Source organism: Homo sapiens, chromosome 2, assembly GCF_000001405.40.
Source record: "Homo sapiens chromosome 2, GRCh38.p14 Primary Assembly".
NCBI lineage: Eukaryota > Metazoa > Chordata > Mammalia > Primates > Hominidae > Homo > Homo sapiens.
This window is the reverse complement of record NC_000002.12, coordinates 55,166,521-55,743,236: the sequence shown is the minus strand read 5'-3', so window position 1 is coordinate 55,743,236 and position 576,716 is coordinate 55,166,521. Positions and strand designations below refer to the sequence as shown.

General features: G+C 39.4%; 7 protein-coding genes, 2 long non-coding RNA genes, 1 other non-coding gene and 6 pseudogenes across 80 annotated transcripts, besides 39 other annotated features; 8 read left to right on the top strand and 8 right to left on the bottom strand.

Moving 5' to 3' along the window:
* Positions 19,162–19,663: an enhancer, noted in NCBI's record as "H3K27ac hESC enhancer chr2:55950709-55951210 (GRCh37/hg19 assembly coordinates)". NCBI's record gives its function as "activates a minimal SCP1, AML or CMV promoter by ChIP-STARR-seq in naive H9 embryonic stem cells {active_cell/tissue: H9 hESC(naive)}" and the evidence as "EXISTENCE:reporter gene assay evidence [ECO:0000049][PMID:30033119]".
* Positions 26,004–26,196: a silencer, noted in NCBI's record as "fragment chr2:55944176-55944368 (GRCh37/hg19 assembly coordinates)". NCBI's record gives its function as "represses an EF-1alpha promoter that drives an FKBP-Casp9 reporter gene in an ReSE screen in K562 erythroleukemia cells {active_cell/tissue: K562}" and the evidence as "EXISTENCE:reporter gene assay evidence [ECO:0000049][PMID:32094911]".
* Positions 34,600–34,774: a silencer, noted in NCBI's record as "fragment chr2:55935598-55935772 (GRCh37/hg19 assembly coordinates)". NCBI's record gives its function as "represses an EF-1alpha promoter that drives an FKBP-Casp9 reporter gene in an ReSE screen in phorbol 12-myristate 13-acetate-treated (for megakaryocytic differentiation) K562 erythroleukemia cells {active_cell/tissue: K562(+PMA)}" and the evidence as "EXISTENCE:reporter gene assay evidence [ECO:0000049][PMID:32094911]".
* Positions 49,204–49,353: an enhancer, noted in NCBI's record as "active region_15787". NCBI's record gives its function as "activates an Ori minimal core promoter by ATAC-STARR-seq in GM12878 lymphoblastoid cells {active_cell/tissue: GM12878}" and the evidence as "EXISTENCE:reporter gene assay evidence [ECO:0000049][PMID:35858748]".
* Positions 49,384–49,443: an enhancer, noted in NCBI's record as "active region_15786". NCBI's record gives its function as "activates an Ori minimal core promoter by ATAC-STARR-seq in GM12878 lymphoblastoid cells {active_cell/tissue: GM12878}" and the evidence as "EXISTENCE:reporter gene assay evidence [ECO:0000049][PMID:35858748]".
* On the top strand, positions 49,393–109,176 carry PNPT1 (polyribonucleotide nucleotidyltransferase 1). 4 transcript variants are annotated; one of them, XM_005264629.3, is made up of 28 exons: positions 49,393–49,574; positions 55,532–55,592; positions 56,797–56,867; positions 58,189–58,294; positions 59,403–59,452; positions 62,319–62,382; positions 62,478–62,525; positions 63,442–63,555; positions 70,158–70,344; positions 71,191–71,242; positions 71,861–71,918; positions 75,279–75,375; positions 76,144–76,246; positions 81,211–81,281; positions 83,044–83,080; positions 86,866–86,932; positions 87,017–87,106; positions 88,284–88,337; positions 95,784–95,890; positions 96,751–96,822; positions 96,915–96,978; positions 97,805–97,888; positions 98,517–98,600; positions 99,812–99,918; positions 100,024–100,079; positions 102,532–102,610; positions 105,638–105,685; positions 106,845–109,176. In XM_005264629.3, the coding sequence occupies exons 3-28, from the start codon at positions 56,811–56,813 to the stop codon at positions 106,998–107,000; spliced, it is 2,112 nt and encodes a 703-aa protein (XP_005264686.1). In that variant the 5' UTR covers positions 49,393–49,574; positions 55,532–55,592; positions 56,797–56,810; the 3' UTR covers positions 107,001–109,176. The 4 variants fall into 4 exon arrangements, with proteins under 4 accessions (XP_005264686.1, NP_149100.2, XP_016860661.1 ...); NM_033109.5 differs by having other exon boundaries at positions 56,793–56,867; XM_017005172.2 differs by lacking the exon at positions 55,532–55,592 and having other exon boundaries at positions 56,793–56,867.
* Positions 49,454–49,573: an enhancer, noted in NCBI's record as "active region_15785". NCBI's record gives its function as "activates an Ori minimal core promoter by ATAC-STARR-seq in GM12878 lymphoblastoid cells {active_cell/tissue: GM12878}" and the evidence as "EXISTENCE:reporter gene assay evidence [ECO:0000049][PMID:35858748]".
* Positions 50,144–50,203: a silencer, noted in NCBI's record as "silent region_11501". NCBI's record gives its function as "represses an Ori minimal core promoter by ATAC-STARR-seq in GM12878 lymphoblastoid cells {active_cell/tissue: GM12878}" and the evidence as "EXISTENCE:reporter gene assay evidence [ECO:0000049][PMID:35858748]".
* Positions 92,566–93,178: an enhancer, noted in NCBI's record as "H3K27ac hESC enhancer chr2:55877194-55877806 (GRCh37/hg19 assembly coordinates)". NCBI's record gives its function as "activates a minimal SCP1, AML or CMV promoter by ChIP-STARR-seq in primed H9 embryonic stem cells {active_cell/tissue: H9 hESC(primed)}" and the evidence as "EXISTENCE:reporter gene assay evidence [ECO:0000049][PMID:30033119]".
* PPP4R3B-DT (PPP4R3B divergent transcript) lies at positions 110,336–125,307 on the bottom strand. 4 transcript variants are annotated; one of them, NR_186624.1, is made up of 3 exons: positions 124,855–125,307; positions 112,519–112,595; positions 110,336–111,257 (listed from the first exon to the last, which is right to left on the bottom strand). It is a non-coding gene; the product is annotated as a PPP4R3B divergent transcript (long non-coding RNA). The 4 variants fall into 4 exon arrangements; NR_186623.1 differs by lacking the exon at positions 112,519–112,595; NR_186622.1 differs by lacking the exon at positions 110,336–111,257 and having other exon boundaries at positions 111,797–112,595.
* Positions 122,750–122,799: a silencer, noted in NCBI's record as "silent region_11500". NCBI's record gives its function as "represses an Ori minimal core promoter by ATAC-STARR-seq in GM12878 lymphoblastoid cells {active_cell/tissue: GM12878}" and the evidence as "EXISTENCE:reporter gene assay evidence [ECO:0000049][PMID:35858748]".
* Positions 124,808–125,732: an enhancer, noted in NCBI's record as "NANOG-H3K27ac-H3K4me1 hESC enhancer chr2:55844640-55845564 (GRCh37/hg19 assembly coordinates)". NCBI's record gives its function as "activates a minimal SCP1, AML or CMV promoter by ChIP-STARR-seq in naive H9 embryonic stem cells {active_cell/tissue: H9 hESC(naive)}" and the evidence as "EXISTENCE:reporter gene assay evidence [ECO:0000049][PMID:30033119]".
* Positions 125,245–125,294: an enhancer, noted in NCBI's record as "active region_15784". NCBI's record gives its function as "activates an Ori minimal core promoter by ATAC-STARR-seq in GM12878 lymphoblastoid cells {active_cell/tissue: GM12878}" and the evidence as "EXISTENCE:reporter gene assay evidence [ECO:0000049][PMID:35858748]".
* Positions 125,315–125,714: an enhancer, noted in NCBI's record as "active region_15783". NCBI's record gives its function as "activates an Ori minimal core promoter by ATAC-STARR-seq in GM12878 lymphoblastoid cells {active_cell/tissue: GM12878}" and the evidence as "EXISTENCE:reporter gene assay evidence [ECO:0000049][PMID:35858748]".
* On the top strand, positions 125,615–195,945 carry PPP4R3B (protein phosphatase 4 regulatory subunit 3B). 19 transcript variants are annotated; one of them, XM_005264442.4, is made up of 17 exons: positions 125,615–126,093; positions 127,731–127,786; positions 139,161–139,259; positions 144,198–144,821; positions 154,281–154,358; positions 156,503–156,619; positions 158,070–158,186; positions 161,539–161,670; positions 163,456–163,558; positions 164,895–164,990; positions 165,881–165,922; positions 169,460–169,618; positions 174,874–175,043; positions 178,196–178,335; positions 178,761–178,924; positions 184,269–184,462; positions 193,231–195,945. In XM_005264442.4, exons 1-17 carry the CDS (start codon positions 125,952–125,954, stop codon positions 193,324–193,326), a joined length of 2,529 nt encoding a protein of 842 aa, XP_005264499.1. In that variant the 5' UTR covers positions 125,615–125,951; the 3' UTR covers positions 193,327–195,945. The 19 variants fall into 19 exon arrangements, with proteins under 19 accessions (XP_005264499.1, NP_001116436.3, XP_016860021.1 ...); NM_001122964.3 differs by having other exon boundaries at positions 178,740–178,924; XM_017004532.3 differs by lacking the exon at positions 144,198–144,821.
* Positions 125,733–126,659: an enhancer, noted in NCBI's record as "NANOG-H3K27ac-H3K4me1 hESC enhancer chr2:55843714-55844639 (GRCh37/hg19 assembly coordinates)". NCBI's record gives its function as "activates a minimal SCP1, AML or CMV promoter by ChIP-STARR-seq in naive H9 embryonic stem cells {active_cell/tissue: H9 hESC(naive)}" and the evidence as "EXISTENCE:reporter gene assay evidence [ECO:0000049][PMID:30033119]".
* Positions 175,713–176,213: an enhancer, noted in NCBI's record as "H3K27ac hESC enhancer chr2:55794160-55794660 (GRCh37/hg19 assembly coordinates)". NCBI's record gives its function as "activates a minimal SCP1, AML or CMV promoter by ChIP-STARR-seq in primed H9 embryonic stem cells {active_cell/tissue: H9 hESC(primed)}" and the evidence as "EXISTENCE:reporter gene assay evidence [ECO:0000049][PMID:30033119]".
* On the bottom strand, positions 177,387–177,534 carry LOC124900537 (small nucleolar RNA SNORA12). Its single transcript, XR_007088728.1, has one exon. It is a non-coding gene; the product is annotated as a small nucleolar RNA SNORA12 (small nucleolar RNA).
* Positions 195,946–198,157: 2,212 nt separating the features above from the next.
* Positions 198,158–223,519, bottom strand: CFAP36 (cilia and flagella associated protein 36). Of its 4 annotated transcripts, NM_001282761.2 has the most exons (11): positions 223,321–223,519; positions 222,758–222,832; positions 221,071–221,135; positions 219,415–219,516; positions 214,245–214,359; positions 209,277–209,364; positions 207,474–207,525; positions 205,652–205,754; positions 199,163–199,299; positions 198,868–199,017; positions 198,158–198,330 (listed from the first exon to the last, which is right to left on the bottom strand). In NM_001282761.2, exons 1-11 carry the CDS (start codon positions 223,433–223,435, stop codon positions 198,229–198,231), a joined length of 1,104 nt encoding a protein of 367 aa, NP_001269690.1. In that variant the 5' UTR covers positions 223,436–223,519; the 3' UTR covers positions 198,158–198,228. The 4 variants fall into 4 exon arrangements, with proteins under 4 accessions (NP_001269690.1, NP_542398.3, XP_047299042.1 ...); NM_080667.7 differs by lacking the exon at positions 222,758–222,832; XM_047443086.1 differs by lacking the exons at positions 214,245–214,359; positions 221,071–221,135; positions 222,758–222,832; positions 223,321–223,519.
* Positions 222,739–222,988: an enhancer, noted in NCBI's record as "active region_15782". NCBI's record gives its function as "activates an Ori minimal core promoter by ATAC-STARR-seq in GM12878 lymphoblastoid cells {active_cell/tissue: GM12878}" and the evidence as "EXISTENCE:reporter gene assay evidence [ECO:0000049][PMID:35858748]".
* Positions 224,169–224,218: an enhancer, noted in NCBI's record as "active region_15781". NCBI's record gives its function as "activates an Ori minimal core promoter by ATAC-STARR-seq in GM12878 lymphoblastoid cells {active_cell/tissue: GM12878}" and the evidence as "EXISTENCE:reporter gene assay evidence [ECO:0000049][PMID:35858748]".
* RNU6-634P (RNA, U6 small nuclear 634, pseudogene) lies at positions 243,182–243,287 on the bottom strand (annotated as a pseudogene).
* On the top strand, positions 287,033–287,131 carry RNU6-221P (RNA, U6 small nuclear 221, pseudogene; annotated as a pseudogene).
* On the top strand, positions 292,138–292,233 carry RNU6-775P (RNA, U6 small nuclear 775, pseudogene; annotated as a pseudogene).
* Positions 300,195–300,694: an enhancer, noted in NCBI's record as "H3K4me1 hESC enhancer chr2:55669679-55670178 (GRCh37/hg19 assembly coordinates)". NCBI's record gives its function as "activates a minimal SCP1, AML or CMV promoter by ChIP-STARR-seq in naive H9 embryonic stem cells {active_cell/tissue: H9 hESC(naive)}" and the evidence as "EXISTENCE:reporter gene assay evidence [ECO:0000049][PMID:30033119]".
* Positions 300,695–301,196: an enhancer, noted in NCBI's record as "H3K4me1 hESC enhancer chr2:55669177-55669678 (GRCh37/hg19 assembly coordinates)". NCBI's record gives its function as "activates a minimal SCP1, AML or CMV promoter by ChIP-STARR-seq in naive H9 embryonic stem cells {active_cell/tissue: H9 hESC(naive)}" and the evidence as "EXISTENCE:reporter gene assay evidence [ECO:0000049][PMID:30033119]".
* On the top strand, positions 307,518–308,341 carry BTF3P5 (basic transcription factor 3 pseudogene 5; annotated as a pseudogene).
* Positions 322,981–323,270: a silencer, noted in NCBI's record as "silent region_11499". NCBI's record gives its function as "represses an Ori minimal core promoter by ATAC-STARR-seq in GM12878 lymphoblastoid cells {active_cell/tissue: GM12878}" and the evidence as "EXISTENCE:reporter gene assay evidence [ECO:0000049][PMID:35858748]".
* Positions 323,331–323,380: a silencer, noted in NCBI's record as "silent region_11498". NCBI's record gives its function as "represses an Ori minimal core promoter by ATAC-STARR-seq in GM12878 lymphoblastoid cells {active_cell/tissue: GM12878}" and the evidence as "EXISTENCE:reporter gene assay evidence [ECO:0000049][PMID:35858748]".
* Positions 323,381–455,395, top strand: CCDC88A (coiled-coil domain containing 88A). Of its 4 annotated transcripts, NM_001254943.2 has the most exons (34): positions 323,381–324,220; positions 324,321–324,421; positions 354,351–354,459; positions 368,354–368,423; positions 370,727–370,785; positions 379,204–379,287; positions 380,789–380,929; positions 387,486–387,658; positions 393,638–393,719; positions 396,904–397,062; positions 398,723–398,869; positions 399,445–399,589; positions 403,589–403,773; positions 406,419–406,556; positions 408,073–409,143; positions 410,544–410,671; positions 414,805–414,943; positions 420,545–420,709; positions 424,233–424,394; positions 425,396–425,673; positions 425,888–426,031; positions 427,123–427,309; positions 430,658–430,803; positions 433,983–434,075; positions 434,214–434,428; positions 440,085–440,168; positions 441,165–441,365; positions 441,960–442,031; positions 443,318–443,398; positions 446,714–446,979; positions 447,181–447,287; positions 447,510–447,640; positions 451,462–451,561; positions 452,073–455,395. In NM_001254943.2, exons 1-33 carry the CDS (start codon positions 324,158–324,160, stop codon positions 451,524–451,526), a joined length of 5,391 nt encoding a protein of 1,796 aa, NP_001241872.1. In that variant the 5' UTR covers positions 323,381–324,157; the 3' UTR covers positions 451,527–451,561; positions 452,073–455,395. The 4 variants fall into 4 exon arrangements, with proteins under 4 accessions (NP_001241872.1, NP_001129069.1, NP_001352409.1 ...); NM_001135597.2 differs by having other exon boundaries at positions 447,181–447,640; NM_001365480.1 differs by having other exon boundaries at positions 414,802–414,943; positions 447,181–447,640.
* Positions 323,411–323,480: a silencer, noted in NCBI's record as "silent region_11497". NCBI's record gives its function as "represses an Ori minimal core promoter by ATAC-STARR-seq in GM12878 lymphoblastoid cells {active_cell/tissue: GM12878}" and the evidence as "EXISTENCE:reporter gene assay evidence [ECO:0000049][PMID:35858748]".
* Positions 333,808–334,388: an enhancer, noted in NCBI's record as "OCT4-NANOG hESC enhancer chr2:55635985-55636565 (GRCh37/hg19 assembly coordinates)". NCBI's record gives its function as "activates a minimal SCP1, AML or CMV promoter by ChIP-STARR-seq in naive H9 embryonic stem cells {active_cell/tissue: H9 hESC(naive)}" and the evidence as "EXISTENCE:reporter gene assay evidence [ECO:0000049][PMID:30033119]".
* Positions 402,928–434,405, bottom strand: LOC124907768 (uncharacterized). Its single transcript, XR_007086323.1, has 3 exons — positions 434,310–434,405; positions 428,986–429,249; positions 402,928–403,734 (listed from the first exon to the last, which is right to left on the bottom strand). It is a non-coding gene; the product is annotated as an uncharacterized LOC124907768 (long non-coding RNA).
* Positions 439,735–440,235: an enhancer, noted in NCBI's record as "H3K4me1 hESC enhancer chr2:55530138-55530638 (GRCh37/hg19 assembly coordinates)". NCBI's record gives its function as "activates a minimal SCP1, AML or CMV promoter by ChIP-STARR-seq in naive H9 embryonic stem cells {active_cell/tissue: H9 hESC(naive)}" and the evidence as "EXISTENCE:reporter gene assay evidence [ECO:0000049][PMID:30033119]".
* Positions 440,629–440,738: an enhancer, noted in NCBI's record as "active region_15780". NCBI's record gives its function as "activates an Ori minimal core promoter by ATAC-STARR-seq in GM12878 lymphoblastoid cells {active_cell/tissue: GM12878}" and the evidence as "EXISTENCE:reporter gene assay evidence [ECO:0000049][PMID:35858748]".
* Positions 448,410–448,704: a silencer, noted in NCBI's record as "tiled region #7699; HepG2 Repressive non-DNase unmatched - State 15:Elon, and K562 Repressive non-DNase unmatched - State 14:Gen5'". NCBI's record gives its function as "represses a minimal TATA promoter and a strong SV40 promoter by Sharpr-MPRA in HepG2 and K562 cells {active_cell/tissue: HepG2 | K562}" and the evidence as "EXISTENCE:reporter gene assay evidence [ECO:0000049][PMID:27701403]".
* Positions 453,000–453,500: an enhancer, noted in NCBI's record as "H3K27ac hESC enhancer chr2:55516873-55517373 (GRCh37/hg19 assembly coordinates)". NCBI's record gives its function as "activates a minimal SCP1, AML or CMV promoter by ChIP-STARR-seq in primed H9 embryonic stem cells {active_cell/tissue: H9 hESC(primed)}" and the evidence as "EXISTENCE:reporter gene assay evidence [ECO:0000049][PMID:30033119]".
* Positions 453,501–454,001: an enhancer, noted in NCBI's record as "H3K27ac hESC enhancer chr2:55516372-55516872 (GRCh37/hg19 assembly coordinates)". NCBI's record gives its function as "activates a minimal SCP1, AML or CMV promoter by ChIP-STARR-seq in primed H9 embryonic stem cells {active_cell/tissue: H9 hESC(primed)}" and the evidence as "EXISTENCE:reporter gene assay evidence [ECO:0000049][PMID:30033119]".
* On the bottom strand, positions 458,765–460,918 carry PRORSD1P (prolyl-tRNA synthetase associated domain containing 1, pseudogene; annotated as a pseudogene). The gene has a single exon (NR_027258.1). The product of NR_027258.1 is annotated as a prolyl-tRNA synthetase associated domain containing 1, pseudogene (transcript).
* Positions 460,101–460,992: an enhancer, noted in NCBI's record as "H3K27ac-H3K4me1 hESC enhancer chr2:55509381-55510272 (GRCh37/hg19 assembly coordinates)". NCBI's record gives its function as "activates a minimal SCP1, AML or CMV promoter by ChIP-STARR-seq in naive H9 embryonic stem cells {active_cell/tissue: H9 hESC(naive)}" and the evidence as "EXISTENCE:reporter gene assay evidence [ECO:0000049][PMID:30033119]".
* Positions 460,993–461,886: an enhancer, noted in NCBI's record as "H3K27ac-H3K4me1 hESC enhancer chr2:55508487-55509380 (GRCh37/hg19 assembly coordinates)". NCBI's record gives its function as "activates a minimal SCP1, AML or CMV promoter by ChIP-STARR-seq in naive H9 embryonic stem cells {active_cell/tissue: H9 hESC(naive)}" and the evidence as "EXISTENCE:reporter gene assay evidence [ECO:0000049][PMID:30033119]".
* Positions 462,915–463,915: an enhancer, noted in NCBI's record as "OCT4-NANOG-H3K27ac hESC enhancer chr2:55506458-55507458 (GRCh37/hg19 assembly coordinates)". NCBI's record gives its function as "activates a minimal SCP1, AML or CMV promoter by ChIP-STARR-seq in naive and primed H9 embryonic stem cells {active_cell/tissue: H9 hESC(naive and primed)}" and the evidence as "EXISTENCE:reporter gene assay evidence [ECO:0000049][PMID:30033119]".
* Positions 462,915–463,924: a biological region, named in NCBI's record as "Sharpr-MPRA regulatory regions 8685 and 822".
* Positions 463,350–463,644: a silencer, noted in NCBI's record as "tiled region #822; K562 Repressive non-DNase unmatched - State 5:Enh". NCBI's record gives its function as "represses a minimal TATA promoter and a strong SV40 promoter by Sharpr-MPRA in K562 cells {active_cell/tissue: K562}" and the evidence as "EXISTENCE:reporter gene assay evidence [ECO:0000049][PMID:27701403]".
* Positions 463,630–463,924: a silencer, noted in NCBI's record as "tiled region #8685; HepG2 Repressive non-DNase unmatched - State 2:TssF". NCBI's record gives its function as "represses a minimal TATA promoter and a strong SV40 promoter by Sharpr-MPRA in HepG2 cells {active_cell/tissue: HepG2}" and the evidence as "EXISTENCE:reporter gene assay evidence [ECO:0000049][PMID:27701403]".
* Positions 473,145–473,968: an enhancer, noted in NCBI's record as "H3K27ac-H3K4me1 hESC enhancer chr2:55496405-55497228 (GRCh37/hg19 assembly coordinates)". NCBI's record gives its function as "activates a minimal SCP1, AML or CMV promoter by ChIP-STARR-seq in primed H9 embryonic stem cells {active_cell/tissue: H9 hESC(primed)}" and the evidence as "EXISTENCE:reporter gene assay evidence [ECO:0000049][PMID:30033119]".
* Positions 473,145–474,063: a biological region, named in NCBI's record as "H3K27ac-H3K4me1 hESC enhancer GRCh37_chr2:55496405-55497228".
* Positions 473,914–474,063: an enhancer, noted in NCBI's record as "active region_15779". NCBI's record gives its function as "activates an Ori minimal core promoter by ATAC-STARR-seq in GM12878 lymphoblastoid cells {active_cell/tissue: GM12878}" and the evidence as "EXISTENCE:reporter gene assay evidence [ECO:0000049][PMID:35858748]".
* MTIF2 (mitochondrial translational initiation factor 2) lies at positions 473,989–506,642 on the top strand. 22 transcript variants are annotated; one of them, XM_047444423.1, is made up of 17 exons: positions 473,989–474,024; positions 474,498–474,659; positions 475,602–475,668; positions 476,719–476,856; positions 479,372–479,597; positions 480,810–480,921; positions 488,412–488,583; positions 489,036–489,196; positions 490,584–490,760; positions 493,703–493,842; positions 496,776–496,900; positions 499,004–499,208; positions 499,569–499,821; positions 500,157–500,297; positions 503,062–503,226; positions 505,809–505,949; positions 506,417–506,642. In XM_047444423.1, exons 5-17 carry the CDS (start codon positions 479,379–479,381, stop codon positions 506,587–506,589), a joined length of 2,184 nt encoding a protein of 727 aa, XP_047300379.1. In that variant the 5' UTR covers positions 473,989–474,024; positions 474,498–474,659; positions 475,602–475,668; positions 476,719–476,856; positions 479,372–479,378; the 3' UTR covers positions 506,590–506,642. The 22 variants fall into 22 exon arrangements, with proteins under 22 accessions (XP_047300379.1, XP_016859651.1, NP_001307932.1 ...); XM_017004162.3 differs by having other exon boundaries at positions 473,989–474,068; positions 474,498–474,587; NM_001321003.1 differs by having other exon boundaries at positions 473,989–474,068; positions 506,417–506,617.
* On the bottom strand, positions 507,384–511,334 carry RPS27A (ribosomal protein S27a). 3 transcript variants are annotated; one of them, NM_001135592.2, is made up of 6 exons: positions 511,129–511,334; positions 510,365–510,429; positions 509,820–509,874; positions 509,033–509,118; positions 508,275–508,406; positions 507,384–507,809 (listed from the first exon to the last, which is right to left on the bottom strand). In NM_001135592.2, the coding sequence occupies exons 2-6, from the start codon at positions 510,410–510,412 to the stop codon at positions 507,660–507,662; spliced, it is 471 nt and encodes a 156-aa protein (NP_001129064.1). In that variant the 5' UTR covers positions 510,413–510,429; positions 511,129–511,334; the 3' UTR covers positions 507,384–507,659. The 3 variants fall into 3 exon arrangements, with proteins under 3 accessions (NP_001129064.1, NP_002945.1, NP_001170884.1); NM_002954.6 differs by lacking the exon at positions 511,129–511,334 and adding an exon at positions 510,529–510,549; NM_001177413.1 differs by lacking the exon at positions 511,129–511,334 and having other exon boundaries at positions 510,365–510,559.
* Positions 510,270–510,449: an enhancer, noted in NCBI's record as "active region_15778". NCBI's record gives its function as "activates an Ori minimal core promoter by ATAC-STARR-seq in GM12878 lymphoblastoid cells {active_cell/tissue: GM12878}" and the evidence as "EXISTENCE:reporter gene assay evidence [ECO:0000049][PMID:35858748]".
* Positions 510,470–510,899: an enhancer, noted in NCBI's record as "active region_15777". NCBI's record gives its function as "activates an Ori minimal core promoter by ATAC-STARR-seq in GM12878 lymphoblastoid cells {active_cell/tissue: GM12878}" and the evidence as "EXISTENCE:reporter gene assay evidence [ECO:0000049][PMID:35858748]".
* CLHC1 (clathrin heavy chain linker domain containing 1) lies at positions 510,674–570,690 on the top strand. Of its 17 annotated transcripts, NM_152385.4 has the most exons (13): positions 510,944–511,014; positions 515,033–515,205; positions 520,744–521,002; positions 525,239–525,426; positions 530,431–530,564; positions 533,406–533,607; positions 533,721–533,833; positions 534,527–534,611; positions 536,861–536,967; positions 561,493–561,667; positions 562,525–562,727; positions 565,456–565,635; positions 567,251–570,690. In NM_152385.4, exons 3-13 carry the CDS (start codon positions 520,826–520,828, stop codon positions 567,445–567,447), a joined length of 1,761 nt encoding a protein of 586 aa, NP_689598.2. In that variant the 5' UTR covers positions 510,944–511,014; positions 515,033–515,205; positions 520,744–520,825; the 3' UTR covers positions 567,448–570,690. The 17 variants fall into 17 exon arrangements, 11 of the variants coding, with proteins under 11 accessions (NP_001129070.1, NP_689598.2, NP_001340710.1 ...); NM_001353781.2 differs by lacking the exons at positions 515,033–515,205; positions 520,744–521,002 and adding an exon at positions 513,765–513,907 and having other exon boundaries at positions 510,944–511,001; positions 524,637–525,426; NM_001135598.2 differs by lacking the exons at positions 510,944–511,014; positions 515,033–515,205; positions 520,744–521,002 and adding an exon at positions 510,674–510,745.
* CDPF1P1 (CDPF1 pseudogene 1) lies at positions 518,396–518,540 on the bottom strand (annotated as a pseudogene).
* Positions 519,459–519,838: a silencer, noted in NCBI's record as "silent region_11496". NCBI's record gives its function as "represses an Ori minimal core promoter by ATAC-STARR-seq in GM12878 lymphoblastoid cells {active_cell/tissue: GM12878}" and the evidence as "EXISTENCE:reporter gene assay evidence [ECO:0000049][PMID:35858748]".

Genomic DNA, 576,716 nt, shown 5'->3' with positions numbered 1-576,716 from the left:
ACAGTATGCCTATTTATGGCAAGAGCGCCATTTTCTCACATGGTTAGCATATCAGCAAGGATTGCCACCTATCTGTAGATGGCAGAAGTCAAGGTAAAATTGCTTCCAAATAGGAACTTTACAGAAAGGACTCAAACAAGTCTTCACTATTTCAGGGCTTATGTTAGACAAAGTGTTCTTGCTTTTTGTTTTGTTTCGGTTTGTCTTTTTTGTGGTTCAAGATGTAGCATTCATGTTGCTCTCACAGTTGAAGTCATCTGCAGTAAGTATCACATTGAAAAAGTGTTGAGGAAAACACAAAACGCTTGAGAAGGCCAGTGTGAGAAATATGAGAGAGAGTAATTATAGATTTCAAAGATTCTAAAATATCAGAGATGGCCTGTAATTCTAGCACTTTGGGAGGCCGAGGCAGGTGGATCACTTGAGTCCAGGAGTTCAACACCAGCCTGGTCGACATGGTGAAACCTCGTCTCTACTAAAAATACAAAAAAATTAGTCAGGGGTGGTGGTGGGTACCTGTAATCCCAGCTACTTGGGAAGCTGAGGCAGGAGAATTGCTTGAACCCAGGAGGCAGAGGTTATAGTGAGCCAAGATCGCACCACTGCACTCCAGCCTGGGCGACAGAGTGAGATTCCATCTCAAAAAAAATAAAACATAAAATAAAATATCACAGATGGTGAAAACAGGGAAGTCATCCAATCCATCCTTATAGATATATGTTTGGGGAAAATGAGGCCTACAGAAATGACTTACCGAAAAGCAAAGTTTGAACTACAGGGCTATCAACACACAGGACAGTGTTCTTTAAGGCTTACCATATTGCCATGTAAAATCAAAGTCCTGAGGGAGGAGCCAAGATGGCCGAATAGGAACAGCTCCGGTCTACAGCTCCCAGCCTGAGCGACGCAGAAGACGGGTGATTTCTGCATTTCCATCTGAGGTACCGGGTTCATCTCACTAGGGAGTGCCAGACAGTGGGCGCAGGTCAGTGGGTGCGCGCACCGTGCGCGAGCCGAAGCAGGGCGAGGCATTGCCTCACTCGGGAAGCGCAAGGGGTCAGGGAGTTCCCTTTCCTAATCAAAGAAAGGGGTGATGGACAGCACCTGGAAAATCAGGAAAATCGGGTCACTCCCACCCGAATACTGTGCTTTTCCGATGGGCTTAAAAAACGGTGCACCATGAGATTATATCCCGCACGTGGCTCGGAGGGTCCTACGCCCACGGAGTCTCGCTGATTGCTAGCACAGCAGTCTGAGATCAAACTGCAAGGCGGCAGCGAGGCTGGGGGAGGGGCGCCCACCATTGCCCAGGCTTGCTTAGGTAAACAAAGCTGCCAGGAAGCTCGAACTGGGTGGAGCCCACCACAGCTCAAGGAGGCCTGCCTGCCTCTGTAGGCTCCACCTCTGGGGGCAGGGCACAGACAAATAAAAAGACAGGAGTAACCTCTGCAGACTTAAATGTCCCTGTCTGACAGCTTTGAAGAGAGCAGTGGTTCTCCCAGCACGCAGCTGGAGATCTGAGAACGGGCAGACTGCCTCCTCAAGTGGGTCCCTGACCCCCGAGCAGCCTAACTGGGAGGCACCCTCCAGCAGGGGCACACTGACACCTCACACTGCAGGGTACTCCAACAGACCTGCAGCTGAGGATCCTGTCTGTTAGAAGGAAAACTAACAAACAGAAAGGACATCTACACCAAAAACCCATCTGTACATCACCATCATCAAAGACCAAAAGTAGATAAAACCACAAAGATGGGGAAAAAACAGAACAGAAAAACTGGAAACTCTAAAAATCAGAGCGCCTCTCCTCCTCCAAAGGAATGCAGCTCCTCACCAGCAACGGAACAAAGCTGGATGGAGAATGACTTTGACGAGCTGAGAGAAGAAGGCTTCAGACAATCAAATTACTCTGAGCTATGGGAGGACATTCAAACCAAAGTCAAAGAAGTTGAAAACTTTGAAAAAAATTTAGAAGAATGTATAACTAGAATAACCAATACAGAGAAGTGCTTAAAGGAGCTCATGGAGCTGAAAACCAAGGCTCGAGAACTACGTGAAGAATGCAGAAGCCTCAGAAGCCAATGTGATCAACTGGAAGAAAGGGTATCAGCGATGGAAGATGAAATGAATGAAATGAAGCAAGAAGGAAGGTTTAGAGAAAAAAGAATAAAAAGAAACGAGCAAAGCCTCCAAGAAATATGGGGCTATGTGAAAAGACCAAATCTACGTCTGATTGGTGTACCTGAAAGTGATGGGGAGAATGGAACCAAGTTGGAAAACACTCTGCAGGATATTATCTAGGAGAAGTTCCCCAATCTAGCAAGGCAGGCCAACGTTCAGATTCAGGAAATACAGAGAACGCCACAAAGATACTCCTCGAGAAGAGCAACTCCAAGACACATAATTGTCAGATTCACCAAAGTTGAAATGAAGGAAAAAATGTTAAGGGCAGTCAGAGAGAAAGGTTGGGTTACCCTCAAAGGGAAGCCCATCAGACTAACAGCGGATCTCTTGGCAGAAATTCTATAGGCCAGAAGAGAGTGGGGGCCAATATTCAACATTCTTAAAGAAAAGAATTTTCAACCCAGAATTTCATATCCAGCCAAACTAAGCTTCATAAGTGAAGGAGAAATAAAATACTTTACAGACAAGCAAATGCTGAGAGATTTTGTCACCACCAGGCCTGCCCAAAAAGAGCTCCTGAAGGAAGCACTAAACATGGAAAGGAACAACCGGTACCAGCCGCTGCAAAATCATGCCAAAATGTAAAGACCATCAAGACTAGGAAGAAACTGCATCAACTAACGAGCAAAATAACCAGCTAACATCATAATGACAGGATCAAATTCACACATAACACTATTAATTTTAAATGTAAATGGACTAAATGCTCCAATTAAAAGACACAGACTGGCAAATTGGATAAAGAGTCAAGACCCATCAGTGTGCTGTATTCAGGAAACCCATCTCACGTGCAGAGACACACATAGGCTCAAAATAAAAGGATGGAGGAAGATCTACCAAGCAAATGAAAAACAAAAAAAGGCAGGGGTTGCAATCCTAGTCTCTGATAAAACAGACTTGAAACCAACAAAGATCAAAAGAGACAAAGAAGGCCATTACATAATGGTAAAGGGATCAATTCAACAAGAAGAGCTAACTATCCTAAATATATATGCACCCAATACAGGAGCACCCAGTTTCATAAAGCAAGTCCTGAGTGACCTAGAAAGAGACTTAGACTCCCACACATTAATAATGGGAGACTTTAACACCCCACTGTCAACATTAGACAGATCAATGAGACAGAAAGTTAACAAGGATACCCAGGAATTGAACTCAGCTCTGCACCAGGCGGACCTAATAGACATCTACAGAACTCTCCACCCCAAATCAACAGAATATACATTTTTTTCAGCACCACACCACACCTATTCCAAAATTGACCACATGGTTGGAAGTAAAGCTCTCCTCAGCAAATGTAAAAGAACAGAAATTATAACAAACTATCTCTCAGACCACAGTGCAATCAAACTAGAACTCAGGATTAAGAATCTCACTCAAAACCGCTCAACTACATGGAAACTGAACAACCTGCTCCTGAATGACTACTGGGTACATAACGAAATGAAGGCAGAAATGAAGATGTTCTTTGAAACCAACGAGAACAAAGACACAACATACCAGAATCTCTGGGACGCATTCAAAGCAGTGTGTAGAGGGAAATTTATAGCACTAAATGCCCACAAGAGAAAGCAGGAAAGATCCAAAATTGACACCCTAACATCACAATTAAAAGAACTAGAAAAGCAAGAGCAAACACATTCAAAAGCTAGCAGAAGGCAAGAAATAACTAAAATCAGAGCAGAACTGAAGGAAATAGAGACACAAAAAACCCTTCAAAAAATTAATGAATCCAGGAGCTGGTTTTTTGGAAGGATCAACAAAATTGATAGACCACAAGCAAGACTAATAAAGAAAAAAAGAGAGAAGAATCAAATAGACGCAATAAAAAATGATAAAGGGGATATCACCACTGATCCCACAGAAATACAAACTACCATCAGAGAATACTACAAACACCTCTACGCAAATAAACTAGAAAATTTAGAAGAAATGGATAAATTCCTTGACACATACACTCTCCCAAGACTAAACCAGGAAGAAGTTGAATCTCTGAATAGACTAATAACAGGGTCTGAAATTGTGGCAATAATCAATAGCTTACCAACCAAAAAGAGTCCAGGACCAGATGGATTCACAGCCAAATTCTACCAGAGGTACAAGGAGGAACTGGTACCATTCCTTCTGAAACTATTCCAATCAATAGAAAAAGAGGGAATCCTCCCTAACTCATTTTATGAGGCCAGCATCCTCCTGATACCAAAGCCGGGCAGAGACACAACCAAAAAAGAGAATTTTAGACCAATATCCTTGATGAACATTGATGCAAAAATCCTCAATAAAATACTGGCAAACCAAATCCAGCAGCACATCAAAAAGCTTATCCACCATGATCAAGTGGGCTTCATCCCTGGGATGCAAGGCTGATGCAATATACGCAAATCAATAAATGTAATCCAGCATATAAACAGAGCCAAAGACAAAAACCACATGATTATCTCAATAGATGCAGAAAAGGCCTTTGACAAAATTCAACAACCTTTCATGCTAAAAACTCTCAATAAATTAGGTATTGATGGGATATATTTCAAAATAATAAGAGCTATCTATGACAAACCCACAGACAATACCATACTGAATGGGCAAAAACTGGAGGCATTCCCTTTGAAAACTGGCACAAGACAGGGATGCCCTCTCTCACCACTCCTATTCAACATAGTGTTGGAAGTTCTGGCCAGGGCAATTAGGCAGGAGAAGGAAATAAAGGGTGTTCAATTAGGAAAAGAGGAAGTCAAATTGTCCCTGTTTGCAGATGACATGATTGTATATCTAGAAAACCCCATTGTCTCAGCCCAAAATCTCCTTAAGCTGATAAGCAACTTCAGCAAAGTCTCAGGATACAAAATCAATGTGCAAAAATCACAAGCATTCCTATACACCAACAACGGAGAAACAGAGAGCCAAATCATGAGTGAACTCCCATTCACAATTGCTTCAAAGAGAATGAAATACCTAGGAATCCAACTTACAAGGGACATGAAGGACCTCTTCAAGGAGAACTACAAACCACTGCTCAAGGAAATAAAAGAGGATACAAACAAATGGAAGAACATTCCATGCTCATGTGTAGGAAGAATCAATTTCGTGAAAATGGCCATACTGCCCAAGGTAATTTACAGATTCAATGCCATCCCCATCAAGCTACCAATGCCTTTATTCACAGAATTGGAAAAAACTACTTTAAAGTTCATATGGAACCAAAAAAGAGCCCACATCACCAAGTCAATCCTAAGCCAAAAGAACAAAGCTGGAGGCATCACACTACCTGACTTCAAACTATACTACAAGGCTACAGTAACCAAAACAGCATGGTACTGGTACCAAAACAGAGATATAGATCAATGGAACAGAACAGAGCCCTCAGAAATAACGCCACATACCTACAACTATCTGATCTTTGACAAACTTGAGAAAAACAAGCAATGGGGAAAGGATTCCCTATTTAATAAATGGTGCTAGGAAAACTGGCTAGCCATATGTAGAAAGCTGAAACTGGATCCCTTCCTTACACCTTATACAAAAATCAATTCAAGATGGATTAAAGACTTAAACGTTAGACCTAAAACCATAAAAACCCTAGAAGAAAACCTAGGCATTACCATTCAGGACATAGGCATGGACAAGGACTTCATGTCTAAAACACCAAAAGCAATGGCAACAAAAGCCAAAATTGACAAATGGGATCTAATTAAACTAAAGAGCTTCTGCACAGCAAAAGAAACTACCATCAGAGTGAACGGGCAACCTACAAAATGGGAGAACATTTTCGCAACCTACTCATCTGACAAAGGGCTAATATCCAGAATCTACAATGAACTCAAACAAATTGACAAGAAAAAAACAAACAACCCCATCAAAGAGTGGGTGAAGGACATGAACAGACACTTCTCAAAAGAAGATATTTATGCAGCCAAAAAACACAGGAAAAAATGCTCACCATCACTGGCCATCAGAGATATGCAAATCAAAACCACTATGAGATACCATCTCACACCAGTTAGAATGGCGATCATTAAAAAGTCAGGAAACAACAGGTGCTGGAGAGGATGTGGAGAAATAGGAACACTTTTACACTGTTGGTGGGACTGTAAACTAGTTCAACCATTGTGGAAGTCAGTGTGGCGATTCCTCAGGGATCTAGAACTAGAAATACCATTTGACCCAGCCATCCCATTACTGGGTATATACCCAAAGGACTATAAATCATGCTGCTATAAAGACACATGCACACGTATGTTTATTGCAGCAGTATTCACAATAGCAAAGACTTGGAACCAGCCCAAATGTCCAACAATGATAGACTGGATTAAGAAAATGTGGCACATATACACCATGGAATACTATGCAGCCATAAAAAATGATGAGTTCATGTCCTTTGTAGAGACATGGATGAAATTGGAAACCATCATTCTCAGTAAACTATCGCAAGAACAAAAAACCAAACACCGCATATTCTCACTCATCGGTGGGAATTCAACAATGAGATCACATGGACACAGGAAGGGGAACATCACACTCTGGGTACTGTTGTGGGGTGGGGGGAGGGGGAGGGATAGCGTTGGGAGATATAGCTAATGCTAGATGACGAGTTAGTGGGTGCAGCACACCAGCATGGCACATGTATACTTATGTAACTAACCTGCACGATGTGCACATGTACCCTAAAACTTAAAGTATAATAAATAAATAAATAAATAAATAAATAAATAAATAAATAAATAAAAAAGAATCAAAGTGAAAAAAAAAAAATCAAAGTCCTTTGGAGCCCAATTCCTTCTTTGTGAGTTATGTAATACATGCGTAGGAATGGAATCCTAGCATGAGCAGTAAAACAAGCATTTCCCATGCTTTCGAATGCAAGTGAGGTACCTTGGATTATATTTCTTTTGGTCTTGGCCAGACTTTCTGGTGTGGGGGGTTGGGGAGAGGAACACAGTATTTCTTTTTAAATTCATTTAAAAAGTTAGAAGTGTTGTAGGGATAAATTTAGAAGAAAAAATTGCCTAATAGTATAGCATTTTATATTAAACTGGTATTTTAAAAAATATTTCTAGCTTCCTAATTTCTAAATTAATCAAGAGCTCACTTTGCATTAGATAAATTAATCCTAAGAACGGCTAAAATAAACGTACTTATTTAATCACAGAAGTTATTAAGATACTATTAAGATATGGAAAAATTTCAAATCTCTTGCTAATATCAAATCACATTATTAAGTTGTTTTGATAATGAAAAGAAGTTTAAGTGCAGCTTGAAGACAAGACTAAAAGGATAAAGAAACACTTCACTAGTCTTCTACCACATTTTAATCATGCCAGAGAATAGTGAAATCTGCTAATATGTGTAAAATAGCCAAATGAGGCTAATCAATTCATAAAAATGAGGAAGCCACAGAAAATATCTGTCTGCTTCTCATTTACAGAAGAGCAATCTGAATGTATATTTTAGGAAAAATTGTAATTAGAAAAGGCCCATTTTCTTAGTTACCCATTTTAGATTCAATTGTGAAGAACTGTCAAAAATAATATGAAGGCAGCTGTTTCCAATTATACTTATTTTGACAACTGAAAATGAGTAAATAAACCAAAAATAGTTTAGTATTTAATCAACGTAGCTTCTTAATACTAAGCAAAATAATTATGCTTTATATTAATGTACAATTAAAGAAACACATGTTAATGTTTAAATAGAAAGGAATTATTTTCCTAAATTCTCAGAAATTCATTTTTATACAAATTGAGGTAAACAAATTTAGGCAGACAAAGTATATCTTCATAAACACAAACATTCCAAAGAAGTCATGCCCAGTCTCTAAGTCAGATATTCAAATTCACTCAACACAAGTTCATAAAAGGTTTCCACAATGTTTGTTATTTGAAAGATAAGTCAAAATAGAATGTCAATACAATAATAGTACAAATGTGACTCAACCCTCCTAAATATTTTCCATTCTGCCAAAGGTAGATTTCTACCCTAATTCTTAAGAAAAACAACAAAAACAAACAACTAACCTGTTTTATAGTAGGAAAACTTCAACTTTCTGACTTTCTATTTGGAAGGAATGCTCTTTCATATATCAAAACAAACATATAAATAATAAGGACAAGGCAAAAAGAAGGGAAACATAAACAAGAGAATTAGCTGTCAATCATATAAAAGAGCTAGCGTAATACTGCAGAAACAATACAGGAATCTGGGTTTTTCTTATCTAGACTGCTATGAAGTATTTGGAACACCATTTAAACATTTTGTATTTTTTGGTTAAAACATCTTTCTAATAAGGACCCACCCTTCTTTCATTAGAAACCTGCATGTTTCTTTGAAGCTTTCATTAAGACCTTTCAATAGAAGGAATAGGGATTTTTCTCAAGAGAAAAGAAGTGAACATTCAAAGGCAGCTCTAACCTTATATATAATATACTATGGGACACTAGAAAACCTGCCTGCTCCCAGACAGGCAGGTTCAATTAGCCTGACATCACCTAAAATTTCCACTAATTTGTTATATTTACAGAATTTCTTTGGGGATCAGAAATTAATTCTAAAAGATTCCTGTTATTAAAGTGCAAAGTGGTATATTCCTGCTATTTATCTTTCCAGCAAGCTAGCTGGCTATGCCTAGCTGGGAGCAGATACATAAGGGAAGGGGACACTCAACTATTTCAGGTCAGTGGCCGGGCACGGTGGCTCACACCTGTAATCCTAGCACTTTGGGAGGCCGAGGTGAGCTGATCCGCTGAGGTCAGGAGTTCAAGACCAGCCTGGCCAACATGGTGAAACCCCATCTCTATTGAAAATACAAAAATTAGCTGGGCGTGGTGGCAGGTGCCTGTAATCCCAGCTACTCAGGAGGCTGAGGCAGCAGACTCGCTCAAACCCAGGAGGCAGAGGTTGCAATGAACAGAGATTGCGCCACTGCACTCCAGCCTGGGTGACAGAGCGATACTCTGCCTCAAAAATAAATAAATAAATAAATAATAAATAGACTGTTTCAGGTCAGTGGCTATCCATCCTTACCAAGGACAGTAGGGTGAGGAAAAGATCCAGAGCAAGGGGTATGGTCTAAAGGCAAATCTGTGGGGGCTTTGAGGGGGGTGTCCTTAAACAAAGCCATGTGGGAATAGTCATGTTATACCAGAAACTTGGGGACAGTAAGAGAACTAAAAAACACCATTTTCCTACTTTACCATTTGATTTCCTAAATACTTTTCATTGCCAGAGGTAGCTTCATTCACAGTACTAGTTGAATGTACCAGAAAAAAGCAACATGTTACCGTACTGTAAGTTTTGTGTTTCTCCATATTTGGAAAAAGGAGCTGTTTCTTCATATAAATCTGTGCCTTGTTTTCTGCCTTTGAGTAATAATTCTGCTTTTCCCTAATTCCTTATCTGACTAGTGCTGCAGCAGGTCAGGCATAAAACAGAGGACCAGTCAGGATCATTCCACCTTAACATTAAACAATCAGGCCAAGGGCAGGATGGAGCCAGGAGTAGCCATCCTTGCATATTTCTAAACGAAAAGCCATGACTTTGCTTATTTAAAGTGTCAAGCCATCTCATGGACTAACATTAGGATCAAAACCAGATGGTTAGCCTGTTTAATGATTACTCTGTTTTTCCTAAGAAAAAATAACCCCAGTTAGCTTAAAAAACTATAATCTAATTTTTATCTTAAAAAAGTAAAAAGCTCTTGAAAGTAAATTATTTCAAACACACAGACCCAAAGACACCATAGTTTACTTGGGTGGAAGGGAGGGGAGGGAAAGAAAAAGAAAAGAGACATAAATTGAGGTTTGTGCGGAGCATAAGTAATTTGAACCCTGGACATGGGCATAGATCTTTACCATTAGTAATTCTTCTGCTATTCCGGGGGAGAGGAGAGATAAAGCTAGGGTTGAAAACAATTCAGGATTGACCAGAGATTAAAGCAGTAATTCCAATGCGGGTGGGGGTTCAGATTCAGAAATACTGGAAAGCTTTGTTTTCCTCACCCTGTGTCTTGGAACCGCCGGATCAGAAGTTGGCAACTCTAGATTAAACATCATAACAGCTGGGATGAGGAAACTCTTCACAGAAGGGCCACCCCAAAAGTCAGGAATGAAAAAATGCTAGAGGAATAAACACAAGGAAATCCCTCAGGAAAACATATCTGGCCACTGGGTGGGTATCAGCTTTGTGTCATATTTGGTATGCACTGGAATTTTTTTTCCTTTAAAATAAAGATTTTTTTCCTTTCAGAAAGTTTTCTCATTTTTAGGTATTCACCCATCTTTCCTAGAAACTTCAGTTCTAAGTATATATTGCTTATAAGGCTTTATTTTGAGGGGACCTCTGAGGCCCTTCAAGTGATGTGAAAACGGAGCACTTAGAAAGTATAGCAAGGTGGGAACCAAACCCATGAACAGGTAGTCAGAGACCCTGGAAAAAAATCCTTGGTCAAACACGGATCAAAATCAAGGGCAGAGAGAGGGTCTAGAAAGATAATAAAAGATCCTTAATTGAGCTTTCTAACCTTGAAGAGAAATCCAGAAAAACCAAGCTTTCTATATAGTATGTGCTTTTCCTGCATTTAACAATGAATTCTCTAGGTAAATGTCAGAGAAACTACCAGAATACCTTCACTTTAGGTTGCCACATAGACAGATACATTTCTTCTGTATACTAAGGAAGAAATAGAGCTCTAGGCCAGGTGTGGTGGCTCACGCCTGTAATCCCAGCACTTTGGGAGGCCGAGGTGGGTGGATCACCTGAGCTTGGGAGTTCGAGACCAGCCTGACCAACATGGGGAAATCCCGTCTCTACTAAAAATACAAAATTAGCCGGGCGTGGTGGTGCATGCCTGTAATCCCAGCTACTTGGGATGCTGAGGCAGGATAATTGCTTGAACCTGGGAGGCGGTGGTTGCGGTGGGCTGAGATCGCACCATTGCACTCCAGCCTGGGCAACAAGAGTGAAACTCCATCTCAAAAAAAAAAAAAAAAAAAAAAAGAAAGAAAAGAAATAGAGTTCTAATACAATAGATGACATTGGTATTAGACTTTTTTTTTTTAACTGACTTTAGGGGAACAAGTCACTGGAATATGGCACCAAAACATCTTCTCTGGAAACTTAAAGAATCTAAACTAATAATTGGACAGGGCTACCTGGAAAATCTAGGTGAGTGCTCCTTTAAGCCAGGGAAAGACTATATGTTTTTTAACACTAGCTTGGCAGTCAAGAATATTCTGGATGTGAGTTATGCTTCTACCAGTAGCCATATCTGTGATCTCAGGTAAGTTGGTTAGCCTCTAGAAGCAAAGGTTTCTCAGCTATGAAAATGGAGCTAATACTAAGCTCCTCAGCAGGGCTGTTATGAGAATTAAATGAAATGATGTATGTAAGTTCTGGTACAAGAAAAACAAATAATAATAAAGCTAAACTGTATCTACTGATAGCTAAGTATCAGGCACTGTTTACCTGTATTCTTAATTTAAACTTCACAGCAATCCTATATTACATGCTATTAGTAGCCACATTTCACAGATGAGGAAACAGGTTTAAGTAATTTGTCTGTGGTCCATCAGTTAGGAAGTAGTAAAGGTAGGACCCAAATCCAACTACTCTTACCCACTATGTAACTACTACCTTTCAATACTCATCAATACCCCCAGTACCAAGCACAAGCCTAGCATATTAGGCATTCAATAAATAATGTCTTGTATTGAATTTAATCTCTCCATATTACTTAGCACTGAGACTGGCAAGCAAGTGAACTGTCCAGGCCAGGAGCAGTGGTTCACACCCATAATCCCAACACTTTGGGAGGCCAAAGCAGGAGGATCGCTTGAGCCCAGGAGTTCAAGACCAGCCTGGGCAACACAGTGAGACCTCGTCTCTACAAAAAATCAAAAAATGAGGCGGGAGGATCACTTGAGCCCAACAGGTGGAGGCTGCAACAAGCCATGATCATGCCACTACACTCCCACCTGGGTGACAGAGCAAGACCGTGTCAGAAAGAAAGAAAGAAGAAAGAGAGAGAGAGAGAGAGAGAGAAAGAAAGAAAGAAAGAAACTGTCCAATCAACCAAATAAATTGTATTCATATTTACAATACCAAAAGGCATGATTGTGATTTTCTTCATTGCTTTTGTTTTTCTTAAGTGAACTGAATGAGAGTTTGGGTAATACAGTACACTCTAATGTTCATGAATGTTACAAGAAAACTATAGACCTGGCAAGGTGCAGTGGCTCACGCCTGTAATCCTAGCACTTTGGGAGACCAAGGCAGTCAGATCATTTGAGGTCAAGAGTTCGAAACCAGCCTGGCCAATGTGGTGAAACCCCATCTCTACTAAAAATACAAAAATTACCTGGGCATGGGGACAAGTGCCTCTAATCCAAGCTACTGAGGAGGCTGAGGCAGGAGAATTGCTTGAACCCAGGATGCAGAGGTTGCAGTGAGCCAAGATCATGCCACTGCACTCCAGCCTGGGGGATAGAGTGACACTTCATCTCAAAAAAAAAAAAAAAAAGGAAAAAGGAAAAGAAAACTACAGACCAATATTGCTTATGGAAATAGAAATAAAAATCATCAACAAAATACTAGCAAACCAAATCCAGCAACATATAGTAAGAATTATATACTATGATCAAGTGAGATTTATCCCAGAAATGCACAGCTGAAAATCGATGTGATAGTCATGAATAGCCTCAAAGATATGACATGCAGCATTTTGTCATTTTACTAAGAAGCAGATTTGAATCACACACAAGACTCATGTGTACAGGCAGGCATAGGAATGTGCTTGGTGTGTGCACTGAGAAAGGGCCCACTTGGAAGGCAGATTTGCCCTTTTCTATAGGTCATTATCTTGGTAATAGTTCCTATGAAGTTGTGGGGTGAGAGGCTTCTTTATGGAAAAGTGGGCCTGAAATGTCAGCCAAAGACAGAGCTATAGCAGTATTCATGAATTTGGAATTCAAAAGAAGATGGGGAAAATCCCTACTAGATATCATATGGAATTTGACAACCATGAAAACTAAAATCAGATCAAGTCAGAGCCACCCAGTTGGAAGACCAAATAAATTACCTAACAATTACCCAAAAATTCTGACGCAAACTTTCAAAATCCAGTTCCTCTTTCTTACAATTTTTCCATAATTGTTATATAAATATGATATATTCATGATTTCCTATTTAATTATCTTCAGAAACTTTTTAAAAAACTGTTACATTTTTGCATTTTGCAAATAGCACAAGGAATCAGATATCAAACCAACCATAATAAAGGATTTAAAATGGACATAAAGAAAATATGAAATTGCTTTGCATTGTAACATGAACTTAACCACATTCCAGAGTAAATATTGTGTTCCCATCCAGAATATCATAAGAGTAAACTAATGGCTCAGAAACAACATGTGTGATCTGACTAAATTAGTGTTACTATGGAAACGTGATATTTTCAATTTCCTGACCCTTACTTAAGGTTAATTTCAACACAGCAATATGCTGTGTTATCCATTTTGCTGCTACAGTTTAGTACAGTAGAAATGCACACTGCAAATCAAAGTTATTAAACACTCTAAACTACAAACAGGAAATAAAAGTAGGAACAACTATATTCTCTTAAAAAGTTCACTCATATGTCATCTATGGTTCATTCCATAACCCAAGTCCTCATCTGGCTTGTCTTTATTTTTCCCAACAGTTTGCTGGCAGATTAACAAACTCAAAATAAATAGAATTTTTCCACTATCTAATTCTGAATTTGGCAGAGGAACTCAATGATGAATCTATTCCTACCTCAAAAAATGTTTTCTTTTATACATTTCACTCACCCATACTCAAGTCTGTAGACTAGAGGAATAACATAACTTTATTATGGGGGTGTTTCTACTGTGTTTTTCAGAAATAAGTCAAATGCAAATTAAATCATAATATCTGAAATTTCAAATAGGAATACTCTGTTTTTCTACCATTTTCTATTTTGGATTTCTTCCAGGCCATCTGAGAAGAAATCTCATAGGCTTTATTCCTCATATCCTAAACTACGAAAAGCCCCTCACAATAGCAGGTAGTGCAATGGCTCACAGCTTTACCTATCCCACAACTCGATCCTGTTTAAAGTACAAATGTTTCGCAGCCCATACAACCTTGTAGCTAGCTAACTTATGCAGGACTTACAATAGTAAAATAATTTAAACAATTTTTTATTATTTCCTTCACTATGCATAAGTAAGTGAAGGATTATAGCTATCCAAAAATGCTTTCTCTAGTAATTTTTTTCTCATTTTTTCTATTTAAACTTAGTCCCAGTCACTCTCCACCTACCAAGTCTACTTCTATTACAAATCTTTTCAAAAGAGGCTTAAAGCTTTTTCATTCTAGTTTGGAATTAATACCAAGGAAGTGACACAATGTGAACCACCCTGCTTGTTCCACGTAGGTTCCTGGAAACAACTTATAATTTCTATTTGGAAAGAGACAAACCTAGATTATACATGGGCTTTTACTGTGGAATCAGTTAACATTTCTGTGTCCCCAGGGCATTATTTCAAGGGGATTTATTAATTTATACTGGATAATGCCTCCAAAATTAAGTTAACCAAAATCACGTCACTACTCTATGCAAAAACCTTGAATGATCTTCTTTCTTCCTCCATTGCCTACAGGCTACCATTCCAAAAGGCCCTCCACAATCTGGCAGCAATTAATGATGGGGACCCTACTTTACTCTTGCTACCCAGACTCTCTCTTACAACCAGGGTAGGGAGAACTTAAAATTCATTTCCAGCAGGATGTAATATGTGCTGTGGACCAGGGAAACTGTGTATTGTCGTCCATCCACTCTTCCTAATGAGTGTTTTATTGAAATTATCCAGTTCTTTATTCACAATTCCATATTAGTTATGTTAGAAGTGGAGGCCGGGCGCAGTGGCTCATGCTTGTAATCCCAGCACTTTGGGAGGCCGAGGTGGGCGAATCACAAGGTCAGGAGTTCGAGACCAGGCTGATCAATTTGGTGAAACCCCATCTCTACTAAAAATACAAAAATTAGCCGAGCATGGTGCTGCGCACCTGTAGTCCCAGCTACTCAGGAGGCTGAGGCAGAAGAATCGCTTGAACCCAGGAGGTGGAGGTTGCAGTGAGCCAAGATAGCACCACTGCACTCCAGCCTGGGTGACAGAGTGAGACTCCATCTCAAAAAAAAAAAAAAAAAGAAAGAAGTGGACTCTTGAAATCATTAGACTGTGAAGAGTTGTATCCAGACCTGATGGAGAAGAAAGAACAACACCCAGAGAGCCTGGACTTGGAACTTGAATTAGACTTTGGATTGCCTCATTAGAGAAGGGTTGTAACACACGTGACCATGTGACAGTCTTTGGGTAAGGAGGAGGATAATATAGATGGATCCTGAGAAGCATGACGATGTTCACATAGATGGATGCTGAGGACTTTGTAGTTGCCTCCCAACATATTATCCACTCCTTTCTACGAATCAACCATGCTGTTTGAACCATGCAACAACCGCAGCTCTAGCTCTAGGTGTATCCTAATTTGTCTAAGCCAGTCATCATCATCCTATTCCCCTTGAAACAGACATTGGCTCAGTAACCTAGACCTAAGCCACATAGTAGCTGTTATTCTCCCAGCCCCTGTGTTTAAAGATGGCACAATCAGAGAAAATCTGAGAACTTTTGTTCAATGGCTAAAAAGAAGCAACTTTATTCTGGATATAAATAAGAAATCCTATAGGACAGATGTAGTAGCCAGCCTCCAAGATGGCCCCAATGATTCCAGCCTCCTGATATTTGCAGCTTTGAATAATCCCGCCTCACAATATATCAGGGTTGGCAAGACTGGTCTGCATAATCAATAGAGTAGGGAAGAAGTGATGGTATATCACTTCTGAGATTGTGTTATAATACACACCCCTCTCCCTCATCATTTGCTCTGAGAGAGGCTAGCTACCATGTCATGAGAGACTGTATAGAGAGGCCCATATAACAAGGAACTGAAGTCTCCATTACAACAGGGTGAGTTAGCCTGGAAGCTGATCCTCCAGCCCCCATAAAGTTTCAGATGGTCAGCCTGATTGATATCTTGATTGCAGCCTCACGAGAAACCCTGAGACAGAGCCACCTACTAAGCTGCACCTAGGTTCCTGACATTTATTCCAGAGAATAAATGTTTTATTTGGTTGTTGTTGTTGTTGTTTTAGACAGGGTCTCACTCTGCCACTCTGTCACCCAGACTGGAGTGCAGTGGCAGAATCTCTGCTCACTGCAACCTCAACCTCCTGGGCTCAGGTGATCCTCCCACCTTTGCCTCCTGAGTAACTGGGACCTCAGGCACGTGGCACCACACCTGGCTAATTTTTGCATTTTTTTGTAGAGATGAGGTTTTGCCGTGTTGCCCAGGCTGGTCTTGAACTCCTGACCTCAAGTGATCCACCCACCTCAGCCTCCCAAAGTGCTGCAATTACAGGTGTGAGCCACCGTGCCAGGCCTGATAATGCTTACTGTGGCCAGGCATGGTGGCTCACACCCTTAATCCCAGCACTTTGGGAGGCCGAGGCAGGATGATCACTTGAGCCCAGGAGTTAGAGGCTGCAGTGAACCTGTTCACACCACTGCACTCCAGCCTGGGTGAGAGAGTGAGACACTGTAACAACAACAAAAAAAGTTTACTGGCCGGGTGCGGTGGCTCATGCCTGTAATCCCAGCACCTTGGGAGGCCAAGGCAGGAGGATCATTTGAGGTCAGGAGTTCGAGACCAGCCTGATCAACATGGTGAAACCCTGTCTGTACTAAAATACAAAAATTAGCTGGGTGTGGTGGTGGGCGCCTGTGATCTTAGCTACTCAGGAGGCTGAAGCAGGAGAATGGCTTGAACCCAGGAGATGGAGGTTGTAGTGAGCCGAGATGGTGCCACTGCACTCCAACCTGGGCGACAGACTGAGACTCTGTCTCAAAAATAAATAAATAAATAAATAAATAAATAAATAAATAAATAAATAAAAGTTTACTGCTTGGCCGGGCACAGTGGCTCACGCCTGTAATCCTAGCACTCTGGGAGCCCGAGGTGGGTGGATTACCTGAGGTCAGGAGTTCAAGACCAGTCTGGCCAACATGGTAAAACCCCATCTCTACTAAAAATACAAAAATTAGCTGGACGTGGTGGTGCGTGCCTGTAATCCCAGCTACTCGAGAGGCTGAGACATGAGAATCACTTGAAACCACAAAGCAGAGGTTGCAGTGAGCTAAGATGTCACCATTGCTCTCCAGCCTGGTTGACAGAGTGAAACTCTGTCTCAAAAAAAAAAAGTTTACTGCTTAATCTGCTAAATTTGAGGGTTTTTTGTTATGCAGCAATAGATAACCAATACACCCAGGGAGCCATCTAACAACCAAGAATAACAGGCTGAAGGTAGAGAGGGCAGTGAGGCTCACATAGAAACAGAGCTACAACCCAAATTAACACACTCCTGCACACTCTACCTCTAGTTCTCTTTAGTTATATGAACTAATAAATGCCCTAATACAAGCCAGTTTTAGTTGGGTTTTCCAGGACTTGCAAAGGATGCTGTTACAGAATTTCTTTGAGGGGGACTCAGTGTCCCCAAATGTGACTTCCCAGCTACGCTGGTCTCTGCTCATTTGCTCATGTAGCAGCCCTTTAGCCTTGCACTCTTATTCTCACCCATCCTTCATGGCACCATTAGAGCCTCACCTTTTCCAGTCAGGCAACCAGTGCAAGAGGGTCTCTAGGTAATCTAAAGCCATACATTACCTTTGCTGTCACTTTGATTCATGTGGCACTTGTCATATGCTGCCCTATCTTTAATGAGTGTACGTTTATCTAGAGTGTCACCACCTTGAAAGCAGGGAACTGTGTGTGTGTGTGTGTGTGTGTGTGTGTGTGTGTGTGTGTGAGAGAGAGAGAGAGAGATAGGATCATACTCCATCATCCAGGCTGGAGTGCAGTGGATGATCATGGCTCACTGCAGCCTCGACCTCTTGGGTTCAAGCAATCCTCCCACCTCAGCCTCCTGAGTAGCCAAGACTACAGGTATATACCACCAAGCCCAGCTAATTTTTTGTATATTTTGTACAGACAGGGTTTTACCCTGTTGTGCAGGCTGGTCTCGAATTCCTAGACTCAAGTGATCCAGCTGCCTCAGCCTCCCTAAGTGTTAGGATTACAGGTGTGCGCCACTGTACCTGGCCAGGACCATTTTTTATATACTCTTTCATTCCTATGGTATTTGCCATGGAAGGTACTAATTGAATACTGACTGTTTGATTGAATCTAATGGTCTATCAGTCAGGATGTCTTAGCATCCCGGCAGGTCAGATGCCAACACATCTGCTGGGGCAAAAGGAAAACTCAGAAGAAAAGAGGAGGTTACCTTTTTTTTTTGGCCCATGTTTCCTTAATTTCATCACTTGGATATGCAATAATTTTTAAAATGCTACTTGGTTCCTGATAATATCATCCCATAAGACTTTCTGCATATTTGAAAAGGATGCAAAGCTATACATAAATATTGGTTATTATATTTATATACAGAGAGAGAGGCATATGTAATGTCTATTCTACACAACCTGAATTCAGTAGAGTGCAAGTATAAAGTATCCTTTTTTCCCCCAATTACTACCTTAACCATGCTCCACTGAACCTCCCTTTCTCACCGCTTAACAACATTCTGCGCAGCTCTCTCACAGCTTTGAAATGAAGAAGTCCAATCCTCCCTTCCTGTAGATAGCTCAGGCATTTGTGGCCAGGACCTGAAATGGAAAAGGAGTACAGTCTCCACCTTCATTCCCTCTTGAGTTGTGGGCTTTGGGGGTGGTGGCTTGTAGTAGATGCAGAGATAGAAAGGAACAGTGTCTCATTCAGTGCTGCAGCTGTGGTCTTCTCTTGGCTGGTGATGTCGATTAGTCTCTGTGTGGTGGGTGTCCCAACACTGGCTCTTCCATGGGCTACATTGGGGACTTGCAGGAGTCTCCCCAGGGCAGAGTTTCCTGCTGTGGGAGCACCCTCCACCCAGCTCCTCTACTACACCCTCAGTTGCTTCCCCTGGCATTCCCCCCAACTCCTTTTGAGTAGAGTACTGGCAGGTCAAATCAAGTCCGGCTACTTCCATGGTGGCTTCTTGACCCCTGGAATACCCATACAGCACTGTCATAGCACCAGATGGGTGCAGCCTGCTCCACTGCCTCACTTCTCTCTGCTTCATTATCTCAATTCTCCATTCCCTTACTCTCACAGGCACTGAGGTCAGATCAGCTGGTGTGAGCTAAGAAATAAGATGTCATTCTTCTCATTTAATCCCACTCTCTGTAGATGGTCCTCAGGGCACCCAGTCTTTGGCTTCAAAGCAGGAGCCACTGTACTTTTCACCAAAGACTTGACACTCTCATCACATGCCTGTCTTCCCTGTCTAGTCAAAAGTGTAGATGGATTGGGCATAAGAAGTGGTTGAGTCTCAGACGATGATTAGGGGAATGCCCAGTCAGTTTGCCTGACTCTTACTAAACCTGGAGGAGGTACTTGGCCTGCAATACTCAGAATGTGAGATTCTTGGTGCCTCTTTGTCCTTAGCTTTGGATCCAAGTCACCAATTGCCCACTCCACATTCTGAGACACATCTCAGAGAAAAGGAAGCTAGTGTGGTGAAAAGAACTGGATTCTTGCCTCTGCTCATCAGTGTCAGCTAGCACAGTACTACTATGGGAGTCTTTAATTCTCCATGTCCATAATATCTCATCTGTAAAATGAGAATACTATAATACTATTTACTTAACCAATCAACATCATACATACACAATGTGATACTATCCTAAATACATAAAATCATATTGATTTTATTTAATATTTAGGTTGTGTCTATAGAAGAGCATCCAGGAAAAAAAGTCAGTTATGCCAGTTTCTTAGCACAGATTTATAATGCTAGCTTGTCACATATTATGTAAGAGGTAATAAGAATATTCTGCGGATTAAATGTGATCATGCATGAGGAAGGCTTGGCATCGAGTAAGTGCTCAATTAATATTATCCATCATTATTATGTTTATCTCTGTGACCTTAGGTAAGTCATTTAAGTCCTCTGAGTCTCCACTTCCTCATTTTAAATTGAGGGTAATAATAGAGTTCTCAGGATTCTATGAAATCATGTTATCTGGAAGCAATTGTAAATTTCTTTGTAAATGTTAGATATTATCTATGAAACAAGGACAATGAACTTTTAAAGTATTTTCCTCTTCTAAAATGCTATGTGTTTACTAATTGGTGTTACAAAGAAAGAAAAGAAAAATGTTTCTTTTTCAGTAGAGTGTGTTGGAGTTATTAAAAGATAAAATCAGCAAACACTGCCTCATTTTATCCATGAACTCACAAATTTTCACAGATAGTAAGAGACTGGTCTTTCTTTCTACCATACTTTCAATTCTTATCTGTTCTCCAAGATGTTTTATGTCCTCAATGTATATACATTTCAAGCACCATCATATAACCTAAAACAGAAAGGAAATTATTTAAGATACAATGGAAAACTACAGAATCAATCAAAAAAACTTAGTTATAGGGGTTACTTATTCTAATTCTTGGCATCCAAGACCTTGGTGGAAAACTTTCTTTCATCCAACCTTTAAATATGAATATTAATCATATCACAAAGATATTAGCTCCATTTTGGAAATTCCAAATTTTACCATATTCCTTTCTTGTTGAATAAGGTATAGAGTATATTCAAAAACTAGGGTTTGGGTGGGTTCAGTGGCCCAGGCTTGTAATCCCAACATTTTGGGAGGCCAAGACTGGAGGATCACTTGATCCCAGGAGTTCAAGACAAGCCTGGGTAACATAGCAAGATCCGGTCTTTATTAATAAATAAATAAATATAAATAAGAAAAATTTTAAAGTTGACCATTTATAATTCTATATATGTAATGTGATACCAAGTGCTATTATGGTCTTTGAATGCATTGTGAAATAATTGAGTCAACCCAGCTAACATATACATCACCCCACATATTTAACATTTCTTGGGGTGAGATCATTTGCAATGTACACTGTTAGCAATTTTGAAATGTACAATGTTCTATTATTAACTATATTCATCATGATGCGCAATAGATCTCAAAAATAAACATATTCCTGCAGTGTAAAAAAGAAGAAAAAAGAATAACACACTACTGTTACAGGCAACAAAATGGATGAATAACTTTGAGTAAAAGAAGCCAAGCATAAACGGTTACAACACAGTGTATGGCTTCATTTGTAAAGGCTTAAAACCAGAAAAACGAGTCTCTGACGACAGAAGTCAGAATAAAGGTTTTCTTCCTGGGGTGATATCTGGAAAGGCATAGGGGGAGGGGCTTCTAAATACTGGGCATGTTCTATTTTTTTATCTTACTGTTGATTACATTAGGCCTATTTCATTTGTGAACATCCCTCAAAATGCTGATGATTTAAGCACTCTTTTGTATGTACACTATACATCAGTAAAAAGCTTACTTTATTAAAAAAAGAAAAAATTTAAAACTAAGGTTTGTTCTTAAAATAATCTATGTAATTTACATTCATTGGCTAGTCTGTCAAAAAATATCTTGACTACCTCAGCACAATGAAATTTGAAAGAAACATAAATCTAAGTTTCTATTGTCACAACATATCATAATTATTTATTGCAATCTTTACAAAATGGAAACAAACTCTACAATGTCTGCCCTTAAGAAATAAAGTAGTAGTTAATGTATTTTGGCTAGTAAAGACATTTAGACTCACAATTATTTCTAATTATTAAGCTTTGAAACGGGAGATTGTCTTGGAAACAATCAATTTTAAGTTTCAAAGTTAGTGCCTCAGTGCAAATTTAATTAGCAAGTGGCTCCATTTATCTATAAAGCAAAATATCTTTTGAACAACCTTCTCTACATATTTTTATGGACCTTTGCAGTTGAGAAGGGCTTTGTCATGCACTTTTTTATTTAATGTGTGAGATTCTTTGGGAGAGAAGCAGAGTAACTAAGGAAAATGACGCTCAGTCACTTGCTCGAGATCAGAGGAACTGGTAAAGCAAAAAGCGGGACGCGGTTTTCTTTAGTTCCAGAACAGGAATCCTTCCGCCATAACAGGCTGCTTCAGACATCCATGGAGTTATCTGAAATCCTGAGAGAACACCTCATCTATCCCCGGACATCCACCAGTTAAAATCACGCCCAAAATAAATAAATAATAAAATAAAATCATGTCCAGTGCGGAAAAAATGCTTACAAAATTCTTCATTTACTTATTCACTCATTCAAAAATGATTTGTTGCGGGCACTCTATGTGTCCAGCATTGTGCTGGCACTTGGCATCCGGTTGTGAGTAAATCAGACACAGCTCCTACTCTCCCAGAGCTTGCAGTTCAGCCACGGACAGAGACAACTCACACCATCACATAGGTAAATGTATAATTACAGACCATGAGGAACGCTGTCCAGAGTGAGCACAGCACGCTTTGAAAGCGTCTAGCAGGGAGACCTCACCTTATCTGAAGCATCCGGGTGGGCTGGGATGGGAGGAAAGGGTAGGGAAAGAAGGAGCAACCAAAGCCAGAGAAAGCCGTGCCCGGCCAAGAGAATCGCATCTAAAGAAGCCCTGAGGCAGCAAGGAAAATTGAACGTGAGTTATGATAGCAATTTTATATAAGCAGAGGGGGGAAAGTCTAGCAGGAAATACTCCAAAACATTAATGATGCTTTCTTCTGGAGAAGGACTGGTGATGTTCATTTCCTTGTTTATGCTTTATTGAATATTGCAGATTTTCTGCAATAAAAGTATAAGCTTTGTGATCTGGAGGGGAAAAGAATAAAAAATCTGGCTCAAAAGACCCCTGTGTGAGAAAAGGAGGGAAAATAGAACCCTCTCCCAACCACTCCAGATATCCAGGAGCTGGAGTGTGAAGCTGGAAGTAAACAGTACAAGAACATAATTCACTGTGATTATTTTTTATTTTTTATTTTTTTATTTTATTTTTATTATTTCATTTTATTTATTTATTTATTTATTTATTTATTTATTGCTTAGGCTGGAGCACAGTGGCAACAATCATAGCTCACTGCAGCCTTGAAAACCGGGGCCCAAGCAATGCTCCCATCTTGACCTCCCAATGTCCTGGGATTACAGGCATAAGCCACCAGTCCCAGCCCACTCTGACAATTTAAAAGGGTCCTGAATACTCAAAAGGTACAAAGCTTTGCAAGAAAGGGAACTAATGTGTATCTAGCCCTATCATGTGGCTAGAACTACCCTATAACTACAGCATTTCCTGGAACAGTAATATACAGATAATGGTGCCTTATTTCCACAATTTACCTTCTGATTGTATTCCTTTCTCTCACACTAACTCTGTTAGATGATTATTATCACCCATATTTTACAAATGAGAAAGAAAGTGAAATTTAAAGAGAGGTTAAGTAACTTGCTCACAGTCAGTCCTATTAGGCGGGAGAGCTGGGATTAAAAGAAAATCCCAGGCTAGGGTGCAATGGCACAATCTCGGCTCACTGCAACCTCCACCCCCTACCCCAATAGGTTCAAGCGATTCTCCTGCCTCAGCCTCCCAAGTAGCTGGGATTACAAGCACTTGCCATCATGCCTGGCTAATCTTTTATATTTTTAGTAGAGATGGGGTTTCACCATGTTGGCAAGGTTGGTCTCAAACTCCAGATCTCAGGTGATCCACCCACCTCGGCCTCCCAAAGTGCAAGGATTACAGGCGTGAACCACTGCACCTGGCCATAAATTCTTAACTGACTCTCATGGTGCCGTCTATATGTGAATGGTCTATGGACTGGTGCCCCTGCTGAGACTGGTGAAAGACAAGTTCTCTTTAGAAACTTGAAGCAGGTAGAAAACCACCTTGACCCTGACTGCCATTTGCCTAAGGGTCTGAGACCTAGCCTGGAGGGAGTCTGTTCCTGATTCTTAGAGAGGGCACCAACCGATAAAACCTGAGCTCTGATTGCCCAAAAGCAGTTTGCCCTGTAAAAACCAAGTATCTAGCTTAGTGGGTCTCAAACGGTAGCATTCATCAGAATCACTCAGAGAAATTGTTCAAATACAGACCAATAGGTCCACCCTCAGAAGTTCTAATTCAATAGGTCTGGGGTGGGGCCCAAGAATTTGCATTCTAACAAGTTCCCAGGTGATGCTGACGTTGCTTGGTGGGGGGGCTGCCACTTTGAGAACCATTCGCATAGTCTAATGTAAGGCAGGACTCACAAGAGTGTCAGCGCCTTGCACCACATTCTGAAACTGAGAGTTTATCTCACCCTGGCCAACCCACCCCACCTCCACCTTCTATAAAGTGGTTCTAGAGTAGGTAAATAATGGAGAAGAAACCGTGCCTCTCAAACCTGCGATGAACCAGGACCAGAAATGTTTGCTGGAAAACAAAAACAATTGATTTGGGGGATGGTGGAAGTTTATTTTTTATTTTTTATTTTTGGAGGGAGTTTTGATTGCTGTCATTTGGGTAATTATTTTTAATATGAACCCCAAAGCTTTAAAATGTTGTTGCTACATTAATCCTAAAATGTTAGTTAAGTTCACCCACAAATATAAAACTTAAAATTCCATTTTACAGTTTGAGTTACAAAGGAGGTCGCAAAAACCTGAAGAGGTGAATTAAGCAACACCTGAGCGCCCTCTAGTGGGAAATGAATTCTCCTAGTGTCCAAAGGCTGCCAGTATGCTGAACAATAAATGAGATTTCCATTATTTTCTTTTAACTCTTTGAAGCTGGCGAATGGTTTGTGCATTAAAAACAAATATGAAGAAAAATGGAAGAAAGCTAAATTTTAGATCGTGTAAATATCTGTTACTCTTCGAATTTTCACCCACTAGTTTAAGCATCCATTGATGATTCTTGCTTGCCTCAATCAATTATTTATGATGGCAGAAAGTATCTTTACTTACATTATAGAATCCAAAGCACTTTAACAATCTATTAATTTATTAATATAGAATTCTAGTGAACTCTTGAGATTACCTCAAGTTGTAAATATTATGCTGGTCTCGTTTGAAAACACATAAGACTTTTGTAGAAATCACTGGTCTTGTGGCTGGGCACGGTGGCTCATGCCTGTAATTCCAGCACTTTGGGAGGCCAAAGAGGGTGGATCACCTGAGGTCAGGAGTTCGAGACCAGCCTGGCCAACATAGCGAAACTCTGTCTCTACTAAAATACAAAAAGGTAGCCAGTGTGGTGGCGGGCACCTGTAATCGCAGCTACTCAGGAGACTGAAGCAGGAGAATCACTTGAACTTGGAAGGCGGAGGGTGCAGTGAACCAAGATCGTGCCATTGCACACCAGCCTGGGCAACAAGAGCAAAACTCCATCTCAAAAAAAAAAAAAAAAGAAAAGAAAAGAAAGAAAGAAAAAGAAAGAACTGGCCTTGTTTCCATTTACTTGACATTTCGTAAAGCTAACTTTTGCACTTTGTAAAGTGTCTTGACCCACTACATGGATCTCTCTGGATTCAAATTAGTACAGCACGTACCTAAATGTTCAGAGCCAGATCTAGGGGTTCAGTATAAACCTGTTTTTCTATTAGACGCCTTTATTTCTATAGAGGCAGTACCATCTTCTCAATCCCTTGTAATCCAACCATCTTTAACCTTTGACCTGAGCCACACTCTCAAAGGCAATAATTTCCCGCTCTTCTTAGTCACTGGTCCCTCCTCTCCATTCCTGTTTCTGGCATCCTGGTGTAGTGTCCTGACTCCTCTCTGCCTTTAATTTTTCTACTTCTAATGTATCTTATATAATACCTGAGATTATTTTTCCTAAAGCATAGTCCCATTCAAAGTATTGCCTAATGCGAAGCCCAATGCGAAGCCCAGTGCTCATTAGAGACACAACCCCAGTGCCTTTCAGGACTTGGCTCCGACTTACCGTGGTAGCCACATCCTCCTCATCTGGCTTTAGCTTACTCTATAGTCACACAAACAGGAAGTCTCAGTTGTTCCCAAACAATATCCTGAGGGTGACTGTGCCTTCACTTGGACAATTCCCTCCCATCATATCCCCATATCCAAATCTTACCAATCCTTCAAGGCCTAGACCAATCCTTCTCTATGATTCTATCTTTCCTAATTCTGCAAACCAGAAATTATTTATCCTCTTCTGAGTCTTTTTTTATTTTATTCCTCTGAGTTCTATTTCTGTTTCCTCTGTGTCATTTATTACTTTCAACCTTGTATTACAGAACAAGGTGGTTAACAAGTACCTCAGACTTGGCATGACCAAAAACTGACATCATGGCCGGGTGCGGTGGCTCACGCCTGTAATCCCAGCACTTTGGGAGGCCAAGGCAGGTGGATCACCTGAGGTCAGAAGTTTGAGACCAGCCTGGCCAACATGATGAAATCCTGTCTCTACTAAAAATACAAAAATTAGCCAGGCGTGGTGGCGGGTGCCTGTAATCCCAGCTACTTGGGAGGCTGAGGCAGGAGAACCGCTTGAACCCGGGAGGCGGAGCTGGCAGTGAGCCGAAATCATGCCACTGCACTCCAGCCTGGGCAACAAGAGCAAAACTGTCTAAAAAAAAAAAAAAATGACATCATCTTCTCTCACACTCTAAATCTCTCAGAAACCTGGGAGTCATCCTGGAGTCCCCCCTTCCCCTCAGCCTTTACTGTAATCATAAACCAAATTCTGGATGCCCTGAACATCTCTAACATTCACACCCATTCTGCCCTCTTGCAATGCCCTAGTTCTTGTCATCCTCATCACTCATGGAACTACAGCAACTAGTCTCTTTCTTGTCTTCTGATCTTACCCCCTCAAGTTCACCCTCCACACTACCACAGGAGACATCTTGGAAATTCAGACCTTTACATCTCTCTCCTACTTAAACCCACCTATAGTTCTCCACTGCCTACAGAGTGCAGTCCCGGATCCACAGCACAGAATCACCCATCCTCTAGTTTTGCATCTTACCACTTTCCATCTACAGTTTACAGTACAGTAAGAGCAAACTGATTCCAGTTCCCTAAACACACTCTGCTGTTTTACAGTTCTCCACCTCTGTTCTGCCTGGGCTGATCTTCCCTTCAAGACCCCTCTTCCAGAACTGCCCCCATTGCATTACCCCAGGAGTGCTAGTCACACAGGATACAATGAGTCGGGCCAGGAGTGGCCTCTGGCATCCTCAGCTCCACTTCTGTACCTGGTGATGTCATTCTGGTTGAGTTCAAAATTCATCTTTCTCAGGAAGCTTTCCTGGAATTCTTCAGCAAGCAGAAGTCTGTGCACAGGGCTTCTATCATAGCACCTTGCCATGTTTGTTTGTTTGTTTGTTTTGAGACAGTCTAGCCCTGTCGCCCAGGCTAGAGTGCAATGGCGTGATCTTGGCTCACTACAACCTCTGCCTCCTGGGCTCAAGCGAGTCTCCTGCCTCAGCCTCCAAGTAGCTGGGATTATAGGCACCCACCCCCACGCCCAGCTAATTTTTGTATTTTTAATAGAGATGGGGTTTCACCATGTTGGCCAGGCTGGTCTCAAACTCCTGACCTCAAGTAATCTGCCCACCTCCGCCTCCCAAAGTGCTGGGATTATAGGCATGAGCCACCATGCCGGACCACCATGGTTTCTTTTGAAGCTACCTGGCTGTGTGTTTGTTTCTTTCATTAACAGAGTTAAGGGCAAAGTCCATGACTTACTAATCTTTATAGCTCCATCTCCTAGCCCAGTGTCTCATACATTCAATAAATGTTGGTTAAACTGAAATGCTGTGTTCATGCCATCTCACTTTCAGGACTGATTTTCTAGAGAGGAATTCTGACTTATAGTACATATCTTTACATCATCTATAGTCATCATACACAAAGCTGGCTAAATATCAGAATCTCCTGAAGAGTTTTTTTGTTTTGTTTTATTTTAAATATAGCTTCCTGGGCCAGGCACGGTGGTTCACACCTGAAATCCCAGCACTGTGGGAGGTCGAGGCAGGCAGATCATTTGAGGCCAGGAGTTCGAGACCAAAGTGACTGACATGGTGAAACCCTGTCTCTACTAAAAATACAAAAAAATTAGCCAGGTGTGGTGGCACACACCTGTAGTCCCAGCTACTCAGGAGGCTGAGGCAGGAGAATCGCTTCAACCTGGGAGGCAGAAGTTGCAGTGAGCTGAGATCATGCCGTTGCACTCCAGCCTGAGTGACAGAACAAGACTGTCAAAAAACAAAACAAAACAAAACAAACAAACAAACAAAATATATATAGGAATTGAGTGTATTACAAAGATGCCATTTCATATCATGGGGGAATGGATAGCAACCATTTCTCCAATAGTGCTAATTTTCATAATTTCCCTAGGCCATAATGTGATCAGTACTTTAATAATTTGATCGTGATACAGAACTGATGCTGACTACATGTATAAAAGCATAGGACACAAAGCCACTTTGCTGGAATGAGTGGCTACTCTAAGGTATTTATTCACCTGGGCAATGCGTTTGCTCTTACGTTTACCTTTGATGTTTACGAGGTATGCTGCAAGTAAAATTGCCAGGTCAAGGCCAAAGATTAAAGAAAAGAATAAGTGGAGGGAGTGGAATGTAATGAAAGTGAAGAAGTTTATTTTGTCAGTTTTAATATAATTTATTATTTTTAGCATCTAATAACTAAAGATATTTATATTCAAAATTCCTTTATTATTGAAATCCCTGCAGCAAAAATAACTTTGATACTGCCCCTCTAAAAATTCTCCAACTCCTAATTTCCTTAATCTCCGGAAACAATGGTTTTGATAATATACTTTTCGTAGTGATAAGCATCTTAGGAATGATACTATTGGCTTACAACAGAATAAGTTATATTTAATAAATAGTATTGCCTGACCTTATGGAACTTACAGATGAAGGGAAGAAGAAACCATTAAACAACATCAACATGACCAAACCTGAACTCACCTTTTTTCTCCCAAATCTAGACTTCTTCACATCCGTTTAAGAGAAGCATACCATGGCTTACTTGACTCTGGCCACTACATATTTCTCCAGCCTCATCTCTTGCCACTTTTTCCCTCAAACATTCCTTTCCAGGCCATGCGCCGTGGCTCATGCCTGTAATCCCAGCACTTTGGGAAGATGAGGCAGGTGGATTACCTGAGGTCAGGAGTTTGAGACCAGCCTGGCCAACATGGTGAAACCCCATCTCTACTAAAAATACAAAAATTAGCCAGGCGTGGTGGCAGGTGCCTGTAATCCCAGCTACTCTGGAGGCTGAGGCACAAGAATCACTCAAACCCAGGAGGCTGAGGTGGCAGTGAGATCGCGCCACTGCACTCCAGCCTGGGTGACAGAGCAAGATTCCGTCTCAAAACAACAACCACAAAAATTCCTTTCCAGATAAAATAAAATCACTTCACTTTTCTCACTTCCTGGTTTTTATATATGTGTTGCCTCTGCTTTAATCACTCTTTTCTACCCCTTTATCACTTGCCTACTTAGCAAGCAGCTCTTCACCTACTCTAGGAAGCTTGACCTGACACCCTCCTCACTAGTTTGTGTTGGCCTCTTATCTCTCTGCTCCCTATGGCACCCTGCACTATGCCCATCATAGCTGCTACTACGCTGAATTGTATTTATCTGTTTACTTCTCTCCTTCACCACCAGACTATAAACTCGCTGATGGTAAGAATTGTGCCTATTATGTTTACTCCTATACCTCTAGGCTTAACACAATCCCTGGGACATGGCAGGCTTCAATAGTTCATTGGTTAAATGGATGGATGGATGAATGAATGAATGAATGAATGAACAGTGTGATAATTGTTACAGAAAAAAATTATCAAAAAGTGTCAAGATCACCTTCAGGTTTGATGATTCACTGAAAGGACTCACAGGATTCAGAAAAGCTATTACACTCACAATTATGGTTTACTACAGCAAAAGAATGCAGACTTAAGTCAGCAAAAAAAAAAAAAAAAAAAAGGTATATAGGGCAGACTCCATGAGAAACCAAGAACAAGCTTCCAGTTGTCATCTCTCAGAGGAATCTCACAGACAGCACTTAATTCCCCCAGTTAAACAATTCGTGATAACAAGCACAAAGTGTTGCCAACCAGGGAACCCCACAAAGCCTTTGTTCAGAGGTTTTTATTGGGGTCAGTCACATAGGTGTGGGATACCTGCATGACCAACTCTACTTACTCTATCTCCAGCCTCCTTCCAGAGGTCAAACTGATACAGTGTGGCCCAGGGCCTCAGTCACACAAAAACAGGCATTTATCATAAATCACATTGTTAGCATAAACTAGCCACGTAAACCAAAGTCTCAGGTACACAAAGACAGTCTTATCAGAAAGGATATTTTAAGGGCTCAGAGGTTACCTCCCAGGAACCATTCAAGGACCCTTCCTGAAGACCTTTGGAATGTGCAGAATTTGAGGAACCCAGGCCTACTGAGTTAACCCTTTACTTATTACAGAAACTCGGTAGACTCGGGTAGGCTAAAGCAGGCCTCCCAACAGAAACATCAGCTGAGCCGCATACAAACGTATAAGCAGCATAAGCAAAATCACTGAGGCACAAGTGAATATGGCTCTTTGGGGGACTGAAAACTCATTCAGCTCAAGTCTCCTCTATTACAGATCCTCAAGTTTTAAGTCCCTATGACCACCCCTCTCCAACCTGCATTTATCTTCTCTCTAGGCTGTCTTTTCAAAATACTGGAAAAATGCTCCTCACATCATTCCATATTCTTCTTAATCTACTTTTTATGGCATGCAGAACTTTATGCCCCTTTTCTCACAAAGCATTTCTTTCAAAATATGGTCTGTATGTATTTTGAAACTCAAAAAGTATTTATTATTTTCTTTCTTCTTTTTAACAATCTCTCCTAGGGGCACTTAAAGTACCCTAGTTACTTCCTAGGTTGGGGACAATGGTAGGATAGCATAAAATATTAGGAGAGAGGAATAAGTTTATATCTCAAAATATAGACTCATTATACTCATATGTCTCCTTGCAAATTTCTCAAGAGAAAACAGAGTCTCGCCAGGCGCGGCGGCTCACACCTATAATCCCAGCACTTCGGAGGCCGAGGCGGGTGGATCACCTGATGTCAGGAGTTTTAGACCAGCCTGATCAACATGGTGAAACCCCTTCTCTACCAAAAATGCAAAAAATTTAGCCAGGTGTGGTGGTGGGCATCTGTAATCCCAGCTACTTGGGAGGCTGAGGCAGGAGAATCGCTTGAACCTGAGAGATAGCGGTTGCAGTGAGCCGAGACCACACCACTGCACTCCAGCCTGGGCAACAGGAACAAAACTCCGCGAAAAAAAAAAAAAAGAAAGAAAGAGAGAAAGAAAGAAAGGAAGAAAGAGAGAGAAAGAAAGAAAACAATGTCTTATATATCACTTGAATTCCCAGTTGCACATTGCTCATGAATTTATATTAGGCCAAGTCTGCATGGCCATGCTCTACAATTAAATAAAATGATAAATGTGAAGAGTGCTGCAATGAACATACATGTGCATGTATCTTTGTAATAGAATGATTTATATTCCTTTGGGTATATACCCAGCAATGGTATTGCTGAGTCAAATGGTATTTCTGGTTCTAGATCTTGAGACACGGAATCAACCCAAATGCCCATCAATAATCGACTAGATAAAGAAAATGTGGTACATATACACCATGGAATACAATGCAGTTACAAAAAGGAACAAGATCATGTCCTTTGCAGGGACATGGATGGAGCTGGAAGCCATTATCTTCAGCAAACTAACCAGGAACAGAAAACCAAACACTGCATGTTCTCACTTATAAGTGAGAGCTGAACAATGAGAACACATGGACAAAGGAGGCAAACAACACACACTGGGGCCTGTCAGGGTGTGGGGTGGGGGAAGGGAGAGCATTAGGAAAAATAGCTAATGCATGCTGGGCTTAATAACTAGGTGATGGATTGATAGGCACAGCAAGCCACCATGGCACACGTTCACCTGTGTAACAAACCTGCACATCCTGCACATGTACCCCAGAACTTAAAATTAAAGTTAAAATTAATTTTTAAATGATAAATGTGAAAACAACATACTGCCTACATTCAACATATTCAATAAATCATTATTGAAACCAAACCCCAAAATTTTAAGCATCATTTCCAAATTTACCTCTTCATCAAAAGGGATAACAATTTCAGTGTGTATAGACCTCAAGTCTTTTTTTTTTTTTTTTTTTGAGACGGAGTCTCGCGCTGTCACCCAGGCTGGAGTGCAGTGGTGTGATCTCGCCTCACGGCAACATCTGCCTCCCGGGTTCAAGCAATTCTCCTGTCTCAGCCTCCCCAGTAGCTGGGATTACAGGCGCCGGCCACCACGCCTGGCTAATTTTTGTATTTTTAGTAGAGACAGGGTTTCACCTTGTTGGTTAGGCTGGTCTAAAACTCCTGACCTCAGGCGATCCACCCTCCTCGGCCTCCCAAAGTGCTGGGATTACAGGCATGAGCCACCACACCCAGCTAGAGCTCAAGTCTTGAGTGAAGTATACTTTCTTAACATTCAGAGTATTTAAAAAATTTAATTAGGAGGTCATTAGGCTGAAACAACTCCGGCACCTTGGGTCCCCTACTAGTAAACCAAAACCTAACTCATTGTCAACAGTAAAATGAAACTTAAGCTTAATCAATCAGAAACCACCAACTAACCTCTAACTAGGAACTTTCCACTTTAACCAATCAAATATTTTCTTTGTCTTTCTTCCACAAACACCTTATAAAAGTTTTCCCATCAAACCTCCTTGATGGAGTCCTGGACTGCTTAAGGTCTGGTGCTGCCCAATTCATGAATCTCTGCCTGCACAAATAAATTCTTCCAAATTTTAATGTGCCTAAGTTTATCTTTCAACAAAAGCAACCAAATTTTACAAAAGTTAAAAACTAAAACTAAAATTTTCCACAAGAAAATATTGGGGCAGGGGAGGTAAATTAAACTGGGCTATGTAGCTAGAGCCAAAACCAAATTAAACAAGGCCTAATGAGAACCAGGCAGAAGCCTAAGAGAAATCTCGTACACCCTTTTCACCCTGGCATTTCTTTGCTTAGAGTCCATCAGAGTCTGTATTGAAAGGGATGAAATGTGAACACATTTACTAAAGAAATTGCTGTGCTTTCTCACGTAATGATATAGGCTCCATGCATGGTTAGTGATATTGAGAATGATGCGTATGAGAACCAGGAAAAAAAGAGATAAGGATTGCTAAAAGAAAGAGAAACTGCAAATGTGAGTGGATTTCTGTGAACTCAATAATTTTTGAAAGCTATATGAGAGACTGAAAAGGACAATAAAATATTAAAGTTGACCAGGCACGGTGGCTCACATCTGTAATCTCAGCACTTTGGGAGGCTGAGGCGTGCAGATCACCTGAGGTCAAGAGTTGGAGACCAGCCTGGCCAACATGGTGAAACTTCATCTCTACTAAAAATACAAAAAAAATTAGCTGGGAGGGTGGCGCGTGCCTGCAGTCCCAGCTACCCGGAGAGGCTGAGGCAGGGGAATTGCTTGAACCCTGGAGGTGGAGGTTGTAGGGAGCGAAGATTGCACCAATGCACTCCAGCCTGAGCAACAGAGGGAGACTCCATCTCAGAAAAAAAAAAAAAAAAAAATTAAAGTTGATACTACTGCTCAACTTCAAATCCATCTCTCTCATAAGATTGATTCACAAGAATAAGCAGAGGCTTTATTTATTTATTTATTTATTTATTGAGATGGAGGCTCACTCTGTCACCCAGCTGGAGTGCATTGGGGTCACTGCAACCTACGCCCCACAGGTTCAAGCGATTCTCCTGCCTCAGCCTCCCAAGTAGCTGGGATTACAGGCACCTGCCACCAGGCCCAGCTAATCTTTGTATTTTTAGTGGAGGCGGGGGTTTCACCATCTTGGCCAGGCTGGTCTTGAACTCCTGACCTCGTGATCCACCCGTCCCAACCTCCCAAAGTGAGGGGATTATAGGCGTGAGCCACCCGGCCCGGCCCTCGAGGTTTTATTTTAAATGTAAACATTTCAAAGACTACAGCATGACCTTGAACATCATCTCTTTAAAAGAAAATAAGCTGTGAGAAGCTAAAAGCTTTTGATTTTAATGAGGGTTAACGATGATAATGTAAAGGTTCTTTGCATATAATAGTCCATTTATTACAACAGCTCATGCTTGTCTGCTGAGCCACCTGTTTCATATCCAAGACACAGTAAGCATATTTCAGTAGAAAGTCTCAAGTTACTCTAAGACATTCTAAATTTGGCTCAATGTTATCATCTTACACAATGAGCCAAAATTCAAATGTATGGATTGCTTCTCTCCCGATCAGACTTATGCCAACTGTCAAAGGAAACCAGAGAAAATTGGGTGAAGAATGGTTTCCACATTATCCCCGAGCTAACATTAAAGATAGCCTATTCCAGCTGGGCGCGGTGGCTCACGCCTGTAATCCCAGCACTTTGGGAGGCCGAGGCGGGCGGATCACGAGGTCAGGAGATTGAGACCATCCTAGCTAACACGGTGAAACCCCGTCTCTACTAAAAATACAAAAAATTAGCCGGGCGAGGTGGCGGGCGCCTGTAGTGCCAGCTACTCGGGAGGCTGAGGCAGGAGAATGGCGTGAACCCAGCGGGGCGGAGCCTGCAGTGAGCCGAGATCGCGCCACTGCACTCCAGCCTGGGCGACAGCGAGACTCCGTCTCAAAAAAAATAAAAAATAAAAAACAAAAGATAGCCTATTCCAAAATCAGGTCAAAGACATAATTATTCTGTTAACAAAACACAGAAACACAGAACAATTTTAAGGAGCAAGAGAACACGTTAATATGTTCTGAAATTCCCACTAGCATAATTGACCAAAACAATTCTAAAATTCCCCAAATTTTAATTCACATTAATTACAAATGACAAACACAATTAATATAAACTGTAATGGTCTAAACTAATTTGACTAAGCATGCAATGCACTGTTGGCAAGGTCAGGCTTTTATGCTCAATTACTGCTCATTCATCCTGATTTTAAAGAAACTGTTTTGTTTTGTGAGAAGGAACAATGACCCCACTATCCTAAGAACAATTAACCAATGTGAAAAGTTAGACAACAATCCAGTGGTATGGGGTGTGGAGGGGGGCACTGCATTTAGTTAAAATCTAAGAACACACAAGTAAACACCAAAGACTACTTGTGAATTGATTCTGTTTATCACAAACCAGTAAAACTTTCTCTGTAGCAGTTTGTGACTGAGTTGCATGTACGAAAGCATCAGGAGTGTGGTCAGCACAAGAAAAATCTATTCCCTAGGAATAATGACAATGATGGGTGGTGGTAGAAGTAGCAAATAACCAAAATGGTCATTGGCGGTAGCATGACACAGAGCAACACTCATGACACTGAGGGTCTAAACATTGAACCTTGCTGTTTTAAGATCTGGAAAAAATTAGGGGTGATCCTTTCTGGAGGCAGACCCTTTCTGATTGTCTTGTGTTGGAATGAAGGAAAAGTTCAGTACACCAAGAGACAAAAACAGGCTGAAAAAGGTTTTTACTATCCCTTATTGTCAATTAAAAACAAAAAGACTGCAGCAGCAAATATCATCCAGGCATATCTAACCTGCTGCTACCTTCTGCCTTAAAGTGGGAGTTTTTAGTTATCCAGTTGGCCCAGAACCCCAGAACTGTGCAGTTTGTTCGTTCTTAGGGAAGATACAGAAGAGATATCTGCTACCTGCACCAGCAGAGCTGGGTGACCATTCCAAAGGAGGGAAATGTTCTAACCTCTGTTACTGCTTTCCTCAGAGCAGAAACTGTGGGCCAGCAGTGCTATCTAGTCACAGCTTTCTTACTGAACCCATGACAATGAGGAATAGGTGTGTTTGTTTCTTAAAAAATATATATTAAAAAGTAAAACACAAAAATTAAGTAAGAAAGCATAATTTTTAGATAAATGCTTACTTTTCACAGACAATGAAAAGAGCAGTAGCAGATACATTTTCTGTATCTTCCCTAGGGACAAACAAACTGAGCAGTTCTGGGGCTCTGGACCAATTGGATAACTAAATGTGTGAATGTACTCTTCCTTGATTTTCCCAAGTACACAGTCTGTATTCTGGATAGTGCAGCAGTGTCCATTACATATATAATCCCTATAAAAACTCTGTGCAATTGACATTGTTATGACATTCACACTCACCAGTATGTGAAACTTTTTTAACTGCAAATGTCAGAAGCCCAGTAAAAATTAACTGGGAAAAAAAAAATCCAATAATTCACATTTCTGCAAACAAACCAAATGTCCATCAACTGATAAGTGGATAAAGAAAACATGGTATATCCATCCAATGAAATATTATTCAGCCACAAAAAGGAAGAATGTAGTGATATATACTATAACACGAATGAACCTTGAAAACAACCACCACCTTTTTATCCTCATTGCTATAATTCAACATTTGATCCATTGGTCCCACCATTTCTCACTATTCATCAACTTTCTCTTGGTTTCATGTCCACAGCGCCTTGTCTAGCCTAGATTTCATGGTCCCCTCCTTATTATTTTTTTTTATTTTTTTTATTTTTTATTTTTATTTTTATTTATTTATTATTATTTTTTTATTTTTTTTTTATTGATCATTCTTGGGTGTTTCTCGCAGAGGGGGATTTGGCAGGGTCATAGGACAATAGTGGAGGGGAAGGTCAGCAGATAAACAAGTGAACAAAGGTCTCTGGTTTTCCTAGGCAGAGGACCCTGTGGCCTTCCGCAGTGTTTGTGTCCCTGGGTACTTGAGATTAGGGAGTGGTGATGACTCTTAAGGAGCCTGCTGCCTTCAAGCATCTGTTTAACAAAGCACATCTCGCACCGCCCTTAATCCATTTAACCCTGAGTGGACACAGCACATGTTTCAGAGAGCACAGGGTTGGGGGTAAGGTCACAGATCAACAGGATCGCAAGGCAGAAGAATTTTTCTTAATACAGAACAAAATGAAAAGTCTCCCATGTCTACCTCTTTCTACACAGACACGGCAACCATCTGATTTCTCAATCTTTTCCCCACTTTTCCCCCTTTTCTATTCCACAAAACCGCCATTGTCTTCATGGCCCGTTCTCAATGAGCTGTTGGGTACACCTCCCAGACGGGGTGCTGGCCGGGCAGAGGGGCCCCTCACTTCCCAGTAGGGGCGGCCGGGCAGAGGCGCCCCTCACCTCCCGGACGGGGCGGCTGGCCGGGCGGGGAGCTGACCCCCCCACCTCCCTCCCGGACGGGGTGGCTGCCGGGCGGAGACGCTCCTCACTTCCCAGACGGGGCGGCTGCCGGGCGGAGGGGCTCCTCACTTCTCAGACGGGGTCCCCTCCTTATAATCACTCTTCTGCAAACATCCATAACTCCTTTGCCCCTCTCTCCCTCAGTCATCCTTGCCTAGTGTAATAGTCAGCTTGGGCTGCCATAACAAAATACCATAAACTGGGTGACTTAAACAACAGAAATGTATTTTCTCACAGTTCTGGAAACTAGCAGTCCCAGATCAAGGTCTGGCAGAGTCTGTCCTTGGAAGAGGCTCTCTTCCTGGCTTGTAGATGGCTGCCTTTTCACAGTCCTCACGTGATGAGGAGAGAGGGAAAGCCCAAAAGCTCTCCGGCGTCTCTTATAAGGAAACTAATCCTATCAGAGCTCCTCCCTCAAGATTTCATTAAACTTAATTACTGCCTTACTTCAAACGCAGCAACATTGGGGGTTAGAGCTTCAACATACAAATTTTTTTTTTTTTTTTTTTTTTAGACAAAGTTTCGCTCTGTCACCCAGGCTGGAGTACAGTCACTCAATCTTGGCTCACTGCAAACTCCACCTCCTGGCCTCAGCCTCCTGAGTAGCTGGGATTACAGGCATACGCCACCTCAGCCAGCTAACTTTTTTGTATTTTTAATAGAGACAGGGTTTCGCCATGTTGGCCAGGCTGGTCTCAAACTCCTGGCCTCAAGTGATCCTCCTGCCTCAGCCTCCCAAAGTGCTGGGATTACAGGCGTGAGCCACCGTGCTGGCTGAGCTTCAGCATATGAATTTGAAGGGTGGAGGGACACAATTAGTTCATAGCACCTAGAAAACCCCAACCCCAGATGAATCCTACCATTTGCTTTTTCCATGCCTGCACCAAACAGGTACAATTTGCTAGAAAAAAAAGTCACCCAACTGAATAGACTGGTTTCTCTTGAAATTCATGATCACAAACTTCAAAGGCCATGTAGCAAGGCACCACTGTCCAGCAATCCAACTGTGTTTCTTGAATAGACTTACTCTTCCATCCCCCAAAATCACTTCCTCCCTTAACTTCACATACCTTCTTTCCCCCCTTACTCTCAGCTGCTCCCCTTGCCTCAAAATTCACTAGAGACTGAAGCCAAATAAATTTTTCCCATCCTCCCTTAAGCAAATCTTCTAATGCACCTGCATCTGGCTGGGCACAGTGGCTCATGCCTGTAATCCCACTACTTTGAGAGGCAGGTGCATCACCTAAGGTCGGGAGTTCGAGAACAGCCTGGCCAACATGGTGAAACCCCATCTTTACTAAAACTACAAAAAAAAAAAATTAGCTGGGTGTGGTGGCACACACCTGTAATCCCAACTACTAGAGAGACTGAGGCAGGAGACTAGCTTGAATCCAGGAGGTGGAGGTTGCAGTGAGCCGAGATCGTGTCACTGCACTCCAGCCTGCGCAACAGAATGACACTCTGTCAAAAAAAAAAGAAAGGAAGGAAGGAAGAAAGAAAGGAAAGAAGGGAGGGAGAGAGGGAAGGAAACTAATTCACCTGCATCCGTTCTCAGCCTTACACTCTCTGCCATCCCAATGAAAGAAATTTTCCTCCTCCTCTGTGTATAACCGGATGTTGAATGAGCGCTTTTCCCATGGTTTCAGAATTTGAGTTAAGGCTCTAAAACTGAAAACAATGAGTAATAATTGCCCCAACACTCTATAAAATCTAAGATAGCAGAACTAGTCCATAATTATTAACTCCTATCACTCATTCCAGCCAAAAAGCAGAATAGTAGAAATTTGGAACACAGATTGATGAGAGGCATTGAGGTAGAGAGTTGCCAGCCTAGTTAGAAATGATGTGACATTTTTCTCCCCTCTCTGTGGAGGAAGTCAGAGTCCCTCTTCCCTATCTTACCCTCCAAACTAAGCAATGGGAGCCCAAGAGAACCACAGTAGAGAATGAGGAAAAGATTGGCATCTCCCTCTCCAACTAGACATTTATTAAGCTGTACAATAGTCCTGTGCTATCATGAGTTAGAAGCCAAGCCCAGGCCCAGGAACAGAGTTATCAGGAAGTCTTGCCATATGTCCCCTAGAGCTAGACTAAGCCTTAATAGAATTTAAATCCATTTTTTGATGTTTGATTCCTGATCATTTTTAACGCTCACCGCTTTCTCTTCCCCTTGTGGCCCACATCTGGGCAAGCTGATAAGAAAGCTCAGGTGCTCCCTCCTTTGGCACTCATGGGAGATTCTAACCACAGAAGCCTCTGCCTACCCATAAGCAGGGACCGTCACCCCACCCCACCCAATTACGAGAAGAAAAACTCCAAGCCAATCTCCTTTTCCTACTCTCTCAAGTCACCTTTAAACCAGCTTGTGAAGCCTGTCCTGCTCTCCCCAAAAAGCCTCATTATGAAAGAAATACACCTGGCCGGGCGCAGTGGCTCACGCCTGTAATCCTAACACTTTGGGAGGCCAAGGCAGGCAGATTGCTTGAGCTCAGGAGTTCAAGACCATCCTGGGCTACATGGTGAAACCCCGTCTCTAATAAAATACAAAGAATTAGCCAGGCGTGGTGGCATGCGCCTGTAGTCCCAGCTACTCGGGAGGCTGAGGCAGAAGAATTGCTTGAACCCAAGAGGCAGAGGTTGCAGTGAGCTGAGATAATGCCACTGGACTCCAGCCTGGGTGACAGAGCCAGACTCCGTCTCAAAAAAAAAAAAAGAATACACCTTTTCACACCCTTTTGATGTGTGTGTATGACATCATCAGTCTTGACATCGAATTAGAATGTTGGGTGAGGGTCTATCCTGCTATTGCAAAGTGGCCATACCAGGAACATTTAAGAATATGGACACTAGTGCCTGCTTCCCACAGAGAATTTGGAAGACAGAGGCTACCTGAAGCCACCAGAAATGGCAGAGCAAGAATAGAGATCAATAGTTCAAACAAGCTATAATTTTACCTATTTGGGGGACAAGGATGTATGAGTTTGTGGTCCAAAAGAACCCAAGAAATCCATTTTGAAGGTACTTCACCTAAGAGAGCTAAGAGCCAAGACAAGAGGATCTCAGCAGTAAGAAGCTGTGCAATAGGGCCGGGCGCAGTGGCTCCTGCCTGTAATCCCAGCACTTTGGGAGGCCAAGGTGGGTGGATCACCTAAGGTCAGGAGTTCCAAGACCAGCCTGACCAACATGGAGAAAACCCATCTCTACTAAAAATACAAAATTAGCCAGGAGTGGTGGCATGCACCTGTAATCCCAGCTACTGGGGAGGCTGAGGCAGGAGAATCGCTTGAACCCAGGAGGCAGAGGTTACTGTGAGCCAAGATCGCATCACTGCGCTCCAGCCTGGGCAACAAGAGCAAAACTCCATCTCAAAAAAAAAAAAAAAAAAAAAAAAAGCTGTACAAGTACAGTAGACTACCAGGAGCAGAGGCTGGGAGAGTCACAAAAGATCACCCAGAGAGTACTCACACTGGGAAACGGCATTAGTTTGGCAGTCCTAGCAGAGGTCACCCATGTAACCCATACCTATAACCCATATCATGGCCAGATTTTAGATGTCTGTAGTAATGGTAGAAATGAAAAACATCCAGTGTTGGTCAAAGAAGAATTCCATCGGCTCCAGAAATTGAATTATTTCATTCCTTCCTCTATTCTATTATCCTATGTCCCAATCCTGGAAGAGGCATAAGAATTATGGAAGCAGGAGGAAGCAAAAAAAAAAAAACTAACTTGGGAATGAACAAATTAGACTCTTTCTTCACCTCCCTGAGTAGTAGAGAGGAGAGAGAGGCCTGTGCTTCTGCTTAAGCTTTGAGAGGCCTGTGGCTTCTGCTTAAGCTGTAGAAATCTGGAAAGAGCACCCCACTCTTAGAGCAACAAAAACAATCACAACAGTAACAACAACAAAGCCAGACCATCGGAAAATTCACAACTCTTCTTGAGCGCATCAGAGAGCTGAAGAGACAGAACAACCTACTAACCGGAAATCTTAGGAAAGACGGGCACCTGCAAAGAGAGCTGGGGCATGAGCTCTTGCCACCTGGAGCAGTCACCACCAAACACTGGCAAGAAGAAGAATTCAACCAAATACTTTAATTGCTAAAACCTGAGTATGGGCTATTACTGTGCACTGAATTGTGTCCCTCCACAATTCATATTTTGAAGCCCTATTCCCCAATATGATAATGTTTGGAGATGGAGCCTTTGGGAGGTAATTAGGTTTAGATGAAGGTGTGAGGGTATCTTCATACAGGGATTAATACCCTTATAAGAAGAGACCGGGGAACTTGCTCAGCTCACGTTTTCTCTCTCTCCCTTCCTTCCCCTTCCTTCCTTCCTCCCTCCTTCCCTCTCTCTCCTTCTTCCCTGCTCTCTCTTTCCCCCTCCCTCTCTGCCTCTCTCTCTCCCCTATAACCCTACTCTCTCTTTCCTTGTAAGGACACAGAGAAAGTGACCAACTACAAGCCAGAAGAGGACCCCTATCAGGAATTGGACTGGCCAGCCCCTTGATCTTAGACTTCCCAGCCTCCAGAAGTATAAGAAATACATTTCTGGGCCAGGCGCGGTGGCTCACGCCTGTAATCCCGGCACTTTGGAAGTCCGAGGCGTGCGGATCACAAGGTCAAGAGTTCAAGACCACCCTGACCAACATGGTAAAACCCCATCTCTACTAAAATACAAAAATTATCCCAGCGTGGTGGCGTGCACCTATAATCCCAGCTTACTCAAGAGGCTGAGGCAGGAGAACCGCTTGAACCCGGGAGGCAGAGGTTGCAGTGAGCCGACATCACTCCACCGCACTCCAGCCTGGGCAACAGAGCAAGACTCTGTCTCAAAAAGAGAAACAAATAAATACATTTCTGTTGTTTAAGCCAAACAGTCTATGGCCTTCTGGCTCAAGCTGACTAAGACAGCTGCCCAGAGAATATAGAACCCCTGGGGACCATAGACACAAGAGGAATTTGCAATCACTCAAAAGCTTGTCTCCATGGACCTCACTGGACCTTACAAAAAAGACTCAGGTAAGAGCAAGAATCCTGAGAGTGTCCCTCATGGTGTAGGCCTGGGGAAGGGGGACACAGTCACTGTGGGAAAGGCAGAACCCTCACTGGATGCTTCTTCCCTGTCTCTCCAAAGGAATAGAAGCCTTAGGTGCTGTGGGAAGGCAACAAACACCATTAGCCTAAGACATTGTGAAAAGCAGCCAGGCACACTGGAGCATGCCTGTAGTACCAGCTACTCCAGAGGCTGAGGTGGGAGCACCCCTTGAGCCCAGGAATTTGAATCCAGCCTGGGCAACATAGTGAGATCCCCCTCCCCCAAAAGAGAGAGAGAAGGAAGGAAGAAAGGGAAGGTGGGAGGGTGGCAGAGAAGAGGGAAAAGAAAGGAGAAAGGTGAGGGCAGGGGAGGGGAGAGAGGGGAGGGGAGGGGGAGGGGATGGGAAGGGGAAGGCTGAGGGGAGGGGGAGGGGAGGGGGAGTGGGGAGGGGAGGGGAGGGGAGGGGAAAAAAAGAAAAAGAAAGAAAAAGCTGTGGAAACTGATTGCAGCTCAGGGAAGAAACAGAACAAGACTCTCTACCCCTGGGGAAGGGACAGAAAGAATGCTGGGCTCAGAATGACATCTGGGATGGGGGTATGAACACAGAGAATGCCACCAGCACCCAAGACCCTGAGACATAGTGCCTGCCTGATACTGAGGGTTAATCAGAACAACAGACAGCACAAGCCCCTGACTTCCCACCTCCAGGCTAACAAGCTGCTAGTGACAACTAACAATGACTTCCTGCTAGGAGAGAGTATGGAGAGGCGTCTCCAAGGTGTCTCTGAGGTGGCAAGGGAAGCAGGAAACAGATTGCATACTCATGTGAATTCTGAACAGAATTTTAGGAAAGTACTAGTTACAGAGTGGCAGGCAGATTCCAGGACTAAGAAGAGTGCTGCAGCACTGAGGCATTAGCACCCATGGGGAAGTGTTAATGCCGGGGCAGCAAGGAGGAGAAGCAGTAGAATTGGAGTGAGAGCTGGAAGCGGGCAAGCAGGGCCTGCCCAGTAGGAGCCACAGTGGCAGAGAAATACAGCCACTGCCTTGCCATAATGAATTATGGCTTCCTAATTTTTAGTGTGTCTCTCCTCTTGTATCTCCTGCTGGTACTTCCCATTGGCTGATCCAACCAATAGCCAGAGGGCCAGGGAGTTGGGGTGTTGCAATCCATAATGATCAGTTCCCTGGGGCACAGAGCAAAGCCAAGGAAGGTAGAGAACGGATGGACGGGAGCAAATGGAAAATACTAGCATAATACATTCTCACGCTCCTCCTGCATCAACACAACACTGGCTCCAACTTCATAGCCATGCAGCCTCTCCCTCCTCAGGGTTCAGACCAGGCCCTCTTCTCTTTTCTCTCTACTCACTCTCTCTCTAATCTCTACTCCCACAGTGATTACTTTTATATTTACATTAGCCTAGTCCTCTCCTCTGTGTCCTGCACTCAGATCCAAATATCTGCTGACAGCTATGCTCTGGTGTCTCAGACATTGCATTTCTGACCCATCTGAGCCTATTAATGGTCTTAGTTCTTCTCTCTCTGTATCCAATTCATCAGCAAGTCTGATCAATTCCACCTCTAAAATATATTACAATCTGCCCATCCTTTCTTCTTGTCACCCCTGCCGCCACATCAGTCCATGCCACCACATTAGTCCAAATCACAACATTTCTCTCTTGTCCTCCTCTGATCCATTCTAGACCTGGCAGCCAGAGGGGACCATCTTAAAATGTACACTAGATCCTGCTACTTCCCTGTTTAAACTTTCCGCTGTTTTCCCAAACCCCGTGCTATGCTCTGCCTTCCTCTTCTACTTCGTACCCACCTGCTTACTACTCTCCTGCTTACTACTGTCTAGTGACACTGGCTTTTCCACATCCTCAGAGAAGCCAAATTCTCTCCTGACTCAGGGCACCCCTCCTGCTACAAGTCACTGCTCCCACCTGGCCCCCATGTTTCAGAAGGTGTCTTCTTCTCGTCCTTGGGATTGGCTAAAATATCTCCTCAGGAATGCATTCCCTGGCCACTGTTTTTGAAGTTTGTTCTCTCTCCATCCCATTATTCTCTTTTTACCTAGTTTATTTCCTTCTTAGTATTAACCACATTACAATTTATCTGTTTATGTTTGATTGTGTTTTTGTCAGTCTCTCGTTAGAATGCAAGCTCCATAAACCACATTCTAATTTATCTGTTTGTATGTTTGATTGGGTTTTTGTCAGTCTCTCGCTAGAATGCAAGCTCCATAAAGCAAGGATTATGCCCTATGGCTCTCTTGACATCTCTATGGTCTCAAGCCTAGCACAGACCCTGGCATAATGTAAGTATTCAATAAATATTAGAGCACCTTATCATGCTTTCCATGTGCCAGGGACTATCCTTAGTTTCATAAAAATAAGACTGCCTTAAGTCTGCATAACAACCCTGGGAGGTAGGTATTTACTATCATTCCCATTTATAAAAGAGGAAACTGAGGCATAGAAAGGGTAAGTATCTTATCAAGAGTCACTTGTTTAGGAGGGGAAAGAGGTAAGATGCAAACCCAGGCAATCTGATGCCAGAGCCAGCACTTTTAACCACTATGCAATACCTATTCCCACATTCACTTGCACAGATGAATTAATAACTACATAAATACATTAATAAAGTGGAAGGACAGACATAGATTGTATCCATAAGTCTGCCTAGGGAAGTAAAGAGGATAGTACTGAAGACTGAGTTTGTTTGATTGATGCATGTGAGGAGTGTGTGCCAAGCACAGAGAATCATACCTGCAAAGCCACAGATGCAGGAGAAGTATTGCAAGGGAACAAGCAGTTCAGTTTACTTGGAGTATAAAGTGAAAAGAGGAAGGGAAGGAAACAGGGTAGTAAGAAAAAGTTGATGAGGCCAATAGGAAAGGAAAAGCTTATAGTCTATACAAAGCAGTTTAAATTTTATCCTTAAAGATTTAGGAAGCCACTGAAAAAATTTAATCAGGATGGAGACACAATTCTATTTGTGATTGAGAAAGAAGATCCTTCTGGTAGCGGTGTAGCACAGACTTTCTTAAAGTTGAGTAGGCTACATTCTTTCAAGAGAAGAATTTTTTCCTGAACACTTCAGGGACTGCTGATACTTTTAATTATAATGTTACTATATAACAAAATATAACTTCCATATTGTTACAGCTTTTAGTCATAAAAGCAATATAAATGTATATCCTGTCTAAACTAAACTACAAACTAAATTAAAATATAGTTAAAGGGCCGGGCTCTGTGGCTCACGCCTGTAATCCCAGCATTTTGTGAGGCCAAGGCAGGCAGATCACCTGAGGGTGGGAGTTGGAGATCAGCCTGGCCAACATGGTGAAACCCTGTCTCTATTAAAAGTACAAAAATTAGCTGGGCGCGGTGGCGCACGTCTGTAGTCCCAGCTACTTGGGAGGCTGAGGTAGGAGAATTGCTTGAACCCAGGAGGTGGAGGTTGCAGTGAGCCAAGATTGTGCCACTGCACTCCAGCTTGGGCAACAGAGCAAGACTCCATCTCAAAAAAAAAAAAAGTAGTTAAGCATAATTTAATGCAATGGTGTTTTACTTAACGTAGTTGCTTATTCAGAACATGCAGTGGTATTAACTGTTTTGATGCAGGTTCATCAGAGTTTGAAGAAAAGGGAAAAGGAGATCTGAGAAGTTGCTGGTGGATTTAAGTTGGATCATTTTTAATGTCCTTCAGCAGTCATAGGTAAATAAATCCCTTTTAAATTATATTTTGGCTGTTGAACTACACTTGACATAACTCTACTTGCAGAATAACATCTCAGACTGAACCTCACGGATTATAGCTTCAGTAGTAACAACTACAAGAATTTAAACTTATTATATTTTTCTTTCTACGCTAATCTAAAAATGCTTAATATAAACATATAAACGCATTCTGTATCATCTATATCTTCATAATAAAGCTCTGCTGCAAGATTTTAGTGCCTACATTTGCTTTTGAGTTTACTATCCAATTACTACTATTTGAATTATATCAGATTTGTGTGAGGAAATGGGGGTGGGGGATTCTTAATAGGTAAATGCTGCTTTCCATCACTTCTGGCTGGATAAAAGCTAACCGATTCAAGGAGTTCAAGGAGTTCTGAAGAAGAGAAAAATGTTCAGAATACCTGGAAACTGGAGGAAGAATTAAGAAAAGTCTGGATAAGCCTGGGCGCGGTGGCTCATGCCTGTAATCCCAGCACTTTGGGAGGCCGTGGCGGGTGGATTGCCTGAGGTCAGGAGTTCAAGACCAACCTGGCCAACATGATGAAACCCCATCTCTACTAAAAATCCAAAAAATTAGCCAGGCATGGTGGCAGGCACCTGTAATCCCAGCTATTTGGGAGGGCTGAGGAAGGGGAATCACTTGAACCCCGGAGGCGGAGGTTGCAGTGAGCTGAGATCACGCCACTGCACTCTAGCCTGGGCAACAAGAGCAAAACTCTGTCTTGAAAAAAACGAAAAGGCTGGATGAAAGCTAAATTTACCATTTATTGAGTGTTGACAATGTGCTAGGTACTATTATATCATCTGACACTTTTTTTTTTTTTTTTTTTTTTGAGACGGAGTCTCGCTCTGTCGCCCAGGCCGGACTGCGGACTGCAGTGGCGCAATCTCGGCTCACTGCAAGCTCCGCTTCCCGGGTTCACGCCATTCTCCTGCCTCAGCCTCCCGAGTAGCTGGGACTACAGGCGCCCGCTACCGCGCCCGGCTAATTTTTTGTATTTTTAGTAGAGACGGGGTTTCACCTTGTTAGCCAGGATGGTCTCAATCTCCTGACCTCATGATCCACCCGCCTCGGCCTCCCAAAGTGCTAGGATTACAGGCGTGAGCCACCGCGCCCGGCCGACACTTTTAATCCTTACAAAAACCCTATTAGATTCATATTACTATCTGTTTTTATGGGGAAACTGAGGCTCAGAGAGCTAGAGTCACACAACTGGTAATTAACAGAGACAAGATTGGAACCAGCTGGGACTAACTCCAAGTCTATGCTCTAAACTATTAGGCAATACTGCCCAAATGAAAATGATTACATAGTAATTAAGTATATTAACAAAAAGATGATTTTGTATTCTTACTCTATAAATCAAAAGTCATGTTCAATTGTGGCAAGTAGGTTTTCTGAGAGATTTATCTTCATGAGAGATTTCAATAGATTGGTCTGGAAAACTCTGTGGCAACTCAAGGTAAAGTAAAAGGGAGGAGACGCAAAAACTGCTTTAACACTAAAAATCTGTAAACAAAGTTAATGGTAATCCCTCTATTGGAATGGAAATCCCAAATCAGTAATAATAGCTCATGAAAGCAAGGTGTCAGAAAACTGCTTTGCCAGCAAATCATTTGTCTGTTTAGAGCTCATCATTCTTTTTTCTTTTTTAAATCATCACGGATCAACATTTTTAATTTTTTTTTTTTTTTTTTTTTTTTTTAGATGGAGTCTCGGTCTGGAGTGCAGTGGCGCGATCTCGGCTCACTGCAACCTCCGCCTCCTGGATTCAAGCGATTCTCATGCCTCAGCCTCTGGAGTAGCTGGGATTACAGGCACGCGCCACCACACCGAGCTAATTTTTGTATTTTTAGTAGAGACGCGGTTTCAGCATGTTGGCCAGGATGCCCTGGGTCTCTTGACCTCGTGATCCACCCGCCTCTGCCTCCCAGCGTGCTGGGATTACAGGCATGAGCCACTGCGCCCGGACTTTTTTTTTTTTTTTTTTTTTTTTTTTTTTTGAGACCGAGTTTCACTCTTGTTGCAATGACGCGATCTCGGCTCACTGCAACCTCCGCCTCCCGGGTTCAAGCGATTCCCCTGCCTCAGCCTCCCGAGTAGCTGGGATTACAGGCATAAGCCACCATGCCCGGCTAGTTTTGTATTTTTAGTAGAGACGGGGTTTCTCTGTGTTGGTCAGGCTGGTCTCGAACTCAGGTGATCCGCCCGCCTCGGCCTCCCAAAGTGCTGGGATTACAGGCGTGAGCCACAGCGTCCAGCCAACGTTTTTAATTCTTAAAACTGTGTTTGAATGAGTGTTGGGTTTTTGTTGTTTGGTTTTCTTTGGGGTAAGGCGGTTATCACCTTACACAAAAAATTTACATCATAATATGAAAATGCCCATTGGTTCATTCAAGGAAAAACATAAAGAATTTCTAACAGAATGGATTAATGGGGTGGAAGAAATTTATCCATTCTCTAAAAATTTTTCAAATCCCAAAAACTTTTTTTTTTCATTTTACAAAATATTTACTTCAAACAGTAGCTGGCATTTTGCATTTAAGAGTTCGACCAAAAGGGACAGAAATATAAATTGCTAATTATTAGCAATGGAAATGAAAATGAATCAGAAGTGACAATAAAGATTTCTAAAATTACAAGTCGATGAAAAATGAATTTACTGTAAATTGGTTAACACAAATCGCTGTAGTAACATATCTGCTATGTGAAATTTTTAAAATAAAAACCAGGGCGGAGAAGGGGAGAAGGAGATCTCTTTCCAAGGCCCACCACCCAAATTCTAATTCTTAGTTCACAGATCCAAATAATAATAATGTGTTGTTCTATGACTTCTAGTATTAAAAGTAAATATAAATTTACTCTGCATATTAAACATTTACATTATTCTAGGACTTCTCCTTTAAATTACGATAGTACACACACAAAAACCTTATTTATCTAATTGCCTTTCGTTGGCACATAAAGACAAAGATCGTTTGCAACATAATCGCGTTCTGATAGGTTTGACCCTCTCTAGTCTTCGTAGAAGGTGGCCAAGGTTTCCGTTACCCCGGCGTCCCTCGGGCACCGCGGAAACGAAACTCCATCAGGCTCCGCCCCACGGTCTGCGGAGTGAGCCAATCAGGGCACAGCCTGCGTTGACCGCGTGCCGGGTGTCATGGCGGCCTGCAGGTACTGCTGCTCGTGCCTCCGGCTCCGGCCCCTGAGCGATGGTCCTTTCCTTCTGCCACGGCGGGATCGGGCACTCACCCAGTTGCAAGTGCGAGCACTATGGAGTAGCGCAGGGTCTCGAGCTGTGGCCGTGGACTTAGGCAACAGGTAAGGAGTGACGTGCGTTCACTGTATTGTCATAAGGTGTCTTGTCCAGCCAGCTTGAGCGTATTCATCTCCCAGGGTAGAAACCCGGTATCCCAGCTCTATTTAATCTCTCCTTACCCTAAACCTAAATTCCAAATTTCCCTTTCCGGGTTTGGAATGTGTCTCCTCGGACCCTCCTTCCCGCGCTATGTCGTTCTCTCTGTTGGTGTGTGCCGGGCTTCTTTGCTCCATCCGACTCTGTCCGTCCACCTGACTTCCGATCTCTTTACTTTCCGGGACCACTGGGCTCTTAAGTGGGAAACATTCCACCTAGGAATAACGAGTTGACGTGGGTGAGACGAGGCCCCCCGGGATGCTGGCCCGGACCCTGGAAGCTGGGGCTCTGATGCCCCTCGAGCTGGGACACAGACCTCAGCAGAGGCTCCGGGTGGCTAGTGCACCACGGGTCCCCCACGTCCCACTCCTCGGGCTCCTTCAGCCTCCTCTTCACCAGGAGCCTACCTTGTAGAAGTTGAACACCAGGTCCAGTTCACAGACATTGTGGAAATATTCGTTTAAGACCTGGGAGAGGAAGGCAGAGATGGTAAGAGATGGACAGGGAGAGAGCCACACACGCACAGAGATGGGAACAAGGTCATCAGAAAGAGACAGCAAAAAAAAGAGACCAAGAGGGAGGCAGGGGAGAGAGAGAGACAGTGACAGGGAGAGAGGCAAGGAGACACACAGAGAGAAACAAAAGCAAAGATCGATGCAAAGAGATGGCAAAAGGTCAGGCGCTCACACCTGTAATCCCAGCACTTTGGGAGGCTAAGACGGAAGGATGACTTGAAGTTAGGAGTACAAGATATCATGTCATCCAATCTAATTGATTGCCTAAAGTGTGACCACTATGACCCTGGGTTAGGAGGAAAAGGAAAAGTCAGTTTTTTGAACGCCAGTTATATGATCCTCGCAATCTTTTTAAACCTGTCGTAAAGGTACTATTACCCTCATTTTATAGTTAAGACTACAGAGGCTCAAAAAAGGTTAGATAACTTTCTAAGAGTCTATAAAAAAGTTAGTATTATGGGACTAGGTGGTTTTTGAATTTCTGTTTTTTGCTTACAAAGCCCATACTTTTTTTTAGGGGACCGCTTTTTAAAAAAAAAGTTTGCTTTAATCGTTCTTAGAATAAATGGAATTGCTAATGCAAACTTCATATATCTAAATTTTTTACGTGTACTTTGAAAAAATTTGGACCCCAGTTCATACAAAAAGCAAAAAAATCATTTTGAATCCAGGTCTCGCACTCTAACTTTGATAAGTAGTTGACATTGAACAGGTTAATTCACCATTTTCTTGTGCAAAGTGTGGAGAGTGGATTCCATCAAGGGTCTGCAAACTTTTCTATAAAGGACCAGATAATATATATATTAGGCTTTTTGGGGTACACACTGTGTGTATGTGTTTACAAACCCTTTAGAAATATTTTAAAAAACGGCCGAGCACAGTGGCTAACACCTGTAATCCGAGCACTTTGGGAGGCTGAGGTGGGTGGATCTCCTGAGGTCAGGAGTTCGAGACCAGCCTGGCTACAATGGTGAAACCCCGTCTTTACTAAAAATACAAAATTAGCTGGGCGTGGTGGCAAGCACCTGTAATTCCATTTACCTGGGAGGCTGAGGCAGGAGAATCGGTTGAACCCAGGAGGCAGAGGTTGCAGTGGCAGAGATCGTGCCATTGCACTCCAGCCTGGGTGATAAGAGTGAAACTTTTGTCTCAAAAAAAAAAAAAAAAAAAAAAAATATATATATATATATATATATATATATATAAACATTTTTAATTGAAGAGTAATATAGAAATAGGCCACAAGCTGTAGTTTGGTCACCCCTAGACTAGGTTATCTCTAAGGCTTATTCCACTCCCAGCATTCATTAATTCTGATTTTTGAGGGAAGTGGACATCTCTTCCATTCTTCAAGGACTACACATGCTTCAAAGAAATGCCCAGAACATTTCATTCAACAGACACATACTGTGAGATAGGCATTAGATACTGAAAACAAGATGCAGCTGCTGCCCTCCATATTTTCCATAAATAATCTACTTTGACTCTTTCATTTATTAATCAACCTGTTCCTCTTTTGTAGGTAGTTCTTTTTAAACTCGTGTCATGTGTTGAAATAACTAGACTAATAAAATATCATACCTGCTGGATAAATTCTTTCATTTTTGTCTTGTTTGCCATTGGCAACATTTATTGAGTGACTACTATGTACCAGGCACATTATATTTGTTATCATATATATTCTTTACTGCATTCTGGAAGATTATATAATTATTGTAGGTGTTTTTCAGATAGTATATTTAATGCTTACAGTAACCTTGGAGGCAGGTGTTTAATTTTCATTTCAGCAAGCTTTTATTGAGCATCTACTATGTATCAAATCACTGAGGATATTCAACAGAATATGCCACAGTGGGCAAAATGCTAAGGCAGTAGCCCCGTTAGTAGAGTAGAACTGTAGCTTTCACAGTTTTTCTTCCCTGTGTTTTGGGCCCACTTCTGTCTAGTTAAAGATCCTCCACTCCCCTTCACAGAGATCACTTAGGTATTCAGAATTTACATTGGTAGACAGAATGCCAGTTCCTGGTAAGTTTTGAGAAGTACTGGTGGCATGTTACTCAGGGTTAAACAAAATTTCAAGATGTCAGATTTACATTTGCCTCATGAAACCATTACTTAATACTGATTTCAGCTATAGGTTGTTGCAGGTCTGTGATACTACACAGTGTGACTGGTTTTGAGTATCTCATTCCTTCCATCTACTCAACATACTAATCCAGCATCAGCCTCTCTGTACCTCATTCCCATTAGTCACAGGAGACCCATTTTATTGTAGGCTTTCATCATTATAACATCTGTGTTGAATAAATAGAAACCCAACTAGAATTTCTCAAATATTCCCTGATTTTAAAAAAAAACTAATATTTCAGAGTCAAGAATTTGATACTACAAAATCATTGTATTTATTAACATATATTAAATGTACATACTTTGTTCTGACTTTCAAACTTAACAAAATGAGTCTAACTGAATAGATAAATATGCTTTTCATTAACTCAGGCTTCTGGCAAAGGTATTTAACAGGTGAAAATATTAAGGGTTGTTCCTTCATCTCCTTGGTATGTGAAAGACAGAATAATCTTACTTGGGGTAGGGCATTGGGCCTGTCTACATGCTTGTGTTTGGTTTGTGCATTTTCAGCACCAGACTATGATAGAATGTTGCCGAAACTGAGTTCATGTGACACAACATCTTTCTCTTTCTCTGTATCTTCAGGGGTCACTGACTTGGTTTCATCTCAAAACACCTTTTGATGAATCTTGAGCTCTTTGACAAGTTTTGCTGGTCTGTTTCAAGACATCAGTAACCTCTTTTTGCATTCTCTGCTGAAACTAGGGAATAAGGCTAATAGTGCTGCCTATTTCATGTATATAAGACACCTTTATTAAGATATAATTCACATACCATACAGTTAATTTAAAGTGTACAACTCGTCTGGGAGCAGTGGCTTATATTTGTAATCCTAGCACTTTGAGAGGCCAAGGCAGGAGGATTGCTTGAGTCCAGGAGTTTGAGACCAGCCTGGGTAACATAGTGAGACCTCATCTCTACAAAAAATTTAAAAATTAGCCCAGCATGGTGGTGCACACCTGTATTTCGAGCTACTCGGGAGGCTGAGATGGGAGGATCACTTGAGCCTGGGAGGTCAAGGCTGAGATGAGCTGAGATGGCACCACGGCACTCCAGCCTGGGCAACAGAGCAAGACCCTATCTCAAAATAAGTAAATACAGATAAATAAAGTGTACAGTTCAATGGATATTAGTATATTCAAAGTTTTGCAGCCATTACCACCATCAATTTTAGAACACTTCTATCACCCTAAAAAGAAATTCATTAGTAGTAGTCACTTAGCGTTTCTCCCCAGCCCCAGGTAACCACTAATCTACTTTCCATCGCTGTGGATTTGCCTATTATGAATATTTCTTACATGGAAACATAGTCTTTGGTGACTGTCTTCTTTCACTTAACATAATGTTGTCAGGGTTTATCCATGTTGTGACATGTATTAGTACTTTGTTCCTTTTTATCGCTGAATAATAATCAGTTGTATGGATTATACCACATTTAGCTTATCCATTCATCAGTTGATGGACATTTGGGTTGTTTCCATTTGGGAACTATTATGAATAATGCTACAAGGAACATTCATAACAGCTGTCAAGTGGTATTCACTGTGATTTGGATTTGTATTTCCCTGATAGTTAATGATATTGAGCATATTTTTATGTACTTACTGGCCATTTGTATGTCTTTTTTGGAGACATGGCTATTCAAATCCTTTGCCAAGTTTTAAAATTCAGTTGTCTTTATTGTTGAATTGTAAGCATTCTTTAAATATTCTAGATATTAACACAAGTCCCTTATCAGATACATGGTTTGCAAATATTTTTCTCTTAATCTATGGTGTTTCTTTTACTTTCTTAATTAAAGTTTTAAATTTTGATGAAATCAGCTTACCTATTTTTTTCTTTTGTCATTTATGCTTTTGATGTCATATTTAAGACTTTGTGTGGCCCAAGTCTCTGAAGATTTACTCCTGTGTTTTGTTTCTAAAACTTTTATTGTTTTAGCTCTTACGTTTGGGTCTAGGATCCATTTTGACTTAATTTATGAAGATTCATTCTTTTTTGCATCCAGTTGTCCACTATTGCCTCAAAAGGCTACTCTTTCCTCATTGAATTGAAAATTGTTCTTTCCCCTTCTGTTGAACATGAAGGTCCTTATAGGCAATATTTAGGAGTTTATATTTTGTCCTAAAAGCATTGGGAGAAATTCTAAAGTTTTTTGTTGTTGTTGTTGTTGTTGTTGTTTTGTTTTGTTTTGTTTTTGTTACAGAGTCTCACTCTGTCACCCAGGCTGGACTGCATTGGCACAATCTCGGCTCACTGTAACCTCCCCCTCCTGGGTTCAAGCAGTTCTCTTGCCTCGGCCTCCTTGGTAGCTGGGATTATAGACACGCAACACCATGCCCAGCTAATTTTGATATTTTTTGTAGAGATGGGATTTCACCATGTTGGCCAGGCTGGTCTTGAACTCCTGACCTCGGGTGATCAGGCCTGCCTCAGCCTTTCAAAGTCCTGGGATTACAGGTGGGAGACACCACGCCTGGCTAAAGGATTTTTAAGTAGGGAAACAATCCTGTTTGTATGTTAAAACATTACTGTAGTCAACAAGGTGAGAGATGATAAGAGACTGTACTAAGATGGTAAATGGAGCCAGGCACAGTGGCTCATACCTGTAATCCCAGCACTTTGGGAGGCCAAGGCAGGAGAATTGCTTGAGGCCAGGAGTTCAAGACCAGCCTAAACAATATAGTAAGAACTCATCCATACAAAAACTAAAATTAGCCAAGTGTAGTGGTGTGCACATGTAGTCCCAACTACTCAGGAAGCTGAGTTGGAGGATCGCTTGAGCCTAGGTGTTCTAGGTTGCAGTGAGCTGTAATTGTGCCACTGCATTCCAGCCTGGGCAACAGAGCAAGACCCTGTCTCAAAAAAAAAAAAAGAAAAGAAAAAGAAGATACAAGGCACAAAGACCACCCCCCACCTCAAAAAAAAAATAGATGGTACATGGGAATTAACATTTAGGGAAGCAGTTAACTTCTGAACCTCCAAAAGACTTTCCTGTTCAGATCAATCCTGTGCCTTGGTTTCCGTATTCTTCTTTAAGCCACTCTTAAATTCCACTTTTACTTTTGATAATGATCATGGATTCTGCCCCTTTTTGTTGGTGGAGTGGGTGGGTTGGGGGTTAGAATCTTCCCTTAGAATCTTTTATTATTTTATACTAAGCAGGAATTGTACAGATGACCTAAGTCTTCTTGTATTGCATTTTTATTTTTAAACAGGAAATTAGAAATATCTTCTGGAAAGCTGGCCAGATTTGCAGATGGCTCTGCTGTAGTACAGGTAAAAAGTCCAGATTTTTAAAATTCATCTTAAAAATGGTTACGGAGACTCATACTAAATGTGTAACTACAACATCGTGTAACTACTTAGAATTTTGGTACTGGAAATTAATTCAGATACTACTAAGATAATTTCTACTGCAAGAATCATTCCAGACAACCAGAGTCCAGAGCACTGCATGTATTAAGTGACCTATTTTTTTTTTTGAGGTGGACTCTTGCTCCATCTCCAGGCCGGAGTGCAGTGGTGCGATTTTGGCACACTGCAACCTCTGCCTCCTGGGTTCAAGCGATTCTTTTGCCTCAGCCTCCCGAGTAGCTGGGACTACAGGCGTGCACCACCACACCCAGCTAATTTTTGTATTTTTAGTAGAGACGGGGTTTCACCATGTTGGCCAGGATGGTCTCGATCTCTTTTTTTTTTTTTTTTTTGAGATGGAGTCTCACTCTGTTGCCCAGGCTGGAGTGCAGCGGCGCGATCTCGGTTCACTGCAACCTCCGCCTCCCAGGTTCACGCCATTCTCCTGCCTCAGCCTCCTTAGTAGCTGGGACCACAGGCACCTGCCACCACGCCCAGCTAATTTTTTGTATTTTTAGTAGAGTCGAGGTTTCACCGTGTTAGCCAGGATGGTGTTGATCTCCTGACCTCGTGATCCGCCTGCCTCAGCCTCCCAAAGTGCTGGGATTACAGACGTGAGCCACCGCGCCTGGCCTGGTCTCAATCTCTTGACCTCGTGATCCACCTGCCTTGCCCCCGCAAAGTGCTGCAATTACAAGTGTGAGCGACCGTGCCCAGCCGTATTAAGTGACGTTTAACATCCTTTCCAAACTTGGGCTTCTGTTTTATGCGTTAATAAATTCTGTTGTGCTTTTCTAGAGAAAGTGATTTTGGTATTTTCTTCTATAGTAATAATTGGGGAATTTTTCCTTATGTATAGCCACATAAGAAGTAGAGAATACTATTCAATTCATTGAATATGACTAAATTACCTGTTAATCTTTCCTTATTTTGATTCCATAGCTTTTGAAAAGCTCAGAGATCAAGATTGGACTACTTGTGAATATTTTTTATTTCATAATCGTGTCGTAGAATTAGATATCTTTTCTTGAGTTTAATTGGAGTAAGGATTTATTCAGTTGCTACTTAGATGCTAATATCTGATTTCAAAGGAACTTACCAGCGTTGTTCTTTATGTTTAAGTCAGGTGACACTGCAGTAATGGTCACAGCGGTCAGTAAAACAAAACCTTCCCCTTCCCAGTTTATGCCTTTGGTGGTAAGTATTTGCTGATTTATCTGAACTGTAATATGGTCTGAGTAAAGTGTAGAATGTATAATATTTTTGTCCAGTGTCTAGTGAGTGGAAAATACAAACTTGCACAACAAAGAATTTTTCCTAGTTTTTTGATACTGATTCATTAAAAGAGTATAAACTGCTTCATAAACAAATACTAGGATTAAGCATACTTTAGAATTTGGAACGTCCAGGTGCGTAAGTTGACAAGAAGATTGGAAGTGCATGAGTACTTTGACATTGAATAAGCAATGAATTCATTGCCCTCATAGTTTCCCTTCAGTATGACTCTGCAAGTACAGTCAGCCCTCCATGTCCTTGGGTTTTGCATCCATGGATTCAACCAACCATGGATCGAAAATATTGGGGGAAAAATTGCATCTGTACTGAATATGTACAGACTTTTTTTCTTGTCATTCCCTACGCAATACGGTATAAAAACTATTTATGTAGAATTTACATTGTATTAAGGATTATATGTAATCTAGAGATGATTTAAAGTATATGAGAGGATATACGTAAGTTATAAACAAATACTATGGTGTTTTACATCAAGGATTTGAGCATCCATGGATTTTGATATCTGCAAGAGGTCCTAGAACCAATCCCCCAGGGATACCAAGAGACAACTGTGTATATTTAGTAATGAGCTCATGAGAATTTTATAGCTCCCTTCTATTATGAAAAGGGGTGTACAATTATATTTAACAGAGTTGATACCAAAAAAAAGCAATGTTTGACTTGATCAGAATGAGCATCTGTGGCAAATAGTGAGTCTTCTTCCACTTTTACTGTTGAGTAGAAGACTTTTTTTTTTTTAAGAGACAGGGTCTTGCTCTGTCACCCAGGCTAGAGTTGTTCAGTGGTGTGATCATAGTTCACTGCAGCCTCAAACTCCTGGGCTTAAGCAATCCTCCCACCTCAGCCTTCTGAGTAGCTAGGACTATGGGCACAGGCCATTGTGCCCAACTAATTTTTTTTTTGTTGGGGGTAGAGACAAGGTCTTTCTGTGTTACCCAGGCAGTTCTAAAACCCTGGCCTCAAGTGGTCCTCCTGCTTTGGCCTCCCAAAGTGCTGGGATTACAGGCGTGAGCCACTGCACCTGAACGTTTTTTAAAATCACTTTGCAGAAACATTTCTATCAACTTTCCTCTCCCCAAAAGATACAAAATGCTAAGTAAATAACATTTTCTACTCTGAGTCTAGACTGTGTTGTTAGCAACCTCAGGAGAATTAGCATTCATACAGTATAGTTTGTTTCTGCAAAAAGAATTATATGAACTTTTTTTTATTGCTGCTTCAGGTTGACTACAGACAAAAAGCTGCTGCAGCAGGTAGAATTCCCACAAACTATCTGAGAAGAGAGATTGGTACTTCTGATAAAGAAATTCTAACAAGTCGAATAATAGGTAAGATATTAACATAGAGGCGTTCATCTTCTCTGGTATGCCTATGTTAGCATCTCTTCTCTTGCATCTGTGTTCTACAATAAGTCTTAAGTTTTCCTTCATAGCATTAACACCACCTAAGATTATTCACTCCTTCTCTTCCCTCACTCAAATGTGGGCACTGTGAAAGAAAAAACTTTTATTTCTTCAGGGTTGAATCCCTAGTACCTGTTATACTGCTTAGCACAGAATAGGCATTCAATAAATATTTGTTGACTAAATGAGTAAATCTCTATTGAGCATATGAATTTTTTGGCCCATGCCTCTACTTTGTTGAATCTATTCCTAGTACATTTTTTCATGTTCAGAATAGTAATTCCTAAACATTATGTTCATCAGCTACTGAAATATGTCCATAATCTTTCAAATCTTTAACATCCCTACATATTGTGGGATCATATGTAATTTATAGCTCTTCTACCCAGAAATTGCTTTTTTTTGAGACAGAGTCTTGCTCTGTCACCCAGGCTGGAGTGCAGTGGCACGATCTCGGCTCACTGCAACCTCTACCTCCCGGGTTCAAGTGATTGGGATTACAGGTGCCCACCACCATGCCTGGCTGATTTTTGTATTTTTAGTCAAGATGGGGTTTCTCCATTTTGGTCAGGCTGGTCTTGAACTCCTGACCTCGTGATCCACCCGCCTCAGCCTCCCAAGTGCTGGGATTGCAGGCGTGAACCACTGTGCTCGGCCAGAAATTGCTATTTTATGTATATTTATATACAGTCTTCAGACACAAAGTAGCAAGGAAGCATTTTCTTTTGGTCTGCTATTGGTCTTAAGTCTCTTTGCTCTGCTTATATATGTAACTGTTGCCTGTGGAACCAGAATGAAAAATTGCTCCCCAATCTTTATTGTTAATGTGCTTCTTCTGTGTTTGTTTTTTGTTGTTAGGGCATGGTATGTAATAATGGAAGCACTGACATTTATCTGTGTCCCTCTTAGTAAATCAGTCCAAGGGGATTTTTCTTGAAAACATATTGAATGGCTATCTATATTAGTTCAAACGTTTTGAACTGTAAAGCAACTCTGTCAGTACGGTTTAATGTGTTTTTTTTTCTTTTGGCAGATCGTTCAATTAGACCGCTCTTTCCAGCTGGCTACTTCTATGATACACAGGTAGATTCTGCTTTAGGTTTTTTAGTTGCCAGATCAATCAAAAATTACTTAATGAATCTCTGTAATATTTCCTAGAGTAAACATTATAAAGAACATAAGAATTTTTTATGATACTGTTATATTTTACATTACGTTTTTGAAAAAAGATAGTACTTTTTTTTTTTTTTTTTTTGAGACAGAGTCTCACTTTGTCGCCCAGGCTGGAGTGCAATGGCACGATCTCAGCTCACTGCAACCTCAATCTCCCAGGTTCAAGTGATTCTCCTGCCTCAGCCTCCTGAGTAGCTGGGATTACAGGCACGCACCACCATGCCCGACTAATTTTTGTATTTTTAATAGAGACCAGTTTTCACCATGTTGGTCAGGCTGGTCTTGAACTCCTGACCTTGTGATCCGCCCCCCTCGGCCTCCCAAAGTGCTAGGATTACAGGCGTGAGCCACTGTGCCTGGCCAAAAGATAGTGCTTTTAAAAAGCTAACATTTATTCAGTGTCTGTTTGAGTTGACACCTGAATTTCAGTAGGAGTTAGCCAACCAAGGTGTGTCAGGGAAGCATTGAAAGCCCAGAGGCAGGAAAGAAATTAATGAGTTTAAAAAGAAGATCAGCGTGACTACAGTGAGTGGAGACCAAATCAGGCTGGGAATAGGACAACTAACGTAACTAATTTTTATTACCTAATTTTATTGCTGGATCCTCTGAACCTCTACTTTATTATATTTTAATACTTCCTGAATAATACTTTCTTTCAGGATAATGACACATATACTTAAGTAACCATTTCATTCATTTGAAATAAATAAATACACCTTGCAAATATGCCTTTGCAAGAATATCACAGCCTTAGCCTCAGGAAGTTTTTTTTGTGTCTTGTTTTGTTTTGAGTCAGGACCTCTGTTGCCCAGGCTGGAGTACAGTTGGCATGATTATGCCTCACTGCAGCCTCAAACTCCTGAGCCCAAGTGATCCTCCCAATTTAGCCTCCTAAGTAGCTGGGACTACAGGCACAAACCACCATACCCAGCTAAGTTTTTTTGTTTTTTGTAGAGAGGGGGTTTCACTATGTAAGCCAGGCTGGTCTTGAACTCCTGCTCTCAAGCGATCCTCCTGCCTCAGCCTCCCAAACTGCTGGTATTACAGACATGAGCCACCACACCCGGTCACTGAAGTTTTTTTCTGAAGTGCATGACATAGGCACATTATTGCAGTATAAAGTTTGTTTAATCTATGCTTATAAAAAGAACTTTTTTAAGTGCATGACATGGGCACGTTATTGCAGTATAAAGTTTGTTTCATCTATGCTTATAAACAGAAATTTTTTTTTTTTGAGACAGAGTCTCCCTCTGTCACCCAGGCTGGAGTGCAATGGCGCAATCTCGGCTCACTGCAATCTCTGCCTCCCAGGTTCAAACCATTCTCCCTGCCTCAGCCTCCTGAGTAGCTGGGATTACAGGTGTCTGCCACCACACCTGGCTAATTTTTTTCTGTTTTTAATAGAGATGGGGTTTTGCCATGTTGGCCAGACTGGTCTTGAACTCGTGACCTCAAGTGATCCGCTGCCTCAGCCTCTCAAAGTGCTGGTATAGGCCTGAGCCACTGCACCTGGCCAACAGAAATTTTTTATTGGTTTGTTTGTTTGTTTTTTGAGATGGAATCTCGCTCTGTCGACCAGGCTGGAGTACAGTGGCGCGATCTCGGCTCACTGCAAGCTCCGCCTCCCAGGTTCACACCATTATCCTGCCTCAGCCACCTGAGTAGCTGGGACTACAGGCACCTGCCAACATGCCTGGCTAATTTTTTGTATTTTTTTAGTAGAGACGGGGTTTCACCGTGTTAGGCAGGATGGTCTTGATCTCCTGACCCCGTGATCTGCCCGCCTCAGCCTCCCAACATGCTGGGATTACAGGCGTGAGCCACCGCGCCCAGCCTTTTTTTTTTTTTTTGAAATGGAGTTTCACTCTTGTTGCCCAGGCTGGAGACCAATGGCGCGATCTCAGCTCACTGAAACCTCTGCCTCCGGGTTCAAGTGATTCTCCTGCCTCAGCCTCCCTAGTAGCTGGGATTATAGGCGTGCACTACCACGCACGGCTAATTTTTGTATTTTTAGTAGAGACAGGGTTTTGCCATGTTGGCCAGGCTGGTCTTGAACTCCCGACCTCAAGTGATCCACCTGCCTCGGCCTCCCAAAATGTTGAGATTACAGGCGTGAGCCACCATGCCTGGCCTAGAAAATATTTTTATATGATAGAAATAGCTAACATTTACTGAATACTTGCAACATGCGAGGACTGTGATAAGTGCTTTACCTACCGTATTTATCTGATTCTCATAGGAACCCTTTGGGAAGAGGCCATTATTTTTCCCGTTTATTTATTTATTTAGAGACAGATTCTCACTCTGGCACCCAGGCTGGAGTGCAATGGCGTGATCTCAGCTCACTGCAACCTCTGCCTCCTGGGTTGAAGAGATTCTTCTGCCTCAGCCTCCTGATTAGTTGGGACTACAGGCACCGGCCACTACACCCGGCTAATTTTTGTCTTTTTAGTAGCGACAGAGTTTCACCATGTTGGTCAGACTAGTCTCAAACTCTTGACCTCAGGTGATCCGCCCTCCTCAGCCTCCCAAAGTGCTGAGATTACAGGCGTGAGCCACCACGCCTGGCCTGTTTTTCCCTTTTAAAGATGAGGAAGCTTTTGAGGTTTAATTTAAGTAATTTATCCAATGTCAAGCATTTCGTTTAATGACAGCCAAAATTAAGAGGTTTGGCTACAAAGCCCCTGCTTTTAGCCATATAGTGCTCTTGTATTTTAGGTCAGGATGTTAACCTAAATGATAACCCTTCCAAATCAAATTTTTTCCCTTTTACCAGGTTCTGTGTAATCTGTTAGCAGTAGATGGTGTAAATGAGCCTGATGTCCTAGCAATTAATGGCGGTAAGTATAAAAGTAGAGATTAAAATTATCAGATTAAAAATTTTTTTAAAGCAATGAAATTTTAATTTCGGCCCTGATTTTTCTCCTTTTTTAAGCTTCCGTAGCCCTCTCATTATCAGATATTCCTTGGAATGGACCTGTTGGTAAGTTAGGATTTAAAAGTAAGAAATCATATGTGTATTTTTTTTTTCAGTAAGTAGTAGTGACCATGTTACAGCAATGGCATATGGCTCTGATTTATTACCTCTTCATGAATTGAACTAGATGACGTTCTAAGTCTCCTTTCAGGTCTTTCAGACATTTTCATCCTTGTCTTGGGTTCTGTTTCTAATAGCATATGTTACGGTATTACAGATTTTATGTCCCTAGATATTTTGACTTCATAATTGTCTCTTTCTGTTAGAGGACTTCTTTTTTTTTTTTTTTTTTAACTGGGAAATTATCAGAGTATATACTCCTTCAGGATGAAATTAATGTAACTTACGGCTGTTATAAGTTCATAATCATGCAATATAAAAATGGCTCAGTGAGTAAATAATTATCAAGTGTCCTAGGCAGAGCAGGCCCTAGCAATACAACAATGAAAGATGCAGTTCTTGATCTCTGCATAAAGGAGACAGATAATTACTTATGATCAGTGTTATTATAAAGACATAGTCAAAGTGCTAAGAATATGATAGAGAAGAGCAGATTTGATTTTGTGTGGTCAGGTTGTCAAGGAGGGCTCCTCAGAGTAGTCATTTGTGTAAGCTGAACCTTAGTAGGATCTAGTGTTAAGCATTTGCGTTAGAGAGAATACTGACTGGCTAGACCAGGGGACAAACATGAGCATAATCCCAGAGGTGTGGAAGAAGTGGTATATTTCAGCAATTCAGAGTGATCCAGTGAGGACAGAAGGTAGGGTGGGGTAGGATGTTCTGTGGGTCTTAAATACCGTGTAGAAACATGGATTTTATTCTGTGGTCACAATCAAAGATGGGGTTGAAGCCATGACTGGAATAATGTCTTGAAAACTGGGTATTTCCATTAAACAGTTGCCAATATTCTAATACATTTTAGGGGCAGTACGAATAGGAATAATTGATGGAGAATATGTTGTTAACCCAACAAGAAAAGAAATGTCTTCTAGTACTTTAAATTTAGTGGTTGCTGGAGCACCTAAAAGTCAGATTGGTAAGTTGTTTTAAATACCACATTTGTTCTGGATTTTACTTACAAGTTCTGGCTTCTTAAACTGAATTTAAACTCTGTGTGTATGTTTTGTCGGTAGCCATAAAAATTTTTGTCATGTTTTATCTCTGTCCTATTTTTGTGCTCTTGCTTCATATCAAATGATTCCTAAAATTACAGGATTTTATTCAATTTTATTTAGAATATACAAAAATATTTACCAAGATCATTTCAGTAATTATTTTTAGACTAAATTTTAATTATTAAAATTATGACTAATTTTTAGTCTAAAAATAATTTCAATAATTATGTTTAGACTAATAAGTTATTAGTCTAAATAACTTATTTTAAAAATAGAAGTTCTAAGTCTGGTAGTAACCATTTTATTAGTTTAAACATTATAATTTAGCTATTTCATTCTAAGTCTGCTTGGTATCCTCTTGAGAAGTGACCCATTTCTACTAGGTGGAAAACTGGTAATAAAATAGAAGAAATGCATTGACCATGGGCCATTTTCACTTACTCCTTGTGACAGAAATGTCATACTTGCATGAACGAAAATCAGGTCCTTGTTCTGTGGAAGGAAAATGGGCTTTAGCAGTCAGAATGACCTGGATTTGAAACCTGTCTCTGCCACTATAATCATGTGATCTTGGACAGATTATTTAAGGGCTTTTATTGTTGGTTTATTCTACTATGTGATGTTTGATGTGTGTGACTTTTTGACATAGGGTCTTCTGATGTGGGAACATTTTGATGAAACAAACTATTCAACTTTTACTGCTTTTTTGTACAAGTAATATGTGAAACATCTCATTTCCAGCTTCTTCTGGTTTGTTAGCCAGTGATGAAGTTAAAATTAGGTTCTATAAGTTAGAAAAATCCCCACATATTAGTTGGGGGTTGTGTTGTCGAACCAAATAAACAAGACTTAAACAAGATGGAAACTTTATTTTTCTCTCAGGTAAAAGAAATTCAGAGGTGGTAAATCTAGGACAGTGATAGTGGTTACATGACATCTTAAGAAATCTAGATTCCTTTTAGCTTTCTCCTCTGCTATCCTCAAGATGTGGCCTCGTCTTCATGCTTATGAACTGGCATGAAGAGCTCTGGCCAACTTATCTGACTTACAGGCAGGAGGAAGAAAAAAGAAGGGAACAGCAAAAAGGTGTGTGGCAGTTGAGTAAGTCAACCTGCGTTTTAAGCACCTTTCCCAGAAATCCCCACACAGTAGTTTCTATTTACACCTCATTGAGCAGAACTGTGGCACATGACTATAGCCTCGACTGCAAGTGAGGCAAGGAAATGATTTTTGTATTCTGCCTGCAGAAGGTGGGATTCGTACTGTGAGTAACTATCAAAATGTAGAGAGGATATTCCAAAGAATGGGGAAGCCATGAATAATAGATGATGTCTACCTCATGTTTGAGCATCTCGGAGCCTTGAGCAAAGTATTGGTTTCCTGTTCATCTGCATTGGAATTTTTGCTGAAAGTTACAGCGTTTGTTTATTCGCTGTTAGTAAACTAGTCTCATTACTTTACAGGGTAGTTATGAAGATAAGAGTCAAGATTTGCAAAGTGCCCAGCATGTTACCTAATAAGCATACAGTTAATACCTGCTATTATCATTAAGACACAGAAATGGCCGGGCATAGTGGCTCACGCCTGTAATCCCAGCACTTTGGGAGGCCGAGGCAGGCAGATCACGAGGTCAGGAGATCGAGACCATCCTGGCTAACACAGTGAAACCCTGTCTCTACTAAAAATACAAAAAAAAATTAGCCGGGCGTGTTGGCGGGCGCCTGTAGTCCCAGCTACTGGGAGGCTGAGGCAGGAGAATGGCGTGAACCCGGGAGGCAGAGCTTGCAGTGAGCCGAGATCACACCACTGCACTCCAGCCTGGGCAACAGAGCGAGACTCTGTCTCAAAAAACAAACAAGCAAACAAACAAAAAAGACACAGAAGTAAACCTGCTGCTAATTGGTCATATAGCCACTATCTACCTTAGAGTTTGAACCCTTCTAATTGTTAAGTAGACATTAGAGGAATGAACTAATAATCTTTTTTTTTTTTTTTTTTTTTTTTTTGAGACATAGTCTCGCTCTGTTGCCCAGGGTGGAGGAGTGCAGCAGTGCGATCTCAGCTCACTGCAACCTCCGCCTCCCAGGTTCAAGTGATTCTCCTGCCTCAGTCTCCCAAGTAGCTGGGATTATAGGCGTGCACCGCCATGCCCAGCTAATTTTTGTATTTTTAGTAGAGATGGGGTTTTGCCATGTTGGCTAGGCTGGTCTCTAATTCCTGGCCTCAAGTGATCTGCCCGCTTCGGCCACCAAAAGTGCTGGGATTATAGGCGTGAGCCACTGCACCCAGCAGAACCAAGGAATCTTTGCTGCACATGTGGCATGCCACAGAAACCCCACAGGCCAACTTCCAGCTGGCTCTTCTCACCTGTTGCTCACAGGAGGGAAGAATGAGACTCTAGAGCGCATAAATTTCAGAGAGTAGTCTTGGGTAGAGGGAGGCTGAGAGTGATTCAGAACCAACCTGTAAGGGGATGGTTTTTAGGAATTACCAGCCTCCATTTTATGACTTTTGCATCACTATTTCCATGCAGCTATTCAGCCAGCTCTCTCTGCTTTCATAAAGATGCATCAAATATGCATTTTAACCCCTTGTTTACCTGTTAAAGTTAACATCGGGTCCAAGTGAAATACCACCATCATGGAACTTCTGTGATACAAAAATACAAAAAAGTAATTGCTACTATTTCATTATTAAAATATTTAGTCATTTAGTCATCCAAATCTTTTTTTTTTTTTTTGGAGACCAGGTCTCTCTCTGTTGCCGAGGCTGGAGTACAGTGGCATGATCTTGGCTCAGTGCAACTTCCGCCTCCCAGGTTCAAGTGATTCTCTTGACTCAGCCTCCTGAGTAGCTGGGATTACAGGCGTGCACCACCACACCTGGCTAATTTTTGTGTTTTTAGTAGAGACAGGGTTTCACCATGTTTGTCAGGCTGGTCTCAAACTCCTGACCTCAGGTGATCCACCTGCCTCAGCCTCCCGAAGTGCCGGGATTGCAGGCATGGGCCACCACTCCCGGGCAGTCATCCAGATCTTTAGAGTATAATCTTACACGGCAAGAATAGTTACTCCATGCTGTCAGCTGCTGGGTTACTTCAACACCAACATTCTGAACCGTACCATTTAGATGTTTGTTTTCAACTGGTATATTTAATATCACTAATATTTCTGTGTGTGAGAAGATATCGGTCAGGAAAAAGTATACCAGTAACATGTTTTTAGAAGATATTTTGGGTCTAGAATTTATAGCTTCAGCTAATCTCAAAACTCCTTCATCTTCAACTGCTAAAATGGTTGACAGTTTATAGCAATCTTCTTTTTTTTTTTTTTTTTTTTTTGGTTGAGATGGAGTCTTACTCTGTCGCCCAGGCTGGAGTGCAGTGGCGCAATCTCGGCTCACTGCAACCTCCATCTCCAGGTTCAAGCGATTCTCTTGACTCGGCCTCCCAAGTAGCTGGGACTACAGGCGTGCACCACCACACCTGGCTAATTTTTTATTTTTAGTAGAGATGGGGTTTCAACATGTTGGCCAGGCTGGTCTCAAACTCCTGAACTCAGGTGATCCACCTGCCTCAGCTTCCCAAAGTGCTGGGATTACAAGCGTGAGCCACCACGCTGGGCCTATAGCAATCATTTTGACAAGCTTTTATGTTTAAATTTTTAGCATCGATAGCAGTGTTGTCCAGTAGAACTCTGCAGTGAAGGGAATGTTTTATATCTGATCATGTGGCTACTTAGCACTTCAGATGTGGCTAGAGTAACTGAGGAACCAAAATTTTAATTTTGTCTAATTTTAAATAATTTAAATGCAAGTAGCCATATGTGGCTAGTAGTTACCATATTGGACAGCACAGCTCTGTAGACTCAACTGTAAGGAGTGTTCTTTCTTTCTTTCTTTCTTTTTTTAAGACAGTCTCACTCTGTTGCCAAGCTGGAATGCAATGGTGTGATTATACATCACTACAGCCTCAAACTGTGGGGTTCAAACGATCCTATGTCCTCAGCCTCCTGAGTAGCTGGGAATCCAGGCACATGTCACCACACCTGGCTAAAGAAATTTTCTTAGAAAGTATTTTTTAAAAGGAATTGCATTAAAGTTTAATGAGTGAAAACAAAGTTTATTTGGGGGGTATCCATTTTTCTTTGTCATATTCTATTTTTTAAATTTTACCATTATTTTTATTAGATATAGCATCTCATTATATTGCCCAGGCTAATCTCCTGGCCTCAAGCAATCCTCCTGTCCTGGCCTCCCATAGCACTGGAATTACAAGCATGAGCCCCATGCCCAGCCATATTTTTTTTTTTTTTGAATCTGGTTCTCAACTCTCCTCAACTCTATTGTCCAGACTAGAGTATGAGTATAGTGGCGTGATCATGGCTCACTGTAGCCTAGCCTGAAACTGCTGGCCTCAAGTGATCATCCTGCCTCAGCCTCTAGAATAGCTAGGATTACAGGCACACCACCGCAGCTGAGTTTTTTATCTTCTAGTTGTTATCTTTTTAGGGACAGGACCTTGCTGTGTTGCTCAGCCTGGTCCCAGACTCCTGGCCTCAAATAATCCTCCCACCTTGGCCTCCCAAAGTACTGGGACAATAGGCATGAGCCATCACACCTGGCCACATATTTTATTTTTAAAAGCAATTTATTGAGATATAATTTATACCCATTAAATGAATTTTTAAAAATCTCCGGATTAATCCTGTCAAAGTGAGAGGATATCTTGGAAATACAGATGAGAAAAAGAATATAGCCATCTCAGTATCATGGTATCAGAAGAAATTTCTTCAGGCCTGGTGCAAAATATGGAAACCTTATTTCCCTTTACCCTCTCCCATTTGGAATGCAATTGTTATCATTTTCTTCTACAGTTAGAACCATATCAGGCAGTGTTACAATTTTTGCTTTTGCTTCAACTGTCAAACATAATTTAGAAAACTCAAGAGGGAAAGAAAAGCTTATTGCTCTGTATTTACTCTTTTTCTCTATTTATTTATTTATTTTTTTGAGATGGAGCCTCATTCTGTCGCCCAGGCTAGAGTGCAGTGGCGTGATCTCAGCTCACTGCAACCTCCACCTCCTGGGTTCAAGTGATTCTCATGCCTCAGCCTCCTGAGTAGCTGGGACTACAGGTGCACGCCACTATGCCTGGCTAATTCTTTCATTTTTTATAGAGACAGGACCTCGCTATGTTGCCCAGGCTGGTCTTGAACTCTGACTTCAGGTGATCTGCCCACTTTAGCCTCCCAAAGTGCTGGGATTACAGGTGTGAGCCACCACGCTCAGCCTCTATATTTATTCTTAGTTTGCATACTGATTTTCTTTCCTTTCTAACAGTCCACGATGTCTTCTCTTATTTTTTCATTTCTGTTTAGAAAACTTCCTTTAGCTATTTCTAATGCAATAGAAAAAATTCTATTATTCAGTCCTTTAGTTGGCTTACTTGAAACAGGATCACTGCAGAGATTTCCCCATCTGTGCAAGAATTAGACAATGTGAGAATTAATTGTTAAACAGGAAATATTTATTAGATTCCTATTGTGTTACATATTTTTACATTTTATTTAAAATATGTATTGCCAGGAGCGGTGGCTCACGCCTGTAATCCCAGCACTTTAGGAGGCTGAGGCGGGTTAATCACCTGAGGTCAGGAGTTCGAGAGCAGCCTGGGCAACATGGCAAAACCCCGTCCCTACTAAAACTACAAAAATTAGCTGGATGTAGTGGCTCACGCCTGTAATCCCCAGCACTTTGGAAGGCCAAGGCAGGCAGATCACCTAAAGTCACTTTGGCAAATAATATAAACAGTTCACAGAAAAGGACATACATATGGCCTTTTAAAAATATAAAAAGATGCCAGGCACAGTGGCTCACGTCTAATCCCAGCACTTTGGGAGGCTGAGGCAGGCAGATCACAAGGTCAGGAGATTGAGACCATCCTGGCTAACACAGTGAAACCCCATGTCTACTAAAAATACAAAAAATTAGCTGGGCATGGTGGCGGGCGCCTGTAGTCCCAGCTACTCGGGAGGCTGAGGCAGGACAATGGTGTGAACCTGGGAGGCAGAGCTGGCAGTGAGCCGAGATTGCGCCACTGCACTCCAGCGTGGTCAACAGAGTGAGACTCTGTCTCAAAAAAAAAAAAAAAGTATTAAAAACAAATGCACTTGTATACTTTAAAAGATTTAATTTTTATTTTATGTGACTTATAGCTCAATAAAACTTATTTTTAAAATATGTGCATGATTTCTTTTTTTTTTCTGTTTCATTTTTTATGGGAAATCCCTCCTTAAACTTAAGGAGAATGTAAACCTAAATACAGATATCAAGGTGTCTTTATTCATTTACCGCTGCTTACATTTTGGAAGTATGTTGATTCTGAGGAAAGAAATCAAGGTGGATCTATCACTAAGAAGTAAAATTGATCCATAATATTTATGTCATGTCATGGTATTTGAAAATGTTATATTACTAAGAGCTTCGATGGCAGTCATTTTTTTTTTCTTTTTCCTTTAAATAGTCATGTTGGAAGCCTCTGCAGAGAACATTTTACAGCAGGACTTTTGCCATGCTATCAAAGTGGGAGTGAAATATACCCAACAAATAATTCAGGGCATTCAGCAGTTGGTAAAAGAAACTGGTGTTACCAAGAGGACACCTCAGAAGTTATTTACCCCTTCGCCAGAGATTGTGAAATATACTCATAAGTAAGAACATCTGTGCAAATGAAAATATGAAATTGTCATCAGATTTAATTTCCTCGTGGGAGAGAAACTTCCCATGGAAGCACTGCCCATGCATTACTTCATAAATAGCACTTTTCTGTTTTAAGAGTCATTCCCATAAATATCTGCTTACTCCCTTAAAAAGGATAAGCCCACATCACTCTTGTAAGACCTAACTTTGAATCTCAAATGAAAGAGTGTGTTTATTGGTCAAGATTCAGGTAAGCACCACATCTCTCCACGTCTAGGAAAAAGAATAAAACGTTAAGATATTTGAATATCTAAGGAAACTGTTGGAATTCTCAAAAAGAAATCAGAGGTAATCACTGTTACATGCCCAGTGCTTAGAACGTTAGGCAGACACTCAGTAAATGTAAATGAATCACTGGAAAATTATTTTATTTGAAAAAATTGAAAAGGTTAATACTTTCCCTTAATGTCAGTTGCACAGCCATGAGTTGGAAATTAAATTAACTCTTTCTAGCAAAAGAGTTTCATGTGATAATGGAGCCAAAATGGGTAGAATGAAGAAAGGAAGAGGTTAAAAAGAATATATGAAAGGTGAAATTAATTGAACAATTAAGAAGAAAAGAACAGGATACTACATGTGGTTTCCCCTGGGAGGGTGGGAGAAAGAAATTTGTGTTCTATACCATAAATAGTAAACAGATTAGCAATGATAAATAGCAATATAAATTTTCAATTCTTTCTGAAGTATTTATTAAAGTTTTAGCTGATTATTATTAAATATTTCAGTTTTGTTTATAATAGAAACTGCCTCTTGTTTCCAGATATTATTATGCTAACATTTATTTTCTGCTTAAATAGACTTGCTATGGAGAGACTCTATGCAGTTTTTACAGATTACGAGCATGACAAAGTAGGTATACCTGAGTTTTGTCTTCCATAATTGCCCTAGGAATACATTTTTGTCATAACTCATGTAATTTTCTTTATGAATGCTAGTCCTATTTTTATTAAAAATCTCTAAATGAAAAACTAACAAAAGCCTAATTGTTTCTCCATTCTTTTGTTTTGTTTTGTTTTTGAGACAGAGTCTCTCTCTGTCGCCCAGGCTGGTGTGCAGTGGCATGATCTCAGCTCACTGCAACTTTCGCCTTCCAGCGATTCTCATGCCTCAGCCTCCCAAGTAGCTGGGATTACAGGTGCACGCCACCACACTCAGCTATCTTTTGTATTTTTAGTAGAGACGGCCATGTTGGCCAGGCTGGTCTCAAACTCCTGGCCTCAAGTGATCTGCCCACCTTGGCCACCCAAAGTTCTTTTCTTTTTAATATAAGTTTTAGGGGAGTGTACAAATGTATTTGAATGAATTAACATGTAGTATTTGTCATAAATCAAGAACCAATTCCAATATTTTAAAGAATATTAAAGAAATCAGAGTAATTCACAATGTGTTCATTGTATAATAATTAGAAAACAGAAATATTAAATGTTGTCATGTATATGTAATAACTGAACCTCAACTTTCTTTTAGGTTTCCAGAGATGAAGCTGTTAACAAAATAAGATTAGATACGGAGGAACAACTAAAAGGTAAATTTTATTTTATTTTATTTTATTTTTTTGCTGAGGGCAGCTTTAATAAGGCATGGCCTGACTCTTGCTTCTTGGGATTAAAGGTCAAAGAGGAAAGGCATCACATCTGTAGGAAAAGAAGAATTCAAAGGACTTTCAACTTTACAGCTGCTGTTCCCTAGACCTAGAATGCTCTCTCATAGCAGGTGGTCTTCTTCTAACCCAAGGTTCAAATGCCACCTCTTCTCCAAAGCTTCCCCGAACTGTTTCGGGGAAAGAGAAAGTCCCCTTTGCACAGAACCGCTATTACTATGTATTTTTTAATTTTAAAAGCATTAAAAGAAATAATAGACTTTTTTTTTTTTTAACTTTAGTTGAAGATCTCAAATAAATGTTACTCTCATTGCTTCTCAGCTTTATTTTCAATAAACTTGTAATAATGATAGCTCACAAGGTTACTGCTAAATTAACTTCTATGAATGTAGCTAGCACTACATTTGATGCAGAGTAGGTACCTAGTAAATGTTGAATGTGAATGTTCCTGATCTTTTCTGAATCAAACTCCTACCATACAAGAAATGTAACCTGGTATCTTATCATTTGAAAACCCAAATATATTCTTTAAAATTCTTGAGTTCTTGATCTGTGAAATTGCAGTGTTAATAATACCTGGTTTATGGGGATTAAATGAGTGAATCATTTACATCTGTGCCTGCCACACCGTAAGTGTTCAATAAATGTTAACTGATGCTATTCTTAATACCTAGTGGAATCATAAGATACAGAACTTAGGTAATTTAGCTCTCCAGAAATTATTAAGCAAAGGATCTTACTGTATAATATCAACCTCTGGCCAGGCGCGGTGGCTCACGCCTGTAATCCCAGCACTTTGGGCGGCCGAGGCAGACAGATCACGAGGTCAAGAGATCGAGACCATCCTGGCTAATACGGTGAAACCCTGTCTCTACTAAAAATACAAAAAGTTAGCCGGGCGTGGTGGCGGGCACCTGTGGTCCCAGCTACCCAGGAGGCTGAGGCAGGAGAATGGCGTGAACCCAGGAGGTGGAGCTTGCAGCGAGTCGAGATCGCGCCACTGCACTCCAGCTTGGGCAACGGAGCGAGACTCTGTCTCAAAAAAATAAATAAATAAATAAAAATAATAGTAATAATACCAACCTCACACAAACTGAATATAAATGAAGTATGACATAGTTTTTGTTAATTTTTCTAATAGACAAATATACTCTCACATGAATATTTATTTTAAGATAAAAAACTGGCCAGGCGTGGTGGCTCATGCCTGTAATCCCAGCACTTTGGGAAGCCAAAGTGGGTGGATCACTTGAGATCAGGAGTTCAAGACCAGCCTGGCCAATATGGTGAAACCCCATCTCTACCAAAAATACAAAAATTAGGCGGGCATGGTGGCAGGCTCCTGTAATCCCAGCTACTTGGGAGGCTGAGGCATGAGAATCACTTGAACCTGTTAGGCAGAGGTTGTAGTGAGCTGAGACCGCCACTGCACTCCAGCCTGGGCAATAGAGCAAGACTCCATCTCAAAAAAAAAAAAAAAAGTGCTGTTAGCATTGATATTAAGGCCATTAATTGTAACTGTCATTGAATATGTTTAGTCCTTTCTCACTACATTTCATCCTATTTGGTAAGAAAGAAATTTTATAGCGAATATTGTCTTATTTTAAAAGAATAGTGACTTTTTGTTTGTATTATACATAGTAGAATATCTTCACGACCCTCTGGGTTGATAGGATATTTTAAACATTTTGGTACTGATTGTTTTCCTTTCCAAGTACAACTCAGTTAAGCAGAAAAGATATTAAAGTCTAATATTAAAAATTATTCTTTTCTGAAGAAGATACAATCTAATATATCTTTCTGTGACCATTTCTTGTGTTTTGGTTACTTTGAAGTTATGTTTAATAAACCATACACATGAGAGAATAGTACTTAAAACTTGGCATAAATTAATTGATAGGGTAGAATAGCTTAACATCTAAACCCTAAGCTAAAAATAAAATAAAATAAAACCATAAGCCTTTGAGGCTGACAGATCTTTATTCAGGTCACAGCTGTATCAGTTACTACCTGTGTGGTCTCAGGCAGTTTACTCCACCTCTTTATTTTTTATTTATGTTTTTTTTTAAACTCAGTGGTTATCTCTTACACAGTACTTCACCCCTTTAAGCCTCAGTTTTTTCTTCTGTAGAATGGGAATCATAAAATTTAGTTCATAAGTTATTATGAAAGTTAAAAGCATTAAAAAACCAATAAAGTGCCTGGCTCATGAAAGCATTTGACAAATATTAGATAGAAAACAGTTTGTAGGGATTTCTAATATATTTTTAAAATTTTTCCCCAATTTGCAGATTTAGATTAAAGGCAAAAGAGTGAGGGTGTCTACTCTTAAAACTGTCAGTTAGGCCGGGCACAGTGGCTCACGCCTGTAATCCCAGCACTTTGGGAGGCCAAGGCAGGCGGATCACCTGAGGTCAGGAGTTCGAGCCCAGCCTGACCAACGTGGAGAAACCCCGTCTCTACTAAAGATACACAAATTAGCCAGGTGTGTTGGCACATGCCTATAATCCCAGCTACTAGGGAGGCTGAGGCAGGAGAATTGCTTGAACCCAGGAGGCGATGGTTGCGGTGAGCTGAGATCATGCCATTGCACTCTAGCCTGGGCAACAAGAGCAAAACTCCGTCTCAAAAAAAAAAGACTGTCAGACCTTTTCCATAAAGGCTGACTGGATTCTTCTGGTAACATAATAGAAAAGGGAACTGATGGGCCGGGCGCATTGGCTCACGCCTGTAATCCTAGCACTTTGCGAGGCCAAGGCAGACAGATTGCCTGACTTCAGGAGTTCAAGAGCAGCCTGGGCCACATGGTAAAACCCCGTCTCCACTAAAATACAAAAAAATTAGCCAGGCATGGTGGTACACGCCTGTAGTCCCAGCTACTCAGAATGCTAAGGCAGGAGAATTGCTTGAACCCAGGAGACAGAGGTTGCAGTGAGCCAAGATTGCGGCGTTGCACTCCAGCCTGGACAACAGAGTGAGACTTTGTCTCCAAAAGAAAAGAAAGAAAGAAAAGGGAACTGATTTCAAAGCACTGTCATTCAGTCATTTAGGTAGAAAACAAACTAAGTTCACAATAACAACACAGTTGTAGTACTTGGTACTTGATGTGTCACATTTGGTTGAGAACATTTAATTTATCTACTTTGTTTGCCTGAGGACTAAACGTTCAGAGTCATCTCCCTTGGTTGATTCCCGTAGTTAGTTGATATTATGCTATGAACTTTAGAGAAATCCTATCTCCTAAAAAAGTAAAAATCTTTGTTTTGGTTTGTCTTTTTTCTATAGAAAAATTTCCAGAAGCCGATCCATATGAAATAATAGAATCCTTCAATGTTGTTGCAAAGGAAGTTTTTAGAAGTATTGTTTTGAATGAATACAAAAGGTAAACATACCCTTTTTTGTTGAAATTGAAGTATGCACTGTCTCTGCAAGTTGCCTTGAAAATGGAAACTTGATCAAAGAAAGTTTGTTTTTTTTCAAGTGAACAGTAAAGAATTATAATATTTGCTATATAAATGGACACCTATTGAAGAAAAAGTACATGATATGTGACCATCTGTCTTGGGCCTGGTGTATAAAGCGGTGCCTGCCAGCCCTGACTGCACTTCAGGATTACCTGTAGAGTTTTTTGTTTGTTTGTTTTTTGTTTTTTTTTTTTGAGACAGAGTCTCGCTCTGTCACCCAGGCTGGAGTGCAATCTCGGCTCACTGCAAGCTCCGCCTTCCGGGTTCACGTCATTCTCCTGCCTCAGCCTCCCGAGTAGCTGGGACTACAGGTGCCCACCACCATGCCCAGCTAATTTTTTGTATTTTTAGTAGAGACGGGGTTTCACCGTGTTAGCCAGGATGGTCTCGATCTCCTGACCTCGTGATCCGCCTGCCTCGGACTCCAAAAGTGCTGGAATTATAGGCATGAGCCACCGCGCCCGGCCTACCTGTAGAGTTTTTTAACAACACAGGAATATAGGTTCAACTTCAGACATTCTGATTCAGTGATATTCAGGATAGTGCTCAAGTATCTATTATTTTTTAAAGTTCCACAGGGGATTATGATACACAACTGAGGTTGAGAACTTCCTGGGAGAGATAAAGACATGTGATTTTTCTGTTTCCAGCGTTACTTAATGTACTTATTTCCTATATCACTATAGGTGCGATGGTCGGGATTTGACTTCACTTAGGAATGTAAGTTGTGAGGTAGATATGTTTAAAACCCTTCATGGATCAGCATTATTTCAAAGAGGACAAACACAGGTAATTTATATAAAAAGCTCTAATTATTTGCTAAATTAAGATTGTTTAATTAGATCTAATAGAAGTACATTAGTAGATGCTGTAGGTTTTGTCATATGGTGTATATTATTTATTTAAATTAATATCTGGCGGTTCTTGTTTGTTTTGTTTGAGACAGGTTCTTGTTTGTCACTCAGGCTCCAGTGCAGTGGCACAATCATAGCTCATTGAAACCTCTAACTCCTGGACTCAGGCGATCCTCCCACCTCGGCTTCCTGAGTAGCTGGGACTACAGGCGTGTGCCACTATGCCTGGTTAATTAAAAACTTTTTTTTGTAGAGACAAGGTCTTACTATGTTGCCCAAGCTGGTCTCAAACTCTTGGCCTCAAGCAATCCTCCTACCACAGCCTCCTGGTGTTCTGGGATACAGGCATGAGCCACCACGCCTGGCCTTTGGTGTGTTTTTTATGTAATTTTAACAGTTTTTTTGAGGTATAATTGCTGTTCAATAAACTATGCTGTTTAAAATGTATGATTTGGTAACTTTTCACAAGTATGCAACTGAGAAACCAGCAAGATAATGAACAGGCCAGGCATGGTAGCTCACTCTTGTAATTCCAGCACTTTGGGAGGCCCAGGAGGGAGGATTGCTTGAGGCCAGGAGTTCGAGGTTGCAATAATCTATGGTCATGCCATTGCACTCCAGCCTGGACTACCAAGCCAGACCCTGTCTCTTAAAAAATTTAAAAATGAAAAAGATAATGAACATATCAGTTACCTCCAAGAGTTTCCTCATGCCTTTTTGTAATGCCTTCTTCCTGCCCCCCACCTCCTCAGGAGACTACTGATCTGCTTTTGTCACTATAAATTAGTTTGCATTTTCTAGAATTATCTGGTATTTCTGTTGTATCTTTCTTTTAATATTGGGTATACAAAATTGAGTAACTCAGACTCTAGTTTATGGCATATTGTGATTGTTGACCTGTTCAAGGCCCTCATTTGTTTTCTCCATTTAGCCTGTACAGTTCTATTCTTTTTCTATTCTTTATTCTTTACATAGGCACCCACTCTTGTATTTAACAGGTAGCCTTCTGGTTCTCCTTCTTTTCGTTTATTAATATTTACCTACATCTGTATTCATTGTTCTGTGTACCATATTATGCTTTATACTCCTTTCCCACATTAATTGTTTCTTTAATTCTATCAATCTGATAGGCACCAAGTAGTAACTTTTTGCTTTAATTTTATTTTCCTGATTACTAGTGAGGCTCAGCATTATTTATATAACAGCCAGTCAACATGGTCACTGCATAAACCATGCCCTGGGGAACTGCACACCTCCAGGGCACTATTTCCACATGAATGTTGTCCCCTAGAGTTGTGCAGTGTGGTGGCCTTGCCTCAGGTTTGCCCTTTTATGAATTTTCTGTCCATATCCTTTGGCCAGTTTTTCTTTTTTTAATATGGTTTACTGTGTTTTACCTGCTATTTTGTAGTAATTTCTGAAGTGTTTTAAATATTAATTCCTTTTGGTAACAAACTTTATATATATATGTCTCCTTCTTTATTTATTGCCTTTTAACTTTGCCTGTGGTAGTCTGCTATGTTTAGAGTAAACCTGAAAACTTAGTTCTGATATAAATTCTTCTGTACCTCAAAGTCACAAAGTTACTCACCTACTTTTTCTATTAGCTTTCTAGTTTTAGCTGTCGAATGTAGACCATTAGTCGATCTTTGAATTTATTCCTACACGTTGTATGAAAGGAAGACCTCCATAGTGAGCCAATTATACATTATTTACTAATACTTTATTTTTCTCAATGACTTGTGATGTCACCATATGATAGTCAAAGTTTATAAATGCATGTTAAACTATATCCTTTTTCATTGTTACGTGAATTTTCTGGGCCACTGTCAAACTATTTTAATTATTATGATTTAGGGGTATATTTTAATATCTGAGAAGCAAGTCATCTTCCCTGTTTGTTCAATCCCCTCAAAATTATCTTAAAATTTAGATACATTTGTTCCTTTATTTGAATTTTAGTATTATATCAAGTTCTCAAAATATCCTTCTAGGATTTATAATTATAATTATACTAAATTTTTATATTAATCTGAGAGAAGAATCATACTTTTACAATTTAAGTTATAGTCTACAATGAATAGAGTCAGTGTCACCTTTGATTCAGGTTTTCTTTTATGCTCTTTAGTCAAGTTTTTAAAATGCCTTTATTAAGATGTTCTGCATACTTTTGTTATCCATTGTGACAATCTCTGGCTTTGTAACTGTAGTACTTAGTCCATTCATGTTAAATTTAATCATTGATGTGATTGAATTTACCGTCATTTTATTATTTGTTTTTCTTTTGCCCTTCTGTTTTTTGTTTCTCTATTTTTTACTTTCAGCCTTCTTTTTGAATGAATTGAATTGTTTTTAGAATTTTAATTTAATTTGCCTATTTATTTTTTAGCTGTACTTCTGAGTTATTTTCCAGTGATTACTATAGAAATAACAGTATACATCCATAACTTCTCACAACTTTTTATTTATATATTGTAAAAAATTTTTGTAGAGTCAGGGTTTCGCCATATTGCCCAGGCTAGTCTTGAATTCCCGGGCTCCCGCAGTCCTCCTACCTTCGCCTCCCAAGGTGCTGGTATTACAGGCATAAGACCCTCACAGTCTTTTTAGAATTAATTTTGTACCACTTAACATAAAATGAAGAAACTTCGCAACCATTTAGGTGCATTTCCTGCCCCTTCTATCCTTTATATTGCAGTTGTCTTATCAGTTACATCTACATGTGTCATAAACCCCCACAAGGTGGTGTTATAACTTTCATACAATCATGTATTTTAAAGAAGTAATAAGAAAAAGATAGGCTTTTATATTGGCCCACATATTTACCATTTCTGGTGCTTTTTATTCCTTTCTGAAGATCCAAGTATGGATCCAGTATCATTTCCCTTCATTCTGACAAGACTTCCTTTAATATCATCCTATGAGTTTTCTTTTTTTGGGATGGAGTCTCCTTCTGTCGCCCAGGCTGGAGTGCAGTGGTGTGATCTCGGCTCACGGCAAGCTCCGCCTCCTGGGTTCATGCCCCTGCCATTCTCCTGCCTCAGCCTCCCAAGTAGCTGGGACTATAGGCGGCTGCCACCACGCCCGGCTAATTTTTTTTTTGTATTTTTTAGTAGAGACGGGGTTTCACCATGTTAGCCAGGATGGTCTCTATCTCCTGACCTCGTGATTCACCTGCCTCAGCCTCCTAAAGTGCTGGGATTACAGGCATGAGCCACCGCACCCAGCCGTTTCAGTGTTTTTTGTTCTCCATGTTTTTCTGATGAAAAGGACCCATTCAAATCATTGTTCCTTATCTATTATTTTTTTCATGTGGGTGCTTTCAAGATTTGCACCTCATCTTTGGTTTTCAGCATTATGATTGAAAGGTGTGGTTTCCTTTGAGTTTATCCTGCTAAAAGTGTCCTGAGCCTAAATCTGTACATTGATGTCTTTCACCAAACTTGAGAATTTTCATCGATTATTTCTTCAAATATTTTTTCATGCCTCATTCTCTCTCTTCTTCTAGAATTGCAACTGCACATATGTTATCCTTTTGATACTGTCCCATAGGTCACTGCAACTATGTTCTCTTTCCTCTCTTCTGCAAATTGGGCAATTTCTGTTCATTCATCTTCATGCTCACTGACTCTTGCCATCTCCCCTCCATTATGAGATATTAAAGTTTTCAATTCTAGAATTTCCACTTATTCTTTTTTATGTCCTTTGAGTATAGTTATAATAGCTGTTAAAAATCTTTTGTCGCCGGGCGTGGTGGCTCACGCCTGTAATCCCAGCACTTTGGGAGGCCAAGGCAGATGGATCACGAGGTCAGGAGATCGAGACCATACTGGCTAACACAGTGAAACCCCATCTCTACTAAAAATACAAAAAATTAGCTGGGCGTGGTGGCACGCACCTGTAGTCCCAGCTACTTACTCAGGAGGCTGAGGTAGGAGAATCGTCTGAACCCAGGAGATGGAGGTTGCAGTGAGCCGAGATCGTGCCACTGTACTCCAGCCTGGGTGACAGAGTGAGATTCCGTCTCCAAAAAAAAAAAAAAAAATCTTTTGTCTGCTAATCCACCATCTTAATCAACTCAGAATCAGCCTCCATTCCTGGTCTTTATTCTTGAGAATGGGCCCTGTTTCCTGTTTCATTGTAGGTTGTTTTCTGGATGTTGTGAATGATACATTGTAGAGTGTCTGGATTATGTTATGTCTCTACAAAGAAGACTGATTTTCTTAATTTATTTTTCTTTTCTTCTTTTTCTGAGACAGAGTCTCGCTCTGTTGCCCAGGCTGGAGTGCAGTGGTGTCATCTTGGCTCACTGCAACCTCGCCTGTTGGATTCGAGCTATTCTTCTGCCTCAGCCTCCCAAGCAGCTGGGACTACAGGCACATGCCACCATGCCCAGCTAATTTTTGTATTTTTAGTAGAGACAGGGTTTCACCGTATCGGCCAGGCTGATCTCGAATTCCTGACCTTGTGATCTGCCCGCCTCAGCCTCCCAAAGTGCTGGGATTACAGGTGTGGGCCACCACGCCTGGCCTGATTTTTTTTTAATTTTAAGCAGGCAGTTGTATTGGCTGAACCTGTATTAAGGCTTCCTCAGCGTACTCTCCTACATAGTTCTTAAAAACATTGCTTTCTCTTCCTGCCTTCCTTCCCCAGCACTCCTAGAGCAGTGCTTTACATATGTAGTCTATGTGATGTTAGAACTTTGGATTATTGAGGTTTACACATAGTATGAATATTTATAGAATAAATAAGTGTTTAATGCAGTTAGTAGCATGGCAAGCTTTGTGTAGGATGTACTTATCTCATTTTTTTAAGAGTTAGTTGGATTCTTCAAGTATTTTTAGTTTTCATCTTTGTGGTTAGTATATTAAAGCCTGAGGAATTCTTTTTCTTTTTTAGGTGCTTTGTACCGTTACATTTGATTCATTAGAATCTGGTATTAAGTCAGATCAAGTTATAACAGCTATAAAGTAAGTTATGTTTTTAAGATGTTTGTTACGTTTTATGATGTTCTATTATATAATTAAAGCTTATGTGGTATATTATTAATTATTGTTACTTTTTTTAACCTGTGTTTTTGTACTTCATTTTTCTGTTTACATCATCATGATTTCAAAGGATTTTGTGTGTGTGCTAGATTGTCTTCTAAATCACTGATTTGGAACAAATATTAGTAAAGCATTTAATTCTTTAATGTGAGTATATTTAGTTTGTTCTCTGTCTCTAGAATGATTTCTTAGGACAGGCTTCCTTGGTAATCTTGAATGGATTGGTTTTTCTATTAGAAACGAGAGCAAATGAATACACGAAAGCTCCCATTGCTGAAAATAATCTGGAGGCTGTTAATGAAAAACCTCGTTAATGAAAAGCCTTGTCGAATCCCAAGCCACGTTGTGATTTTGTGTTCAGAAATACTTGGCTGTCCTCCTCTGCCCCTAAAAAGTCAACAGTAAAATCATGCTAATCAATTCCGATGATAAGAATCTTTATTGCAGGCCAAATCAATTCTGATGATAAGAATCTTTATTGCAGGCCGGGCGTGGTGGCTCACGCCTGGCCTGTAATCCCAGCACTTGGGAGGCCGAGGTGGGTGGATCCTGAAGTCAGGAGACCAAGACTATCCTGGCTAAAACGGTGAAATTCCGTCCCTACTGAAAATGCAAAAATTAGCTGGGCGTGATGGTGGGCACCTGTAGTCCCAGCTACTCGGGAAGCTGAGGCAGGAGAATGGCGTGAACCCAGGAGGTGGAGGTTGCAGTGAGATCACACCACTGCGCTCCAGCCTGGACGACAGAGCGAGACTCTGTCTCAAAAAAAAAAAAAAAAAAAAAAAAGAATCTCTATTGCAGTCCTCACCAGCATTATTGCATAGAGTCTTGACTCTCATAGCCAGTTCTTTATTTTCCTCAGTGCCTAGTAGGGCTACTTCCTGTTCCTGGTTAAGGGTCTCAGAAGACCACAAGGCTCGGCCCTCCTTTTCCTGATGCCCAACTGATGAGGATAATTCCTAGTAGCCACTGTAATTGTTTTCCATGTATCTGATAGAATCGACAGTGCAGCTGTGTGTGTGAAGGTGGAATGCAGAACACTGGGCTTGGTCAGGGTACCTCCATATATTCTAGTCTTAGGTCTATAACCTGTGTAAATAAAGGGGCACACATCATCACTCAGCCACACTGGCCTTTGGTTTCTATTTCTTATCAAATGAACTGGGCCAGTGACCTGCTATAATCCTCTCTGGCTCACCAAATCTGTGATTCCTTTAGTCCTCTGAAGGAGTTTGGTTTTTAGATTTCTTTTTCCAAAGCTACAGTTTATGATCATGCAGATTCTGCCCCATCCCAGGACTTTTTCTTCGTTTCACATATTGACTGGGAGAAGCATTGTAGCTCTGAGATTTAACTAACGTGGGTATAGCATTTAGGATTCTCTCAGTAGTCATTAATGCTTAAAAATACATCTATTGTCTTAGTGTTCAAATCTGGATATTTAAGGACTTATATTTAAAGTAAAATTGGTTTCCTAAATCTGTACAATTCATTCATAAGCCCCAGAAGAAAATATCATCTCACAATCATCCTTCTAATTAATTCTTTGGTTTTCAGTTTCAGTCTGATTTTTCATTAACACCTAGTTCTTTTGTAAAATCCCCTTAAATCTGTTTTAGTTGTGTTTTGAAATAAATATGTTTTTTCCCTATGATGTTTTTAATATTATGCCTTTTATTTTTAGTGGGATAAAAGATAAAAATTTCATGCTGCACTACGAGGTAAGGTGAATTTTTTTCCTCAAAATTTTATTAATAAATTAATAAATTTTTGTGAGACGAGGTCTCACCCTGTTGTCCAGGCTGGAGTGGAGTGGTGCAGTCTCAGCTCACTGCAACCTCTCCCTCCCAGGCTCAAGACATCCTCCCGCCTCAGCCTCCCAAGTAGCTGGGATTACAGGCTTGTGCAACCACAATTGGCTAATTTTTCTATTTTTTTCTAGAGATGGGGTTTTGCCATGTTGCTCAGGCTGGAACATTTTATTTTTAAAAACTTCCAGGATACAGTAAAGTTGAAAGAACTTTACAGTGACTATCCATATATCCACTACCTGGGTTTTACCAATAATATTTTACTTTTCTAGTTTTATCATATATCTATTAAGGTCAATTTGGGGCTACTATTTTATTGCTTACAGAAGGCATGGCAAGCTTTGTGTAGAATGATAAGTAGAGAGAGATGTAAGTAGTATTTTTAGAGAGTATTTAGCACTCTCTAAAGTACTACTTTAGAGAGATAAGAGATAAGTACTTTAGAGAGATAAGTGGTATTTTTCTAATCAACAACTTCCTGTTCTAAGTCATACGTAAAAGTTAAAGTATAGCAGACAATATCGTTTTAGGTTAAAAAAAAAAAAGTCATGCCTGTATACACGTCTGTCAAACAAAAGTAGAGTTTTTTAAATACCTCAACTCCCAAATCACCTTCTGTTTGCTCATTGAAATGTTCATATTTATACTCAGTTGATTAGTAGTAAAAGATGAGACGTTTAGTATTAAGTTACTTTATATGAGATGATTATAGATAATTGAGTTTGTGATTGACTTTATTCACAACAAATCCTAAGGGACCAGACCTAATATAAAGTACTTTTAATTTTATTATTTGAAGAATGTACATGGAGAGCAGGGCATGGTAGCTCATACCTGTAATCCCAGCACTTTGGGAGGCTGAGGAGGGAGGATTGCTGAGCCCAGAAATTCAAGACCAGCTTGGGCAACATAGTGAGATCCTGTCTCTACAAGAAGATCTAAAAATTAGCCAAGCATGGTGGCATGTGCCTATAGTCCCAGCTACTCGGGAGGCTGAGATGGGAGGATTGCTTGAGCCCAGGAGGCTGAGAATGCAGCAAGCCATTATCACTCCGCCGCACTTCAGCCTGGGCAACAGAGTGAGACCCTGTCTCAAAAAATAAAAAGAAAAAGAATACAACATGAGAGACTTATGTAAAGTAGCAAGTCATTTCGTTTTTGTGTAACCCTTGTTGGCTGCCCAGAGTCTCAGCATTTCACTCTTGCTGAATCTGCTGTAATCAATAGAGAACATTTTTTTGTAGAAATTATATGCTACAGAATATCCATAAACATCAAGATTCATACAGGTCTTGAATCCCTTATAAATATCCTGTTCTGGATATAGCCTGGTGCTACAGAAGCCAGAAAGGAATTATAATTGAGTAAAGCAGGTTCTTTGTCATGAGCTGGAGAGCACATGGCAGTCTTAAAAGGGCAGCTGTGCAAAATGGAGGTCTAGCTGATTATTGGGTAAGGGGGTTGGGGAGGGAGCTGGAGAAGGATATGGGCCATTATTGCCATATTTTATTTTTGTGAATCTCTTTATTATAAAATAAAGCATAGGTACTGAAAACTGTATAAAACAAAGGATGGCTTAATACATTTTTATAAGGCAAATATCCTTGTAACCACCACCCAAGTCAGGAAATTTAACATTGCCAGCCACCTCAAAAGCCCCTCCATGTTCTTCATCCCAATCTCAATACCCGTCGTCTCTTAAAAGTAGGTAACTACTCTCCTAAGTTTTACAGTAATCATCTTGGATTTCCTGGCTCCATTTTTAGATACTATAGTTTAGTTTTGTTTTTTTCTTTAAAACATTTGGTATTTCCTTTTTTGTTTTAGTTTATTTGAGACAGAGTCTCACTCTGTCACTCAGGCTGGAGTGCAGTGGCACCATCTTGGCTCACTGCAACCTCCATCTCCCAGGCTTAAGTGATCCTCCTGCCTCAGTCCCCCAAGTAGCTGGGACTACAGGCACCACCACACCCCGCTAATTTTTAGATTTTTTACAAAATGGGGTTTTGCCATGTTGTCCAGGCTGGTCTCAAACTCCTGGGCTCAAGCAGTCTGCCTGCCTCAGCCTCCCAAAGTGCTGGGATTACAGACATAAGCCACTATGCCCGGCCTGATATTTCTTTAAGTCTTTTTAAATCTATACATTTCTCCTCCATTACATTCTTTTTTTTTTTTTTTTTTTTTTTTTTTTTTTTTTTTTTTTTTTTTTTGCAGTCTATCTATTGAAGCCCCATAGCCATTTGACTTATAGTCTCCCACAGTCTGGGTGTTGCTGATTGTACACTCATGGTGCAATTCAACATGTTCCTCCCCCCTCTCTATTTCCTGCAAATTGACCGCTAGATCCAGAGGTTTAATCAGATTCCTGCTCCATCCACTGCATTTAAGAGCGGTGGCTCATGCCTGTAATCCCAGCACTTTGGGAGGCCGAGGCGGGCGGATCACCTGAGGTCAGGAGTTCAAGACCAGCCTGACCAACATGGTGAAACTCTGTCCTACTAAAAGTACAAAATTAGCTGGGCATGGTGGTGCATGCCTGTAATCCCAGCTACTTGGGAGGCTGAGGCAGGAGAATCGCTTGAACCCAGAAGCAGAGGTTGCAGTGAGCCGAGATTGCACCATTGCACGCCAGCCTGGGCAACAAGAGCAGAACTCTGTCTTAAAAAAAAAGAAAAAACAAAAAAAAAATTCTTGTTAATCTGGAATTACAGATATTTGGGGGAATTTTTTTTTTCTGTTTTAAAAAAAGGGTCTCTGTTCCACAGGCTGAAGTGCAGTGGTGCAGTCTCGGCTTACTGCAACCTCCACCTCCTGGGTTCAAGCAATTCTTGTGCCTCAGCCTCATGAGTAGCTGGGATTACAGGCATGCGCCACCACGCCCTGCTGATTTTTCTATTTTTAGTAGATACAGGGTCTCACCATGTTGGCCAGGCTAGTTTCAAACTCCTGAGCTCAAGTGAGCTGCCTGCCTTGGCCTCCCAAAGTGCTGGGATTACAGGCATGAGCCACTGCGCCCGGCCTGAAATTACAGATTTTTATGGGAAGTCTTCCTATTGTCAAATGATCACAACTAATTCATATTCCTTCAAGGTAACATATCCACCAAATAAAACAGTTTGCAACCACTGGCTAAAATAAAACCCTTATGGAAAAGAGCTGTTTCCTCCATACATTTTTGTCATTGTGTTTTGCTTGAGAAATACTTCAAAATATGCAACTTTCCCATTCATGTATTTTGTTTCATATCTGAAAAAGTTAGTGGAGAGAGATAACTCTAAAAAGTATCAGTGTAAATTAAATTTCAATTTAGTGAAATAAATGTGGGCTTTGCTATGGAAAAAAATCTGTGATTCTTCAATGTGTACTTTTTAAATATGTACATATTTTTACTTATTACAAAAATATAACGTTATTGTTAATAATTTAAATGTAATGGAAATTTATGGTGTAAATCCCCATACCCATCCAGTTCCCACATCCTAATCCATGTACACACTTGAAATAGCTACTTTTAACCATTTGGTATGTATGTTAAATTTATATCATACGTTTTCTGTATATTTATGAATGTACTTTTTTAAAAAACAAAAATGAGATTCTACTGTTCTATAAGTTGTTTTATTATTTTGGTAATATAACTTGGACATCTTTCTATGTCAATTGTATATGTGTGTTTGTGTTTTTTTTTTTTTAAGTTTCCTCCTTATGCAACTAATGAAATTGGCAAAGTCACTGGTTTAAATAGAAGAGAACTTGGGCATGGTAAGTACAGGTCTGTAAACTTAATACGGTATTCTTACAGAGACTTAATACATTTTTTACTTATTGTTTTCTATTCTAATTTAGGTGCTCTTGCTGAGAAAGCTTTGTATCCTGTTATTCCCCGAGATTTTCCTTTCACCATAAGAGTTACATCTGAAGTCCTAGAGTCAAATGGTATGGTATTGAAATACTTCTTTCATAGTAGAAAAGACCATATTCCCTATTCTATTATTAAGTTTTCAAATGTAATGTTACATTTTGTTTATTACTACAGAACCCAAGTTTGTTGCAAGAGAAAAATGTATTGAGTTAATCAAATACTTGTCTTAATCTCTGTTCTTAGCTAATGAGTTGTTTTGAAAGCAATATAAAACAAATGTTTTTCTTTATCTGTTATAGTAGATCCAGTTTGGCTTGTTTCTTTATTTTTACAAACAAACCACAGAACAAGGTTAACAGAGAGAGGAAGGGCCAAAATAGAGTGATCATTAGGCAGGAGATACCTGTCACATATCCACATGAATAATAAGTGTACATCACAGAGGGAGTCTAGGCCAAGAGGTCACATTTAAATAAAAAATTTGTCCATGGGTCAAGGTACGGTGCAGTCATTAAAGGCAGAAAGGTCATGGAGTTCTTAAAGGTGTAACAGACGTAAATCAGATAGTCACAGATTTTGAGGAAAAAATACCAAGGTAAACTCAGAATTTTAACTAAAGACTTTGTGGTTCTCTACTGGGTGTGACTAAATTAATGGGCTTATGAGAATGAGAGAGCCAAAGCCCTATATCTTTAACTACTTCTGATAAGCAAGACAAAAGATATGCACTAGGAAGTCTATTAGAATATCTGTAGCAATACTATGCAATAGAACTTTTTGTGATAGGCTGGGCTTGGTGGCTCACACCTGTAATCCCAGCACTTTGGGAGGCCAAGGCGGGTGGATCATAAGGTCCAAAGGGTCTAACTTGGTGAAACTCTGTCTGTACTAAAAATACAAAAAATTAGCTGGGCGTGGTGGCAGGCTGAGACTCCATCTCAAAAAATAATAGTAAAATAAAACTTTTTGTGATGATAGAAATCCTCTTTATCTGTCCTATCTAGTTGAAGAATTAAATTTATTTTAATTGATTTAACTTTAAGTCACCACTTATGGCTAATGTCTACCATATTGGACCTTGCAGCCCCATAGTTTATAGCTTAAAAGACCTTGCCTTAGTTGCTTTTAAAAAGAAGAGACTATTGAATATTTGTATTGTAACTGAATATTTATAAGGAAATAACCAATAGTAACACTTTTCTACATTAAAAAAATCAGTTTAATATAAAGCAGTTATTTTTCTTTCTATAGGGTCATCTTCTATGGCATCTGCATGTGGCGGAAGTTTAGCATTAATGGATTCAGGTAAAAGAATTATGTCTCAAAACTGCTGATATTGCTCATGCCTGTAATCCCAGGCATGAGCCTTGGGAGGCCAAGGCAGGAGGCTCACTTGAGGCTGGGAGTTCAAGACCAGCCTGGGCAACATAGCAAGACCTCATCTCTACAAAAAAGATTAAAAAAAAATGCTAACCTTTTATACACACCTGTTAGTATAAAATATAAGATTTCTTTAAATTTGGGTTTTAGTAAAACTCAAAGTCAGATTACAGATGGCCAAATCAAGCCAGAGGCAAGATGGCTGAAAAGTAGAGCTTCAGATATCCAGATATCTGCTGGAATTCTTATTTTTAGCTAAAAGCAGTACACTGAAAAATTTTTATTTGCATTGGTGACCCAGTAAACTTTATTTCCTTCCAAAAGGTAGAGAGCTCCAGAATTGATTCCAATCACCAAGGAAGTTTTGATTAGTAAGTACTATTAGGAATCATAAGAGAAAGCAACTGTAATCTTTCAGTCGATTTATACAAGCCAAGAGAACAATGCCACTCAGGCGTGTACACACAATTTTAGGAAGGCGGACTACAAATGTTTCATTATAATCCCCAGGTCTGAAACGCCAAAAACGAAAGCATTATGCTAGGAGATTTTTTTTTTTTTTTTTTTTGAGACAGAGTCTCGCTCTGTTGTCCAGGCTGAAGTGCAGTGGTGCAGTCTCGGCTCACTGCAACCTCCGCCTCCCAGGTTCAAGTGATTCTTCTGCCTCAGCCTCCTGAGTAGCTGGAATTACAGGTGCGTGCTACCACGCCTGGCTAATTTTTGTATTTTTAGTCGAGACGGGGTTTCACCATATTGGCCAGGCTGACCTCGAACTCCTGACCTCGTGATCCACCCACCTTGCCCTCCCAAAGTGCTGGGATTACAGGCATGAGCCACCACACCTGGCCGCTAGGAGATTCTTAAAACCAATTCGTGCCAAACTGTCATGAATGCTGCTATTCGAGAAGAAAGAGAGAAGGAACCTAAAGACACTAAAGAGGCCACAAAAGGATTTCTCTGATAACTTAACACATTTACAGTACTGGCATGAAAGATAGAAAAGAGGGCCGTGAATAACAAAGGATTAAATGAAAACATGGTTTGAATATATAATAATATTATCTAGAAAAATTGAAACTAAAAACAGGCCAAAGCAAAAAATGCAAAAGGTACTTTTGTAATTTATTCAATAAAGGAAAACATAATCTGATATTTAAGGTAGCTGGTAAAATACTGCTGCTACTATTTTCATCTTCATTCTTTCACTCTACAAATCTTTACTTTGTGGCACCTATGTGCCAAGCACTGATCTAAGTTGTTAGGACATGGTGATGAACAAAACAGTCTTAGACTTCATGGCACTTGTGTTTCTCAGTCTTCCAAATCTCATACTGGAAAACACTGAACAAATCTTGAAAAAAGTAAACTGAAAAATAAAAGATGACATCATAGGGGAGTCTTTACCTGCCATTTTTAAATGAATTCAGATCTTTTGGTCTAGACAAAAACTCATCCTTGACTATAATGAGAACTTCAGGATTAGATTACTGAAGTATGATGGCAGTCATTGAGAAATCGTGGAGACTAGTATCCCAAGGACAGAAAACGTTCTTATTATTGGAAGAGAAGAAAAGTATTTTCTATAAAGTATAACCCAATGAACTTGATCGTGACCCTCAACAAGACTCTTAAGAACTTAAAAAAAGAATGGTTTATAAGTAGTTTAGAAAGGAAAGGGGCCAGGCACAGTGGCTCATTCCTGTAATTGCAGCACTTTGGGAGCCTGAGGTGGGTGGATCACTTGAGGTCAGGAGTTTGAGGCCTGCCTGGCCAACATAGTGAAACCCCGTCTCTACTAAAAATACAAAAATTAGCCGGGTGTGGTGGCCCACGCCTGTAATCCCAGCTACTTGGGAGGCTGAGTCAAGAGAATCACTTTAACCCAGGAGGCGGAGGCTGCAGTGAGCCAAGATCGTGCCACTGCACTCCAGCCTGGGTAACAGAGTGACTCTGTCTCAAGAAAACAAAAAAGGAAAGGGACTACAGAAAGAAGCCAGAAGGGACTTCTCTAAAATAAGTCATGCCATAGTTAATTCACTTTCTGTTTTGAAGAAATTACTGCATTTGCAGTAGAGGGTATTGCTGTTGGTGTGATATATCTATAATTCAGCTTTACGGTTTATGATATCTTTATGATATCTTGTGTAAATGATGCAGAAATTTAGACTAAATAATAGGTGCACCATTCATACTGGTTAAGGGATGAGCAAAGGGACTGCTTAATCTGATCAACAGGTCAGAGAATGATCTCAAGTTGAAGACGTGAGGATGCTTATTTCAGCCCTGTCTCTTTCAATGTTGACTTGACTGAGAACACTGGCCTGCCAGTAAAAATACTGCCAATAAAAATACTGATTAAAAGGAATGGGTGACTGACAAAATTGAGCAGGATAAAAAAATATGGAGCTTAATAGTTTAAAAATTAAATTTGAAGCGTTAAAGCCAAAAACCTCAAAAAAATTAAATTTGATAAGAATGAATGTCAAGTCCTGTGGGATGGGCCGATACAAGGTATGCAGTTCAATTCAAATATGAATTTGAATTGCTAGAGTAGGGCTTGCCCTGCCCTAAGTCAGGCACTGTCCTATGCCCCAGGGATGCAAATTGTACCCAGTTTTTGAAAAAGCTTAAAGGTTTGAAAACAAAAAGATACTAATAGATTGAAGAGGTAATAATACAAATATGTGTAAGGGTGATTGTTGAACTAGGCTGAGCATAATTGGCTGAGAGAGACTGCTACATTTCATCTGATTTTAAAGGCTGAGTAATTGTTGACTGGGCATATTAGGAGCAGGGCCTGTATTTCACATGAAAGGACCAGCATGTGCAAAGTTAAGAAGTTACAGTGTAGTGTGTTTCAGGAATCTACTCGAAAGAGGTGTTAAGGTAATAAAGTAGAACCATATGTTGAAGGTTATTGTTTTTTTTTTTTTTTTTTTGACTTTCCTTTTTATCTTTGTCTTCTCTTTATTTCCTAGTTGTTTCTAGTCAGAGGAAGGATAGCTTTATACAGAAATAGGATTTTTTTTTTTTAATTTTTTTTTTTTTTTTAAATTGATCATTCTTGGGTGTTTCTCACAGAGGGGGATTTGGCAGGGTCACAGGACAATAGTGGAGGGAAGGTCAGCAGATAAACAAGTGAACAAAGGTCTCTGGTTTTCCTAGGCAGAGGACCCTGCGGCCTTCCGCAGTGTTTGTGTCCCTGGGTACTTGAGATTAGGGAGTGGTGATGACTCTTAAGGAGCATGCTGCCTTCAAGCGTCTGTTTAACAAAGCACATCTTGCACCGCCCTTAATCTATTCAACCCTGAGTGGACACAGCACATGTTTCAGAGAGCACAGGGTTGGGGGTAAGGTCACAGATCAACAGGATCCCAAGGCAGAAGAATTTTTCTTAGTACAGAACAAAATGAAAAGTCTCCCACGTCTACCTCTTTCTACACAGACACGGCAACCATCCGATTTCTCAATCTTTTCCCCACCTTTCCCCCCTTTCTATTCCACAAAACCGCCATTGTCATCATGGCCCGTTCTCAATGAGCTGTTGGGCACACCTCCCAGACGGGGTGGTGGCCGGGCAGAGGGGCTCCTCACTTCCCAGTAGGGGCGGCCGGGCAGAGGCGCCCCTCACCTCCCAGACGGGGCGGCTGGCCGGGCAGAGGGGCTCCTCACTTCCCAGTAGGGGCGGCCGGGCAGAGGCGCCCCTCACCTCCCGGACGGGGCGGCTGGCTGGGCGGGGGGGCTGACCCCCCCACCTCCCTCCTGGACGGGGCGGCCGGCCAGGCAGAGGGGCTCCTCACTTCCCAGTAGGGGCGGCCGGGCAGAGGCGCCCCTCACCTCCCGGACGGGGCGGCTGGCCGGGCGGGGGGCTGATCCCCCCACCTCCCTCCCGGACGGGGCGGCTGGCCGGGCGGGGGGCTGACCCCCCCACCTCCCTGCCGGACGAGGTGGCTGCCGGGCAGAGACGCTCCTCACTTCCCAGACGGGGTGGCTGCTGGGCGGAGGGGCTTCTCACTTCTCAGACGGCGCGGCTGCCGGGCGGAGGGGCTCCTCACTTCTCAGACTGGGCGGTTGCCGGGCGGAGGGTCTCCTCACTTCTCAGACGGGGCGGCCGGGCAGAGACGCTCCTCACATCCCGGACGGGGCGGCAGGGCAGAGGTGCTCCCCACATCTCAGACGATGGGCGGCCGGGCAGAGACGCTCCTCACTTCCCAGATGGGATGGCGGCCGGGAAGAGGCGCTCCTCACTTCCTAGACGGGGTGGCGGCCGGGCAGAGGCTGCAATCTCGGCACTTTGGGAGGCCAAGGCAGGCTGCTGGGAGGTGAAGGTTGTAGCGAGCTGAGATCACGCCACTGCACTCCAGCCTGGGCACCATTGAGCATGGAGTGAACGAGACTCCGTCTGCAATCCCGGCACCTCAGGATGCCGAGGCTAGCGGATCACTCGCAGTTAGGAGCTGGAGACCAGCCCAGCCAACACAGCGAAACCCCGTCTCCACCAAAAAAATACGAAAACCAGTCAGGCGTGGCGGCGCGCGCCTGCAATCGCAGGCAGTCGGCAGGCTGAGGCAGGAGAATCAGGCAGCAGTACCGTCCAGCTTCAGCTCGGCATCAGAGGGAAACCATGGAGAGAGGGAGAGGGAGACCGTGGGTAGAGGTAGAGGTAGAGGTAGAGGTAGAGGTGGAGAGAGGGAGAGAGGGCAGGATTTTTTTTAAGTAAGAATTCTTTACCAATCCTTCTTTCCCCAACATAAAATCTCCTATTTGAAGTGGAGTTTGAGGTAGGGACTCGAGAGGCAGTGCCTCAAGAAAGCCACACATTGTACAATCTGAAGGTTATTGTTACGCTAAGGAGTTTGGACTTAAAGCCAGCATTTTTCCAATTCAGTATTCCATGGAATAGTGTTCCACAGGACATTGATTATTGTATACCATGAAAAAGTTTATTCTGTTCTAAAGTTAAGTTTCAGCAGGGTTAAGCAGGTTTATTTAATATGGATTAAATAGACTTTAATAAGCTAATCCGAATACTGACTCTCTAGGAATAGGACATGTAATATTTTTCCAAATTTATTTGACCACAGAATATGTACAAAAATTTCCTGAAAGTAGGCAATGGGGAACTTGAAGGATTTTATGGAAAACAGTGGCATGATTTGAATCTGCTTTTGTTTTTTCCAAACAGTTTTTCCCAGCTTAAGTGATGAATAGCCCTGCGGAATGAGATGGGAGAGACTAAGAAGCAAAGAGAGAAAGTAAAATCTGGGAAGCCAGACAGGGAGATTGTTGCCAGGGCAAGAAATGATATGGACTCAGACTAAAAAGTTACAATAGGTATTTTAATATTTAGGGTAAAGGACAGCTTTCTAAAAAAATAAACAGATCTTTGTGACTTGATGGGATATAGGAAATGAGGAAAGAAATGTTGATTCTGGCATGAGTGTCTTAGTTGCTTTCAACCAAAGAATGCAGGAGGAAAAGGATTTTTTGACAGTGATTCAATTTTGAACATATATGTATTTCTTTCATCATCATCATTATTATTATTTATAGAGATGAGGTCTCAATATATTGCCCAGGCTGGTCTCAAATTCCTGAGTTCAAGTGATCCTCCCATCTTGGCCTGCCAAAGCGTTGGGATTACAAGCATGAGCCACTGGGCCTGGCTCAATTTTGAATATATATTTAAGGTGCTTTGGGGACATTTAGCTGGAGATGTCTGACAGGGAGTTTACTAATACAGGTCCAGGGTTTGGCACAGATAGCTGGACAGGAGGGATAGATTTTTAAGTCATCAACATTATAGATGGTGGTTAAAATCGTAAGTATAGATGAGGTTGCTTAGAGAAAATGAAATGAGATCCACACTCCTTTATACCAAAGTAAATTCCAAGTGATCAAAACTTAAACATTTTTAAACAAATGAAAGATGGTAGGTTTTATCAAAATCTTGGAGAAGAAAAGCTCTGCTAAGCAAAACCCAGAAACCATGATTACGTAAACTAAAAATCCTACACAGAAAACTAATGACCATAAGCAAAGTCAACGAACTAGGAAATAAAATATTTTATTTATATGTTATTAAACATAATATTTTATCTTTACATTTTAATAAAGCTCTGTCCATATTGAAAGAAAATCAGTAATAAAAAGACTGCCAACCAAGTAGAAAAGTGTTGAAGGCCATGAACAGGGAGTTCTCAAAATAAGACATATAAATAGGTTTATGAACATGAAATAGTTTTCAACCTCAGTCATAAAAAACAAGTCAGATTTAAAATAACCATTTTTTACACTTTAAATTGAGAAAAATCAAAAGATTTGACAAGAATTAATAAGAATATAGAGTAGCATATACCTTCTTACACCACTGGTAAAAGTTTAAAATGCTATGTCTTTAGAAGGCAGTTTGACAGTCTAACAAACGTAAATGCACATACCTTTTGACTCAGCAATCGCACTTCTGTGTGTGACTTGTAAAACATACAGGGAGTACTAAAACTATTCAAAGGAATAAAGTAGAGCTTTGTGTGGTGGTATGTGTCAATATCCAAGACATGTTATTAAGTGAAAAAGGCAAGGTGCAGAACAGTAAATGCATACAGTCTGCCGCCACGAGTAAAGAAAACAAAAGATTATATTTACATTTATACTTGTGCACAGAAATTTTCTAGGAGGATACACTAATGTTAGCTGCCATGGGGAGGTAAACTGAGGAGTTCAGGCTGGAAGAATTTACCAAATAGATGCTTACTTTCCAACAAAAAGAAAATAAGACACCTGAAGCAAAAAAGCAAACCAACGGATAATTTAAAAGTTATAAAGTTTGCTATTGTTAGAGAAGTTTTTGCTGGATATAGTACTTGTTTACATTGTTTTAGGGAACTTTATTATATGTTCAAAAACAAACGAAGTAGTCAGATGACCTCTTAAGACTTCCAACTCAGCTTCGGTGATTGTCAATTTAGGCAACAATATCCACTTACATTAAAAGTAAATGTCTGCTGGGCGCGGTGGCTCACGCTTGTAATCCCAGCGCTTTGGGAGGCTGAGGCTGGCAGATCACCTGAGGTCAGGAGTTCAAGACCAACAGGGCCAACATGGTTGAAACCCCATCTCCACTAAAAATACAAGCAAATTAGCTAGGCGTGTTGGCGGGTGCCTATAATCCCAGCTATAGGGGAGGCTGAGGTGGGAGGATTGCTTGAACCCAGGAAGCAGAGGCTACAGTGAGCCAAGATCATGCCACTGCACTCCAGTCTGGGCAACAGACCGAGACTCCCTCTCAAAAAAAAAAAAAAATTGATAGATAAATATTTGTTTTAGGCTCATGTACACATTACCCACAGTTGTTCTTTTTCCCAATTATAGGGGTTCCAATTTCATCTGCTGTTGCAGGCGTAGCAATAGGATTGGTCACCAAAACCGATCCTGAGAAGGGTGAAATAGAAGATTATCGTTTGCTGACAGATATTTTGGCAAGTATATTCTCGGTTTCAAATATTTAATAATGAAGACTAAAAATAAATAAATAAAAATTAAAAGATAAAAACAAATAATGGTGAAGACTATATGTACTTTGCACCTAGCGTATGCTTAGAAGAATGCTAGTATTTGAAGAACAGGTACTTGTTCTTCCCTTCCTCCTCTGCATGTTCACCTTGTATCTTATAGGATATGAATTTAAAATAGATATTATATTAATAGTAATAGGCCAGGCACAGTGACTCATGCCTGTAATCCCAGCACTTTGGGAAGTCAGGAGTTCCAGACCAGTCTGGCTAATGTGGCAAAACTCCATCTCTACTAAAAATACAAAAATTAGCCTGGGCATGGTGGCACACACCTGTAATCCCATCTACTTGGCAGGCTGAGGCAGAATTGCTTGAACCCGGGAGGCAGAGGTTGCAGTGAGCCAAGATCGTGCCACTGCACTCCATCCTGGGCAACAGAGCAAGACTGTGTCTCAAAATAAGTAAAATAAAATAAAATAAAATGATTACTTTAAAAAAATAGTAATACTTACCCTTAAGTATTGCAGTAATACTTACACAGTGTAAGTATTCATAATGACTCACTTTAGGATGAGCATAAATTCATTCTCAGGCATTTATGAGGGAAAGGAATGATCTAAAAATAAAATGATGTTTCTGGTGAAAATAATTGTAGCTTAAAAAGTCACAAATTGGAAGTGGTAGTTAATGTAGAAAACATTGCTTTGTGTTTGGACTTAGGATATGGTTTACTTCTAAAGCTGTTTTTTGAAATGTTTCTACAGTGAATATGTTGACTTTTGTTTTTGTTTAAAACTATGTCATAACTTTTTAAATTCCTGAAGGGAATTGAAGATTACAATGGTGACATGGACTTCAAAATAGCTGGCACTAATAAAGGAATAACTGCATTACAGGTATTTTTAAAACCCATTTTGTTTCATTTTTGTAACATTTAAATAATGCCATGAGTCAATATTTATATAATTGTTTGACTTTTCCATATTAGGCTGATATTAAATTACCTGGAATACCAATAAAAATTGTGATGGAGGCTATTCAACAAGCTTCAGGTGAGCTAGTGTGCTTGATTCTCCCTTCATTCTTTTCCACTTTGCTAATGGGAACTATAGTTCTCATTAGGCTTATTATAAAATATTGCTTTAAAAAGTGGAATTTCATATAACTTAGATCAAGAAGTACTGGCCAGGTGTGGTGGCTCATGTCTGTAATCCCAGCACTTTGAGAGGCCGAGGCAGGCAGATCACTTCAGGTCAGGAGTTCGAGACCAGCCTGGCCAACATGGTGAAACCCTGTCTCTACTAAAAGTACAAAAATTAGCCGGGCATGGTGGTGCATACCTGTAATCCCAGCTACTCAGGAGGCTGAGACAAGAGAATCGCTTGAGCCCAGGAGGCAGAGGTTACAGTGAGCCGAGATCATGCCATTGCGCGCCAGCCTGGGTGACAGAGGGAAAATGTCTCAAAAAAAAAGAAGTACTAAGTAGCCAGGCATGGCATGGTGGCTCATCCTAGCACTTTGGGAGGCCAAGGCAGGAAGATTGCTTGAGCCCCAGGAGTTCAAGACCAGCCTGGGCAACGTAGTGAGATCCCATATCTATTTTAAAAAAAGAAGAAGCACAACTAAGTTTTTGGGACACATGAATACACGCCAAAGTGGGTTACCAGTGAAATTTCAATTTTTACAAATTAAACAACTCTATTTAAGATGGGATTTTTGGAGAAGAGAATATGAGTGAATTTTCAAGGTAATAGGGATGTGGAAAGCTTCAATTATTAAGCTACAGGGTTTAGATTGTATACCGTGAAAACTAAGAGTACAGTATTTCAGATCATATTTGTTTTATGTAGTTATAATTTTTGTGTTTTTCTCTTCTAGTGGCAAAAAAGGAGATATTACAGATCATGAACAAAACTATTTCAAAACCTCGAGCATCTAGAAAAGAAAATGGACCTGTTGTAGGTAATACATTAAAATTTTAGTGATCGGCTGGGCGCGGTGGCTCACGCCTGTAATCCCAGCACTTTGGGAGGCCGAGGCGAGCGGATCACAAGGTCAGGAGATCGAGACCATCCTGGCTAACACGGTGAAACCCTGTCTCTACTAAAAAATACAAAAAATTAGCCGGGCGTGGTGGCGGGCGCCTGTAGTCCCAGCTACTCGGGAGGCTGAGGCAGGAGAATGGCATGAACCCGGGAGGCGGAGCTTGCAGTGAGCCGAGATCGCGCCACTGCACTCCAGCCTGGGCGACAAAGTGAGACTCCGTCTCAAAAAAAAAAAAAAAAAAATTTTAGTGATCATGGTAAGATAAACATTAATATATGAATGAATATTACTGCTTTTAAATTGTTTTTACCCAGTGCACAAAACGAAAATATTTTAAATACTTTTGTAGTTAAAATGCTTTAAATTTTAGGGAATATTCTTTAACAGTTTTCAGTAATTTTAATCATCTACTTTTCTGTTTTATAGTAAAATATTTTTACATGTGTCTAGGTCAAAAAAAAAAAAAATCTCAAGTGACCATGGCATGTTTTAGGTTCATGTATGTAGTTGAATTGTTTATATATTTGTCTGTATTACGTTCCAGAAACTGTTCAGGTTCCATTATCAAAACGAGCAAAATTTGTTGGACCTGGTGGCTATAACTTAAAAAAACTTCAGGCTGAAACAGGTAAGAGTTGTATGAAGTTTGGGGTTTTTTAATTAAATGCTAGACCATAAAAGTTTGCTATTTCATCTCTAGTATGTTGCTTTAAATATATATTTATTTGAGAAATGAGAGAAAGACCAGGAGAAAAGGATATGACGTGTCTTGACTGTGAGTTTTCTGTGTGCCTATTAATAAATTAGCAAATGGTCATTCTTAACTAAATTCAAGAAGGATTACAAAGAATTCATCAGGACTTTTTTGCAACATTTTATAGTTGAACATCTAGAATAATTTTTAGTTTTTAACTTTAGAGGAATTATTACTTAGTTATTTCTTTTTATTCTGCTACTTTCACTTAGTTTTATTTTAACTCTTTTATTTAAAGAGTATATAAAAAAAAGCTTTAATTTATTTTTCCTGAAGCAATGTTTGAATTACCTCGTACTTCAAGGTTTGAGGTTACTGCAAGAGAGTGAGAAGCACTGTCACCTTAGCCATTTGCTAACACTGAGAAACTGATGTGATTTTGTCCCTTATTCATTTATTCACCCCTCGTAAGAGTAAGCGGGAGAAAGAAAAAAAGTAAGGAAAGGGTTCTATTATAGTTTCTACTCGTAATTAAGAGAGCAGAACCAGACTCTCCAAAATTTGTATAGATATATTTGATTTCACTAGATGGTGAATTTCAAGAAATCAAGCATATTGGCTCACCATTGTATCCCCAGGGCCTACCTAGTATAATGCCAGGTACCTAGCAAGTATGCAGAGTGTATTTGTTGATGAATGAATTCCTTCATTCCTAAAGTAATGATTAAATACAGCATAACTCCACCCAGCTACTAATAGGTCCCTCCTATTCTCACATCTATTTTTAAGACGAGTTTCCACTGGAATGAGCAAGTTAACTTTTTTTTTTTTTGAGATGGGGCCTTGCTCTGTCACCCAGACTGGAGTGCAGTACACAATCACAGCTAACTCCAGCCTTGACCCCTGGGATCAAGTGATCCTCCCGACTGTGAGTCCCAAGTAGGTGGGCACATGCTACCAGGTCCAGCTAATTTTTGAATTTATTTTTTGTAGTAACAGGCTCTCCCTATGTTGCCCAGGCTGGCCTTGAACTCCTGAGCTCAAGTGATCCTCCCACCTCAGCCCCCCAGAGTGCTGGGATTACAGATGTGACCCACTATGCCCAGCCAAGTTAACTTTAATATGTTACATTTTGTTTTTAAAAGGTGTAACTATTAGTCAGGTGGATGAAGAAACGTTTTCTGTATTTGCACCAACACCCAGTGCTATGCATGAGGCAAGAGACTTCATTACTGAAATCTGCAAGGATGATGTAAGTATAGATCATATTAATTACGTATCATATAGCTATATTTGTTTTTTCTACTTTTTGTTGATGTTTTCTTTATGAATCTTATGGCTTATTTTGCACTTACAGCAGGAGCAGCAATTAGAATTTGGAGCAGTATATACCGCCACAATAACTGAAATCAGGTAATATCAAGTAATATACTATGCTGAGCATTTTCCTTTCTTTAGAGACAGGGTCTCACCCTGCCACCCACAGTGGGATACAGTGGTGCCATTGTACCTCACAGCTGCCTTGAACTCCTGGGATCAGGCAGTTCTCCCACCTCAGCCTCCTATTTAGGACTACAAGCACACACCACCACACGTGGCTGATTTTTTAATTTTTTTGTAAAGACATGGTCTCACTATGTTGCCCAGGTTGGTCTTAAACTCCTGGCCTCAAGCCATCCTCCTGCCTCAGCCTCCCAAAGTGCCAGGATTACAGGCATGAGCCACCGTGCCCAGCCCTGTTTTGGTTTTTAACAGATTCCTATTATAATCCCAATTTAATTTTACATTTACTTTGAAATCATAAGGTGTTTAGATTACATGCCAATTGCCATATAATCATTATTTTTTAAGGTATAGTATATTTTGTTTTCTATATCATTTTATAAAATTAAAGTAGCAGTTCTGTGGTTCTAATTATGATAGGTTCTCTTAACTGAATTCTTTTTTTTTTTTTTTTTTTTTTTTGGGACAGAGTCTCGCTCTGTCACCCAGGCTGGAGTGCAGTGGTGCGATCTCAGCTCACTGCAAGCTCTGCCTCCCGGGTTCACGCCATTCTGCCTCATCCTCCCCGGTAGCTGGGACTGCAGGTGCCCGCCACCACGCCTAGCTAATTATTTTTTGTATTTTTAGTAGAGACGGGGTTTTACCTTGTTAGCCAGGATGGTCTCGATCTCCTGACCTTGTGATCCGCCCCCCTCGGCCTCCCAAAGTACTGGGATTACAGGCTTGAGCCACCGCGCCCGGCCAACTGAATTCTTTAACCAAATTTTCTACTAGTAATTGGTGAAACCCCAAATTAATTTTCCCAGTAAATATTAAATAGGCCCAAAATAGACTTAGCAATATTTCTTTATTTCTTTTTTTTTCTTTTGATGGCTTATTTTAAACATATCTGAATGCTTAATTGGCACATATTTTTAAATCCAATTTCGGCTGTGCATGGTGGCTCACGCCTGTAATCCCAGCTCTTTGGGAGGCCAAGGCAGGTGGATCAGGAAGTGGGGGGTTCGAGAGCAGCCTGACCAACATGGTGAAACCCCATGTCTACTAAAAATACAAAAGTTAGCCAGGCATGGTGGTGCATGCCTGTAATCCCAGCTACTCAGGAGGCTGAGGCAGGAGAATCGCTTGAAGCCGGGAGGCAGAGGTTGCAGTGAGATGAGATCGCACCACTGCACTCCAGCCTGGGCGACAGAGCGAGACTCCATCTCAAAAAAAAAAAAAGCCAATTTCAGTCTCAAAGCATTTTTTTTGACCAGCTAGAAGAGCTTGTTTTTTTAGGATAAGAAAATCCCTCTTTTAAGAAAAAGGAAATTATCAAATGTAGCAAAAATGTTCAAAGCTATTTGAAATAAAATAAAAGGCAAGGAGATAATTTGTTTAATATTGCAGGTGAAAAATAAGAAATGGGATGGCTTATTTTCATAGATTAGAGAAAAAAGGGAAGATTAGTTTTTTAATGAAATAAGTATTCCATTTTACCTGACCACCTTCCTTAAATCCTTACCTTACAGGTTAATCATATGAGATTCTATACTATTTTTAAAATATTTAATGTCATTTCGAAAATTTTTGGAAAATCGAGACCAGCCTGGCCAACTTCGTGAAACCCCATCTCTACTAAAAATACAAAAATTAGCTGGTCATGGTGGCACATGCCTGTAATCCCAGCTGCTTGGGAGACTGAGGCATGAGAATGACTTGAACCTGGGAGGCGGAGGTTGCAGTGAGCCCAGATGGCACCACTGCACTCCAGCCTGGGTGGCAAAAAAAAAAAAAAAAAAAAATGTTTTTGGAAATTGTTAAGAGAAATACAGAAGAACATATATTCTAAAAGTTTTTTTTGTTGAGACGGAGTCTCACTCTGTTGCCAGGTTGGAGTGTAGTGGCACGATCTCGGCTCACTGCCACCTCCGCCTTTCGGGTTCAAACAATTCTCCTGCCTCACCCTCCTGAGTAGCTGGGATTACAGGTGCGCGCCACCAGGCCCAGCTAATTTTTATATTTTTAGTAGAGACGGGGTTTCACCATGTTGGCCAGGGTGGAGTTGATCTCTTGACCTCGTGATCTGCTCACCTTGGCCTCCCAAAGTGCTGGGATTACAGGTGTGAGCCACCGCACCTGGCTCTAAAAGCTTTTCTATTGCATGTTTTTTCTTTATCTTTTCTTCATTCTTTGATTCACACATATTTATTTATAGGGTATATTTTCAGTTGAAAAGTATACTTTTTATAGTTCTAAAAACGTGCTAGAATTGTTTCTTTTCGTTTTTTACTTTTTCCTCATATGAAAACAATGTTTTATTTGTCAATGGATATACAGATACTTATTATTTTAACCAGGCTTACTATTTATTTTTTTGTAGAGATACTGGTGTAATGGTAAAATTATATCCAAATATGACTGCGGTACTGCTTCATAACACACAACTTGATCAACGAAAGGTAAAAAGACAGATGTTATTGTTATTATTTTTATAACTGCCTTGAAACACTGTATTGAAATTACCTAGGTTGGTAAGAATTATACACTTTGCCTACTACTAGCCTAAACAGAGAAAACAAGTGGCAGAGATGCTGCTGGCAAAAAGTTTTACATTGTTTAGCATAAAGAAAAATTGGCTGGGCAGGGTGGCTCATGCCTGTAATCCCAGCACTCTGGAAGTCCGAGGCGGGTGAATCACAAGGTCAAGAAATGGAGACCATCCTGACCAACATGGTGAAACCCAGTGTGTACTAAAAATACAAAAATTAGCTGGGCGTGGTGGCGTGCGCATGTAGTCTTAGCTACTCGGGAGGCTGAGGAAGGAGAATCGCTTGAACCCGGGAGGCGGAGGATGCGGTGAGCCAAGATTGTGCCACTGCACTCCAGTCTGGCGACAGAGTGAGACTTTGTCTCAAAAAAAAAAGAGTGTCTGTTTTACCATATATTAAAATATATTATAAAGCCATAGACAATAAAATAGTATATTACCGGCCCAGAAATAGATAATCCATGCAACAAGAAAACAAAAACTAGAAATAATATACATGGGATTATAATATACGCTAGAAGTTGTATTATAGTCAGTGAATAAAGATTATTTAATAAATTATATTGGTACAGCTGGTTATCTTAAAACAGGATCTCTACTCATTTTTATACCTAAATCCTGTCTGGATCAAAGAGCTAAATGTGCTTTTTAAAAAAGGTGGTAGGAAAAGATAATCTTGTTGGGGCAGGAGGGTTTACTAGAAGAAAATTGGATGTTTTAATAAGATTAGTAGTGGAGAACTCCTCAACATGATATCAAAGCCAAAAAAGTAAATAAACTTACAAAATTTGACCCCATAATTTTTTAATTATATGGCAAAAATTTCAATAAGGTTAAGAGATAATCAGCAACCTAAAGTAAAAATGCTTATATGCAGAAGCTTAATTTACAAAGGGCTTTTATAAATCCGTAAGAATGATGAATATCAATAGAAAAATAAGTAAAGAACATGAACAAATTATTTTTATAAAAAGCCAACCAAGATATTTAATATCAACAGCAATTTTTGAAATGCAAATGAAATTAAGATATCAGTTTTAACTTTCAGATAGTTTAAAATTCTCAGTGTGTATAAGAGAAAAGATGGACATTTTCATACACTGTTGATGGGGGTGTGAATTGGGACAAACTTTTTAGAGGGTGTTTGGTAAATGTCTATGGACCTAGACATTGTAGGATTTTATTTGGAGAGGATAATTAGAGTAGATGAATTCATGATTTGTGCTACACTGCAACTTATTTTTTTTCACCTTATTATTTTGAAAAGTTTTTAATGTACAAAGAAGTTGAAAGAATGATACACTAAACCCTCATATATCTTTCTCCTATATTCATCAGTCATTAACATTTGCAACACTGGAATTTAAAGCAATTTATTGTCTTTAGGTGATTGTTTAAATAAACTATATAGTTTGAAACTTAACGGTAATTCTTAATTTATTGATATGAAAAGATGTCCTTGGGCCAGGTGCAGTGGCTCACGCCTGTAAGCCCAGCACTTTGGGAGGCCAAGGTGGACGGATCACTTTAGGTCAGGAGTTTGAGACCAGCATGGCCAACATGGCAAACCCCCGTGTCTACTAAACATAGAAAAAATTAGCTGGGCATGATGGCGTGCACCTGTAATCCCAGCTACTCTGGAGGCTGAGGCAGGAGAATCTCTTGAACCTGGGAGGAAGAGGTTGCAGTGAGCGGATATCATGCTACTGTACTCCAGCCCGGATGACAGAGCGAGACTCCATCTCAAAAAAAAAAAAAGATGTCCTTAAGATATACAGTAAGCACAGAGGGTCCATTTTTATAAATGCCGTACACATACACTAAGTAGACATCTGAAGGGATACTCATTGGAATGTTAGCAGTAGTTATCTACAACTTGAGAGGGTTTTGAGACAGGGTCTTGCTCTGTCACCCAGGCTGGAGTATAGTGGCATGATCACAGCTCACTGCAGCCTCAGCCTCCCAGGCTCAAGTGATTCTCCCACCTTAGCCTCTGGAGAAGCTGGGTCCCCAGGCACAAACCGCTACACCCGGCTAATTTTTTTGGATTTTTTGTAGAGATGGGGTTTCTTCACGTTGCCCAGTCTGGTTTAAGCAGTCCTTCCACCTCGGCCTCCCAAAGTTCTGGGACTACAGGTGTGAGCCACTGTACCCAGCCTGTTTTGGATAATTTTTATGTTCTTAATACATCTGTATTTTAAATCTTTATAATTAACTGATTTTTTTTTTTTTTTCTGAGACAGAGTCTGACTCTGTCGCCCAGGCTGGAATGCAGTGGCATAATCTCAGCTTACTGCAACCTCTGCCTCCCAGATTCAGGCAATTCTCCTGCCTCAGCCTCCCAAGTAGCTGGGACTACAGGCGTGTGCCACGACACCCAGCTAGTTTTTGTATTTTTAGTAGAGATAGGGTTTCACCATGTTGGTCAGACTGGTTTCGAACTCCGGAGCTCAAGTGATCTGCCTGCCCCAGCCTCCCAAAGTTCTGGGATTACAGCCGTGAGCCACCATGCCCAGCTGATTTTTTTTTTTTTTTTTTGAGACGGATTCTCTCTCTGTCACCCAGGCTGGAGTGCAATGGCGTGGTCTCGGCTCACTGCAAGCTCCACCTCCTGGGTTCACGCCATTCTCCTGCCTCAGCCTCCTGAGTAGCTGGGACTACAGGCGCCCGCCACCATGCCCGGCTAATTTTTTGCATTTTTAGCAGAGATGGGGTTTCACTCTCCTGACCTCCAGAGATGGTCTCAATCTCCTGACCTCTTGATCTGCCCGCTTCTGCCTCCCAAAGTGCTGGAATTACAGGCTTGAGCCACTGCGCCCAGCCGCTAACTGATTTTTTTAATCAGAAAAACTAATAAAGCTTGAGGAAAAAATGTGTACTTCCATGGACACTACATAATTATGCACAACAACTAATAGATTAACATTTTTTTTTCCAGATTAAACATCCTACTGCCCTAGGATTAGAAGTTGGCCAAGAAATTCAGGTATTTGTATTCCACCTTTTAGCCTTGAAGTTGTAAATTGTTCTTGAAGCTTCCATTGTTTTTTTCAAAAAGTTGAAAGAAGAGTCACCATCTATGAAGTTTTTTATTTGTATGCAGTACTTCATTTTTAATCTTAGAATTGCTTGAACAGACTCATTAAGGATTTAAGACACAATTCTTTCCCTCAAGGAGCTTGCAGCTTGGCCAAAATGGTAGTCACCCTTAGTTCGTTTAAAAAATACATGAGCATGTTAGTGTTAGCTATGCAGACTCCATGATTTGGGCACTGACGTAAGAACTGTGATAAGGTAACTTGTTAAAGTCTTTGAATGTCATCTTTGAGGAGGTGAGACTTTGTTTCTCCACTACTTAAAGTTTTTGAGCTTGGTAAGAGCCATGTTATTCAGGCCTAGAATTCATATAACAAAATTGGCCCTTTCTTTGTAGTCCTTTATGAGTGGATGAAAGAAGTCATTGCCAGTCTGTTTTTTCGGGCTCCACCACATTGTCTTTCACTTACGCTAATACGCATGACCTGAGTAACTAAGGCTTCTGGTTTATTCCCAATGTGTAGTCTTATTGTCCAAGTAGCCTCCAGGGGAAGATGAGTGCTAAGATATAGTATCTCTGTATAAGGTTGATTTTTTGGTTTATTTGTTGTTGTTGTTGTTGTTGTTGTTTTCACATCAGAAGGAACTTTAAACCTTTGCATTTGCCCCTGACTTTCATTTTCCAAGGTGAAGCCAAATAAACACTAATGTGTTGGTCCTTTGAGCAGTAGTGAAAATCCAAGTGACCTAAGCATAATCCTCTATAGTATATAACACAATTAGGCTCTCAAAGCCCTTGTCTAGGATCATTCACTATGCCTGTGACTGTTCCCCCAGTATAAGGACTTGGCCTGGTGAGAATAAAAAGGCACAGATGAGTTCAGCGGCAGATTATAGTTGAACAACTAACTGCCCCGTCTCTTTTCTCTTTTATAATGACTACTTATATGTGTTAAGTGTATACGTCCACTTAGCACTGAACAATGCTTTCAGTGAACAAGTAAAAACAATCATTGCCTTATTTGGACCATGTAAATTTAAATGTCTATTAGTTTAGATGTCACTCAATGTGCTGTAACTTTAAAGGAAGATCTGTTTCTTTAACACAGGTGAAATACTTTGGACGTGACCCAGCCGATGGAAGAATGAGGCTTTCTCGAAAAGTGCTTCAGTCGCCAGCTACAACCGTGGTCAGAACTTTGAATGACAGAAGTAGTATTGTAATGGGAGAACCTATTTCACAGTCATCATCTAATTCTCAGTGATTTTTTTTTTTAAAGAGAATTCTAGAATTCTATTTTGTCTAGGGTGATGTGCTGTAGAGCAACATTTTAGTAGTATCTTCCATTGTGTAGATTTCTATATAATATAAATACATTTTAATTATTTGTACTAAAATGCTCATTTACATGTGCCATTTTTTTAATTCGAGTAACCCATATTTGTTTAATTGTATTTACATTATAAATCAAGAAATATTTATTATTAAAAGTAAGTCATTTATACATCTTAGAAAAAATTACATAGTTTTGTTTTTACAATTCTGAAATATATGAAAAACTTAGATAGAATATGTCATATGTTATTATAACAGATCTCTTCCTACATCTTATTTTTCTTCTTTGTATACAGTAGTGACAGTTTACCTTCAGTCATCCTACAGGTCACCTCTGTGCCCAACAACTTTACTTGCCTACAACGGTTCACAAACTGGAACAGGCCATATTCAAAGCCAGTGCCTATTTCTTCAGAACTGTTAACAGATATAGTGAGTTGAGGGAGCTAATCTGATACACTTTTGATAATATAATGCCTTTCAAATTAGTTACCAAATCATAAACAGAGTGGAATAAATATAAATGAGATTCTAACTAGGATGAATGTGGTAGTAATGATGTATATTTTTCAAATTTACCTAAACAGAAAGATTATTGGCTAAGGCAGGCGGATCATGAGATCAGGAGATCGAGACCATCCTGGCTAACACGGTGAAACCCCGTCTCTACTAAAAGTGCAAAAATTAGCCGGGCGTGGTGGCGCATGCCTGTAATCCTAGCTACTCAGGAGGCTGAGGCAGAAGAATCACTTCAACCCAGGAGGTGGAGGTTGTAGTGAGCCGAGATTGCGCCATTGCACTCCAGCTCAGGCAACAAGAGCAAAACTCCGTCTCAAAAAAAAAAAAAAAATTGTTTACTTATCAAATTGAACTAGGTCAATTTGAATATGTGTATTGCTCTAATGTATGGAAGTTCTTAGTATAAGAGCTGAAGGATCATGACTTTCGGTTAATAGATGTTTGAAATAGATGTTTAGAGGTTACTGATACACATGTCAAGTTGTTCATTCCCATCATTTAAAATATCACCTTATAATTCCACAGAAAAGTAAATGGTATGTGGACGTCATAATTTAGAATGTGTAATCTTTTTTAAAATCTTATAAAAATACACTGGACTCAGTGGTACGTGCCTGTAGTCCCAGCTACTTGGAAGGCTGAAGTGGGAAGGTCACTAGAGCCCAGAAGTTCGACACTGTAGTGTGCAACAATCATACCTGTGAATAGCTACTGTACTCCAGCCTGGGCAACATAGCAGGACTCTTATCTCTAAAAAAAATTTTAAATCTTATAAAAATGTAGGTATATCTGGCCAGGCATGGTGGCTCACACCTGTAATCCCAACACTTTGGGAGGTCAAGGCGGGTAGATCACCTGAGGTCAGGAGTTCGAGACCAGCCTGGCCAACATGGTGAAACCCCATCTCTACTAAAAATACAAAAATTAGCTGGGTGTGGTGGCGGGCGCCTGTAATCCCAGCTACTCAGGAGGCTGAGGCAGGAGAATCTCTTGAACCTGGGAGGCAGAGGTGGCAGTGAGCTGAGATCGCACCACTGCACTCCAGCCTGGGCAAAAAGAGTAAAACTCCATCTCAAAAAAAAAAATGGTGGGCACAGAAGCTCATGCCTGTAATTCCAGCACTTTGGGAGGCCGAGGCGGGTGGATTACATGAGGTCAGGAATTCAAGACCAGCCTGGCCAACACGGTAAAACCCCATCTCTACTAAAAATACAAAAATTAGCTGGGCATGGTGGCAGGCACCTGTAATCCTAGCTACTCGGGAGGCTGAGGCAGGAGAATCACTTGAGCCTGGGAAATGGAGGTTGCAGTGAGCCGAGATTGCGCCATTGCACTCCAGCCTGGGCGACAGAGCAAGACTCCGTCTCCAGAAAAAAAAAAAAAAAAGGTAAATTCATGACTCAGGGTTAACTAGTTCATAAAATATTACAAATTTATCTGGCTAAACCAAAGATTTTTAAGTCAATAAACATTGATTATATATCTATTGTGTGTAAAATAGCATGTTAGGCAATGTTGATATACTTCTGAAATATTAAAGATTAATTGAAAATGAAAGATTAAATTTATTTGCTTTCTACACTTGATATCGACTATTATTTAATAACAGTAACAAAAGTTTTTATTCTCACTTCTGCTTTCTAAGACATAATTCTTATTTTAAGATATCATCCTTAATGGTAGAATTTCAAAATTGCAATTTGTGTTTTTCTTAAATTTTCTGTTTTCTTTTTCAAAGGAACTCCCAACTCCTAATAATATGGAAAATGAAGCCAGTTCTTAAACAAACTCCAGAAACCTGAACTGACACAAAGTACAAATACAGCTTACTAACTGCAAACCACCAAAAGAACACCATTTCTGCTTAAACCAAGAGCCTACACTTTATGTCTGAACTTTTCTTATTTTTGTCTTCATTTAAATGTTGGTAGTTTTCCCTACTTTCCAATGAAGTTTTTCTTTTTCTTTCTTTCTTTCTTTCTTTTCTTTTTTTTTTTTTTTTTTTTGAGACAGAATCTCACTCTGTTGCCAGGCTGGAGTGCGGCGGCGCAATGTTGGCTCACTGCAACCTCCACTTCCCAGGTTCAAGCAACTCTCCTTCCTCAGCCTCCCTAGTAGCTGGGATTACAGGTGCCCTACACCCGGCTAATTTTTGTATTTTTATTTTATTTTTTCTTATTTTTTTGAGATGGCATCTTGCTCTGTCGCCCAGGCTGGGGTGCAGTGGTGCATTCTCAGCTCACTGCAAGCTCCGCCTCCCGGGTTCACACCATTCTCCTGACTCAGCCTCCCCAGTAGCTGGGACTACAGGCACCTGCCAATATGCCCGGCTAATTTTTTTTTTGTATTTTTTAGTAGAGACGGGGATTCACCATGTTAGCCAGGATGGTCTCATCTCCTGACCTTGTGATCTGCCCACCTCGGCCTCCCAAAGTGCTGGGATTACAAGCATGAGCCGCTGCGCCTGGCCCCAATGAAGTTTTTCTATGACGGCTATATTATATGCTGGAAACACTAATTTATAGTGACTCAGATCAAACTGAATGCCATCTTTGGTGGTTAGCTCAATACAAGTACTTAAAAGTAAGACTTTTTTTCCCATGACTTTTGTTTTGATACAGGAACACACATACTCCATAAGTTACTGTTCTATCACAGTACAGTTTTTATATAATCATTTTTTCTTCTATTACAGAATATCTTACATTCTTGGATCTAAAATGAAAACATGAATATCTTTCTTAGTTCAGTTCAGCCAAGCATAGCATTCTTTTATTCATCATTTAACATGTGCCAGGCATTATAAGGTATGCAGGGGATGTGTCAGTAAATAAAAGACCTAAGTTAGGCCGGGCACGGTGGCTCACACTTGTAATCCCAGCACTTAGGGAGGCTGAGGCGGGTGGATCACCTGAGGCCAGGAGTTTGAGAACAGCCTGGCCAACATGGAGAAACCCCGTCTCTACTAGAAATACAAAAATTAGCCAAGCGTGGTGGCACATGCCTGTAGTTCTAGCTACTCGGGAGGCTGAGGCAGGAGAATCACTTGAACCCGGGAGGCAGAGGTTACAGTGAGCCGAGATCGTGCCACTGTACTCCAGCCTGGGCAACAGAGCAAGACTCCATCTCAAAATAACAAAAACAGACAAAACAGCTAAAGTTCCAATGCTCATATTCTAGAGTTTGGAAATTGATAGCAAATTACGATACAGCAGGTCCTTGAATAACTTTTTTTTCAACATCATTTGCATTAAAATGTTGTTGAGAAGGAAACAAAACATTGATTCCTGGCCAGGCTTACCGTCTGTGTGGAGTCTGCACTTTTTCCCACGTCTGCAGGAGTATATTAGTCCATTCTTGCATTGCTATAAAGAAATACCTGAGGTTGGATGCGGTGGCTCATGCTTGTAATCCCAACACTTTGGGAGGCTGAGGCAGGTGGATCACCTGAGGTCAGGAGTTCGAGACCAGCCTGGCCAACATGGTGAAACCCCGTCTCTACTGAAAAAAAAATACAAACGTTAGCCGGCCATAGTGGTGCACGCCTGTAATCCCAGCTACTCAGGAGGCTGAGGCAGGAGAATCGCTTGAACCTGGGAGGCAGAGGTTGCAGTGAGCCGAGATCATGCCACTGCACTCCAGCCTGGGTGACACAGGGAGACTCCATCTCAAAAAAGAAAGAAGAAATACCTGAGTCTGGATAATTTATTTTATTTTGTTTGTTGTTTGTTTTGAGGCAGAGTTTTGCTCTTGTTGCCCAGTCTGAGTGAGTGTGGATGTGTGTGTGAGTGCACCCTGCAATGTGATGGCTGTCCTGTCTAGTATCACTTCCCACCTGGCACCCTGAACTGCCAGGATGGGCTCCAACCACCCAAAACCCTGAACTGTTGTAATTTGATAAATCATCTTGTTTTATTCATCTTTCTTGAATGTTGTCTAGCTCACATTTACTTCAGTGTTTAACATCAGAAATGTTTTGGTCTTTATTTGCAAGTTTGGTAATTTTTTTTTTTTACCAGAAATGTGCCATAGGATCTTAACTCTTGTTTATATCAATTAGCCTGTGGTAAATTTGGTTTCATTTTATGTAGTTTATCTTAGAGTTACAGTTTGCAAGAACCTATCGAAGACATTAAGTAAGAACTTAACTGTACAACATGTCAGGTAGTGGTAGGTACCTTAAAGAAAAACAACTAGATAAAGAGATAGAGTGATAAAAGTTACTATTTAATATGAAATGATCCAGAATGTCTTCTCTGAGTAGATAACATTTCAGCACAGACTTAAATGAAGCAGAGGAAAAAGATATGCAGCTATTTGGGAAAGAATTCTAGATAGAGGGACTAACAACTTCATTTTCACTTGGCATTGCGTTGAATTGTTTACAAGATACAACAGCCAACAGCCTTTCAATTTATAACCCAGTTTCACATAGTCTTACTCCTTAATCTTGTGCTTGTTCTTCACCGAAATTAGAAAGCAAAGTAGCAAAGTTTATTAACGAATATGAAACAAGGGATGGCCAATACAATATGATATTTTTTTTTTTTTCTTTTTTTGAGACGGAGTCTCACTGTGTCGCCCAGGCTGTAGCACAGTGGCGTGATCTCAGCTCACTGCAACCTCCACCTCCCTGCAACCTCCACCTCCCTGCAACCTCCACCTCCCGGGTCCAAGCTATTCTCCTGCCTCAGCCTCCCGAGTAGCTGGGACTACAGGCGCCCGCCACTACACCCAGCTAAGTTTTGTATTTTTAGTAGAGACGGGGTTACACCATATTGGCCAGGCTGGTCTCGAACTCATGACATCAAGTGATCCGCCCACCTCAGCCTCCCAAAGTGTTGGGCTTACAGGTGTGAGCCACTGCGCCTGGCCTAAGATGATATTTTCAAAGCATTTAATCAGGCAAGAATATCTTGGTTACTTACAAGGAATGGGTAGACACTGGAATCATGTGACAAGTTTATCAGGCTTTTGCAAAATTCCAGACTCATGAGAGTTGAGACTAGAGTGGTAGACAGTGGAAATGAAAAGAGAGTTGTTTTAGTTAAAGATTCTTGCTAAAGCAAAGAGGGAAAATGATCATGGGACCGTGAGTTTATTTTATGGAAGCCAAGTCACACCCTGTGGAAGACTGGAATGAGGACTAACAAGCCATTAAGAACTAGGGCAGTTCATCTCTGCTTAATTATGGAGTCTCATGGCCTCTCTTTTGTGCTTCTTTCCACACAACTGCTTTTTTAAATGTTTATTTATTTGTTCGTTTTTATTCTCTGCAAACCTGTTTTCTCAGCATAGGGCAAAGGATGGCTGTCCCACAGGACGTTACCTGTCCTTTATAGGTTTGTGTTCTTTTGGAGGAAATGACAAGCTCAGCTTGGGAAAGGTGTTAAACCTGACTGAGATTGCCAGATAAAATAATGATGCCAAATTAAATTGGAATTACAGATAAACAGATGTTCAGTGTAGGTCCCATGTAACACTAAAAGATTATTCCTTGTTTATCTGAAGTTCAAATAATTTAACTGAATGTCCTATATTTTTATTTGCTAAGTCTGGTACCCATAAGCCAGATATAAGCAACTGGTCAGACAATTGTCTATATTTTTATTTGCTAAATCTGGTAACCCTAAACCTGGTATAAGCAACTGGTCAGAAAATTACCAAGAGCTCACTTCTGAGAAGAGAGTGTATTCAGAAAAAGTGGGCTGGGCACATACCAAGATGTTGCAGAGCAAATATAAGGGATAATGGATGGACTTAACCCAGATAAAATGGGGAGTGAGTGGCAAGTGGAGGGAAGAGAGCGGCAGTTATGACTAAGGATTTCAGGCTGAGGATTGTGAGGACAATAGGATCTGTTACATAAATAGAAACTAAAAGGGACAAAATAGGGTTGTTTTTGTTTTTGAGATGGAGTCTCGCTCTGTTGCCAGGCTGGAGTGCAGTGGTGTGATCTCGGCTCACTGCAACCTCCGCCTCCCAGGTTCAAGCGATTCTCCTGCCTCAGCCTCCCGAGTAGCTGGGATTACAGCTGCACGCCACCATTCCCAGCTAATTTTTGTATTTTTAGTAGAGACGGGGTTTCACCATGTTGGCCAGGATGGTCTCAATCTGTTGACCTTGTGATCTGCCCGCCTCAGCCTCCAAAGTGCTGGGATTACAGGCGTCAGCCACCATACCTGGCCAATGGACAAAATAGTTTTAAAGAGTTTAAATAGTTTTAAATAGTTTAAAGATGGCCTGGGTGTGGTGGCTTGTAATCCCAGCACTTTGAGAGGCCAAGGTGGGTGGATCACATGAGCCCAGGAGTTCAGTACCAGCTTGGGCCAAATGGTCACACCTTGTTCTACAGAAAATAAAAAAATTAGCCTGGCATGGTGGTGCGCACCTGTAATCTCAGCTACTTGGGAGGCTGAGGGCTCAGGTAGGAGGATCACTTGGGCCCGGTAATTCAAGGCTGCAGTGAGCTATGATTGTCCCACTGTACTCCAGCCTGGGCAACAGAGCCAGACTGTGTCTCAAAAAAGAGAGAGATGTCTGACTCATTAAATATGAGTATGAAGTCATCAACCAACAGACAGGTAAAATGGTCTAAAAGGCAATTTGGTAATAAGTGACTTTTGTAAAGGTAATATTTAAAGCAACCTCAGTTTTGCCATCTAAAGCATATCTCAGATCATTGCAAGAGGCTTCAATATAACAGAAATTTACAAAATTAATTTTAATGTAATAAAAACTTTAAAACTACCTATTAGGAGCACAGTACTCTGCTATGGAATAGTTTGTTTCCTTCAGGGACTTAAATATAGTCTAATACAGAGTTACTAATTAATGAAAGGCAGGTTGGTGAGCACTATAATGAAAGTTTTTAAAAAGTCATGCTATAAAAAGAGAAGAGGTAAACTAGAAGGAAAAATGAAGGTTTCTAAGAAGTGGAATTTGAACTGGATTTCAATATAGAGAGTTAGTATTTGAGCTGGGCTTTAAAGGACGATTATAAAGGGAAAGGCACTTTGTGGAGAAGGAACAGTTTTATTAATGGATGAAGAAGCCAGTAAATAGACGTCAGATTGTGTGGGAGTTTAGAATATGAGATTTAGTACTCTGACTTTATCCTGCATGGGATGGGAAGCATTGAAAAATACCCAGTGTTTCATGAAAACCAAACTTGAGTTGTTGACTATAAATAGTTTTTTTAATACTATGGTTATAAAATTTAATGCAATTGCCTAGGACTCATAACCTAGAAGAGATGATTAAAAAAAAGCAAACATAAAAATTTATAGATCATTATCATTTATGAGAACAGTTATAAATTGTCATAATATTAAGAGAAAACCATATGGTCACCAGATGCAAAAAATGGTCCTGTTTTTCTTTTTTTTTTTTTTTTTTTTTTGGAGACAGGGTCTTGCTCTGTTGCCCAGGCTGGAGTGCAGTGGCAGGATCATAGTTCACTGTAGCCTCAAACTCCTGGGCTGAAGTGATCCTCCTGCCTCAGCCTGCTGAGGTGCTGGGACTGCCAGCATGCACCAGCATGCCAGCAAATTTTTTGCTGTTGTTGTTCTTTTAGAGACTGGGTCTCACTATGTTGCCCAGGCTAAAAAGAGACTTTTTTTTTTAATAATTCAATATCCATTTCCTAGAGAGTTTAGAATATCAGGAAATGTCCTTAACGTCACAAGTGGTATGTATCAAAAATTAGGAACATGTATACAACACTGGAAACATGGCCATTAAAGTCAGGAACAAAACAAGAATCACCAGTGTTCTGGATGTCCTAATCAATGTGATGAGATTAAAAAGGGATACAGGGAAAGAACAAAAATATTTGCAGATGATCATCTAAAAACCACTATTTATTTTTTAGACAGGGTCTTACTGTCACTCAGGCTGGAGTGCAGTGACATAATCATAGCTTACTGCAACCTTGAACTCCTAGGCTCAAGGGATCCTCCTGCCTCAGCCTCCCAAGTAGCTGGTACTACAGGTATGGACTACCATGCCTGGTTAATTTTTTTTTTTTTTTTAATTTTTAGTAGAGGTGAGGTCTCGCTCTGTTGCCCAGGTGCTGATCTCAAACTCCTGGGCTCAAGCGATCCTCCCACCTTGGCCTTCCAGAGTGCTGGGATTACAGGCATGAACCACCATGTGAAGCCTAAAAAAACACTTTAAATTGGTATAAAACAGGCCAGGTGGCCGGGCATGGTGGCTAAAACCTGTAATCCCAGCACTTTGGGTGGCCGAGGTGGGCGGATCACAAAGTCAGGAGTTTGAGACCAGCCTGGCCAACATGGCGAAAACCCGTCTCTGCTAAAAATATAAAAATTAGCCAAGTGTAGTGGCAGGTGCCTGTAATCCCAGCTACTCGGGAGGCTGAGGCAGGAGAATTGCTTGAACCCGGGAGGTGGAGGTTGGAGTAAGCTGAGATGGTGCTATTGTACTCCAGCCTTGGCAACAAGAGCAAGACTCCATCTCAAAAAACAAAAAAAACAGTCCCGATGTGGTGGCTCACGCCTGTAATCCCAGCACTTTGGGAGGCCAAAATGGGCAGATGACTTGAGTCCAGGAGTTCAAGACCAGCCTGGGTGACATGGGGAAACCCCATCTCTGCAAAAAATGCAAAAATTAGGAGGCTGAGGTGGGAGGATGGCTTAAGCCCAAGAGGTAGAGGTTGCAATGAGCCAAGATTGCACCACTGTACTCCAGTCTAGAAAACAGAATGAGACTATCTCAAAAAATAAATAAAAAGTGGTTACAAAACAATTGGGACTAGTAAGTGAGCAGTAACCACATAAATATGCCAAAATAAATAGCTATCTTCTCCTCAAGTTAAAAGCTGCCATGGTGTGAATTCATTTCCACTTTTTCAAAGCCATCACCTTTTCCAGGCTTTGAAAAGCTAACCTCGGGACTACTTGCTGAGGTTAAATCTGTCCCAAAAAAGTACCCCAAGTCCATGAAGTCTTGCTTATGTTGTCTTAAATTCCAGCCCCCTTAATTGAACACCCTTAAAATCCAATCCTAAGTATACTTCTCTGGCTCCTGATAGTCATGGTAACTTATTTCAATTCCTTCGGTGTGTAATCTTTCCTTTCTTATCAGGGCCAGCAGTTCCTAGGCAGATTATGCTGAGATGTTAACTCCAGTTACCATGGCTTGGCAGCCAGGAGAAAAACTGAGAACAATTATGGAAGAGGTCTTTCTGTAATGAGGGAAGTGCTTGCTCTTACTAGGAAGTATGAGCCAGTTCTGTAAGCTCTTGAGTGTCCAGAGGTATCTACAGAGCCAAAATCCTCAGGGGCACCCATTCCATGTTTCAAAGCTTCAGGCTGGTTTCCCCAACCAGCGCCCTGACTACATACTGGATCTCCCTAGGCTGAGCATTCAAATATCTTTAGAGCTCTGTGACCATCCAATCCCATTTCTGCTCTTCCACTGCAGGAAATAAAAGTTTGTTAAGCTCCAGAGAAGCCCCCGGCTCCCACACTTAGCCTTTAACTGTTTAAGTGCTCTCGGTTTCTCATTATCCATCTGCAAGGCATTACTTGTCTTAGTAACAGTTGGCCAGCTCTGCTTTCTTTGTAGGCATCGTATTCCCCATATCTTTTAAATGCCTAAATTGCACGAGCAAGAGGATTTCCCTTCTCTGGGATGTTTTCCTAGGTCACTGCTGGCTAAATCAGGACTCAGATGGCTGCTTTGTGCCAGGGACCAAGTAAGCCATTGCCCAAAACCCATCTTACTATCTGTTTTCTTGCACCACTTGGTAAACCACCTGTCTGTTCTGGTCCTCAGAGAAGCAGATGCCAAGAAGGGATTAGACATGCAAGATATTTATTGGGGGAAATGTTTGTGAAGGATAAAGTGGGAAGGCTCAGGAATTGGCAGAGAGACTTCAGACTGTGGTGCAGGTCTGACTTCTGTAAAAAGAAGAGAAGGAAATATTGGGTAGAAAGAGCCTCGACTACACTGTAGTTCTAAGATAGTCTCATCCAGGCTGATGAGAAGTTCCCCAAGCCAAAGTTGCCCGTTAGAGGAGTTCTGCACTGGGCAAGAAAGAACAAGTTTAGTACTCCTGCTGTGCTCAGCCACTAGCTGGGGGCGACTCCAGAGATATGTGGCATTGACATGAATGCATGGTAGTTCCAAAGGGGTGGCAGCTGGCTGTCAGTCACTTGTAGTCCCCAGAGTAGGTTCTCTTGAAGATCTGAGTGGAAACTTCTATGGCCACAGTCAAAATGCAATCCAGGGCCAGGTGCAGTGGTTCATACCTATAATCCCAACACTTTAAGAGGCTGAGATGGGAGGATTGCTTGAGCCGGTAAGTTTGAGACCAGTCTGGGCAAGATAGCCAGACCCTGTCTCAAAAGTAACCCCATAATCATTCCAAAACTGTAGCAATTAAAACTCTGTCATACTAGAATTGACCAACTACAGCAATTGAAACAGTAGTGAATTCAGACTCAAACTCAGATATATGTTATGTATGTATATGTATATGCATGTAAATTTAGTAAATAATATGATAAGATAGCATTTTCAATTTGTTTTTTCTATACATGATGTTGAGACAACTGGATGGATATCCATTTGGAGGAAAAGTTTTAAATTAGCATCCTACTTCATATATATTTTAAAAATTCCAACTTGATTAAAGAACTAAACATTTAAAAACCATGAAAATATATTAGAACTCCAGAATACATGGAAAATTAACCATACACAGTATGTCATCTCTTTGACAGCTAAATAAATTTTTAAAAAGTGTAGAGCCCAAAAGGCAAACAAAATACAAAAGAAATTTCAACAAATGGTTGTATGACAAGCCGATGGAAGAGTAGTAGTAGACTTGACAGCAAAAGGCACAATCTAAAAGCCTCCACAGGTGATTAAAGAAAAAAAGAAGAGGTAAGGCCAGGTGCAGTGGCTCATGTCTGTAATCCCAGCACTTTGGCAAAGAATATAAACAGTTCACAGGAAAGGACATACATGTGACCTTTTAAAAATATAAAAAGATGCCGGGCGCAGTCGCTCACGTCTGTAATCCCAGCACTTTGGGAGGCTGAGGCAGGCAGATCACGAGGTCAGGAGATGGAGACCATCCTGGCTAACATGGTGAAAGCCCGTCTCTACTAAAAATACAAAAAATTAACCTGGCATGGTGGTACATGCCTGTAGTCCCAGCTAGTCAGTAGGCTGAGACAGGAGAATCGCTTGAACCTGGGAGGCAGAGGTTACAGTGAGCCAAGATCACACCACTGCACTCCAGCCTGGGCAACAGAGCAAGATTCCATCTCAAAAAAATAAAATAAAATGAAATAAAATAAAATAAAATAAATAAATTAAAAGAGCTAATTCTTTCCACAAAAAAATTAGAAAGGATCAGGGCAGAAAATTTTAGGGAAGGGTGAAAGCCTATATAAAGAACACCTACATTCCTGGGTCTATTCCCCAATCCCATATAACCAAAGGACTGCCACCCCACACACATACACACATACACACACACTCATACCCACACATGCCCCTATAACACCATCACCACATCCCAGGAGCCTGATTTATTTTCTAGAATGGGAGAGACTCTTGACTTGAGAATATTAGTCACAGTAGGTAGTAGGGGACTGTGAAGCAGGGCTAAAGTGAGCATTAAGTGAAAGCCTGAATGCCAAACAGTGGGACCTCTAGCCTCCTTCCTCTGCCTCCTTCTAGAATACCTTTACCCAGGAAAGATATGGGGGAATCCCTGAATAAACTATTACTGCCCCCTCTCTACTCCCTGCAAGAGACAAGACTTCTAAAAACTGATATTTGGTGAGTGGTTGGGGAGGGACTATGATTGAAAGAGAAAGATCACCCTGAAGAAGGCCAGAAGTCTATAGTTTTGCTCTTGAGAATAGAAAGCCAGATAGGGGCCAAACCATGAAGAGCTTTGAATGGCATCATAAAGAACTTTATCCTAAAAGAAATCAGGAACTTGAAAGATGTCAAGGGAATATAATATGGTCAGATTTATTCCATGAATCTTACTCAGTGGTGTGTCAAGAACTGACTGCCTGGAGATAGAAATTAGAGATCTCAGTCTGGGACTTTCAAATATGTAATATAAGTCTGATATGGTAGCTATTAAATTGCCTGCTAAAGGGAATGTCAAATTGAGTAGTAAACTTCTAAGGGAAGTTTCATTCTTTCAATAGTTATTGAGAACCTGCTATGTTTGACACCCTGTGCTAGACTAGAGATACAATGGTGAGAAAAAATGCAGTTCCCTGGACTAATAGAGGTTTTTCATCTGGATGAGAAGACAGTTATTAATCAGAAATCATACAAATAAATATAAAGCTACAAGTATGACAGGTGCTACAATGGAGGGGTGCATGGTGCTATAAGCGTGTAATAGGATATAATGGATTCTGATTGTATTCCTAGCATCGATTTTACCGATACCTCATAGAGTAACATTCATGGGATTTAGGTGGGATTAACGTAACTTCCAGTTCCAAGGATAGGCCTTGATTTGCCCTGGCCAATCAGTGCTTGACATTCTCTAGACCACAAAACTCTAGGTTTAGGGGCGGACATGTGACCTAAATTAATTTAATCACATTGAAACTGTGAAATATGTGAAAGAAACTCTCTTTTGATATGGACAAAGAACTACATAACCTTGGGAGATCCTGGCCACCATTTTATGATACAAAAGGAGTAAGCCTTAGGATGAATCTGACATCAGAAAGAAAATTGAGAGGTAGAAGGAAATCAAGTTCCTGCTGATACTGTTAAGTCACTCAAATCAACCTGAGGTTCACCTTATCTTCAGACTTCTCATTTATGTGAGCCAATAAATTCTCTTATCATTTAAACTAGTTTAAATTGGATTTTTTGGTAATTGTAACATTCCAAGGGGGATTTGTTCGAATGTGGCTTTTGTCAAAGAAAAAAAAAAAACCCAGGGGATTTGAAATAGGCAGTCCAAGAAGGCTCCTCCAAGGAAGTGATAATAGTGGCAACATTTAAAAGATAAAATGGGAGTTATTAGGAGATGATTGGTGAGGAAGAAAGCTCCAGACAAAGAGAATACCTGTGCAAAGACAGCAAGCAGGGGCATGAGTATGAAAAAAGAGTGTGCGGGTACTAAGATGCAGCTGGAGAGGTAGGCAGAAGCAGGATGAAAAGGGCTTTTTAAGTCATTGAAAGGATTCTGGCCACTGAAATATTTTTCATAACATATAGGGGTGGATAGGATACATCGTATAACGCACATGACAGCCCCTCACAACAAATTATCCAGCCCCAGATGTCAGTGGTGCTTAGGTTGAAAAACTTTGCTCTAGGAAATTAACCTACAAAGATATTGGCACACATAAAACAACTTTTGCACAATCATATGTTTGAAATTACGAACCATTGGAAATGACACAAATATACAATAAATGAGTTAAATAAATTAGGGTACATTTGTACAGTTGATGCAGGATTTTTCTTGGCCACTTTGACAGCTGGAGACCTCCGGCCAGCAACACCCCAACTACTCGGCCCACCAGGATGTGTCTGGCTTGTGCTCAGGCACGAATCCTGCAGCCACCATGGCCTCAGCCCCTGGCAGGAGGGGGTGTGTGAGTGAACGAGTACAGGGCAGGAGTGGGCTCTGTGCGGGGCTTGTGGCTGGACCAGGTGTGTCACATTGAGGGAAATGTGGTGGCACCCAAACAGGGGTGCTCATGACCCTGAAGCCCCAGAGGTGTTACAGTATGCTAAGCACTCTTTTAGTTCTGCCGTCTGCAGGCCAACGGACAGTGGCATGTTAACAGCTCTATCAGTCCCATTGCCCCACTCAGGCCCGTGGCTTCAGGACTGGCTCTGCCCCACTGCTGCTTCCCATCGCGTTGTGTGGGACGGTTGCCCTCCACCAGCAGAGGGCAAAGGGCCACAGTGTGTACAGCCTTCTTTGTATCTGCGTTTGGTGGGTCCCGAATTTTTCTTCAGCGTCCAAGAATGAGGTTACGCTGACAATCAAAGGGTGAGGAGGGTGGAGAAGAGTTTTATTTGAACTATGAAACAGCTCTCAGGAGAGAGAGGATGCAAGGGTGGTCCCTCACTCAAAGTCAGGTGGTCTCTCTCTCAGTGCGGCTGAGTCCACAGCTTTTATGGGCTCAGAATGAAGGCGTGCATGCTGATTGGTTTGTGAGTATGCAAAAAAGGCTAAAACAACAGCACCACTCAAAGGTAGGTACAACAGTGTAAAAAAACAATTAGGAAAGGATATGTGTAAAATAGGTGAAGGGTGGGGATCAATCAGAAGAAAGCACGCCAAATGGGAAGAGAGGTTCTCAATCTGGTCTGTGGATTTATCCTGGTCTTGTGGCTAGCCTTTAAACTGTCCTCAGCTTGAAGGGTTTCACCAGGGACCTGCCCCTGTCTGCCTAGGATTTGTCTGCCTTTTGCGGCTATCACAGTGGGATACTATGTAGCCATTAAGTAGAATGAGTTAGCTCTATATACACACTGACCCAAAAAAGGCTGTCCTGGGCACGGTGGCTCACCCCTGTAATCCCAGTATTTTGGGAGGCTGAGGCAGGTGGATCACATGAGGTCAAGAGTTTGAGACCAGCCTCACCAACATGGTGAAACCCCATCTCTACTAAAAATACAAAAATTAGCTGGGCGTGGTGGCGGACACCTATAATCCCAGCTACTCAGGAGGATGAGGCAGGAGAATCGTTAGAATCCGGGAGACGGAGGTTGCAGTGAGCCGAGATGACACCTCTGCACTCCAGCCTGGACTGTGTATGGAAAAAAAGAAAGAAAAAAAAAGTGGGGGACAGGGGTTCAGATATGGTGGCTCACACTTGTAATCCCAGCACTTTGGGAGGTCAAAGCAGGCAGATCCCTTAAGCTCAGGAGTGTGAGACCAGCCTGGGCACCAACATGTAGAGACCCTGTCTCCACAAAAAATAAAAAGGAAGGAAAAGAATAGTATTCCATTACAGTCATGTGTCCCTTAACAATGGGGATGCTTTCTGAAAAATGCATCATCAGGTGATTTTTTGTTGTGTGAACATCATAGAGTGTACCTAAACAAACCTAGATGGTAGCCTACTACAGAGGTCCCCAACCTTTTTGACACCAGGGACTGGTTTTGTGGAAGACAATTTTTCCATGGAAAGGGGGAGTTGGATTCTCATAAGGAGTGCACAGGTTAGATCCCTTGCATGTGCAGTTTACAATAGGGTTCTCACTCCTACCAGAATGTAATGCCCCTGCTCATCTGACAGGGGGCAGAGCTCAGGCCGAAATGCTGGCTCCCCTGCCACTCACCTTCTGCTGTGCCGCCCAGTTCCTAACAGGCCCTGGACCACTACTGGACCACTACATACATATCTACATATAATTACCTGTATATGCATAGAATATCTCTGGAATAGGACTAGATACATACTTTGTGGGCCCAGTGCAAAATAAAACCGCAGGGCCCTTGTCCAGAAACTTTCCTGAATTTCAAGTTAGTGACAGCAAAACATTAAACCAAGTGCCTATCTGTACAGGTCACCACCATGAAGCCAGCCCTGCTCTGGCAACATACACAGGAAAATGGAATAGAGGTGATTCCAAGAGGAAAATTCTATGAGTGGCAGGAGACAAAGACTAAAAGAAGACTTAGTTTTCACTATATATCTTTGCCTTTTTTTTTTTTTTTTTTTTTGAGACAGTCTGTCACACTGTCCCCCAGGCTGGAGTGCAGTGGTGCAATCTTGGCTCACTGCAACCTCTGCCTCCCAGGTTGAAGCGATTCTCCTACCTCGGCCTCCCAAGTAGCTGGGATTACAGGCCCCCACCACCACGCCCAGCTGATTTTTGTATTTTTAGCAGAGACAGGGTTTCACCACGTTGGCCTGGCTGGTCTGGATCTCCTGACCTCGGGCAATCTGCCCACCTCGCCCTCCCAAAGTGCTGGGATTACAGGCGTGAGCCACCATGCCCGGCCTCTCTTTTTAATTTCATATGTGTAAAGGCATTACTTATTCAAAACAACAAAAAAGGAAGATTGTGGGCTTATTTGGTTAGCAACTCTTTGAAGTGGAACTTTGATGACTGCCTGAAGCAAAGAACATCTGCTGGGGAAGATGTGGTTATGGGGGGCCCTCAGACTTGGATAAGCACTGAGCCCTGTGCTTTGGAGGGGTCTGAAATCCATGGAATCATGGGACTGTAGCCACCTGCAGCCCACTTTCCCTTTTCCAGACCATGCTGTGGGCACTCTAGTATTCCCTATCCCAAACGCCAAGCCTGACTCCAGGGTCTGCACAATCCTCTTCCCAAGTTCAGTCTTCCTGGGGAGTAACCAAAGGGTGAGGCTTGGACAGAAGGCTGGAGAGTCTAACATCAGGCTCAAAAATTGTGTGAAGCATTCTCTGACTCTTCCAAGACAGAAATGTTATTTTCTCTGAGGTCAAAATACATTTTGTCCACTTTCATCACATCAATTAATTGGCTCTATTGTTATGTATTATATTATGATGATTTTCTTCAAGTACATTTTCTGAGGTCTCTAGATTAAAAAAAAAAACTATGAATCCAGATTTTGAAATTATTTCTATCAGCATGTGTTCTGTACACTGACCCACGTTGTAGTGTACTGCTGAAGGGTGTCCACACTTAAGCGATCTGGTCAAAACATAAGCACGTTTTAACAAGACCATTGATTAGTTATGACTACAACTCCCAAGATGCACTGCAGGGTCAGTGTGCGCGTCTCGCCTAGTTTTCACCGATCAGGCTAATGAGCTGCACAGAAGTGGCAGCTGAACAAGCTGAGAGACTGTATTAAAGAACGAATATAGCGGGGATGGGGAGCAGGCGTCTACGGTCCCAGCTACTCGGGAGGCTGAGGTGAGAGGATCGCTTGAGCCCTCAAGGCGGAGGCTACAGTGAGTCGAGATAGCGCCATTGCACTCTAGCCTGGGAAGCAGAGAGAGACTATCAAAAACAACAAAACGAATAAAGGGATTCTACCAAGAGTGAGCTGGACTGAAATAAACGACACGCTACTACGACCCAGCGCGTGACTATATCCACCGCACAATGTGCGATAATAGCCTCAATGCAGAGAGAATTCCTCCTTTCCTTATTCAGTGCAAGAGAGCCCTATAGAGAACGCAGGAAATGCCCGCGAGAAACTGAGAAGTATCAAAACAATCACAGATATGTTAGGAAAGTAGCTCCCCGCCACTTCCCTAAACTTATCATAGCAGACTTACTTTCCAAGGTTACAAACACAAGAAGAGCACTGTATTTTCATGAAGCGGAAAATGTGCTTTACAATCGCCAGCTACTAAGAGCCTTAACGGTGAAGCGCTCTGCAAGAAACAGGAAATCGTCAACACACTTTCTGCATGAATTGCCTGGAGAGTTGTGTCCATAGACAATTCCTGGTTAGATGCTTAATTGTAGCAGACTCCATAACGGGGTTTAGCGGGTTTCCATTCGGCAGAAAGGGCTCCACGTTCTTTTTCACAGAAAGGTTTAAACTTATTTTTCCTCCTCAGGCGGACGAAGTGAGCGTCGTTCCGTGAAGGTATGAAACCCTTTTCCTTCCTTTCTGTCCCTGGTTACTCCGGTTCAAGGCTACGTACTTCCCCGGTTTGCTTTGTTTTTTCCTCAGAGCTAAGTTCCTAGGAACGTCACATACTGGTGCCATCCAACAACATGACGACGTGCGGAACCGAAGTCCCCTTCCACCTAGCGGCCTCTCGCGGCGCAGGCGTGGACGGGGAGATCGCGAGAACCTCCCGCCCAATTGCGACCCCGCGCCAAGAGGCGGGGCCGAAAGAGGAGGAAGTCGGGCCGAAAGAGGAGGAAGTCTCGCCGAAGTACTCCCGCCCCAGTCGGTACCCCTCCTCGCGAGAGCGCCGAGCATTCCGGCCTGGGAAGCGCGTGCAGAAGCGGAGGTGCTGCTCATGGGACTTGTCGGCCGCCGTAGCCCCTGCTAGGACAGCCCGTGCGAGCCTGCTGGAGGAGGAAGAGAAAGGCAGAGAGAGTCGGGTTACAAGATGGCGGATCTGTAGTAGTTACCGCGGCGGCGGGAGAGCAAGCGAGCCCTGGGGGGCAAAGAGACGGGAGAGTGGGTGTATGCGCGGGTGAAGTGAGAGGTAACGGGGCCTCCGGGCGGAGAGGCCTCAGTGGCTCTTGTCACCCCTTCTCGCGGCTGAACCTTTGGAGCCATGGTGAATTCGGGCCTCTCCGAAGCCGCCGCCGCCGCCACCGCCACTACTGCCTTTACCGTCTCCTAAGAGTGAGGAGCGCGGACGAGGTAAGCGAGGAGGCGGCGGCTAGAGCGGTGGAGACAGCAGCCACCATGTCGGATACGCGGCGGCGAGTGAAGGTCTATACCCTGAACGAAGACCGGCAATGGGACGACCGAGGCACCGGGCACGTCTCCTCCACTTACGTGGAGGAGCTCAAGGGGATGTCGCTGCTGGTTCGGGCAGAGTCCGACGGTAAGGTTATCGGAACTGTAGAATAGGGGATAGTGCCTCTGGTTGGGGCACAGCTTGGGTTTAGGGCCCTGGGCCCGTTACCGTTGCTACTCCTTCGGGACAGCGCGTTGGTTCTGAACTGGCTCTTGTGTACGGCAAAAACAAAGTACTGTACTTTTGACTGGACTTATCCTCGGAGACCGAGACTCTCTGTCCTTCTCCCATCTCTCTTAAGGATTGGACTCCTTCCTTTCCAGTCCCTCCTCTTTTGAAGAGGGGAGAGTGTGAGAGAGAAGGGAGGAAGTAGTGAGAGACTAGGTACTGATGTCGCCCTAGGAGCTGACACCTTCCTCCCCCTTTATTTACTTATCCATTATACGTCTAGTACAAACGGTTTAGGGAAACTTTTCTTTCCGAGTGTTTTTAAAAAAAAAAAATTGTACCAACGGGCCCCAGGTGCCACAGTCGACAGGTGCTGGGGAAAACCGAAAGGCACGTTTTCCTGGCTGTATTGCTGACTGTTGCCACGATACATGGACACACAAGCACATACATCTGTAGTCTGCATTTCTTCGGGCTGCCTTTGTAGAAGGCGCTATGAGAAAGTGAATGCCTTACAATCTAAGCAAGTTGGGACACCAAAGCAGGTTGTAAACTGCTGTGTTCTTTGGTTTATTGTAGTCATGTGAAGTATTTTAAATTACAAAATGTAGAGCCGTAATTAAAATGCCTTTTATAGTATAATCTGGACTTGATTTGAACAACTGATATAGGCAGTTAGAAAAATAATCTTAGGTTTAGTCTTGACATATTTTGTATTCTTGCTTGTTCCCTTTTATTTTAAATAGTCATCACTTCTACAGAAGGTGTTCTTTTGTTCTTAATGAGGAAAGGATAAATGCAGCACTGTAATTTCTATACTAAGTATTTAATCCCTGTCATGATGTTTTTGTTTTGTAATTTGCATTATTTGTTAAACTGGGAATGCAATAAAACAACTTTTGTTAAAACGAATGGCTTGAAGTGGTCATTTAGACCTTAAAATTTTTATTTCAATAAAATTTTAATAGTCATCTAGTCTCCTCATTCCTTGGTTTGATTGTTGGTTTTAGATTAATTTTTCCTTTAAGGGTGTATGGGAATAGGGTGAAATATTTTAGATTAAATGTGAAGCCTAGATTTGGAGAGAAAATGTGAATTCGAATACATTTTATTAAGATGTCCAACTCGGTAAAAAGACTTGAAAAGTTTGCGGGGGCGGGGGGCGGGGTTTAAATGTGTATTTTTTTTTTTTTTTTTTTTTTTTTGGAGACAGAGTCTTGCTCTGTTGCCAGGCTGGAGTTCAATGGCGCGATCTGGGCTACTGCAACCTCTGCCTCCTCTCCCTCTCTCTCAAGCGATTCTCCTGCCCCACCCTCCCGTGTACCTGGGACTACAGGCATGCGCCACCACGCCCAGCTAATTTTTGTATTTTTAGTAGAGACGGTTTCACCATGTTGGCTGGAATGGTCTGGATCTCTTGACCTCGTGATCTGCCCGCCTCCCAAAGTGCTAGGATTACAGACGTGAGCCACTGCGCCCGGCTTTAATGTGTATTCTAATTTTTATTCAGGGTTTTATCATTTGAGACTTATGATGTATTATTTTTTATCTTTCAGGATCACTACTCTTGGAATCAAAGATAAATCCAAATACTGCATATCAGAAACAACAGGCAAGTAGTTGTTTATCTTTAATTTGAAAGACTTCATCTGTGATCAAGGAAGTATTAATCTGACAAAGGTGGGAAAGCTTTCCTGACAAGAAAAAAACATGTTTGGTAAACAAAGATCATGTGTATTTCTCTTGCAGGTTAAAAGTTTCAGACTGAAAAAAAGTTTTTGTACTGGTGATAATTATCATTTTTGGATTGAGCCACTGTCGGTTTATTCTAAGATGTATTTATTAGTATTATTTAACTGTAGTTAGCCAAGTCTCTTCTATACCTTGTACATGAAACCTTTTATTCTGAGTCACGTTTAAAGGAAATGACATAGAACAAAATTCAAAGGGATACTCTTAAAGCAAGGAAAGCCTGTTTGTGGTGTGAAATTAAATCCTTTGACTCAAGTAAAGGTAGAGGTTTTGAAGTAGAAGCATTAAATCCTGCTCTTTAATTGTTGTGTATTTTTAATATAGTAATCAATGGATACTTTATAAAAATGTACATTACCAAGTATGTAACATCTTCTGTTAATATTGTCTTATTTGGGAAAGAAAATGTGTATTGTATTTTAGCACGCCTGATTAATCTGAAAATGGTAGCAGTGATTCAATCTTTTTTATTCTGTGAATGTTTTTGTTTTTATTATGAAATATATTAAAATTGAAAAGTACAGAGAATAATCGGTGTCTACTGTAACACCACCAGATTTAACAATGTTAATGTTACGCCATATTTGTTTCAAATATTTTTGTAATATTGAACATTATGGATAGAGTTAAAGCTTGTTTGTATCCATCCCGTTGTTTACATTCTCCATCCCCTACATAGGTAACCACTATTCTGAAGTTGATGTGTATTCTTTGTGTACATGCTTTTATACCTTTTCTGCATATGTATGTATCCATAAATAATATGTAGTCTGTTGTGTGTTTTTAAACTTTACACAGTGGATGTCATACTCTTACATGTATTCTGCAGCTTGCATTTTTCACACATTCATTTTGAATATTCGTTCATGTTAACAATGTAGATCTAGTTTTCTTTTTAAACTCTGTATAGTATTCTTATGTATGACATACACTTGTTGTTATACATTTGAATTATTTCCAGGTATTCTTTTTTGTGTGTGGTATGTAAAGTCACGATGGCAGAGATTTTTGAAGGAAGATAAATTATTTTAGGATTACATTTACAGCGTCAGTGCCCACTTCAAGGTTTATGAAAATTTGGATGCCCAGAAACAAGTACTTCGTAGTTGGAGGAATAAAATTCTGTCTGTTGTGCAGCTTATTATTACAAAGTCTTACTGTTAGAACAATTATGTATATAACACATTCTTAATCAGTTATTTGAAATACTTTAAAATTTTCAATATTCAATTCATAGCTTTTTTCTCTGTTTAGAAAATATTGTGTGTCTTTTTTGATGGAGAAGCAAATTAAACATTTGTCCTGAATTGAAAACCTGAAGATGTTTCCTATACCTTAGACATTGTAAGGTAGACATTTAAGTAAATTTAATTTCTCAGTCAGCCAGGCAGCTCTTAATCTCTGTCTTTATACCGAGTTTTTACCAGATGATCACTTTTAGTTTGTTTTTGTTTGCTTGCTTCTTTGTGGGGAAAGAAATACTAATTTTTTTTTTTTTTTTACCATATTTCCCTTATCTGCATGAATATAATTATCAGGAACTTTGTTCTTAAATGTAACTAAGTCATAAACAGTTCCCTACAAATTTAGGTTTAATAATGGATTCTTCTCAGATTGTATATAAGATCTTTTAGCTGTTGTTACTTTGGAAACATCACATTATGGAGTAGGTTTGTATTTAAAATAGTCACCCAACATAAGTTAAAAATACATAGTGATTCTGTGAATACTTTAGAATCATTAGGATATGTAGGTAATTTCATGTATAATGTTGCTCTACTAGAAAATTAGTTCTAGATAATTAGCATTTTTGTATACACTTAGTATAAAGTATTGGAAAAAATGCATTATTTAAAAAAATTACACCATTTGGAAATGTTTTCTGTAATCACATTTAAATAATATACTATTTGGGGTTTTGTAATAGTTTATTTTTTCGTTGGGCTTTTTTTTTTTGGCAACATAACATTCAGGTGTATAAGAGAACTCTGGTAATGAGAAGAATATGGAAACACTGAAGAAGAGTGAAAAACTTGTGTGAATGATGTTACCTGTTTATTTTTGTTTAAATTGAGTACACTTTTCTAATTGAAATCATAGGGCCATTTAGGGGTTATGTTAAACTTAGTTTCTTTGTAATAGACATGGTTTTTCATATTTTCACCCAAATCTTCAATTTGCACTTTTGAAAATAATTTTTTTGAGAGGGTCTTCTTCTGTCCCTTAGGCTGGAGTACAGTGGTTTGATCACAGCTCACTGCAGCCTCAACCTCCTGGGCTCAAGCGATCCTCCAATTTCAGCCTTCTGAGTAGATGGGATTATGGATGTGAGCCACCATGCTTGACTAATTTTTTTTTTTTTTTTGAGATGGAGTCTCGCTCTGTCGTCCATGCTGCAGTGTGGTGGTGCGATTTCTGCTCACTGCAAGCTTCGCCTCCCGGGTTCACACCATTCTCCTGCCTCAGCCTCCCAAGTAGTTGGGACTACAGGCGCCCGCCACCACGCCCAGTTAATTTTTTTGTATTTTTTAGTAGAGATGGGGTTTCACCGTGTTAGCCAGAATGGTCTCGATCTCCTGACCTCGTGATCCGCCCGCCTCGGCCCCCCAAAGTGCTGGGATTACAGGTGTGAGCCACCAAGCCCGGCCAACCTTACTAATTTTTTAAAAAATTTGTAAAGATGGGGTCTCGTTATGTTGTCCAGGCTAAATTTGCACCTTTAAAAAATTTATTACAAAACTTTGTTGTTGTTGTGTTTGTAGAGACGGTCTCACTGTGTGGCCCAGGCTGATTTGAATTCCTGGCCTCAAGTGATCCTTTTGCTTCAGCACCTCCATGGTGCTGGGATTACAGGTGTGAGCAGTGGCTGTATTCAGCTTAATTTGTAGTTATTTGAAGTTACACAAATTGAGATTTCCAAATACAGTAACATTTTTCTATGTTTGTTAGAATTATCCTTTGTAAAAGGCATCATTTAGGTTATTCAATAAATTAGTCTAGAAAGTTATTAATTTCCAAATATCACATGAAGTCTGTTGTTCAGTAGTGGAGTTAAAATTTAAAAAATTGTTTTCAGAGATGGGATCTTGCTATGATGCCCAGGCTGAGCTTGAACTCCTAGGCTCAAGTGATCCTCCCATCTCAGCTTCTCCAGTAGCTGGGACTGCAGTAATGGGTTAAATTTTTTGTTTCCATTAGCGGGTTTTTTATTAAAAACTTAATGAGTAAGTGAATGAGATGTTTATAGGCCATTTTGCTGTATTAAAATATGTTGACTATGGCAGGCATGGTGGCTCACACCTGCAATCTCAGCACTTTGGAAGGCCAAGGCAGGAGGATCCCTTGAGCTGAGGATTTCGGGAACAGCCTGCACAACATAGCAAGATCCCTGTCTCTACCAAAAAAAATTCAAAAATTATCCAGGTGTGGTGGTGCGCAGCTATAGTGCCAGCTACTTCTGGAGGTGAGACGGGAGGATCATTTGAGCTTCGGAGGTCGAGACTGTAGTAAGCCATGATTGTACCACTGCACTCCAGGTGGAGAGACAAAGCGATTTTTCTGTCTCAAAAAAAAAAATTGAGTAAATTCAGAGGGGAATGTTTAACATTCTTCTTTTAACATTATAGTTTTAAAATGAGCCAACTACTAAATTGTGTGCTCAAGATACATCTTTTCTTTCATAAATGAAGTACCAAATTGTGAGCCTAAAAGGAGTTAGAATGAGTCAAGCTGAATGTCATATGACTGGATATTGAAAAGTCATTATTGATTCACATCACTTTCTTCCTTACTGTGCATAGTACTGAAGTCGTTAATGGAAGAAGATGTACTTACCCAATAAACTTAAGCATTTAAACATGTTGGAAAGAGAAGAGAATCATTATATGATACAACATGAAATAACATACCTGATAGGTGTGACAGAAATTTTAAGTTACTTCAAATCAGTCCCACTGATACTGACTAAATCAAAAGCAGAGTCAAAGCCAGGTGTGGTGGCGTGTGCTTGTGGTCCCAGCTCCTTGGGAGGCTGAGGCTGGAGGATCACTTAAGGCCAGGAGTTTGAGGCTGTAGGGTGCTATGATTGTGCCTGTGCGTAGCCATTGCACCCCAGCCTGGGCAACATATCTTAATAAAAAACAAGAGTCATACTAGGCACAGTGGCTCACACTTGTAATCTCAACACTTTGGGAGGCTGAGGCAGGAGGATCACTTTAGTCCAGGAGTTCAAGACCAGCCTGGGCAACATACTGAGACTCTCACTGCAAAAAATATAAATTAGCTGGGCATGGTGACACACACCTGTAGTCCCAGCTGCTTGGGAATCTGAGGTGGGAGAATTGCTTGAGCCCAGGAGGTCAGTGCTTCAGTGAGCTGTTACTGTGCTACCGCACTCCAGCCTGGGCGATAGAGGAAGACTCTCTCAAAAAAAAAAAAAAAACCAGAGTCATAAGAATGTGTACCTATTTAACACAATTGTGTGTTAATTGGGTTTAAGAAAATCCTCATTGCAGTTTTATTTGGAGGCAGGATGTAACAGATGAAACAGATAAAGAATGATAATAAGATAGCTTATAACAGTGTTTTACCACAGTCTTCACTGAAAGCCCGTGAAAGCATTTCACACATGAGGCAACAAAGGTACAGAAAGGGTAAGATTCTTGACTGAGATTATACAGCAGGTATGTGCCAACACAAAATATAAAAAGTAAACTTGCATTTTCCACAGACTTAGAGCAGTAGAAAATTAAGGAAGAGGTTAATATAAGCTGGAATCATTAAGAAAAACTTCATTCTTGGTGGTGGTAGTGGAAGGAACTGTGATAGGAAAGGAAATACACTTGCTACAAAAGGTATTAAGCCTATTTGTAGCAGTGGTTTCTCCCCCTCCTACCACCAATCCCAAATATGATAATACACAGGTTCAGAAGGGGACATTACAGGTTCTTGAGTAGGGGCCTAAAGTGATACTGTGTTTAAAGAAATGAGTGTGGCAATGTCATGAATAATAAATTGGGGAGGAGGGATAGGGTGGAGCAGAAGATCTTTGAGTAGCAAGACCTTTTGCAATAATTCAGATACAAAAAATGAAAGTCTATTCCACCACGGTAAATGGACTTGAAGGAACAGAGCTCCAGTATATTTTCCAGAAAGTGCTGGAAAATTTAGTAAATGATTAAATATTAAAGAGAAGGAATCAAAGGTCACTGATAGTGTTTTTGAGTCTGGCCAGGAAGGTGATGGTTCTTTCCAGAAAGTGGGAAGTTAAGCAGGTTTACATTAATCTTTTGGTTTGAGGCTTATTAAAAAAAATTTTTTTTAGTGTGTAATATATTAGCCCAGTTAAAAATTCAAAAGGTATTTATTGAAGTCTCTTTCCCACGCCAGATTCTGTCCGTACAGTTTCCCTTGCTAGAGGCCACTGACATCACCAGTTTCTTATATATCTTGCTGGAGGTATGCATATGTAAGCAAATATGCATACAATTGTATGTATTTTTTCCCTTTTATTGGTATAACTGGTAGCATACTGTATACTGTTTTGTGCTTTGCTTTTTTTTTCTTTTCCATCCGGGCTTTGAAGTTACATACAGTAAAATAAATGGAAAGAGTTTTTTTGTTTTTTTTGTTTTTTTTTTTTTTGAGACACAGTCTTGCTTTGTTGCCGAGGCTGGAGTGCAGTGGCGTGATCATGGCTTACTGCAGCTTTAACTTCCTGCGCTCAGGCTCCCACCTCAGCCTCCTGAGTAGCTGGGACTGTAGGTGTGCACACCATGCCTGGCTAATTTTTTGTAGATATGGGATTATGCCATGTTGCTCAGGCTGGTCTTGAACTCCTGAGCTCAAGCAGCCCACCTATCTTGGCCTTCCAAAGTGCTGGGAATACAGACATGAGTCGTCACACCCAGCCCATGAAAAGGTCTTAAAATGAACATCTGGGAATAGAGATAGGGTGAGACTTTCCGGCAGGAGATTCTAATTTAAGAATCATAAAAGGCCTAGCATGCCAGTAGTAGTCCCAGCTTTTCGGGGCTGAGGCAGGAGGATCACTTGAGACCAGGAGTTTGAGGCTATAGTTCGTGATGATCACACCTGTGAATAGCCAACTGCACTCCAGCCTTTTAAAAAAAAAAATCAGATGAATTATGAATTTTTAGCTACAAGGTAACCTCCTTTGAGGTAATAGCTATAAATTGAGAAAAGAACAGAGCTCAAGACTGAGTCTTGTTGATCTGACCACATATATTCATTCATCCAGAAATACCTCATCGAGTGCTGCTTCTGGCTGGTCACTATCTTTTCGTTTGGAATTTTTTTGGAGGCAGGGCGGTGGTTTTGAGATGAGACTGTCTCCCAGCCAAAAGCACGGTGGCATGATTAAGTCTCACGCAGCCTTGACCTCCTAGGTGCGATCCTCCCACCTCAGCCTTCTGAGTAGCTGGGACTGCAGGCGCATACCACCATACCTGGCTAATTTTTTTAATGTTTAGTAGAGATGAGGTCTCACTATGATGCCCAGGCTGGTTTCAAACTCCTGCGCTTAACAATTCTCCCTCTTTGGGCTCCAAAAGTGCTGGGATTACAGGCATGAGCCTCCATATCCAGCCAAGTTGGGATTTTTAAAGTAAGCTTTTGAAGAGTTTATGCAAAGTGATGACATGATCCAAAATACTTAATAGTATCAATCTGTGGAATTGAAGAGAAGCAATAAGTGGGAAACTCATTGGGAGATTGCTGCATAGTCCAAGCAAAAGATAATGTTGGATTGGATTGAGGTGATAGAGATGGACAGAGATGGATGGATTTTGTGATCTTTATTGAAGGTAGAATTGACAGGGCATGTGATGGATCAGTTATTGGTAATCAGGAAGAAGAAAGATCAGTAACCGTTGACTGTTTCCCAGGGTCAGTCCTCAGCATTGGAAAAGAACTCTAAATATAAACCCCATTTAGTTTCTGGTATTTTGACAAGATCAGAGAAAAGAATTTAAAGTTAAGAATGAGGGGCTGGGTGCAGTGGCTCCCACCTGTAATCCCAGCACTTTGGGAGCCCAAGGCTGGCAGATCACCTGAGGTCGGGGGTTCAAGACCAGCCTGGCCAACATGGTGAAACCCTGTCTCTACTAAAAATACAAAAATTAATCCGGTGTGGTGGCACACGCCTGTAATCCCAGCTACTCAGGAGGCTGAGGCAGGAGAATCACTTGAACCCAGAGGTGGAGGTTGCAGTGAGCCAAGATTGCACCACTGCATTCCAACCTGGGCAACAGAGTGAGACTCTGTATCAAAAAAAAGAAGAGCAAAAGAAAGTGATGATGAAAAGGTGCTCAGTTACCTTAATTCAGATTTCGTTGTTTACCTGGACCTTCTCTTTCAATGTTTACCTGGACCAAACATTGATTGTAGCCAAAATGGAAAAGGCATTGGATGGCTGGATAAAGGGTTTTGGATTTCATTCTGTTAGTAATATCCATTGACCTGACTGTAGATAGTACTATCTATAGATCTAGTCACCAGAAGGACCAAGGCATGGTTAGAAGATTGCGGCTTTGAACCCCATCCGCCATCCTCCAGAAGGGGAGAGGGGCTGAGGGTTTATTAATCACCAGTCGCCAGTGATTTACTTAATTATACCTGTTTAATGAAGCCTCCATAAAAGCCCATTAGGACTGGGTTTGGAGAGCTCCCAGATAACTAAGTGGAAGTTCCTGGAGGATGATGTGCCCAGGGAGGTAATGCAACCTTTGAGCCTCTTACCCCATACCTTGCTCTGTACCTCTCTTCATTTGTATCCTTTAAAATATCCTTTATATTATAATAAACTGGTAGATATAACTGTTTCCCTGCATTTTGTGAGCTACTTTAGCAAATTAATCAAATCCAAGGAGGGAGTCATGGGAAGCCTGATTTATAGCCGTTTGGTTGGAAACAGGTAAAACAACGCAGGCTTGCAATTGGCATTAGAAGTAGGGGGCAGTCTTGTAGGGCTGAGCCCTCAACTGTGGTATCTGACAGTGTCTCCGGGTAAACAGTGTCGAAGGTGAATTGGAGAACACCCACCTGGTGTCTAATATGGAACTGATTGATTATTGGTGGGGAGAAATCCTCACACTTCTTGGTGATGAAGGTGACAGCAGTGATTTGTGTTGTGATAGTGTAGTATGAGAAACTGTTTTTTTATTTCTATAGTCTCATACCCAACTTTTGTGAATTATTGTAGCCTATATGTGGAGATAACTGCAAATATTTTGTAACTTAAACTATCCTAACTCAAACAAAATGGATAGGTGCCTTAAAAGGGGTTGATGATGATATAAGTACAAATGAACTAGATAATGGTTAAATTTACATTTACTGCTAGTGTAAACTGTCAACCATGGGACAAAGCAGAAACAATGATGTAATAGATCTGACAAGAAGTTACCCCTCTCAAAAAGTTCGGTTATTAAAAAGATAATTTTTTTTACTTTTTTTTTTTTTTTTTTTTGAGGCAAAGTCTCACTTTTGTCCCCCAGGCTGGAGTGCAATGATGCAATCTCGCTCACTGAAATCTCCACCTCCCGGGTTCAAGCGATTCTCCTGCCTCAGCCTCCCGAGTAGTTGGGATTACAGGTGGCTGCTACCACACCCGGCTAATTCTGGTATTTTTAGTAGAGATGGGGTTTCAACCATGTTGGCCATACTGGTCTCAAACTCCTCACCTCAGGTGATCCGCCCGCCTCGGCCTCCCAAAGTGCTGGGATTACAGGTGTGAGCCACTGTGCCTGGCCAATAATTTTTTTTTTAATTAAATATAGAAGTCTCACTGCATTGCCCAGGCTGGTCTCAAACTCCTGGCCTCAAGTGATCCACTTGCCTTAGCCTCCCAAAATGCTAAGATTACAGACTTGAGCCATTGCATTCTACCAAAGGATAATTTTAAATATGGATTTATATCCACTGTTATGTTTGGGTATACTATGCCTTAAGTGTATATTGGGTCTTAATACTAACTAATGATACGGAGCCATTACAGTTCAAACATTTAAAAATTTTGCTTATGTTATCTTCCTTTAAGACTTTTCTATTTTAGCATGTGTTTTATAATGTATTAATATACTAATATATTTTTGTATATAATAAGCGAATTAAACTGCAGTCAAAAATGTTTTGGAGATCACTGTTTGTGAAGCTATTTTGAGGAAGGCTCTAAGATGACTTGGGAATGTAGGGAGCCTGAGTGGGTACCCTGGTGTTTTAACCAGCACTGACCAGAGTAGCTCTATTTATTTCTTTTTTTTATATATGGAGGTTCTTACTGAATTTTTGTTTGTAGAAGGGTTTCTGGTTTTTTTAAAAAAAGGTTTGAAAACTTTTGTGGATGATGAGAGAAACTGAAGGATTTCTTTTTTTTTTTTTTTTTTTTGAGACGGAGTCTCGCACTGTTGCCAGGCTGGAGTGCAATGGCTTGATCTCGGCTCACTGCAGCCTCTGCCTCCCCGGTTCAAGCGATTCTTTTGCCTCAGCCTACTGAGTAGCTGGGACTATAGGCACGCGCCACCACGCCCAGCTAATTTTTGTATTTTTAGTAGAGACGGGGTTTCACCATGTTGGCCAGGATGGTCTTCATCTCTTGACCTTGTGATCTGCCTACCTTGGCCTCCCAAAGTGTTGGGATTACAGGTGTGAGCCTTCGCACCTGGCCAGAACTGAAGGATTTTAGACAAAGGAGTGACTTGAGAGAATTTTAGACTAACTCTGGTAGCAAATTTCTCCCAAAAAGCATAGCCAGGAAGAAGGTAGAACACAGATTTCTAGCTATTTTTACCTGATTACACAGAAAATAAGAAGTATTAATCTGAGGCCTGGATTAATTAAATAATATTTTTCATTTACTGTTTAAAGCCAAAAAGTACTGAAATGTTCCCATTTTCAACACTTTGTCTTGGATCTGGGGATGATTTTTAGTTTTGTATTCATGTCAGGTCATGATATTTATAAGTACTACTTAAATGAACAAGTTATTACATATAAGGTGTTTTGTAGATTATATTTTTGGTAGCGTATAAACTTAGTTTGTATTTTTTTGAAAATCAAAGTTTTAGCCACGTTAAACTTTCATTATTATATATCCTTAAAAGATTGTTCATTTTAGTATTGCATAGTGTTTTTAGTGTTTAAAAATGTGTGTGTAGGCTGGGTGCAGTGGCTCACACCTGTAATCCCAGCACTTTGGGAGGTCGAGGCAGGCGGATCGCTTGAGCCCAGGAGTTGGAGTTCCAGACCAACCTGGGCAAAATGGTGAAACCCTGTCTCTACGAAAAATTAGTGTGGCGTGGTGTGTGCACCTGTAGTCCCAGCTACTTGGGAGGCTGAGGTGGGAGGATTGCTGGGGCCTAGGAGGTCGAGGCTGCAGTGAGTCGTGATTGTACCCCTACACTCTAGTCTGGTCACAGAGCAAGACCCTGTCTCAAGGAGGAAACAACAAAATATATATATGTATATTTGTGTGTATGTGTGTGTGTGTGTGTGTGTCTATGTTTTATTTTAAATCCAAACCTTGGTTTCTAATACAAGGGGTGACAACCTTTTCCTAAAAATGTAACTAACCCTTTGGTAGGCATATAATTGAAGACATTCTAGGAGACTGCTTACCTAAACCTTGGGCTAATTTTTCTACACCCTAAGCTAAGGTACTGAACTGGGTGCTGTTGGTAGCACTTGTAAATAAGAGCAAATAGCTTTGTTTCACCATGGTGTTACATTTCTTAAGATCCTGAAGTCTTTTCCAGATATATAAAAAAAAAAGGCAAAAATAGAGTTAAGCCTTAACCTATTTTCAGGTATTAGCTTATTTTAACCAGCTCAAAGGGAAGGATAAATACATAGGTGGTTAGTGAATGGGACAGCTGATTTTCTGGAAGCAACAGAAAGTAGATGGTTGGAATGTCTTTGTTATAGTTTTGGCCAAGAATGGCTAGCCTTTTTATAAATATTATTTGAGTAACATGAGTCAGAGCCTACTAGCCTGTTTTAATATTTTTTGTTTTAAAAAATTGCTCAGTCATTTTTAGTATCAAAGCTACTATTGTATTGCCAATATATTACTAATAATGCCAATCAGATATACATTGATTACTCATATCGGGGCATTTGTCATTGCTGTGTTGTTTCCAGTCCTCTTGATTTCTATTTGTACTTTGTAGATACCTCTTTTCTAGTGTGATGATATGGAAATATTTATTTTTAAACAGGATACATTAATTGTTTGGTCAGAAGCAGAGAACTATGATTTGGCTCTGAGTTTTCAGGAGAAAGCTGGCTGTGATGAGATCTGGGAAAAAATTTGTCAGGTAAGTTTCTTTTTATAATATTTAACTTAATGTTTGCTTCTTTTCTGGAATTTTTGTTTCCTTTTTACTTCAAACATATTAGGATGTGGCGAGATAGTGTCTTAATGTGAGACTTGATAATCTAACTTGAAATTTTTTATATTCTACGGCAAATTATTTTACTTTAAGTTTTTTAAAAACAACTTTGTCATACTTTTGTTTTACCACTTTAGATTTTGATAGCATATGCTCATAATTAATACCTTATATTGTAAAATGGCAAGTACTTTAAGCAAACCAAAAGAAGATTAAGTAATTAAATCAAGCTTTTAGATTAAAAACATAAATATTTGGTCATATGTTTGCCTAATGTTTATGCATACTGTACCAGGCACTAATGCTCAACAGTATTCATGACTTCAGTTTATGTGGAACTTAGAGTGTAGCAGGATATATAGAATATGTGGTAACTCTTAAGTAACTAGAATTTTTTTAAAAGAAACCTTTTGTTTTAGGACAGTTTTAGATTTACAGAAAATATAACTATAATGCAGAAGACAAACATCTCCTCTTATTTAGAACTAGGATATTGATTTACATATCTGCTAGAACATAAATTTATATGGTGGATAATTTATTCTAGTGATTACTGTATTAGATTATACCTTGTCCCATCCTACTACCCCACCCCTATATGTCAACACCTACTTTTTAATACATGTTCTTGGATATAAGTGTATTTGTCCATCCGGACGCGGTTACTCACGCCTGTAATCCTAGCGCTTTGGGAGGCCGAGGCAGGCGGATCACCTGACATCAGGAGTTCGAGACCACCCTGGCTAACATGGTGGAACCTCATCTCTACTCAAAGTACAAAAATTAGCTGGGCGTGGTAGCGCATGCCTGTAGTCCCAGCCACTAGGGTGGCTGAGGCAGGAGAATAGCTGGAACCTCTGAGGGAGGTTTCAGTGAGCCAAGATAATGCCACTACACTCCAGTCTGGGTGACAGAGTAAGACTGTCTCAAAAAAAAAAAAAAGAGTATTCGTCCTAGAAATTTTTGTGGAAATTTGTTTATTACTGTTTTCACTTAGGTAGTTCAGGAGGTCTCCAAGAGCACTCTCAATTTCCATAATTCACTGGAAAGACTCACAGAATTCAGCAAAGCTGTTATACTCACAGTTACAGTTTATTATAGCAAAATGATACAGATTCCAATAACCAGTGGGAAAAGGTGCATAGGGCAGGGTCTAGGAGAGTTTCAGGCTTGAGCTTCCAGTTCTCTCTCCTGGTGGAATCACGCAGACAGCACTTACTTCTCCCAGCAGTGATATATGGCAGCATACATTCAGTATTGCCAACTAGTTAAGTTTACCCAAACCTTCGTGTCCAGGGTTTTCACTGGAGATTAGAGTTTATGTAAGCATGGCTGACCGCCTGTGTGGCTGACCTTATTCCAGCACCTCCAGAGGTCAAGAATATCTTGTGGTCCAAGGCCCCCACCACATAGCACATTGTTAGCATAGTATGTCTGGCATAGGTGAAGTCCCCCAGGTAAACATTATTATGAAGCAGGATATTCTGAGTGCTTAGAGTTTACCTCTCTGGGGCTAGATAAGGGCCAAACTTTTCCTTTGGCAAGGTCAGTCCTTTACTGCACAGGCCACTCCTTGACCAAGACTCTCTTACACCAAAATGATCATATTTGTGTGAGCATCTACATTTAGCGTAGGATTTATATCACAGACAGAGAAATAATATCAGTATGAATATACCTAGTATTTGGGGCCAGTGTGGAGTAGAGCTAGGTTTAAAGAAACAACTAACTTTTCCTATAAAACCATGTCATACCTTTTGTATTTTTGTACTGCTTTGATTTCTTATTTCTCTCCTTGATCTGCAGATTGTACCTTATCATAAACTTGTACAGAACTGTGTACCATAGAAACTGATAGTCAGCAAAATCCAGCTTTTTGTCAGTCCAGTGATTTTTTTTCTTCTTAGGTTCCAGACCATGATTCTGTAGGGCCAGTGACTTTCATTTTTCTTAGTTTAGTTTAGTTTAATTATTCAAATAACTGCAGCATGGGCCAGTGGTTTTTCTATCAGCATTACATCCTCAGGAAGCTTTAACTCAGTCTCCCAATACATTTGATCATCAATATCAGTATTATAAGATTTATATAGATAAGATAGCTGGATCAACAATACTAGTGTTATACCATATCACATTATGGTAGTAGATGTAACCTGAAAAGTAAGAGTTGGTAGATTCTAGCACATTACTAGAATCCCACGTAGTCATTAACAGTTGGTCTGGGTCTGGGCGCAGTGGCTCATGCCTGTAATCCCAGCACTTTGGGAGGCCGAGGCAGGAGGATCACAAGGTCAGGAAATCAAGACCATCCTGGCTAACACAGTGAAACCCCGTCTCTACTAAAAATACAAAAAATTAGCCGGGCATGGTGGTGGGCACCTGTAGTCCCAGCTACTTGGGAGGCTGAGGCAGGAGAATGGGATGAACCTGGGAGGCGGAGCTTGCAGTGAGCCGAGATCGCGCCATTGCACTCCAGCCTGGGCTACAGAGCGAGACTCTGTCTCAAAAAAAAAAAAAAGAAAAAGACAGTTGGTCTGGTTCATCATCATATTGTATGACAAAACGTCTCCCAGAGCAGTGTCACTCTTCAAAGCTTACAGGCTCCCATTTGACCTTGTCAGGTTTTAAGAGGAGGGGTGGTCTTGGCAAACCTATTGCTTAACCCTTCCAGGCATCTGTTATAACTGAGCTAAGAGACAATGTCATCCCTTGCCTTCAGCCTTTCTTGAGGCATCACTGCTTTTTTTTTTTTTTTTTTTTTGAGACATGGTCTGGCTCTCCCCAGGCTAGAATGCAGTGGTGTGATCTAAGCTCACTGCAACCTCTGCCTCCCAGGCTGAAGGGATTCTCACTTCAGCCTCCCTAATAGCTGGGACTACAGGCGTGCGCCACCATGCCTGGCTAATTTTTGTATTTTTTGTAGTGACAAGGTTGCACAGGCTGGTCTTGAACTCCTGAGCTCGTGATCTGCCTGCCTCAGCGTCCCAAAGTGCTGGGATTACAGGCATGAGCCACAGCGCCCAGCTTAGGCACCAATGTTAATACTGAATTTTCCTTGTTACATTACTCATTTTTTCATGTTTTTTTCCCTCTTTTACTGTTTCTCCTTTCCATTTGTCATTGTTTTTTTAAATTTTATTTTTTTCTTTGTCATTGATTTTTATTCAGACTTTTCCACCTTTGGAAGGGATATTAGATAGCACTCTGATAGCCCAGCAAAGTTAACTCTTTACTGTACAACGCAGCACTCTACTTCTTAAAATCTGTGCATGTTGCTGAATATGTATTTAGTTTTTTGCTCCTAACTACTGCATGATATTTCACAAAATCATATCTCATGTTTTACTTTTTCAGTTCTGGGAAGTCATTACTGATCTTTGAAAGGACAATTTCAATTTCAGTAAGCGCCATATTACTTAATTATTTCTTAACCACCCCTGCCCGCCTTTTTTTTTTTTTTTTTTTTTTTTTTTTTTGAGACAGAGTTTCACTCTCGTTGCCCAGGCAAGAGTGCAGTGGTGTGATCTCGGCTCACTGCAACCTCCGCCTCCCAGGTTCAAGCAGTTCTGCTGCCTCAGCCTCTCGAGTAGCTGGGACTACAGGCATGCGCCACCACGCCCAGCTAATTTTGTGCTTTTAGTAGAGACAGGGTTTCTCCATGTTGGTCAGGCTGGTCTTGAACTCCTGACCTCAGGTGATCCGCCCAACTTGGCCTCCCAAAGTGCTGGCATTACAGGCGTGAGCCGCCACCCCTTATAATGAGAAAATAGAACAAAAAAGCTTCCCTGAAAAAGTTTGATGGTTCAGATAGTTCAGAGTGTCTTAAGGGGATTGGAGAATGATGAAATAGAAGGAACCATTGGAGAGAAATAAATTATAAAAACAAGAGCAAAGATAATTTTTATATGTTTAGCTTTGAGAAAGCATAAGTTTAGAAGTACATATGGAAATGTTAACCTTAGGAAATGGTATAGACATTTCCTTTGAAATGAATGAAGGAAATGTGTGAAGGTAAGTTGTGAGATGGAGAAATGTTAGAGGAAGTTGAGTACTGATGGGCTTTTTATTCAAAGGAAGCCTCTTATCTTCTGAGACTTAAAGGTGAAGGTAATGTTTGAGAAGTTGGAAAGTGAAAAAATATTTAAAGCAGCAGCTGTAAGGGATGACGATAGGATTATAGACTAGAGAATTTTTATTGAAAAACCCTATTGATAGTGTGGATTTATTGTGAATCCATACAGCAGAGTTCATTGGCTGTCTCTGAGACGTTATGATCAGATTGTGTTGTAGTAATACAATCCTAAAATTTCAATGGCTTGTCACAACAAAAGTTGATTTCTCCTTAATGCTGTTTGACCAATAGGGGAAGGGGCCCTACTCATGAGAGTCATTCAGGGACCAAGCTGGAAGAGAATTCATTTTATTTTATTTATTTATTTTATTTTAATTTTTTATTTTATTTTTTGAGACAGAGTCTTGCTTTGTCTTCCAGGCTGGAGTGCAGTGGTGCGATCTCAGCTCACTGCAACCTCCACCTTCCAGGTTCAAGCGATTCTCCTGCCTCAGCCACCTGAGTAGCTGAGATTACAGGCGTATGCCACCACACCTGGCTGATTTTTGTATTTTTAGTGGAGTTGGGGTTTCACCATGTTGCCCAGGCTGGTTTTGAACTCCTGACCTCAAGAGACCTGCCTGCCTCAGCCACCTAAAGTGCTGGGATTACAGGCGTGAGCCACCGTGCCTGGCCTAGACTTCACTTTTAATTAGTAGTGACTAGCCAGGCATTTCCAAATGATTTGATTTCCAAAATTTTGAATTATTTTGTATTTTAAGGTAATTAGCTGTATACTTGGATATTTTTAGGTTCAAGGTAAAGACCCATCAGTGGAAGTCACACAGGACCTCATTGATGAATCTGAAGAAGAACGATTTGAAGAAATGCCTGAAACTAGTCATCTGATTGACCTGCCCACATGTGAACTCAATAAACTTGAAGAGATTGCTGACTTAGTTACCTCAGTGCTCTCCTCACCTATCCGTAGGGAAAAGCTGGCTCTCGCCTTGGAAAATGAAGGCTATATTAAAAAACTATTGCAGCTGTTCCAAGCTTGCGAGAACCTAGAAAACACTGAAGGCTTACACCATTTGTATGAAATTATTAGAGGAATCTTATTCCTAAATAAGGCAACTCTTTTTGAGGTAATGTTTTCTGATGAGTGTATCATGGATGTCGTGGGATGCCTTGAATATGACCCTGCTTTGGCTCAGCCAAAAAGACATAGAGAATTCTTGACCAAAACTGCAAAGTTCAAGGAAGTTATACCAATAACAGACTCTGAACTAAGGCAAAAAATACATCAGACTTACAGGGTACAGTACATTCAGGACATCATTTTGCCCACACCATCTGTTTTTGAAGAGAATTTTCTTTCTACTCTTACGTCTTTTATTTTCTTCAACAAAGTTGAGATAGTCAGCATGTTGCAGGTAAGTAAAAAGATACTCTTCACGATTCCATTTTTCAGATATTTAGTTCCCTTAATAGTTCAAGCAGGTGTTTATACCCTCTATTTTTTGAAAGATTTATTTTGTTTAAATGTACTATTAAGTACATTTAAAGTAAACAAAAGAAATTGGGACTTTATGTCTTGTGGTTTTAGTGCAACCTTTTATTTATTTTTTTGAGTCGGAGTCTCGTTCTGTCGCCCAGGCTGGAATGCAGTGGCGCAATCTCAGCTCACTGCAACCTACGCTTCCCGGGTTCAAGCAATTCTTCTTCCTCAGCCTCCCGATTAGCTGAGACTACAGGTGTGCACTGCCATGCCCAGCTGATTTTTTTGTATTTTTAGTAGGGAAGGGGTTTCACTGTGTTGCCCAGACTGGTGTTGAACTCCTGAGCTCAGGCAGTCCGCCCGCCTCAGCCTCCCAAAGTGCTGGGATTATAGGCGTGAGCCACCGCGCCCAGCCCAGCCTTTTATATTTTTAAGTAGCCTGTGTTTTAGCTTTTTATACAATTTAGTATTTGTGTTTCTAAAATTGAGGTAGAATATACATAACATAAAATTCACCGTTTTGACTATTTATTTATTTATTTATTTTTTGAGATGGAGTTTTGCTCTTGTTGCCCAAGCTGGAGTGCAATGGCATGATCTCAGCTCGCCGCAACCTCTGCCTCCTGGGTTCAAGTGATTCTCCTGTCTCAGCCTCCTGAGTAGCTGGGATTACAGGCATGTGCCTCCACGCCGAGCTAGTTTTGTTTGTTTGTTTGTTTGTTTGTTTTTGAGACGGAGTCTTGCTCGGTCGCCCAGGCTGAAGTGCAGTGGCGCAATCTTGGCTCACTGCAAGCTCCGCCTCCCGGGTTCACGCCATTCTCCTGCCTCAGCCTCCCGGGTAGCTGGGACTACAGGCGCCCGCCATCACGCCCAGCTAATTTTTTGTGTTTTTAGTAGAGACAAGGTTTCACCATTTTAGCCAGGATGGTCTCGATCTCCTGACCTTGTGATCCACCCACCTCAGCCTCCCAAAGTGCTGGGATTACAGGCGTGAGCCACCCCGCCCAGCCCAATTTTTTGTATTTTTAGTAGAGGGGGGTTTCTCCATGTTGGTCAGGCTGGTCTCGAACTCCCAACCTGAGGTGATCCACCTGCCCCGGCCTCCCAAAGTGCTTGGATTACAGGCATGAGTCACTGTGCCCGGCCAGTTTCAACAATTTTTAAGTGTACAATTCATTGGCATTAAGTATATTTGCAGTGTTATGCAGCAGTTACCACTATCCATTTCCAGAACTTTTTCATCATCCCAAACAGAAACTCTGAACCCATTGAACAGTAACTCCCCATATTCCCTCCTTCCAGCTCTTAGTAACCACTATTCTACTCTTTATGAATTTGCCTATTATATATATCGATGATGCAGCTATTTTTTATTATTATTATTTTGAGACGGAGTTTCACTCTTGTTGCCCAAGCTGGAGTGCAATGGTGTGATTTCGGCTCATTGCAACCTCCACCTTCTGGGTTCAAGCGATTCTCCTGCCTCAGCCTCCCCAGTAGCTGGGATTACAGGCACACGCCACCACACTCGACTAATTTTTTGTATTTTTAGTAGAAACAGGGTTTCACCATGTTGGCCAGGCTGGTCTCAAACTCCTGACCTCAGGTGATCCGCCCGCCTTGGCCTCCCAAAGTGCTGGGATTACAGGCGTGAGCCACTGCACCTGGCCAATGCAGCTATATTTAACCCTTTTCCTGTCTGTCCTGTGAATACTCGCCAGTAGTGCTTGGCTGCAGTGTTTACCTTGAGATAACTTTGCCACAAAATACCTAGCTTTTATTATTATTTTTGCATTGCTGTGGCATATTGACTTTGGAAACAGAAGACATCATTCTATTTATAGCATTCTGGTTTTAATAGTGATATTTTCATTTACAAACTATAGTAATTGTTAATCACTGAAAATGTCAAATCGTAGAAAACATAGCAGTCCTGCACATGGTATTGTCATTCTCGAACAGTTGTTGCCCGAGGATTCGTTTGTTGAATCTGATTTTTTTTTTCGAAATAGACGAATCTGATGATTCAAACAATTCTGATGTTAGTTCTATTTAGAAATAACTCCAAGAACAGTTTTTATATTTTATTTTCACCTTGAAAGTCAGATTTGCTTCGGCCTCAAAGAGCGTGTTTATGTAAAATTAAATGAGTCCTTGCAGCAAGCTGTACTTTTTTTTTCTCAATGGGTAAAGGGTTAAAAGTATGTTTTCTTCCATTTTGAGAGATACTGTTATTATTGGGGTGTATACGAGTATGTGGCTATTTGCTATATGAAGGTGATTTTATTCTGTCTCCTTGAGTTGTGAAATAGGAGTTTTATACTATATTTATCATGTTAATCCTTTACACCCTAACAGTATAGTAAGCATGCTTTTTAAGTACTTGTCTTACTTGTAACAGTAGCCTATACTCAGCTTTCTGCATAACTGCTTTTGTTATTTCCATATCATTCACTAAGTTTATTGAGCAGCTACTATATACTTAGTATTGTGGATCTCAGAGTGTGGTTTGTGGACCTCTGGAAGTCCCTGAGCCCCTCTTACAGGCATTTATGAGGTTTTCCTTTTTCTAGTTTGATGTCAGTGTGAGGCTGTGTTTTTTTTTTTTTTTTCATGTACTTTTGCTTAAAGAACATATTGCAACACACTGAATGCCAGAAAAGATAAATGAGTATCTGGTTGTCATTTGTTAAGCCAGGTATTGAGATTTGCAAAAATGTAAAAGGGGCTACTCTTTTTTATAAAAGTTTAAATTTTGGATCATATAGCTGTTTCTCTTAAAAAATATTTACATAAACATAAAATGACTTATTTTAAAATGAATTCATAAATATTTTCACGAGTCTTGGTTTTAATTGTAATTTTTAAAAATTTATTTTATTTTTTATATAGAGACAGGATCTCACTGTGTTGCCCAGGCTGGTCTCAAACTCCTGGCCTCAAGTGATGCTCCTCACCCTCCCAAAGTGCTGAGATTATAGATATGAGCCACTGTACCCAGCCTCTGCATAATTCTTAAGAGTTTAGGCTGGGTGTGGTGGCTCATGCCTGTAATCCCAGCACTTTGGGAGGCCAAGGCCAGGAGGATCACTTGTGGTCAGGAGTTTGAGACCAGCCTGACCAACATGGCGAAACTCCATCTCTACTAAAAATACAAAAATTAGCCAGGCACAGTGGCACGTGCCTGTAATCCCAGCTACTCAGGAAGCTGAAGTGGGAGAATTGCTTGAACCGAGAGGCGGAGGTTGCAGTGAGCTGAGATTGTGCCACTGTACTCCAGCCAGGGTGACAGAGCGAGACTGTCTGAAAAAAAAAAAAAAAAAAGTTTAAAAGGGTCCTGATACAAATAATTGAGATTCTATCTCTGACTTAGTGCCTAGCTAATCGACTTCATTTTGCGACGTTTCCCACCAGTAGTCACCTATTATTGTTTACTTTAATTTTTTGCATAGGATTTACTTTTCTTTCAGGTCATTTATTCACCTACCAATTTTTTGTTATTCACCAATAATGAGTGTGGGGGAGGTTAGATGTACATATCAGGTTCTTTTTATAATATATAGGACCTGTGTATTTTTAAACTGTAGTATACAATTCAGGGTGCTATTTCACTTGTTGACAGAAAAACATTTAATAATCTTAGGAGATTGGACAGAGTCACAGTCTGTAGTTGATAAAAAGAGGACCAGGAACAGAAGCTCATATGTAGCTTTCAAATGACTGTTTTTGTCTTCAGAAGGGTTTCCAAATTCATACTAGTAAATCGTAAATACTTTTTTATATTCAGAAAATAAATTATATGAACTATAAATATTTGTAAAACTTTGTCATTTTATGTATTTTATAATAGGTTTATTTGTGAAGGCTATAATTACGTAAATCAAGTGCAGCTTTTTATTTTTCTAAAAGATTTACTCATTTCTGCTTCATGAGATGCATTTCATGAAATAGCCAGATTCTGTGAACTGTCTGTTATTTACATAACATTTACTACTTAATTATCTCTTATGTGCCAGCAATGATGTTGAATTTTTTTTTTTTTTTTTTTATTTTAGATTCAGAGGGCACATAGGCTTATTTGTTACATGGGTATTGCATGAGTAATGGTGGAGATTGGGCTTCTAGTGTACCCATCACCGTGATATTGAACACAGTGCCCAGTAGATAATTTTTAAACCTTCAGTCCTCTCCCATCCTACCCCTTTTTGGAGTTCCCAGTGTCTGTTATTTCCATCTTAATGTCCTTGTGTACCCACTTGTAAGTGAGAACATGCGATATATGATTTTCTGCCTCTGAGTTCACTTAGGATAATGGCCTCCAGCTCCATTCATGTTGCTACAAAAGACATGATTTCATTATTTTTTAACATTTCATTTGTATTCCACAGTGTATATATACACCCCATTTTCTTTGTCTGATCATCTGTTGGTAGACACTTAGGTGGGTTCCATGACTTTGCTATCATGAATAGTGCTGCGATCAATATACAAGTGCAGGTGTCTTTTTAATATAATGCTTTTTTTTCCTTTGGGTATGAATTGTGTTTTCAACTATGTGTGAAAAGGAAAGAAATAAGATTGTGGCCAGTGGTCTCTATTTTATTTTATTTTTTGTAGAGGTGGGGTTTTGCTATGTTGCCTAAACTGTTCTTACCTGGCCTCAAGCAATCCTAGTGCCCAGCCTTCCAAAGTGTTGGGATTACAGATGTGAACCACCACACCTGGCCCTACAGTGGCCTCTAAGCACTTATTTCCTAAAGTCTCACTCTGAGATTTCCATGTAGAAATTTTTGGTTAGGTAGTAGGTGTTTCTAGATACCTATCTGGGTATCTAGTACACTTACCTGTGGTTTCTTAAATGCGCATTAACTTGCTGCTGTGTGAGTTGTAGAAGGCAAGTGAATATGTAAGAATTTTATGTAACTGGGCCGAAGTGAGGTAGTACGAAGGTCCTTATCATAAATCCTAGCTTAAATTAGGTTAATTAACTGAGAAATTATATGAGAGTACTTAGCATAGTCAGTGGCTCCTAGTATGTGTGCTAATACATGTTGACAATATCTTAAGCATGATAGGGACATAAGACTTTAGTGACTCCAAATGTTCTAGCTAATTGCAGATCAAAATCCCCTGTGCCCAGAATTGAGCAACATTCTTTTAAAATATTTTAGAAATTATTTATTTATTTATTTTGAGACAGAGTCTCGCTCTGTCACCCAGGCTGGAGTGCAGTGGCGCCATCTTGGCTCACTGCAGCCTCTGCCTCCCAGGTTAAAGTGATTCTCAAGCCTCAGCCTCCTGGGAGCTGGGATTACAGGCAGCAGCCACCATGCCTGGCTAATTTTTGTATTTTTAGTATAGACAGTTTCACCATGTTGGCCAGGCTGGTCTTGAACTCCCAACCTCAGGTGATCCACCCGCCTCAGCCTACCAAAGTGCTGGGATTACAGGCATGAGCCACTGCCCCCAGCCAGAAATTAAATTTTTGAAAGCAAGTAAAATGAGATTATTTCTGCACAAACAGTTATAGAATAAGATCCTTTTCAGAACAAAGTTTTAATTTCTCTCCTTACTAGAAATGATGGAGGATAGGAATCTCAAATGTTGACATTTTAACACATTTACATATATTATATTATATACATATTTCTGCTATTCCATAGGTAAGAGTTAAGCTTAAAATTAGCCCAGCAGGATTAGCGGTTTAGTTCTCTTTTTAACATATTTTGCAGATGCTAAGGTTTTGGCACGGAAAGAGAAAAATTTCTAACTTCCCATCCCAGTTACAGATTAAGTATGTAAAATCTTCAGATACTCTTTAAAAAACTGTTTAGAGTAATAGGGCTTTTCATTTTGTTTTTAGGATTTTTCTTTGGATTCAAGTACAGGATTTAATATATTAAATTTTATCTTACTAGATTTGGCCCATTCCAGCTTTGTGTATCTTTTGCTTTGGTTTGATTCATACGTTTGAAGTTTGAAATACTTGGAAACCTGTCTTGTGGTTTACTTAGTAGGAGTGACAAAAACCTCATTAATTATTTGGGAGGCCTGGATTCTAAATCCATCTGTCACTAGCTACCCTCAGAAAGGTTCACTTTTTGAACCTCAGTCTCTTGAAATTTAAAATTGGACTTGACAGTCTCTGTAATGTTGCAAAATCTGATTTAATTCTAAATTTCTGTGTTTATATGTTTCTAAAAATGAATGGGTTCTGTTTTTTCTTTTGTTTGGCCTGTATTTATATTACTGCAAAGAGAAGAGTTTGATTTAGACTGTTTAGAAGCAACCTCTTTTTTTCCCCACAGTGTTTTTTTATGTTGTCCAGAAAAGCAGCCACACAAGTTTTGACTTAAATATATAGGTTTTATTAAAACAAAAGCTGTTAAAACCAAATAGAAAAGAAAAACTAAAAGAGATTAGTTTGATTACTTGGAGAACCAGAGATTTTGGAGTAAGTATTTCAACTATATGATAGGCTTTAAGTTATTGATTATTTGCTTCCTTCATAAATATATTGGAACAGAGTGCTTTTATAGCTTAATGAATAATAGCCAGAGTAATGCTGGAAATCAGGGAAAAAATACTAGGAATACATATTCTCTTAATGGACTGTAATAATTGAGATTGCCTCTATCTGTAATATTTTATGCAGTTCTACTTATCAGCTCACAAGTACCGAATCATATAAGAAGAATTCAAGTGGGAAATTGCATTTATCAAGGAGTTGGAACTTTTTTCTTATGAAAATATTTTGAAAAAATTAAATTTTCAGGTAGTAAAGGATGAAGATGTAATCTACAACAGATGCAGGAAAATAGAAATTTATAAAAGGTGTGAATGGAGGTAAATATGTACTTACTCACCCTAACCTAAAATATTAAGACTAAAAGTATTTGGAAAAAGTAGGCTGGGCATGGTGGCTCATGCCTGTAGTCCTAGCACTTTGGGAGGCTGAGGTGGGAGGATTGCTTGAGGCCAGGAGTTCGATACCAGCCTGGGCAACAAAGTGAAACCCCCCCATCTGTACAAAAAATTAAAAAAAAAATAGCCAGGTATGGTGGCACGTGCCCGCAGTCTCTGTTACATGGGAGTCTGAGGGAGGAAGATTGCTTGAGTCCAGGAGGTCGAGGCTACACTGAGCCACGTTTGTACCACTGCACTCCAGCCTGGGCAACAGAGTGAGACTCTAGAAAAAAAAAAAAAGGAAAAACTAACTTGAGGGCTAAATAAAAGATTACATATGCATATAAACTCCCTCAAAAGATGGATGTTCAGGCTGCAGTGCATAAGGTCCAAAAGGAGTCAATGAAATACGAAAAGAAACACCTGAGTCAGACTAATTAAATGACTCAGACACATTCTGAGTCAGACTAATTAAGTGATTCATCTCCCAGTGTCTTGTCTTTGAGTAGCACCAATTGATTTTTAGTAGAAGAGCATGTTATACTCTCTGATTGTACCTAGTGGTTTCTATTCATTTTTTAAAAATACATGTTCCACGTTATTTCAAAAAGGATTTAAGGGATTGATACCATTTAATGGATGATCCTCAGTAAGAAAAAGGACAGGTAGTTGGGGTGTATCCTTTAAATGTTAGGGTTTTATTTTACTATCAACTCTACAGATACTATTGTTACAAACTTTTTTAGAACATGTTACTTTAAATTAATGGAAATTACATTTCATAAAAATGAATTTTGAAGATAACTGAAGCTTAAAACCACCAACAATTTCCATCAGTTTTTTTAGCAGATTTTGATGAAATCTCTAAGGTGAATTTTAATATTTTTGCCCATTTTTTCCTTTGTAATTTAGTCTGTGCTTATTGTAGAAAATTAGAAAATATAGATAACCAAAAAGAAAATCACTCATAACCTATCACCAATTAGAAAATATAGATAACCAAAAAAGAAAATCACTCATAACCTATCAGCAAGCAGTAACCACAGTTAACAGTCTAACCGGTACTCCTAGACTTTAGACAAACAAATTTATTTATTATTATTATTTTGTTGTTGTTGAGACGGAGTTTCACTCTTGTTGCCCAGGCTGGACTGCAATGGCGCAATCTCGGCTCACTGCAACCTCCGCCTCCCAGGTTCAAGCGATTCTCCTGCCTCAGCCTCCCTAGTAGCTAGGATTACAGGCATGTGCCACCATGCCTGGCTAGTTTTGTATTTTTAGTGGAGACGGGGTTTCTCCATGTTGGTCAAGCTGGTCTGGAACTTCCGACCTCAGGTGATCCCCCCGCCTCAGCCTCCCAAAGTGCTGGGATTACACGCATGAGCCACCACACCTGGCCCACAAATTTATTTTTTAAAAATGCGTGCTTGACTATATATATATTATATATATATAATATATTAAATATATATATAAATATATATATAATTATATATATTTTTTATATATATATAATTTTTTTTTTTTTTGAGATGGAGTCTCGCTCTTTTGTCCAGGCTGGAATACAGTGGCACAATCTCGGCTCACTGCAAGCTCCCCCTCCCGGGTTCACGCCATTCTCCTGCCTCAGCCTCCCAGGTAGCTGCCACTACAGGCGCCCACCACCATGCCTGGCTAATTTTTTTGTATTTTTAGTAGAGACAGGGTTTTACCATGTTAGCCAGGGTGGTCTCGATCTCATGACCTCGTGATCCGCCCGCCTCGGCCTTCCAAAGTGCTGGGATTACGGGCGTGAGCCACCGCGCCTGGCCACTTGACTATATTTTTCTGTTTGTCCTTTTAGACAACGCCTGTAGAAATTAGCACTTGTCTTTCTTTTTAATACCCCAGAGTCATTAGTATGAAAAGCAGTTATTGTAGTGCTTTGTCATTTAGTTATATCCTTGGGGACCGCAAGAACGTGTAAAACTGTGCACCAGTTGGTTGTAGGTTGTTGTATTTTATGAGTTATTGTATTTTAAATAGCTTTGTAACTTTATCTACTGTCGGAATTCAGCCTCCTTTACTGTTTTCCTTGTTCCTTGTCTTACAATTCTTGTTTTTCTAATCTGTTATAAACTGACAATAAGATCCTTAGGCTTGTTTGAATTATGTTTAAATTAAGAGTAAGTAGACCCTGAAAGGGGGCTAGAGAATCTAAGTTAAGTGAGTTTTCACGTAACACCTCTAGAACAAATATTTTTGTTTTCCAGAGAGTTATTTGTAGTTGAGGTTTTTAGTTAAACTAGATATTGATGTATTTATAACAAGAATTGAATGGTGTAGTCAAATTTTAGAAAATTGTAACACAGAAATACACCCCAGAATATTAGGTTTCATGATGAAAATACTACTTGTCAACTATTTTTTATAATTTGTGTAAGTCATATAAATGAGTATAACTTTATTCTTTTGTTAATATTTCATAGTAATTATTTTTCTCATGCAGGAAGATGAGAAGTTTTTGTCTGAAGTTTTTGCACAATTAACAGATGAGGCTACAGATGATGATAAACGGCGTGAATTGGTAAGTTATGAAATTCAAACTCTTAAAGAGCACTTATTCTTTTGGCATGCACAGCTTTTAATCTTGAATTTGCTAACTTGAGACAATTTTTTGTAATTAGATTAGTAAGAGATGAAAAGTATGTATTTAAATTGAACTATGAAATGATTATTCAGAGTTTCTAAAATTTGTTTCTAGAATTTGTGTATTTTAGAAACTTCTTAGGATGTTCTGATGTATCACCCCCCACCATTGTATGCCTTATAAATCCCCAAATCAGATAAGTGCCTTATGTTAGAACAGAACTACAAAATTCATACATTTTTATGGTTGCAGACATTCGCATTATAGCCATGCTTTTCTTTTTCTTTTTTTTTTTTTTTTCTGAGATGGAGTTTCGCTCTTGTTGCCCAGGCTGGAGTGCAGTGGTGCGATCTCGGCTCACCACAACCTCTGCCTCCCAGGTTCAAGGGATTCTCCCGCCTCAGCCTCCCAAGTAGCTGGGATTACAGGCATGCGCTGCCACACCCGGCTAATTTTGTATTTTTAGTAGAGACAGGATTTCTCCATGTTGGTCAGGCTGGTCTCGAACTCCCAACCTGAGGTGATCCCCCCGCCTTGGCCTCCTAAAGTGCTGGGATTACAGGTGTGAGCCACTGCGCCTAGCCGCAATGCTTTTCTTTTTAAACAAGAGATAAGGAAAATGCTTCCTGAATAAATGATATAAATAATTTGGTTCTTTGGAAATTTTTTATTTTTTATTGTAAGCATTTTCTTTGAGATATAAACCATTTTGAGGAAGAGAATAGTGATTGTGATTGCCGTTTGCCAGATGTTTGACATTTTTTTCAAACATAATGAGATGAGAAGGGAAAGTATATGTTATAGTAATGCATATTCAATTCTATAATTTAGCTATCTGATATTGAATTGCTACAGGAATATCTTCGGTTTCAGATTTTTATTTATTTATTTTGGATTTCACAAAATAATGAAAGATGGCTAATTTAAAACCTCTAAGTCATCTTTGGTGTAGTTACTTATTAGTAGCCTACTTCGTTTTCTCAATTATAATATTGGTGTTTTAGACTAGAGAAGTTTTGATGTACATTTCAGTCCTTAAACCAGTATTATGTTTTTGAGATATTACTGGGGACCCAGCTAGAGTTGAGTTGTAGGATGGTTTCTGTGAAACTATGTGTTCATAATTCAAAACAAATTTATTACCTGGCATTTTTGCACTGAATGTGTTTAAAGAGTTAATTGATCAGTGTTAGCCTTCTGAAAGATGTCATCGTTTTTTATTTTTTCTTTTCGAAAAAGAGTCTTGCTCTGTTGCCCAGACTGGAGTGCAGTGGCATGATTTCAACTCACTGCAACCTCCGCCTCCTGGGTTCAAGCGCTTCTCGTGCCTCAGCCTCCTGAGTAGCTGTGATTACAGGCGTGTGCCACCATGCCCAGCTAATTTTTGTATTTTTAGTAGAGACAGGGTTTCACCCTGTTGGGCAGGCTGGTCTCAAATTCCTGGACTCAAGTGATCCGCCTGCCTCAGCCTCCCAAAATGTTGGGATTACAGGCGTGAGCCACTGTGCCCCGCCAGATGTCATCATTTCAGAGTATCCTGGCACCTCAAAACCTACATTTAAAAACATTTTAAAAACTGGCACCCCATTAAAAGTATATCTTGCATTTTTGCATACTAATAGACCAATAGGCAAATCCAGCATTGTAAACAAAGCATGCATGCTTTCATTTGCCTTTTATAGCCAAATATCTCTGTTGACCTATAAGGTCCCATTGGAGTAAGGAAAATGTTCTAATAACATATTTCAAAGGTTCACTTAGAAAGATGTGTTGTCAAACACCTCCATTCACTGGAAAAAAAAGGAAAAAAGCAGCTTATGATGTGTCTTTCAGAAAGCCAGCTTACATTTACCTTGTATTGGTGGATTTCTCTTTTTGCTTAATAGCACCCAGTAATGCAAGGTTTACTTTTAATGGGGTGCTAGTTTTTAATTTGTTTTTAATGTAGTTTTGAGGAGCCAGCATACTCCAAAAAGATGAGATCCTTCAGAAGGGTGAATACCACACCATGGTAGATGATTACTATAGTGTGCCCCAAGTTTATGTTTATCAATGTCTCACTAAAATTTCTGACATTACAGGTTAATTTTTTCAAGGAGTTTTGTGCATTTTCTCAGACATTACAACCTCAAAACAGGGATGCATTTTTCAAAACATTGGCAAAATTGGGAATTCTTCCTGCTCTTGAAATTGTAATGGTAATTATGCCGTTTCTTTTCATGTTTTTGAAATTGTAAATTTGTAATACACTTATGTTATGGATGGGAAAATATATAATAATGTATATTCAATTCTATAGTTTAGCTATCTTAATTGAATTACAAGAATATCTTCAGTTTCAGATTTTTATTTAATTTTTAATATCAGTATGTAATCACTTGCATATAGTGTGCTTTCAAGTGAATAAAAAAACCCCACGTTTTTGCAAGACTGTTATATTTTCTGTAACAATATTAAGTGTGTTTCATAGAAGCCAGTAAAATATCTTTTGTTTTTAGATCAGTGAGTGGAACAAGGGGATTCATGCTGCAACACAGGGTTAGGGCATGGTTCTTAGAGTTTTGTTTATATGAGTTTTATCTATTGGTATTTACTTTATGGAAAATTAAAACAAATTTTTAAAGCATTCATTTAAAAATGATAACCCATTATATGTTAACATAAATAATAGAACTTTTTTCACCACATTTTCTTGAGATTGAAATCAATATAACTTTTATGAAAAATAATTTTTTCAAAACAAAAAATTTAGTGAAAAGAGTACCGTTTTTTACTTTTTTTTTCCTGCTAATCCCTTTAGTACCTTGCTTTATAGAAGGTGTTTAGATTCACAAAGCAGCTTCTACATTTAATTTGTGGTGATATCATGTCACACAGCCTCTGGAAAACCCCACTGTACTTGTGATTGAATGAGAGTGAAAATGACAAAGGCTCAGTGTTATTTATTATTATGAAATAGTCTTAATCTTGTATACTTCCTGAAAAGGATGTTAGACCCCTCTCACCAGGATTACCTGGACCACACTTTGAGAACTGCTGGGTTGGGGAGTGTTTTCAGAATCACCTCAAGGTTTTGTAACTTATAAGTCATGTACTCTTCATGTGTTGGAGGGGAAAAGTATCTAGGATTACCATCTTAGAAAACTAAGTTGCAGAAAAGGGTAGAAATGCCCAAAAAGAGTTTTCAAAAGCATGCTCTATTAGGTGAGTCACAGGAAATAGAAACAGTTACTAAGGAGTAACTCTTGCAAAATCAGGACAAAAGGCAGATTCTGGAAGACTTTGAAGTCTTAGCTAGGAGACGTTATTCAAATTTTTACATATATTTAAATAAATCCCCTTCCCATATTTTTTACAGCATTTGTAAGGTATTGCCTTATAATCCTGTGCCAATTCTTATATTTAAATTCTCTGTATATTTATTTGCAGTGGTAAAAATCAGCAGAAACTAATCATTGAATTGCCTGAAAGTTTTAATATTTGTAAAAAGAAAGGAAGAACATACTGGCAAGGTTATACACATTGATTGCAGTAAAACATCTTAATCCAAAAAGTTGAGAGCTAGTGTATGGATTTGGAAAAGAAAAAAGAAATGTGAGAATAACTTTTGTTAACAGTCTCTAAGTAACCTAATTTTCCTTTTATCAGGGCATGGATGATTTGCAAGTCAGATCAGCTGCTACAGATATATTTTCTTATCTAGTAGAATTTAGTCCATCTATGGTCCGAGAGTTTGTAATGCAAGAAGCTCAGCAGAGTGATGACGTAAGTAATAATGCTGTGGTTCTATGTGAATTACCTGTAGAGTGAGTAGTGTTTGCAAACTATTGAGAGAAAAAACATAACATAATCTTAATCTTTCTTGGGAGCAAAATAATAGATTTCTGACTTGTTGTGACTTTGGCCAAATTAGAATATGTGGCGACTGATTTTGTTTATTGTTAGAAAAAAAGAAACCCAGATATTCAAACCAATATTGAGATAAATAGATTATAATAGAATCAGATTTGTAAATATTGGTCTTAAATTTCAAGTGTTAATGAAATGTAATTTCAAGCCTTAGGAGATCTACAGGTCAGGTACTTACCTAGGATAACTAAAAAGTTGCTTTTATTTGTTCAAAAAATATGTTTTAAGTAGGAATGAAAGTTTAATAATGACTGGGTGAGATTGGAGACTATTTTTCTAAGTGCAGTAACTCAGGAATAGAAAACCAAACATCGTATGTTCTCAACTCATAAGTGAGAGCTAAGCTATGAGGATGCAAAGGCATAAGAATGACACAATGGACTTTGGGGACTTGGGGAAAGGGTGGGAAGGGGGTGAAGGATAAAAAAACTACAAATAGGGTGCAGTGTATACTGCTTGGGTGATGGGTGCCCCAAAATCTCACAAATCACCAGCAAAGAACTTACTCATGTAACCAAACACCACCTGTTCCCCAACCACCTATGGAAATAAAAAACATTAAAAAAAAGACAGTTTAATAATGAGACCAATATTGTGTTTTCCCACTACTGATATATTTAAATTTTCCCCTTAAGCTATTTTAAGGACAAAATGAACAGAGAGCTATAATTAAAAGTACTCTTTTTTTATTATTAAAAATGCCTCAGTTTTAAGTAGGAGATAATTATAATTGTCTTCCTTTTTGTTTTTTGTTTTTTTTGAGACAGAGGTTCACTCTTGTTGCCCAGGCTGGAGTGCAATGGCGCATTCTCGGCTCACTGTAACCTCTGTGCGCCACCACGCCTGGCTAACTGTGTATTTTTGGTAGAGAAGAGGTTTCACCATGTTGTTCAGGGTGGTCTCAAACTCCTGACCTCAGGTGATCCACCCATCTCGGCCTCCTAAAGTGCTGGGATTAAAGGCATGAGCCACCATGTGCGATCCACTTGTTAAGGAAAGTTTTTGATTCTCAATTTTAATTTGATGCTTGCATCAGTTACCACTGAATGAAATTATAGTTGTTTTATGTGTTTTGCATTTAATCTTTTAATGTGTCCTTAGATTTATACTTTCTATGTTTGTTAGTTATTTTCAATGTTTTTTAAAGTGATTTTATTTTAGAATCAACTTGGGCTAATGCTGCAATGTCAAATGATGCTAATTCTGACTTTAAAGAGAAATGCCTACTTTATTAATCATTTTATAATCTCATTGGTTTATCTTAATGCCACCCTTTACAAAAGATAACTTTGAAATTAACACTCCCATTGCTCCATCTTCAGTGATGTGTGTGATTAAAGGCATTTATCATAAAATGACCATGAATCAATCTCAGACCATGATCTTAGTAAACTGTTAACTTTCAGAATTCTTAACTCTTCAAGCTTTGATTCCTGTTTTAATTAAAAATATTTCTTGTTTAATTGATACCTAAGACTTAGAAAAGCAGTGATTGATTTTTTCACTGTGAAAAGATCCTTTCTCAGTGTTTTTTTTTCTTATAACAACCTTCTAGGGGTTTCATTTTCCTGAATTTTCTGAGAGCTAACAATTTTACATTTTTAAAACTGTGTTGCCTCAAAATAATTTAGTCCACAAGAGAAGATAAATTAATTACCAAAAAAAATCCAAATTAAGTCTTCTACATGCTGAATTCCATACTGGGCTGGTGGTGACCTTTAGGAAGGAAACAGAAAGTAACTTATTTTTATATTCAGTGGCAGTTGATATTTTAGTGCCCTTTTAAAATAAATGCTCAGCATTCAAACATTTCCTTTTGGTAAAGTATTATGGAGCAGATTTGGTTATGGCAACATGGATTACAATATTTAAATATGTATTAAGATGAAAGGAAATATTAACATTTTTTACTGTAGTCATTGTTTCTATCCAAGCAGAAAGGGTAAATTTAGCAATAATGTCATCTTTTTATGCCACAGATTGCACATATTTTTATATTAATGGCCTTTGAAACATTCAGTAAAACTTGCAGAACCTGACTGGATGAGTAATATAGTTATTACTGAATTACTTATTTTGTTAGGTGTTTTCTCATTTAATAATAAAATCTTAGGTTAATTTTTTAGATATGGTAACATTTGTGTTATTTTAAAAGAATCCTTATATTTTAAAGATTTATGCTCTCCTCTCGTTTACTGAATCCATCAAACCTAAGATATGCAGATGCTAATGTTTTCTTGATCTTACCAGACAGTGTCAGTAGAAGATTTTTATGTAATTTTGTCACGATTACCACTTGGCTGATAGTGGCTGTCAAATGCCATCAGTTACAAAATGTATCTTAATTTTAAGAGGTGAAAATTTTTAAGAAATCTGTTTTAGAATCAATGAAACAAATTTGAACATCTGATTTTCTTTATATTTCCCAATCAGAAAATAGAGATGCCAGCTTAGAATCAGGACAGTCTCTACTAAAAATACAAAAATTAGTCAGGCATGGTGGCTCATGCCTTTAATCCCAGCTACTAAAGAGGCTGAGGCAGGAGACTGGTTTGTAATGAGGTGGCAGTGAGCCCAGATTGCCCCACTGCACTCCAGCCTGGGCAAGAGAACGAGACTCCGTTTCAATAAATAAATAAATAAAATCCAAGAGCATGTTACTAATGTAACAAATCTATTTAATATTAGATTGTTATATAACACAGTGTTCACTTGCATGAAGAGTTGTGTACTGGGTTATTTTTGGTCATTTTTTCTTTTTTTTCTTTTTGTTAGGAAGGATTTACTAGTTAGAGGCTGAGATAATTTATGTCTTAGGGTCATGTGATCTTGCTTGTTTAGTCAACCTCTAAATTTACGCCTGAGTCTGAAACCCAAAATGAGATTCTGTTAGAACCTCTACTGAACAAGAACTACTGCTAAAGAATTTTGTTTTCCACTTCCTATAAGTTGAAGCATGCTCTGCTTTTGTGGGTTTTTTTTCCTCCTTCTTCTTTTTTTTTTCTCGGAGTGGGATTTTTTTTCACTCTAGTGTGTAGTATTTTATAGAACTTTCAAAAGCATTAGGAATAGAGGTTTAAATAAGCTATTCCATTCTTCGTTTTTTCTCTATATAATTCTCACTTTGCTCTTTCAGTTGGTGTTTTTGTCTTAGATCTAAACCAGGTCTAATGGAAACATGTTTTGTTTTGTTTTGTTTTGCCACCAGGATATTCTTCTTATTAATGTGGTAATTGAACAAATGATCTGTGATACTGATCCTGAGCTAGGAGGCGCTGTTCAGTTAATGGGACTTCTTCGTACTCTAATTGATCCAGAGAACATGCTGGCTACAACTAATGTAAGAAATTACTCTGAGATAAAAATGTTTTGGCCTAGTCAGTTTTAGGTGGCTTTGTAATAAGATTTTGAGAAACAAGTATTTTAAGTATTTGTCCAGTTGGTATTTAAGTAGCAGTGGTATTCTTATAGCAATTCATTTGTGGTAAAATACAAAATTGTAATCCGTCAAAATCTTAGTAAAATGTTAGGAATTCCATTTATGGCCCTTGGCCTCTATGTGTTAATTTCTTAAAATTTAATACACAGCAATGTGATTATACTTAACACTACTAAACTGTACACTTAAAAATGATAAAATTATTATTATTTTTTTGAGACAGAGTCTTGCTCTGTCACCAGGCTGGAGTGCAGTGGCGTGATCTCAGCTCACTGCAACCTCCGCCTCTCGGGTTCAAGCGATTCTCCTGCCTCAGCCTCCCAAGTAGCTGGGACTACAGACGCACACCACCACACCTGGCTAATTTTTGTATTTTTAGTAGAGATGGGGTTTCATCATGTTGGTCAGGCTGGTCTTGAACCCCTGACCTCAGGTGATCCACCCGCCTCAGCCTCCCAAAGTGCTGGGATTACAGGTGTGAGTCACCATGCCCGGCCAATACATTTTTAAATAGCAAGTTTTATGTTGCGTGATTTTATCACCATAAAAAAGGAAAAATTTAAATATACTGAATGATCTTAATTACCTAAGACATTTTAAAAGATTTAAGGATTAAGTCCTTAATACTTAAGGATTAGATACTCCAGAATATTAATAGTCATTCTCTCAATATGGAGGGATATTTTTCTTTATAAAATTTCCTTCATATTTAGAGAATATATACATCGTTTTTAAATCATTACAAGTTTGTATACCCAATTGTGTAAAAAATAGTGGCAAAAGCCATAGACATTATTTTCCAAATTTTCAAAGTATAAAATATTAAAATGTTAAAAGTTGATTTAAATTTTGTCTTTTCATCCAGTGGCTTGATAAAGTGATTCAGTGGTTTTTAAAATTTAGATAGAATTGGTGAAATCTGGGGTTCCAAATTTTAGGTAGTTAAGTTGCTATCACATGGGCTTAATTGGTTCTTTTTCTTTCTAAACATTTTTATTCTTCCAAAACAGATTCAAATGTGCCTTTTACCCCCATTTGAATGTTATTTTTAAAGTTGAGAGAATTTTCTTTCTTTGTTACTTTCTTGGGAAAAACTCAATACACTGCAGAGAGAGAGAGACAAATGGGATCAATAGTGATTATGGTGCTTGCTGTTCTGACTTACATGTTGTTTATTTTGTGTCTGTTTTACCTCAAGTATTTATTTGTGTTGAGAACACTTAAAATCTACTGTCTTAGCAGTTTGCAAGTGTAATACATTGTTAGTAATATGTTGTTATTATATATGTTGTACAATAGATTGGTTCTTCACTGCGTTTCATATTCGTATCACAGGCATCTTTTTAAAAAATTATTTTGAATAATTTTCCTCAGAAAAACATTTTGTGATGCTCTCTGATCTTTATCTTGCCTTCATTTTTACTTAGTACATAATATGAAGTAGACTTAATTTTCAGTTCCACAGAAATAAGATTAAAGTGAATATAGTTAGTTTTTGGTTCTTTGACAACGTATAACCAAGTGTTTGATTTTTTTCACAGTATTTTAAAGTATCTGCTTATATATGATCTGTACTGCTAATTCTTTTTGTTTTGGTTTGGTTCTGGAAAAGGTATGTACTGCTAATCTTGAAGATGTTTTTATTTACATAAGTAACAGTATTGTTTAAAAAATTCTATGTTTCAGAAAACCGAAAAAAGTGAATTTCTAAATTTTTTCTACAACCATTGTATGCATGTTCTCACAGCACCACTTTTGACCAATACTTCAGAAGACAAATGTGAAAAGGGTAGGGTCTCTTTATTTATCTGCTGTGATTTCTGTTTTTAAAGAAGGATGAGATAAATATTAAACTAACAGGCAATTTACTTGAGACTTTATAAGACAGGGAGATTACGACTGAAAAACTTAAACTGCAATATAAAATTATGATTTTCTTGTTTCTTAAGGTTATGGAAGTGAATGATAAAATGTGGCAAGACTATTCTTTCGGGGGCCATTTCTATAGTTTGTTGCTACGGAAGTTTCTCTGAACGTGTAGACCACTGGCAGAAAAAAAAGAAAATGTGGCAAACAGTATTACACACTAAGGAATTGATATGTAGACACTTATCAAAAGAAAGCATTGTCGCCAAATTTGTGCGATATCTAGAATGAGTAGAAGCAAATAGTATAAATATTTTAACTTAGCCTCCAAATGCACATTCATATGCCAATATGTGCTAATATATAGGGGCAAGGCTTTTTCCTTAGTATTTTTAAAATTGCATTTCCATATTCTCTTTCTTATGTAATCGGCACCCGTAATTCATCAGCTGCAATTTCTGTTTTCAGTTTATTAAAATGGAGTGAAAATCTAAAAATTTTTTGAAGGAGTCTGAGTGCAGAATCCTTTGGTTTTAGTATATCCCTCTAGGTAATTATAGTTGCATGTATCTAATTTGGAGGCAATTTTTAAATTGAGTCCTTCTATATTCAACTTAACTGTAGATATTACAGTTCTCTGAGATTTCATCAGTCTCATATGTTACCATATGACCATACTACATACTAACATAAGCAAAGGACTTTGAAAAGCGTACAACTTAATTAGTGAAATCAGAAATATGTGGGGCATAATAGAACATTAGCCACTATCTGAGAATACTTGTTAACCTGAAGAGTCACTTAAAAGGAAGTTAGGAGAATGTTTATGAAACTAATAAAGTTGAAACATGAGCACACCCTATGTAATACTATCAGTTCCATTTCTGAGTATATACTCTAGGGAATGTTTGTGCATATGCATGACAGGTACAAGAATGTTGCTGCATTGTTTGTGGTAGGAAAATGAATAAAATATGTTTTTTTCATATAATGGAATACTATATAGCAGTTAAAATAATTGAATTTTGATGTATCAACTGAATAATTCCCCAAAATATCAAGGTGAATGGGTACAAAAGCACATCGCAGAGGGTTTTCTTGCAGAATGGTTCCATTTATATAAATGAAAATAATGCATTTTTTATGTTCATTTTAATAAAACACTTCCAGCTTACAGAAATATATAGATAATAATATAACAGACACTCATATACTCCCTGTTGGCTTTATCAAAACTAACTTGCCATATTTTTTTTCAGATTTTTTTTTAAAACATTACAGATATAGTTGGAGTTTCATATGTACCCCTTCACATTCCCATTCCCATTCTACCCCCTCTTCCTCCATCTCTCAAGGTATGCTGAATTTGGAGTGTATCACTCCTATATTTACTTATGTTGTTATGATGTGTATATACGGTATTATTTTTCTTGTTTTCAAAGTTGCTATAAATTTAATGTCTGTCATACATATTATTCTGCATATTTTTTATCCAGTGTTATTTTTGAGATCTATTCGTATTGATACCTGTTCATATTGATCTAATTCATATTGAAATAGAGTTCTTATTTATTTTTAACTCCTACATAATCCTCTCTTATGAGGATGCTGTAATTCAGCCATTCTGCCTCTAATGTGCATTTGTTTCTAGCTTTTTGCTATTACAAATAATGCTCCAGTTACATTCTTGTGTTTCCCTGTGCACATGTGCCTTGATGTGCTCTAGAATGTATTCCTAGAAATTGGAACTTATTTATAATGGCCTACTTAATTGAGTTTTTTTTTTAATTTAAAGCATAAACACATTCATTATTCTGGAGTTTTAAAAATTCCTGCATTTTCTGTTTTTAAAAATTAGATGTATAATGGATAATCAAATGCAAATGTTATTTTAAAAAATTAAAAATAGTAAAACAAAAATGAGATGAAGAGAAATACCCTAATTGTTGAATGATGAATAGGAGAAGGTAAAAGAAGATATGTCAGTTTTATCTCTGGTTGTAATCTTACTTTTTATCAGAATATTTATGCTATGTTGTCTTTTAATAATTCCACATCTGCATCCACTTTTGTAAAAGATTGCAGATATAGTTATAATTTTGCTGAAGCAACCAAGTCTTTATGGTTATTTTGAGGGTAAAAGGAGATTATGATTGAAGACATGCATTGTATATTATAAAGTACTAGGGAAATCTGGGATATTATTACTGAAGTATTTTATTTTAATTTTTAATTTTTTTATTAGATAATATAGTTGGATCAAACAAAAACAACACAATTTGTCCCGGTAAGTATGAATTCATACTTTATGAATACATGCAAATTATAAACTTTTTTCTACTCTAAGTGTAATGCACTTATATAAGGCTAAGAAAAGCATATTTTGGCATAAAAACAAAATCCAAGAAGAAATTTACTTTTGTAATTCCACTATCTCCAATATTAAAAATAGAAAACGAGTTGGAATTCTGTTGTTTTTCCCTGAAAATTTATAGCTTGTTTTCTGATGTTGTTATGAGAAGGCATTGTCTGAAATTTGAGGATTTAGTTCTTATTTTTGAAATGTAGTAAACTAAAACCAATTACTTTGCAACTAATTTTCATGACCACTTTATGGTTATTGTTCATGAATCTGAGTCTAAAAGCAGTTGTTTCTACTTAGAATAGGCATAGTAGGTATGGGCTTGATACTAATAAAGACATGTGCTGTGTGCACCTACCGTCCCATACCTTTTCTGCCAGCCTCATCAAATCTCAAAGGGGAGCCAGTTTCAAATAAGGAGGCTGTTTAGAGATTGGACTATTTAGAGATACAAGTAATTTCTTGTCCCCGTTATAAAGATGAAGACAAGACATTTGTTTAACACTGTAGTTCATTGTTTTTCTTTTTTATTTTTTTTGAGATGGAGTCTCACTCTGTCGCCCAGGCTGGAGTGCAGTGGCACAATCTCGGCTCACTGCAAGCTCCGCCTCCTGAGTTCAAGCGATTCTTCTGCCTCAGCCTCCCGATTTTTTGTATTTTTAGTAGAGGCGGAGTTTCACCGTGTTAGCCAGGGTGGTCTCGATCTCCTGACCTCGTGATCCACCCGCCTCGGCCTCCCAAAGTGCTGGGATTACAGGCGTGAGCCACCGCGCCCGGCCTGTTTTTGTTTTTTTAAACTTAATTTCCACATACAGCATTGAGGGTCAAGGTTAAAAAATATTTTGTAATAAAATTTGGGAATTGAGAAATAAAGAATTGCTTTCGTTTGTTTGAGACAGAGTCTCACTCTGTCACCCAGGCTAGAGTGCAGTGGCACAATTTCGGCTCACTGCAACCTCCACCTTCTGGGTTCAAACCATCTCCCGCCTCAGCCTCCCAAGTAGCTGGGATCACAGGTGTGCACCACCACGCCCAACTAATTTTTTTGTATTTTTATTAGAGATGGGGTTTCACCATGTTGGCCAGAATGGTCTCAAACTCCTGACCTCAGGCGATCCACCCACCTTGGCCTCCCAAAGTGCTGGGATTACAGGCATGAGCCACTGCACCTGGCCAGGAATTGGTTTTAATGATGAGGGACTAGTTCAAATTTTGGCTGTGGTACTGGCTGTTAGAGCAATTGGTCTGGAGCAAGTGAAACTCTTTACTTGCATTTAAAGTAGAAACAGTCCTTGAAATATCAGAATTTTATTTTGTGTATTTATATGTGATGGTCATTCTGTTATTACAATGCTAATTTATTTCCAATAGCATTGTAGTTCCCCAAAATATTTATGTATATAATCTCAAATAAAATAGTTGTACTAGATGATGTCATTTTTTTAAAAATTCCGTAAGCCTGTGATTTTATAATTTCCTTACAGCTTAATATTTCCTTGTCTAGCCAAGCGTGGTGGCTCACACCTGTAATCTCAGCACTTTGGGAGGCCGAGGCAGGAGGATTGGTTGAGCCCAGGAGTTAGAGACCAGCCTGGGCAACATAGTGAGACCTCGTCTCTACAAAAAATATACTGGGCATGGTGGTATATCCCTGTGGTCCCAGCTACTAGGGAGGCTGAGGTGGCAGGATCACTTGAGTCTGGGAGGTTGAGGCTGCATTGAGCCGAAATTGCACCAGTGCCCTCCAGCCTGGGTGACATAGTGATACCCTGTCTCAAACAACAAGAAAATATTTCTTTGTCTAAAGCACTTATAATATGGGTGGTGCATGATTGTCCATGTGAGCCCTTGACATAAATTAAAATTTGATGTTCAGGATGCAGTTCAAAATCATTTCATGAATGTATCAACCAAAGCCTCAGGGAAAGAAAAAATGCAAGTTTATTCAGTAGGTCCCTCTCTATGGACATCGTGAGTTGATATTTTAAAAGTTGTAAATAGGCCGGGCGTGGTGGCTCACGCCTGTAATCCCAGCACTTTGGGAGGCCGAGGTGGGCGGATCATGAGGTCAGGAGATCGAGACCATCCTGGCTAACACGGTGAAACCCCATCTCTACTGAAAACACAAAAAAAAATTAGCCGGGCGTTGTGGCGGGCGCCTGTAGTCCCAGCTACTTGGGAGGCTGAGGCAGGAGAATGGCGTGAACCCGGGAGGCGGAGCTTGCAGTGAGCCGAGATCGCACCACTGCACTCCAGTCTGGGCTACAGAGTGAGACTCCGTCTCAAAAAAAAAAAAAAAAAAAAGAAGTTGTATATGAAATTATATTAAATCATGTTTAAGAATCAGGCTGGGCGCAGTGGCTTACGCCTGTAATGCCAGCACTTTGGGTGGCTGAAGCGGGTGGATCACGAGGTCAGGAGATCGAGACCATCCTGGCTAACACGGTGAAACCTCATCTCTACTAAAAATACAAAAAAATTAGCTGGGCATGGTGGCGGGTGCCTGTAGTCCCATCTACTCGGGAGGCTAAGGCAGGAGAATGTCGTGAACCCAGGAGATGGAGCTTACTGTGAGCCAAGATCGCGCCACTGCACTCCAGCCTGGGCGACAGAGCAAGACTCTGTATCAAAAAAAAAAAAAAGAATCTTGATGTAATATTTTTTACTTGATATTCAAACAGCCAAAAATATCCTTTTCTTAAAATGTCTTTTCTAAAAGCGTATAATTTTTCTTGAGAAATTTGCACTGAGCCACTTTAGGCAAAAAGTTTTAAGTATTTTTTAACAATGGGCCCTTTTATAGATTTATTAATATTAATAATATAGCATTTATTACAGAAACATTACCAAGAACTCCTCAGTGCCATCAAGGTATTATTATCATGTTCATATATTTTTATTGCCTTTCTTTCTGTATTTCATATTTTATGCAAATATAAGTCTTAGTTATCTAGTAGGTAAAACTGATAATATGCTTCTGGAGAGTCTGCCTAATGAAAAAGTAAAAATCTACAGCCTTTTAAATGGATATGAAAATGGAGGAAATAGGCCAGGTGCAGGGGCTTACACTTGTAATCCCAGCACTTTGGGAGGCTCAGGTGAGAGCATCGCTTGAGTCCAGGAGTTTGAGACCAGTCCAGACAACATAGTGAGGCCCCATCTCTACAAAAACTTGAAAAAAAAAATTAGCTAGCATGGTGGCGTACATCTGTAGTTCCAGCTACTCTGGCAGCTGAGGTGGGAGGATCAGTTGAGCCTGGGAGGTGGAAGCTGCAATGTGCCATGATCACACCACCACACTCCAAACTGGGTGACAGAGTGAGACTTTGTCTCAAAAAAAAAAAAAAAAAAAAGGAGGAAATACAGTTTAGATTTTGTTATAACATATAGGATGTAAGCTTTATTTATTCTTTATTTAGATATATTCAATATTTATTTTCATGAGATTACTTTCTTTTGTAGATAATTATCAAACAGCACAGCTACTTGCCTTAATTTTAGAGTTACTCACATTTTGTGTGGAACATCACACATATCACATAAAAAACTATATTATGAACAAGGACTTGCTAAGAAGAGTCTTGGTCTTGATGAATTCAAAGCACACTTTTCTGGCCTTGTGTAAGTATAAAATGTTTTAAGGAGCAACATTTTTAATAGAGATAAAACTGAAGTTACCCATTTGAAGTTATTTATTAGCAGTGTATATTCTATGAATGAGATGATTGTGAGAAGTCCTATTCTTTTGTTCTTATTTAAAGGGCAAGAGGACTAGGTTGTAGTGATTTTCCCACCCACATATTGCTCACATTTAGATTTAATGAGCCTAACTTTTGTTGTGATACATTACCATGTGCAGTGACAGCATTTTACTAACAGAACCAGTCCTGCTGTTTTTTTACATCTACTTCATCAAACTGTCATTTAGTAGTCAGTCACTCTTTATAATTATCCTGATATTTGCATCAATGTTGATTTTTAGCAGACTATAAACTGTCACCTTCATAATTTCACCTGCAAGCAGAGAAAGAAACATCCTCCCTCCAAATGAAAAGTACTTTGTGGTTTTATTCTGACCATAAAAATTATATTTTAAATATAGACATTTAATTTAATGTATAGAGAAAATGTTAATCTCCCTAATCTTTATTTTTATGGACTTAAAATAGCCAGTGTTAACTGTCTGCATTATTTCTTTTTTTCATACCTGTACCAATTTATGTAATAAACATATTCACACATGTATAGAGGATTTTTTTGTGTTTTTTATATTTACAAAACAGTATCATACCAACACATTTCTCAGCCCACTAATACTACTCTAGATTAATCAATATTGTATAGACTAATTTTATTCCTGGAGATAGCTGAGTAAGATTTTATAGTATGGCTCTTCCACAGATTCTTCTGCCATTCTCCAGTGGATAAATTACAGGATTGTTTTTGCTTTCTTGCCACTCCACATCTCACTGTGGTAAATAGTCTAGTACATAAATCTTTTAAGTACTGATTTATTTCTTTCTATAGGATAGATTCTCAATAATGGGATTGGTAAGAGAAAATATTTATCTGTTTTATACTTTTTAATGTATCTCTAAGTTTTAATTTACCATATAGCTGCCAGATTACTTCCGCCAAAATTGAAGCACTTTGACATTGTCCCAGCATTCAGTGTTACTAATTTTAAAATGTTATCAATCTGATACTGAAAAATGTGGTATCTCATTGTTATTCTAATTTGCATTTTCCCTGACAGCATCTTTTCATATATTAGTGTACTTTGCATTTTTATCTGTTGTGAATTGCCAGTTATCTTTTTCTTAGAGCTTTTTGTATATTAGAGATATTAACAATTTATCATGTTTTGAGGAGAAAATGTCCATCTTCATTGTCTTTTGTCTTTGCCTTTATTTGTAGTATTGTTTTCCAGATAACTTTAAAATTTCCTTATGATGGCAAAAATGTCTTTCTTTTCCTTTTATGACTTTTGGGTTTTTTGTTTTGCTTAGGAAAGTCTTATGTCCTAAGATTATGCAGATATTCTCACTTTCTTCTAATATCTTTATTTCCTTTTTTACATTTATGTATGTAACACATGTGAAATTTGTTTTTGCACATATACTTTGAAATGAGAGTGTTTGAAATGAGTGTTTCCTAGATACATAGCCAACAGTATCAGCACCTTTATTAAGGCAACCATACCTTTCCTCTTTCCTTCTGAATTGAAATACCATTTTTGTTAAATAAGTTAACATATATATACTTTTGTTTTATTTCTGGACAGTCATTTAATTTCACCAAATGTAAAAGTACCAGTGTTGGCCAGGCGCAGTGGCTCACGCCTGTAAATCCCAGCACTTTGGGAGGCCAAGGCGGGTGGATCACCTGAGGTCAGGAGTTCGAGAGCAGCCTGGGCAATATAACTGTCTCTACTAAAACTACAAAAATTAGCCAGGCATGGTGGTGTATGTCTGTAATCCCAGCTACTCAGGAAGCTGAGGCAGGAGAATCACTTGAACCCGGGAGACGGGGGTTGCAGTGAGCTGAAATCGCAACACTGCACTCTAGCCTGGGCAACAGAGCAAGACTCTGTCTCAAGAAACAAACAAACAAACAAAAAACCTGTGTTTATTATATTATGCCAGGCATTATAGTGTCTCTTGTAAGGTTTAATACCTACTGAGACCCCTTCACTTTTGTTTTTCATACTTTTCTTGGTTGTTCTTAGACATTTTTTTCTTTCATGATAACTGGTTGTATCCAGTTCATTTTGATTGGAATTACATTATATTTTTATATTAATTTTGGAATGTTTGATGTTCTTAAGACAGATTTTCCTATTTGGCTCATTAAATAGTACTTTTCGATGACTGCAGAATACTTCCCTTAATAGGAACATGTCAATTGAATGCATTTCCATTTTTTTTTTTGAGACAGAGTCTTGCTCTGTTGCCCAGGCTGGAGTGTAGTGGCACAGTCTCAGCTCACTGCAGCTTCTGCTTCCCGGTTTCAAGTGATTCTCCTGCCTCAGCCTTTCGAGTAGCTGGGATTACAAGTGCCTGCCACCACACCTGGCTAATTTTTTGTATTTTTAGTAGAGATGGGGTTTCACCATGTTGGCCAGGCTGGTCTCAAACTCCTGACCTCATGATCCACCCTCCTCAGCCTCCCAAAGGGCTGAGATTACAGGTGTGAACCGCTGCACCCAGCCACAATTTCCAATATTTAAATGTTTATATTGTTTCAAGATTTCTATTATTATAAGCAGTGCTGTTGTAACTGTAGTTTTGTGTACATGTCAGTTCATTTACCAGCAGTGTAGAATTGTGCCTCTTTGCTCACAAACTTGCCAGTGCTTCAGTCTTTTGCATCTTAAGTAAACCATTTCTTATCCTGCCACAAAAAGAGGGAAGATTGTAAGTCTAACACGTCTCCCCATACTTGTTTGGTGTTACAGTTAACATTTATACCTTATGTGGCCTATTTCTGTTTTATTCTCAGATAATGTTTAGAACCTCTTGTGACAGGCACAAGTTCTTTGTTTAATGAGTTTCATCTATGAACAGAGGGTTGGAATGAGAAAATGACTTATAAAATCAGAAGCCTTGTGTTTTGAAGATTTGACTAGTGGTATCTGTAGAATAAACTACTTAGGGGAAAGGATACAAGTTAAAGGATCAACATATAAAAATAAAGGATTGAAATTATAGTCCTTCCTGTTCCATAAGATTTTTAGCAGTAATATTGCTAAATTTAGTAAGCTTTATTTAGCTAGTCACGAGTTAAAAAGGAGATTTCTTTTCAGTGTCCTAAAATGTGAAGTCAAGTTGTACTTCTTATTCATTACTCTGTTTTACTTTTAACAAATACATTCTGATCTGCCACAGTGCATATTTAGCCAGGTAAAATAGCTTGTAAGCAATTGGTACATAAGAGAATGATGTAATTATAATACGGAGATAGGATTGGTTCACAAATTGTTTGTTTTTTGAGACATAGTCTCACTCTGTCACCCATGCTGGGGTGTAGTGGCACGATCTCAGCTCACTGCAACCTCCACCTCCAGGGTTCAAGTGATTCTCCTGCCGCAGCCTCCCGAGTAGCTGGGACTACAGGCGCCTGCCAGCACACCTGGCTAATTTTTTGTATTTTAGTAAAGACGGGGTTTCACCATGTTGGCCAGGCTTGTCTCGATCTCCTGATCTCGTGATCTGCCTGCCTCAGCACAAATGTTTTTTTCAAGGCAAGGAGAAGTAGAATAGTGTGAGTGGAAATAGTCTTCATCAGAGAAGTAAAAAACCTTTAGATCTCCTTTATGTGATTGGCATCTGGCATCAGGAGCCTCTTTAGTGTAGGGACCAGCCCCACAGGGTCGGTGGGTTTTTCTCCCCGTGTGCAGAGATGAGAGATTGTAGAAATAAAGACACAAGACAAAGAGATAAAAGAAAAGACAGCTGGGCCCGGGGGACCACTACCACCAAGACGCGGAGACCGGTAGTGGCCCCGAATGCCAGGCTGCGCTGATGTTTATTGGATACAAGACAAAGGGGCAGAATAAGGAGTGTGAACCATCTCCATTGATAGGTAAGGCCACATGGGTCACGTGTCCACTGGACAGGGGGCTCCTCCCTGCCTGGCAGCCGAGGCAGAGAGAGGAGAAAGAGAGAGAGATAGCTTACACCATTATTTCTGCTTATCATAGACTTTTAGTACTTTCACTAATTTGCTACTGCTTTCTAGAAGGCAGAGCCAGGTGTACAGGATGGAACATAAAGGTGGACTAGGAGCGTGACCCCTGAAGCACAGCATCACAGGGAAACAATTAGGCCTCTGGATAACTGCAGGTGGGCCTGACTAATGTCAGGCCCTTCACAAGAGGTGGAGGAGTAGAGTCTTCTCTAAACTCCCCCAGGGAAAGGGTGACTCCCTTTCCCGGTCTGCTAAGTAGCAGGTGTTTTTCCTTGACACTAACGCTACCGCTAGACCATGGTCTGCTTGGCAACGGGCATCTTCCCAGACGCTGGTGTTACCGCTAGACCAAGGAGCCCTCTGGTGGCCCTGTCCGGTCTTTTGGTCACTTCTCAGTATGTACCCTCAGCTCCTATCTCTGCATGGCCTGGTTTTTCCTAGGTTATGATTGTAGAGCGAGGATTATTATAATATTGGAATAAAGAATAATTACTGCAAACTAATGATTAATGATATTCATATATAATCATATCTAAGATCTATATCTAGTATAACTATTCTTATTTTATATATTTTATTATACTAGAACAGCTCGTGCCCTCAGTCTCTTGCCTCGGCACCTGGGTGGCTTGCTGCCCACACTTTAGCTGTATTTTCAGAAAACTGAAAACAAGCTTTTGCCTCTAAAGCTCCCTCCCTCAGAGAGGCAAGGCAATCTTAGCTCATGGTGGGTTGCCCACTCCTGTGCCCACCTTAATGACAGTGCCCCCACTGATTCTGAGCTGCCTTCACTGCGTTGTCTCAGCATCCACCAGCACTGCTGTAAATACTGCTAGCATTTGCAGTCTATGGATTTTGCATATTTTTAAATCTCTGTCACAGAGCTACCTGCCTGGGTAGTTTATCTCCTAGATTCCAATTACTGTTTTTGTTGTTGTTGTTGTTGTTAGTTCTGGCTACAAAGTTGTACAGGTTTTGAGCGATCCTCTGCAGCTCTATTTTCCTCAAAGTCCAGTTTTACCAGACAGTTTTACTTTTCATTTTAGAGGAGTTTACTTTTTACTTTATACACAGTTTTACTTTTCATTTTAGAAGAGCATATACATTGCTTTATGGTGGAAAAACACCTGTATAATAATTGATTTTAGTAAGATCATTAACTTATTCCCTATATTATTTTTAATTAGGTGCCCTTCGCTTTATGAGGCGGATAATTGGACTTAAAGATGAATTTTATAATCGTTACATCACCAAGGGAAATCTTTTTGAGCCAGTTATAAATGCACTTCTGGATAATGGAACTCGGTATAATCTGTTGAATTCAGCTGTTATTGAGTTGTTTGAATTTATAAGAGTGGTAAGTTTATATAAAACAGCTGTTATTATATGTAATTATATGTAAATAATTTTTTATGTAAAAGAATTACATGTAAGCAAAGTGACTTCATTCCCTTTTCACCCCTGAAATTATATATTCCATGTGTCTTAGAATCTATTCTAATAAACAGAAATTTTAAAAATCAGTAGCTTTTTAATTCTTATTTGCCACATGGTTATAGTTTAGTGGTTTTTACTTTTGACACTGATATTTTTTAACGCTAATATTTTTAATTGTGAAATATAAAAGTGAAATTCAGCATAGTCTTTCAGCCCATATTTACTTGATTTTCTCAGTTCCATTTTTATTGGCCAAATGTTTCATGATCTCATTTGGTGTATGTGGACATTTCAGTCAATCATGCCTTATTCACGTGATCTTTTAGGAAAAGGTGATATTTTTATTGTAGAGGTAATGATTTAAAAAGAATAGAAAGATGGAAAAATAATTCACTTGGGGTTGGGCGTGGTGGCTTACGTCTGTAATCCCAGCACTTTGGGAGACCTGGGCAGGCTGATCACTTAAGGTCAGGAGTTCGTGACCAGCCTGGCCAACATGATGAAACCCCATCTCTACTAAAAATACAGAAATTAGCTGAGTGTGATGGCACACGCCTGTAGTCCCAGCCACTTGGGAAGCTGAGGCACAAGAACCACTTGCATCCAGGAGGTGGGGTTGCAGTGAGCCAAGATTGCATCACTTCATTCCAGCCTGGGTGACAGAGCAAGACTCTTGTCTCAAAAAAAAAAATCATTTGGTAGACATTAATACAACATGCATAAAAGGTAGGATGGAATCCTAGAATTTTAAGTTAAAGAGATCAGGAAGTTAGATGGACTACTCCAATTACCGTATTTTATAGATCAGGAAATTAAGACACCCAAAGTTATTAAGTGACCTATTCAAGAACATCCTTTTGGATAGTAGCACAATCAGGACCAGTCAGAACTTGAAGCTTTGTCCCAGCTTAGTTTTAGGCAACAGAAGATTTGTCATAAACAATCTGGAGGGCAGTCTATGTGAATAACAGGAATGCAACAGATAACTGTAGAACCAGTACAACAAATTTACTTCACCTGTACTTAAACACACCGAAATCATTCCACTGAGGAAATGGCCACATAGTTGGAAAGAATTTGGGTTTTATTTTTTGTTTTGTTTTGTTTGAGACAAGGTCTCATGCTGTTGCCCAAGCTGGAGTACAATAATGTAATCACAGTTCACTGCAGCCTCGACCTCCTGGGCTCAAGCAGATCCTCCCACGTCAGCCTCCTGAGTAATTGGAACTACAGGCATGCACTAAAGTGCCTGGCTAATGGTAATTTTTTTTTATGTATGGGGTCTCCCTTTGTTGCCCAGGCTGGTCTCAAACGCCTAGGCTCAACCAGTTCTCCCACCTCAGCCTCCCAAAGTGTTGGATTACAGGTGTGAGCCACTGCACCTGGCTGGAAATAATTTGAAAAATCAAAGTCCAAGCTAGAAATTCATTATCTAGTTTTATTTCTTACAAGTCAGATTTTTGCTGATAACATGCTATTCTCATATGAAGATTATTTGGCTGACTGGATTGTTTTTCTAAAAGTGGTCAATTGCCAAGTATATGATTTTTAAAAGGATGAAGAGGATAGAAGTCTTTAACCTGGTAAAAGAAGGAACATGGTTAACTAGCTCACTAGTTCCCATTGTACTGCTGCAATAAATCAAAGCTTTATATTTTATTTACTTTATATTATTCTCCTTTAAAATTTTGGTGAGATACAGATAAAGCAAATGGTAGAGTTTACAACCCTGTCCCTATGCCCATGATGGAATTGTTTTTGTGAAAATAAGTTCGAGTGGTCGATTTGTGTACCTTGTGCCCCAAAACTTAATGTATTTTTTCGTTTCACATATAACATAGAGCCATTACCTAGGTTTCTAATTTCTGATTTGCGTATTTTTTTTCAATTGAGAAGTACAGGAGAACTAGTTTTAAGACTTAAAATCCATAATGCAACCAAATTATGGTGTATCTTTTCAAGAAATGACCTGTGTGTTTCTTACTATGTAGTGTTATCTGTAAAGTCCTCAATCACAACTTTAATTTTTTTTTTTAAAATAAGCCTACTGGGCATGCATGCATTTGCAGTGATGGTTTAGAATTTAGAAGTTATTACTATCAATTAGTTTATTTCACAGATATTATACTATTGGAAGACTATAGGAATAGACAAGTAGAATTCCAGATAGTTTATCAGATCTGTGTGTATAATATAGTCAGAGAAGTCTTTGCTTCTTATTATTTAGGTAACACGTGTCCTCTGTTGTTTTTTCTTCTTCTGTGTGTGTGAAAGCCAGCCTCTGATGTGGGAAAGGCTTGAGAGAGATCTCTTTGTCATCAAGCCTTTGCCAGCTCCTATATGATATATGTGGCAGAGTTAGGCTCATTTGAAAACTTAACAAATGTACCAGAAAGAAAACCACCACAACCATATCCCATTTTGATAGCAGTTAAACAGGAAGTCATTAAATAAGACCTGTTTGTTGAAAAATATGTTTTTCTTTTATTAATACATAATATTATACAGATGTATTTGGTACATGTATTTATTTTTTACATGCATAGAATGTGTAATGATCAAGTCCGGGTATTTGGGGTATCCATCACCGTGAGTATTTTGAAAATGTAATTTTAACATCTGCCCTCTAACCAGCCGTGTGCTCTGGATCAAACCATCCAGCCTCTCTTAGAGCCTCAATTTTGGTTTTTCTCTAAAATGGGAATAATAAAACCTATCTCATAGAATTGTTGTGAAGATCAAATGAAATTTTATGTAAAAGTGCTTTTTAAATTGTAAACTGCTATATATATATATATATATACAAAAAATAGAAGATGTAAAATAAATCTATTTACTTTTCGAATGCTCTTTATAGTCCTATAAAAGGACTCCAGTAAATTGCTTCTCCTTTTTTTTCAAGTTTTCTGTGCAGTCCTGACTCATGTGTAAAGAAACCAGGACATTACATTTTGGAAGGTGATTTTGAAAAACCTTTTTTGATCAGCTTTAGAACTACAAAACAAAATTTTAAAGTTTTTCTTCTAACAAGCATTGTATTATATTTTAAATGTAAATTTTGTGCTTATACAGGAAGATATCAAGTCTCTTACTGCCCATATAGTTGAAAACTTTTATAAAGCACTTGAATCGATTGAATATGTTCAGACATTCAAAGGATTGAAGACTAAATATGAGCAAGAAAAAGACAGACAAAATCAGAAACTGAACAGGTATTGTTTAAGTATACTGCTTTTATAGCCTACAAAACTGTGTCCAAAATTGTTTGTAGTTCAGATTTTCCATGTGAAATTTACTGAGGAATTTTCTTTCCATCACTGGATAGCATAGAGTTGAATAGGAGGGTAAGGCGTCCCCCCTACCCCATATCATTTATATGTTGAATTACTACTCCATGTTGTAACTTACGAAGAATATTTAGTTTAATTTACAACATCCTAAAATATTTTGGAGTGTTCTCTGGCTACATCTTCTATCATTACAGAGATTATTTTGATATAAATTATAGTCAGTTAAAATTACTTCAGTTCATCTTGGTTATACATATTTTTCCTTCAGTTCAATCTGATGATGAACTTTAAATCATTACTCAATATTTGTGATATATTTCTTACAGTGTACCATCTATATTGCGTAGTAACAGATTTCGCAGAGATGCAAAAGCCTTGGAAGAGGATGAAGAAATGTGGTTTAATGAAGATGAAGAAGAGGAAGGAAAAGCAGTTGTGGCACCAGTGGAAAAACCTAAGCCAGAAGATGATTTTCCAGATAATTATGAAAAGTTTATGGAGACTAAAAAAGGTATTAAAATTCGGAATTTTTGCACAGTGTACCCTCTTATTTAGTGCAGAAATTATTTTGTTGCTTTGTGAAGGTTTGTTTATAGTTTACAAAGCAAGAAAGACAAAAATTTTATACCAAACTGTGTTCTTTTAAAATTATGTACTTTTTCCAAATCTGTCTGGGAATTCTTTTCATGTTTAAAATGTTTCTCTTCAAACTTGCTATTTTGTAATGCTGTTAATTTGCTAGTTAGAAATTGAATTATCTACTTATACTTTTCTTTCTGTGAATAGTCTTGGCTTTATTTCTATACTGAAATTCTCAGTAATAACAGAGACCATATAGCTTCATAGAAACCTTCTAGAGTACTTTGCCTGTGTCTTTTACAGCTGATAAACTGAGCTCAAACAAGTAACTTTGCTCTTTGAAATTTTAAAATTACAAAAGTTACATAAAGATATACTAACAAGAGAAGTGAAAAAGTAAAACTTCCCCTGGCTTTCAGATGTGCTTAACTTGTTTTATAAAATGAAGATCTTGCTAGTAATATATCTTTCAAAAGAACTAACCATTTTACTTCTGTGGCCTGAGGAATTACCATTTTTTGGAATACTGCCCTGAGTATATCATTTAAATATTTAATTAAAATTTATACCTTGCTGGGCATGGCGGCTCACGTCTGTAATCCCAGCACTTTGGGAGACTGAGGCAGGTGGATCATTTGAGCCCAGGAGTTCCAAACCACCCTGGGTAACATGGTAAAACCCTGTCTCTACAAAAAAACACAAAAATTAAATGGGCACAGTGGCACTTACCTGGAGTCCCAGCTACTAGGAAGGCTGAGGCTGGAGGATCACTTGAGCCCAGGAGGTCGAAGCTGCAGTGAGCCATGAGCTGCCGCTGCACTCCAGCTTAATAACAGAGAAAGACCTTATCTCAAAAACAAAAGAAAAAATTTATGTCTTAGAAGATAAAAGCCTTTCTTGGATTTATTATGTAAGTTTGTGATTTTGAATGTGACATTTTCTAAAGACAATTCTCAGAAAATTAATTTCATTTATTACATTTTCTTTGAAACTATTGTTCGTACTCATTTTCAACTCATTAGTTTGATAAGTTTTATTTGCCTCAGCGTGGCGGAGCAAAAAGCTTATTAAAATATCCTAAGAAATCGGTACCTTTGCTAGACAAATTCTTCTGCCTTTACTCATTACAGGTACTGCCCTGACTATTGTCAAAAGAGGCAGTACAGCCATATTTGAAGTTCTGTATCCAGTGTTGAGTGAGATGCTGTTAAGAATCATATATAAAAATAATAACCAGATGTTAAAAGGGATTGGACACCTATGTCATAACACAAACAGAAAAAGGAACCTGGAATATTTAGGACTTACGGACTTGATCATTGTCTTTAGGCATTTGGAATATTGACTTGTGAGAGAAATTACTAGGTTTTTACCATGAGTAAAGAAGTGTAGAGTCAGTGAGTGGAAGCTACAGGGAGACAATAAAAGGAAGAGTCAGACAGCTAATGAGATTTTAGATGTATGTGCTAGATACCACAATGTAGAGTTCTAGCATAGAATGGCTAATTTTGTTATGATCCGTAAGGTCCTTTCTAATACTGAGATTTCTAAGATTCTAGCTAATAAAGACTTACCACTTGTATTAGTTCGTTTTATACTGTTAAAAAGAACTACCTAAGACTGGGTAGTTTATGAAGAAAAGAGGTTTGATTAACTCACAGTTCTGTAGGCTTAACAGGAAACATGGCTGAAAGGCTTCGAGAACCTTACAGTCATGGTCGAAGGCGAAAGGAAAGCAAGCATATCTTAACCATGGTGGAGCGGGAGACAGAGAGTGTGAAGGAGGAGGTGCCATGCACTTTTGTTTGTTTGTTTGCTTTTTGAGATGGAGTCTCCTTCTCATTGCCCAGGCTGGAGTGCAGTGGCGTGATCTCGGCTCACTGCAACCTCTGCCTCCTGGGCTCAAGCAATTCTCCTGCCTCAGCCTCTCAAGTAGTTGGGATTACAGGCATGTACCACCACACCCAGCTAATTTTTATATTTTTAATAGAGATGGGGTTTCACCATGTTGGCCAGGCTGGTCTTGAACTCCTGGTCTCAGATGATTCACCCACTTTGGCCTCCCAAAGTGCTGGGATTACAGGCATGAGCCACCAAGCCCGGCCGAGGTGCCACACACTTTGAAACAACCAGATCTCGTGAGAACTCACTATCACAAAAATAGCAAGGGGGTTTTCTGCCTCCATGATTCAGTCATCTCCTCCAACACCTGGGGATTACAATTCACAATGAGATTTGGGTGGGGACAAGAGCCAAACCATATCATTCCACCCCGGTCCCTCCCTAATTTCATGTCCTTTTTACATTTCAAAACCAATCATGCCTTCCCAACAGTCCCCCATAACTCATTCCAGCATTAACTCAAAAGTCCAAGTCCAAAGTCTCATATGAGACAAAGTAAATCCCTTCTGCCTGTGATCCTATAAAATAAAAAACAAGTTAGTTACCTCCAAGATACAACGGGGGTACAGACATTGGGTAAATGCTCCCATTCCAAATGGAAGAAATTGGCCAAAACAAAGGGGCTACAGGCCCTGGGCAAGTGCAAAGCCCAGCAGGGCAGTCTTTAAATCTTAAAGCTCCAAAATAATCTCCTTTGACTCCATGTTTCACATCCAGGGCATGCTGATACAACAGGTAGGCTCCCAGGGCCATGGCTGGCTTCGCCCCTATGGCTTTGCCAGGTACAGCCCCCATGGCTGCTTTCATGGGCTAGAGTTGAGTGCCTGTGGCTTTTCCAGGTGCATGGTGCAAGCTGTTGGTAGATCTACTGTTCTGGGGTCTGGAGGATGGTGGCCCTCTTCTCATGGCTCCACTAGGCAGTATCCCAGTGGGGACTCTATGTGGGGGCTCCAACCTCACATTTCCCTTCCGCACTGCCCTAGTAGAGGTTCTTCATAAGAGCTCTGCCCCTGCAGCAGATTTCTGCCTAGATATCCAGGCATTTCTATATGTCTTCTGAAATCTAGGTGGTTTGAGAATCAGAGGTTACCAAACCTCAGTTCTTGCCTCTACCCCACAGGCCCCGTGTCACATGGAAGCCACCAAGAGTTGGGGCTTGCACGCTCTAAAGCCATGGCCCAAGCTGTACCTTGGCTCCTTTTCGCCATGGCTGGAGCTGCAGCACCTGGGATGCAGGGTGTCCCAAGACTGCACAGAGCAGCAGGGCCCTGGGCCCAGCTCACAAAACCATTTTTCCCTCCTAGGCCTCTGGGCCTGTGAATTAACATTTGGCTCCTTGTTACTTATTCAGATTTCTGCAGCCAGCTTGAATTTCTCCCCAGAAAATGGGGTTTTCTTTTCTACTGCATGGTCAGGCTGCAAGTTTTCCAAACTTTATGCTCTGCTCCCTTTTAAATATAAATTCTAATTTCAGACCATCTCTTTCTTCATGCATATGAGCATACGCTTTTAGAAACCGCCAGAAGGCCTCTTTTTTTTTTTTTTTTTTTTTTTTTTTTTTTTTCTGAGATGGAGTCTCTCTCTGTTGCCCAGGCTGGAATGCAGTGGCATGATCTCAGCTCACTGCAACCTCTGCCTCCCAGGTTCAACTGATTGTCCTGCCTCAGCCTCCCAAGTAGCTGGGACTATAGGTGTGTGCCACCACGCCCAGCTAATTTTTGTATTTTTAGTAGAGACAGGGTTTCACCCTGTTGGCCAGGCTGGTCTCCAACTCCTGACTTCGTGATCCGCTTGTCTCAGCCTCCCAAAGTGCTGGTGTTACAGGCATGAGCCACTGTGCCCAGCCCAGGCCACCACTTGAATGCTTTGCTGCTTAGAAATTTCTTCCACCAGATATCCTAAATCATCTCTCTCAAGTTCAAGTTCCACAGATCTCTAGGGCAGGGGCAAAATGCCGCCAGTCTCTTTGCTAAAGCATACCAAGTATGACCTTTACTCCAGTTCCGAATAAGTTCCTCACCTCCATCTGAGACCTCCTCAGCCTGGACTTCATTGTCCATATCACTGTTAGCATTTTGGTCAAAACCAGTCAACAAGTCTTTAGGAAGTTCCAGACTTTCCCATATCTTCCTGTCTTTTTCTAAGCCCTCCAAATTGTTCCAACCTCTGTCTATTACCCAGTTCCAAAGTCGCTTCCACATTTTCAGGTATCTTTTTTTTTGAGATGGAGTCTTATTCTGTCATCCATGCTGGTGGGCAGTGGCACAATCTCAGCTCACTGCATCCTCTGCCTCCAGGGTTCAAGCAATTCTCCTGCCTCAGCCACCAGAGCAGCTGGGATTATAGGTGTGCACCACCACCCCCAGCTAATTTTTGTATTTTTAATAGAGAATAGGTTTCATCATGTTGGCCAGGCTGATCTTGAACTCCTGACCTCAAGTGATCCACCCTCCTCAGCCACCCAAAGTGCTGGGATTACAGGCGTGAGCCACTGCGCCCTGCCATTTTCAGGTATCTTTATAGCAGTACCACATTCCTGTTACCAATTTTCTGTATAGTTCGTTTTCACACTGCTCTAAAGAACTACCTGAGACTGTAATTTATGAAGAAAAGAGGTATAATTGACTTAAAATTCCACATAGCTGGGGAGGCCTCAGGAAACTTGTGGCGGAAGGTGAATGGGAAACAAGGCATGTGTTACATGGCAGCAGGAGAGAGAGAGCAAGGGGGGAAGTGCCACCCTTTGGAACAACCAGATCTCGTGAGAACTCACTATCACAAGAACAGCAAGGGCGAAATCCACCCCCATGATCCAGTCACCTCTCACCAGGTCCCTCCCCTGACATGTGGGGATTACAATTTGATTTGCGATTTGGGTGGGGACACAGAGCCAGACCATATCATCACTGTACACATCATGTTCTTTTTCAAAAGTTCTTAGGAAACAAAGGCAATTAATTTTGGTGTTATTTTTTTTTGTTTTTTTGGTTTTTTTTGAGACGGAGTTTCGCTCTTGTTGCCCAGGCTGGAGTGCAGTGGTGCGATCTCGGCTCACCACAACCTCTGCCTCCCAGGTTCAAGTGATTCTCCTGCCTCAGCCTCCCAAGTAGCTAAGATTATAGACATGCGCCACCACACCCGGCTAATTTTGTATTTTTAGCAGAGACGGGGTTTCTCCATGTTGGTCAGGCTGGTCTTGAACTCCGGCCTTGGGTGATCTGCCTGCCTCAGCCTCCCAAAGTGTTGGGATTACAGGCGTGAGCCACCATGCCCGGGCAGCAATGTTTTATAAGTTTTTTAATTACTGCTGTTTTTAGATGTTTTGACTTAGCAGTATTTATTGATATACGTTCAAAATTTTACTTTTGCTTTAGCAAAAGAAAGTGAAGACAAGGAAAACCTTCCCAAAAGGACATCTCCTGGTGGCTTCAAATTTACTTTCTCCCACTCTGCCAGTGCTGCTAATGGAACAAACAGTAAATCTGTAGTGGCTCAGATACCACCAGCAACTTCTAATGGATCCTCTTCCAAAACCACAAACTTGCCTACGTCAGTAACAGCCACCAAGGTAGGTGAAACAGCATTACACACAAACTTTGCTTTTCCCGTCTGTGAGATTTTTTCATGTTTACTGAAAAAAATTTGGATAATCAAAACAATTTCAATGAATTGTTTAGAATTTTTCTGTTACCAAAATGTTGATTGTAGAATTTTATTTTATTTTATTTTATTTTTTGAGACAGAGTCTCACTCTGTCGCCAGGCTGGAGTGCAGTGGAGTGATCTCAGCTCACTGCAACCTCCGCCTCCCGGGTTCAAGCAGTTCTCCTGCCTCAGTCTCCCAAGTAGCTGGGACTACAGGCGCGTGCCACCACACCCAGCTAATTTTTGTATTTTTAGTAGAGACGAGGTTTCACCATGTTGGCCAGGATGGTCTCGATCTCTTGACCTCATGTTCCGCCCACCTCGGCCTCTCAAAGAGAATTTCATTTTATTTAGGCTTATGATAATAAATGTAAGCATCCTTCCTCCCTGTCCCCCATTCTATTTTGGAGCACTTAAGTTGATTCTAATATTTCACTGACTACTTAGTGTTACTGCATTTTAAATTATTTTCTTGGATAGTTTAGTAGTAGAACGTCTTCACACATACGGTCAAATTCATCTTCATAAAGTCTATGCCAGTTTATGTTACCATAAACTGTGTATGAGTGTGCGTGGCCAATTGCAGCTTTGCCAGTGCTATAATTATTTTTAGTATTTGCCAGTTAGGTAGGGGAGACAGTATATAATATCTCATTTCCAATCGTGTATACTCTATTAGTAGTAAGGCTAAATATTAGCCTTTTGAATCTGCTCTTCTCTGCAAATTGGATTATATTATTGTCGATGAATCTTTAGTTAAGGATATTAGACTTTCTGTTGTTCTTATAACAAATGTATTTCCCTTGGTTACTTTTTTTATAAACAAGTTTAAATTTTATATGAAACATTTTTCTTGTTCATATGTTATATGAAATCATCCTTTTTCCCCAAAAAGGAGTGGCTTAAAATAAAAAGGCATAAATAGGGGACAACTATTGTATAAAGGTAGAAAGACAAGCAGAAACACCGTGGTAGTACATACCTAATTAAAGGAATGCATCTTGTTTGGAACACAAAATATAAGTCTGAGTTTATTTTACAAAAATGTAGAATTTTCATTCAGTAGTATAGTGAGATAGGCTCTTGACAATAGCATTTTCATGGTATTCGGTATTTGAAACATATTTTATGTTTTTCAACTGGAAAATTTTAAAATTAGTTTTCAACTTTATGATGGGACAATTTAGAGTAATATTGTGACACTACATTAAGAATGTTTGGGCTGGGCACAGTATCCTAGCACTGTGGGAGGCCAAGGCAGGAGGATCGCTTGAGCGCAGGAGTCCAAGACCAGTCTGGGCAACAAGGTGAGACCCCATCTCTACAAAAAGTATTAAAAAATTAGCTGGGTGTGGTGGCACACACCTGTGGTCCCAGCTACTCAAGAGTCAGGCAGGAGAATGGTTTGAGCCTGAGAGGTGGAGGCTTCAGTGAGCCATGATCTTGCCACTGCACTCCAGCCTAAACAAGAGAATGAGACCCTGCTCAAAAAAGAATATTTGCCATAGGGTTGTATTGTTTGGGTTCAAACCTTGGCTCTGCCTCTTTGTAGCTGTATCACCTTGTATAAGTTATTTAATCTCTCTGGGCCTTAAGCTCCCTGCCTTCCTGCTTCGTCGTCGTCGTCGTCGTTGTTGTTACAGAGTCTCACTCTGTCACCCAGCCTGGAGTGCAGTGGTGTGATCACAGCTCACTGCCTCCGCCACCTCCTGGGCTCAACTGATCCTCCCACCTCAGCCTCCCGAGTAGCTGGGAGTGCTGGCGCATGCCACTATGCCTGGCTAATTTTTCTATTTTTGGTAGAGATGGGTTTTTGCCATGTTGCCCAGGCTGGTCTCAGACTGCTGGTCTCAAGCAGTCCTGCTCAGCTTCCCACAGTGTTAGGATTAACAGGTGTTAGCCACCATGCCCGGCCGACTTTCTTGTTTTAAAAAGGGGTAAGGTAGTACCTACTTTATAAGCTTGTTGGGAAGATTAAATTATTTAACAAATGTAAAATGCTGAGAACACTGCTTGACACCTTCTCAGTATATATTAGCTTTTCTTTTTTTTCTTTTTTTTTTTTTAAATCAAAGTAATACATGCATGTACTTTCAAAAGTCAAATATTACCAAAAGGCAAGTTTATATTAGAAAAAAATCAGTCCCTCTGTTCCCCTCCACAAAGATACCTTTGAACTCTTTTAGCTGTGTCTTCTATTTCTAATAATATGTCAATACTGCATACCTTTTCTATCCTACTTTTATATCCTACTATTCATTTTGTTTTCCTGTTATATTTTCTGTTATATTTCTCTGAGTTTTTATTATCCTTTCAGATAATTTACTTATGAATGAGCAAAATTAAATGCAAGCACCAACACCTTTTTCACTCTTCTTGACAGTAACAGCAGATTACAGAATACATCTGTTATACATCCTTTTTAGAGATAGGGATAAAAACAGTGTTCTTGGGAAACAGTTGCTCTATCACTGTAGACACAGAATTTTGAAATTAAGCAAGACAGGAGTTGACAGAAGTTAAGCACCACTTTAATTTGCTCTCAACCTTCTTAACAAACCATGCCCACATTCCTAAGTGGTGACAGATTCTTTATCACCAATTGCCCTTTGGTTTAGCCAGTTTCACTAACAGTGTTAATTGCTATAGTTGAAGGCTGGCTAGACATTAGCTACTAATGAATTAAAACATTTGTTTTTATGATATAAATGTCATAAAGACACAAAATACTTCTTTAGTTGTGTAACTGTAAAACGTATATTTTCTATGAGGAAAAATATAAAATCAGAATGAGAAGCCATTTGTGGATACTAAAATAAACACGTCACAGATTCACAGTAGAGAAACCTGTTATTTTGCTTCTTTGTGTAGCAAATTTATCTTGGTGAGCTCTTCATATCAGGACATTAGAGATTTCCTGCATAGAACTTAAAAGTATGGATATAACAATTTATAATTAGCCCCTATCAATGTGATGGGCATTAAAGTTGTTTGCAGCTTTTTGTAGTTAAAATCATTGCTGCAATATGTGACCACTTGCATATATCATTTCATATACGTGTGTATTTCTGTATAGAATGTGCATTTATTATAATGTTCTAGGATTACAGGTGTGCGACACCATGCCTGGCTAATTTTTGTATTTTCAGTAGAGATGGGGTTTCACCATGTTGGCCAGGCTCGTCAGGAACTCCTGATCTTAAGTGATTCACCCACCTCGGCCTCCCAAAGGGCTTTTTCATAGGTTATTGTTGTCATTTATTTTGATCCTTTCTTTCATATTGGAAACTTTACTCAAGTGGTGATCTTAGGATTTCCTTTCATAAAAAAAAATAAGGCAGATTTTAATAAGAGTGCCAAGACAATTTGATGGGGGAAAGAATACTCTTTTTCTTTCTTTCTTTTTTTTTTTTTTTTTTTAGACGGAGTCTTGTTCTGTTGCCCAGGCTGGAGTGCGGTGGCGCAATCTTGGCTCACTGCAAGCTCCGCCTCCCAGGTTCACACCATTTTCCTACCTCAGCCTCCTGAGTAGCTGGGACTACAGGTGCCCACCACCACGCCTGGCTAATTTTTTGTATTTTTAGTAGAGATGGGATTTCACTGTGTTAGCCAGGATGTTCTCGATCTCCTGACCTCGTGATCTGCCTGCCTCGGCCTCCCAAAGTGTTGGGATTACAGGCGTGAGCCACCGCGCCCGGCCACAATACCCTTTTCAATAAATGTTACAACTGGATATCCACATGCAGAAGAATGAAGTTAGATCCCTATCTCACATCATATCCAAAACTCCTCTCAAAATGGATGAAAAGATCCAAATGTAAAAGTTAAAAGTCTAAAACTCTTTTTTAAAAAAAGGCATAAATATCTATGACCTTGGATTTAGGCAGTGATTTCTTAGATATGACACAAATAGCTCAAGTGACAAAAGAAAAATAATAAATTGGACTCATTCAAAATTCAAAAATTTTGTACTCCAAAGGATACTACCATAAATTGAAAAGACAATCCACAAAATGGGAGGAAATATTTGTAAATGATATATCTGATAAGTAACTGGTATCCAGAATATATAAAGAACTCTTACACCTCAGCATGACAACCCCGTTTTAAAATGGACAAAGGATTTTAACAGACATTTCTGCAAAGAAGATACACAAGTGGCCCATATAAACATGTGGAAAGATGTTTAGCATCATTAGTAAGGGAAATGCAAGTCAAAATCACAATATGATAGCATTTCACATCCTCTAGGATAGCTATAATAAAAAAGATGCACAAAAACAAGTGTTGGTAAGAATGTAAATTGTGACACCCATTGCTAGTGAGAATATAAAATAGCACAACAGGCCTGGTGCATAGGCTTATGCCTGTAATCCCAGCATTTTGGGAGGCCGAGGCAGGAGCATCGCTTGAGCCCAGGAGCTCGAGACCAGCCTGGGCAAAATGGCAAAACCCCGTCTACAAAAATTAGCTGGACATGGTGGCACATGCCTGTGGTCCCAGCTATTCGGGAGGCTGAGGTGGGAGTATCACTTGAGCCCAGCGGGCAGAGGTTGCAATAAGCCGAGATCACATCACTGCACTTTCGAGTCTCTAAGACAATGTCTCAAAAAATAAATATATAAAAATAAAATGGTGTAGCAGCTTTGGAGTACAGTCTGGCGGTTCCCCAAAAAGTCAGAGTACCATATGACCCAGAGTTACCATATGACCCAGCTACCTCATTTCCTAGGTATATATTGTAAGAAAATTGAAAACATGTGTCCACTGTAAAACTTGTATATGAATGTTAATAGCAGTATTTTTCATAATAGCCAAAAAGTAAGAATAACCCAAATGTCTCTCAGCTGATGAATGGATACACAAAATGTAGCATATTCATACAGTGGATATTATTTGGCCATAAAAAAGAATGAAGTCCTGATATGCTAAGCATAGATTAACTTTGAAAACATTGTGGTAATTGAAGTAAACCAGTCACAAAAGACCACATATTGTATGATTCCATTTATATGAACTGTCCAGAATAAGCAAATCCGCAGAAACAAAGTAGGTTAGTGGTTGCCAAGAGCTGGGTGGTGTGGGGGGTGGTGGGGGAATGAGGACTGTTTATGGGGACTTTTTTTGGTGGGTGAAATGGTGGAAATGTTCTGGAATTGGTGGTGATTACGTAACTTGTGAATATACTAAAACCACTGAATTATATGCTCTGAAATGGTGAGTTTATGGTGTGTGAAAATTATACACTTTAAAAACTTGACTTTATGGTATGGACTTAGAGAGTAGTGCCCTGCTTTTTTCGGGAGGTGTTAGTTGTTTGTAGTTCCCCCCATACTCCTGTGAAGCCATCTAATTTTTACAGACAAAGCTAGTCTCTTACACCTTGTAAGTATAAGAATGGTTGTTAGTGTTCTGAGTGCCTACATAGCAAAGCTTATTGTGGGGTAGGCGTGTCTGCTCAGTATACAAAATTTAAATTTATTCTTTCATTTTCAGCCTGGCCTTACCCATGCCCTTTACTTTGCCTAAAGTCATGAAGTATATGGTCCTTTGCTCTGTAAAGTTCATTACATTCTCTATAGAATTTATTCTTTATAGAGTCATTTTCTATGTAGAATTCTCTGTAGTTGGTGATGGTGGAGGAACAGAAATCTCCTGGCTGTCAGAGGTGTAGAATCAATGACCCAGTTGTCTGTTTTACTATAATTAAACTGTTTTCCCTGCTTTCCCCAATATTTTGGTGCCTTTACTGCCTAGCTTCTTTCTGGGGTTTTCTTAAGACAAATCAGTTTCTCGTTTCTGTATCCCTCTGCAAATACTTAGTTCTTGGCTTCTTCCTGTTGTATGACTTGCCTTGCCTCTGATTTCTCTTTTCCAAAAATGCCTTGGCAACTCTAAACTGCTGTTCTCTCTTCTCCTGTTTTCTTTGCTGGTATTCACTTTTTAAATTTCTTACCTAAATACCCTGCAAAAACAACCCAAATGTCCAACCAGAAATTCAGGAATTAAAGTATATGATGAAGCCGAGCATGGTGGCTCGGCTTTGGGAGTCTGAGGTGGGCAGATCACTTGAGGCCAGGAGTTCAAGGCCAGCCTGGCCAACATGGTGAAACCCCATCTCTACTAAAAATACAAAAGTTAGCCAGGCATGGTGGTGCATGCATGTAGCCCAAGCTACTTGGGTGGCTGAGGCACAGGAATCGCTTGCACCCTGGAGACAGAGGTTGCAGTGAACTGAGATCACACAACTGTACTCTAGCTCAGGCGACAGAGCAAGACTCTTAAAAAATATATATATATTCATACCATGGAATGCAAGGGTTTAAAACAATGAAATGGAACTTTATGTACTGACATCGAAAGCTTTTTTTTATATGAACATGATTGTAAAAGAGTAAATATAATTTCAATCTGCTATTTTAAAACAGTACATTTCTAGATACATATTAAAAGTATGGAATCAGCTTCACAAAGTGCATCTCTAGATTACAGGCCTTTTTACTTCCAACATTTCATATTTTGCATTTTTATTATTTTTATTGTAAACATGTTTTAAATGTATGTTAGTTTGCAGAGATAATATAAGTAAAACTCAAATTGTATAAGTGAGTTTTTCAGACAATTTATTAATCTTGGGCAGAAACAATTAAGTGTTAACCATTTGGAATACAAATGTTTGTACGTTATGATATGTAATACTAAGCATAATTAAAACTTTGTAACTTTGCTGTCATCTTTTTGATTATCAGATTGGTGCCTTTTTATACCAGAATTATTTCTTGTTTTTCCTCTCTTCCAATTTGTTTGGCTTAGAAACAAAATAATAGAAAAATGATAGTAGTAATAGCAGCTAATAGCACTTATTGAACACTAACTACATACGAAGCACTGTGCTGAAGTGCTTTAGATGTTTGGTTATCTATTTATTTATTTATTTATTTATTTTTGAGATGGAGTCTTGCTCTTGTTGCCCAGGCTGGAGTGCAGTGGTGCAATCTTGGCTCACTGCAGCCTCTGCCTCCCGGGTTCAAGCAATTCTCCTGCCTCAGCCTCTGAAGCAGCTGGGATTACAGGCATGCGCCACCACTCCTGGCTAATTTTTTTATTTTTAGTAGAGATGGGGTTTCACCATGTTGGTCAGGCTGGACTCCAACTCCTGACCTCAGGTGATCCACCTACCTTGGCCTCCCAAAATGCTAGGATTACAGGCATGAGCCACTGCGCCTGGCCATCAATTTAAATTTCAAAATAGTTCACTGAGGCCTAAATACTACTATACCAATTTTACAGACAAACTGAGGCAGAGGTATTAAACCACTTGCCCAAGGTTTTGTGTTTTTTTTTGTTTTTCTTTTTGTTTTGAGATGGAGTCTTGCTCTGTTGCCCAGGCTAGAGTGCAGTGGTGCAATCTCCACCTCCTGGGTTCAAGAGATGCTCGTCCCTCAGCCTCCCGAGTAGCTGGGACTACAGGTGCCTGCCATCACGCCAGGCTAATTTTTGTATTTTTGGTAGAGATAGGGTTTTGCTATGTTGGCCAGGCTGGTTTTGAACTCATTATCTCTCAGGTGACCCATCCGCCTCGATCTCCCAAAGTGCTGGGATTACAGGCATAAGCCCAGCCCCAAAGTTTTGTTTTTGTTTTTGTTTTTTTTTACATAAAACGTGGTGTCATTAGAATTTGACATCAGACCTACAGTTAGCCTATTTTTAACAATTTAGCCATATTGCTTCTTGCATATCCAGACTTAAGATGTGTGTGTGATTAAGTTGAGAAACAGATTCTCAGACAGGTATATAAGTCTTTCTGATAACTGTTTCTAGCTGCCCAGAGGCCTTTTTTTGGTTGGTTAATATTATACTGATTTGGTTACATTCTGGTAAAACCCGATACCTCAGTACTTCAGGTATGAAGTATGAGTTACTTCAGTTGTATTTGTTTTATCTCCTAGAGGTCTGAAGGGTTTGAACTAAATACAGTGTTTACAGTAGCCCTCTTAACCTATAGGACATAAGTTTTCATGGGATTGGCTCAAAATGAATGAAACCCTGTGGATGTGTAATTTTCTGGAGAGTACCCAGAGTTTTTCTAGGATTTTCACAGAGGTCTGTTACTCATCAAAGGCCAAGACCACGAATTACCTCATCCTTATTGTTCTTTTGGTCAGCGAGCTAGCCCTAAATGTTTTACTTATTATTTTATAGGAATCATTTCATGTGTTTATCTCCAGCCATTTAAGCTGTACTTCAAAAGCACAATGAAAATAATGTGTACTTAGTGATGAAATATACACAAGATGAACAAAGACTACAAGGGGCTTTCTTGTGGTAATGAAATTAGAGAAATGAACCAGTTCATCTCCAATGTCCTTTCCAGCTTCCAAATGTTATTAATTGTTATCCCTACTGTTTGGAAAAGTAGACATTTTCCCACAGTAAAATTTTGCAGAATTGAGTTTTGAAGTATCATTAATAATCCAAGAACCAGATAGAAAAGTTAAGGGTTACTGCAAGTGCTACCAATTACTACTCAAACGTTCATAATTTCAAGCAGTTCCTTTATCAAATTCAAATGTTAATTTCTGATATGATTTAGAAAAACGATTTCTGATATTTTTACAAGTGATTGTATTTGTACTAAAAGCTCTTTTTTGTTATATATGTTTAAAGAAAAAATTTTTAAATTCTTCAATAGGGAAGTTTGGTTGGCTTAGTGGATTATCCAGATGATGAAGAGGAAGATGAAGAAGAAGAATCGTCCCCCAGGAAAAGACCTCGTCTTGGCTCATAAAATATTTATTAGGGGACCCTCAACATGTGGTCTTACAATGCTGCAACTGTTCAGTGAGCTGAAAATCTGAATCAGAAAGCTTTCTCAATTGAACTTATAAAATATACAAGGAGTAGCAAAAGACAGTATATCAGCTAAGAGAGTTTAGTTCTAATAAAAATCAGGCTTCCCAGGAACTTGATTGCTTGCTAGTAATTAAGGGGTTTGCCTTTTAGGCTGTCAAAACAAACATTAGTAACCAGAACCTGGGAGACAGCTTCTCAGCAAGGAAAAGTCACAGGTTTGGGGACGGTTTAGGGGAGGGGAAAAGGTTGATATAATAATGCAGGGTTGCTCCTCGGGGTGTCGATCTAGAAACAATTTTACAGAACTTCAGTTGTAAACTCAATAACATTACTTGTATAATGGTGCTGGCCATGTTGTTGTTTTAATCAGTTGCCTCTTTTTAAAAGAAATTTTTATGGAAAACACATTCAACTATCATTAAAAAAATGAAGTTAAGCTGTTGGGACCATTTCTTTAAGATTTAACAAAAGTTCAGCCTTTTAGGTAGTTGAAGGGAAGTACACCCCGTATTCAGCACATGTTGAGTTTTCTACACCAGGAATTTTCAATATGTATATTGATGAAAACAAGCTCAATTCAAACTGGACAGTTTTAAGATAATGTTAAAATCAGCACTTTTAGAGACAACGAAGGCCAAGAATCAGTACAGTAGTATTCCAAAATGATTTTCTCTAGAAATTTGAAAGTAGATCGAACAGAATGTTGTCAACCGCCTACCAGTACAATCTTTTGTGGAAGATACTTTGAAATCACTTTCTACTTTGTTAGTAAAGTTCTGTCTTTCCAGAGCTGCAAGTTTTAAAGTGTTACTTATACAGACCAACCAAGAATAGTGCTGAATTAAGTGGCATTTAGTATCTAGAAGCCATTTTGATCCAAGAAGCTACTTAAGTGTCAAAGTCAGCATGCAGCACATGTAGCTTTTCTGTAAACAAGGGTGTGATATGAAAGCTGCTTTTTTAAGAAGAGTAAAAGCACATTCCATATACGTAAGTGAATTTTAAAAATAAATTGAGGCAAACAGTTAAGTTTTATTTTTAGAGCAACAAGTTAACTGTAAATATTTTAATGTTAGTTTGCTCATCTATGATCTGAGATCATGCCGAAGTGAGAAAAATCTCCCCAAAATACAATTTAATGCATTGGGAAAAAAAAACTTTAACAGTAATTCCAGCCACAATCTTTAGATCACCCTTGTAATGTGTTACGGGTCCATTTTTCCTGGAATCGTTTAATCTAAAGCAGTTTCCCCTGTTTTGGAGATTTTGTAGTTAATTTTAATTTTGGCTATTGTTTGGAAAAGATGAGCTGTCTGTGTAGATATGAAGTATAGTTTTTTCCATAAAACAGATGTTTATTTTGTATTAAAAAATACCACTGTACTTGTTTTACACCATTTGTATACATGTGGTGATATTAATGCTAAACTGTAAAATTCAGGAATTAAAATGTGACCCTGTAATTCCATAATTGATGTTTGTGTTTGGTTTGTTGTAAATATAAATTAACTCCATTTTGAGATATGTCAATTTTACAGTATCTTTTAAAAGCCAATAAAATTATCCATAAATATTTATTATAAACTGCTAGATCATACCCCAATTTTAATGAAATAATTCTAAACAAATGCGGGTCAATGGCACTTTATCAGTGACTACTTATAGAAGGTAAGCCTTGGGGAAATCATAGCATCACAGTATGGAGCTTTTCTCACCTTTTCAATTAAAGGTGTACATATAGTAAGAAAGAAAGACCTTCCACCTCATAAGGCAGGTGACTCAGGATATTTTAAACTAAGATCAGTAAAGTTCCCATCCACTTTCTTTGAATCATCAAATTTTATCGAGACCCATCTCTCAGCTTTTAGTAAATTTCTTCTTAAAATAAGCCCACATGTAAAACACTTTCCTAGTTACTTTTTGTTTGTTTGTTTGAGTCTCGCTCTGTTGCCCAGGCTGGAGTGTAGTTGCACGATTTCGGCTTATTGCAACATCCGCCACCTGGGTTCAAGCAATTCTCTGCCTCAGCCTGAGTAGCTGGGATTACAGGTGCCCGTCACCATGCCAGGCTAATTTTTGTATTTTCAGTAGAGACGGGGTTTCACCATCTTGGCCAGGCTGGTCTTAAACTCCTGACCTCACAATCCACCCGCCTCAGCCTCCCTATCTCTGTATCTTATGAAGACTTCCTTTTTCTTTCTGAAGAGCTGCCATAAGTCTTAAACATTTAAATCATCAGAACCTTTTCTTGTAGCAGAAATGTGAATGTTTTCTTGAAGTACAGGTTACGGTTTTCATGGTACAAGTGCTTACCTACGACGATAAGAGAACAAGGCTTAAAATATCCCTCAAAAGAACAATTGTGAGAATTCCATGTTAGCGGCTGTCTTTAAACGACTACCCTCAGGCAGATCTGGGTTTTTATATCTTTATCTTCATTCAGTGAAGCAAGCCAAAAGCCCACATTTGTATGCCTTAGGTCTTCTTAAAATGGTATCTGTAAACATGTGTCCAATATAAAAACTATTTTTAATAAAAAGTTACATGAAACAGATTTCTGTGTTTTAATCACTAGCATTTCCTCTTAGCCATCTAGTGATGAAAATATAACAAATGTAAATACTGGTTTTCCTGCAGGGGAAAGTTTGGAATTGTGTAACTGAAATGAGTAAATCCTGTTACACTAATTTTGGTATCCTTTTTTAAAAGTTTATAATGGTAGACTTAAGGAGATAAAATGTGATTATAAGTTAAATCTCAGGAGTATCCTGTACTTAGAAAAGGGTGGACGTGGGATATTACAAGACTGGAAGTTTTTTGTTTGTTTGTTTGTTTTTTGGAGATGGAGTCTTGCTCTGTTGTTGCCCAGGCTGGAGTGCAGTGGTGTGATTTCGCTCACTGCAACTTCCACCTCCCAGGTTGAAGCGAGTCTCCAGCCTCAGCCACCCGAGTAGCTGGCATTACAGGCATGCACCACCACGCCCAGCTAATTTTTGTATTTTAGTAGAGATGGGGTTTCACCATGTTGGTCGGGCTGGTCTTGAACTCCTGACCTCAAGTGATCTGCACCCCCTCAGCCTCCCAAAATGTTGGGATTACAGGCATGAGCCACCATGCCTGGCCTTTTTTATTTTATTTTTTTTATATGGAGTCTTGCTCTGTCACCCAGGCTGGAATGCAGTGGCGTGAGCTCGGGTTCAATGCAACCTCCGCCTCCCGGGTTCAAGCGATTCTCCTGCTGCAGCCTTCCAAGTAGCTGGGATTACAGTTACCCGCCACTACACCTGGCTAATTTTTGTATTTTTAGTTGAGACGGAGTTTCACCATGTTGGCCAGGCTGGTCTCCTGACCTCAAGTGATCCTCCTGCGTCGGCCTCCCAAAGTGCTGGGATTACAGGCATGAGCCACCACACCCGGCCTGCAAGTTTCTGAAAGAAAGGTCTCCTATTATTGTGGTTTATCTTTAAACAAACAGACTACAGAAATCTTAGGGTCACTTCTCTTAAACACCAACACCCAGTGGTGGCATCTCCTTCAACAGGCTCAATCGATTATTCCCTTTGCCTGTGTTTTAGTAAGAGTTTGTCTAGAAAGAGTGAGTATTTTTTACATCCCGCACATCTATTTTCCAAGTCCTATTTGCTCCTGCCTCGTATAAGTGTAAATGATAAATGTAAAATCTACCTTACCACTGCCCAAGTTATCTCTACCCTTGATTGGACTGTCTCATACATGGTACACCCACAACTACTCTACCTCATACAGCAATAAAAATGAAAATTTTGATCATTTAACTTCCCTGCTTTAATTTTTTTTTTCCTTTTTTTTGAGACGGTCTCACTGTGTCATCCAGGCTGGAGTGGAGTGCTGTGATCATAGCTCACTGCAGCCTTGACCTCCGGGGCTCTGGTGATCCTAGCACCTCAGCCTCCCAGGTAACTGGGACTACAGGTATATGCCACCATGCCTAGCTAATTTTTTGTATTTTTAGTAGATACAGGGTTTTGCCATGTTGCCCAGGCTGATCTCAAACTCCTGGGCTCAAGCAATCTGTCCACCTCGGCCTCCCAAAGTGCTGGGATTACAGTGTCAGCCACCGTGCCTGGCCCCTGCATTAAAATTTTTCAATGACTTGACACTGCTGGTATTACAAAATTTAAAATCCAGAGCTGGGATTGTGCAACTGCACGCCAGCCTGGGCAGCAGAGCAAGATCCTGTCTCTAAAATAATTTTTAAAAAAATTAAATCCTCACATTCCCTGTAAGACTCTGCACTGTCAGTCCCCCACCTGTCTCCAATTTCATATGCTAACCGTCTCCACTCATATATATACTCCAGTTTTTCAGTATATGCTTTATTTCCTGCTGCAGAACCTGAACTGTTCCTTACCTATTCTTTGTGTAATTAACCTTCCATTCAGCTTAAAGAGGCTTAGCCAGCCCTGCTCATAGGACACTACACTTTGCCTTTCTAACAGTTTCGTCTTTGGGCCCTCTCCACTAGCCCCATGAAGGCAGTGACCCTGTCAATCTAGTTGACTCCTGTATCCTTAGTGCTTAGCACAATGCCTGGCACAAACAGTAGGTAACCGAGTTTGAATGAATGAACATACTATCAACTAGTTTCCTTCTATACCCTCTTTCCAAGGGAAAACATCCAGGAATTTGTATTAAACTAATCAGTATGAGTAGCTGCCTTCCCTACTGTCCTTTACCTAAAGTGTTTAAGATATTTGGATTTACAAAAGTGTTCGAAACTAAAAGGCTCAGTGTAAGGACTAAATAATTTATTTTTAAGACAATTTGAACTTCCATTTTGTTAAATTGTTCTTAATTATTACTTATTAATAACTTCTTCTTTGAGTTTCTCTGCAAGCAATCTCCTCTTTAGTAATGTTTGCTTCTCCTCTGCTGTCATTTCTGGTTTCTCTGTCATTTCCTGAAAAAAAAAGAAAAAATTGGCTACAGTATGAAATAGGGTAATTTGTCTAAAATTCCCAACATACTGCCTCAAATGAACAAAAATCGGGGGCACCTTCTTGTGGGACGGAGGGAGAGACAGACATAGACTAGGTTTCCTAAATCTCTTCTTCGTAAAGTCTCTTCTTGGAGAACCCCTCTGGGAAGTGGTGGCTGATGTGCTCTATGATAAAGGTGGTACTGATGCTGCTCTATGATAAAACATTTCAGAATGCCCAGGTGAAACAGACCACCAACCCTGACATACTCAGAGAAGGGCAAGTAAAGAAACAGCATAAGAAAAAAATGTATAATGACACCGCTATTTTCTGCCTCAAAAAATCCTTATCACAACAATTTCACTTCCTAGAAAAGACTTAGCAGCTACTGCACTAGGAGGTGATTAATATGAATGGGTCTGCAAGCAAAATTTATTAGAGGCTTTCTTGCACATATTCTGATTTTGATAGTTCCACCACCAGATTTGTAAATCTTGACATATTAAGGCTAGCCATACCTCTACCTCCCCAGTGGGTTTTCCTTTCTGCTCCATATTTTGTATCTGTTTAGTCCTCATATCCTTTCTCATGGACATCAACTTATCTCTCTTCTGCTTGAGATAGTGTTCTCGTTGCCGAAGTTCTTCTGTTCCAAGTACTGATAAGTTCTGGGTCAAGTAAGAAAAGGAGCTATCTAAATTCAAATCCATTTAGTAAGTAGCACAGATGCCCACTGAGTGATTCAATTCGAAGTTTGATTTCCCAGTACCTTGTCATTTTGCTTATAGTTCTTAAGTGATGTCGTTTACTTACTGCTATTGGTCCTTCAATGCTCGCATGCTCTAAGCCAGGAATCTTCAGGTCTTTTTGTGGGAGGGAGGAAGTTTCAGACCTTTCCACTTTTCTTCCCAAAGGTTCTATTGACTGATTAGCAAAATGCATTTTAACTTCTGGCAATAAGTAGACAATAAGAGCAATTAGAATATTATGAGAAATATTTTAAGTGTTAGGCTAGGTTTACCGAAATGAGCTAATGTTAATAATACTTGTTTTTCCTCATAGTCATTCAGTCAACATATATTCAGTGCCTATACTGTGCCAGCCACTGGGTAAGAACAGTAAACATCATGTCTCTATCCTTAAGGAGCTTGGAACTACAGTTTCTCACCTACTTCTCAACAAGTACCATGCTTCTGCTGTTTGTACAGTACTATAGCTACAAAAAGCTAAAATCCTTGTCTAAAGATTAGAACTACACTATAATATAAGATTGCCACATAATCCAAATAAACAGTATACTAATCCCTTACTACAATGTAATTGGTTTCCAAACTTTTGCTTGCATGTAAAAAGTCACCCTATACTTTCAGAACAATTAATGTAAAACTATAATTTTTTGTATTGCAAGAGTGCATGCCAGTAATGTCAATAATTTTTGTTTATAATTATGTATTGAAGATAACTATAAACCTGCCAGTGCATTATGAAAATGTAAAGATTTCTAAAGCAAGCAGAACTTGGAAGCACATATAAACATGAGCACTAAATACTTTCCAGCCATTTGGTGACTGTGCCAACCAAGAGAGAGAGTTAACATTCTAATTGCTCCTCTGAGCCATTTTTTATTATAAGGTGATTGTTTTTAAAAAGATAAAACATTTTCAGTGTAAATACATGGGCTATGAAAGAAAGCACACTGAGACAAGCAAAGACATTAAAATGATGCTAAGATCTAAAAGCATGATGGGAAAACATGGCACACATGTCTAAATGATTAAAATTTTTGCCACACCTGGTTGATCCTGCCAGTTAAAAAAAAAAAATACCTTGCCAGCATACATACTAAAACAGAAAACAGAATTTTGTCTGTGCAAGAAACTTGACAACAGACCACTCCTCTAGCAGTGACCAGACTGACTACAGTGCCAGAGAGGTTGAAGGAAGAAAAGCTCTCCAGACCCTTGGACAATAAGGGAAATCTCCATGGAAAAGATAAGCTGTAACCAGCACTCCAAACCAACCTAGACAGGGAGCTACATAACTAACAGAAATAAAGATAGAGGTAAAACACCGCTGTTATTACTGAGAGTGACGTTAGCAGAGGTAGGCTTAGCCCTCAGTGGACTCACAGAACTGGAGAAGGGACAGTTCAAATAATTCCTGAGGAGGGGGGAACCCATACATATAAGCATTTATATTCCACTCATGTTCTTTCTCTGGACAGTTCTTGCCTTGGGTTTGTTAATTATGAACATACGTATATTCTCAGGCCTAGAAAGGAAAGTACTTGAAGCCAAATACTTAGCTTCTCTAATTTCTAGGAAGGGAAGATCAGAAAGCCAGAAAACCTAAAGAAAGATCATCTCATCTCTGGCAAATCTGCATCAATCTGAGAAAAGACACTATCCATTGCTGGCAGGAATGAGGGAAAGACAGGCAAAAGGACAAAGCAGAAGCTCAAACAACTTCATGATTCTTCCAAACTCAGGTCTTCATACTGGGCTTCCATCACTTTGTACGAAGTGATTCTCTGAAATATCAGATATGCGCATTTGAAAAAAATTATTTTAAAAATTGAAATCATTACTTTTGAGATCTACCATTTATGGTGTACCATTAATGTGTACAACTGAATTATATGTGGTTTGAGATCAAGTTTTCTATAGCTTCACTTAGATAAGAAAGCAGACAAAGCAAATTTATTCAATTTATGTTAGACACAAGATTTAAATAGTGTATGTACTTAGGTGTATATAAAACAAAGTTAATTTGGGTCAGCAAACTAGAGCACAGACAAACCTAAAGCAGGAGCTTTCATATATATCATTAAAATGAGGCTATTTCTCCTTACAATCTGTAGCATATATATAAAAAAGAAATGGTTTGACTTGGTACAAAGAAGCAAGGTAACTTCACAGATCTGCTTCTGATTCAATATACTCCTGTTTTTCTGTCAAATAAGAATCTAACTCCTTAAAATTAATGGGTGCTCTCAGTAAACTAGGAATAGAGAGGAACTTCCTCAACTTCATAAAGAGTACGAAAAACTCTAAAACTTAACACAATACTTAATGGTGAGAAATTAGAAGGTTTCTCACTAAGATCAGAAACAAGGCAAAAATGTCCCCTCTCTCACCTTTCTGATTCAACATCATACTAGAAGTCCTACCTAATCCACTAGGACAAGAAAAGGAAATAAAAGGTACACTGATTGGGAAGGAATAAATAAAAATGTCTTTATTTGCAGAACACATGATCATCTATGTAGAAAATGCAAAACAATTGACAGAAAAACTGAAATGAATAATTATATAGCAAGGTTACAGGATACAAATTAATAACAGTTTATCACTTTCCTTTATACCAGTAATGAATAAATGGAATTTAAAATTAAAAATACCATTTACATTAGCACAGCACCCCTAAAAATGAAATACTTAGATATAAAATATAACAAAATATGCACAAGATCTATATGAGGAAAACTACAAAATTCTAATGAAAGAAATCAAAGAACTAAATAAATGGAGAAATATTCCATGGTTTTTATTTTATTTTATTTTGAGATGAAGTTTCGCTCTTGTTGCCCAGGCTGGAGTGCAATGGCACGATCTTGGCTCACTGCAACCTCTTCCTCCCGGGTTCAAGCGATTCTCCTGCCTCAGCCTCCCGAGTAGCTAGCATTACAGGAACTTGCCACGATGCCCAGCTAATTTTTTGTATTTTTTGTAGAGATGGAGTTTCACCATGTTGGCCACACTGGTCGCAAACTCCTGACCTCAAGTGATCCACCACCTCGGCCTCCCAAATTGCTGGGATGACAGGTGTGAGCCACTACTCCTGGCCTTTTTTTTATTTTTTTATTTTATTTTTTTGAGACAGGGTCTCACTCTATCACCTAGGCTGGAGTGCAGTGATGCAATCTCAACTCACTGCAACATCCACCTCGTGGGCTCAAGCAATTCTCCTGCCTCAGCCTCCCTAGAGGCTGGGACTACAGGCGTGCACCACCATGCCTGGCTAATTTTTGTATTTTTTTTGTAAAGACAGGGTTTCGCCAAATTGCCCAGGCTGGTTTTGAACTCCTGAGCTCGAACAGTTTTCCCGCCTTGGCCTCCCAAAATGCTAGGATTACAGGCATGAGCCACCATGCCCGGCCTATTCCATGTTTATGGACAGGAAAACTCAATGTCAAGATGTCAGTTCTTCCCAACATGATCTACAGATTCAATACAATATCAATCAAAATTTCAGCAAGTTATTTTGTGGATACTGACAAACAGATTCTAACATTTATATGGAGAGGCAAAACACCCAGAATAGCCAACACAATATTGAAGAACAAAATTGGAGGACTGACACTACCCAACTTGGAGACTTCAAACTACAGTAATCAAGAGAGTGTGGTATTTGCAAAAGAATGGAGAAATAGATCAACAGAACATAATAGAGAGCCCAGAAATAAACTCACATAAATATAATCAATTTATCTTTGACAAAGGAGCAAAGGCAATACGGTGAGGAAAGGAAAATGGACATCTGAAAGAAAAAATATGAATCTAGACACAAACTTTACACCCTTCACAAAAAATAATTCAAAATAGATCACAGACCTAAATGTAAAATGTAAAACTATAAAAATCCTAGAAGATAACATAGGAGGAAATTTAGGTGACCTTGGGTATGGTGATGACTTTTTTGATACAACACCAAAGGCACACCCTATGAAAGACATAATTAATAAGCTGAACTTCATTAAAATTTCTGCTATGTAAAAGACAGTATCAAGAGGATGAGAAGACAAGCCACAGACTGGAAGAAAATATTTTCAGAAGACACATCTGATAAAGGACTGTTATTCAAAATATACAAAGAACACTTAAAATTCAACAATAAGAAAATGAACCCAATTAACAAAAAGAAAACAAACAACCCAACAAATATAATGGGTCAAAAACCTTAACAGACTCATCACCAAAGAAGATACATAGATGACAAGCATATGAAAAGATGCTCCACATCATGTCATCAGGGAAATGCAAATAAAACAACAATGAGATACCACTACACACCTACTAGAATACTCCAAATCCAGAACACTGACAACACCAAATGCTGGCAAGGATGCAACAAGAACGCTCATTCACTGCTATGGAAATGCAAAATGGTATAGCCGCTTTAGAACACAGTTTGGCACTTTCTTACAAAACTAAACATACTCTTACTGTAAGATATAACAATCATGCTCATTGGTATTTACCCAAAGGAGCTGAAAGCTATGTCCAAACAAAAACCTGCACACTGATGTTTATAGCAGCTTTATTCATAATTGTCAAAACTTGGAAGCAACCAAGATTTTCTTCAGCAGATAAATGAATAAACAAACCGTGGCACATCCAGACAATGGAATATTATTCAGCACTAAAAAGAAATGAGCTACAAAGCCATGACAAGACATGGAGAAATCTTAAATGGATTATTACTAAGTGAAAGAAGCCAATCTGAAAAGGCTACGTACTACTGTATGATTTCAACTATATGACATTCTAGAAAAGGCAAAACTGTGGAAACAGTAAAAGATCAGTGGTTGCCATGGGCTAGGAGGTGGGAAGGATGAATAGGCAGAGCACAAAGAATTTTTAGGGCAATGAAACTGTATACTACATGATACTATAATGGTGAATGCATGTCATCATACATTTGTCAAAATCCACAGAATATACAATAGCAAGAGTGAACCCTAATGTAAACTATGCTCTTTGGTTGGTAATGTTGTGTCAAGGAAGGTTCACCAACGTAACAAATGTACTACTTTTGAGGGGGTCGATAATGGGAGAGGCTAGGCATGTACTAGGGCAGGGACTATATGGGGGAAATCTCTGTACCTTCTGCTCAATTTTACTGTGAACCTAAAACAGCTTAAATTAGGCATATTAAAGAAAGGTGTTCTCCAACTTACATTAAAAAATTAATGGGTAAACATCACACTAATCTCAATTATAGAAGTTCTTCTAAACTAAGGTTTAGAAGAATATATTTAGTGTCAGAAGACCAAGGTAAGTCATAATTTCACCATTGAAGAGTTCGGTGATCTTGGACAAGTCGCTCAGCTTCCTTGAATTTCTTTAAAAAAAAAAAAAAGAAGGGATGGGTACAGTGGCTCATGCCTATAATCCTAGTGCTTTGGGAGGCTGAGGCAGGAGGATCACTTGAGGCCAGGAGTTTGAGACCCAGCCTGGGCAACACAGCAACACCCGACTCAACAAAAATAATTTTTTTAAAAAAGATAAGAGTAGCCAGGCACAGTGGCTCATGCCTGTAATCCCAGCACTTTGGGAGGCCAAGGCAAGCAGATCACCTAAGGTTGGGAGTTCGAGACCAGCCTGACCAACATGTAGAAACCCCATCTCTACTAAATATATAAAATTAGCTGGGCGTGGTGGTGCCTGCCTGTAATCCCAGCTACTCAGGAGGCTAAGGCAGGAGAATCACTTGAACCCAGGAAGTGGAGGTTATGGTGAGCCGAGATCACACCATTGCACTCTAGCCTGGGCAACAACAGCAAAACTCTGACTCAAAAAAAAAAAAAAAAGATAAAAGAAAAACAAGGATTATAATATCTACCTCACAGAGTATATTTTTTTAATTGAGAAAAGGACATTTATTTAAAACCATAGGAATCCATAATAAAATGAACTGAATTCATGACCATAATTTCTGTTTCAGAATTACTTGTTTTCTTATATAGAAAATCAGTTCATATTGAGAATAGATTTGCCACATGTTGAAAAGGTCATCCACTAGTATTTCCTACAAGGATTCCTATAAATTTTGATTTCAAAGATATGATTTCTGACCAAATATCTGGACAAAATGGCTACCTCTTATTTTCTAGCTGTACTTAATTCATTGGAAAAGAAATTTAATATTATCTTTCCAAGTTCAGCTTCTCACTAACAAATACCATACAACTGTAAGCATGGAAGAGAATACCAAATGTTATGTGAACCTCTCTTGTAAGCTGCAGTCATGCACAAAGGCTAGTTACTCCCTCAAGGAGTTTTGCTCTCTACTCTGGGTTCCAGGCTTTACACGGAAACTTGAGGACTATACGCTCTCTTTCAGGTCAGTATCTCGTCTGCAACCTCTTTAACCAAATTCACAAAGAACGTTAAATACCAAAGACATTCAATACTCCCTCCCAGGGCTTTTGAAGTTAAATAAGTATGAGAAAGTGGCACATTCTATATGGTGTTTATGTATTCATATTATTAGAGAAAGTTCAGTACACCTCAACCTTACCTGAGGGTGGGTGTGCAAAATGTTCACCATCCCCTTGGGAATTATTCATTATTGCAGCTTCACTGGAATGCACTGTGGGCTCTTCTGTTTTAGCCTCTGATAACTTCAGGATTCCATAATACAATTTTTTAAAAAACACACAATTTAGATTCATTTTAACTAATTCACTACCTAAAGGATCCAAAGATATTATAGTTTTCTTTTTTTTTTCTTTTGAGACAGAGTCTCACTCTGTCACCCAGACTGGAGTGCAGTAGTGTGATCCTGACTCACTGCAACCTCCGGCTCCTGGATTTAAATGATTCTCATGCCTGAGCCACCTGAGTAGCTGGGATTACAGGTGTGCACTACCACGCTCGGCTAATTGTTGCATTTTTAGTAGAGATGGGGTTTTGCCATGTTGCTGGTCTCGAATTCCTGGCCTCAAGTGATCCACCCACCTCAGCCTCTCAAAGTGCTGGGATTACAGGAGTGAGCCACCACGTCTGGCCTCTTTAAAAGAAAGTATAAAGTATACACTCTTATAAGAAAGTATATACTTTTGGCCGGGCACAGTGGCTCATGTCTGTAATCCCAACATTTTGGGAGGCCAAGGCCAGCAGATCACCTGAGGTCAGGAGTTCGAGACCGGTCTGGCCAACATGGTGAAACCCTGTCTACTAAAAGTACAAAAATTAGCCAAGAGTGGTGGCAGGCACCTATAATCCCAGCTACTGGGGAGGCTGAGGCACGAGAATCGCTTGAGCCTGGGAGGCAGAGGTTGCAGTGAGCCAAGATCACGCCACTGCACTCTAGCCTGGGCAATACAACAAGACTCAGTCTCAAAAAAAAAGTATATACTTTATATATTAAGAAGTATAAAAAGTTGGCCAGGCACAGTGGCAGGCAGGTGGATCACATGAGGTCAGGAGTTCAAGAGCAGCTTGGCCAACATGGTGAAACCCTGTCTCTACTGAAAATACAAAAAATTAGCTGGGCGTGGTGGTACACGCCTGTAATCCCACCTACTTGGGAGGCTGAGGCAGGAGAATCACTTGAACCTGGGAAGCAGAGGTTGCAGTGAGCCGAGATTGCGCCACTGCACTCCAGCCCAGGTGTCAGAGTGAGACTGTCTCCAAAAAAATAAATAAATAAAAGAGTATAAAAGGTTGTTCTGGCCGGGCATGGTGGCTCACACCTGTAATCCCAGCACTTTGGGAGGCCGAGGCGGGCAGATCACGAGGTCAGGAGTTTAAGACCAGCCTGATCAACGTGGTGAAACCCCGTCTCTACTAAAAATACAAAAATTAGCCAGGCGTGATGGCGCACGCTTGTAATCCCAGCTACTCTGGAGGCTGAGGCAGGAGAATCGCTTGAACCCCGGAGGCAGAGGTTGCAGTGAGCCAAGATCACACCACTGCACTCCAGCCTGGGTGACAGAATGAGACTCAATCTCAAAAAAAAAAAAAAAATGTTGTTCTGTGAGTTACCAGGACAAAAATAAAGAAGGAGAAAAAAGTATAAAAAGTTAAAAACAAATGCTTAAACTTGCCAAAAAAAATGACTACTCTTGCTTATATGCATGTCCTGTAAGATTAATTAGTACTATGTGGTGTTTGTACTATATACAGTTAAGTATATATAGTACTATATAATATGGTGGCCAGCAGTAATGCACGACATACATAGAATTATTGATATATTAATATTATTGGTCAATATTTACATTGTACTTAAAATTATGTAGTTCCACATAAGTATAAATTTTAATAGTAAGATCTAGGTGTAAACTTAATAAGAGATAACAGCAATAAAATACTTCTGTTATATGTTCTGTAGGCACCTGTTTTTTCCTCTTCCTTTCTTCTTCCTGGTCATATTCCTCTTTTGATTTTCTGAAATATACAAAAATAAGATAAAAAGATAAATTTCCTTTTTTGGTCAAAGAACAAATATTCAACTAAGCAACATGCTAACCTAAGCTTACAATAAAAGGCACATTAGACACAAAGATGGAAGATAATCAAGCCTTGCTCTAAAGTGGCTTACAGTCAACTGGGAAAGACATACATAGGCATACAGCATAATACAGTTAGTAACACAAAATACAGGTCTACCCATTTCTTCTAGAACTCTGAATGAACCCTAGCTGAATAAAGATCAACAGATTTGAAATCCTGAACCCAAATTTGAATGGCAAATCCCATTAATAAGGACTTCAATCACCCTCTTTAGAGTGATCAATTACACCCCTCTTGATAAGAGCCATTATACCCCTCTTGATAAAATGTCATTGTTCCAATGGCATCTGAGCTATCATCAAGCACTTGTGATACCACTGTGCCAAAGCCCATCAACTTTTGTAAACTGTTCACTGAGACAGTGCTTTTCGAAAGTAACCAAGGTCAACTGTTATACATGTTCATAACTAAGTTCTATTACTTACACAGTAGTATATCCCCTCAAAAGCTCTTGGAAAATAAAATCTAAAAATACAGTGCTGACCAGTTTTCAGGCCACCAATCAACCAACACAACCAGTCCAAATCAAAACTTTACCAGTCCTCTGAACCAAACACCCTTACATCTCAAACCTGTAAACTCAAAGCATTCTGTGTTGTCTCAGGCTCCCATTTGCCCCTGCCATCCAAGGAGGGATGTGGCAAGAAAGGGTTGAGTTCAACTGCATATCTGCTACCCTCTCCATAATCACTCAAACCCCCGAAATTAAGCACTGCATCCTGGAGCTCCTGCCATAGTTTCCCATCAGGCCCATCCTCTGATCCTCTCTTCTGCTTTGGAGGTGGGACAAAGTACCTAAGTGGGGGGAACTGTAGGATGCTAGAAGATGGTCATGTGTGGTAGTATAGTTGGAGAAGAAGTGACCCCAAAGGCCAAGGCCACAGTCTGCAAGTGACACTGTGATTATAGGCATCCTTTTGCCCTAAATCTAATATATTCTCACAGGAGATTTAAAAATTAGGAGCTACTACTGCCCCTTCCTTCCAAAATTCCCATAAAGGTCAGGGCACAACAGGCCCAAAAGAAAAAGAAATGTCCATTACCATTTCTTAGTTCTGTGTGGACCCCATTAGTGGTCTGCACACTCTTTGCCAGGCATTTGGCTGAGAATCATTTAACTGGGGAAACAAGGAGACCGGCAAGATACTCATCTGGGATAGACGCCTCTGTCATCCCTCCCTTGAAGGTTACTATCACCAAGTCAGCTATTCAATCTGTGGAATCTGGATGCCCAGCCTCCTACCATGTGACACCTAGAATATGCCACCTCCATAGTGAGATCCAGAAGCCAAGGAGTAAGCTGTTTAGCTCAAGTCATTATACCTCTCTCCAGAGATCAGGCTAGGTCTACTGCAACTTTTTCCCATTGGTGGCTACTTTCCTATTCCTATGATGCGGGTGTAAAAAGACCCTTTCATTTGGACTGATCTGGTATAAGTTACCTGAAAATAACTTTTTCTGTCACTAAGAAATATATCCACAGTCATAAATTGATAGATCATTTTGATGGTTTTCAGTAGAGAATTTAGCAATTTTATTAGTTCATATTTGTTGGGCAAAAAGCATATGTACAGATCATATAATATTAATAATGATTCATTTAAAAAACAATTAAAGAATGGTACCTAAGAACTTCCCTCAGGATTTTCATCTCTTCGTGTTCAAGGTCACTGACCACATCAGAGCCATCGGTTAAGCAGTCAGGTAATACACCTGTTCAAAACCAAAGACCACATGAAATAGTATCAACTCCATTAAAAACATATATTTCTCACTGTTCTCGTTCCTTAAGTACAAGTTACCTTCAGATCTATCACTGTAACATCCTAAGCTATTATCTTTTTAACTATCATCTTTTATTTTATATATATATATATTTTTTTTTTTTTTTGAGACAGAGTCTCTTTCTGTCGCCCAGGCTGGAGTGCAGTGGCACGATCTGGGCTCACTGCAACCTCTGCCTCCCAGCTTCAAGCGATTCTCCTGCCTCAGCCTCCAGAGTAGCTGGGATTACAGCTGCCCACCACCACACCCAGCTAATTTTTAGTAGAGATGGGGTTTCACCATGTCGGCAGGCTGGTCTCAAACTCCTGACCTCAAGTCATCTGCCCCCCTCGGCCTACCAAAGTGCCGGGATTACAGACGTGAGCCACCATTCCCGGCCATTTTTAACTATCATCTTTTAAGCCTTTTCCTATTTTACAGAATAAGCCCCACCAAAAACCCCACACTTTTAACTACAAATATCTCTTAGTAATTATTTTATTGGCAATTAAAAATAACAATGTATGGCAACAAAAATTTGTTAATATGTTTTTCTCTTCCATAATCATATAGTGTCTAAGAATATACTACGGAAATCATTGAGTTAGGCTTAATAATGAAACTGCTCTCAAAGGTGTCCCTTAAATGAGAAGAGTCACAAAACAAAATATAATTTTGCTAATTGAAATAGCATTAAAAGTCTTCATTTATATTATAACAGATGTTATTGAAAAGGGCGCTGCTTACTATGTGTAATAAAACCATGGTGTTAAGCACTTTGGGGGGATACAAAGATGAATAAAACGATCTCTGCCCTTGAAGCTTCTATTCAGATGTTGGTCTAATAATTATAAACCAGGGAAGTAGCAACTTGAGCCCAAGAAAATAAAAAGTAACTTAAAATATTGGTTTAATTTACTTTATTACTTTTATCTTCCTGCGAAGCAGGTGGACTGGTAATAATTGTTCTGTTTGCATCTGTAATTATTACATTCCACAACATTAGCAGAATGCTTCTTAATTTTTACCTTCCATTTCTTTATCCACATATGACTGTAGGATTTTGGGTCTACTCTTAAGTAGCTTTATTACTCTAATCCTCCTGATGTTTATATACATTTTTTTAAATTAAATGTTTTATTTTGAGGTAAGTGCAATTGTAAGAAATAATGCAGAAATCTGCTATATACTCTTTACCCAGCTTCCCCAAGTGGTAACATCTTACAAAACTATAGTAGTACAATATCACAATCAGAAAACTGACATCTAACTAATCCATTAATCTTAAGTGCATTTTTGCTCAGTCAAAAGATATAAAATTATTATTCTCCTAATAATCTTCCTGAGGAAAACTGAAAGTACTAAGAATAACACAACAGTATGAAGTACTTAAAAACCATCAAAATAATACTCTCATTTGCAATTTCTCTAAATTCTTTAATAAGGCACCAAAAAGATAAAAAAGAATCCAGAGAGCCTTTGACTTTTTCTCATCATTAAGAACTATTTTCAAATAGTCTGCAGTTTTGAGTATAATCAACATTAATCTAAGGTATTCACCCCTGGATCTTAGTCAGGCAACATTCTTTCTTTTCTTTTTCTTTTTTTTTTTTTAATTTTGAGACAGGGTCTTGCTCTGTTGCCCAGGCTGGCACGCAGTGGTACTATCATAGCTCACTGCAGCCTCAAACAGAAGTCTGAGGCTGGGCTTAAGCGATCCTCCTGCCTCAGCCTCTGAAAGCACTGGGACCACAGGCATGAGCCACTGTTCCCAGCCAGCAAAACTCTTAAGTACATGTATTAGAAATTCTGTAGCAGAAACTAAGTATTACCTTATGTTTAAATGTAAGTAAAATGCCCCATGCTGTGGCCTGACAATAGTCATTATTCTACATCATTCCCCTCCTCCTCCCTTGCTAATAGAAGCCAGCTTTTGCAGAATTATCAGGCAGCTAACTACTTAGAGGCAGGGCCCTCCCCAATCCCAGGAGAGTGACTCCTAATTGGTTCAAGCCAATCATAATGGTCTCATTCCCCTTGCCAGATGGTTTAAGAAAGGCAAGTGACCCCAATCCTAATCAATAGGACCTGAGGGAAAAACTGGAGGGTTTCCATGAAATTGTTGTCTTGCTAACAAAAAGAGATGTACAGGAGGAAATATTCCATTTCTTCATAAGACACTGTTGAGTCTGCATTCAATACAGCCAGAGTACAATCATGAGAGAAGATTCTGAGAATGGCAGAGTATAAAGATGCAAAGTGTCGGGGTCCTTGATTAGATCAGTGAGCCACTAAATTAACCAATCCCGAACCTGTCTTCCTTCTCTCCCTTCCTCTGGACTTCTTGTTCTGGGAGATCTTTTCTTCACTGGAGTGTTCTGTTACTGACAGCCTAAGGCATCCACATGATACAAGATATATATTTATTCCCTTTTTATTAAAATCTAAATGAGTTTCCAATTAAATTCCAAACTGAAAACTAAAGAATGCCATTGTCAAGTTCACTATTTCTTTTCCTGATCCCCTAAAAAAATTTGTTTACTAACATACTTACTAAAATTGTCTAACCCGTAAGTCAGAATAAAGCATAGTTTTCAGGAAAATTCAGAGGCAAGGATTTTATAGAGCAAACCACAGTAGAAAGAGACTATTTTCCAGACTTATTCACATCAAAGTAATAGCACTATGTCATGGATTCTTCAGGGTTAGGGTGGTGTTTTCCCCCTACCCACAGACAACAGCGCTATTAGCTGCTGGGGAAAGCATCTTGGGATTCTAGTAGATGATTATGATGGTGGCTGGCTCTAAGAGTCTCTACTCACATCAGTCAAATGAGGAGGAAACTCCCCAGTAAGGGCCATGCAAAATTCTCATGTTTGCCATGCAACAACGGAAGCCCTATTGTTGCATGTTCCAGGCCCTTAAGAGCCAACGATACAACTGAACTATAGATCTCATATCTTCAAGAAACAATCAAAGGAAAGGTCCTGCTGCCAAGCCATTAAAGAGGTTATGGGCCGTGGTAAAAAAATATCATGGCAATCTATTGAGCTAACGAAGACATAGAAATTAAGGTGAGGTTACCACAGCAAGAAATTTGAAACAGAGATGATAATCTGGGTTAGAAAGGAAATGGTACAATAACAAGTAGCATGGTTAGAAACTCGGCTGTTTTGAGTCAGGATGTTAAATGTAGTTCAGGTACACAAGAAGGGAACAAGAGCAGGAAGAGCTAGAGAGAAAGTGAACTTAAGCACAGGGTCAGGGGAAAGATAAAGCCAACCAGGGTTAATAGGGCTTTGAGTTCCATTTTGTCTTCCACATGATGCTGGTACAAGCTTATCTGTCTCTGCCCAGTGCCCTAGAACAGTGGGTGTTGGTGTGGTCCCAGGACTAGCAGCTTCAGCATCACCTGGGAACTTGTTTGTGTTAGTCCATTTTCATGCTGCTGATAAAGACATACCCGAGACTGGGCAATTTACACAGGAAAGAGGTTTAATCGGACTTACATTTCCACATGGCTGGGGAAGCCTCACAATCATGGCGGAAGACAAACAGGAGCAATCACGTCTTACATGGATGACAGCAGGCAAAGAGAGAGCTTGTGCAGGAAGACTCCCCTTTCCCAAAACCATCAGATCTCATGAGACTTATTCACTATCACAAGAACAGCATGGGGAACACCTGCCCCCAAAATTCAATTACCTCCCACTGGGTCCCTCCCACAACACGTGGGAATTCAAGATGAGATTTGGGTGGGGACACAGCCAAACCATATCATTGTTAAAAATGCAAATTATCGGTACCCCAGACCTATTAAATCAGAAACTGGGAGGCAGCCATATGTGCTTCAGCAAGCCCTCCAACCATTTCCAATGCTTGCTAAAGCTTAAGAACCACTGCTTCCGGCCACGTTGGGAGGCCAAGGCGGGCGGATCACGAGGTCAGGAGATCGAGACCATCCTGGCTAACATGGTGAAACCCCATCTCTACTAAAAATACAAAAAATTAGCCCGGAGTGGTGGCAGGTGCCTGTAGTCCCAGCTACTCAGAAGGCTGAGGCAGGAGAATGGTGTAAACCCGCAAGGCAGAGCATGCAGTAAGCCGAGATCATGCCACTGCACTCCAGCCTGAGCAACAGAGCGAGACTCCGTCTCAAAAAAAAAAAAAAAAAGAACCACTGCTTCCTACAAAGGTCCTAACAATCTTAAGCCAGAAAAAGGATGGACACCTCTCAACAGTAACCACAACTATGACCATTCAAAAATACTCAACTTCATAAACATAATGGCTGGGCAGAAAATTGAACTCTGTGAAATCCAAAGTATCATTGAATTCTGGTCTCCTTTCTTTGAGATGTCAAATACAAATCAGGAAGTTTATACTCTTTTTTTTTTTTTGAGACAGGGTCTCACTCTGTCACCCAGGCTGGAGTGCAGTGGCGCGATCTCAGCTCACTGCAAGCTCCACCTCCCGGGTTCACGCCATTCTCCTGCCTCAGCCTCCCAAGTAGCTGGGACTACAGGTGCCCGCCACCACGCCCAGCTAATTTTTTTGTATTTTTAGTAGAGACGGGGTTTCACTGTGTTAGCTGGGATGGTCTCGATCTCCTGACCTCATGGTCTGCCCGCCTCAGCCTCCCAAAGTGCTGTGATTACAGGCGTGAGCCACTGCACCCAGCCATATACTCTAAAATCTCAAGTCAGCTGAAGTCTTTCAAACTTGAAATAAATGTACATGAGACAGCTACATTTAAGACCATATTAGAATAGTCAAAACTGTAAAAAAAAATGCATTTAGTACTTAGATTTCTAACTTCAACATTTTACCATTTCTCTCTTGAATTATTCGAATGGCTTGCAGCTGCATTTCAATGTTTTTCTGGACCATCATTGCTTTAAAGATAGTAAAATCTTCTGCTGCCAACACAGGTTGCAAAATGGCCTGTGGAAAGAAGTCTCAAGTGAAATGAAGATTCAAGTTTTAAAACTATTACCCATACATTCGAACCATTTCTACTGCAAAACAGTAGATTAATTCAAGAATGCTACATTGTTATTTATGATTAGATGTCCCAAAAGGACAATTTTAAAATTTATCTTAATAGCCTTTAAAACAGGGTTCTCAGCCGGGCACGGTGGCTCACACCTGTAAACCCAATACTTTGGGCGGCTGAGGCAGGCAGAACACTTGAGGTCAGGAGTTCAAGATTAGCCTAGCCAACATGGTGAAACCCCATCTCTACTAAAAAAATAAAAAAATTAGCCAGGTGCGGTGGTGCATACCTGTAGTCCCAGCTACTCAGGAGGCTGAGACCGGAGAATCATTTGAACCAGGAGACAGAGGTTGCAGTGAGCCAAGATCGCACCTCTGCACTCCAGCCTGGGTGACAGAGCAAGACTCCGTCTCAAAAAAAAAAAAATTTTTCAAAAGGATCAGTATTGTGATATGCAAATTATATCTCAATAAAGTTGTTTAAAAAAAAAGAAAGCTGGAGTAGCTTAATTTAGTTTCAGATAAAGTAGACCTCAGAACAAGAAAGATGATCAGCAATAAAGAGGGGCATTTGTTTATAATTCTATAAAATATAATACTTTATGATTATTCTATGATTACATATTTTATATATAATTATATAATTCCTTATAATTCTATAAAACAAAAATTGTGGCCAGGCGCAGTGGCTTATGCCTGTAATCCCAGCACTTTGGGAGGCTGAGGTGGGCAGATTACCTGAGGTCAGCAGTTTGAGACCAGCCTGGCCAACATGGCGGAAGGTGTGTACCACATCACCCTGCTAATTTTTTTGTATTTTATAGAGTTGGAGTTTCACCATGTTGCCCAGGCTTGTCTCAAACTCCTGAGCTCAAGCAATCTGCCCACCTTGGCCTCCCAAAGTGCTGGAATTATAGGCATGAGCCACCATGCCTGGCCCACATGTGTTTTTTAGAGTGTGTTGTTTAATCTCCAAGTATTTTGTTTTTTTCCAATTATCTTTTGTTATTTATTTCCAGTTTAATTATGTTGTGGTCTGAGAGCAGACACTGTATGATCTCTCTTCTTTTAAATTTGTTAAGGTATGTTTTATGGCCCATAATGTAGTCTGTCTTGACGAACATTCTGTGTGATCTTGAGAAGAATGTGTATTTTTGATTATTGGATGAAGTGGTGTATGTCAAATAAATTCAGTTGACTGAAGGTGCTGTTGTTTGTTTATTTATTTATTTATTTATTTATTTTGAAATGCAGTCTTGTTCTGTCACCCAGGCTGGAGTGCAGTGGCGCGATCTCAGCTCACCGCAACCTCCACCTCCCAGGTTCAAGCGATTCTCTTGCCTCAGCCTCCTGAGTAGCTGGGATTACAGGTGCCCACTACCACACCCGGCTAATTTTTGTATTTTTAGTAGAGACGGGTTTCACCACGTTGGCCAGGCTGGTCTCGAACTCCTGACCTCAAGTGATCCACCCACCTCGGCCTCCCAAAGTTCTGGGATTACAGGCATGAGCCACCGTGCCTGGCCTGAAGGTGCTGTTTAGTTCAACTATGTCTTTACTGATTTTCTAACTACTGGATCTGTCCAATACTGACAGAGGGTGTTGAAGTCTCCAACTATAATCATGTATTCATCCATTTCTCCTTGCAGTTCCGTTTCTGCCTCACACATTTTGTTGCTTTGTTATTAGGTACATACATATTAAAGATTGTTATGTCTTCTTGGAAATTGCCAGATTTTTTCACATTAATGTGGGCATACCAATAACATTTAAATTATTTTATTATTATTATTATTTTAGAGACAGGGTCTCACTCTGCAGCCCAGGCTGGAATACAGTGGTACAGTCATAGCTCACTGCAGCCTCAAATTCTTGGGCTCAAGCAATCCTCCCACTTCAGCTTCCCAAGTAGCTAGGACTACAGCAGCGTGTCACCATGCCCAGCTAATTCTTGTATTTTTATTTTTTGTAGAGATGGGGTCTTGCATTGTGGCCTAGGCTGGTATTGAGACCCTGGCCTAAAGTAATCCTCCTGCCTCAGCCTCCCAAAGCATTGGGATTACAGGTATGAGCTATCACACCCAGCCAAAATGTAGTGGCTCACACCTGTAACCCCAGAGCTTTGGGAGGGTGAGGCAGGAGGATTGCTTGATGCCAGGACCTCAAGACCAGCCTGGACAACACAGCATGACCCCCTCTCTACAAAACAACTGAAAAATTAGCCAGGCATAATGGTGCACACCTATAGTCCTAGCTACTCAGGAGGCTGAGGCAGGAGATTCACTTGAACCCAGGAGTTAGAGGTTGCATAGAACTATGACTGAGCGACTGCAGTCCAGCCAGGGTGGCAGAGAAAGACTCTGTCTCAAAAACAAAAACAAACAAACAAAAAAGGTTTTCTATTCCTAGAATTAAAGGTGATCATCAAATGAAAAGTTGTGCAAAAGAGGAAGTGCTGGATTAAAAAGTAGTCAAGGCAACCTCTTCTAGGCCATCATAACAAGACAATTTAAATTAATAAACATTTATTGAGAACTATGTACTAGCAACTAAGTTTTCATCTCTGTTCTACCAGCAGGGAATGCAAATATACTAAACACAGCTCAAAGGACTTACAATTTAGTAGGGCAAATAGACTTGTAGGAAACTATAATTCAAGGCAGAGTAACAAAAATATCAATTTACAATTGGCCTAGTTAAGTAGATTGAATTCTGGTCTGACTTTAGAATAAGCAGCAAAGCTGCTATAACAAGTAGCATTTCAACCAGGCCCTGATAATGAGGATTTCTCCGCATTATGAAAGGAATGATGGAGTGGTCTGGGGAGGGGACCATACATTCCAGGTTAAGGGACAGCATGAGCAAAGGTAGGTGTACAGATGCTTATAAGAGCAAGGGGCAGCAGGGCGTGGTGGCTCACGCCTGTAATCCCAGCACTTTGGGAGGCCGAGGCGGGTGGATCGCCTGAGGTCAGGTGTTCCAGCTTGGCCAACATAGTGAAACCCTGCCTCTACTAAAAATACAAAAACTTAGCCGGGCATGGTGGTGGGAGCCTGTAATCCCAGCTACTTGGGAGGCTGAGGCAGGAGAATCACTTGAACCTAGGAGACGGAGGTTGCAGTGAGCCGAGATTGTGCCATTGCACTCCAGCCTGAGCAACAAGAGCGAAACTCTATCTCAAAAGAAAAAAAAAAGAGAGCAAGTTACCTGGAATGGCAGTAGAACATAATGTATTGGAGAACTATAGCAAGGGATCATGGCTAAAAATACAATCTGGAGTCTCATCTTAAACAATTCTTACCATATCTTGCTAAGAAATTACAGTTTATTTAGTAGAAGATGAGATGCCAAAGCCAATGTTTTGTTTTTTGGGGTTGGGTCCTAATCTGTTGCCCAGGCTGGAGTACAGTGGCATGATCTTGTCTTACTGCAGCTTCAACCTCCTAGGCTCAAGTGATGCTCCTACTTCAGCATCCTGAGTAGGTACTCTGGGGAGAACACCACCACAACCTACAACAAGCTAACTTTTATATTTTTTTTAAAGATGGGGTCTCACTATGTTGTCCAGGCTGGTTTCGAACCCCTGGCTTCAAGCAATCCTCCTGTCTTGGTCTCCCAAAGTGCTGGGATTATAGGCATGAGCCACTTCCTGGCCTTCAGTTTTTGAGCAAAAGGCTACTTGGGTAGTAGCAACATATCCCAATCCTCACCCTCTGAGCAAGGGCACTCAGTTGGCTTGCCTGGGCTGGGGATACTGGCTCTACTACTTATTTAGCTGTGGACTTTGGACTATTTGCTTAATATATCTGTGCTTTGGTTTCCTCATTTCTTTTTTGTTTTTTTTTTTTAGACAGTTTTGTTCTTGTTGCCCAGGCTGGAGTGCAATGGCGCGATCTTGGCTCACCACAACCTCCGCCTCCCGGGTTCAAGGGATTCTCCTGCCTCAGCCTCCCAAGTAGCTGGGATTACAGGCATGTGCCACCATGCCCAGCTAATTTTGTATGTTTAGTAGAGACGGGGTTTCTCCATGTTGGTCAGGCTGGTCTCGAACTCCCGACCTCAGGTGATCTGCCCGCCTCGGCCTCCCAAAGTACTGGGATTACAGGCGTGAGCCACTACTCCGGGCCTGGTTTCCTCATTTCTAAATGGAAGTTATATAGTAGCAGTTTCTTAAGAGGTGTCAGGAAGATTAAATGAGATAAAACATGTCAAGTGCCCAAAATATCAATTAGCACAAGCCCTCAATAAACATTAGTTTACAGGCTGGGCGTGGTGGCTCATGCCTGTAATCCTAGCACTTTGGGAGGCCAAGATGGGCAAATCCCTTGAGCCCAGCATTCAAGACCAGCCTGGACAACACAGCAAGACCCTGTCTCTACAAAAAAAAAAAAAAAAAAAAAAAAATTAGCCATGTGTGCTGGTGCGGCACCTGTAGTCCCAGCTACCAGGAAAGTTGAGATGGGAGGATTACCTGAGCCCAGGGATGTTGAGCCTATAATGAGCTGCAATCACACTAAACTCCAGCCTGAGCAATAGAGTGAGACCCCATATCAAAAAAACAACAAAAACAAACATTAGTTTATAACATATGTATTACTACTTCAGCCTAGCACTACACAACCAGTAAGATAATACAAGTAGTTCCAAGAGAAGGAAGCAGCAGCAGGAACTACTGACTGTGGATCTGCTAAAATTATAAAAGGAGCAACTGCAGAATTATTGGAGATCTATGTAAATAAAACAGTAGTTTGTATAAACCCTGTGATCTTATTCTAGTTCTGAGTTTAGAAAGGTCACTTTGAGTTGCATCAGTTCATTAATGCCTCAAATTATCATTTTTCAGGGTTGCTCTCAAAAAGAACTCATATGTGATGAATTATCTTTCTACCTCTCACAATGTCTAAAATATTACACTTTGTCAATCAAACATTCAAATTTAAGTGAGTGTTTAACCCTGGGCATTTGTTAAAACTGTATGTTAGCAGAATAACACAAAGCAAAAACCTGTGATGTATGGGTCTTTGCAAGAGGAGAAGTGCATGCTTCTTGAAATTGATCTTCATTAATTCCAATTTCTTTGAGGTAACCTTCTAACAGCTTTTCAACCTAAAAAAACAAAGTTTAACTTTTATAATTACATAGAAAAATTCTACATGACAGTTTGCATATTAAGTATTTAGTTTAGAAAAGTATCATCGAATTTTTTGCAAATATTAATCTACATATTACATGACAGTGACATTGTCTTTCACCAAAACACAAATTAAAAGTTAATATTTTTGCTGAAAATCACATGAAATTGTATTTCTTCTAATAGAAATAGTTGAAGTCAGGATTATGAAGTTCAATGTGGTACAACTCTTCTGCTACCCAGAGGCATTTTTTTTTCTTCTTTTCTTTTCTTTCTTTTTTGAGATGGAGTCTCACTCTGTCACCCAGGCTGGAGTGCAGTGGTACGATCTCGGCTCACTGCAACCTCTGCCTCCCAGGCTCAAGCAATTCTCCTGCCTCAGCTTCCTGAGTAGCTGGGACTAGAGGCGCCTGCCACAATGCCCGACTAATTTTTTTTTTTTTTTTTGGTAGAGATGGCGTTGCACCATGTTGGTCAGGCTGGTCTCGAATTCCTGACCTCAGGTGATCCGCCTGCCCTGGCCTCCCAAAGTGCTGGGATTATAGGCATGAGCCACCACGCCTGGCCTTTTCTTTCTTTCTTTCTTTTTTTTTTTTTTGAGACAGAGTCTTACTCTGTTGTCCAGACTGGAGTACAGTGGCACAGTAATGGCTCACTGCAGCCTTGACCTTCTGGGCTCAAGAGATCATCCTCCCACTTCAGCCTCCCAAGCAACTGGGACTACAGGCACATGCCATCATGACTGATTAATTTTTGTAATTTTTATAAAGATGGAGTTTCACCATGTTGCCCAGGCTGGTCTCGAACTCCTTGGCTGAAGCAATCCACCTGCCTTGGCCTCCAAAGTGCTGGGATTATAGGTGTGAGCCACTGAGCCCCACTGCCAGAGGCATTTTTTAAAATCACAAGACAGGCTGGGCAGTGGCTCACACCTGTAAACCCAACACTTTGGGAGGCCCAGGCAGGTGGATCACTTGAGCTCTGGAGTTCCACACCAGCCTGGGAAACACAGAGAAACGCCATCTCTACAAAATACAAAAAAATTAGCAGGGCATGGTGGTGCACACCTGTAGTCCCAGCTACTCAGGTGGCTGAGATGGGAGGATCGCTTGAGCCTGGGGAGGTTGAGGCTGCAATAGGCTGTGATAGTGCCACTGCACTCCAGCCTGGGTGACAGAGCAAGACCCTGTCTCAAAAATAAAAAATAAAAAAATCACATGACAACCATGACGAAGTGAATAATTAATATGTCCCTGGATGCGTCAACAAAATAAGAATAAGATATAAAGAATACATGCAAGAACCCATAAAGAGTTGTAAAACCATTCCTTAGAGTAGAGGAGATAAGTCATCCAAATGAGATATTCAGAGCACCTGTGGAGACAGATATAACTGGCACTATTGTTAAGGTAGATTGGATTTTTGTAAAATTAAGGATTTTTAATGTAAAAATATTTTTCTTCATTTAGAAAAGCTATAAGTAGTATTAGCCTAATTACTTTTAAAAATCAGTGAAAAAAAATACTCACTAGTTCTTTGTATTCCTGATGAATCTCTGTATAGGTCAATTTGCTTTCTTCTTCATCATCAAAAACTAAATTTAAAAGAAAATATTACATAGTGTAAAAACCAAATCATTTTATTAATGCAAATTTAAAAATCCACTCCTTCCAAATAGAACTGTCAACCTAGCTCTTCAGCTTTGAATTCTTAGGGTTTATCTTTTAAAAATATATAAATGAATATATCTAAAAATATATACTATTGGCCGAGCACTGTGGCTCATGCCTGTAATCCCAGCACTTTCGGAGGCCAAGGTGGGTGGATCACCTACGATCAGGAGTTCGAGACCAGCCTGGCTGATGTGGTGAAATCCCATCTCTACTAAAAATACAAAAATCAGCCAGGCGTGGTTGTGCGCGCCTGTAGACCCAGCTACTCGGGAGGCTGAGGCAAGAGAATTGCTTGAACCCAGGAGGCGGAGGTTGCAGTGAGCCAAGATTGCACCACTGCACTCCAGCCTGGGCGGCAGAGTGAGACTCCATCTCAAAAAAAAAAAAGAAAAAAAAATATACACACACACACACACACACACACACATATATACTATTAATTGTAAACAAGCTTTTTTGCCTACTTGAGAAAATATTTAAAATGAATACTACCTCATATTTAAGACAAAAACACATTTCAATCAATATGAGGCAATAATTTCTTCATAACTTTTAATGTAATATTATTGTTAATGGTTAAATCCTTTTACAATAGGTTCCATATTATTTTATTGTACTGGAATTTTGCTGATGTAAATGTTACTGAAAGTGACCAGGCAATTTTTGTTACCACAGATAAATAATGAAGTTAAATAAAATCAAAACAAGTGTTTACTGAATGATCATATGTATAAAACAATGCAGTGAGCCAAGATCACGCCACTGCACTCCAGCCTGGGCAACAGAGCGACACTCTGTCTCCCAAAAAAAAAAAAAAAAAAGGAGTACAAATACAAGTTATTTTGTTTTTGAACATTGTTAAAAAATTACCTGTAAAAATAACACTTTAATAACTACGATTTGAATATTGATTATAGCAATGAAAATGTAATGAAAAGATTCAGTGGTCAAACTGAATTTCATCTTTACCAGATTCATGATATCTTGGAATTTAAAGAAGTCTTAAAAGGTCATCCAGGATAACCGACCATTTGATAGCTGAATAGCTGAATCCCTCTAACCCTATTAAGTCGCTATCAGATCCATTCAAACACTGCTGGAGCCGGGAAGCTCATTACCTTCTGAGGCTGGCTAACTCATCTTGGATACATTCTATCATGAAACACTTCCTTCACTGAAATTTGTTTCCCTGTAGCTTGTACCAACTGACCCTAGCTCTATTCTACTCAACCTTACAACACAAAGCAGATGTTCAAATAATTGATGAATACTACTACCCTCAAAGTCTTGCCCGATTAAACAACCACAATAACGCTTGGGCACTCATTTATATGACGTGGTTTCTGGTTCCTTTTCTGCGAATGGGCTGCAAATAGTCTCCACGAACTGAATGCAGAACTCCAAGCCTGAAGAACTGCTCAGAACCCGGAGATGCCTGTCCTTCACGGGGAATATTATGCCATATCTATACGCCTCATTTGTTCCAAGAATGGTCCTGCCCCACCTCGCCAATTTTTGGTATAGCGAAGAGTAGAGAGCTCACCAAGGGGAACACAGGCCACCAAAATCACCGGCTCTGGGCTTCCTGGAGTTATCACATGCCCTCCTTTGCAGTTAACTGTTGGTTTGGAGTGAAATCATTTCTCATTTCCTAAGCTGACTACACCGGGCGAAATGCTAGGGATCATAAGGAACTCAGGTAAACCGACGCTTCTCCTCTCAAGTCTGGCAAAGCTGTTGAAGAAGCCCAGCCAAACAGTCCACCTGCCGAGGGCAGAAACGTTCGGGACAGGGTGAGAGACCGAATTTACGATTCAAGTCTAATGTTCTTCGGACGTGCGCTTCGGCCCCAGAGAAGGGGAGTCTCGGTCCCCGTTTTCAGGTCTGCGAAGGAACACATTGGCAGGGTGAAAGGAATTCCTCCCACACAACCAGCTCTAAACCTGATGACGCGGGTGGAGAAGGTGGTGAGGGGAACGAGACCTTGCGACAGGGGTGGAGACAGGGGGTCGGGGAGACGAGAGATGGCTTGTGGTTACCAACCCCCTGCCCGCCGCTGGTGTGAGAGAGGAGAAAAGGATTGTCGGTTCGGGCTCTGGTTTTTACCTTCACATTTCTGTTCCACAAAGTCCAAGATGGGGATGGACCAGTCTGGGCCTCGCAGGAACCCCGCGATGCTCTCCACTACCCACTCCACCTCGTCTTCTTCTTCCGCAGCCATCCCGCCCCAAAGGGGCAACGGGGAAGATCCCTAGGCCAGACCGCCGGACCCCGGTTAGGCCTTTGGGCCACAAGGAGCCGAGAGGGAGTAGGGGAAGAGCTGGCCCGCAGTCGCTCAGCCCCCAGGATAGAAGCTACCAACCAGTTAATGCAAAATGGTCGCTATGGCAACACACGTAGCCGCCCTAGACCGCGGCCCGGAAGTGAAGACAACTTTCCAGGAGCCTGCGCACTTAGCGGGGAGGGCAAACGTTTGAAAAACGTTTCTGATTGGTTAAAAAAGAACAGTGGACGAGGGCTGAGAAAAGAAGTGTAGCTATTGGCTGGAAGTCATAGACAGATTGCGCTCTCTCTTCTGATAAATGCGTAGGAGCCAAGGTTTAGAAAACGCGCAGTAGACGGGCGCGGTGGCTCACGCCTGTAATTCCAGCACTTTGGGAGGCCGAGGCTTGCGGATCACCTGAGGTCAGGAGGTCGAGACCAGCTTGGCCAACATGGTGAAACCTCGTCTCTACCAAAAATACAAAAATTAGCCTGGCGTGGTGGCGCCGCCTGTAATCCCAGGTACTCGGGAGGCTGAGGCAGGAGAATCGCTTGAACCCGGGAAGCCGAGGTTGCAGTGAGCCACTGCACTGCAGCCTGGGAGACTGCGTCTCAAAAGAAAAACAGGAAGAAAGAAAAGAAAAAAGAAAAGGCTCAGTGAGGGTCTGAGGTAACCGGGTCTCCACCTGACAGGGCTTCAGCGGCTGCAGTTCATCATTGTATCCCCAGCACCTCAGTCCCAACCATTTTCAGACCATTGGCCCAGAGGCGTTTGTAATTAAAGGGTTGTCTGAAAATACAAAGCCGAGCTGTGTGAGACTCGCTGATTGTCTTACGGTCAGTTTGCATCTGTATCTTCAGGCGGGTCTTTAATCTCTTACGCTTGGATAAAGATAACTAGAATTAGGAGCTTTTCAAGGGCAAGAGCAAAGTTAATACTCACTTAAATAAATGCCTTGGTAACCAAATCTTATTATAACTCCAACTCAGCATTTAGGTGGAGTCCATTGTGGAATGGGGTCTTCAGTGGTCATTGTGAAGGTGTTTGGAGTCCCAAAATATCTTCAGACAACCATATATATATATATATTTTTTACATAAATAGGATTATATGTACAGTTATGAATTTTTTTCTTATATCTTTATCTTTTAAAAATATAAATTTGTGCTTTCTTTGCAACTGCATAGTATTCCATAAACCATCCTTTAGTCTATTTTTATTTTGTGAATGTGCACACAGTATCTTACCTGAATGCATGAAGATGATCATTATGTGCCTTTTTTTTTTTTTTTTTTTTAGACAGAGTCTCGCTCTGTCGCCCAGGCTGGAGTGCAGTGGCGTGACCTCAGCTCACTGCAACCTTAGCCTTCTGGGTTCAAGAGATTCTCCTGTGCCTCAGCCTCCAGAGTAGCTGGGATTACAGGCATGTGCCACCACACCCAGCTAATTTTTGTAGTTTTAGTAGGGACAGGGTTTCGCCATGTTGGCCAGGCTGGCCTCGAACTCCTGACCTCAGGTGTTCCGCCTGCCTCGGCCTCCCAAAGAGTTAGGATTACAGGCGTGAGGCACCGTGCCTGGCCATGTGCAATTTTTTTCTTTTTCCTCCTCCGTGCTGTGGATTTGCCATTTTTTGCTTCCACAAACTGCTGTTATAAATGTTGCATCCTGAGAACTGTTGGTTTTATTTACTATTCCAAGGGATAGATTCCAGCAGAATTGCTAAATGAAAGAATATATATCTTGGTTAATTTGACCAAACCTCAACTGCTACATTAAATTACTTGAATTTTTTAAACCCGTAAACAATTGTGTAATGAATATACTTGCACATATGTTTTTGAACCCTAGTCTCATTATTTCCCTCGAACAAATTCTCATGGGAAAATTACTGAACTAATTATTTTAATTATTATTATTATTTTTTTTTTTGAGACGGAGTCTCGCTCTGTCGCCCAGGCTGGAGTGCAGTGGCGCAATCTCGGGTCACTGCAAGCTCCGCCTCCCGGGTTCGCACCATTCTCCTGCCTCAGCCTCCCGAGTAGGCGGGACCACAGGCGCCCGCCACCACGCCCGGGTAATTTTTTGTATTTTCGGTACAGACGGGGTTTCACCATGTTAGTAGCCAGGATGGTCTCGATCTCCTGAGCTCGTGATCTGCCCGCCTCGGGCTCCCTATTTTAAATATTTTTAAAAAATAGTCTTTGCCAATCTACTAGGTTAAAATGATAGCCCCCCCCACAGCCCTTTTTTTTTCTCGAGACAGAGTCTCGCTCTGTCACCCACGCTGGAGTGCAGTGGTGACATCTTCGCTCACTGCAACCTCCACCTCCCGGGTTCAAGCGATTCTCCTGCCTCAGCCTTCCAAGGAGCTGGGATTACAGGCACCCGCCACCAAGCCTGGCTAATTTTTGTATTTTTAGTACGGGCAGGGTTTCACTATGTTGGCCGGGCTAGGCTGGTCTCAAACTCCTGACCTCAAGTGATCTGCCTACCTCGGCCTCCCAAAGCGCTGGGATTACAGGCATGAGCCACCACGCCCGGCCTCATCCACACTCATTGTTCAGCATTAGAGTCTTTCTTTGTCTTCAGTCTCTTCCAAATGCTTCTCAATTCCACTGGAAGCAGATAACTATGATGTAAGAGTTTTCCTTTCTTTTATTTTCTTAGCCTTGTTTCTAAATCTCTAAATCTAAATGGGCAATGTGGATTCCTTCAGGCCTGCAAGTTCTCTCATTTGTTTCAAAATATTTTATTATTTCATTTTCTCCTTAAAACATAAGGCTTTTCTTTTTATTCATTGCTTGAGATTCTTATAAGCAGGATGCTTACACAGATTTGAGATAATGTATTCAATACGCTTATCATAAAATAAACTCAGAAGAACAGCTTGCACACTGTTAGAGCAATGCATATGGATGTACTGGGGCAAGAGTAAGAAGATAGCATGGGTGTGTGTTACGCATAGGTCATTTAGCAGTGTTTTCAGTGTTTCACAGTAATGCAAAGCACAGTCATCTCTTGGAAAATCACAACTTATTTTGGCAATTTTATTACTCCTTTTACTGTTCTTACCACATAGGAACAAATTTTAATGTTAAAGATATGTATAACAGGCCGGGTGCGGTGGCTCATGCCTGTAATCCCAGCACTTTGAGAGGCCAAGGTGAGTGGATCACTTGAGGTCAGGAGTTTGAGACTAGCCTGCCCAACATGGCAAAACCTCGTCTCTACTAAAAATTAGCTTGGCGTGGTGATGGGCGCCTGTACTCAGCTAATTGGGAGGCTGAGGCAGGAAAATCGCTTGAACCTGGAGACAGAGGTTGCAGTGAGCCGATATTGCACCTCTGTACTCCACCCTGGGCAACAGAGTGAGACCCTGTCTCCAAAAAAAAAAAAAAAAGATACATGTAACAAAACTAAAATAGATGCACACACATAAATAAATATATATACACAGTACATGACACACATACACACACCAAGCACTTTTACCATGGGGTTGATAAAGGCTAGGATTACAGGCGTGAGCCACCGCGCCTGGCTGAGAACACATATTAAAAGTACTTGGGATTATGCTAGGTACTTAGTAAATGCTTAATACATATTAGATATTGTTATTGTATGTAGTTTAGGTATCGGTTTGCTTAAAAATTTGCAGCATGAATGCAAGGAACTATTCATTTTATTTTGCCTCTTCTTTCAATGACAAATCATTTGTGTTTTTTGCTGCAGCCCTAGGAAATCTCTTGCTTCTCCCCATCCCCTGTACTGATACTGAGTGTCTGCCCTACTAAAGGAATATAAAATTCAAATCGTAACAACATGACTGCATTTTCAAGGACCTTGTGAATAACAATTATTCACATTTATATAGTACTTTACAGTTTACAAAGAGATTACATCTATTTGACTTACAGCAAACTTGTGAGCTAAATAAAGATGATATTAAGATTTTCTCCCTCTTTTAAATGGTGTATTAGTTTGCTAGGACTGCTATAACAAATTACCACAGACTGGGTGGCTTGAGCGGCAGACATTTATTTTCTGAAAGTTCTGAAGTCTATGTCTCTGATCAAGTTATTGGCAGGGTTGGTTTCCTTTGAGGCTTCTCGTCTTGGCTTGCAGATGGCTGTCTTCTCCCTGTGTCTATACCTGGTCTTACCCCTATACAGCCTATGTACTAATCTCCGTTTCTTATAAGCATATCAGTCATATTGGATTAAGGCCCCCTAATAACCTCATTTTAACTTAATTACCTCTTTAAAAACCTTATCTCCAAATATCGCATTCTGAGGCACTGTGGACTATCACTTCAGCATATGAATTTGAGGGTAACACAAATTCCACACATTAACAGATGGAAGAACTGAGTCTGTGAGGTCAAGTGTCTTGCCCAGGCTCAGAGCACAGTCAGGACTTGTTTTCTGTACTAGACACCTAAGCAACAAGGAAACTTCTAATTTTCACTTTCTGATATATCATGGAATTTTTTCCACATCATTGAAAACACTTCTACATAATCCTTTTTAATATTACCTAGTTTCCCATTGTGTGATCATAATTTATGTAAGCAATCCTGCATTGATCTAAGATGTTTCTTGCACTTTTTAAAAAAATATGCCTGGGAAACATAGCGAGACCCTGCCTCTGCAAAAGAAAAAAAAAAATTATCCAGGAATGGTGGCAAGCACCTGTAGTCTCAGCTACTCAGGAGGCTGAGATGGGAAGATTGCTTGAATTCAGGAGTTGGAGGCTGCAGTGAGCTCTGATTACACCACTGTACTCCAGCCTGGGCAACAGAGTGAGACCCTGTCTTAAAATAATAATAATAACAACAATAATAATAATTCTACTATGAGCACCCTTGTAATTAAATATTTGCCACTAACCTTTATCATTTTGTGAAGATGAATTCCTAAAAGTAGAATTGTTGAATCACACATTATGCGGCTTTTAAAGATACTTCTACTTACTTTTTTTAAGAGTTAAGTATTGCACCTCCTACAATAATCATGGTTAAATGTTAAGTAGTTATCTTTTTTATAGTAGTGTTTTATATTCATGAGTCTACACATCCATACACATGCACAGATATATCTCAGATAGTTTGGATATTGCAAAATTAATCAAGGAAAGACTATTGTGAATTCTGGAGGAGGCTGACTCATTAATTTCACGAGTGGATCTCCAACTCCAACACAATGTTTGGCACTGAGAAACCCTCATTGAATATTTGATGAATATCTGAATGATAATCTAAGAATATAGTGCCTTACATTTGCCTAAAAATAATCTATTTATCTTTGCTGCCCCTGGGAGAGATGGTAAAGTTGTAACTACTGCAAAACAGGATTTCATTTTGTTTTAACACTAACAAAACATGCTTACATTCTAGATCAGAGGGCTTAAAGTAACTATTAGCAATAGGCTTAAAAATACCCACACAATGGAAGTGTTATTTTAAAAAATAATTTATAGACCGTATAGAACGTCACTAATGAATTCAGCTTTCAAGAGCAGGAAAAAGGTCACTGCTTTAATCCTGTTAATTGCCTTTATTCTGGCTCTAGAAATTTTAGAAGTTCTAAATTATAAGTTCATTGCAAATATTCTTATTTGATTATTTGGCTCATATAACGGCAAAGGAATAGAGGAGGTTTCCATGGGTTGGCAAATAAATAATTACCTGTCATATTTTGAAATTCTCCCAATGAGTTGTTACCTTTTTCATTGCATTTGCAAATGTAACATCACAAAATTGCCATTGTTTTTTCAATTTTTTTGTTTTCTGTTTCTCATAATCTATAAAATATTCAGCAGCTCAATTTAAAATAGAGAAATAACAAAAACACATTAAGCTTTCAAATTGCAGCTAAACACATTAATTTGGTGTAAAATGCTATAACCTAAAATCCTTTCTTTCTTTACTCATTGAGTGCATACTATGCTTGAAGCATTAGGCTGAAAACATAGAACTACAGATGTGTTACATTCTAAATTCCAACTGTTTGACAATTTGCTTTTTTTTCAGGATAGAATGTGGTTTCTTCATCTCTAAATGTTTTGTGGGACTATTCCTGCATTTTGACTTCCCTTTCTTTATTCATTAAGGTTTTCCCCATTGTTTTATTATTTGATTTGTGTATAGGTAAATAATCATTCTGTCCGTTTTACTTTCTTCTCTTCTACCTTTTATTACTTACTGAGTTGACTCTTTCATGTGTCTTCCATTGTGTTTTCTCACCTATTTTCCTGATTTTTTTCCTTTTAAGTACTGTATTAGTGACTTTGGGGAGGACAACTAACTTATGGAAAATGTTTATGTCTACCTTAGCTCTAATTCAAGTTCTCTTAAAGGCAGCTTTGACCTAAATTAATGGACTCTAAACTCTTTTGATCAGATACTCCATCAATAAAAAAATGTTTGAACACTCCCCGTAATATATGAGTATATATTTATGTACAAATGATATACATGTAATATACATTTATGAATATAAATAATTATATAATGTATGATTTAAAAACAAAAGTTGACAATGGAAATTAACAAAGGATGAGATTAAAATATGTATGTTGATGTTCGCATACTTTTTCTCTGAGCATCAATGGATCATCTTGTGCACCCACTGTGGAGGCCACTAGCTTGGGCTTTATCCTTGTCAGACAAGTAAGGAAATCAATGAGTGTCCTATTTACTCTAGTCCCTTTTAGAATATTCTGGGGAAAATGATGATGATAACTTCAAGATTCATATTTGGAACCCAGGACATTGAGCTTAACAATAATATATGTGCCTTGAAAAAATCAAACATTACAGAACTACACAATGAAGAAAGTGAAAGTCTCCCATTTTTCTTACTATCTAAAGAAAACCATTGTAATTGTTTGGTTATTGGCCTCCACATTTTTTTAAATGAACATATTAACGTATATTATTATCTTCTTTAACCAAAATGTGGCCATTCTCATTTATACGAGTTGTTTCATTACTTAATTTTCCAAGGATATCTTTCTGTGTTGATAAAAAGAGATTTTCTTTTAAAAGGATGCATGGGCCAGATGCCGTAGCTCATGCCTGTAATCCCAGCATTTTGGGAGGCCAAGGCAGGCAGATCTCTCAAGCCCAGGAGTTCAAGACCAGCCTGGCAACATGGTGGAACCACCATCTCTACAAAAAAAACAATAATTTGTTGGGCTTGTTGGCTCCTGCTTGTAGTCCCAGCTACTCGGGAGGCTAAGGTGGGATGTTTGCTTGAGCCTGGGAGGTCAAGGCTGCAGTGAGCCCTGACTGCGCCAGTACACTCCGGCCTGGGTGACAGAGTGAGATCTTGTCTCTAAAAAATAATAAATAAATAAATAAATAAATAAAAGATGCATGTGTTCCATTGTATGATGTATCTTAACTTATTTAATAAGTACTTATTCATACTCATTCCCAATGTTTCGCTCTCATAAACAATGGTACAATAAACATTCATGTACATATATTTTTGCATTCTTCCCTGGGTGTTTTCATAAGATAAAAGTGGAATTCTGGGTGTAAGGATATGAAATGTTTTTGGAACAATAAAATTTTCCATTGGTATTACTTAATTGCCCTCCAAAAGATAGCAGTAATACCCTCCCCAAAAGATTGGCTGCTTATTTTCCCATATCCTCTTTAGCGCTAAAAGGTATTAGCGTTTCAATGTTCTTTTTGGTCTGGAATGAAAAAAAATTTTTACTTGTTTTAATTTGCCTTTGTTTAATTGTTAATGTGACTGAGGATTCTTTTATATATTGGTCACATATTTGTGGGAGCAATAATTTTTTGTTGTTTCTATTTTTAACTTTTCATTATGGAAATTTGCAAGCATACAGAAAAGAAACATCATGCTTTAAAAATTGTCAGCGTTTTTTGCCAAACCAAGACGTCATATTATTTTATATAGGAAGTAGGATTGGAAGATGTCATTTAATGCCCTTTTGACCCAGGCACTCACTCCTAATTCCTTGGCTTTCCATAACAAGTTGTGAACTGTCTTGCTGCAGTGAAAACGTAGGTGCTGATTTAGATCACCAGAGGGCAGACCACGGGAAAAAAGGGAAAAAAGGAAAGGAAATCAACATCAACCAAGATCCTGCTTCAGTGTGACCCAGAGGTCTTAGGGAGCTTGCTCTCCCATTAATATTGGAGAGGAGGGGAGATTAATCAGAGGCATTGTTTTAAACCGTAGTAATGCATTTAATTATCTGATAGTAATATATTTAATTATCTGAGAGTAATGTATTTTATTATCAGATAAAATATGTTTTCTCATGAATTTCTAATCATTCTTTTATGGCATCCAAAAATTATGTTTTAATTACAATTGCATCAAATCTGTAAGACAGTTTGAAAAAAAAAGGTCCTTATGATATTTATTTTTCCTGTTGAAGAATATGGTGTTTTCCCCATTTAAGTCTTCATTTGTATCTCTCAATCAGCATTGTAGTTTTCCTTATAAAGATCATGCATATCACTCATTTTGCTTGGGTGAGTTTATTTTACATACATTCTAATTGGGTTTTGATGATTTTACAGAAATATACTGATTTTAGCAGCATTAACATTTAATATCTTTTTTTTTTTTTTTTTTTTAGACAGAATCTCGCTCTGTCTCACAGGCTGGAGTGCAGTGGCATGATCTCGGCTCACTGCAAACTCCGCCTCGCAGGTTCATGCCATTCTCCTGTCTCAGCCTCCCGAGTATCTGGGACTACAGGCACCCGCCACCACGCCCGGCTAATTTTTTGTATTTTTTAGTAGAGACGGGGTTTCACCATGTTAGCCAAGATGGTTTTCACCGTGTTAGCCAGGGTGATCTCGATCTCCTGACCTCGTGATCCGCCCGCCTCAGCCTCCCAAAGTGCTAGGATTACAGGCATGAGCCACCGTGCCTGGCCAATATCTGTGTTCTTTTATTAATTATAGTAGTTATGAGGTGATTCTTTTTAATTTTCTTGCTATGCAATCATATATTCTAAAAAATATATATTTTTTGTTTTTGCCCTTCCACTGTTTCTCTTTTTTCTGTTTCGTATTTTATTACAGTCACTAAAGATGATAAACAATGTGAAATGTTTAATAATGATGATAAAGAATGAATCTTTAGGCCAGGCACAGTGGCTCACACCCTATAATCCCAGCACTTTGGGAGGCCAAGGTGGGAGGATTGCTTCAGCCCAGGAGTTTCATACCAGCCTGGGAAACATTTTGAGATCCTGTCCCTACAGAACATACAAATAAAATTAGCCATGTGTGGTGTGCATCTGTGGCCCCAGTTACTGGGGAGGCTGAGGTAGGTGGATCCCTTGAGCCCAGGAGGTGGAGGCTGCAGTGATCTGTGATTGCACCAGGGCACTCCAGCCTGGGTGTCAAAGGGAGACTCTGTCTCAAAAAAAAAAAAAAAAGACAAAAGAATACATCTTTACCAGGTATAACTGACTTTTTAAAATTTTTAAGAAAGGCTGGGCATGGTGGCTCACGCCTGTAATCCCAGCACTTTGGGAAGCTGAGCAGGCGGATCACCTGAGGTCAGGAGTTCAAGACAAGCCTGGCCAACATGGTGAAATCCCATATCTACTAAAAATAAAAAAATTAGCTAGGTGTGGTGGTGCAAGCCTGTAATCCCAGCTACTCAGGAGGCTGAGGCAGGAGGATCATTTGAACCTGGGAGGCGAGGGATACAGTGAGCCAAGATCATGCCACTGCATTCCAGCCTGGGTGACAAGAGCAAAACTTCATCTCAAAAAAAAAAATTGTAAGAAATACTCTTCATTATGCTTATTTTAATTTTTTTTTCACCCAGCCTGGGCAACAGAGCAAGACTCTTTGTCTCGAAACAAAGAAAAAAAAAGTTTTTATAGAGATGGGGGTCTCACTGTGTTACCCAGGGTGGTCTTGAAGTCCTGTGCTCAAGCAATTCTCCCACTTTGGCCTCCCAAAGTGCTGGGATTACAGACATAAGCCACCTTGCCCAGCCCAGGTTAAGGTTTTAATGTATTTTTGAACTGTTTGCTGGCATTTTAACTATTTTATATCTAATATTTATAGTAGGATTTGTCTTACTAAAATTTTTTGGTGTATCACATCTTTATTGAATTATAGTGTCAGAGCTATGTTTAGCTCATAAGAGAACTAGATAATATACAATTATTTTCTCTTTTGTTCCAGAAAAATATATAATGATTTTTATCCATGTCAGTATTATTTATATATTCCTAAGGCATTTCTGAAAAGAATGCTGTTTTTAAAATTTAAAAGTGGAAAATAAATAAATGTTTGTATCACAGTAGAGACATTTTATAATTCAAAACCCTTAACTGTTAATAGAGGTTATTTTTTTTCTACCCCTACATGTTAAAGAAGTGCCTACCAAACTCATCATAAAAGATTATTTCTGTCTGGGTGTGCTATGGGTTATACTATTATATAAAGCAGACAAAATCCTTTATTTTCCTCAGCTGTTCTGCTCAGTCACAGAAAGAATAAAATGATGCCTAGTTATTCAGCATCTGAAATGTTATACCAAGTCAAAAGTTGCTGCATATTTACTTTTCACAAGAAGCTATTGCATTTCTTAGGTGCTGGAAGATAATAGCCACAATAAGCCATTACATTTCTTACTAGCTTATAGATAATAAAATTCCAAGGAAGTCTTCCTTGGAAGAAAAAGGCAGTAAAGAATTTGACCCTTGTTTTATCTAGTTGTATATCTTGCCTCTAAAAGTAACTTTTCAAGCCAGCAAGGGTGTGTAAATAAAGAAAAAGAAAAAAAATAGAAGTAACTCATAGCATGGATAATTAAAAAGTAGTTGTGATAAACTTCCAGGTAAGTAATATTGATAAAGCTTAATTATGACCCTTTCACTCACAACTGGTCATACTCCATGACAGCATCAACAGAACTTTCTACCCTAATGAAAATGTTCTATTTCTGCATGTCCAGTGTGCTCTGTGTCCAGTGTGGCTCTTGAGAGCTTGAAATATGGCTTGTACAACTGAGAAACTGAATTTTCTTTTAATTTAATTTAATTTATTTATTTATTTTGAAATGGGGTCTTGCTCTGTTTTCCAGGCTGGGGTGCAATGGCACAGTCTCAGCTCACTGCAACCTCTGCCTTCTGGGTTCAAGCGATTCTCCTACCTCAGCCTCCTGAGTAGCTGGGATTACAGGCGTGCGCCACCACGGCCGGCTAATTTTTGTATTTTTAATAGAGACAGGGTTTCACCATGTTGTCCAGGCTAGTCTCGAACTCCTGACCTCAGGTAATCCGCCCACCTCGGCCTCTCAGATTGCTGGGATTATAGGTGTGAGGCACTGTCCAGGCCTATTTAATTTTAATTAATTTGAATTTAAGTAGTCACACGTGGCTAGTAGCTACCATATTGGACAGTGCAGCTTCAAAGTATGAAATTTACTCAGTATGAGTACATTAAAAACTTAGAATGTTTCACCACTAAACATGTCCTTACTATGCATACATAATTTTCATTTCTAATATTTTGACAGTTGAGAATCAGTATCAGTCTCTGCTCATGTCTCCAAAATTATTTATACTGGCATCTTAACAATTTGGTTTGACACTTACTTCCTATCTGAGCGTCCTTATTTTGCCATTCTGAGAAGGATCTGTTTTTTCCACCTTTGGCATTTTGTTGCTGTTGTTTCCCTTTGTTAACATTCTTTTAGCTCTGTCTGTACTTTTTGCATCTAATCCTACTGAATTTTTGCTATTTTTTTAATAGGTGATTTGGTTTAAATAATGGACATGAACATTTTGCCATGTATAAATTATGGATAATTATATCAAAAAATGGTCTTGGGTAAGCAGGAGAATCGCTTGAACCCAGGAGGCGGAGGTTGCAGTGAGCCGAGATCATGCCACTGGACTCCAGCATGGCGATAGAGCGAGACTCAGTCTCAAAAAAAAAGAGAGAGAAAACAAAAGAGTTTACCAGGCCGGGCATCCCAGCACTTTGGGAGAGTGCCAGTTATATCCATCTCCACAGGTTCCCTGAAGATCTCATTCTTATGACTAGTTATCTCCTTCACTCTAGAATCTAAGGAATGGTTTACAACTATTTATGGGTTCTTGTGTCTAATCTTTAAATTGTATTCTTGTTTTGTTGAGCATCCAGGGACATATTAGTTAATCATTTAGTCCTGGCTGTCTTGTGATTTTAAAAAATGCCTTTGGCGGTCGGGTGCAGTGGATCAAGCCTGTAATCCCAGCACTTTGGGAAGCCGAGGTGGGCAGATCACTTGAGCCCAAGAGTTTGGGACCCTCCTGGGCAACACGGGGAAACCCTGCCTCTACAAAAAAATACAAAAATTAGCTGAGCGTGGTGGCATGCACCTATACTCCCAGCTACTTGGGAGGCTGAGGCAGGAGAATCACTTGAACCCAGGTGGTGGAGGGTGCAGTGAGCCAAGATTGAGCCACTGCACTCCAGCCTGGGCGATAGAGTGAGAACTTGTCTCAAAAAAGAAAAAAAAAAAAGGTTTACAAAAAAAATTTTAATGAGAACTGTAAGAATTGAATCAACACTTTAGTACTGAAATTACACCCATATCATTGAACTACTTTTCAAAGATGAATCCATTGTCCTAATCCATTACCATAATTACACTTTTTTAAAAACTCACTGAAACTATGCACTTCAGTAAACACCAGTTTTACATGTAGTATCCACAACCATATCCATTATTACTGAAACTTTAAGATTTGGTGTTTATACTATTGTAACAATCCTGCATATGTTGCTTCTTGTATTTCTATAGGAGTATAAATGTATATTTAAAACACATTCTGGTAACTTGTTAGCTCCCAAGTAGGGAAAAATACAAATTTTAAAAAGCCTTACAGGCCAGGCATGGTGGCTCATGCATGCAATCCCAACACTTTGGGAGGCTGAGGCAGGAGGGCAGGAGGATGGCTTGAGACCAGGAGTTTGAGACCAGCCTGGGTAACATAGCAAGTCAGCCCTCCCTCAGCCCCCACCACCGCTCGTCTCTACAAAAAAAATTATTTAAAAATGTGCTTGGAGTGGTGGCATACACCTGTAGTCCCAGCTCCATATGAGGCTGAGGAGGAAGGAAGGCCTGAGCTCAGAAGTTCAAGGCTGCAATGAGCGCAGTGAGCCATGATGGCGTCACTGCTTTCCACTCCAGGCAACAGAGCAAGAGCCTGTCTCAAAAAAAAAAAAAAAAAAAAAGAAGGATTTTGGTTTCAAATGACCTAATAGGATAAAGGAATTATTTCAATGAATTATCTTTTGATTAACAGATCTCAAAGTACCACTTTTAGAGAGGTTGGACCAACCATTCATTTGATGCTGAAACTTCATCATTTAATAAATGAATTCATCATTTAAGTCATTATCTTAAGTATTTAGGAATAATGGTGGCTGCCTAAATATAAAAAACCAAAAGCTAAGCTAATTTTAAATGAAATTATATGTGAGTGCAATCCAGCTATTGAAAACATTGAAATATTGTACTAGCTGAATATGTAACAGTTCAAACTCAAGTTTTAAAATATATTTTTCTATCATGGAGAAAATTGCCTACTAAGATTTTTTTTTTTTTGAGACAGTGTCTTGCTCTGTTGCCCAGGCTAGAGTGCAGTGGTGTGATCTCAGCCCACTGCAGTCTCCTTCTCCTGGGTTCAAGCGATTCTCCTGCCTCAGCCTCCCAAGTAGCTAGGATTACAGGCATGCACTACCACACCCAGCTAATTTTTTGTATTTTTAGTAGAGACAGGGTTTTGCCATGTTGGCCAGGCTCATCTCTAACTCCTGACCTCAAATGATCCGCCCACCTCGGCCTCCCAAAGTGCTGGGATTACAAGCATGAGCCACCGTGCCTGGTCCCAATTCTTGATAAAATAAAATCTTACTACCTTAATGCTCCTCTTTTTATTTATTTATTTATTTATTTATTTATTTATTTATTTATTTATTTATTTATTTTTACTATGCTACTCATGGCATCTGAACCTTACCAATTTATAATTTATAATATAAAATTTCTGCTTGCATTTTTCATAGAAAAATATTTTGTTAAAATAATAATGTGAACACAAAAAATAATATAAAACATGAGATAATCCTTGTTATTTTTGTATGTATTTTTTAAATTAATGTAGCCAGGGGTAGTGACTCATGCCTGTAATCTCAGTACTTTGGGAGACCAAGGCGGGAGGATCGCTTGACTCCAGGAATTTGAGACCAGCCTGGGAAACAGGGCAATACCATGTCTCTACAAAAAATACAAAACATTAGCTGGGCCTGGTGGCATGTGCCTGTAGGTACATGCCTGTACTCCCAGCTACTCAGGTGGCTGAGATGGGAGGATCACCTGAGCTGGGGAGTTCAAGGCTGCAGTGAGCCCTGAATGTGCCACTGCACTCCAGCCTGGGTGACAAAGTGAGACTCTGTCTCAAAAAAAAAAAGTTAATGTAATGTTAGATCATTTTTTATGATAGCTGGGGATATTAGCTATTCTTATCTGTTTATTCTTTTTGATAAATTTCAGAATTATTTTGTCAAGTTCTCCCAAATTATTTTTTATTGGGATTTTGCTCTATGCATATTAATTCATTGGTGGGAGAACGACATTATTAAAATAGTAGTCTTCTAAAAATATCATATTGCTTTTCTTGTACTTTATACTTTTCAGAAGAATCTTCTGGTTTTCTTCATATTGGTAATATATTTTCCCTCAAAGTTCATTAACTTATTCACATCTGCTGCTATTGTAAATTAGGATTCCTTTTTAATTACTTATTTCAAACTGAGTATTTTTGGTACCTGTGAATGGCATTTAATTTATACATGAATATTTTATATGTACTGTATATATTTTATTTATGTTTTTTCCTTATTTATGTGTATTACCTTATTTCCAAACATTTTACTAAGCTTTTTAGTCTCCCAAAAAATGGAAAGTTTGTTTATTGTCCATTTGGTTGATCAAAAGTTATACCGACTTTTGGACTTTGGGGGCTCAGGGGAAATGGTCGAGGGTGGTGAGGAAAAGACTGCAAACCGAGTACAGTGGCATAGTGCTTAGGTGATGGGTGCACCAAAATCTCAGAAGTCACTACTAAAAAACTTATTCATGTAACCAAACACCACCTGTTCCCCAAAAACCTATGGAAATAAAAAATAAAAATAAAAAATAAAGAGTTATACCTACTTTTTATGCTATGTTCATTAAAGTTTGAAACTCACTGGAGTTGTGAGCACTGGGGTTATCACATATAGACAAAGGGCTCTTGCCTGCAGAGTTAGAAGAACAGTAGGAAAACATTCCAGAAAATCTGTAAATCATTAAGAAATAGTAATTTATGAATCTCTTAATTGATTTACAGATCAATTAAGAAATACATAATCCATTAAGAAAGACATAATTTCTGTATGTATATGTACACAGAGATTCAAGGGTGTATAGAGATTTTGTTACAGGAAGTCACTGTAAGAGTGTTCAATATGAATTGACATAAACTTCTGAAACTTTTAAAAATTTTTATATATTTTTAATTATTGTTTTAGAGATGGGGTCTCACTATGTTGCCCAGGCTGGTCTTGAACTCCAGGGCTCAAGCAATCCTCCTACCTTGTCCTCCAAAGTGCTGGGATTACAGGCATGAGCCACTGTGCCCCACCCAAATTCTGAAACTTTTGAAGAGGTTATTGGTATGTTGATGTTTGGGGAATAAATTAGGCATTTAATATTAATTGAATGAATGAATAATTCAATGAATGAATACATGTAGCACTTTGCTATGCCCAGAGGGTACAATGATAAGCAAAAACAGATTTGAGAAAGAGAGACATTAAGTAAAGACCAAGACAAATGCATCTTCTGGTCCTGGAGAAAAGAATTTGAGGAGCCCAGAAATTTTGGCAGCCACAGGCACCCTCCCCAACGTAGCCTTAACCACCCAGAGGAAATCTAACCCTAATGGACACTATTCCCTTTGGGGTCTCCCATCCAAGTCCCTGGTTTGTGAAACAAAAGCCAGAAATACTCCTACTGGACACAGTTGTCAAATAGATGACGACCTGGGTAGGAGAGCGCCTACGCCACCACTCCACCTTCAGTTAGGTGCCTAAAACTTCTATTGCCTGACCAATTTCCTTCCTCACTTGCAAGTCGCTAAATATTCTCAACGACTTTTCAAGGAACCAGCAGAGCCTGAGACCTCAGTCACGTATCCCTGAACAGCGGGTGAACCTAGCTATTCGTACTGCCCAAAAGCCAAGGATGTCCACCGTTGCCCATAGCCACTTTCCAGGGTGCCCAAACCACACACTGGCTATGCCATGTGCACCCCTGAAACAGGAAGCAAACTCCATGATCCATTGCATTTGGGTGGAGCCTCAAGTGTTTAGGACTAAGAACTGCATAAAATTTGCCTGATAACAGTTTGGAGGGAAGACTGGTTTCCAGAAAAGCATTACACTATTTTGACTTATAAACACCTTGGTTTCCCAAAGCTTCTGAATACTTTGGTCTATAATCAGCCAGTCAGTCCCAATCAGGAAAACAAAAAACACTGTACATCATTCAAACACAAAGGGATTTAATTCTGGGAAACGGTTGCAAAGGCATTGGAAAGGCTGGGGGAGAAAGGAACGAAGGCTGCCCAGAGATGAGAGAGCTGCTACCACTCTTAGGCTGGAGCCCTCTAGCTGCATTTGCTGCTGGAGGTTACGGTGTGGCCAGTGCCAATTCTCTACCTTCACAGAAGAGGCCCTATGTGGCCAGTGCCGAATTGGCCACTGAGACACCTCCACCACTGGTGCCAGATCAGAATGGCGTCTTTCCTCTCACCAGTAACTCTCATTGGCCAAATTTGACTAGAAGCCAGTCGGTAAAGGATTCTGGGAAATGGAGTATACAGGCTTCCAGGCCCTGCAGTTATAAAACAGAGTGCAGAAAGGGAATGTGACATTGAGCCAAGAAATGTAACTGGCACAATAATATCAATCAGGCTGGGCATGGTGGCTCATGCCTATAATTCCAGCACTTTGGGAGGCTGAGGCGGGCAGATCACTTAAGGCCAGGAGTTCGAGACCAGCCTGGCTAATATGGTCTCTACTAAAAGTACAAAAATTAGCTGGGCGTGGTAGCCCATGCCTGTAATTCCAGCTACTAGGGAGACTGAGGCAGGAGAATTGCTCAAACCCAGGGAGCAGAGGTTGCAGTGAGCCGAGATTGCGCCACTGCACCCCAGCCTGGGCAACAGAGCAAGACTCCATCTCAAAAAAAAATTAATTAAAATAATGTTAAATAATTTTTAATCAGTTACATTTGATAGGAAATTCTGAATGACTGAACAAATATAAAACATTAATCACTTCCCAATCATTTCTTGGGAAATCTTACTGTTGAGGTTTATTAGGATGGCAATAATACACCTACTATGTGCCCACAAAAATTAAAATTTTTTTTAAAAAAAGATGGCAGTAACACAAGACCAAGATAGGTAGTTAAGGATGGATGAGAAAAGGAAAAATGATGAAAGGCAGCATGGATTTTGAAAAAGACTCCATTTTTTCCAATTAGAAAGCATTTTGTCTTCAAAATTGAGGATGGGGGTAGAGGAGCAACAACTGAAACCTTTCCTTTTGTCTAAGTGGCAAGAGCCAATGAGATTCATAAGAAAAAAAAAAATCTAGCTTACTAATTATCTGTAAAGTCGCCTTTATAATGGAAGAAGAGCAAGTCACCAAAAATACAAAAGCTAGATTAAATTAGCATCCTTCAATGTCTTTAGACAACGGAGTAAAACAGCATAATAGAGTTATGTCCCAAGATTAACTTCCTTTTCATATACCACTCAGGCAGATCCACAAGCATTTGTAAAAGGCTCACATTACCATCATTTGATACCTGATGTGGAATTTTTTAAAGCTTCTTTTTATTTCCTCCACCCTCACTCTGATTGATAAAGTGCTTCGTTAGAGTTCACTGAGGTTTTGTGGCCGGAATTAAATGATTCGAAAATGAGTTAATTCCTATTTTGTTAGTTAGCATAAAAAGCATTCAAAGAGCAGTGCTGAGCAGAAGGATTGCACTAATGGTAAACATGCATAGATCATTTCAAAGATTGTTTTGAAAATTCTACTGTATAGTAGAGCACATTTAATTTTAAAAGATCTTATACACTTAAAACACTAGTTTTTAAAATAAGCTTTTCTCCTTTCCAGGGCATATGTGTATGTGCACAGACATCCTACATCTATAAGTATATTTTGTGAGATACTATTCTGAAATGCTATTCCAGAGACTTTTTCCAGAATTATGAAACAGCTTAGAATTATAAAAGTTGGGATGGCTTTCTGGAACCTTTTTATTTTTTAAAAGCTGTCACTTGCTGTCATCATAAAACGCCTAATATTACCAATGGAAATTAATATTGATATAGGTATTAAAATAAGCTCATCTATATATTTACATTTTTCACTTGTGATAAAAGGAAGAATATTTCTGTTATATACTTTTCTTACGTTTGTGCACAATTCTCTCTCAGTTCTCCTAGGTCCGAGGTAGTCAACCCATTTCACAGTTAAACCTTCTAGGAAAATACTGGAGATGTGAAAGCAATGGATTGAGTTATATTTGTGAAGCGTAAACTTTCCCCTCTCTCCTCTTAGAAGGGATAGGGCAAACATTCAAGACACATTCATGGAATGCTGCAATGGAGACTCCAAATGGGTGATTTCACAGGTGACCTGTTTTCAGTTCCACTGTGGCAGGATGCACAGGTGTGGTTGTGCTGATTGTTCAGATAATGAAACTTTTCCATACCCATTGTGATATGCAGAATCGTGGCCTCCAAAAATGCCCATTCCCTAATCCTCTGGAATCTGTGAAAATGTTCCTTTACATGGCAAAAGGGACTTTGCAAATGGGGTTAAGGTTAAGGATATTGAAATGGAGAGAGTACTCTGGATTATCCAGGTGGGCCCAATCTAATTACAAGGATCCTTCAAAGTGGAGGACCTTTCCCAGCTGCAGTCAGAGGGAGTGATGTGACTATGGGAAAAGGATCAGAGGGAGATGCAATGTTGCTGGCTTTGAAGACAGAGGAAATGGACCATGAATCAAAGAATGTGGGCAAATTCTAGAAGCTGAACAAGGCAAGGAAACCTATTCTTCTTCAGCGCACCTGAAAAGTAATACAGCCATGTCAACACCTTCATTTTAGATCAGTGAGACCTGTGCCTGACTTCTGACTTAAAGAACCGTAAGATAATAAATTAATGTTATTTTAAACCACTAAGTTTGTTGTAATTTGTTACTGCAGCAATAGAAAACTGATACACCCATAAAGTCACTGCACCAACTCCCCCTAGTGCCTCGGCCATCCTGACCCTTCCCTTAGGACCCTCAGTCTAGCATAAAAGGAGTAACCCCTGGCATAGCAGGATTCCAATATCGCAGCCAGCTTTCATTCTGACTGGGCTATGACTAAGCATTACCAGTTGTGAAATATTTTGAGCATCACTTGATCACAGGGGGCAAAGTCAGCAACTTTCAAACTTTTTTTTTCCCTTCTCCACCTACAGTAAAATATACATTTTAATCTCAACCTAGGACACACACATATTATAGAAATGAGACTAATATTTCATGAAACAGTACTTACCTACATGCACTGCACAATGATATTTTCAAATTCTACTCTTTTCTATTTTTTTCTTACAGGGGCCATGCTAATCTTTGCTGTGTCATTCCAATTTTAGTATATGTGCTGCCAAAGGGAGCACCTTTTCTATTTTTTAATGTAAATTATAACCATTAAACTGATTTTATGATTTACCAGTAGGTTTCTATTCTCAAATGAAAACACTGACCTAGATCGTGACAAGTCTATGGTGAAGATGTAGTGTCTGATACAGAATATTTTCCATTTTATTTTTTACAGAAGCATAAACATTTGTTCAGAACATAAATTATTTCTATATGTAACCATAATTCATTGTTGTTAAATATTATTAATGTGCCAAATATGTATTTGCTTTCTCTTGGTGAATATCAAACCCATGACAGTTTGGAAATCAAGCCTAATTGTAAGAGAGTGGGACCACAGCAGGGAGATGGAATGCTCTAGAAACCATTTTTAAACAAATAGATATAGTCATTGGCTACATGTATTTTATGTTCTGTTTTCTATTACTCAATTTATTTCTGCTTTTGTTTTTAATATTTCCCTTCTTCTCACTTGCCTTTAAGAAATTACCCATTTTCTAGCCAAGCGTGGTGGCTCACACCTGTAATCCCAGCATTTGGGAGGCCAAGGTGGGTAGATCACTTGAGGTCAGGAGTTCGAGTCCAGCCTGCCCAACATGGTGAAACCCCATCTCTACTAAAAATACAAAATTTAGCTAGGCATGGTGGCACCCAACTGTAATCCCAGCTACTCGGGAGGCTGAAGCAGGAGAATCGCTTGAATCTGGGATGTGGAGTTTGCAGTGAGCTGAGATCATGCCATTGCACTCCAGCCTGGGCAACAGAGTGAGACTCTGTCTCAAAAAAAAAAAATTATCCGTTTTCTTTTATAGATTTTTAAAGGTTCATTTATTGCATTTCTCTTTGTTTCTTATTACTATTTATAGCTGCAGCATCATTTTAACAACTTACACTTTGTTTCAGTATCCCCTTCGTTTAGTGGTCCTGGATATTTCCCTTACTTTCTTGGGAGTTTATGCATTTATAATTATGTTTGCTATAATGGTAATGGAACTAGCTTTTCTGAGAGTTGGTAGCGAAAGTGTTTTAAGCTTATGCTATGTAATAGTTAGCTTTCAGTAGGTTATGTTGCGGAACAACAACAACAAAAAGAAAACAAAATCACAGTGGCTTGACAATAACAAAGGTTAATTACTCATCCACTATACACACTGTGGTTATAGCTCTGTTCTAGGATCTTTATTCCAGGAGCAACCACGATGCAGCACACGCAGACCTCACGTCTGAACCACCAGATGTCTTTTAAAGCTTCTGCTTAGATGTGGGGCATACATCACTTCTGCATACATTCCATAGGCAAAGCAAGTCATAAGGTTAACGTTAATGAAAATGGGTAAACATAATCCTTTTATAGGGAGGACAGCAAATAATAGGGAAAAATAACATACTCTATCCCATGTTATCCCCCATAATGCTGCAACCGGAAAGGTTTATCCTTGCATCTCTGTCAAATCAAAACTCTGTTGTTGGATTATATTTGAGATTTACCATTATAGCATTTATGTGTTCATTTGTAAATGTATCTTTAATCATGGTATAATGCTGCTTATCTTCCTAAAAGCATTTTGCTATAAAATCAACAGTGCTTATCATGTTTTTATAGGCCACACCAGGCTGTGGCTACTATAGATTATAACAACATTAAGGGGACAGTATTTTTCTAGTTTCACCTATACCCACAGCAATGCAAAGCCTTGTCTTTCCCTCAAAATTAATTACATGTGCTTCTGCAAGGAGTGCCCTGGTGCCCAGGATTCTTCTTGGTACATATCCAGACTGAAGCCCTAGTCTGTTAGGACAACAGCAGTGTTCCCTGTCACCTCCAGACCTCTACAGAACAGTGTTGCTTTGTACATCTCACTTTTAGAGAATCCAGGGATTTCACTCTTTCTAAAGTAATGGCTGTCTCTCCTTAGGGATTTGGCCCAAGGCCCTAGTTGCTAGGACACAGTTGGATTAAAAATATGATAAATATACATTGTACCATACTGAAAATTACTTCTGACAACCAAATTTTATATTTGAATATACCCATTACCCTCTCCCTCTTCCTCCCTCCTCTGCTGTTCATGCCCATAGATCTTCTAATAACCAATCCCACCCAGGAACTTCTGTGAAAACTGATAAAATTTAAACTCCAGGCATAATGAATTGTAAGTAATTCCCCTTTCTTTATTAAAATGTTCTTATCTTAAAACATTTTATCACAATAATTACATACATGGAAAAAAAACAATAATGTAATAGGGCTTATAATGAAAAATAAAAAAGGTGTTCTACTGCCCCACCCTCTCCCACCCCTAATTGAACTTCTCAGAGGAAACCACTTTTAACTGTTGCTATTTCATGGCTTTCTTGTTCTCGTTTTTTTGTTTGTTTGTTTGTTTTGTTTTTTGTTTTTCAAACAGACGGAGTCTTGCTGTATTGCCCAGGTTGGAGTGCAGTGGCCATTCACAGGCACCATCATAGCTCACTGCAGCCTTGAACTCCTGGACTGAAGCAATCCTCCTGCTTCAGCCTTCCAAGTAGTTGGGACTACAAGTATCTGCCATCAGACCTTCCTACCAAGGCTTTTTGATGGTTACTTCTTTAATTCTAAACAATGGGCCTTTACTACTATTTCTTGATTTACTGGTAAACACTGTAGTAGATGAGATTAATTCCCATCTTTTCATGTTCTCCCTCTTCCTCCTGCTATCTGTGCTTATACTGTTATTTTCACATTACAAAGGTTGACATAACCACATTTAAGTTTTCTCTGTTTTGCTTTTAGGCTACTGCTAAAAATTGAGGCCGGGCGTGGTGGCGCACGCCTGTAATCCCAGCACTTTGGGAGGCCGAGGTGGGCGGATCACAAGGTCAGGAGATCGAGACAATCCTGGCTAATACGGTGAAACCCCTTCTCTACTAAAAATACAAAAAATTAGCCGGGCGTGGTGGCGGGCACCTGTAGTCCCAGCTACTTGGGAGGCTGAGGCAGGAGAATGGTGTGAACCCGGGAGGCGGAGCTTGCAGTGAGTTGAGATTGCGCCACTGCACTCCAGCCTGGCTGACACAGCGAGACTCCATCTCAAAAAAAAAAAAAAACTGAAAACCACTAACAATCATTGACACATTGTAACTATGTAAATATTATTGATAGAAAAATTAGATACTAGGATTTTATTCTCCTCTCCACAGGGAGTCTACAGGTACTCTAAAAGACTATTCAAGTTTAAGATTACAGAGTTTTAAATTTACAAGAAAAAAAAAACCACCCCTTTAAAAAGTGGGCAAAGGATATGAACAGACACTTCTCAAAAGCAGACATTTATGCGGCCAAGAAACATACGAAAAAAAGCTCAACATCACTGATCACTAGAGAAATGCAAATCAAAACCACAATGAGATACCATCTCACACCAGTAAGAATGGCAATTATTCTTTTATTTTTATTTATTTATTTTTTTGAGACAGTCTCGCTTAGTCACCCAGGCTGGAGTGCAATGGTGCGATCTTGGCTCACTGCAAACTCCGCCTCCTGGGCTCAAGTCATTCTCCTGCCTCAGCCTCCCAAGTAGCTGGGATTATAGGCGCTTGCCACCACGCCTGGCTAATTTTTGTATTTTTAGTAGAGATGGGGTTTCACCATGTTGGCGAGGCTGGCCTTGACCTCCTGACCTCAGGTGATCCGCCCACCTCGGCTTCCCAAAGTGCTGGGATTACAGGCGTGAGCCACCGCACCTGGCCAGAATGGCGATTATTAAAAATTCAAGAAACAACAGATGCTGGCAAGGCTGTGGAGAAATGGGAATACTTTTACACTGTTGGTGGGAATGTAAATTAGTTCAACCATTGTGGAAGACAGTGTGGCAATTCCTCGAGGATCTAGAACCAGAAATACCATTTGACCCAGCAATCCCATTATTGGCACCCGCCACCACACCAAGCTAATTTTTTGTATTTTTACTAGAGATGGGGTTTCACCATGTTGGCCACGCTGGTCTCGAACTCCTGACCTCAGGTGATCTGCCCACCTTGGCCTCCCAAAGTCCTAGGATTACAGGCGTGAGCCACCATGCTCCGTAACATGGCAATTTTAGATATTGCCATGATGCTACCACACAAAAAAGGTGATACTGATTTACATTACCACTATCAGTTCATATGACTGCGTATTTTCTCAATTCTCTTAATTTTAGACTATATATTTTTGCCTTAAATCTACCAGCACCTTCTATTTTTCCAGCTCACTCTCACTGTTCCTTGACTCCCACAATTTTTCCACTCCTGAAACCTATAGGCCATTACCGCCTTTTCACTGCCCATCACTCCCTGTTAAGTTCACTCTTTTCTACTTCTCCAGCTTGTATTTCATGGTCCATCATTATAGTTATTTTTGCATACACTCTTAAATATCTTTCCTCTCTTTGCCTTCACTGTGCTTTATGGCCAAACTCCAGGCCCAGTTAAATCCAGCTCTCTTCCTATGTCACACCCAGCAGTTAAATGTGACTGGAGAAAAACAACCAACCATGCAGAAGATACTGCAAATTCATAGCTCCACCTTCAAATGAGTTTTAATAGATTCCCATACATTCCCTAGCCCATTTACTCTCCAACTCTTCTAGAGGGCTATTTCATTCCTTTTCCCTCTTCAACTCTCCATCATCTGCTGATCCCTCTGCTGATGACTTTGCTTCCTACTTCACTGAGAAAATTTCCATAGCTACCAGCATCAGTGCCCACATATTCTGCTTTCTCTCCTGTTACTGTAGATACACTGTCCATCCTCCTATCGAAAGACACACTCTGCAGTTGTGCTCTGAATTCCATCCTCTTTCACATTTTATTTTATTTATTTATTTATTTATTTTTGAGACAGGGTCTTGCTCTGTTGCCCAGGCTGGAGTGCAGGCTGGAGTGCGATCTTGGCTCACTGCAACCTCTGCCTCCTGGGTTCAAGCGATTCTCCTGCCCCAGCTTCCCAAGTGAGTAGCTGGGATCACAGGCGTGTGCCACCATGCCCGGCTAATTTTTGTGTTTTTAGTAGAGACAGGGTTTTGCCATGTTGGCCAGGTTGGTTTCGAATTTCTGACCTCAGGTGATCTGCCTGCCTCAGCCTCCCAAAGTGCTGGGATTACAGGCATGAGCCACTGTGCCCGGCCCTCTTTCACATTCTCAAGGCCCTCTCTCCAGGAATTATTCTCTCTCCTGCACCATCAATGTTTTCTTACTACTGAATCATTCCTACTAGTATGAAACATGCTGTAATATTCCCTTTTAGAAAAAAAAACTATCCATTTTTCCACATCCCTTCTAGCCAATGTCCCACTTGTCGTCTCCCCTTATGTGAAAAAAACTTGTCTATATTTATTGTTTCTTCTATATTTCTCCCCTTATCTGAAAAAACTTGTCTATATTTACCGTTTCCACTTCATCTCCTTCTATTCTCTCCTGACCTCATTTCAATCAGGCATTTACCTCGACCATTCCACAAAAGCAGTTTTAGTCAAGGTACCCAGTGACCTTCCTGTTGTCATATCCAAAGATCAAGCCTCAGTCATCCTCTTACATGTAACCCATTTGCAGTATTTGACACAGTTGATTATGTTCTCCTTGAAACACTTTATTCCCATTTCTGTTTAAATGTCACTTTCTCATAGAGGACTTTCCTGAACACTCTGGGTTAAACAGCCAACCAAATAGTCCTTTTTACTTTACCTCTCTACTCTGCAGTATTAATAACCATCTGACATATTTTATATTAGTTTATAGACTTTATCCCTTATAATTCAGTCTTAGTTTGAACAAAACAACTGTAAAATGGCATCTTGGAAAGAATTAGTAATATTTGGATTGGGCATGGTGGCTCCCACCTGTAATCCCAGTGCTTTGGGAGGCCAAGGCAGGCGGATTACCTGAGGTCAGGAGTTTGAGACCAGTGTGGCCGACATAGTGAAACCCCATCTCTACTAAAAATACAAAAATTAGCTGGATGTGATGGTGTGTGCCTGTAATTCCAGCTACTTGGGAGGCTGAGGCGCAAGAATCACTTGAACCTGGAGGCAGAGGTTGCAGTGAGCCGAGATCGCACCACTGCACTCCAGCCTGGGTGACAGAGGGAGACTCCGTCTCCAAAAAAAAAAAAAAGAAAAGAAAAGAAAAAGAAAAGAATTAGTAATATTTGAATACAAACCAGGTATTAGATGATATTAATTACATTAATTTTGGTACGTATGCTATTTATGTGAAAAATAAAAGTTCTTATCAGTTACAGATGCAAAATGCCATATCTGCGAGTGACTTGACATAATGTCTGAAATTTTCTTTAAATTACTCAAGAGTGAGTTCAAGATTTTTGGCTTGATCAATTAGAGTGTGCAACTATTATTTGCAGAGATTTTGAAATCTCTGTGGGAGATTTCAAAAAATTTGGGAAAAAATAATGGGTTTGGTTGGAACATGTTAAGTTTAAGATGTGTATAGATACTCAAGTAGAGACATTGAGTAAGCATTTGGATACACCAGCCTGGATTTCATGGATATGATAAATATCTGTGACTCATGAAGGTATACATGATACATAAAGCCAAGACTGGATGAGAACATTTTAAAAATGAAAGTAGATTTAAAAAAAAAAAAAAAGGTCTGAGAACTAAGCCTACTAAACCACTCCAAAATTCAGGGCCAGACATGGGGAGCAGTCATTGGAGAAGATGAGGAAGAAGTGGCCAGTGAAGTAGGAAGAAACAAGTATGGCAGCCTGAGAACCAAGCAAAGAAAGTGCCCCCACCTAGGGTTCCAGAAATGGTGGTATAATTAAAGTTTAACAAGTTAGTATAACACAATTCTTTATTTCTCTATGTCAAAATATAGAACAACGGAAGATAATTGATATAAAATGCCAGACCTTTTATAGTAATGATATTTTAGAATTCTATAAATAAAATTCCATTATTATGCAAATTATGGTTTGAATAATAGCGAAGTGTCACTAATCTCAGGATATATTATTTTTTTCTTTTTGAGACAGGGTCTTCCTCTGTCACCCAGGCTGGAGTGCAGTGGTATGATCATAGCTCACTGTAGCCTCAGCCTCCCAGGCTCAAGAAATCCTCCCACCTCGGCCTCCTGAGTAGCTGGGATCACAGCTATGTACCACCACGGCCAGCTCATTTTTTTCTATTTTTAATACAGACAGGGTTTTGACATGTTGCCTACCCAGTCTGGTCTCGAACTCCTGTGCTCAAGCGATCAGCCCGCCACGGCCTCCCAAAGTGCTAGGACTACACAGGCATGAGCCACCACACCCGACCTACTTGCAGGATTTAATTGTTTTATATTATTGTAGTGGATATTATTGTTTTCTGTGGGGTACACCTCTTGGCTGCAATGAACTGCCTCTCCTAAAGTTATACCCTTACCAGGGGTGGCCTATGTCAAATGACTGGCTGAGGGTAGGAATACATAGCCTGGACCCCTTGCCTCACTTTGAGACAATCCTGAAGGGCCATCCCCACTCCATAATTCTCCACAGGATAACTGAGGCCATAGCTGAAACCTCACTGGGGTCACTTTCCTTTTTTTTTTTTTTGAGATGGAGTTTCGCTTTTGTCACCCAGGCTGGAGTGCAATGGCTCAATCTCGGCTCACTGTAACCTCTGCCTCCTGGGTTCAAGTGATTCTCCTGCCTCAGCCTCCCAAGTAGCTGGGATTACATGCATGAGCCACCATGCCCAGCTAATTTTGTATTTTTAGTAGAGATGTGGTTTCACCATGTTGGCCAGGATGGTCTCTAACTCCTGACCTCAGGTGATCCTACCACCTCAGCCTCCCAAAGTGCTAGGATTACAGGTGTAAGCCACCGCACCTGCCCTTGTGGTCACTTTCTTCAGTGTCCAGTCCCACCTTCCTTACTTCCTCACAGTGGTATTGCTGCAGTAAACTTCTGCTTTCAACTCCCCACCCAGAATTTGTATCTAGGGATCCCAGCCTAAAACAGTATTCTACCAGGGGGCACTGTCGTCCAATGCAATCATGTTATTTACAAAATAATTCTAGAATTTATTATCTATTGAAAAAACCAGGTCATTTGTCCTGTAGAATTTTCCCCTTCCTAGATTTGGCTGATTGCGTCCCTGTGTGCATTCTTTATCTGATACTTTCTATAAACCAGTAGAAGTTCTAGAGGCTTGATTAGATTCCCCTCCACCCATTTAAGCCTGGCTTTCCAAAAGTCTTTTTTACTTCTCTTTTTCAACCTTATGAAATTTAAGAGGAGGAAAATTCAAAGCTCACCAGGATCAGGGGAGATCACTTATGATCACATATGCTTCCCACTGCCTTTCTCCTTCCCACAACTTGGTATCTGCAATCAGAAGGCCTCCCGGATACATACATACTGCTAGAAACAAATGACTGGAGAATGTGTTCCTCTGTTTACAGCCTTAAACACTGAATACCTTCTTCCCAAAGCAGAGTATGATTTATCTTGTTCTCATCTAGGAAGGGAACCAAAGACAGCACCACCATCTCTGAATTATTTGCATGTAGATTTCTATGTTGTTACTAATTTTAAAAGCCATCCTGGCTTTCTTCTGTCAAATGGTTTGATTGTGGATCACATTCTTTCACCGACAGCTGGTGTATTCTAAATCAATTAATCAACATGCATTTATCAAGCACCTGCTGTGTGATCAGTGTCATTCTTGGAGAATTCGTGCTGATTAAATTCTCTGTAAAACAATTAGAAAGCTGTATCTTGTTTTTGCTCTGCCCCCATCCCCAACCCCAATTCACACAAATGCGTTTCAAGACCAAATAAATGCTCTTTTTGTATCAGTTTACTCTTGAATTATCTACACTGTGTTCCATTTTGTTGACAGTCGATAACACTGTGGACAATTAAGATTTTCTAAAGTAGTCAAAGCAGTTTTGCATACACATCTGCCTAATTACGTTATTTTATGTATCTCCTTTTAAGAAAACGTTGTTGCTAAGATTTATTTATTTATTTAAATTAGTATCATTGCAAGTAACAGAAACCAGCTTGAGGTGGCTCAAGGGAGAAAATAATTTATTGGAAATATATTAGGCTCTCTCACAGAATCCAAAGAACTGAACAACCAACCATGAAGAGCGGAAGCTAAGGAAGCTCTGGGGACCCTGGCAACAGCTGCTCATGAACCTTCCCTTGGAATTCTGCCACAAGCATGACTCAGCGCCAAACTTCTCTGGTCTCTCTGTATCTCAGTTCAAAATTCAAAATCCTGGGGAGAGGAATCTGATTGGATCAGGCTGCTGCTGCTCCAATCAGGTATGCCTTGGAGGCAGCATCAGGTGCTTTATATCCCATACTACTCCACACAGAAGCCCCCAGCCACATATGGCTATGGAGCACTTGAAATGTCACTGAGGAACTGAATTTTTTATTTTATTTAATTTTTATTGATTTAAATTTTAAAACTGAAGCAATGTTAATTTTTTTCCATTACACACAATTTTATTATTTTTGTAGAACTACATTTCATTTTAATTACTATTAGTGTTACTATTACTAGATAATTTTAAAGTACATATGTGGCACGTATTTTATTTCTATTAAACAGTGTTGCTTTTACCAAAGATTTATTTCTGAGGACCAGGGGCAGTTGTGAGACACTGGGTGAAAGTTCTGAGCAGAAGACACCTTCAAAGGGGTCAAACACACAGAGCACAATGACAAATATAGAGATTTCTGGGACAACATAATGTAATCAGTGTATAATTGGATACATCTCTTCATCATTATTTGCTGCATTCCAATATTTATTATATCATTAAGGACTATGAAAAGCTGTTATGTCAGACTTCAGTGTGTGATGCTACAGATATTCATCCAATAGTATTTATTAACAAAGCTCTTGTCCTTGGGGAGCTGAAAATGGAGTAGGAAGAGAGAGACAATAAACAGATAAACAAAGATATAATGCCCAGGTATTAAGAGATGCTCTGAAAAAAGAAGAAAACAATAGGTAAGGAGAAAGAGAATGACAGAGATGCTGTTTATCTGGATGATTAGGGAAGACCTGATCAGGTGCATTAAATAGAGCTTGGAATAAAGAGAAAGGAGAAGTCATGTGACTCAGAAAAAGCCAGATGGAATTAGTGTATTTCAGGATCCTGAAGGAGACCTTGTGGCTAACGCCCAGAGAGAAAAGGGGGAAAAGGTAGAAAATAAAGTCAGAGCAGGTAGCCTGGAGCCAGATCATTCAGAGCCCTCGAGACAAGGTGAACAGGGGAAGCCCTTGCAGTATTGAGAGCAAAGAATGATGCAATCCGTTACATTTTTGGCTATGACTCCATGAATCATACAGGTAAGACCTGAAATTATTTATTTATTTATTATTTTACCTAACAGCAATAACTTAAACGTTTTCATTTTTAATTTAATTTTCCCCATTTTATGTAAAAAATTATCAAAACTCTTACATTATTTTCTCACATTATCTTATGAAAAATCTAAATGAATTCTGAAAAAAGTTAATACAAATTTATGAAAAATCCAGAGCTATTTTCCTTCTGAATTAATTTGAATCCTGATAATTTTCTGTGCCCCTTACCTGAATGAAACATTCATACAACTGAATTGTAGGACACAATGATTTACCTCAGGGAATCAATTTTATGTATGATAGAAGTCTTTGTAATGGTTAAGAATTCTCTCAAAATGTCTTGAATGCAAAGCTTGAAAAACAATAATTCACTCAACTCCCTAACAGACATAGAGACGGTCATGGAACTTAAAGACAATCATAAGGGAAGCATGAATGCAGAGACATAAATTCCTAAAGCTTGCTAATGATGTGCATAAATAATCTATATACAAGATGTATACACAGAGTAACTGCCAATTACACATAATAGCTCTCATTTTTAAAACACTTTCTATTTGTCATTTACCTGTGACTGTCTGTATTGGTTTACTGGGGTTGCCATAACAAAACACCACAGACTAGATGCCTTAAACAACAGAAATTTATTTTCTCACAGTTCTGGAGCCTAGAAGTCGAAGATCAAGGTGTCAGCAGGGTTTGTTTCTTCTCAGTCTTCTTGGCTTGCAGTTGGCCACCTTCTCACTGTGACCTCACATGGTCTTTCCTCTGTATTCGTATCTACTGGCTACTCTCTTTGTGTCCATATTTCCTCTTCTTTATAAGGACATCAGTTGTATCCTAACTGATGTACCCTAACCATCTCATTTTAACTGAATCACCTCTTTCAAGACTCTTCCATCTCCAAATACAGTCATATTCTGAGGTACTGGGGGTTATGATTTCAAATATAGGTGGGGCAGGGGAACATAATTCAGCCGATAACACTGTCACTTACTTTTTGTTTGTTTGTTAAGAGACAGGGTCTTGCTATGTTGCCCAGGCTGGACTCAAACCCCTGGGCTCAAGTAATCCCCTGCCTCAGTCTCTGGGATAGCTGGGACTACAGGTGCACACCACCATGGCCAGCTTTACTTTTTATGAAGATAAAAAGTTGCATAAAATAGTGTCCCTATAGAGGTGACAATGTGATAAGTGCTATCATAGAAATTAATTACTTAAAAATTAATTGGTTGAGTATGTTAGGAACATACAGGACAGACAGCAGATACTACCCTCATAGTGGAGCTGGGAATAATCAAAGAGCTTCCCAGGGGAAGTGATATTCGAAAAGCCTTCAGAGGACAATGAGACCTTGCTTACTTTGTGCCAGCACCCATGGTAGCTGTGCCTAAAATATAGTCGCCAGTTACCATTTCAAGATATTATACATGAGCAAGTGATTAGAATGTAATAAGATGCTATGTAAATATTTTATTTTCTCTTTTTATTAATTAGGTAAATTACTATATTTCTTATTCCTCCAGAAAATAAATTGCCAAATGAAGAGTTAAATATATAATATCTTCATTTGTCTTCTTTATATTCTAATGCTTGGCAAAATACTTTGTTGCTCCTTGTTGCATTCTTCCTCTGTCTTTGCCTTCTTTGGATTTTACAAAATAGGTAAGTCATTTTTTTTTCTGGGAGAGAGTGAGCACATGCTTTCTACAAGAATTTTGCATGTCATCCTATAATTGATGATAGCTCCTGAAGATACCTCCTAACTGTGGCAGGAACTAGATTGGAATATATACTCAGCTAAGCTCTGTATTTCTCTTGGATTGAATTAAGTCCTTGAATTGACTTCAAGTAGAATTCTTTATAGCTCTTTTGTTTTAATGCCTAAAATACTGGTCTCTTAAAATGAAAGTTATATGTAGATTCTTTAAAAGAGCCTTGAATATAAGATAGCTTCTACCAGTCTGAAAATGTCTTTATTTAAAATTGCAAAGAATAATAACTTTTACTTTCCCCCAAATTGCTCCAAATATTACTCCTAGAGAGAGATTTGGGGTTTTGTTGGCAAGTGTCCTTTTCCCCCTGGAGAAGATGGTTGAAAAAGAATCTCTTTCTGTGGTCTTTTGCAGTTTCTGTGGCTCAGACTGCAATAATTCGATTAGACTTGTAATGTATTAATAAGCTATATATTCACACTATCTTTTATAGCATGACATAAGAACAAAATTCTAACTCTGCTAATTACATTAGAAAGAATGAGCTTGTTGTCCACTAAAAGTTAAAATACTTTAAACTTCTTATACTTCTCTCAACTCTTACTGCTGTGAAAACTACATCCTACAGAGAATGTACGAAACTATATATAGCTAGAATGTGCCAAACAAATAATAGAGGCTCTTCCCCGAGGAGCTTATAATCACAGAACAAGTGGCATCTTGACAACTTGTGTTGTTTTTGCTAATGAATAGTTTATCTTAAATATTAAAATGCCATACTCTTCATAATTGTCATAGCTTAACAGGGAACAACTTGAAAAAATAATTTGTTTCAAAATTTAGCTCACTAAATACAATGTGCTATCTTGGAAAGGATCCTGGAATTAAAAAAAAATTAGTGGAAAACTGGTGAAATCATATAGTCTGGAGTTTAGTTAATAGTAATGTACCAATGTTAATTTCCTGGTTTTCACAAATATATTCTGGCTAGGTAAGATATTAACATTAGGGGACACTGGATGGAAGATATGCAGAGACGGTCTGTACTATCTTTACAACTTTCTGTAAATCTAAAATTGTTCTGAAGTAAAACGTTTATTTTTAAAAACTCAAAAAAATTTAACAGCATGTTGAAGTTATATTTTCCAGTCTATCTCCATGAATAAGTGGGCTAGGCTCACTGCAACAGGGATCTGGATCGAACATGGGGCCATGAGGAAAAACAAGACAGAGAACCAAGATGCAAAAGCATCTCTGGGTGAGGAAGTTCAAAGCTGGCAGAAAGCTCTTGACTGGGGAGGAAATCTGCTGATACTATAAAACTAAAAATGAGGTTTTTTAGGTTAAAAGTAGATATTGGCCTGGCATGACTCACGCCTGTAATCCCAACACTTTGGGAGGCTGAGGCAGGCGGATTGCTTGAGGTCGGGAGTTGGAGACCAGCCTGGCCAACATGGTGAAATTCCATCTGTACTGAAAATACAAAAATTAGCTGGGCATGGTGGTGTACGTCTGTAATCCCAGCTGCTTGGGAGGCTGAGGCATGAGAATCGCTTGAACCTGGGAGGCTGAGGTTACAGTGAGCAAAGATCACGCCATTACACTCCAGCCTGAGTGACAGAGCGAGACTCTGTCTCAAAACAAAACAAAACATCAAACATATTGTTATGAAAACAAAACATATATGTAAATGAAAATGATGGATATAGCACTGAGCAAGCCACATTCTAAAAGTACTTTTGAAATTTAGACTCTACGTGTTAAACATTTGGAAGCTGTTGTTGAAAGAAAAGCTAAGGAAGTTGATGAATATTTACAGGATTGGCTCTTGCATTTCTGATGGTGTGAAGATAGGGTGACAAAGTCTTCTGCTGTGTTCCTTTTTCTCTGGCTCCGACTCTTTCTCATTTTATTTGAGATCACCTTGTAACTTTCCTTTTTTTAGACAGGGTCCAATTCTGTCACCCAGGCTGGAGTGCAGTGACATGATCTTGGCTCACTGCAACCTTTGCCTTCCAGGTTCAAGCGATTCTCCTGTCTCAGCCTCCTGAGTAGCTGGGACTACAGGCACCTGCCATTACCTGGCTAATTTTTGTATTTTCTGGTAGAGATGCAGTTTCACTATATTGGCCATGCTGGTCTTGAACTCCTGAACTCAAGTGATCTGCCCGCCTCAGCCTTCCAAAGTGCTGGGATTACAGCCGTGAGCCACTGTGCCCAGCCTCCCCTTGTAATTTTTTTTTTTTTTTTTTTTTTTTGAGATGGAGTCTCGCTCTGTTGCCATGGCTGGAGTGCAGTGGCGCAGTCTCGGCTCACTGCAAGCTCCCCCTCCCGGGTTCACGCCATTCTCCTGCCTCAGCCTCCTGAGTAGCTGGGACTACAGGCGCCCGCCACCACGCCCGGCTAAATTTTTTGTATTTTTTTTTTTTTTTTTAGTAGAGACGGGGTTTCACCGTGTTAGCCAGGAAGGTCTCGATCTCCTGACCTCGTGATCCGCCCGCCTCAGCCTCCCAAAGTGCTGGGATTACAGGCATGAGCCACCGCGCCCGGCCCTTGTAATTTTTGAAGATTAAGATATGATCCTAAGAATCTTTTCTACTCATGTATTTACAGTTTTAGCTTTAAAGATTTTTATGGCGGGGCGCAGTGGCTCATGTTTGTAACCCCAGCACTTTGGGAGGCCGAGGCAAGGGGCTCTCTTGAGCCCAGAAGTTTGAAATCAGCCTGTGCAAGATGGAGAGACCGCGTCTCTACAAAAAATACAAAAATTAGCTGCACGTGCTTGTAGTCCCAGCCACTCGCAGCCAGGACTGTGAGGCTGAGGTGGGGGGATGGCTTGAGCCTGGGAGGTGGAGGTTGCAGTGAGCTGAGCTTGCACCACTGCACTCCAGCCTGGGTGACAGAGCAAGACCCTGTCTCAATAAATAAATAAACAAATAAATAAATACTTTTATGTAAAACACTAATTATTTTTTCTTTAAAGATTATAGGCTGGTGGCTTACATCTGTAATCCCAGCACTTTGGGAGTCCGAGGCAGGAGATCACCTGAGGTCAGGAGTTTGAGACCAGCCTGACCAACATGGAGAAACCTCATCTCTACTAAAAATATAAAATTAGCCGGGCGTGGTGGCGCATGCCTGTAATCACAGCAACTCGGTAGGCTGAGGCAGGAGAATCACTTGAACCCAGGAGGCAGAGGTTGCAGTGAGTCGAGATCATGCCATTGCATTCCAGTGTGGGCAACAGGAACAAAACTCTATCTCAAAAAAAAAAAAAAATTACAGGCCAGGCACGGTGACTCACTTGCACTACATGCTCACTATAGAAGGCTAGTTCGAGACTAGCTTGGCCAGGGTGAAACCCCGTCTCTACTAAAGATACAAAAAAATGAGCTGGGCGTGGTGGTGCGTGCCTGTAATCCCAGCTACTCAGGAGGCTGGGGCAGGACAATCACTTGAACCCAGGAGGCGGAGGTTGCAGTGAGCCAAGATCATGCCATTGTACTCCAACCTGGGTGACAGGGTAAGACTCCGTCTCAAAAAAATAATAAGAAATAAATAAATAAAAATATTTAAAAAGATTATAGATTTTTCATACCTGTAGAAGGAAGGGAAGGGAAGGGAAGGGAAGGGAGGGGAGGGGAGGGGAGGGGAGGGGAGGGGAGGGGAGGGGAGGGGAGGGGAGGGGAGGGGAGGGAAGGGGAAGGGAAGGGAAGGGAAGGGAAGGGAAGGGAAGGGAAGGGAAGGGAAGGGAAGGGAAGGGAAGGGAAGGGAAGGGTTAGACTATAGCTTGTAGTCTACTTCAGAATGTATTCCCACTCTTTCTCTCTTTCTCCAATAAATTCCACCCCCTCAAAAATGGGCACATGACCCAGGCTCAGTCAAACACAGTGCCCCATTTCTGTGAACACACTGCCAGACAGGATGATGCAAACATGGAGATACTAAGAGGAAGCCCTGCTAAGCTAGGAGGAAGGGACAAGTTTGAATCCAAGCTCACTTGTCTGAAAGCAGAAATGCAACAGCACGTGGGAAGTCCTGTTCTGCCTTCAGCCAGCAATCCAGAACCACTGGGGGTCAAACAATGATTATTCCTGCTGACTTGAAAAAGCTGAACTGTGTCCTCCAACCTGAAACTAACACAAAGGAGAGAGGCAGGAAATGCACTAGGGACTTGGTAAGAGCCTACAATTCAGGGAATCCTGTTTCCCTCATCCCTCTCTCTCAAGCAACTGTGTTATTCCCTGCCAACCATAATTAAAATTCATACCTGTGGCAAAACACTATCCACTGAGATACAGCAGACGCAGGTTAGTCATTATGGGGTACTATAGGATGGGCACTTTGAAAGCCTACAGGATGGGCAAAGCAGAGATGTGTTAAAAGGCAGAAACTGCAAAGGCATGGTAAGATTTCTGGTATTAGTGCCTAGGCTATGGAATCCCCTTGTATAAAATTGGCAAAAAGTCAGCTGAGGTCTGAAGGGACTTGTATGGCCTGAAAACCCCACCTTGGAAACAAGCCTATAATTGTTCAAAGCCTAAGACAATACCCAGTCTCCATAATCAGGCCAACAAGAAGTTGGTGGTGGAAGATGTGCAGTTCTGGAATAAGATAGGTGAGGGAGACTTGTTCCTCACATGTACAGACCCAGGGCAGCAAGAACTTATTTCACTGCCAGGAAAGCAAATTTAGATGACATTTGCATTGCAGGACCATGGCCCACAGTTCCTAGACTTTCAGTCACTGCTTTCTGTGTGTTTTTTTTTTTTTTTTTTTGAGTCGGCTTCTCACTCTGTCACCCAGGCGGGAGGGTAGTGGCGCGATCTTGGCTCACTGCAATCTCTGCCTCCTGGGTTCAGGCAATTTTCCTGCCTCAACCTCCCAAGTAGCTGTTACTACAGGCATATGCCACACTGGCTAATTTTCGTATTTTTAGTAGAGATGGGGTTTCACCATGTTGGCCAGGTTGACCTCGAACTTCTGACCTCAGGTGACCCGCCTGTCTCGGCCTCCCAAAATACTGGGATTGTTAGATGTAAGCCACCTCGCCTGGCCTCTTTTTTTTTTTTTAAGAGACATGATCTCACTATATTTATCAGGCTGGTCTTGAACTCCTGGCCTCAAGCAATCCTCAAGTCTTGACCTCCCAAAGTGCTGAGATTGCAGGTGTGAGTCACTACTCCCAGTCCCCAGTATCTTTCTTAATTTGTCTGGCCATGATGCCATTTCTCTCTTCCAGTGCCATATCTTCTTCTCTGGGACAGATGTGGGCATATGTCACAAGCCTGCCCAATCTTAATACTCTATTCCCCAGAGACTGTGATTAGTTTAGGGGTGGACATGTGGGCCAAGCAGCACCTCTAAGAATTCTTGTCTGGAATTGATATAGAGACATTGGGAGAGAGCAGTCTCTTTCCACTGGGATTCCTAAAGCAGATGATGTAAGCCTAGAGCTGTGGGCAACCTACTTGTCTGGCAGCCTGGAAAATGGAAGAAAATGAGGTCACCACACAGAGGAAGCGGAGCTGAGATATTGGGGGAGGGGGAAAGAGAGAGACCTGACGATTAATTTCCATCTGGGCCTGAAGCCAAATTCATCCAGGAAATAATTCTCTTTCTCTCTCCCTACTCCCTTCAATTTCTCTCTCTTTTTGGCTTGAACTAGAGTTGTATTTCTGTCCATTTCAACTGAAATAGTCTTTATATATTTTCATTTTTCTAAATATAAAAGCACTACATGCTCACTATAGAAGAAATTTGGAAAATACATCTAAGTATAAAGAAAAAAATAATTGAATTCTCTCATGCTTCAAGTAGAACCAGGCTAGCATTTTAGAATTTTTGTAGTATTTTAAATGCTTATTTTTTCATAGTTATGATCATAGTACATTTATTTTACACAGTATAATAATGAATTTATTTTACATAGTACAATCATAATTTTTCCATTTAATGTTATTATATCTTCCCATTTTCTTAACCACCTTATAAATATAATTTTCTTATATTTCCTCTACTATTTGGATAATTTTAAAATGTTAAAACCATTTTGCTTTAGAGCCCTACTATTTATTTTCAGATATACAGTTAATAGGCCTAAATATTAGAATATTTTAAAGGCTCCTGATATATTTTAGATATGATTCCTTATTTCGATGAATACAAGTATAATATACATATGAGAAATTTGTTCTTCATGGGCAATAAAAATTAAAGGAATCAAACAAATATATAGGGTTCAGTAAGAGGAAAACAAGTAAGACACCATCAGGCCTTCAATGAATAGTTCTTTTCAGATGCAAAAGTTATCCTGAATTAGACCAGTTCAAAATTTAAGCTGCATACAATTACAGGAACTAAAAGAAATAAAAACACTGATATTCAGCCCTAGCACTTGATATGCATCTCTCCCTAACTGACATAATCTTTTAGAAAATATAATTTTATTAATAGCATGTTTCCACTATAAAAGTAATACATGAAACAGCACAAAATACCATTGACAGCTATTTTAAAAGACGATAATGTCCATTATTATTGAAGATGCAAATATAATGCTGGGAAAAGTGCAAATTAACCCTTTGGGGACATCTTGGCAAATATTTTTTTTTGTATGAATGAATAAACAACCAGTATTTAAATTTCCTTATAAAAGTCCATCAAGTATATGTATTTACTTCATCAATACCCTATTTTTAGACATTCAAACTGCTTATAGTGTTTTACTATTACAATAATACTGTAATATGTATTCATTTGTGTATTTTAATATATTATGGATTATTTTCTTTGGATTAATACCCAGAAGTGACATTACTGAAGCAAAGTTTGTTAAATTGACGGGCATGGTGGCTCACGCCTGTAATTCCTTTGGGAGGCTGAGGCAGGCGGATTGCCTGAGGTCAGGAGTTCGAGACCAGCCTGGAGAACATGGTGAAACCCGGTCTCTACTAAAAACACAAAAATTAGCTGGGCATGCTGGCACACGCCTGTAATCCCACCATTGTAATCCCACCAGTGTAATCATACCATGGCACTCCAGCCTGGGCAACAGAGCGAGACTCTGTCTGAAAAAATTAAAAAAAAAAAGTCATTATATCAAGATTACAAAATTAAATAAAAATATTTTCTGTTTTTAAAATTTAAATTAAAAAAAGGTATATATACTTTTTGTTTTGTTTTGTTTTGAGATGGAGTCTTGCTCTGTCATCGAGGTTGGTGTGCAGTGGCACAATCTCGGCTCACCACAACCTCTGCCTCCCGGGTTCAAGCGACTCTCCTGCCTCAGCCTCCCAAGTAGCTGGGATTACAGGCCCGTGCCACCTTGCCCAGCTAATTTTTGTATTTTTTAGTAGAGACGGGGTTTCACCATGTTGGCCAGAATGGTCTCGATCTCCTGACCTCGTGATCTTCCCGCCTTGGCCTTCCAAAGTGCTGGGATTATACACGTCAGCCACCTCGCCCGGCCATATATATATATTATATATATATATAATATATATATATATATAAAAGAGAGTCTTGCTCTCTCACCCAGCCTGGAGTGCAGTGGCACCATTATAGCACACTGCAACTTCAATCTCCTGGGCTGAAGGGAACTTCCCACCTCAGCCTCCCATGTAGTTGGGACTACAGGCACACACCACCACATGGGCTAATTTTTTATTTTTTGTAGAGATAGGGTCTTGCTATGTTACCCAGGCTGGTCTTGAACTCCTGGCCTCAAGTGATTCTCCTACCTTGGCCTCTCAAAGTTCTGGGATTACAGCCATGAGCTACTGCACCTGGCCTATTTTCTGGATCTTGGCCCATTTTCTGGATCTTGATGTAGGTTGCCAAATTGCTTTTCGAAGACAGCGTATCAGTTTATAATGCCAATAGTAATAAATGAGAGTATGCATTTCAACCCACTATCTCTAACCTATTAAATTATTTCAATGCTTTGCTCATTTAAGAGGTAGAAATTGACATCTGATTTCAATTAAAAATTTTAAAGTACTAACAATGGTACTTTCTGAATATTTGTGTGAGATTATATTAATCTTCACTGTAATTCTTTTTTGAGACAGGGCAGGGTCTTACTATACTGCCCAGGCTGGAGTACAGTGGTACGATCATGGTTCACTGCAGCCTGACCACTCTGGCTTAAGTGATCCTCCCACCTCAGCCTCACAAGTAGCTATAGGCGTGAGCCACCACACCTACCTCATTTTTTTATTATTTGTAGAGACAGAGTCTCACCTTGTTGCCCAGGCTGGTCGTGAACTCCTGGGCTCAAGTTATCCTCCCACCTCAGACTCCCAAAGTGCTGGGATTACAGGCATGAGCCACTGTGCCTGGCCCACTATAATCCTTTAACCAGTAAGAAAGCATCATTTTCTTCAGGGCTGCTTCCATCCTGTTAGGAAGAAATACACCAGCCTCTCTGTCACTTTGCCTAAAGGGTGGGGGGAGGTGGTCTGACTGATCAGTGCCCTCAGATGCTGTGGTCCCCAGTAACTATCCAAAATATTGTCAGGACCACTGCAGAAATAACAGCTGGGAATCTATTTCAAAATGCAGGTTCCTGGATCCCACTCCCAGAGTATCTGATTCTTCAAGCCTACAGCCAATCCAGGAAGTTATATACTTTTAACATTCTACATTTGAGGCTGGTACGTAGTCAGATTTGGACACCAATGTTCCAAAGCAGAGGTTCATAAAATGCAGTCCCTGGACCAGCAGCATCAGCATCATCTGGGAACTTAAAAATGCAAATTTTCAGGTCCCCACCCAAGACCTACTGAAACAGAAACTCTAAGGGTTGGGCCCAGCAATATGTGTTTTAACCAGTTTGTCAGCTGATTTTGATGCAGGACCACTACTGTAAATACACTGTGAGATGAAGAGTCAAGAGCCATCCAAAATCTACCACCTTCTGCTTACAAAGTCGAAGGAGATGATGTCTGAATTGAGTCTGCAGGATGAGTAGACTTTCATCAGGGCACCAACACAGTCAAGAGCAGGGCACAGAAAGGCACAAGGTTGCTGGCCCGGCTGGAGTGCAGGCTGTAGTGGAGGAGATAAGAGATGAGGGAGGAAAGTTGATAAAGTGCCCCATCTGTCATGCACAGAAGTGGATAGTTGTCATTATATGGACACCCAGCCTCCATCCCTCTTCCTAATTGCACCCCAATGTCTTTTGGGAGAATTACCTCACCCCCATTGTGTCTCATTGTCAGGATGATAAATACAAATGCTCTCCTACTACAGAAACCAAAGGAGTCCCTAGAGGCTTCTTCCTTCACCCTCTGACATAGTCAAGGGGTAAGCATGTGACCTAAACTACACTCACTACACTCTCTGTTTCAGAGATTTTTGTTTTTTTAGGATTTAAAACACCTTTTTATTGTGGAGAATTCACACATACACAAAAGTAGAGGAAATAGTATAATGAATCTGCATGAACCAAACCCATTCTGAAAAATGATCAATTCATGGTCAATCTACTTCATCTGTAAACTTCTCCATTTCCTCCGCTCCACAGAGTTTTTGGAAGCAAATCTTAGGTATAATATCCAAGAAGATTTTTTCCAATATTATTAACATAAGCCATTGAAGTAACTTAGTTTGATGAAAATATTGCCATGTACTGGAAATAATGATTTACAAAAGTCCTTTTAGTGCTTAGTACTGAAAATGACAAAGCCTGAAAGAAAGAGGTGTCTATTGAAAGAAGGAAGAAATGTCAAGGTCTGATCATCTTCTATCTTTCTCTATTTGTCTTTCTTTGTTACCTCCAAAGTCAAACACAAATATATCAATTTTATTTAGCTTGATCACATTTATTTAACTTCATGTATTCCATGTGTCATCTAATCCCTAGCGATAAAAAGCTATATTTATATTTCATCACTGTAAAATCGCCTTCCAGAACATTTTAAGCATTTGGCTACATGAAGGCCACTGTTAACTTTCTAAAAATTGTGGTACAAAAATATGTAACGTAAAATTTGCCATTTTACCGGGTGCAGTGGCTCACGTCTATCATCCCAGCACTTTGGGAGGCCCAGGTGGCTGGATCATTTAAGGTCAGGAGTTTGAGACCAGCCTGGCCAACATGGTGAAACGCTGCCTCTACTAAAAATACAACAATTAGCTGGGCATGGTGGCAGGCGCCTGTAGTCCCAGCTACTCGGGAGGCTGAGGCAGAAGAATCACTTGAACTTGCGAGGCAGAGGTCCCAGTGAGCCGAGATTGTGCCACTACACTCCAGCCTGGGTGACAAAGTGAGACTCTGCCTCAAAAAAAAAAAAAAAATGCCAAGCTGGTCTCGAATTCCTGACCTCAGGTGATCCACCCACCTTGGCCTCCCAAAATGCTGAGATTACAGGCATGAGCCACCACGCCTGGCCAAAAAATTGCCATTTTAACAGTTTGAAGTGTACAGTTCAGTGCATGAAGTACATTCAGTGCAACCAGAGACTGTATCTTGAGCAGTATAATATAAGGAGAGAACCAGAGAGAGTCCACTCATGGCAGCGTAAGTACCCAACCAAGACAGTGCAGGAATCCCTGTTACTGAAACCTCAGGAACTACCTCATTCTAAGCCTGGCTCTTCAGCCTCCCCTTTGGTTCTATAAGTTCCTGAAACCCCCTTAAGGTGATCTGAATTAGTTGTTTTCCCACCCAAAGAACCCGAAGAGACCCAGAACTGTAAAGAATTAAAAGCAAAGCGGTGACATGATCAGCTTTGTGTCTTGGAAAGATCACTCAGAATGTAGTGTAGAGGTTGTTATGGACTGAATTGTGTCCCTTTGCCCCGATCCTGCCCCTCATTCATGTGTTGAAGCCCTAACCCCAATATATTTGGAAATAGGGCTTTTAGGAAGGTAATTAAGGTTATATGAGGTCATAAGGATGGGGACCTAATACAATAGGATTGGCGTCCTTATAAGAAGAGGAAGAGACAGAAGAGACACCAGTGATCTCTCTCTTCCTGCATACACAGAGAAGAGAACATGTGAATACATAACAAGAAGGCAACTGTCTATAAGCCAGTAAAAAAGACCTCACCAGAAACCAAATCTGCCAGAACTGTGATATGGGACTTCTAACTGCTAGAACAGTGAGAAAATAAATTTCTGTTGTTGAAGCCACTCAGCCTGTGGTATTTTGTTACGGCAGCCTTAGCATACTAACAATACAGAGATTATTGTACACATGTAAAACAGGAACAATATTCACCTGAACTAAAACAATGACAATAAAAACGGAGAGGAGAAGATGAATTTGAGACTGATTAAGAGATAGAAATGAGAAGATTTAGTGATGAATTGGATATGGAGGCTGAGTCTAGATGATCCTTAAATTTCTGACTTGAACAACTGGGAACCAGTCACTAGGTGAGTATGAGGTCAATAGTCCTCTCCCCTCTTCTCTATGTAAATCCTGCCTTTCTGTATCTGGAATCGCAAAGCAAAGATCTGTATAGCTGGTGCAAATTCATATATATCCAGGTGTGATTTGTAGGTAAATGAGAGGACAAATGAAAGGGTCTATGTACACAAGGGCTCATGAAACGTCATTGAAAAGAAAAAGACAATGTAGCCAGGTGTGGTGGCATGAGTCTGTAGTCCCAGCTACTTGAGAGGCTGAGGTAGGAGGATTGCTTGAGCCCAGAAGTTCCAGGCTGGTGCATCATGAACACGCCTGTTGATAGCCACTGCACTTTAGCCTGGACAACATAGCAAGACATTATCTCTTTAAAAAAAAAAGAATTTAGAAAACACAATGTGGAAGCTGACATCTGATGCCCACTAGAATCCAAGTTGCACACTTACATGTAAATGCCTTGAGAGTAGGTTCCATTGTACCCTGGGCTTCTCACATAATGACTGACAGATTCTATAACTATGTTCAATAAATATTTATTGAGTGAATAAATACCAACTAATGCTCTTATCAGTTTAGCCTAAAGTGGGGGACAGGACTGAATTGTACCATTTTGTTTTGAGGACGAGGATAAAGAACAAAGGGAAAAGCAATTTTAAATGCATCGTGGTTCATGCCCCTCAGATCATTTCTCAACCCAAGCGTTATATGCCAGCATGTAATTTCTATGATGTTGGAGACTGCAATAAAAACAACCCAACTGAAAGATCTGTATTATTGGAGGTAACATGAGTAGCTGAGCCCAAGGAAGCACTGGCCCAAATCTTTCGAAAAGGCAAAACGTAGGGTATAAATGAGCAGCAAAAGAAGAATCTGAAAATGTAGGCCACAACCAGACCCTGGAGAATCCTAAAAGAAGAATCAGCAAAGATGGAATAGCATGACCACTGGAATTATGGAACTGGATTTGAATCCCGGCTTTGTGAGTTTCTGGTGTGTCATCTTGTGCGCTTTACTTATCCTTTCGGTTTTGTCGTCTGCAAAATAATGTATCCATTAGGATTTGATTTACCTACAAGAAAGAAAACTCCAGATAGGATTGGTTTAAACAGGATAGAATGCATTTCTCTTTCAAGTAAGAGTCCAGGATTAAATCATCTGAGAGAAATATGGGGCTCCATAGTTTTGGGCTCTGGCTCCTATCTTTTTGATCTGCCATGCTTGACTTCTATTCCTAATATAGAAGTCATCTTATGGTCCAGGTTGGTGCCTCTGGAGACACATTATATCCTTCAAGAAGGAGGGAAGGAAAAAGAGGGAAGAAGGAACAAGGCATAAATCAGTTTTCTCCTCAGAAGTTTCCCAGAAGTTTCCATATGATGCTTCTAGTTTTATACAGTTGGCCATGTGACTAAATTCTGGCCAACCCAGTCACATGGCCAACTGTATAAAACTACACCTAGCTGCAAGGGAGTCTGGGGGATATTTTTATTTTGGGCAGCTATGTTCTCAGCTAAAACTTTTTATCTCTATGAAAGAGAAAATGGATATGGTAGAGAAAGGGACTAGTAATCTTTGCCATAGATGGGTATAATAATTTATACCTTTAGGGTTATTATGAAGAATTGAAGAAATAAGCTATATAGGGCCGGGCGCAGTGGCTCATGCCTGTAATCCCAACACTTTGGGAGACCAAGGCGGGCGGATCATCTGAGGTCAGGAGTTCAAGACCAGCCTGGCCAACATGGTGAAACCCCATCTCTACTAAAAATACAAAAATTAGTTGGGCTTGGTGGCAAGAACCTGTAATCCCAGCTACTCAGGAGGCTGAGGCAGGAAAATCGCTTGAACCTGGGAGACAGAGGCTGCAGTGAGCTGAGATCGTGCCACTGCACTCCAGCCTGGGCAACACAGTGAGACTCTCTGTCTCAAAAAAAAGAAAAGAAAAAAAAGAAAAGAAAAAGAAAAAAGAAAAGAAAGAAGCTGTATAGCCAAAATTCACTTCATATTGCTGTCCTAGTTAGTTTGGACTTTCTCCTGAAGACATAATTTCTTCTTCCATTTTATTCCTTCAGAAGTTTGCTTATAGCACTCTCGAGGTTCTCATGACATTAGAGCCTTTATTTACTTCATATAGCTTGGCTCTATCAGTCTTTTGATACAAATGTTTTCACATTATCTTTACAAAACAGAATATTCCTATTCATGCTTTCACTTAAATAATAGGAGCCATATTTCCTTGCATAGTCCTCTGTCTGGAAATCCCCCAAAAGGAGGACAACATATGCTCACAAACAACTGCTAAGCTACAGTCATCATACAAAATCTTAATTTTTGCAGACTACTTTTACATTCCTTAACTGATTTGTATTTGCTTGAATGTTCTTTCCTTTTTTAAAAAAAATTGGGATGAAATTCACATAACATAAAATTAATCATTAACTAAGTGTACAATTCAGTGGCGTTTAGTACATGCACAGCGTCGTGCAACCATCACCTCCATCTAACTCCAAAACATTTTCATCACCCTCCGGCCACTCTCCCCCGGGAAAAAATCACGTACTCATTAGTAGTCATTCCCCCTTCCTCCTCTACCCACAGCCTCTGATAATTTACCTGTTCTGGATATTTCATATAAATGAAATCATACAATATGTGACCTTTTGTGTCTGGTTGCTTTCACCTAACTTAATGCTTTCAAGGTTCATCCGTGTTGTAGCATGACTCAGTACTTCATTCTTTTTATGGCCAAATAATATTCCATTGTGTGATTATACCACATTTTGCTTAACTATTTATCAATTGATGAACATTTTAGTTGTTTACACCTTTTGGCTATTGTGGAGATTTCTGCTATGAGCATTTGTGTACAAGTATTTGCTTGAATAACTGTTTTCAATCCTTTCAAATATATCCCTAGAAATGGAATGGCTGGGTCATGTGGTAATTCTATATTTAACTTTTTAAGGAACCACAAAACTGTCTTGCACAGTGGCTGTGCCATTTTGCATTTTTATCAGCAACATATGAGGGTTCCAAATTCTCTACCTCCTCATCAATGCTGATTTTCTACTTAAAAAATTATGGCCAATCTGGTGAGTTTGAAGTTGTATCTCATCATGGTTCTGATTTCCTAATGACTAATAATATTGAGCATCCTTTCATGTGCTTGTTGGCTATTTGTATATCTTTTTTGGAGAAATGTGCATTCAAGTCCTTTGCCCATTTTTTTTAAGAGATGGAGGGTGGTCTCACTTTATTGTCCAGGAGGAAGTGCAGTGCCATGATCATGGCTCACTGCATCCTGAGCTTAAGAGACCTTCTTGCCCCAGGCTCCCAAGTAGCTGGGATGACAGGCATGCACCACCATGGCCAGCTAAATTTTTAATTTTTATTTTGTAGAGACAGGGTCTTGCTATTTTGCCCAGGCTGTTCTTGAACCCCTGGCCTCAAGAGATCCTCCCACTTCAGCCTCCCAAAGTGCAGGGCATGAGCCACTGCTCCCAGCCCGCTTTGCCCATTTTCAAATGGAGCTCTTTGTCTTTTAATCGTTCAGCTGTAGGAGTTCTGTACATATTCTGGATACTAGATACTTATCAGAGGTATAATTTACAAATATATTTCCCTCTCTGTGGGTTTTCTTTTTACTTTCTCTCTTATTCTATTTTATTTTATTTTGAGACAGGGTCTTACTCTCTTGCCCAGGCTGGAGTGCAGTTGTGTGATCATAGCTCACTGCAGCCTCCATCTCCCAGGTTCAAGCAGTCCTCCCACCTTAGCCTTTGAGTCGCTGGAACTACAGATGCAGGTTACACGCCTGCTAATTTTTTATTATTTTTTATTTTTGGTAGACACAAGATCTCACTATGTTGCCCAGGCTGTTCTTGAACTCCTGAGCTCAGGTGATTCTCCTGCCTTGGCCTCCCTCTCCTGTAATGGCCTCCCATTACAGGCCTGAGCCACCCTGCTTGGCCCCTTTTTACTCTCTTGATAGTGTCCTTTGATACACAAATTTTTAATTTTAATGAAGCTCTATTTACTTATTCTTTTCTTTTGTTGCTTTTTGGTGTCATACCTAAGACTGCCAAATCCAAGGCCAAGAAGATGTTTGCCTGTGTTTTCTTCTGAGAGTTCATCATATATATATATATATATATATATATATATATATATATATATATATATATATTTTTTTTTTTTTTTTTTTTTTTTTTTTTTTGAGATGGAGTTTGGCTCTTGTTGCCTAGGCTGGAGTGCAATGGTGCCTTGGCTCACCACAACCTCCACCTCCCAGGTTCAAGCGATTCTCCTGCCTCAGCCTCCTGAGTAGCTGAGATTACAGGTGCCTGCCACCACACCTGGCTAATTTTTGTATTTTTAGTAGACATGAGGTTTCACCATGTTTGCCAGGCTGGTCTGGAACTCCGGACCTCAGGTGATCCACCCACTTCGGCCTCCCAAAGTGCTGGGATTACAGGCGTGAAACCACCGTGTCTGGCTGAGAGTTTTATATTTTACATTTTCCTACTTTCATAGTTCTTACATTTAGGTCTTTTGTCCATCTTGAGTTAATTTTTATAGATGGTATGCAGTAATAGTCCAAGATTATTCTTTTGCATGTGAGTATCCAATTCTTCCAGCCCTACTTATTGAAAAGACTGTTTTCTCCCTCACTGAATTGTTTTAGCACCCTTGATGAAAATCAATTGGCCATAGATGTATGGTTTATTTCTGGATGCTCAATTCTATTCCACTGATCCATATGTCTCTCTTATGCCAGTACCACAGTGTTTTGATTACTGTAGCTTTTGTTGTCATTGTTGTTGTTTTTTGAAATGGAGTCTTGCTCTGTCGCTCAGGCTGGAGTGCAGTGGCACAATCCCAGCTCACTGCAACCTCTGCCTCCTGGGTTCCAGCGATTCTCCTCCTTAGCCTCCCGAGTAACTAGGATTACAGGTGCACGCCACCAATGTTTGTATTTTTAGTAGAGATGGGATTTCACCATGTTGGCCAGGTTGGTCTCTAACTCCTGACCTTGTGATCCACCCACTTTGGCCTCCCAAAGTGCTGAGATTACAGGCGTGAGCCACCACACGCGGCCCTGATTACTGTAGCTTTGTAGTGAGTTTTGAAATTGTGAGGCCGGGCACAGTCACTCATGCCTGTAATCCCAGCACTTTGGGAGGCCGAGGTGGGTGGATCACCTGAGGTCAGGAGTTTGAGACCAGCCTGACCAAGATGGCGAAACCCCGTATCTACTAAAAATGCAAAAAGTAGCTGGGTGTGGTCATGGGCGCCTGTAATCCCAGTTACTTGAGAGGCTGAGGCAGGAGAATCGCTTGAACCCTGGAGGCGGAGGGTGCAGTGAGCTGTGATTGCGCCGTTGCACTTTAGCCTGAATGACAGAGCAAGACTCTGTTGCAAAAAAAAAAAAAAAGAAAAAGGAAAAAAGAAATTGTGAAGTGTGGGTCCTCCAATTTTGTCTTCCTTTCCCAAGATTGTTTTGACATTTGGGGTGCCTTGAGATCACATATGCATTTGAGGATAGACTTTTTCCATTTCTGCAGCAAAGGTTTTGGATTTTGACAGGAATTGCTCTGAATCTGTAGATCACTTTGGGGAACAGTGTCATCTTTACAAGATCAAGTCTTCCAAACCATAAATATGTGAATTCTTTCAATTTATTTTGGTCTTCTTTAATTATTTTCAGCAGTGTTCTACAGCTTTCAGCATATTAGTTCTGCTCCTCTTTGGTTAAATGTATTCCTAAGTATTTTATTCTTTTGGTGCTACTATAAATGGGATTGCTTTCTTAATTTCCTTTACAGATGGTTCATTGCTAGTGCACAGAAATATAACTGGTTTCTGCATGCTGATCTTGTATCCTATTACTTTGTTAAATTTGTTTATTAGCTCTGAGGGTTTCTTTGGTGGATTTCATGACATTTTCTATATATACGATCACATCACCTGCAAATAGAGATAGCTTTACTCATTCCTTTCTTGTTTGGATGTTTTACCCCTCCTTTTTCTTACATGATTTCTTTTTTTTTTTTTTTTTTTTTTTTTTCTGAGATGGAGTCTGACTTTCTTACCCAGGCTGGAGTGCAATGGAGTGATCTTGGCTCACTGCAACCTCCACCTCCTGGGTCCAAGCTATTCTCTTGCCTCAGCCTTCCGAGTAGCTGGGACTATAGGCACGCACTACCATGCCCAGCTAATTTTTGTATTTTTAGTAGAGACAAGGTTTCACCATGTTGGCCAGGCTGGTCTTGAACTCCTGACCTCAGGTGATCCACCCACCTCAGCCTCCCAAAGTGCTGGGATTACAGTTGTGAGCCACCGCACCCGGCCCGTTACATGATTTCTCTGGCTAGGACTTTCAGCACAATATTGAATAGAAGTGGCAAGATCAGACATCTTTGTCTTGTTCCTGATATAAGGGGAAAAGTTTTCTGTCTTTAACCATTGAGTATGATGTTAGCTGTGGGTTTTTCATATAAGCCCTTTTGCATGTTGAGAAAGTTCTCTTCTATTTGTAGTTTAAGTGTTTTATTGTAAAAGGGTGTTGAATTTTGTCAGATACCTTTTCTGCATCAATTGAGGTGATTGTATGTTTTGTCCCATTTCATTCTACTAATACAGTATATTACAATGACTAATTTTCTTATACTGAACAACCCTTGCTTTCCTGGGATTAAATCCCATTTGGTTGGTCATGACATGTAATCCTTTTAATATGTGCTGGATTTGATTTTCTAGTACAGATGGTCCCCAAGTTATGATGGCTCAATTTATAATTTTGCAACTCTACAATGGTGCCAAAGCGATATGCATTCAGTAGAAACCATATACTTCAAATTCAAAATTTGATCTTTTCCTGGGTGTATTAGTCTGCTCTTATACTGCTACAAAGAACCACCTGAGACTGGGTAATTTATAAAGAAAAGAGGTTTAATTGACTCACAGTTCCACAGGCAATATAGGAAGCATGGCCAGGAGGCCTCAGGAAGCTTACAATCATGGCGAGAGGCAAAAGGAAAGCAAGCACTTCTTACCATGGCAGGGCAGGAGAGAGATACCACAAAGGGGTGAAGTGCTACACACTTTCAAACAACCAGATCTTGTGGGCACAGCAAGAGGGAAGTCTGCCCCCATGATTCAATCACTTCCCACCAGGCCCCTCCTTCAATATGTGGGGATTACAATTCAAGATGAGATTTGGGTGGGGACACAGAGCCAAACCATATCACTGGGCTAGTGATATGTGGTAGGATACTCTTGTGATTCTGGGCAATGGGAGCAAGCTACAACTCCTGATCAGCCACATAATCACAAGGGTAAACAACTGATGCTCTACAATGTACTGGATTGCCTGGTAACTGTGCCCAACTGTAGGCTAATGTAAGTATACTAAATATGTTTAAGGTAGGCTAGGCTAAGGTATGATGTTTAGTAGGTTAGGTGTATTAGATATATTTTCAACTTATGATATTTTCAATATATGATGGATTCATCAGATGTAACCCCATTGTCAGTTGAGCATCTGTTTTTTTAATGGGGGGATTTTTGCATCCAAAATCAGAAGCGATATTGATTTGTAGTTTTCTTGTGATGTTATTATCTGTCTTTTATATCAAGTAATGCTTGCCTCATAGAATGAGTTGTTAGGTGTTCCCTCTTCTTCTATTTTTTTGGAAGAATTTGAGAATTACCGATTCAATCTCCTTCTGTTAGGTCTATTTAGATTTTCTGTTCCTTCTTGAGCTAATTTTGGCAGTCTGCATGTCTCTAGGAATTTATCCATTTCCTGTAGCTTATCCAATCTGCTTTTTAAAAAAAATTATTTGCCCTTCTTTCTTTTTTTTCTTTTTTTTTTCTTTTTTTCTGAGATGGAATTTCACTCTTATTGCCCAAGCTGGAGTGTAATGGTGCAATCTCAGCTCACTGCAACCTCTGTCTCCCAGGCTCAAGCAATTCTCCTGCTTCAGCCTCCAGAGTAGTTGGAATTACAGGAATCCGCCACCACACCTGGCTAATGTTCTGTATTTTTAGTAGAGACAGGGCTTCACCATGTTGGCCAGGCTGGTCTCAAACTCCTGACCTCAGGTGATCCACCGGCCTTGGCCTTCCAAAGTGTTGGGATTACAGGCATGAGCCATCACGTCTGGCCTATTTGCCCTATTTTCTTTTTTTTTTTAATTATTTGTTTATTTATTTTATTATACTTTTAAGTTCTAGGGTACATGTGCACAATATGCAGGTTTGTTACATATGTATACATGTGCCATGTTGGTTTGCTGCACCCATTAACTAGTAATTTACATTAGGTATTTCTCCTACTGCTATCCCTCCCTCATACCCCCACCCCACGCCAGGCCCTGTTGTGTGATGTTCCCTGCCCTGTGTCCAAGTGTTCTCATTGTTCAATTCCCACCTATGAGTGAGAACATGTGGTGTTTGGTTTTCTGTCCTTGCAGTAGTTTGCTCAGAATGATGGTTTCCAGCTTCATCCGTATCCCTACAAAGGACATGAACTCATCCTTTTTTATGTATGGCTGCATAGTATTCCATGGTGCATATGTGCCACATTTTCTTAATCCAGTCTATCATTGATGGACATTTGGCTTGGTTCCAAGTCTTTGCTATTGTGAATAGGGCAGCAATAAACATACGTGTGCATGTGTCTTTATAGTAGCATGATTTATAATCCTTTGGGTATATACCCAGTAATGGGATGGCTGGGTCAAATGGTATTTCTAGTTCTAGATCCTTGAGGAATCGCCACACTGTCTTCCACAATGGTTGAACTAGTTTGCAGTCCCACCAACAGTGTAAAAGCGTTCCTATTTCTCCACATCCTCTCCAGCACCTGTTGTTTCCTGACTTTTTAATGATTGCCATTCTAACTGGTGTGAGGTGGTATCTCATTGCGGTTTTGATTTGCATTTCTCTGATGATCAGTGATGATGAGCATTTTTTCATGTGTCTGTTGGCTGCATAAATATCTTCTTTTGAGAAGTGTCTGTTCATATCCTTTGCCCACTTTTTGATGGGGTTGTTTGATTTTTTTCTTGTAAATTTGTTTACATTCTTTGTAGATTCTGGATATTAGCCCTTTGTCAGATGAGTAGATTGCAAAAATTTTCTCCCATTCTGTAGGTTGCCTGTTCACTTTGATGGTTCATTTGCTGTGCAGAAGCTCTTTAGTTTAACTAGATCCCATTTGTCAATTTTGGCTTTTGTTACCATTGCTTTTGGTGTTTTAGTCATGAAGTCCTTGCCCATGCCTATGTCCTGAATGGTATTGCCTAGATTTTCTTCTAGGGTTTTTATGGTTTTAAATCTAACATTTAAGTCTTTAATCCATCTTGAATTAATTTTTGTATAAGGCGTAAGGAAAGGATCCAGTCTCAGCTTTCTACATATGGCTAGCCAGTTTTCCCAGCACCATTTATTAAAAATGGAATCCTTTCCCCATTTCTTGTTTTTGTCAGGTTTGTCAAAGAGCAGATGGTTGTAGATGTGTGGTGTTATTTCTGAGGGCTCTGTTCTGTTCCACTGGTCTATACCTCTGTTTTGGTACCAGTACCATGCTGTTTTGGTTACTGCAGCCTTGTAGTATAGTTCGAAGTCAGGTAGCATGATGCCTCCAGCTTTGTTCTTTTTACTTAGGAGTGTCTTGGCAATGTGGGCTCTTTTTTGGTTCCATATGAACTTTAAAGTAGTTTTTTTCCAATTTTGTGAAGAAAGTCATTGGTAGCTTGATGGGAATGGCATTGAATCTATAAATTACCTTGGGCAGTATGGACATTTTCATGACATTGATTCTTCCTATCCGTGAGCATGGAATGTTCTTCCATTTGTTTGTGTCCTCTTTTATTTCATTGAGCAGTGGTTTGTAGTTCTCCTTGAAGAGGTCCTTCACATCCCTTGTAAGTTGGATTCCTAGGTGTTTTATTCTCTTTGAAGCAATTGTGAATGAGGGTTCACTCATGAGTTGGCTGTCTGTCTGTTATTGGTGTATAGGAATGCTTGTGATTTTTTGCACATTGATTTTGTATCCTGAGACTTTGCTGAAGTTGCTTATCAGCTTAAGGAGATTTTGGGCTGAGACAGTGGGGTTTTCTAGATACACAATCATGTCATCTGCAAACAGGGATGATTTGACTTCCTCTTTTCCTAATTGAATACCCTTTATTTCCTTCTCTTGCCTGATTGCCCTGGCCAGAACTTCCAACACTATATTGAATAGGAGTGGTGAGAGAGGGCATCCCTGTCTTGTGCTGGTTTTCAAAGGGAATGCTTCCAGTTTTCGTCCATTCAGTATGATATTGGCTGTGGGTTGGTCATAAATAGCTCTTATTATTTTGAGATACGTCCCATCAATACCTAGTTTATTTAGAGTTTTTAGCATGAAGGGCTGTTGAATTTTGTCGAAGGCCTTTTCTGCATCTATTGAGATAATCCTGTGGTTTTTGTCTTTGGTTCTGTTTATATGCTGGATTACATTTATTGATTTGCGTATGTTGAACCAGCCTTGCATCCCAGGGATAAAGCCCACTTGATCTTGGTGGATAAGCTTTTTGATGTACTGCTGGATTCGGTTTGCCCGTATTTTATTGAGGATTTTTGCATCGATGTTCATCAGGGATATTGGTCTAAAATTCTGTTTTTTTTGTTGTGTCTCTGCCAGGCTTTGGTATCAGGATGATGCTGGCCTCATAAAATGAGTTAGGGAGGATTCCCTCTTTTTCTGTTGATTAGAGTAGTTTCAGAAGGAATGGTACCAGCTCCTCTTTGTACCTCTGGTAGAATTCGGCTGTGAATCCGTCTGTTCCTGGACTTTTTTTGGTTGGTAGGCTATTAATTATTGCCTAATTTCAGAGCCTGTTATTGGTCTATTCAGGGATTCAGCTTCTTCCTGGTTTAGTCTTGGGAGGGTGTATGTGTTGAGGAATTTATCTATTTCTTCTAGATTTTCTAGTTTATTTGCGTAGAAGTATTTATAGTATTCTCTGATGGTAGTTTGTATTTCTGTGGGATCGGTGGTGATATCCCCTTTATAATTTTTTATTGCGTCCATTTGATTCTTCTCTCTTTTCTTCTTTATTAGTCTTGCTAGCAGTCTATCAATTTTGTTGATCTTTTCAAAAAATCAGCTCCTGGATTCATTAATTTTTTGAAGGGTTTTTTGTGTCTCTATCCCCTTCAGTTCTGCTCTGATCTTAGTTATTTCTTGCCTTCTGCTAGCTTTTGAATGTGTTTGCTCTTGCTTCTCTAGTTCTTTTAATTGTGATGTTAGGGTGTCAATTTTAGATCTTGCCGGCTTTCTCTTATGGGCATTTAGTGCTACAAATTTCCCTCTACACACCGCTTTAAATGTGTCCCAGAGATTCTGGTACTTTGTGTCTTTATTCTTATTGGTTTCACACAACATCTTTATTTCTGCCTTCATTTCGTTATGTACCCAGTAGTCATTCAGGAGCAGGTTGTTCAGTTTCCATGTAGTTGTGTAGTTTTGAGTGAGTTTCTTAATCCTGAGTTCTAATTTGATTGCACTGTGGTCTGAGTGACAGTTTGTTGTGATTTCTGTTCCTTTATATTTGATGAGGAGTGCTTTACTTCCAATTATGTGGTCAGTTTTAAAATAAGTTAGATGTGGTGCTGAGAAGAATGTATATTCTGTTGATTTTGGGTGGAGAGTTCTGTAGATGTCTATTAGGTCCACTTGGTGCAGAGCTGAGTTCAAGTCCTGGATATCCTTGTTAACTTTCTGTCCTGTTCATCTGTCTAATATTAACAGTGAGGTGTTAAAGTCTCCCATTATTATTGTGTGGGAGTCTAAGTCTCTCTGTAGGTCACTCAGGACTTGCTTTATGAATCTGGGTGCTCCTGTATTGGGTGCATATATGTTTAGGAAAGTTAGCTCTTCTTGTTGAATTGATCCCTTTACCATTATGTAATGGCCTTCTTTGTCTCTTTTGATCTTTGTTGGTTTCAAGTCTGTTTCATCAGAGACTAGGATTGCAACCCTTGCTTTTTTTTTTGCTTTCCATTTGCTTGGTAGATCTTCCTCCATCCCTTTATTTTGAGTCTATGTGTGTCTCTGCACATGAGATGGGTCTCCTGAATACAGCACGGTGATGGGTCTTGATTCTTTATCCAATTTGCCAGTCTGTGTCTTTTAATTGGGGCATTTAGCCCATTTACATTTAAGGTTAACATTGTTATGTGTGAATTTGATCCTGTCATTATGACGTTAGCTGGTTATTTTGCTCGTTCGTTGATGCAGTTTCTTCCTAGCATTGATGGTCTTTATAATTTGGCATGTTTTTGCAGAGGCTGGTACCAATTTTCCTTTCCATGTTTAGTGCTTCCTTCAGGAGCTCTTGTAGGGCAGGCCTGGTGGTGACAAAATCTCTCAGCATTTGCTTGTCTGTAAAGGATTTTATTTCTCCTTCACTTATGAAGCTTAGTTTGGCTGGATATGAAATTCTGAGTTGAAAATTCTTTTCTTTGAGATTGTTGAACGTTGGACTCCACTCTCTTCTGGCTTGTAGAGTTTCTGCCGAGAGATCCGCTGTTAGTCTGATGGGCTTCCCTTTGTGGGTAACCCGACCTTTCTCTCTGGCTGCCCTTGACATTTTTTCCTTCATTTCAACCTTGGCGAATCTGACAATTATGTGTCCTGAGGTTGCTGTTCTCGAGGAGTATCTTTGTGGTGTTCTCTGTATTTCGTGAATTTGAATGTTGGCCTGCCTTGTAGGCTGGGGAAGTTCTCCTGGACAATATCCTGAAGAGTGTTTTCCAACTTGGTTCCATTCTCCCTGTCACTTTCAGGTACACCAATCAAACGCAGATTTGGTCTTTTCACATAGTCCCATATTTCTTGGAGGCTTTGTTCATTTATTTTTGCTTTTTTCTCTAAACTTCTCTTCTTGCTTCACTTCATTAATTTGATCTTCAATCACTGATACCCTTTCTTCCACTTGATCGAATTGGCTACTGAAGCTTGTGCATGCGTCACGTAGTTCTTATGCCATGGTTTTCAGCTCCATCAGGTCATTTAAGGTCTTCTCCATGCTGTTTATTCTAGTTAGCCATTCGTCTGATCTTTTTTCCAGGTTTTTAGCTTCCTTGCAATGGGTTCGAACATCCTCTTTTAGCTCGGAGAAGTTTGTTATTACTGACCTTCTGAAGCCTACTTCTGTCAACTTAACAAAGTCATTCTCTGTCCCGCTTTGTTCCGTTGCTGGCAAGGAATTGCGATCCTTTGGAGGAGAAGAGGCGCTCTGGTTTTTAGAATTTTCAGCTTTTCTGCTCTGGTTTCTCCCCATCTTTGTGGTTTTATCTACCTTTGGTCTTTGATGATGGTGACTACAGATGGGGTTTTGGTGTGGATGTCTTTGGTTGATGTTGATGCTATTCCTTTCTGTTTGTTAGTTTTCCTTCTAACAGTCAGGTCCCTCAGCTGCAGGTCTGTTGGAGTTTGCTGGAGGTCCACTCCAGACCCTTTTTGCCTGGGTATCACCAGCGGAGGCTGCAGAACAGCAAATACATTGCTGTCTGATCCTTCCTCTAGAAGCTTCGTCTCAGAGGGACACCCGGCTGTATGAGGTGTCAGTTGGCTGCTACTGGGAGGTGTCTCCCAGTTAGGCTACACGGAGGTCAGGTACCCACTTGAGGAGGCAGTCTGTCCGTTCTCAGAGCTCAAATACCATGCTGAGAGAAACAGTGCCATCTTCAGAGCTGTCAGACAGGGATGTTTAAGTCTGCAGAAGTTTCTGCTGCCTTTTTTTCAGCTATGCCTTGACCCCAGAGGTGGAGTCTACAAAGACAGGCAGGCCTCGTTGAGCTGCGGTGAGCTCCACCCAGTTTAAGCTTCCTGTCCACTTTGTTTCCCTACTCAAACCTCAGCAATGGTGGACGCCCCTCCCCGAGCCAGGCTGCCGCCTCACAGTTTGATCTCAGACTGCTGTGCTAGCAGTGAGCAAGGCTCTGTGGGCATGGGACCCACTGAGCCATGCGCGGGATATAATTTCCTGGTGTGCCGTTTGCCAAGACTGGTGGAAAAGCACAGTATTTGGGTGGCAAAGTCCCGATTTTCCAGGTACAGTCTGTCATGGCTTTCCTTAGCTAGGAAAGGGAAATCCCCTGATCCCTGGCACTTCCCGGGTGAGGCGATGCCCTGCCCTGCTTCAACTCGCTCTCTGTGGGCTGCACCCACTGTCCAACCAGTCCCAATGAGATGAACCAGGTACCTCAGTTGGAAATGTAGAAATCACCCATCTTCTGCGTCAATCACGCTGGGAGCTGCAGACCAGAGCTGTTCCTATTTGGCCATCTTGGAATGGACCCCTATTTACCCTACTTTCAAGCTACAAGTTAAAGTTATCCAATGTGTTGGAGTACAATTTTTCATAGTATCATTATAATCCTTTCTATTTCTGTAAGCTGGTAATAATGTCCCCACTTCTGAAAAAGTTTAGTTGAAAATTATTTTACCGTAGAAATTTTCAAATATACACAAAAGTTAAGTAAATAGCATGATTCACTCCTACATACTTATCATCAAGATGAACAATTTTCAAGGGTTCATTAGACTTGCTTCATCTATTCCTTATCTTTCCCTCCCTCTCTCATGCAACCTAAGAGTGTATGAAAGGGGCCCATCTAGTTCTGTGTTAAGGTTAGAGAAGAAAGTATTTTTTAAAAAGGTTACTGGACGAATGTGTGCCTGTGAATACCAATTCCTTGTTGGCACTGAGAAGCTTTTCTTCCTCCTGTCAGTCTCCCTATCTCTTGCTCAAGACTGACATTTTAGTCAAGTTTCTCCTGCTAGAGTGCAATTCTCAGCCAATTTTAGTCACCTCGGGAGCTTCAAAAAATATTGATTTCTGGACCCTATCCCATAATATTATATTTAATTGGTCTGGTATGTGGTCTGTAATAGGAGTTTTTAAAAGGTGATTCTAATATACAGCCAAGATTGAGAACTTGTGCTCTAAAACGTGAGAGCCCTCATTTCTTCTACTTTCCTTTTGTAATGCATCTCTCATTTCTTACAAGATGCTTTAGAGAACAAATGCTGTGAGACCTGGCTGTTCACTTCCACAGGTGTTTACAAGTGAGTAATGAGTTTAGGCAAGGATGTAACGCATGAAATCTACCCAAGGCCAGAAATAAACTCAGGAGTGAACTCCAAATTCTGCTGAAAGAGTTACTGATAATCTTACCTGGAAAGGGACCTGCATCAGGAAGTAGGGAGCCTGGTCTGATGTGAAAAATGGAGACCTGACAGACCAGAAATTCTGTTGAGTTCCTAGGGCTTTCCTCTTGTCCAAGGCAATGGTCTTAACTCTGGCTGTACATTAGAATCATTTGAAATGATCATTTTCTCAGGCTTCATTTTAGAGATTCTGATTTAATTTGTCTAGGTCAAGTGTTCTTAAATTTAGGTTGCATCAAAATCACCTGGTTACTGGGCACCAACCTCAGAATTTCTGATTCAGTAGAGCAGGGGTGGGGATCAACATACACATTTCTAGTAAGTTACCAGGCAATGCTGAGGCTGCTGATCTGGGAACCACATTTGAGAATCACTGGTTTAGGGTAAGACCCAGGCACAGATTTTTAGGGGGAAAAATTCTCTAAGTACTTTCAATGTGCAGCCAGAGTGAAAAAAAAAAAAAAATTCACTGCCCTGGTACTGCTGACTCACGAATTGCAGGGAAACAGAAAGTACAGAAAACCTGACCCTCTTGAATTGGGACACTTCAGATGAATGGGTGAAAGAACTTGAACTTCAGATAGAATCCCTGCGTGAATCAGATACTCTATGGTAGGTTTGACCTCCCTGGGAGGAAAGAATGGTTGAACTCAATTCTGACATTTCATTTCTGCTGTTTCGAATTTTACTTCTGTTCAGCCATTAGTCTCCACTTTTCTATGATTGTAGAACTAGAATAAAACTGTTTCCAAAAATGTATCTAACACCTTTACTTCTGAATAGAAGAGCTATCCAGAAACTACCAAGTCTCTGTGTCTCCTAGGCTGAATCTTGCTTTAACTCTGGCTCTCTGCTTACATCTGATAAAGGATTTCTTGAATGCAGACAGTTACCTTTTACATTTATTTTGTCAGTAGAAGAGATGCAGCTAAAGGAACATTTTGCCTCTTGCACTAAACTGTTACAGATACATGAACCAGTGCTTCCAACACAAATGGCACACACAGAAATGACAATACAGTAGTTGTATAGCACACTGGTGTAACCGCCCAGTGGGTTCACTTTACCTAATTTGTAACCGCCCAGTGGGTTCACCTTACTCCACTGCCTAGACAGAGCCCATTTCTCGAGACCGAGGAATCACGATACAGAAAGAATAATTAATGCAGAGCCGGCTGAGCAGGAGACTGGAGTTTTACTACTACTCAAATCAGTCTCCCGGAACATTTGGGGATCAAAGTTTTTCAAGACAATTTGGTGGGAGGGGAGGGGCAGTGAGTTGGGGAGTGCTGATTGGTTGGGTCATACGTGAAATCGTGGGGGCGTCCCTGTCTTCTTGCGCTGACTCAGTTCCTGGGTGGGGGTCACAAGATCAAATGGCCAGTTTCTCCATCTGGGTAGTGCTGGTAGATGCATGAAGGGTGGAGTCTGCAAAACACCTCAAGCACTGATCTTAGGAGCAGTTTAGGGAGGGTCAGAGTCTTGTAGCCTCCAGCTAGGTGACTCCTAAACCATAATTTTTAATTTTGTGGCTAATGTTAGTAGTCCAATCCCTGGGCAAGAAGGAAGTTTGTCCTGGGAAAGGGCTGCTATTATCATTGTTTTAAATGATAAACTAAGTTCCTCCCAAAGTTAATTCAGCCTATACCCAGGAATGAACAAGCACAGCTTGGAGGTTGGAGGCAAGATGGAGTCGTTTAAGTTGGACCTCTTTCACTGTCTCAGTCATAATTTTGCAAAGGCGGTTTCACTGGGGCAAGAGGAAGAGGCTGCTTACAGCTGAAGATAATCACCCAAGACAACCAACTGTCCCCAGGACCCAGGGCAGTCAATATCTGTGAGCTAGCACCAAGCAGGCTGCTTAGGAAACACTGATGTAGGCAAAGCACACATCTGCCTCACGTAGACTCAGCCTTCTGTAATGAATAGTATTTAAAGAGAATATCCTCAAGTAGTCATTGTTGATTTAGATATATTGTAAATAGCTTAATCTAGATTTAAAAAATTGTATATTTACTTGTTATAGGTGTGAACATACTCCGTAACACAGATGTGCAATAAATATTACCACAATCTTGGAGTAATGATGGAATGGTGAAAGGGAAGATTACACACTCCAGAACATTCAGGGAAGGACCCTGGTCTTCAGGACTTGTTGCCACTTCATGGTCATTTGAAAGCAGGTGGTTCCACTCTCTCCATGCCAAGTTTGAGCAACTCTCCCAGTGCTCCCAAGCCACAACACCTAGCGTCCACTCACCTTGGGATCCCATGTAGGCATTTCATTTTTTGTTTTTTTGAGACGGAGTCTTGCTCTGTTGCTCAGGCTGGAGTGCAGTGGGGTGATCTCAGCTCACTACAACCTCTGCCTCCCCGGTTCAAGCAATTCTCTCGTCTCAGTCCCCTAAGTAGCTAGGATTATAGGCGCCCACTGCCATGCCTGGCTAATTTTTGTATTTTTTAGTAGACACAGTGTTTCACCATGTTGGATAGGCTGGTCTCGATCTCCTGACCTTGTGATCCACCCACCTCGGCCTCCCAAAGTGTTGGGATTACAGGTGTGAGCCACTGCACCGGTGGCTACATACCCCATGTAGGCATTTTTTCATCCACACATTGTTTGTAAGTGAGACACAGGTCTCTGCTAAAATCAAATCCTCTTCTCCATTCCTTTGGGGGCAGCTTAGTTTAATTCCGTGTTGGTTCCTTGTGTATTTTTTCTTCAGGCCAATAATAAAAATGAAGCTAAAAATACCCTTTTATAGTGAGAAGAACCCAAATACAGTTTTCCTGATGGGGCTGGAACTATCTTTTCATTCTTTTCAATCTCTTAAATTGAGTGCCTAAGAATTAGACAGGAACTACTGTATCAATAAACTAGCTCGCCTCTTAAAAAAAAAAGTCTCAGCTGGGCACGATGCCTCACTCCTGTAATCCCAGTACTTAGGGAGGCCAAGGTGGGTGGATCACCTGAATTCTGGAGTTCGAGACCAGCCTGGCCAACATGGTGAACCCCTGTCTCTACTAAAAATACAAAAAATTAGCTGGGCATGATAGGGCATGCCTGTAATCCCAGTTAGTTGGGAGGCTGAGGCAGGAGAATCGCTTGAACCCGGAAGGCAGAAGTTGCAGTGAGCTGAGATCACGCCATTGCACTCCAGCCTGTGCAACAAGAGCAAAACTCTGTCTCAAAAAAAAAAGGTCTCTACTTCAAGAACACATACCTATGGCTGAAACTTAAGAAATTACACGGTGAAATGTTATTTTGAATTAAAGACTTTTTAAAAATTCACTTATGTACATGGAATGTGCTTTCACTCTTTTTAAAAAATTCTGTCATTCTGTCTATGTAAAAGTACAAGATACTCTAATTTTGGACAGATTGTTGCAAGTGATATGTACAATAATAAAGACTTTCCACATGCAAATGAGAAATAAACACTTTCTTTAAGCAAAATGAAATAGGCCTAGGAGTATAGGTGAGGGATAGAGCTATGCGGCATTCAAATGTGGGTGTGAGTTGGCCTAAGTCTAAAACCAGAGGTGGGCTGCAAGCAAATATGGCCTCTAATACCCAGGAACTAAACTGGATTAGAACCAAGAAGAGCTCATAGAAGGGTGAATCTAGAAGGAAGAGTAGGACACTAGACTGGATGAAAACCCAGGGAGTGTTTGAGAATCTAAGTCATAAGAAGTCATTCAGCAGCTTCTCTCACCCTTAAGACTTGACCTAAGCCAATTTGTCCATTCAGGGAATCGCTTGAACCCAGGAGGTGGAGGTTGCAGTGAGCCGAGATCGCACCACTGCACTCCAGCCTGGGTGACAGAGCAAGACTCCATCTCAAGGAAAAAAAAAAAAAGGCTGCTAGTCATCTGGCAGTATATCTTGAATACTGCTCATTTCACTATGAAAAAATGCAACATCGCTTGTGGTGCAGGTTCAGAAAGTGAGATATCTAAAGTTCTACACCTGCCTCCTTTGGAGGGTGGCCAACTGATTAAGGCCTTTAGATGTCTAGTTAATCACCCCTGCCTCAGGTGTAGACTCCTGACCTGGGTGTTAACAATGTTAAATAATTGTCCCTAGGGTATGGATTAATTTATACACATTCACCTCAAAATAGCATTTTTACCAGCGAATTCCAGACAAAATCTCAGACACCTTTAGCTAATAATGTTTAAACCTAATTTTATATCTGACAGTATTTTTTTCCTCCTAGGTGTGGGAGTAAGATTGATTTTAAAAATAGTTGCCATTACTCAGAAATAGATAAAGTAATATGCCTTACTATTAGTCAAGGAGCAGAAATCCTACTCAAAATAATTTAAGCAAAGAGCAATATTTAGTGGTTCATGTTCCTGGGGAGAATAGGGAAGGCCCTGACCGTAGCTACTCTGAACCCAGGGACTCAAGGACATTGAAAGGTCTTCTCATTCTCTCTTTTTCTCTGTCCCTCTGCTTTGTGTATATATCTTCACAGGTCTGTTTCTCTGGGTTTTGGCCTCATTCACTTCTATTTCTGCTAGGCCTTTTCATGAGGCGTGCAAGCCCCTCTGGCTTCACTTCCTCTAGCTCCGTGACCCCAGAGCCAAAGGGCCCCTCGAGTACCTGCTGGGGAAGAACTTGGATTTTCTCAACTTGTGTCACCTGCCCTAATAATAATCCTTGGATAATTCCTCTGGCCAGGAAGTTGAGGTTCGGTCTAAATCTGGGTTGCTGGCCTTATGTTTTGTGGGTTGGTGAGTACTGTTGTGAGAAGAAGGATAAGGTGCTGACTTTGGAAGCTCATATACTAAAATTGGAACAGGCCAGGTGTCGTGGCTCACAACTGTAATCACAGCACTTTGGGAGGCTGAGGCAGGTAGATCACCTGAGGCCAGGAGTTTGAGACCAGCCTGGCCAACATGGCGAAACCCTGTTTCTACTAAAAATACAAAAATTAGCTAGGCATGGTGGTGTGCGCCTGTGATCTCAGCTACTCGGGAGACTGAGGCAGAAGAATCACTTGAACCCAGGAGGAAGAGGTTGCCGTAAGCCAAGATTGCACTGCTTCACTCCAGCCTAGGTGACAAAGTGAGACCTTGTCTGAAATAAATAAATAAAATAGAAACAATGCAGAGACAATTAGCAAGGCCCTTGCACAAGGATGTCATGAAAATGTGCAAAGCATTCCATATATTTTATCTGAAGTGTTCTTATCACGTACACACACAAAAACATAACTATGTCAGGTGATGATTAATTAGCTTGATTGTGATGATTATTCCACAATGCACATATGTATCAAAACATCGAGTTGTACACCTTAAATATATACAATTCAAATTTGTCAGTTATACCTTATTAAAGCAGCAGCAGAAGAAGGGGTGTTACCAAACTGCCCAAAACTGTAGTTGCCACAGCCCCCTCTGCCCTTCCTGTTCTCTTTTTCCTGCCTTTCTATACTTGGGATCTTTGGCTTATGTGTGTTAAATTGGATGTTATGAAAAACAAGAAATATTCAAGCTTTCTATGCATTAAGATTTAGTAGTATATAACCTTTGATCCACTTTATATTTTTCAGTAGAGGGAACCATGTAGAATAGCTGGCATCAGAATTTTCTGGATTTTTTCCTCAAGCGATACCACTAAAATGGAAACCTGAAGATGTTTATAAGCAAATGTAGGCTAACATTGATTTAAAAAAAAGCCGCCAATATGCTATAGCAGTGAATGTTGCAACCAAAATGAATTTCCTTAATTATAATCGGGTGAATTTGGGACTAGGAAAAACAGCTTGTTTACCCATTTAATCACCACCTATAGGTAAGAAGCTCAGAGATTTTCCAGGTGAATGAGGCCCCTGATAAATATATCTCTGTCTTGTGGACAGTAAAATGATTCAACAAATGCCATATGTAGTGTTTAGCTCTTGAGGAGACCTATGGCCTAGTTGGAACATATCCTATGTGCTGTGCCTACTGGAGGGTAACATGAACAGATTGCTGGTAATAGCTCACTCCACACAGTGTCTGTCAGATATAAAGTGCCAGGTCAAGTAGTGACCACATGCAATGTGGACACCATGATTTTTCCACTTCTCTCAGTTACTAAAAAGCTTATAAGAGGCCGGGCATGGTGGCTTACGCCTGTAATCCCAGCACTTTGGGAGGCCGAGGCGGGCAGATCACCTGAAGTCAGGAGTTCAAGACCAGCCTGGCCAACATGGTGAAACTCTGTCTCTATTAAAAATACAAAAATTAGATGGGCATGGTGGCGGGCAGAAGAATCTCTTGAACCCAGGGGGCGAGGTTGCAGGTGAGCTGAGATCATGCCACTTAACTCTCGTCCTGGGCAAAAGAGCGAGATCTGTCTCAAAAAAAAAAAAAAAAAAAAGAAAAAAGAAAAAAAAAGCTTCAAAGAGGAACAAAGAGAACAAGTTAAGTTTCAAGAACACTACCAGACAATAGTAAATTGTGATATGATACTTGACCATTATATTATGATGACTAATTTATAGCAGTGTGGATTTTAAAATCAACAGATGGTATCCATTGAAATTTTAAGTCTTTATAACAGAAACTGTTATAATAATTGATAAACAGCAATTTTCTGGCATGGAATTCCATCATTGAATATATTCTGAAGAGGAGTGTCATTATAGCAAAAACAAATTACTATTCTTATATGAAAAATAGTGGCTGTGTGTAAGTAGACAAGACATATAAAGGTGGAACAGTGTGTGATAAAGTCAAAATTCTGCTATGGCCTAGCTGCTTGCTAAGAATTGCACTTAGAGTACTGAAAATATATACTGTTGAGTGTGTGAATGATATACTAGGACCTTGCGACTTGAAGTACGGTATGGGACCAGCAGAATCAGTATCACCTGGGAGCTTGTTAAAAATGCAAGTTATTTGGTCCCACCCCAGACCTACTGAATCAGAAATTCCGGAAGCTGGGCCAGAAATCTGTGTCCTACATGCCCTCCAGGTGCTCCCAGTGCATGCTACAGTTTGAGAGGCACCATTCTAATTAGTTGCAAGCGCTCTCCTGATGGCTTGTAGAACTGCCCAAGCAAGGGACTTGAGCCTGGAGAAGTATGTGATGTACAGGCTTCTCTTGCAGCAATAAACCAACTTAGTAGACCACTACTGTTGCAATGACTCCTCTCACCTAATCGTCAAACCTAGATGTTAGCTGGGTTAAAACAGCCTCATTTTCTTTATCACTTTTTTTTTTTTTGAGACGGGTTATCACTTTGTTACCCAGGCTGGAGTGCAGTGGCATGATCTCAGCTCACTGCAGCCTCGACTGCCAAGGCTCAAGTGATCCTCCTGCCTCAGTCCCTCAAGTAGCTGGGATTATAGGCACCCACCACCATGCCCAGCTAATTGTTGTATTTTTCGTAGAGACAGGGTTTCGCCATGTTGCCCAGGCTGGTCTCAAACTCCTGGCCTCAAGCAATCCTCCCGCCTCAGCCTCCCAAAGTGCTGGGATTACAGGTGTGAGGCACCATGCCCAGCTCTTTATTATTTATATATTAATTAAAGACTAAGTTGTAGGAGGGTAGTTTTTGAACCAGTTATCAATTAGCATCAGTAAATATCAGTAAATATTTATTAAGTGTGTGTTATATTTTGTTCTAGCAGCAGCAAAATATATACAAAGTGAACTGAAAGATGATTGTTGTTTAGCATGTGGTTAAGGAGAAAATATAAACTTGAAAAATTAAATGGCAATGTCAGATAATAACACAAGAGCTATTCCTAGGCATTATATGACAAATTATAAAATAAGGGGAAAATTCACTGAAAAGGAAGAGATCCCCGGATTGAATAGGTCTGTGAAGACATCACTCAAGTTTCCTTCACTGAGCATATGTTTAGGAAGTAGCTGCTCCAGGAAGGGCCTTGGGCAGGTGCTGGAGAGAATGTGGAACTTGAACTAGACTTCTGGAAAAGGCAATTCAAATGGCAGGAACATAACAAACAAAGGTATCATATGAGAAGTTTACACAGCAATTCTGGTTGCTCTGTCCTTGCATATCTCCAAGGAAACCTGGACCCATGATTGACTGTTGGTCAACCCTAGGTATGTGGCCCTTGGAAGGTTCTTTATGCTAACGTTGATGATTTTGTTGTATGCACCTAGAGCAATGAACCATGACCTACTAGCTTGTCAGAATTGCTTTGCACAAACATCAAGACTGATCATGCATGCCAGGTTTCATTATTAGGGTCCTGAGTTTCAGTTGCCAAGGATGGTCATGTAGTAGAATGTACCTATGTGACCAGACCTCCATAAAAGCCTTGGGCCCTGAGACTTGCATTGGGTAGAGAGATACTGCTAGAAGGAAAGATTGTCTTGTGTGGCTCTGGTTGGAAAAAACTTGAAAGCGTGTATCTGACCTCTCTGGATTTTACCTAATGCCTATCTTCTTTTTGCAACTTTTGCTGTCTACTTTTTGCTGTAATAAGTCTTAGCCATGAATATAACCTGATATTGAGCCTTTTGAGTGTTTCTAAAAAAACACCAAACTAGGAGTGGTTATGGAACCCCTGAAATATGGCCTGTGACAAGATGCAAAATACACATGAATTTTTGGGTAGAAACAAGAAATATTAAAATCTGATGGGAAAAGTCAATTCTTGATTGCTGAATCTTGGTGAAGAATATATAGGTGTCCATTGTACTATTCTTTTTCTTTGGTTTTTTTTTTTGTTTTTTTTTTTTGAGACAGGATCTTGCAGTCGCCCAGGCTAAAGTGCAGTGGCACAATGATGGCTCACTGCAGCCTCAACCTCCTGGGCTCAAGCAATCCTCCCACCTCAGCCTCCCGAGTACCTGGGACTCTAGGTGTACGCCACCACACTCAGCTAATTTTTGTATTTTTTGTAGAGACAGTCTCCTTTTGTTGTCCAGGCTGGTCTCAAACACGTGAGCTCAAGTGATCCTCCCGCCTCAGCCTCCCAAAGTGCTGGGATTACAGGTGTGAACAACTGCACCTTGCCTCGTTGTACTATTCTTTAAAGTTTCCTGTAAGTTTGACATTTTTCAAAATATAAATTTATAGAAAAATGAGTAGTATTGGGCAAATAGTACTCAAGAAATGTTAGCAGTTGAGAAGTCAGTTATCATATGTAGGCATGGACATATGTGTCTATAGAATCATAGAATTGTACGTTATCTTGAAGAATAATCATTTTACACTTTACCGTTTAATCAAGCCTGTCCATCTTTTCCTATGTTTCCTTGGATGTGTGTTTTCTATTCTTTTTTTGACCACATACTGCTGCCTCAGGCAGATGGGGGGCCCTGAGTCCCTGGCCTGGAAGTGGGCCTGAGGCTGTGGTGAATGGAGCCAAGAGAATAATTACCAGGTCAGTTTCCTATGGAGTTTCTGGGTCAGTAATGCCAAGACCAATAGTCCAGGGTCAGGGTGCCAAATTCAGACAGGGCAATAAAAAAGAGAAAGCTCTAATTCAAATTGATCGTTCTGACAGAGAAGGCAATGCAAAGGGAGTTCAGTCAGACAAGCCAGGACTGATTCCTGAGAAAAAAATGCACACAGTGCCAATTTCCTTTTTTAACTGGTTCCTGCCACAGCTAACATCGGGGACATATCCTAAAGTGAGTGATGCAGCTGGGGAGTGCACCATTGTATTCTCACAGAGTTTTCTCTCAGCCTGAGATTGACTGAATATTCACTTATAGTTTCTCCTTTTTTTTATTATTTGAGATTTTACGTTTAATTCTTTTTTATGCATTTTCTACTTATGTATTACATTTAAGTCTTTAACATCTCTAGTTAGAAAACTGCACTTGTATATGGGTAAGATTGGTTTCTACTGTGCTAGCTTCCTCAGCTTTATTAGTAAGATATGCATAGTGGTCAAGAACATGAATTCTAGGCCGGGCGCCGTGGCTCACACTTGTAATCCCAGCACTTTGGGAGGCCGAGGCGGGTGGATCACCTGAGGTCAGGAGTTCAAGATTAGACTGGCCAACATGGTGAAACTCCATCTCTGCTAAAAATACAAAAATTAGCTGGGCGTCATGGTGCGTGCGTGTGATCCCAGCTACTCAGGAGACTGAGGCAGGAGAATCGCTTGAACCCAGGAGGAAGAGGTTGCAGTGAGCCAAGATTGCGCCACTGCACTCCAGCCTGGGTGACAAAGTGAGACCTTGTCTCAAAAATAAATAAATTAATTAAATAAAATAAGATAGGAACAATGCAGAGAAGATTAGCAAGGCCCTTGCACAAGGATGTCATGAAAATTTGCTAAGCATTCCGTATATTTTATCTGAAGTGTTCTCATCATGTACACACACAAAAACATAAGTATGTCAGGTGATGGTTAGTTAGCTTGATTCTGGTGATTATTCCACAATGCACATATGTATCAAAATATCAAATGGTACACCTTAAATATATACAATTCAAATTTGTCAATTATACCTTATTAAAGCAGCAGCAGAAGAAGGGGTGTTACCAAACTGCCCAAAACTGTAGTTGCCACAGCCCCCTCTGCCCTTCCTGTTCTCTTTTTCCTGCCTTTCTATACTTGGGATCTTTGGCTTATGTGTGTTAAATTGGATGTTATGAAAAACAAGAAATATTCAAGCTTTCTATGCATTAAGATTTAGTAGTATATAAACTTTGATCCACTTTATATTTTTCAGTAGAGGGGACCATGTAGAATAGCTGGCATCAGAATTTTCTGGATTTTTTTCCTCAAGCGATACCACTAAAATGGAAACCTGAAGATTTTTATAAGCAAATGTAGGCTAACATTGATTTTTAAAAAAGCCGCCAATATGCTATAGCAGTGAATGTTGCAAACAAAATGACTTTCCTTAATTATAATCGGGTGAATTTGGGACTAGGAAAAACAGTTTGTTTACCCATTTAATCACCACCTATAGGTAAGAAGCTCAGAGACTTTCCAGGTGAATGAGGCCCCTGATAAATATATCTCTGTCTTGTGGACAGTAAAATGATTCAACAAATGTCATATGTAGTGTTTAGCTCTTGAGGAGACCTATGGCCTAGTTGGAACATATCCTATGTGCTGTGCCTACTGGAGGGTAGCATGAACAGATTGCTGGTAATAGCTCACTCCACATAGTGTCTGTCAGATATAAAGTGCCAGGTCAAGTAGTGACCACATGCAATGTGGACACCATGATTTTTCCACTTCTCTCAATTACTAAAAAGCTTTTAAGAGGCTGGGCATGGTGGCTCATGCCTGTAATCCCAACAATTTCGGAGGCCGAGGCGGGCAGATAGCCTGAGGTTAGGAGTTCAAGACCAGCCTGGCCAACATGGCGAAACCCTGTCTCTACTAAAAATACAAAAATTAGCTGGGTGTGCTGGTGCATGCCTGTAATCCCAGCTACTTGGGAGTCTGAGGCAGGGAGAATCGCTTGAACCTGGGAATCGGAAGTTGCAGTGAGCCGAGGTCATGCCATTACACTCCAGCCTGGGCGACAGAGGGAGACTGTCTCAAAAAAACAAAAACAACAAAAGCATGAATTCTAGAGTCAGATTGCTTGGGTCAAAATATTGGCTCTAGCACCTAATAAATAATTAGCCGCATTAACCTCTTCATGCCTCACCTTCTTTTCTATGAAATGCAGATAAAATATTACCTACCTCCAGGTATTGGCATATCACTAGCAATGAACATACTTGATGCCAGATCTTGTTTTATATGTGCAATTTTATGAAAGAAAAAAAAGAAAAGGAAAGAAATCAGGGCAGCCGGGGGCATTGGTTCACACCTATAATCCTAGCACTTTGGAAGGCCAAGGTGGGAGGATCACTTGAGCTCAGGATTTCCAGACCAGCCTTGGCAACATGGCACAACCTCATCTCTACTAAAAATACCAAACAATAGCCGGTTGTGGTTGCGCACGTCTTTAGTCCCAGCTTATAGTCCCAGCTACTTTGGAGGCTGAGGCACGAGAATCGCTTCATCCCGTGAGGTGGAGGTTGTAGTGAGCCCAGGTCGCGTCATCTCCAGCCTGGGCAGCGGAGCAAGACTCCATCTCAAAAAAAAAAAAAAGAAAAAAAGAAAAGAAAAGCCAGAACTTTTGGAAGAAATGTCTGGTTCCAGGACTGGAACAGAGAAAAACCAAGATCCGCCTGGAACATGTCATGATGTCAAAAAGTAAATGCTGGAAAAATGATGGGGCATGTTGAAGAAACATAGGAGCCAACTTGAAGGGGATCCCAAGACAAATCTGGGACAATTTAAGCAACAAAATAAATAATGATAGTAATAAGTTGTAACTCGTGGAATAAAACAAATATCCCTATGTCCAGAGTGATAACAAGTTGAATAAATAAATCACTGGGAGAGTGGTGGAAGTTCTTCTTTACAGTAGAATTCCAAGTAATAAATGATGAAGAAGTGATGGAAACAAAATTACCATTTGCCAGATACTATAGTAAAAATTGTTTCAGGCAAGAGTCATTCACAAATGCTAAAATTGGTGGGCTAAAAGGAGAAACAGGATTTTTTATATAGTGTCACAGTATCTCCCCAGAAGATATTTATTAAATGGCAAAGGGAAAAATAATGTTACAGTAGAGAAGTCTGGCAGACACCACCTTAATCAAGTGATCCAAGTTAATATTGCAGTCATGAGGCCAACATATATAACCTGATTTAATCAAAAAGAAACATCAGACAAATCCAAAGTGAGGGACACTCTACAAAACTATGGGTATACACTCTTCAGAATTGTGAAGGTCACACAAGATAAAGAAAGATTAAGAAACTATCATAGATTAAAGAGTAAGAAGATAAATAAATGCATTGTGTGATCTTTGATAGCATCCTGATCCAGGAAAAGGGGCACATAGGGACAGTTGACAAAATTTAAATACAGTTCATAGATGAATTAGTGGCATTTACTAGGGTTATTTTCTTTTTTTATTTTTTATTTTATTATTATTATACTTTAAGTTTTAGGATACATGTGCACAATGTGCAGGTTAGTTACATATGTATACATGTGCCATGCGGGTGTGCTGCACCCATTAACTCGTCATTTAGCATTAGGTATATCTCCTAAAGCTATCCCTCCTCCCTCCCCCCACCCCACAACAGTCCTCAGAGTGTGATGTTCCCCTTCCTGTGTCCATGTGTTCTCATTGTTCAATTCCCACCTATGAGTGAGAATATGCGGTGTTTGGTTTTTTGTTCTTGCGATAGTTTACTGAGAATGATGATTTCCAATTTCATCTATGTCCCTACAAAGGACATGAACTCATCATTTTTTATGGCTGCATAGTATTCCATGGTGTATATGTGCCACATTTTCTTTTTTTTTTTTTTTTTTTTTGAGACGGAGTCTCGCTCTGTCGCCCACCCGGGAGGCGGAGCTTGCAGTGAGCCGAGATCCCGCCACTGCACTCCAGCCACATTTTCTTAATCCAGTCTATCATTGTTGGACATTTGGGTTGGTTCCAAGTCTTTGCTATTGTGAATAGTGCCGCAATAAACATATGTGTGCATGTGTCTTTATAGCAGCATGATTTATAGTCCTTTGGGTATATACCCAGTAATGGGATGGCTAGGTCAAATGGTATTTCTAGTTCTAGATCCCTGAGGAATGGCCACACTGACTTCCACAATGGTTGAACTAGTTTACAGTCCCACCAATAGTGTAAAAGTGTTCCTATTTCTCCACATCCTCTCCAGCACCTGTCGTTTCCTGACTTTTTAATGATTGCCATTCTAACTGGTGTGAGATGGTATCTCATTGTGGTTTTGATTTGCATATCTCTGATGGCCAGTGATGGTGAGCATTTTTTCATGTGTTTTTTGGCTGCATAAATGTCTTCTTTTGAGAAGTGTCTGTTCATACCCTTAGCCCACTTTTTGATGGGGTTGTTTGTTTTTTTCTTGTAAATTTGTTTGAGTTCATTGTAGATACTGGATATTAGCCCCTTGTCAGATGAGTAGGTTGCGAAAATGTTCTCCCATGTTGTAGGTTGCCTGTTCACTCTGATGGTAGTTTTTTTTGCTGTGCAGAAGCTCTTTAGTTTAATTAGATCTCATTTGTCAATTTTGGCTTTTGTTACCATTGCTTTTGGTGTTTTAGACATGAAGTCCTTGCCCATGCCTATGTCCTGAATGGTAATGCCTAGGTTTTCTTCTAGGGTTTTTATGGTTTTAGGTCTAACATGTAAGTCTTTAATCCATCTTGAACTAATTTTTGTATAAGGTGTAAGGAAGGGATCCAGTTTCAGCTTTCTACATATGGCTAGCCAGTTTTCCCAGCACCATTTATTAAATAGGGAATCCTTTCCCCATTGCTTGTTTTTCTCAGGTTTGTCAAAGATCACATAGTTGTAGATATGTGGCGTTATTTCTGAGGGCTCTGTTCTGTTCCATTGATCTATCTCTCTGTTTTGGTACCAGTACCATGCTGTTTTGGTTACTGTAGCCTTGTAGTATAGTTTGAAGTCAGGTAGCATGATGCCTCCAGCTTTGTTCTTTTGGCTTAGGATTGACTTGGCGATGCAGGCTCTTTTTTAGTTCCATATGAACTTTAAAGTAGTTTTTTCCAATTTTGTGAAGAAAGTCATTGGTAGCTTGATGGGGATGGCATTGAATCTATAAATTACCTTGGGCAGTATGGACATTTTCACAATATTGATTCTTCCTACCCATGAGCATGGAATGTTCTTCCATTTGTTTGTGTCCTCTTTTATTTCATTGAGCAGTGGTTTGTAGTTCTCCTTGAAGAGGTCCTTCACATCCCTTGTAAGTTGGATTCCTAGGTATTTTATTCTCTTTGAAGCAATTGTGAATGAGGGTTCACTCATGAGTTGGCTGTCTGTCTGTTATTGGTGTATAAGAATGCTTGTGATTTTTGTACAATGATTTTGTATCCTGAGACTTTGCTGAAGTTGCTTATCAGCTTAAGGAGATTTTAGGCTGAGACAATGGGGTTTTCTAGATATACAATCATGTCATCTGCAAACAGGGACAATTTGACTTCCTCTTTTCCTAATTGAATACCCTTTATTTCCTTCTCCTGCCTAATTGCCCTGGCCAGAACTTCCAACACTATGTTGAATAGGAGTGGTGAGAGAGGGCATCCCTGTCTTGTGCCACTTTTCAAAGGGAATGCTTCCAGTTTTTGCTCATTCAGTATGATATTGGCTGTGGGTTTGTCCTAGATAGCTCTTATTATTTTGAGATACATCCCATCAATACCTAATTTATTGAGAGTTTTTAGCATGAAGTGTTGAATTTTGTCAAAGGCCTTCTCTGCATCTATTGAGATAATCATGTGGTTTTTATCTTTGGTTCTGTTTATATGCTGGATTACATTTATTGATTTGCATATATTGAACCAGCCTTGCATCCCAGGGATGAAGCCCACTTGATTATGGTGGATAAGCTTTTTGATGTGCTGCTGGATTCGGTTTGCCAGTATTTTATTGAGGATTTTTGAATCAATGTTCATCAAGGATATTGGTCTAAAATTCTCTTTTTTTGTTGTGTCTCTGCCAGGCTTTGGTATCAGGATGATGCTGGCCTCATAAAATGAGTTAGGGAGGATTCCCTCTTTTTCTATTGACTGGAATAGTTTCAGAAGGAATGGTACCAGTTCCTCCTTGTACCTCTGGTAGAATTCGGCTGTGAATCCATCTGGTCCTGGACTCTTTTTGGTTGGTAAGCTATTGATTATTGCCACAATTTCAGAGCCTGTTATTGGTCTATTCAGAGATTCAACTTTTTCCTGGTTTAGTCTTGGGAGGGTGTATGTGTCGAGGAATTTATCCATTTCTTCTAGATTTTCTAGTTTATTTGCGTAGAGGTGTTTGTAGTATTCTCTGATGGTAGTTTGTATTTCTGTGGGATCGGTGGTGATATCCCCTTTATCATTTTTTATTGCATTTATTTGATTCTTCTCTCTTTTCTTCTTTATTAGTCTTGCTAGTGGTCTATCAATTTTGTTGATCCTTTCAAAAAACCGGTTCCTGGATTCATTAATTTTTTGAAGGGTTTTTTGTGTCTCTATTTCCTTCAGTTCTGCTCTGATTTTAGTTATTTCTTGGCTTCTGCTAGCTCTTGAATGTGTTTGCTCTTGTTTTCTAGTTCTTTTAGTTGTGATGTTAGGGTGTCAATTTTGGACCTTTCCTGCTTTCTCTTGTGGGCATTTAGTGCTATAAATTTCCCTCTACACACTGCTTTGAATGTGTCCCAGAGATTCTGGTATGTTGTGTCTTTGTTCTCGTTGGTTTCAAAGAACATCTTTATTTCTGCCTTCATTTCGTTATGTACCCAGTAGTCACTCAGGAGCAGGTTGTTCAGTTTCCATGTAGTTGAGCGGTTTTGAGTGAGTTTCTTAATCCTGAGTCCTAGTTTGATTGCACTGTGGTCTGAGAGACAGTTTGTTATAATGTCTGATCTTTTACATTTGCTGAGGAGAGCTTTACTTCCAACTATGTGGTCAATTTTGGAATAGGTGTGGTGTGGTGCTTAAAAAAATGTATATTCTGTTGATTTGGGGTGGAGAGTTCTGTAGATGTTTATTAGGTCCACTTGGTGCAGAGCTGAGTTCAAGTCCTGGGTATCTTTGTTAACTTTCTGTCACGTTGATCTGTCTAATGTTGACAGTGGGGTGTTAAAGTCTCCCATTATTATTGTGTGGGAGTCTAAGTCTCTTTGTAGGTCACTCAGGACTTGCTCTATGAATCTGGGTGCTCCTGTATTGGGTGCATATATATTTAGGATAGTTAGCTCTTCTTGTTGAATTGATCCCTTTACCAGTATGTAATGGCCTTCTTTGTCTCTTTTGATCTTTGTTGGTTTAAAGTCTGCTTTATCAGAGACTAGGATTGCAAACCCTGCCTTTTTCTGTTTTCCATTTGCTTGATAGATCTTCCTCCATCCTTTTATTTTGAGACTATGTGTGTCTCTGCTTGTGAGATGGGTTTCCTGAATACAGCACACTGATGGGTCTTGACTCTTTATCGAATTTACCAGTCTGTGTCTTTTAATTGGAGCATTTAGTCCATTTATATTTAAAGTTAATATTATTATGTGTGAATTTGATCCTGTCATTATGATGTTAGCTGGTTGTTTTGCTCGTTCGTTGATGCAGTTTCTTCCTAGCCTTGATGGTCTTTACAATTTGGCATGATTTTGCAGTGGCTGGTACCGGTTGTTCCTTTCCATGTTTAGTGCTTCCTTCAGGAGCTCTTTTAGGGCAGGCCTGGTGGTGACAAAATCTCTCAGCATTTGCTTGTCTGTAAAGTATTTTATTTCTCCTTCACTTATGAAGCTTAGTTTGGCTGGATATGAATTTCTGGGTTGAAAATTCTTTTCTTTAAGAATGTTGAATATTGGCCCCCACTCTCTTCTGGCTTGTAGCGTTTCTGCCAAGCGATCTGCTGTTAGTCTGATGGGCTTCCCTTTGTGGGTAACCCGACCTTTCTCTCTGGCTGCCCTTAACATTTTTTCCTTCATTTCAACTTTGGTGAATCAGACAATTATGTGTCTTGGAGTTGCTCTTCTCGAGGAGTATCTTTGTGGCGTTCTCTGTATTTCCTGAATCTGAATGTTGGCCTGCCTTACTAGACTGGGGAAGTTCTCCTGGATAATATCCTGCAAAGTGTTTTCCAACTTGGTTCCATTCTCCCCATCACTTTCAGGTACGCCAATCAGACGTAGACTGGGTGTTTTCACATAGTCCCATATTTCTTGGAGGCTTTGTTCGTTTCTTTTTATTCTTTTTTCTCTAAATTCCCTTCTCGCTTCATTTCATTCATTTCATCTTCCCTCACTGATACACTTTCTTCCAGTTGATCGTATTGGCTCCTGAGGCTTCTTCATTCGTCACGTAGTTCTCGAGCCTTGGCTTTCAGCTGCATCAGCTCCTTTAAGCACTCCTCTGTGTTGGTTATTCTAGTTACACATTCGTCTAAATTTGTTTCAAAGTTTTCAACTTCTTTGCCTTTGGTTTGAATTTCCCCTGTAGCTCGGAGTAGTTTGATCGTCTGAAGCCTTCTTCTCTCAACTCGTCAAAGTCATTCTCCGTCCAGCTTTGTTTCATTGCTGGTGAGGAGCTGCGTTCCTTTGGAGGAGGAGAGGCGCTCTCCTTTTTAGAGTTTCCAGTTTTTCTGCTCTGTTTTTTCCCCATCTTTGTGGTTTTATCTACTTTTGGTCTTTGATGATGGTGATGTACAGATGGGTTTTTGGTGTGGATGTCCTTTCTGTTTGTTAGTTTTCCTTCTAACAGACAGGACCCTCAGCTGCAGGTCTGTTGGAGTTTTCTAGAGGTCCACTCCAGACCCTGTTTGCCTGGGTACCAGCAGCAGTGGCTGCAGAACAGTGGATTTTCGTGAACTGTGAATGCTGCTGTCTGATCGTTCCTCTGCAAGTTTTATCTCAGAGGAGTACCTGGCCGTGTGAGGTATCAGTCTGCCCCTACTGGGGGGTGCCTCCCAGTTAGGCTGCTTGGGGGTCAGGGACCCACTTGAGGAGGCAGTCTGCCCATTCTCAGATCTCCAGCTGCATGCTGGGAGAACCACTGCTCTCTTCAAAGCTGTCAGACAGGGACATTTAAGTCTGCAGAGGTAACTGCTGTCTTTTTATTTGTCTGTGCCCTGCCCCCAGAGGTGGGGCCTACAGAGGCAGGCAGGCCTCCTTGAGCTGTGGTGGGCTCCACCCAGTTCAAGCTTCCCGGCTGCTTTGTTTACCTAAGCAAGCCTCGGCAATGGCGGGCGCCCCTCCCCCAGCCTCGCTGCCGCCTTGCAGTTTGATCTCACACTGCTGTGCTAGCAATCAGCAAGACTCCATGGGCGTAGGACCCTCTGAGCCATGTGCGGGATATAATCTCCTGGTGCGCCGTTTTTTAAGCTGGTCGGAAAAGCGCAGTATCGGGGTGGGAGTGACCCGATTTTCCAGGTGCCATCTGTCACCCCTTTCTTTGACTAGGAAAGGGAACTCCCTGACCCCTTGTGCTTCCCGAGTGAGGCAATGCCTCGCCCCGCTCCGACTCGCGCACGGTGCGCTGCATCCACTGTCCGGCGCCCACTGTCTGTCACTCCCTAGTGAGACGAACCCGGTACCTCAGATGGAAATGCAGAAATCACCTGTCTTCTGCATTACTCACGCTGGGAGCTATAGACCGGAGCTGTTCCTATTCGGCCATCTTGGCTCCACCCTACTAGTGTTATTTTCTTGATTTTGATCATTTTACTCAATTATGTAAGATTAAACATTTGGAGAAGTTGGGTGAAGAGTGTACAAGAATTCTTTGCACTATTTTTGCTATTCATGTGTAAGTCTAAAATATTTCATAATGAAAACTTTAAAAATATATATTAATATATATATTCCTGTTTACAAGTCTTTCCAGACTCTTCTAATATATGTATTAGCAATAGACATATTTGTATATAGATAGAGCTTTGTTTTGATTTGTTTTACAGAAACGGAATTGCATTGTACATGACTCTTTTTTTTTTTTCCACTCAACAATTGTATTAGCTCCTTTTTGAGTGTTGGCTTATCTCACAAAGACCTAGTTTGCTTCCTCCTCCTTAGAGAGGCTCCAGACAACCATATCTCTACTATATGACATCATTCCTTGGTCACAGATAATCAGACCACGTGTGGACATCTGACCCAACCTGTGACATCAGATTCTTTCTACCAGGAATTTGAAACTGGGACCATAATATTCTTATTCAGACTGAGCTATTCTCCTGAGTGATGGAAATTTTAAAACTTCAAAGCTGAGGTACAACTGTAACCCGATGTATGAATTGAAAAGTAGAGACAATTGCAAGGCAGAGAGATGAGACCAGAGAAGCAGGGACAAGATATGAGAAGGCACTTCCTGGGATCCTAGTTGATAACCATTTTCTTATCTCATGCTCTTTTTGAGGACTTCTGCTGTGGGATTCCACAAGACGCATTCAAATCTTTATAATACATTTCCTTTAATGCTCATGCCAGCTCTCAAGAGGCAGAGCTCACATCAGTTGTATTTTCAAAATTAATTTGAGGTGGGGTACGGTGGCTCATGCCTGTAATCCTAGCACTTTGGGAGGCTGAGGCATGTGGATCACTTGAGGTAAGGAGTTCTAAACCAGCCTGGCCAACTTGGTGAAACCTCGTCTCTACTAAAAAAAAAAAAAAAAAAAAAAATCTGGGCATGGTGGTGGATGCCTGTAATCCCAGCTACTCGGGAGGCTGAGGCTGAAGAATCACTTGAACCTAGGAGGCAGATGTTGCAGTGAGCCAAGATTGCAACACTGCACTCCAGCCTGGGTGAGACAGCGAGATTCCATCAAAAACAACAACAACAAAAAACTAATTATCAAAAATTGTAATTGTTTATGTAAAGAATTGCTGGCGAGGCATGGTGGCTCACACTGTACACAGCACTTTGGGAGGCTGAGGCAGGCGGATCACTTGAGGTCAGGAGCTCAAGACCAGCCTGGCCAACATGGTGAAACCCTATCGCTTCTAAAAATACAAAATTAGCTGGGCGTAGTGGCGCATACTTGTAATCCCAGCTACTGGGAGGCTGAGGCAGGAGAATCGCTTGAACCTGGGAGGGCAGAATTGCAGTGACCCAAGATCCTGCCATTACACTCCAGCCTGGGCAACAAGAGCGAAACTCAGTTTCAGACAAAAAAAATTGTTAACTAGGTACTGATGAACCGAAAGTGCTAAAGGAAAACACTTGTTGAATAAACAATTTTTCATTGAAAAATTTCTATAGAAAAATTACATGAATAGTACAAAGGAACACCTGTATACCTTTCAGTTGGATTGACCAATTGACTTTCTCCATGTTTGCTTTCTTTTTTTTTTTTTTTTAGATGGAGTCTCGCTCTCTCACCCAGGCTGGAGTGAAGTGGCACAATCTCGGCTCACTGCAACCTCTGCCTCCCGGGTTCAAGTGATTCTCCAGCCTCAGCCTCCCGAGTAGCTGGGATTACAGGTGCCCACCACCATGCCCAGCTAATTTTTGTATTTTTGTAGAGATGAGGATTCTCCATGTCAGCCAGGCTGGTTTTGAACTTCTGACTTCAGGTGATCCACCTGCCTTGGCCTTCTAAAGTGCTGGGATTATGGGTGTGAGCCACTACACCTGGACTATTTTCTTATTTTTTAAAACATTTACTGATGAATCATTCAGACACATTTAAACATCACTTTTGAAGATTTCAAAAGTTTCTATGAAAAAAGTCCTTATGCATTAGAGATGCATACTGGAAGTATTTATGGCTGAAATGGCATGTCTGAGGTTTGCTTTAAGGTACATCAGCAAGGCCAGGTGCTGTGGCTCACACCTGTAACTGCAACACTTTGGGAGGTCAAGGCAGAATGATCGCTTGAAGCCAGGAGTTCAAGACCAGCCTGGCCAACATGGCAAAACCCCATCTGTACTGAAAATACAAAAATTAGCTGGATGTGGTGGCCCATGCCTGTAATCCCAACTACTTGGGAGGCTGAAGCACAAGAATTGATTGAATCCAAGAGACAGAGGTTGCAGTGAGCAAAGATTGCACCACTGCACTTCAGCCTGGGCAACAGAGTGAGACTCTGTCTTAAAAAAATAAAAATGAAAATAAAGTACATCAGCAAAAGGAGATAAAAAGTGGGGGAGGGATGTGTAAATAATAAAGCAAAATAGTGACCACTGTTAAAGCTAAGTCATGGGTTTATTATACTATTTTCTCAATTTTTACGTATGTTTGAAAATTTACAAACTGAAAAGTAAAAAAAAAAAAAGTTCCCTTAACTATTTCTTTTTAAAAAAAAGATCAAATTGGAACCATTTGGCATTATATTATGTAAAATCCAGCTCTTGGCTGGGTGTGGCAGTTCATGCCTGTAATCCCAGTACTTTGGGAGGCTGAGGTGGGAGGACTGCTTGAGCCCAGGAGCTTGAGAGGAGCTTGGGCAACATAACAAGACCCCATAGCTAAAACAAGAAAAATTTAAAAACAAATTAACCAGGCATGATGGTGCACACCTGTAGTCCCAGCTATTCAGGAGGCTTAGGTGGGAGGCTCGCTTGAGCCCAAGAGGTCAAGGCTGCAGTGAGTAGTGATTGCACCACTGCATTCCAGCCTGGGCAATAGAAAAAACTTAAAAAAAAAAAAAGAGAGAGAGAGAGAGAAAAAGAAAGAAAGAAAGAAAGAAAGAAAGAAAGAAAGAAAGAAAGAAGGAAGAAAGGAAAAAAAATCAAGGTTATATTAGCTTTATATAAAGAGTTAGAAAATGTTTTCTCTTTTTTTATTCTTTGAAAATATATACTGTATTGTTACAGGACCTTTGGGGTATTACTTTTCTGGCCAGAAATCTCTGTGGTCAGTGGCACCTTTGCCCACGTTATTGTCCTGTGTCCAGGAAGAATGAGGTACACAGACAAGTGGAGGGTGAGCAAGATGAATACGAGCTTCATTGAGTGTTAGAACAGCTCAGAGGAGACCTGTAGTGGGTGACTCCTGTCTGCAGGCAGGTCGTCCTGATAAACATTCAGCCCTTAGCAGAGAGGGTGGCTCCTCTCTGTAGCTGGTCATTCCAGCGTCTGCAGCTCTCAGTGGAGAGGAGGCCCTGGAGAAGATAGCTCCTCTCTGCAGCTGGTTTTCCCAGTGTCTGCCCTGCTGTGGTTGAGTCTAGGGGTTTTTATGGTCTTCAGAGGGGTGAAATGCATGCTGATAGGTCCACGAGCAGCCATGGGTGAGCCCAGGAAAAGGCGCCATGAGTTCTGCCTCCAGTACACAGGAGTGGCAGCCCAGCCCCCAGCTTTGAGGCCTTCCCCTGTGTAAAGGTGGGGCTTCACCAGCTTCCTGCCCCCTTCTGCCCAGGAACCTGTCTGCCTCCGGCTGCTGTTCGTGTTTCACAGGCTATTCATGCCAAGGGACACCTGCAAGCCAATGCTGAGCTGCCCTCAGCCTCCCCTCGGCTTCCCTCCCGCACTCGTGGGTGCCCAAAGTCCGGAGGGGACTGAGGCAGCAGGGGGCTGGCATGTCAGGGCTGCCCCAATCATGTGCCCACCTGGCTGGGCTGTGACAGTGCCTGGGCTCGGCCCCAACCTTGCTCCACAATTGCAGTGGGTACTGGGAGCAGGGAGAAGCCAGGCAGTGGGAGCAGGCACTTTGTTCCTGTGGGGGGCCTTCCTGGGCCCCCAAGAGCACAGAGATGCCCAGTTCCAAAGCTAGGCTTGGGCAGCTGCAGCTGCACCCAGGGAGATCCTGCCTCACTAACTCGGAAGGGGTGAGGCTCCCATTTGTCCCCAGCTCCCGCCAGCTCCATGGAATGTGCAGTCCCAGCCACACCTCCGAGATGGGAGCAGGCACTGACAGCAGGAGAAACCAGGCAATGAGAGCAAGCACTTCTGAGCCTGCAGGGGGAAGGGAGGTCTTCCTGGGCACCCAAGACCACAGAGATGCTGGGGTCTGGACCTGCACCAGAGTAGCTGTGGTGGCACCCAGGGAGACTTGGGCAGCACCTCCCTCCTGCAGCCATCATGGCAGCAGCCAGTCTAGATGGGCCGCTGCTGCCACCAGCATTAGTTTCCTATTGCTGCTGTAACAAATTACCACAAAGTTAGTAGCCTGCAACACTGCATATATATTATCTTTCAGTTCTGGAGGTCAGAAGTCTAAAATAGGTTAGCAGGCTGTATTCCTTCTGGAGGTTCTGAGGGAAAATCTGTTTCCTTGCCTTTTCCAGCTTCTACTTCTAGAAGCTATCTATATTTCAAGATTCATGATCCCTTTGAAGATCTTCTATCTTCCAAGTTGACAGTATAACATCTTCAAATTTCTCTCACTCTCTGACACATTATTTCCTTTTATAAGGGCCCCTGTGATTGCACTGAGCCCACCTGGATAATCCAGGATACTCTTTCCATCCCAAGATCTTTAATGTAGTCACATCTGCAAAGCCTTTTTCCCCTTGAAAAGTAACATATTCAGTTTTCAGGGATTAGGAGGTGTACATCTTTGGGGTACTATTATTCTTTCTCCAAAATATATGTAAGCTTAGTGTTATTTCTTCCTTAAATGTTTGGAAGAACGTACCAGTGAAACCATGTGGGACTGAGGTTTTATTTGTGGGAAGGTTTATAATAATACATTTAAGTTATTTAATACGTAATAGACTCTTCAGGCTTGGTATGGTGACTTGTGTCTGTAATTGCAGCACTTTGGGAGGCCAAGGCTTCAAACTCTTGGCCTCAAGTGATCCTTCTGCCTCAGCCTCATGAGTAGGTGGGACTATAGGCATATGTCACAATGGCTGGCTTTGATCACTGATTTCTGATGTTACTATTTTAATTGTTTTGGGGCACCATAAACCACATCCATATAACATGGTAAACTTACTCAATAAAGGTTGTGTGTGTTCTGACTGTCCCACCAACTAGCTATTATCCCGTCTCTGTCTCTCTCCTCTGGCCTTCATGTGAGACAACAATATTAAAATTAATCTACTTAATAACCCTACAACAGCCTCTGAGTATTCAAATGAAAGAAAGAGTTGGATGTCTCTCACTTTAAATCAAAAGCCAGGAATGATTAATTTTACAACTAAGATTAATGTTAGTTGTCATCTTCTCAAGGCATGTTAAAAGCCAAGATAGGCCAAAAGCTAGCCTCTTATGCCAAACAGTCAAGTTGTGAATGAAAAGGAAAAGTTCTTTTTTTTTTTTTTTTTTTTTTTTTTGAGACAGGGTATTCTCCGTCACCTAGGCTGGAATGCAGTAGCATGATGATGGCTCACTGTAGCCTTGACCTCCGGAGCTCAAGCCATCTTCCTACTTTGGCCTACCCCAAGTAGTTAGGACCACAGACGTAAGCCACCATGCCTGGCTAATTTTTAAATTTTTTATAGAGACTGGGTCTCCGCATGTTGCTCAGGGTGGTCAAAAGCTCATGGGCTCAAGCAATGTGCCCACCTTGGCCTCTTAAAGTGCTGGGATTACAGGCATGAGCCACTGCACTAAGTCTAAGAAATGTTCTTGAAAGAAATTAACACGCAAATAAGAAAGTGAGAATGTGAGAAAGTGAGAAAGGCTGTTGCCAATATGGAGAAAGTTTTAGCGGTCTGGATAGATCAAACCAGCCACAACATTCCCTTAACTTAAGGCAAGAAAGTTAGCAAGGCCCTAACTCTCTTCAGTTCTGTGAAGCTGAGACAGGTAAGCATGCTGCAAAAGAAAAGTTGGAAGGTAGTGGAGGTTGGTTCATGAAATTTCATGAAGAAGCTGTCTCCATAACATGAAAGTGCAAGGTGAACAGCAAGTGTTAATACAGAAGCTGCAGCAAATTATCCAGAAGACCTAGCTAAGATTATTGATCAAGGTGGCTACACTAAATAACAGATTTTTAATGTATACAAAATAGCCCTCTATCAGAGGAAGATGCCATCTAGGACTTTCAAAGCTAGAGAGAAGTCAATGCCTAGCTTCAAAGAACAGACTGACTTTCTTGGTGGGGGCTAATGCAGATGGTGACTTTAACTTGAAGCCGATGCTCATTTAGCATTCCAAAAATTATAAGGCCCTTAAGAATTACGCTAAATTGGTGTGTACACCCAATCTCAGCTGGTCCACCCAAGACCCCCTGAGCACCAACCCTAGTCCCCCGGGTGGCCCCTTATCCACTCCGACAAGATGAAAGAAGCAATCATGAACCAGGAAAAACTCGCAAACTGCAGGCACAAGTGCGCATTGGTGGGAAAGAACTGCTTGCAGAAAGAAGGTGGTTCATAGAGCAGCCGCAGCAGATGATAAAAAACTTCAATTCTCCTTAAAGAAGTTAGGGGTAAACAATATCTCTGGTATTGAAGAGGTGAATATGTTTACAAACCAAGGAACAGTAACCACTTTAACAACCCTAAAGTTCAGGCATCTCTGGCAGCGAACACTTTCACCGTTACAGGCCATGCTCAGATAAAGCAGCTGGCAGAAATGCTACCCAGCATCTTAAACCAGCTTGGTACAGGCAGTCTGACTAATTTAAGGAGACTGGATGAAGCTCTGCCCAACAATCTGTGGATGGAAAAGCACCACTTGCTACTGGCGAGGATGATGATGATGAAGTTCCAGATCTTGTGGAGAAATTTGAAGAGGCTTCCAAGAATGGGGCAAACTGAATTGAGTCAACTTCTGAAGATAAAACTTAAAGTTACTGGGAGCTGCTATTTTATATTATGACTGCTTTTTAAGAAATTTTTGTTTATGGATCTGATAAAATCTAGATCTCTAATATTTTTAAGCCCAAGCCCCTTGGACACTGCAGCTCTTTTCAGTTTTTGCTTATACACAGTTCATTCTTTGCAGCTAATTAAACCAAAGAAACTTGGGAATCAAGTTTGAAACAAAGGTTAATAAAGTTCTTTGCCTAGTTAAAAAAAAGAAAGAATTATACTAAATCTACTCTGCCTGTGCTCTATTAAAGGAGCACCAAAGTCCACCTGACAGCACATCTGTTTACAGCATGGTTTACCGAATATTATAAGCCCACTGTTGAGACCTGCTGCTCAGGAAAAAAAAGATTCCTTTCAAAATAACATTGCTAGGGCCCAGTGCAGTGGCTCACGCCTGTAATCCCAGCACTTTGGGAGGCTGAGGCGGGTGGATCATGAGGCCAGGAGTTCGAGACCAACCTGACCAACATGGTGAAACCCCATCTCTACTAAAAATACAAAAATTAGCATGGCGTAGTGGCGTGTGCCTGTAATCCCAGCTACTCGAGAGGCTGAGGCAGGAGAATCGCTTGAACCAGGGAGGCAGAGGTTGCAGTGAGCTGAGATTGCACCATTGCACTCCAGCTTGGGCAACAGAGCAAGATTCCATCTAAAATAAATAAGTAAATAAATAAAAATAACATTGCTCACTGACAATGTACCTGGTCATCTAAGAGCCCTGCTGGAGGTATACAAGGAGATTAATGTTTTCCTGCCTGCTAACACAACATCCATTCTGCGGCCCACAGATCAAGGAATAATTCAACTTTCATCTTGTTATTTGTTTGGAGAAAAAGTCTCAAAGTGTTGTTTCCCTCTGCTCTCACACCACAACAATCAACACAGAAGGCTTCTGTGGCTAAATGTGTGGGGATTTTTGCCCACCAACAAGCAGTGAACACCAATCTGATACTACCTGGAGACAGATCAGATCCCACAGGTTGAGGGCTCAGTCCTCAAGGCTAATCCCCAAGCTTCAGACACAAGTCACAAGTCTGGGCCTGGTGAACTTCTGACTGTCTTCAAGTTGGAGTCCCCACAACCACTTCTTTGGGTTCAATTGATTTGCTGGAGTGGCTCACCGAACTCAGGGAAACATTTATTAATACATTTACTGGTTTATTATAAAGGACATTATAAAGGATACACATGAAGAGAAGTATACAGTGAGGTATAGGTGAAGGAGCACGGAGGTTCCATGTCTTCTCTGAGTGCACCATACTGTAGGAACCTCCACATATTCAGCTATCTGGAAGCACTCCAAATCCTGCTCTTTTGGGTTTCAGAGAGGTTTCGTTACATAGGCATGATTAATTAAACCATTGGCCATTGGTGTTCAATTAACCTTTGTCCCCTTATCCCCTCACCGGAGGTTGGGGGATGGGGTTGAAAGTCCCTATCCTCTAATCATGCTTTGGTCTTTCCAGTGACCACTCCCAACCTGAAGCTATTACTCAATATTAGCCGTACAAAGAGACAGCACTTTGGAGATTCCAAGGATTTTAGGAGTTGTGTGCCAGGAAATGGGGAAAAAGCCCAAATATACATTTCATGATATGACATTAAGAAATATGCTATAGCTGCCAATGATAGTGATTTCTGTGATGGTTCTGGAAAAAATACCTTGAATACCTTCTGGAAAGAGTTCACCATTCTAGATGTCTTTTCGAATATCCACGATTCATAGGAGGTCAAAATATTAATATTAACAGAAGTTTGGAAGAAGTTTATTCCAACCCTTATGGTTGACTTTGAGGGGTTCAAGACTTCAGGGGAGGAGGTAACTGTGGTGGAAATGGTAAGAGAACTAGAAGTGGAACCTGAAGAAGTAGTTGAACTGCTGCAATCTCATGATAAAACTTGAACGAATGAGTAGTTACTTCTGATAGATGAGCAAAGAAAGTGGTTTCTTGAGATGGAATATACTCTCAAGTGAAGATACCATGAACATTGTTGAAATGACGACAAGAACTTAGGATATTCCATAAAATTAGTGAATAAAGCAATGGCAGGGTTTGAGAGGATCGACCTCAATTTTTAAAGAAGTTCTACTGTGGGTACAATGCTATCAAGCAGCAGCTCATGCTACAAAGAACTCTTTTGTGAAAGGAAGAGCCAATCAATGTAGCACACTTCATTACTGTCTTATTTGAAGAAATTGCCACAGCCACCCTAACCTTCAATAACTACCATTCTGATTGATTAGGAGCCAGCAACATTAAGATAAGACCCTCCACCAGCAAAATAATTTTGGGTCATTGAAGGCTCAGATGATCATTAGCATTTTTTAGCAATAGAGTATTTTTTAATGCAGGTATATATATTTTTTTATACATAATGCTACTGCACACTTAATAGACTACAGTATAGTATAAACATAACTTCTTATGCACTGGGAAACCAAAAAATTTGTATCTCCTGCTTTATTGCAATATTCGCTTTATTGCAGTGGTCTAGAACCAAACTACTCCAAGGTGTGGCTATACTTAAAATCATGATGTCTTAATTTGTTTGCTTAAAATATATCTGCATGTGTATTCTAAGCAGATAAATCAAGACATGATTATTCATATTATTAGAGGTAAGTGAAATTTAGAGAGAGGTCTCCAGGCTAGACCATATTCATTTCTCTCTTTGAACTCCTGTGGTTGTTGCTGTCTACACTATCCCCTTACTACTCGAAGTGTAATTTCAGAGGTATTCCTGTAATTGTAATATAATGCCAGCATATGTTTTTTATGTTACAAAACATAACAAACATTATTTCAGGAAAATCGAAATACCATCAACAAATGAAATGTGAAATAATGCCCTTGATAGTAATTTCTTTTCCTTTCTACCAATAGAGGGCAACATGAACAAGTTGCTGACTTGATGGCAGTGTTCAAACCTCCTGTCTCAGCAAAGTTCAAAAAAGACAGTATTAAACTTGTGACAAACAAAAGCAGTAGAAGTTGAAACTATAAAACATTAGTAGGAGGAGCTCCTGTCTGGTTTCTCTGCCTACAGTCTCACCTCTTTCCAATCCCCCTACTATAGTGCTGCTAGAAATTTCTTCTAAAGGAGAAATCTGATATCATTCCCTTGATTTTTTTTTTTAAAGCTCAGTTGTACTCTACGACCAATAGGATAAAAGGCCAAGTTCTTTAGTGTGATATTTGGGTTTCTTCTTAATATGACTTTAACTTTCATTTCTCACCATTGTCCACATTTGGAAACTTCTTTAGCCACGTCAAGCTACTCATGGCTCCTCAGACACAATATACTCTTCTATACCTTGATGATGCTTTGCTTTGGTGGTTCTTCCACCTGAAATTCCCTGTACTTCCACTCCCCATTAAACACTTACTTATCACTCAAGGCCTGGCTCAAAAGTCATCTTTCTGTGGAGACTTTCTTGACTTTCCATTATTGAACCTTGTTTCTCCCACAAATAGCATATACTACAGATTGAATTGTTTTAGAATAATTAGTTTGTATTCCTTAGCAGACTACAAGGTCTCTGAGGGTTCATGTGTCAAAAGGAAATGTCTTATTCATCTTCATGTCTCCAATGCCTAGTATGCAGTAAATACTCATAATGTGTGTTTGTTGAATGAACAAAGAAAAGGAACTAAATAGAGAGTTCTCATATTGGACAAAACACCTTGTGTAAAATTTTAGACAGACATTGCAGCTAAGGCTTGTAGATGGTGCTTCTCACAAGATCAGGAAGCATCAGATGTTACCAAAAGATTATTTTTGAAATATATAGATGTTTTTGGAGAATTTTAATTTCCCTATTGCCTCTTAGCAGCCAGATTTTTTTTGTAGTATAGTTAAGATGGAGGTTCTTTGGTGCAGAAGTACAGGGATATTATGTTACTTACAATTTAGAGAAATCCTGGTTGCACGAGGTCACCTATTTCTAAGCCAGGTGGAATTCTACTTTCCTGCTTCTCTGGAGACAAGGGATGATCTACAGTCTGTGTGTACTTGGCATACTCAATAACCAATTCCAGTCTCATTTATGTCTGTTTGCTGAGATTAGCGTTCACACAGTGACGGAAGAAGAAGGTATTCCTTTCATGATTCTACCTCAGACTTGTACACTGCAATACATTTAAAAACACATGATGTATATACCAGTAAGTAGACACAGCTGATGTTTTGCAGAGGTGATCATTGCTATACCATCTGCCAGGTTTTGCAGTTGGTTTAAAAAAAAAAAAAGAAATTAGTTCAGCAGGATTTGCTCTTCACAAAATCATGTTGAGTTTTGCCAATTCTATGTAATTTGATATGCTCTTGCTAATTGAGTAAGAGAAAAATGCTTTCACATTGCACTGCAGGAAAAATATGGCCATTGTCCTTATGACCCTTGTTAAAAAAAAAAATTCGGTCATGAGTTAGATAGGGTTATAGTAAATAAAGGTGAAAATAAAAAAGACTGAGACAGCTGAGTAATTCAAAATTGTAACTAAATCAAAACTGTTTGTAGCTACCATAATAAAATTGATATACTACTGCCATGTCTTAAACTAAACAGAAGGAGGAGGTTAAGATCTAAAACTAAGAGTAGGCTGCCTTTTGGGATCGAAATAAATCCAGTCCAGAGCTTGGAGGTCTGTCTACTAGTAAATTTCCATAAAAAGTGTGTAGGAGTTTGTGATACATGACACAGATAGTTTCTTCCTAATTCAGAGTCGAAATCCTCACATGATGAATGTATTGCAAAAGATAAGCAATCTAGCTGATGATTAGAAAAAAGGATTTGTTAGGAGACTTTTTGGCCCTTTGTTTTTTTTGTTTTGTTTTGTTTTGTTTTTTGTTGTTGTTGTTTTTTTGAGACAGGGTCTCACTCTGTGGCTCAGGCTGGAGTGCAGTGGTGTGATCACAGCTCACTGCAGCCTCGACCTCCTGGACTCAGGTGATCATCCCACCCCAGTGTCCCCAGTTGCTGGGACTACAGGTGCATGCCATCATGCCTGGCTAATTTTTGTACTTTTTGTAGAGCAGGGGTTTCACCAAGTTTCCCAAGCTGGTCTCAAGTTCTCGGGCTCAAGCGATCCTCCCGCCTTCCCCTCCCAACGTGCTAGGATTATAGGTGTGAGTCACTCTGCCCGGCCTACTATGTTAATTTCATAATGATTGAAAATTAATTAATTCAACAAATTTATATATTCCACTAATACAGAGCACATACTATCTGCAAGACACTGCAGGACACTGATACTATATATTTGTCGGTTAAAATAAAATTGTTGGCCAGGCACAGTGGCTCACACCTGTAATCCCAGCACTTTGGGAGGCAAGGGCAGGAGGATCACTTGACCCTAGACCCTATGTGTTGAAGACCAGCCTGAGTAATGTAGTGAAACCCCATCTCTTAAAAAAAAAAAAAATTAGCCAGGAATGGTGACACACACCTATAGTACCAGCTACTCAGGAGGCTGAGGTAGGAGGGTGGCTTAAGCCTGGGAGATCAAGGCTGCAGTGAGCTGTGATCATGCCACTACACTCCAACCTGGGTGATAGAGCAAGACACTGTAAAAAAAAAAAATTAATACCTTGCAGCAATCGATCATAGATGTTGACCTATACGCCATAAATTTTATGGCAGTTTAACATTCTTATCAGCTGCCTCTGTCTCTTCATGACATTTTACCAAAAGCTTAAGCTTCTGTTAAATTGAAAATAATTGCCTTCTTATATGACTTTCAGAAAATCTACAGAAATGGTTCTAGGTGTTCTCCACACCTTTCACATGCAGCTCTGTGCTACACAGTCTTCTACTGGGGCTTCTGGTCCCACTGTCTTCTGTGCCCTGAAGGTTGACCTCTATGGACACCATCATATGGGGCTTCTTATTCTTTACTTCCAGGGGGTTCAGCCAGAAGGGAAGCACTGGCCTGAAATATAAGTGAGGAGGATGGAGAGATTGGGATATTTATTTGCCTTTCTTCTGCATCATGATTATGGCAGTGGCTCCACACTGTATGGACACAGTTCCTATTTAAAGACTCCTCTTCCAAGGCTCCAGGTCTTTCAGGGTTCTGGCAGCACAGTTTCCTCCTCTTGCCCCTTCAGGCCTAGGGGTGAGAAGTGCTCCTTGCTATCGTTCATCCTTGGGTGGTTCCCTGCCCCCATGTTCATTCACTTACCTTCTCATGCCTCTCTAAATCATTCCTTCATTACTTTCTTTTCACTTAAATGCTTTTTTTTTGTCTGAAGCAGCCTAAAGTTAAACACTTTAAGTGTGCCCTCTGCTTCCTGCTAGAACTCAAGAAGACTAGAAACAAACAAACAAAAATTTTATATACAGAAGAAAAGTTATCAATGGTAACATGCTGAAAGAATGAAAGCAATTCGAACTATATCTGAATCAACAGAGTAATGAAATTCAGCTTCCAAGGAGCTTGTAGACCATTTCTGCAATTCCAGAAGGTAACTATATACAATATAGTTGGATAGTTTATTTAATTATTTGTAGTCAGTTAATTCACAGGGAAGAAAGTCATTCCTGTTTTTTGTTTTGTTTTATTTGCATCCTATGCATTCAACAAGGATAGAGCCGCGCCTATTTCTTTGCCTATAGTGTATGGCTGCTTCTTGCTACAATGGCAGAGTTGAGTCATTGTGAGAGAGACCTTATGGCTCACAGAGCCTAAAATATTTACTATCTGGCCTTTTACAGAAAAAGTTTGCCGACCTCTGAACTAATTGATTGAATGATATATAGTTTGTAGTTTTATTTCTTTTGGCCTCATTTAGACACAGTCTTTTGTGCTCAGTATGCTTATCTTATACATATGGTGGTTCAATAAATATTGATTAGTGAAGAAATTGGGAATGCACTGACAAACTTAGAACTCATGACCGTCAGTTTTGTGATAAACATGGAGAACATATTTTAATTTTTTGTAAGATTTATTAGCCAAATTGTATACATGATTATAGGAATTTGAACTCTGATTTTGTAAAAATTGTTAACCTGGGTTGGGTGTGGTGGCTCACACCTGTAATCCCAGCACTTTGGGAGGTGGAGGCAGGCAGATCACTTGAGGCCAGGAATTTGAGACCAGCCTGGCCAACATGGCAAAACCCATCTCCTACTAAAAATACAAAAATTAGCCAGGCACAGTGGTCCATGCGTGTAATCCCAGCTACTCGGGAGGCTGAGGCATGAGAATCACTTGAGCCTGGGAGGCGGAGGATGCAGTGAGCCAAGATCGCGCTACTGCACTGCAGCCTGGGCGACGCAGCGAGACTCTGTCTTAAAAAAAAAAAAAAAAAAAATTGTTGACCTGGCAGTACTACGCATTTAGTATATGATAAATATCATTACTAAAAATGCATTTGAATTCTATTTATTGATTAATTCAAACTGAGAGGCATGTTCAGCCTTGTTTCTGTTTTTGTTTAGAGACAGGGTCTCATTGGGTCACTCAGGCTGGAGTGCAGTGGCACAATCATGGCTCACTGCAGCCTTGACCTTCCGTCTCAAGCTATCCTTCCACCTCAGCCCCCTGAGTAGCTGGCGTTATAGACATGTGCCACCACATCTGGCTAATTTTAAAATTATTTTATAGAGATAGGCACTCTGTCGCCCAGGCTGGAGTGCAGTGCCGTGATCTCAGCTGACTGCAACCTCCATCTCCTGGGTTCAAGCAATTCTCCTGCCTCAGCCTCCCAAGTAGCTGGGATTACAGGGACCCGCCACCACAACCGGCTAATTTTTTGTATTTTTAGTGGAGAAGGAGTTTCACCACTTTGGCCAGGCTGGTCTTGAACTCCTGACCTCAGGTGATCCACCTGCTTCAGCCTCCCAAAGTGCTGGGATTACAGGTGTGAGCCATCACACCTGGTCTATTCTTTTTTATGTTTTTTCTTTATGTGTTGTGGATTTTTTTTCCAAATATGACGATGAAATGTATTATTTTTATGAGAAAATAAAATAGTTTACAAAATATGCAAAATGGTAAACCTAATGTAACTGAATATTTTATATTGCTATTTTAGTTGAAGAAACCAAAGACAGATCTTTACTTTAAAAAATTATTGCAATAAAATTGAGTCTAAGAACTCTTCTCAAACTGATATTTTAAGAAAATAATCAATTAGCATGTATTGATTGAAAATTAGGAAAAAACATTTAAATTGTAAATTTTTAAAACGTTTCATGTGAATTTTAACTTTTCAACAGCAGAACATCAATTACATAGTCGCTTAAGAATGTATGCATTTCTAAATATCTTCCTACTACCATTCACCAGAAGGAAATAAAATATCTTCAGATATCCTCACTTGTAATGTTTATTATAATCTGTAATTTGTATTTTTTAATATGGAAGCAGATCTTTGCTTTTCCTATGGTTCAAAGTATTTAATTGTTTTAACTCAGGCTTATTTTCAGTACCCTTAAAACTACCAATGGTTCTTTATGTGGAAATCTTTTTGCTCATTTATCTTAAAGGGAATGCTGTGTGAAAAATTTAAGTCATGTTCTAAAGATGGTATTATTATACCCAAGAATGCCCAGTTTGTGTTTCTTTTATTAGAAGGTCTTAAGCTTTTGTGTTATGCTATTCATCAGTTATAATTGTGATCTTCACCATGAGGAAAGTGCCCATTACATGGAATGTTTATGTATTTTATTAATGATCCATCAGGTGTTCTGCCTAGGTTCTCTTTCAACTAGGTATTGCTAATGTCTGTCTCTAAGATGTAAATAGTTGAATAGTAGAGGTTGGGAATAGGCTTATGATTAGAATAGAAGAGTTAATTTTTTTTCAACTTCTAGAAGTTTGTTTTACAGTATTTGTCCTTTTCTGCGCATTTTTATTTTCTCCTCTATAACAGAGGTCCCCAGTCCCTGGGCTGTGGACCGGCACTGGTCCATGGCCTGTTAGGAACTGTGCCGCATAGCAGGAGTTGGGTGGCGAGCCAGCATTACTGCCTGAGCTCTGCCTCCTGTCAGAGCAGTGGCGGCATTAGATTCTCATAGGAGCGGGAACCCTATTGTGATGAACTGTGCATGCAAGGGATCTAAGTTGCGTGCTCCTTATGAGAATACGATACCTCGATCTGAGATGGAACAGTTTCATCCTGAAACCATGCCCCCTCCCTGCCCAGGGAAAAAACTGTCTTCCACAAAACCCGTTGCTGATGCTAAAAAGGTTGGGGACCACTGCTCTATAAGGTTTTCATTTGCTTAGTATCTTTCCGGTAGCAGCATATTGTTTTGTTTTGTTAGAGACACACTGTGTCGCCCAGGCTGGAGTGCAGTGGTGCATCACAGGCTCACTGCAGTCTCCACCTCCTGGGCTCAAGCAATCCTCTCATGTAGCTAGCTGGGACTACAACTGTGCTCCAACGCGCTCTGCTAATTTTTAATTTTTTTGTAGAGATAAGGTCTCACTATATATATTGCCCAAGCAGCATCTTAAGAGGAAATGAGTCACTGCCTATTGCTTAGATTTGAAGAATTAAAGAAGGAACAATGTCAACACAATGACTGACTATGTGATAGGCCAGTCACACCCTGGAAATACTTTGTAAGTGACCATTAACATTCAGAACTTTTGCAACACACCATAGCAAACTAGTTAAATAAACTGAGTAGCACCACACTTACCTAAATAAAGACCAAGAAACTGAACGTAAGCAAAAACATTATACCAAGAGACACTTCAGGCCTATCACAAATCCATCAATTCTACTCCCTGAAGAGCCTATCAGGACTTCACTCGAAGACTATTAATTCTTTCAGAGTGTCTTAACAGTCGGTGTATTCCTAGCATCCAGAAAATCAGAAGCAGCATATTTGGCTGGGGACTATAGGTAGGTGGAGATACTGACAGCCACAATAGAAGATAGGAAAACTATTCAAAGTAAAATAAAACTCAAAACTTAGTTATCTGGAGACTGTGAATGCACCCTTGCACTTTTTTTTTTTTCTTTTTTTTTGAGACAGAGTCTCACTCTGTCACCCAGGCTAGAGTGCAGTGGCACGATCTCGGCTCACTGCAACCTCCACCTCCTGGGTTCAAGTGATTCTCCTGCCTCAGCCTCCAAAGTAGCTGGGACTACAGGCGCCCACCAGCACGCCCGGCTAATATTTGTATTCTCAGTAGAGATGGGGTTTCGCCATATTGGCCAGGCTGGTCTCAAACTCCTGACCTCGTGATCCGCCCCCCTTAGCCTCCCAAAGTGCTGGGATTACAGGCATGAGCCACCACACCCGGCCACACCCTTGCACTTTTGAGAACCTCTGAATTGATCACAACATTAAAAGCACCACACAATCAATTAGGTCAAATGTAGCGATACAATTAAAAGACCAATTTAAGTTCAGAATATACTGTTCAACAAAGCTTAGATACATTTTTACAAAATTTCCATCAACATGATAAAAAATAAAAAATAGTTTGAGTGTTGAGAAGGATATATGTCATTACATGCTGACTGAGAAATAAAAGATGATATGATGTTTATGTATTCCTCTAAGCTTTTCTCTGAAAAAAATTTACTTGGAAAAAAGCTCTCTTGGAAGCTATTTATTTTATGACCTCAATGTCCTGGGCAAGACCTTTGGTTCTTCAAATTCACTGGCAAGCAAGAATCTAGCTAATGCCTCCTCAAGGTCATTAGTTAATGAAACCGTTTTCAGAAGTCACTCTGCTGTGAGCTCTTGCCTATTGTTAGGAATTTATACTAGTCATCGTGGTGTGAGGAAGACTCTGATCCACTGACTGAGAGTGCCCTCCATTGCACGGCACTGCCCTAGACCCAGGGACATAAAGATGAATCAAGGAGAAGTAATTGCAGGCAAATACATGCCATTTAGAGCAAGTTGCAGAAATGAAGGGAAGATTTGATACTATGCAGGCACCAAAAGGAGTGGTCACCTGAGTCTGAAGTAGAGGAATGCTTCATAGAGAGTTAACACTTGAATCCTGAGCGATGAGTGGGAGTTGGCCTAGCTAGCAAGCAGAAAAGGGTATTCTGGACAGGGATGGTAGCATATGCAGAGGCACAGGCATATGGGATATTACTGTGAATTTGAGAAGGTTCACTTTGGAACACAGAAGTAGGATGTTTGAGAAGAGCAATTGATACTGGCCTGAAAGGAGGACCCCTTCTCTCTTCCCTGTCTTATCTTTCCAACTTTCCTCTCCTCTCCTCAGTTGAGGTACAGGACAGAGCAACGAGTCCACTGGTCTCAGCAGAAGTCCAGTAGAGAATGAAATCAGTGTGCTCATTCCCTACTGGGGAAACTGATGCTCAAAAAAGTTAAGCAACCTGCCTAATTTCTCTTTCTCTCCCTGTATTATATTTCCTCTTAAAACTATCTTGGGTAATTAAAATATAAGCCTTCTGTGTTCCTAGGTGATTTAAAAATCTTAATTATTAGATCAAGGCACCCTTTTAAAAAGTCTATTAGAGACTAGATTTCTTGATGACTTAAAAAAAATCTTCATGAGGCAATGGTGCCATTCTTTTTTACAAAGGTTTATTGAGACATAATTCACATTCCATACAATTCAGCCATTTAAGGTACACAACTCAATGGCTTTTAGTGTATTCACAGAGTTGTGCAACCATCACCATGATCGTTTTAGAATATTTTCATTTTCTCAAAAAGAAATTTCACATCCCTAAATCATCACTCCTATTTTCCCCCAACTTTCCCCCAGCCCTAGGCTAATCTACTTTCTGTCTCTATAGATATGTCTTTTCTGGACATTTCACATAAATGGAATAATACAATATGTTGTTCTTTATGACTTTCACTTAGCATAATGCTATCATCCATGTTGTAGCATGTATTAGTACTTCATTATTTTTTATTGCCAGATAGTATCCTATTATATGGATATACTGCATTTTATTTATTCATTCATCAGTCCATGGACATGTGGGTTGTTTCCACTTATTGTCTATTATAAACAATGGTGCCATTCTGCTGCTGCATTTGTGGTATTTTTCTTGTACTAGCTTACGAATGTGATTACCTTTGCAAATCCGTACTTAAAAATATTTGTCACCAAGGAAACTGGTTCTGGATGAGTCTATCACTTCCTATAGTGTAGATCAAGATAGACATGGGTAGAAGTTCATATGGGTGCTTTTGGTACATGGGTTGTGTTATTCATATGCAACCTGAAGGAGAAAGCCTCAATTGTGATACACGGGAGACAGTCTTTCTCTAGAGATTTCTAAATGGGACCATGGTCCTTTCTAACCATTTAGTTTCAGATTAGAAGACAGCTGAGCAAATAACTTACATCCTAACCAGGTGGGTATGATTTTTCCAAACTCCTTTCATGCTGGATTTAACCTTCCAAGAAAGGATGCATTCAGGACACATAAATGACTACAAAGTACAAAACAAAAGTATTTTGAAGAAATCTTAAGAAATTTCTTCCTAAGTGAAAGGTGGATAGGAAACTTTTGGATTTAATCTTACAGGATGTTGCAATTCAAAGACCATTAAACTGGGTATAATGTACAATCCCTCTTTAGCCAGACAGAGAAGATTACTGGTTGTACTCTTGAGATATTATAAAGCATTTTTAAGGCTGCTGTTAAACTAGGGAATTGTGAATTGGTAGGTTTTCAAATAAGTTCCTCCAGACCTCAGTCTGGTCTAAAGTTTCCTGTTTTTACAATTAACTCCTCATGTTTCTTTGTTGAGTGTGTGTGTGTGTGTGTGTGTGTGTGTGTGTGTGTGTGTGTGCGCGCAAAACCTAAAGATAGACCAGAAAGCATCTGGGGCCATCTGGCTCTAGAGAAGAATCCAGATTTCTGTGAGGGCTGGGTACTAAATTGCATAAACAATACTATCTTAATGTATGACTCCTGTGCTAACCCTTCAGTCACCACTTCAAAATGCCCCTAACCTGCTGTATTTGGTGTTAATACTTTTTGGTTTTTCGCCTATGAATGAAGCAGATTGATTTGTCCTAGGATAAACCCAGTATAGGCATAATTACTTCCATATTGTTTTGTCAAGCGTCTGGGGGATTACAAAGAAAAGTGGGTATGTCAAGCACTGGGCTGCTCCTGAAAGCAATGCTGTCTCCTTGGTGCCCACTCTCCTTCTGTCTGTATTTCATTTGCCAAATAAAGAACTGCTATTAAGAAAGAGTTATCAGGCCAAGCGCGGTGGCTCTCACCTGTAATTCCAGCCCTTAGGGAGGCCGAGGCGGTGGATCACTTGAGGTCAGGAGTTCGAGACCAGCCTGGCCAACGTGGTGAAACCCCGTCCCTACTAAAAATAGAAAAATTAGCCAGTGGGTGGTGGCGGGTGCCTGTAATCCCAGTTACTTGGGAGGCTGAGGCAGGATAATCGCTTGGACCCTGGAGGTAGAGGTTGCAGTGAGCTGAGATCGTGCCACTGCACTCCAGCCTGGGTAATAGAGACTCTGTCTCAGAAAACAAAACAAACAAAAAAAGAAGGAGTCACCAAGCCAGGCGTGGTGGCTCACACGTCTCGTCTCAACTGCTAGGGAGGCTGAGGTGAGAGGGTCACTTGAGGCCAGGAGTTTGAGGCCAGGCTGGGCAACACAGTGAGACTCCCATCTCTAAAAGGCTTTTTAAAAAGTCATCAAGAGCAGATGGAAAAGATTGCTAGCAACAAGGATGTCTGAAGGCTTGTGTACTGGCTAGGGAAATGCAAGGTTCTACTTGTACATCACCTAGCAAAGTGCCACATGAATGCATCCTAATTTTAATTAAGATGATTTTCAAAGGGCATTTAGTTCCCTCCTCAAAGCAAGATCCTTTCTCCTGTAACTGAAGCAGAGAGGTTATATTTCAAGTTTTTCATAAAGGTTCTTTATTTTGAAGGAATAATGTTAAAAACAACATTAATGACATTTATAGAACACTTAACTATAAGCTGCCATTTCATTTAACCCTATTATTAGCCCTGCTTTACACGTGACGGAATCGAAGCACAAAGAGACTCAATAACGTGCGTAGGCTCACACAGCTGGTGCATATTGGAACCAGGCAGGAAGACTTCAGAGTCCAGGTTCTCAACTACCCAATTAAGAAATTCTGCTCTTTCTTAACTGTGTTATGACAAAAACATTTTTACTGCTAATTTAAAATATATACTCCGTGTAAATATTTATGTAATGTAAACATAGCACACATTATAAAACTATAATATTATCTTTTATCAAAAAAAGATTGCGTTCTATATGCCCATTTTACCCCGGGAAAAAGGTCTTTATTTTCCTTTGAAATGAGGAGTAGCATTTGATTTTGCCAGGGAACTTAAAATTATTTCAAGGTCCCAGTCGTACGTGGCATGGAGATTTATGACAAATATGTAATCTGTTTATTTGTCACCCAACTTGGATGACTTCTAAATGTTTCTTCTTTGTAGCTCTTGATTTTGCTTGGGTTTCCCCCGACCCATGCCCAAATAGTAAAAAACAAAACAAAACCAAAAAACAATGTCTGAGTCATGTTTGCTCCAGTCAGGGAATACCAACGTGCTGACAGACAGCTCTGGTTTTTAAAAAATCTTACTGTATGTCACTTGCAACTTTGAAGAACATTCATGCGTTAGTGGACTGCATTTGGAAGAAAACAAAAAGGAGAAAAAAACCCCCACCAAGTTGTGGCTCAAGTCCCTCTGCCATTTGCTGCAGTGAGTTTTCCTATTCCATTTTGCTGGGGAGAAGGCATGCTTTACAGAACACATCAAACTGTCCGAAAAAGGCTGTCTGCATCCCTCATGTTTATAAGAGAAGGATTTCTTTCCCCTTCCTTCACGTATCAAAGAAGTCACTCGGGGAGGAAATAAACCATAATTAGGCATGAGCGAGCGAGCAGACAGACCCCTTGCTCTGCCTTCCCTGTCCCCGCCCACCAGGCAACCGTCCTGGGCGCAACCGAGGAGCGGGTTGTCTCCGCAGCAGCTGCAGCGAGCGCGCGCCCACGCCCGAGCCCGCGCCCGCCGCCAGGATCTGGGCGGCGGCGAGGCTAGCCCGGGGGCGCGCTCGCTCGGGAGCGCGCTCATGCAGCGGTTTTCTTCTCCCACAATCCAGAGGCAGCTGCACGGGAGGGGCGGGGAGTCGGCGGAAGGATATCGGCGCGGAGGGAGCAGCGCGCTCCCTTTGACGGCGGCCCCCGGCATTGGCGGGCGGCGCTGGCGGGCGGCGAGGGGTGGGGTGTGATGCGGCACTGCGGTTCTGAGGCCGTTACTCCGGCTTCTCCATAGAGGGCGGAGAAGGCTGGAGCGCGGCGGTGATTTTGTGCCAGGGATTCCCAGAGACGCGCTGAAAGGCTGGCAGGGCTTAGGAAGCTGGGGGGTTAGGGACACACATTCAAGCCCCCACCCCCGGGAGGGGAAGGGGGCTGGAGGCGAGGCTTGAGGGCGGCGGAGGAATGGTGTCTGCTCGGGGGGAAGGGGCGAGCCCTGCCTGTTGGTACTGAGGGGCTGCGGGCAGTGGAGGCTCCGCGGGTCGAAAGCGGCTCCATGCCCATCGGTGGGTGGAACGTGTAGAGGTCGGAACGCCGAGGTCGAGTCTGGTGGCGCCTCGGTATCCTTAACGTGGTCTCTGTTTAACGTATTTCATTTAGCCCCCGTTGGGATTGATTCATTGGGAGCAGTTTCGCTGGTCTGGATCCTCCAGGAGCTGGACAACCTTGACGGGCTTTTTGTCTTGGGTTCCAGCCCCCTTTCCCTTCCTCCTCCTCCAGATGCCTTTTCTCTGCCCCTCCTCGCCCGGTACAGACATTTCCAGCGCAGGCTGCTGCTCGTGGTGTCCGTCGTCGAAGCCACTTCTTGGGATTTCGGCTCGTTTCACTCTGGGGTGTTTTTTGAGGAGGGAGAGTGCCCCCCTCCTCCACGATGGGATTTTTCTCCCTTGCCGAAATGGACTTTCATTGATTTCTACTTACTTCCACGTTTAGTGACCAATTCCCTAGGCGTATTTTTGTGGTAGTTCCTTTTTTCAAATACATACTCTGTAAAATGGAGAACGAAATTTTTACTCCCCTTCTGGAGCAGTTCATGACCAGCCCTTTGGTCACTTGGGTAAGTGGGGTGTCCTTTATTGTATATTTTGCTGAGTTATTTGTGGCTGCAGAGATGGAGGTGGGCGTTCATGTCGTGGTGATCCTTCTGTTTGTTCTAGGTTAAAACGTTTGGACCTCTGGCCGCAGGAAATGGGACCAACCTTGATGAATATGTGGCTTTGGTGGATGGGGTATTCTTGAACCAGGTCATGCTCCAAATGTAAGTTCTTCCTTCTTTCCTAGGTAACGTTTTCTTTGAGAAATAGCATATGGTGAACTTTGAGACACGATGTTTTAAGCCCCTAATTTGGTTCATTGGCCAGAAATATTCAGGTGGTTTAAGAATTGGATCTTGAAAGGAATGCTAATGTTATGGGCTCAGCCCATTATCACAACCTAGATATTTTACCTGTTAAAATTGTGAAACTTTAGTTTTTCATTCTGTCAACCATGTATTGTCACTTGTCTTCAGTACTGAAATCCAAGCCACATTGTGTATTCTTTGATAATTTGGTAAAATAAGAGAGAAAATGAGAATCTGGTTTCCTAAGAGAGGAAAAAAGACTTTACTGTGAAGTTATGTGCATTTGATGCAGAAATGTTTCTTATTAACCTTTATATCTAGAAATAAATGGCTCAAAATTTGAAACTCGTTAAGTAATAGCAGATTTCAGAAGAGAAAATTTCAAACAGTTCTGATTGGTGAGGACTCTTGCTGTAGTAAATAATTTAAATGCCTGTAATAACTAAAGCCTGATGAGATGATTTATTGTGTGAATTATTAGGTTGCTTAATATTTTAGGGATCATTTTAAGGTATTCTTACAGGTTTTGAAATGCAAATAACAAGTCTTGATAACAATTAGATAACGACTTATTGGGCAAATCTTTGTCTTTTGTGTTTATAATATTGGGTTTGTACTAAGTAGGAAAGTATGCTTTTGAGATGGGAATTGAATAGTGAAAGTATATTGGTAGCTGGATCAGTAAAATTAAAACTCAGCTTTTATCTAATTACAGCTATTGTAGCATACGTGTATTCTAAGTACGCTAATGTAGTTTATCAAACTGAATTTTTCAGTTGTGCTCAAAGTAATGTATACTTAGTCTTATTTCTCTTTAATAGAATCTGATGAGAAGAGGTAGTTTGGAACTTTTATATGTATGGGAAATTGGTGTGTTATCAATAAATAGTTGTTACTAGAGAATAAGTCTACCATTCTGCTCTGATAACCTTATCAATTTTGTATTTTATTGGTTTAGATTTTTATGTTTAAGAGGGTAGAAGTCACATCTATAAAAAATTGCTCTCGTGTTAACTTCTCTGTGTGCTCAAAGAGATTTGTGGGCTGTTTTTCATGTACATGTTGATCCTACAGGGAAGTATTATACTATTATACATTTTCAACCAGTGTTTTGTTTTCATAGGCACCCAAAGAAATATATATGTTATCTAAATATGTATATATTTATTTTTTTCCTTAAGAAAGGAAAAAAGAGCGTAGACATCAATTATTTCCAGGGTTAGTAAATGTATTTTTGACAGCTGTGTAATGGAATTATTTTTTATCCTCAAAATATCTGACTATTTCCTAAGCAAAATGGTAGGATAATAAACTGACTTCTCTTTTGGGGAACCTACATGACAGAAAGGGTAGCCATTACAGTAGATACTCAGAATTTGTTCCCCTGTGTCTCTTTATTGTGCTTATTTTTAGACGGAAGATTTTGAATTTGTGTGCTAAAAATGTGTGTTCACAAAAATAGGGAAATATATTACTTTAGTTTTCCACTTTAATGGTTTTTATTTGAATGATTCTTTTTCCAGAAAAATTTAGATTTTTTTTTTGCATCCTAAATACTTAGCTGAGGTGCTAAAAACAAATACGTTAATTTCCACTTCAAATGCAGTTTTATGCTTAAAAAATATATGTATATTTTGAAAATGACGGTATTCCAAAATAGTGTTTGTCAGGTTGCTGTTTTTCATGAGGACTAGCTCCTTTCCAAACCACAAATCTGCTTCTGTATTTTCAGTTCCACCTCTCAGTTTCTTTAGATTTTTTTTCGGTGTCCTAATTCTGTTGTAAATGACCTATAAAATTAAAGGAAAAGAAAAGAAAAAAAAAGTATACTTTTGCTTTGTTTGAATAATTTGCTAAAATAAGATCAAATTTATCTTAATAAATTATTTAACTGATAGGGCAACAAAATATACATTGTTTTATAAGCTGTATTTTGCTAATTTTGAAGTCATTAGGATTTCTGTTAAGCACTTTACTTAGATTAATGTATGCTTTAATGTACTCTATTATAAAGTGTCAGTTGTAACTCTATACCTAGTAAATGTAAAAGTTAGGCCTAGTCTAATTTCTACAGTACATTTAGTTACAGAATTTGTGAGCAAGAACCCTTTGTAAATGAAACTATTTATATATTTTCCATGTTTCTTGTGCTTGGAATTCAATGAGTGTCTTGGATCTGTGGGTTTATAGTTTTTATCAAATTTAGAAAAGTTTCAGTCATTATTCCTAGAAGAAAATATATACATATATATATATATATATATATATATATATATATATATATATATTTATTTATTTATTTATTTGACCTCTTCACCCTTTTGGAAGTCCAGTTACATATATATTAGTAGCTTTGATGTTGTCTTAAAACTTACTGATGTTTAATTCAATTTTCTTTCAGTCTTCTTTGTTTCATTTTGGATAGTCTGTTGTGATGTCTCCAAATTTATTAATTTTTTCTTCTATAATGTTTAGTCTGCTCTTAATCCCACCCACCATATTTTTCATTCCAGATATTATAACTTCATCTTTAGAAATTGTCTTATATCTTCCATGTCTATGTTTTTCATGCTCTGTCTTTTCTCTAGCTTCTTGAACATATGGAATACAGTTATAATTGGCTTAATGTCTATGTCTGCTAATTCTGTCTGTGTCATTTTGGGGTTGGTTTCGGTTGATTGATATTTCTTCCCATTATGGATTCTGTTGCTTTTGCATGCCTGGTGATTTTTTTTTTAATTTGATGCCAGTCATTTGAAATTTTAGCTTGTTTGGCGCTGGATATTTTTGTATTCCATTAAATACAAAAATCTTGAGCTTCGTTCTGGGATGCATTAAGTTACCTGAAAACAGTTTGATCTTTTGGGGACATGCTTTTAAGATTTGTTAGGCAGTACTACTTTGTCACACTGTTGAGGCAAAACCCCTCTGAATACTCCAGCTGGTGGAAACAGGACCTACTTGGTGGTGTTCGCTCTCAGTCTTTTTGGTGGTTCTTTCACTATCTTTGGGTAGTTTCCTCACACTTATATTCTGATAAGTACTCAGACTTGAGGGATACCCTCTGCAGATCTTTCTCACTGTTCAACTCTGTTAAGTACTCTGCCCTGTGTACTTTAGCTACCTTGCTGTCTCCAGACTCAGTTCTGTCCCCTCAGCTCAGACCATTGTGCTCTGCCTGGATTCCCCTCTTCCTGTTCTGTGGCCTGGAAACTCTTTCAAGGCCATAATGCTGGAGCAGTTGTTGGATTCATGCTTGTTTCCCATCGATTGGGGATCACTGTCTTTTGTTGCCTGATGTCCAATGTCTTGAAAAACGTTTTATGTATTTTGTCTTTTTTTCCCCCCAGTTGTTTCAGGGAGGAGGGCAAATTTGGTCTCTGGCCACCAGTAGAAATATGTTTGTATACTTTTTTGTTTTTCAAGATGGGGTCTGGCTATGTTGCTCAGGCTGGAATATGTGATCATAGTGCATTATGGCCTCAAACTCCTGGGGTCAGGCCATCCTCCCACCCTAAACATCTGAGTAGTTGGGACTACAGGCACGCGCACCACAATGCCTGGCTGTTTATATACTTTTAATTACATTTTTGCTCTGCTAGTCTTATATTACTGCTTTTAGATGTGAGATGGACTTTTTTTATAGGAACCTTTTTTTTTTTTTTTGAAACAGAGTCTCGCTCCATGCCCAGGCGGGAGTGCAGTGGTGTGATCTCAACTCACTGCAAGCTCTACCTCCCGGGTTCACGCCATTCTCCTGCCTCAGGCTCCCGAGTAACTGGGGCTACAGGCACCCACCACCACGCCTGGCTAATTTTTTGTATTTTTTTAGTAGAGACGGGGTTTCACCGTGTTAGCCAGGATGGTCTCGATCTCCTGACCTCGTGATCCGCCTGCCTCAGCCTCCCAAAGTGCTGGGATTACAGGCATTAGCCACCACACCTGGCCAGGAACCTTATTATATAAGTTTTTTCATCTAAAATGTTTATTAAGACTAAGAAAATTGATTAATTTAATGACTCTGTTGTTGCTGTTTTGCACCCAGACTCTGAAAGTGAAGAGCTAACTTCTTCATGACACTGTTTACTGACTCTGCCTCACAATTTTGAAGTCTTTTCACTGACTTGAGATTTACTGTATTCAGAGATGAATCCTGAATTTCATTGAGTAGCTTTTTGAAGCAAATAATCTCTGTTAGAACTTGTAACATGACTTCAATCGTCTTAAACTAATGGGAAGGAAGAGGAAAGCTATTCAGAGATCTGGAATGATGGGCCAGCTCTTCTGTACGCTGTAGGGCATTTTCCTACTTCAGTGGATTGAAATCTTTTTTCTTTATTGTTATCAGTTGTAGGGCTTGGTGACAGTGAAGTAGAAATAATTATTTTCCTGTTTGAGATGTCATTTAATTCTGGAGCCAGTTTTGAATATTACTTGCTGTGAGTTTTTAAGGAATTTGTGACATTGTAGTTAATTTCATACTCCTAAAATTTTAAAAACGTCCAATTCATATTACCCAAACGGTTGAAAATATGGATGTCTTAGGATTTTAAGTACTGAGAAAATTGTTAATAGTATCAGAACAATATTTGGAATTATTATTTATGATTCAACCCTATTAGATAGTTATAGAGAGCTGTACTTGGAACACTTGGTAATTGTGATAAACTTGTTATGGCTTTTCCTTTAGAATTTTGGGTTTGAAGGGACTTCAGAAGTCATCTGCCCTTTTTTGTTTGTTTGTTTGCTTGTTTTTTTTTTTTGTTTTTGTTTTTGTTTTTTGAGACGGTCTTGTTCTGTTGCCCGGGCTGGAGTGCAGGGGCATGATCACCGCTCACTGCAGCCTTCACCTCCCGGGCTCAAGCTATCCTCCCACCTTAGCCTCCCAAGTACCTAGGACCACAGGCACGCGCTACCATGCTTGACTAATTTTTGTATTTTTTGTAGAGATGGAGTTTCACTGTGTTGCCCAGGCTGGTCTCAAGCGATCCACCCACCTCAGCCTCCCAAAGTTCTGGGATTATAGGCACAAACCAGCCTGACTCTTTGCTTGACTCTATTGACTAGGCTGTGAGTTTCCTGAAGCCAGGGACTCTATCTTTTGTCTCTGTATTCTTAGGACAGTGTTTGACACACAGTACATTCTTGATATATTTCTGTTGAATGATTGAATAATACAGCCATGTGTAGTAAAGTGGAATGAATTTGAGCCTTATGTCAGATAGACATAGACTTGGGTTCAGTTCTAGCTGTGCTACTTATTGGTATGTGAGCCTAATATCTCCAAATTACAGTTCCTACATTTATAAGATGGGAGATAATGTTTCCCTTCCTGATGGGGAAGGATTATCTACTAAGGCAGGGACAGATAAGTCTATTTTCTGTTTTGTTGACCCACTATATCCCCAGTGCTGGTTGCTGTCATTATTATTATCCTGTGCTATGCTATATCTACCTACTTATGGCTCCTCAAGTAAATCATGATAGTTCACAGCTTAGTTTTTTTGTTTGTTTGTTTGTTTTTGAGACAGGATCTCACTCTGTCACCCAGGCTGGACTGCAGTGGCACAATCGCAACCCACTGCAACCTCAAACTCCTAGGCTGAAGCAATCCTCCCACCTCAGCTTCCCAAGCAGCTGGGACTGCAGGCATGTGCTACTGCACCTGGCTAATTTTTTAAAATTTTTTTTATAGAGACCGGGTCTCACTTTTTTGCCCAGGCTGGTCTTGAATTCCTGGGTTCAAGTGATCCTCCCACCTCAGCTTCCCAAAGTGGCTGGCATTACAGGCATGAGCCACTGCGCCTGGCCGACAGCTTAGTTTTGTATGATCTCTGTTAGTGTCACCTCTATATAGCTGTATGATCTTTAGTAAGTTACTTAATTTGTAAGTGGGATAAAAAGTCACAGGATTGTTATGAGAATCAAATAGAATAATGTATGTACAATGCTTAACATATAGAAAGTGTCCAATAAATGTTAGCTCTTTATTGTTTTATTTATATTATTATCATTAGAATTATTTTCTTCAAGACCAGCGGTCCCCAACCTTTTTGGCAGCAAGGACTGGTTTCATGGAAGACGATTTTTACATGGAGCAAGGCTGAGGGGAGATGGTTTCAGGATGAAACTGTTCTACCTCAGATCATCAGCCATTAGATTCTTATGAGGAGAGTGCAACCTAGATCCCTCGCATCTACAGTTCACAATAGGGTTTGTGGTCCTGTGAGAATCTAATGCTGTTGTTGATCTGACAGGAGGCAGAGCTCAGGCAGTAATGCTTGCCCGCCCACCACTGATCTGCTGTGTGGCTTTCCTAACAAGCCATGGACCCAATCCATGGCCCAGGGGTTAGAGACTCCTGCTCTAGACTATCCTTCCCCTTTTCTTTGACTAACCAATTCCTGCTCTTCCTTTAATACCTTGTGAAGTCCCCAGGCAGAGTTGTTTTCTTCCTTATGATTCGGAAGTACCTTCACCTGCGTAGCTATTGCTTTGCAGTATTACTGTTTAGGGGCTAGATGTTTTGTCTCACATATTACTAGCACCTAACCTAGTACTTAGCATGTATCACTAGCACCTAGCATAGAAGTTGGCATGTCGTAAGTTGTAAGTAAATGTTGAAGGAATAAGTGAAGATAGCTGCAATTTTATTAATTTTCAAAATTTTGAGAATACCTTCTAGTTTTAGTACTGTAGAATTTAGTTTATTTTTTAGTTTGTCTTCTGTTTCTCCTTTTTGTTTGTTCTCTCTCTTTCCCCGTATTTGTTTTAATTACCTTTATTGGATATTTTTCCCACCGATGTTATATCTCCTTTGAGGCAAGGTGATAGGAGCAAGATTTCATGGTCCATGGTTTTTTATAGTATTAGAATATACAGTGCTTTCAGTTTGGTTTCCAATAACTTTCCTGTCCAATATGTTGAGTTTTTTTTTTTTTTTTTTTTTTTTGAGACGGAGTCTTACTCTGTCGTCTAGGCTGGAGTACAGTGGCGTGATCTCGGCTCACTGCAACCTCCTTCTCCCAGGTTCAACCAATTCTCCTGTCTCAGCCTCCTGAGTAGTTGGGATTACAAGGTGCCCACCACCGTGCCTGGTGAAGTTTTGTGTTTTTAGTAGAGACGGGATTTCACCATTTTGGCCAGGCTGGTTTCGAACTCCTGACCTCAAGTGATCTGTCCACCTGAGCCTCCCAAAATCTCATGCTGGGATTACAGGCATGAGCCACCGTGCCTGGGCCATGTTGAGATTTTTTTGTCCACAGCTTTGTATTGGACTGTCTTCAAGAAAAGTCCATTGTGATTGCCTCATTCTCAATATGATTCATATGTAGTTAAACTACAGAAATGATGAGAACCTAGAGAAGAACAGGTGAACTAGTTGTTATACCTGAGAGTATTTTTAAATTTTTTAACTGAAAATTTTCTCTTAATATATATTATGGGAGACTAGTTCTCACAGGATAAATGGAAAGGAAGACCAGTTCTTTCAAAAGGACACCAGCTGACTTTCTTTTAGGATCCATGAAACAGTTTGATACCATTCTAGGCATTAAGTTTTCAATATTCAGAAATAGTATTTGAGATTATACTTGGTACTGGGACATCTGTATAATACTTAATTTATTAATTAGTAAACTGGCTGCTTTTGGAGAGTCAGAGTGGTGGGAGGGCAAAAACAAAAACATGGGCTTGAAAGTTTAAATCCTGAATCAATCATTTAATATTTAGCTAGTTATTGAAACTGGAAAATTACTTTAAATGTTCTCTTTATTCCTGATTCTATTTTTATGCCTTCTTAGATCTATTTTACTAGTTTAATAATTTTTTTTTTTTTTTGAGACAAGGCCTCTCTCTCTTGCCGAGACTGGAATGCAGTGGCGAGATCTTGGTTCACTGCAACCTCTGCCTCCTGGGCTCAAACGATCCTCTCACCTCAGCCTCCTGAGTAGCTAGGACTACTACCATGCCCAGCTAATTTTTCTTTTCTTTTTTTTGTTTTTTGTTTTTTGTAAAGGCAGAGTTTTGCTGTGTTGCCCATTCTGGTTCCAATCTCCTGGGTTCAAGCTATCCACCACCTCAGCCTCCCAAAGTGCAGAGATTAGAGGCGTGAGCCAGTGTGCCTGGCCTACTTTAATAATTAATAAAAATAGGTGGATAAAACCCATCAACTTCACTCTGAGTGAGAGGAGATCTGCCCCTAACATTTGTAAGATCCAGGATAAGCATCCATTTACCACAATAGGCCTAAATATTTAAAGCTTATAAACCAGGCCAACAAATCATTATCTATATTCTAGTCTTTTCTCTTGATAAATATACCTTCATAATGACTTGAAAGTTTCAAATTTAAAATCTGTGGAATTTAGAATTCATAAATTCACAGTTTTGCAGCAGAGTGTGGTTAAGCCCAACCTCCTCCCGTCATCTCTGGCTCTTTCTAGCACCACAAAGAGGTCTCCTGTACATGCTGTGAACACCTTGCATGCACGCACAAGGTCTAAGCTCTTGTACTCCCATCCCCAAACAAGTACTCCTTGGCCCAAGGGTGTACACAAGTGTAGCACAGTCTTTTCTAAGGACAGACCTAGGAAAGAGGCCTGTGTGGGCCTTCAAATTGAGTTAGAAGTGCTTGGGCAAGAAATTGCAAAGTTCTGGGCACCTGGAGTGTCATTTAAAAGTGGGGAGGTAGGCCAGACTTGGGGGCTCACACCTGTAATCCCAGCACTTTGGGAGGCTGAGGCGGGTGGATCACTTGAGGTCAGGAGTTCAAGATCAGCCTGGCCAATATGGTGAAACCCCGTCTCTAATAAAAATACAAAAATTAGCAGGGCATGTTGGCGGGCCCCTGTAATCCCAGCTACTCGGGAGGCTGAGGCAGGAGAATCACTTGAAGCTGGGAGGCGGAGGTTGCAGTGAGCCGAGATTGCGCCACTGCACTCCGGCTTGGGTGACAGTGAGACTCTGTCTGAAAAAAAAAAAAAAAAAAAAAAGGGAGGTATATAGGCACATCCCCCTGTTTACATGGACTCCTCTCCCAGTGGAAGCATGTGGGCCGAGGAGGGCCGGAGTTGGACTCAGGGCAGAGCTCTCTCATCAGGATCTAAATGTAATACTCAGTGAGAGGGATGAAGGGCTAGTTCATTCAAAGATCAATTAATATGGGAATAGTTTCTAAGTACTTACTGTGTAATAAACTGTTAGATGCTAGGAATAGGATGCTTTGCCCACAATAAGGGGGAGGTGCATGTAAACAAATTGCAATGTGGTATCTGTGCCATGATAAGGAATTATGTTCTTGAGACAGTGTTCGCACAGAAAGGGAAGTGATGATTTACATGGAGGAAAGGCTTCTTGGAGGAGATGATGTTTGAGCTGGACATGAGAGCTCCGTAGGAGAAATCAGAGTGAACAGGAGTCATAAGTAGTGGGAGAGTGGAAGGAAGGACATTTTAAGCAAAGAAAATAGCATGAAAAAGAGGCATGAAGATGTAAATAACGGTGGAGGAATTAGGAAGTTTGAGAAAAGTGGAAACATTTTACAAGGCTGCTAAGAGGAAATCACAAAGAGTGTCAGTTAAAGATGAATACAAGTATTGTCATGCAGGGTTGATGGCTTATTTGAGATTTGGAAACCACACATTTGTAGTTGAGCCAGTGAGCATAGCATGGTTGAGTAACCAGTAATGCTTAGCTGCTCAGAAACTGACGAAAATACCTGTAGAATTTATTCAGAATTGGAAATTCTGAATAAACAGACGTGGGATGAGAGAAAAAACATACTACAGATTCTTAGCTGAATAGTTGAATAATAATGTGTGAGCATTAAAGTGAGGAAGAAAGCAAGTATCAGGAGGAACTTACAGAGTAAAGGTTGTGTTACTGGAAAGGGGTCCCAATCCAGACCCCAAGAGAGGGTTCTTGGATCTTGGGCAAGAAAGAATTTAGGGCAAGTCTATAAAGTGAAAGCAAGTTTATTAAGAAAGTAGAGGAATATAAGTATGACTACTCCACAGGCAGAGCAGCCATGAGGGCTGCTGATTGCCCATTTTTGTGGTTATTTCTTGATGATATGCCAAACAAGGGGTAGATTATTCATGCCTCCCCTTTTTAGACCATATAGGGTAACTTCCTGCCATTGCCATGGCATTTGTAAACTGTCATGGCACTGGTAGGAGTGTAGCAGTGAGGACAACCAGAGGACACTCTTGTCAGCATCTTGGTTTTGGTGGGCTCTGGTGAGTTTCTTTACTGCAACCTGTTTTGTCAGCGTGGTCTTTATGACCTGTATCTTGTGCCAACCTCTTATCTCAACCTGTGACTTAGAATGCCTAACTGTCCGGGAATGAAGCTCAGCAAGTCATAGCTTTATTTTACCTAGCCCCTATTCGAGATGGAGTTGCTCTGGTTCAAACGCCTCTGAGAGTTGTAATAAGAATGAAGGAAGAGTAGGTTAGAAGTGAGGGCATGAGAGAGGGTGAAAAGATAGGAGGTCAAGGTCAGAGTAGATTTTCAGAATTTGAGATTTTGGAGGTTGCAATTCTGAATAGTGATTAGGACCAAGATTAGACAGTACTAATGGGTGGATAAAATAGAATAAAATGAAGATACGTAAAGTGGAGAAGGAACTTTCTTCCTTATTTTTTTAATGAAACTATGATCTCTTGATTTAACACTAGAGGTAGAAGTTAGTATTTTGAATTAAAGTAGAAAGGGCCAGGCGCGGTGGCTCACACCTGTAATCCCAGCACTTTGGGAGGCCGAGGCAGGTGGATCACTTGAGGTCAGAAGTTCGAGACCAGCCAAGCCAACATGGTGAAACCCCGTCTCTACTAAAAATACAAAAGTTAGCTGGGCATGGTGGTGGGTGCCTGTAATCCCAGCTACACGGGAGGCAGAGGCAGGAGAGTTCCTTGAACCTGGGAGGTGGAGGCTGCAGTGAGCTGAGATCATGCCACTGCACTACAGCCTGGAAGACAGAGCAAGACTCTGTCTCAAAAAAAAAAAAAAAATTAAACTAGAAAGCTGGGCAATGAATAAATTAAGAAATAATGTAATAGTGGGGAAGGAAAAAAAGGTAATTGTTTATAACATTTTATTTTATTTTATTTTATTTACTTATTGTTTGAGACAGAGTCTTGCTCTGTCACCCAGGCTGGAGTGCAGTGATGCGATCTTGGCTCACTACAACCTCTGCCTCCCGGTTTCAAGCCACTTTCCTGTGTCAGCCTCCCAAGTAGCTGGGATTATAGGCACCCACCACCATGCCTGGCTAATTTTTGTATTTTTAGTAGAGACGGGATTTCACCATGTTGGCCAGGCGGGTCTCGAACTCCTGACATCAAATGATGCACCTGCCTCAGTCTCCCAAAGTGCTGGGATTACAGGCATGAGGCACCTTGCCCAGCCCATAACTTTTTATATTAACATAATCCTTATGTTAAAAATCAGACTTTGTGAGATATCTCAGTAGTCCTTCATGGAAAATTTTTAGACAGTATATTCTTTTTTTTTTCTTGAGACAGGGTCTTGCCCTGTTGCCCAGGCTGGAATGCAGTGGCATGATCACAGCTCACTGCATCCTTGACCTCCCAGTCTCAGATGATCCTCCTACCTCAGCTTCCTGAATAGCTGGGACTATAGGTGTATGTCACCATGCCTGGCTAATTAAAATTTTTTTTTGTAGAGATGGGGTCTTACTTTGTTTCCCAGGCTGGTCTTGAACTCCTGGGCTCAAGCAGTCCTCCCGCCTTGGTCTCCCAGAGTCCTGGGGTTATAGGCATTAGCCACTGTGCCTGGCTTGTATTCTTAATGTGACTGATTTTCCTGGTGAAGGCTAGAAAAAAAGTTGAACTTCACATTATCATCGATAACATAACTGTTAATGTCTCCTTTCCCTGGGTGGTGAAGGACCACGGAAGTTGGTTTAGTTTTAGATGTTGGATACTAGTCTTTGATTTTTTTTTTTTATTTGAGACAGGGTCTCCCTGTGTCACCCAAGTTGGAGTGCAGTGGTCTGGTCACAGCTCACTGCAGCCTCTGCCTCCTGGGATCAAGAGATTCTCATGCCTAAGCCTCACGAGTAACTGGGATTACAGTTGTGTACCACCACACCCGGCTAAATATTTTTTGGTATTTTTAGTAGAGACGGGGTTTTTCCATGTTGGCCAGGCTGCTCTCAAACTCTTCACCTCAAGTGATCAGCCTGCCTCAACCTCCCAAGTGCTGGGATTACAGGTGTAAGCCACCATGCCCGGACACTAGTCCTTGATTAAGACCTGAACTATTACAAAGTAGTGGAGGATGAGAATTTACAGGGAAATATCAATGGAAAGACAAAACCCCCAATCTATTTTTACCAAGACTGGTTTAAAAGGGTGAATTATAGTAATATCCCAGTTAACTTGAATAATTAGGGAAAATGGGGTGAGTTTTCTCATATTTGAAGGTTAACTTAATTTTTCCCAACTCCTTATTTCATATCTTTGCAAATGAATTAGACTATATTTCCACCTTTGTAAATAGAATGTACATGTAATGATTCAGAATTTGTATTTTTTTTTTTTTTTTCAGGACAGAGTCTCACTCTGTTGCCCAGGCTACTGGAGTGCAGTGGCCCGATCTTGGCTCACTGCAACCTCCACCTCCCGGATTCAAGCAATTCTCCTGCCTCAGCATCCTGAGTTGCTGGGACTACAGCGCGTGCCACCACAGCTAGCTAATTTTTTGTATTTTTAGTAGAGACGGGGTTTCACCGTATTAACTAGGATGGTCTTGATCTCCTGACCTCGTGATCCAACCGCCTCAGCCTCACAAAGTGCTGGGATTATAGGCGTGAGCCGCCGCACCTGGCCTGTATCTTTTTTTTTTAACTTAAGTATTAAGTATAGCAGCAGCCCCTAACCTTTTTTGCAGTAGGGATCATTTTCATGGAGGACAGTTTTTTCCACGGACCAGGGCGGGGGCCATTAGATTCTCATAAGGAGTGGGCAACTTAGATCCCTTGTATGGCAGTTCACAATAGGGTTCGTGCTCCTAAGAAAATCTAATGCTGCCGCCAGTCTGACAGGAGGCAGAGCTCAGGTGGTAATGCTTGCCTGCCCACCGCTCACCTGCCATGCAGACTGGTTCCTAACAGGGCACAGACCTGTACTGGTCCTCGGCCCAGGGGTTGGGGACCCTGAAGCATAGTACTGAATGTGTATACTGACTAAGACAAACCTGTAGTTAATAGTGAATGATCCCAAGCAGGTATTTGAAAACAAATCTCTAGTTATTAGGTTGCTTTTTTTCTTTTCTTTTCTTTCATTAATCTGTATGGGTTTCATGTTTCTTTTGAGAGAGAGAGAGTGTGCTGAGAGAGTGAGTTGTGTGGGTGTGTGAACTGGAATAAATTAGGGAGCCCTGATGTCTAGAAGTTAGGTTTGGCCTTTGAAGGTATGTTTAGTCAGGGAAACCTATCTGTGGAGGAAGTTAGATTTGATTTAAACCTTGAAAGGTGACTGAACTTGGATAGCTATCCGTGAGGAGAGGAGGGTATTTTAGGCCAAGGAAGCGTTTTAGGGGAAAAGCATACTGCATGTATGATTTGGGAAATGGTGAGGGGACTAGCCTTAGTGGAGGAACCAAGTTGAGGAATAGTACAATACAGTATTTTAAAATCTTAGGTCATTTATTCCTTTGCCTTTTAAAAACTATTTTGCGGCTGGGCGCAGTGGCTCATGCCTGTAATCCCAGAACTTTGGGAGGCCGAGGCTTGCGGATTACCTGCGGTCAGTTTGAGACCAGACTTGCCAACATGGTGAAACCCCATCTCTACTAAAAATACAAAAATTAGCTGGGCATGGTGGCACATGCCTGTAACCCCAGCTACTCGGGGGAGGCTGGGGCAGGAGAATTGCTTGAGCCCGGGAGGCAGAGGTTGCAGTGAGCCGAGATCATGCCACTGCACTCCAGCCTGGCCAACACAGTGAAACTCTGTCTCGAAAAAACAACTATTTTGCTAAATTGGAGGTCCCCAAAACAGTTTCTTTCTCATGGACCATTTGTAGACCATGACTGAAAGTTTTGTTAACTTGACTATTAATAATTCCTTACCTTTCTGTATGTGTATCTTTCCTCTAACTTGGTTCATTGCATCTCAAATGTATGTGTGGCTATTTTTTGTCTTCTATTTTACTTTTTATTATATTTCTAATTTAATTTTTGTTTGTCTTAGTGCTTTTGTAATAGGTATCTATTATTTTGCCTTTAATTGGTGGGTTTATAATGGAGTTAGCATTGAGCCTTTTGGAGCACTTTTCTGGTACACTGAAAAAGACAAATTAAACCGATATTGTGGTAATCTTATTCTACTCTCACTAATAGAAATTTATATACTTAGAGTTGTCCTGTGTGGGGACTTTTTAAAAAATTAGAGAAATTGATGATTGGAAAAAAGATTTTCTTACCAAATTTAAAAACTGCTTACTTAAGGTAAGTTTCTATGACTAAATTTAATTCATTAATTAGAAGACATTGTTCTTTGGGATTTTTCTCTCATTTTAAAGGGCTTTCATCTCAAAAGAGAAAGTGATACTTGTCACCCATAATTAATCAAGTGAACTATTTAAATTACCTTAGGAGGGGAGTACAGATTAAGAAGCCTTACTATACTGAATTGATAGTATGGGAGTGAAAGCCATAGTAGATAAGTCTGTCACTGGTCAAGGGAAATACGTGACTGTATATCAGCCCACTTTGGAATTTCTTGAGTCTCTAGGCCTAAGTAGATCTGGAGCAATTACTACTCCAGAATACTGATTAAAACAAATTAAAACCAACTTCTGTGACCCAATCTTAAGGCTTAGTGACAATGGGTAAAATGTTCCATCACAGATCAGTGCTGTCCATTGAATCTATTAAACAATCTTCTTTTGTTTCAGTTACTGGTCATGAGGTTGGCAACCATGTAAGTGAATGTTCTAGATTAGCATAATATTAAGTCCCCAGGTCTCTATACCAAGAACAGGAATTGATTTGCCTAATACAGTAGTTCTCAAATGAGATCAGACCCCTGCTAGCACAGAGATTCCTTCAAGGTTGTCTGTCAGGTCAGAATTATTTTCATAATAATACTAAGATGTCCTTTGCCTTTTTATGCGTGTGTTGCTAAAGCACTGATGATGCAAAAGCAAAGGTAAGTAAAACTGCTGACATTTTAGTATGAATCAAGGAATTGTACCAAATTGTGTGGGCAATCATTGTATTCTTCTCGTTACACACTTGTAAGGTATAATAAATAAACCCAGTTTCACTTAAAAATGTCCTTGATGAAGCAATAAAAGTTATTTTGTTGGGTCTTGACCCTTGAATCTTTTTAACATTCTGTGGGCAAAACGGGAACCATACATAATGTTCTTGCATAACAAAGTGCGATGATTATCTCAAGAAAAAGTACTCATGGTTTTTGAGTTCCAAGGTTGAAGTAGTCTCTGTTTTTTGGAACACCATTTTTACTTGAAAGAATGACAGACAAACTGGTTGTTAATACTTGAGTACTGGGCAGACAGTTCCTCAGAAATGAATAAAGTGAGCCTGTCACTTCAGGGAAAACAACTGATTGTATTTGTTGTCAATGATGAAATTTGATTTATAGAAAACATGGGCTTGACAGCTACTCAATATTTAAAGACTTTTCTGATGAGATTGGAGGTGATATTAATGAATGTGGTTTTTTTTTTTTAGACGGAGTCTTGCTCAGTTGCCCAGGCTGGAGTGCAGTGGCGTGATCTCGGCTCACTGCAAGCTCTGCCTCCTGGGTTCACGCCATTCTCCTGCCTCAGCCTCCCTAGTAACTGGGACTACAGGTGCCCACCACCACGCCTGGCTAATTTTTTGTATTTTTAGTAGAGATGGGGTTTCACCATATTAGCCAGGATGGTCTCGATCTCTTGACCTTGTGATCCGCCTGCCTTGGCCTCCCAAAGTGCTGGGATTACAGGCATGAGCCACCACGCCTGGCCGGTTTTTTTTTTTTTTTAAATAGTAATAAAATGTGCCGACATTTGGAAGATCTGTATAATTCAAAGAACCAATAATTTCTAAATGACCAATGCACGATGTTAAGAAGTTATGCATACATAGTTAAAAGATCCATTGAACGTGCCAGATAGACCAATGGATTTTAATGTAAAACAGAGAAAGAAAAGTTCATTGATAGAGTTTCAGATTCCATATTGCACTTAACCTTTAAGAAATAACCCTTACTGAATTTTGGTAATATCAAAGAAGAATATCAATAATTGTATGAATATGCCAATCAAATAATTTTCCTTTTTCTAATTACATACTTGTGTGCGGTCATATTTCTTATACTTAAAGCAAAACAATGTATCACAACCACCGAATGCAGAAGCAGGTTTAAGAAAACAGCTGTATTCTATTAAGCCAAACACTGAGATTTGCAAAGAAGTGAAAGAATGTTATTTCCCACTAAAATGTTAAGTTTTGAAAAGTTATAAAAATGTTCTTTATGTTAACAAACACTGTTACATTTAGGTGAATTAATATTTTTAAAAATTCTTTATTTTAAATTTTAATATAGTAAATATAGATAGTTATAACCCACATAAACAAAAGCTCTTTGGGAGTCTGCAATAATTTTAAAGAGTAAAAAGGGGTTCTGAGACCAAAAGTTAAAAAACTGCTAACTTAATATTTGAAGGGCTAAGTTGACTTATTCTAAAAGAAATAAAGGGTGGGTTCAGCCATTTTATTAAGTTTAGATGAAACCAAAGTAAAGTATATGTATAGTACTGGATTTTAATTATTTTTGTGTCCATTTGCAGTTTTTAAATTAAAGCATTACTTCTGTTTGTTAAATCAGTGAATATCATGCCCTACTGCTAGCTTAATCTTGGGCTAACTAGAAAATGTCATAGATTTTCCAACTTTCGAAAAGGTAACTTAATGTGTCCAAAATTATGAGAACAAAAACATGAAAGGCTGTGTCTGTAATCTCTGTATGGTAATTATATGTCATGTACCTCTCCAAGAATGACTGTTCAGTCAATGTGAAGTTCAAGATAGTTAATATATGTGAAAATATTCTGTAGATAGGTAAAAGCTTATATTAATATTAGATTTATTGTTGGCTGTCATGCAAAGTAATTGAATTTGAATTTATGGGGGGGAGAAATTAAGTTGAAGGAATATATATATATATATATATATATATATATATATATATATGTATACACACACACATACATACACACACATATGTATATATATATATATATATTTTTTTTTTTTTTGGAGACAGAGTCTTTCTCTGTCATCCAGGCTGGAATGCAGTGGTGAGATCATAGTTCACTGAAGCTTCTGACTCCTGGCCTCAAGTGATCCTCCTGTCTTAGCCTCCTGCGTAGCTAGGACTGCAGGCACACACCACTGTCCCCAGCTAATTAAAATTTTGTTTTTTTGTAGACAAGGAGTCTTGCTGTGTTGTACAGGCTGGTCTCAAACTCCTGGCCTGAAGCAATTCTCTGGCCTCAGCCTCCCAAAGTGCTGGGATTATGGGTATGAGCCACCTCCCCTAGCCAATACATTTTTTCCCTTAAAACCACTAATTTTCTATGTACCCTCAGACCAGTGCTGCAAAATAAAAAAGCCATTAATTTTCCTGAAATACCTTACTACTTGGATACTTGGATAACCCTTAATGGTGGTGCTGTTTACCCAGTTAATTATTTTTCATAAAGCAAACATTCTGGTTTATGCACATTTAAAGTTAGATACATAAATTAGTTATTTCAGATGTATCATAGTGACATGCAAATATTACATAGTTATGTTATTTTATAAATTATCTCAAAAATTTATTAAAAGACCACACTACAACCATAGTTTTAAGTTACAGTGCCATGATCAAAAACCACCATCAGTTAAGCACCAACACAGAACAGATGGTCCAAGAGGACATACAACAGGTTTACATTCTGGAGGAGAAGAGCATAGAGCCATTAAAGCTATCAGATTTCTGTTTCTTATATATATTAGTTAATGAATAAGTAAAGATATAATCCTTGATCATACAAGGACCAAATCTCAGAGTATTAGCGTTGCAAAATTGCTAACTTTAACTTCATCTTTTTTCCTGATTTACAAATTTTTATATACAGTGGTTGATAATACTACTGTCCGTTTATTATTTTAATTGAAATTAATGCAACTTGTCATAAGTAGATCATTTATAAATGTGAAATTGCTTGAGGCCCTCTTTTACTGCCATGTTGCATTTAACTCCTGGTTGGACAGATTTGAGCCATATTGCTAGGCTATTTGTCACTAAAGCATTTTTTTAGTTTTCATCTTATAAAGAAGATGGTTGACTTGAAATTGTGTTGCCTTGGAAATAGCTGTGTGTGATTGGAAAGGTACTTGCTCACGTTTGACATGTCACATGTATATTGTTCAGTAGCTCATCTTTTATTTTAGAAAACGGCCTTTCCAAAGATACATTCTTTAGAAAAAAATGGTATAGTATGCTTTCAAAAAGAGCCTGATAAAAACTTTATTAATTGTGATTATTCTGAATTAATTTTTGTTTTGCATTTTAAGTATTAAAATGAAAGGCAGAATATTTGGAATATTTAATAGACTACATTTTCTCTTTAGAGAATTCTGTGAGTCATACTTAATAGACTACATTTCTTTTTAGAGCATTCTGGAGTCATACCATACTGTTTGTTTAAATTACTGTATTGTGATTTTTATTATATTAAAAGTAATAGAATACAGGATTCAACCTGAGGAAGCTGATAAAAACACACACACACAGGAATGAGTGTTTTTTCTGTCTTTATATAGGATGCATTCTTTTTATAGAAGAAATTTTTAATACTGTTTTCTTTTCTTATGGTTTATGCTTAGTCTCACAAATGTCTTATGACTCTGAATTCCTGACATCGAATTCTATGCAGAGATAGCTTTATCAAATGTGCTTCAGCTAAGTAACAATCCAACACAATTATTAATATTTTTCCCTCAGGTAAATGAAATAGGTTTCATGAAACAATAAAAAGTCCTTAAAAAATGTTTTACGTGCTTAAAAAATTAATTAGTACCAAAAGGTTCACAGTGACAAACAAAAATTCTCTGCTGTATTTCTCCTCATATCTCAGTTCAGTTCTCTGGAGTGCCACTTTTTTTTTTTTTTTTTTGAGACAGAGTCTCATTCTGTCGCCCAGGCTGGAGTACAGTGGCGCAATCTCGGCTCACTGCAACCTCCGCCTCCCAGCTCAAGCAATTCTCTGCCTCAGCCTCCTGAATAACTGGGATTACAGGCACCCACCACCACGCCCAGCTAATTTTTTTTTTAATTTTTAGTAGAGACGGGGTTTCACCATCTTGGCCAGGCTGGTCTTGAACTCCTGACCTCATGATCCACCCGCCTTGACCTCCCAGGCATGAGCCTCTGTGCCTGGCCCAGAGTGACAGCTTTTTAAACTTTTTTAAAAGCAATTTCTTCTGTTATTTAGCCCATATATAGGGATAATGTGTCTATTCTGGTATTTCTTGATTTATTCCTTTTAGACATTGTCTATGACTTCCTGATAGTGGTAGATAAGATTTTATCTTTTTTATGCTCCTGTATTTCTTCTTACCCTATCTTTCTAATATAGTTAACACAGGTTTAGTTAAATCAGTCATCAGTATTTACATTATTATAACTATATAATATTTACTGCAAAGCCAGGTATTATTTTTCCGAAGCTACTAATTCTCTTGATTTGCATAATTTTCTATAAATTACCCTTAAAGAGTCAACCATTTTTCATGGAGGTGGAGCTTAGGACTTTTCTTTCTTTCTTTTTTTTTTTGTTAGGCAGGGTCTTGCTCTGTCACCCAGGTGGGAGTGCGATGGTATAATCACAGTCCACTGCAGCCTCAAACTCCTGGGCTCAAGCAATCTTCCTGCCTCATTTTTAAATTTTTTTGTGGAGATGAGGTTTCACTGTGTTGCCCAGGGTAGTCTTGAACTCCTGGGCTTACACAATCCTCTTGCTTTGGCCTTCCAAAGTGCTGGGATTACAGGCGTAAGCCATCGTTGCCAGCCCAGGAGCTTAGGACTTTTCTGGTAGTTTCACCTGAGGGCAGTCCCTCTCACCTAAAGAGATCACATCCTTAGGGTGAAAAGGCCTGTTTTCCGTGATCCTAACATGTGTCAGTATGGCCCTTACTCAAACTGGGCATGCATCAAATGGGAAACTCAAGCCTTATAATGGGAAGTTTATTGCTTTCTAGATCCATGCCGAGAGTGCTTAATGGTTATCCTGGGCTCTAAGTACAGATAGTTTATAGTAATAGATAATGATATAATATCTGATGATTATAAAGAAATAGGAACTTTTCAGTTCTGTTTTCATACTAAAATAACTCTTGAGTAGGTACAATGTAGAACAGAAGTTACAGATAGAGGTTTGGGGTGCTTAGGTATTAGCCTGTTCAAGAACTCCGCTATTCTATTGGCTTTCCTAGAGTCAAATCAGAGCATAGAAATCCCTTCACAGCCCACGTACTTATTTCATAGATTTGTAGACACAAAGCAGCACAGTTTTGTGAAGGGATATAAAAAATTTTCATTCACCTATCTTTAAGATCCCTTTTGATTGTGAGGTTAATTTTAGGTGTTGAAGTACTTTTCTCTCAAATATTTAAATTTTATTTTTCATTTTTCTTCAGATTTCTAAAATTACATCTGATATCATTAGTATATAACTATATAATTCCTTCCTTTTATACCCAGAATTATTTTAATTGTTAAAAGCAGTCTTTTGCAAAGTCTAAAAAAACTTAATATAAAACATTAATTTTTTTTACAAAAAATTCTTAAAAGATTTTGATTAAACCAAAATTCTAAATTCTGAAAACTTGCTAATTCTTGAAAGAGCTGTATGCAGCGACTGTAGAATTTCCTGACAACTGAATACATTTCAAGATATCATGTGAGGAATATTGGACACAAAATTTAAGAAGAAGCATTAACACTTTTTTTGAAAAAAATCACTTTAAAGGAAACAAACTTGACAACAACTCTGTCAGGGACAAAGATAGCATTTACATTATAAAATGTATTAAAATAATGATATTACTATATGTTCATTAGAATATTATGCATCCAAAGTATAATATAATCCAAATTATGCATTTGGATTATCCAAATTATGCATTTGGATAATCCAAATTAGTATAATCCAAATTGTATATTGTCATGTAGTAATGAGCTTGCACTACAAATAATACAGTTTTTAAATTTATATATATTTTTAGTTCTAATATTAAATTTTTCTTAGGTTGGACACGGTGGCTTACGCTTGTTGTCCCAGCACTTTGGGAGGCCAAAGCGGGAGGATCACTTGAGGCCAGGAGTTCGAGACCAGCCTGGTCTACATGGTGAAACCCCGTCTCTCCTAAAAATACAAAAATTAGTCAGGTGTGGTGGTGGGTGCCTGTAATCCCAGCTACTTGGGAGGCTGAGGCAGGAGAATTGCATGAACCCAGGAGGCAGCGAGCGGTTGCATTGAGCTGAGATCATGCCACAGCGCTCCAGCCTGGGTGACAGAGCGAGACTCCATCTCAAAAAAAATTTTTTTTTCTTAGGTACCTATTGTTTGATTTAAATATCCAGGTTTATAATAAAATATCACCACAGTGAACTGGAGGAGGGAAGGAAATTAATCATCTTTAGTTTGATTACTCATGTGAAAACAGAATTGGGAATATGCTCAAACAATACAGTAAAACAGTGATATATGATGTACACTCGGGTTTTAGAAAAAACATTGCTGAAACCCTTTTTTTTTTTTTTTTTTTTTTTGAGATGGAGTCTTGCTCCGTTGCCCAGGCTGCAGTGCAGTGGCGTGATCTCGGCTCACTGCAAACTCAGCCTCCCGGGTTCATGCCATTCTCCTGCCTCAGCCTCCCGAGTAGCTAGGACTACAGGTGCCTGCCACCACGCCTGGCTAATTTTTTGTATTTTTAGTAGAGATGAGGTTTCACCTTGTTAGCCAGGATGGTCTCGATCTCCAGACCTCGTGATCTGCCCGCCTCAGCCTCCCAAAGTGCTGGGATTACAGGTGTGAGCCACCGCACCCAGGTGCAACCTTTTTTTTTAAGTCAGACTTTTCTTTGTTTTCTTGAATGATCCTATAAAAGGAAAAACTAAAAGAGTAAAAGAGCTCTAGGATCCTAGGCAGATTACTAGTTTGAACTTTGGCTTTCTGATTTATGGTGAAACCAGGTATCTCTAAAGTGTTTCTAGGTCTAAATGTGGTCAGTGTGTGAATAGGAGACAGTCATAGATGAGAGGTATGTAAGGGATTCAAATGTAGAATAAAGAAAATAGAAATAAAAGGTAGAAGAAGGGTAGAGAGGAAAGGTATTTACTGAAAATGTTTGCAAATGAAATTTATGTAACTGTAAATATACCTAAAATTTTTGTTACTGGTGTTGTTCTTACTCTGTTCTCCCAATTACAAATATACTTTTCTCCACAATGATAGCTTGACTAGCCCAAGCTTTTGTGCATTAAGTAATGTGGCCAGTACAGTAGGTACTCAGTGAGTATTTGTTTAACTTACTGACTAAAAAAGATACCAGACAAGAAAAAAGAAAAAAAAAATACCAGAATGGATTGCCTAAATAAAACAGGGTTTTTCCTTCAGTTTTACTATGACTTCTTGATCATGCTGCTGTTTGTCTTTGTTTGCCATGACACGTGATCTGACTTCTACAATATAGTCTCCTTGTTTTTATAAGTAACTAGTTCTAGTAGATGCTTTTATTTGAGAGACTCACTTTTCCATTTAAACTCTCATTTGCCTTGGGCTATTCTGAGTTTTTCACTATTTTCTTGCAATAAGCATAAATCAGTCACAGGTCAGATTTAGCTTACCTTACTAATAGTCTTCCTTGTTCTGCAGATCTCAAATTGTAGTTTAGGACTCTATTAGTCAACTGATTTTTGAGACACAGCTTAATGAAAGTACCTATTCCAGGCTGCCAGCTGAGTTGTTAGCTTGGAGGTTGTCAGCTCGTAACTTTCGATAGAAAGCAATGGTTTAAAAAACACTATGCTTAGTCTTTGTTTATTCTTATTTTTATTTATTCAGACAATATTTGTGTTAGGAAATATGGTAATTTTTAGAAATAAAAACATGAATAAGAAGATATGGTCCCTCTTGTCAAGGAACTTAGAACCTAGTGAGAAAGTGGGAGTCAAAAAGACCAAGTATTGGAAGACCTGTGACAGAGTTATATACCAATAAAAGGGAATAGTTATACCATAGAGTGGAGCTGAGAGAGTATATAGTCTAGGACTTTGAGGATGATGTAACAGTGTAACTCACTACATTAACATATTAATGGAGAAGGATCAGATGGGAGTAGATGTAGGAAAAATTGGATATGCCAGGTGTGCTGTGGCTTGTGCCTGAAATCCTTGCTAGCTAGAAGGCTGAGGCAGGAGGATCACTTGAGGCCAGGAGTTTGAGGCAAGCCTGAGCAACATAGTGAGAGATCTCATCTATAAAACATTTTTTAGGCAGGGCACAGTGGCTCACGCCTGTGATCCCAGCATTTTGGGAGGCTGAGGCAGGCAGATCACTTGAGGTCAGGAGTTTGAGACCAGCCTGGCCAACATGGTGAAAACCCATCTCTCCTAAAAATACAAAAATCAGCCAGGTGTGGTGGCGTGCACCTGTAATCCCAGCTACTCGGGAGGCTAAGGCAGGAGAATCACTTGAACCCAGAAGGTGGAGGTTGCAGTGAGTGGAGGTTGTGCCATTGCACTCCAGCCTGGGCAACAGAGTGAGACTCCATCTCAAAAAAAAACAAAAACAAAAACAAAAACATTTTTTTTCTTTTTTTTTTTATTATTATTATACTTTAAGTTTTAGGGTACATATGCCCAACATGCAGGTTTGTTACATATGTATACATGTGCCATGTTGGTGTGCTGCACCCATTAACTCATCATTTAGCATTAGGTATATCTCCTAATGCTATCCCTCCCCCCTCCCCCCACCCCACAACAGTCCCCAGTGTGTGATGTTCCCCTTCCTGTGTCCATGTGTTCTCAAAGTCAAGAAACAACAGGTGCTGGAGAGGATGTGGAGAAATAGGAACACTTTTACACTGTTGGTGGGACTGTAGACTAGTTCAACCATCGTGGAAGTCAGTGTGGCGATTCCTCAGAGATCTAGAACTAGAAATACCATTTGACCCAGCTATCCCATTACTGGGTATATATCCAAAGGATTATAAATCATGCTGCTATAAAGACACATGCAAACGTATGTTTATTACAGCACTATTCACAATAGCAAAGACTTGGAACCAACCCAAATGTCCAACAATGATAGACTGGATTAAGAAAATGTGGCACATATACACCATGGAATACTATGCAGCCATAAAAAATGATGATGAGTTCATGTCCTTTGTAGGGACATGGATGAAGTTGGAAACCATCATTCTCAGCAAACTCTCGCAAGGACAAAAAACCAAACACCGCATGTTCTCACTCACAGGTGGGAATTGAACAATGAGAACATTTTTTTTTAAGTTAGCTGGGTGTGGTAGTGCACATCTGTAGTTCCAACTACTTGAGAGACTGAGAAGGATTTTTTGAGCTCACAAGTTAAAGGCTGCAGTGAGCTATGATCATAGCATTGCACCTCAGCCTGGGTGACAGAGGGAGACTGCCTTCAAAAAAATAAAAAAAATAAGAAATAAATAATACTGGGTAAAGTTCAGCACCCATTCAGACATTGAATAGAAATGGAAGGGAATGTCTCATAGATGGTATCTATCAGAAAATTACAGCAGACATCATGCATTAATGGTGAAACATTAAATGCAGTTCTATTAGAGAACAGCAAGAGAAGGATATCTGCTGTCTCCATTTCTATTTGTTAATGCAGCAAGTAAAGAAATAGAAATGTAATGCAAGATTGAAAAGGTGGAAATAAACTGTCCTTTACTGATGGTGTGATTTTTTTTTAACCTAGAAAACCCAAGAACATGAACTGAGTAAACTAAGTTTTGAAAGGTGGTTAATTAGAAATTCACCATTCAAAAACTCTATAGTTTTGGCTGGGCATCGTGGCTCATGCCTGTAATCCCAGCACTTTGGGAGGCTGAGGTAGGTGGATCACTTGAGGTCAAGAGGCTGAGATCATTCTGGCCAATATAGTGAAACCCCGTCACTACTAAAAATACAAAAAAAATTAGCCGGGCGTGGTGGCACGTGCCTGTAGTCCCAGCTACTCAGGAGGCTGAGACATGAGAATCACCTGAACCCTGGAGGCAGAGGTTGCAGTGAGCTGAGATCATGCCACTGTACTCCAGCCTGGCAGACTGGGACTCTGTCGCAAAAAAAAAAAAAAAAAAAAAAACCCAAAAAACCAAAATCAAAACTCTATATTCCTGTTACACAATAGCACCAATAGACAATGTAAGAGAAAAAAAAATCCATTTCACAAAGCAACAAAAACTTTCTTACCCAAGTAAGAAAAAAAAACTTAAATATGTAAGAGTTCTGTGGGGAGATTTTAAAATTTTACCAATGGAAATGAAATGCCAGTTTTTAATCAAATTAATATTACTAATGTCAGTAAATCCCAACAAGGTTTTTCGTAGAACTTTATAAATATCCTAAAATGATAGAAAAGATCACTATGTTCGATTAATGAAGACGGTATAGAAAAAAAACAACAACAAAGGAAAGGGGCTTGTCTTAGTAGAATTGAGATCATAATAAAGCTATAGTAATAAGCTATAGTAAAACAAGGTTTTAATGACACAGAAATAGACAAATGGCTTAGTGGGACAGAATAGACTCCAAAAGGAGACCTACACTTAATGTGGGAATCTGAGATCAGTGAGAAATGTAAGCTCGTTAGTAAATGGTGTTGGCACAATTGATTATCAGTATGGAAAAGCTACAAATTAAATTCAAGAGGACCTTCAAGAGCACCAGTAGACAACCTGTTAGAATAAGAAAGGTTAGCATGGTTGCTAAAGATAAGAACAGTAAACAAAAAATGATAGCATTCACATATCAGCATTAACCTATCAGCAAATACATTTTAAAAATATTACATTAACTTTAATGGCAAAAACTGTAAGCATCTAGGAATAAATCTAATAAAAGGCCTTCCTGGAGAAGATTATAAAATGGTTTTGAAGAAGAGCTGAATGAATGTAGAGAGATACACCATGCTTATCAGTGGCAAGACTCAATGCTATAGAGCTGTCAGTTTATTCTTAATAAATTTGTAGATTGAGTGCAATTTCAGTCAAAATCTTAATAGGTTTTGTTTTTTGCTCATGCAGAATATGACAAACTAATCCTAAAAATCATCAAGGAGCAGGAATGGTTAAGATAAATTTGAAAAAAACAATTTAGTCAGGGCGTCTTGCCCTACTACACATCAAGATGTAAATAACTGTAGTTGTTAAGGTGGTGCTGTTGACATGGGAATATGTAGGTAGACCAGTGAAACATAAAGGAGAACACAGAAACAAAGCCAGGCCCATATATTAATAGGATGCATTGAGAAGAACACAACATCTGTTCTGTGTTTTTCCTGTTAAGGATATATATCCTAAACTTAATTATGAGTCAACACAGTCTTATCAGACAAACCCAACTGAAAATCATTCTATGCAATATGTGGCCTGCAACCCTTCTAAAATGTCTAGTTCATGTACATCAACAAAAGGCTGAGAAACCTCCAGCCTGAAAGAGATTAAAGATTGCAGTTCAGACTACCACATGCCAAGTGCGATTCTGAACTGAATCTATTTCCTATAAAGAACATCCATTCATTATTGGGACAAGAAGGGAAACATGAATGGATTCTTAAGATGGGACTATGTAGTAATATGTGTTTAATATTGCCCCATAGATCATTTAGTCTCTGTTCATTCATTTCAGCTTTTTCTCCCCTCTTCTCCATGCTTCTTTGGACTGTTTTTATTGTAATGTCTTCAAGTTCACTAATCGTTTGCTATACAGTTTCTAATCCATTGTTAAGCTCCTGCGGTGAATTTTTCATTTCAAATAGTTGTATTTTGCAGCTTCAGAAGTCCCATTTGAGTTTTTCAAAACATAATTTACATTTCTTCCTACTTAACGTTCATGTCTTTCTTTAAATCCTTTAGTAGAAAGTCCTTGTCTGTTATTTCCATGATCTTTTTCATTTCTGGGTCTGTTTCTGTTGACTGTTTCCATTTTCTTTCCTGGTTATAGATCACATTTTCCTGATCTTTTGTGTCTATTAATTTTTTTATTTTATGCTGGACATTGTAATGATTATATTTTGGAGTGTCTGGACCTTGTCCTTTTAGAGTGACAAACTTTGTTTTGGCAGGTTGTCAAGTTACTTGCAATCAGCATGATCCTTTCAAGACTTGTTTTGTTGGGGGTGGGGTTCTTGAATAGCTTTTACTCAGCTGCTGATTTAGTCCTCCTTCTAACACATGACTCTTCTGCGGTCTCTGCTGTATGTTCTGGATGTTCATTAAGTCTACTCCACTCTACTTGTCAGAACTCAAATTTCTCTCTTTACATTGTGAGCTCTGAGAATTGTTTAGCTTACAGCTTTCTTGTATTTGATCTTTGCTTAGCCTTGTGGAGTTTTAGGTTATACATGCACAATTTAGTGTTTAGCCAAAATTTTCTTGGTTTTTTGTTTTGCTTTGTTTTCAAGACAGGCTTCCACCATATTGCCCAGGCTGGTCTTGAATACCTGGCCTCAGGCATTCCTCCCGTTTTAGCTTCCCAAAGTCCTGGGATTACAGGCATGAGCCACTACATTCATGCCTGTGTGAAGCCAAAGCCAAAATCTTAAAGGCAGATTTTTGGAGCCCTTTGTTAGTGTAGCTCCCTTTTCTTTGGTATTCTTTTCTGAATGTGTCAGTTTAGCATCCATGAACTCCAGCTTTGTCTCCTCAAGTTCAGCAAGACTTGGGCTACCCATTTTTCTGTACCTCATTCTGGAAAGCACCTCAGTGCCTTACTAGAGAGAACCTAGCTTTGCATTACCTGCTGTCCAAAGTCTGAAAATAGTTTTTTCATGCTTTGTCCAGTTTTCTAGTTTTTTATGGCAAGAGGGTATCTTCCTCCTTTTTGTAATAGCTTCCCCTTCATATTTTATTAATAGCTCAGTTTGGTTGCATTATTTTCTCAACTAGTCCCTTGAGTAATCTCAGCGTAAGTGGTTGAATTGATCCAAGGTTGGGGATTAAGAATGTGGTCAGGGGACAAAAGAATCAAGTTATTGGGAGTGGTGGAAAGCAAATAGTTGAAGCAGTGGTTCTCAGAGTATGGATGGAGGATCCTTTTGGGGATCCATAGGGTCTTCCCACTTCTAACTACGTGTGAGGGTGAAATGTCTTAATATACTTGAACCAAAATAATAAGCAGTGGATTCAATGCAAAAGCAAAGATAAGAATCTGTTTTTTAAAAGTTAAACCACGCATTAAAGAGATACACAAAAATAGTAAAACGATACCACTCAGTTTTCTAAGTTGTTTTTGTTTGGTTTTTGTTAGCCTGTAGTGGGTTTATTATTTTGTTAAAGTGAGTTGATACATAAATAACTTTGAAATGTTCTATCTTTATTTTTTATTTTTTTTTTTTTTTGAGTCTCGCTCTGTAGCCCAGGCTGGAGTGCAGTGGTGCGATCCTGGCTCACTGCAACCTCTGCCTCCTGGGTTCAAGTGATTCTCCTGCCTCAGCCTCCCAAGTAGCTGCGACTACAGTTGCATGCCACCACACCTGGCTAATTTTTGTATTTTTAATACAGATGGGGTTTCACCATGTTGGCCAGGCTGGTCTTGAACTCCTGACCTCAGGTGATCCACCAGCCTGGGCCTCCCAAACTGCTGGGATTATAGGCGTGAGTCACCGTGCCCTACCTCAGTCTTTATTCCTAACACACTAAGTATTAATTAAAGATAGCCCACAACATCAAAAATTGTTTGGAGTCATCAATTAAGATTACAAAGGGGTCTTGAGACCTAAAAGTTTGAGAATTATGGAAATAAAGCACCATAGATTCTAATCTGTTTAGGGAAGGAACTGAAGGCATTAGGAATGCAATGGACTGTGTAGAAAGGGAACAGATTAAAGAATGAGGCGTTTCTATTCAGTTTCTATTTCCTGTTGGATGGGTGTCGATTTCTTGACTTTCCTGCATCCTTGTGTGGAGGTGCCGCAATTTCCCATTCTAAACCATGGTTGACTTGACTATTTTTCTTCTGCAGTTTCTGCTGCCTCAGGATTATTGAGCCCTTTGCTTTCATTGAATCTACAATTTTACCCAAAATAAAAGTACTAACCTGTGTCATCCACTTTAACCTTGAATTTCTCTGGGACATTGCCTGTTCAAATATAATCCCTATTACCCAGTGAGGAGAAATAACATTTATTGGTTATTATTAGCCCATATTTTAAATGGATTTATTTTGTGTGATAGAACTATATATTCAAAGGAAATAGTAAGTTATTCATCCCAGGAATGTGGAGTGGCAACATGACAATGAAAGGCAACATCTGACTTAGGTTTGAAATTAATTTTGTTCTTGCTTTGGGAAATCAGTTGCATTTGTATTAATTAGAAGCACGGAATACATGTCAAAGTAATAATCTGCCCTTTTGGACCATCTCTGTTAATGCAGATGAGCACACAATTTATTTAAATAAAAAAGTATTATATGATTAATTTTAATTATATATAGATTGATAGTAGTATTTTATGTAATTTTAAAGTATTTTTGTATTTCTTACAGTAATCCTAAATTGGAGAGTCAGAGAGTAAATAAAAAAGTCAATAATGATGCCTCACTTAGAATGCACAATCTATCCATTTTGGTGAGACAGATAAAATTTTATTACCAGGTAAGTGCTCTTTTTAAAAATCTGGGGTTTTAATAACTACTTACATTTTTGTATTATTTAGTATCAGTCATCTCACAAATATTTAAACGCTTATTATATGCTAGGTTCTGATCTATTTGCTAGAGTTAGAGTAGTAAATAAGATAGTTTATTTTTTATGAATGTTAAAGGCTTAAGCAAGCATTTAATAATTTTCTAATGTTACAAATGACTATTGTATTTTATGTTTTAAAAATCAGGTCCCAGTTTCCTGAGAACTTGCATAGTGTAACATTTTGTTGTTAGACTTCTTGAATTATGCCTTTGAAAAGTGTACTTCCATTTTTTTTAAAAAAAAAACCTGAATTGGATGCATATTTTCGTTTTTAAATATGAACATTGTTGAGGATTTCAATATACCTCTCAAAATTGCTATATCTGCATTGCATAAATTTTGGTATGGCGTATTTTAAAAGATGATTATTTCTATGCATTTTCTAATTTCTGCTATGATTTATTTCACTTACGAGTTACTTAGAAGTATGCTTTTAAATTTTTGAACATGGTATTTTTCAAGTAACCTTTTTGCTTTTGATTTTTGGTCAAAGAATGTGGTTTGTATAATACTGATTCTTTGATATTTGTTAAGAATTACTTAGCTTGGCCTAGTATGTCGTTGTCAGTTTTCTTTAAAGTTCTATGTGTGCTTGAAAAAGTATGTATTCTCCAATTGTTTGGGCGCAGAGTGAGAGCAACCTTGTTTGTTAATTGTATTGTTCCAATCTTTTACAGCCTTGTTGATTTGTCTTTTGAGTGATTAGTTATTGAGAAAGAGGAGTTGAAATATCCCATATGATGATGAATTTATCAAATTTTGTCTTATAGACTTTGAACCTGTTATTAGGTGCAAATAAATTTAAAATTGTTAAATCTTCCTGAAGAATTTGATTATTTATCAGTAATTGTCTCTTTTCCAATTTTTTTTTCTTTTTTCTTTTTCTTTTTTTTTTTTTTTTTTTTGAGATGGAGCCTCACTGTCACCCAGGCTGGAGTGCAGTGGCGCAATCTCATCTCACTGCAACCTCTGCCTCCTGGGTTCAAGCGATTCTCCTGCCTCAGACTCCTGAGTAGCTGGGACTATAGGTGTGCACCACCGTGTCCAGCTAATTTTTATGTTTTCAGTAGAGACAGGGTTTCACCATGTTGGCTAGGCTGGTCTCAAACTCCTGACCGCAAGTGATCTGCCCCCCTCAGCCTCCCAAAGTGCTGGGATTACAGGCATGAGCCCCCATGCCTGGCCTATCAGTAATTGTTTCTACATGTTTTTCCTTTCTCCTGGTTTAAAATTTTTTCACTCTTCCTGTTTTTTCAGAGGTGACTTTCAAAATCATACATTTTATACCTAAACATAGGAAAGGCCAAAATTAATGAGTATCTTTACCCTTTTATGGAATAGTGCTATGACTTTAGAATGTTTTAATTCTAGTCATTCTCTTTTATGACTTTTAAGCTTTTCTTGTCTTGTATTTTCGGGTTTTTTTCTTTACCCTACAAATTAAATATTGAGAAGTACTATTAAATAAATAAAACCAATGTTTCTTTTTTTTTTTTTTTTTTTTTTTTGAGATGGAATCTCAATCTGTTGCCCTGGCTGGAATGCAGTGGCACGAGCTCAGCTCACTGCAACTTCCGCCTCCTGGGTTCCAGCAATTCTCCTGCCTCAGCTGCCCGAGTAGCAGGGATTACAGGTGCCCACTACCACACCCGGCTAATTTTTTTGTATTTTTAGTAGAGACTGGGTTTCGCCATGTTGGCCAGGCTGGTCTCGAACTCCTGACCTCCTGTGATCCACCCGCCTCGGCCTCCCAAAATGCTAGGATTGTAGGCATGAGCCGTGCGCCCAGCCCTTTTTCTTTAGCTCAAGCTGCATGTTTTTCTTTGAGAATATTTGTCTGAAAATGCCTTTATTTCACTCTTGTTTTTGGAAGATAGTTCTTTGTTTGTTTTAGTTTTTAAATAGAGACAGAAGGCTGGGTACAGTGGCTCACACCTGTAATCCCAGCACTTTGGGAGGCCGAGGTGGGCGGATCACTTGAGGTCAGGAGTTCGAGACCAGCCTGTCCAACATGGCGAAACCTTGTCTCTACTAAAAATACAAAAATTAGCCAGCCTTGGTGGTGGGCACCTGTAATCTCAGCTACTCAGGAGGCTGAGGCATGAGAATCACTTGAACCCAGGAAGCAGGGTTTGCAGTGAGCCGAGATCATGCTGTTGCACTCCAGCCTTGGCAGCAAGAGCAAACCTCCATCTACAAAAAATAAAATAAAATAAAATAAAATACAATCTACAAAAAATAAAATAAAAAAGAGACAGAGTCTCACTATGTTGCCCAGGCTGGTCTTGAACGTCTGGGCTCAAGCAGTCCTCTTGCCTCAGCCTCCCAAAGTGTTGGGATTATGGGCGTGAGTGATTGCACTAGGATGAAATACTTTTAAGTATGCAGTTTTAGGTTGACAATTATTTTTCTGTCAGTACTTTGCACACTTAATTCTTCTGTCTCTGTATTTTTTTTTTTTTGAGACGGAGTTTTGCTCTTGTTGCCCAGGCTGGAGGGCAGTGGCATGATCTTGACCACTGCAACCTCTGGCTCCTGGGTTCAAGTGATTCTCCTGTCTCAGCCTCCTGAGTAGCTGGAATTACAGGTACATGCCACCACGCCCGGCTCATTTTTGTATTTTTAGTAGAGACAGGTTTCATCATATTGGTCAGGCTGGTCTTGAACTCCTGACCTCAGGTAATCCGCCTGCCTCGGCCTCCCAAAGTGTTGGGATTACAGGTGTGAGCCACCATGCCTGGCCTCTCTGGATTCTTTTTGCTCTGGAGAAGTTAGCTCTCTAATTTTTGTTACTTAAGCTGTCTTTTTTTTTTTTTTTTTTTTTTTTTTTTTGACATGGAGTTTCACTCTGTTACCTAGGCTGGAGTGCAATGGTGCAATTTCAGCTCACTGCAGCCTCTGCCTCCCGGATTCAAGGGATTCTCCTGCCTCAGGCCCCTGAGTAGCTGAGACTACAGGCACGTGCCACCAGGCCCGGCTAATTTTTGTATTTTTATGAGAGGTGTGGTTTCACCATGTTGGCCAGGCTTGTCTCGAACTCCTGACCTCAGATGATCCACGCGCCTCAGCCTTCCAAAGTGCTGAGATTACAGGCGTGAGCCACCGCGCCCGGCTAGACTGTCTTTTTTCTTTCAAAGCTACTTTTAGTATTTATTCTTCTAATATTTGTTCTAATCTGGTATCTTTCAAATATTTTTATTGATATATGTTAGACTTTCTTACTCTATTTCTTGCTTATTAAACTTTTATTTATTAAGCTTGTGCTGCATTCTGAGTCTTGTTTTCAGAACTCTCTAATTTACTAATTCACTCCATATTTGTGTCAAATCTTCTGTTTAACCCATTGATTATATCTTTCATTTCTGGAAGATTTGGTTCTTTTTACATTACCTTTTCATTTTGCTCATTAATCATTTTCTTTTCTTCAGATATTTAAAATTTTTCCGTTTTAGATTTCATATCTGATTATTCAGAAATCTGAAATATGTACAGATCTGGATCTGTCCTTTGTTTTCTGCTTGCTGTTTCTTTTGGTAGTGGTGGTGATAGTAGTAGTGGCAGTGGTGGGGGTGGCAGTGATATGTGTGTGTTTTAATTGTGAACTCATTTTTTGGGGGGACTTTATCTGTGCCAATTCTTTGTATTCAAGTCAAGGATGCATTGCTTCAGAGCAGATTTGTTGCTTGTTGTGCAACCAACCCTGAATCACCTTTATTTTAAGCAAGTTTAGCCAGGCGCGGTAGCTCATGCCTGTAATCCCAGCACTTTGGAAGGCCAAGATGGGTGGATCACTGGAGGTCTGGAGTTCCAAACCAGCCTGGCCAACGTGGTGAAACCCTGCCTGTACTAAAAATACAAAAATTAGCCAGGTGTGGTGGTGCGTGCCTGTAATCCCAGCAACTTGGGAGGCTGAGGCGCACGAATTGCTTGAACCAGAGAGGTAGAAGTTACAGTAAGCGGAGATCACACCACTACACTCCAGCCTGGGCGACAGAGCGAGACTCTGTCTTTAAAAAATATATATATATATATATGTATATATACACATATATACATATATATACGTATATATACACATATATACGTATATATGTGTATATATACACATATATACGTATATATGTGTATATATACACATATATACGTATATATGTATATATATATAATTTATATATAATATTCAATATATAATTAAATATATAATTAAATATGTATATTTAAGCAAGTTCATATAGAAGCAATATTGTTGTAATGTAGAAAATTAGAAAAAAAATAGATAATATAGACATAGTTCTAGTGCCAGGAAATTAGCACTGTTATCACCTGAATATATATACACTTCTGGATTTTTTTTTTTTTTGAGATGGAGTTTTGCTCTGTCACCCAGGCTGGAGTGCAGTGGTGCAATCTCGGCTTACTGCAACCTCTGCCCCACCTGGATTTTTTTTTTCCTTATGTGTTTATAAATTATGTTTTTATGTGTTTACATTTTTTATTGATTGATTGAAACAAGGTCTGTCTTTGTTGCCTAAGTCACAGCTCACTGTAGCTAAGACCTTCTGGGCTCAAGCAATCCTTCCGCCTCAGCCTCCTAAGTAGCTGGGACTACACATGTGTGTCACTATGCTATATTTTTTAATTTTTTGAGACAGAGTCTGGTATTGTCGCCCATGCTGGAGTGCAGTGGCATGGTCGTAGCTCATAGGTCACTGTAGTCTTGAGCGCAATTACTTTCGCACCAACCAATACTTTAAATTGTCTTCAGAAATAGGTCAGACATTTTATATATACAGTTAATAGACTTACTGAAATAATTTTTTTGTTCTTATTATATTAGAGAGGGTGTGGTTTAATATATGACACATTGCAAGTTAATATTTTCCAAATCAATGGAATTCTCATCAGCCCTTAAATTACCTTCTCTTAGAAAAATCAGATTTTGGGGAACGACTGTAGAAAACTTAAATTTTTTGTATGTCATATGCCCCTGAGAAGATGTATTTGAGGCGAAGTATTTTAGTATTTAGTATTTTAGTATTTCTTTTCTTTTTTTTTTTTTTTTAAGACGGAGTCTCGCTTTGTTGCCCAGGCTGGAGTGCAGTGGCACAATCTTGACTCACTGCAACCTCCGCCTCCCGGGTTCAAGCGATTCTCCTGCCTCGGCTTCCTGAGTAGCTGGGATTACAGGCACCTGCCACCACACCTGGCTAATTTTTTTTTGTATTTTTAATAGAGACGGGGTTTCACCATGTTGGCCAGGCTGGTTTCAAACTCCTGACCTCAGGTGATCCTCCCTCCTTGGCCTCCCAAAATGCTGGGACTACAGGCATGAGCCACCGTGCCGGGCCATTTTAGTACATTTTGATTATTCTGACTCACAAAGGGGAAAGTGAATTTGGATAAGTTAAAATTCAAAAGTGTATGTTTCCCAAAAAATTTTTTTGATAGGTTGGTAAGCATCAAGGTCATCTTGTAAAGATGATTCCCAGGGAGAAAAGAATATTGACAGAATACCCTAAGATGATTGTTGGAGGGAGGATTATTTCAATTTATCTTTTCAGTAATGATAGGTAAATTTAAATGTCAGTACTCTTTTGTTTTTTTTTTTTTTCATTTTTATGATTTAGAACCTGTAAAAGCTCAATACAAATTCTAATGTCATTCACATTTTCCCTCTCCCGTTTCTTGAATGCCAGATATTCTACCTGGTACTGGTGCTACAGTGGTGCATAGGACATACCATGTCCCTATTTTCATGGAACTATGGTACTAGTAGAGGAATAATAGATGAGTAAAAAACTAAGCAAAACAATTTCTGTTGTGATTAATAATATAAGACTAATGAAGTAGTAATATGAGAGGTCATGAGAGAAATAAGTGGTAACATTAGATTATCAGAAAGTTTATCAAAGATATACTTCATTATGGTTAAATGGCAATTCAGACCTTTTCAAATAATCACTTGATCCGTAGCAAACACCTTTTTGTCTTGCAAATGAGTATTCAAAAGTTTTCAAGTCAGAAAATAAAGTAAATTATAGCTGTTATGTAAAATTACCTAGGCTCTTAAAAAATTTATTTTTCTTTAAAGTTATTTTTAGCCCTGTGAATAAGGGAGAGATGGTGAATTTGAGTATCAGAGACAGCATTTACAAGTAAACAAATTTTAGTTGTCTATAGAACCCTGTCATAGCCAGTGTTTGGTGTGACTATATTGGCCGCAGTTTGAATAAGTATTAAATGAAGAACATTGTTGTTCAAACACCACTAAAATAATGCTCTGAACCATTTGAGGCTGCAAAGGAAAGAACATGTTACAATTAGGAAATTTATTAGGAAATGTTTGTATGGTATGATGTCACTAGTATCAAAAACAAAGAACAGATTCCAGTACCATTAATCCAGTTGCTACAGAAAATAGACACTTTTTAGGTTTTTCTTTAACTTCTAAAAAAATAGATACTTTGTAGGTTTTTCTTTAATGTCTGTTATAATAAGCAACATTTGGAGTGTTAATAAAATTCAGTAGCCAAGAAAATGAGATTCTATGTGTGTTATAAAACAAATGTTTTATATTCCATCATATTTTTGACACTGGTCAGGTATTCTTTCCTTTTAATGCCATTGATTTAATTTTTCCTATAGTCTACTAAAATATGATAAAATAGGCTTAATTCTCTTCATTAGTAACATGGATAAACTGACAGATATGTAATAGTATGATAAATGTTGTCATGTACTGAATTTTAGAAGTAGATTATACGAGTCTCAAAAGAGGGACTGTCATTTCTGTGTATTTTAGAATTCTTTGAACATATTTTTAATTCTGTAGAATTATGCAGTTTTAGTAACAGTGTTTTACTCTGTGTGGTGATTCAGGAAAGCGAAGTGAGGCCTGACCTTTGCCAGAAGTGTTAACTTCTTACTGTGAAGAAAGAATTATGGATAATTTCTTGGAAGAAGGAAAGGCTAATTTAAATTATCTTTGAATAGTAACTAAATAATGTTTATATCTGGCATATTTGTGAAGTAGTCTTTCTTACAATGCATTAGCAGCATAAGCTTTAACTCACAAAAATTTGTAATGTATAGTCTGTATAGTCATGTGCACTTTTTTTTTTTTTTTTTTTTTGAGACAGGGTCTCACTCTGTTGCCCAGGCTGGAGTGCAGTGGCACAATCTTGGCTAACTGCAACCTCCGCCTCCTGGGCTCAAGCCATCCCCCCACCTCAGCCTCCCTAGTAGCTGGGAATACAGGCGCATGCCACTACACCCGGCTAATTTTGTTGTTGTTGCTGTTGTTGAGACAGGGTTTTGCCATGTTGCCTCGTTCTCAAACTCCTGAGCTCAAGCGATCCATCTGCCTCAGCCTCCCACCATGCTCAGCCAGTCTTGTGTACCTTAACAACAAATATATGTTCTGAAAAATGTGTCATTAGGCAATTTTGTCATTGTACGAACATCATAGAGTGTACTTACACAAATGTAGATGATATAGTCTACTACACACCTACGGTATATGGTGTAGCCTATAGCTCCTAGGCTGCAAACCTGTATAGCATGTTACTGTACTGAATACTGTAGGCAGTTGTAACACAATGGTATTTGTGCATTTAAACATAGAGAAGGTATAGTAAAAATATGGTTTTATAATCTTATGTGACCACCATCATATATATGGTTTATTGTTGACCAAAAATGTCATTACACGGTACATGCCTATATATCAATAAAAAGGGGTTTTAGATGGTCAACTAAAAACTGTGGTTGGCTGGGCCCAGTGGCTCATGCCTGTAATCCCAGCACTTTGGGAGGCCAAGGCAAGCGATCATTTGAGGTCAGGAGTTTGAGACCAGCCTGGCCAACATGGTGAAACCCTGTCTCCAATAAAAATACAAAAAATTAGCTGGGCATGATGGCATGCACCTGTAGTTTCAGCTACTTGGGAGGGTGAGGCAGGAGAATCACTTGAACCCAGGAGGCAGAGGTTGCAATGAGTCGAGATCATGCTGCTGCACTCTGGCCTGGGTGACAGAGCAAGACTCTGTCTCAAAAAAATAAAGAAAAAATTTTTAAAAATGGTTAATATACTATTTTTAAATGAAAAAAGTTATACAAAGCCAGCTAACATGTGGTGGAAATGAAATTGTAATATCTTTCAAGGAACATCTGCTTATTATTTTCCTATTACCATAATCTCTGCCAGTTCTTTCTTTTTTCTGTCTTTTCTTAATGATTGTAGTTCTCCAAATCTTTCTGAAATGTCTTCACGCCAGAATAGAATTTCCACTTATTTAGTGAAACTTTGCTTTAATGGCCCTGAAAACATTCAAAATCTCTATATTTGAATACTTGCATATCTTTAAAAATTTTAACGTTCTCCTCATCTCCACCTCCACCAATACTCTTTCTCATTCTCTGCTTAATTTTTATTTATTTATTTATTTTTGAGATGGAGTCTCGCTCTGTCGCCCAGGCTGGAGTGCAGTGGTGCAATCTTGGCTCACTGCAACCTCCATCTCCCAAGTTCAAGTGATTCTTGTGCCTCAGCCTCCCGAGTAGCTGGGATGACAGGTGTGTGCCAGCACATGCAGCTATTTTTTTTTTTTTTTTTTTTTTTTTTAGTAGAGACAGGGCTTTGCCATCCTGGTCAGGCTGGTCTCGAACTCCTGGCCTCAAGTGATCCACCCGCCTTGACTTCCCTAAGTGCTGGGATTACAGGCATGAGCCACTGCACATGGCCTCTGCTTTTTTATTTATTTATTTATTTAGAGACGGAGTTTCACTCTTGTTGCCTTGGCTGGAGTGCGATGGCACAATCTTGGCTCACCGCAACCCATGCCTCCTGAGTTCCAGCAATTCTCCTGCCTCAGCCTCCTGAGTAGCTGGGATTACAGGCATGCACCACCACGCCTGGCTAATTTTCTATTTTTAGTAGAGACAAGGTTTCTCCATGTTGATCAGGCTGGTCTCAGGTGATCCACCCACCTCAGCCTCCCGAAGTGCTGGGATTACAGGCGTGAGCTGCTGTGCCCAGCCCCTCTGCTTTATTTTTATCCTTAGCATTTATCACCAAAAACACTTACTTGTTTTATTGTCTTTCTTCTCTTACTAAAATGTAAATTCCATGAGAACAAGGATTTCTGTTTATTCACTGCTGTATTTTCAGTGTCTAGAATGTCTGGCAGATAATTGATATTCAATAAATATTTGTTGAATAAATGACTGCCCTGATTTTCTCAAAACCTTTTTCTCTTTCAATTGAATTGCTGAAATACTTTATTTCTCCGTTTATTTTTATAGGTTTCTTATAATTTGAGTTAACAAATTGAAGTATCTTCATTAGTTTATATACATGCATTATCAACTTTGACCTGTTTGTTAATTTGTTCCTCGTCTTAGTAAACTCATCTTGGGCTCATTTATATATTCTTTTTCCATTTCTTTAATACTTTAATGATGAATTTCTTTAGAGCTAAGTTGAGTCTGGGGAGTCTATGATGATATAATAAATCTTAACAATAGCAGTCAGTTTTTAAGCATCTACTCTCTTTTATGTCTTGTATATTTTTTAATATTACTCATAAAATTGGAATGGGGAAATAAAAAGACTTTTTACAAAAATATAGCTAGAATCCAGGCCGGGCGCAGTGGTTCATGCCTGTAATCCTTGCACTTTGGGAGACCAAGGTGAGTGGATCACTCAGTGTCAGGAGTTTGAGACCAGCCTGGCCAACATGATGAAACCCCCTCTGTACTAAAAATACAAAAATTGGCTGGATGTGGTGGCGGGCACCTGTAATTCCAGCGATTTGGGAGGCTGAGGCAGGAGGATCGCTGAAACCTGGGAGGCAGAGGTTGCAGTGAGCCAAGAACGTGCCACTGCACTCCAGCCTGGGTGACAGAGCGAGACTCCGTCTCAAAAAAAAAAAAAAAAAAAAAAAAAGTATATGTGTATAAAAAATCCTCTGAAGAACCCATAGGGTAACCAATAAGACATTTTAGAATAATTTGCTTTTTAAAAATTTGTATAATTTTAGCTGCCTTTTTTCAACCTAATGTTAGTACTTTTAGACATAACTTAATACTTGAAAATAGAGTTTTTCCTCATTAACTCTAAGGTTTTTAAATTATCATCATTTTTGAAACTTTTTACTTTTGTTTCACTTCCTACCCTCTCCCAAAAAAGGCATATGTATTGTACATCATGGAGCTAAAATTTAAGCCTGGGTGTTTTGACTTCATTCTACCCAAATACAATGTACTGGTCATTTAGATTCTACTATACTAGAGTACATTTTTAGATGATATGGAGGTAAGTTTGAATTTAGCAATTTGCATCATCCAAACATAGACTTCATAGCGTAAAGATGAAATTGTATTAACAAAAAGTCTTTGGTGATACCATATGGTGTAAAGAGTGTGTGAGATTGCTTTCATCTTTGTGGGAGGACTAAATTAACAGTAGAGCATGGGGAAACAGAGTAGGCAGGAAGTGGAGAATCAGCTGAGGAAGAAGGTGGAGGAAAGAGGTAGTGGACCACATTGAAGATTACTATCCATTGGGACAATTTTGCTTATAACAGTGTACCAACATAGAATGTTACATAGTAAGTCAGTAAAACTAGTTGCCTTGGGAATGTAAGTTGTTGTTTCCGGTTGATCCATCAATTTTGACTCGTTAGTCAAAAATAAGTGACGTAAATGAGTTTTATCTCTAACATCTTTAAGATAAAGCTTTAAAAAAAATTCAGTGTCTGTTAAAATTTAAAGCTTCCCGGCCCGGTGCGGTGGCTCACACCTGTAATCTCAGCACTTTGGGAGGCCAAGGCAGGCGGATCACGATGTCAGGAGTTAGAGACCAGCCTGACCAACATGGTGAAACCCTGTCTACTAAAAATACAAAAATTAGCCAGGCATGGTGGCGTGCGCCTGTAATCCCAGTTACTCAGGAGGCCTAAACAGGAGAATCTCTTGAACCTGGGAGGCGGAGGTTGCATTGAACCGAGATGATGCCATTGCACTCCAGCCTAGGCGACAGAGCAAGACTCTGTCTCTAAATAAATAAATAAAAATAAAAATAAATAAAAAATTAAAACTTCTCTTTATGAAGGTGAATTTGAAGGCTCTTTCGTCTGACTTAGGTTATCTTCACAAAGTAGGATATAGACAAAACAGTGATTTAAGAAAATACAGCTCTCTTATTTATGATTTAAAAAAAAAATCTCGCTGGGCACGGTGGCCTATGCCTGTAATCGCACCACTTTGGGAGGCCAAGACAGGAGGATTGCTTGAGTCCAGGAGTTCAAGATCAACTTGGGCAACATAGCGAGACCTTGTCTCTATAACAAATAAAAAATAAAAACAAATGAGGCAGGAGGATTGCTTGAGCCTGGGAGATCGAGGCTGCAATGAGCTGTGATTGCACCGATGTACTCCCATGTGGGTGACAAGAGTAAGACCCTGTCTCAAAAAAAAAAAAAAAAAAAAGTCTATAGTGACAGTCCTCATAATTTTGCTTCAAGGCAAGGAAACTAAAAATTCGAATGAAGTGTCCGGGCACGGTGGCTCATGCCTGTAATCCCAGCACTTTGGGAGGCCGAGGCAGGTGGATCATGAGGTCAGGACTTCAAGACCAGCCTGGCCAAGATGGTGAAACCCTGTCTCTACTAAAAATACAAAAAAAATTAGCCAGGCATGGTGGTGGGCGCCTGTAATCCCAGCTACTCGGGACGCTGAGGCAGAGAATTGCTTGCACCAGGGAGGCGGAGGTTGCAGTAAGCCAAGATCGCGCCACTGCACTCCAGCCTGGGTGACAGAGCGAGACTCCGTCTCAAAAAAAAAATTGAATGAAGCAGAAATTTATTCTTTTAAGCCCATTTAGCTGTTACACACATAGTTATAGCATATTCTCTCTTGAGATAACTTGCTTTTAATTGGAAAACTAATTCATTAAATATCCAAACTCTATATCATTTCTGGAATAAGTGATTTTAGCAATTTTCGATGCTTATTCTAACATGATGCATATATTGAGTATGTACTTTTCTTTAAATGCAGGCATATTTTGGCAATAGTTTTTTAAAGAGCTAATATAATACTGAGGAAAACTTTTTTGAAACTTTCTTGTATATATCTATAAAGAATTATAGATAAGAGATGAATTCTAATTAACATCTGGTGTCATGCCACCCACTGACCATGGGTAAGTGCTCTAGTGGATCTAAAATTAGAAATTTTTAAAAAGTGGCACAAGTTAACTTTTTATAGTTATTTTTCATGGTTATTTGCTTTCTCATCATAGTATTAAGTTAAATAAAGGATTCAGAAAGAGTTGAATACCTTCAAAAACGTATTCCTCAGCAACTAGTTATATCTGAACATGTAGTCAATTTATGAAGAATCTGTCATAGTTATTCCTTAATATTGCAAAGATTCAGTAATTATCACATGGCACCCATCCATCCTGTAGTCTAATTCATCCCAGACCCTTTGCATATCATCAGTGTCAGTGGTTGTAATGGCAGATACAATGTATTTCTTCATTTCTTCAAAGAAGAGGTGGTATAAACAGAAGGTGCATACTTGATGTATTAACTAAATTGAAGAATTAGAAAGAATTCAGTTCTTTCTGAATCACCTTGTACGTTCAGAATCTACATGTATTCTTGTAACTAAAGTTTTATAGAAGTTAAACATCTGTTGTAGAGGAGAGAAATAATGTTTCACTGAGGAGGAACTGACTTTCATGAAATGATCATTAGACAGCATTTTTAATAAAGCAGTTAGGTTTCTTAATTTTAATATCAGTTGACATTTTAAAAATATAGCTCTCTTATTTATTATATTAAAAATATGGCCTGGTGTGGTGGCTTATGCCTGTAATCTCAACACTTTGGGAGGCCAAGGCGGGTGGATCACTTGAGGTCAGGAGTTCATGACCAGCCTGGCCAACATGGTGACACCCCATCTCTACTAAAAATACAAAAATTAGCCAGGCATCGTGGTAGGCGCCTCTAGTCCCAGTTACCTGGGAGGCTGAGGCGGGAGGATTGCTTGAACCCAGGAGGCGGAGGTTGCAGTGAGTCAAGATCACACCACTGCACTACAGCCAGGCTGACAGAGCGAGACTCCATCTCAAAAAAAAACCCAACATATTTATACATACATACATATATATATATATATATATATATATATATATATATATATATAGTACAGTGACAGTACTTATAAATTTGATGTATTTTTAGTTTCCTCAGTGAGAACTAACAAGAAGAAAAAGAGCACACATGCTCGAACTTTTATTGAGGAATGTTTCTTAATTTTGCTCGATCTTTTACTGAGGAATGTTTCTTAATTTTCTAGCACCTAAAACTTCAGATTTCCAAATAATAATTAGACCATTTTGACTTGAATGCTTTAATTTGGGGACATCTGATATTTTTAAAGCTTTTTTATTATTATTTGTTTGTGTGTAGAGATGAAGGTCTCACTATGTTGCCCAGGCTCATCTTGAGTGATCCTCCCACCCTGGCTTTCCAAAGTGCTAGGATTACAGGCATGAGCCATCGCACCCAGCCTCATATATTATTAACTGAAGTCTATCTGGTATTATAATTTTAGTTATTTAATTCATTGAAGTTACAAAAGATTTAAGACCTTATATAACTTTTTCCATATTTGTTTAATTGCAATATAGCACACCTACAGAAGAATGTACAAATCATAAGTTATAGCTTGATGAATAATTATCTAGTTAGCATTACCCATATAACAAGTGTTGGATATTTTTTTACAGGAGACTTTGCAGCAATTGATCATGATGTCGTTGCCAAATGTCTTAATCATTGGCAAAAATCCCTTTTCTGGTAAGTATTAAAATTAAGCTGTGAAAGTAATGTCTAACCTTTGTGTAATACTATGATGTTTATTTTTTACTAAGAGCTTATATACATTAACTCACTAGATTTTTCACAACTGTAGACGTTGGAGGTGATGTTCCATTTTATAGAAAGAGACAAGCTTAGAATATTTGTAAGTTATAGGTAAGACCAGACATAAATTTTACATTAAATTCAGTATTTTTTCTACTATACCAAACAGATACTTTTGTGATGATTTTTAGTGTCTCATTATAGAGAAGTATAGAAGATGATGTAGTTACAAACTTAAAAGAATATTACCTTAGAAAAGAAATGATTTTGAAATAATTTCCAGGTTTCTATTCATATATCTACTATCTACCATTGCCAAAATTGTTTGAATCTTAAGTTTTACTGATTGATATGTTTTATTTATTTATTTATTTATTTAGAGATGCAGTTTCGCTCTTGTTGCCCAGGCTAGAGTGCAATGGCATGATCTTGGCTCACTGCAACCTCAACCTCCTGGGTTCAAGCGATTCTCCTGCCTCAGCCTCCCAAGTAGCTGGAATTATAGGCGTGGTCACCATGCTAATTTCTGTATTTTTAGTAGAGACAGGGTTTTACCATGTTGGCCAGGCCAGTCTCGAACTCCTGACCTCAGGTGATCTGCCCGCCTCGGCCTCCCAAAGTGCTGGGATTAGAGGCATGAGCCACCACGCCCAGTCTGATATGTTTTAATTTATATTAAACTTCTTCTGAATGGAAAGATGAGAGGCAGTTTCTTAGATCATTTAATTTTTTCTTCAAAATGTTCTGCCCTTTATACCACATTTTAAATGTGATATTTTAGAATTGTAATTTTTGAACAGTTGAGGAAATTAGCAGCTACCTAACAGTTTCAACAATGGGCTTATCCTTACAGTCTACATGTTATCCAAATTAGTGTATTTTCTTCAGCCCATACCCCCTCTCAGTCAAAACAAACAAAACCAAAATAAAAACTAAAATCAAGTAGCTATTTTTATAGAGGAAACTATTAATTAGATGTGTGAATTAGCAGCTTAGTTTTTAGAGATACCATGGGATGTTTGATTATATAAATTTAAAAATGAAAAAAATTGCGTGTAGGATGGAATTGTTTCCCATCGTACATACATTTGGTAAGTACCTACCAAGTTACTGGGACCAGGAGTGGAAATAAATGGTCTATGTTCTAGAAGCTCTTATGGTTTGGTGAAGGATACACAGATTATGGGGAAATCATGTAATAATTAGTATGAAGTAAAAATATGTACCAAATGTTCTGGCATATAAAATTTGGAGCCATTAATTATTCTTAAAGTTGACGTATAAGTGAGAGTGGGGGACCATTGATGATTGGATCAGGGAAGACTACACAGAGATGATAAGAGCTGTGCCTAGGATTGTGATTAGCAAGTAGTTCACTAGGGGGATGAGGAGGTTGGGGAAGGAGGACAGACAGAGGGAGTAGTATTAAGGCAGAGGAGTTGTATATATGCATATTTGGGAAGAATGGTGATTAATGGCTCAGCATAGCTAGAAAGTAGGTTGTTTCATGGAGAGTAGAAGGAAATGTCTGATAAGAAGATTTGGACTTTTTCATAGACAGATTGGCCCAGTGGTGAAAATCTGGCCCAAAGAAGTGATTTTTTTCCAGTTGAATATTTTAAGAAAATCTTAGTTGAATGCTGTTGGACAGGGAATATTCTCTCCATTTCTGTTATAGATTGTTAACTTTTACCTGACTTGTTATATACATTTATTTTAACAGCCTCACTGTAACAGACATTTAAGATTCTGGTCTTCATGAACTTGCACAGTGGAAAACCATTTAAATTTTATAAGGAGATGAATCATAAGATCTGTGTTTTAAGTAAGAAAACACTAATAGGCCTAAGAGGAGCCAAACCTATTAGGAGCCATTTTGGCTACCTTTGTGGCATGTCCCTGTATCAACCTGATTTGGCAGGTTCTTGATTTGTCAGGCTGGGGTAGTACAATCATTTATGGAAAAGGAGTAGATTCATAGTTAGCATACTTGTTGCACAGAGCCTTGAAACCTCTTTATCCATTAGCCCTTCAAAATTGATATTCTTCCCCATTTCTTCTGCTGTTACCACCGTGTACATACACAGAGCTGCTATTTTGAATGCTCCACTACATATGCTTAGACTGAATCCTTCACTCAAGTTACTGTGCATAATTACCTCTAGAAGTGATTCTCCAAATATAATAGAGTTGAAAATATAGCAGAATGTTGTCCTTAATAATTGTTTCTATTTTAGAACAAGGCACAGAAGAAGTTAAAAAACTGCTTTTACTTTTATTGGGTTGTGCAGTTCAGGTAAGTTAAAATATTTTTTCATATTTTCATTTTAACAACCTCTTTATATATTTTTATCAGGCTGTAGTTTCTGAAAGACTTAAGGATGGACCATTGGTTTTCAAAGTCCATGTTAGAAAATTTTCAATAACTGTATAACCTCCTAAGGAGATTACATTGAAAAAAACCACTTATTTTATTTCAGAATTTAGTTACATTATCATAGTCATATCATTTAAAATATTTAATTACTCTTTTCCTTATTCTGAGGCTTATAATGACCTTAAATTTTTGAGGTTTTTTCAGAGGTGCCCTTAAAAACCGCTCCCAAAACATCCTTGTGATTTATGTTGTACTCGTGTATGTTTCAGGAGAAGGGAAGGGAGAAGAGAAGGGAAGGGAGGAGGCAGAATTTATTTAAAAGAAAAAAAAGGTAAAAAAGGAGGCAGAATTTATGAAAAGTGTTTTAGGAATCTTGTTTATTATTATATTGCTCTTTGATCAATGACTATAATAATAGCTATGATTTATAGAATACCTACTTTGTGTCAGATATTATCCCTTACATAGATTTTCTCATAATATCTTCTTTCAGGTCAGGAGATTGGGTAGGGTAATATTTAAGTTTTTATCGAAATTGGGACACTTGCGAAAGTCAAAGAAGGTACTGTTAATAATTATAGAGTGGGCTAGGCGTGGTGGCTCATGCCTGTAATCCCAACACTTTGAGAGGCTAAGATGGGAGGATCACTTGAGGCCAGGAGTTTGAGACCAGTTTGGGCACATAATGAAACCCCATTTCTGTTTTAAATACATATAATAATTACAGTGGAATGGCATGTGTAAACTGGGACTGTCCCAGGCAAACCAGGATGATTACTCTAAGTTTAAATTTAGGTCATATTGCTAGTAGTCCAAAGAACTGTGAGTCAACTCTGCTCTGACTTCAAAATCTATTATACTATGTTTTTCATTTCAGCCATTTTTTGGATGAATTATTACAGTGTCATTTTAAACTGTCTCACTTCTTTGTGGAATGAGGTTATTTATAAACAAATAATATGATTACTAGTAATTTTTTTACATACATATAACAGAAATTATATGTCCCAGTGTTGGCTTTTAGAGCTGACTGCTTGGGAGCTATAATCTTACATAATATATGTTATTAAAATTTCATGCTGTGTAATGTACAGGTGTTTACTTCACAATTGATTAAATATTAAGTTGAATATGGTCTTCTAATTTGGTCATCAGATTTTGAGTTAGAAACACAACTCGTATTTACAGCCTTTATGTACTATATTTGCTTTAAAAAATACCCTGTGTTGGTGAATGTTGCGTAAATTTAGATTACATAGCAATAGCATAAATATGGTTTTTATTGCTGGTTATTGCTTGGTGGTTATTGCTGATTACTAGAATTCACAGTAGGAATGGAGCAGAACCAAGGACCTTTTTTTGAGACAGGGTCTCACTCTGTCAGGCAGGAGTGCAGTGTCATGATCACGCCTCTCACTGCAGCCTTGACCTCCAGGGTTCAAATGATCTTCCCATTTCAGGCTCCTGAGCAGCTGGAACTACGGGCATGTGCCACCATGCCTGGTTAATTTTTTTTTTTTTTTTTTTAAGAAATGGGGCCTCACTGTGTTGCCCAGGCTGGTTTCAAACTCTTGACCTCAAGTGATCTTCCTGCCTCGGCCTCCCAAAGTACTGGGATTACAGGCATGAGCCACCCTGCCTGGCCCCAAAGGGTAAATTTATCTGAGAATAAAGAAAGACTAATTATATGCAAGTTAATTCTCTTTTTTTTTTTTTTTTTTTTTTTTTTGAGACAGAGTTTCGTTCTTTTTGCCCAGGCTGGAGTGCAATGGTATTATCTTGGCTCACTGCAACCTCTGCCTCCCAGGTTCAGGTGATTATCCTGCCTCAACCTACCAAGTAGCTGGGATGATAGATGTGTGCTACCACACCTGGCTAATTTTTTATTTTTAGTAGAGACAGGGTTTCACCATGTTGGCCAGGCTAGTCTCAAAACCCTGACCTCAGGTGATCTGCCCGCCTCGGCCTTCCAACGTGCTGGGATTACAGGCTTGAGTCATCATGCCCGGCCTAATTTTTTTCATATGAAGAGAGAATAGGTTTTATCAACTGTAGAAAACAAAGCAAAGGCTCAAGGAGACCATCATTCTAACCTATGTTAACATCATTCAAGGTTTTTTAGAAATGAGGAGATGGAAAGGGTGTCAGACCTTGGTTTTTGATATGATATCAGCTTGTCAAGAAACTTAAAGACCCATCTTTATATATATTTTATGTCCATGTAGTCATAGCAGAATTATGCTTTTACTTGAGAGCCCTTAAGACTTGCATCTATTGTGGTGCCAGAATGATGTATCTACCAAGAAAAGAGGAAGGATCCAATTTTGAAAAATGTTATCATTCTGCATTTCAAAAATGTTAGTGACCTAATTTTTTTCTTTTAATGTTTATGGGTGCTATAGTAAAGGACAGGGACAAGGATTTTAGAAAAAAGACGTAAAGCTCAAGGAGTTTGAATTTTAGAGAAGACAAGAGTAAACAGTACGAGTTTGAGGTGATAATTACCGTAATGTAATATACATTGGTGCATTGAAGAAGTATTTTCTTAAGTTTACTGGTAGTATTAGGAAAGCCCTCTGACAAGGTAATATTTGAAATGAGAGCAAAGATGTTGAGAAAACACCCTATTCAAGGAACATGAAGTGTGGTTGGGCCAGGGGTGGTGGTGGGTGGATCATTTGAGGTGAGGCGTTCAAGACCAGTCTGGCTACATGGTAAAACGTTGTCTCTGCCAAAAGAAAAATACAAAAAAATAGCTGGGCATAGTGGCTTGCGCTTGTAGTCCCAGCTACGCAGGAGGCTGAGACAGGAGAACGGTTTGAACCTGGGAGATGGAGGTTGCAGTGAGCTGAGATGGCTCCACTGCACTCTAGCCTGGGCGACAGAGCAAGACTTCATCTCAAAAAAAAAAAAAAAAAAAAGTGTGGTTGAAACGTAGGATTCATGGGGATGAGTGGCAAGGTATTAGACTGGAGAGTTTACATGAATTGAGTTATGAAGGACTGGATTTGCCACTTTAAGATAGAGTTCAGATTTCAGGCCAGACATGGTGGCTCACACCTGTAATCTCAGCACTTGGGAGGCCGGAACAGTGGATCACCTGAGGTCAGGAGTTCCAGACCAGCCTGGCTGACATAGTGAAACCCTGTCTCTACTAAAAATACAAAAATTAGCCGGGTGTGGTAGTGGGCATCTGTAATCCCAGCTACTCGGGAAGTTGAGGCAGGAGAATTGCTGGAACCCAGGAGGCGGAGGTTGCAGTGAGCCAAGATTGTGCCACTGCACTCCAGCCTGGGTGACAGAGCAAGACTCCATCTCAAAAAAAAGAAAAAAATTATTCTGTGGGTGTTTTGGAGCCACTACTACTAATAATATAAAATGTGTGACCAAAATCTGTCAGCCTTCAGCTGTGACCATATAAACAATTAGAAGTCTTTGTTGATACTTAATAGCCAGAATGTGTTTCTGGACAAGAAGCTATTGAGGAAACCAATCAGCCAACAAGTATTGTTGGAATATTTTGTAAAATGTCCTCTCTATTTCAGAAAATTTGTTCATCTTATAGTTGAACAGATTAAAATTCTAATATGTAAATAGCATGTTTTCCCACATCTAGGTCAATCAATTTTATCTGTTATAATTGTTATTTGTAGATAGAAATAGCAAGATACAATTTGCTGATACTAAAGTTTAGGAAATCAGTGGACCACAGGTTTCAAGAGATACTATATTCATGAAAAGAAATAGGGCTGGGTGCAGTGGGTCATGCCTGTAATCTCAGCACTATGGGAGGTTGAGGCAGGAGGATTGCTTGAGGCCAGGAGTTTGAGATCAACCTGGGCAGCATAAGGAAACTCTATTTATACAAAAAAAAATTTTTTTTTAATTAAAGAGGGAGAAAGAGAGAGAGAGGGAGGGGGGAAAGAGAGAGAGAAACAAGCATTGGGAAATTGAAAAATGTTTTCTTCTTTTGAAGAAAAAAAATGAAATTCTTAAGAGGAAGCAGCATTCAAAAACAGTAAAGTTAACCATTATCCAAAGATCTTACCTGACAAAATAAATTATGACTTTTAATCCTTGATTATATGTAAGTAAAAGCCACATAAATAACTTTAAATATGAAGAAAACCATCCAAGGCCAGGGCTTGGGTATTTTTGTTATTGGCTGTCCAACTCAGTCAAGTTCCTCCAGAATCTTTTTCAATGGGCAACCCAAGTCTTCTGAACCAGTTCTGAGCATCACCTAGAATTTTCACACATCTGTGACTCTTCATCCTAGCCCTGAAGTAGTTAGAGAGTCCTAGGTGAAACCATCCTATGCAGAAGAAAAAGTTTTGCAGTGTTTTGTTTGGAAATTTCTTTGTTCTAAGACTATGTGAAATTCATCTCTTTTTAGCAGAACTTAAAACCTACATAATACCTATCAGTGCAGGCTGCTTAGTATCCAGAAATATTACTTATTTTGGACTTTGGCCAGGTTGGGTAGTGCTGAAAGTAACTGAGTGTCAAGTGTGGTTGGAATTAAAATTTTGACCCTTTTATGTACCCTTAGAAGGAATCTACCGTTAGTATTTGATTCTGAAAACCAGTTTTGAACTTGGTTAGTTTGATGGCTACAATCTATTGTTTACTTATCAATGATCTGTAAAGCATCTTAAAGGTTAACATTTTAGAAATAAAACAAGTTTCTGCTTGGTTCAATGATGCGCCTTTAGTCTCAGCTACTTGGGAGGATCACTTGAGGCCAGGAGTTCAAGGCAGCCATATGGTATGATCATGCCTGTGAATAACCACTGTGTTCCAGCCTGGTAACGTAGCAAGACCCAGTCTCTTAAAAAAAAACAAGGAAATAAAACAATTTCTAGCAAGGCATTTGTTTTTCTGAGAATATTTAAAAATACAAATATAGCTCAAAGAGGGAGACTTTTGTTGATACAAGTATTGTTTTCAAATACATAATAGGAAATTTACCATTTTAACAATTTTTTAAGTATATAGTTCAGTGGTATTCTGATTGCTGTACATTCACATTGTTGTGTAACCATTACCACCATCCATCTGAAGAATTTTTCTCATCTTCTGAAGCTAAAACTCTGTACCCATTAAATGATGACTCCCTTTGTTACCAGACCTCGGTAACCACCATTTTACTTTATGTCTCTATGAATTCGATTGTTCTAGGTACCTCATATAAATGGAATCATACAGTATTTGTCCTTTTGATGGGCTTATTTCACTTAGCGTAATGTCTTTAAGGTTTTTTCATGCTATAGCATGTGTCAGTTTCCTTCCTTATTAAGGCTGAATAATATTCCATTATTTATATATGCCAAATTTTGTTCATCCATTCATCATTGATGAACACTTGAGTTGCCTCCATTTTTTGGCCCTTGTAAACAATGTTGCTATGAACATGAGTGTACAAATGTCTGTTTGAATCCCTGCTTATTGCTCTTTGGTAGAACTATGATTTGTTTAGACCTATATTATCGGTTTTCTTATTTAAAACACTATAATGTGTTCCTTGTCTTATTATTTTCTTGTTCAATAGCTTGTTTTGGGTGCCATTTCCTCTATTTTAGTATAGCTTTTCCATATAAACCTGTCTTCTTTCTTTAAGATCATAGAGCAGGTATTGAAAATATGAGGAATTTGAGGAATAAAGTATTAAGGGCTTAAGATCTCTGGTAGAAGATGTACAACTTTAGGGTTTATGCATATCTCTCCCACCCACCTCCCACCCTAATCACTTTTTTTGCTTTTTTCCTATGTCCAAGTTTCCACATCATATCTTGTGTGTGTGTGTGTGTGTGTGTGTGTGTGTGTGTGTGTGTGTATGTGTGTGTGACAGAGTCTTGCTCTGTTGCCTAGGCTGGAGTGTAGTGGCGCAATCTTGGCTCACTACAACCTCCGCCTCCTGGGTTCAAGCAATTCTTCTGCCTTAGCCTCCCAAGTAGCTGGGATTACAGGCGCCTGCCACCATGCCTGGCTAATTTTTTGTATTTTTAATAGAGACAGGGTGTCACCATGTTGGCCAGGCTGGTCTTGAACTCCTGACCTCAGGTGATCCAGCTGCCTCAGCCTCCCAAAGTGTTGGGATTACAGGCTTGAGCCATCACGCCTGGCCTCCATGTCGTATTCTTAGAATATCATGGTAATCTACTGGCTTAGTAATCAGTTACTATAATACAATAGAGTTAAAAAATTAATTTTAGTGCCCATGATAGTTTAAGAACTTTACATAAAGATAAGAGAGCTTAATTTTAATTGGAAAAAACAATTTGCTGATATTATTTAGTCTTCACAGCTGGTATTAAGCTATATATCTGTTTTTAACACCAGACTTTCTCATGCTCTGGAGCTGGCCTATTCAATACAGTAGCCACTAGCCGCATGTGGCTATTTAAATTAAAATTAATTACAATTAAATTAAAATTTCAGTTTCCCAGTTGCACTAGCTACATTTCAGGTACTCAGTAGCTGCATATAGCTAATGATCACCGTATTGGGCAGCTCTCATATAGAAATTTGATCTGATTATTCAGCTTCAAAGTGTGAATATTTTATTCTTTTTTCCATCTTGACAGTCTTTCTCTTTTTTAGCCTTCAAAAGCCTATGAAATTTATTCTGTATCCTTAGGGAAGCCCAACCTGTTTATAAAACATTTTGAGAATGCTTAGCTTCTAAGAGTTAAATTAAGGTGTGAGATTTAGTAGAAATCGTGTGTGTTACAAGAGTAAAGGGAAAATTTTCATTGATTTGTGTTGAGATTGTGCTAAAGGACGAGCTCCTAAAGATAGTACAAGTAAAAAACAAGTGGCTCTGGCTTAGAAAAGGGAAGTATATCTATTTAGTCTAAACTGAAGGCAGAGAAAGATACGGCAGTTGAATTAAGGAACTCTTTGGTGAGTCATAGTCATTACCTTTGATAATAATTATGCTGTTTTGTGTTCTGATAGGTTCAGAAACTGTGTAGGTCAACAATTTTGGTAGTGTTAAATTTTAAAATTGATGTTACTATACCTGAAAAGTTAATTATGTTATATATGCTATGAATTTATGATTAGAACGTAATTCTTAATTGTTCTTACAAGGCCTGTCAAGTATTATTTGCTAGAAAAAAATTCTTGAGTTTAAACCCACTAAGTTTTATTCCATCCACCCAAAACTCTGACTTCCTAATCACAGCTAGGAATTATACATTTCTGGTAATTTAGTTTTAACCATTTTATTATCCTAATAATTCTGTGTTTACAAGATATAGAACTTTCTGCATTGATGGAAGTGTATTTAAATTGTATAGTAGTAGAAAATATAGCATTACAGTTTGATAAAATAAACACGTAAAGCATAAATCAGAGCCTTATAAGTTTCATGATCAAAGAGCTAGTTTGTAATTTTGTGACTATATTGTCCTCACTAGTAGTTCAGTAATTGGCCCAGGAGATGCATCTAAGTTAGACAAGGCAGTGCTGTCTATTTTGTAGGCACTTTGCATTTGTTAGCTGTAAGAATACAGTGATACTAGCAGTTGGTTTGCAGCATTAGAGATGTAGGTGAAGGTGGAGATTAAAATGCATGTTAAATTGTTAATGCTGACTGGAAGGAAAAGATTGTTTTGCATTTTAATATTTTTAATTTATATAAAGCTTTTTAAAAGTTACACAATAAAGAATTACCCCCTTTATTCCATTTGGTTACGTGTGTACTCATGTATATATTTTTTAAGTTTGCCTCTGGTAACTTTGCTCTGTTAGAAACAAATCAAATATTTATTAGATTATGTTATAAATGTTGAACTGGGCCACAAAAGTGGGTTTCTTTTATTAAGCTTGATAGGATGAAGATGTGAGAATGAATTGTAAGCTTGAAGTAAAAATTGCTTAAATTTTTTTTCCAAGAAGAAAGGCTGTGTTGTTTGGTAATAGTCAGGGACTGACTGAGCATTTTGGCTGTATTCCGAATTCTGCCACTGACTCACTGTGTTTTTTGGCAAGTAACTTATCCTCACTGAAACAAGTTCTTGATTCTTTACTTCTCTGTGTGTAAAGTTAGCATAATAATATTGTGCTAACCTCAGATGGGTTGTGTAATGGTTTCCCACTTTAGAACTTTCCAGCATAAAAATAGTATGGATTTTCAGTGCCTTGCTTTTTAAAATAATTATTTCTAAATTGTTGTTTATTAGGTAAGTATGTTGGACAATTTAAATGCAAAACAAAACTCTTACTATACTTTTCAAAATATAGCAAACCTCATAAAGTTTTAGTTATATATAACATTTTAAGGACCATACCCTATAAAGTATGAATAACTATTTTATTCATTTATTTTAGTGTCAGAAAAAAGAGGAATTTATTGAAAGAATTCAAGGTTTAGATTTTGATACAAAAGCAGCGGTTGCCGCACATATTCAAGAGGTAATGACATATATACAATTTTACGTGCTATTTATGAAGCTTGTGGTGTGTTTATTTGTCTATCTCCTAAAATACTTCAAAGTCATAGAATAAGCAAGAACAAATCAACAAATATAGATGGACCCTGCTTTTATACAAATTGTCTTCTCTTTAGAGATAGTTTCTTACACTTGGCACACTGTTAACTACAAATATACTCTTGCCTTTATTCTATAGTGACATAGGCAGAAAGTGTTATTTGAGGAATGAGGTATATGTCTTTGTTAGAATGGATTACAAAGCAGTAAATGGAAACAGCAGAAAGTGGAACACTGCTTGTAATTCAAAACGATAGTGAGGTAAGATGACAAGCTTAGTATTATTCCATTGATTTTCTTTTGAAAGAATAGATGCATAATTTTTATTAAAGATATTACTTGAATTATAAACACATTAATGATTTGTAGCATTCATATAAAAACTTAAGTCTAGGGCATATTGTGCAGTGTCAAATAATTGAAATTAAAATTTGTTAAGATTCATTTTAAAAGCTGCTGTTTCTATGTCTGTCTATTCTTGGGCTTTTAATCTTATAAAGACACTTTAGAATTAGTATGTTAAATTTTACATGTTGATTAGAAAAGGGAAAAGAAAATTTTTTATAGTGAAAATTGGTAGTATTTAAAATATTCTTTGTTCAAAAGACTTTTGTGTTCCATAGGACATCTTTTCTCTTATTTAGCATTTGTAAAGCCCAGATTTCTTATCAGTAACATTATTATCAACAATAAGCATATTAGTACTTTACAAGATGTAGTTTTATAGGTAGTCTCCCATTATAGAGACATACTTGCTTTATGCTAGTTATATGGATTTGTTTTATTCTGAATAAATGCTAAGTATTGCAAGTTACTGAATTTGCCACCATCCTTGGAAGTGTAATTATTTTTGCTGTTTGTTATGAAAGTTAAAGCAAGTTATTAGAATTACACTGAGAAATGGAAGGCACTTATATAACTTTTCCATTCTTTTCAAGATCTTTATATTGGTAATCCTTTCTCCTAAGCTTCTGTGACAGTGTCATCTTCAGAATCTATAAAGACCTAGATATTCAGTAACAACAATGCAATAACATATATCCTACAAGATTAAAAACCTTTTGCTCTTGAATTCAAGTACAATAAATTAGAAGTCTTATCTACAGAATTCAGTTGATTTTGTTAAAGAAGTCATCAGGATATATCAACATTACTTTCCTTTAAGAATGCCTTGAGTTAAATATTAATATTTTATTTTTGTTGACTAGAAAATGAATATTAATTCATTTAAGGTTTATATTTAGTTAAAATAATTTTTATTTGTAGTGTTTTTATCATTTCAAATGTTCTCCTTTTAACATCATATTGGCTTTTCATATTTTATATGGGTTATATAATACTTGGGCTAATATTGTACTATAGTGAAATAGATTTTTAAGTATTAGCCACTTTTTTGGTTGTTTATTTTGGTCACTTTTCTAAAGGTAACTCATAATCAGGAAAATGTGTTTGACCTGCAATGGATGGAAGTGACTGATATGTCGCAGGAGGACATAGAACCACTCTTGAAAAATATGGCATTGCATCTAAAAAGACTTATAGATGAGAGAGATGAACATTCAGAGGTTTGTAAAATTCTTTCAGTATATTGTGAAAGTTTGCTTTCCAAAAAAGAAAATAGTAGCTTTAGGAACTTTTCAGAAACGATACTATTTCTTAGAGACAGGTGATACAGGAGTGTCTTTTTTTGTGTGGAACACAGGAACCTGAAAGGATGTATAAGAACCCCAAATTGCTAGTAAACAGATTGCAGTTAGGTTTTCTCTTCTCCTTTTCTTTTAAATTAGTATTATTCTGATTTTCTTCCTGTGTGTTTTTCAAGTCATCCCCACAGCTTTGGCAACAATACAAAAGTGTGAAACTGAAAATATAGTTGATGTAAGTGGAAAAATCATTGCCGTGAAGCATAAGAATTTGCTTAAGGCTAATTTCGTAGTTTTATTGCCACATGTTGAGGTTGGAAAAGTAAGTTTTAATAAAAGGAGAATAACAGGTGTTCTGAATAAAATGTCCCAAAAAAGATCTCAAATGAGGTGTGATTTTAAAAAGAGAATTATTTTAAGTCCGTTAAAACAGAGCTTTGCTTTTTAAAAAGAGTCACAGTGTACCAAGTTTTCTATCTGCACTGTCTGAAAGCAGTTTATAATTTTAAAGAGTCTAGACTTTAGTGCGTGTGGTGGTGGGTAATATTTTCTTAATAGCAGAGCAAAGTACTCTGCCATTCTGCAGAATATATAGCTTTTATCAGTTTCGTTTACATGTGAGAGACAGTTTTGAGCTTATTTATAGAGAATTTGTATCAATACTCTTGAGACCAATGAAAGACTACATAGAGAAAATTCCTAAAGATTTTTTTCAGAATAAAACTTTCTTGTCTCTCTAGGGGTTAGTCAGTTCTGATGTGAATTTTCAATTTTTCTTCAGGCATTAAACAAAAAGAAAATATACAAAATAAACATTTTTAGAGCAACAATTAAATTTTTTAAAAAGCTAGGACTTTGAGACCAAAGGAAGGAAAGAATAAATTGGAAAACATTCCTACTATGCATCAAATTTATCCTGAGATACTTAGATCATTTCATTTTCAATCAGATTTTTTAACTCTATGCTATCTTTTTTTAGTGTCTTTTTACTGATTTATGCGTTCTCTAGAACATTTATTTATTTGTATTTCAAGTTGTTAAAGATATTACAATAAGGTATCCTCCAGTTTCTGAGGAATTATTCCTAAAAATCTATACTTTGGTTTTATTTTATTATATTTTATTTTACTTTTTAAAGTTTTTTGAGATGGAGTCTGGCTCTGTTGTGCAGGCTGGAGTGCAGTGGTGTGGTCTCGGCTCACTGCAACCCCCGTCTCCCAGGTTCAAGCAATTCTGCCTCAGCCTCCCAAGTAGCTGGGATTACAGGCACGCGCCACCACGCATGGCTAATTTTTGTATTTTCAGTAGAGACAGGGTTTGGCCATGTTGGCCAGGCTGGTCTCTTAACTCCTGACCTCAGGTAATCTTCCCTCCTCGGTCTTCCAAAGTGCTGGGAATACAGGTGTGAGCCACTGCACCCAACCTATGCTTTGGTTTTGTATGACTGATGGGTGCGTATAAAATGTTTGATCTCAGGCTGGACATCTCAAAAAAAAAGTTTGATCCCATTTAAGTGAATTGATTAATATGGGGTGAACAGAATACTTATCATTACATGCCTCTGGTAAACTAAAAGGAATATGAAATACTATATAGAATGATTGTTTGAAAAACCTTTTAAAATGTGTTATCCTGCCAATTAAGCATTTTTGTTGAATTTCTTTTTCAAATAAGGAAGAAAAAGTGGTCATACTCTTCTGTCTCAGATACTTGGGAAACAACTTGCTAGCTGGGAGAGGGTGGAGGAGAGATATCCAGTTATCCGGGAAATTTTTTTCCCTCAATTTGGGCTACCAGTAGACTAACTTGAAAAGGTCATTTAAAAAATTGTGAAAAATGTTAGACAAATGTAAAGGTAGTATGTAAATCTAATTCTATGTCATTCAATTAGATTGAAACAAGTTGTTATTTAGAGTTTCTCTTTAACTTTTTTTGTTTTGATTAGCTTTTGTTATAATTGTTTCACTTCAGTCTAAAAAGTATATATTTGGTCACCCTTTTTAACATTTCTCTTTCGTATTCTTAATGCTATAGAACAAGTATGTCTTCAGTCCTCTCCTTTTACTAAAACCCAAATAGATTTTTAATGAATTTAAGATCTCTTTATTATCACTATTTATTTTATGCACTTTGTGCTACAAGTTTAACACATACTGTTTTATTAAATCTGCATGAAAACCCCATTTTATAGATGAAGATACTTGAGCCCCAAGTAGTTAAGTAACTTGCCAGATCTAACTCCACTGCCCATGGTTAGAAACATAATACTGTAATACCTTTGCCTAAATCCATGATTGTACTGAGCACATCTCTAATTTCTTTTCCTTAATAATGAGTTCTACAAGTAGAATTAATAGGTCACCTGTTTTTGTTGTTAGCATTGATGTATCTTTTTATGTTCATTCTTCAGTATAAATTAAGAAACACCTGGTTTTTGCAAGGTCTTGTGCTTGGGAGCAAAAAACTGACAAACTATTTCAAAAAAGAACCAAAGATTGTTATAGTCTAATAAGGAAGTTATTTTAATAAAATAACTATAATAAAATTTTGAAAGTGATAAGTACAAAAATGATATATATCATTTTTTATATATATTCCTATAGCATATAGTATATATTTCTATATATATTCTTATATATATGCTACAGGAATGGGGGGGCATACGAAATTCGTTATGCTTTAAAAACATTTCCCGTCAGATTATTTTGTTTGTTTTTGAGTCAGACTATTTTGAAAATGTATAGGAAGCCTTGAACTCAAGAAGTTACTGCCATTAGAGAAATGTCAAAATATCTAAATAATCTTTAATGGAAAATACTCTGGGAACTCTTAACTTTTAAAATACCAGGTTTCTTTCTTTCTTTTTAATATTTTGTAATATGTAGTTCATTGACTTCTAGAAGCTCTTGATAGATATCTCCATTTCACCACCTACTAAGTTCAAATGTAGTATCTGTCTTCTGTATTTTCTCCTGTTCTTAATTTTGTGAATTGCTTAATTGAATATTTTTGAGCACCCATTTTTGTGTAAAATACTATGCTAGATAAAATTAGAGATTGAGAGATACAAAGGAGGTGTAAGAAAGATTGTATCTGGTTTATTGAGAAAACTACATTATTTGTAAGTACAAAATATGAGCTAGCATATAATTAAGTGCTAGTTTATTTGTGCATGAGACAAATATTAAATACTATTATCTGTCAGCTTTGTTAGAGTCAGGAGATGTTAGAAAGCAAGATTAAAGATAATTGAGACAGTAAGAAAATACACAAATAAAAGTTGACTCCAAGTATGTGGAGCCTGGGCTACTATGGAGATTAATAACACTACTCACAGAGAGATAGGGAAGTTGGGATGAGCATGCTGATAGAGGGATAGAACTGAATAGTGTCCTTGGACAGAGGAACCATCCTTCAAAAAGTGCCAAGAAGGGATTGTGATTTTTTTTTTCCCTGGGTTGAAGAAACTTGTATATCTTTGAAGAACATAGAGAAAAAAGCCAATAAGAAGAAAGAAATGGAAATGTTTAAGTAAGGATTATCTATTAGGAGCAAAAAAATGCATAAGAATAAAGGAGTTAATCCCACGTGGTTTTGTTTCTTTGGCAAATTGGAGGAGAGGTCATTTACTGGAAGTAATGATAGCAGTTTGCAGTTGGAGGCTTAAGTAGAGAAAAGGTAACATTTACATAGTCATCATAGGGAAATTTGAAAGGAAATCAGCAAGATTTCAATAAAAGGATAGATGGGCAGTAGAGAGAGTTTGATTGAAAATGGATAGCAAGATCTGTAGTAGGACTGTGTAACTTCTTGTTTTTCTGTTAGAGCTTTATCATCTTGGAGCAAAAATAGAGAAAACTGATGGTGGACCAGGAGGATAACAGCGATAGAGTCAAACTTGAATTTGAATCTCTGCTATCCATATCATTGGTTGGGTGACTTTGGTTAAGTTATTTAATCCATATGAGCCTAAGTTTTATCATGTCTAAAACTGGCATAATACCTCTATTGCAAATTATAGTATTGGATGAGATCATGTTGGAAAATCCCTCACAAGTTCTATAAATGTTAATTCCTTTTTCTTTTTCTTCAAAGAGTGAGTCAGTAACAGCACAGTAAGGATGACATTTAAGGGCTTAATTATAATTCCAGGCTGAGTAGGAACTCTAAAGTAGCCAGGAATAATCTCTTGGACTGAGTAAAAGCGGGGAGGAGTTGAGTGATTAAAGGTTCAGGAGTAGATATGGTGACATAGGAAAATGATAGTAAAGGAGGCGTGCTACAATAGAAGAATTGCTTTGTTTGCTGGAGAAAACTGTATGTATTGAATAAGGAGTGGACATGAAATTAGTAGGGAGAAAAATGGGAGGTAACATTCTGAGGTTCATCAACAGACATACTGGAATCGGAAAGCAATAGTTACTGGCAGGAAGGTAAGACAGACCTTGATACAGGTGCTGAAATGTATTGTGAGGATAAAGAAATGAATTCTGGTAGATGTTGAAAAAAGAAAAAGTAATGATTCAGGGAAGGCAGATAAGACTTGGCGATGAGAAATAAAGCAAGGATGCTTATTTCATGATCCCAAGGTGGTAAACCCCACCCATTCTTTCTAGAATAGTAGTACAGCTGAAATTGCTATGTAAGACAGTTTATTTGCCTGAGAAGTTTGAAAGAAAAACCTGAGAAATTGGTTTAGAGTAAGAGAATTTACAGATAACAAAAGGAAAATTAGGGGAATGGAGGAATAGGTACCTATAGCCCTTAAAGTTTAGACTTAGGAAAATGAAAGGGAGGTTTGTGTCCCATGGAGGGGAAAGAAAGAGAGAGAGGAGAGAGAGGAGGGAGAGAGGGAGAGAGAGATAGAGAGGGAAGGAGGGAGGGAGGAAGGAAGGAAAGAAGGAAGGAAGGAAGGAAGGAATTTTTGAGATGGGAAGCAGAAGGAAGGAAGGAATCTATCTTTGAGATAGGAAGCAGATTGGAACTACTATTAGAGCATAAGATGTGGAGTTAGACTGGCCTGGAGTCATGGTGTATTAGCTAGTTGTGTGATTATGGAGAAATCAATCACTGTGCCTCAGTTACTTACTGCAGAGTAAAGAGATTGAGCTAAACCTTTGAGGTATTGTTAGGACCCTCCAAGAACCGTTGTTCATAATTCAAGAACAGTGCTGTCCAATTCTGCAGTGATGGCAAGATTGTATTCCTGGGCTGTCCAAGATTGTATTTCTGGGCTGTCCCAGTGCATACAGTAATGACTGTGTGCACTTGAAATGTGGCTAGTGTGACTAAGGAACTGAATTTTATTTTATTTTATTTTTTTGAGATGAAGTCTCACTCTGTCACCCAGGCTGGAGTGCAGTGGAGCAATCTTGGCTCATTGTAACCTCCTGCCTCAGCCTCCCGGGTAGCTGAGATTACAGGTGCGCATCACCATGCCCAGCTAATTTTTTGGTATTTTTAGTACATGTGGGATTTCACCATGTTGGTCAGGCTGGTCTTGAACTTCTGACCTCACATGATCTGCCCTCCTCGGCCTCCCTAAGTGCTGGGATTACAGGTGTGAGCCACTGTGCCCGGCCCGGAACTGAATTTTTAACTTAAAAAATTTTTAACTAAATAGCCACCTATGCTACTGGCTGTTACATTGGACAACATAGTTCTGGCCAAATCACTTTTGGGTTTATTTCTTTTCTGTGTCAACAGGTCTTTTATGCCTTTCCAACACTGGCTGTCTAATCTAATCATTTTCATCATAATTGATTTCTTTTGTTAAAAAAACTAGGAAGGGAAAAATAGTAAAGACATGGAATGAACCCAAATGCCCTCAATGATAGATTGGATAAAGAAACTGTGTTACATATAAACCATGGGATACTATGCAGCCATGAAAAGGAATGAGATCATGTCCTTTGCAGGGACATGGATGAAGCTGGAAGCCATTATCCTCAGCAAACTAATGCAGGAAGAGAAAAGCAAACACCACAGGTTCTCACTTATAAGTGGAAGCTGAACAATGAGAATACACGGACACAGGGAGGGGAACAACACTCACTGGAGCCTGTCAGGGGAGGCCAGGTCGGGAAAACATTAGGGAAAAGAGCTAATGCATGCTGGGCTTAATACCTAGGTGATGGGTTTTTAGGTGCAGCAGACTACCATGGCACACATTTACCTATGTAACAAACATGCATACCCTGCACGTGTACCCCAGAACTTTAAAAATAAATAAATAAATAAATAAAAAACTAGGAAGGGAAAAGCATTATTATCTTGTTAAGTGTCATTTGCTAAGTAGCCCATGCATGAACTGTTGAATGAAAGTTAAGAATGACAACTAAATATGATAGTTAAGATGTTTTTGACCAGTGAATTGTTTTTGATATGGCAGTACAATTCTTAGACCTAGTGGATCATGTTGATGTGTTTAGTTTGCTAATATGTAGAATACTGAAAGTGATTCTGTGTGTATTTCTAGACTATCATAGAACTCTCTGAAGAGCGGGATGGTCTCCATTTTCTACCCCATGCCTCTTCATCTGCACAGTCACCCTGTGGTTCTCCAGGCATGAAGCGAACAGAAAGTCGACAACATCTGTCGGTGGAACTGGCAGATGCTAAAGCCAAGATAAGAAGGCTTAGGCAGGAATTGTAAGTTGCTGATTTTTGAGGTTCATTGAATTTATATGGTCCCAAAGGTGACCTAAACAATATTTTTAAGCTTATGGAAATATTGCTAGCTTGTGTCAGTGTTTTCACAAGTAAATGAGAAAAATAAGGAGGTTGGCATAAGGTTTTCCTATTGTTAAATCTTAACAGTTTAAAGGATGCCTTTTATTCTGGATTTATGGCCTTTCTAGCATTCTAGTATGTATTTTTTTAAATAAAATAATGTCCTCATTTGGCAAATTGGGGCTCTTAGTTTTTTGTCTTTACATTCCTTGAAATCCAAATTACTAGGAACTACTGATGGAGATCAATAAGTCTAATAACTCTTTTAAAATTAATGTTTTACACCTATTCTGCCCCCCAAAATTTAATGTTTTAAAAGACTGAGTTCTTCGCATTATACTATTAACAAAAAATAGTTTTGTATATGTATCTTGCATTGAAATGCCTGAGTTACGTACTTAGTAAAGGTAAATACAGTCATGTGCCACATAACGACATTTCAGTTAACAATGGACCACATATATGATGGTGGTCCTGTAACATTACAATGGTGCTGAAAAATCCCTATCATCTAGTAATGCCTTGATGTTCCTGACCCTGTGTAGGCATAGGCTAGTGCGTGTCTTGGTTTTTAACAAAAAAGTTTAAAAGTAAAAAAAGAAAAGAAAAATGCTTATAGAGTAAGGATATAGGCCAGGCGCGGTGGTTCACACCAGTAATCCCAGCACTTTGGGAGGCTGAGGCGGGCGGATTGCCTGAGGTCAGGAGTTCAAGACCGGTCTGGCCAACATGGTGAAACCCCGTCTCTACTAGAAGATACAAAAAAATTATCCGGGCATGGTGGGGTGCGCCTGTAATCCCAGCTACTCGGGAGGCTGAGGCAGGGGAATTGGTTGAATCAGGGAGGTGGAAGTTGCAGTGAGCCGAGATGGTGACACTGCACTCCAGCCTGGGTGACAGAGCGAGACTCTGTCTCAAAAAAAGAAAGAAAAAAAGCATAAGGATATAAAGAAAGAAAATATTTTTGTACAGTTGTACAATGTGTTTATGTTTTAAACTAAACGTTACTAAACATTATTATAAAAGAGTTAAGTTTAAAAATTTTAAAGTTTATTATATTAAAAACATGGCTGGTGCAGTGGCTCATGCCTGTAATCCCAACACTTTGGGAGGCCGAGGCAGGTGGATCACTTGAGGTCAGGAGTTCAAGACCAGCCTGGCCAACATGGTGAAACCCTGTGTCTATTAAAAATACAAAAATTAGCCAGGCGTGGTGGTAGTCCCAGTTACCTGGGAGGCTGAGGCAGGAGAATCGCTTGAACCCAGGAGGTGGAAGTTGCAGTGAGTCAAGATCACACCACTGCACTCCAGCCTGGCTGACAGAGCGAGACTCTGTCTCAAAAAAAAAAAAAAAGTACCATTTTTTATCTTTTATACCTTATTTTTACTGTACCTTTCCTATGTTTAGATATGTTTAAAAACACAAATACTTAACCATTGTGTTACAGTTGCCTACAGTATTCAGTACTGTCACATGCTGTATAAGTTTGAGAAGCAATAGGCTATACCATATAGCCTAGGTATATAGTAGGCTATTACCATCTAGATTTGTGTAAGTACTATATCCTCTGTGATGTTTGCCCAGTGATGAAATCGCCTAACTCGTTAGAGTGTATTCCCATACTTAAACAATGCATGACTGCATTCAGATTTGGTTAGTACTGATGAAATTGTATTTTCTTAATTTTAAGACCATTACAGAAAAGTAAGTGTAAATGTTACATAGGCATTCCTTGGTGAACCACAAGTAAAGATGTGATCAGTCTCTGCTGGAGATTTGTTTTTATTTTGTACTTTTAAAAGAACAAAGGATTTTTGTTGTGGGGGCTTTTTTTTTTTTTTTTTTTTGGTTTGGTTTCTTGGAATTTGAGCTTCAGAATATAGATTTTAAATTTAAAACCACAGTGTAGCAATTAAATTTATTTACTGATTATTTAAAGTAGTTAAAGAAAGTGATTGAATATGCAAGGTAGAAAAAATATTACAGTCCATAGGAAAATTTGAAAATAAAAAATAACAGCTTTCATTTGTGGATGTCTGCATTATTATGTATCTATTGAAATGAACACGCCCAGGATATTCTATAAACAGCTGCACCAGGAAAATTAGGGAAGAGATTGCTGTTATTAGTTTGACTGGCAGTTAATGGATAGTCTAAATAGTGAACACTAGTTTGCTCCATATAATTTAGCACAATCTTCTCCAGTCTTTAGATAAAGCATGCAATTAGAACCGTAATGATGGCTGTGAATTCGTTTAAGGTTTTGCACTGTGTTCAAATTTAATTTTTAAATAAAATTTACTTGGACATAGAGTATATTAAAATTCCAAACAACTTGAGGAGATTGATGAAATTTGGTTTTCTAATACTGATTAGAAAATGTAAATGGATATTTTTAATGGGTAAATAAATGTGCCAGTATTGTAACTAGTATTCCCGGTAACTAGCTTTTCAACAAATACCATCTAATATCTTCATTGCCCTTTGAAAATGTGTTTCTTTATGGATTTCTTCTATTATTAAAAAGAAGTAAATCTCCTATTAGTTCTTTTTATTGGGACAGATCTCTACTAAAGTGAATGAAGTGCAGAAATCATGGTAGACAAAAACAGCAGGTTGCCTTATACCAAATGGAAACTATACAATAAGTAATTACAATCAGAAAGTGCAAATTAACAGCATACTCATTTATGGGGCAGTACATTATGATATAATTGCTTTTGATTTATAAACATATAGAGTAAAAGTATAATTTGTGATATGAGTGAAAAAAGTAATTTTTAAATTTAAAATAGCAATTTCACTTTTATGCAGTAGTTAATACTACCAAAGACTCCCTTTAACTCTGCCTCCATAAATCCCATGTTTTGAAATAATTTTTCTAATATAAACTATTCATTATTTTTCAAAAAAATAAAAGACTTATTGAGATATAATTCGCAGGTCAGAAAATTCATCCTTTTAGAGTGAACAATTCAGTGGTTTTTTTCATAGAGTTTATTCATAGAGTTGTACAGTCATCACACACCAATTTCTTGTTTTTTTGTGTTTTTTTGTGTGTTTTTTTTTTGAGATGGAGTCTCACTCTGTTGCCCAGGCTGGAGTGCAATGGCGTGATCTCGGCTCACTGCAACCTCTGCCTCCTGGGTTCAAGCGATTCTGCCTCAGCCTCCTGAGTAGCTGGGATTACAGGCATGCACCACCACGCCTGGCTAATTTTTGTATTTTTAGTGGAGACAGGGTTTCACTTTGTTAGTTAGGCTGGTCTTGAGCTCCCGACCTTCTGATCCACTGCCTCAGCCTCCCAAAGTGCTGGGATTACAAGAGTGAGCCACTGTGCCCAGCCCACACACCAATTTCATGACATTTTCATCACCACAAAAAGAAACCCCATATTCAGTAACAGTCACTGTCTGTCCCCCTTTGCCCTCAGCTCCTGGCAATCACTAGTCTGCTTTCTGTTTCCATGACTTTGCCTATTCTGGACATTTTATTGTATAAATGGAATCATACAATACGTGCCTTTTGTGACTGGCTTCATTTATTTAGCATAACGTTTTCCAGGTTCATCCATGTTGTAGCATGTATCAATACTTTATTCTTTTTAGAGTTGAGTAATATTCCACTGAATGGATATACCGCATTTTGATTAGCCATTTTTTGGTTGACAGGCATTTGAATTCTTTCCAGTTTTTGGCTATTATGAATAATGCTGCTATGAACATTCAGGTGCATGTTTTTCTGTAGACATCTGTTTTGAATTCTGCATGTTAACAGATGAATGGCCAACATTCAACATTGTGAACATAATTAATGCTGCTGAATTATATGTTTAAAAATGGTTAAAATGAGGCAGGGCATGGTGGCTTACGCCTATAATTCCAGCACTTTGGGAGGCTGAGGCAAGAGGATTGCTTGAGCTCAGGAGTTTGAGACCAGCCTGGGCAACACAGGGAGACCCGTCTCTACAAATAATTTTTAAAAATTAGGGGTGTGGTGGCATGTGCCTGTGGTCCCAGCTACGTGGGAGCTTGAGGCAGGAGGATCACCTGAACCAGGAGGTCAAGGCTGCAGTGAGCTGGGACTGCACCACTACACTCTAGCCTGGGTAACAGAGTCAGACTCTGTCTCAAATGGAGGAAAAAAAAAACCTGAAAAAAATTCTAAATACTTCTGGGTCCCAAGCAGTTCAGAAAAGGGATACTTAATGTGTTTCAAATGCCTTTTAACTTGTAATGCACTTTTAGAAATCTGTCCTAAAAGCCAGGCACAGCAGTGTGCACTTGTAGTCCCAGTTACTTAAGAGGCTGAGGTGGAATTCTTGGGCCTAAGAGTTCAAAGCAAGGCTGGGCAACATAGTGACATCCTCTCTCTTAAAAAAGAAAAGAAAAAGAAAACTATCCTGAAATACACAGGATTTTATGTATAGTAATGAGCTTATTTACTAAAAGATTATATAGTACAATGAAAAATGGAATCCACTTAGTAAAGTATGGTTTCTCTAGCAAAGGGAATATTTTTCTACCATTAAAAATTATGGTTTTGGGCTGGGCACCATGGCTCATGCCGGTAATCCCAGTGCTTTGGGAGGCTGAGGCAGGAAGATTGCTTGAGGCCAGGAGCTCAAGACCACCCTGGACAACAGAGTGAGACCCCGTGTCTACAAAAAATTAGCCAGAAGTGGTGGCACATGCCTATAGTCCCAGCTATTCCGGACGCTGAGGCAGGAGGATCACTTGAGTCCAGGAGTTCAGGGTTGCAGTGAGCTGTGATCATGCCACTGCACTCCAGCTTGGGCGTCAGAGTGAAACCCTGTCTCTTAAAATATATACATACATATATTTTAATAATATATTTTAAATAATATACACATTATATTTTATAATATATATTAATATATAATGGTTTTGAAAAATGTAAGGGCACGAGATGAGAACAATAAGTTCTATACAGTGAACATTTACTTTATTATTAAAGAACAGAAGGTAGAAAAGTAGAGATAGTAAGTGGAGGCTTATTTTAAGGAGCTTGACTGTGAAGGAGAGAGAGAAAATGGGAGATTAGAAGTAAAGCAATTCTAAGAGAAAAACTAATAGAAGAAATTTGAGGATGTTTATAGGCTACAGGGCAGAAACCAATAGCGAAGTAAAGATTTTAGTATCATATGGCAATTGGAAGTATGTAATTTCCTTTCAGCCATTGTAAATGTTGAAAATAGTTGGAGACCCTTACAAATCTTAGACACAGGTAGAACTGCCTTGCATAAAAATTCTTAGCTTAGGCTGGGCACGGTGGCTCACGCCTGTAATCCCAGCACTTTGGGAGGCCAAGGCGGGTGGCATCTGAGGTCAGGAATTTGAGACCAGCCTGAGTAACATGGTGAAACCCCGTCTCTACTAAAAATAAAAAAATTAGCCCGCATAGTGGCCGGCGCCTGTAATCCCAGCTACTGAGGCAGGAGAATTGCTTGAACCTGGGAGGCAGAGGTTGCAGTGAGTCAAGTTTGCGCCATTGCACTCCAGCCTGGGTGACAGAGCCAGACTCCGTCTCAAAAAAAATTCTTAGCTTAACTGTCTGTGACTGCAGAGAGTGAGGAAGAGAGAAAGAAGAGTGGAAATGGAAGGGCAGGAAAGATGAAAAGAGAGAAAGAGAAAAACTGTATTACATACTATGAGAACATTAGCCTTTGGAAAACATTAGGGAAGAGGTTTTATTAATGGCATCTAATTATATAAATTCCTAATATCTATCTTTTTTTTTTTATCTTCTAGATTAGGGTTATGGCTAATACTATGTCCAACTAGTTATTTAGTGATGATGATACATTTATATTAACGCAGATGATGATCACAGTTTTCAAAAATAGTATACTTAATGAATATATTTTTGCATTTAAGGGAGGAAAAGACTGAGCAGTTGTTGGATTGTAAACAAGAACTTGAGCAAATGGAAATAGAACTCAAAAGGCTGCAACAAGAGGTTTGTACCTGGAATATCTGTTATTTAGGACCACCAAGTAATTGGAAATTGATTTTCTTCCTTGTAATTTATAACCTTTACTTCAATGCTTTATGTAAATAAAAGAGGTTCCTGAGGCTTCAAGAGATTGGATGACTTTTTCAGAGTCTCTCTCTTCAAAAATGTCAGAGCCAAACTTTCTTCCATATTAATGCTGTTCAAACTCTGCTAAGATTCAAAAGAGCTACTTAGGACTGAGGTAGTTCCACATTTTTCTTTTTGATGTGTTTGGCTTCTGTGGCCTTGGAAGCTAGAACACCTCTACTGTAAACTGTGCTCTTTATGTGTATCTCTCTGTGTCTCTGCTCCCTGATAGTGCTTTATGCTAACTCATATGTAATAGAATGTTTTTTGATTTTTTTCACTTTTCCTATTAAATAAGATTAAAACTTTTTAAAAAGTATCTTTATTTTACAGCAGCTTCTTCTTTTTTCACCTTAAACCAAGAGTAATTAATAGTTCACTTTTACAATCACTCTAATGTTTCATTTTTATTTGGGGTTAGTGTATGAGCTCTTTAATCCATAAGTGCTAAGGATTAGGATAAGGCTGGATAGTTGTTTCTTCCCTTAACTTCCCCATACCTGACTTTAGATGCAGGGAATACTGTAATTGTAGGATCATAAACTGGGACCTTCATAGATAAATGAGACTGGGCTTCATAGTCTTTATTTCTAGACATGCTGGGGTTGCTTTTCTACTTGTTGGCAGCAGGGTTTTTTTTACGTGTGTTGGTTCTCTCTAAAGCAGTAGTTTTCTCTAAAGGTTCTCTCTAAAGCAGTCTTTTTGGTCTCAAGCCTCCTCACCACTGTTAAAAATTAATGAGGATTGGTTTAATGTGGATTATATCTATTGGTATTTACCATATTAGAAACTAAAACTATGAAGTTTTAAAAACTTAAGTCTGGCCAGGTGCGGTGGCTCACGTCAGTAATCCCAGCACTTTGGGAGGCTGAGGCAGGTGGATCAAGAGGTCAGGAGTTCGAAACCAGCCTGGCCAACGTAGTGAAACCCTGTCTCTACTAAAAATACCAAAAATTAGCCGGACGTGATTGTGGGCACCTGTAATCCCAGCTACTCAGTAGGCTGAGGCAGGAGAATCGCTTGAACCCGGGAGGTGGAGGTTGCAGCAAGCCGAGATCACGCCATTGCACTCCAGCCCGGGCAACAGTGCGAGACTCCGTCTCAAAAAAAAAAAAAAATTAAGTCACTTGGGTTGGGCGCAGTGGCTCATGCCTATAATCCTAGCACTTTGGGAGGCCAAGGCAGGTGGGTTGCTTGAGCCCAGGAGTTAAAGACCTGCCTGGGCAACGTGACAAAACCTCATCGCTACAAAAAAATGAAAAAATTAGCTGCACGTAATGGGGCACTCGCCTGTAGTCCCAGCTACTTGGGAGACTGAGGTGGGAAGATCACTTGAGCCTGGGAGGTCGAGGCTGCAGTGAGCTGTGAATGTGCCAGTGATCAGCCTGGGTGACAGAGTGAGACCCTGTCTCAAAGGAAAAAAAAAAGTCATTAAAAAATTAACCCATTCCATGTTAGACTCCATCTCTAAAATAAATAACTAGGTTGGGCATGGTGGCTTATACATGTAATCCCAGCACTTTGAAAGGGCAAGGCAGGCAGATCACTTGAGGCCAGGAATTGAAGACCAGCCTGGGCAACATGGCGAAACTCTGTCTCTACTGAAAATACAAAAATTAATTGGGTGTGGTGGTGCACACCTGTAATCCCAGCTACTTGGGAGGCGGAGGCACAAGAATCGCTTGAACCTGGGAGGTGGAGGTTGCAGTGAGTTGAGATTGTGCCACTGCTGCACTCCAGCCTGCGTGACAGAGTGAGACTCTGTCTCAAAAAAAAAAAAAAAAAAAAGGTAGATGAATAGATAACATAGGTATTTTAATGAAATAACCGTTATTTTCCAAAACAAAGAATAATTAAAAGAATGGTACTATTTTACATTTTTGCAGATCTCTTTAATACCTTGCTTAATAGATTACTACTACTATATTCTCATAGCTGTTTCTGCATTTAGTCTGTTAAGATGTCACACACCATGTAGCCTCTGGAAAACTTTACTCTGCCCTCATGAGAGAATGAAAGTGAAAAAGACAAATAATGTCTTAGGTTATTATGAAAATACTTTTGACCTCCTGAACTCCCTGAAAAGGTTTCAGGGTCCACAGAAGACCCTGGATTACACTTTAAGAACTACTATCCTAAAGGATTACAATAAGGCTTTTAAAAGGTTGGATTTTAATATTTGTCTCAAATGACATTAACGTATGCACTAATGATTTTACTTGGAAGCATTAAAAAAATGTCAGCAAGATTTTGGTATATCACAACATATCTATAGAAACTTTACTTCTATACAGTAATTAATGATTTATTTTAGTAATATTGTTTGCCTTTTCTGTATTTTTACCATCTTTTATTTTAAAATTAACTTTTTCACCATAAATTAATTGCAAATGGTTGTTACATAGATGTTAACTTATTTTAAAATATCCTGAATATTTTTTACATTCCTGACAGATAGCATGATATTTAAAAAATATGAGCATAAATGTATATATATGTTTAAAATACTTCGATTTTTTTAAAAAGGTTTTAAAAAAATTTTAGTAACATATCCACGATAATGGAAAAAAAGTTTATATCTCCCCATTTAAAAAACAAATTTAGATATAATTTACATACCATAAAATTCACCATTTTAAAGTATGTACTTTTTTGATTTTTAAAGTAAATTTATCAGCCGAGTGCGGTGGCTTACGCCTGTAATCCCAGCACTTTGGGAGGCTGAGGCAGGTGGATCACCTGAGGTCAGGAGTTTGAGACTGGCCTGGCCAACATGACGAAACTCCATCTCTACTAAAAATACAAAAATTAGCCGGGCATGGTGGGGGGAGCTTTTAATCCCAGCTACTTGGGAAGCTGAGGCAGGAGAAGTGCTTGAACCTGGGAGGCGGAGGTTGCAGTGAGCTGAGATTGCACCATTGCACTCCAGCCTGGGCAACAAGAGTGAAACTCCATCTCAAATAAATAAATAAATAAATAAATAAAATTTCAAATTGTGCAACAAAGAATAACAAGTTGATAACAGAAAATAATTAAAATATAATTTTAAATTTTTGTTTAGAACATGAATTTGCTTTCGGATGCTCGCTCTGCCAGAATGTACCGAGATGAATTAGATGCACTTCGAGAGAAAGCAGTCAGAGTCGATAAGCTTGAAAGTGAAGTCAGCAGATATAAAGAGAGACTACATGATATTGAATTTTATAAGGCAAGAGTTGAGGTATGTTGCATAATTAACCATTCATGATTTTTTTTTCTGTGTTAGAATTTTAACACATTTAAAATGCAGTTAATAAACATGAGAAACTCTTGAAATGGTGAACAAACAGTAAATACATTTGGGTATGTTTATTTTATGATAGATTAGCATATTGCTTTTAGTTAGACTTTTACAAAAGGGATCTATGGATATTACTAATTTTATTGAACTCTGGGGTTCTTCTTTTATTCCTTTTCTTAGCATCATATATAGAGCAGACCTTTGAAGTCCTTCCCTTGTAGTCAAAATATTTACTTCTATTTCAGACTTTTTTCCAAAAGTGAAAGCAAAACATATTTCAGATTGCTTCTTAACTGAGATCACTAAATTAAGATTAATGAAGTCTATATATATGCAAACAAATGAAAAAAATATTCTAACTTGATAGTTACAGTTCAGTGTTACATGAAGTTGAGTTTGACAGGAATTTGACAGGTCAGGCTGGGCACAGTGGCTCACTTCTGTAATCCCAGCACTTTGGGAGGCCAAGGTGGGTAGATCACCTGAGGTCAGGGGTTCGAGACTAGCCTGGCCAGTGTGGCAAAACCCCGTCTCTATTAAAAATACAAAAATTAGCTGGGCATGGTGGCGCATGCCTGTAAGCCCAGCTACTCAGGAGGCTGAGGCAGGAGAATCGCTTGAACCGAGGAGGTGGAGGTTGCAGTGAGTCGAGATCGCGCCACTACAGCCTGGGCGACAGAGTGAGACTCTGTCTCAAACAAAACAAAAAAAAAGAATTTGGCAGGTCTTGTATCTTCTTTCTCAGTTAATTTCCTCATCTGTAAACAGGAGATTTTGGTCAGTTTCAGTATTAGGATAAGAAGGAGGGAGTATACAAAATCAAGAAACGAAAACATAAGAGAAAGTAGTTAGAACATTTTAGCTTAAAGGTTACCAGTAAGTAGACCCAATAGGACTGTAGAGATAAAGTACATATTAATTATTTGCCAGTTATTTAAAGACTTGTGTATGCATGACACTGTTAAGGGATTCTCATGAATACCACTGTCTTAGTATACTTTTTCTAGACTTTAGTTTAGAAACCATAGGTATATAACTTAGCAAGATAGAATTGTGAACACTTGTCTTCAAAACATATGCAGGGACTTTTAAGGATTTCCTCAAGGTGTATTTATATAAAATATTTATTAATAGAGCCTTGGTTTATGATTTATGTGAGTTCTGGTTTAAGTCTTGGTATTTTACTGCAAAAACCTCAAGCCCTTCACTTCCAAGTTATAGCTCCAAGTACAGAGAAATATTTAAATCTATTTCAGTCAATACATTAAGCCTTGATTCCATGGAGAATTGTATCTTAAATATCTGGAAGACTCCTTGTACTTAGTTAATTCCTTATCCTTGTGACTAAGGAAGTTAAATATACCCCGACAATTTAATGTGAAGTTATAGTAGTATTATATATCTTAAGAACTGAGTGTTTTGTTTGCATTCTGGGGTAAAAAGGAAGCCAAGAAAACATTAATTGTATTTCTATTACTCAGTAGGTTTCCTCATGCATAGAACTGTTGATAAAGATGGCTTAATGTTTTATGATAATCTGTATGTTCCATAACTTTAAAAAATTAACAGATATTAACACATTTGTGATAAACATTTATAGGAATTAAAAGAAGACAATCAAGTTTTATTAGAAACAAAAACCATGTTGGAAGACCAACTAGAGGGAACTCGTGCTCGTTCTGATAAATTACATGAATTAGAAAAAGAGAACTTACAACTGAAAGCTAAACTTCATGATATGGAAATGGTAAGTTTTAAGAGGTAGATCAGTTACATGGCCTTTAAGGAAAACTTCTAAGATTCAGCTGATTTCCCTGTATTGGCAAGGATGGCTAGTGTCCTTGAGGCTTTAACAGAGAAGAGAGAGCTAAATAAATTAGATGCCTCCAACTTTATATAAATATAAAAGTAGTAGAAATTTCTGCTTTTGTTACAGAAGCATGTTACTTACTAATGTTGTCTTCAACCTTTTAATACCACAATAAATAAGCTATTGTGTAAACATGTCTTTAAAAATACAGAAATCTGATTGCTAAAATTTAGCATTGGTTCATAATTCTTTTGTTGTATCACTAAAACAGTATGTTGACTATGAAGAAGAATTTTCATTGTGTCCCCAAAGATCAGCTTAAAAGGATGTCAGACACTTAATCAGTATAATGACCGGTAATAATTATAATTGCCTTCAAAACTGAAAAATTTAAAGAACTCATAATTATTACTGAGTTTCTGATAAATAAAAGTTGTGAGAAATAAAGTATTTGCTCAAAATTGTACTGTTTCTTAGCTTTTTTCTCTCCCTAATCCTTGCCAATAAAAAAGGAACGAGATATGGATAGAAAAAAGATTGAAGAATTAATGGAAGAAAATATGACTTTGGAAATGGCACAGAAACAAAGTATGGATGAATCATTACATCTTGGCTGGGAACTGGAACAGATATCCAGAACTAGTGAACTTTCCGAAGGTATTCCCAATTTTTTTAATTTAAATAGATAATCGAATCATGAAGTTGTATTTATGTTTACTTGCAGTTCTTTATTTTCCGCAGTGGGAGATATCTCAGAAGACTACCTGTCTCCATAGATATGATTTCACACAGTAATATATTGTTTGCATTTTCTTGGGTCTGGTCCCTAGCTTTACATGTCTTACAACTGAATTTCATGAATGCAATAACAGATTTAATTGGTTTCTTAGCCACTATTTCATGTTAATATCCTAAGAGGCTGCAATATCAGTTTATTAATGTATTTTAAGAAATATAGCCATCTAATAAATAGAACAGAAAAGTCGTATTAGTGGTCAGCATGTTCTTTGACTATAGGTAAACCCAAATAGGAAGTTAAAGCATAATGGGCAAATTTTCAGAGGAAAATATAGTTAGAATTAGTTAATTTAAGGATCTTCATGACTACTTGTAATATGTATAGTCTCCATTATAAGATTATACCTGCCAACCAGCCCAGCCTGGTTATACTATGGACCTAATGTAAGATCCCCCAGGTAAATTTTTAACTTTTGGCTCTCTTTTCCTGGGCTTCACATTGACTTGTCCTCTTTCTTAAAGCTGGGCATGATTATGTACAATTGTTTGGATTATAGCTTTGGATATGCTAATATGGATTTTTGAAATTACAAAAAAATTCACCAGTTAGGTCACATTTATTCAAATTAGACTAGTTTCAAAACTCCTCAGTTTTGCCCAGTATTAGATTGTTCTACTTGCATTTCTTCAGCAAATATTTACTAAGCACCTAATGTGTAAAATACTATACCAGACACCAAGGACATAATGTTGACGTAGACATAAACTCTTGAGATTTTATAATCCAGTGCTTACAGAATAATTACCTCTATAGATGATTCATCCTATTGATTACCAATTAGGTTCTTCCTGTTTTATACTTGAAAACCTAATTCCAAATTCTGGGGCCCCATGTACTGGCTATAGAGTAAGTTATGATATTCAATGATTGAACTTGTGTTACTTGAGATATTTGTGAAACTTTAAAAATTATATTCCTTGTGAATTGAGTTACAAAGAAAGCAATTCAGACTTAAGTGTTTTCTACTAAAGGTATTTAGAATTACTGTGTTAGTTAAGAGTTTCCTTACTTGTTAAGTGGGGACAAAATAGTGAATATCATCTAGACTTCTGAGGATTAAATTGTTGATATTTGTGAGGCCCTTAAATAGTGCCTGGTAAATAGTAAGCATTCAAGTATTAAATATCATTATTATTATGTCACTGTTGTTTTGTAATTGATCTTAGCTGGTGTTGTAGAATTGAATATTTGCTTTACTGTGGTGTATGTAGTTTTTATTTTTTAAATTATACAAGGGACTTTCCAGAAAATTTACAGAATTTGGGAAAAAAAGGAAGAAATAAAAGGCACTAAAAATTTTTTAAGTCACTTTTCATTTCAGAAAATTTGTTTCAGAACTTTTCTATCTCATTTTCTAACCCACGTATCTTAGGAAAGTTAAAACTATCTTAGAAGTTTTTTAACTGCCAGTGTGTTTAATAATCATCTAGTATAAAAGTTTGCAGTACTTGTGCTTTCAAGTTTCTATGGAATAGGTGGGAATGTAAACTGGTTCAGCCATTCTGGAAAACAGTGTGGAGGTTCCTCAAAAAATTAGAAATAGAACTCTCATAGCATTCAGCAGTTTTGCTCCTGGGTATATATCTAAAGGACATTAAATCAGTATATCAAAGAGATATCTGCATTCCCATGCTTGTTGCAGCATTATTCACAAATGTCAAGATATGGAATCAACCTGTGTCTGTCAATGAAATGATGGATAAAGAAAACGTGGTTTATATACATAATGGAATATTTGTCAGTCATAAAAAGAATGAAATTCTGGCCAGGTGCAGTGGCTCACACCTGTAATCCCAGCACTTTGGGAGGCCGAGGCGGGTGGATCACGAGGTCAAGAGTTCAAGACCAGCCTGACCAATATGGTGAAACCCCGTCTCTGCTGAAAATACAAAAATTAGCCAGGCATGGTGGCGCACACCTGTGATCCCAGCTACTTGGGAGGCTGAGGCAGGAGAACCTCTTGAACCCGTGAGGCAGAAGTTGCAGTGAGCTGAGATCATCCTATTGCACTCCAGCCTAGGTGACACAGTGAGACTCTGTCCCAGAAAAAAAAAAAGGGGGCGGGGAGTGCCGGGCATGGTGGCTCACACCTGTAATCCCAGCACTCTGGGAGGCCGAGGCGGGCAGATCACGAGGTCAAGACCATCCTGGCCAACATGATGAAACCCCGTCTCTACTGAAAATACAAAAAAAATTTGCTGAGCGTGGTGGCGCGCGCCTGTAGTCCCAGCTGCTTGGGAGCTGAAGCAGGAAAATCGCTTGAACCCGAGAGGCAGAGGTTGCAGTGAGCCACTATCATGCCACTGCACTCCAGCCTGGGTGACAGAGCAAGACTCTGTCTCAAAAAAAAAAAAAAAAAAAAAAAGAAAGAAATTCTGTCATTTGCAACAATATGGATGAACTTCAAGGGCATTATGTTAAGTGAACTAAGCTAGGCACAGAAAGACAATAGTGCATGATCTCATTTATATGTGGTATCAAAAAAAATTCAGACTCATAGAAACAGAGAATAAAATGGTTGTTACCAGAGGCTGAGGAGTTGAGGGTATTGGGAAGATGTTGGTCAAAGGACACAAAATTTCACTTAGATGAGAATAAGTTTAAGAGATCTATTGTGTATCATAGTGACTATTTAAAAACACCTAATACAGGTAGATTAACAATAATGCTACTCTTAGGGAATAATATGTATTTAAACTGTTTCTATACTGTGTTTTAATAGATATCATACAACAGAATAAATTTATAAAGGGATAATGAATGGAACTGGATTAAAGATTTTAAAATAATTTCAGCGTGTTCAGAATATTCATTTTGAACTTTTAGCCAAAATAAGTAGTAGTGTATTTTCAAAATTCATTTAATCGTTCATTAGTTGCTACTTAGAATAATGTATCCTGTAAGTTTATAGTTAAATTTAAATAATCTTTTAATTAAAAAAAAGACTTAGGCAACTAATGGAATTTTAAAAGTTAGTAACTATTCGGTATACCAGCTTTCAGTAAAAGATTAACAACATGATGACTAGAAAAGCTGGAAATAAAAATTGAGATTTTCTTTACTTAAATATGGAGGTTATTTGCTTATCTAATTTTGAAGAGATTTTTTGCATGGTGGGGGATATGTTGGATGTGCGTGTATTTCTTTGGTTTTTATGAAGAAGAATTTGAAACATACACAAAAGCAGACCCGGAAATTCTCTCCAGTACCTTTATTCATTTCCTTTCTTGAAATAGTAGGTCTCATATTTCATTTGTAAATCCTAATGTTCTTATATCAGCAAAATATTTAATGGGTCTGCTTGAACTCCAATTTCTTCAATCTAAATTTTATGCTTTTTTTAACTAGAATGCTGTGGATGCATTAAAAGTTAAACATGTATCTCTTAGCTGGGTGCAGCGGCTCATGCCTGTAATCCCAGCACTTTGGGAGGCCAAGGCAGGAGGATTGCTTGAGCTCAGGAGTTCGAGACCAGCCTAAGTAACAGAGACCCAGTCTTTACTAAAAAATAAAAAAATTAGCTGGCTGTACCTGCAGTCCCGGCCGCTTGGGAGACTGAGGTGGGAGGATCCCTTCAGACCAGGCGTTTGAGGCTGCAGTGAGCTAGGAGCACATCACTGCACTCCAGCCTGGGTGACAGAGAGAGACCCCGTCTCTTTAAAAAAAAGAAAAAAAGAAAAGGAAAAAAAAGATTTACTTCTTTTATCTTGTTTATCTTATATAACCTCATTGAATTTTTAATAAAGTTAAGGATCAGATGATGCAATGCATATACACTCAACTTTTTAAATAGTAAAGAGTAAACATAGTAAAAACAGTAAAGAGTAAATACAATGGTGTATTTTTCAATATTATAGCACCCCAGAAATCCCTGGGCCATGAGGTGAATGAGTTGACATCAAGTAGATTATTGAAGCTAGAGATGGAAAATCAAAGTTTGACAAAAACCGTAGAAGAGCTTCGGACTACTGTGGATTCTGTAGAAGGCAATGCTTCCAAAATCCTGAAAATGGAAAAAGAAAATCAAAGGCTCAGTAAAAAGGTAAATTAAAATGTAGTGTTTATTTTAATGTTAAAAAAACTTGTAAAAGTGTAAATAAATAGCCCATTTATTTTCCACTTTTTAAATGCACGCTCAATGTTATTTTAACTTGTTATGAAAATTTTCAAATATACACAAATATGGTGTGAATGAACCCTATACTCATTATTCAGCTTCAGCAATTAAGAACTTACTAGCTGATCTTGGCCAGGTGCGGGGGCTCACGCCTGTAATCCCAGCACTTTGGGAGGCCAAGGCAGATGGATAACCTGAGGTCGGGAGTTTGTGACCAGCCTAGCCAACATGGTGAAACCCTGTCTCCACTAAAAGTACAAAAATTAGCCGGGTGTGGTTGTGGGCGCCGGTGATCCCAGCTACTCGGGAGGATGAGGCAGGAGAATCTCTCTCGAACCCGGGAGGTGGAGGTTGAAGTGAGCTGAGATCACGCCACTGCACTCCAGTCTGGGCCATAGAGCAAGACTCAAAATCTCAAAAAAAAAAAAAAAGAATAAGCAGGGCTAGAGGAGTTACATTTACCAGTTTCCAAATAATGAATTGGTTCTCTCATATCTTCTTGAGAGAACTAGTGAGTGAGTTTCTTTAGTGTCATTATGAACCCATGAATTTAAAAATATTTGTATTGTTTCAATCCACTGCATTTGTTTTTCTTACTGTCTCAACTCGGGCTAGTGGAAGCCTCTTTAAAAGCTGCTTTGGTCCTGAATCCTTATGACATGGCCTTAGCACTCCTTAAGAGCTTTCTTGCTTTCTGCCATGACAAAATATTCTAGGCTCATCTTGAACATTTTCTGTCCCAGACCTGGAGACAGCCATTTCTCTGAAATTAGCCCTTATTCCTTTTAGTGGGAAATGATATTTAGAGACCACAATTTAGGCATTATGAAACCTGAATCTTAATCAGACTCTGGTTGAACAGAAATATTCAGTTGTGCAAGAACAAGTGTTTTATTTTTGCATATCTTTCTGCACACATAATTCTACATAAATAGAATCCCATCATAAAAACATGCATGATTAAGAATTGTTTCTAAGAAGTTCCTAAGTGATGCTCATCCTGCTGTCCTGGAATCATGCTTTGAGAACCACTGCTTTAGATTATTCAGAGGCTCCTTAGTATTCTTGTAAGATTTTTACTGTTTAAAAATGTTTTTACATTGTCTTCAGTCCATTAACTAAATAATCTTAATAAGCGTTTGACAATATAGTGTTAAAGTAGGATGACCATTTAGAATTTAGAACAGTTTTATTTTGGTTGTCATTAAAATTGGGCCTGTAGAGTACAGTTTCTTTTTGAAATTAGCTTTGAAGTTTAATATGTAAATTCTTAGTGATTCAAGCAATTTTTGATTAATTGTAAAAATGATTTTTTTATAAACTGAATGTTTCACTTTAATCCCATTGATACAAAACAACAAATGAGTTTCAATAATTGTTATTCTTATATTTCCATCTATGTAATGTGAGAACCTGATTAATTATTCACAGCTGAAAGCTTCCTGAACTGTAAATTAATGTTGAATTGAGTTATTGGATAAGTTTTTTGACCTGATGCTTTTCATATTATTATTATTATTATCATCATTATTATTGGTAGTAGTATTTCGAGCTAGGGTCTCACTATATCACCCAGGCTGGAGTGCAGTGGTGCGATCTCAGCTCACTGCAACCTCTGCTTCTCAGGCTTAAGCAGTCCTCCCACCTCAGCCTCTCAAGTAGCTAGGACTACAGGCACAGGCCACCATGCCTGGCTAAGTTTTTTTGTTTTTTGTTTTGTTTTTGGTAGAGACATCGTTTCACTGTGTTGCCCAGGCTGGAAATATTATTGGAAGATTGTTTCTGTGTGTAGTTATTTCCATTAATGTTAAAATAGAAAAATTAAAATTGCTTTAGAGTGCTTCATTATTGACATAAGAATTTAACATTTAACTTGCAGTAGAATGTTTTATAAAGTCTTCTTGATTTTTTAAATTGCCTGGTTTGAATATGTTATATGATAATGGGAAAATCAATAGTCTTAGCATATTTTTAACTTTAATTTGCTATTTTGTACATATTAACTACCAGTATTTTTCATCTCTAAAATGCGTAATTGAAAAGAAATTTGAACCTAAAATATAAATATTAGCCCTTTTTTATGGTAGTATTTTTCTCCTTTTTTATCTTAAAGGAAGTCCTTTCTTTTTTCATTAAGCTTATACTGTACTGTTTATCATCTTTTCCTTCATGCTTTTTATATCTTCTCCTGCCTTCTTGCTCACTGAAATTCTCTGAGTATAAGTAAAATTTTACTTTACAAATCCACTCAAGCCAAGTGAATCTTTAAATAAAGTTTGTATAGTTCTCATATAGCATATTATCATTTATTGAGCTGGATTTGTCTTTGTGTTTAGAAAGTGAAATTTACCCCAAAAGATGCACAAGGATAAGAAATCATGTCTGCATATTTTATACAGCTACAGAAATTAGCATGGAATGCTACTTGAATTTCTATACTAATTTCTTAAATTTTAGCATTTGGATATTAACACTATTTTATCCTTTATTCAGCGATTATGTTTTGTTTTGACATGTTTTCACTGTTACAGAATATTTAACGTATTGTTTTGTGATTTAATTTTCTCTAGGTTGAGATTCTTGAAAATGAGATTGTTCAAGAAAAGCAAAGTCTTCAGAATTGTCAGAATTTAAGCAAGGATCTAATGAAGGAGAAAGCTCAGCTTGAAAAAACAATAGAAACACTGAGAGAAAATTCAGAGAGACAGGTTCATACATTTTTTACTAAGTAAACAATGTATTTTAAAATTTATTAGCAAAAGTTATTTAAAATATATGCAAACAAAATGTTCATATAAACATTAAAGGGAAATATTTTAGAATTTTTTTATTTTAAAGTAATTATAATTTTACCTCATTTTCTAACCTATGTGTCTTAGGAAAGTTGAAGAGAAAGCTTAGAGTTTTTTAAACTACCATTGTGCTTAATAATCATCTAGTATAAGCATTTGCAGTACTTGTGCTTTCAAGTGTCTGTGGAATAGGGCTGCCGATTCTAGAGTCCCTGAGTGGAGTTGGCCAGGAAATGGAGCTGTCCTCTGACCTACCAAAGAGGGAGAAATGTGGTGGCAACCACACTGTCTTGGATATTACCAAATTTGTTTTCAGCTCTTTAATGTTCATTCTCATTTTATGTTTGAGGAAACTGAGAACTGCATAGATTAATTGACTTATTTTTGAAATATTTATTTATTTGAGACAGGGTCCAGCTCTGTCACTCATGCTGGAGTGCAGTGGCACAATCATAGCTTACTGCAACCTCGAACACCTAGGCTCAAGCAATCCTTTCACCTTAGCTGGGACTACAGGCATGCACCACCATGCCCAGATAATTTTTTAATTTTTTTTTTTATTTTTTGGTAGAGACAAAGTATCACTATGCTCCCCAGGCTGGTCTCAAACCCCTGAGCTGAAGTGATATTCCTGCCTCAGCCTCCCGAAGTGCTAGGATTATAGGTGCCAGCCACCATGCTTGAGCATTAATTTTTTTAGAAGTTAAATTATTTGTTTATATCATCCAGGTACAGTCCTCAGACCAGCCATAAAAATGAAGGTTTCTTTAGAGATACAGAACCAAAATTCTAGACTAAGCTTCAATCTTCATTTTTCCAAGCTTGTTGAGATTATTTAACACACTAAATTTTGAGAATCATTGTATTAGATCACGCTATAAATTGGATGAATTAGTTCCCAAATGTACCCAGTGATTTTTGTGATTTTGATGCTTCCTACTTAGAATTCTTTTTGGGAATGAATACACACACATACAAACCCATATATACACATGTAATACAGCACATATTTACTGAGGACCCACTGTAGGCATTGCAAAGGTTACTTAGTAAAAGTAGAACCTTATGTTCTCAAGGAGGTATGTGTGTGTGTTACCTGTATTCCTATTTGAATTTGAAGCATGTAACTGTAAATAATCTGAAGACCATTATGATTAATAGAAAATACATTTCTCAACCGTTCCTTTAAACTGTGAACTTCCTAAAAACATGAACTTTAATGACCTCACAGTAAGTGTACACAGTGGTCTTCAGTAAATGACCTCACAGTAAGTGTACACAGTGGTCTTCAGTAAATACTTGTCAGAATTAAAAGTAAGACATGTTCTAGCACCCTTTTTTTGTTCCCCTTTTCTTGGTAGTTTTTGGAAGAGATAAACCATAGTTAGTTTTTCCTCAATTACAGCTTTTAATTATTTTCTTTTCAAATTAGATTAAGATACTGGAACAGGAAAATGAACATCTGAATCAAACAGTGTCTTCCTTAAGGCAGCGGTCCCAGATAAGTGCAGAAGCAAGAGTGAAAGACATTGAAAAAGAAAACAAAATTCTTCATGAATCTATCAAAGAAACAAGTAGCAAGCTAAGCAAGATTGAATTTGAAAAAAGACAAATTAAAAAAGAATTGGAACATTATAAAGAAAAAGGAGAACGAGCTGAAGAACTTGAAAATGAATTGCATCATCTTGAAAAAGAAAATGAATTATTACAGAAAAAAATAACTAATTTAAAAATTACTTGTGAAAAAATTGAGGCCTTAGAACAAGAAAATTCAGAGCTAGAAAGAGAAAATAGAAAATTAAAAAAAACATTGGATAGCTTTAAAAATCTGACCTTTCAGTTAGAATCCCTAGAAAAAGAGAATTCCCAACTTGATGAGGAAAACTTAGAACTGCGAAGGAATGTAGAATCTTTGAAGTGTGCAAGCATGAAAATGGCTCAGCTACAGCTAGAAAACAAAGAACTGGAAAGTGAAAAAGAGCAACTTAAGAAGGGTTTGGAGCTCCTGAAAGCATCTTTCAAGAAAACAGAACGCTTAGAAGTTAGCTACCAGGGTTTAGATATAGAAAATCAAAGACTGCAAAAAACTTTAGAGAACAGCAATAAAAAAATCCAGCAATTAGAGAGTGAACTACAAGACTTAGAGATGGAAAATCAAACATTGCAGAAAAACCTAGAAGAACTAAAAATATCTAGCAAAAGACTAGAACAGCTGGAAAAAGAAAATAAATCATTAGAGCAAGAGACTTCTCAACTGGAAAAGGATAAGAAACAATTGGAGAAGGAAAATAAGAGACTCCGACAACAAGCAGAAATTAAAGATACCACATTAGAAGAAAATAATGTGAAGATTGGAAATTTGGAAAAAGAAAACAAAACCCTATCCAAAGAAATTGGTATATATAAAGAATCTTGTGTCCGTCTGAAAGAACTAGAAAAAGAAAATAAGGAGCTTGTGAAAAGAGCAACTATTGATATAAAAACGTTGGTTACACTACGTGAGGTAAATATGTTTACCTAAATTAAGGCAAATTTTTTTTTATATTTTTAACTCAAGGTTTCTTTAAGTTTTATTGGAATCTATCAGTAATTTGCATCATTTATTTTATGGTTCAGTAGAATTTTGGAATTAGAACTAGAAATAGCTTCCAAGTTTCCTACTTTGTTAAACTAAGAAATACCTATAAATTGTATTTTTAAAAGAATTTGTAGTAATAAAGTTTCCTAGTGGTATCTGACTTATTACATTATAATTTTAAACCTTTATTTCAATATAATAATGTTTGATCAAGACACTAAATTCTAAGTATAATAAAGAAGCATGATAGCTACTATTTATTGAGTGCTGTGTGCCAAGTACTGGGCTAAAAACTTCATATAAGTTGTATATACATAAATAATATATACACACACACCCAAATATATATACACACATATATACATGCACATAATCTTTACAACTAATCCTTTATAAGTATTATATCCATTTTTTAGATGAGAAAACTGAGGTTCAGAAACATTAAATAAATTAGGATCACACAGCTAATAAATAGCAGAGTTGGATTACTGGATTCAAATCCAGATTTTTCAGACTCCAAAGCCCCATGAATTTTGACCTCAAAGCCAGAGAATGCAAATCAGGTTCAACCATTCAACACTGAGCAACTAGTATTTGCTTGAATCTATGTATCAAGAAGAATTCTGAAACTTACAGGAGTAAATTGGCAGTATGTCCTGTGAAACATGGTTGATGCAAGTCAGAAGGTATATGTTTGGCTCTTTTTTTCCCATCTCTAAGCATTATAATATGTGATAACCCTTTAAGTTCAATTTAAAAGTATATTAGCATTCTGGCAGAAGGTCACATTGGGCAGTCTGCATTTCTGCTAAAGAAGCATTGAGAGGGACCTTTTATTTTTTTCTTCTGTAGACTTATAAACATGAACAACAAGTTCCTTGTGCCTAAACTTCTAAGAACATCCTCTAGTTCTTCAGATCAGTATCATAGGGCCTCTTTCACTGGGAGAAGGGATCTTGTGGGAGAGAAGTATTATAGTCAACATATATTTATAAGAAGAAATGTGCACTAAAGTTCAGGCTCATTATTAAAAAGTAAATGGATATGATTTTCCCCAGTTTTCAAACCTAAATGTGTATTCACAAGTAAAGAGTTACTACTCCCTTTTAAGGTTTTGTTTAAAGTATTAGCAAAAAAAAGGAAAAAAGTTATTTCAACTAGGTTATAACTTTAACTACATTTTAATAATGAAGGAATGGTTTAATGACATTTCCTGGTTCAAATTACATGTATTCCTAGATGGTGGTAATTAGAATCTTAGCTGACTTTCTTAGATGTTTATACCCTTGACACTTAGGTGAGTTTTGCATTTCTTTTAAAATAAGGATTTGGTGAGTGAAAAGTTGAAGACCCAACAGATGAACAATGATCTCGAAAAATTAACTCATGAGCTTGAGAAGATAGGGTTAAATAAGGAGCGACTCTTACATGATGAACAAAGTACTGATGACAGGTGAGTACTAAGTCTACTTGGCAAACAGTTGAAAATTTTTTTTTTTTTTTGCTCATACATGAATTCTTTCTGTACTAGCTATAGAAAACATTTATATATTTCACCCTATTTCTGGTTCCTTCCTTCCCTTAAGGAAAGTTCTGTAGCCGGGTGCGGTGGCTCACACCTATAATCCCAGCACTTTGGGAGGCTGAAGCGGGCGGATCACCTGAGGTCGGGAGTTCGAGATCAGCCTGACCAACATGGGGAAACCCTGTCTTTACTAAAAATACAAAAAAAATTAGCTGGGCATGGTGGTGCATGCCTGTAATTCCAGCTACTCAGGACGCTGAGGCAGGAGAATTGCTTGAACTTGGGAGGCTGAGGTTGCGGTGAGCTGAGATCGTGCCGTTGCACTCCAGCCTGGGCAACAAGAGCGAAACTCCATCTCAAAAAGAAAAAAAAAGAAAGTTCTGTAAGGAGAAAAGAGGAATCATAGACAATCTAATATAGATATAAGAAAACAAAAAACTAAAATGTTACTATATAAATACAGTTATAAAATAGGAAAACAGGATGCCACCCAGGTAGCAGAAGATCAGAGGCTATAATTGACTGTAAAAACAGAATAAGACATTAACAACAAACAAAAATAAGCAAGTTATTTTTTATTTGAATCATGTGCTTAAATATCTCTGTTCTTTATTTGCCAAAATGTTGACTTAAAGATAAATGGAGGAAAAGTATGAAACAAAGGAAAAGAAAAGCAACTGAGGTATAAAAATAATGTGGAAAACTAAAGCCTTAAAAGCTGGATAAAAAATTAACTTCTATGCCTTTTAATTTTAAAAATGATCAATATAGGTTTAAAAAAATATGTATTCTCTCATGGTAATTACAATCTATCAAACAGAGTTAATCTGATTTTCAAGTCTATTATTTAGCATCCAGTCAGCTCCATGAATCCAGCTGGAATAGAAGTTGTATATTGTTAAGAATATTATTTTATGTAGACTAGATTTTCATTCAGTTTTTGTAATTATATAATTTATATTTTATCTACTCATTATTACTGTTCCAGTATTTATATTCTGTATTAAATGTATATTGGGAGAATTAATGGTGATTACATAGGATTTGTTCATGTAATTTTCAGAATGTTCAAAGTAAATAGGATAGATTGACACTTAAAAAGTTAGTTGTGTAATAACAAAAAGATATAATTTGAGGCATTTATTCTAGCAATCAGTTCAAGTCAAGCAATGATTATTGAATTAATTGTACAGATATTTCATGAGGAAATATTTTTATTTGAGTTAATCAGATAAGTGCAGATTTCGTTGACTGTCTTTTAATATAGATACTGAATATGCATCCCCTCTTTATTCAAACAGATTTATTACCTACTATATGTAAGACACTGTACTGCATGTTGTTTGCAAAAGAAAAAGTAGAATACACCCTGTAGTGCTACTTGACCCTATTATAAATTTATGAACCCAGCTCTGGGTGGACCCTTCATACAGTTTGCCTCCTCTTCCCAAACCTTAATTCATACAGTTAGCCAATGTTAATTGAGCTCTTCTTATCTGCTGATCATCTAGCATCAAAGTAGTAATAATGTTTCAACTGAATCTTAAAAAATGACAGAGGTTTACAAGGTGGGAACAGTGGGAAAGGGCATTCCATGTAGACAAAAGCATTTGTATAAAAGCACAAAAGTATGCTGAGCAATTTTTAGAGTATATGAAAGATGGATTACAAAAAGGATGAATTTGGAAGCACAGAGACAGGATAGGAAGTGATTATAATAGTCTAGGCAACATGTGATGCCATTCATTATTTCCACATATTTATTTACATAATGAATTAGGCATGGAGATAAGGGTATATGTTGAACTAAAGCTTTTTGGAAATAGAAAGTGGCTTGAACTACTAAACTAGCTTCTTTCTCAGCCAGGAAGTTAGTCTTTATGTCACAAAAAAAACCCAGAAACTCACAGACATAAATTCCTTTAATGTGCCATTCCCTCCACCTTGGGATTTATGTATATCAGTCTCAAATGATGCCCCTAATTCCTATTAATCTAAGTTTCCCGTCTTTCTTTTTTTTGAGTCGGAGTTTTGCTCTTGTCACCCAGGTTGGAGTGCAGTGGCACAATCTCGGCTCACTGCAACCTCCGCCTCCGAGGTTCAAGTGATTCTCCTGCCTGAGCCTCCCAAGTAGCTGGGATTACAGGCACGCACCACCATGCCTGGCTAATTTTGTATTTTTACTGGCCAGGCTGGTCTCGAACTCCTGACCCCAGGATCCACCCACCTTGTCCTCTGAAAGTGCTGGTATTACAGACATGAGCCACCGTGCCCGGCCTAACTGTCCCATCTTTCTAATTCATGTTATTCTCTCTGAATTTATTTGAAGGTACAATTATTATTAAGATACTTATTCTTGCCATCAAGGAATATATAGTTTTGGAATCGAATGTATAAGTAAATAAATTTAAAAGCAACGAAATAAATTTAGTAGGCCGGGCACGGTGGCTCATGCCTGTAATCCCGGCACTTTGGGAGGCTGAGGCAGGCGGATCACTTGAGGTCAGGAGTTCAAGACCAGCCTGGCCATCATGGTGAAACCCTGTCTCTACTACAAATACAAAAAATTAGCCAGGCGTGGTGGTGCACACCTGTAATCCCAGCTACTCAGGAGGCCGAGAAACAAGAATCACTTGAGCCTGAGAGGCAGAGATTGCAGTGAGCTGAGATTGCGCCACTGCACTCCAGCCTGGGCAACAGAGTGAGACTCTGTCTCTAAATAAATAAAGTGGTAGAGTTGTAAACAGAGGTGATCACTCTTGTCTTTTCTCTTTTAATACCTGTTTGATGTCTTCTGTCTTCTCTTTCAATATGGTTGTTTACAGGATTATGTTTTCAGGCCTCTTATCCATTCATTCTGTATGCTGAGCATTCCCATACATCATCTCACCTGAGATCCTTTTTTTTCTCTGTTTACTGTATGTTTCTATCAGGATAGACCAGAAGCAACTCAGACGTCACCAATTCAACATACCCAAAATCAGACGCAGTAAATGATTTTTAAATGTTTGTTGACTCCAGCCGATACCAAAGTGAATGAGATTTGTTCTCTGTATTCAATGACATTAAAATCTGATTGAGAAGAAAATATTTACATAAAAATTAATTCCAGTAAAAGAATGTGGTGAAACTCTCATATACATACTTTAGGTTTTTATTTAGTGTTGTCTTCAGGGTCTTCAGGTTTAAGAAATGGATCATAAATAGTGGTTTATGATACACTGAATTGTGTTCATATACCATCCTTTTTGTGAAAAAAGTATTTATTAATAATTATTCATTTATCTACCATTCAGAAAGATAATTGCAATACTGACAGTCACATCCATCACCCTCTTGCCACTCTGTCACGAGTATCCTGTGCCATAAGTATGTCATTTTTTTTACTGTAACTACTCTGTACCCTGAGATAAGGAGTCTTCATTGCCGGGCGCGGTGGCTCATGTCTGTAATCCCAGCACTTTGGGAGGCCGAGGTGGGTGGATCACCTGAGGTCGGGAGTTCGAGACCAGCCTGATCAACATGGTGAAACCCCATCTCTACTAAAAATACAAAATTAGCTGGGCGTGGTGGCACATGCCTGTAATCCCAGCTACTAGGGAGGCTGAGGCAGGAGAATCGCTTGAACACGGGAAGCGGAGGTTGCGGTGAGCCGAGATTATGCCATTGCACTCCAGCCTGGGCTACAAGAGCAAAACTCCATCTCAAAACAAAACAAAACAAAACAAAACAAAACAAAACAAAACAAAGGAGTCTTCATTAATAAAAAGGATATTTTGGGACTTTGGTCTTCCGGGTTCCTTGAGAATTAATTATTGCTTTTGATAATCTAAGCCATAATCCGGAGCTCTGTTCACTCAATGATTTTGTTGCTTCATTACCAGGATTAGTTTTAAAGGGAGAATGGGGCAGTAAGAAGAGGATAATTTCATTTGCCTCTTTAACAAAAATGCTTTTATAAGACCCATTTATGGCATGAATATTTGTGGTCATAAATTATCTTTAAAAATAATTTTCTGACCTCCAATAATGAACTACATTACTTTGTACTTGGATAGTAGGTATAAACTTTTGGAATCAAAATTAGAATCCACTCTTAAGAAGTCTCTTGAAATAAAAGAAGAAAAAATTGCTGCTTTAGAAGCTCGATTAGAAGAATCCACGAATTATAACCAGCAATTGCGCCAAGAACTTAAAACAGTAAGTGATTTTCTTGGAAAGAATTTTAAGGATCATTTATTATATAAATATTTGGACAGAAAAATATAAAGTAGAAAATAAAAATATAAACATTTTATTGATATTTAGTCTATTTCTTCCTTTTTCATAAACTTGAGAATATTCTTAAACAGATCTCTGTCATATGAATATGGTATAGCTTATTCAGTGCTATTTCATGTGTGTAATATTCCTGCCTGCTGTTAGGGATATATCAGAAGTGTGTGGGTGGAATGAGGAAGAGGCAGGCTTATTTTATTGGGAAAAGCTCTCATTGTGATACTGACATTTCACTCTGTCACTCTTTCCTATCGAGGATCCAGGGGAAATTCTGCTAAGCAAAATATGAGTGTGAGTATACCAAGTTAGAGGAAAATCATATGTGTGTTATATAAGACAGCACCTGATCTCATAAATTTGATGTCTTTTCTAGATCTGTTTTCCTTGTGATATTTGAAAGTATTCAGTGAAGTAAGTAAGCAAGGCAGAGGCAACTGTTTATTTTCCCTAAGGAAGTAAATCAAAATATAAGGGACTTTCCCATTCCACAGGGCTAGTAGATGGTAGATTGGTAGAGTCATGTTCTGGTTTATTCACCCTTTTATCATCTCTGCAGTGCCACCAGGAGTGGTCTCAAGGTTAACTAAACACTTAGACTGATAAGATTACTGTAGGCTACATTTAGAATCGCTGTACTCAGAACACTATAAGAAATACAAATAGATAGCAGGGCAGTGTCAGTCCATCCTCTTCACGTAGTTGTCTGAGAATCATCTTCCCACCAGATGGTTTTGGTATAAGATGAGATTCACACTGGGTGTGTGCGGGAGCTTTCCTGGCTTTGAATCCGTATACTCATAGCAGTCATTACCTCTTGCAGCAACTCCAAAGGTATGGATTTACGATTCCCACAGTGCACATACCAATCAATTATGAGAGTTGCTGTACTCAGAGAAGTTCAGAGATAGGGCTGTCTATTGGTCTTTAAAGTTCTCCTAAATAGTCATTTTTTTCAATAAGCAATATTATCTAGTAACATAGAATGTTCCAGTTTTTTTCCACTATTTGCTGACACCATTATTGCTGCTATTTGTCACAGACATTGCCATCGAACATACATTGTTACAGAATAAGTTTTACTTATTTTTCATCCAGACATTCTCAGAGCCAGAGAATAAATTTTAGAACTGTGTCTGGTTAACTAAAGGGATTATTAAGAACAAAACAAAACAAAACAAAAAAAACACATTAACCTGCTTGTTGTCCTGAATTTTTTACCCCATTAGCAGTATCACTGAGTTGCAAATAAAATCAATTTCATGAAGCTACTCAACCAGAAAATTAGTGGGTTTGGGTGTGAGTTGCATACGTGTGTTTCAAGTAGATATTTAAAATGCCATCATTAGGCTGGGTGCGGTGGCTCACGCCTGTAATCCCAGCACTTTGGGAGGCCGAGGCAGGCAGATCTTTTTAGGTTGGGAGTTCAAGACCAGCCTTGCTGACATGGTGAAACCCTGTCTCTACTAAAAATACAAAAATTAGCCAGCCAGGCGTGGTGGCGGGCACCTGTAATCCCAGCCAGCTACCCAGGAGGCTGAGGCAGGAGAATCGCTTGAATCCAGGAGGTAGAGGTTGCAGTGAGCTGACATCCTGCCACTGCACTCCAGTCTGGGTGACAGAGTGAGACCCTGTCTCAAAAAAAGCCATCATTGACTTCCACTTTCAGCTATTTGGACATAACTGTTATGGACTAGCTTCCTGCTATGTATTCAACTGAATTTATATTGTTATAAACTTTTAATACTATATGTGAAGAGGTATTCACTTTAAGGTAGACTGTGAAAGTTAAATACGAATAGTATAAGGGTTAAAGTAACCACTAAATTAGTATGACAAAGAGGTATAGGTAATATGACCAAAAAAGGGAGATAAAATGGACTCATAAAAAAATAAATCCAGGCTAGGCACAGTGGCTTATCTCTGTAATCCCAGCACTTTGGAAGGCTGAGGTCGGCAAGTTCGCTTGAGCGCAGGGGTTTGAGACCAGCCTGGGCAACATAGGGAGATCCTGTCTCTTAAAAAAATCCAAAAGGCAAAAAAAAAAAGAAGAAACAGGGAAGAAAGTACAGATTGGACAAATAGAAAACAAATAGTAAGATGGCAGTTTTAAACCAAAGTATGGCAATAACTATATTAGATATAAAAGGTCTAAACACCCCAGTTAAAAGACAGAGATTAATAAATTAGACAAAAAGATAAGACCCATCTATATGCTACCTATCAGAAATCTTGATGGAAAATGATATATCATTCCAGCACTCATCAAAAAATTGCTAGATTGGCTATATTAATGTTAGACAAAGTAAATTTTAGTGCAGTAAATAGCATCAGAGCTAAGTAGTTCATTGCATAATTATAAAGGGGTCATTCCAGCACAAAGATAACAAGGTTAAATGTTTATGCACCTAATAACAGAGATACACCTAGTAACAGAGCTGCAAAATACATGAAGCAAATATCTGTAGAACTACATGGAGAAAAATCCACAATTACAGTAAGAGAGTTCAATACTCATCTCTCAATAATTGGAGAATAAGTAGAAAGAACTTCATCTACCAGATAAAGGGCTTCTATAAACAGCCTATAGACTAATCACTTTCCCCCTTTAATCAGGAAGAATACAAAGATTTTGCTCTCACTGTTTCTATTAAATGCTGTACTGGTGATCCTAACCAGTATACTAAGATAAGAAGAAATGAAAGGCATACAGATTTGAAAGGAAGAAGTAAAAATGTCTTTCTTCACCTGTGACATGACTATATTTACAGAAAACCCTGAGGAATTCACAGAAAAATCTCTACAGCTAAGGTGAACTAATCAATGTCACAGGATAAAAGTCAATATATAAAAACCTATTTTATTTCTCTACATTAGCAATGAAAGATTGAAAAATGAAATTAAAAAACACCATTTATAATACTATGAAATACTTATGGATGAATTTAAGGAAATGTGTGCAAGAACTCTGTACTAGAAACACCAAAGGAAATACCTCAGTAAATGGAGATAAGAACCATGTTCATGAATTAGAAGACTCAATATTGTTAAAATGGCAGATTTCCCCAGATTGATCTCTTGATTCAACATAATCCCAATTAAAATCCCAACAGGCAGATTAACGAGATGATTCTAAAATTTATATGGAAATATTGATCAAATATTGGTGCAAATTGGGAGCAACTGGAACTGTCATGCATACTGATGCAAATATAAGGTGTTATAACTAATTTAGCAGGCAGTATGGCAGTATCTCAAAAAGTCCTGGCCCATGGCCAGGCATGGTAGCTCTTGCCTGTAATCCCAGCACTTTGGGAGGCTGAGGCAGGTGTATCACTTGAGGCCAGGAGTTCAAGACGAGCCTGGCCAACATGGTGAAATGCTGTCTCTACTAAAAATACAAAAATTAGCTGGGCGTGGTGGCGCACACCTGTAGTCCCAGCTACTCAGGAGACTGAGCCACGAGAATCACTTGAACCCAGGAGGTGGAGGTTGTGGTGAACTGAAATTGCACCACTGCACTCCAGCCTGGGCGACAGAGCGAGACTCCATCTCAAAAAAAAAAGAAAAAGAAGGTGATAATGCTACTTCTCTTTACTCAAGGAAAATGAAAACATAGATAAATGAATTTTTATAACAACTTCATTCATCATCATAAAAACTGGATATAATGACCAAAAGAAAAAAATTACTGATGCACTCAACACATGGTTAAAGCTTAGAAATATACTCAGAAACACACACACATACACACAGATTATATATACTGTGATCATATTTGTGTGAAATTTTAGTATAAGCAGAATTTTTGTGAAAGAAATGAAAACAGTGGTTGCTTAGTGCAGTGATCTTTCTAGAGTGATGGAAGTGTTCTGTCATGTTGATATATGGGTTATATAGGTGTTTGCCATTCTCAAAACTACCGAATTACACTTAAAATCTGTACATTAGCAACTTCATGCAAATTATAACTCTGTTTTTAAAGATGACATTATCTTTGGGAACTTGAAAATTTGAATTCATAACATAATTTACAATATTTTAAATTTTAATTAAACTTTGACAATTTTTTAATTAGCTCTAAATTACTTTGTTACAGTGATTTATCTTTAGACTCTGAATATAAAGATTTTGATTAATGATACATAAAGTAATCATTTTTAATACTTACTTGAAAGAACAATGGGTTTAAAATGAGAAGCCTTCGGCTGGGCGCAGTGGCTCAACGCCTGTAATCCCAGCACTTTGGGAGGCCAAGGTGGGTGGATAGCTTGAGGTCAGGAGTTCGAGACCAGCATGGGCAACATGGTGAAACCTCGTCTCTACTAAAAATACAAAACTTAGCCAGGCATGGTGGCACACACCTGTAATCCCAGCTACTCGGGAGACTGAGGCAGGAGAATGGTTTGAACCTGGGTGGCGGAGGTTGCAGGGTGCCAAGATCGCATCACTGCACTCCAGCCTGGGTGACAGAGTGAGACTATGTCTCAAAAAAATATATAAAATGAAAGGATTCGAGTTTTATTCTCAGCTCCCCTTTCTTAATAACTGCATATATTTATAGCCTTTCTAAGCCTAGAATAAGGACCTCATGGGAAATTCATGTAAAATAGAGACTAGAAATGATGCCACTCATCTATTGTTATTAGTGTGTTAAAAGTAAAAACAAAACAAACAAAACCCGGAAACTAGGATCATAGGGTACCCCTTAGATTTCTTGAGAAACTTGACATTACATTCTATCTTGGCATCTTTTTAGTCTCACCTCATTATTTTCTAACTCATTGGTAGCAATATTAATTGTTGAGTCATAGGCTTTCTTAAGTTGTACATTAGATGTTGAACTATAAAACATTTCTATCCCTGCCTTAATACAAAGGTTGGGGTTAACTTAAAATTTATTATAAGAATCTCCTAGGGTAAACTAGTGCTTCAAGATAGTTTAATAATTCAAGATAAGAATAGTAATATTAAATTTAAGTTGAAGAGAAAGAGTTATTAAGTTAAATCTGGCAAATTTGGTCATGTATGATGAGCAAGTTAATAGCAATCCAAGGATATATCTTATCCAGGATTTTCTAGTGTGATTGTAATCTACTTTAAGAGAGCCAACTCAGAACTAAAAAATCCTGAATACGATATATCCTTAAAATTAATAAAGTGTCAAATCTTTGTGCTTTACGTAGGCATCTCTGTGAAATTTCTAACCTGGTTATAGATAGCTGTAAAAAGAATTGTTAGTCATTAGCAACATATCTATATCCACTGTTAATCCAGGGGCATTTGCACGACAAACGATAGGATTTGACATGACTATTACTCTGGCACATAAGTAGAGTATGTTTTATATTTCTAGGAGGAAAGGATTTACATTTTAAAAAGCATAAATCATACATATTATTCATCACATTTAAAAGTAAATTGCCTTTCGTATTCACCAGATCAGCCCAGAGTCAAATTAATTGAGAGAAATGTAACTGTGGTGATTTTTTTCTCCCCATTAAAATATTTTAAATAAAATTTTAGGTGAAAAAAAATTATGAAGCTCTCAAACAGAGACAAGATGAGGAAAGGATGGTACAGAGCTCTCCTCCAATATCTGGTGAAGACAACAAATGGGAGCGAGAAAGTCAAGAAACGACTAGAGAACTTCTGAAAGTTAAAGACAGATTAATTGAAGTAGAAAGAAATGTAAGTATTTTTAAATTTTAGTAGAAATAGTTTTTTTTAGAAATAGAGGATCACTGGATATATTTATCTTAGATACATTTTCTAATATTTAAACAATTGATGGCACTTAATAAGAAAATTCTAGTCATATAGTCCTTTTTCTATTTGTTCCTACCTAAGGGGACTTTCTTTTTGCTTCTCCTGCCTGGAACATATGACTGGCTTCCCTCAGCATTTGGGTAGCATATCATATGTCCTGCAGAAGGTCTTCTCTGACTTCTTCCCCCAGTAAAGTTGTTATTCCTGACTTAAACTATTCACTATTGTTCCACTGCTTTAGTTTTTTCATAGCACTTTTCACAGTGAAATTAAATTTTGTATTCATTTATGAAAGCAGGTAATTCGTCTTTCTTTTTATTACCACCGTGCCTTTACTATCTAGAATAGTGCCTGGTAGGTAGTAGACACTTAACAAATATTTGCTAAATTAGTTCAATATATACTTGACAGTAAACAACAAGCAAACAAACTGAACAACAAATACTTACCCTTCAAAAGATGAATAAACTTAAGGAACTTACACAATAACAAGTAAAATAGTTGTGGTGGTGGTTTTTTTTTTTTTAATTTAACACAAAAATAGTACCTTTAATTAAAAACTAAGCAATAAAACCAAAAATTAATCCCCACACCATGATTTCTACTTTCTCATTCAAAAAGAATCACTATAAACAGTTTATCTTCCTAGAAAATTTTCTTGTCATTTATCTGTATGTAGAAGTATATTTCTTTAACAAATTTATACCTGTGGGATCATGCTATACAAAATTCCTATTTGCATTTTCAGTTAATATTATATTGGAGATGTCTCAATTTTAGCAGATGTATATGTATTTCATTTTAATGACTACCTATTATTCCATAGTGTGAATGTTACCATAATTTACTTAAATAAATCTCACATTTCTGGACATTTAGGTTTTTTTGGTTTTTTTTTGAGACGGAGTCTCACTTTGTCGCCCAGGAATTGAATGCAGTGGCGTGATCTCGGCTCACTGCCAGCTCTGCCTCCCAGGTTCACCCCATTCTCCTGCCTCAGCCTCCCGAGTAGCTGGGACTACAGGCGCCTGCCACCACGCCTGGCTAATTTTTTGTATTTTTAGTAGAGACAGTTTTCACCATGCTTGTCAGGATGGTCTCAATCTCCTGACCTCATGATCCGCCCACCTTGGCATCCCAAAGTGCTGGGATTACAGGCATGAGCCACCGCGCCCCACCCATTTAGGTTATTTTTAAACATGTTCATAGAATGCTAAATTCCTGACAGTGAAATTGCAAGGCCAAAGGATATATACGTGTGTGTGTGTGTATTTAATTGATTTTTTCTACTAGTCTTTAAAAATCCCATCTATTATCTTTTTTTTTTTTTTTTTCTTCTCTGAGACAGGGTCTCACTCATCTCCCAGGCTGGAATGCAGTGGCGAGATCATAGCTCACTGAAGCCTCATCCTCCCAGGCTCAAGTGATCCTCTTGCCTCAGCCTCCCAACTAGCTGGGAGCACAGGTGCACACCACCACACCCAGCGAATTTTTGTATTTTTTGTAGAGATGGGGTCTCACTATGTTGCCCAGACTGGTCTCGAACTCCTGGCCGCAAGTGATCTGCTCTCTTCAGCCTCCTGAAGTGCTGGGATTGCAGGTGTGAGTCACCACACCCAACCTAAAAATCACATCAATTTTCAGTCCCACTAAGAGAGTATACCTATCTTTCCATATTAACATTGGATAGTACCTAGTGCTTTAATTTTTCTTAAAGCAATAGGAGAAAATATTTTCATGTGCACATTTAAAATTATGAGTTAGGTATTACACATCTTTCATATATTTATTGGCCATTTATAAATGCCTATTTTTAATCAGTGATATATATACCTATATTGCTTGGATTCATAATTACATTTTAGAAAATTGAGCTGGCATATAAAGTTCTGTAAGGTGAATCTTTTTTTCTTGTAGACTTCCTTTATAAATTCTCATTGGAAAAAAATTACTTCATATCATATTTTAGATAATGGGGTTATAAAGACGGTTAGCCATATAATAGGCTGGTAATTTTTGTGTGTTTGCCAGTATTATATTTGCTAACTTATTTCTTTGCCCTTGTAAATTTTTTCCTGCTCTAAGATACCCTCTCAGCTATCTCTTCTATTCATTATAGACTATAGGAATTTTTTTTATTCCCAAAGACACCTGGAATAATCGGTAGAGCTTGTACAATTTAGTTTCTAAAGTGCTAAACTACAATAGTATTTCACATATATATGTGAAAAATGGTTCACCTCTTTGTGCTGAGATGGTATATAAATACATCAGTACTATCAGTATTCCTTTTTATTTTTTCTAGTACACATTTTTTCATCCTTTCTATTTGAACAAATGAACAAAAGAGAAGTATAAAATCATAACGCATCTTAAAGCATTTGTTTCCTCAGCTTCAATTTTATGGTATAATATGTGGGTCAAATCCTGACCTGCCTTTTACACAGTGACATGCAGTGTATATAACATAAAGCCAATAAAATTAATGTTATATTTACATATAGATATGATAAGAGTGATCTATTGTGATTCAGTTGTTAACTTTTTATGCATACTGCAGGGTAGACCAATTATGACCTTTTGTACATTAAAGTTTTATTTCTGTTTTCTGGAGGGTTCTTTGTTTATACTTTGCTGTTGTTGATTTTTTATGAAGTTTAATTTAGAAATAATCCTGAAAATATTAATGACAAGTATTTTAAAATATAATAATCATTGATTCACATAGTAATTCATTTGTTTAGCTATAAAATTGAAATATGGCCTTATGTACTGGAAAAACTGAAAATTTTATGTTTTGTTTGGAAATGCTCCAGGAGTCTTATAGTTGAAATAGAATTTTAATTAGTATTTTATATTGTGGGAAAAATAAGAAAATATCTGCGTTAGGTCTGTTGTGGATTGCAAAATGGAAACAAAAAATGGTTAAGATTGTTCCTGTAAACCTGCTTCCCTTTGAAATATTTGTGTTTGGAATATACTTAGTTTTGCACTATCTCTGGGACCACTACTCACTTAGGTATATATTTGCCTTTGGGTAAATTAGAAAAGTTAGACCTCCATGGTTGGACACAGCCCCATTTATTCTGGGCATTCTGGGAACCTTCAAGCAGTATTAAAACCATACAACTGACAATTCCTTTCTAGTTTTTGTGTTAATAAATATATTTAGAATGGGATATTTTATTTTTAGGATATTATAATGCAGACAAGACACAGGCACAATATTAAAGTTTTAATATCATTGCCTTCTTTCTGATAAATGTCTGTTTACAATTTGGGATGGGGGAAATGTTTTGGTTTTTTTTCTCTTTTAAGATTGTTGGGGCTTTTATGGATTATAATGCTAATAAATACTCATTGTATAAAATTCAGTATACTATAGAAACATATTTGATGTTGCCATTATTGTTAATATGTTTGGTTTTGGTTTTTGTTTTTCAAGAATGCTACACTGCAAGCAGAGAAGCAAGCGTTGAAAACTCAACTGAAGCAACTTGAGACACAGAACAATAATTTGCAGGCTCAGATTCTTGCACTTCAGAGGCAGACAGTGTCATTACAAGAACAGAATACCACTCTTCAAACACAGAATGCCAAGCTTCAGGTTGTAATATAATATTTTGGGAATATGCAACCAAACTCTTGAATTATGCTATTAAAATAAGGGAGGGTAAACATGGAAACATTGTTTCTTAGTGAATGAACTTAAAGATAAATGAAAATATTTTTATTTAGTGCCATGCCAAATTTTCACACATCAGTTTTTAATTTTAAATATTAATAAATTCAGTCAATACATCTGAATAAAGATAAATTATATTTATGGTCTTTCTACCATTTCATTAAGTCGATTGTAAAAAATTAGGTAGAAACCCTTGCTTTAGAGTATGCTTGCAGCATACTATTCCTTATTTCATTTGTATAGCTTTTTTTTGTCAGTTTAGTTACTGAAAAGCAGGACAACATGAGAATTTTGTCTTTAGACCTCTCCTAAGTTCAAAGGATCCATCTTTCACTTAACACCGCCAGTGTCTTTTAAAACAGAACAATCAGGTGGGGAAAAGTTCAACTCTGAAAGCTCTTAAAGAGCAGAAACAAGTTCCCTCTCCGAATCAAAGAATTCTTCTTTCTGTAACCCTTTTCTTTGACACTGATTTTGATTAACATCAACACTTTGATAAAGAAAATACTTATTTAATTTGGACTCTTGAAAAATTTCTAAAAGTAATTTTTCACTTCTATCAACTTCTATCACCAAATTCTAGAAATGATAAACTAGTACTTCAAATTCTATACATTTTCATTTGTAATATAATACAAATGGTTGCTAATCACCTTCATTTAAAATAAATTCAACCCAAAACATACAATACATATATATGTCTATATATACACACATACATATGTATATATACACTTCCAAAAGTCAAAATTAAATGATAGCCTTATTCTTTGGGAAGCTAAAATCCACGTCTTCCCAGTATAATGTAAATATGTGTGCTGTGATTCATTTAGAGCTTTCTTTAATTAACATTGTAATCTTGTATTTTGAAAAAGAACATGAACTGTTTTTCTTATGTCTGATAACAATATATATTCTTATAGGTTGAAAATTCCACCCTTAATTCCCAAAGTACCTCACTCATGAACCAGAATGCCCAACTCCTAATCCAGCAGTCTTCCTTAGAAAATGAAAATGAATCTGTAATCAAAGAGCGAGAAGACCTAAAATCTCTCTATGATTCTCTGATCAAAGATCATGAAAAGCTGGAACTTCTTCATGAACGTCAGGCTTCAGAGTATGAATCTCTTATCTCTAAACATGGAACTCTGAAGTCTGCCCACAAAAATCTTGAGGTGGAACATAGAGACCTTGAAGACCGGTAATTTATTATATTTTGTTGTACTGTGAATTTAAAATGAATTTTCTTCAAGTAGTATAATAAATTTTATATATTAAACACATCTAATGTTAGTTTACATAAGAAATTTATATAAATTTACATGTGTTTTAAATGATACTCATTACTCATTTCCTTCATTTCTAAAATTTCTTTTTTGTAAATATTATAAACCAAATGCCTTTTTTCCCCCCAGTTACAATCAGTTATTAAAACAGAAAGGACAGTTGGAAGATTTGGAAAAAATGCTCAAAGTAGAACAGGAAAAAATGCTGCTTGAAAATAAAAATCATGAAACAGTAGCTGCAGAATACAAGAAACTTTGTGGTGAAAATGATAGGTAATAAATATATATTATATATAACAAACATTTTATATAGAAAGTATATACATATATATGTGTATATATATGTTTTTTCAAAATTATGTATTATTTCTTACATCCAAACTATATACTGCCCCTTTGTAGTACCAAGCATAGTTTGAATTCGGAATTTTAAAAAATAGAATAGGCTGGGTGCAGTGGCTCACACCTGTAATTCCAGCACTTTGGGAGGCCGAGGCAGGTAGATCACCTGAGTCAGGAGTTTGAGACCAGCCTGACCAACATGGTGAAACCTCGTCTCTACTAAAAATACAAAAATTAGCCAGGCTTGGTGGCGTGCACCTGTAGTCCCAGCTACTTGGGTGGGTGAGACAGGAGAATTGCTTAAACCTGAGAGGCAAAGGTTGCAGTGAGTCGAGATCGCGCCACTGCACTCCAGTCTGGGCAACAGAGTAAGACTCCATCTCCAAAAAAAAAAGAGAGAGAGAGATAGGATCTTACTCTTTTGCCCAAGCTGAAGTTCAGTAGCATGATCATAGCTTACTGCAACCTCAAACTACTATGCTTAAGCAATCCTTCCACCTTAGCCCCTCAGGTAGCTGGAACTGCTGGCACACACCACCATGCCTAGCTAATTTTTAATTTTTTTATTTTAATATTTAGTTTTTGTAGAAATAGGGTCTCCTGTGATCCCCACGGTTGCTCACAAACTCCTGGCCTCAAGTGATCCTCCTGCTTCTACCTCCCAAAATGCTGGGATTACAGACATGGACCATCAATAACCAGCCAATACTTTCTTATTAATACTTGAAACTTTGAGTACCTATACTTCAACATATTTAAAGACTAAAAAATTCTTTTCCCAGTGTGGAGATGGGTGGATGAAAAAAGGAAATTAAAAATTATTTTCAAGGGAAAGGTACTCAGAATTTTAAAAAATCTAGTTTTTACAGAATAGAAACTGATTTTTGATAAGTTTAGTAACTTGTAAAACAGTCTTTTATTCTAAGTATGCCTTAATGTTATTTATATCATTTCATATTGTATAAATTACACCAAAAGCTATTAAGATAATCTAATTATATTTCTATGATTTCTAATTATAGGCTGAATCATACCTATAGTCAACTTTTAAAAGAGACTGAAGTTTTACAAACTGACCATAAAAATTTGAAAAGTCTTCTGAATAATTCCAAACTGGAACAAACAAGATTAGAAGCTGAATTTTCAAAACTAAAGGAACAATACCAACAATTGGATATTACATCAACCAAGCTGAATAACCAGTGTGAGGTGAGCTTAAAAAGTTTAATCACTGTGTCCTTCATTTAGGCACCAAGACATGCCTAAGAAATAAATGACTAGATTACAATGACAATACTAGTATATATTTAGTGGCATATATCTAAAAGAATTTGGTCTAGGATCACTGAAACTTACATGTAATTCAGAACAACTTCCCATATCATTAATTACAATATTTTAAAAACTATTAGCTTAAACTTATGTCCAAATTCTTTGAAAATTGTAAAATTATTCATTTAATGAAAAAATGTTTACACCTGGCATGAAATTATAAACCAATAGAAAAATTAGCTGGAAACAACATACAATTAATTACCCAACAAAGCTCAGAAAGTAATTCATTCTACCTATGATTTATAAAAGTCCAAATAAATTATAGGATGGTATACCTCCAGAATGGTAGAGTGAGAAATGTGGCAAATCAACTCCTTAAGAAACAATAAAATTGGACAGAACTGTCAAAAACAACCTTGTTAGGACTCTAGAACCCAACAAGGGCATATAGCAAATTGAGAAGCATTTATTAAAGCAAAACTATTCAACCCTGGGAAGGAACTGTGGTTGTCTGAGGCATTTTATCTTGGGGTTCTTCCCATTCCTCTTCTCCTTCCCTGGTTCCTGTGCCTGGTAGTTTTGACAGAGCACAGGGCAAGCTGTGAAAAACAGCAACTTTTCTACTGGAGAAAACTGACTTGATTTGGAACAGAGCATAGAAAAGCCCCATGCGTGGGAGAGCTGTCAAAGGTCAGCTCTTAGATAGCCTGAGGTTGAAATATTGGTTGGGGCAAGTAACAGACCAGTAAACCAGTCAAAAATTAAAGGATTTTCAAGAAATGAGTCAGCCTCAGTGGGTCTTCATAAGATTCCACATGTCACTGGTGGTCCAGAAAACTGTTCAAGAGAGACCAGAGAGGGCCCTAGCTATCTATGCATCCCTGGCTAATTCTCACAATTTGGGTCAAATGTTAATTATTGGCTGAGGGCTAAGTCATATAATGACATGATTTAGTGGAGGTGGAAAAAACTAATCTATAGTATAAAAGGTTGAGATAGTAGTTAACCTTGGTGGGAAGGGATAGTGGTTGGAAGATAGCACAGGTGTTTCTGGAATACAATTAATGTTCTGTTTCTTGATCCAGGTGCTAGTTTAACATATATGTTTACTTTGTGATAATTCATTGAGCTCTATATACACTTAAAATTTGTTCTTGGACCAGGCACGGTGGCTCATGCCTGTAATCCCAGCACTTTGGGAGGCCGAGGCGGGTGGATCATCTGAGGTCAGGAGTTCAAGACCAACCTGGCCAACATGGTGAAAACGCATCTCTACTAAATATACAAAAATTAGCCAGGCGTGGTGGCACATGCCTGTAATCCCAGCTACTCGGGAGGCTGAGGCAGGAGAATCGCTTGAACTTGGGGGACAGAGGTTGCAGTGAGCCGAGATCGCACCACTTCCCTCTAGCCTGGGCGAAAGAGCGAAACTCCATCTAACAAACAAACAAAAAAAATTGTTCTCTTTTCTTTATATATGCTTTATCAGTTGTCTATTGACACTGATAATGCTCTTTAACAACGAGACAACCTTAGTGGTAATGGACAGTAAACATTTCTTTTTGCCTAATGAGTCTGAGTTTGCTGAGCATCTATGCTAATCTACTCACTGATGTATGGGCCAGGGGTTTGCTCCTGCATCTGTAATTAGCTGGCATGTACGCTGAGGGCTGGCTGGTCTATGGTGGCCTCGGTGGGATAACCCTTCTCTGTTCCATGTGGTCTCTCCATCCTCCAGCAGGGCTCTGAGAGTCTGAGTGGAAGTCCACAGGCAACTTGAGGCCTAGACTTGGAACTGTTACACCATCACTTCCACCTCTTTCTCTTGGCCAAAAGCATTCCAAATTCAAGAAGAAGGAAAATAGATTCCACTTCTTTACGGGAAAAGTGAGAAGTCACATTGCAAGAGGGCATAGGTACAGGGAAGAAAATAAATGCATTCAGTTTTTTAATGAATCTACCACATATGTTATGTTTCAATTTAACAACATACAGATAAATAAAACCAACGTAGTATGATATTCACAGTTACAGATCTAGATGGTTGTTTATGATTATAGTATAATTCTCCCTGATTTTCTCTACCTTTTGAAATTTTTCAAAATGTTTATTTTTTGCGGGGGGCGGCCGGGGTGGTGGTGTAGGCAGGGCGGGTATGTGTTATTTGCTTTTGCTTTTTTAATACAGATCTCTGGGCTCTACTCGAGACCTGAATTTGAATGCTGGGGCCCACAAATCTACTCTACAAGGGACGCCAAATTTTTAGAATCACTACTTTGGGCCTTCTGCTAACTTCTGTTTGAACCTCTGGCCTAGCTAAGGCATATTTCCAGTTTCTACTAACTGCGTAGAAAAGGCCCAATGCTGCTGGCAGCCCACCTACTAGTAATGCCAGCTGTTAATACCAACTATTGACTAAATTACCCGATTTCCCTTGATCAAGCTACAAAAACTATACACAGACTTTTAAGGTTTCTTGAAAACCGTGAATGGATGCCAGGCGCGGTGGCTCACGCCTGTAATCCCAGTACTTTGGGAGGCCGAGGTGGGCAGATCACCTGAGGTTGGGAGTTAGAGACCAGCCTGACCAACATGGAGAAACCCCATCTTTACTAAAAATACAAAACTAGCTGGGTGTGGTGGCGCATGCCTGTAATCCCAGCTGCTCAGGAAGCTGAGACAGAATAGCTTGAAACTGGGAGGCGGAGGTTGCAGTGAGCCGAAATCATGCTATTGCACTCCAGCCTGGGCAACAAGAGTGAAACTCTGTCTCAAAAAAAGAAAACAGTAGATGGGGAAATTATGAGACATACTAAGTACTTAGTGTGTGCTACACACATGCTACTAGATACTTTACATATGCTAATTAATCCTTGCAACAGCCTTGTTGGGTGGGAGCTATCCTCATTTCATAGATCTGAGAACTTACTTGTCTAACATTTCATAGAAATAAAATATTAGATATTTGAATCTAGCTTTTGGACTATACTATAAGTTAAACAGTTTTAAAGACAGAAAGCAGTGTTTGGGGAGTAGATAATATATTATATATTAGACCCAGTGTTTGTGAAAATTAAGAAAATATTTATATAGAGAGAGAGACAGCATGTAACCCAGTGCTGTAGGTGTCATCACTAAAATAATCATGCTCTGATAAAAGTACAATCATCTAATTGTTCAAACAGTGGAACACTTAAATCTTTGTGTAGTACTTCATATTTTTCAGTTGATTTATGTTAAATGTAAATGTTGATTTTTTAAAAAATGTTTGTGTTTAAACAGTTGCTAAGCCAACTTAAAGGAAATTTAGAAGAAGAAAATCGGCATCTACTAGATCAAATTCAGACATTAATGCTACAGAACAGAACACTTTTGGAGCAGAATATGGAAAGCAAGGATCTTTTTCATGTTGAACAAAGACAGTACATGTAGGTACCAAATAATTTTGCACTCTGAAATATGTTACTCATGATTTTATCATTGCCATACCCAGTGGCAGAGAAAATTCATGCTAATTTTTACTGATTTTCAACAAATATTTTTGAGTGCTTATATTCCAGGCACTATTCTAATAATCAGAAATACTAACATGAAAACACATGCATCTTGCTCTTAAAGAATTAGTAGTCTAAAGTGAGAAATACAAATAAACATTTAAATACAGTAATTCTATAATGGAAGTATATGTAGGAGGCCATAGAAATATAGCACATATAGGGGCAGGAATATCTTAGTCTGGGAGAGGCAAGGTGAACTTTCCAAAGATGAGATTTGAGTGGAGATTTATAGGTTCGATAGGAATTTGCTTGAGGAGGCATGCCAGCCCAGGAGAGCTGCAATACAAAGTCATGGAAGTGTGATGAAAGTATGTTGTGGTGTGGTATAGGACCTAAAAATTAATTGTTCTTTCTGGAGCAAAATTGAGGAAAGGAGGGGTGCAATAGAGAAGTGGCTAAACAGTCAGGACCCAGTTTACAAAGGTTGTTCTATGCCATACCAAGGAGTTGAGATCAAGCTGCAAAACATGTGAAAGAGAGTTGACAGGGCTTAATTATTGGTAAGTTGTGTCTCCAGAAAGTTAAACAATCTGTTAAGACTCACATTTGGGCCTGTGCAGCCCAGTGGGTAGTCTTGGTATTACTACCCGATGATTCATCTTTACTCAATACATCTCTTCTCTTTGCCCCACAAATGAGAAGCATCACAGTAAAATAGAAATAGCACAGATGTTGAAATTAGACAGCTTCTAATTCATGTCCCAATTCATCCACTCACAGTGTGACCACAGACTAGTCATTTCTTTGATCATTAGTTTCTTCTTTAAAATAGAGATGACACTTACTTTCTAGATTATTCAAGGAGTGCATGAAGTAGTATGTCTGTGCCTCTCAGACTTGATGTACATAAACAGCCAGGGCACATGTGAAACCAGGATACATCATACATTTTTCTGAAGCACCAGTCTTACCAAAAAATTTCAGGCAGGGAACATTATTTCTTTATTAATACACAGGTGTATCATGGAACAAAGGCAGAATTTGTGTAAACTTTCAAAGTAAATGTAAAACCTCAAAGAAATTTCACATTTGTGGCTGGACAACTTGGGCTCCACCTTTAGTCCTTTTAGTCCTTTCTGGGGTATGTATTCCTTTACTTGCTTTCAAAAGAAGGCTTGTTTTAGGTTAAGAAGCTTTGCGTATATATAAAACTTTTGGCATTTGAGTCTCCTGTCCCTTAAGCAGAGGCATTATCCAAAGCTTTGTTGTCTTACTATTCTGACCCTTGGTGACTAATACATTTCCAGGTGAAAGTGCTTGTATCTAGATAGTTGACTTCCAAAGATTATGATCTATTCTGACTTAATGAATTTAAATTACAAATATCCATCTTGCATGTTAGATATTTCTAGCTAAATGCCTTTGTTACGTGGTCCTAGCAGGATGGCAGTGGACAGGTAGTATTGAGATTTTGGAGGTTCTTAATGATATTTCAACAAGTAAAAGGAAAAACGAACTGGGAACTCCAGCCTTGTTAACAACTTTTCAAATGTCAACTCTTCTGCAGGCCTCAGATCCAAGCAGTTGGGTGAATAATAAATGTAGGCTGTATGCTGTTTGTACTGTGGTATAACTGTTGGCAACATCTGTTCACAAGGCATCTTCTACAGAATCTCTCAAGTTAGTTCTTCCTAGTCTCCACCACTGTAATTCAGCCTTCCCTCTCAAATAGACTACCCCATTAGCTTCCTGAATGTTTTCTTATCTCCAATCTTTTTTTTTTTTCTTTTCAGTCTTGCTCTGTCAGCCAGGCTGGAGTGCAGTAGCACAATCTCAGCTCACTGCAAACTCCACTCCTGAGTTCAGGCTATTCTCCTGCCTCAGCCTTCCAAGTAGCTGGGACTACAGGCAAATGCTGCGGCATGCTGCTAATTTTTGTATTTTTTGTAAAAACAGAGTTTTGCCACATTGGCCAGGCTGGTCTCAAACTCCTGAGCTCAAGTGATCCACCTGCCTCCACCTCCCAAAGCACTAGAATTACAGGCCTGAGCCACCACGCCCTGCCTTATCTCCACTCTTTCCGATATATCCTATTCCATCATTGGGTTAAAGTACCTTAAACCAAGATTTCTTACCACTTTGTAATGAAACTTTCAATACTTCTGATTTCCTACTGAGCAGAATGTAAAACAAAAACTCTCCCTCACTACTTCCTCTCAGCCTATAACATTCAAGCTAAACATAACTTAGCATTTTTTAACTTCCTACAACTACACCAACATGTAATTTAGCATTCTTATCTTTCCTTTTCAGCCTATCTAATAATGGCCTTTTTCTTCATGGGGCTTTATTTCGTGATCTAAGATGGATATATTTACCTTCCTGTTGTACTTGCACAGTATTTTATTTTGGTACTGCTACTACCTTGGATTATATAGTCATTTTATATATATACACACACACAATATTATATGTTATTATATTAATTTATGGATATATCTTCTCTCCTATATTGTAAACAAAGCTATTTATTATTCATCTTCATATATACCTCATGCCTTCCTCATTGTAAATGATCACTAATGTTTCTGAAGTAAATAGTATTCTTTGGCATTGTGGGGTTTTCTTAGAGACAATACTTTGATGATCTTTGATGTTTCTCTGTATAGTAAATACTACTGAGAATATAACAATGAGACTAGGATGCGATGACTCATGCATTGCTGGAGTCAGGAAATGGTTCTCTACAAGTAAATCAAACCTAAGTAATTCTGCCGAAAAGAAAAATATTTGCATGAACATGTGTTTGCAGGATTATTTATTATATCTATAATTGTAAGCAAACTAAACAATGTTTTAATTTTTTGCTGATATAAATTGTAATAGGTCACCTTTCTTCCAAAAAGGAAAAAAAAATGTAAATTTTTAAAAAAGGAGAAACATGGAAAAATTCCCATTGTTAACTACCTGATGAAATCTTAGTTGCCAACCATGGTATCTGTATTTTTTTATGTTTTGGGGAGACATTAGATCACAGTCACCAAATAATTTAATATTCATAGCTGTACAAAATATGATGCCTGTCCTAAAAGGTAATTTTTATTTTATAGTGATAAGTTAAATGAATTAAGACGTCAGAAGGAGAAACTAGAAGAGAAAATTATGGATCAATACAAATTTTATGACCCATCTCCTCCTAGAAGGTACCATTAACCAAATTTTATGAATTCTTATTCTGAAAAAAAACACTAGGTTATTTCTAATATTGTGATGACTTCTACTTTTGTGAAGGATTTGTATGTTGAATTTTAAACTGATAACAATTTTTAAAATTCTGTTAGGAGAGGCAACTGGATTACTCTAAAAATGAGAAAATTGATAAAGTCTAAGAAAGATATTAATCGGGAACGCCAGAAATCTCTAACATTAACACCCACCCGCTCAGACTCCAGTGAAGGATTTCTTCAGCTCCCTCATCAAGACAGTCAAGATAGTTCTTCAGTAGGTTCAAACTCTTTAGAAGATGGCCAGACCTTGGGGACCAAGAAAAGCAGCAGTGAGTGCTTAAACTCTTTAAACATCGTATTGATTTAGAATCCTTTCTAAAGATTTTTTAAAACTTCAGTAGTCCTTTGGGGGAATAGTCTGATGAATGGCATTTCTTTTTAATTTAACATCATAAAATTAATTGTGTACTGCATTAGTGTACAGCCACACAATTTTCTGAGGTAAATCATACACAGATATACTATCATTTGGCCAGAGGGGTAAAATATTGCAGAAAGAAAGTTAAAATAAGAGCTGGAATACCTCTGCCACTTGCTATTTCTGTTAATATGGGCAAGCCTTTTACCTTTGCTTCATACTTCACAGGACAGTTACAAGGAGCAAGTTAGAAATATGAGATGTCATTTTCATAATTATATATAACTTAATCAGAATAATAAGGCATTCTATAATGAGGTTTCTGCTCATATACTTTGATGGTGTCACATTGGAACAAAGTTACATTTGGGGAAGCAAAAATAGGTATGAATTTGAAGGGGTGTTATTCAATGATTTAGAAATTACAGAAGGTTAAGAAAATTATTGAAGGATTGCTTGGTAAAGGATCTAAAATAGAGAGGTGCTGGCGGGCACGGTGGCACACCCCTGTAATCCCACCACTTTGGGGGACCGAGGTGGGCAGATCACCTGAGGTCAGGAGTTTGAGACCAGCATGACCAACATGGAGAAACCCCGTCTCTACTAAAAATACAAAATTAGCCAGACGTGGTGGCTCATGCCTGTAATCCCAGCTACTCGGGAGGCTGAGGCCGAGATTGCACCATTGCGCTCCAGCCTGGGCAACAAGAGTGAAACTCCATCTCAAAAAAAAAAAAAAAAAAGAAAGAAAGAAAAATACAAAATTAGCCCGTTGTAGTATTGTGCACCTATAATCCCAGCTACTCAGGAGGTTGAAGCAGGAGAATCACTTGAACCTGGGAGGCGAAGGTTTTCAGTGGGTCAAGATTGCACACTGCACTCCAGCCTGGGTGACACAGCAAGACCCCGTCTCAAAATAAAATAGAGATGTGGGGGCCAGTTACAGTGGCTCATGCATGTAATCCCTGCACTTTGAGAGGCCAAAGCAGGATCACATGAGGCCAGGAGTTCAAGACCAGCCTGGGCAACATAGTGAGACACTGTCTCTATTATTTAAAAAAAATTAGGCCGGGAACGGTGGCTCACGCCTGTAATCCCAGCACTTTGGATGGCGAGGCGGGCGGATCACCTGAGGTTGGGAGTTGGAGACCAGCCTGACCAACATGGAGAAACCCCGTCTCTACTAAAAATACAAAATTAGCCGGGCGTTGTGGTGCATGCCTATAATCCCAGCTACTTGGGAGGCTGAGGCAGGAGAGTCGCTTGAACCTGGGAGGCAGAGGCTGAGGCTGAGATTGCACCATTGCACTCCAGCCTGGGCAACAAGAGTGAAACTCTCTCTCAAAAAAAAAAAAAAAAATTAGGTGAAGAGATACATATTTGTTTATAAACTTATGATATAATTTTTATTACAAATTTAGAAGTACCGCATTATAATATGCTCTATACAATTATAACCTTTTAATTTCATTACTAGTATGCTTAAACAGTAAAACCAAAGTAAAAGCTTTGGAAGTATATTCCAAGAAAATCAGAAAATTTTTTTAAAGATGTCTAAGAAGTTGACTACTATCAAAGTTCTTACAAAATATGTGAACAGGATACTTTGAATCCTCTCACACTATCACTAATGTCACTAATTGAACACACACACACACAGACACATTCTATTCTTTTGAAATAGCAGGTAAATGCAGCTGCTGCTTCTCCCAGGGGTAGACTCTCCAAATGGGCAACTCTCAAAGCACTCAAAAAACTATTCACAGTGTTTTGGCTTAGGTGAATTATCTCTGGAAACATAGTATTTTAGGGTATAGGATATTAGGCATTAATTATGGGCTATAGGCCAGGCGCGGTGGCTCATGCCTGTAATCCCAGCACTTTGGGAGGCTGAGGCGGGCAGATCACTTGAGGTCAGGAGTTTAGGACCAGTCTGGCCAACATGGTGAAACTTCGTGTCTACTAAAAATCCAAAATTAGCCCAGTGTGGTGGCATGCACCAGCTACTCAGGAGGCTGAGGCAGGAGAATCGCTTGAACCTGGAAGGTGAAGATAGCAGTAAGCCAATATTGCACCACTGCACTCCAGCCTAGGTGACAGGGCGAGACTTTGTCTCAAAAAAATTAAATAAAATTATGGGATATATTTCAGAATGCAAGTATAGCAGCCTAAAAACTAGAATCCATAGGTAAGCAACGTAAAAAGTCATACACACTTATATATACACACACAGGTATATATATGTACATATACACACATATATGTATATGTACGTGTGTGTGTGTGTGTCAAGCAGTTTTATAATTCTATATCCCCACATAAAATTATTGTTACCCTGGGTCTTTTGCTGTCTGGTTTTGTCCACCAAGTAAATCTATACAAATCCTCCAAGTAGTTACTGTTTTAGACAGGTCATCAAGTTTTCTTTAAAAGATGGCAGATAACTTAATTTTATCTGTTATCTTTGGATATAAAATATCTGACATCTTACCAAATAAGAAATGGGGCTGGGCGCGGTGGCTCACACTTGTAATTCCAGCACTTTGGGAGGTTGAGGCAGGCAGATCACAAGGTCAAGAGATTGAGACCATCCTGGCCAACATGGTGAAACCCTGTCTCTACTAAAAATACAAAAAATTAGCTGGGCGTGGTGGCAGGTGCCTGTGGTCCCAGCCACTCAGGAGGCTGAGGCAGGAGAATGGCATGAACCCAGGAGGCAGAGCTTGCAGTGAGCTGAGATCACGCCACTGCACTCCAGCCTGCACGACAGGAGCGAGACTCCATCTCAAAAAAAACAAAAAAGAAAGAAATAGTAATAGGTATACTTAATTTTTTTTTTAAAGGAAGTTTTTTTTTTAAGAGATGGAGTCTTACTCTGTTGCCCAAGCTGGAGCGCAGTGGTGTAATGATAGCTCACCGCAGTCTTGAACTTCTGGACTCAAGGGATCCTCCTGCTTCAGCGTCATCCTCCCAAATAGCTGGGACTACAGGAAAACAGCACTGCACTGACAATTGTTATTTTATTTAATTGTTTTTTAGAGACAGGGTCTCACTTATTAAGCCCAGACTGGTCTCAAACTCCTGGCCCCAAGCTATTCTCCTGCCTTGGTCTCCCAAAGTGCTGGGATTACAGGCATGAACCACTGCCTGGCTTTAAAGGAAAAAAATGTCAATTCAGATATAAGCATACACAAGAGAGGCACAAAAGTCTTTTTTGAAGTCATCTTGTCTGTTTAGGTATAAATCTGTCATCATTTCATATTCTCTGCTGAAACATCCAGAATAAGAATCAGAAGGAAGTGATATTCTCCTTTCCTACAGTTGTTTAGTTTTAGAATTTTTAAAATAAACCCCAAACCCAACAAATACTAATGTTCCCTTAATTTCAGTATGTTTTGGGAAATGAACATTGTATGTATACAAACTCATTGCTATAAGAAGAATCATTTCTTCCTGACAAATATAAAACTCCTTTTATCCTGTCCATTTTGGAAGAGTATCTGTCAGTAAAGCAGTCCTTGGAAAAAAATTAAAAACAGAAAAAGAAAAGTAAACAAGACAACATGTGCATGCTGCAACCACTCAGCTTTGTTTTATCTAAGTGTCCATTTTTATATTGCTTTCAGTTCATTTCTTTTTAATCATTGAAAACAGCTGTGTTTACTAAGCTTGAAAAGAAATAGGTCAAACTAAAAGCTTAAATGAATTATGACTGCTCCTAATAGCAATCAAACAAGTTAAAGAGCTATATGTCCATTGCACTCTCTCTAATAAATGATACTTGTTAGTTTGTCAAAAGAGCTGTGATTATTTACACGATGACAGCAAACACTGAGAAAGAATGTAGTTATTAAATAGTGTATAATATGTTTTTAGGTCTTTATGCAAATTGTTTTTCCTAATTCCTAAATTACATTTCTAAAAAGATACAATAATTTTTATAGTTAAATCTTACTAAAATGTAGCTTAAGAATGGTTAGTGACTCTAGTGAACGTTTTTATTTTTGTTCTAATGACTCCTATATTTTAGTGATAATCCTAACTTTTATTCACAAAATCAAATTCCTTCAAAAAGCTCTTCAAAATATCTAAAAATGATATACTTTTCTCTCATTTTTGCTTGCTTTGGGGTACCTCCTTATTTTTTAGGTTTATCGGAGCTTATTGCTAATGCTTATTACTACTATCAAAATACTCTTTTTTTTCCCCTCTTTCCCCCAACGAATCTTTTGTAAAATGAACTTAATGTGATTGTTTATTTAATCTTTAGAAATACTCTGGTCAAAAGAATTTTTATTTCAGTGGTGCTGCTAAATAATGCACCAGAATCCAGTTTAAACCAAGAAGGAATTTATTTTCTTTACTGAAGTGTAATGAACTAATGAAAGGTTTTTTTGAGTTTTGTTTTGTTTTGTTGTTTTTGAGAGAGGGTCTCCTTCTGTCACCCAGGCTGGAGTGCAGTGGCGTGATCATAGCTCACTATAGCCTTGAACTCCTGGGCTCAAGCGATCCTCCTGCCTCACCCTCCAGAACAGCTAGGACTACAGGTGCTCACCACACATGGCTAATTTTTTGTAGGGATGGGTTCTCGCTCTGTTGCCCAGGCTGGTCTTGAACGCCTGGGCTCAAGCGATCCTCCTGCCTTGGCCTCCCAAAATCCTGGGATTACAGGCAGAAGCTACCATTCCTCGAAATCTTAAAGTTTTTAAGACTGTTTTAAACATCCCCTGGGCACCCTAATTTTTGTTGCTTTATATTAATAAAATACTGTGGTGGAATGTGCATTTTCCTAAGTTATTTTTGTTTTCCAAAATAAATATTTTAACTTATGTTTAAAAAGTTAAAATAGTTAAAATAGAGACTTCAAAAGCCTTGTACATTTTCATCATGTAGACTCTGTGAACCACCAGTAGCCTTCATTTTAAAGGTTTACCTTTACGACTTAACTAGGAAAGTTGATCCCTGCATAAATAATTCTAATCAGTTCCTGTTTTTATAGGACTGTAACCAATCCAAGCTTTAAAAGTATATGTTCCTCAGGCCGGGCGTGGTGGCTCACGCCTGTAATCCCAGCACTTTGGGAGGCTGAGGTGGGCGGATCACCTGAGGTTGGGAGTGCGAGACCAGCCTGACCAACATGGAGAAACCCTGTCTCTACTAAAAATACAAAATTAGCCAGGCATGTTGGCACATGCCTGTAATTCCAGCTACTAGGGAGGCTGAGGCAGGAGAATCGCAGGCGGAGGTTGCAGTGAGCCGAGATCGTGCCATTGCACTCCAGCCTGGGCAACAAGAGCAAAACTCCGTCTCAAAAAAAAAAAAAAAAAAGTATATGTTCCTCATCATTGTCTTCAGTGCTTTTCCAAGTATTTTAAAATATCAAAGTACATATTTCATATTTCATTATCACTCAGCAGCATGAGAATAATAGCCTTAATATAGCATACATAGCTAAAACTCAAACATTCATTTCTGTCCTTAATTTCAACATTTAACTCCCATCTGTTCTTCTCCCTTTTTTCTTTCATCTCCCTGTTTCTGTTTTTCCTCATGCTCTGACATTAAAGTGGTTGCACTGAAAAGACTGCCCTTTTTGAGGAACAGACCGAAGGATAAAGACAAAATGAAGGCCTGCTACCGTCGTTCCATGTGTAAGACTTTATGACAGTTCAGCTTCTTTCAACTGACTACACTGGCTTTCATTACTAATTTTTCACTAACCTTTCTCTGGACTGTGCCAATTTCCTTATTTTGCAGAGGTCAGTCTTCCTCTAATATAAGGAGCTAGAAGAATTTTTTTTTTCAAGTGGCACTGAATTTGCATTATGTATATGTCCACTGATACATATACGTGCATATTTCTAGTCATACATGTAACTTACTCGTAAATTTCCAGTGCTTTCTAAAAATTGGCAGGAAAAAAACCCTTTATTTTATATGCCATAGAGATTTTTTCCCAAAGAAGTTTACTTAAGAAGAATATAACAAAATGTTTAGCATTAGAAGTTAATTTCCTTTAATGAACCAGATTAATTAAATAAATAAAGTGGCCAAAAACCCTTGAAAATGCTTGTCATTCTTTAAATAATAATATTCTGGATTTTCTTTTTTTATGTGGCATGGGTAGTTACATAATCACATTAAGTGTCTGTCACTTTAGATATCATCTCTTTCAGGTTTTTATTGAATGGTATACTTATTGAGTCATAAAATGAATAATTTCTTCAGTAACCTGCTCTGACCAAGGACTTTCATTTTCAATAATGATGCTATATAAGAACTGCTCTCCATCTTACCTTTATTCATTCCATTTTTGTCACCACAAAACCACATTGTGAAGGCTGCTAATTAAAGTTTTAGCACATCGCTGCACAATCGCATGGCAGTCGTACTTAGTAAAATTCCTTTCTCTGTCTTTTAAAGGGGGTGGAGGTGGGATAAAAGTATTTATTGAAATTTATCAGCCTTTGGCCTACTCATTTCATTCAGCTGAATGCATGTCATAATTTAAATGACCATGTGGTTATAATTTTTTATGTCCATTTGCATTAATTCATAGACAAAAACCACAGTATTTGTACTACAAAATAGAAATAAGAACAAATACATTAACCATGCTGATTCATTTGCTTTCATTTGCATCCCAGCCATGAATGACCTGGTGCAGTCCATGGTCCTAGCAGGACAGTGGACAGGTAGTACTGAGAATTTGGAGGTTCCTGATGATATTTCAACGGGTAAAAGGAGAAAAGAATTGGGAGCTATGGCCTTCTCTACTACAGCCATCAACTTTTCAACTGTCAACTCTTCTGCAGGCTTCAGATCCAAGCAGTTGGTTAATAATAAAGGTATAGGCTGTCTGCTATTTGCACTGTGGTGTAATTGTTGGCAACAAGAATTTTAATTTGACTTTTCCCTGTGTACTTTTTAAAAAGCAGCAACCTGAAATAATTATCAAAACATGATCTGTATTGGATTTGGAGGAACTTTCAAATCATTTTAAAAATATAAAACGTTATACAAATAACTAAAATCTTTTCCAGGCCTCCTTTCATAATAAACAGCTAATGAATTAACAAGAAAACGAGAAGTAAACCAGGTAAAGAGTGATAAAAGAAGGCAATGCTAGTTTTCTAAAAACTAAAAGCACTACAACTTCCAACAGAACTACCTAGAACAACCCAGGCTCTTGTTTTGCTTTGCAGGGTCAGAGGGGAGATTGTTTCATTGCTTTTGGTGTTTTCCCTAAGCAAGTCAACTCTAATGAGAGTTGTCATTTTTCTTATTCCTAGTTCCAGTTTCTAGTTGAGTCTATGAAATATGTTAAGTCAATCTGTATTATACATGATTGAAAAACAATTTCCATATTCTATGTAAATAAAATTTTATAATGGTTTTTTATTACAAAAATATCTTTATATCCATTTTGCTATTTTATGTAGATACTACATCCTTTGAAGACATAAGTCCACAAGGTGTTAGTGATGATTCTAGTACGGGATCAAGAGTTCATGGTAAGATAATGAACCTTATTTAGAGAGTACACATTAAATACAGAATGGGAATGCTAGGACTCTTGCCTTTAATAGGTGAATGCGTCATTGCCAGCAAGCATGTTTTCTCTATCCTGCATCTCATAGTTACCTCTACCATTTCTTCAAACCTAATACTCCCTTCTGCCTCTTTTAAGATAATTGCTTCATCTAAATGTTCTCTGTTTTAGCCAAGGTCATTTATAAAGTATGCCTGCACAGTCTTCAAAGGTAATTTTCTTACCATTTTTGTATAAGATTAAAGTTATAAGAGTTGCATTTTACCATTGGTTTAAAATGCCAATTTAAAATACATATTAGTTTAAAATATTAAAAATATCTGTTTTAAAGGATGAACTTTAAGAAACCAATTTTTGGGCCAGGGACAGTGGCTCACGCCTGTAATCCTAGCACTTTGGGAGGCCACGGCATGCGGATCACCTGAGGTCAGGAGTTCGAGACCAGCCTGGCCAACATGGAGAAACCCCATCTCTACTAAAAATACAAAAGTTAGCTGGGTGTGGTGGCAGGCACCTGTAATCCCAGCTACTTGGGAGGCTGAGGCAGGAGAATCGCTTGAACCCAGGAGGCGGAGGTTGCAGTGAGCCAAGATTGTGTCATTGCACTCCAGCCTGGGCGACAGAGTGAGACTCTGACTCAAAAAGAAACCAGTTTTTGGGCAATGTTGAGTATTTCAGATATTTTCCATTTCTGTCTGGAAAATCATATCTCACCAAACTATTGGCAATAAGTGGATAACATGTTAAAGGAATTTTAATGTAAACAGGGTTTTAAGAGTTAGCATAGGGCAGTGTTAATTATACAGTTGTTACCCTTGTTACAGATAGGAATACAGGACATTAACTGTATAGATGCTTGTATTCCTCCTCTTCTTGACATCTCTGCAATGTGCAGAGTTCCTTGTCTGATCTGTTGTAGGTGACCCAATCAATAGCATTTTGGGGGATCTGGGGGGATATGTCATTCTATTTAACTAAAACACTCCTGGCATATCCATCTAGAACTCATTTTCAAATCTAAATATGCACTTTATCCTCCTCTTTGAATCTCAACTATTGTTTCAGAAGTGTCCTATTCTAAAGTGTCTCAATGAACTATCTGGAAATTTGCTTTCTAATCTGGGCATGCTCATCTTGTGAAAGTATGCATGATTGCTTCCTCAAAGCATTCTGTAATCAGAATGTAAAAGCTCATCAGCATCATCAGCTAGAAGTTTTATCACACTGTCTCCTGGTTTTTTCATTTAGCTTCAAGACCAGCCAGCCTTGATAGTGGCAGAACATCCACTAGCAATAGCAATAATAATGCTTCACTACATGAAGTCAAAGGTATGCTGTAGGTAAATTTATTAATGCGCTCTATCCATTTCCAGTATTTAAAGGTGGGAGATGGGATGAAGTTTCTGGGGTAAAGCATGAAATCCAAATCATCTATGTTTGGAACATAGTTGTTTGGAACATTTTATACTTTTCACATTGTAATACAAATGTATTTCAATGTATACAAATGTAAAAACAGGAGCAGTTATTTAGTTTCACTTTTTCATCTTCATAGATAAAAGTCTTATAGTAATATTTATACTTCAAAATTATCTATATGTCCTTATTTTACTGACATTTTGTCTTTGACATGAAAATGATTGTCCTTCATTTTCTTATGACGCATGGACACTCACATTACTCATATTTTAGAAATATGTTTGGCTTAATTTATCCACAAAATAAGGGGAAGGATTTTGTGTTTAATTTGAGAAACAACTATTTGTGTATATATATATTGAACAAGAACTATATGAATGCATTTGGCTCATATAAGGAATTATTTCAAGATTTTTTTTCTTAATTTTTAAATGTGCATTCCAAGGTGAGGTATTTAAGTAAATGTCTGGAAACCTTGACTGATACCTTTTTCTTAAAGATATACTGCCTACTCAGATTCTGGAAGTTGTTTGTTTGTTTGTTTTGAGACGGAGTCTCACTCTGTCGCCCAGGCTGGAGTGCAGTGGTGTGATCTCAGCTCACTGTAACCTCCACCTCCCAGGTTCAAGCCATTCTCCTGTCTCAACCTCCCAAGTAGCTGGAACGGCAGGTGCCAACGACCACCACACCCAGCTAATTTTTTGTATTTTTAGTGGAGACAGGGTTTCACCATGTTAACCAGGCTGGTCTTGAACTCCTGACCTCAGGTGATCCACCTGCCTTGGCCTCCCAAAGTGCTGGGATTACAGGTGTGAGCCACCTTGCCCGGCCTGGAGGGTTTTTTGTTTTTTTGTGTTTTTTTTTTTTTTTTTTTTGAGACGGGTTCTCGCTGTGTCACCCAGGCTGAGTGCAGTGGTACTATCTCAAATCACTGCAACTTCTGCCTCCCAGACTCAAGCGATCCTACCACGTCAGCCTCCCACGTAACTGGGACTACAGAGACCCATGCCACCATGCCCAGCTAGTTTTTTTGTATTTTTGTTAGAGACAGGGTTTCTAACATGTTGCCCAGGCTTGTCTCGAACTCCTGTGCTCAAGTGAGGCACCTCATCCAGCCTCTGAATTATTTGACCAATATATCATAGTTACTCTCTGTACTCCAGAATTGTCAGGTTACAAGGAATGCATTTGTTTTGTTCCTTTTTGGATTATAAAATTATTTTGTCTCAGTTGTAATTTTATTTTATCAATTAATGCTATGACATTATTACAGTGATCTGAAATACCTAATTTTGAGGTGGGTTTCTTTTTTTAATTTTTATCATGTTTTTCAGATTTCTTTGTTCCTTTCCCACTCCCACTACTTCATTTGACTAGCCTTAAAAGAAATAAATTATTTAATTAAAAATGTTTTTACATCCAGTAGAAAAATGTAGTCTGAAAATAGGATTTTTTTTTTTCTGATTTGAAAATTTAAGAAACTCTTACTTTTGTAAAATGTTACATAACTTGAGCCAAATTCTTTCGTGGCCCACTTTACTCTCTGTGACTGGGAAACAATGGAAAGTTGCATTTTCTGTTTTGATGTACAGTTTGTTCGTGATCAAAACAAATCCGTACTCTTAAGGAACACCATAGATTTGAGGGAGTTTAATTCTAGAACTAGCAAATTTTCATTTTATATAGTTGCTTAATGTCAACTGAGTCTTTTAAGGTTATATAGGCACCATATCAACAGTGGACAGCAAGAACAATAAGATGATCAAGACATTTAAAAAAGAATAAAGCACTACATATTTGATTGTATACTTTTACTGAAATGTTGTAAGTAATTGCTTCATATCTTTATTTAACTTTCCTTATGTGTATGCTCTTTAAATTTTTTTAAATGTTTAAAGTTATCCATGCAGGATGAACAGAGAAGCCTTCAAGTAGTAATGAGGACTTCTTAGATAAGCAAATAATTAAAATAGAATTTTCTGCATTTAGAACAGTTTTTGGTCTTAACATACTGAAATAATATAAAATTCACCTAATGAGCCAGGTGCGGTGGCTCACACCTGTAATCCCAGCACTTTGTGAGGCCGAGGTGGGCAGATCACCTGAGGTCAGGAGTTACAGACCAACCTGGCCAACATGGTGAAGCCCCGTCTCTACTAAAAGTACAAAAATTAGCCTGGCATGGGGGCGCATGCCTGTAATCCCAGCTACTTGGGAGGCAGAGGCAAGAGAATCACTTGAACCCAGGAGGCGGGGGTTGTAGTGAGCTGAGATCGTGCCACTGCATTCCAGCCTGGGTGACACAGTGAGACCCCATCTCAAAAAAAAAAAATACACACATATGTATATTTATATATAATATATATTTATATATAATATATATTATATATATTTATATATAATATATAAATTTATATATTATATATTATATATTTATATATAATTATATATAAATTATATATATTATATATAATATATATAAAAATACACATTAGATGAAATATATATATATATTTTGTCTAATCATGTTCTTATCCTAAATTGTGAGGCATTTTATTTTATTTATTTTTATTGTTGAGACAGAGTCTCAGGCCAGAGTGCAGTGGCGCGATCTCTGCTCACTGCAACCTCCACCCCCCCAGTATCAAGCAATTCTCCTGCCTCAGCCTCCTGAGTAGCTGGGACTACAGGCGTGCACCAGCACGCCTGGCAAATTTTTTGTATTTTTAGTAGAGACGGGGTTTCTCCATATTGGCCACGCTGGTCTCCAACTCCTGACCTCGTGATCCGCCTGCTTCGGCCTTCCAAAGTGTTGGGATTACAGGCGTGAGCCACCACGCCTGGCCTGCAAGGCATTTTATAACTATTTGAACCTGAATTTTAAAAAATATATTATTCACTTATTTATTCATTCATTTACTCAAAAAATATATTGAATGCTTTGTATGAGGCTCTGTTTAGGCTCTGAGTATGATAGTAAAAGCAAGTCTTTGCCCTTATGGAGCTTACAATAGTTGTCAGTTTGACAAAATAAGGAAGCAGGCTATGGCAGACAATTGTTAGACTGATAAAAGATTGACATGGTTTACTAAGCATTTCTAAATAAAGCTTGAAAGTAAATTTGGCTGTTCATATAATTAGCACACAGTCAACAAATGTTATTACTCATGAAGTATTAATCTCAATTCTATTATTGAAATCTCAACACCCCATTTACTCCAAAAGCAGGTGCAGTTAATAACCAAAGCAGGCCACAAAGCCACAGCAGTGGAGAATTTAGCCTGCTTCATGACCATGAGGCTTGGTCCAGCAGTGGTAGCAGTCCAATCCAGTACTTGAAAAGACAGACCAGATCAAGCCCAGTGCTCCAGCACAAAATATCTGAAACACTGGAGAGTCGACATCACAAGATCAAAACTGGTTCCCCTGGAAGTGAAGTTGTTACTCTACAACAGTTTTTGGAAGAAAGCAATAAGCTTACCTCAGTACAGGTTAGTTTTATCTATGATGACCTTAATTTAGATGAACACCACAAGTTAAATTTCTGTAATTGAACTTCAGAGCTTTTTTTTTTTGGTAAGTTAAGGAGTATTAAGAGGTACCACAATTTTATATTGCACAGTCTGCTAAATCAGGAAAGTAAAAACATGGCACTATATTCACTAATCTGCTTTGAATTTTTTTTTAAACAGATAAAGTCCTCAAGTCAAGAGAATCTTTTAGATGAAGTAATGAAAAGTTTGTCTGTCTCTTCTGACTTTTTGGGAAAAGACAAACCAGTTAGCTGTGGTCTGGCCAGGTCAGTAAGTGGAAAAACCCCAGGGGACTTCTATGATAGACGGACAACTAAGCCTGAGTTTTTGAGACCTGGTCCTCGAAAAACTGAAGATACCTACTTCATTAGTTCTGCGGGAAAACCTACACCAGGCACTCAAGGAAAAATAAAATTAGTAAAAGAATCTTCTCTGTCACGACAATCAAAAGATAGTAACCCTTATGCAACTTTACCTCGTGCAAGCAGCGTGATCTCAACTGCCGAAGGAACTACACGAAGGACAAGCATCCATGATTTTTTGACCAAGGACAGTAGACTGCCTATATCAGTTGATTCACCACCAGCTGCTGCTGACAGCAACACCACTGCAGCATCTAGTGAGTACCATTTACACCAGTGGTCCTCTCATATACTTGACATCCCAACACATACTATAGGTTCTTGTGCCCAAAATGATTTAGCTATAGACATGCCTGAGCCTCTATATGCCCAGGCTAGAAACTCAAGAACAGGAAGGTCACATTTTCTAAACCAAACTTTTGCCACTATTAGGATGCCTAGTGATGCATTCGGAATGTTGGCAAAAGATAGCATAGGACCATTTACTGTGGCCCATTCATCTCAGCCATTCTTATCCCTGAATACAGAATTAGTTAGTAACATAAGTGGGTTACCTCCTAGGCCAGTTATCAGAATAACTGACCAGGCTTCTGCCTCTTTGGATAAACCTGCACAGAAAGAAAATGAACAGTTTTCTGATCATCAGAACCCTAGTAACAGTAACCTACAGTTTTCTATAAATAGCAACAATCTTGTCACTTCTGCATGCCTCTATCCTGATGACACAGAAGCTGCATTGTTGGTTTCTGAGGATAATCAAACTGTTTGGTATGAATATGGTTGTATATGATCAAAACTGCACAATATAATATATTGATGTTATTTGATATACACTGCTTCTCTAATATGATTTGAAAAGTTGCTGTTAACAAAATATCATTTGGCTAGGTTTTTATTTTTTATTTAAAATTGTTGCACAGTGTTCAGCTGTACATGATGGCATGTATATTAATGTGAATGTGTAACCACACCAAAACCTGCATGAAATATTAATTACTTTGTCCATTTTCTGCATGCCTTTAAAAACCTTAACCATACATGCTCCTCCTTCACATTTTTTGTTGCCTGATAAGATTGTTACTTTGATATCCAGAAGCATGTTAAAACAGTTGCATGCTCTCTTACCAAGAAGACATTTCCAAGTCATATTTGCTTTGTTGCTTCTGGAAAAAAATGTTCATTTCCTCCCTCCCTTCCTCCTCTTCCCACCCCTCACTTGCTCTGACTGTCACTCCTTTTTTTCTTCCAGAATGTGTACTTTATATTACATATGTACAGTATCAGTAGGGAAAATGTAAAAAGATGTTGTTTTCTTTTGTCATTTAATTAGGCCATCTGTCCTGTTTTAAAGAAATAGTTAATAATTCAACACTTTATATAACAAATATTAACTAATACCCATATTTATAAAACATTTTTCAGATTTAAAAGATTGTTAATACTTATAAACTTAGTGTTATTCTTAGAAAACCCCATCAAATTTAAATGTGATTTACACAGTGACTAGGAACATTTGTATTTATTGTTTCTTCTCTGCACTTTTCATCATCTGATAAATACAAGAGCTCAAGTAACTGTCTTTTCTTCAAGATGGCTTCTATACTTGAAATCAGTTAATACAATAGTTTTTCCAGTTCTTTTTTTATAGAGAGTCAAAGAGAAATAAACCAAATTATATTCATTGTGTTGGAAATTTGTATTTTTACTTCTAATCAAAAAGGGTAGCAAGTTTACAAAGTGGTAAAAATTGTTACTTCTATAATTAATCTATTATTAAATTATACATGTATATCCTTAAAACAGAATTTTTTTTAAATGAATAATCACACTAAAATGTAAAATTAGAACTTGTAACCATTTAAACAAGTATGTTTCTAGTAGAACAAATTTTAGAACTAAGAATAAATACACTCTTTAGCTTAAAAAAAAAAAAAAAAGTAAGAAAATATTTGTTAACTTTGACTCCAGTGCAAAGAACTTTTATTTTTGTGTTCACAGCACTTTTAAAGCAAATTAGCTAAATTTGAATCTCTAACTCCCAGATTGCTAAAAACAAAAAAACCCATAACCCTGATCCATTTACTTCCAGAGAAATACACATTGGCATTCTCTCTGGAATGTTTTTTGCCATTTGGATTTAGCCTATAGCTGATAAGGACTCAGCCTGGCACCTGGAAGGAATGCCTTCAAATGTGACCATGTGGGGATGAAATTATGTTATACTTGTTGTTGTTGTTGTTGTATTAAGTGGTTATTAACTGGACCAAAGAAAAAATCTGTAGAGAATATTTCCTAATGAAATTTGTCTCCTTTGTAATCACACTTTTTTTCCGATAGCTATTACAAAAAAAAAAAAAAATGGTTCTGGTACAGGTAATCAAATGAACACAATCAGAGGATTGTCATATTTTAGTACCACCTAATATACTTTTTGCATCCTTCTATTTTATTGTCAGTTACTTCCCAGTCAGTCCTGACATTTCAAATATATTTGGTGCTAATATTTTCCCTTTTGTTTTTTCATAGGCCAGTAACAAAACTTAATAGTAAACATAGCTGAGATTAAATGGGGGCAGTATATGACACAAATGTTATAATTAGTGTTATTTCTTTTCCACACTGAGTCAAAGATTATTTCACAGCTATTTCAACTTTTTAGATATCATAATTCTGACCATAACACTTCAAAATATTGTATTTATTCATTCAAAATTCATTGAAAAATCACATGCTATTATATTAAAATTATGTGATTATTTTACAAAATTAGACTTACAGAAAAGAACTATTTCCTACCCAAAAAGCTATATGTTTATATGCAGCATGTTTCCAAAAAAAAAAAAAATACACTGTGCATATAAGAGAAATATGTATCATGTCCATGTGTCCTGAGGACTGTTGGAAAATACAGTCTGGACTTCAGAAATCATCACCTGCTGTGGAGTCATAAAATTCCCCCCAAAACACCACTAGTTCTTTTTGTTTGTTTGTTTGAGATGGAATCTCACTCTGTAGCCTAGGCTGGAGTACAGTGGCGTGATATCATCTCACTGAAACCTCTGCCTCCTGGATTCAGGCAATTCTCCTGCCTCAGCCTCCCAAGCAGCTGGGATTACAGGAGCATGCCACCACGCCCAGCAAATTTTTGTATTTTTAGTAGAGACGGTGTTTCACCATGTTGGCCAAGCTAGTCTCCAACTCCTGACCAGCTTCCCAAAGTGCTGGGATTACAGGCGTGAGCCACTGCGACTGGCCACAACACTAGTTCTTATCAACGTTTTTTCATAGCATTTGGAATCAAATTTTTAGTGGTGAAAATACCTTAGAAATCATATGGAACCGATGTGTCCCAAACATTTAAGAAAAAAAACAATACTTTCTGTAAGTGAAATCTTACATAGATGCCCCAAATTTTAAAAAATGAATTTCATTTAAAGTAAAAGTGAAACAACTCTGACTCAATTGAGCAATTGCACTTATTTCCTCTAAGACACCTCCAGTTTTCAAAAGGATTATTTGTAAAACTATTCGAAGATTCAGTACCCTAATTTTATAAATGATGAAGCTGGATAGCTTTCAGTATTCCTGGCCTAGCTTTCTAGAAATTATAAACATATTCTTATGCACTGCATCCCCTTTGACCAAAGCAATTTTAGCTTTAACCAATGTAAGGAGGAACATTATTTGCCTATAAAATATGCATCAAGCCCTGGTTTTCTTAGTAAATAATACAAATACTTCATTCCAGATGGTTTTGCTACTACATGCAAGATTATGTTTAAGACTGTAGGTGACCATTTAGTAAATAAACATAGTAAGGCTATCTGGCACTAAGAGGGGGGGAAATGTAATTGTTATAGTTTTTTTAAAAATTATAGCTTTCCTAGGAATATTACTTATAGCTTTAAAATATAAAAATCGATCTTTAAGTATTGAGATGCCTATGAGATTAATAATTTTCCCAGACAGTTACAGATTCCTTCTCCTTGCCCTACTCAGTGAGAGTGTATTTCTTATCTTCTGAATTGTATTTTGTTTCATCTTTGACTAAATAACATGAAATGCTTTTCTCCTGCAGATGTGGACAAAGTACAAGAAAGCAGAAATTCAAAAAGCAGGTCTAGGGAGCAACAAAGCTCCTAATTCTATTACCCACTACATGACATGTGGGCCAAGTGGTGAGTTTCCTGCTTAAAATGTAAATGAGATTAGTCTCATTTATACAAACTAACCAAATTAAGTGTGAAACAAGTGCACATTGCATTAACAGATGTAAATATTGCTTGCTTAATTCATTGACTTTCTGTTCTACTTACTAGTGAAGCAAGATTAGTTGGCTGCCATAGGTTTTTACCTGTCAGCGCAAGGAACAAGTATTTTTTTTTAAGTTTTTTTGTCACTTTAAATTTAATTTTACTAGTGAATTATGTTCTAGGAATTACTTTTTTAGTTTGAAGCCTTTTGTGGTAGGAATACAACTTCCCCACAGTTTTCTTGAAAATTAATGACTAAATGCCTATTCTATGATGAGCCACTCAAAAATTATCTCTGATTGTCTGTCATTCTCATTCTTATAGAAATACCTGGTGCATGCTGTTCTTATAGTGGCTGCTCTGTATTTTGTGTCTCTCTTATCTTTAAGCTTTTCTTATATTTTCTTTCTTCTTTCTACCTTCCAACTAAATACAGAGAGAAAAGTGTCCTTCAGTTTCTCAGTATGAAGCCTTTATTTCTGAAGTAACAAGACACCTAGCAACTATAGGAATCATTTTTAAAAATCTTTAAGGAGACTTTTAACAGTCCTTCGTGAATAGAGCAGGCAAGAAATACAAACCTTCATTCCTTGAATCAAGGAGCACTACTGGATTCAACTGCCAAAATTTTTTAAAGGTTTTAGGACTTACTATACCTTGTACTGTTAAGATCTACTGAATAAAGGACGTTCTCTCACTAAGGACCAGGTGTTTTAAGGTTAAGTGTTTAAAGAAGTACTCCAAGAACAATCTGCTTTTTTCATCATTTGTTTTATGAATTTATCCATGTTTGCTTAATGCTTCTGCTAAGTGTTAGCCAAAATCTAGCCATTTATATTTAGTTGTGTAAACCTAAATTAAATGCTGTAGTATTTTGTGGAATGTACTATATAGCAAGATACAGAGAAAATTGTTTTGGCATGTCAGAGCCTTATTTGGTTAGCAGACTGCATGTGTTGATACTTTTTTTTTCTTAAAGCCAATTATTTTGATGCAAAAGAAATTCAGTTTATAAGATAAATCTGAAAAATCCATAATGAAATAGGAGTTATAAAAAATTTATAGTGATATTAATCTTTCCATATTTCCCATTAAGCAACACTAAGCATTCATAAGTTAACCCATGGTAAAGAGTGTTTTTCTGAAACTTTTTTTTAGTAAGATGGTTTTTCAGCAAATGGCATTCCCAAGATAAAGCTGTTGTGCTTTAACTCATTTCTTTTCTTTGGTATTGGGTTATGTATGCGTGTGCATTTTTTTAACTTGAGAGCTGACTGTTGCTTAAGAAGTTTTCTTATGGCAAAAATAATGTAAATAAGTTACTATGATCTGCATTTTGCCAGAAACTCATTTATAATTAAGGCTATCATTTATTAATGATTTTTTTCTCCTTTATGATATTACATTAAAGTTGATAACTGTTATTGGTACTTTTGAAATATTTGTATGCATTTGTTACCTTTAAACATTTGGAAGAAGCACAAAAAAATAGATTTAGTTAACCCAGGGAAACATCAATTTTTTTAGTAGTTCCAATTTTATATCACAGTTTTATTTTCTTATGAAATCAAAAAATGCATTGATACTCATTAATGCAAATTCATTATTTAACATCAATATCAGAGTAATCTTCAAGGTCTGAAATGAGAAACATACTGACTTTTTAAAATTTTAACAGTGTACTTCTTAGGCTTTCATTACCAGCTCTGAAGAACTTTTTGGAATAATTCCATATTCCATAGTGTGTGGTTTATGAGTTGTGGGTTTCATCACTAACCCAGTAACCATAAGAAAAGTCTCTCTCTCTCTCTCTCTCTCTCTCTCTTTCTCTCTCCCTCTTTCTCTCTCTCTTTCGTAGGCCAGTAGCAATGTTGTGTTCACAGTCTAATTTCCAAAAGACCATCAATAAAAAAGAGAGCATGTTTAAATTGAAATGGAACTTAGAGAACTTGAGCTTACTTACGTACTTCAATGCCACCGGTAACTTAGGTTTTACCACCAAATGCTGTTAACGTTAAATCATTTTGAAAATCTTGGATGAAAGGTGCTATGTAAATGGAAATACAAAGGATTCTTACTAACATACAAAAATAATGCACAACAGAAATATCTAAAACCTTTTCCGTAGACTTTGAAACATCTCTCTCTCTCATAACTCCCTGGATTCAAGTAGCACATTGGTAATAGGTATCAGAGCAGTCTAGAGACAATTGCATGTCAAAAAATGTACATTCATTTTTAGGTGGATAAAAGTAAACATAGAAATTATGTTATGGCTAAATACAGTTAGTGGGTAACTTAGATTTATATTAGCTAGCATCTAATTTGCACAACTAGAACACATCCCAGAACAATTACTGAAAAGCTGAAATTTAATGGGTGGTGATGTAGCCCAATGAGGGCGAATGACATTACAGCTTGACCTCTCCAGAACACTAATATCCTAAAATACAGAACATGCTGGGTTAAGTGCATTAGTGCTTCAAGCAGAAAATGCTGAAAACAACGTGTAAAGTACTGAATCTGAGTAGGCTGACCCTGAGAAGGGACAATTAAAGAGACAACCAAGGGAACACATTGAGACTACAAAAATATGAATAATCTCAATTATATTCATCACACTTTTTTCATACCATTTCAAGAAACGACTAGACAGTAGTAACCACATGAATATTTTACTTTCTCCAGTATACCTTGAGAAGCAAACTTTGTAGGAAGCCACTCTTCTCCCCTAAACAACTTCTGCCAAACAATAATAAAGCCAACTGGAAACGAATCGGAGCCATTTTCATTTTCCTAACCGGGGCCTGACATGCTTTAAATTATCTGGCTGTATTCTAAATCAACACCTAACCCCTCAAGGAAACTGAAGAATCAATATACAGGGTAATAGCTTTGGCTCAGAGCTCCAATAATGTGCTTCAGATCTGTCCATGTGGAAATGCTTTCATCCAAATTTTTAAATTGGTGGTTACCAAAGAGTTCACAAAACAGGTTTGTATGTAGCACCTTTCATGCAAGGCATGCAAAAAGCCTATTTTAAAATCACTGTGCATATTATAGAGTTGTAGCCACCTCACAATGAAGTACTACAGCCTGTGCTGTCTTAATGGTTTATGTCAGGAAATGAAAAAGATACTGTACCAAATCTGGAATTACAATGGGGAGTAATAATGTATACTAAATGACTTTTGTATTTTAAGTTACTTTTTGTGAGTGGTGAATTTTTGTGTTTTTCTTTTCAGCTACACTTAGTCCTGAGATGTATTTTTTCTTTAAGTCTTGAATGAATACAAAAGGAGCCCATTTTATAATATAAACCTTGATGTACATGTTGAGATATTTGGACAATGAAAATGCCTTAAAAGGAATGCATATGGATAAAGTTGCACTTATAACACCCTTCAACAAAATCTAATTTTAAATTGTCTTTTTCTTTTCTATTAAGGGTTTTCTTTTTCAGTGTCTACCATTGTACTTATAACTGTTATTAAATACCAAATCAAATAATATAAAAGCTGTAACATTTCCTTTAAAACTAATGCTAATAAGGGATTTAGAGTTGAATGGCAAAATGTTTATTACTTGGCAATACCTGATGTCAGTCACAGGCATCCAACTCATGACAAGAGATACCACTGTTTGTTTTTTAAAAAACATTTTTCATTTTGTTTCTCCTTCAAAAATTAAGTTGGACTAACATTCACGTATCAAACTAATATAAAAAGAAATAAAACCAAGAGGTGATTTTTGTAACAACTGGTTAGTAATCATTTAAAAATGATATCATTTTAGCCAAGTGTTATTTTATTTCTTTCCATTTTCCCTAGAGAACTATCGTCAGACATAACCCATGACCTTGTTTAGTTGATTCTGTCATATCATTTTGTGATAAGTATTAGGGGTTTGGAGAGAAAGAGCATCTGTCAATTTTATCAGTCCCAAAATAGGTTTAAATGTAATCTAATAGATTGCACAAATGAATCTCCCATTTTCACTTAGACTTTGGGAGACAAAGGAACTGGCCTCATCCTTGGGCTGGTCAGTTTTTCTGGGCCTGTTTTCACTATAAGGTGGGGAGGGCAATTAGACCAGATACCTAAGGTACTTAATTTCTGTGTATTCATTAGTACCTTCATTTCATATGCAAAGCAACCTAAAACGGCTACTTTGTGTTAGAGATAGAATACCGAGTATGTAAAAACTAAGAGGAACCTTAGAATAAAGTCATTACTTTTATTTTGCCTTTTAGTAACACAACTTGGTACAAACTAAGTACAATATTTCTACCAGATGGAAACTACTTTTTGAATGATCAAACTTAGGAAAATGTGGTTCTTAAAGAATATCCCATTTCAGAAAAAAACAAAAACAGAAACAAAAGACAGTCCCATTTGGTTGTACTAGAAGGAAATACTAGAATTTTCATGACCACAAGAAGAGGAATAGCCTACATCAGATCCTCACTCCACTAATGAAGGATTTTGTTTACATTTAAGTGAAGTTTAAAAAATGTCAACTTTTCTGTTTTTGAACTAGCTTTTATATAACAGATGACTCCAGATTTTCCTGCAATTTTATATTGTCTCAGATGCCAGAACTGAAAGGGGATGAGTAGGCCGGGCATGGTGGCTCACGCCTGTAACCCCAGCACTTTGGGAGGCCGAGGCAGGCGGTTCACGCGTTCAAGAGATCGAGACTATCGTGGCCAACATGGTGAAACCCTGTCTCTACTAAAAATACAAAAATTAGCTGGGTGTGGTGGTGCATGCCTGTAGTCCCAGCTACTCAGGAGGCTGAGGCAGGAGAATCGCTTGAACCCGGGAGGCGGAGGTTGCAGTGAGCTAAGATCGTGCCATTGCACTCCAGCCTGGCAACACAGCGAGACTCTGACTCAAAAAAAAAAAAAAAAACAACTGAAAGGGGATGAGTAAAACTTCAGTATAGCCTGGAGGACAGAAGAAACTTGGACGAGTATGTTCACATTTCTTTCTGAAAGTATGTTCACATTTCTTTCAGTTCTCCTGTCTTAGCCTCCCAAGTAGCTGGGATCACAGGGATGCGCCACCACGCCTGGCTAATTGTATGTTCACATTTCTAATCTCTGAACAAAGACTAAACAAATCCTTTTTTGGGGGGTGGGGGACAGGGTCTCACCCTGTCACCCTGGCTGGAGTGTACTGGCAGGATTACTGCTCACTGCAGCCTGGACTTCCTAGTAATCCTCCCACTTCAGCCTCCCAAGTAGCCGGGACTACAGGTGCATGCCATCGTGCACAGCTATTATGTGTTTTGTAGAGACATCGTTTCACCATGTTGCCCAAACCAGTCTCCTGGGCTCAAGCAATCTGCCCCTACCCTTGGCCTCCCAAAGTGCTAGGATTACAGGCATAAGCCACCACACCTGGCCTCAAATCCTTTTTAATAACATAATGTATATTCCATTACTACACTTTTTAATGTAATATTTTGTTAAGATTAGTCAAGTGTAGTAGTGGAAAGGGAGGAAAGAGTGGAACAAGGAGTTCCATCTGTAACTGACTGAACAATCAGTTGAGATAACTCACTACCATCAGGCCAGCCTATAAATATAACTTTTCTCTCTTTTTTTTTTCTTTTAAAGAAAAAAAGAAAAAGATTCTCACTCTGTCACCCAGGCTGGAGTGCAGTGGCGCATTCTTGGCTCACTGCACCCTCTGCCTCCTGGGTTCAAGTGATTCTCCTGCCTCAGCCTCCCGAGTAGCTGGGACTACAGGCACACACCACCATGCCCAGCTAATTTTTGTATTTTTAGTAGAGACGGGGTTTCGCCATGTTAGTCAGGCTGGTCTCGAACTCCTGACCTCAGGTGATCCACCCACCTCGGCCTCCCAAAGTGCTAGTATTAACAGGCGTGAACCACTGTACCTGGCCTGTAAATTTAATAGTACAATGATTATGACATAACATATTCCCCCCTAGCTGTTTTTCTGGATTAAAATTTTGTAAAGATACATTTTCATAGAAAGTTAATTAGCTTATTTTTCACTGGGAAAAAAAAAAATCACTGGTTTATAAACAAACCCCAATAATGGAAAGTGTTTACCTTTGCCTCAATGTTTGTTTTAATTATCTTGCTAGGGAGTTCTTATTCTTTAATCCCCATTTCCCAAAAATAGCCACTATCAACACTTTTTTTTTTTAAAGACAAAGTCTCACTCTGTCACCCAGGCTGCAGTGCAGTGCTGTGATCATAGCTCACTGTAGCCTTGAATTCCTGGACTCAAGTGATCCAGCCTCCCAATATACTAAGACTACACGTGTGAACCACCATACTTGGCTTACTTTTCAATTTTTTGTAGAAAGGGGGTTCTCTCACTTTGTTGCCCAGCCGGGTCTGAAACTCCTGGCCTCAACTGATCCTACTGCCTCAGCCTCCAAAAGCAGAGATTACAGGTGAGAGCCACTGCACCTGGCCTCAACAATACATTCCTATATTCCTTTTGATTTTTTCCTTGTATTATGTACACTATCATAATTTTATACATACTGTTTTGCAACTTGCTTTTTTCAAGTACAATAAGCACCCTAAAGATGTAAGCTGGTTAATCTTTGAAGTATTTTTAATTGTTGGAGGCATTCCTATAATAAGTAGTTGTCATGGGAGATGGAAAACTGAATCTCTGAGCTGACTAAAAGTACCTCCATACATCTTTTTAAAAAGAGCTATTTTATAGGGCCAGTCACAGTGGCTCACGGCTGTAATCCCAGCACTTTGGGAGGCCGAGGTGGGTGGATACCTGAGGTCAGGAGTTTGAAACCAGCCTGGCCAACATGGTGAAACCCCATCTCTACTAAAATTACAAAGTTAGCTGGGAGTGGTGGTGTGTGCCTGTAATCCCAACTACTTCAGAGGCTGGGGCAGGAGAATCGCTTGAACCCAGGAGGCGGAGGTTGCAGGAAGCCACGGTCACACCACTGCACTCCAGCCTGGGCGACAAAAGCAAAACTCCGTCTCAAAAAAAAACAGCTCTTTCAAGATGAAATACTATATTCCTCCTAAAGTGGTTTAGATAGTCACCAAACTAAGGATACCAAATATTCTTACACTTTCAATGCTTTTTATAAATTACAAATAAGAAAAACAGCTTTCAGAAAGAAATTTATTCTAAACATTGGCCCAATTAGTTGTTTTTATCAAAATTTAGTATTATGGGATCATGTCCTGTCATCTTCACAAATGTGAGAAAGTCTTCAGGGCTCAATCCCATGGTTGCAGCATTGGTCATTGGATGAAAGTACACCTTTTCATGTCCACCTTCGAGAAAAGCAGAATCCAGAACAAACTTCACATCTCCACCATCACAGAAAAGTGCCAAGGGTGTGGCACAGCCTTGACCAACTTTTAGTTTTTCTAGCATGGCTGTTTCATCAGCAAATCGCAGATTTCCACTCCCAACACCTAACTGCTTGGCAAGCTCATTTAAATTAATTTGTCTATCATGAAGAACTGTCACCAGCCAATAATTCTTTTTCTTTTTGTCTTTAAGAAATAAGTTCTTACTATGTGCTCCTTTCAGATGTTGAATATGAGGCATCATTTCTTCAACTGTAAATAGCTATAAGATATCAGTAAGTTTTAAAGTAATATGCATGTTTACATATGCACACGTTTATACCTATTTTGCCTGCTGGGTGAAAACAGCAAGGTTTGGGAGTGCCTATCGCCCTGAATTTCACTGTTAAAGACCCATCTTCACCCCTTTACCAAATAATTACTTATAAGCCCATGCCATCTCATTTCCTCATCTCAGGACCTCAGGCAGTTTCTTCGGCCAGTTTTGTATTCCAATGTACTTGCCAAGATCTCACTCCTCAGCAGCTTTTTATTTCTAAATTTAAGCTTTTGGTTACTGAAAGTTTACAGCAGTTCTAGACTCCTATTCTTTAGCATTCCGTTACGTCCAGACCATGTGACAACCTCCATTCTACAAATATGTAACCACAAAGAACGTGAGTGGGGAGGCAATAAGAACCCAGACTAACAGAACATCAGAAAAGCTGGCATACGCACACATAAAGAAGGGGGAGAATATAGGACTATATGGGAGGGAGGAAGGTCACAGAAAAGGATTACGGTTTTGATGTTGTATTTGTGAAGGTGAGGAATACTAACTATATTTCTCTACTCTTTGAAGATCACCATATTTAGCCATTATCTATCAACTGTTAAGCCTTGGGTAAACTTCATGTCCTTGCACCACTCAAGTTACACATTGGCTCTGTGAAATATTTGCAAGTGGTCTGGCGCGGTGGGTCACGCCTGTAATCCTAGCACTTTGGGAAGCCCAGGTGGGAGAATCACCTGAGGTCAGGAGTTCGAGACCAGCCAGGGCAACATGGCGAAATCCCGTCTCTACTAAAAATGCAAAAATTAGCCAGGCGTGGTGGCGGGCGCTTGTAGTCCCAGATATTCGTAGTCCCAGATATTCGGGAGGCTAAGGCAGGAGAATCGCTTGAACCCAGGAGGCAGAGGTTGCATTGAGCCGAGATCGCACCACTGCACTCCAGCCTGGGCCACAGAGACTCTGTCTCAAATAAATAAATAAATAAAATAAATGCAAGTAAGACTTTCTATCAAAACACAACAAATGTTACAATTTATGAAAATACAGGCATGTCAATTTTGGTAAGCACTTTACGGGTGGTGGTGGTTTCTGCCATGCTGCATACTTTGTGATCAACCCTGACCACAGTAGAAAAATATCACTGTGAACCTCAGTGTCCTGCTCTATGTATGGTGCCTGATACGTCGTACCTACTGAACACACTATTAACCACTTGCTTATTTTATCTACACAAAAAGTGGACAAACTGACCCAGCATCCCAGACCGATTTAAGATGCACAGTCCTCCGTATGTTGTGCTGGTTCTCAACACGGAATGTAAGCAGATCACTCCCAAGAGTAAAGATTTCCGTGCAGTAACCTCATGGTCCCAAGATGGAAGTCCTCTGCTGTCCCTGCAGGGTCACTTTCGTATTTTGAGACCGGGGAAATATTCCAGGAGCGACGTTCTCACGGTACATTGACCCTGGGACACCTGATCTCAGCGGCCTCGCCCGACGGACGTGCAGCACAGCCCACCCCGCTGGGCCTGTCTCGGCGGTCGCTTCTAGGGGCCTCACCTCGGGGTGCTCCACGACCTCAGTGTGGATGGCCAGGGCACCGAGCCGCTGCTCGAGCGCCGCTCCCAACTCCGCGCCCGCCGTGGAGCCGCTATCGTGGCGATGGGCGGAAAAACGGCACGGCTTCCCGCGGCTGCGCAGACCGAAGCCTGAGGCGGAACTGCCCAGAGGGATCTCGGCCGACGCCGGCAGCGTAGTGCTGGTGCCTGGTGAAGGCGGGTCCGCCCTGTCTGAGCGCCTCGCCCGCTAGTCCCTGAACATCGTCCGCTGAGGGCTCCGGCTTGCGAAGGCCTGCGGGAGCTCTCAACAGGCGCCTCGCTGCGGGGCGGCGCCTGCGATCTCACAGCCCTCCCTGATCCCACTTCAAGTTTCCCAGATCACCATATCTTCTGTTGACGGTTTGGGAGTTTTTTGTTTTTCGAGACGCAGCCTTGCTCTGTCACCCAGGCTGGAGTGCAGTGGCGCGATCGCGGCCCAATGCAACCTCCGCCTCCTGGGATCTAGTGATTCCCCCGCCTCAGCCTCCCGAGTAGCTGGGATTACTGGCACCAGCAACCACAGCCGTCTAATTTTTGTACTTTTTGTAGAGACAGGGTCTCGCCTTGTTGCCCAGGCTGGTCTCGAACTCCTGGATTCAAGCGATCCTCCAGCCTCCCAAAGTGTTGGGGTTACAGGACTGAACCACCGCTTCCCGCCGCTTTTATTGTTTAAACCGCAGATAGGCAGGCGGTGCCCGGTGGCTCACGTCTGTAATCCCAACAGTTTGGGAGGCTGAGGCAGGAGGATCGCTCAGAGTCCACAGTTTGAGACCAGCCTGGGCAACATAATGAGACCGTGTCTCTAAAAATAAATAAATAATCAATAGTCAATCAAACCCACATAGTAACTCCCAGATTAGGGAGTGTGGAAGGGGCCCAGATCCATACTGTTCTAAGGCTTTTCAACTTCTTTTGTTGTAAATTATAATTTTACATTTTACCTTTTCTGACAGTTCTTATTATTGATCTAAGAATAATTGACTGTGCCAACTATGACTCACCTTTTCCCAAGGTAGTTTGACTACCTCCAGGTGGTTTTAAGCTATCTTGGTGTTTCCAGCTGTAAAAAGTAAAGTAGCTATTCCTCTTCAAAGACTTTCCTCCCCGTCTAATTAGGAATAAATAGTAACTTCTCTTAGAAGCAAAATTTATTCAAAGACCCTTGCAAACATTCTTAAATATCTGCTAGCCATAATAAACAAATCAGTGTACTTTATGTTCTTAGCTCCCACAATTTAGCCTAAATATTTGCCCTGGCATGCTTATACTGGTCCAAGCAAGCATTAGGTCATAGCGTATTCCTCTTCCTTATTTAAAAGTGTTCTTACCTTTCTCAGCATTCCATAAGTTACTTCCTTTGTTCTCCTCTATCTTTGCCTCTTTTAAAAAGTTCTAAGTTGCTAGCCAATCAAGACAAATACAGAATGTGAGGTCCCATTCCAGCCAATGGAAACCGGACACAGCAGTACGGAGGACGTGTCAGGTTATAAATGACCCTGTCTCCTTTGTTGGGTGTACTCTCCTGGCAAAACTGCTGGCAAGTGTACCCTTTCTGCAGGAAGTAAAAATGGCCTTACTAAATAAATTAATGTTCAAGTGCTATTTCTTTACAGCACCGGGGAACAAGCATTTCAAACACAGCTATCCTGGGAAACACTCCCCACTTGAATGAGGCCTGGAATTCCACCTTAGAAGTTCATTTATGAATTTAGATTAAGGCTCGAATCCCAGATAACACATAGATATACCTAAGGATATTTAACCTTAGTGTGAATGGGTCATTTCTGGGGTGCAAACTGAACGGCTGGAGAAGGAAGCCTCTTAAGACACAGTAAAATGTCATAGTCCTTACCTGCAGCCCTGGAGGAAGCTACAAAAGAGGAGGAATTCAAAGTCAACCTCACAGTTTCACCCAGAATTGGCCTTGGATAGCACAATTTCAAAATGTCTCAGTTTAACCTACCTCTTTAATGATTAAATCATGGTTTCCCTTCAAAAACTCCATCTAATTATTTGATCTCTGATTACAGGATCAACAGGCCACACTTCCCATGGCCTGCTAAATTCAGATCAACAACAAAAGCAATGTATCACATTACAGAGGATTTAGAAAACAGGAAAGTGGGGAAAGATCACTCAGAATCTCATGGTGCTCATGCAATTGAAGGGGTGGGTTGCCCCTCCACACCTGTGGGTGTTTCTCATTAGGTTGAACGAGAGACTTGGAAAAGAAAAAGACACAAAGTATAGAGAAACAAATAAGGGGGCCCAGGGCACCAGCGTTCAGCATACGGAGGATCCCGCTGACCTCCGAGTTCTCTTAGTATTTATTGATCATTCTTGGGTGTTTCTCGGAGAGGGGGATGTGTCAGGGTCATAAGATAATAGTGGAGAGAAGGTCAGCAGATAAACACATGAACAAAGGTCTCTGCATCATAGACAAGGTAAAGAATTAAGTGCTGTGCTTTAGATATGCATACACATAAACATCTCAATGCCTTACAGAGCAGTATTGTTGCCCGCATGTCCCACCTCCAGCCCTAAGGCGGTTTTCCCCTATCTCAGTAGATGGAATATACAATCGGGTTTTATACGGAGACATTCCATTGCCCAGGGACGGGCAGGAGACACATGCCTTCCTCTTGTCTCAACTGCAAAGAGGCATTCCTTCCTCTTAAACTAATCCTCCTCAGCACAGACCCTTTATTGGTGTCGGGCTGGGGGACGGTCAGGTCTTTCCCTTCCCACGAGGCCATATTTCAGACTATCACATGGGGAGAAATCTTGGACAATACCTGGCTTTCCTAGGCAGAGGTCCCTGCAGCCTTCCGCCTTCCGTAGTGTTCCTGTCCCTGGGTACTTGAGATTAGGGAGTGGTGATGACTCTTAATGAGCATGCTGCCTTCAAGCATCTGTTTAACAAAGCGCATCTTGCACAGCCCTTATTTAACCCTGAGTTGACACAGCACATGTTTCAGAGAGCACGGGGTTGGGGGTAGGGTTATAGATGAACAGCATCTCAAGGCAGAAGAATTTTTCTTAGTACAGAACAAAATGGAGTCTCCCATGTCTAGTTCTTTCTACACAGACACAGTAACAATCTGATCTCTCTTTCTTTTCCCCACAGCAATGTTATTGCCATTTTGGTGTATCTTTCCAGTCTTGTTTCCTTTATTCTTGTTATTTTGGCTATACATAATGAATTTTTCAGATAGTTGAAACTTCCTACATATTAAATTTTGTGTCCTGCCTTTTTATTACTTATAAGCATTTTCCTCTGTTGCCACAGTGTCTTTCTTTAATAAAGATATATTGTGTTGCTGGGTCATATTAGCCATTATGTTTTGTTTTTGTTTTTGTTTTCAGACAGGGTAGCTCTATCACCCAGGCTACAGTACAGTGGCGTGATCTCTGCCTCCCAGATTCAAGCGATTCTCCTGCCTCAGCCTCGTGAGTAGCTGGGATTACAGGTGCACACCACCATGCCGGGCTAATTTTTGTATTTTTAGTAGAGATGGGGTTTCACCATGTTGGCCAGGCTGGTCTTGAACTCCTTACCTCAAGTGATCCGCCCACCTCGGCCTCCCAAAACGCCCAGAGCCACCGTGCCCTGCTGATATTAGCCATTACTTTGAATGGCAAAAACCGCGATTACTTTTGCACCAATCTAATAATTTTCTTAACCATCTCCATATTGGTGGACATCCTTGTTGTTAGTGAATCATAACATTCTAAGTTGCTTTCCAAAAATTATTATAATGTATAATTAGCAATGTATGAATTAATCTATTTTACTATATTTTTGCCCAAATTTACAGTATATATTTTTTAATTTGCAAATTTATTGGACAAATTTAATGTACCTCATTTAATGTGCATTTCCCTGATTATGAAGGCCCTGGACACTTTTCCATGTTTATTATTTTATTTCCCCATTTGTGAATTAGCTTGTTCATCATCTCTTGGCTCATTTAGCCACTGAATGAATATCAGTGGTTTTTACCTTCCTATACAAGCTCTTCATATAATGAAATTATGAGCTTTTTGTCATATATCCTTCAGTTGGTTTTAGTTCCGTTTTATGTACAAAAGTTACCCAATTTTACATAACTAAATGTCATTCTTTTTATTCTGATCTAAATTTAGAAAGTTAACCTCTAACAATAGAATATTCAGTCTTTTCTTTTTCTTAACAATATTCAATTCCTTATTTAAAATTTACTTTGGTTTTTAAGGTGTGGTAGGCTCAGTTTTTTCAGTATGTTTCCTTCTAAGAATGAAATTAGAACAGCAGCAGAGATCACCCTCTGAAGAAATAGCAGGCCGGGCATGGTGGCTCATGCCTGCAATCCCAACACTTTGGGAGGCCAAGGAGGGCGAATCACCTGAGGTCAGGAGTTCGAGACCAGCCTGGCCAACATGGTGAAATCCTGCCTCCATTAAAAATACAAAAATTAGCCGGGCGTGGTGGTGCATGCCCGTAGTCCCAGTCAAAAAATAAAAAGGAAAGAAAGAAAAAAAAAAAGAAATGAAAAAGGGAGGGTGGGAAGGAAAGAAGGAAGGAAGGAAGAAAGGAAAAAGTGAAACTTGTCTCAAAAAAAAAAAAGGTAATAACCAGTTAACTGGTTATATGGAATGTAATTTCTTTCTAATTAAACCGTAAAATGGATGAACACATTGCTTGCTTGCCTGGGAAAACACTGGTTTCATGCAATGTGAACAAAATCTACATAGTAGACGACAACTGGGTTAAGCAGAGAAGGAGCATGTTTTTTTCTTTTTTGTTCACTTTAAAACACCCATTTAAAATTGTGTGGTTATAAGGAAGCTTTACTTTGGACAAGCACTGTTTACAGAAGACACAGCCGAGCCCAGGCTGTGTTGTAAACTCCCAATGTGTAACTCCTGAGAGCCACAATTACTGCAATTCAGGAAGCGTGCAGAAGAAGGTCAGGTGAACAAGACCTGCCCTGAGTTGTTCTTTAAATCAGACTTAATTTTCTGGGTCTACCTAGACCACTAAATTAATGAATACAGCCACATATTCAGGGGTTTTTGCTTGTTTGTTTTTCCTTTTTTGTTTTTTTTTTTTGAGACGGAGTCTTGTCACCCAGGCCGGAGTGCCGTGGCACAATCTCAGCTCACTGCAACCTCCACCTCCCTGGTTCAAGCAATTCTCCTGCCTCAGCCTCCCAAGTAGCTGGAATTACAGGTGCCCGCCACCACGCCTGGCTAATTTTTGTATTTAGTAGAGATGGGGTTTCACCATGTTAGTCAGACTGGTCTCAAACTCCTGACCTCAGGTGATCCACCCGCCTTGGCCTCCCAAAGTGCTGGGATTACAGGCGTGAGCCACCACACCTGGCCATATATTCAATATTATTACATGGTCTGCAGGTGGTTCTCATAGCAACCCAAGAAAACTGACTTCCATACAAAAGTGCTGTAACAGAGGTACTTTTCCTACTTTGCATGTATGGACTACGGATATTTTAAGTCATGCATTTCAGTGATTGCTTCAACTGGATTAGGTTTGTGGGAACTACTTTGGAATTTCTGTCCTAGTCTTACTGGCCAAGAGAAGTTTCCTATGATTTTAATGCCTTAATTAACTTGCAAGTAATATATATTTGCATAAATTTTAATAAAAATATTAAGTTGAGATCAGAAATCACATATTATTCCTCTATCCCTGCTGGATGGATTTACTTATTGATGGTAAATACTGATTTGAGTAAATGTCAATAAATATATTTTGGAATGTGTTGGCTTTAAGAACAAAAAGGGCCAGTTCAATTAAAAACAAACTCATATTCAGTATTTTTCCCAAACATAAAATAGTGTCTTTTCTAACAAGTTGCATGCATTTTTTTTTTTTTTTTTGAGATGCAGTCTCTCTCTGTCACTCAGGCTATAGTGCAGTGATGCAATCTCGGCTCGCTGCAACCTCTGCTGCCCAGGTTCAAGCAATTCTCCTGCCTCAGCCTCCTGAGTAGCTGGGATTACAGGCACCTGCCATTGCGCCTGGCTAATTTTTGTATTTTTAGTAGAGATGGGGTTTCACCGTGTTAGCCAGGATGGTCTTGATCTCCTGACCTCGTGATCCGCCCGCCTCGGCCTCCCAAAGTGCTGAGATTACAGGCGTGAGCCACCAAGCCCAGCCCCCTATTTCTTTAAATAAATGTTTTAATACTACGCTTTAAAAATAAAGACAAGTTAACAACATATATATAGATTGTTAAAAAAAATTAGACCACATATGAAGATACAAAAATTTAAATCACAGGTATATAAAAATATTCACATTGGACACATAATGTATATACTCTAATGCTGTTTATTTCTAAAAGATTGTTTTGTTTTGTTTGTTTTGGGACAAGGTCTTGCTCTGTGTTGCCCAGGGTGGAGTGCAGTGGCATGATCACAGCTTACTGCAGCCTTGACCTCCTGGGCTCAAGCAATTCTCCCACCTCAGCCTTCCAAGTATATGAGACTCCAGGCACACACCACTGCACTCAGCTAATTTTGTATATTTTTAGTTTTTGTAGAGATGGGGGTCTCCCTATGTTGCTCAGGCTGGTAATGCTATTTATTTCTAATTTTTCTGATCAAGACAGAATTATATATTTTATAATCTGCTTTTCTGTTTTCATCTAAGTATCCATGTCAACAGATCTACTTTATTACTTATAATGGCTGTATAATATTCCATTTACGTATCCAACTCCAAATTTGGAAATATCCAATGTCCAATGACCTAATGTTAGTTATTTCCAAATTTTCAATATAATTACAAATAAGGCTATAAGTGTATTTCTCTCTCTAGGTGAATATATATATATGTGTGTATATATATACATATATGTACATATATATACATATATATACATATATACATATATATACACATATATATGTATATATATATATACATATATATGTATATATATATACATATATATACATATATACATACACACACACACATATATACACATATATGCATAATTGTTTCATGTATTCCTTAGAATAAATACCAATAATCTGCAAAGTTACACAGTTCACACCTTTTTTTGGTTGTTTTGTGAGACAGGGTCTCCCTCTGTCATTCAGGCTGGATTGCAGTGGCGTGATCTTGGCTCACTGCAACCTCAGCCTCCCAGGCAATCCTCTCACCTCAGCCTCCCAAGTAGCTAGGACTACAGGTACATGCCACCACACCCAGCTAATTTTTGTATTTTTAGTAGAGACAGGGTTTCACCATTTTGGCCAGGCTAGTCTTGAACTCCTGGCCTCAAGTGATCCTTCCACCTTGGCCTCCCAAAGTATCTGGGATTACAGGCATGAGCCACTGCAGCTGGCCAATTTCCATTATATATTGTTGAAAAGGCAAAAGGCAGCATGTATTGTATAAATCCCATTTATATAAAATTGTATGCATATGTATATTTATTATTATTATTATTATTATTTGAGACAAAGTCTTGCCCTACTGCCCAGGCTGGAGGGCAGTGGCACAACCTCTGCTCGCTGCAACCTCTGCCTCCCAGGTTCAAGCAATTCTCCTGCCTCAGCCTTCTGAGTAGCTGGGATTATAGGCAGCCGCCATCACGCCTGGCTAATTTTTGTATTTTTAGTAGAGACGGGGGTTTCACCATTTTGGCCAGGCTGGTCTTGAACTCCTGACCTCAGGTGATCCACCTGCCTTAGTCTTCCAAAGTGCTGGGATTACAGGCTTGAGCCACCAATATACATTGTATCTGTATGTATATTTATGCGTGTTTTAGGATATCTTTCTTTCTTTCTTTCCTTCCTTCCTTCCTTCCTTCCTTCCTTCCTTCCTTCCTTCCTTCCCTCCCTCTCTCCATCTCTCCCTCCCTCCTTCCTTCCTTCCTTCCCTCCCTCTCTCCATCTTTTTTTCCTTCCTTCCTCCCTCCCTGCATTCCTTCCTTCCTTTTAGAGTCAGGGTCTCACTCTGTCACTCAGGCTGGAGTGCAGTGGCATGATCATAGCTCATTGTAAGCCCGAAATCCTGAGTTCAAGTGATCCTCCCACCTTGGCCTCCAGAGTAGCATAGGACTGCAGGTGTACACCACCATGCCCAGTTAATTTTTTTATTTTTTGTAGAGAAGGGTCTTGCCATGTTGTCCAGGTCTCAAACTCCTGGCCTCAAGTGATCCTTTGGCCTCAGCCTTCCAAAGTGCTGGTATTACAGGTGTGAGCTACTGTGCCTGGCCCTTTCTTTCTTTTTTAAGTCAACTTTTTTTGTTTGTTTGTTTGAGACGGAGTTTCACTCTTGTTGCCCAGGCTGGAGTGCAGTGGCACGATCTCAGCTCACCGAAACATCCACCTCCCAGGTTCAAGCAATTCTCCTGCCTCAGCCTCCCGAGTAGCTGGGATTACAGGCGTGCACCACAATGCCCGGCTAATTCTGTATTTTTAGTAGAGATGGGGTTTCTCCATGTTGGTTAGGTTGGTCTTGAACTCCTGACCTCAGGTGATCCACCCACCTCGGCCTTCCAAAGTGTTGGGATTACAGGCGTGAGCCACCGCACCCAGCAATCAACCTTTTAATTTTGGAATAATTTTAGATTACAGAAAAGTTGCTGAGATAGTGGAGCGTTCCCAAGTGCCCTTTACCCAATTTTGTTAACATCTTACATTAATCATGATACACTTGTGAAAATTAAAAAATTAACATTGGGGTATTACTGTTAACTAAACTACAGACATTATTCAGATTTCACCAGTTTTCCCACTAATGTGCTTTTCTGTTAAAGGATTCTATCCAGGATACCATATTGCACTGAGTTGTTATGTCTCCTTAGTCTCTTCTGATCTGTAACAGTTTCTGAGTCCTTTCTTGCTTTTCCTAACCTTGACAGTTTTGAAGAGTACTGGTCAGGTATTTCGTAGAAGGCTCTTTAATTGGGTTTCTCTGATGTTTTCCCCATGATTAAAGTAGGGTTGTGGGTTTTTGAAAAGGATATTACAGGGGTAAAGTGTCCTCATCACATCATTTCAGGGGGTGTCTATGATATTAAAACGACATTGCAGGTGATGTTCACTTTGATCACTTGGTTCATGCATTGTCTGCCACGTTTCTCCACTGTAAAGTTACTATTTTCCCTTTTCCATACTGTGTTCTTTTGTTTTTTTTTTCTGAGACGGAGTCTTGCTTTGTTGCCCAGGCTGCAGTGCAGCGGCACTTGGCTCACCACAACTTCCGCCTCCCAGGTTCAAACGATTCTCCTGCCTCAGCCTCCTGAGTAGCTGGGCTTACAGGCGCGTGCCACCATGCCCGGCTAATTTTTAGTAGAGACGGGGTTTCGCCATGTTGGTCAGGCTGGTCTGGAACTCCTGACCCCGTGATCCATCTGCCTTGGTCTACCAAAGTGCTGGGATTAACAGGCGTGAGCCACCGTGCCCGGCCTCCATATTGTATTCTTTGGAAGCAAGTTAGTAAGTCCCGCCCACACTAAGGTGGAGAGGAATTAATCTTCACTTCCTAGTGAAGGTTTTATATATATATATATATATATATATATATATATATATATATATATATATATATAAAATTTGGAATTCTTCTGTAAGGAAGATTTGTTCCTTCTCTATGTATTTATTCAATTATTTATTTATATCAGTATGAACATATGTATACTTAGTTGATACTTTTGGTTATAATCCGGTACTATGTTATTTTGCTGCTCAAATATTTCCAGCTTTGGCCATTGGGAGCTCTTTCAGGTTGGCTTCTCTGTTCCTTTAACTGTTTTCATTCTCTTCTTTTTTCTTTTTTTTTTTGCTACTTTCTATATTTTGGTATATTGCTTGAATTTTCTACATTAGCATGATTAGAAAATCTTAATGATTAGAAAATTAGAGGAACATAGATGCATATATGGTTATTTTCACCTTAATATTGTGGAAAAAAGATCTGGCAACTACTTTGATGGTTTACCAACTGATTTCTGCTTGTTTCTCAACTGCCTTGCAAGCCAAGTAAGACAGCAAAGAATTACTTCTCACAGAAATTAAACTTCAGTAGATATCTGCGAGTAGTAGGTAAAATGATAGCAGTTGGAGTAAACTTCAATAGTTTTCAACTGTTGTGCCTGTTAGGTTCAGTTAAAAAAAATTTCCAGGCCTAGCGCACTGGCTCACACCTGGAATCATAGCACTTTGGGAGGCTGAGGCGGGCAGATCACTTCAGGTCAGGAGTTCAAAACCGGCCAGGCCAATTGTACTAAAAATACAAAAAAAATTAGCCGGGCATGGAGGCAGACACCTGTAATCCCAGCTACTCTGGAAGCTGAGGCAGGAGAATCGCTTGAACCTGCGAGGCGGAGGTTGCAGTGGGCTGAGATCGTGCCATTGCACTCCAGCCTGGGTGACAGAGTGAGACTCCATCTCAAAAAAAAAAAAATGTCCAGGAGAGGAGTTTGCATTAAATCATTCAGTAACACCGATTACACACCTTTGTAGTAGGCATTGGGAAAGTGGGGAAAAAAAAGAGGTTGGTAGGTTGGGATGGGGGCATGAGTTAGGAGGTAAGATGATGGTGTAGCAGGATGAGCCGCAGACAAAACCTCTCAGACACCGAGTTGTAGAAGGAAGGGCTTTATTCAGCTGGGAGCATTGGCAAGCCACTGCCTTAAAATCCGAGCTCCCTGAGTGCACAATTTCTGTCCCTTTTAAGGGTTCACAACACTAAAGATTTCACATGAAAGTGTCGTGATTGATTTGAGCAAGCAAGGGGTACGTGACAGGGGCTGCATGCACCGGTGGTCAGAGACAAACAGAACAGGGCAGGGAGTTTCACAATGTTCTATACAATGTCTGGAATCTATGAATAACATCGGTTTCTAGGTTATGAGTTGATTTTTATTTTATTTATTTATTTATTTATTTATTTATTTATTTATTTATTTTGAGACGGAGTCTCGCTCTGTCACCCAGGCTGGAGTGCAGTGGCGCCATCTCGGCTCACTGCAAGCTCCGCCTCCCAGGTTCACGCCATTCTCCTGCCTCAACGTCCCAAGTAGCTGGGACTACAGGCACCCGCCACCACACCCGGCTAATTTTTTTTAATATATATTTAGTAGAGACGGGGTTTCACCGTGTTAGCCAGGGTGGTCTCGATCTCCTGACTTCGTGATCCACCCGCCTCGGCCTCCCAAAGCGCTGGGATTACAGGCGTGAGCCACTGCGCCCAGCCTGAGTTGATTTTTAACTACTGGGTTTAGGCCAGGCAGAGCCAGGCCTGGTTTTGGGCCTGGCGCCGGACTGCCTGTCTTTGATTTCACTTCTTTTTTCTCTCTTAAAACAGGTACTGAGTATAAAACAATATAAAACAATATGAGAGGGTCTCTCTCTTCCCTCAATGGCAAGTATGCTTTTGAGTAATGAACTTCTGTACCATACCAATTACCCAGGGGAGTGGTAGATCTTAAAGACAAAGATTAATTGATTGATTTTGTTTTCTTCTCAAATTCCTTTTACCAAAAGACAGAGATAATAAAACAATATTTATATTTGAGAGGTGGTGATGGTTGTGGTCAAAACGACCAGCTGAAAGTCATAATGTCCAAGCAAGATGAGGGAAAGCTCTGGGGGCAGGCAGTAATAACCATAACAGCAAACACATACTATGAACCAGGCACTACTTATCAACAGTTTATCAACCCATTAAAAGCTTATTGCAGCCGGGCGTGGTGGCTCATGCCTGTAATCCCAGCACTTTGGGAGGCTTAGGTGGGCAGTCACCTGAGGTCAGGAGTTCGAGACCAGCTTGGCCAACATGGTGAATTAGTGAGGCATGGTGATGTGCCCCTGTAATCTCAGCTACGCGGGAGGCTGAGGCGGGAGAATCACTTGAACCCAGGAAGCGGAGTTTGGTTGCAATGAGCCGAGATCGCGCCATTGTGCTCCAGCTTGGGCGACAGAGTGACACTGTCTCAAAAAAAACAAAAAACAGTCTGGGAGAGGTGGCTAACGCCTGTCATCCCAGCACTTTGGGAGGCCGATGTGGGCGGATCATCTGAAATAGGGAATTCGAGACCAGCCTGACCAACATGGAAAAACCCTGTCTCTACAAGAAACACAAAATTAGCCAGGAGTGGTGGCACATGCCTGTAATCCCAGCTACTCGGGAGGCTGAGGCAGGAGAATCGCTTGAACCCGGGAGGCAGAGGTTGCGGTGAGCTGAGATCGTGCCATTGCACTCCGGCCTGGGCAACAAGAGCGAAACTCCATCTCAAAAACAAATAGAAACAAAAACACAACAAAAACCTTATTACAATCCTGTGAACTAGCTACTGTCATTACTATAATGTAGATGAACAAACTGGGACATGGACAGTTGACAAAACATTCCCAACCACACACTAGGAATGAGCTGGGATAGGAAACCAGGCACTCTGGCTCTATTACTCCTAATGCCATACACACGAGCTGACTTAGGAGAAAACAGAAAGTACTGTTCGCACAATACTAACTGGTTCTACCGCCACTGTTCGCTTGCATTTGTTTTTTCCTTCTTGTTAGGAACACGTATCTTTGAAGGAGGTATCATTTCTCCCACAATTCTCCATTTAACGTTTCCTACAGTGTTAAGCACCACCGAGGCCTCTCATAGCCCCAGAGAAGAAGTAATTTGCTTCCTAGAAATCCTCACTGTATCCAGATTCCCTCCCAGAGGAGCCATCAGTTCTCATGGGTGGCACTTTTTCTCCAGCTGATTACACTTTTTTTCTGTACCAGTTAATTTTTCCAACTTCTAATTGAATAAAGGCAGTTTTCTTAAAAAAAAAAAAAAGAGAAAGAAAAACGGAAAGGAAGGAAGAGGAAAGGAAGGAAGAAATGAAGAAAGGAAGGAAGGAAAGAAAGGAGAGGGACAGAAAGAAAAAAAGGAAAGAGAGAAAGAAAGGAAAGGAAAGTAAGAAATGGAAGGGACCTGCAGAAACGATTCACCACGCGCGGCTGACCCTGGGAGGAGCCACAGGTTGAACCAGCGCCTCCCAGGCTGGACGCCCGCCGCGGACACCGCAGACAGTCCCACCCCCAGCGGCGACAGCAACTCTCTGAATTCCGGAAAGAACCTTTTCCAGCGGGACCGGAAGCCCGGCGGGGACCGTAGCGGGGACGGACTGACCTACCGACCATTCTTCCGGGTCCAGAAGGTGATCTCCGCCCGTGCTCAGAATCCAGGGGCCCGGGGCTGTAGGTAGGAGTTAAGTGGGTAGGATCCCTTAACCAGGGTTGTCCGGTGCAGGTGGTGTGTGTTGTTTCGCCTAACGTGTCAGTGGCACAAATCACGCGAACTTCATAAACATTGTGCGTTCGGAAGCCTTTCCAAGATGCATTTAATCCCTGCGTGAGCCCACGTTAGGCATTCACGAAGGCATGTGCACTGTTCTCTCGGAAGCGGCTGGCCGGCTTCCCCTCCTCGCGCGCGGCTGTGGGTGCAGGTCCTCACTTCCCAGCCTCCCATGGGCCCAAGGCCTTCTGGGCTCCAATTTGAGGCGAGCCACCCCAGATCCGTAATTTTTCTGCAGTGATTTATTTTTACCTTTCTGGTAAGTTCCAAAGCTTCCAGCTCACATTCAGACGTTTTCCCTAACGCAACTACGTATTTGCAACATACTTTTTTCAGATTCCTTGACAAGGATATCCTAGCGGCGAAACAACACCGTACTGGGAGTCAGAACGTCTGGGTTCTAGTCTTGACTGCCATTAACTAGCGGTATGACATTGGAGAAGCTTTTTTGACCCTTCTGGATTTCCGTTTCCTTTTCTGTAAAATGAGGAGCTTGGAGTAAGTGACAAGTTTCCTTCCAGTTTTGACATTTGGGTTATTGCCTCCAATGTGTCTTTCCAGTTCCTGCCTCAATTACATATCTGTGCTTTGGTTAATATCTCGTAGGGTCCTTCCTCCCACTCCATTAATCTGTGCTCTTCTCAAATCTGGTTTCATACTGATTTAAAAATTATTTTCTCAAGGAATCCTGTGTTACCTGAGCACTCTACTTCTTGGTCCAGGGGCACAAACGTAAATAAGATATTTTCCATGTGCCATTCTTAGAAGTATTTAATGTGTGTAAATACTATTGAATGAATTTCCAAATCTTCTTTTTTTTTTCTTTAGACAGAGTCTCACTGTCGCCCAGGCTGGAGTGCAGTGGCCTGATCTCGGCTCACTGCAGTCTCTGCCTCCTGGGTTCAAGCGATTCTCCTGCCTCAGCCTCCCAAGTCGCTGGGATTACAGGCGCCCGCCACCGTACCCGGCTAATTTTTGTACTTTTAGTAGAGAGGGGGTTTCACCATGTTGGCCAGGCTGGTCTCGAACTCCTGACCTCAGGTGATCCGCCCGCCTCGACCTCCCAAAGTGCTAGGATTACAGGCATGAGCCATCACGCCCAGCCTGAATTTCTAAATCTTAATGTGTTTATTTCGTTGGCATTAAGTTAGATTTTTCCTTGATCTTTACTCGAATAAGCCTTTTAAGGTAAAATGCTTGCTCGATTACACACACATACACAACCTCATAATTGTCCGAAGGTAAACAAGTTAATGACTTGTGAATATTTTTAACTTATAAGCAATGAATCCTCAAAGCTTATAAGCGAGTATCAAGACATGTGATATGGTTTTAAAATAGCTGATGATAAAGTATATACATCATCTCATTTTCTCCTCTTAGTCTTGTAATAGGAAGGACAGATATTCAAACACTTATTTATTTATTTATTTTTAACAGAGATCCGGAAAATGAGGCCCATAGGAAACAAGTGACTTGCTGAGTCCAGATAACACTGACTGTCAGAGTGAGTGTCCACCTAAGGTTCCTTTGTTGCCTAATAAGATACTTTCTTTGCTATACTGTACTTGTTTCTGTTATCATTTCTTTTCTTTCTTTTAAAAAATATTCAGTATAGGCCAGGCGCGGTGGCTCACGCCTGTAATCCCAGCACTTTGGGAGGCCAAGGCGGATAGATCACCTGAGGTCAGGAGTTCAAGACCAGCCTGGCCAACACGGTGAAACCCCGTCTCTACTAAAAATACAAAATAATTAGCCGGGTGTGCTGGCAGGCACCTGTAATCCCAGCGACTTGGGAGGCTGAGGCAGGAGAATCCCCTGAACCCAGCAGGTGGAGGTTGTAGTGAGCCAAGATCACGCCATTGCACTCCAGCCTGAGCGATGAGCAAAACTCCATCTCAAAAAAAAAAATTCAGTATATTCTATTTACCATGTCAGAACCATACATTTACTATGTCAGAACCATAAAATACACTTTGGGAAGATTGGTTGAAATGTAACATTTAGGCTAGGCGTGGTGGCTCACGCCTGTAATCCCAGCACTTTGGGAGGCTGAGACAGGTGGATCACCTGAGGTCAGGAGTTTGAGACTAGCCTGGCCAACATGGTAAAACCCGGTGTCTACTAAAAATACAAAAATTAGCCTGACACGGTGGCACACACCTGTAGTTCAAGCTACTTGGGAGGCTAAGGCTGGAGAAAATTGCTTGAACCCAGGAGGCAGAGGTTGCAGTGGGCTGAGATCACACCACTGAACTCCACCCTGGGCAACAGAGCGAGACTCCATCTGAAAAAAAAAAAAAAAAAAAAAAGAATGAAATGTAGCATTTAATGCCTAGTTATCTAGCAAAGATCACCCGTCCAGAGCCTTAATTTCTTTGGTCACATCAAATAACTATTATCATTTGTGAACAATTTTAAAGACTATCTAGTAGAAAATATAAATATATTTATATAATATATATGTTGTATATAAATATAAAATATAAGCATATTGTAGAAATGCCATATTATGAGATAAATCATTAAAAAAAAATTTTTTTTTTTTTTGAGACAGAGTCTCGCTCTGTCTCCCCGGCTGGAGTGCAGTGGCGTGATCTTGGCTCACTGCAACCTCTGTCTCCCGGGTTCAAGAAATTCTCCTGCCTCAGCCTCCCAAGTAGCTGGGACTACAGGCATGTGCCACCACGCCCAGGTAATTTTTTTGTATTTTTAATAGAGACGGGGTTTCACCATGTCGGTCAGGCTGGCGTCGAACTCCTGACCTCAAATGATCTGCCTGCCTTGGCCTCCCACAGTGCTGAGATTACAGGCATGAGCCACTGCGCCTGGCCAAAAATTTTAAGGCTTTGTAAAAGTTTATAATTTTGTTCAAGATAGCTTTATATGGTTAAGGTAAACGCATTGAAATAGTTCATAATTTCCATTCTTTTTTTTTTGTAATGCTGAAGAATATATGTGTCTCTCAGTATCTATGGGGCATTGGTTCCAGGACCCCCGCTGCCGCATGCCAAAATTTACAGATGTCCAAGTTCCTTATATAAAATGGCGTATATTTACATGTAACCTAAGCACATACCATTGTATACTTCATGTCATCTCTAGATTACTTATGATACCTAATACAAAGCAAATACTATGTAAACAGTATACTTTAGGGAATAATGACAAGGAAAAAGGTGTACATATTCAGTAGAGACAGAACCATCTTTTTAAAAAATTAAAAAAATTTTCGATCCACAATTGTTTGAATCCACAAATGTGGAACACATGGATACAAAGGGCTGATTAGTAATGTTTAATGATATAAAATAATATTCACAATGTATTCTTTAGTGTAAAAAGTTGTAAAACAAAATTAATATGACCTTATTTTTGTGAGTAAAATAGATAAAAGCACAAAGAAAAGAGTTGAAAATATATATATTAAAATGTTAACTAAAGTTATTTTTGAGTAGTGAGTAAAAGAAAATCTATACTGAAGAGTCTAAAAGGCTATACCCACTACTTGGAAATGTACTCTCCATTGAAAAGCAAACAGACAAACAAAAAAAACCTTAAAATGACTTTACAATTTATAGAAATAATTTTGCATATTATTGCAATGAAAACACGACCCTAGGTTATAATCAGTCATCATAGGTAGTGTCTCGTGTGCCTGAGATTCATTGTATTGGCAAGCTTGCTTTAACGACAATGAACTGTTTGTGGAATGGAACCTGGCTTATTAAACTTTGAATCAACAATATCAAGCAGAAAGCCTGGCATATGGTACTTAGGAAATGTTTCCTAAGAAGAAAACATGTTCTTCTTCATTTTTTTTTTTTTTTTCAAGACAGAGTTTTGTTCTTGTCGTCCAGGCTAGAGTGCAATGGCATGATCTCGGCTCACTGCAACCTCGACCTCCCGGGTTCAAGTGATTCTCCTGCCTCAGCCTTCTGGGTAGCTGGGATTGCAGGCGCCCGCCACCATGTCCGGCTGATTTTTGTATTTTTAGTAGAGACAGGGTTTCACGACGTTGGCCAGGCTAGTCTCGAACTCCTGACCTGAGGTGATCCGCCCACCTCGGCCTCCCAAAGTGCTGGGATTACAGGCATGAGCCACCACACCCAGCTGGAAAACATGTTCTTTTTACGTTGTTTTTGTCGTTCCTGTCCTTAAAAACTGAAAAGCAAAGCCATAGAAATGCAGTCTTGAGAGCAGAGGCAATAGAGGCCACGGGGAGGAAAAGAACTATATTACTAATGAGTTCTGTTACAGTTTTTTCTCAAAAAAACTCTTCTTTTATTCTAAGAATAATACTCAAAAGGCATTATTCAATAAATATTGGGTGTCTTCTTCCTACTATAAAGCATCTTTTTTTAGGGGGTGAGATGGGAAGATGGAAAAGTGTTAAGAGTTCAAAGACGATTCCAACTAGAGGAAGTGTGTGCAAAGTTTCAGAGCTGAGATGAGAAACCATTAGAGATGACAGGTGGGTTACAATAACAAAAGCTTGAGAGGTAGGAGTGTAGAGACTCTAAGAGTGTAAGAAATAAAGTAAGGCTGGGCATGGTGGCTCATGCCTGTAATTTCAACACTGTGGGAGGCCAAGGTGGATCACTAGATCCCGGGAGTTTGAGACTAACCTAGACAATGTGGTGAAACACCATCTCTACCAAAAAAACAAACAAAAAATTATCTGGGCATAGTGGTGCGCACCTCTAGTCCCAGCTATTAGGGAGGCTGAGGTGAGAGCATCACCTTAGCCTGGGAGGTCGAGGCTGCAATGAGCTGTGACCATACCACTGCATTCCAGCCTCCAGCCTGGATGATAGAGTGAGACCCGGTTTCAAAAAAGAAGTTTCAGGGTGTTTAACAGAAATGTTATCATTTGGAATTCGCACTTTAGAAACATTACTCTAGTTGTGATTTGGTTAGTTGATATTTCAAGAGTGAAAAAAGAGCCTTTTACAAGTTGTTATTGTATTTCAATTCTATCATAGTGGTAACATTAACAGTAATAATAATAGCTAGTATTTAGAGAGTACTTGTTATGGAATCCCATCTCTTGATGAGACTGAGATTTTTCAGGGCAGGAACCCAGTTTTACTCATTGTTGTAAGTCTAGTGAGCTAAGTGTAGTCCAGTGCTATGCATATAGTAAATATCCAATTAATATTTGCTAACTTGATTTGAATATTATTTTAAAACCTTTTTTTTTTCCCCAGGAGAAACATGAACCAGAAGCTACTGAAGTTGGAGAACTTGCTACGATTTCACACTATTTATAGGCAACTGCACAGTCTGTGTCAAAGAAGAGCATTAAGACAGTGGAGGCATGGGTTTTCATCTGCTTACCCTGTGTGGACAGCTCAACTGTGTGCCTGGCCCTGGCCAACAGATGTGCTCACTGGGGCTGCTTTATCTCAGTATAGGCTTCTAGTAACAAAAAAGGTAGTTACAGATTTCTTTTTTTTTTTTTTTGAGATGGAGTCTCACCCTGTCACCCCGGCTGGAGTGCCGTGGCGCGATCTCAGCTCACCGCAACCTACGCCTCTTGGGTTTAAGCAATTCTCCTGCCTCAGCCTCCTGAGTAGCTGGGGTTACAGGCATTAGCCACCGCACCCGCTATAGTTACAGATTTCTGTAAGTTATTTTATTACTCGGTCTAAAATGAAAGTGCCTAGAACCATGAGTACAAATCCATTTTGAGTAATTTATCATTTACAGAATATTTATTACTTAATGCAATAAAGTATTACTCCAAGCAATAGAGCTTTGTGAGAAAGGGAAGTTCCGGTTAATTGTGTGGTGCTGATGAATTTGGTTCCTTGGAAATCAGTGTAAAACAGTGAATTAAGGATACAGGATTTTAATTTTAGCTTAAGGTTTAACTACTTATGGGAGTGTTCGTTGGTAGAAATAGTAGCTATGGCCGGATGTGGTGGCTCACGCCTGTAATCCCAGCACTTTGGGAGGCCAAGGTGGGCAGATCACAAGGTCAAGAGTTCGAGACCGTCCTGGCCAACATGGTGAAACCCCATCACTACTAAAAATACAAAAATTAGGCCAGGTGTGGTGGCTCACGCCTGTAATCACGGCTCTTTGGGAGGCTAAGGCAGGCGGATCACAAGATCAAGAGTTCAAGACTAGCCTGGCCAACATGGCGAAACCCTGTTTCTACTGAAAATACAAAAATTAGCCAGGCATGGTGGCGCATGCCTGTAGTCCCAGCTACTCAGGAGGCTGAGGCAGGAGAAGCGCTTGAACCTGGGAGGTGGAGGTTTCAGTGAGCCGAAATTGTGCCACTGCACTCCAGCCTGGGCAACAGAGTTAGACTCTGTCTCAAAACAAAACAAAAAACAAAAAAAAAAAATACAAAAATTAGCTGGGCTTGGTGGTGCACACCTGTAATCCCAGCTACTGGGGAGGCTGAGGCAGGAGAATGGCTTGAACCCAGTAGGCAGAGATTGCAGTGAGCTGAGATTGTGCAACTGCACTCCAGCCTGGGTGACAGAGCAAGAGTCTGTCTCAAAAAAAAAAAAAAAAAAAGAAAAAAAAAGAAAGAAATGTAGCTATGATTGTGGTAGATATTTGAGAATAAATCTAAATTGTCACTTAAGTTTTTTCTTCCTTTTTGTTTATATGTTCTGATTTTTTTAATAGGAAGAAGGACCATGGAAATCTCAGTTATCTTCAACAAAATCTAAAAAGGTGGTAGAAGTATGGATTGGAATGACTATTGAGGAACTGGCCAGGGCAATGGAAAAAAACACAGGTGAGTCAGATATTTTTACAAAGCAAAATATGGGAATGTTGGAAGACCGGGCATTTTATTTGCAACGAGATTAAGGCATTGAAAGATTAAAAACTAGACTGGCACTTAAAAAATATATTAAGTCATTGTAATATTCTTCACTTTAAGTCATAATCCCTAGTTAGTTTCTTGACTGCCAAATGTAGTTCTCCAAGATTTTGCTTTTAATTAAAGTGGAAAAGATTTTCTTATACGAATTAAGTTTTCTTTCTCGGAAGTTTTGTGGGCTATTAGAATAAATCCAAAGAATGTTTTTAGACTGAGGGGCTATACTTATATACTTTCTCTTTTTGTTTTTCTATAATTTTCTTTTTTCTTTCTTTTTTTTTTTTTTTGGTTTTTTTTTTTGAGACAGGGTCTTGCTTTGTCCAGTATAGTGGCATGATCATGGCTCACTGCAGCCTTGGCCTCCTAGACTCAAAACAATCGTTCAGCCTCAGCCTCCTGAGTAGCTGGGACTACAGGCATGTGCCACTATGCCCAGCTAATTTTTTATTTTTTGTAGAGACAGAGTCTCACTATGTTGTCTAGGCTGGTCTTGAACTCCTGGGTGCAAGTAATCCTTCTGCCTCAACCTCCCAAAGTGCTGGGATTATAGGTATGAGCCACCACGCCTGGCCCTATAATTTTCTGATTTCCTTTTTTTCACTCTTTTTATTATTATTTTTTGAGATGGAGTTTCACTCTCGTTGCCCAGGCTGGAGTGCAGTGGCACGATCTCGGCTCCCTGCAACCTCCGCCTCCCAGGTTCAAGTGGTTCTCCTGCCTCAGCCTCCTGAGGAGCTGGGATTACAGGTGCCCACAACCACGCCCGGCTAATTTTTTTTTTTTTTAGTAGAGACGGGGTTTCACCATGTTGGCCAGGCTTGTCTCAAATTCCTGACCTCAAGTGATCTGCCTGCCTCGGCCTCCCAGAGTGATGGGATTAGGGGCGTGATCCCACCATGCCCAGCCTTTTCTCTCATTTTGACAATATCTGTAAGGCCAGCAGAGAAATACTGGTAGTAGCCAGGCACGGTGGCTCACGCCTGTAATTCCAACACTTTGGGAGGCTAGGTCAGGAGATCGAGACCATCCTGTCTAACACGGTGAAACCCCATCTCTACTAAAAATACAAAAAAAATTAGCTGGGCCTAGTGGCGGGCGCCTGTAGTCCCAGCTACTCGGGAGGCTGAGGCAGGAGAATGGCGTGAACCGTGGAGGCGGAGCTTGCAGTGAGCCGAGATCGCGCCACTGCACTCTACCCTGGACGACAGAGCGAGACTCCATCTTAAAAAAAAAAAAGAAATACTGGTAGTAATAACTACAACTTCTCATAATATTATTTTTATTTATAAATGGAGCATATTATTGTCATTTTTATATTCCTTCATTGTGATGTGCTTATTACCAATTTAGGATTTTTGAAACAAAATTTGAGTTTTCATTATAAAGTGATATTAAAATTCAGTATATGAGAAATACCCTGTTATTGTAACAAAGTGTAACAGACTCTTGGGGAAAAAAAGAATTAATAGTGACTCATATATGTTGAGCTGTCACAATGCCCTAAAGTTAGGTATCCTTATTTACAGGCTGGGAAGGTGAGGTTTAGAGAGGATAAGTAATTACCCACTATTTCCAGCTAGTTTGTGGGAGAGCCAGGATTTGAACCTAGGGAATATGGGGAATATTTGAACCTATGGAATATGGCTCCAGAGCACATGCTGTTACTCATCAACCACATTATCTTTCAATAATTATTTTGTAAATCACAGCAATGCTAAACTTCAATGTGTTTCCTGCCTGAAAGTGTTACTACTTTTTGTGCATGTACATCCTTACAAAGAGTACAAAATTGTTAGCACACTGTTTGGCTTTTTTTTTTTTTTTTTTTGAGACAGAGTTTCACTCTTGTTAACCAGGCTAGAGTGCAATGGCACTATCTCGGCTTGCTGCAACATCTGCCTCCTGGGTTCAAGCAATTCTCCTGTCTCAAGCCTCCCGAGTAGCTGGGATTACAGGCATGTGCCACCACGCCCGGCTAATTTTGTATTTTTAGTAGAGACGGAGTTTCTCCATGTTGGTCAGGCTGGTCTCGAACTCCCGACCTCAGGTGATCCGCCCACCTCGGCCTCCCAAAGTGCTGAGATTACAGGCGTGAGCCACCATCCCTGGCCTGTTTGGCATTTTTAATAATTTTGCAGATGGATTATTCAGTCATTTTATAGCTAGAAAACTTTGAAAATAAATGAATATGGCTATGTCATTCAGAATTTTTCTAAGGAAAATTATATTGGTGTGGCTTTATAAATAGTATTGATAATAGGCTTGATTTTTAAAACTTTTTTTTTGAAGCAGAGTCTTGCTCTGTCACCCAGGCTGGAGTGCAGTGGCAGGATCCTGGCTTACTGCAACTCCTGCCTCCCCAGTTCAAGCAATTCTTGTGCCTCAGCCTCCTAAGTAGCTAGGATTACAGGCATATGCCACCACACCCAGCTAATATTTGTATTTTTAGTAGAGACAGAGTTTCACTATGTGGGCCGGGCTGGTCTTGAACTCCTGACCTCAAGTGATCTGCACATCTTAGCCTTCCAAATGCTAGGATTATAGGCGTGAGCCACTGCGCCTGGCAAAACTTTTTATTATTAGCAATTATCAGACAAATATGGTAGCAGAAAGAATGGAATAAGCTTAAATGTATGCATAAGTCAGTGACAACAGATATTTTATTTTATCCATAAATACTTCAGTATGTATCTCTAAAAGATGAGGACTCCTTTTTTTTTTTTTAAACATTACCCCCTACCCCTATACACATAGAGGAACCCATAACCATAATTCTTTATTATGACTAATAAATAGAATGATTAAAATACAAATTTAGTCTCATGGAGCAGTACTCTAAACCCCAAACTGATTGTCTATGATGAAAATAAATGTGTCTATTTGAAGCTTATTTCATATTCAAATCTCTTCTGAATTAAAGATAGTTTTCATGAGGTAATTATTTTTAACTACTATATACATTAGCGATATGAGTACATTTATTCCCTCTTCTCCTGGGTCAGTTAAGTAGCTTGATGTACTATTTCTTGTTGCAATATGTTGGACACTTTTCTACATGTAAATATTTATTTAAGTCTTGGATAAAATTAAAATAGTATGTTAATACCATATGCATTTAACACAGAGGGGAAATGATTATCTCTCTGTGTAAGCTACCTCTCAAAAGTTCAGTATAATGTATTGGAAAACTAGAGTATTAGGTATTGTTACCATTATTAGAAATAGAATTGTGCTCATAATTTTTTTTTTGAACAGAGTTTCACTCTTGTTGTGCAGGCTGGAGTGCAATGGCATGATCTTAGCTCACTGCAACCTCCACCTCTCAGGTTCAAGCAATTCTCCTGCTTCAGCCTCCTGAATAGCTGGGATTACAGGTGCCTAACATGCCTGGCTAATTTTTTTTTTTTTTTTTTTTTTGAGACAGAGGCTTGCTCTGTCACCTAGTCTGGAGTGCAGTGATACGATCTCAGCTCACTGCAACATCTGTCTCCCGGGTTCAAGCAATTCTCCTGCCTCAGCCTCCCGAGTAGCTGGGACTACAGGCATGTGCCACCACGCCTGGCTAATTTCTGTATTTTTATTAGAGACGAGGTTTCAGCATGTTGGTCTGGCTGGTCTCAAACTCCTGACCTCAGGTGATCCACCCACCTTAGCCTCCCAAAGTTCTGGGATTACAGACGTGAGCTACTGCGCCCAGCCGCCTTGCTAATTTTTGTATTTTTGGTAGAGATGGGGTTTCACTATGTTGGTCAGGCTGGTCTCGAACTCCTGACCTCAGGTGATCCACCCACCTCGGCTTCCCAAAGTGGTGGGATTACAGGTGTGAGCCACTATGCCTGACCAACTCATAATTTTTGTTTTGAAATAGTTTTACAGTTCTCTGAGAGCATATTCACATAGTAAATTTGAGTTGTATCATTCTTAAAATGTGTTTCCTTGGGAAAGCATGTGGTAGAAAGATAAATAGGAAATCGTTTCTTGGCATTATTGTGGAGTACAATCAGTGGCTTGCTGGTGCTGGCTTGCATCAGTTTGTGAGCTTATTGCTAAATTATAAGGAATTATTTGAGCTGGTTGTTAAACACAACCATTTAAAAAAATTAAGTCACAAAGGTAGTAAAAACTCAGAAACTCACTGGCTGGGTGCGATGGCTCATGTCTGTAATCCCAGCACTTTCAGAGGCTGAGGCAAACATATCGCTTGAGCCCAAGAGTTTGAGATCAGCCTGGGCAACATGATGAAGCCTTGTCTTTACAAAAGAAATACAAAAATTAGCTGGGTATGGTGATGTGAGCCTCTAGTTCCTGCTTCTTGGGAGGCTGAGGTGGGAGGACTGCCTGGGAGGCAGAGGTTGCAGTGAGCTGAGATTGTGCCACTGCACTCCAGCCAGGGCGACAGACTGAGACCCTGCCTCAGAAAACCCCAAACAAACAAACAAAACCAACTCTTCACTTCCCAGTTATTTTATTGCATTTTACAATTACCTGTGTTCTCAAGGTTATTTATGCCTGTCATATCTATATGGTAAAAAGACTCCCAACACTGCATTCAGTGACTTTATGTTGGTAGCTTGTAATCAACCATGGTGGGCATATTTGCACCATGGAAATTGGAGAATACTGTAAATTAGAGATTTATTTTTGAGAGCATAGTTATTAAACATTTGCCAGCATACCAGTGAATAGGATGTTCTTTTAGTTTAATGTTCTGCTTATCTGAGGATGGCTTTCTTCCTTTTATTTTTTTCTTGAGATGGAGTCTCACTCTTGCCCAGGCTGGAGTGCAGTGGCGCAGTCTCAGCTCACTGCAACCTCCGCCTCCCGGGTTCAAGAGAGTCTCCTGCTTTAACCTCTGGAGCAGCTGGGATTACAGGTGCGTGCCACCATGCCCAGCTAATTTTTTGTATTTTTAATGGAGATGGGGTTTCACCATGTTGGCCAGGCTCGTCTCAAACTCCTCATCTTAGGTGATCTGCCCACCTCGGCCTCCCAAAGTGCTGGGATTATAGGTGTGAGCCACCGCACCCGGCTGCCTTCTTTCATATCTACTCTTTAAATATATTTTTATAGGGTGACTGCAAGTCTGGAACATAAAACTACTTATTTCATTATCATCACAGATACATTTATTTATCATCCGCAGGGAAACATGACTGAGATTAAAACAAAGCACATTAAATAAAATGAAAAAGAGAATAAGTAAATATTTTTCCTATATTTCAAGAGTTTTTGGTTTGGGTGCAGTAGCTTACACCTGTAATTCCAGAACTTTCGGAGGCCAAGGTGGGAGAATTGCTCGACCAGGAGTTCAAAACCAACCTGGGCAAAATGGCAAGAACCCTTCTCTACAAAAAATTAGTAGGATGTAGTGGTGGCACCTGTGGTCCCAGCTATAACGGAGGCCGAGGCAGGAGGATTGCTTGAGCCTGGGAATTTGAGGCTACTGCAGTGAGTTAGGATTGTGCCACTGCACTCTAGCCTGGGCAACAGTGTAAGACCCTGTCTCAAAAAAAATTTTTTTTTTTTTTGAGATGGAGTCTCGCTCTGTCACCCAGGCTGGAGCGCAGTGGCGTGATCTCGGCTTACTTCAACCTCTGTCTCCCGGATTCAAGCAATTCTCCTCAGCCTCCCGAGTAGCTGGGACTACAGGTGCCGCCACCATGCCCAGCTAATTTTTGTATTTTTAGTAGAGACAGGGTTTCACCATATTGGCCAGGCTGGTCTTGAACTCCTGACCTCGTGATCTGCCCGCCTCGGCCTCCCAAAGTGTTGGGATTACAGGCGTGAGCCACCGTGCCTGGCCAAAAATTTTTTTAAAATAAAAAATAAAGACTTTTTGGACACCCTAGATACATAAACAAGTAAATGAATTGCGGATACATGTATTCAGAGATATATATTGTGTGTGTGTGTGTGTGTGTGTGTGTATATGTGTGTATGTCTGTACATACTATCAGTTCTCATTATAAGTGGATTATTTATTTTAGGTGTGGATTCTGTATTTGAAAATTCACCTACTCAACAAAATGTATTTGCAGCTCAAAAATCAGTACTTGCTGGGCATGGTGGCTCATGCCTGTGATCCCAGCACTCTGGGAGGCCGAGGCAGGCGGATCACCTGAGGTCAGGAATTTGAGACCAGCCTAGCCAACATGGTGAAACCCTGTCTACAAAAAATAGAAAAATTAGCCAGGGATGGTGGCGTGCACTTGCAGTCCCAGCTACTCAGGGGGCTGAGGCAGAAGAATTGTTTGAACCTGGGAGGCAGAGGCTGCAGCTAGCCGAGATTGCCCCACTGCACTTCAGCCTGGGTAACAAAAGCGAAACTCTGTCCCAAAAAAAAAGAGAAAAAAATCAGTACTCAGGTTCTCTTGCAGTTATTATTGGACATGTGCAGAACAGTGAAAGATGTGGGTTGTCCATTGTGCATGTTCTGAAGCTGAGGTTGAATGAGGTGACACTGTTTCAGCTGTCGTACTGCAAACAAGTGTCCTTTTTGTATTCTATTTAGTGTCACTTTTTTTCACATTTTTATGCTTTTTGTTGGTAATTTTGCTGTTTAAAATGGCTCCTAAATGTGGTACTGAATTCCTATCTAGTGTTCCTAAGCCCAAGAAGGCTGTGATATGCCTTACAGAGAAAATATGCATCTCAGATAAGCTTGTTCTGGCATGAGTTATAGTGCAATTGGCCATGAGTTCAATGTTAATGAATCAAATATATATATATATAATATATGTATTTATATATAAATATTTTACATATTTGATTTATATATATATATTATACATAATATATCATATTGAGATATATAAATATATATTATATATAATACTATATATAAATATATATATAGTATCTTTAAACAGAAATGCATAAAACAAAATTATGTGTTGATCAGTTGATGAAATGTGACTAAAGGCTTGCAGGAACCCAACTCTATATTTCCCCTCAGAACAGTGGTTCAATATTTGCTAATTCAATAGTTTTGGTGACTTTATAGAACATAATTATTGCAAATAATGGCAATTGATTGTATATACACACACACATTCGTGTATACATGACATTTGTGACCTTAAATTTTTAGAGAAATAGACTACAATCAATTATTATAAATACTAAATTTATCTTAATGTTTTATTGATGATTCAGATGGCTTAGAATACATAAATATTCAAATATTTATGAATATGCGGAAAAGTCAGTTAATAGAAATGTATCATATTTTAAATAATTAAAAAACATTTTTTAGCTTCCTTGTGATTTGTTAATATTAGAGAAACAGTTTGCATAGTTATTCCTCTCATTGAGTGTACTGTTTATATAGACATTTATTAATAGAGATTACTTCTTGAGCATTTAATTAATGATCCTAAAAGGTTTTATTTTATTCCAATCAGATTATGTATATGAAGCTTTATTGAACACTGATATTGACATAGATTCACTGGAAGCAGACTCACATTTAGATGAAGTCTGGATCAAAGAAGTGATAACGAAGGCAGGGATGAAGTTAAAGTGGAGTAAATTAAAACAGGACAAAGTCAGAAAAAATAAAGATGCTGTAAGAAGGTAAAACTTAACTGTATATACTGGCAGGGTTTGGGGGAGACTACATAGTTATATTTACACTTTTTAATGGAAAGATTTGCTTTAAAATTTCTTTTGTAATAAAGATATGTGTGTATAAACTTCGAAGTACTTAAAGCATTAGAAAGTGTATTATACATTCAAGTTATTATAAAACTTTAAGGATTTTTTAAAAATTTGCTGAATGTATACATTGGTCTGAATTTTCAAATTTGATTCAGTTCTGCTCATTGTTATGAAAATGCAAACCACAGGTAGGTAGGCAGTTATTAAATAGTCTGTCATATGTATAGGAGGGGGAAATAGGTCTAATCCACACTGAATATTGGGTTTTATTGTTAATGGTAGTTCACAGGGATAAATGTGAACCAATTCACAGGCTATAAAGTATTTCTGATATTTAAGAAATGAAACTCTTTTGCTGTTAATTGTAGGCCCCAGGCAGATCCAGCTTTATTAACCCCAAGGTCCCCAGTTGTTACTATAATGGGCCATGTTGATCACGGGAAAACGACATTACTTGACAAATTTCGAAAAACTCAAGTGGCAGCAGTGGAAACTGGAGGCATCACTCAGCACATTGGTGCCTTTCTTGGTATGAACACAAATTACCTTACAATGTGCTTGGGAACCCCACTTATTTTCTTAAACTAAATGTCATAGTATGAAATATACAAATTCAAAGTACAAGAGAAGGCTAAAGCTTGCAGTCATTAGTTTGATGAAATGTAGAGCAAGTGGTTAGTAAAGCTGTGTTTTGTACTTTCTATAAGAAGAAGATTGTGTTAACTGTTAACTTTTTTTTTTTTTTTTTTCTTTTTGAGACAGAGTCTCACTCTGTCACCCAGGCTGGAGTGCAGTGGTGCAATCTTGGCTCACTGCAACCTCTGCCTCCCCAGTTCAAGCAGTTCTCCTGCCTCAGCCTCCCAAGTAGCTGGGACTACAGGTGTGCACCACCGTGCCTGGCTAATTTTTGTATTTTTAGTTGAGACAGGGTTTCCCCATGTTGGCCAGGCTGGTCTCAAACTCCTGACCTTGTGGTCCGCCTGCCTCAGCCTCCCAAAGTGTTGGGATTACAGGTGTGAGCCATCGTGCCTGGCTTAATTTTTTTGTATTTTTAGTAGAGACGGGGTTTTGCCATGTTGGCCAGGCTGGTGTCGAACCCTTGACCTCAAGTGATCTGCCCATCTTGACCTCCCAAAGTGCTAGGATTACAGGTGTGAGCCACCGCGCCTGGCTGAAAATTGTGTTAACTTTTAATTCTAGCTCATTCTTAGTTTGATTTAATGAGTCTACAATTTTTTTATTAATTATGTTTATATAACTTCCTTTGCTAGGTTGTGATAATATTGCTGATAATAATTAAATAATAGTCCCATTTACGAGCACCTAGCATGTTTCCAGTACTGTGCTGAGCACCTTATATGTTTTGTCTTTTTTATCTTGACAACAACATCATAAGGTAGGTATTAATAGTTGCACTTACAAATAAGGAAGCCGATACTTCTTCGAGTTAAGCAGCTTTCCCACAGTATATAGCCAGTAAGTAGCATAGCCAGGATTTAAACCCAAGGTCAATGGACTCAAATCGTGAGCTACTGCCTACTAAATTGCCTCTCTGTGGCTCAGGGAGTTGTGCAACTCTGATTTGCTAATGTGAGGGTGGCTGCCTGTACAACAATTGGTCTGTTCTGTCTCTAAAATAGATATATCAGTTGATACATTTATGAAAGTAGTTATGTTCTAGAATTATGGAGACTTTAGTTTGAAATTTTTACATGGAAAAAAACCCATAAGAATCTCACTGGCATTTTATCACTTTTCATTGTGAAATGATGATCTGTGTTCTGATTAAGATTAATGGAAGGAATAAAATTATTTTAAAGAATTATTGATGGTTTCTGATAATGTCGCATATATTCTTTGGTATTAAGGAAGTACATGTTTGAATCCTTGATGTTCTTGAATTTCTGTTTCCACAGTCTCTCTGCCTTCTGGGGAAAAGATAACTTTTCTTGATACTCCAGGACATGCTGCTTTCTCAGCAATGAGAGCCAGAGGTGCTCAGGTCACTGACATTGTCGTATTGGTTGTAGCTGCAGATGATGGAGTGATGAAACAAACTGTAGAATCTATTCAGCATGCCAAAGATGCACAGGGTACTGTGTGGCTGACTTAATGGATCTACTACATAAAGTCAAAGTTCTGGGGCCATTTACATATAGCTCATTTAGTCTTCACAACAATCCCAGAGTTATTATACGTGTATTACAGATAAGCCTCAAAGATAAATTGTTTTCCCACAGACTTATAACTAATAGGAAGAGTATAGCAGGATTCAACTTGGGAGTTGTGACCATAAGTACAGACCACAGGTACAATCTTTCCTCTACTATGCCCTTTTTTTTTCAACTTTTTATCATAGAAATTTTAAACAGATACAAAAGTAAGAAAAGAATAATGAAATTCGATCTATCCATCACATAAATTCATTAGGAGTTGCATAGTGGTTATATTCTGTTATTTCCTGTTAATTTATTATGTGGAATTCTTCTCTAAAGAGAAACTTTCCCTTCTGCTTTAAATAAGTTCTTATCTGATCAAATGTATAAAATTCAGACTTTTGGAAAATCACTTAACCATCTTCTCCCTTATTTCTTCATTTAAAAGTTATAATAATAAATACCCACACATGTAATTATACATTCTAGGCTGGGAGTGGGGGCTCACACCTGGAATCCCAGCACTTTGGGAGGCCGAGGCCGGTGGATCACCTGAGGTCATTGGGAGTTCGAGACCAGCCTGACCAACATGGAAAATCCCTGTCTCTACTAAAAATACAAAGTTAGCCAGGCATGGTGGCACATACCTGTAATCCCAGCTACTTGGGAGGCTGAGGCAGGAGAATCACTTGAACCCGGGAGGTGGAGGTAGTGGTGAGCCGAGATTGTGCCATTGCACTCCAGCCTGGGCAACAAAAGCGAAACTCCGTCTCAAAAAAAAGTTACACATTCGGTATATTGATTTTTATTCTGAAATGACTGTACCCCTACCCTTACTGAGAAAATGTACTCGATAAAGTGTGTCATATTACCCCCAGATTTACTGGCAAGATTTTTAAAAGGTTGGGAGTTACTGAACTAGTCCAGTTCTTTCATTTTACAGCATGAAAACTAAGACTCAGACAGCAGCCAGAACTCTCCCTAATTATATACAATTATACACTAATTTTCAGTATGTCTGCATATGGAATTTGGATCTGCTAGCTTCCAATGTTATTCTCTTTTCTTTTTAATTCCTCAAAACTGCCTTTGTATGATGTACTATGTTCTTAATGATTCTAGGGAATACATGCAAAAAGAGAGGGATAAATTTGCCAGGGATCCCATTACAAAGCAATTGGTTGAGATAGGATAACTTCATTAGATCATGCTTTGTACACCTCTTCTCTTGGTACCGGTTAAGTTCCAGCTCATCAACATAGAATGTACTTTTTCCTTTTCTTTTTTTTTTTTTTTTTTTTTTGAGACGGAGTTTTGCTCTTATTGCCCAGGCTGGAGTGCAGTGGTGCAATCTTGGCTCACTTCAACCTCCTTCTCCCAGGTTCAAGCGATTCTCCTGCCTCAGCCTCCCGAATAGCTGGGATTACAGGTGACTGCCACCACACCTGGCTAATTTTTGTATTTTTAGTAGAGATGGGGTTTTACCATGTTGGCCAGGTTGGTCTCAAACTCCTGACCTCAGGTGATCCACCCACCTCCCAAAGTCCTGGGATTACAGGTATGAGCCACCGTGCCCGGCCAGAATGTACTTTTTCGTAATAGTACGTTGTGGATTGCAAAACTTTTTTGTATCTTTTAAAATTTCTGTTTGATACCTGAGAAAATTACAGAGATGATGAAATGCAACCACAGAATTACCTCGTAGAATTTTGTGTGATTTCTCTAAAGAGAGGATATGTCTAGTGATAGTAAGTAGATTAAAAGATTGTTTGGTCCTTTCATTAAGTAAACATTTATTGAGAGCCTACTAGGTCACTGACCTAGGTGTATGAATAAATAGTATAAGTCCTAAAAGAAAATTTGTGATATTGGTACTTAGTTTTAACCTAGGATGAGATGTTGGGTTTTAACAATGAGTAAATAAACCCTGGAAAGAAGAGGCAAATGATCTAGCAGTATTGAATTGGAATCTTCCCATGATTTTTTTTTTTTTTTTGGAGATTATCTCCAGTGTACTTACTGATCTTGCTTTTAGGTTTAAGGATAGGCCTTTTTCTACCCAAAATACAGTTGACCTTTGAACATCACGGGTTTGAACTGTGTGGGTCCACTTAACACACACATTTTTTTCAACCAAACATAAATAAAACAGCATTCACAGAATTTGAAACTTCCTTACATGGCTTTTTGTACACACGATTCTGCAGGGCTGGCTGCAAGACTTGAGTATGCCGGGATTTTGGTATAGGCAGTGGTGGGGGTCCTGGAACCAATCCACCAGTATACCCAGGGATGATTGTATTGTTTGTTGTGTTTTTTCTGGGATGGAGTCTCGCTCTGTTGCCCATGCTGGAGTGCAGTGACACGATTTCAGCTCACTGCAAGCTCTGCCTTCCTGGTTCAAGCGATTCTCCTGCCTCAGGCTCCCAAGTAGCTGGGATTACAGGTGCATGCCACCACGCCCGGCTAATTTTTGTATTTTTTAGTAGAGACGGGATTTCTCCATGTTGGCCAGGCTGATCTCAAACTCCTGACCTCAGGTGATCCACCCGCCTCAGCTTCCCAAAGTGCTAGGATTACAGGCATGAGCCACCGCACCCAGCCCGACTGTATTGTTTTTTTTGATAATCTCAGGTGTCTGTTATTCACTCAGAATCTGCTTATAATTATACTTTTAACATCTTGCATCTGGATTTCTCTATATGTAGAGCGCAGAGTAGGGTGATGTGACTCTAAAGTGGGTCATTTTGGCCTTTTGTTAGATAAAAACATCCACTGAATAAAGAGAAAACCAGAACAGAAAGTTGATGTCTTTCACTGTGAATACCTGGAATTGAAGGTGTCATCATTTTCACTCTTTTTAACTCCATTTCTTTCAGTTCCTATTATCCTTGCCGTAAATAAATGTGACAAAGCTGAGGCTGATCCTGAGAAAGTGAAAAAAGAGCTGCTGGCTTACGATGTGGTATGTGAAGATTATGGAGGTGATGTTCAAGCAGTGCCTGTCTCCGCACTTACGGTAAATGCGGGGACCTCATATAAATATGCCTGGATGGGAATGCTGTACATAATGCACACAGTATATTACATCTAAAGAACATTTTGATGTACATAATTTGTGTTGTTTTTAAAAAGTTTTCTTGGTGCCAGGCAAAGATGGTATTATCTTGGTTTGGCATGTTAGGAGTTAGGCTCAGAGAGGTCAGTCACCAGCTAATCAGTGTGGAGTCAAGTCTAAATGGAATATATTTTTTATTATGAGATACTTAGGATGAGAATAAATGGTGAATAAGGGAAATAGTAGGACAAAGACGTGGTGCCATCACAGCTCAGTGCAGCCTTGACCTCCAAAGCTCAAGTTGTCCTCCCACCTCAGCCTCTTGAGTAGTTGGGGCTACAGGCAGGTGCCACCCCATGCCTAGCTAATTTTTAAATTTTTTTGTAGACATAGGGTCTCACTGTGTTGCTTAGGCTGGTCTTGAACACCTGGCCTCAAGCCATTGTCCCACCTTGGCCTCCCAAAGCACCGAGATTACAAGTGTGAGCCACCATGCCTGACCAAAGACTGTCTTAAGCAGAAATGAAATCCAGTTGTTAACAAAAAAGTGCTTATATTTCATGCCTCTTACAAGTGGAAAACAGGTCTTACAGCATTTAAGAGATTTAAACAAAAAGTTCATGAATACCAAGATTAAATATTAAGGTTGATTTTGTTATTGATTGACTGAATGTTTTTGTGGATTAAATTGCTACATGTTTTAAAATGTTATTTATAATGAATTCCATTTTCTTTAAGATTACCATCTATTCTTTCTTGAATATAAACACCAAGGAAACTCAGTGCTTGCCTCTTATAAGTGTTTTCCAATTCTCTTACCCTATAGAGGTTGCTGCTAAGTGACAATTTCCTTTTTTGTCCGTCCTTATTATATTACAAAGTTTATTTATAATATAGCCTTTTTTTTCTCCTGATCATTCACTGAAGGGATGGTGGGTTACTCTACCACCTTCCTCCAATTAAATCTCACTTCATCTTTACTTTTCCTAAATGTGTTACCTCCAAGATAGTTAGAAATTATGCGTCCATTAATAGTAAAACTGTGCATCTTTTTCTCTGAAATTTATAAAATGCTACCTTACTTTGTTATCTTCTGCACTATCCCTCAATTGTTATTGCACTCTGAAAGCCAAATGTTAGGCTTACTAAAATAAGATTAAAGTATTTGGCCAGGCGCAGTGACTTATGCCTGTAAGCCTAGCACTTTGGGAGGCCGAGGTGGTCAGATCCATTGAGGCAGGAGTTCAAGACCAGCCTGGGCAACATGATGAGACCTTGTCTCTATAAAAACACAAAAATTAGCCTGGCTTGGTGGCATGTGCCTGTCGTCCTAGCTATTGGGGAGGCTAAGACTGGAGGACCACTTGAGCCAGGGAGGCAGAGGTTGCAGCGAGCTGAGATGATGCCACTGCACTCCAGCCTTGATAACAGAGTGAGACCTTGTCTAAAAAAAAAAATTAAAATATTTGAAGAGTTGACCACCTTTTCTGGCCAGATACCATCAGATGAGTAGGTAGATGTAAAGCTGCTTAGGCAGATTTGGAGGCGTGTCAGAGATGATTCCAAGGGAAGGGAGGGGATTGGAAGAGAGTGGCAGGGAGGTAAGATGAGGCCTTCTTTTCCAAGATATATAAAGGATTATTTCATGCAAGGAAACAACTCTAGTTCTGCTTTTTGGGGCAGCATTTTGTAAATTGGAATAAATACTAGGAATAAGTGGGTGGGTAAGCAAAGTATTTAGTCAATTTTTTTGTTTTGTTTTGTTTTGTTTTACAGTTGTCTATTGTTTTATTTTTTGTTTTTTGAAATGAAGTCTTGCTCTGTGTCTCAGGCTGGAGAGCAGTGGCATGATCTTGGCTCACTGCAACCTCTGCCTCTGGGTTCAAGTGATTTTCCTGTCTCAGCCTCCTGAGTAGCTGGGATTACAGGCACGTGCCACCACACCTGACTAATTTTTTGTATTTTTAGTAGAGATGTGGTTTCACCATGTTGGCTGGTCTTGAACTCCTAACCTCAAGTGATCCGCCCGTCTCAGCTTCCCAAAGTGCTGGGATTACAGGCATGAGCCACCGTGCCCGGCCCTTGTCTGTTGTTTTATACTTTGTAACAACTGTGAGCAATCTCTTAGCTGATAAGAGGAGTGGAAAAATACCTTGCCTATCAGTTCCATTTCCATCACCAGTTAATCAGCTGTGTGATCTTGGAGCCCTAGAGAGCACAGTAAACATAGACCATGAAAGGTAAAAGAATCACCCACTCCAGCTTCTTCATTTTATGGTTGAGGTAAGGAGATCCAGGGAAGTGAGGTGATTTTTTTTTTAAAGGCTGCACAGCTGGGTGGTTATAAAGCACAGCTTAGAGCCTAGATCTCTAGTTAGTGCTTTTTCTCCTCATTTATTTAATAAGGGTAAGTCATGCTTGATATGCTTTGTAGGATTCTTGAGTTGATCAAATGAAATAATAGATGTGAAATCTCGTTCAGTTGGATAGAACTTAAACAAAAAAAGAAAGCAAGAGGAAGGAAACACAACTGTAGGGACAGACGGAGGAGAAAGAAAATGAATGAAGCATTGCATGTGTTTATGAAAGGGATAGTAACAAGCCCACCAGTGGTCATCCTTTAAAAAAAATAGCCACTTGTTCCTTGCAAGATCTGTCCATGGCTCAGGTTTTCTTGCTGATCCCTCCCTCCCTTCCATTCTTCCCATTGTCTTTTTTCTTATTTTTGTTTCCCCTCCCTCCCTTTCTTTGTTAAATTGAGTAATCATGCTTTCAATGATTAAAGAGAAAAGTATAATATAACTTGCAAGTATTATGTGACTTTCTGTCCCTGGCATTTACATTTACAGATAATATTTATTAATGTGTATTAACAACGTTTGTTATTGTTAAAGGGCGATAATCTGATGGCTTTGGCAGAAGCAACAGTTGCTCTTGCAGAAATGTTAGAATTGAAAGCAGATCCCAATGGTCCAGTGGAAGGAACAGTAATAGAGTCTTTCACAGACAAAGGAAGAGGGTAGGACTCTTAAAATGCTTGCCTTTTTAATTTGTTCTGTGGTTTTCGTGACTTGATTATATGACAATGTATTATTTTTGTTACATGTTATTGTTAGTTCATGAACAATATTTTCAAAGCATTTGTTTTAAAAAGTATTTTATTGTTTGTACTAATACAAGAACACAAAAATGCAGTTATTATCAGTAGACCATAGCAGCTATCCATGTACATCTACTAGTCATATTTAGGTGACATAAGTAGTTCAATTTGTTTTATTTTTTTTCCCTCACTGACTCGACTGAATTGGTAAAGTCTTATAGATAACATAAATTAGAATGAAATACCAATGGTTGCATTTTAGGGTTTGTGAATTCTTTATACTTTACCCATTAATATAATACGCAGAAAGGTCTTTGAAGTGGTGTGCTTGAATTTTCCTCTGTATCAGCAAGAGAGGTTTTCTCATTGCTTTACACTCTCTAACAACTGAGTAATCCCTTAGCTGATGGAGACTGGGATAGAAAGTGGGTTAAGATTCTGTCAGAACACTTTGCTCCCTGCTTCTTCGCTTAGCATAACCTTATAAGAAATTATTTTTTTTTTAAATTATGGTAAGAAACACCTAACATCCCATTTATTATGTTAACCATATTTAAATATACAGTTCAGTATTGTAGTTTATTCACATTGTTGTGCAACAGACGTGTTGAACTATTTTATCTTGTGAAACTGAAACTCTGTACCTTTTAAAATTACCCTTGTCCCTCTCCTGAGCCCTTGGCAACCACCTTTCTGTTTTCTGCTTTTCCTTTATTTCTTTCTTTCTTTTTGAGACGGACTTTTGCTCTTGTTGCCCAGGCTGGAGTGAAGTGGCCACGATCTCAGCTCACTGCAACCTCCAATCCCTGGGTTCAAGCAATTCTTCCGCCTCAGTCTCCCAAGTAGCTGGGATTTACAGGCACCCACCACCATGCCTGGCTAATTTTTGTATTTTTTTAGAGACAGGATTTTCACCATGTTGACCAGGCCGGTCTCAAACTCCTGACCTCAGGTGATCCAACCGCCTCAGCCTCCCAAAGTGCTGGGATTACAGGCGTGAGCCACTACACCTGGCACTGTTTTGTGTTTCAATTTTGTGCCTACTTTAGATACTTCATATGAGTGGAATCATACAGTATGTGTCCATTTGTAACTGGCTTATTTCATTTTGTATAATGTTCTAGAGTTTCATTCATGTTGTAGCCTGTGAAAAGATTTCCTTTTTTTAAACAATTTAATATTTATTTATTTTTTAATTTTTCTTTTTTTGAGTTGCAGTCTCACTCTGTCACCCAGGCTGGAATGCAGTGGTGTGATCTCGGCTCACTGCAACCTCTGCCTCCCAGGTTCAAGTGATTCTCCTGCCTCAGCCTCCCGAGTAGCTGGGACTGTAGGCGCGTGCCACCACACTCAGCTAATTTTTGTATTTTTAGTATAGATGGGGTTTCACCATGTTGGCCAGGCTGGTCTTGAACTACTGACCTCAGGTGATCTACCTGCCTCGGCCTCCCAAAGTACTGGGATTACAGGTGTGAGCCACTGTGCCTAGCCTATTTTTTTTTTAATTGAGATAGGGTCCTGCTATGTTGCCCTAGCTGGTCTCAAACTCGTGAGCTCAAGCAATCCACCCACCTTGGCCTTCAAAAGTGCTGGGATTACAGCCGTGAGCCACCACACCTGGCCAATTTCCTTCTTTTTAAAGACTGTATAATATTCCTTTGTATGTAAAATCCACATTTTCTTTGGAAGAAATGTCCATTTGTCTTTTGATGGACATTTGAGTTGCTTCTACTTCTTGGCTATCGCAAATAAATTTGTTTAAAATGGTCTTGATAGGCTGACTTTGAACTCCTGGGCTCAGGTGATCCTCTTGCCTTAGCCTGCTGAATAGCTGGGATTGCAGATGTGCCACTGCACCCAGCTTTGAAATGTTTTTATAGTATGAAAAACTGCTTAAGTTAAGAAGTGGTGGAATTAATCTTGTGTATACACATGTTTATATAACTTAAACTTCATAAAGATATCTTTGCTCTACTTAAAGTACATTATGACATTGAAAATATACTTTTATTTTCATTTTAGTCTTGTTACTACAGCTATAATTCAAAGAGGAACTTTAAGAAAAGGCTCTGTTCTGGTTGCTGGAAAATGTTGGGCAAAAGTACGCTTAATGTTTGATGAAAATGGAAAAACAATTGATGAGGCCTATCCCAGCATGCCAGTGGGAATTACAGGCTGGAGAGACCTTCCTTCTGCAGGAGAAGAAATTCTTGAAGTAGAATCTGAGGTGTATCAAGCTTAATTCCTATATATTAGATATAATATAATGATTTTAAATGCCAGTTTACAATGTTATACCAAATATGTGTATTAATGTTAACAAATCTAGATTATAAGGGGCTGTGAGGATGCAAGTTGTGCTATTTTAGCATTAGACTATAGAATTTTGGGGGTGGGGATAAGATTTTTAAATCATTTCAATTATACAAGCTCTCAAATTAAAATTTTACATGTTTCTTGAAACTTATAAAAGTAGTAGTTTCATACATGAGTTAAGCTAATTTCCTAATGCAGGACAACACAAAGGCTTTAATCTAGCAGTTATTGATGTCTATTTCATTAAATAATACGTTTTTCCCCTATAAAGCCAAGGGCACGTGAAGTTGTTGACTGGAGGAAATATGAACAAGAACAGGAGAAAGGTCAGGAGGATCTGAAAATAATAGAAGAAAAGCGAAAGGAACACAAAGAAGCACATCAGAAAGCCCGTGAGAAGTATGGCCATCTACTGTGGAAGAAGAGATCAATTCTACGGTTTTTAGAAAGAAAAGAACAAATACCCTTAAAGCCAAAAGAGAAAAGGGAAAGAGATTCAAATGTACTTTCTGTGATTATTAAAGGTATCTTTTTAAAGATTTTACATTACAGTTCATTCTTTGAATATATGTTTTTTTATTCTCATAGTTTGGGCCTTTACATTTACATGAAAATTATTTCAATATTTTAGGAGAGTTTTTCTTAGTCAACATATTTCTTGCTGATTTTGTTGTAAATGTACGTTTGGCTCATTATATGCTATTAAGTCAAGTAGATATGTGTAATGCTAAGCCTAAATAAAAGTGGATTTAGTGATAAATGACATTCCTATCATGGCTTTAAATAGATTATTGTCATTTTTATGTCTGCTGATGTCTAACTCTTAAAAGCAACAATTATAAACTTTTTCTGTATTTAGGTGATGTTGATGGTTCTGTTGAGGCCATTTTGAACATTATAGATACCTATGATGCTTCACACGAGTGTGAACTAGAATTAGTACATTTTGGAGTGGGTGATGTAAGTGCAAATGATGTTAACCTTGCTGAAACATTTGATGGTAAGGATTCCATTTCTTCTTGTTAATCTGTGTTCCCCAAATAACACTGAACCATCTGCTTCTGTCTTTTGTTGCTTGGCTTGTCACACCTGACATTTACTGCTATCAGCATCACCCTTCCTGCTATAGTCCAGTCCCAGCTAGCAATTGAAACTTAATAGGATGTGCAGTATTGTGGCTATAGCTCCATTTGTTGTGGTTGTACTGCAGTTTTGGGGAACTATTTCAAGACCTGGTCACGTTTATCTTTTTTTTTTAAAAGCACCATTACTGCCCCCTCTCCCTACTCCTCCTGGTTCTTTACTATCCCAAGGTTGATTTCTCATATCTTTCATCAGACTTCTGAATGTTCCTAACACTGTAATCACCCTATTCAGTTCTTTCCTTCATCTTTTACTTTTGGCTGCCTATCTTTGGTAATTGATAACTTTATACATCGTATCTTTTTACAGCAAAAGTTCTTTTTAGCTTTATAAGCCTAGAAGGCAGGGAACTGTCTTTATTAGTTGAATTTATGATACACAAAAAGGGGGACTCATGACTGTTAAATAAAGTCGAACACCTAGTAAAGCAAAAACATTTGTTGAGTGATTAGGAATCATTTAGGAAAGAGATGCTTTGAAACCTGACTTGATTAGAGTTAGATATCACCTCTACTACTGAAAAGGATAGAGGTAACATCTAACTGATTAATTAAAAGTATTTGGTAGGCACTGACTGGCTTAGCACTGTGCTGTAATACAGATAGTGTATTGAAAGATATTGAAATGACTTTTTTTTTTCTTTTTTTTTTTTTTGGAGACAGAGCCTCACTCTTTTGCCCAGGCTGGAGTGCAGTGGCACGGTCTCGGCTCACTGCAACCTCTGCCTCCCAAGGGATTCTCCTGCCACAGCCCCCACCGAGTAGCTGGGATTATAGGCGTGCACCACCATGCCTGGCTAATTTTGTATTTTTAGTAGAGACAGGGTTTCACCATGTTGGCCAGGCTGGTCTTGAACCCCTGACCTAGGTGGTCTACCTGTTTTGGCCTCCCAAAGTGCTGGAATTACAGGCATGAGCCGTTGTGCCTAGCCAATTGAATGACTTCTTTTTCTTGAGACGGAGTTTTGCTTTTGTCAACCAGGCTGGAGTACAATGGCGCAATCTTGGCTCATTGCCACCTCTCCCTCCTGGGTTCAAGCGATTCTCCTGCCCCAGCTTCCCGAGTAGCTGGGATTATAGGCACCCACGACCACACCTGGCTAATTCTTATATTTTTAGCATAGATAAGGTTTCATCATGTTGGCCAGTTTGGTCTCAAACTCCTGACCTCACGTGATCCACCCACCTCGGCCTCCCAAAGTCCTGGGATTACAGGCGTGAGCCACTGCACCCGGCCTGAATGGCTTCTTAATGATAGGACTTTCAAGGTGATTGTGTTTTTCTCCTGATTAAACTGTTTGGGTTAATTTTTTTCATTCATTTTGTTTAAGACAAGAGTGTTTTGCTTTTTTTTCTTTTTGGGTTGGTTTTTTTTTTTTTGAGACAGAGTCTTGCTCTGTCGCCCAGGCTGGAGTGCAGTGGCGTAATCTTGGCTCACCGCACCCACCACCTCCTGGGTTCAAGAGATGTTCCTGCCTTAGTTTCCTGAGTAGCTGGGATTATAGGTGTCTGCCACCATGCCTGGCTAATTTTTGTATTTTTAGTAGAGACAGGGTGTCACCATGTTGGTCAAGCTGGTCTTGAACTCCCAACCTCAGGTGATCCACCCACCTCGGCCTCCCAAAGTGCTGGGATTACAGGCGTGAGCCACCGTGCCCGTCCAGGTTAATTTTTTTCATTCATTTTGTTTAAGACAAGAGTGTTTTGCTTTTTTTTTTCTCCCAAAGTATTTACAGTTAAATATATTATTTGTTTGTTGGTAAAATGGTCAGCTCCATGAAACTTGCTTCTTAAAAATAACTCTTGACCTTTACCAATTAAGTCACTATTTTTCCATCCACCCCTTTAAGTCACTATTTTTGGGCATCTTTTGGCCATCTGAATACCTAAGTGCAAACCACAAAAATTGTAGACAATAAGATTATAATTTAATAATGTAATTGTTATTAAAATGAAGGAATAGTATTTTAGCCCTGGTCATTTTTTGTGTTTTTATTTCTCTGGTATGAAAATCAAATTTTGTTTAGCATACTGCTTTACACGTTATAGGCACTTAATGTTCCTTAAATGAATGGGTTTAAAATTATAAAGAAATTTTCTTTGTTAAACAAGCCACAATACAGTTTATAAAATTCTTTCATCAATTGGAAAACGTACTAGTTTTGGTGAGAAAAAAAGTCATAGACCTTCTAACCTCCTCTAATTGCTATTTTTTTTTGAGATGGAGTTTTGCTCTATTTGCCCAGGCTGGAGTGCAGTGGCGCGATCTCAGCTCACTGCAACCTCCGCCTCCCGGGTTCAAGCGATTCTCCTGTCTCGGCCTCCTGAGTAGCTGGAATTACAGGTGCCACCACCACGCCCGGCTAATTTTGTATTTTTAGTAGAGACAGGGTTTCACCATGTTGGCCAGGCTGGTCTTGAACTCCTGACCTCAGGCGATCCACCTGCCTCAGCTTCCCAAAGTGATGGGATTACAGGCGTGAGCCACTGCACCTGGCCTCTTATTTGCTATTTTAATTTAGAAAATAAAACAATTTAGATTCAAGTTTCTGCTTGAAAGACAAATAAATGATTATAATGTAATCGTTGTGCTACTTCATTGATCATATTTCTGTTTGCTAGGTGTTATATATGGCTTTAATGTGAATGCAGGCAATGTTATCCAACAGTCAGCTGCAAAAAAAGGAGTAAAAATTAAACTTCACAAAATAATTTACCGTCTTGTTGAAGATTTGCAAGAGGAACTGAGCAGCAGATTACCCTGTGCTGTGGAAGAGCACCCAGTAGGTGAGTGATCACTGAATGTTACTTTTAAAAATTAGTATATTAGGTGCTATAAATAGCACTTCAAAGCAAAGCTTAGAGGAAACGTTTTCAATGTTGAAAGATATATCCTGTGTTCTAGAAAAAAATGACTACCATGAGAATCCATTGTAACTTCTTATGTAAACACCTGCCCTGTGTAACACATTGTGCCTGTGCCTTGATGATACAAAAGCAAATAAGGAATTAGGAACTTGCCCTCCAGTTTAAATATGAACAAATAATTATAATACAAATTACACTACTATTGAACGCATAAAGATTATTAACAGTGTCATGGAAAGAGCTGTTGACTTTGTTGTGGGGCTGGCAGAGAAGTCTACCATAAGAAGAAAATTTACATTTAAATATTAAATATTTAAAAATATTGTTTCTAGCATATATCATAGCCAGAGTAAAGACTGAGTATATTTAAAATTGATTAAATCACCTCATCTGTTTTTTTTCCTCCCCACGTAGATTTTGTGTTTTTTTATTAACTTTTAATTTTGATAATAGTTTTAAATTTCCAGAAAAATTGCAAGAGAAAAACCAGGAACTCCTATATATCTTTTACCTAATTCACCAGTTGTTTACATTTTGTCCTATTTGCCTCATTTTTGTCCTGCTCCATGCACACGTGATGTTTTTTCCCTGGACCATTTGAAAATGTTTGAGATATAGTGCCCATTTGCCTCTAAATATGTACATCTGCTAAGCAAAAGGATACTATCTTATAAAACTACAGAACTAATCAAACTCAGGAAATTTAACACTTATTTGTACAATGCTCTTATCTAATACACAGTCCATATTCACATTTTGTCCGTTGTCCCAACAGTATACTTTTTTTCCCCAGTCCAGGATCATGGATTATAATATATCCATGTTGTCATATCTCTCTAGCTCCATTTAATCTGGAACAGTTCTTCAATTTTTGTTTTTGACCTTGACATTTTTGAAGCATATTGGACAGCTATTTTGTAGAATGTACCTTGATTTGGATTTGTCCAGTGTTTCCCCATGATGAGATTTGATTTTGCATTTTTGGTCTACATAACAGATTTATTATTTTAGGTTTTTCTGACCTGCTCAACATGATCGTACAGAGATTTTTATGTTCTTGTGCTAAGAGCAATGTGGAAAACTGAGTCATGAGGGTTTCTAGGATTAAGCAAAGACACCAGTCAGATAACACTAACAAATAACAGTAGTAAAATAGCACCCTAGAAAATTGGTTCATTATAGTGCCTGTTACTTCATTATTGGAATTTGTATTTTTAGTCAGTGAAAAAAAACAGACTCGGCCGGGCATGGTGGCTCATGCCTGTAATCCCAGCACTTTGGGAGGTCGAGGCGGGCGGATCACCTGAGGATGGGAGTTCAAGACCAGTCTGACCAACATGGTGAAACCCCGTCTTTACTAAAAATACAAAATTAGCCAGGCGTGGTGGCGCATTCCTGTAATCCCAGCTACTTGGGAGGCTGAGGCAGGAGAATCGCTTGAACCCAGGAGGCGGAGTTTGCTGGTGAGCCAAGATCGCGCCATTGCACTCCAGCCTGGGCAACAAGAGCGAAACTCCATCTCAAAAAAAAAAAAAAAAAACCAGGCTCAGAATTAGTAGAATTAGTACTTCTAAGTAGATATAAATTACCTGTGGCAAAATGAAAAATAATGAGGTCAGGTGCAGTGGCTCAAGCGTGTCATCCGAGGACTTTGGGAGGCTGAGGTAGGAGCATCGCTTGAGGCCACGAATTCAAGACCAGCCTCCACAACAAGAAAGATAAAAATAAAAAAATTAGTGGGCATGGTGGCACGCACCTGTAGTCTTAGCTATCTAGAAGAACTGCTTGAGCCCAGGAGCTTGAGGGTACAGTGAGCTATGATCATGCCACTGCACTCCAGCCTGGGTGACCCATCTATAAAAATTTTTTTTAAAAAATAACAGAGAAATAAAGTAATGATAGATGATCTACTCTAGAAAATATATTGAAGGAAAGCTTAAAACAAGGTTTTCATGGAGCAGACAAGAATAGGCAAAGATGGCTGGGTGCAGTGGCTCACGCCTGTAATTTCAGCACTTTGAGAGTCTGAGGTGGGTGGATCACTTGAGGTCAGGAGTTTGAGACCAGCCTGGCCAACATGGTGAAACCCCGTCTCTACTAACAATATAAAAATCAGCTGGATGTGGTTGTGGGCGCCTGTAATCCCAGCTACTCGGGAGGCTGAGGCATGAGAATCGCTTAAACCCCGGAGGTGGAGGTTGCAGTGAGCCAAGATCACACCACTGCACTCCAGCCTGGATGACAGAGTGAGACTCTGTCTCAAAAAAAAAAAAAAAAAAAGAAAAAAAGAAAAGGAAAAGAATAGCCAAAGATTTTCATTCATTTTTATTCTTAATATTGGTCAGGAAAATAAAATTGGAGTTAAAGAAACCCAGACTTTTTTCTAGGCATGAATTTGGATTTTTGTCATACCTTTAATTCTTATACCACAGAATGTCAGAAATTACGTATTTATCAGAATCTTTAGTTTTCTGCACATTAATGTTCTCTTCTTCCTAAAGGTGAGGCATCTATACTAGCTACCTTCTCTGTAACAGAAGGGAAGAAAAAAGTTCCTGTGGCTGGCTGCAGAGTCCAAAAGGGACAGTTAGAAAAACAAAAAAAATTTAAACTAACCCGTAATGGACATGTAATTTGGAAGGGTAAGCAACATCAAAATCTCCTATAATAGCATATCCAGTCACCAAGACCTGTTGACTATATAACCATCTGAAATCTGTTCATCTTTCATGCCCATAATCTCAGCTCAGGCCATTTCTTATTGCTATTGAAACCCCTAAATTGTCTGTAGTTGATGGGTTCCCTTTGCCTGAGATGTATGTTGGTTTTACCCATTCAAGTCCTGAGTACCATCCTGTCCTCAGCAAAAAGTTTATGTCTACCTTTGAAATAGGAGATTTAGGTTATTTTGTTACAAATCAAGTCTTATTCACAGCAAACTTCATTTTTGAGGGGGTTCCCCTGGTATTTAGTCCCATCATTTAACTTGACAAGACCATAAAATTTTTAAGAATTTCAGTGTAATTTCCTGGTTAACACCACATAATGTAGTATTTAGTAGGTACTTATCATTTATTGAATATACTAACCTTAAATTATCTTTTTTAAGGCTCATTAACCTCATTGAAACACCATAAAGATGACATTTCAATTGTCAAAACGGGAATGGATTGTGGTCTCAGTTTAGATGAAGACAATATGGAATTTCAAGTGGGAGACAGAATTGTTTGTTATGAAGAAAAGCAAATTCAAGCCAAGACTTCTTGGGATCCAGGATTTTAAAATTACATTAAAAATGTAAATAACTCAACGTGTTGTTTGTTTGAAGGTAGAAATGCACTACTACTGGCCAAAAAGTATCTAAGTTGTTTTACCATGTGTTCATATGCATTTGCACAAACTGTCAAAGTGCTCAGAAATAGGAAACCTTATTTAAGGATGCCTCCAACTAGAAATCCTTGAATGGAAAGACTGGCAATATGGTAAAAGTGAATTGTTATTTATACATCACCGATTTCTTTCAAGTGTATGCTTTAGTTAAGAGGCTTATCAAGTGAACCAGCTTTCCCTGAATTGAGCTCCGAAGGAAGATAGGCTACCCCAGTCCTGCTTGAAACTAAACTGTCTTTTACTGTTAACAGTACAAATAAGTAATCATTCCTTTATAGGGATCCATCCTGAACAAACATTAAATTCCCAAGCGTTGTACAACAGACAGCAAGCATTCCACTGAAACACCCAGAGACTGAGGATGCATTTTGTTTTTTTTGGAAGCAGGGTTTTGTCCAGGCTGAAATGCAATGCATAATTAATTACAACTCCTGGGCTCAAGGGATCCTTTTGTCTCAGACTTCCCAGTAGGCAGGACCATAGGAGTCAGCCTACTTTTTTTTTTTTTTTTTTTTTTTTTACAGAGATGGGGGTCTTGCTATGGTGCCCAGGCTGCTCTTGAACTCCTGGACACTCAAGTGATCCTCCCAAAGCATAGGGATTACAGGCACCCCACAACAAAGAATTACCTGGCCCCAAATGTCTGTTGTGTTGAGGTCAAGAAATGGACAGAAACACAAACTGGCTTATATTTAGACAACTTACATTAAATATAACTTCTGCCAAAGTATAGGTAGTCTAAGAATTGAAAATATCAAGACCTTTACAAGTGGTTGGCACCTGGCAGGTATACAGAACCACTGGGTCACATAATCCCCAGAGGCAACATTCACACAGCGATAGCAGTAGCACTACTAAAAGGAAATGGTGTGACCATCAATTTGGTGCTTAAAAACCATTCTTTTTACTGCAATAAAACCCAACAATAAATGTTAGTTCATGTCTTTTATTAACTCATACAGTTACTTGTCTTCTGGTTTGTTGAAACAGTAAGTCAGACAACATTTGCCACAATAATGTCTGTCAAAGTGACTTGCCATAAACACCCCAGCACCACATTCATCAGAAGGGCACTCTCGACGAAGGCGACTAATTTTGCCATTCTCATCCACCTGAAAAGCACAAACCTGCTGTTAAGATAATTTTACAACACATTCTGAAGTCTAATTTAAGTGACTCAAAATATTTAAGCTTTTAACTGTGTAATACTGGTGGTTTTGGTGCTTACAAACCAAAGCACCCTAAATTCTCACCAGTTATCATTGCTACAATGAAAACATTCAGAAGTCTTGGGACTTTTGAACACTAAAGGCCAGCTTTGCAAGTGGTAGACAAAGGTAAAGACCTGAACCCAAACCCGACTTTAAACTCAGAACCCTATTACATAACTGATTTCAAATACCAAACAGGAAAAACCCCAGAAAGTCTGAATTTCTCATTTCCAGAATACCTCATTTAAACCAAAGTGGGATAATATTGGGTGTTTAAGTCCAAGAAAATATTGACAAGTACTATAAAGATTAAGTTTTCCAAATAAGCCAAGACTTTGCTGACATTCTGCCCTTTAACTGGCTCACCTTATAATATTTCAGGACAGCCAGCTTAACCTTCTTTCTCTTGTGCTTATTCTTCTTGGGAGTGGTGTAAGACTTCTTCTTCCTTTTCTTAGCACCACCACGAAGTCTCAACACAAGATGAAGAGTAGACTCCTGTTAATGGAAGAATGAAGCAAGCTTTCATGATTCCACTAAGAATGGGCACACCCAACATTATGCATTTTCTAATTAAAAGCAGTAGCAGCACACAATAACATTTGAGGGAATCTTGCAGCCCCCAAACCCAATAAAGTATCAGATTCTTAACTGACAGTTTATAGGGACATTAAAGAATGCATTACATTACACCATGGGATACAACTTGCAAAATTCATAATGGGAGAACTATAGCAGTGCTTCTCAAGTATCAGTATAGGAGTTACCTAAAAATCTACTGCTATTCGAATGCCATTTTCCCTTTTTGTGTGTCAAAATGTCCAGAATACACCACATGGAGTGGCTCACGTCTGTAATCCCAGCGCTGGGAGGCCACGGTGGGAAGATCACTTATGCCCAGGAGTTTGAGACCAGCCTGGGCATGGTGGCGGGTGCCTATAGTTCCAACTACAGGAGGCTGAGGTGGGAGGACCACCTGAGTCTGAGAGGTGGAGGTTGCAGTGACTGCGCCACTCACTCCACCCTAGGTGACAGAGTCAGAGCCTGTCTCAAAAAAAGTAAAATAAAAAATTTCCAAAATAACATTTTTTTTTTAAAAGAGGCTGCTCTTCCCCTAGACAGACCTTTTGAATATTGTAGTCAGACAAAGTACGTCCATCTTCCAGCTGCTTGCCAGCAAAGATCAGTCTCTGCTGATCAGGAGGAATTCCTAATGACAAAAAACAAAAATTAAGTCACAGCACACCAAGCCTGTGATGTGCTCCAGACTTATAAGGTAACACCCCTTAATCAAATACATGATACTAAAGGCTGACAATAAGCCCTTACTAGAGGTTAGGCATGGTTCTAAATCTTTACATGTCACATTTTACCGCATTTAATATTAGGGACAATACTTGGTTGTCTGCAGTGGCTGACACCTGTAATACCAATACTTTGGGAGGTCGAGGTGGGCAGATCACTTGATGTGAAAAGTTCAAAACCAGCCTGGCCAACAAGGTAAAACCCAGTCTCTACTAAAAATACAATAAATTAGCCAGGCATGGTGGTGCACGCCTGTAATCCCCACTAATAGGGAGGCTGAAGCACAAAAATCACTTGAACCCGGGAGGCGGAGGCTGCAGTAAGCCGGGACAAGCGAATGCACTCCAGCCTGGGCGACAGAGGAGACTCCATCTCACACAAAATAAATAAATAAGTGTCCAAATTCACGCAAGTGAAATACACCTCAAGGATTCCAATCTAGGTACTGTGCTCCCCGATCACCAATGTCTATTGTGTTATTCCACAAGTATTTCGCTTTGTCAATCTGACCCCTTCCCCCATCACCAAGAGCAGGTATGTCTAGCACCTACAGGTAGGCCGAAGTCTCCGCAGGTTAAGTTTTCTTAACTACAAAATACTACTTGCCTTCCTTATCCTGGATCTTGGCCTTTACATTTTCTATCGTATCCGAGGGTTCAACCTATGAGTGTTAAAGTGAAAGCATGTTGGTTACACATTAAGGAACTACAGCAGAACTCATTTAGTTTGACAATTACCACTGAACCGAACCAGCGACAGGGCTGAGACCTACTCGAGAGACCTATTACCCACCCAGTGGGCAACCTCCCAAGTCGGCTACCGGAAAGCACCTTCATCTCCCCAGCCCAGAGCGGGCGGCGGCCGCAGGGCCACACGTGCTCGCACCCGGCGGGCAGAGCGTCTCCTTCCCCACCGCAGCTCCTCCGTTTTAACTAACTAGCTGGAACCCCTCGAGAGGAGACAGGTCCAGCCTTTGGCCACCGAAAATCACCTCTAGGTCGTTGCTCAGCAAAAGGTACTCATTTCAAAGCTTAAGTTTTAGAACCCAAATTCGGAATCATGGTCTAAGACATGGAAAGCAGCGCCGGTCCTAAAATCCACCTCAGGACCTTATTCGGACCTTGGCTTCCTCATGACCACCCGGCCCGTACCTCGAGGGTGATGGTCTTCCCCGTAAGGGTTTTCACGAAAATCTGCATTTTGGTGGCGGCTCCACCTGAGGTTGAGGAAAAGGAAGAGACAGGTTAGGTCAGGGATCACAAGAGAAGGCACCATAGGGTGCTAACCCGAGAGCAGCCGAAGTGCAGACACCCACCGCAGATGGCGGATCGAAAAGGAAGAACGCCGCGCAGGCCCACGGGGTTTCCCGGAGCTCCCGCCGAAGGACCCACCCCTTAGGCGACCACACCAAATGCCTGACTGCCGTCCCAGCGACAATCCAACCCGGTGCCAGACTAGGACGTGAACTTCGTTTCTCCTCTCCCTAGCCTGGGCTTATTTCTCACTTTAGCCTTCGGAATGCTTTCGAAACTGTAGGTTTAAGCAACGTAAAAGATGTTTTAAAAAGGCTTTTCCCGTACAATCAACGTGGCTAAGAGAATTTTTAAAAGGAGGTCGAGGGGGGCCTCTTGGGGAAGAGGTAGGAAATGGAAGTGCATTCTGGGAACTGTAGTTCTCCACTGCTTTCTTCTACCTTGGACTACTTGTCCCAAGATGCAGTTCCACCTCCCAGATTCCCTAGTTACTATCTCTAAGCACTGAAGTCGGTGTTTGGAGAAAAGGACTCAGGTGAGGACTGGAGGTAGGATGAAGCGGAATAATGGTTTCCGGAGCGTGGGAACGGGCCGGAAGTGACTAGAGCAAATGTTAAGCGGGGGGCAAAGGGTGCGGGGCACGAAAGGTGTCCTTCACTCACTTCCAGAAGCGGTGATGGGCAGAGAATCAGCAATCTACCAGACGCTCCTTGGGCCTTCAAGGGAAGGGAATTTGCGTGGCCTGCTCCAGGCAAACTGAAAAATAGGTGAAATCTGCGGAAGCGGGGGTTCAGCCCTTTCTCTCCTGTAGCGCCTCCCTGCTTTCAACCGCCGAGTCTCTCCCAGCCTAGGGAAGAGTCTGGGTCTTGTGTGTCACTCCTTAGTGTGACACGCTTTAATATGTTGAAAAATCTCAGGAGTTTTCAAATTTTAAAGTGAAGCCGTACGGAAAAGAAACCTGCAGAATGGTTATTTAGTTGTAGAATTTCCAAATTTGGGCATTGGGAGTCTTGGATCTGAGAGGAAGTTTTTGGAGTATGTATGGGGTGCTTCTTCCGGCAAGGAGGCCAATTAGAAGCAAGTTCTCCCTGTCCTTTCTCCACTCCACAAACCAGAGTCCTTTCTAATGTCTTCTGTATTTATTTCTTCATCCTCTGCCCTCTGCGACCCCATCCCCAAATTCAGACCTTAATTTTCTCTTGTAGGGGTTCCGAATCTAACTCCTTATCTCTCTCCAGTCTTTCCTCCTTTCTAACCCACCTTCACTATTGCCTCCAAAATATTCATTCTGAAAGGTAAATGTGTGTTATTATTTTATACCTCACCTTCAGGATACAATTCAAATTTCTTAGAATGACATTCAGCCTCTGCCTTCCTTACAACCTAATCTGCTAAACCCATTACTCTACATTTTAGTAAATGAAGCTAATTTAATTTCCTGACCTATGCCCTCCCGTGTTTTGGCATTTCTGAAGAATCCAGTCGTTTATTCTTCCTGGAACTTTTTTTTTTTTTTTTCGTGAGACGGAATTTCGCTCTGTTGCCCAGGCTGGAGTGCAGTGGCGCGGTCTCGGCTCACTGTAAACTCCGCCTCCCAGGTTCAAGCAATTCTTCTGCCTCAGCCTCCCGAGTAGCTGGGATTACAGGCGCCCACCACCACACCCGGCTAATTTTTGTATTTTTAGTAGAGATGGGGTTTCACCATGTTGGCCAGGCTGTTCTCTAGCTCCTGACCTCAAATGATCCATCCTCCTTGGCCTCCCAAAGTGGTGAGATTACAGGCGTGAGCCACCACGCCCTGCCTCCTGGAACATTTTTCATCCCCTAGTCCGCCAACTAGTCTCTACAACAAAATTTCCTAGAGTTGCTTGTACATATTGTCTCTAATCTTTCCCTTCCGTTGTCTGAACCCACTCCTGTCAGGCTTTTGTCCCCACCATTCTGATCGGATAGCTCTTGTAATGGTCACTAATGACCTCCATGTTGCTAAATTCAATGGTCATTTCATCTTATTTGATCTGTCAGCAGTATTTGACACAGTTGCTCATTCCATCTCTCTTTGAAAACCTTTCAAAGACTTCACCTCTCAGTTTTTCTGCCACCCTGGAGGCTCTTTTCCAGGCTCATTTGCTGCTTCCTCTTGATCTGCAAGACCTCTAACCATGGAGTATCCCCAAGGCCCAGTCCTTGGACCTCTGCTTTGTCTGCATTTTCTTGGTTATCTCATTTTTGTTTAATAACTTTTAAAGTATCATCATATGCAAATGACTCATAAACTTATCTGTCAGACCAGATATGTCACAGATATGTCACAACTTCATCTTCACATATCCAGCTATCTACTCAACATCTCTAATGGACAGGCCCCAAACACTTAATCTCATGAAATTGCTCTTCCCATGTTTATATATGGCAATTCCCATTTCTCCAGTCACTAAGGCCAAAAACTTTATGATTATCCTTGACTGTTCTTTTATATCCCACATCTTATCTACCTTGGCAGATCTTGGCTTTATTTTCAAAATATATGCAGAACACTTCCTACCACCTCCATTGTTAGCACCCTGATTCAAGCCACCATCATCTTTTGCCTTGATTATTGCAGTAGCTTCGTAACAGCACTTCCAGCTTTGACCCTTGCGTCCTATAATCTGTTTTCCACAGAGCAACAAGAACAATTCTTTTTTTTCTTTTTTTTGAGATGGAGTTTCGCTGTTGTTGCCCAGGCTGGAGTGCAATGGCACAATCTTGGCTCACCGCAAACTCTGCTTCCCGGGTTAGGTGATTCTCCTGCCTCAGCCTCTCCAGTAGCTGGGATTACAGGCATGCGCCACCACGCCCAGCTAATTTTGTATTTTTAGCAGAGACAGGGTTTTTCCATGTTGGTCAGGCTGGTCTGGAACTCCCGACGTCAGGTGATCTGCCCGCCTTGGCCTCCCAGAGTGCTGGGATTACAGGCATGAGCCACCATGCCTGGCCAAGAACAATTCTTTAAAATGTTAAGTCAGCTCTCCCACTCTTCTGCACACAGGCCTCTAAAGGCTTCGAATCTCACTCAGAGGAAAGCCTAAATTCTTACAAGTGAGGCTGTTGCTCCAGTGCTGGAACAAGTAGAGGCCACAGTCCAGTGTTGCTCCTCTTGCCAAGTCTGCCCAGAGAAAGGGACCTCTTTTTCTAAACCGCACAAAGGTACCCCCTAGGCTGATAGTAGTTCTGCCCTCAAGACCCTACATGCTACATAATCTGGCAGTTACCTCTCTGATCTCATCTCTTCTCTCCCTTTCTCATTCTCTTCTAGCCCCACGGGCCCTCTAGCTGTTCCTCAAATGTGTTGTCCCACCCTGAGGCCTTTGGACTGGCTACTCTCTTTGCCTCAACCACTCATCTCCCAGGAATCTACATGACCTGCTATTTTCAGATTTCTGAAATGTCACCTTATCAGTAAGCTCTTTTGTCTTTCCTGACTTACTGCCCTTATAGAAAATGGTATCCTCCCACCTTCCTTACTCTCTATCCCCCATACCTTGTTTTATTTTTCTTCATACAACTTAACCCCTATCTGTCATACTATATTTCTATATATATATAATTTTTTTCTTTCTTTTTTTTTTTTTTTTTTTGAGACAGAATCTCCCTCTGTCGCCCAGGCTGGATTGCAGTGGTATGATCTTAGCCCACTGCAACCTCCACCTCTCTGGTCCAAATGATTCTCATACCTCAGCCACCTAAGTAGCTGGGATTATAGGTGTGAGCCCCTGCGCCCAGCTAATTTTTATATTCTTTAATAGAGACTGGGTTTTGCCATGTTGGCCAGACTGATCTCAAACTCCTAACCTCAAGTGATCCACCTGCCTCGGCTTTCCAAAGTGCTGGGATTACAGGCATGAGCCGCTGTGCCTGGACTATTTTTTTTCTTGTGTGTTGTCTGTTTCTACATGAATGTAACCTTTGTGAGATTAGGGACTTTGTTTTGTTCAATACTGTGTCTCCATTGTCTAGAATAATGGCAGACAAACAATAGGTGTCCCCCAAATATTGAATAAATAAATGTAGCACAACTTAAGCATTGCCCTAGATTTTGTTTTACTAGATGTTTTCCCTAATGTTTCCTTGCCCCCTTCCGTAGGCTGATGAGATGCCCCTCTGGCCTTCTGTAGCCTATTGTGCTTACCTCTGTCACACTGCCTTTTCTGCTTTGTAGCAGTGGCTCATTTACTAGACCTGGAACACTTGACTGGGAACCCTTGTGACTTGTCAACACATCCCTAAATGTCTAATATGAATGAATGAATGAATGAATGGTAATCTTGGTTGGTTTATGTAACTCAATGGCATTTTGTAGATGTTAAGGAACAATCCCTTTAGCTGTGTTCTGGTTTGAGAGCACCACAAGTCCAATGTCTTATGAATAGACTAGATTATTGTTCAGTGATTATTGATTATTCAGCAAACATATGTTTGAGTACTGCTCTGCTAGAAACTGCATTATGCACTTGAATGCATATGGTAGAGGAGGGATGATGGGGAAAGAGAACATTTTGTTTCCTGATCTTGTCACGCTTACAGCCTAACAGATGAGACAGAATATAAACAGGAAGTCTCTAAGGCAGTGTGGTGGAAGGATAATACCATGATGGAGGAAGTGCACAGTATTATGGGAGAACATAGCAGTGGCATCTGACCAATTTTAAGGGAATCCAGGACAGCTTTCCTGAAGCTGAAGAAAGAGTAAAAGCCAGGTGAATCAAAGTGATAGTATGTATGTGTTTTGGGGGTTGGGGGTAATATAGGAGGATGGTCTGCAGGGAGGGGGAGAGAATTATGTAAGATCCTAAGGTAAGAGAGGAAGTTCATGGGTGTGGGAATGGGGATATGGGGCAAAGGACAGGGACATGAAGAGAGTAAATTTGGTCAAAGAAAAAGAGTCATTAGTTTCTGAAGGGCACTAATAGGCCAAGTAAAGGAACTTGGATTTTATCCTAAGGGTAATACGGTAGGAAGCCACTGGTGTCCAAATGTCACTACCCCCTCTCTAATGATAACACCCGTTTCTTCCTCTTTTGACTTTTATCTTTTACTTTTTTTTTTTTTTTGAGATGGAGTCTTGCTCTATTGCCCAGGCTGGAGTGCAGTGGCTCAATCTCGGCTCACTGCAACCTCCACCTCCTGGGTTCAAGTGATTCTCCTGCCTCAGCCTCCTGAGTAGCTGGGATTATAGGCGTGTGCCACCACTCCCAGCTAATTTTTGTATTTTTAGTAGAGATGTGGTTTCACCATGTTGGTCAGACTGGTCTTGAACTCCTGATCTCGTGATCTGCCTGCCTCGGCCTCCCAAAGTGCTGGGATTATAGGCGTGAGCCACCGCGCCTGGTTATCTTTTACTATTTGAAATTATTTATTTATAGTTTGTCTCCCCTACTAGATCATAAGCTTCAAGGAGCCAGGGACCTTATCTTACTTATTGCCGAATTCCTAGCTGTGAAATGGTGCCTGGTGCTTTGTTGACACTCAATAAATACTGACTGAATGAATGAATAAACAAATGTATTTCTCATTTAGGAAAACTTGATTAATTAATGAGTTATTCCCTTGCTGGAACTACTTTATATTAATTCATAAATTGACTTTTTGCTATCCAGTTCATCAACATGAAGATAATTTTGGCCTTTTAATCTTCAGAATTATTTTGGTGTCTCCTCTTCTGTATATGGCTATGGGCAGTATTTACAGGCTGTATATGTTATTCACATAATCAGGTATCAGTTATATTGCCAGAACATGATACAATTGATTGAGACACTTACTTATCATGGCATTGTTTATATTAGTGAAAATAGCAGCCAGGTGCAGTGGCTCATGCCTGTAATCCCAGCACTTTGGGAGGCCAAAGCAGGCTGATCACTTGAGGCCAGGAGTTCAAGATCAGCCTGGCCAACAGGGTGAAACCCCATCTCTACTAAAATTACAAAAAATTACCCAGACATGGTGCCCTGCACCTCTAGTTTCAGCTACTCGGGAGGCTAAGGCAGGAGAATCACTTGAATTCAGAAAGTGAAGGTTGCAGTGAGCTGAGATCGTGCCACTGCACTCCAGCCTGGGCGACAGAGCAAGACTGTCTCAAAACAAAACAAAAATAGTGAAAATATCTGACAATGGGGGAATAAATTAATGGAACATCATACTATGAAATACTGTGTAAGCTTTAGAAGTCATGTTTTAAAAAACGATTTAACAACATGAAAAAGTGCTTTTAATATTAAGTGAAAAAAATGGGATGCACAACTGAATATAGAGTTTAATTTCAAGTTTTGTAATGTTTGGAAGGAAATATTCCAAAATATTAAATAGATATTTATTTCATTAATTTTGTCTGGTTTATATTTTCCGAATTTTATACCAGGAGTATGCTTCTGTAATTAGGGAAAAAGTTACGATGTTGCCTTGCCAGCCATTATTAAGCAAGCCAAGAGTTCTGTTTGAAGTTAATGTGACTAAATCTTAGGCACCAACTTCTGTATCCAACTTCAGTTGGACAATTTTTTTTTTTTCAGTAAAAACTCTTTCTCTTTTTTTTTTTTTGAAATGGAGTCTCGCTCAGTTGCCCAGGCTGGAGTGCAGTGGTGCGATCTTGGCTCACTGCAACCTCCGCCTCCCGGGTTCACGCCACTCTCCTGCCTCAGCCTCCTGAGTAGCTGGGACTACAGGCGCCCGCCACCACACCCGGCTAATTTTTTTGTACTTTTAGTAGAGACGGGGTTTTACCATGTTAGCCAGATGGTCTCGATCTCCTGACCTCGTGAACCGCCCGCCTCGGCCTCCCAAAATGCTGGGACTACAGGCGTGAGCTACCGCTCCCGGCCTTTCAGTAAAAATTCTTTATTCATTCCTTCATCACGTGACAGTTGGCCTTGAGTACTTACAAAGACAGCAGTTCCTGCCTCTCAGAAATCTAAGCAGACATTCCAGAGCTCACAGATCAGTGCCCCACCAACTGCTACCTGGAAGCTTCAGGGAGATGGGGAGCCTGGAGGAGGGGATGCTGCAGGAACCCCCTGGCACGCAGTGGGGCTGGGCTTCGAAGGCATCCAGGACTGAATTCGAGGTGGCAGGGGGCAAGCAGGCAGGCAGCGTGACGGTCATGAGGTGCGGGGTGAGGGCAGGAAGCCCACAGCATTCCTGACTTGGGGTCAGGGGAGACAGATTGGAGGGGCCCGAGATGAAGCCAGAGCTTACAGAGAGGCTGTAAGCCAGCACTCAGCTTCCCGGGAGACCCCAACCACTGCCGGGTCCAGAGTGCCCTGGGAGAATGTCAGGTACCCAGATGTTTCAGTGGAAGATTCCTTTTTCAAACATTAGCTGGTTCTTTGGATTTTTAATTATAAACATAGTACATGATCAAGGTTAAACCATTTTCCAAGCATCACATAAGGATGGGAAGTAATTCTATCCCGCTCTAGACCTTCCAGATTGGCTCCAGAAGGCAGCTGCTGTCAGTGATTTTCCTTACAGACCATTGCAGCCACCTACCTTGCGCCATGGTCCCGAGACAGCATGGCGTCTTCCCCCACACGGACCTGCAGGTGGCCTCTTAGGAGCTTTCTCGCTGAAGGAGGTCATCCCTCTTAGTCACATCTGAGCAGCACTCACTTAGGCCTCGGCCCCGAGGGTCATGCGGGGGCACCTGGCCGGGTTCCCGGCTCTGTCTGGTCTGGCATCTGTCTGCCTTTGGGCTACCTTTTCGGCACAGCTCCCTGGGCCTGTGGCTGCTACAAGCTGGACTCCAGCTCCCCTGGGCTGCAGTGCTGCTCGCAGTGGTCCAGAAAAGAGGCTGGGCACAGCGGCTCCTGGCTCAGCAGCATCCTTGGCGCAGGCTGGCCCAGGAGCTCCGTGCAGGGTGCTGCCAGTTGACCCAGCCCCGGCTGCACTCAATGTCCGAGAACCGGGCTGGCTGGGGGGCCTCTTTGACGGAGCTTTACTCCAAGTCTTGCTGAATTTCCTGAGGAAAAGCACTGATGTTCTCATGGACACAAGGGAGGCAGAATCTCTTGAAGTAGAATAAACTGCACTCCTTTCCAGTCTTCCTTTCTCAGCTTCTCCTGGACCGCCAGCTCCTCCATGCGCCTCAGACACTCCCAACGCCGCACTGCGGGGGTTCCTCCCGCCCTGGCCCATCTCATCCCCCTTGGCTGTTGATACAGCTCCCCTGTGTGCATGTCGCCCTGTGGCAGATGCTCAGGGACTTCTCAGACTCCAGGATCACTCCGAGTACACTGGCCACACAGCCTGCTGCACAAACTGCAGCGCCAGCTAAGGACCAGGAATCTGACATTGTCGGAGGTGAAGGGATCCTTTGTGACATAGCTTTCCTCCAGGAGGACCATCCACTGGGTGTCGGGGGAGCTTCTGCCCCAAGTAGCAGGAGGGAGCTGTCAAGGCGTGGAGTTCACACTCAAACACTCCCAGAGGACGGCACTCTGCATGGGACGCCATCCAGCTCCTTTGACTGTGGAATCAAGTACATTATCAGCTGGCCCCTGGCTCCTGGCTGTGACCTCCCTTCGCTTGAACTGAGCCTTGTGTGTAAGGGCGTATCAAGTTGTATGGGCTTCGCCGCTGGGTGACCCCAAATGCAACTCCAGGAAGCATGGGTTACCAATGACTTTAAGGTTAACGATCAGCTGGGCGCGGTGGCTGACGCCTGTAATCCCAGCACTTTGGGAGGTCGAGGCGAATGGATCACGAGGTCAGGAGTTCAAGACCAGCCTGGCCAACATGGTGAAACCCCCATCTCTACTAAAAATACAAAAATTAGCCGGGCGTGGTGGCGGGCGCCTGTAGTCCCAGCTACTCAAGAGGCTGAGGCAGGAGAATCGCGTGAACTCGGGAGGCGGAGCTTGCAGTGAGCTGAGATCTCGCCGCTGCACTCCAGCCTGGGCGGCAGAGCGAGACTCCGTCTCAAAAAAAAAAAAAAGTTACGATCCGATCGCGGGTGTGCGTGAACCTGACCCTGCTTCTCTTCTGAACACCGGGGCGTCCTAGGCCCCTGCCGAGGCTCCTGGGGGCGGTGCCTGTGAGCAGGGACCGCTGAGCGGGTCCGGGGGCGCCAGTGGTCCCCGCGAGCCTCCGCGCGCCCTCCCTCGCCCCAGAGCCGTCTGAGGTCGGGGGAACCGTCCCCCGAGGCCGACACGCCGCTCCTCCATCCGGTCCCCAAAGCCGAGAGCGGTCGCGCCGACCCTTGGCGCTCGGAGCACAGCAGGCCACGCCGGCGCGGAACTCAGTCCCGGCGAGCGGGAGGTGCCCTGAGGCTGCGCGGGGCCGGCCCACAGCGCGCTCGCCCCCGCCAGGCCGCCGCCGCCCATGATTCTTTACTGAAAGCGGCATAATGCGGCTGCTTGAAAGCTATACTCTGAAAAATACTGTTACTTTTGACATCATTGAGGGATGGATTTTAGCAGAAGTCCGGACCTCTTTTTGCTTGGTACTTTAATATTAAAGATGAGAATTAAAATAAAGTTTATTATAAAAATAAATACATTATTTATTGCTATTGTGTGCTGGGTGAAGCTAGGCCAGATAAGCGCCGGGGTCGTAAAATAGTTGACCTTGTTTGTGTCAAGAGGCTTACAAATTAGTTTTCCCACATGACACAAATAAATATAAAATACCAAACCTTCTATTAGAAAGTGTGAATTATACATAAGAAACCATCGATTATATGATACATGTGAGAGGAGTTGTGCATAGTTAGCAAGAGAAGAGCTCTTCATTGACTGGTGTTTGGTATTTCTGTCCCAGAGCAGCAGCATATGGCAGTGGAATAGCATAGACTTTTTTTTTTTTTTTTTTTTTTTTGAGACAGTTTCGCTCTTGTTGCCCAGGCTGGAGTGCAATGGCGCGATCTCGGCTCACCGCAACTCCGCCTCCGGGGTTCAAGCGATCCTCCTGCCTCAGCCTCCCGAGTAGCTGGGATTACAGGCATGCGCCACCACGCCTGGCTAATTTTGTCTTTTTTAGTAGAGACGGGGTTTCTCCATGTTGGTCAGGCTGGTCTCGAACTCCCGGACCTCAGATGATCCACCTGCCTCGGCCTCCCAAAGAGCTGGGATTACAGGCATGAGCCACCACGCTTGGCAGCATAGACCTTTTAATACATAGGTTGAAGTATTTATCACAGAGACAGATAGGAAATTTTTTTCTAAAAAAAATACATTTTTAGATCAATATTTGACTTAAGTTAAAAAATTATTATATTAATTGATGCTCTTTTTTTCTTTCAGGCTTATCAAAGTTTTGGCTTTGTTGCAAGAGCAGGTCAAGATTTAGCTGTTCTTCAGTGAACAAGTGTGCAGATTGTCAAATATGTCAGTTCATCAAATAAGAAAACATGCAGTTCTCCCACCTATCATTTGTAGAAGTGACAAGGAATTTTTGGAAAGTGTGCAAAGATACATAATTACAGAAACTGAAAGACTGGGCTGTAGTGAGGAAGGACCTGCTGATGAATATTACATCATATACCGAAATGTTTTTGATAAGGTATCATAAAGCTTTTAAGACAATTAAGTTTTCATGAGGATAGCAATGATCTATGTTGACAACCAATATTCCTGCCTTAGTAACACCACTGTTTGAATGATAACATTCCATTTGCTGATTTTGAGAAGTTCATCCAATTTCTCAGAAAGGCATGAATGGGAAAAATGCAATTCTGGATTTGTATTTCCTGACTGTGAATGAGTGTTTCAGTTATTTTAGCTTGAGAGCAGATTATAAGTTTCCTTTATATATTTTTTAAAGAGAGAGTCTCACTGTATCACCCAGGCTGGAGTGCAGTGGCACACTCATATCTCACTGCAGCCTCAAACTCCTGGGTTCAAGTTATCCTCTTGCCTCAGCCTCCTGTATAGCTGGGACTACAGACTTGTGCCACCACTCCTGACTAATTTTTAAAATTTTTTGTAGAGACAAGGTCTCTGTGTTGCCTAGGCTGGTCTTGCACTCCTGGCCTCAAGCAATCCTCCTATCTTGGCCTCCCAAAGTGCTGGGATTACAAGCATGAACTACCAGTGCCTAGCCCAGACTATCAGTTTTTGATCAACTACCTGGCTGTATGTACCCTCTGATAATAATTTTCACCTTTTCATCTAAAAGTATCATCTGATTTGTTAGGAATTGGGCTGCAAGCAGAAACATGATACTTCCTTGTTATTTTGAGTTTGTTTGTGGTATCATTAAAATCTTGGTTTAGATTTGATCTAACATTAAATTGAGGTTCCTTGTAGATTGGAGTTCTATCTAGAATTATCTAGTCATGGTTTACAAGGAATTAGACTGGAATTAATATTGGAAATAGGGAGATCAGCTTAGAAAATGCTCTGACTTTGTGGAACATATTTGATTTTGCTTTTTACGGTTTTAGAAATACCTATTATCCTTCTAAACAATTGCAGTTTGCCCACCAATCCTAATTTATTTATGCAGCTTTTTTTTTCCACCCCATCCCCGGAAGATGCCTTGACAGTGAAATAAGTGAAATCAGCATCTTTCCTCTTTGCCACAGGAAGTACTTACCTTAAGGCTTCAGTAAACTGTTGGTCTCTGAGAAAACAGTCACAGGCAAAATAGAAACTCAGTCTTTTAATTTTTAAACATTACACACTATGACTCTTATTTCTCCTCTAAATAAAAACCTAGTGCCTCACTCTAAGAGAAAGTGAGGTTCAGATAGTGATATATACCTACCAGTAGAATAAGGAAAGTTGATACGTATTCATAGGAGTATAAAATAGAGAAACAGGGTCTTTCCTTCTTTTTATATCATACAGAAAATCTATCCTTTAGAAGTGGTACATTGGCAGGTTAGCTTCATTTTATATGCTGTTAGGATCAATGATATTGCTCTTGGTGTTTTAGTTATTAAGGAATGCATTGAATGAATGTTTAAATAAAGGTAAGGTATTGAATAGGTTTTATAAATATCAAGAGTCATGCTGCGACTCTACTGTGTGAAATTAGCAAAGGAAAGTCATAACTGTAACATGTTTATCTTTGCATGCCCAAGTGTTAACACTTGTCAGAATTTTTCTTACATGAAGAGCTCTCTGCTTTACATTAATATAGTTATAGTGAAGTCATTTTGGAGGTATTGTTGGTAAATTTAATTCCTAGAGAAAACATATGGTGTTAAATAGAAAATAATATTGACATATATGGTCCCTGTTTCTTTTCTCCTGGTGAGGAGAAAAGATTTCTGTTTGTACTATTTGCACATTGCATAATTGTAAATTTTACCTTGTAAAGAATTCTGTTCTTCAGGACTGAGAGGGGATCTAGAAATGGAAATCATTTGGTACTTTGAGAAACTTTTCTTCTAGCTTCTTGATAACATAATTTACCTTCTTCATTTTCACATTATTTTAGCACATTTGATTGTTAATGAACTATTAATGACTGTCTTCTTTGCTCTTCCTACCCTCTTAAAAGGAACTAGTTGGGCAGAAGATAAAAGTGTCAGCTTGCATCTCTGGGTATTTGGAACTAGGGAACAAATACCAAATTGTGTTTAAAATCAAAGATAGATGGTTTGACCTGGAGAATCATACCTGAATCAAAGCAAGGAGGACTTGAAACTCATACCAAGAGTTGGGGGTGGACTGTAGGGTGAGTGAAAAACCTAGTAAGCAGAGAAGACCAAAGCTTGGAAGAATGAACTTTTTTAGAAATGGATGACTTACTGGGCTAGGTGTAGTAGCTCATGTCTGTAATCCTAGAACTTTGGGAGGATTGGTAGGAGCATCGCTTGAGGCCAGGAGTTTGAGACCATCCTGGGCAACATAGCAACACTCTGTCTCTACCAAAAAAGAAAAGGTGGGCAGGGATATGGAGGTAGCTGGACTCTGTAAAGTTGCTGACCTTTTGTGTTCCTGTAGCATATTGTACAAATAGTTCAGATCCATATGGAGGAGCTGAGGTGGAATGGAAACCATTCCTCTTCTTCCTTAGACCCCTGTACCTGGTAAATATAGCTATGGTTATTTTCTTGGATTTAGTAGCAGCCTTAATGCTGGGGTCTCAAACTTAAATGCCTGCAGAGGCCACCAAGGTAATATAAAAGAGTTAAGTGGGCTGACTATAAGAGAATAAGGAATGGTGGGGATTGTGGTAAAATGAAAAACCACAATAAATAAATAAATAAATAAAACCATGAATAAATAAACCAGTAAAGGAGATTGTAATCGAAAGCTCCAGCTATTATTGCCATTAAGGAATAGGGATTCCATGTAGGTAGATTTTTCAGAGTTTGTAAGAGAAGCTGAAAATGTGATTTTGGGTTAAAATTCCCTAAATTTTAAAATATTTTGTTGGTTAAGCAAAATTGCCAGCTGAATTCAACCTGTGATATGCCAGTTTGCATATTTCTACTTTAGTGTATTTTCTGTGCATTCTTAAAGGTTCCCATGAGTGCTCTTCTGAAATCTGTTTTTTCTAACAAACAGACTTGGGAGCTGATCATGATACCACTACATATTTATTACCTACTCATTAATATATCTGAGTTGTCTTGGATTGTTGGAGCATATCAGAGGAGTTCATGAAGTAGATGGCCAGGAGCAACAGGGTACTTAATTTGGAAAGCCGCAGATTGATGACCTCTATTTTATTAAGGATTCTTGATTTGGGTGGATAGGTAGTAAGGTCATGTCTAAAAGACCACAAGTATCACCCACTCAAATATCCTCTCCTGGCACTTGCCAGGAGATCAATAATCTCCTTATATCATTTGCTCATAGACCAGATGCCTTCCTAGATAATTTTTTCTAGATATTGCCTAGGTAAAGAAAGCCAGTGGGGGATACCAGAGGCTAGAGATGTAGCAGGAATAGAAAGCATAATTGCAGCTTTCTGAGAAAATTAGGAATTGAGCCTGTCTATTCTCTGTATTCTTCAATCCCTCTGAAATCCTCATGTGCAGAATTTAGAAACCATACATTATTTATAACTTTTCTATTTTTATTTTTTGACTTATTTAAAAATGTTTATTTTTGCATGGGTAATGCATATATAAGATTAACAAAAAATAAATGAATAAATAAACCAGTAAAGGAGATTGTACAATGGAAAGTCTGGACCTTCTCATCTCAGATTCTACTTCTCCTGTCCTTCTCTGCAGGCACCCACCGTTTCTGTTTTCTTCTGTTATCCTTCCAGAGATTTTCTATGCCTAAACACCATTTGAAGCCATGAATGTATAGTGATGAGGGGTTTTTTACAGTTGCACATGACTGGGAATAGAAATGCAATTAGATATTGAGAATATTGATGAGCCAATAGGAGCTGATGGGTTAGAAAAATAAGGAGGTGAAGAGAATCCAGGATTTTAAGGTTTAAGTGAAGTTAGAGACTAGATTTGGAGCGAGTAAGAGAAGATACAGAATTCTATTTAAAAGATTCAGAACTGGGAAAATTAGAACTAGCATTAGTTTTAACTGAAATCATATAATGCATGTGTTCATACCAAGTAGAACAAAAATGGCCTTTTTTTCTCTCATATTTAAACTCCACATTATCTACTGTAATGTTCCACAAAGAGCACATGTTTAGTAAATATTGCCTTTAGTGTCCAATTATGTTTGAGCTTGCTGTAGAGTTTAGATTTCTAATTGCTAATCATGTTTCATTTTTAAAATAATCTATAATGTTATTTGCAAGAATTTCAATCCATAGCCTCCTAGAAAAAAAATCAATACCATAGGCAGAAAAATAATATTTCAGGTAATAGAGCATATCACTGCATACAAATCCATTCTTACTTCAATCAAAAAAGAATATGATGCCTTTATTGAGACAATAAAGAAAGACCGAAGAACTACATTTTGTCTTCATGGAAAACTTAAAGGTTTGGCAGCAGAGCCTACAGCTTTGGTATATTACAGGAAAAGAACAATCCAACTTGAAGCAAAGTAAGTATTTTAGTAACTAGCCCAAAAGATGGTAGTTGTTGCTTGATTATAATAACTAGCCAGTGTAACTCTAGCTGGTGGTTCTTAGTCTTATTGAATTTCAATTTTATTTAAATGATGCATTTTTATGTTACCTTCTCCTAGTAACTTGAAGTTACTGTATTGTTTACTTACTTCAATTAAAAAATATTACTTTTGTTTGAGAACGTTTATAGTACCTCTTAGTATATATATATATATATATATATATATATATATTTTTTTTTTTTTTTTTTTTTTTTTTTTTTGAGACAGGGTTTCACTCTTGTTGCCCAGGCTGGAGTGCAATGGCGCAATCTTGGCTCGCTGCAACCTCTGCCTCCTGGTCTCAAGCAGTTGTCTTGCCTCAGCCTCCTGAATAGCTGGGACTACAGGTGCATGCCACCATGCCCAGCTAATTTTTTTTTTTAATATTAAAAATAGAGATGGGGTCTCACTATGTTGCCCAGGCTGGTCTCGAATTGCTGAGCTCAAGCAGTCCTCCTGCCTCAGCCTCCCAAAGTGCTAAGATTAAAGGTGTGAACCACTGTGCTGGCCAAAAAGGCAAGAGTGGGCAGTTATAGTCTTTTTGTTTGTTTGAAGCAGGGCTTGCTCTGTTGCCCAGGCTGGAGTACAGTAGCTTGATCTTGGCCCACTGCCACCTCTGCCTCCCAGGTACAAGTGATCCTCCCACCTCAGCCTCCCAAGTAGCTGGGGCTACAGGCACAAGCTACCACGCCTGGCTAATTTTTGTATTTTTTTGTAGAGATGGAGTTTTGCTATGTCAGACTAATTTTTGTATTTTCTGTAGAGACTGGGGTCTCACCATGTTACCCAGGCTGGTCTCCAACTTGTGAGCTCAAGCGATCTGCATGCCCCAGCCTCCCAAAGCGCTGGGATTACAGGCATGAGCCACCACTCCTGGCCCTCTTAGTATAATTGAAAGCACATTTTGTATCATAAAATGAGGGTCCGCACAGGGTGGCTCACACCTGTAATCCCAGCACTTTGGGAGGCCAAGGTAGGAGGATTGCTTGAGGCCAGGAGTTTGAAATCAGCCTGGGCAATATAGTGAGTCCCTGTCGTTACAAAAAAGTTTAAAAAAAAATTAGCTGGGTGTGGTCCCAGTTGCTTGGAAGGCTGAGGTGGAAGGATTGGTTGAGCTTGAGAGATGGATACAAATGAGCCATGATTGCGCCACTGCACTCCAGCCTGGGTGACAGAGCGAGACGCCATCTCAAGAAAAAAAAAAGGAATAAAATAAAATAAATAAGGGATGCAGGTAATTGCTCCAGGTAATTTCCTCCATGGAAGATTTAATAGTACAATTTCATGATTACTATCTGAATTAGAGCACTTAATCCTGTTATTCACAAAGGTAAGTAACCTACTGGGAGAGGATAAGATGCTCAATCTTGTTAAGTAGTCTTATATTTTCAGTGTTACATTTGGTCACTGATGGATAAATTATTTTTATAGATAATTTTCTTTTTTTTTTTTTGAGACGGAGTTTCGCTCTTTTTCAGGTCGGAGTGCAATGGTGTGATCTTGGCTCATGGCTCAGTGCAACCTCCGTCTCCCAGATTCAACCGATTCTCCTGCCTGAACATCCCAAGTAGCTGGGATTAACAGGCTCTTGCCACCATGCCCGGCTAATTTTTTTTTTTTTTTTTTTTTTTTAGTAGAGATGGGGTTTCACCACGTTGGCCAGGCTGGTCTCGAACTCCTGACCTCAGGTGATCCGCCCGCCTCGGCCTCCCAAAGTGCTGGAATTACAGGCATGAGCCACCGTGCCCGGCCTTTTACAGATAATTTTAAGTCAACTTGGAAACTATGCAAAGTTTGACCTCCATTTCTGGTAATATGGCTGGCTAGATGTTGAGATAGACCTTCCTACTGGGGAAAAATACTACCTAATACATTTTTTCAAAAATCTTCCGAAAAGCATCAGAAAGTCAAAATCAGGGCAAAATCTAACAGAAGACAAAAGATAAGTGGAGCACTAAAACTGCTTTGGACCCGAGAACATTTTTTTAAAAGCTAGTGACCATAATTTTCAGTTTTTACTACGGCATGCAGAATAAAAAGCACAGCCCAAGATCGCTCCACCTGGTATAGTCTATTGGGAAACACTCACCATATAAAGCTAGGATGCTAAAAGGCTATCATCATAGGGTGAACCAGAGGTAAACTGCTCCACCCCTGGGACCGCAAGGAAAATTGCCCTTTACTCAGCTGATCATTGATGGGTATGCAGTTTATCTGGGGCCAACGAAATGTTCTGGAATTAAATAGTGGTTGTGGTTGCACAACTATACTAAAATTCCTTGAACTATATATACAAGGATGATTCTTGAAGTATGTGAACTATATCTCAATGAAGCTATTATAAAAAGATGGAAGGCAGAGTGGGAAGGTCATATTGTTATGTCTAATCACAGCTCTACAATGAAGAGAATATGGGACAAAGACAATATTTGAAGAAATAACAGCTGAGAGTTTTCTCTATTCTGTTAGATTTTGCCCTGATTTTGACTTTCTGATGCTTTTGGAAAGATTTTTTAAAAATATATTCTGTAGTACTTTTCTTCAGTAGGAAGGTCCATCTCAACATCTGGCCAGTCATATTGCCAGAAATGGAGGTCAAACTTTGCATAGTTTTCCAAGTTGAGTTAAAATTCTCTATGAAAATAATTTATCTATCATTTACCAAATGTAATACTGAAAATATGTGAAAGATACTGATTCACAGATTCAACAAACCCAAAGAATCCCAAGCATCATAAATACGAAGAAATACTCAACTAGATTCATCTCAGTGAAGTTGTCAAAAATAGAGATCATAAAATTAGCATAGAAAGCAGCAAAAATTAGATACTTTCTCGTCCATGTGGTAATGTATTAGAACTTAATTCCTTTTTATGGCTGAATAATACTCCATTGTATGTATATACTACATTTTGTTTATCCATTCATCTGTTTTTTGGACACTTGGATTGTTTCCATTTTTGGCTATGTGAATAATGCCACTCTGAAAATTCATATACAAGTATCTGCTTTCAGTTTCTTTTGAAAACCTGCTTATTTTTGACATATCTTTTGTTTATAAGCACAAATCTATTTAGAATAAAGCCAGTGGATATTTTATTTCCACAATCCTTTCATAAATACTGTAAGCTCTTACTCTGAGCCATCAATAGTTACCAAGAGCACTATATAATAATCAGAAGCAGCAGCCAGCAGTTATCTACTGACAAACTCGTTTTTTATTTTATTTTATTTTTTGAGACGGAATCTTGCCCTGTCTTCCAGGCTGGAGTGCAATGGCATGATCTTGGCTCACCGCAACCTCTGCCTCCCGGGCTCAAATTATTCTCCTGCCTCAGCCTTCCGAGTGGCTGGGATTACAGGTGCCCACCACCACACCCAGCTAATTTTTGTATTCTTAGTAGAGATGGGGTTTCACCATGTTGGTCAGGCTGGTCTCAAACTCCTGACCTCGTGATCTGCCCTCCTTGGCCTCCCACAGTGCTGGGATTACAGGCATGAGCCACCGCGCCCAGCCCAAACTTGTTTTTAATTTGCCAAAAACCCTGTGACATTTATGTATTGACAAAAATTCTCTTCCTGATCAAATTTTACTCAGGCTCTCCTGAACCCTTTTCAACTAGGCCTGACTTTTGGACTTCCACATTCATCTCTGCACCATTCAGTTTTAGCAAGAATCCTGTGAAGCAAGTTTAGCCAGAACCCCCCATCCATGACATGTGATCCCCCAACCATCCTCCAGGTGATGCCTAGTTACTGTGACCTGCCTTCAACTAGAATCCTCTTAGGTCAATTTATCCAGAATCTCTCCTCACATCTGATGTTTTCTTTTAGTAATTTGTCATCCACTGACCCCACCCTGCTCCTTAGCTACCACTTCCCACTTGCCCATGTCATATTCAGATTGAGTCCAATCATTCTCCATTGTAGTGGTTCCTATAGCTATTGGCATGGCCCCTCTTGAAAAAAGTCTTCCTTACTATGCTTTAACAAGTGTCAAAAATAATTTTTCTGTGTGTATTTTAATATGTTATTTCTCCCTTGGGCCAACATAACTAGGAAGAAAACTTCAAATAATGCTTAAGAGAAGTTTATACTACCTTTTGGTCTTTAAAATTTTCATTTCTGGATAAACTTAGTTTTATCTCAGGGAAGTGCTGTCCTTCCTCTAGCTCTAGGATCAAAATTACTGTAGTAGGCTCAATAAAGTTTTTCAAAGACATCAGGTCCTAGTCTCTAGAACCCCTAAATGTTAACCGTATTTGGAAAAAGGGTCTTTGCAGATGTGATTAAAGATTTTGAGATAGGGAGGTTATAAAAGTAAGCCCTAAATATGATCATAAATGTCCTAATAAGAGGGAAACAGGAGCTTTGCCATAGGCAGAGGAGAAGGCAGTATGACCATAGAGGCAGAGACTGAAGTGATGAAGTCAGAATGCCTGCAGCCCCAAGGCTGGAAAAGGCAAGGAACAGATTCTGAAGGAAGCACGGCTCTGCCAACACTTTGATTTTGGTCCGGTGATACTGATTTTGAATTTCTGGCTTCCAGAATTGTAAGAGAATAAATTTCTGTTGTTTGTAGTCACCAGGTTAGTGGTAATTTATTACAGTTGCCACAGGAAACTAATATAATTACTTACCAAAATATTTTTTAAATTACAAAAGTAATTTTCTACTAAAGAGAATAGTTTGTGGCCATATTATTGTGATTAGCACTTAACGAATTTCCAATAGGGTTCAGAATCATAGTATGAGATTTTATTGATGCTCAGAAAGAAAATTCTTCCTCATTTGTGAGGCTAGATAACTTTTTCAGGGCATTTCACCTAGTCCATAATGGTTCAAAATAAAGTAATGATTTAACCTGTTTGACTTTAGGTTTTGTGGTTCAAGAATTAAGTTAGTTGAAAGACATAAGAAAGCCTTTCTGTTTTCCAGAATGAGGATTATCGAAAGTAATTCCTCGAAGATTCAATCTCAAATAGATCACATCAAGCAGTGTAGGGCAGAGTATGACACAAAAGAAGTAAAATATTGTACTTTCTCCAAAGATCCTTCAAAACCTATTCCAGGTATTGTATTTTGTTTAAAATATTTGAGAGAAATCCTGATTATTTCCAATTTTTACCTAAGGCATGCATTAATATAAATGTGCTGATGTATGTGCATCTTGCACATGTGTGTGTGTTGTACACATAATTTTAGTCAGGACTGTAGGTAGATTCAAGGGAATGGAAAAACGAACTCTAAAAGATTGAGTTTCAGTCAGCTGGGTTATATAAAGTGTAATGCAGTGGCTCCTGAAGTATGGTTTCCTGTATCAACATCAGCATCACCTAAAGACCTCTTAGAAATGCAAATTCCTGATTCCCATCAGATCAGAGACTTAACTGTGTCAGAAACTCAGTGGGTGGAGTTCAGCAGTGTCTTAACAAGACCTTCAGGTTTTTCTTTTCTTTTCTTTTTTGAGACCTAGTCTCTCTCCGTCACCCAGGCTGGGTGTGCAGTGGTGTGATCTCGGCCCACAGCAACCTCCCTCTCCAGGGTTTAAGCGATTCTCGTGCCTTGGCCTCCCAAGTAGCTGGGATTACAGGCGCGTGCCACTGTGCCCAGATAATTTTTGTGTTTTTAGTGGAGATGAGGTTTCATCATGTTGTCCACGCTGGTCTCAAACTCCTGGGCTCAAGCGATCCACCCGCCTCAGCCTCCCAGAGTGCTGGGATTAAAGGCATGAGCCACTGTGCCCAGCCGCTTCAGGTTTTTTTGATGCACTCTAAAGTTTGAGAACGACTGGTATAATATAAGGAAAACTGTAGTGTATTAAGTTTTGGTGGATATTGTTGATTCATGTTGATGTCAGCATTCACTGCTTCCACATCTTCAGCATAATACTGTTACCACATTTTAAGAAATTGTAGTATATCCTGGAATTCATCTAGGATATGGAGAGGTTTTTACGATGAGTGGATAGAGGAATTACAGATATTCATCCTGGAAAAAAGAAAGACTTTGAGAAAAGATAATGGTATTCCAAACTTTTAAAGATTTTGGCTAGTGTTTATTCTGAGGCAGGATTAATAGGTAGAAATTTTAGGAAGCCAGATTTGGTCTTGGTGGAAGAAGCTGTGTGTTGAAGTAATGAGCTACTCTATACTAAAGGATTTCAAATGAGGTTGAATAATCATCTTGTGTTTCATAAAAGTAGGGACTAGATTCACTTTCTTTTTTTTTTTTTTTTTTTTGGAGACATAGTCTCGCTCTGTCACCCAGGCTGTAGTGCAGTGGCCTGATCTTGGCTCACTGCAAGCTCCGCCTCCTGGGTTCACACCATTCTCTTGCCTCAGCCTCCTGAGTAGCTGGGACTACAGGCGCCTGCCACCACGCCCGGCTAATTTTTTTGTATTTTTAGGAGAGACGGGGTTTCACCGTGTTAGCCATGATGGTCTTGATCTCCTGACCTTGTGATCTGCCCATCTCGGCCTCCCAAAGTGCTGGGATTACAGGCGTGAGCCACTGCACCTGGCCTAGATTCACTTTCAAATATAAAATTGTGACTAGCAAATGACGAATAAGATACATATTAATAAGTACAGTATAACTGACAAATTGGGACTAAGTGCTGAGAAAATTCTGGGTAAGGGACTGGTTAAAATTAAGTAGAATCAATGCAGGTAAGTTTCTGGGGGAGGAGTATTTTGTGATATGTACTAAAGTCAACAATTGGCCCAGATGAGAAAGGAGGATTATTTAGGGCTGGGCACAGTGGCTCATGCCTGTAATACTAGCACTTTGGAATGCTGAAGTGAGAGGATCTCTTGAGTCCAGGAGTTTGAGACCAGCCTGGGCAGACCCTGTGAGAGCCTCTCTCTCTCTCTCTATATATATATCTACATATTTTTTAAAGGCATTTGAAGAGAAAGAGAGAGAGTTATGAATAATAAGTAGACGGGAGAGTGAGAGAGAGGACTGAAGATTTGGCAGGCATTTATATTTTGTGTTGAGAATAATAAACTGATTACTCTGGGGTTAGCTATAATAGGGTAATGAGAGATTTGTTTAGAGAGAAATCTGTTGACAAATCCTGAATTGTTAGGCAGAAGCTCGTGGCGTTACTGAGTAACAGTGATATTTACGGGTCTTCAGGGTGTGTTAATGAAATCACTAAAAAATTTTTTTTCAGATGCTAAGGTTTATGTGTTCTCAGTCTTCACCGAGTCTTCATTGATAATGTTTAAAACTGCTAGCCTGAGGCTGGGTGTGGTGGCTCACACCTGTAATCCCAGCACTTTGAGAGGCCGAGGCGAGCGAATCACTTGAGGTCAGGAGTTCAAGACCAGCCTGGCCAACATGGTGAAACCCCATCTCTACTAAAAATACAAAAATTAGCCGGGCATGGTGGCAGGCGCCTATAGTCCCAGCTACTCAGAAGTTGAGGCAGGAGAATTGCTTGAACCTGGGAGGCAGAGGTTGCAGTGAGCTGAGATTGCACCACTGCACTCCAGCCTGGGCGACAGAGTGCGACTCCATCTCAAAAAAAATAAAAATAAAAATAAAATAAAATAAAATAAAATAAAACTGCTAGCCTGGCCTGGCACAGTGGCTCACGCCTGTAATCCCAGCACTTTGGGAGGCTGAAGTGGGCAGATTGCTTGAGCCCAGGAGTTTTAAGACTAGCCTGGGCAACATAACAAGACCCTGTCTGTATTAAATAAATGAATAAATAAATAAATAAATAACCTGCTAGCCATTCACAAGTTTATGCTAATTTTACTTATGTTCAGTAAGCTATAAGTACATACTATCATTTCTAAATTGTTTCTTAACATAGTGAACTGTCTTTCTAAGACTTGCTCTTTGAGCACAAGCGTCCCACACATGGCTTGTCGTGTTTGATTTGTTCCCTTTCCCCATAGGCATGACTCTTCAAGAATCCATGAATCTAGATGCTCTCACTAAATACATGAAACATCTTGAAGATAAATATGCAGAAATTAAACAAGCTATGTTGATAAAATATGTGCCAGCTCAGAGGAAGGCTGATTTAGATGAAGAAATGATTGTGTTATTAAAACGGCGAGATGTAGCTGAAAATCTGAACAAAAAATTGCAGTTTTGGTATGGAAGTTGATTATATGTTTTTAAAGTTTGGAGTTTTATTTGTGTTTATTCTAATATTCCACCATTTGATTTTAGGCTCAGTGTGTTATTGACGTTTTTTATCTTTTTAGTCATCAAAGACTGCAGATAATTTCACAGGCACTTAGTTCATGGGTAAAATCTGATATGAGCAGCCCATTTCAAGACTTTGTGGAGCAAATTCAGAAAACCAAATATTTACAAGGTAGATTATCTATATTTTTAAATTAGTACCAATAATGGAAGACATTTTTTTCGCTAGCTAGTTAGAATGGGGTTTTCTTAGGCTGAGTTTAAATAAAGCAAGATCATACTTCAGCTGGTTGTCTGTTACGCTATGGGTTTCTTCCTTCAACAGCTAACAGATAATTAGTAAAGAATAGACTTGGTGAGCCAAAGACAGAATGCCTGAAAATGTACATCAAAATAAAGAGGAGGCCGGGCACGGTGGCTCATGCCTGTAATCCCAGCACTTTGGGAGGCTGAGACGGGCAGATCACGAGGTCAGAAGATCGAGACCATCCTGGGTAACACAGTGAAACCCCGTCTCTACTAAAAAAAATACAAAAAATTAGCCGGGTGTGGTTGCAGGCACCTGTAGTCCCAGCTACTCGGGAGGCTGAGGCAGGAGAATGGTGTGAACCCGGGAGGCGGAGCTTGCAGTGAGCCAAGATAGGGCCACTGCACTCCAGCCTGGGTGACAGAGCCAGACTCCGTCTCAAAAAAAAAAAAAAAAAAAAAAAGAGGAAAGGGACGGGGAGGCCACTAAGTTTAGGAAGAGGTTGCTGCTGTTAGGAGCCATAGCAATAAGCTGTTGGTATTAAACACATGTATGTTTATTGTTTTCTATTGGTAAGTAACCTTAAATATCTTCCAGTAGTACTTTCAATATTTACAGGTGACCAAGGCATTGTTGAAGAACTAATGGAAGATGATCCACGCAGGGCAAAAGAAGCTGAAATTATGCTTCACTACATTGAAAGGCAAATATTTTAAAAGCTTTAATTTTTCAGAATTATATTTTTTCATAGATTCTTTGTGAATAACATACCAGATTGGGAATCTAGGAGATTTTTCAGAGGAGATAAGAGGATTATAATGTTGATATGTTTTATTTATACAGGTTAAGCATTCCTAATCCAAAAATTTGAAATCTGAAATGCTCCAAAATCCGAAAAATTTTGAGCACTGACATGAGATAGTGATACCTCTGTTTTGTGATAGATCAATATGTACACAAATTTTGTTTCATGCACAAAATTATTAGAAATATTATATAAAATTGCCTTCAGGCTATGTGTATATGGTATATATGAAATATAAATTTTGTGTTTAGACTTGGATCCCATCCCCAAGATATCTCATTATGTACATGCATATATTCCAAAATATGAAAAAATCTGAAATCCAAAACACTTCTGGTCCCACGCATTTAGGATAAGGGAAACCCAGCCTGTATTTTTCTTACATTTCCTAGCTATCAACCTGATGTTACAAAATGTTTTTGAGAATGTCTTCCTGATTCAGATTATTCTAGCCAATTCAGTCCTTTCTTTCTCATTACTTCTATCCCCTGACTTATTAAGGAGGCATATTTCTCCCTAATACTTAAGTTATTATACATAGTATATAAGATTAAAGAGATTTAAGACTATATTCTTTTTTACTTTGTTTACTTTTTATCAAACATTACTTTCATCAAATATTTCAAGTATACATAAAAATACAGACAATAACATTAACAAAATGTTATTCTGTGTACCAACTTAGCAAGAAATTAACATTTTGCCGTATTTACTTCAGCTCTTTTTGTAGAAGTTTGTTACAGTTGACATCCTACTGTGTATCATTCCTGCTATCTTCAATTCCTTTTCCCTCCTTTTTTCCCCTCACAGTTGCTCCCCTGGTGTTTAACATGCAGGAGCATTTTTAAACATTTTTAATACATAGTAAGACTATATTCTTTAAGAGGTTAATTCATAGGCTATGACGCTTATCTGTAATGAACATATGTAATATTCCTGGTCTTTATATGTTAAACAGTTTTCAACTGTTAATTGGATTGTTGGTATGGTAAAAAGAAGGGGGTAAATATAATTTTGGGCAGAGCACAAAAGCTCATGTTATTTCCTTACACTGTAATGCTTCTGTAAGTCTGACAGTTTGATATGAGAGAAAAACCCTTGTTGAGATTGAAAGTTTTATGTATTTTGCTTAATATTACTTTAGTGGGTTTTCCGCCTGGGGCTCCACATTCATTTGCAACACTGTGTAACTTCTGTTTATCATAGTTTTATTAATTGTGAGGTAAGGACTGATTTGAAGACCTTTTGCCATAGGAAGAGGAGTAGAGGCTTAAGTTATCTTAACTATTATCTTTCCTTCTTGTGCTAATCTTCGATTGGGAACCTGTTGCCTGGCAGAACAACATAGGCTTCTGAATACCAAGGACACCTCTTGATCTCCAGTTTGGCAGCTTCATTTTTTTTTTTTTCAGACGGAGTCTCACTCTGTCGCCCAGGCTGGAGTGCAGTGGCACAATCTTGGCTCACTGCAACCTCTGCCTCCCGGGTTCAAGTGATTCTCCTGCTTCAGCCTCCTGAGCAGCTGGGACTACAGGCACATGCCACCACGCCTGGCTAATTTTTTTTTTTTTTTGTATTTTTAGTAGAGACAGGGTTTCACCATCTTAGCCAGGATGGTCTCGATCTCCTGACCTCGTGATCCCCCATCCTCGGTCTCCCAAAGTGCTGGGATTACAGGCATGAACCACCATGCCCGGCCCAATTTGGTAGGTTCTATCTTCAATTAATATTTCCTTTAGGCGATGTTTCTAAGCAGATTGCCCTTCTTTCCTCTGATGCCAGTACTTTTTCATGTGGAGATGATATGCAGGGAAAAAAATCTGAGTTCATAATAAATTCAAGTTCTTTCTTCCATCCTCTATGGCTTGCTGTAAGTGCTATAGGAATAAAGTTTAGGATCATGTTCAAAGTCAGCTAGCAGGTGGGAGTTTTATTCTGAGACTTAAAAAAAACCCAACAGAGTACTAGAGAAGGATTTCAAGGAACATCTTACAGTGTGAATGATTCTAGTTATAGTTTATTAGAATTCCTTTTTGTTTTTCCATATCGTTATGCCGCTATATTTAGTCTGTATTAAACATTTCTAATCAGTTTTTTCTCTTTTTCTTTGTGTCATTATAATGCATTTTAAAATGTGATGGCTATAGGTTTAATGAGTTAATCTCACTTGGTGAATATGAAAAGGCAGCTTGTTATGCAGCAAACAGTCCTAGAAGAATTCTTCGAAACATTGGTACAATGAATACATTTAAGGGTAAGCATTTCTCTCTGAACCTTATATATGTATGAAAATTTACTACTTTTTCTCTCATAAAATAGAAAAAGCATTAAACTGGGAGACTAAAGATCTAGGCCCCAGCCCTATCTCTACCATTTACTCAGTTTGCTTAGCAGTAACATTAGGGATTTGATTAGATTTTCTAAATTACATTATGAACGATTTTAAGTATACAGAAAAGTATGGAGAAACATTAACACCCATGTACTCACTATCAAGATTTAATAAATGTTAATACTTTGTCAAATTTGCTCCACATCCTTTTAAAACACAGCTTCCTTGTGGTAAATTGACATAATACAACAAATTGTACATATTAAAGTACACAATTTGGTAAGTTTTTTTTTTTTTGAGACAGAGTTTCATTCTTGTTGTCCAGGCTGGAGTGCAGTGCACAGTCTTGGCTCACTGCCACCTCTGCCTCCCAGGTTCAAACGATTCTCCCGTTTCAGCCTCCCGAGTAGCTGGGATTACAGGTGTGTGCCACCACACCCATCTAAATTTTTTGTATTTTTAGTTGAGACAGGGTTTCCCATGTTGGCCAGACTGGTTTCAAACTCCTAACCTCAGGCAATCCACCTGCTTTGGCCTCCCAAAGTACTGGAATTACAGGTGTGAACCATCGTGCCCAGCCCAATTTGGTAAGTTTTGACATATGCATACACCCATGAGATTATCACTCAAAAGTTCCCTCATGCCCCTCAGTATCCCTCTCTTCCTGCTACTTCCTAGTTCTCTCGCCCTAATTTATTTTACTTAGGATAATGGCGTTCAGTTTTATTTTATGGCTGAGTAGTATTCTGTGGTGTGTGTGTGTGTGTGCGTGTGTGTGTGTGTGTGTGTGTATTTTCTTTATCCAATCATCCCTTGATGGACACTTAGGTTGATTCTCTGACTTTGCTATTGTGAATAGTGCTGTGATAAACATAATGAATGCAGGTGTCTTTTTCATATAATAGTTTATTTTCCTTTGGGTAGATACCCAGTAGCGGGATTGCTGGATTGAATGGTAGTTCTATTTTTAGCTCTTTGAGAAATTTCCATACTGTATTCCATAGAGATTGTACTAATTTACATTCCCACCAAAAATGTAAAAGCGTTCCCTTTTCTCCACATCCTCTCCAACATCTGTTGCCTTTTGACTTTTTATTAATAGCCATTCTGATTGGTGTAAGATGGTATCTCATTGTGATTTTGTAGTTCCCTGCTTTGTAGATTTCCCTGCTTTGGGCAGTATGGCCATTTTAACAATTTAACTATTTTTTTTAACCCATTAAACAGCCCAACTCCCCCACCCAACTCCCCTACTACCCTTCATAGCCTCTGGTAACCATCCTTCTACTGTGTTCATGAGTTCAATTGTTTTTATTTTTAACTCCACCAACAAGTGAGAACATGTGAAGTTTGTCCTTCAGTGCCTGGCTTATTTCACCTAACATAATGACCTCCGGTTCCATCCATGTTGTTGTAAATGATAGGATCTCATTCTTTTTTATGACTGAATAGTACTCCATTGCCTATACGTACCACATTTTCTTTCCATTTGTCTGTTGATGGACACTTAGGTTGCTTCCAAATCTTGGCTATTGTGAATAGCACTGCATTAATCATAGGATTGTTGATCATATGGTATAATCATAGGATTGCTGGATCATATGGTAACCCAAGTTTTCATTTTTTGAGGAACCTCCAAAGTGTTTTCCGTAGTGGTTGTACTAATTTACATTCCCACCAACAGTGTACAAGGGTTCCCTTTTCTCCACATTCTTGCCAGCATTTCTTATTGCCTGACTCTTGGATAAAAGCTACTGTTTTAAGTGGGCTGAGATGATATCTCATTGTAGTTTTGATTTGTATGTCTCTAATGATCAATGATGTGGAGCACATTTTCATATGCCTGGTTGCCATTTGTATGTCTTCTTTTGAGAAATGTCTATTCAAATCTTTTGCCTTTTCTTTTTTTGACAGAGTTTCCCTCTTGTTGCCCAGGCTGGAATGCAATGGCGTGATCTCGGCTCACCACAACCTCCGCCTCCCAGGTCCAAGTGATTCTCCTACCTTAAACTCCCTAGTAGCTGGGATTACAAGCATGCACCACCATGCCCAGCTAATTTTGTATTTTTAGAAGAGATGGGGTTTCATCATGTTGGTCAGGCTGGTCTCTAACTCCTGACCTTAGGTGATCCACCTGCCTTGGCCTCCCAAAGTGTTGGGATTACAGGTGTGAACCACCTCACCTGGCCATCTTTTGCCCATTTTTAATCAGATTATTAGATTTTTTTCCTATGGAGTTGTTTGAGCTCCTTATGTATTCTGGTTATGAACTCCTTGTTAGGTGGGTAGTTTGCAAATATTTTCTCCCATTCTGTGGGTTGTCTCTTCACTTCGTTGATTGTATCCTTTCTGTGCAGAAGCTTTTTACCTTGATGTGATCCCATTTGTCCATTTTTTTCTTCAATTGCCTGTGCTTATGGGGTATTATGCAAGAAATTTTTGCCGAGACCAATGTCCTGGAGAATTTCCCCAATGTTTTCTTGTATGGTTTCATAGTTTGAGGTCTTAGATTTAAATATTTAATCCATTTTGATTTGGTTTTTTCTATGACAAGAGATAGGGGCCTAGTTTCATTTTTCTGCATATGGATATCCAGTTTTCCCAGCACCATTTACTGAAGAGACTGTCTTTTCCCCAGTATATGTTCTTGTCACCTTTGTCAAAAGTGAGTTCACTTTAGGTATGTGCATTTGTTTCTGGGTTCTCTATTCTGTTCCATTGGACTGTGCATCTGTTTTTATTCCATTACCGTGCTGTTTTGGTTACTATAGCTCTGTAGTAGAATTTGAAGTTAGATAATGTGATTCCTCCAGTTTTGTTCTTTTTGCTTAGGATGGTTTTTGGCTATTCTGGGTCTTTTGTGGTTCCATATAAATTTGGGAGTTGATTCTTCTATTTCTGTGAAGAATTTCATGGTATTTTGATAGGGATTGCATTAAATCTGTAGATTGCTTTGGGTAGTATAGACATTTTAACAATACTGATTCTTCCAATCCATGAATATGGCATATGTTTCCATTTTTTGTGTGTCCTCTTCAGTTTCTTTCATCCGTGTTTTATAGTTTTAATTGTAGAGCTGTTTCAGTGCTTTGGTTAATTCTAGAGCTGTTTCAGTGCTTTGGTTAATTCTAGGTATTTAATTTGTGGCTATTATAAGCAGGATTACTTTTTTAAATTTCTTTTTCAGATTGTTTGTTGTTGGCATATAGAAATGCACTGATTTTTATATGTTGATTTTGTATCTTTCAACTTCACTGAGTTTATCAGTTCTAATAGTTTTTTTTTTTTTTTTTTGAGATGAGTCTCACTCTGTCACCCAGGCTGGAGTGCAGTGGTGCAATCTCAGCTCACTACAACCTCTGCCTCCCAGGTTCAAGTGATTCTCCTGCCTCAGCCTCCCGAGTCGCTGGGCCAACAGGTGTGCACCACCATGCCCAGCTAACTTTTTTGTATTATCAGTAGAGACGGAGTTTTGCCATGTTGGCCAGTCTGGTCTTGAACTCCTGACCTCAAGTGATCAGCCCGCCTTGACCTCCCAAAGTGTTGGGATTACAGGTGTTAGCCACCATGCTTGGCCTCTAATAGTTTTTTGGTGGAGTCTCTAGATTTTTTTCTTTTACTTTTTTTTTTTTTTTGAGACAGAGTCTCACTCTTGTCCCCCAGGCTGGAGTGCAATGGCGCGATCTCAGCTCACTGCAAACTCCGCCTCCTGGGTTCAAGCAATTCTCCTGCCTCAGCCTCCCGAGTACCTGGGATTACAGGCACCTGCCACCAGGCCCGGCTAATTTTTGTATTTTTAGTAGGGACAGGGTTTCTCCATGTTGATCAGGCTGATCTCGAACTCCTGACCTCAGGTGATCCGCACACCTCGGTCTCCCAAAGTGCTGGAATTACAGGCATGAGCCACCGCACCCAGCTAGGTTTTTTTTTTTTTTTCAAATATAAGATTACATCATCAGAAAACAAAGATAATTTAACTTCTTCCTTTCCAATTTGGATGCCCTTTATTTCTTTTTCTTGTCTGATTGCTTTAACTAGGACTTCCAGTACTGTGTTGAATACCAGTGGTGAAAGTGGGCATCTTTGTTGTGTTCCAGATCTTACAGGAAAGGCTTTCAGTTTCCTCCCATTCAGTGTGATTCTAGCTGTGGTTCTGTCATATATGGCTTTTATTAGTTGAGGTATATTCCTTCTATCCCCAGATTTTTTTCTGGTTTTTATCATGAAGAATGTTGAATTTTATTAAATGCTTTTTCAGCATCTCTTGAAATTATCATATGGTTTTTGTCCTTCATTCTGTTGATATAGGATACATTACATTGATTCATTTGTGTATGTTGAACCATCCTTACATCCCTAGGATAAATCCCACTTGGTTATGATGAATGATTTTTTTAATGTGTTATTGGGGTTTGCTAGTATTTTGTTGATGATTTTTGCATCAATGTTTATCAGAATTATTGACATGTAGTTTTCTTTTCTGATGTGTCTTTGTCTGGTTTTGGTATCAGGGTAATACTGGACTTGTAGAATGAGTTTAGAAGTATTTCCTCTGCCTCTATTTTTTGGAATAGCTTGAGTAGGATATGTATTAGTTCTTTTTTAGATGTTTGGTAGAGTCAGAAGTGAAGCCATCAGGTCCTGGGCTTTTCTTTTCAGGAAGACCTTATATTACAGCTTCAATCTCATTACTTATTGGTCTGTTCAGGTTTTGGATTTCTTCATGGTTCAATATTGGTGGGTTGTATGTGTCTTAAGAATTTATTCATTTCTTCTAGGTTTTCCAGTTTATTGGCATATAGTTGCTCATAGTAACCTATAAGGCTCCTTTGAATTTCTGTGGTATTGGTTGTAATGTCTCCTTTTTCATCTCTGATTTTATTTACTCAGGTCTTCTCTCTTTTTTTCTTACTTAGTTTGGCTAAGGATTTGTCAATTTTTTTTTTTTAAACTCTTCATTGATTTTTATAATTGTTTTCTTCATTTCAATTTCATTTATTTCTGCTCTGATCTTCATTGTTTCTTTTCATCTAAAAACTTTGGGTTTGGTTTACTCTTGCTTTTCTAGTTCTTTAAGATGCATCATTAGGGTGTTTATTTGAAGTTTTTCTTCTTTTTTGATGTAAGCACTTATAGCTATAAACTTTTTTCTTAGTACTGCTTTCATTGTTATCCTATAGGTTTTGGTATGTTGTGTTTCCATTATTGTTTGTTTCAAGAAATCTCTAAATTTCCTTGTTAATCTCTTCATTGACCTGTGTATGGTCAGTCAGGAGCGTATTGTTTAGTTTCCATATTTGTATGGTTTCCAAAATTCCTCTTCTTATTGATTTCTAGTTTTATTTCACTGTGATCAGAGAAGATGCTTGATATTATTTCAATTTTTTGAATGTTTTAATACTTGCTTTGTGGCCTAACATATGGTCTTTCCTTGAGAATGACCCATGTGCTAAGAAGAAGAATGTGTATTTTTCAGCTGTTGGGTGATACGTTCTGTAAACATCTATTAGATCCATTTTGTCTATAGTGCAGATCAAGTCTGATGATTCTGTGTTGATTTTCTGTCTGGATGATCTGTCCAGTGCTGAAAGTGAGGGTGTTGAATTCTCCAACTATTATTATATTGGGGTCTATTTCTCTCTTTAGCACTAATAATATTTGCTTTATGTATCTGGGTACTCCAGTGTTAGGGGCATATATATTTACAATTGTTATGTCCTCTTGTTGAATTGACCCCTTTATCATTATATAATGACTTTCTTTGTCTCTTTTTATAGTTTTTGTCTTGAAATCTATTTTGTCTACTTCTGCTCTTTTTTGGTTTCCATTTGAATGGAATATCTTTTTCCATTCCTGTGTTTTCAGTCTATATGTGTCTTTAAAGATGAAGTGTTTCTTGTAGGCAACAGATCATTGGGTCTTTTTTTTTTATCTACTCAGCCACTGTTTTTTTTTTTTTTTTTTTTAAGACAGTCTTTTTCTGTCACCCAGGCTTTAGTGCAGTGGTATGAACACAGCACACTGCAGTCTCAACCTCCTGGGCTCAAGTGATCCTACCATCTCACTCACCCTGTCAAGTAGCTGGGATCACAGGCATGCACCACCACACTTGGCTAATTTTTTAAATTTTTGTGGAGACAAGGTCTCACCATGTTGCCTGGGCTGATCTTGAACTCCTGGGTTCAGGTAATCCTCCTGCCTTGGCCTCCCAAAATGCTGAGATTACAGGTGTGAGCCACTGTGTCTGGCCCACTCTATGTCTTTTGATTGGAAAGTTTAGTCTGCTAACATTCACTTGATATTAAGTAAGGACTCACTCCTGTCATTTTGTTATTTTTTGGTTGTTTTATGGTCTTCTCTTCCTTCTTTCCTTCCTTCCTGTCTTTCTTTTAGTGAAGATGATTTTCTCTGGTGGTATGTTTGAATTTCTTGCTTTTTATTTTTTGAGTGTCCATTGTATGCTTTTTGATTTGAGGTTATCATGAGACTTGCAAATAATATCTTATAACCCATTATTATAAACTGATTACAACACTGATTGCATAAACAAATAAAAAACTAACAAGCAAAGAGAAAACTAATAAAAATTCTAGACTTTAACTTTGTCCCCTAGCTTTTTAATTTTTTGTTGTTTCTATCTATATCTTATTGTACTGTCAATGTCTTGAAAAGTTTTTGTAGTAATTATTTTTGATCAGTTCATCTTTTAGCCTTTCTACTTAAGATATGAGTAATTTACACACAATTACAGTGTTATAATACTGCCTTTTTTGTGTGAACTTACTATTAGCAGTGAGTTTTGTACCTTTAATTTCTTATTGTTCGTTAATATCCTTTTCTTTCTGATTGAAGTACTCCCCTCAGCATTTCTTTTTTTTTTTTTTTTTTTTTTTTTGAGATGGAGTCTCACTCTTTTGTCCAGGCTGGAGTGCAGTGGCATGATCTCAGCTCACTGCAACCTCCACCTCCTGGGTTCAAGCAAGTCTCCTGCCTCAGCCTCCCAAATAGATGGGACTACAGGTGCACCCTGCCACACCCAGCTAGTTTTTTGTATTTTAGTAGAGATGGGGTTTCACCATGTTGCCCAGGCTGGTTGTGAACTCCTGAACTCAGGCAGTCCTCCCACCTCGGTCTCCCAAAGTGCTGGGATTATAGGCATGAGCCACTGCACCTGGCCACCTCAGCATTTCTTAAGGGACAAGTATGATGTTGATGAAATCCCTCAGCTTGTTTGTCTGGGAGAGTCTTTATTTCTCCTTCGTGTTTGAAGGATATTTTTTGCCAGATATATTATTCTAGGGTAAATGTTTTTTTTCTTCAACATTTTAAACATGTCCTGCCACTCTCTCCTGGCCTGTGAGGTTTCCACTAAAATGTCTGCTGCCAGACATATTGGAACTCCATTGTATGTCATTTATTTTCTCTTGCTGCTTTTAGGATCTTTTCTTTATCCTTGACCTTTGGGAGTTTGATTATTAAATGCCTTGAGAGTCTTCTTTGGGTTAAATCTGCTTGCTGTTCTATAACCTTGTACTTGAATATTGATAGCTTTCTCTAGGTTTGGAAAGTTCTCTGGTATTATCCCTTTTTTTTGTTTTGGATTTTTTGAGACGGTGTCATGCTCTGTCACCCAGGCTCACGTGCAGTGGTGTGATCTCGGCTCACTGCAACCTCTGCCTCCTGGGTTCAAGCGATTCTCCTGGCTCAGCCTCCTGAATAGCTGAAACTACAGGTGTGCCACCATACCCAGCTAATTTTTGTATTTTTTAGTACAGACATGGTTTTGCCATGTTGGTCCAGCCAGTCTCAAACTCCTGACCTCAGGTGATCCACCCTCCTCAGCCTCCCAAAGTGTTGGGATTATAGGCGTGAGCCACCACACCCAGCCAGGTATTATCCCTTTGAATAAACTTTCTACCCCATCTCTGTCTTTCTACCTCCTCTTTAAGACCAATAACTCCTTGATTTGCACTTTTGAGGTTATTTTCTAGATCTTGAAGTTGTGCCTTATTCTTTTTTATTCTCTTTTCTTTTGTTTCCTCTCACTGTATATTTTCAGATAGTCTGGCTTCAAGATCACTAATCTGCTTGATTAATTCTGCTGCTGAGAGACTTTGATGCATTCTTCAGCATGTCAATTGCATTTTTCAACTCCAGAATTTATGCCTGTCTCTTTCTAATTATTTCAATCTCTTAGTTAAATTTTTCCGATAGGATTCTGGATTCCTTCTCTGTGTTATCTTAAATTTTGTTGAGTTTCCTCAAAACAGCTATTTTGAATTCTCTGCCTGAAAGGTTACATATCTTTGTCTTTCTAGGATTGGCCCTGTTACCTTATTTAGTTTGTTTGGTGAGGTCATGTTTTCCTGGTTGGTCTTGATGCTTGTGGCTGTTTATCTGTGTCTGGGCATTGAAGAACTGGGTATTTATTGTAGTCTTCACAGTGTGGGCTTGTTTGAACCTGTCCTTTTTGGGAAGGCTTTCCAGATATTGAAGGAGACTTGGGTGTTGTGATCTAAATTTTTGGTTACTGCAACCATATCTGCATTAGAGGTACCACCTTTGCGGTTTTGGATAAGATCCAGAAGAATTCTCTGTATTACCAGAGAATTCTTGTTCTTTTCCATTACTTTCTCCCCTAAAATGGAGTCTCTCCAAGTTGCAGTCCTTGTGATCTAGACTGCATCAAATCTGTGCTGAGCTGCCTGGAGCTGGAGAAGGGGTGGAACACAAGCACCACTGTGGTCACCAGCTCTGGGAATGTAGTAGGTCAGACCTGAAGCCAGCACAGCACTGGGTCTTGTCCAAGGCCCACTGTAATCACTACATGGCTACCTCCTACATTTGCTGAAGGCCCTAGGGCTCTACAATCAACAGGTGGTGAAGCCATCCAGGCTTGTTTTTTTTCCTTCATGGTAGTGAGTTCCCTAGGCCTGGGTGGCTCCAGAGATACCATCAGGAGCCAGGGTTTAGAGTTGGAAACTTTAGGAATCTACCTGGCACTGTTTTCTATTATGGCTGAGCTTGGACCCAGACCATAAGACAAAGTCCTTCCTATTTTTTCCTCTCCTTCCCGCAGGCAGAGGAGTCTCTCCCTACGGATAGCACTGCCACAGGCCCACAGGAAGTACTGCCAGGCTACCACCAATGTTCAGTCAAGGCCCAAAGCCTCTTCAGTCAGCTAGTGGTGAATGCTACCAGGCCTGAAACTCACCCCTCAGGGCAGTGGGCTCCCCTCTAGTTCAGGCTAGGTCCATAAATGCCATCCAAGAACGAAGTGCTGGAATTGGGGACCCCAATAGCCTGCTTGGTGCTCTTCCTCACTATGGCCAAGCTGGTACCTAAGCTGCAAGACAAAGTCTTTTTTACTCTTCTGCTTTTCTCAAGAAGAAGCTGATCACCCAGCTGATAGCCATTACAGCTGGGAATGTGCTGGGTCACACCTGAAGTCAGCATATCTCAGAGTCTTACCCAAGACCCACAGCATGTACTACCTGGCTACTGCTGCTGGTCATTCAGGGCCCAAGGGGCTGTTTAGTCAGCAGGTGATGAGTCCTGCCAGGATTGGGTCCTTCCTTTCAAGACAGTGGCTTCCCTTCTGACAAGTGTGTGTCTAGAAATGTTGTCCCGGAGTTTGGGGGGCCTGGAATAGGGGCCTCATGACTCTGCCTGGTTTCCTATGCTATTATGGCTGAGCTGGTATCCAAATTGCAAGACAAAGTCCTCTTTACTCTTCCATCTCCTCTCCTCAAGTGGAAGGAAGGACTCTTTTTCACAGTTGTGAGCTGCACTCTCTGGGTTGGGGGAGTGGTGGCACAAACACTCCTTCGGCCACATCATCTGATTTCTTACTAGGTAATATGCCTTCCAAGTCCACTGACTGTGAGTCCAGCACAGCACTAGTACTTACCTAGGAGTTGCAGTCCTTGTGGTGCAGACCGCCTTTCAAGTTTATTTAGGACCCCAAAGCACTTGAGCCTGTGGTGGTGAGGCTTGCCAGAACTCAAATTCCAACCTGCTGGGATAGATGATTCTCTTCTGGCTAGGGCTGGTCTAAGTGCTTCCTGCATGAGAATTGGCTGAGTTCTGCCTGATGTTGCTTTCCACTGTGGAAGGGTGGCACTGAGTTCGGATGCGAAGTCCTACAATCACTGCACTCTTCCTCCACCAAGCACAGGTTCTCCATGGCACGTGGCCACTGCCAAAGGATGGGGGAGTGGTGAGTTGGCAATTCAATACTGTCTTTCTACCCTCTTCAGTGCCTCTTTCAGTAACATGAAGCTATAATCAGGTGCTGTGACTACACAACTGATTTTTGTTCTTATGAAGGTGCTTTTTTGTGTAGGTAGTTTTTTTTGTTTTTGTTCTTTGTTTGTTTGTTTGTTTGTTTTTGAGACAAGAGTCTCACTCTGTCACCCAGGCTGGAGTGCAGTGGTGCAACGGCTCACTGCATCCTCCGCCTCCTGGGTTCAAGTGATTCTCCTGCCTCAGCCTCCCCAATAGCTGGGATTACAGGTGCCTGCCACCATGCCTGGCTAATTTTTGTATTTTTAGTAGAGATGGGGTTTCACCATGTTGGCCAGGCTGGTCTCGAATTCCTGACCTCAAGTGATCTGCCTGCCTTGGCCTCCGAAAGTGCTGGGATTACAGGTGTGAGCCGCCATGCCCGGCCATGTAGACAGTTAAATTTGTTGTTCCTGTGGGGAGGACAATCACTGGAGGCTTCTATTCAGTCATCTTGCTCTGCCTTCCTGGATATTTTAACAATATTAATTCTTCCAGTTCATAGCATGGCATATCTCTCCATTTATTTGTGTCTTCTTTAATTTCTTTCATCAGATACAACAACATGGATAAACCTGGAGCACATTATACTAAGTGAACTAAGCCAGGCACAGAAACACAAATAGTACATGATCTCATTTATATGTGGAATCCAAAAAAGTTGAATTCATAGAAGCGGAGAGTGGAATGGTGGTAACTAAGGACAGGGTAGGTGGGGGAAATAGGGAAATGTTGGTCAGAGGATACTAAGTTTGAGTTATGTAGGATAAATGCACAGCATGTTGACTATAGTTAATAATACTATATTGCATAATCGAAATTGCATAGCTAGGCATGGTGGCACATACCTGTAGTACCAGCTAGTTGGGTGGCTGAGGCAGGAGGATTGCTTGAGCCCAGGAGTTTGAGGCTGCAGTGAGCTATGATCACACCACTGTACTCCAGACTGGCGACAGAATGATACCCCATCCCCCAAAAAAAAGAAAAAAAAAAGTTGCTAAGAGAGTGGAGTGTAAGTGTTCTCAATACACATGCACAAACACACACACACACAGAGGTAATGGATATGTTAATTTAGCTTGACATATTAATCGTTTCACTATGTATATCAAACATCGTGTTGTAGACCTTAAATATATACAGATATACAGTTTCTATTTTTAAAAAAGAGATTTAAAAAAATTCAGTTGACTTTTGTATATTGGTCTTGTATCCTGTGACTTCGCTAAATCTTTGTTAGTTCTAGTACTTCTGTGGCTTTCTTAGGATGTTCTGTGTAAGTGATCATGTCATCAGCTAATAAAGACAGTTTTACTTTTTTTCAAATCTGGGTGACTTTTTTTTTTTCTTGCTTTATTGTACTGGCTAAATTCTCCAATACAGTTTTGAATAGAAGTGATAAAAGGAGATATTTCTGCCTTGTTCATGATCTTAGGGATAAAGCATTTAGTTTTTCATTATTAATTATTAGCTATAGGTTTTTCATATATGCCATTTATGAGGTTGAAGAAATTCTCTTGTATTCATGGTTGCTGAGAACTTTGATCAGAAATGGATATTAGATTTGTCAAATACTTTTTTTTTACATTTATTGAGAGGATTATGTTAGTTTTGTTCTTTTCTATTAGTATAATGAATATGTTGCCTTTGTGGGAAAAACTCCACAAAATTTAATGATTTTACTGTAATACAGAGTTGGGAAACCATTACCATAACCTAATTTTAGAACATTTTCATCATTACAAAAATAAACTTTGTACCCATTAACTCCTCATTCCCTGGCCTCTTCTTCCTCTCCAAACTGCAGGCAACCACTCATCTATTTGCTGTCAGTATAGATTTACCTGCTTTGGTCCTTTTGTGTGAATGGGATCATACACTATGTGGTCTTTTTGTTACAGGTTTCTTTCACTTAGCATAATGTTTTTGAGGTTTGTTCATGCTGTAGCATGTATCATTTCTTTATATGGCTAAATAGTATTCCATTGTATGAATGTACTGCATTTTGTCTATACATTCATCAGTTGATGGTCATTGGGCTTTTCCCACTTTTTGGCTATTATGAATAATGCTGCTATGAACATTTGTATACAAGTTTTTGTGTGGTTACATATTTTTATTTCTTTTAGGTAGAGACTTAGGAGTGAAATTGCCAAGCTAAATTATATGGTAGCTCTGTATTAACACTTTGAGGAATTGCTAATCTGTTTGGTTGCACCGTTTTCCATTCCTGCTAGTAATGTATAAGGGTTCCTTATGAACAGGGTGTGTTTTTATCTATCTTTTGATTATAGACTTTCTAATAAGTGTGAAGTGGTATCTCATTGTGGTTTTTATTTACATGTCCATAATGACTAGTAATGTTAGGCATCTTTTCACTTGTCTCTTGGCCATTTGTATGTCTTCTTTGGAGAAATGTCTGTCCTTTGCTCATTTGTAAATTGTGTTTTTTGTGTTTTTATTATTGAGTTTTAAGAGTTCCTTATATAGTCTGAATTAAAACCCTATTTGATACTTGATTTGCAAATATTTTTTTCCCAACTGTGGGTTGTCTTTTCACTCTTTTTAATTTAAAAAAAAAAGTGTTTCACTGGTTTCTTTTGAAGTTAAAAGTTTTTAATTTTGATAAGTTCCACTTATGAATTTTCTCTTTTATGGCTTTGCCTTTTGTGTTGTAGCTATGAAATCTTTGCCTAACTTAAGATCATAGAGATCTGTCCAGGCGCGGTGGTTCACGCCTATAATCCCAGCACTTTGGGAGGCTGAGGCGGGTGGATCACAAGGTCAGGAGTTCAAGACTAGCCTGGCCCAAGTGGTGAAACCCTGTCTCTACTAAATATACAAAAATTAGCCGCCGGGTGTGGTGGCGGGTACCTGGAATCCCAGCTACTCGGGAGGCTGAGGCAGGAGAATCGCTTGAACCCAGGAGGCGGAGGTTGCAGTGAGCTGATATCATGCCACTGCACTCCAGCCTGGGTGACAGAGTAAGACTCCATCTCAAAAAAAAAAAAAAAAAAAAGTCACAGAGATCTACTCCTGTTTTCTTCTAAGAGTTTTACACATTCAGATACATGATCTACTTTTGGTTAATTTTTCTGTATGATGTGAGGTAGGGGTCCAGTTTCATTCTTTTGCTTAAGGATAATCTGGTTTTCCCAGCACCTTGTTGGGAAAATACTTTGTATCCATTGAATTTTGACCTCTTTGTCAAAAATCAATTGACTATAAATATTTAGAGTTTATTTCTTGACTTTCAGTTCTATCCCATTGCTCTAGATGTCCACCCCACGCCAGTAGTATACTATCTTGATTACTGTAGCTTAGTAGTAAGTTTTGAAATCAGAAGAGTGATTCCTTCTTTCTTTAGATTAGTATTAGCATGGTTTATCTTCTTCAGTCCTCTAACTTTTAATCTATTAGTGTCTTCATATATAAGATCAGTTTCTTCTAAGCAACATATACTTGGATCCTACTTTTTAAAAATACAATTTGAGGCCAGAAGCAGTGCACCTGTAATCCCAGCACTTTAGGAGGCCGAGGTGGGTGGATCACTTGAGGTCAGGAGTTCGAGACCAGCCTGGCCAACATGGTGAAAACCTGTCTCTACTAAAAATACAAAAATTAGCTGGGCATGGTGGTGAGTGCCTGTAATCCCAGGTATTCGGGAGGCTGAAGCAGGAGAATCGCTTGAACCCAGGAGGCAAAGGTTGCAGTGAGCCAAGATCACACTACTGCACTCCAGCCTGGGTGACAGAGCAAGACTCCATCTCAAAACAACAACAACAACAGCAACAACAACAATCTGACAGTCTTTGCCTTTTAGTTGGGGTGCTTAGATTATTTACATTTAATGTTGTTGTTGACATGTTTGTTTTGTTTTTATTTATTTATTTTTAGAGTCAGGATTTTGCTATGTTGCCCAGGCTGGAGTGCAGTGGTTATTCATAGGAACAATCTTAGTGCATTACAACCCAAACTTCTGGACTCAAGGGATCCTCCTTCCTCAGCCTCTAGAGTAACTGGGAGTGCAGGTGTGCACCACCACACCACCACACTTCACTGGTGTGTTTTATTTTGTTTCCATTTCTCTTATCTCTTCTTTTTTTTTGAAACCTTTTTTCTACTTTTTCTGGCTTCTTTTGGATTAATTGAATATTTTTCTCCTTTGTTGACTTAGGAGCTATATAACTCATTATTGTCTTATTTTGGTTGTGCTGTAGGTTTTATAGATTGTATCTTTAACTTACTCCATTCTATTCTCAAGTGATATTATACCACTTGATGTATAGAATAAAAACACTACACATCTAAATACTTACATTCATAGCATATACCGTATCTATTCTTCATTTCTTTGTGTACATCTATTTTTCTGGCTGGGCGCAGTGGCTCACGCCTGTAATCCCAGCACTTTGGGAGGCTGAGGTGGGCAGATCACAAGGTCAGAAGTTCGAGACCAGCCTGGCCAACATGGTGAAACCCCGTCTCTACTAAAAATACAAAAATTAGCCATGCATGGTGGCCTGCACCTGTAATCCCAGCTACTTGAGAGACTGAGGCAGGAGAATCACTAGAATCCAGGAGGTGGAGGTGCAGTGAGCCAAGATCACTGCTCTCCAGCCTGAGTGACAGAGAGAGACTCCGTCTGCAAAAACATATGTATATTTTTCCATCTGGCATCATTTTACTTCTGCTAAAACTACCTTTAATCTTTTAGTGCAGATCTGCTGGTGACAAATTCATTCAGCTTTTAAATTCTACATTTTACCTTCGCTTTTGAAAGGTATTTTTACTAGGTATAGAATGCTAGATAGACTTTTTCTGTAGTTAAAGGATTTTGTTTCACTGTCTTCTGGTTTGCATTACTTTTGCCGAGAAATGTTATTTCATCTTTATCTTTGTACTTCCGTACATATGTGTCTTTTCTCTATGACTACTTTTAAGATTTTCTCATTTTTACTTTTTTTTTGGCACTTTGATTGTGAGTGTTAGTATAGTTTTATTTTCATGCTTCTTATGCTTGGAGTCCATTGAGATTCTTGGATCTGTGGGTTATGGTTTTCCTCATATATGAAAATACATAGCCATTATTTTTCAAATATGTTTCTGCCCCAGCCTCCCTTCTCCCCACTCACCGATTCAGGGATGTCAGTTATATGCCTGAAGTTGTCCTACAGCTCATTTATTCTTTGTCCAAGTTTTAGTCTTTTACATTTTATTTTGGATATTTTCTATTGCTGTTTTTAAATTGACTAATCTTCAGTATCTAATCTGCAGTTAATCCCATCCAGTGTATTTTTCATTTCAGACATTGTAGTTTTCATCTCTGTAACTTTGATTTGAGTTTCTCTTATATAGCTCATGTCTCTACTTAACATATTCCATCTTTCCTCTCCCTCGTAAGTGTGAAATAATACAGTTATAATAACTTTTAATATCCTTTTCTACAAATTCTATCATGTCAATTTTGATTTATTACATTTTTTTCTCAGTATGGGTAATATTTTCTTGCTTTTTTGCAAGTTAAATTTTTGATTGGATGCAAGACATTAAGAATTTTAGGCTGGGCATGGTGGCTCATGCCTGTAATCCCAGCACTTTGGGAGGCTGAGGCAGGTGGATCACGAGGTCAGGAGATCGAGACCAACCTGGCTAACATGGTGAAACCACGTCTCTACTAAAAAAATACAAAAAAATTAGCCGGGTGTGGTGGTGGGCGCCTGTAGTCCCAGCTACTCGGGAGGCTGAGGCAGGAGAATGGCGTGAACCTGGGAGGCAGAGCTTGCAGTGAGCCGAGATCACGCCACTGCACTCCAGCCTGGGCCACAGAGTGAGACTCCGTCTCAAAAAAAAAAAGAATTTTACCTTAATGGTGCTGAATTTTGGTAAACTCTTCTTAACCTTTGTTCTGGGATATAGGTAAGTTACCTGGAAGCAATGTGATCCTTCTGGAGCTTGTTTTCAAATTTTGTTAGGCAGGACTGGAGCAGTGTTTGGTTGGAAGCAAAACCCTTCTGAATATTCTACCTCATACCTGAGGATTATGAAGTTTGCCATTCTGGTGGAAGAGTTATTCTCAGCTATTTCTGAACTCTAGGGATTAGTCCCTCTAATCCTTCTGAATAGTTCTTTCCCTGGCCTTAGGTAGCTTCCTCACCGGTATGTGCTAATCAGTACTCAGCTGATGACCTGTGGGGAACGCTGTACAGATCTCTGAAGCTCTTACCCTAGGCAGCTCTCTTTCTTCTGGTACTCTGCCCTATGATCTTTATATGCATTGACCTCACCAGACTTCCAGCTCCGTGTCCTCAATTCAGGAACTCAGACTCTAACTGGCTTCTCCATCTTTGTACTCTGGCTTGGAAACTTTCTCCAGGCAGTAAACTGAGGCTATTGTTGGGTTCACCTTGATCTTTTTCTCCCATCTTTCAAGGATCACTATCCTTCACTGCCTTATGTCCAATGACTTGAAGGCTGTTATTTTATATATTTTATCTGGTTTCATGCCAGAAGCAAGAGTTTAGTTCATTTGCTATGACTAAACATAATTAACATAATAACTATTTAACAAAATTATTGATATATTTGGTCTTAAGCCTATCATTTTGCTATATTTTTCTCAATTATTTTCATCAGTTCTTTGTTCCTTAGTTTCTTCTTTTCAATCTTATATTGTGTTAATTGAGTAGTTTTTAAGAATTCCCTCTTTTCTCCTATCTTGGCTTTTTGGCTACACTTCTTTGTATTATTGTTTTAGTTGTTATTCTAAGGATTATAATATTCACTGCTTGCTAGAGTCTACCTTGAATTAATAATTTACTACTCTACATATAATGCATGAACCTTACCATCACCTTTCTTCTTTTGTGCTATTATCATATACATTGTTACTATTTTTGCCTTAAATATTCACTTGTGTCTTAAGGAAATTATGAAAATAAAAATATGTCTTTTATATTTACTGAGATAGGCAGCTGGATCACATCCTTGTAATCCACTGCACTTAAATGTGAATTGAATTATACTGCATATATTCTTTAATCCTGCATGTGTTCCTGAATTATACTATTGCTTATAATTATATTGTTTTATGTCTTTTTTTCACTCAACATTAGTTGTGAAATTTAGCCTTGTTTCTACATGTAGCTGTGGTTTATTTTAAATCTTCTAGATTGAAATGTACTACAATGTATTTATCTGTTCTGCGGTGGATTGACATGTAGGTGGTTTCTAGTTTGGGGCTATTATAAACAATTTTGCTATGAAAATATATCCTGGTGCATGTATGTAAACTTCTCTGGGATATGTATCTAAGATTGAACTCTCTGAGTCATAAGGTATGCATATCTTCAGCTTTTGAAGATAATAACAAACATTTTCCCAAAGTGTTTGTATTAATTTATATTCCCAATGGTAACGTATGCGATTTCCTATGTTCTATATCTTTGACAATGGTTGGTAGTGTTAGACCTTTAAATGTTTATCATTCTTGTGGTCATGTAAATTTATTATGGTTTTAATATGAACTTGCCTCATTACCAGTGAAATTGAGTATCTTTTCATATATATGTATACACATATACCCTTTTGTTAAGACAGGGTCTTGCTCTGTCACCTAGGCTGGAGTGCAGTGGTACAAACATGGCTCACTGCAGCCTCAACCTCCTGGGCTCAAGTGATCTTCCCACTTCAGCGTCTCTAGTCATTGGGACTACAGCTGTGAGCCACCACGCCTGGCTAATATTTAAAAATTTTTTGTACAGATGGAGACTTGCTATGTTGCCCAGGCTGGTCTCAAACTCCTGGCCTTAAGCCATCCTCCCACCTTGGCCTCCCAAAATGCTGGGATTACAGGTGTGAGCCACTGCACTCAGCTCATATATATCTTTGTATTTGGATTTCCCATTTTGTGAAGTACTTAAGATCTTTTGCCCATTTTGCTGCTGGATTGTCTATATTTTTCTCAATGATTTTTAGGAGTTACTTATGTATTATAAATATTAATCTTTTGTTAATTAAAATGAGTTACAAAAATCTTTTCTCATTATGATATCTTAAGATGAACAGAAGTTTTTAATTTTAATGTAGTGGAATTTATCAGTCTTTTCCTCTGAGGTTAATTATTTTTATGTATTATGTAAAAGTCCTTCCCTACCCTAAGTCATTTTTCTTTTTTCTCCTCTGAAAATATCATCGTTTTGCTGTTTACATTTGATTTTTAAGCTACCTGAAACTTGTTTTTGTGTTCAGTATGATTTGGGAGTTCAGTATTTTTCTTTAATAATTTTTTTTTTTGAGACAGTCTTGCTCTGTCACCTGAGCTGGAGTGCAGTGGCTTGATCTCAGCTCACTGCAACCTCCTCCTCCTCCCAGGTTCAAGTGATTCTTATGCCCCAACCACTGAGTAGCTGGGACTAGAGGCATGCACCACCACACCCAGTTAATTTTTGTATTTTTGGTAGAGATGGGGTTTTGCCATATTGACCAGGCTGGTCTGGAACCTCTGAGTCCAAGTGATCTTCCTGTCTTGGCCTCCCAAAGTGCTGGGATTACAAGCGTGAGCCACCACGCCTGGCCCAGTTTTATTTTATTTTATTTTATTTTATTTTATTTTATTTTATTTTATTTGAGATGGAGTTTTGCTCTTGTTGCCGAAGCTGGAGTGCAATGGCGCGATCCCGGCCCACTGCAACCTCTGCCTCCCGGGTTCAAGCGATTCTCCTGCTTCAGGAGTAGCTGGGAGTACAGGTGCATGCCACCATGCCTGGCTAATTTCTTTTATTATTTTTTTGTTGTTGTTTTTAGTAGAAACGGGGTTTCACCATGTTAGCCAGGTTGATCTCAAACTCCTGACCTCAGGTGATCCACCTGTTGCAGCCTCCCAAAGTGCTGGGATTACAGGCCTGAGCCACCGCGCCTGGCCTTATTTTTTTAAATATATAGTTTCTCTGTTCTAGTACTATTTATGTAAAGTCTGTACTTTCTCCACTAATTTGTAGTGCCACCTCAATGATCATATCTTTTGTTTCTAGAACATTTCAAATCTGCTTGTTTTAAAAATCTGTTCATCTTTATTATGGCTTCCATTTCTACCTTTAATATTTCTAATAATTTTAAACATATAATTTTTTTTGAGACAGGGTCTCACTCTGTCATCCAGGTGGGAGTGCAGTGGTGTGACCACAGCTCACTGCAGCCTTGACCTTCTGGGCTCAAGTGATCCTCCCACCTCAGCCTCCCAAGTAGCTCCCTATACTGGTGGGAGTATAGGCATACCCACCATGCCTGGTTAATGTGTTTTTGTTGTTGTTGTTGTTGTAGAGATGACATCTCACAGTGTTGCCCAGGCAGGTCTCAAACTTTTGGGCTCAAGCATTCCTCCCACCTTGGCCTCCTGAAGTGTTGGAATTATAGACGTGAGCCACTGTGCTGAGCCAGACATAGATATTTTATACTCTCTTTTATAGTCAGTTGTTTGTAGTTCTGAAGTATATAAATTCTCCAGATTATTGGGTATCCTAACTCATGCTCATGGATGTGCTTTGATTTGTGTGACTGATAATTTTTATTTATAATATTGTAAGCTTTTTACATTGATAATATTGTGAGCTTAATTTCTTCCCCACTGTGGGATTACTGTGTATTCTCTGGAAAGGCTTTATGTTTGTCTCTGCCTGGTCTCTAATGTTTCAACAGCCTGAAGCTGATCTTTGTTAATTTGTTGGCTTTGACTTCCTGAATCACATACATAACTGAAATTCAGACTTCATTCCCCTGTGGATGTAGGTTGTTTTATTTTATCTAAGGAGAGGGAAAGATATAGCCAGGAATAGTAGTCCATGTGAGCCACACTGTCATGTTTTCAGAGTCTTAGATCTTTAAAGGCCCATCTCAAGTTTGATAGCTTAGAATCAATTAAAATTACTTAAATCTTAAAATACTTATTTTTTAGACAATTGCTTTCTGTTTTTAAAAGTTTGTATAAAACCTAGTTTTTAAGACATATTAAAGCTCAAAGATATCATTGGTAGAAGCAGAACTTCTAATAAAATAATGTTCACAGCAGTATTTTCCTATAACATTTTCAGAAAATTTTAATAAATAGACTGTTTTTAACTGTAGATTAAACTGTTATGACCTAGGTACTAAGATACAAAGATTAGTAAGACCCAATCCTTTCAATGAGATAAAGGACTAATTGGGAAGAGAGATAAAGAGGCAGACAAGTGTGGAGCCAGCTCATTCATTTGTTTATTCATTTACTCTTCATTCAACAAAATTGATTATCTAATATGTGCTGGGCATTGTTCTAGGTGCTGGGGATACAGCAGAAAATGAAACCTGCAAAAATGATTTGCATCACGGAGCTTACATGTAGAGTGATTCTAGTGATATGAAGAAAGTTCTCTGGAAATTCAAAAAAGGCATATTAATAGTTTGGTATTTCTACCCTCAACTGTGCCTGTTGTCTTCATGTAGACACCTTTTGTTTTATCTTTTTCAGAGAATAAGCCTCAGCTTTTTCTAGGTCCTGGAAGGGGGTATCATCTGACTGGGTGAGGAATAGCTTTTTAAATAGCCTTTCAGCCATGATTTCTAGTTTTAGCCCATCTCATTACAGAGGTTCCCGGTGCTGGCAATTCCTGAGACTTTCTGTGTTGTTTGGTGTGAATTGGATAGCTTCTTCTTGGTTTTCCTTATTGGTAGTTTAGGAATCAAACTTTTAAGGCTCTGCGTCTGCTATGCTAGTTTCTACTCTCTATTTTCTGGCTTTCAGAATTTTGTTATTTCCTTTTAAATTTATTCTTATGAAATCCCTTTACCATTATTTTAATGATTTTAATGAACTAAAATTGAATGTGTGTGTTCAGTCTACCGTCTTTACCTGAAAGTCTAATTGAATTGTCGTGAATCTTGTTAATCTATAGTAGGTATAGGAAATCTTTGTGTGTGTGTGTGTGTGTGTGTGTGTGTGTGTGTGTGTGTGTTTTGTTTTTTTTTTTGAGATGGAGTCTCAGTCTGTCACCCAGGCTGGAGTGCAGTGGCACGATCTCAGCTCACTGCAACCTCCGCTTCCTGGGTTCAAGCGATTCTCCTGCCTCAGCCTCCTGAGTAGGTGAGATTAAAGGCAGGTGCCACCACACCTGGCTAATTTTTGTATTTTTAGTAGAGACAGGGTTTCACCCTGTTGGTTAGACTGGTCTCGAACTCCTGACCCTGTGATCCACCTGCATTAGCCTCCCAAAGTGCTGGGATTACAGGTGTGAGCCACCGCGCCTGGCCTAAGAAATCTTTCATCTTCTGCCATCATATGTGTGTGTAAATGTATATATATTTAACTTATCACAAAACATGAAGAAGATAGAATGTTATAAAATGTTGGATAGGAGGCACAATATCTTTGTTTCAATGTTATCTTTACTATACACTTGCATTGTGTTCTTTGAGCAAGCTACTTTATCTACTTGAAACTCAGTTTTATTACTTGAAAAACAGGAATGTTGGCCAGGTGTGGTGGCTCATGCCTGTAATAGCAACACTTTGGGAGGCTGAGGCAGGCAGATTGCTTGGCCCAGAAGTTCAAGACCAGCCTGGGCAACTGGTGAAACTCTGTCACTGCAAAAAATACAAAAAATTAGCCGGCCGTGGTGGCACATTACTATAGTCCCAGCTACCCAGGAGGCTGAAGTGGGAGGATCACCTGAGCCTGGGAAGTTAAGATTACAGTGAGCCGTGATCGTGCCACTGCACTCCAGCCTGGGCAACACAGTGAGACCCTGTCTCGAAAAAAAAAAAAAAAATAAAGAAAGAAAGAAAAGAGAGAAAACAGGCCGAGCATGGTAGCTCACGCCTGTAATCCCAGCACTTTGGGTGGCCAAGGCAGGCGGATCACGAGGTCAAGAGATCGAGACCATCCTGGCCAACATGGTGACACCCTGTCTCTACTAAAAATACAAAAATTAGCCGGGCGTGGTAGCACGCACCTGTAGTCCCATCTAAATGGGAGGCTGAGGCAAGAGAATTGCTTGAACCTGGGAGGCAGAGGTTGCAGTGAGCCGAGATCGCACCATTGCACTCCAGCCTGGCGACGGAGCGAGACTCCATCTCAAAAAAAGAAATAAAGAAAAGAAAACTAGGAATGTTAATGATACCCACCTTGTTAGGGTTATTGGTTAAGACCAGCTGATAATTTCAAAGCACTATACAAGCTTTAGGGGTTTTTAGCACCATGCCACTTATTCAGAATTAATTTTCTTTACAATACAGTATATCTGAGAGTTGAGAAGTAAGTTTAAAAAGTCTGTGAACAATAAAAAATAGGTATTATATATTATCTTGTGAAAATCCATACATTTCATTAGTAGACCCTCAATCGGACGCAGAATCTATTTTTTATTTCATACCTGGTTTTACCAAGCTTTGATCTATGAAACTGGATCATAGATCAGTTAGACTTGATAGAGTCTAAAGTTCAAGCTAGACTTGACAGAGTACAAAGCAAGAAACAACTTTATTCTTCCTCGCCATTGCCCTTTAAAAGGGCTGTGTTGGCGTTCCTATTTCTTTTACTGGATAATATCTTGGTCATGTCACATAGCTTTTTTTCACTCGCTTTTAGATATTAATAGTTTTATTTTTAGGTACCCAAAAGTCTAGTCTAAACTAAATAGAAACTGCAATCTCTTGTTTAATCTAAAATTTTTCCCCTTACCCTGGTTAGGCTCTGATTTGGCTCTAGAACCTATTGAGGCTCAGGAGACATGTTTGCTTCTTCTTTACTCTGCTACTCTCTCCTCTTCTAATCACTAGGCAGCTTTACAGTGGGGTTATATAAGGGACAGGAAAGGTCTTACTCAACTGGTGCAGTGGTCATTAGGCTTTGATGTTTCTTGGGTGTGGTAGATGCCCAATGTTGCCTCCTAGTTTACTGCTTTAGTCTTTGTTTTTTAGGGCCTTCCCTCACTGGGGACTTTCCATTGTGCCTTTTATTGATTCAGGAGGTATTACTTTAGCTGGCTGCTAATGATTCTGGTGGTGTGTACCCCCAAAGACTCTCTCAGGTGGGGTTATCTGGTCTGCATGCAGACCTCTCTGAGAGAGCCTTTTCAAGACAACCAGCCTACCCGCCTTTCATGGAATCTCCTTCACCCTTAAGGAACATGCAATCTTGTGAAAGTAGAATTTGCTCGTACTTTAATTCTCTTTACTCACTCTAGCCTTTCACCTTTAAACTTTCCAGGCAAATATCAGGCTCTGGTCTTTTTGTTCTCTAAATTCCAAGACATCCATATCCAGTAGTTCTCTCTAAACTGTCTCACTTGACTTTGAGGAGGAGAATTAAAGAAAAATCTAGGAAATAAGATATGGTGGTAAATTTATTTTCTGCTCACAAAAAGGAAAATAATCTGATGGATTAATTAAGAGTTCAAATTGACAGTCTTCCTCCCCTGCAAGTTCAAGCATTGAGTGTACATACAGCTTAATAAAAAATGAATTGTAGTCATGCTGATTTGGGATTGACATACTTTTTTGGTCACTGGCTGAATCTACATGTAAATTTCAGGATCCTAATTTGTCATCCTCATTGAATTATTTTCAAAGTTAGGGTATGTTAGACTAAGTATATTCCTTTAAATGTCCAGTTTTATATTTGCCTCATTTGATTGGTCATTAAAGCAGGATAGTTTGCATTAGGAATTTTATCCTCTGTGTATCTGCAGCTGCACCTTTTGTTCTCTTCGGTCATAGCAAATTGGCCTCATTAACAGCAGAACCCTATTACTTAAAAGAAAAATATATTCGCTCACAGTTCTGGAGGCCAGAGCTCTGAAATCATGGTGTCAAGGGTTCATTCCTTCTGGAGGCTCTAAGGGAGATTCCATTCCATGCCTCTCTCCTAGCTTCTGGTGGTTGTCAGCGATTTTTAGCCTCCCTTGGCTTGTAGCAGATCATTCCAATCTCTGCCTCCATCTTCACATGGCACGTGATATTTAGTCATTTAGATAAAGTTTAATCTATAAGCATGAGTTAAAAATTATAAATGTGTAATTTTAGATTGTTAAAGTTTTAGAAAAGCAAAGGCACAAAAATAGTAATATGAGATAAGAAAAAGCAAACTATTTCTTAAAGTATTTGACTCAGAAAATTTTCTCCTTTCTGTAGCTGTTGGAAAAATTAGAGGAAAGCCTCTTCCATTACTCTTATTTTTTGAGGCCCTCTTTATCACAAGTCATGCTTTTCCATGTCCTGTTGATGCAGCTCTAACCCTGGAAGGAATCAAATGTGGATTATCAGAAAAACGGTTAGATTTAGTTACCAATTGGGTTACACAGGAAAGGTAAGCAAAGTTAAGCTTTTAACTTAATTTTGACATTTCGTTAATAAAGTTGTTTGTTCTAAAAATATTAATAGCTTTATCAATATGTTACTTGAACATTTACTTCAGGTCCCTATTGCAATTAATCAGAAAGTGTTTAGTGGTCGGGTGTGGTGGCTCATGCCTCTAATCCCAACACTTTGGGAGGTAGAGGTGGGAGGATCGCTTGAGGTCAGGAATTCAAGACCATCTTGGCCAACATGGTGAAACCCTGTCTCTACTGAAAATACAAAAATTAGCCAGACGTGGTGGCCAGGTGCAGCAGCTCACACCTGTAATCCCAGCATTTTGGGAGTCCGAGGTGGGCAGATGACTTGAGGTCAGGAGTTCAAGACCAGCCTAGCCAACATGGTGAAACCCCATCTCTACTAAAAATACAAAAATTAGCCAGGCATGGTGGCGCACGGCTGTAGTCCCTGCTACTCAGGAAGCTGAGGCAGGAGAATCGTGTGAACCAGGGAGGCAGAGGTTTCAGTGAGACGAGATCGCGCCACTGCACTCCAGCCTGGGTGACAGAGCGAGACTCAATCTAAAAATATATATATATATGCATTTAGTTTCCTGTAGAAATCTAATTTTCTTAGCAAATACACCACTACATTCCAAATAACTTTATTTTCATATTGACTATTATCGGGGTGATAGAAATTGACAAGTAATCATTTCAATTACATAATCAATTGCCTATTAAATTGTAACTTGGAATTCTTACAGGTAGTAGAAAATCCAGTCCTACTGTGCTGAATTTTCAAATATTTCAGTCTCAGCCACTCATCAGGAATTTTCTAACATATGTCTTATTGATCTGCTTGTTCTAGACTGACATTTTCTGAGGAGGCTGGGGATGTGATTTGTGATTATGGGGAGCAGGATACTTATAACAAGGCCAAGTGCCTGGCTTTAGCTCAGATTGTCTACAGTGAATGTGGCCTGCACAAGAAAGCTATTCTTTGCTTGTGTAAACAGGGTCAGACTCATAGGGTCATGGAGTACATACAGCAGTTGAAGGACTTTACTACCGGTAAGTTAAAAAGTCTGCCATTTGTATACATTTGAATTCTGGGCTTTAATTGTAAGATTACCCATAATAGCAAGCACTACTTTAAACTTACGTTATAAAATCAATTTTATATATACCAATAAGTAGGAGATTTCTTGTGTAATTTTTCATGAACATAGTAAGCTGGAGCTGATTGGCTTTCATGCTGGATATTCAAAAATATTATGTATTTCCTCAAAATACAAACATTTAATAAGCCAGATAGTCCTGGAAATATACAGTTTTAAAGATAGATTTAGCAGATATACTAGAACATACTACATATATGATTTTTAAAAATAACTTATTTGTGAGATATATATATATATATTTTTTTTTGAGATGGAGTCTCACTCTGTTGCCAGGCTGGAGTGCAGTGCTGCGATCTTGGCTCACTGCAAGCTCTGCCTCCTGGGTTCACACCATTCTCCTGCCTCAGCCTCCCAAGTAGCTGGGACTACAGGTGCCCGCCACTACGCCCGGCTAACTTTTTGTATTTTTGGTAGAGACAGGGTTTCACCGTGTTAGCCAGGATGGTCTTGATCTCCTGATCTTGTGATCTGCCCGCCTCAGCCTCTCAAAGTGCTGGGATTGCAGATGTGAGCCACCGCACCCAGCCTGTGATATATAATGTTTTGAACTGTAATATAAGCATCAGAAATGAAGAATTTCTAATTTATTTCAAAATTTTAAAACACAATTGAACAGTAATCTGAGATTACAATTGAACGGTAATCTGAGAGAACTGTGGACCTTAGGGTGACCCTAGTTGGAAGAGCAGAGCTCTTATTCTGGATCTAGTTTGGCAATAACTGTAAGTACAGGCATTGCTGACATCTCCCCATCCCCCAGGCCAGTGCCTGTCCTGATTTGCAGGCTATGTATCCCAGTTCTAAGAAGATGCAAAATGGAACCAAACATGGCCATTTTTAGGTCACATTATTCCAGGAAAAAGGAGTTTTAGTAGTTGTTGAATCTGGTCATTTTCAAGCAATTAATTGACTTTTTCTTAGAATCTATGTTGTTGTTTTTTTAAGTTACAAATTTCTTCATTAATAACAGCATGCCCTATACTATTATTGTAATAATAGCTAGGCTTTTTTTCATGGATTATCTCACTTAATCCTTATGTTGACTCTATGAGGTAGGTTTTGTTATTGTCCCATTTTATAGATGCAAAAATAGTATGTTTCCACAGAGAGGCTGAGGCACAGCTAGAGCTAAGTGATTTGGTTATGTAGTGACAGGACAGAATCTGGCATAGTAGGTATTAATTAATATTCCATTACCTAAGTATACAGTTTCAGTTTCTGTGTTGTTAACTATTATTTTTCCATATGTAAGAATTATATTAGTTAATGTTTAGACATGGGATATAGATTTTAATTACTCTTAGAATTTAAAAATTTTAGGGATGGGTCTGTAGTCCCAGCCACTCAGGAGGCTGAGATGGGAAGATCGCTTGAGCCCAGGAGTTCTAGGCTGCAGTGAGCTGTGATTGTGGCACTGCATTCCTGCCTGGGCATCAGAGTGAGACCTTATCCAATAATAATAATAATAATAATAATAATAATTTTTTAAAAAATAAAATGGATTTTGAAATGTAGTAAGAAAAAGGGAGACGAGGAGTTCAAGAGTAGCCTGGAGCAACATAGTGGGACCCCATCTCTATATATTAAATACATTTTAAAAACCCAAGGCTTTCAGAGTTCAAATTATGTTTCGGGTAGTCCTTGAAAGGCTCTCAGAAGTTATTCTGAAAATTACCTCTATTGTGGCCGCAAAATAATATTTTTACTTTAAAATATTTAGGAAGTTAATACCAAGTTTATAAATTTGAGAGTATAGAGTGGGGCATGCCTGTAATCTCAGCTACTGGGAAGGCTGAGGCGGGAGACTGCGTGAGCCCAGGAGTTTGAGGATACAGTACACAATCATTATGCCTATGGTGAGCCATGCACTCCAGCCTGGGCCACACAGTGAGACTTTGTTTTGAAAAAATTTAAGAATACAAATCATAATTGTAGCTTTAGATTACCTCAATGGTTAACTATTGGGTTAACCCAATAGAGATTAACCCATATGGAATTGTTCTTTTTGTGGCCAAATATAGGAAACTTCATATGGTTCCACCTCTGGCTACTTGAAATAGCTACTGGCTTCTTAAAGTTTTCATTTTTGAATTTCTAAATGCTTGATAGTTTTAGGAAAAAAATTACTGAGTTGCTTTTTCTGTGCAAGGCACAGAAAGAAAGACATTATACTCACCAGAATTTGGTCCAAATATGAGCAACAAGATATAGACAAACAAACTGTAGTATTAGATGGAGACCTCTAATACTACACTTTTCAGATGTGAAAACTGAGTTCCAAAAGAGTAAGTGACTGATGGAGCTATGATTAGAATTCAGGTTTCCTAGTAGCCAATCTGTATTTTTATTATACCACATTTTTTTCATTATAATTATTTGATTATGTTTTGGATACTCTTATGGGTAGTTTTCCTTTGTTTTTTGCTATGCTGAGCATGATTTTTTTTGACGGGGGCTAGGGGATAGTACCGTTGAGTTTAGGTTGGAGTGGGTCATTGAGGGCTTTGAAAGGATTAGAAAAACTGTTGATTGGCAGGTATAGACATTAGCTAGTCCTAGTTTCTAGTTGATTTATGATATTAGGACATTGAGATAAACTTTTTCATTTTTGCCTTCAGATGACCTGTTGCAGCTATTAATGTCATGTCCCCAAGTTGAATTAATTCAGTGTCTCACTAAAGAGTTGAATGAGAAACAACCATCTTTATCTTTTGGTCTTGCTATACTTCATCTGTTCTCTGCAGACATGAAAAAAGTTGGCATTAAGCTACTTCAAGAAATCAATAAAGGTGGGATAGGTAAGTAGAATAAAATGTTGTGGGAGAAATAGTAGTGGGTTATCTAGGGAGAGGTTCAAGATGGTTATGCATGAGTTAACTCAAATTTCCCTAAGAGTTCCTTCTTAGCAAGAGTTAACTTTAGGAGTTTATAAATGTAAAGATTGCCATGTAAATAATAATCTATTGGTAATAGGATATATTTCTTGAGAGAATTAGAATGAAGGGAGTATCTTTATGAAGCTTGAGGGGAATATTACAATAATTATGATCACTAACACTAAAAACTTTGTATATATTGACATATGTGTATATTTAGCTTTTATATGTATTTTAAATGTTATGTAGATATAAACTATATGTTTTAATTCCTAAACCAAATGTATGTGTATTTACATATGTTATTCACTCTGAACCTAACTCTGCTGTGAATTAGAGAATAACTAATTAGGCTGGGTGCAGTGGCTCACCCCTGTAATCCCAGCACTTTGGGGGGCTGAGGCGGGTGGATCGCTTGAGCTCAGGAGTTCAAGACCAGCCAGGGCAACATGGCAAAACCGTGTCTCTATGAAAAAGATACCAAAATTAGCCACATGTGGCATGCACCTGTAGTCCCAGCTACTTGAGAGGATGAGGTGGAAGGATCGCCTGAGCCCAGGGAGCTCAAGGCTACAGTGAGCCGTGACTGTGCCACTGCACTCCAGCCTGGGTGAGACACTGCCTCAAAAAAAATGAGAGAGAGAATAATTAAAACTCACTTTTATTTTCTTTTCATTAATTTAATATAGGAAGTTGAACAGACAACTTCATTTTAAATTACTTGAAAACATATTTTGGAAGATAACTTTATATTTTGAAATTATCATTACAGATATCAACTAAAATATTTTCATATAAAAATAATAATTATGGTAGAAATAAAATTATAGTGATGACAGTATTCTAAAAAGTGATCCTCTTTTATGAAGTACCATAAGTAATGCAGGTAATAGATAAGAAATGAGTTCCATAAATTGATAGATCACTAAGATATTTTTAAAAGTAAATAATATTAAATTTCTTTAACAAACAAAATGATTTTATTTCCTTAAGAAAAATATTTGTTATAGAAGCCCCATCATTAAGAGTTCTCCAGCTAGAGACAGGATAAAGAGTTTGTCAAAGAGTTTCTTCAGTCCTTGGGTTAGCTCCACTAAGGCATTTATATAAGTGTTTGAAATCATGAAAACTTGACCTATAGGTTTACAGTTATTTCATAGTTTCTAGTGGTGCCTTATAGACTCTGTGAATAAGGATGAGCCCACATTCATCACTTTCTGAGCTCCTGCCTTATAGCCTTCAACATCTGCTGCCTTAACAAGAAGGAGATGAGTGGAGATGTGAAATGTGAGAAGTGGTAGAGGGTTGAATTGAGACATGAAGAGGTTAATGATAAGGGAGGAGGAGAAGGAACTAACACGAGTACTTACCATGAGCTTGACTGAGCACTGCATGTTATATCATTAATCTTAGGGGAATCAGGTAGAGTTTAACAGTAACTGAGTTGAAATTATGTCCTTTTCTATTTTTGAAGAATCACTAAAGTATAGATTATCAAATAAGTGCCATACTATAATATTGTATTTTTTCCCCACAGATGCAGTAGAAAGTCTTATGATAAATGATTCCTTTTGCTCCATAGAAAAGTGGCAAGAAGTGGCAAATATATGTTCACAGAATGGCTTTGACAAATTATCTAATGACATCACGTCTATTCTTCGATCTCAGGCTGCAGTTACAGAAATTTCTGAAGAGGATGACGCAGTCAACCTAATGGAACATGTGTTTTGGTAGTTCTATATCTTAACCAGCTGAGGGAGCTTGTACAACACCTTATGTATGCTGGTTGGGAAAAACTGATTTTAACGTAACTAACTTATAAATAAATCTAGAGTAAGAAGATCTCAGAAATAAATCACACTTTTGTTATGATGACATTTAGATTTGTCTTTGAAATATTTATACTATTGCTTCCTTTTCCCCATATGGTCATTTCTTATATTGAATCTTGATAAAATCCAAGATTATAACTTTGTGTGAAACAGTGTAGGGCATTTTTATCTAAGGACATAAGCTAATGTCCAGATATATTACTTTCTGGTGATGTAATATGATAGCAAGAACTGAGGAAGGTGTGGGTAGTATCCTGTGTGTTAGACTGTCTTCCCAAACATGAAATGCTACAAGCCTGACTTGACCAGAAAAGCAGGAAATCATTTCAAGGTTGGACTTGCTGGCAAAAACCTAGAGTATAGTAATTTTGTACTGCTGATTTAAAGATGCGCCCCATGCTTTGATATATATAAATATGGCAAAGCTTAGGCTTCTAGTATAAAAGCTGGGACTCTTGGCATGTTATTACTTAGAGAGAAGACCAGTCGAATTTTGCATAGAAGTAGACCTGTGATACCTATAGGTATGGAAAATATGTCATAAGAAGTGGTTTTGGATTATTTCAAGTGTCTGAATAAGTATTTGATTGAAAACTCTGAAAGTTCTGTGCCATGGACAGGTGTAATATTAAAAATATTTAATGATTAGTATGGCATGGGCACAAATCAAGCAGAACAGATACCTAATTAATCAGAACAGCCTTTAGCCCTTATGCCACACCAGAGCTTACTAGCTAAATGTCATCCTTGACCATGGAACATGGTTAAAATGAGCTGCTGGCTGGGCAAGGTAGCTCATGTCTGTAATCCCAGCACTTTGGGAGGTCGAGGCAGGAGGATCGCTTGAGCCCAGGAGTTTGAGACCAGCTAGGTAACACAGTGAGATCCCGTCTCTGTTATTAAAAAAAGAAAAAAAAATTTCAAGTAAAAAATGAAAATGATCTGCTATTAGAATAAGAGCAAAGAGCATAACTTTTCCCATCCTAAATTTAAATTGAATATGTATTTTTATGTTATAGTGGAAAGAAGATGAACGGGGAGTCAGACAGCTTCATATTAAAATTCTGGTCCTACCTCTTACTCACTTATAAAATATGGGCAGTCTTCCTTAGGCTTGTTGTGAGGATTAGTGATAATGTATGTGTAGTGTAAGTGTATAACATGATAGAGGAACTTAGGAAAAGATAGCTGTAATTCCTTTGTAATCGGCCCCAGAAACACACATTTCTCTACTTAGTTTGTACTTACTAAATCCCATATGTCTACTCATTTGTATTTATATGTTTATCCTTCTTTAAAGTATTTGATATATTGGTACAACTTATTGCTGAGATTAAGTTATCTGTCCACACTTGTATTAGGGTTGCCTGGCTTATCTTATAAATTCAGAAGCATTCAAGCTGAGTTTTTAATTTTTCCATTTGGTGCTAAATAGAATACTGGATAATTATAATTCAGCTTTCTAAAACGTAGCATTTTTAAAGTAATACATGTGCATAGTTTAAAAAGCAATTTATTACTAAAAGCCTTATCAAAATAATATTTTGATTTTTGGCCTTCATACAGGCTGTTGAAAAGAGCAGATAAAGGATGGAAAAAAGGAATGGAAAGGGAGAGGTATTTCGGCAGCACTGGTTCTTTGTGTGCCAACGGCTTAAAACCTTTTTTTTTTTTTTTTTCCTTTGAGACCTATATGATTGATAGAAAGCTATTATGTGTCCATTGACAGAGCTTAGAAAAAAAAATGTCTTCATGAAAGCCAGGAGGATAAAGTAGGTATATAAATCTAGAGAAAGCTTAAACAGCGGTTGTTGTTGTTATTCTAATTTTGCCTTGTTTTTCCTTTTCTCATTATTACTCCTTCTCAGTTAGCATTGCCTTTGGCAGCTTTCCCAAGGAAAGTAAAAGTTGTCAAGTGAATATAAATTAAAATGCCTGGTGATGGAAAATGGAGTTGGGAGGAAGAGCAAGATTACAAAGTTAAATGAGGAAGGAGAAAGAATTGAGTTGTGAGCTACAGAGGGCTTTGAAGCTATAAGAGCCTCCATGTAAGCTACACTGAAGGAGGTATAATCTGGGCCTCAGCACAGAAACCTGCATTCTAGACCAGCCCCACCACTGTCTAGCTATGTGTCCTTTTCCTCATGCTTAAGATAAATTTATTTTGACTAGATACCTCCTCTTGTCATTTCCAACTCTAAAATTCAGTAATTCTGAAAAGGTACAAATTATTTCCCAATGCTTCTTGACCTTCAGCCTAAATTTCAAATACTACAATTCAACATCAGCATCAACAACATCTACCGAATACCTGTTTTGCACACAATTTCTGCTAGCAAGATTACAACCTTAATGGAAACACACAACGTATTTTAAAAGTTACTAATAATAATTCCTTAGCATTATCTAATAGCCAGTCCATATTCAAATTTCACCAGTTGCTAAAAATGCCTTTTAACATTTGAATTGTTCCAATGAAGATTTAACCAACGTTCATGTGTTCTATTAGGTCTTGCTGTCTTGAGCGTGTCTTCTCTCCTTTTTTCCTCTTGCCATTGATTGCTTTACATAGCAGTTGCAAAGCAAGGGTCATGATGAACTAAGTTTCTCTGATTTCATATTAGGTTTTCTTTCTACCATACCAGTGAGGAAAGGAAGATATTTCTTCCAAGGTCTGAAAGATTTAATTGTAACTAGTTACATTTTTGTTTATTATAGTCAAGCATGTATCAAAATGAATTTCTATTAAATTCATTCATTTGGAAAGGTTTAGAGATGTTGAACAGAAGTCTAGTCTAATGAAAAAAATTTTTTTAATATTTAGAACTTTTCCTAAATCCTGAATTAACTAAGAAATGACCATTAAATTAATCACTTTTTTAACTTTAAAAGGTGAAAACCTGTTACTTTTTAGGTGCCTGGAATTCTGTTGGATTGCTAAAGCATATGTTAAGTCAAAAATCATAGCAGAGGCCTTTTTTTTTTTTTTTAACTTTGTACATTTCATAGAAAGCTCATACATTTCTTCCATTCTTTCTCAGAAAAAAATGGCATTTAACAAATGTTCGGTGTATAAAGCTGTCAGTTTGCTAGTAGTTATAATTTGTTGTGTTCTTGAATAAAAATATATTGGGTACATAAAAAAGACACTATTATTTATATAGTTTTTTTAGTTTTTTTTTTTAATTGATAATTTTCTACAAGTACCCTCCCTACCTTGAGGATCTGCGTCTACCTATAGAGGTTTTGGCACTACTGTAAATGAGTGAAATGTATCACAGTCAGGGAAAGGAGGATCTGGGGACTTTTTGAAAGGGACAATTGTGATAAATTCCAGGCAACTTTTATTATGCAGGGCTGTGGACTCGGTGTTACCTTCTTGGAAGCTGGACATGCAGATTTGATGTGAGCAGTACTGTGTGGGCCAAACAAAACACATCTGCAGACCAGACTTGACCTGCAGGTCACTAATTTGAAACCTCTGTCCTAAACTGAGGCTAAATTTGATTTCTTGTTTCCATCAACTTTATTTTTTTTTATTTATTTATTGAGACAGTCTTGCTCTGTCACCCAGGCTGGAGTACAGTGACACAATCTCAGCTCACTACAACTTCCACCTCCTGAGTTCAAGCGATTCTCCTGCCTCAGCCTCCTGAGTAGCTGGGATTACAGGTGCCCGCCACCACACCCAGATAATTTTTGTATTTTTAGTACAAATGGGTTTTCACCATGTTGGCCAGGCTGGTCTCAAACTCCTGACCTCAAGTGATCCATCAGCTTTGGCCTCTCAAAGTGCTGGGATTACAGGCATGAGTCATCATTCCTGGCCTCCATCAACTTTAAATGAAGCTTTTTGAGTGGATAAAGATAGTAAAGAATTACCATATTTTCTTATTTGGTGCCAGGCGCAGTGGCTCACGCCTGAATCCCAGCACTTTGGGAGGCCGAGGCAGGTGGATCGTGAGGTCAGGAGATCGAGACCATCCTGGCTAACACGGTGAAACCCCATCTCTACTAAAAATACAAAAAATTAGCCGGGCATGGTGGCGGGCGCCTGTAGTCCCAGCTGTTCGGGAGGCTGAGGCAGGAGAATGGTGTGAACCCGGGAGGTGGAGCTTGCAGTGAGCTGAGATTGTGCCACTGCACTGCAGCCTGCGTGACAGAGTGAGACTCCGACTAAAAAAAAAAAAAAAAAAAAAAAAAAGAATTACCATATTTTCTCATTTGGAAAAGCCTACTGCGGACTACCCAATTTACTGATGTAACACAAGGGAGGATAAAGGGTAGAGCTACTATGTGGAAGCCAATCCAGTATGGAGGCCATTTTGATTTCTAATGCAGAGGAACATGGAAGATAACACTGATGTAATTTGTGTGTAGAAAGAGGAAAAGGTACGGAGTCCTTAAGTAATTTTGACTTCCCCCGACCCCACTCTAAAGAATTAATCTATAGTATTCTTCCCCAACTGTATGCCATAAGCTTGGTTAAGAAGCAGTATTGCAGTTTTAAAATAGAGGCTATAAAATTACATTTTGAAGATTTGCCTACATGGATCCTTGCCTCTATCCAGTTAGCTCTTTAGTGGAAATTCCACTGTGGCTGTGGGGGGTCTCCATTATCATGTCATATATCAAACTGCAGCAATAATCACCACCAAGCATTTTTAGCTCTCCACTGGGTGCAAACTCTACCTTTAAGCTTTCATGTGTATTAATGTGTTAGGGCCACACTGAGAAGGATCCATCTTTTCCACTCAAGGAACAGTTGTATGGGTTAAATTCTGTTATCTTGTTTTATTAGGTCAGATAATAAAAATACTATCATAAATAGAGTGAGCTTTAGGTGGGTTTGTGCTTAACAGGAAGGGCATGTCACCCTTCTACCACTTTGGTTGTACACAGATCAGAATGTGTGACAACACATTCCCATCCATTTTCTCCTGGAACTCTTCCTTCGCCTCATACTGCTCACACATTTTGACTATATTGTTGTTATTGTTGTTGTTTGAGACGGAGTCTTCCTCTGTCACTCAGGCTGGAGGGCAGTGGTGCGATCTTGGCTCACTGCAACCTCCACCTTCTGGGTTCAAGTGATTATCCTGCCTCAGCCTCCCAAGTAGCTGAGATTACAGGCGCCCCCCACCACGCCTGGCTAATTTTTGTATTTTTAGTAGAGATGGGGTTTCACCATGTTGGCCAGACTGGTCTCAAACTCCTGACCTCAGGTGATCTGCCCGCCTTGGCCTCCCAAAGTGCTGGGATTACAGGCGTGAGCCACCATGTCCAGCCTGCTCACACACTTTGGTAATGTACATTTTGGAAGCAGCCCCCAGCAGTGGGACTGAATTGTCAAAAGATTTTTGCCAAATTGCTTAAAGAGTTAGGCGTTTATGAATTAATGATGATGAGTTTTGATTGCAGGCCCTGACCAACCCAAAGAGCAAACAGTTTGAAAAGTCAGCTTGAAAAGTCTGCAGGCTGTTTTTGGCCAGCCTCCTTGAGGTGAGTACTTAATGTTGATCAGCTTCTGAACACAACATCCAGAAACAGGTTTGTGCTGCTACTAGGATCAATAATGAGAATGCGAAAAACATTGGCAGAGAGATTCCAGTGGCCTTCCAGATTGCAGTGCAGAGAGCCTGCTTGCCAAGAAACCAAACATAGGTATTAATCTTGGCATCCGAGAATGTGACTCTCCCTGTTTTCTTGAGGGTGCAGGGACAGGGAGAATAATTGCCAAGGCTATTCCTTCTATTCCTTTGCCCAGGTTGGTCCCCTAGAGATGGAAAAAAGTCCTTTATGCTATTTGTGTGTATAAACAGTCTCCAAGTTTCTTCTACCCTCTGGGTATGCTTTTTCAGGTGTCAAATGAACATGATAATATTTTCTAAGAGATGATTTTCATGCTGACTCTTTCCCTAAGGAACAAGAGGTCTTGAAGAGCTCATAACACCAGTAGCAGATACCAGAAAAAGGTGCATATCTTAAACCCAAGTGACACATAAATTAGACATCAATAAGATTACAGCTACTCTCATTCTGTGATTTGTAATCCATGAAAAATTGCTTATAAAATGAATGTTTTCTAAATGAAACAGGACTGAAATGGTTATTTTGAAGAAATTTTCCTGGGAATGCTCTGTGAGATGAATCACCAACTCCTAATTTATCTGCCTGGTAAATGTTAGGTTTGCCTAATGCAAAGTGTCCCATTGATAGGGATAATAGCAGGCACCACAAACACTTGTTGAAATCATCTTTGCTTAAATGCTAAATAGAGCATCGAAACTAGTTTGAGGCTTCACATTAAGAAAACTGTTACTAATTTTGAGCATGTATAGATCGTGAAGATGTAGAAAGAAAAGTTGAAGGAATGGGGTTATTCAATTTGGGAAGAAAAAAACAAACATATAATCACAGTTCTGCCTTTGAGTGTCCAAAAGCCCTCACCTTAAGGATACAACAAACTCTAAGCCACATGAGCCATAGAACTAAATAATAAACCATTTTTATTTGAGACAGAATAATTTGCTGATGGTGGAGATTGTGAAGGCTGGTATTGGGTCAATAAAGAAAGTTGTAGAAGGAGCTACTCTGAAAGCCTTAAAAAATAAACTAGTTGCTCTCTTCTGTTTGATATAATTATGGTAGTTTCTGGGTTTTAGAGGAGTCCTAAAGAAAATTCTTGAGATGATCTTTTTTGGAGAAGCCCTGTGCAACACTCAAAATTACTTAATCCAACAACCATTTCCTGATTAGCTACTAAGAGAGGAATAAGACATCCTATGTATCTCATGGGTACTTGCAATCTAGAAGTAAAGTTATATACAAACAATTGTAATACAACATGGTAAGAGTTAAAATGGAAACATAACAGAACAATGACCTTTCTTGGTTAGGATTTACTAGAATATGTGCCAGTTTGACTCAGTAGATGGCGGCAGAGATGCCAGCAAGACCTTCAGTGATTGGAATTGTTTTTATGGGGAAGAAGTGAGGCTGGTCCTATTGTTTCTAGTCGTATTTTTCAATATAGTCATATTTTCTGGTTGGAAAGCTTGAGCAGCTCAAGGACCATTCTTGGAGGATTTGTATTCTTAAGAAGATGGCCCTTTAAGGAAAATTTACTCTATATGAAAATATGTAAACATCCAAGCACTTTTTCATATTTAGCTTTTCAGTGAAATAGGGATGAGGGTGGGGTGAGTGGGGTGAGTCCAGGCCTGGAGAGAGGACTTTGTTTTCTAAACATAGCATTTATTTTCGAGGCACTTCAAAGGATGTATTGTAGTAGGATCCTGCTCTTTATGCAGCAATCCTACACTGTTAGACGCTTGACCAGGCCCCTCGTGGCTTGGCTGACTTTTCTGTTTGTGCTGCTTTGGGCTGAAGCACAGGCTAGTTGAAGAGTTGTTGCTGATGCCGTAACTGTAGCTTTGAAACCTTTTGGCATGCTCAGTGTATTCTTCAGGAAACTAAGAAATGTAGACTTAGAAATAACCCAAGCCAGACAACTTGTTGCCAGATTGTGGGGAGTGTATTCTCCCAAAATCATTGAGATGGTTTCAGAACTAACTGAAGAGAGTGCCTGGTTATTCTGCTTGCACAGTCTTCAAGCCTTGATTCAAAGTGGGGCAATGAGATTAGTGCAGAGGTGAAGGCAAGAGGCGTCTGTGTGTGCCTCCGGAGAGACCCTAGCCTAGGAAGCAATTCTGAGACTTTGTTATTTTCTGACCAGAACTGCCAGCTCACGGATCTCCACATACCACTTAGCTTTTGAAGGGAGCCTATGAGCCAAGGTTAAGTCTTCTTTCACCCCACAGTTGGGGTTTTATTTGTTGTCTTTGTTCCTCAGCTCTGTCTCCATCAAAAACAAGATAATGAGCTTGTTGGTCAAGCAGCTTGTAATTTTCCCAGGTCAGCTGAGTGTCTAGAGGAGGAGAAACAAGGCCTGATGATTCCTGAGTAGGTGAATACATTTAGGAGGACAGAGAATTATTTGTAAGTCAGGGTTTCTCAACCTCAGCACTACTGACAGTTTGGACGGGATAATTCTTTGTTATGTGAGGTTGTCCTGTGGCCTTGTGGATGCAGGACACTAGATGCCAGTAATCACCCTCCCCAACCCCAGCTCCCCTGGCTATCAGAAATTGTGTTAGGCCACGCCCAGTGGTTTGGCGCCACTAGTGTGAGTTTTCCTCATGAGTATAAAAACTCTACCACTCCACAGTTAAATGTCATAGTTACTGGGTGGATCTTCTGTAAACAGGGTCAGAGATAGTAAAGTAAGGGCCTGGACCTCCCTTATTTCTTTCTCCAACATAAATCACTACTTATCATTGCAGATCCAGAAAGCATCTTTTTTTTTTTTTTTTTTTTTTTTGAGATGGAGTCTCACTCTGTCACCAGGCTGGAGTGCAGTGGCGCCATCTGGGCTCACACAACCTCCGACTCCCTGGTTCAAGCGATTCTCCTGCCTCAGCCTCTTGAGTAGCTGGAATTACAGGCACGTGCCACCGCACCCTGCTAATTTTTGTATTTTTAGTAAAGGTGGGGTTTCACCATGTTGGCCAGGATGGTCTCAATCTCCTGACCTCATGATCCACCCGCCTCGGCCTCCCAAAGTGCTGGGATTACAGGAGTGAGCCACTGCACCCGGCCAAGAAAACATCTTGAGCTATGTACATGGAAACAAACAAACAAAACAAAACAGGCCTTATCTCACTTTCAACTCAGAAATCTCAGTATCTCAGGGATTCTTGGTAAGACAGAAGTAACTGATGTGCTCAGATTTCTCTTGTAGGCAGAAGGCTATCACCTTCAAGCATGAGCTGCCTGCCTTCTGAACTCGCAGACCGCCTCTTCCGTTCTCTGGGGGCACATTGGCTTCCGTGTTCCTAGGTTTAACCTTTCTTCTTCCCTTGATCCCTTTGTATCTTCAGTTAGGAGCCCAGGCTGTGGAAATGCTTGCCTGGAAGGGTGGGAACCAAAGTGCCCTCAGTGGCTTTAGAATGTGACTTGTTATTGCATCCACTTGTGCCATTTGTCAAAGAGGATGATAAAGACTTGGCTCTATTAGGTGAGAAATTGGCATAGCTATTAAACTGACTGACATTCAAACCAAGCTTTATTACAGAAAGCTACAGAGATGATAGGATTGAAAACATGACC

Bases quoted from the DNA above. Each gene is read 5' to 3' on its own strand.
- RPS27A (NM_001135592.2), bottom strand. From the start codon at position 510,412: ATGCAGATTTTCGTGAAAACCCTTACGGGGAAGACCATCACCCTCGAG. The intron at 509,875-510,364 runs GTACGGGCCGGG...TAACACTCATAG, and splicing joins GGAAGACCATCACCCTCGAG to GTTGAACCCTCGGATACGAT. The intron at 509,119-509,819 runs GCAAGTAGTATT...TTTTGTCATTAG, and splicing joins CAAGATCCAGGATAAGGAAG to GAATTCCTCCTGATCAGCAG.
- CLHC1 (NM_152385.4), top strand. From the start codon at position 520,826: ATGTCAGTTCATCAAATAAGAAAACATGCAGTTCTCCCACCTATCATT. The intron at 534,612-536,860 runs GCAAATATTTTA...TGATGGCTATAG, and splicing joins ATGCTTCACTACATTGAAAG to GTTTAATGAGTTAATCTCAC. The intron at 562,728-565,455 runs GTAAGTTAAAAA...TTTTGCCTTCAG, and splicing joins GTTGAAGGACTTTACTACCG to ATGACCTGTTGCAGCTATTA.
- CCDC88A (NM_001365480.1), top strand. From the start codon at position 324,158: ATGGAGAACGAAATTTTTACTCCCCTTCTGGAGCAGTTCATGACCAGC. The intron at 379,288-380,788 runs GTAATGACATAT...ACTTTTCTAAAG, and splicing joins TTGCCGCACATATTCAAGAG to GTAACTCATAATCAGGAAAA. The intron at 447,641-451,461 runs GTGAGTACCATT...TTTCTCCTGCAG, and splicing joins CAACACCACTGCAGCATCTA to ATGTGGACAAAGTACAAGAA.
- PNPT1 (NM_033109.5), top strand. From the start codon at position 49,414: ATGGCGGCCTGCAGGTACTGCTGCTCGTGCCTCCGGCTCCGGCCCCTG. The intron at 49,575-55,531 runs GTAAGGAGTGAC...ATTTTTAAACAG, and splicing joins GCCGTGGACTTAGGCAACAG to GAAATTAGAAATATCTTCTG. The intron at 55,593-56,792 runs GTAAAAAGTCCA...TTTATGTTTAAG, and splicing joins ATGGCTCTGCTGTAGTACAG to TCAGGTGACACTGCAGTAAT.
- PPP4R3B (NM_001122964.3), top strand. From the start codon at position 125,952: ATGTCGGATACGCGGCGGCGAGTGAAGGTCTATACCCTGAACGAAGAC. The intron at 139,260-144,197 runs GTAAGTTTCTTT...GGATATTTTTAG, and splicing joins TCTGGGAAAAAATTTGTCAG to GTTCAAGGTAAAGACCCATC. The intron at 154,359-156,502 runs GTAAGTTATGAA...CTGACATTACAG, and splicing joins ATGATAAACGGCGTGAATTG to GTTAATTTTTTCAAGGAGTT.
- MTIF2 (XM_047444424.1), top strand. From the start codon at position 479,379: ATGAACCAGAAGCTACTGAAGTTGGAGAACTTGCTACGATTTCACACT. The intron at 499,822-500,156 runs GTATCTTTTTAA...TTCTGTATTTAG, and splicing joins ACTTTCTGTGATTATTAAAG to GTGATGTTGATGGTTCTGTT. The intron at 503,227-505,808 runs GTGAGTGATCAC...TTCTTCCTAAAG, and splicing joins TGTGGAAGAGCACCCAGTAG to GTGAGGCATCTATACTAGCT.
- CFAP36 (NM_001282761.2), bottom strand. From the start codon at position 223,435: ATGGCTGCGGAAGAAGAAGACGAGGTGGAGTGGGTAGTGGAGAGCATC. The intron at 221,136-222,757 runs GTGAGCTCTCTA...TTTTAAATTTAG, and splicing joins GGTGGCCTGTGTTCCCCTTG to TTTTTGATGATGAAGAAGAA. The intron at 198,331-198,867 runs GTATGGCTAGCC...TTTTTTTTTCAG, and splicing joins AACCCACTGGGGAGGTAGAG to GAAATGACAGAGAAACCAGA.